The sequence below is a fragment of the Diabrotica virgifera genome, chromosome 2, assembly GCF_917563875.1.
Source record: "Diabrotica virgifera virgifera chromosome 2, PGI_DIABVI_V3a".
NCBI classification, from domain to species: domain Eukaryota; kingdom Metazoa; phylum Arthropoda; class Insecta; order Coleoptera; family Chrysomelidae; genus Diabrotica; species Diabrotica virgifera.
Window position 1 is genome coordinate 163,629,889 of NC_065444.1, and position 576,716 is coordinate 164,206,604.

General features: G+C 33.0%; 4 protein-coding genes and 1 long non-coding RNA gene across 11 annotated transcripts; 2 read left to right on the plus strand and 3 right to left on the minus strand.

Moving 5' to 3' along the window:
- Nucleotides 1-9,040: 9,040 nt before the first annotated feature.
- On the minus strand, nt 9,041-22,203 carry LOC114332099 (ribosome biogenesis protein BRX1 homolog). Its single transcript, XM_028281813.2, has 4 exons — nt 21,850-22,203; nt 20,095-20,371; nt 10,645-10,928; nt 9,041-9,616 (listed from the first exon to the last, which is right to left on the minus strand). The coding sequence occupies exons 1-4, from the start codon at nt 21,952-21,954 to the stop codon at nt 9,095-9,097; spliced, it is 1,188 nt and encodes a 395-aa protein (XP_028137614.2). The 5' UTR covers nt 21,955-22,203; the 3' UTR covers nt 9,041-9,094.
- A 1,037-nt stretch (nt 22,204-23,240) lies between these two features.
- LOC114332100 (probable rRNA-processing protein EBP2 homolog) lies at nt 23,241-48,444 on the plus strand. The gene is made up of 4 exons (XM_028281814.2): nt 23,241-23,549; nt 28,663-28,746; nt 33,692-33,984; nt 47,874-48,444. The coding sequence occupies exons 1-4, from the start codon at nt 23,511-23,513 to the stop codon at nt 48,385-48,387; spliced, it is 930 nt and encodes a 309-aa protein (XP_028137615.1). The 5' UTR covers nt 23,241-23,510; the 3' UTR covers nt 48,388-48,444.
- A 6,521-nt stretch (nt 48,445-54,965) lies between these two features.
- On the minus strand, nt 54,966-293,102 carry LOC114332101 (neuroligin-4, Y-linked). 7 transcript variants are annotated; one of them, XM_028281820.2, is made up of 9 exons: nt 292,941-293,102; nt 276,325-276,885; nt 177,083-177,235; nt 141,529-141,729; nt 122,978-123,257; nt 114,741-115,134; nt 77,533-77,684; nt 61,712-61,827; nt 54,966-57,032 (listed from the first exon to the last, which is right to left on the minus strand). In XM_028281820.2, exons 2-9 carry the CDS (start codon nt 276,764-276,766, stop codon nt 55,075-55,077), a joined length of 3,696 nt encoding a protein of 1,231 aa, XP_028137621.2. In that variant the 5' UTR covers nt 276,767-276,885; nt 292,941-293,102; the 3' UTR covers nt 54,966-55,074. The 7 variants fall into 7 exon arrangements, with proteins under 7 accessions (XP_028137621.2, XP_028137624.2, XP_028137623.2 ...); XM_028281823.2 differs by having other exon boundaries at nt 276,325-276,817; nt 292,863-293,102; XM_028281822.2 differs by having other exon boundaries at nt 276,325-276,873; nt 292,863-293,102.
- On the plus strand, nt 194,229-195,121 carry LOC126880295 (uncharacterized). The gene is made up of 2 exons (XR_007696546.1): nt 194,229-194,482; nt 194,791-195,121. It is a non-coding gene; the product is annotated as an uncharacterized LOC126880295 (long non-coding RNA).
- Nucleotides 293,103-324,995: 31,893 nt separating the features above from the next.
- On the minus strand, nt 324,996-327,203 carry LOC126880846 (E3 SUMO-protein ligase KIAA1586-like). Its single transcript, XM_050644915.1, has one exon. It carries the CDS (start codon nt 327,201-327,203, stop codon nt 324,996-324,998), a length of 2,208 nt encoding a protein of 735 aa, XP_050500872.1.
- Nucleotides 327,204-576,716: the final 249,513 nt, after the last annotated feature.

Consider the following 576,716-nt stretch of genomic DNA (forward strand, 5'->3'; position numbering starts at 1 on the left):
AGTGCATTCTAAGTATATACATAGAACGTTTAAGTACTGTAATGTAGTATATACTCAGTATGTGCTCTGCACATTCGCAATGGTAATTACGCATATTCTTAGTATATACTTTTTCTGGAAAGTATGTTCTATGAATCTACTAAGAACATGAAATTGTTATGTGGGAAGTACTCCCCAAAAGACTAAATGAATTAAAAATGTAAAAACATTTTCAGTTTCTTTGCAATCCGAAAATGCTAACAATTTAACTAGAGTATAATGCTAGTGCATTTTCGGATTTCAAAGAAATCGAAAATGTTTTTATTACATTTTTAAATAATTTACTCTTTTGTGGAGTACTTAGAAAGCTATCTCGTTGGAACTTCACCACGCTAAGCAGATGGGACGTGAATTATTTAAAATTCTCTCATCTTAATGTTCGTTTTCGGCACCCGTATGGCTTATAATTTTTGAAAGTTACGGGGGTAGTAACCAAAGAACTTCCACCTGCTGTCAATCTAGTGATATGAGAACGATATTTATTGTCGTTTTCTGTGCTACTGGATTGAGAACTTATTTTGTTTCTTGGTAGATGTCTACGATATCCGTGGCATTTCTTTCTTTGCAATCCGGAAAGGCCAAAAGCGAGGTATCTGGTTGAATTGGAGAGAAGAGGATATGCGACTACTGATGAGGGGAAAAAAATCCCCGAAACCGGTATAGACTCTTCCTGCTCTCTCCGATTTAACTAGAGTATACTGCTGCTGCATTTTCGGATTGCAAAGAAATTGAAAATGTTTTTACATTTTTAGATAAACTATTATATTATTTCTTTTATTCAGCAACTACTGTGTCCATCACAATAAACAGTACCAAAATCTAAAAAGCTGAAAAATTGAGAAAGCAGGTTACATTTTATCATACGTCACTTCTTCTTGATGTACCTATCCGTGACGAATGATGCAGATCATCATGACAATATTTATCTTACCTGCAGATGCGTGGAAAAGCTGCACAGATGTTGTGTTGAACCAGGTTCTTCAAATAGGATGTTTTTCTTCTTCGTGGATTTCGCTTTCCAAATATTTTTCCTTGCAGAATGACCTATAGGAGGGCATAGTGATGTAAGAAGAGAATATTCTCGAGACAGAGAATATTCTTCGACAATGAGAATATTCTCGGCCAGAAAATTCCCGGGGAGAATTTTCTATATTTACAAAAACCGAAATAAAAATAAGAAATTGATATGGGTCAAATTATTATACTTTAAAAAATATGTATATTGTTTTTGCCAATTCACCTAGAATATTTTTGCATATTAAACATTATTATTCTTGAAGCCCAAATACCTACTTGCCGCTCCGCTCATGAAATGCTTTTTCGCTTTGGCTTGCCGGGGAATCACGCAATTTTAGAGAACATCCCCAAAAATCGAAGTCGGTTCGGTGCTGGAGAATCCCATGAACCACTAACTAGGGTGTTTACAGTGTCAGTATTTATTGTTTTGGTGCTATATTAACGTGCAAATATTTAGAATGGTGTTCATTTAAGTAGAGAAGAACAAGTTGAGGGAACTGAATTTATAGTAATTTAGCAACTTATTGAAAAAATGACCCAATCATATGGTGGACAGGTACATGTTTCGGAACAAAATTAACTAAAACAGCAGTTGATATATTAAGCATGCCTTCATCCACTGCAGCGACTGAAAGAAGTTTCAGTTCTTATGGTTTTTATCCACTCCTCTAAAAGAAACCGGCTTAGGTACTGCTGAACTCTGTATGACTGAGCTGGCGACTCCTGAAAAACAAAATCCCACAACTTTCCATCAATACATTAAAATGCAGAAGACAAGCATGAGCTAGTGATAGAAATAGATTCTGAATCTAATGCCTCATCTTTTTCAGATTAGATCACCACATCCATTATTTCTGTTAAGAAAACTTCATTTTTTTACCAAATAAATTTTGTGTCTTCTGTTGTTTTTGTATTTTTTTTTTTAAAACAGGGTGAGTGATTAGTAGGGTAAAGCTCAATAGCTCCGCTATAGTAATAGATAGCAATAAAAGTAACTCCCTGTATAAATAAAAATAAGCAAAACAACAATGGTTTATTAATGCCATATTTTTTAACGTATCGTCAAAATTTTCAAGAATGGTCGATATTGCTAATTTTCTTTATATCAAATACAGGGTGAGACAAAACGCAAGTACATTATTTTCTCAGTAATTTTAAATGGAACACCTTGTATTTTATATCACTATTGAAAAGTACCATTACCGTACTTTAATTTTTAGATAACATTCCCTATGTCTAAATTTATTAGTTTTCGAGATATTTTCATTTTTCAATGGACCAGTAGCGTGGCCCCCCAAAGCACCAGAATTTAATAAACTTAACTGATTTTTTGGGGTTACGTTAATAAGGAAGTTTATAAAATACCTCCAACAACAAGGGATGAGATGAAAAATAGAATACAAAGTGTATTTCGATGTGTTAATTTACAAATGCTCCGTAGAGTAAGTAGCTCATTCAATGATCGTTTTTAGGCGTACATAAATGTGGTAGGAGATAATTTTGAACACCTTATGTAATTAAATATTAAAAATATTTTATTAAAAGTAGCTTCTAATTTTTTCAAACAATGTATTACTGATAAATTATGTTTCGTTCTTTATTTGTTACATTGTTACATTTACATACAAAAGTAGTGTTTAATTGTCTTCACAAATATTGTATTTTGTGTTTTTTTAAAATTTATTACTAATTTTCTTTGTTTATTTGTTGCATTTACATTAAAAAAATAGTTTTTAATTGTTTCAAAAATGTTGCATGTAGTGGTTATGTTTTTGTTTGTAAAATGTATTACTAATAAATTATTTTTATTTCTTACTTGCTACAGTGTTACATTGATTACCGGATTGATAATCGGTAATCTTCAATTGTCAATTTAGTCATGGCTTACTTAAAATTTAGATAAATTTAAACACCTAAAATAATTTGCTCTGAAAAATGAAAATATCTCGAAAACTAATAAATTTAGGCATAGGGAATGTTATATAAAAATTAAAGTACGTTAATTTTACTTTTCAATAATGATAAAAAATACCTTTTTCCATTTAACATTACTGAGAAAATAATGTACTTGCGTTTTGACTCACCCTGTATTTGATATAAAGAAAATTAGCAATATAAATAATTCTTAAAAATTTTGACAATAAATAAAAAAATATGGCATTAATAGACCATTGCTGTTGTGCTTATTTTTATTTATACAGGGAGTTAAACTTGTTACGATTTTCATACAAAATTGGTTATAACTGTAAATACCTTGTATAAAATTACAAACCTTTATATTTTTGTGATGGAGAAGTTAAAAGGATTTCGAATATAAAATAAAATATAGGGTGTTCCATTTAGAAAAACATAAGTTAGGTCTGCCACTGTGTTATCGAACACCCTGTAACATTCTAACTAATTTTGTAATGTGAAGCTCAAAGGTGGCTAAAATTTTTGTTATTAACTTTTATTGCTATCTATTACTATAGATGAGCTATTTAGCTTTACCCTACTAATCAATCACCCTGTATAAAGAACACTGTTTTTTCATCTCATAATTTTATATATAATTTCATGATTTTTAATGCCCTATTTCATCTTTAACAACATCCCTAAGCGCATCATATGGTTCATTCTCCACATCGAGAATATTCTTGAGAATATTCTCCGACTATACCAAGAGGAGAGGTTGTAGCTCTTGAAGAAGGCTCCCATCCGGTTGAAGGTGGATTTAGCTTTTCCGATGCGTCCTCGTATCTCTTGGTTCATTGTTCATTCTTCATTTATTATAGTGTCGGGGTAGTTGTAGTGAGTCACTCTTTCTACAGGGGTTTGGTCGACATAGATATAATTGACCTTCCGCTATCTTTTTCTTGCTAATGATTATAAGCTTTGTCTTCTTTGCGTTTATATTGAGTTCATACTGTTGACTGTAATAAGCGATTTTGTTTACAAGTACTTGCAAGCCTTCAATTCAAGGTTGTTGGCTTGTACACTTTAGTTTTCATGTATTTCAAGATGGTTATTTTTCCCTATTGTGTCACTTTATCCGCTTTTGTAGCTTGGGGTCTGAGTAGCGTCAATTATTTTCTTTGTTGCTTTAGCTATGGATATCTCTATTTCCAGATAATTAAAATTCATTGTTTATTCTATCACTGTAACCCGTCTGTTATAAACCGGTCTCACTGCAGCCAATCGGCATATTGTACATATACGCATATGAGAGCTGAGAGCCTTTGAAAATGGCGTTTCATTTAGGTGTAGGATATATATCCATTTATTATGAATTGTGAAGTAAATATTAAGATACGATGTATTTTGTTTCAGGTGTTTTCTATAATCATGATCATGTTATGCGACAGAGTGGAAAAACAAGCAGAAAATTTGATACAAACATGCATTTATATTCAGGCAAAGAAGCAGTGGCGGCTTTTCTTTATGTGCTGCTGAGCTGCAGAACTACCAAACAACCATAGCAAATCTTAATTATTAAAGAATAATTAATATAATTTTATTTCAAATCTGCCATATTATCATATTAAACATCAACTGTTAATAATAATTCACCAACAACGATGATTAATATTATTTTTTTTACGTATTTACTCCTCTAGTGAAACCGTATAATTTTTTTACGTATTTGGTGCTCCAGTGAAGCAATCTTTTTACGTATTTGCTGCTCCAGTGAAGCCGCGTCGATAACAACCGAAACACTGGCAGCGGTAAAATGCATTTATTAGGCAAACGGCGATCTTAGCCGATGTGCTTCGGCAATCGGCTGATTAACGGCCTCGGAAATGTGTTTGCGAGCTGCAATTCACGACAGTTATTCGTGACCGTTGCATCTGTGCCGTGTTTAGAAATTCTTAGGTTACAATTTTGTTTAATTTGTTTTGTTCGAGCGTGTTTAAAACAATGGAGTTTCAATTTAAATTAGGTGTAAATAAATTTCAAAAACTTCACTATCAACAACAGTTGATTATAAAAGAACGTGGCCGTCCTATGCCTGATCTTAATATTGAAGTGTCCGGTAAAAGCCGTGGAAAAACATATACGCGTAAATTTAATAAAGACATGTATCTACGAAATCAGTGGATTTGTGGATGTTCCGAAAAAAATGCTTTTTTCTGTTTTCCGTGTGCATTATTCGGCGCAGATAAAGAGGAAAAATTGTGGCGCGAGACAGGAGTGCGGGATCTAGTGCATTTAAGTGAAAAAATAAAGAAGCAAGAAAACACGCAAACTCATATGAACAATGAAATGCGATTTGCATTATTTGGGAAACTTAATATACAGGCCCAACTTGACTCTGCTTATTGGATAAATATACAAAAACACAATGAAGAGGTGACGAAAAACAGGTATGTTTTGTCAAAAATAATTGACTGTATAAAATTCTGTGGGGCTTTTGAGCTCGCCTTACGAGGACACGATGAATCTGAAACATCAGATAACCCTGGAATTTTTCGTGGTTTAGTGAATTTTTCTGCTGAACTTGATAAAACACTTAGTGAACACCTTACAAATGCGACAATTTTCAAAGGTACCTCAAAAACAATACAAAATGATATTTTTGATTGCATGCTAGAAGTATACGCTGAGGAGATTTTAAACGAAATCAATGAAGCCCCATTTTTAGCAGTGATAGCTGATGAGACAACGGATGTTTCTATGAAATTTCAAATGGTCATTGTTTTTCGTTATGTAAAAAACGGTGCTCCAGTTGAAAGGTTTTGGACTTTTTTGCTTCCAGAAAAACATGATGCTGAAACCTTAGCTAACACAATTTTGAATGTTTTAGACCCAATATTAAAGAATAACAAAAATAAGCTCATTGCACAAAGTTATGACGGAGCAGCTGTTATGAGTGGGATACATGGCGGAGTGCAAACAATAATTAAGAGAAAATATGAAACTGCTCATTTTGTGCACTGTTACGCCCATCAATTGAATCTAATAATGTCAAGAGCATGTTCTATTAATTCCCAAGTACGCGTATTTTTTGGAGATTTACATGATATACCTGGATTTTTTAGTCATTCACCTCAAAGAATAGCTGTCTTAAATCAAATAGTTGGAAAAAATATTCCTCGTTCAATCCCTACACGCTGGAATTTCAATATTCGTACAGTAAATGTCGTTTACGAATATAGAGACTTTATTATTGAGTGTATGGAGCAACTAGAAGAAGAGTCAAATGCTATTACTTCCAAGGAAGCAAGAGGACTTAGACGTATTCTGGAAGATCAAAATTTTACTTTCTGGCTGACTGTTTTTCATTATATTATGCCACATGTTGACGTTTTGTACAATAATCTTCAAAAAAAGAACATGGACCCAACCGAAAGCTATACATGATTTTGAGCAAAGTATTAACAATGTCCGAAATAAAATAGACCCTATCATACATCAAGCTTCAAATTTAAATGCGGCGCCTAGTGTCCAAAAAAGGAAACGCCCAAATAACAGCCAACAGGATCACCGTATTGCCTGTCTAGAAGTTTGTGATGTTATTATAAACAATGCAAAAGAACGGTTTGCATATACAAATCATCTAGTTGCCGCAACACTTTTATCTTCAGAACATTTCGAAAAATATAATAATAAGTTTCCTGAAAATGAATTGGATTTAACTTGTACAGCTTATAACTTCTTTGATAAAAACCGTTTGCGAACAGAACTGTCAGTTTTGTATTCCAATATCGAGTGTAGAACATTAAAAGGTGCAGTGCCTTTACTAAAATTTATAATTTCTAATAATTTAGAGGACACATTAACAGAAACCAAAAAGTTGATACAAATTCTGGTGACTACGCCAATGACCACAGCAGAAGCTGAACGTAGTTTTTCAACTTTAAAACGGATCAAAACATTTTTAAGAAATTCAATGCGCGAAGACAGATTAACAGCCCTTTCCACACTCTCGATAGAAAAAAAGTTCATCGCTTCAATACCGAACTTTAACGATAAAGTAATCGAAAAGTTTGCGACAAAAAAGGACCGGCGTATTAATTTCCAATTTAGAAAAATGCAATAAATGTAAGTTAATCAGATTTTTATAGCATGTCGTTATTAGTTACTATTAATTAGTATTAAAGCTAATTTTATTGTTTTTGTTTTCGTATGTTATTCTATTTCTATTATTTTATATTGGCCGTGGTTCATGCAGCACACCCTATAGCAGATGTCACGAGCCGCCACTGCAAAGAAGGGAGACGAGAATGCTCTTACGCTTGCAAATTTAGCCAGAGATTTAAGGCCGAAGTTTTCAGTTGCGGGATTTTTTGATATTAACCAGCAACTACTGCCCACATTCTTTTCTAATTTACTTACTTATTTAATAATCATTTAGCAGTTTAAACTATCTTCTTTGTAAGAATTAGCGCAATATAAACACACAGTATCCGGTGGAATCCGTACTAACTTCTTAAAAAATTTTGTGGTTGTACCTATATAAATATAAACTTTTGTAGTAATCTTTTTAGTGCTTTTGAAAAATTTTTTGGAGTACCTATTGAGTCCAAGATTTTTCCAAACGTATTCAAAAGAAAGTATGTATTATACAAGAAATATGATGTATGTGGTATTTTTGAAAAGGTAGTTAAACTATCTTTAAAATGAGGTATCACTCAACCCCCTTTCCATGTAAGATTTTGGGGTTTGTGTCCGCTCCCGCTATTCGTCTGAATTTTATAGCCTAACCCTATAATGCAAGTTAATAATATGTATATAATGTAAATAAGTATTCCACAATTTTTTGTTTCTTCTTCAAATGCAAATCCACTAATGGATGTTAGCGATCATTTTCCATTAACTCTGTTTCTTGCAACGTGTATCAGAGATTATATGTCGTTAATCCCTGTCCATTCCCTTACGTTTCGGAGCCAGGACATTTTCTTGCGTCCTATTCCTCTCTTGCCTTCAATTTTACCCTCGATTATAAGTTGAAGGAACTGGTATTTTTCGTTTCGCATGATGTGACCCAAATACGCCGTTTTTCTTTTCTTAATGTTTTCAAAAAGCTGGCGTTCTTGGTCGATTCTTTTAAGGACATCTACATTTTTTGTGACTTTCGCCGTCCATGGTATCTTTAGGATACGGCGATAAAGCCACATTTCGAAGGCTTCTAATCTGTTTATATCCCTCGTTTTGAGTATCCAGCCCTCTATGCCATGTAGCAGCACCGACCACACGTAGCATTTAGTAAACCTTAGTCTCAGTGTAGGATCGAACTCTGAACAGGTCAGTACCTTTCTGAATTTTACGAAAGCTTGTCGAGCTTGCTCAATGCGACATTTTACTTCGCTGTCCGATGCCCAGTCTTCAAAAAGCCACGTTCCCAGGTATTTAAATTTGCTCACTCTTTCAATGGACTTAGTATTCAGTGTTATGGTGGAGTTTTCAAATGCATCCAAGTTTCTGGAGATGATCATGAATTTGGTCTTTTTGGTATTAATCTCTAATCCCATTCGCTTACTGTATTCTCCGATTATAGTGACAAGTTGAAGATCTGCTATGTTGTCACAAATTAAGACAGCATCATCAGCATATCGTATGTTGTTGATCAATACTCCATTCACTTTGATTCCCATCTCTGCATCTTCCAAAGACTCTTGAAATATGGCTTCCGAATAAATAAAAAAGGGTTAAAAAGAGTTAAATAAAAGAGGGGAAAGCACACATCCCTGCCGAATACCCCTTCTTATATGTATGGGTTTTGGATATAGAATTGTTTATTTTTAATTGTGCTGCCTGATACCAGTACAAGTTCTCAATGCATCTTATATCTTTTTGGTCTATATCAAGCTTCTTGAGGATCTGCATTAACTTGTGATGTTGGACACGATTTTTTGTATACCTACTTTAATTTTTAGCTATCTACAAAACTAATGAGATATATTCATTTATTAGGGTTTTGTAGCGATTATGATTCATAGAACAGACTATAAACTTTACTTAAAGTAGGTAAATTTGTTTACAGGTAAATTAAAGAAAAAAAATATCAATATCAAAAAAAAATTTATTTATGTATAACATTTAAACCTAACCAATGGTGTTACTTCTGAGGAGACTTCTTAGCCAGTCCGTTTATTTTTACTTTTATTCCTATTTTACCCTTTTTCCCTTTATTTATCTTATTTTTAGCTTTAACTATAGAATTGCTACTTTTCTTAGTTTTTACTAAATTACCATCATTTGCCTTTTTATTTTGTTTAATCTTCTTTAATAGTGTTTTACCAGTATTGGTCCCATTTTCTTTAGTTATACCCTTTAGTTTCTTCTTCTTTTTATTTTTTACTTCTTTAATAATGGCTGTTTGGGCTTCCTCATTTTCAACTTCCTGTTTCTTATATTCTTGTGCTTTATCTAACGGATTTCCTTGAAATATATCATCAAGCGGTCTCATCTTATAACTTTCTGTTGGCCTGGTGGCTTCTGCATGAACCTTCTGTTGGATTCTGTTGACATATTTATTTTTAGCAGCAATTCTAACTTGATTCCTGTACCTTGCAGGACTCATGTAACTTGCGTTTTCCCATAGAGCCACACCTCCAAAACTCCCAGAAAATATTTTTACCTACAAATATTCTGAATTAAATGGAAAATCTTTTGAAAAAAATGATTATATGAATTATTCTCTTTTTAATACAGTAGAATTAGAAAAAGATTATAATTCCTAACAGCTGGTCATATCTAAAATCGACTGATTTATAAATGAATTTTTATTCTGTTACAATTTACTTTACAATTTGCTTCATTTAAAACTATAAGTAAATAAACACGATATCCAAAGATTTCTTACATTTGAAATCAATTCGGGTAACAGCAAATAGTAGCTTTATGTAATAATATAGATTGTTAACTACAAGACAAGATCCCAAACCTCCAGCTACAACAAAGATCAAGAGTGGCTGATGCAGTAGAGAGAATAGCAACACTGAAATGGAACTGGGTAGGTCACATAGCTCGAATGACAGATAAAATAGGGACAAGGCGGATACTGGAATCGAGACCAAGAGATGATGCCTATCGAAGCAGAGGTCGTCCACCACCACGTTAGACTGATGATCTAAAACGTTGTCATAGGAATTTGATGCAAGAAGCAAAAGATCGAAAAAGATCGAGGCACGAGATGGAAAATTATGAGGGAGATCTATTTCCAGCAGTAGACAAGAGAAGATTGAATGATAGATTTTTTAAGATTTTCGGTGTTTATAACCAGAAATTAGTATTATTTCTACCATTAAATAGACAACGAGCTTACTGGATTTTTTCCTGAGGTGAGAATCTTCTAAAGAGATCTGGGAAGGTGACCCAGATACTGTTGGATTCGTCCGAGCTATAACGTTTGAATGTTGCTGAGGTTAGCTCGAACGCCTACCAACCAAACTCACCCCCTCTTCCAGCAGCGCGCCAGGGACATTTCTTGGACAAGTAACTTCGAAGCGCACTACCGCGATCCTCAAATTAATCGGTGACAAAGTATTATAGTCTTCAGTATAGGAGTATAGGGTGTCAAAGAAAGCTGTCTCTGAAGCGCGTATCGCTGTATATGAAGCTTCATGGTTTAAAAGTGCAATGACGCATACAGAAAACAAAACTTACTGGATTTAATACAAATCTAGGCCCCACTTCCGCTAAGGCTCCATCTTCAGACAATATCTGAAAATTCCTAAACCAAATTCTATTATCAAGCACAGTAAAAGTGTATACATGATCAAAAAATGGTTGGCTTTTGGGATGATGCCTGGGAACTCCAAATGTTTGAGTAAGCAATTCCTTTAAGAGACTGTAATGTGGTTTTTCTGTGAACACAGGATCAAAACTAAGTATTGGTCTGGAGCCTCTTAAGCAATTTCCAGTTAACTTGAGTTCCTCCATTGTATAAACTAAAAAATACAAGATAAATTCTATATTTAAGTGGTCAATGCAACATAAATTTATAATTGCTAAATCATCAGAAGATAAATAAAAACACTAATCTTGAAACATTATTACCCAAATAAAGCTATAACGTAAAAGATAGTATACATGGGGTTTAAGACATACAGGATATACAGTATACTCTATCTATAACGAACACGGGTATTACGAGGTTTCGCTTACAACGAGATACATTAGGTGTTACATGAAATTCCTATAGAACTATAACACCTCTATAATAACGAGGCATATTTGGTTATAACGAGGAAAATGATATGAAGAACTTATATCTGTTTGGCCTCAGAAGAACAACACATTGCAGAAGCTACTTCAAAGATCACAGGATTCTAACACTACATTCACTTTGACACTGATGTTAGTAATTTCTTTTTTGGAAGTTCAGTTGCTAGGCTTGACTGGAAATTACTACACAACCAAACATACCTGCTCTTGGCCAATATAGAGCTCCATTTTTCTGGCCCCTTTTGATTTTCCGGGAATCGGGAGTCGGTAATTTGGATTTCCCGAGAATTTCCGGGAATCGGTAAATTTAAAAATAAAAAGAAGAAATTGTTTTGTTTTAATTTTTCAATGCAATTACATAGTATAACAACGTATAAATTTGATTAAAAATTAAAAATGTTTAGAGAACTTCAAAATTTTAAAGGAAATTTCAAAAATAGAAACATTATAAATTTGTGTTTAATCTGAATTTTCGTTGTTTTTATTATTGATACAGTGTGTCCACAATTGGGGTGCCCAAGAGGAAAAACTTTTTTATTTTCAATTTTAGGGAAAAATGTGATTCTTGATAAAAAGTTTTGCTTGTTCTAAAACCCCATAAAACGAAATAAAATTCAAGTTTTACAAATCCTGCTTAATTTTGTAGTCAATTTTTTGTAAATCCCTATAAATTTTTGCACTAACTTTGAAATAGTAACAATAATCTAGTGTTGCCAAGCTACAATGTAGCTTAGTAACTGTCAACTCCGATAAATAATTTGCGAATTGTCATTTTTTTTGACAATGTTAAGCGTTCAAAAAAGAATTTATCTTGTGGTCAATTTTATTGTTAAAATTATTGGATTAATAATTATTCAATTATTAAATAATTGGATGTTTCAAGGAGAACGACAAAGTTTGGTTTCATAATCCAAAGAAGCGAAATGGTTGTTCTCCCAAGTTGTTATTGTTACAATTTCGAACTTAGTGAACAAATTTATAGCGATTTACATAAAATTGGCTACAAAATTAAGCATGATTTGAAAAACTTGAATTTTATTTCGTTTTAATGGGTTTTAAAACAAGCAAACTTTTTATCAAGAATGATATATTTCGCTAAAATTGAAAATAAAAAAGTTTTTCCTCTTGGGCACCCCAACCGTGGACACACTGTATATGTTAAAAAAAAAACATAAATTGTTGAGTGTCTGATCTTTCAGGGTGGTTCTTTTTTTGTACAGAAATTTGCTGAAGTTGAAAAGAGACTTTCTGTTGATGTAGGTCTGATGCTTTTTGGTGCAGTGAGTAATTTTTTTAAACGTTCGGTCAGCTGATTTGCACTAATACAATAACGTATTAAATTTCCTATGTACTAATTCTACTAATAGTAGTAGTAATACTAATAATCTACCTAATAAACATAATTTTAATTCAAAATAAATATTTATGTTATAATTCTGGATACTTCCAAATGAATCAGATCGTTGCATAAACAAAAGAATGTTTATGCTGAGGGATATGATACATTCTGATTTAACGCCAAAATTGGAAGGTTTAAAATATTTGAAAAATAAATATTTTAAGTGGAATAATTTAAAATGATTATTAAACAGACAGAGATAATAATTATTGTATCAAAATCATTTATTCATTTTGAGTTAGTAATATTATCTCCTCTCATAATTTAAAATAAAATATTTAAAAAAATCCCGGGAAATTTGTAAGCATTCCCGGGAATTGGGATTTTCATTTTTTTCCGGTTTCCCGGGATATTTGAGCCGGGAATTTCCCGGGAATGCAGCTCTAGGCCAATACATATTATTAACAGTAAACAGACATAAATAACATAAACCTTACGCCGATCAATAATTATTTTTTCTACGAGCGTGCAAAAATGTCTACTTTCGCGCACGCATTTTAGTTTAGAAAGTTTCACTTTTCCGCACGCGGTTTTTACTTTTCCGCACGCGTGTTAATTTAATGTTAATATGGCCTTACAAGTACTTATAATACATGCAATAAACTAATATTTAGATATTATTTACTAATTTATTTCAAATATATCTTATTGTGTTCCTGTTTTAATGAAATTAACGCGACAATTCGATGAAATAAAATTATTTTGACATAATATTCGAAAGTCAAATCGGTAGACAATAACAGTCGTTTTGAATCATCGTCATGGAAACCAAGATCGTCGTCATGCTAGCTAATTATATTGAAAGTTTGGTTTTGACAACCTTGTCAAAGAATTAATTTGTGTATGTATTTTCAGTAGTAATTGCACAAGAGCTCTAAAATTCTATATTAATTTTAGAGATCGAGTACAATTTGTTGCGATTATTTCATGAATAAAACTGTTCAAAACCAAAATTTTATTGTAATTTATTTATGTAAGTACAAATTAGTACAATTAAACAAACAGTTGTTATAAATATTAATTTGACGGTTGAAAGTCATCACTTTTATAATTTTTAAAACATTAATTGTCATTAATGTCACTGAATGTATTTTTTCGTAGCAACGAAGGGCATCTGACGTAATATACTTGACGACGGGAAATTATCAAAAATTATCGATTTAATTTAGATTTCTGTAGCTTTCTGTTGGTCAGAATCTCCTATGAATGAAATAATCATATTAATTAAATTAATTGATGAAGACTTGGTAATTTTTTAAAGTCTCTTAGAAAAAATATTGTTCCTAACTCTTGCAGAAAGTCTCTTTTCCGCACTCGACTGCTTGCCGAACTTCCGCTTCGCGTCGTTCGGCAAACTGCAGTCGCGTGCGGAAAAGAATGACTTTCTCCACTTGTTAGAAAAATAACTATATTTACACCATTATAATGTATTGATAACAAATGAGAAAATTATTTATTGTACAAAATAAAAATATTTTGTAGAAATAAACTCAACAAAATTTTATGAGATTAGTATACACTCCCACTATTTCTAATAATTCTTCTTTTTTTAATGAAAGAATAAGTTGATTTGAGCAGTTAATAGTGTGAGGTAGGAATTTTTGTGTTCCGAATGTGTCAAAGTGAATTTCGGCAGAGCGAATCATAGAGGTATATATTAACATAGAGGGAGCCTACCTTCCGCGCTTCCTGACGACAAGATCTGATGGAGTGGTTTGCTGCATCTCTTTCTAACACATTGTATCGAAAATCTATGATGATATTCAGTGTGAATATAGGCACGGAAGAGGAGGACAACTGTAGCAGCTTTACTATGCGTAAGAGTGAAACAGCACTAATCCAAATAAAAAAGATGGTGTCGTCACTTCGCTCTGAATGACACTCTCTCTATGCTAATATATAACTCTATGGAGCGAATTCAGTATATCTCATTTTAAACACTTGACATTTTTTTTAATATTGACTTACACCGATTGGCTTCTGAGGCATCGAAATATCTCATTCAAAAGAAACGCTAAGAGCAACATCCAAATACACTGGCAATAAATCTGCTTGACAACAGTGAAGAAACACGAAGGCTGAAGATAAGAACACCTTTGGATCTACCATTCTAACAGCTATTGTATATGTACTTATTTATATGAAATTAATTTTAAATTGTGATAGTTTTATTCTTTTACCAGGGTTGCAAAAAAACATGTTTTTTTAATTTTAAACAAAACAAACGTTTTTTTTTGTTTTAAACATGTATTTTTTGTTTTTAAATTGTATGTTTTAAACAAATAAAACTTGTTTAAAACACATTTTTTTTGTTTTAAACGTTTTTTGCTTTAAAAATGTTTTTTTTTAATTTTATATTTTAAACAAATAAAACTTAGAAGAAAACATTGTTTAAATCATATTTTCCTAAACATAATATTAATTGAAAGTGTTTGTTCTATTATTATTATTCTACTCAATAATAGATAAGAAAACCAATTGCAAAATTAGGAGCTATTGCCTGGGGAACCCCAGACTATTTACTATTTATAAATCCGCATTACAAGTTGTCTATTGCAATAACGTCCATTGTCAGTTATTTTGTGCTGTTTCTGGTGGTGCTTAGTGTTTTTTAACATGCAAATGATTTGGTGACCCCAGCTCATTTTTTGGCAAATTTGCTTGATCATCGCTTTATTGAAAATAAACTTATCATCCATCAATTATAAATTATCATCCAGAAGCATTTTAGATTATTATTATTACCAGGCAAAGTGTGTACCCTCTACTCCATATGTTTTCTAAACACCTATATTGAGAATGTAAAACCATTGGCATGGTGGCGTTTTAAGAAAAAAATAAATAGGTATACTACAGCATTGAAACTTGCTCAACAGCTTCACACAGCTTTTGCATCGTCAGCCAACATAGAAAGACTCTTCTCATCATAAGGTTTACCATTCCAAACTACGTAATCGGCTAGGCAATGTCAAAGCTGCTAAGTTGGTTTCAATTTTTAAAGAGCTTAATTCCATCAGTGATGACGTGACTGATTTAAACTACAAGATTACTATGAGTCTGAAACAGTTTTGAGAAATTGATTAACTCTTTTGCAAAATATTTTCAGTTTTCCAATTTTTTTTGTGTTCACATTATTAATAAATAAATAATTATGTTAAAAAGTTTATATAATGTATTTGAGAATTTTTTGATGTTATATTAATAAAGAAAATGAAAAAAAAGCACTTGTTTAATTTAAGTGTTTTAAACAAAATGTTTAAAACAAAACAACCCTGTTTTTTACTATCAATGTAATAATGTAAAGTTATAAATTTTTACCATTTTTAACATAAATGTAAGAATGTAACAGAACAGTGCATACAGGGAGTGGATCATTGGACAAACTCTTTCACAACATTGTATCAATCAACTTGTATGCTTATTGTTATTGTATGATGTAATAGATTAAACAAGAAAAAAGAAACTGTTTATTCTACAGGACTTTCAGTCCTTGGTAATAATGTAATCTTTCATTCTGCCTTTATATTTTTCAAAAATATTTAGTAGTCATTTAAGGATTAGAAAAAATGAATGCATTTAAACAGCATTGGCTCAAAATTTTGCACCTACGCTTTTGTACAAGACTTAATAACTACAATATTTATTTAAGCGGAGGGTATGGTTTGAAATCAATCTTTCAAGCACTTTTTGTGATTTTTTTTAAACTATGATACAATTATTTTAGTTTTAAATTAAATAAGTCGACGGCTGAAAGGCAAAAATGACCAAGCGACATTTGGCTAACTTTACACTAGAGCAGTTTAAAGTTTGAAATTTTGAAAAAAAAATTCATATAACATGATTTAGTGGTTTTATTGTCATAATTCCAACGAACTTTAAATGCAGTTTAGATACTTTATAAACTGCCCTTTGTAGACTATGTATTTTTTAAATAGTTTAGGAAATAGTGTCGGTTAGTAATATCTTCTGCTAAATCGCAACCAGGAAAAAGTTACCTACCGACTATTTTTTTTTAGTGAAATGTATAAATCGATCAGTGAAATGTATAAATGTCTTATTTGAAATATGTACTGATTCAAAAATAAGTTATAATAATAAGTAATACCCAATAGTAAAAAATATAGAGTGTATATGTATAGAGTGTATGTGTATATGTATAGAGCATGGGTTCATGGGTTTTATGTCTGGCGACCCACCCTCTGATGTTTTTTCATATTCGCGACCCATCCCTCACCTATGATGATATAAATGCACGTTATTCAGCTACTAGAAGATCCTCGCCATGATCCACCTGAAATCCGCCCACGACCCACTAGTGGGTCACGACCCACCGGTTGGGAAACGCTGGTATAGAGTATTGGGGTTGTAAAGCAGCAATAGAGGCATCAAAACAAGCACAAGATAAGGCAGAACAATGGTTTGCAGCAAATATGTTGCTTCTAAACATCAATAAAACCCAATCTTTGATTTTTTCAACAAGACAGCTTCCATCCGGAGATGCAGACAAACAAATAAAATTTTTGGGGGTTTACTTGGATGCAGGATTATGTTGGAAAGCTCATACACGGTCCCTTGTTGCTAAGTTAGGCACTGCAACTTTTCTGATTAGAAGACTTCCTGAGTGTGTATCTCAGTTCACTTTACAACAGGCCTATTTTGCACTGTGTCATTCACACATCAGCTATGCAATTTTGGCATGGGGTCACAGTGCTGGAGCCAAAGATGTCTTTCGTATTCAGAGAAGAATAGTAAGGATAATTGCTGGCCTGTCCTATCAGAAAGAATGTCAGCAAGCATTTGTTGCACTGCACATACTAACTCTGCCTTCGCTATTTATTCTAGAGAGTCTTGTTCATGTGTAACAAAATATAGATTGTCATCAAAGACATGAGGATGTACAGCTGGTTCCAAAAAAACGATACGACTCTTAAAGTGTATTTTGTAGAAAATTGAGCAGTGTACTTTCTTCTTCTTTTTGTTTTTGATCTCGCTGCAAGGCAATTACCAGCACGACTTATAGGGGATTTTGATGTAGGCTGGCTCTAAGCCATGTCAAAATCGCTGACTATGTTCTTGTAAGAAGCTTTTGATGAGGTGTGATATAATGAATATGACTTTAATTATATTTAATTTATTATATTTTGAAATATAAATACTTATTATTTACATACTGTCACTGTCACTGCCAAATCTTAAAATTTGTCAGATAACTTCAACCTCAAAAAATGGCTATTTGTTTGTTTATTTTATTATTTGTCTGTCATAATAAATATAATATAATGTCAGACCAATCATAGACTGTTCAAAATGATCAAATCTTACTAAGAGTCGTATCAGTTTTTTTAGGAACCAGCTGTACACCAGGGGTGGGCAGATACTTTTAAACGCGGGCCAAAATGAAATTTTCAAAATGTCTCCCGGGCCGGAGGACTACACCGCGTACATACGTTTTGCATACGCTAATGTTTTTAGCAGAGAAAAGAGATACAAAAATTGCTTGCGGGATTTGTCAACGGGCCGGACTAAGTAAGCAAAAGTTCCGGATCCGGCCCGTGGCCCGGCTTTTGCCCACTCCTGATGTACACTGATATGAAACCAGAAATAAGCATGCCTTAATACTGCCCTACACCAGGCTCCAAAGAAGTAGAGACGGACCAAACTCTTATGGTGTAACATTCTACAACAAGTTGCCTACTGAAATTACTGAATTGCCAATTTTACAATTTAGAAAACAACTAAAGAATTTTCTCATAAGTCAAGCATTTTACAGCAGTGATGAATTTTTAAATTTTAACTTTAATATTTGGAACTGGGTTGTGAATTGTTGAATTGTACTTTGTTTATTCTTAGAAACCCACAAAGTGTTTGTCTTAATTGATGTATGTATTATTTCATATTATGCCTTGTGTTTTTATATTTGTATTTTATATCTTGTGCTTTTATATTTGTATTTTATATCTGTGAAACAAAGTTCTATACTATTTTTTGATGTATGTAAGTACTTTTGTATATTAACATAAATAAATGACTTGACTTGATAGATTTTAACTATTCCACAATTCGGAGTACACTAACCGATATTCTGTTACTAACTACAAATCAAACTATGATTTGGAGGCCTTCTAAATGACGGAACAGGTTACATGTAATAATGATAAACTTTCTTTTAAAATTTCTTTTTTAATGAAATATATTGTATATTCTAAGCAACTAAAACATTAAAGAAAACGGCAGGTAAATTATTACTAAGCAACAAATTCCACCTATTTTAGGTAGAAAGAAAGAACTATTTATCTTGTTTAAGAAAGCTACATCTAGATATAATTAACTAAACAAGAAATGGTATTTAATTCATGTGCGAAAAAAAGTCATAAATGACAAAAAAAATATTTTTGGATAGGGTAAAATTTCTTAAGCATTTTAACAACTCTAGATATTGTTTGTAAAAAATCACTAAGCGCCCAAACATTTAAAATACAATCTAACAAAAACTTACTAACTGTAAAGAATTAAAATGGAGTAGGTACCAAATGAAAGTTGTTCTTAAATTTACAAAATTCTAGTCGCTTGGTCGCTGAAAATTGTAAAAAATGTAAATTATTTTAAATTACCAAGCGACAAAAAATTCATCGTAGCCACATGAGGATACAACCAATCGATGCAGAAATATATTCTGGTTTCAGTTATATATAATAACTCAACATCGCCCAAATTGGCATTTAGTAACTTTTGCCTTTCAACTGTCGAAGTGTATTAAGTAAAATTCACATATTAAAAAAAAATTCAAGGAAAAATATTGAAAAATAAGCCAACAGTGGCAAATTTTTACAGGCACCTCCAAAAAAATGGATTTTGCAGTGGACATCAGAATTCGTCAGTGGATTATGTGAAACAACAAATTCAAAAAGGTAAAACTCGAGATAATGTTGTAGAGTTTTTTTTTTTAATTTTAATGATTTTTGAGTTCTTGGAATTCATTGGAAGTCAAAAAACCAACTTATTTGAAACATTAACATATTCATTATTTCTAAACAAAAAATAAGCATAAAACCAAATATATCTCGACATTGTTATCTCACGAAATGTTTAAAGAAAATCTCTGCAAAATTTCAGGTGGATCGGAGAAGTAGTTTTTGAGTTACAATGTCCACCACCTTTGAAAAATCAGTTTTGAGAAAAACGTGTTTAAAGTTTTGACAACTTCATCTTCTTATTTGTCTGTCAAATGATAAAGTGATTGACATCAGAATATGTTTTTTAAATCACAGAATAATTTACAAAAGAGGAGGTGAACAGTTGTTGAAAGTTTCTCCCTACGAGGCGAAGGTAGGACTGTTCAACACGCTTTATCTCTATATAATTATATTCTTGATTCTCTATATTCTTGAAATTACATATGCACTTTTATTTAAAATTATAAATAAATTAAATGTTTGTTTCAAGCCATACTCCCCCCCCCTTAATAGAATGTTATAGGTAATGGACTTTACCATTTTGAACTAAAAACTTCACACTAGGACCATTGGGTGTATTTGATAACCATAAATATAAATCTCTCTTCTTTCTACCCTCAAACATCACAGCTTTATTACAATTCTTCATTTCACACATCTCATTGATAACAGAAAGTGTCTTTGAGCGTTCCATTTTTGCCTCTGGTTTGTGGTGAGGCATTAACTTCTTTATATCTTCCATAAGATGCCGATCTCTGTGGTTTATTCCTCGAGATGCAAAAACGAGCACTCTTTGTTTGTTTATCCATTTTCTCTAAAAAAATATTTTACCAGTCAAATAATAATTAAAATCAATATTTAATTGCAGTTTTTATGGGGTTAATTTTGATGTTGATTATTAATTCAATTAAAAGGGGAATAAATATCTGTAGATCATTTGAAATCGTATGCAAAAAAGACTCAACCTTTATTAATAGATGGGTTAATACTTTCTTAAAACTTTTGCCTAGTATTCTATGAACATGCTGTTAGTATCTATAGATAGTTAACCAATGTTTAGTCCAACTGCATGCAAATTTGTTGGCATAAGAAATAAAATTAATATCATTAAATGTACTCTACTACACAATAAGTCCATCGAATAGTAAATGAAATATCACAAACTCTCGAAGAAAGGAAATATTGCAACGCTGTATTCCTAGATATCTCACAAGCGTTTGACAAAGTTTGGCACAGAGGTCTGCTTTACAAAGTAAAATTAGCACTATCTAGTAACTATTTCCTCCTAATCAAATCCTACTTATCAAATCGATATTTCTCTGTAAAATTCAAAGACCAACAATCCAGCCTCTATCCTATTAACTCCGGAGTTCTGCAAGGTAGTGTTCTCGGGCCGCTGCTTTTCTCACTCTACACAGCCGATATACCAGAGTCTCATAATACTACGATCGATTCCTTTGCTGATGACGTAGCAATACTAGCTGTAAATGAAGATCCCATACAAGCCTCACAAGACCTTCAACATCATCTGGACATACTAAGTGAATGGTACACAACAAAAGTAAACAAAACAAAATCATCTCAAATAACGTTTACCAACCGCCACAACACATGCCCACCTGTAAGAATGGAAAATGTACGAATACCAACAGTAACACACTAAATACCTTGGCCTCCATCTTGACAAACGTCTTCCTTGGAAGGAACATATCCAGACCAAAAGAAGACAGCTAGACTTGAAATTCTGGCAAATCTATTGGCTCCTTGGGCACAGATCAAAACTCAACATCCAAAACAAAATTCTTCTGTACAAAGCAATACTCAAACCTATTTGGTACTACGGACTACACCTCTGGGGCTGTGCAAAGTCAACGTCACTGAATATCATCCAAAGATTTCAGTCTAAAGTTCTAAGATCAATAGTGGATGCACCATGGTACGTAAGTAATCAAACAGTTCACGAAGACTTAAATATACCTTTCATCAGAGAAGAAATCCCATCAAGCCATGGAGTCACAAAATGAGCGTACCATTCACCATGAAAATCAGTTAGTAAGGGAATTATTCCATAATGGCCCTGCCATAAGGAGACTAGATAGAACCTGGCCTCAGGACCTATTTTAAAACTTAAACATGAATAGAATAAGATGAGGCATCATTGGAAGTCTCTTCTTAATGCCCAAAAACAGGGAACAAATTTACTTAATACTTTTTTAATGATGTCGATCGTAAATAATCATAATTACATAAAAAAATGTACATATAAAACACCTTTATTTATAAGTTACAAACCTTTGTATCAACTGGATCATCAGATTGACGAACTGCAGGAGGAACCACTGATGCTTCCTCTTGGGCCACGCCAGGTTTTTCTTTGGTTTTTTTAACTTTTCCCATTTTACTTATACACCGATACACGTGTAAAAAATCAAAATAAAGTTAAATACAACTTAACCTAATTCTACCTTCTTTTTAGGTTATAATTTTCTACTGTTCTAGCCATTGACATAGCTTTCTATGGTATGATTCTAGCTACCAAAATGGTTTTAAAGGCTGTATGACACTATGCATTTTCTTGTATCATTTCTAATATCGTTTCTGATATCGTTTCTTGTATACATTTTCTTGTATCATTTCTTGTACGTACATTTGTGCCCTGTATGACACTATGCAAGTTCTTGTATCGAAAATTGTATGAAATTCGGCACGTGATTGGTCGAAATTTGTAATACTATATTATTAATCTATGATTTTGTTTGTCACCCTGTGTCACGTTATGGTAGTACTGCATCTACAGACACAGCTGATTTTAAATATTTTATAAAATTTATAAACTTTTATATAATTAACATTTTAATGTTAACCAGAATTTTACGTTGACTGAGGTTGATTATTTGTGTTTTTATTTTGTTTTGATATTTGTGCTAAAATATTTGCATTAGAATTATTTTCAGTTTGATCCAAATTAGGAACTATTGTATTTTCGTCTATTAAAAAATTATGCACCATGAAACCTAAATTTATAGTTTGAACTTTACTAGGAGCTAAATATATGGTTATTAGTAGAACAGTAGTCCATACCAAACGGCATATTAAGTATCAATAAAAGATTTATAAATAATACCTACAAAAACACAAATAAATTCATCAATACATTATCCCATTTTCATTCCAGCCGCCATTATGAGCAAGTAATTATGACATTTTAGATGTTTTACCAGCAGGTTTTACGTTTTTGCTCTTTGCGCAGAAATTGGCGCAGTTCTTGTACAATAATCTGTGCCTGACACAAATTCTTGTATCGTTTCTGATATCGTTTCTTGTATCTGTGTATGACACTATGCATTTTTTTGACATATCAGAAACGATATTAGAAACATAGAGTTAAATATTAGCATAGAGAGAGTGTCATTCAGAGCGAAGTGACGACACCATCTTTTTTATTTGGATTAGTGCTGTTTCACTCTTACGCATAGTAAAGCTGCTACAGTTGTCCTCCTCTTTCGTGCCTATATTCACATTGAATGTCATTATAGATTCTCGATACAATGTGTTAGAAGGAGATGCAGCAAACCAGTCCATGAGATCTTGTCGTCAGGAAGCGCGGAAGCTAGGCTCCCTCTATGTTAATATATACCTCTATGATTAGAAATGATACAAGAAAATGTATAGTGTCATACAGCTTTAACAACGTTTTACAGGTTTTACCTAACTTTACATAAAACAAACTTAATATTAGATAAAAACTAATATAAATTATAGAAAAATATTAAACATTATGGAAATATTTGTAAAAATAAAAAGATAACTGTTAAAATCATTTCAGAGGTAGCTGAATAATTCCCCAAAAAAGACCCTATAATCTTTTGAAAGTAGACGAATATGTAATGCTTAATAAGGTTATGTTATTTATTGTGCATGTTCCAGATATTTGAAAATATATTAAAGCAAAAATGAGTTCTGATTCAGAACTAAGTGATAGCGACATTGAGGTATTTATCTTTTACACCGTTTTGATACTACTATTTGTAGTTGTGCAGCTGTCACAGAAGCTTTTTTATGCTAAGACTTATATGCTCAATCACATTTTGCCTTGTAATATAGAAGTCCATTCTAGTATCTTATTGATTGTTTTGTTTATGCTCTGCTACAATGCAAATATTATTTTAGTTGTTTAGTGTATATGCCTGGAATCACCTCAATCAGCATCTAATTTGTTTTTGTATTTTGTTATTTTTGTCATCTCCTGAACCTTTCATATCCCTAAACCCTCTACCCTTGTTCGGAACTAGAACCGCTACTACTACCTATAGGTATAAAATCAAGTTTTATAGTTAGTTAATAAAATGTATTTTTTTGTTTTTGAAATATTATAACAGCTCTTCAGGCCTGGGGCCCATGGCTTTTATCTTCACTATTTTTGGCCTCTCATCTTTTTTCGTCTTTTCCTTCCAGTCTGGTATCCTTAGTTTTTTACTTCGGTTTTAACATCTTCTAATCACTTCTTTTTTGGTCGTCTTCTTCTGTGCTTCCTGCCGCTCATCCTGTTAATACTTTTTTTGTATGTCTGTTTGTGGGCATCCTGTAAACATGTTCCATCCAACATGCTCTTTGTGCTTTTACTTTTTGTATTATGCTTAGTTGGTTGTAGAGCTTGATCACTTCCTGATTATTTGTTCTTCTTCTCCATACTTCATCATTGTCTTTTGTCCCTCCATATATCTTGCGTAATATCTTTCTTTCCCATTGTTCCAATTTCGGTGTATTTTCCTGACTTAACACCCAAGTTTCGTTGTCATACGTACCTAACTGAAGGTTGCACAATATTTTTGTATACGCTGTGAGCTTCGCTGGTGTCGCTCCTGGCGGATTACTAATCAACTTTCACTGGTAATTTTTAAATTTATTATTTAATTGTTATCGCTTAATATTTACAACGCAAAAAAGTAATTAAATTATAATCGATTTTTTTAAGATTTTGCTAATCATTTTGACGTTCTATTGATAAAATATGAATTTCTTACTTCGGATACTTTCACAATTATCGTGTAGATGGCGGTAAGATTAATATATTAATTTATAATTAGATATTACGGAACATTAAAAAAACTTAAATTCAGTATTTAAAACGTATTGTATATTTAAGGTAAAAATATATAACACAGCTTTGACAAACTAATACTTTTTATAATTAATGTTTTTAATTTTAATTTTAAATTAATCACTTTGACATTTATGTCAAATTTCCAGTAATCGTTTACAGACTTGTCACTACTGGCGCTCGCGAATTTGTAAATATCCCTTCTACGTACGAGCTCACAGCGTATAGCCTGATTTTCATATCCCTGGATATTAACTTAAATTTGATCATTGATATTATTATTATTATTTTTATTATTATCTTCGGGCTCAATTTTCTTTGCTCTCAATTCAAAGTACTTTGTTTTATTTTCGTTTATACATAGTCCAAAATTTTTCCACATTGTTTGTATTTTTTTGAATGTTCTTATGAGATCTGATTTTGATCTCACAATTAATGCTATATTGTCTGCAAAAGCAATAACCTGTTGCCTCTTGAAGTATATTATACCATCTATCTCTACATCACTTTGTCGAAGAATAACTGCTAGAATAAATTAAATTAATATTTATTGACGGAAAGCTCCATTTTACAATTAAAATTAAAAGTCAAAATTAAACATTGAACACAAGTTAACTTACATTACTTACAATTAAATTAACAACATCAAAAAATTAAAATCAAACTAAAATAATTCACGTGAAATAGTCCTTTGAAAAGCATTTAGTGTGACTCCCATAAAGTCTATATTTGGAAACTCATTTACACTAGAAACAATTCTATTTAAAGGCATATTTTCTGCATGACGTGTATTGCACAATCTAGCGGATAGCAAGGGAAATCTTCTCAAATTCCTAGCTAGAACATAAAAATCTATTCGACCCAGAATACTAGGTGCAACAATAATACCATTTAACACCTTAAATACGAAATTAAGGTCAAAGTATCGCCTGCAATCCTCTAGATGGTGCAAATGAAACATCTGCATAACCTGACTGGAATTCAATTGCATTCCTCTAGTACCTAATCTATACCGCAGATATCTAACGAATTTATTTTGAATCGATTCAATTCGATATTTGTGATTCTCATAACTTGGACTCCAAATCACTGAACAATACTCTAGTAATGAACGAACATAACTCAAAAACAATCTCACAATTACAAACAAATTATTAAAATCATATGATATTCTGATGACTAACCCTAATGTCCGATTAGCACGCGCAATAATGGCATCATAATGGTCCACGAAACTTAACTTACTATCCAGTAACACACCTAAATCCTTAATTACCTGAACCCTAGATAAATCTACATCTCCTATCTTGTATTTAAAATCACTGGTGGTCTTATTACGTGAAAAAATAATATATGAGCATTTCGAAGCATTCAATCTAAGATTATTTTCCTGGCACCAATGTACTAAAGAATCCAAGTCTCTCTGCAAACCCTCACAATCAGATTCTGACCTAATGCATTTAAATATCTTTAAGTCATCTGCAAATATCAGATATTCAGATTTAAAGTTCCTACCAATATCATTTACCAACAACAGAAAAAGCTTAGGACCCAAATGGGAACTCTGCGGAACCCCTGACACGACTTCAAATCCATTAGAAACACATCCTGCTGATCTTACTTGTAATGTTCTTCCTTGCAAATACGAAGTAAACCAAACTAATAAAGAACCAGTGATACCAAAGTTTCTCAGCTTTGTAATTAAGACATTATGATCTAGTAGGTCAAAGGCCTTACTGAAATCGGTGTATATAGAGTGCACCTAGTAACCCTCATCCATTGCTGTACCTATACTATCGATATACAAAAAGAGGTTAGTGAGAGTAGAACGTCCATCTACAAATCCATGTTGGTTGTCCGTAATAATGTTCCTAAAACAATTATCCAAACTTGGCAAAACCATTTTTTCAAATACTTTACATAAGGCTGACTGAATAAACTGGCCGATAATTTTTGATATCACTATGATCTCCTGCCTTGAAAATAGGACACACAAAGGAATGTTTCCATCTGTTCGGGAAAATTCCTGTCTGGAGAGATTTATTAAGTACATATACTAATGGTTCACACAAGGACACTGCACTTTCTCTTAGGAACAAATTCGGTATCAAATCAGGGCCAGCCCCTTTATTGACATTTAATGACAACAACACATTCAGTAAATTGTCAAAAGTGACTTCGAGGTTACTAATTTCCACCTCCAGCTGTTGTGAGAAAATTTCATTACTCTCCAGGTTATCCAGAGATTTACCATTAAAAGTGCTGTATACAGTACCAAAATGTTTCGCAAGCAACTCTGTTATTTTTTGTTTGTCATCCTCACTTTCCTCACCTAGAAACATAGAGCCAGGGAGAGCACCATGTCCGTTGGTTTTATTTTTGATGAACTTCCAAAATTCACCAGCGTTCTCATTTATTCTCACTTTCATCTTTGAAACGTAAGCATTGTAAGACTGCTCAGTGAGTGATGAGCATTCATCTCTCAAATTTTTAAATTCAATATAGTGGTGATACTTATTTGTAGTTTTATATTTTTTATGCACAATCTTTTTGGAAATGACTTTAATCTTAAGTTCAGATGAGAGCCAAACAGGAAAATTCGATCTTTTTACAGATATCTTTGGTACAAAAAGTTCAATTGCATTCCAAATAATGGTTTTAATAATGGAAGTGTTTCTCTATTGATTGGAGTCCTATATACCTGCTTAAAGTCTATAAACATAATGTGTAAACCTAGATTTTGTTCATAGCTGTTGTGCAGTATTTGTTTTATTGCAAAAATCTGATAATTCTAGATCTGCCTCTTCTAAACCTTCCCTGATATTCACCTATTATTTCATATTCATATTTTGTTAGTCAGTTTCTTATTAATAGAGCCAATATCGTATATGCTCCATCTAATAGAGCAATCCCTCTATAATTTTGGTATAGATGTGTATCTCCCTTTTTATGGATCGGACATAATATGGATGCATTTTTCCAGCCTTGTGGTAATTTTTAATTTTTCCAAATTCGTCTTATTACGTATGTTGATTAGTCATTTGAGTAATAGCTGTCCACCTTCCTTGAATATCTCTGGTGTTATACCGTTTTCTTCTGGACTCTTGTTATTTTTCAGCTGGTACATATATTATATCCTTTATCTCCTGATCTGATGTTTCATTTATTTCTGCCTCATTTTTGTTTGGCTCCAATCTCCTGATTGTATTTCCTTGGTATTTTCGTCTGTGTTGAGTAGTTCCTCAAAGTATTCTGCCCACCTCTCTAGATCTCTTGGTAAGTCTCGCCTTCTTTACTTTTCCAGAATATTGCAAATCTGGGACCTGTAGCTTTATTGACTTTGACTTCTTGGTAAAAATTCTTAATCTCTTTATTTATCATATGATTTTCCATATGTTATATATAACTTCATTTATTAGTATTCTTGTTTCTTTTTTCTAAAGGTTAGTCTTGCTTTCTTCTTTGCTGCTTCATAACATTTCCTCGTTTCTGCTGTATTTAGTTTTATTTGTATTTTAGCTTTTCTTCTTCTCTTTTACAAACTGCATTAAATCAATCTTGACTTTTTGCTTTGTTTATTTTTCTTACTGTCTTTTCTGTTATCTTCTCTATTTGTGTCCATTCTTAGTCAGTACATATCTTCATTTGGAATTGTGTCTTCTAATCTGTTTGTTATTTCTCGTTTTAACTGGTTTTTGATGTTTTGATACTTGACTGTTCGTTTATATAATTCCATATTCAGGTCAATTATCTAGTATAATTTTTTTTTGTCAATTTTGCCATACACATTATTAAAACAATATTATATTTTTGGGTTATACAGTCATACAATTCCTGAGTGTCACAAGCATAATCATTTTATTATATTTAACTATTTTTCTTTGATTTTGTGCCTCCACATGTGTGTTAATCATTTTTATCGCATTTCCCCAGCAAAACTCCACTACAAATTAAAAAAAAAAAATAACTTAGAACATGATGAAATTTATTGTTATAATTTTTAGCTCCAACAAGCATTTGCAGATGGTAAGCTTCAACCTGGCTTAAATACTGTGGAAGAAGGACCAAAACAGTTCACAAATAATGTGGTAAGTACCCCTGTATATATACATATAAAACAGTAATGACACTCTGTGATTTTGAAGAAGTTACGCAGTTTTTCCCCACTGACAGCTTCAAATGAATAGTCACAGAACTCGCTGCACTTCTGCATACTTTCAATCTTGAAGGTTTGACTAACAATTCAGGTGCGTAATTCAGTAGCACAGTTGCTGCTGGTTTAACCTTGTACATGTGACATTTGTTTTAATATGTTGCCTTTTGAAGCTGTTGGAACTACTGAGATCATTCAAAGATTTGATAATTTATTTGATCTATTTAATTCGTCTAATATTTCTAACCGTAAGCCCTAAGCCCTACAATAGGGCTTTTAGTAATTCTGATTACCAAAAAGATTTTTCATCGAGCCAGTCTGGTCGTAACTTTTCATTTCAGATGACAGTTAACAAGATGGCTGCTTCCACAAAACGATACTTCAAAAACTTCAAAGGAGCTGATGAGAGTGTCACTATTGTTTGTTTTCAATACTGTGCAAGTACTAAGTTGACTTTTAAAAAAGGAGAAAGGCAAAGATTATGATCAACACTGACAATTGACTTCTTAATAAAATCAATTTGGTGCTTGCAAATAGTATAGGAAGGGAAACCTCCTCATTCACAATGATTTATTGTGGTTGAAGCGTCTAATGTCTTCTGATTGATGAGTAATGGTCGCTGGGTTTAATTAGTTAGGTAGTAGAGACAATTGACTGTTTAGATTTGTAGAGATAAGATATATATGTGCATTTAGTATAGCAAAAATGAATAAATGTGTGTGTTTGTACGCAAATGTGAAAAATTTGACCTGGCTATATGTTCATAAATTGTATCAATGTTAGAGAAAATATCGCACCTACCCTTAAAATGAGTGTAATTGGCCTGTATTTCCAGGAGTGGATAGCATCTCCGTGACGGGACCGCCACCCGGGTGGTAAACTAGGCAAATGTGTCTCGTTCGACGTAGAATTTCGTACTGAGTTGAGTTTTGTCTTCCTTTTCCTTGGCAAGGTTCAGGTACCGCCCTTTCGGGATAAAGAAAACTTGGAAGTCATAAAAGGCCGACACATGGGATTCCTTGAAACACTTTCTAGCCTGATACATGTGCCAAGCAAACTTTTGTCAAAGTGAGTGCGTTCTCTCTTTCAACAAGAAAATATTTATGAACAGCCAGTGGTGTTGCAAAGAAGGATTTAACTATGAAATCTATTATATAAAATGGAGTTAAACTATGTATATATTTATTATAAGAAAACTAAGAGGGTATTTGCTATTACATAATTAAGTAGTCATATGCTTAACTATAAAAAAACTAATAAACTAAAATACTAAAATACCTTGCATACTTTCCCAAACAGTGGTATTTGCAAAAAAAAAAACAAAATAAAAACTCATATGTAAAATATAATGAAATTGCTGATGTGAGTGAATTCTGCCGATTTAGATGGTAAGTCTGTAAAACCCTACCATGCTCAAAATTATTTTAACATGTTTTGTGAAAGTCCTATGTGCTGTCCTGGATGTTTTTAATCTTTCACAACTATTGATTCAATTCAAATTAAAATCTTCAACCAAAGTTTTTTATTGTAAAAAAAGGATTTTTCTGACAATTCAAAATGGAATCCCTCTCACTTTTTAGTGGTACTTTAAACCTTTGACCATAGCTCTGATGATGGCTTTGTAAGCCGAAGGCACTCAGCTAGGCTATTTAAAAAACTTACACATTTAAGAAAATACTTTTTTTTTCTCGTTCTTTGACTTGGCAGAAGTGTGTACAATACAACATATCAGTCTTTTCAATTATTTCTCTCGTGTAAAACTATTTACACAATATTTAATATCGAAAGCAATTTCATCCTAACAGACAGGCAACACAATAGGGAACTTGCACATTTTTTTTATTAGGTATATAATAATGTTCGGTTTTGTTTAAAAATGAGATTTCCAAAATTTCCTCAAATTTCCTAGCTCAGATGAAGAGCTTGAAGAAGAAGTACAAGATTCAGACACAGAAATAATTTAGTTTATATTTTTATACTTTTCTACCTATATATTTATAATAATAAATTTTAGTCTGGGCTGATTATCGGAGAATAGGCCATTTTTGGGAAAAGTTATTTACCAGCAATTTTATTGCTGTAATCGAATCTTATGATTGTATATATTAATAATATAGGTATGCAAAGTCCGCAGATAGTGTGCTACTTTTTTTATAAACAAAATGGCGCCCGAAAATCGTGTTTTTTTCAATTTTTGCTCTATAACTACAAAGATTTTAACTTTACACCAAAAACACTCAAATAAAAATTCAGCGCAATTAAATTCTGCATAGAGACGTGTTTTTTTCGATTTACTTAGACGAAAACTTTCCCCGGAAAAAGCGGGTTTTTCCAACAAAATCTTTAATTTTCAACTAAACTTTTAGATAAGTAATTGTTAATCAATAATTAAATAACTTAGCAACGTAAAAGCCCTTTTCATATAGATTATATTTCCAGAAGCCGATGAAAATTGAAGTTTAGCAACAATTGAATTGTTAATTAAAAATTTACGGTCGCTATAATAACCACAATAATTATGATGCATAAGAATAACTATGATTTTTTCATAAAAAGAGACTATACCTATCTAATGTACTTTACAGAATTGAAATTGGACTATTTAGGCGGCCTCAGGAATATTTTAAAATTATAAAGAATTTTTTGGCTTATAAACAAATATCTCGGGAAATAAATCTCGGGAAATATTAAACTAAATTAAATTGTAAAAACGGTATTCGAAAAACAGCGGCAGTACGCTTCATTTAAAAGAAAAAACGTTTAATTATGATGAGTAGTTCCTGAGATACAACCGGTCAAAGTTGACCGGAATTTACGGCAAAGATATAAACAATAAGATCATAATTTTTAAACCATCACCTTTTTCTTTTTGTCCTCTTTCTCCACACCAATTTTGATATCCTTAAAATACTCATAATATATATTATTATAATAAAAACTATCGATAATACGTGTGAAAATTGCCAAAAATAGCCAAATTCCAATCAAAAATTAGGTTGGAGAAAATGTAACCCTCAAAGTTCAAAATCGGTATACGTTAAAAAAATGCATTTTGTCGGCTTCCCATGGAGCAATTTCCTTCATTCTTTTTTTGTTCCCAAGTAACTCGAGTAGAGCCATCGAACTAACGCATAATTAAATGTCAAACTTGCTTTTGTATTGTTATAATAAATTTATTTATTTATTATAACACAAAATTTTAATTTGTTTAAATAAAAATTGTTTAAATAATTATACAGCTTTTAAATGAGAATATTTATGTTTTTAACTTTAAAAGGTACACTTGTAGTAAGTTTATCTAAAAAAAAGCCTACAACTGGAAAAATATGTAGTTTTCTGTTCTTATAAATAAATTAATCTATTATAACAAAACAAAAGCAAGTTTGACATTTAATAATACGTTAGTTCGATGGCTCTACTCGAGTTATTAGGGAACAAAAAAAGAATGAAGGAAATTGATCCATGGAAAGCCGAGAAAATGCATTTTTTTAACGTATACCGATTTTGAACTTTGAGGGTTACATTTTCTCCAACCTAATTTTTGATTGTAATTTTGCTATTTTTGGCAATTTTCACACGTATTATCGATATTTTTTATTATAATAATATATGTCATGAGTATTTTAAAGATATTAAAATTGGTGTGGAGAAAGAGGACAAAAATAAAAAGGTGATGGTTTGAAAATTATAATTCTATTGTTTATATCTTTGCCGTAAATTCCGATCAACTTTGACCGGTTGTATCTCAGGAACCACTCGTCATAATTAAACGTTTTTTCTTTTGAAAGAAGCGTCCTGCCGCTGTTTTTCGAATACCGTTTTCACAATTTAATTTAGTTTAATATTTTTCGAGATATTCTATTTGTTTATAAGCCAAAAAATTGTTTATAATTTTAAAATATTTCAGAGGCCGCTTAGATAGTCCAATTTCAATTCTGTAAAATACATTAGATAGGTATAATGTCTTTTTATGAAAAAATCATAGTTATTCTTATGCATCATAATTATTGTCGTTATTATAGCGACCGTAAATTTTTAATTAACAATTCAATTGTTGCTAAACTCTTCATTCAATTTCCATCGGCTTCTGGAATTATAATCTATACCAAAAAGGGCTTTTACATTACCAAGATATTTAATTATTGATTAACAATTACTTATCTAAAATTTTAGTTGAAAATTAAAGATTTTGTTGGAAAAACCTACTTTTTGCGGGGAAAGTTTTCGTCGAAGTGAATCGGGAAAAACACGTCTCTATGCAGAATTTAATTGCGGTAAATTTTTATTTGGGTGTTTTTGGTGTAAAGTTAAAATCTTTGGAGTTATAGAGCAAAAATTGAAAAAAAAACACGATTTTCGGGCGCCATTTTGTTTATAAAAAAAGTAGCACACTATCTGCGGACTTTGCATACCTATATTATTAATACATACAATAATAAGGTTCGATTACAGCAATAAAATTGCTGGTAAATAACTTTTCCTTGTATTTTGCTAATTAGCCCAGAGTATTTATGTTTTTCTGTCATATTTGCAAAGTCTATTGTATAGTACATATTATTTTCCTTTAAATAATAAAAAGTAATCTGAAATATATACCACGACCAATGAGGTCGCGTTTTGGGCTGGCTGCTCTAATTTGAATTTTTAATCGTCTTTAGGGCCAAACGAAAGACAAAAAACTTTTTTTCTTTGATATATTATGTTTTAAATTATGTTTTGTTGTGATTTATAGCATTTTTTCGAATTTAAAATTTCATACAAGTTCCCTATTTAAAGGTATACTTTTAATTCTTTAACGATATATAGAAAATCTATTTTATTTATACAGCTTTTGAATAATAAGTGTGTAAATTTAATTTTTAATTCAAACCTAATTTTAGAGTGGTTTAAAACAAAAATTAGAAGAAATCAAACTCAAGTTACCATGGATAGAACGACTGGACTGTGTAAATGCACAAGCCCCTTTAGCACCTGAATTAGCAGCTCAAATGTTGACCCACGAGGAAAAAAGAAGTAATGAGCTTAAAAATAATAAAAAGCTCACACAGTTTACTCCAAGTGAAGACCCGGTTTTAAACGACTTTAAAAGAGAAATGATGTTCCACAGACAAGCCCAGGCTGCCATTCTAGATTCTATACCAAAGCTAAAAGATATGGGAATACTAACTAAAAGGTAAATGCTATAAATTGTGACCATTTTGTATCGCTAGTATTACTTCATATTTAGGCCAATTCTACCTCAACTAATTTTCTTTTTAACTTTAACACTTTTGCTGCCACCTATTTATTACATACTCACTATTGGTGTCATATATAATATTCATTAACATTAGTAGTGAGCCAATATGAAATTTGAAGACTGTATATTACTTTTACCTCAGGACTTAAAAAACTTCAAATTAAAAACCAGAGTCAAAAATGTATGAATTGAACCTTTACCAAGGTGCCTCCAAAACAATAAGTTATTATGAGTAGAGCTGCACACAAGAGCTGTTCACAATTTGTTAATGTCAGAAGGCGACAGTAGCACCTCACTGAAGTAAGTGAAAACGCCTTTTGGCGACAGTGGCACCTCACTGAAGGAAGTCAAAAAATCATTTTGGTGACAATGGCACCTGATTCACACACGCAAAACGCCTTTTGGCGACAGATGGCAGCCAAAGTGTTAACAAATAGACTTAGCATCCTAGACGAGCTTGAAAAGAATTCAAACGAGTGAGAAATTACCTTTCTGCAAGTGTTACACACTATACTTTTTCTACAAGCACAGTTTTTCCTAAAAATAAAAATCACAATTTCCAAACGAGGAATAATTATAATAATATGTGATAAATTTTAAACTGTATTTAATTAATACTAATCAATTTAAATTCCTTCTACCTAAACATATTGCACAGAAATCAGTTAAAAAATTATTACACAATGTTGTCACATTTGACGTTATATTTATGCAGTCACGGATTTTCACCAAACCTACTTCATTCGACGTATCTTGCTTAGGTTGCTTAAGGTTGCTTAGGTTGCTAAATCCTTATTGGTTATTTGATAATTATAAAATGTTTATTAAGAATAAAATTGTAAAATAAAACAGTTGTAACATCCATAATTAAATTTTTATTCTATAGTTAAATATAATAATTTTGTCTTATAGGTTATACAGTATGTCCCTGTAAGTTGTATCCATATGGAAAATTTTTTTATTATTAATTTTACGAAAAAAAGTTATTCTTCATAAAAAGCTCTGCATGGTCCAAAACCTAAGATTTAACCATCAAATATCAAATTTTTTGAATATTATACGAGGTATGTCAAAAAGTTTGAATTTCACTCAAGAGTAAAGTAGCTTTATTTTTCACAATATTGAAAATTGCTATTATAAAAAGTTGTTTGGAATTAAAAACTATATTCGAGTATGCAATTAAATCATTCTAATTGAAATTTTTTTTTTTGAAAAATTATGGATAACTAACATTATTTTCAGTTATTTCATTTCAGATAACTCTTTTATTATTAATTTTACGAAAAAAGTGATTATTAATAAAAAGTTCTGCATGGTCTAAAACATAAAATACAACCCTCTTATGTCAAATTTTATCAATTTTATACGAGGTATGTCAAAAAATATAAATTTGGCTCAAGATAAAAATACGTTTATTGTTCACAATATCGATAATTGTTATTATGAAAAGTTATTTAGAATTAAGAACTGTTTCAGTATGTAATTACATCCTTCTAATTGAAATATTCTGAACTATAAAGGTACTTTACTTTTGATCTACATTTATCTTTTTTGATATACCTCGTATAAAATTGATAAAATTTGATATAAGATGATTGTATTTTAGGTATTAAACCATCCAGAACTTTTTATTAAGAATCACTTTTTTTCGTAAAATTAATAATAAACTAAATAAACTAAATTAAAAATAAAAAATCAGAATTGAAATATCTGAAGAGAATGTTACGTTATCCATAATTTTTCAAATTTTTTTTTTCAATTAGAAGGATGTAATTGCGTATTAGAATATAGTTTTTAACTCCAAACAACTTTTCATAATAGCAATTTTCAATATTGTGAAAAATAAAGCTACTTTACTCTTGAGTGAAATTCAAACTTTTTGACATACCTCGTATAACATTCATAAAATTTGATATCTGATGGTTGAATCTTGGGTTTTGGACCATGCAGAACTTTTTATAAAGAATAATTTTTTTCGTAAAATTGATAATAAAAAAGTTTTCCATATGGATACAACTTACAGGGACATACTGTATATTTGTCTAAACTTTAATCACGGATGTAAACAGAATATAACGTTACTCAGAATGAGGTAGTCAACTGTGCAGAAAAAAACTTTCCGGCACAGAAACGTCACTTTTCTGCACACTAATGTCATATACAGTAGGAAACATGAAAGAATACCCATGAACGAACATCTAAAACACGCTGTATTTTCCTGTCTCCGTGTCACACAAACAATTGACCAGCGCAAGTACATGTAATAATTATTATTACATGTACTTGCGTTGGACAATTTTCTTTGTGACACGGTGACAGGAAAATACAGCGTGTTTTATATGTTCGTTCATGCGTATTCTTTCATTTTTCCGACTGTATCTTATACTGTGGGAAATATCAAGTTTTTTAACATAAAACTGTACAGAAAAGTGCATTTTAAATAGTGGTTGTAGAAAAAGGAACTTTGTAGTATTACAATTGGGAGGTAATGTGAATAGATCCATCCTTCAAATCAATTATTACATTTATTCACTGTTTTAGATATGTAATAGGCTGTGCTCTGTAATATTTACAAAGTATATATTTATGACATATGCAAATGGGTGCAGTGAGATGCGTTTTCAAAACTTGTATCTTACAAAAAATATTGAAAACTCGTATTTTAAAAATGATTTCTGACTTGGAAGTTTGAAGTGAAAACGTCATATCTGATATGATAAAAATAATAGAGAGGACAGGTTTCTAATCTACAAAAAGGAGGAATATATTTCTAATCTACAAAATTAATTGTAAATTAATTGTAATAAAATTAAAAATTTATGCTAAGAAGTCCAAAATCATGAAATTTACCGGAAGGAATTTAGAGGCAAGTACCTTGGAGTAATATCACGATCGAGTCTTTGCTTACTTGAATTAGCAGATAAAACGAATAAAACCAAAAGAGCGGTGACTACTTCAATGTTAGCTCGACGCGCTCATAGGTCAATGTGGCGTTTAAAACCATATTAGATTTATAACAGGAAAACTGACGCATTAGCGGTATGATGACCAAAGGTACAGCAAAAAAGTATTATCCTCTAAGTAAGCAAGGTACAGTAGAACACCGATTATCCATGCTCCTCGGGACCAGACGTGGCACGGATAATCCGAACACTTATTTCTTATATAATACATATGTACGAATATATAGATACATATGTACCTACCTACCATATATATGTACCTTCTTCTTCTTCTACGGCACTACAGCCCAAATTGAGCCTTGGCCTCCTTTATTTTTTGCCTCCACTCTTGCTTGTCTGTGTCTGCTCTTCTCCATACACGGACTCCTAAAAGGGCTTGTGCGTCGCTGTTTACTGTGTCTTCCCAGCGCTTTCTTGGCTTTCCAACCGGTCTCTTTTCCTGCATTCTAGCATTCAGTGCTCTTTTTGGTAGCCTAATCCTCTCACATTCTTATCACATGTCCGGCCCATTGCAATCTTTGTATTCTAATAAAGTCTGACATGGGTGATTCCTTATAAAGTTGATAAAGTTCGTTGTTGTATCGACTTCTGAAGATTCCATTTTCCATCACGTTTTCCTTTCGAATGTGTCAAGTTTGTTTTTGGATGTTTCTTTCAGGACCCAGGCTTCACTGCCATAGCATGTTATTGATCGAATTAAAGTTTTATAGATTCTCATCTTTGTATTTCGGTGAACACTTTTAGACCGAAATATATGGGAGAGGGCAAAATAAGCTCTGTTTGACTGCGTTATTCTCTTCCGTTTTTCTCCATCTTCTGATCCGTCGGCATATATTTCTACTCCTACGTATGTAAACTTTCCAACCGTTTCAATGTCATCTTCATGTATAATGTTTTGTGGGACTACATTTCTTCTCGTCTGAGTCATTATTTTTGTTTTTTCTGTGTTAATTTCCATACCTAGCATTTTTGTTTGTGTTTTTAACTCTGCGTATGTTTCCTGTGCTCCTGTTGATGTTCTACTCATAATATTAATATCATCGGCATAAGCGGCCAGTTGAACCGTTCGGTTGGTCAGTAGATTTCCTCTTCCAGTTTGCATTTGCCTAACCGCATACTCCAGTGCCAGGTTAAACAATGTTGGGGCCAGCCCATCTCCCTGCTTTAGTCCCTGCGAAATTTTGAAAAACTCTGTCCGGTGGTTTTTGTATTCGTACACATGCCTGAGTTTCATCCATATATGTACCCAGTGCTGTTTTTGTAACAATATAGGTGCCGGTACGCAATGTTCCGGGGGGTCTGGGGAGTGTTCATAAGGGGGCCCGCCCCCGAGAAAACTTTTTAAATTTACCCTCAATAAGGGAGTTTAAAAGCTATTTGGGAGCCAGGAAAAAATTCAGGAATTTGACTATAATTTTGTTGTTTTTGAAATTATACTTCTTTAGGCGCGATTTCATTGAGGGTGAAATTTTATTAATCTGCGCGCATGCGCACTCAGGCAGTATGGAGTTCGTTACTAAATGTTTTAATTTATGTATTTATCAGTCCAGAAAAGGTGTGGAAACAATATATTCGTGTTTTTAAATACATTTTTCTACAAACGTGTTAAAAATGCAATTTATAACACTCCATAGGAGCGTTAAAAATGCCACTTTAAAGCACTGGTGCTTTAAAAATTTTAAGGCACTGCAGTTAAAAGTGAATTGTCAAATTGTGAAACGTCAAAATATTTATATTTCATTTATTAACATTATTAGATATTAAAATACAACTTGCGCAATTTGGAAAAGGTGGTTTAAAAGGTTTTTTAAATTTAATTTAAATTGTATTGCATTTTTAACACGTTTGTAGAAAAAAACTATTAAAATTTGTTAGAATATACAAAAATAAAAGTAGATGTTATTCTGATTTACGTATTGACAGTATAGGCAGTTTTGATGTAATGCCAAGAAAAATATAAAAATGGAATGTCAGTCAAGTTCAAGTAAAAATTTTTGTAGGTATTGTCCTGTAATTGAGAATGAATAAATTATAATTGTTGATATATAAGACGTTTGTAGAAAAAATATTGTATGATATAGGTACGTGTTAAAAAGTACATTTTTAAGGCACTCATGTGAATTGCAGAATGAGCGAAGCGAATCTTTCACGCGAAACTTTCACATACGTGCCTTAAAATTGTACTTTTAACATTTATATCATAAATAACTATTATTGTAATTTTTGTGTATTTGGACTTGTCTACCTCGGTAATAAGATAGTAAGTAATATCTAAAGTATTTTATAATTCACTTCGTCTGTTTGTCACTATGTCTGAGAAATCTTGTAGCCCGGATAATCAAAAGGGTATAGCTCAGTGGTAAAGCGTTGGACTGGAAATCAAGAGGACCGCGGTTCGAATCCTGGTGTTTTCTAATCTTTTTTTAATTTTTGGTATTGTTTTAATTAAAATGTTTGAAAAGTAGTAAGTAAAAATTACTTTAATCTTTAAATAAAATACAAATAAACTGTCCAAAAGTATATTTATTTCATAAAATAAAAATGGTATACATTTTTATTTTATGTATAATGTATACCATTTAATATATACCAATAAAAATGTATACCATTTTTATTCAGTTGCAATGCGAAGGCAAAACAATCTTACTTTTCAATTAGAATACGGAGTGCAGTAAAGTCCCTTGAATCGCGATTTTCGGCTCTTATTGGAGCCTTCATCGGAAAGAACGTAGGCACTGTTCTCCAAAATATATTTATTTCATTGACATCATATTTAGAAGTATAACTTCTTACATGCGTACAAAGTACACACACACATTCTTTTTTTAAATTTTTTGTCCCAAGAGGTGCCGGTACGGCGTACCGGCGCGTACCGTCACAAAAACAGCACTGTATGTACCTACCTACTACAAAAAGAACAGAAAAAATTAATCTTTCATTATGAGTGTCCCTCTCGTCGTATAGAGCTTCCGTCGAGAGATTTACGGTTACGCTAGTTTGATAAAACCTCAAAAATGCAATTTTAGTAATATAAAATCATAGCACAAATAATCCTCAGCCCGGATAATCCGCACACGGATAATTGGGGTTCTACTGTACTTGCATGGAATGACAGGGGCCCTGAGGGGTACACCAACAGAAGCTATGGCCCTAATTCACATCTTTCCTTGCACTAGTTAAAGGGTGGAGGCGAGAAAAAGATATTACAACCAGCGAGAAAATCTGAGTAAAATAATGGTTAGATCAGGACATAACATCGTACAATCAATTCGGGTCCATATGGATAATGACTTCTGAGCATATGGTATCCAGATACACCTTAATTATGTTTAGGTGAGTTAAGAGACACCTGCATGCAATGAGACTGTTTTATGGAGACAGCTGCAGACTCTGTGGAAAAGCACCTTAAAAAGTCAACCGTAGTTTGCATGAGTACGAGGCACTAGAGCGCATGAGGCGATGTAGAGTCTATCAAGTTATTCCAAAACATATGGTGCACTTGTCCACTATACCTGAACAGGTTGGAGTAAAGAAATCGATTTGATTCTTAGACCTTTTCTCAGTGCGACCTGCAAGATCTTCTGTTTATACTCTACATTTATATTCATTCCAACAGATCTAGGATTCTAAGAAAGTCTATTGTCCGTTTGGGATAGATACTTGTTATCGAACCTAGTCAGATTCTAAAAAGACCTGCTCCTTTTACTCACGGCGTTTGCGAACAATTGCAGTGCTCTCTCTCCTGTCGTTTCCCCATTACTGAGGATCATGATTTCCTCCAATACTCCTAACAAATTTTCTCCATTGGTCTCTACCTTCAGCTGCTCTAAGGGTTTTGCAGATTGACTGGCTCACTGAAGTTTGAATTTATTCGGACCATTTGGTTGATGACCGTCCTCTTGGTCTTCTATTCGGAACTGTAGAATTCTGTTGGTCCTATGAGCTCTCCAAGATATGCGCAGCATTCTTCTCCAACACCATATCCCATATCTCAAAGGAAGCTTAATTCCTGGACAAATAATCCCGGACAAAAAATCCCCACAAATTATCCCCGGACAAATAATCCCCGGACAAAAAATCCCCACAAAAAATCCCGGACAAATAATCCCCACAAATTTTTTTGGACAAAATATCCCCACAAAAAATCCCGGACAAAAAATCCCCAAGAACTATTTGATGCCGAATAGTTCTCTAAAAGTTTTCCCGAAATTTTACCAAATTTCGAATTCCAATTCCATGCTAAAAAACTTCAAAATTTACATGACAAAAGAGTGTGAGTTTTTTCAAAAATCGTGGAAGATAATATGGGGAATGAGCTAAGGCCCTGTTCTCATGACAGGGGCTTAACACGCGTATTGATAACGCGCGATTACAACTACATACATTCTACTTGAGACCGTTCACATGCCAATGCGCGTTTTAATGACCTAAAACGCGCGTTACCATGTGAACGGTCTTAAGTATAATGTATGTAGTAATAATCGGGCGTTATCGAAACGCGCGTTATCAAGCGCCTGTGAAGAGAACGGGCCTTAGCTCATTCCCCATATCTTCAACGATTTTTGAAAAAACTCACACTCTTTTGTCATGTAAATTTTGAAGTTTTCAGCATCGAATTGGAATTCGAAATTTGGTAAAATTTTGGGAAAACTTTTAGAGAACTATTCGGCAGCAAATACTTCTCGGATATTTCTTGTCCGGGATTTTTTGTGGGGATATTTTGTCCAAAAAATTTGTGGGGATTATTTGTCCGGGATTTTTGTGGGGCTTTTTTTGTCCAGGGATTTTTTGTCCAGAGATTATTTGTGGGGATTTTTTGTCCGGAATTATTTGTCCGGGGATTATTTGTCCGGACCCCTCTCAAAGGCATCCATTTTTGGCGTTCTTGTTCGCTATGAGTCCAAAATTCTGCCCCATATATAAATATTGAAAATACAAGTACATTCACCAATCTCATCTTCGTTTTTGGAGAGATAGATCTATCTGTCTTTCTAAACTTTAGAAGCGACTCGTCGCATTTTTCGCCATACCAATGCGTCTCCGAACTTCTGCTTCGCAGTTGCCATAGTTAATTGCACTGTAGTTGCAAACAATATGTTCTGCCGTTTCTTGTGCCTTTTCTCATAATCTACATGTTGCTCTGTCCACTTTGCCCATTTTATAAAGATGATAAATATCTGAGTGAAAAAGGTCCATTGAGAACACCCATGATTACTCAGTTCAATGTTTTGAATCTCTCAATAGTGTTTTTGCGTAGGGAAGGTTGTATCCTTTTTGTTTGCCTTTGGCCTGGAATATCTTCCATTATGTGGGCTTTTGGTTGAAAGAAACCACACAATGGCTTTGTTCCGATAAAACGAATATTTGCTCCTGTTTTAGTAAGAATTGCAATATATCATTAGCAACAATTCCTCTATGCCCTGCAATCCACATCAAAGTTATTTTCTTGCCCGCTCAAGTTGTTATCGACTCATAAGTTGTAGACTTCAGATCCTGTAGTGAAGTTTTACCGTCATGCAATAAATATTTTGGCTGAATTTAGGCGGTTTTTCAAGCGCTCTTGAGCATACAACCCTATTGCTATCAGCTCTGCTTGAAATATTTTAGGAGTATTTCTCAGGGCTATTGACAGTTTGCTGTTAGGATCAGTAACCTCTGTTTCCACTCGCTGTTTACATGTTAAAAAGTAATAAATTAGCCATCTGTAAGTCGATGAAAGTAGCTTTTTCCGGAACGCTTGGCCCTTACTCGAACTGGCAGTTGGTTGATTTAAACTGCGCGTCATAGAAAACGGGCACCCTAAAAAATGGGTCATTTTTGATGTCGCGTATCTCCTAAACCTGTTGTCCGATTTAAGTGATTTTTTGAATATGTTATAGCCCTATTCTTTGTCAATATCTCTGTATTAATATTTTTGCATAACAGGTAAATTTTCATTATATACCGGGTGTACGAATCAAACTGTGTTTTTTTCTCAAAGTTCGCAACACCCTGTGGCATATTCTAGCATTTATAAAATGCTGAAATTAAAACCCAACTATAGCCTCAGGTTTTCTTAACATTCTGATTTTTGATTCATTCATTTATGATGGATAATACAAAAGTTATGTTCTTTAACAACTAGGCATGCTCTTTATCAGTACAGGGTGTTTCTAAAGAAGTACGACAAACTTTAAGGGGTAATTCTGCATAAAAACATGATGACCGGTTGCTTTATAAACATATGTCCGCAAATGCTTCGTTTCCGACATACAGGATGTTGAATTTTTTCTTAAAAACTGACGATTTATTTATTGCCCTAAAACCGGTTGAGATATGCAAATGAAATTTGGTGGGTTTTAAGACGTAATTTTTAAACATTTTTTGATATACAATTAAGAATTTTTTATTCACCATTGGCGTACATACGAATAATATGATCGGTCATATTACCCGTATGCGCTCCAATAGTGAATATAAAATTCTTAGTTGAATGTCAAAAAATGCGCAATAACCATCTCTTAAAACCTACCAAATTTTATTTGCATATCTCAACCGGTTTTAAAGCAATAAATAAATCATCAGTTTGTAAGAAAAAATTTAACATCCCGTATCTCGGAAACGAAGCTTTTGCGGATATATGATTATAAAGCAATCTGTCATTATTTTTAATGCAGAATTACCCCTTAAAGTTTGTCGAACTTATTTAGTCCCTAAAACACTTTAGACTTATAACACCCTGTACTGATGAAGAACATGGCTAGTTGTTAAAGTACATAACTTTTGTATTATCCAACATAAGCGAATGAATCAAAAAACAGAATGTTAAGAAAACCTGAGGCTATAGTTGAATTTTAATTTCAGTATTTTATAAATGCTAGAATAATCCACAGGGTGTTGCAAACTTTGAGAAAAAAACACAGTTTGATTCGTACACCCGGTATACAATGAAAATTTACCTGTTTTGCAAAAATATTATTACAAGGATATTGACAAAGAATAGGGCTATAACATATTCAAAAAATCATTTAAATCGGACAACAGGTTTAGGAGATACGCGACATCAAAAATGACCCATTTTTTAGGGTGCCCGTTTTCTATGACGCGCAGTTTAGTTGGCTAGAATTAGCGGTCCGACACAGATGTAATTTGCTATTTCGAGTAGGGGCTAAGCGTTTCCGAAAAGCTATCTACTTTCATCGACTTACAGTCCGTTCCCACTTGTTGTGTATCGGATCCGTATTTTAATCGGATGTTCCAGTGGTAGAGCATTTTATATTATGGAGCTATTCACATTTATCCGAAACCGATTTTTTGTCGTCGCAGACAATAAATGTCGGCTGTTTTGTGAGTCCTCGTCGCCCGAAAAAAAATCGTGTCGGATCTCGCTCGCCTATGAATAAGAATAGCGCTGTTCACATCTGTCGGGGGTCGGGGGCCAGTGATGCCACATAAAGTCAACAGAGAATTCGTGAGATTGGGAAAATAAATGGTGAGATTTCGCTAGAAATGAATTCTGAATGGAATGGGATTGTTAAATGATAAATAATTATACAATACATAATATAATTACAATATAATTTTAAATACGTTATATTGTCAGATGTTATAGTCTTCTGTTTTCTGATGTGGAGGGAACATTAATATCATTAAAAATATCACAAGGAAAAATTTCTGTACTGGCTGTATACCATAAATCACAAAAAATAAAAACCTTATTTTATAAAAGGTATATGTATTTAAAATCCCTAAAAAGGGCTGTATCCCAAAACGTTTTCGGAATCACTATTCCATCATCAGTGTTATCACAGGTTTACATGCTTTAAGCCACCAAAATGTTCGGGTAAAAACCCTTAAATTGATTTTAAACAGTTGGGGTTACATTATGTTATCTTATTTTATAACCGGATAATGTGATGCCAGTGGGCACCAGGTACTCCAGAGATCACTTTTGACGTCATATGCGTTTTCAACGACCCCAAAATCCCCCGAGTAACAAAATTGAACTCATTTCCGCCGATAATTGACGAGTTCTGAATTTTTTTTATTGTCTGTTTGAGATGCACTTTAAGAATGCATTTTTTGCATGCAGTTTTTCAATATTATATATTATGGCCCCGGTTCACAAAGTTTCCTGGCGCATTCACGAATCGAATGCAAAAAGAATTATTAAGATCCGTCTTGTCCTTTTTTTTTCGGAGTTAAGGCCGATTTTAGTGCTTTATTGCTTCGTCTAAGTTCCCTCGAGTAGAGTGTTAAAAATTTGCACCAGCTTCCATCTTAGCGACAAGCGACAACCGATTATTATCCGAAGTATGAATAGAAACGCCGACGGCCGACACACGATTAATATACTGATCCGACACACGACAAGTGGGAGTGAGTTTTATAGTCGACTAATTTATTACTTTTTCAACATGTAGACAATAAAGTAAAGTAAAGTTCACTGAAGATGGACTGATAGTCCGATAGCGTTTGTTCTGAACAACTATTTTACTACATTTGGATTTTTTATTTAATTTTTTAATTAAATGCTTATAGTCGGAGAGATAGAAGCGGATTTTGTGCGTGATAAGTAATATGGAAAAACTATACGGGGATATGTTGACTTTGTTGTGTACATGACTTTCACCAACGGCCGGAAACCAGAGTGGGGGCCGAGGGTAGTTATAAGGGGTCAAAGTCGCGGTTTTTATTATTTTTTTTTGCGACGCTCATGATCGAGATAGTGCACCAAAATTTGGGAATAAGTAGGTCATGAGGTAACTAAGTACAATCTCCAGGCGTGGAACGCTGCATGGCCGATAAAGGGGTGGGGGTAGGTGTGAATATAAAAAATATAAGCGGTTTTTTGCGACGTTCATGATGGAGATAGTGCACCAAAATTTGGAAATAAGTAGACCATGACTTAGCTAAGTAAAATCCCCAGAGCCGGAAACCAGAGTTGGGTATGAGGGTAGTTTTAAGGGGTCATAGTCGCAGTGTGTATTATTTTTTTTTGTGACCCGGCACAACATTTGTCCCCCACGCAGCGTTCCGCCCCTGGAGATTTTACTTAGTTACCTCATGACCTACTTACTCCCAAATTTTGGTGCACTATCTCCATCATGAGCGCCACAAAAAAAATAATAAAAACCGCGACTTTTACCCCTCATAACTACCCTCGTCCGCCACTCTGGTTTCCGCCTCTGGGGATATTACTTAGTTATGTCATGATCTACTTATTCCCAAATTTTGGTGCACGATCTCAATCACGAACGTCTGGTCATGATCGCGATCATGAGCGTCACAAAAAAAAATATTAAAAAACGGGACTTTGACCCCTTATATCTACCTTACCCACTCTGGTTTCCGGCTCTGGGGATTTTACTTATTTATGTCATGGTCTACTTGTACCCAAATTTTGGTGCACTATCTCAATCACGAACGTCGCAAAAAACCCCTTACATTTTTTTATATTCACCCCTGCCCCACCCCTTTGTCGCCGAGCAGCGTTCCACTCCGGGAGATTTTACTTAGTTACGTCATGACCTACTTATTCCCAAATTTTGGTGCACTATCTCGATCATGAGCGTCACAAAAAAAAAATAATAAAAACCGCGACTTTTACTCCTTATAACTACCCTTGTTTGTCCGCCACTCTGGTTTCCGCCTCTGGGGATATTACTTAGTTACGTCATGACCTACTTATTCCCAAATTTTGGTGCACTATCCCGATCATGAGCGTCACAAAAAAAAATAATTAAAACCGCGACTTTTACTCCTTATAACTACCCTCGTCCGCCACGCTGGTTACCGCCTCTGGGAATATTACTTAGTTATGTCATGGTCAACATAGTCCCAAATTTTGGTGCACTATCTCAATCACGAACGTCGCAAAAAACCCCTTATATATTTTATATTTACCCCTACCCCACCTCTTTGTCGGCCACGCAGCGTTCCACTCCTGGAGACTTTACTTAGTTACGTCATGACCTACTTATTCCCAAATTTTGGTGCACTATCTCGATCATGAGCGTCACAAAAAAAATAATAAAAACCGCGACTTTTACTCCTTATAACTACCCTTGTCCGCCACTCTGGTTTCCGCCTTTGGGGATATTACTTAGTTATGTCATGGTCTACTTATTCCCAAATTTTGGTGCACTATCTCAATCACTAACGTCGCAAAAAACCGCTTACATTTTTTTATATTCACCCCTGACACCCCTTTGTCGGCCACGCAGCGTTCCACTCCTGGAGATTTTACTTAGTTACGTCATGACCTACTTATTCCCAAATTTTGGTGCACTATCCCGATCATGAGCGTCACAAAAAAAAAATAATTAAAACCGCGACTTTTACTCCTTATAACTACCCTCGTCCGCCACGCTGGTTACCGCCTCTGGGAATATTACTTAGTTATGTCATGGTCAACATATTCCCAAATTTTGGTGCACTATCTCAATCACGAACGTCGCAAAAACCCCTTATATTTTTTATATTCACCCCACCCCCACCCCTTTGTCGGCCACGCAGCGTTGCGCCCCTAGATATTTTACTTAGGTACGTCATGACCTATTTATTCCCAAATTTTGATGCACTATCTCGATCATGAGCGTCGTAAAAAAATAATAATAAAAACCGCGACTTTGACCCCTTATAACTACCCTCGACCCCCCACTCTGGTTTCTGGCCGTTGGTGAAAGTCATGTACACAACTAATTCAACATATCCCCGTATAGTTTTTCCATATTACTTATCACGCACAAAATCCGCTCCCAGCTCTTAGACTATTATACCAGTTACAACAAAAGCTTTTTACTTCAATGTTAAAAGTTTTTTAAATAATGTTTCGATTTCAAAAAGGAACTCATAATATTAATGTACTCTTTGTTTTAGGCCTGACGATTACTTTGCTGAAATGGCGAAAACGGATGCCCATATGCAGAAGATTAGGGAACATCTTATGAAGAAACAGGAGCAACAGAAGAGAAGCGAACGAGTCAAACAACTTAGACAGCAACGAAAAGAAGGTAAAATGTTACAAGTTCAGACAAAACTTCAAAGACAACAAGAAAAGAAAGATATGCTTGCTCAGGTTAAAAAAGTAAGAAAGGGAATGTCCAAAGATCTTGACTTCCTTGACGGAAAAAATAAATCTGCTGCCAAAAAAATGGCAGAAAAACGGAAAATGAAAGACAAAAAGTTCGGTTTCGGTGGCAAGAAAAAGGGAATGAAAAGAAACACAAGAGATAGTGCTGCAGATATAAGTGAATTTAAAAATCCGGGTAAACCTGGAAAAAAATTTAACAATAGTGGAAAAGGGGTAAAAGGTGGTAAAATGGGCCAAGGGGCGAAACAAAGAATGGGTAAAAGTAAAAGGATTAAAATGAGATCTAAAGGAAGGAAGTGATTATCAATATTAATTTTTAAATAAATAATTATTAAATAAATAAATGTTTATATTTAATATTTTTTTATTTTAAGAACAATTTTCTATACTTATTTAACTTTATGCGCCCGTTTTCTTGAGTATAATACAAGAATAGGATTTACACTATATAAAGTCGCTAGATTTACTAAACTTCTTTGAAGCAATAGCACTGCGCTGCCGTACTCTAATGAGAAGCAATCAGAAAAGGCAGGTATGAGGACACAATAGAACCTATAGGCCTCAGTGTGACTTCTTCCTTAAAAGTACTAATTTACCAACTAACTTAATGACTTCTCCTTATATCCTTTGAATCTTCCTTATAGGAGTGACTTCAGTGAATCAAATAGCTTATTAAATAAATTTTTAGTATCCTGTGTTAGGTCCTAGCTAATTCCTGAAATGTTGAGTGTACTGGTGATCCCAGTAGATCAATTTTTTATAAGGTCTTAGGGATTTTTCCGATCTGTTGAGTTTTACTTAAATAGTAGGAAAATATTTTCTTATTATAGTAGCAAAAAGTAATGTAACAATAACAGACAAGTAACTTAAGTTTTCTAGGCGAGACATTTGGCTCAATTTTCGTTGAAAAAAATTATAGCCCTACGATGTTGAGTTTATTAGCAGTATACATTTTCGGGAGTATTAATAAATGGTGAATGGTTGAATAACATTAGATATGCAGATGACACCATAGTTTTTGCCGATAATCTGAATGATTTACATATATTAACAAATCATATAACAGAAGTCAGCAACAGATATGGACTAGCTCTTAACATAAAGAAGACCAAATTTATGACAATTAGTAAAAAACCAATATTAAACGCTCAACTTACAGCCAACCAACAGAATATCGAAAGAGTTGAGCAATATACATATCTGTATACGAATTTAAATAGCCAATGGGACCACTCGACAGAAATTAAACAGCGAATAATAAAAGCGAAAGCAGCATACGTTAGAATGACACCCATTTTCAACAGTCGAGACATATCATTAAAAACAAAATACCGTCTGTTGAAAAGCTACATATTCACAGTTCTGCTCTAGGGAATGGAAGCGTGGACACTAACTGTTGCATCTATGAATCGGCTCGAAGCTTTCGAAATGTGGTGTTATGGTTCTTTTCATGAGCATTTTTCAGTGCGTCACAAATGATAGAAAAAAAGGTTAGTCCGTGATAAATACACATTTATGACATTTATTCTAACATGACATTTTAGTTAAATCTGACAGTTGTCACATTTTATTGGCAATTTGGTATAAAAACAAATCAATTTTGTTTATTGCATTTATAAAATGGTATTTTCTTTGATTTGTATAGTCTTATAAATTGTACAGATTAATTTTTTTTTATATAGAATAATATAATATTTAATATTCTATTATTAGCGCCATCTATTGACAACTAGATTAAATGTTATAAATGTCACCGACGAAATGTAATCAGAGACGTGCGTTTTTTTCTGTCACATACAATTTAATGCGTTGGAGAGAAATCGAAAAACTGTGACGCACTGAAAAATGCTCATGAAAAGAACCATATAGGCGCATCTTACGTTTATCCTGGGTTGACCGAATTACTAATGTGGATGTCCTGCGTAGAATGGGGAAAGAGTGTGAAATTCTCATAACCATCAAAACAAATAAATTAGAATATCTAGGACATGTAATGAGAAATCAAGAACGTTACGACCTTCTCCAACTGATTCTCCAAGGGAAGGTAAATGGTAAAAGCGGACCGGGAAGAAGACGCATTTCCTGGCTTCAAAATTTACGAAAGTGGTATAACACCACTACCACTGAACTGTTCCGCGCTGCGGTAAACAAAGTCAAGATAGCCATGATGATCGCCAACATCCGGAACGGATAGGCACTTTAAGAAGAAGAAGATACATTTTCGCCAGCATAATATTCTCCGTACTAAAGCCTGAAGTTGTTTATTATTATTTTATACATAAATAATATGTCTGGACTAAAAAAATGAATATAGGGATGTGACATAATATGGTAAGTGAGTAACTTTGAATCATATCAGCTATACACAGATCTAGATGTGAAATTTCTTACGGTGCAGAGACTAAGATATTGGACATATTGCCACAAATGAGTACACGAATAGACTGACATTCTCAAATCCGGAGGGTAGAAGAATTAGATACCCAGGACGAGATGGTTGGATGACGTGGAAGGCGACCTGAAAACTATGAATATAAGACAATGGAGGAGAAGGGCCCAAGAGAGATCTGAATGGAAGGACATAGCCAGACAGGCAAAGACCATCCAGGGTTATGATGCCAAAAGAAGAAGAAGAATTAGAGGACGACCGCGTAGAAGATGGATTGCTAATGTGAAAGAAGGCCTTACGATTCTAAGGGTTAAAACATGGAGGGAAATTGCTAGAAATCTACGTAAGTGGCAACTTCTCTGCGAGCAGGCTAAGATCCACAGATAATTTTCGAGCCAATTATGATGATGAGGGCGACTGGGTAAACAAAAGCGATGAAATGTAACAGCAATTGAAACAACAAATGTAAATAACAAAATTTCGAAATCAGTAAAAAAATTATAGGTGTATAAGAGGCAGCCTAAATATACACGGGCAGTCTAAATATAGTAGTGTCACATATAAAAGACGAAAACTGTCCTCAATCGTCTCATAAAGATCTTACGTGATATGCACCTGACCATTGATAAAAGAACACGAATCTTGAGGTGTTTTCCTATATGGATTACTATAAATTTTAATTTTTGTAGAAATGGCGTGTTTTAATTTTCACTTTTTGCTAAAAAATTCGAACGAATCCTATTATTTTTATCATAACCTGCTTAATTATGATGCTATCAGTTTCTTCTGGAGCTCATTTGATAGGTATTCCTGAATACTTTGACAAGAAGTGTATACTTTGAAGAAGTGTTAAGAAGTATATTTTATAAAATGCATAGTTTTCCCCTTATTTAAGCTTGAATAAACTATTTTAATGAGAAATAAGCCACAATTTTACAAAAAAAAAAAATGATTTTTTTAACGTTTCGAAGCCCAAATCGGGTTTCGTTGTCAAAATACAAAATACTACTAAAATAAACAAAAATGTTGTTGCTAAATAAAACAATTTTTCTAATAATTTATTTAATCTGACTCATTTCTATTGGCAATTCAGACGTATATTATACATTTTAAAGTAGAAGACTTTAAAATGATATCGCCAATATTTATGAGTTGCGTTCCTGGGACGACTTTACTAAAAGATAGTGCATTCGATTACATGAAATCAATCCCAACTCAAGAATATCCGTCACAAAAAAAATCATAGCATGTGATCTGTCTTTAAAAAGACAACCAAATGCAACGATGACAGTAAAAATCTCGCGTTAGAGATTCCAGAGTAAATCACGAGGGAAAACCAGGAAAAAAGCTCGTGATACTATCCCGACATCGTAAGTATTTGGTCGTACATTTAATTTACTTTCAAAAAACTAATACCAAATACTGACTTTAATATGTTTAAATTATAAATAATATTAATAATATATAGATATACAATAAGTAATACTAAAATCTAAAATTTGTACTAACTCGATATGTTATTGACTTACTAATCGTGGTATTTTCTTTCTATTAACTTCCTCTTTCAGTATGTGTAACCACATCCTACTGCATTCTACCGAGGAATTTGCGACACAATTGGTTTCATTTAACATAATTAGAGCCGCTTCTTTGATTTTTCTCTTTTTACTATCTGATTCTTTCAGGACTCTACTTGAATCTCTCCACTGAACTCTAGGTTCATTATCCCATGCGTGTTGACATATTTGAGATCTATCAAATTCTCTATTTTTAATATAAGACTGATGTTCACTTATTCTAACGTTCAATGGTCTTGATGTTTCACCTAAATAAAATTGTTCGCATTCACAAGGTATTTTATAAATGCAATTCTTTGTTCTTTCTTGTTCATTGTTAGGTTTAGTTTTAGATATAATAGATCTCAATGTGTTTGTTGTTTTGAATGTTGTTGAAATGTTGAATTTATTTCCTATTGTTTTAAGTTTCTCGGATAGTCCTTTTATATATGGTATTCTAAGTTGTTCTGTTCCATTCGATCCAATCTTGACAATTCCTTATTTATAAACGATAAGGGATAATCATTTTTTAATAAAACATATGTTAACAATTGTTTTTCTTCTAAAAATGAATTTTCGTTAGAACAAGTCATTTTGGCTCTATCATATAAGGATTTAATGATTCCGTTTTTAACGTTGATGTGATTTGATTTGTAATTGAGATATCTGTTGGTGTGTGTTGGTTTTCTATACACTTGAGTCTCATATCCAGTATCCTTCTTTGAGACTAAAACATCGAGGAAAGGTAAAGTGTTATTGTATTCCTTTTCCATTGTAAATTTTATTGTCTCTTGATCGTTTATAATATTCAGGAATGTATCCAACAATTCTGATCCATGAGGCTATATTGAAAACACATCATTGTCAAGATTGGATCGAATGGAACAGAACAACTTAGAACGGAATCCTACAACATTCACAAGAAATAATACGAGGAAAATATCAATACTATATATAAAAGGACTATCCGAGAAACTTAAAACAATAGGAAATAAATTTAACATTTCAACAACATTCAAAACAACAAACACATCCGATAGTATAGTCCTAAAAGAATCAGATAGTAAAAAGAGAAAAATCAAAATGAGAAAAATGAAACCAATTGTGTCGCAAATTCCTCGGTAGAATGCAGTAGGATGTGGTTACCCATACTGAAAGAGAAAGTTAATAGAAAGAAAATACCACGATTAGTAAGTCAATAACATATCGAGTTAGTACAAATTTTATATTTTAGTATTACTTATTGTATATCTATATATTATTAATATTATTTATAATTTAAACATATTAAAGTCAGAATTTGGTATTAGTTTTTTGAAAGTAAATTAAATGTAAGACCAAATACTTACGATGTCGGGATAGTATCACGAGGTTTTTTCCTGGTTCTCCCTCGTGATTTACTATGGAATCTCTAACGCGAGAATTTTACTGTCATCGTTGCCTTTGGTTGTCTTTTTAAAGACAGATCACATGCTATGATTTTTTTGTGACGTTACTGTCATCGTTGCATTTGGTTGTCTTTTTAAAGACAGATCACATGCTATGATTTTTTTGTGACGGATATTCTTGAGTTGGAATTGATTTCATGTAATCGAATGAACTATCTTTTAGTAAAGTCGTCCCAGGAACGCAACTCATAAATATTGGCGATATCATTTTAAAGTCTTCTACTTTAAAATGTATAATATACGTCTGAATTGCCAATATAAATGAGTCAGATTAAATAAATTATTAGAAGAATTTTTTTACTTAGGCACAACATTTTTGTTTATTTTAGTAGTATTTTGTATTTTGACAACGAAACCCGATTTGAACTTCGAAACCTTAATAAAATCATTTTTATGGTAAAATTCTGGCTTATTTCCCATTAAAAATAGTTTATTATAAAAATGCCACAAGGAAATAACTTCAGAACAACATTAAACTTGAATATTTAGATTTGAATATTTTTCGAAAAAAATATGCAATCAATTACTTATAAGTCAATTTGATTTTTTATTTTAATTTTGATAATGATAACAACATTTTGTAAAAACTTATAATTTTCGAGTTATTGATGAAAAACCGCTTTAAAACATGCATTTTATTCACGAAAAATTAAAATCTTTGATCTTTAATAGGTAACTCAAAAAGTATTGATTTATTTTAATAACTTGATCGAACAAATGTTTCTTATAATTTGTCCCTCTATCGACTTACGGCGTTTTTTTGATAAAATAAATCGTACGTTTACCTCAGGGTAAAAGCGTAAGTTGGCCCTTTTGTTTGTTGAGGTATCCTCTAAATAAATATTGGCAATATCATTTTAAAGTCTTCTACTTCTACTTTAAGTTGTTGGTCATCACGTATCACATTTCTTATAATGTCTTTAGCTTTTTAACAATCATTTCTTCATTTTTTTAGGTTTTTAGGTAGGAAATATTGTCTGTATTAAGGAAAACATACATACAGTACGTAAATCGTTCGCTGGACATAGGAACTATACATTGAGATAATTGTGGCAACTGCGCTCTCTCGATGACAATATGGTTGTTAGCATTAACCTCAAAATTGATAATTCATTTCGGCTGACACAAGTGTACGTCAAAACATGACAATGTAGTAGCTAAATATTTTTGGTCTAAGGGAATGGGAAAAGTGTGTCTGTGTAAAATAGTTTAAAAAAATATTTTATTAACTCATTAATCATAAACTTTGTTTTTGATTTATTTATGGAGAGTCTTGCTTCCAAACTCACTCATTATATTCGTTCTAACAGCTCTATTGCACCTAAACTCGTACTCGTACAGAAGCTTAACTAACACAGGTTAGCGCAGGTGCCACAATTATCTCAATGTATAATATACATTGATATATAGGCTATTGGACATAGGGAATATTATTCCCTATGTCCAGCAGAACGATTTACGTACTGTATTAATAAAACCCAGAAGTATTTTAATGTCAATTTAATTAAGTGTTCATCTTAAATATAAAAAATTCAACTAAAACTAGATTTATACGAAAGTAATAATAAATAAGAAATGCGTATACATCCAAATTTCAGATCTTTTTAACGACTGTACCTGTATCAGATTCTTCTGACGGAGTAGAATCTGAGCTTAAAGATCCTTGATTCGGACGAGTGGATGATGTCGATTTTTGTGTATCTTGTGACTTTTGTTCACACTGTGTTTCTACGTGAACAAACTTTCCAAAATTTGCTTTTTCTTTATTGTCAGAATTAACTTCCTTCAATCTATCTAATGAATTTTGTTGCGAAAACGGTTGATTGTCAGGTACCACAACTCTTGTAATATTTTTAGGTTTTTCACTACCAACTTTTTTTGATAAAGAAGGTTTTATGATTACTTTAGGATCTGCTCTTCCAATTTTTGGACTGGGGCCCATAGCTCTTCTAGGTTCCGCATCTACAATTGGTTCTCTCGGTTGATCGTAAGTATCAATTTTATTTTCATGTTTAGTTACACTAGGTTTATTTTCAGTCTTATTTTTAGGTAAGATTGGACCAACGTATAAATTATTGCAAACTGTCTCTAACTCATCATAAGGTTCCTCTGCCAAAGTAGGTTCAGAGATATAAACGGGATATACTTGACTAGCTTGTTTATTAAGAGTTGTAGTTCTCGGTGGGGGCATAGGAGGATATCTAAAGGAAGCATCTGTTGTCATGGAACGAGCTATTGGCATCGATCGTCTTTTATTTATTAAAGCTGCTTTATCTGGATAATCAGGTAAAACCTTGGGAAAATTTCTTCTCTTTATTAAATTGAGTGATTGTTCAGGAGAAAGCTGAGTGGCTATATGATTTTCATCCCTTGACGTAACGTTTACATCAGCAGTGCAATCAAACGTTTTTAAAGTCGTCTTCGTCAAATATTCTAAATCTTCTACAGGATCAGACACTGTATGCTTATGTATAGGTCTCACTGTATTGTTTAAATCGGTAGTACTAATACTTTTGTCAATTTCTTTTGCGTAGTTAATTACTTCAGATGGAACATTTTCCATTGTAAAAGATCTTCTTAAAGGTTGTGTTTGTCCATATCTATTAACTCTATTGTCAAGTGATTTTGTCATTTCAATTGGTTCTTGCAATAAAACACTTGGACCTCGACCTGTAGAAGTAGCATCCACTTCAACTGATATTTTGGGTGGTTTAGGTCGTCGTATTGTAGATGTCTTAATATATGTTTCGAATGGTACATCACCATTTTCTTCTACATCCATATATACATGTTTTTTGGGAAAGCCTTTCTGATCTTTAGTTTCGTTACTGGAACATGTTCGCCTAAATATATGGGGACTGTACTTTTGAATAATCTCATGTGTAATCCATTCTCTTACTTTAGTGTGTGCATCAATCGTACTACTGGATATTTGCCTCGTAAGTTTATAATTTGGAGACGATTCTGATCTCACGCCATCATAAGTGTCGTTACTTTTTTTTGTGTTAATCATTTTCATTATATTACATCCGTCAATAAGAAATGCTTGATTATCTTTAGATGTGTTTTTCAAGTTAGACTGTTGTACTTGAATTTGTTTTCTTCTTCTGTAACAAATAAAATACAAACCAATAAAAACTGTTACGCTGATTAACAAACATACAATCCCAGTAATAGTAAGGATATTGACAGACGAGCTTTGTTCCAACTCTTGAGGAGGTTTCTCCAGAATTTTTCCAAATACATTTTCGACAATGTTATCTGGGCGGTCGTTTCCCTCTTTAACTATTTTACCATATTGTTCTGTATGTATTTTAGATTGTGGTTTTTCAAAATTTTTTGGAACATCACCGGGTTTCTTCGGAAAATGCTCGTATATCCAAGGTGGTGGATGCCCTGGTCGTCGAGGTGGAACTGACCCAAAATTATCAAGAACTGGCTTTTTCGTCGGGAACACGTTGAAACTGTTGTTCTCTAATACTCTCGAAAACATTTCGTTCCAGTATTTCATTTCCTCTTTTCTATAAAACATAAGAGATTGAGGTGGAATTTCTAAAAAAGTAAATTTGAGTAAGTACCTATATTTACATAAAAATTACATTGAAATACATCACAATAAAACTGGTCAATGAATAAAGACATTGAATTTAAAAGAGAACTTGTGTAAGCAGGGCCGCGTTTAGGTCAATTGACGCCCTAGGCAATTCTCTAGTAACCGCCCTTCAAGCATGTACCATTTTTGCAAAAAAAATTGCAAGCAGATTTTTTTATTTAAATAAGAATACATAAAAATTGTCATTCCAGTTCGATCACATCAGATTTCTTTCTTGATTTTTCTTTGGAAAAATCACCTATAATGTCGTCATAATTTATCGCCTTTGTTACGTCACTTTCTATGGAAAAAATCGACAAATTGTTAAGACGTTCTTGCGTCATACTTGATCGGAAATTATTTTCATGACTATTTCAAATTCTTGACATTTTCGAAAATGATCTTTCAGCGGACAAGTTGGTTGGCAACTGGGAGGCACAAACAAATGCGGAAAACAATATCAAAATTAGGGAAAATATATTTCAATCCACTCTTCTTTAAATATTTAGATATGTCAATTATTGGTGATTGGTGATTTTATTGTGGTATCCAAATGAACCTTTAAGTGAATGCATTCATGTATAAATTATGTAGGTATCCATTAGTGTAGTGTAGTCAGTGAGGGTATTTGGCTCCGAATTCCATCCTATTGCATCAATTTACTTGATATTTTCACTGTAAGTAGGGAATAGCTCCAGAATCAAAGTCTACGCTATATCCTATGACGCTTTTCACTTAGGGGTGGTTCCCACCCGTTCTCGGGGGTAGAATTTTTTTTATCAAACTAACACTGGAAGTTGCCAGAGAACCTAATTCTAAGCAATAACTGTTTTATAATTTTTTTTGAAAACTCGATACTTTTTGAGTTATTCTTGGTTAAAAATTTGCCATTTTCATTGAAAAATGACACTTTTCGGAGACTGTTTTTTGGGAATACCATAAAAATTGTGCATCTAACGAAAAAAACTATATAAAACATTTTTGTAGTTTATGAAAAATCAGAAATGTTCATTTTTTCATAAATCTTCTAGTTTTAATAAAAAAAGAGATGGTAGGTGAAAAAAGATTTTTTTTGGTGCATGCTCAAATCGGTGTATTCAACTTAAAATAACAGAGAAATTGTCGACTTTAGGGGTATAATTACCTTTACAACGAGAACTGTTAAATGTCGGTTACATTCAAACTAAGCGAGATATGGTGCAAAAAACTTATGACTAATGTATTTTAAGGAAGAATGAGAAGTATGTTTAACCCCTCATCCACCAGAATTTAAATGCATCTTTTTTCTTCTAGAATACCTTCTACTATAGTGTTATTTCTATATTCAAAAAGTTGGACGGGTTTAAAATGAATGGTTTTTGAAAAGAATAAGATCAAATTATAGAGCGCGTTTTTAAATTTTCTTAAAAGTCTTCCTTTTTCTCCATGTAATTCGAAAGTGATAAGAGGTACGTAAAAAAATACCTTACAAAAATGTAGGTTTTCTTTTAGATAACAATTTTTTTTTCTTTTCTGTATCTCATTATCATTTTCGAGATACATGAAGAGAAAAAGGAAGATTTAAAAAAAATTTAAAATGCTCTCTATAATTTGATCCTATTTTTTTCAAAATTCATACATTTTAAACCCGTCCAACTTGTTGAACATAGAAATAACACTATAGAAAAAGGTATTGTAGAAGCAAAACGATGCATTTTTCGCATTTTATCTTAAAATAAATTAGTCATCCTTTTTTGTTGCACCACATCTCGCTTAGTTTGGATGTAATCGAAATTTAACAGTGCGGTCGTTTTAAAGGTTCAGGCAGTTACTTGCAAAAGATATTGATAGCATTATACCCTTAAAATCGATCATTTCTCTGTTATTAAGATGAACACACCCATTTGAGCACACACAAAAAAAATTTCTTTTCAGCTACCATATCTCTTTTTGTGTTATCACTAGAAGGCTTATGAAGGAACGAATCTCTTTGATTTTTCATAAGCTACAAAAATGTTTATACAGTTTTTTTCGTTAGATGCATAATTTTTAAGGTATTCGCAAAAAAACCGTCCGAAAAGGCGTCATTTTTCAATGAAAATGGAAAATTTTTAACCACGAATAACCCAGAAGGATTCATTTAAAAAAAATATAGAACAGTGCGCCCGCCGCCTTTGCGGTGCCGACGCCCCAATAATCCCTAAATTTATGACTTCTGTCCTATTTGAATGAATAGTGTTAAGAAAATGAAATTTGTTTTCTAGAAATGAATGCCCACTTATATTCCATTGATGGATGTACTATGTACTTAAATGTTATTCGATTTTAATTTTTATATACAAATATTTTTTGTACAGTATTTTTGCCGCCCTCTCATAATTTGCCGCCCTAGGCAACTGCCTATATTGCCTAATGGATAAAGCAGCCCTGTGTGTAAGACAGAATAGTCGGATTAACAAATGTCTAGAGGCAAACAGTATCTACATGTTATTTGATCACATGGGTGCCACGAGAGAAGCCCTGTTTAGTTTACTAGTTCTGGTCCAAAAATGCTACGACCAACAGAAAGATATATTTTTATGCTTCATAGACTTCGAAAAATCATTTGATAGACATAGAGTAAGACACGATCTACTATTAGAGAGATTGCAAGAATTCGGTTTAGATGGGAAAGGCATCAAACTACTAAAGAACTTATACTGGAACCAAAACGCTAGAATTAAGATTGAAGGTTTCTCACCCCTGCTATTTAGGAATTTCTATTTAAAGGGGCACTGGAGGATTCCAAGGACGGAGTCAAGGTGAATGGCGTAAACATCAACAGCATCAGATACGCCGATGACACTGTGTTGATCGTGGATTCCGACTTGGACCTACAACGACTCATTGACAGGACCAACTCGATCTGTGAGCAATTCGTCATGAAAATAAACATTAAGGAAACCAAGGTGATGCCAATCCGAAAAAACCAGAATGTACCTCAAGCTTGTAAAATAAACGGGCACATTTCAGAAGAGGTCAATAAATTTAAGTACCGGGGATGTTGGATCAATAGCAACCTAAATCCTGATCTAGAAACAAGATCGAGAATAGAACAGGCCAGAAAATCTTTCGAAAAAATCAAAAGACTGCTATGTAATTGTCGAATAAAACTCCAAATTCGACTACGTTTATCAAAATGCTATGCCTGGTCGACTCTTCTCTATGCAGTTGAAACTTGGACCCTTAAAACAGCAACCGCAAATAAATTGGAGGCCTTTCAAGATGTGGATCTACAGAAGAATCCTCAAAATTTCATGGACACCGCATACCACAAACGAAAAAGTGCTGCATAGAATAGGCAAAAAACCAGAACTTTTCAACACAGTGAAAGTTAGAAAAACATCATACCTAGGCCACATACTGAGGGGTCTGGACAAATAATCCCCGGACAAATAATCCCGGACAAAAAATCCCCACAAATTATCCCTGGACAAAAAATCCCCGGACAAATAATTCCCGGACAAAAAATCCCTACAAAAAATCCCGGACAAATAATTCCCACAAATTTTTTTGGACAAAATATCCCCACAAAAAATCCTGAACAAAAAATCCCCAAGAAATATTTGCTGCCGAATAGTTACTTATATAAAAGTTTTCCCGGAATTTTAACAAATTTCGAATTCCAATTCCATGCTGAAAACTTCAAATTTTACATGACAAAAGAGTGTGTTTTTTCAAAAATCGTGGAAGATATGGGGAATGAGCTAAGGCCCCGTTTTCAGGCCAGGCGCTTAACGCGCGATTACAGCTACATACATTTTACTGAAGACCGTTCACATGTTAACGCGCGTTTTAGGTCATTAAGACGCCCGTTGGCATGTGAACGGTCTCAAGTAAAATATATGTAGTTGTAATCGCGCGTTTTCAAAATGCGCGTTAAGCGCCTGTCGTGAAAAGGGGGCCTTAGCTCATTATCTATATTTTTCACGATTTTTGAAAAAACTCACACTTTTTGTCATGTAAATTTTGAAGTTTTCAGCATGGAATTGGAATTCGAAATTTGGTAAAATTTCGGGAAAACTTTTAGAGAACTATTCGGCAGCAAATACTTCTCGGAGATTTCTTGTCCAGGATTTTTTGTGGGGATATTTTGCCCAAAAAAAGTTAACAAAAATATAACACACATACAGTTTTCAGCATGGAATTGGAATTCGAAATTTGTTAAAATTTCAGGAAAACTTTTAGTTTCAGCAAATATTTCTTGGGGATTTTTTGTCCGGGATTTTTTGTGGGGATATTTTGTCCAAAAAAATTTGTGGGGCTTATTTGTCCGGGATTTTTTGTGGGGATTTTTTGTCCGGGGATTTTTTGTCCAGGGATAATTTGTGGGGATTTTTGTCCGGGATTATTTGTCCGGGGATTATTTGTCCTAGCTTCCATACTGAGAAACAATAAAATATACTCAACTAATAGTGAAAAGAAAGACGAGGTAAAGAGGGGACTAGGAAGGAAAAGACTATCGTGGCTAAGAAACATCCGAAAATGGACAGGACTAAATTTTGAACAGCTTAAGGAAGACAGAGAGGAGTTTGCAATTGTAGTAGCCAACCTCAATTGAGGAGGGGGCACTTTAAAAAGAAGAATTTAAATATCTTTTTACCAATAAAATAAAACTCACCTAATTCCAAATACCTTTCGTTTTTATTATCAAACTCTGGCCAGTCAACATCAAATTGGGTCCAATATGCAGGACTTAAATTAATAAATAAATTTCTCCGTGGAACATTTGGGTTGCTGCAACAATAAATATAAAGGTAAAACTCGTGAGTTTAATTTAATAAATTAATACAACAGAACTACCTACAAATAAATATATACACTTTGTCAAAATTAGGAATGATTTTGAAAATACTATAATCGGTACGCCCACTTGATGCACAACAAAATATTTGAGCAGAAGAAGTAAACTCCTTTCTTCTTCTTCTTCTTGTATATAGACATGACTCTGTTGTTTTTTAATGATCATCGTTCCATCGTTTTCGTGGTCTTCCCACTGATCGTCTTCCAATTGGCGAATCGTCTCTTGCCGTACTCTATTTGTTATCATTCGGCTTATGTGCTTATTCCATTCCTCTCTTCTGTTTCTTACACAGAAATTAATGTTCTCCATCTTGCATATCCGTCGTATATCTGTACTTCTAGTTCTGTCCCATAGTGTCTTACCATCGATTTTTTGTAAGGTTTTTATCTCCGCTGTTTCGAGCAATATTTTTGTCCTCTCTGTGTCAGGTCGTGTTTCTGCCGCTTATATCATTATTAGTCTGATGACGGTTTTGTAAATTCTGCCTTTTTGTGTCATTCAGGCAACCTGCGGCTCTGTTTGCTCTATTCACTCGATCTTCCATTTCTGTTTCGAGCTTTCCGTAGCTAGATAGTGTGATACCTAGGGACGGGCAGGGGGCAGCTGCCCCCCTAGAGAGGACGAGGCAAGTATAAAATTGGTGAATAATACGATAATACTATAAATATGTAGAAATACTATTGCCACTATTAAAGATATAACCAATTTCTTCCGTGAATCAGTATTAAGAAGGAATATGATAGCAAAAATATCCCTAGCCTCTGTGAAACACGGTGGTCCGAGAAATACAAGGTAATTAGGGTTTTCCGAAAAAAAAAATCATTGAAATTGTACAGGCCTTGCAAACCCTATCCGTTGAAGGAAATTTGGCCACTAGAAAAACATCTTATCAGTTGCATTCTGCGGCATGCAAGTCAGGATTTACCGTCGCTGTCATTTTGATTGCAAAATATTCTGAAAACCTAGAGCCTATAGTCAACCGCATACAATTTGCGCAAACTAATGTTTAAAAGGTAGCGGAACATATTCGTCAAATCATGGATATTTGAAAAAAAAACACAGACATAACGCAGAGAACGTAACAAACACTTTATTGCACGAAGCCAATAAGATAACCGAAGAATGCGGTTTTGAATTATCTACCCCTAGAACTGTAAACAAGCAACAGCATAGAAGCAATCAACCAGCTGATACGCCTAGTGAATACTGGAGGCGATCCATGATTCTTCCGTATCTGGTTTCTATCATATCTTCTCTAGAGACACGGTTTTTCGAAGAAAATACGCCAGGCTTCGCTCTGAGTCTTCTGCATCCCAAGCATTTTTCAAAAATTGATTTAAATTGCCTTAAATTAGAACTGAGACAATCCTTAAACCACTATGAAATATATGGAATAGATGCAGAGCTAGAAGTATGGGTAGAACATTGAAATAGAAAACGCCTTAATAATGAGTTAGACAACTTCAAGCACCCTTGTTGAACTGGTTCGAGCGTCCACTACTTTTTATCCGTTAACAAAAAAATTGCTGGAAATTCTGGTAAAATTGCCTTGCACCACGTGTACAACAGTTAAGAGGTCGTTAAGCAGTCTTCGAAGAATAAAAACATGGTTGCGGAGTACAATGGTCGAAGATCGTCTTAATGCGTTAGCTCTATGAGCGTTCATCGGAAACAAATATTACCAAAAAAGAAAGAGTTTGTAGAGAAGGTTTTACAAGAATTTACAATTGATCCGCGTAAATTGTTGTTTAAATAATAGGTAGTGTTTAGGAACAGACAATTTATCTTGCTTCACAAATCGAAAGCTTATCCAGGAGGAAATAGTCTTGTTAAAATTGCATCACGTTTTTGTAAAAAACATATTTAAATTATATTTAGTTTGCTTCATTTTTGTATGAAGGCGTTGAGTTATAATTTTGGCTCCAAAAACGTTATTTTTAAAACTTTTCCGAGAGAAACCCCTTCCCCCTCTCCCCTCTCAGTGAAGACTTTCAATTTACGTCTATATTTATTATTGCTTATCTAACCAATTTTTTTATTTCTCAAATTTGCCCCCCGCCTAGTTTTGATCCTGCGGACGCCCATGATCTGACCTTCCAACTCCAATTTACATCTTATTGGATTTGCTGTCATAACCATTCATAACCATGCATTTGGTCTTTTTTGGGGAAATCAAAATGTTAAATCTTCTGGCGGTTATATTAAATTGGTGCAGCAAACGTTGTAAATCATCTTCACTTTGAGAGATTAGTATTGCATCGTTTATCGATGCGTTTATCAATCGCGTAGTCGAGTCCCGTCGTCTTCCAACTAGTGATGTTGAAAAAGTAACTATTCGTTACAAAGTACTCGTTACTTACGAACACCGAAAGTAACGATTACTACACACAGAGGCAAATCGTTACTTTGATTACTTTGATTACTCTGATTACTTCGTTACTTCGTACCAATCGTATCAGAGCGAGTACCTATTTTGATAATTGTATCTACAACAATCGGTTGGTATCGGAATCGGACCGGTATTCCACGAGTGTTCGGTATCAGTACAGTTAACTAAAATTGTATCTATGAAGTTCGAAGGCTATGAAGAGTTTTACAGGATTACAGGGCGTTGAGAAGTAGATGAAACAGAGGGAGGTATATCATTTAACAAAGCAGAAACAACCCAGAAACAGATGTCTATACATACGATTTGTCGAGGTAGATAACTCACACAATTTCACAGATCTTAGTTCCTTTGAAAATAAAAATATATTAGATTTTAATAATAACTACACACTATTCTTATTTGCATTTCCGTCCGTTTTTATATTGAAAACTTTTTCCTGTTTCACTATTTCCCTAAAAATAATTTATTTTTTTCCTAAATGTCTTGGTCTATTTGTATTTTATTGTTATGATCTAATAAATCTAAAATAATATCTGCCCGGACCAAAAAAATTAGTAGAATTTATAAAACAAAAATCATTTTTAATTATTAATTAGTCTGGACAAAATTATGTCGGGCACCGCTTGTTTTTAATAATTTTTAACATAATAGATTCATTATCCAGAATTTCTATACATTAAATAGATCGGTAAAGGTCGTTGTTATATTATTGGATCTTATACTTATACGAAATACTGAGAAATGCGATTCTCGATATGAATACCGGTACTCAAATACAAAAGTAATCATAGTAATAAAAGTATCCTACTAATAATAATACAAAATATGTACTGAGAAATGCGATTCTCGATATGATTACTGGTACTCAAATACAAAAGTAATCATAGTAACGAATACTGTAAATGATTACTTTATACAAAAGTAACGATTTGTAACTAATACTCGAAAGTAACTATAATCAACATCACTACTTCCAACTCTTTATCTCCGAATACTTTCTTTGTCTGTTTTCTGCGCCATGGTCTAAATGTCAAAAGAGGGATGCATACAGGAAAAACATTTTCTTTTCCTTGTGGATCTCTTAAATGTCAAAAGGTATTCCTGGTCTTAATGAAAATACTTTATACACACTCCCCGGCACAATTAACCACCCACTTTTTATTTCTTTCAATTTGCAAAAACTCTCAATCTTGGACCACATTTTATGAAAGATATAGTGAAAACTAAATTTGAGGAAAAGAAAATAATAAAGTTAATGAAAAAAGTCGTTTATCAAGGGATGCATAGCAAAAATCCAGTGTTTAAAATATTCTGAGAAAATTGTAATAAACACAATTTTGAAAATCATAGTCTAATTAATACAATTATGAGTATTAATAATGGGTGTTGCCGCCTCTGGCCCATAGAACTTCTTGGAGTCGATTCGGCAATCCATTCATGATATCTTGGATATCCGATTGGAAGATATTTTGTGCCAATCCGTTACTGCAGCCGTCTTGAGCTCTCCGAATGATGTAGGGGATGGACTACGGTACGGGATGCTATCAGACGATTTCGGGAGACAGGTTCATACACCTGCAGGCCAGGTCAAAGCCGACATCGATGCACTAGAATTCAAAATGACCGCTTCATTGTCAGCAACGTGTTGAGAAATCTCTTTTGCATCTCTCCTGAAGCTCGTACGCGTCTTTTTGAGCTGAGAAATATTAGTGTAAGTGAACGTACCTCTAGAAGACTGACAGAAAGAAATTTGAGAGCTTCCCGCCGAGTGCGCCCCACAACTGCTCCCACAACACCGTAGAGCTAGACTTAGACTTGGTTTTGTGTGAGAATATTCTGACTAGATTGTGACGGAATGGAAGAACATACTGTTGTTAGATGAGAGCAGAATAGTCCTAAGAGGTCATATGGACGTCAGCGTGTGTATCTCTTACAAAGCTCGTACGGATCTTGTTGTGTTCAATAGAGGTAGTGTGAGGTAGTGTTTGCTCCATGCACTATAACCGAAATAGTGGTTTACCGAGGAGGATCAATAATCATTTGGGGAGGTATCTCTTACAAAGCTCGTACGGATCTTGTCATGTTCGATAGAGATAGTGTGAATGCTCAAAGAAAAGTGGAGGAGTTTCTTCAAGACCAGGTCATACCTTTTGTACAGTTCACTAGCGAAAACTTTAGATTAATGCATGCCAATACACGTTGCCATACCAGAAGATTCACCCGTGAGTACCTTAACGGGGTCGAGATTCAAGTTTTATCATGACCGGCACGCAATCCCGATCTTAACCCAATTGAACACATTTGGGACAGCCTCAAAAACGGGTAAGAGCAAGAGTACCAGCTCCTACATCCTTCGGAGAGCTCAAGACGGCTGCGGTAGAGTAGTGACACAATAGGTATGCCCCAATCGGATATCCAGGATATCATGAATGGAAACCCGGTGAGTGTACCTATATTTAAGTACCTACCTACTGTTGGTATTGTTGAAAAGTTTTTACTTCAGATTTTTCGATATCTATATGGCCCTAAATTACAAAAGATTTTTCGAAAAAGGAAACAATTTATTTTTTAATATAGTTTCGTTCATGCTCAAAAAAAGCTTTTTTAATACATCTTCTTCTTTCATCTTTTGGCATCATAACCCTGGATGGGTCTTTGCCTGTCTGGCTATGTCCTTCTATTCAGATCTCTCTTGGGCCCTTCTCCTCCATTGTCTTATATTCATGGTTTTCAGGTCGTCTTCCACGTCACCCAACCATCTCCTGGTCCTTTATTTTTTCTGCTTTCCTACCGGCTTCCACTGTAACATCTTCTTTGTCGTTTTCATGTCTTCTTGTCGCTGTCCCAGCCATGACAGTCTTTGACTTTTCACAAATCTTACAATGTCATACCCTTCATTCAGTTCATTAACCTCGTCGTTTCTCCTGATTCTCCATGTGCCGTCTTTCTTTTGCACCAGGCCATATACTTTTCTCAGTATCTTTCTCTCGAATGTCCTAAGTTGGACTTCATCTTTTTTCGTCATTACCCAGGTTTCACAACCATAGGTTATTACGGGTCTAATCAAAGTTGTGTAGATAGTGATTTTAGTTCTTTTGTCTAATAATTTCGATGTCATTAATCTTTTATTAGCATAGTATGTACGATTTCCACTGGAAATACGTGCATTGATTTCGCTACTTACAGAATTCTTCTGATTGATTTCTGTGCCCAGATATGTGAAGGCATCCACACGTTCAATGGTATAGTTGTCTATTGTTAAATTATTTTCAATTTCAGGTGTTCTTTTGATAGTCATGTACTTAGTTTTTGTTTCGTTTATTTTAAGCCCTCTTTTTTGTGCTGCAGGATCAATTTCCTTGAACGTCTCCATTAGTCGTGTCTTGCTTCTACTAATAATGGCGACATCGTCTGCGTATGCAGTAATTTGTACTGTTTTGGTGTTTATATGTCCGGTTACGTTGGTTTTTCTGATGACTGCTTAAAAAACTAGGTTGAACAGCATGGTTGAAAGTGCGTCTCCATGTCTCACCCCCATGTTGATGTCAAACAGGGGAGAAAGTTCTCCATCTACTCTAACTGCGGCTTTTGAACCCTGCAACGTCATTTTTATGAGGCTGATATATATTTTACTATACCTAGATTTCGGAGGTCTTCCAGCATTTTGTATCTTTTCACACTATCAAAAGCTTGTTTAAAGTCTATATAAATATAGACATAGTTCTATGTCCTATTCATAAGCTTTCTCTTGTATTGTTTTAAGTATGAATATGTTGTCTGTAGTGGCTCTATTTGGTCTGAATCCCTTTGGCATTCCCTCTTATCTCGTTTTTATGTATTGGCTATATAAGACCAACTGCCGATTCATCCGGCATTTGCTCCTTGGTCCATACCAACTTTATCAGGTAATGGATTCTTCTCCAGAGTTCGGGTCCTCCATATTTCAACAATTCTGCCGAAACTCCATCCGTTCCTGGCGCTTTACTGTTTTTTAGTTTCTTTATTATTTGAACTACTTCTTCATAACTCGGATTTTCAATGTGCTGCTCCGTCGCAAAATATATTGTTACGTAATTACAGTTAAAATAATACCCTCGGTTCGTTTATACGAATTTATTTATACAAGTTACAGACAAATTTATATTATACACTAAATTCAAATAAAAGCGCGCTCCCATTAAATAGCAAATAACGTTATACTCGATCATTCCAGACTTCGCCACCTAGCTATGGTGTGACCTTCCATATATACCGCGCGTCGATTCCACGTATACCAGAATTTTCTCGGCTTACGTCTCGAGGTGCTACTTGCGGCCGGTGATTCATTGTTTTGCTACATTACTCCCCTCTTAAGATCTGAGCGTCCCGATCAGCAACTCTAAATGGCCCAGGATGGCGGAATCTACAGGATTCTCCAGCTATGCATACATCCCTAGAAAAGAAGTAACAGTCTACTGTCTTTGAAGGGTATAACATCTTCGGGTTCATGCAACACACAGTAATTCGTACGCCAGTTTCTCTGAAGATCACTTCAAGCATGCTTCTCACAATCTTCCAATCCAGATTTTCTACTGCATGGCATATTTTTGGTAAAGCCAAATCTTTGATGTCATAATTACACACGATTTTCTTCAAATTAGTTAGAGCACGCCATATGTTCTCGTAGCTTGGCGTGTCCGTATAAGACGTCCTGGTCACCATAATACAGCAAAGATCGAGGACCATCTTCCAATCGCAGTACTCTTCCAATTTTAGGCTGCTGATTTCTTAACTCGTCCAGGCGGCCGAACTTTCTATTGAATACGGACGAGATTCCTTTAGTCATCTCGAGGCCTTGGGCAACACAGTGGGCTAGAGAGACGTTTTCTGGAACACCAAACAGATCTTGCTGAACTTCTGTGGTCACGCCGAATCTAGCACTCTTTCTCTCTGCGTAATTTGACATAAATTGATTAAACTTGGCTGTGCGGCATCTTTCATCTCCTGTGGGAGGACTCGGGCTTCTTCTGTTTCATTTGAGCCAGCATATGGTGCAAGACGATTTGTGTGAATAACTTTTGGTTTACCGTTTGGCAACTTCTTAATTCTGTATATTACGTCATTTATTCTCTTCTTAACTTCATACGGACCTTCCCATTGTCTTTGCAGTTTAGGACACAAGCCTCGACGACGTTGTGGATTATAATCAGGCAGGTTGGTATTTGACCTGTAGTTTCATTCAGGGCCGAGCGGTAGGCCATCAGGAATAAATGAATGTGTTGGTCCCAATCCCGCTGATGTTCAGATACAACTTTGGACAAATGTTTACCCGTCGTTCGGTTCATCCTCTCGACCATCCCATCTGATTGAGGTTGCAGGGGTGTTGTTCTGGTCTTATTGACACGAATGAATTTACAAACGTTTTGGAAAAGAGCTGACTCAAAATTTCGCCCTTGGTCGGAGTGGATCTCCAAGGGAACACCAAATCGGCTGAAGAATTCTTTAACAAGTACCTCTGCAACGGTAGCAGCTTCTTGATTCGGTAATGCGTAGGCCTCGGTCCATTTCGTAAAATAATCCATGGCTACCAGGATGTATTTATTTCCAGCATCGGTTTCTGGAAATGAACCTACAATGTCGATTGCTACTCTTTCCATAGGTCTGCCAACATTGTACTGTCTCATGGGTGCTCTCTTTTTACCAACTGGACCATTACCGGATGCACACAGTTCACATTTCCGGCACCATCTTCTTACATCATCTTTACTGTTCACCCAACAGAACCGTTCTCGAACCTTTTGCAGAGTCTTTGTAATACTAAAGTGTCCACCTGATGTACCGTCATGCAACTGACGCAATACTTCTGACACTTTACTTTTAGGTACAATCAACTGAAGCTTCGGTTCTGTACCATCATTGTTCTCAAAGGTTCTGTACAGAAGATCATCTTTTAGTACCAGGCAATTCCATTGGCTCCAGTAGGCCTTGACTTCTGGACTACGTGCACTATTGTTCTGCCAACTAGGTCTCTCACCTCGCCGCATCCAATAAAATACTCTTTTTATACATGGATCATCTTCTTGGGCGTCTTGTAACTGTTGGGGCTGCCATTGCTCATTAATTACGGTGGTTCGTCTCACGGGGCAAAATCGTTCCTCTAATTTATCACAGTGATTACGATTTGCACTGCATGGTCGTCTCGAAAGGGCATCAGCATTTGAATGAACTCTTCCGGCCCTGTGTTCTATCTCGTAATCATATTCTTGTAATCGTCGTTCTAACCATCATGCCATCTGGCCCTCTGGATTACGGAATTGTATGAGCCATTTTAGAGCAGCGTGATCTGTTCGAAGAAGGAACTTTCTGCCATACAAGTATTTATGGAAATGTTCGCAAGCCTTCACTACACCTAGCAGTTCTCTTCTGGTAACGCAATAGTTTCTTTCTGGTTTCGACAGAACTTTGCTGAAATAAGCGATGAATTTTTCCTGCCCATCCTGGATTTGGGAAAGAACAGCTCCTATGGCACTGTTGCTAGCATCGGTATCCAAAACAAATTTTCCTGCCTGTCCCGGGTAGCTTAATATCGGTGCATTGATCAGAGCGATTTGTAGTTGTTCGAAAGCTTTTTGGCACTCTTCACTCCATGTATATTCTTTGCCCTCCTCCGTCAACTTTGTTAGGGGCTTGGAGATATTGGTAAATCCTTTGACAAATCGTCGGTAATATGTACATAGGCCAAGGAAACTTCTAATTTCATGTTTATCTTTTGGTACTTGCCAACCTTTAATTGCTTCAATCTTTTCAGGATCAGCTGTTACACCATTACTCGATACAATATGTCCCAAGTACTTAACTTCTCGTCGAAACATGTGACATTTCTTCGGACTTAACTTCAAGTTCGCCGCCCTCAATCATTGAAAGACTTCTATTAGATTCTTGGCATGTTCATCAAAGGACCTTCCAACCACAATTACATCATCCAAGTAAACCACACATATTTTCCATGTTAGACCTCTTAAAATGCCTCCATTAATCTTTCAAATGTGGCAGGAGCATTACATAAACCAAACGGCATAGCCGTGAACTGCCAAAGCCCTGATCTATCGAAAATGCGGTTTTTTCCCGATCGGCTGGCTCCATGTCTACTTGCCAATATCCACTTTTTAAATCGAGTGTGGAGAACCAACGAGAACCGGAGAGAATATCCAATGTATCGTCTATTCTGGGCAAAGAATAACTATCTTTTTTTGTTGCCGCATTGAGCTGGCGGTAGTCGATACAAAAACGCGTTCAACCATCTTTCTTCTTTACCAGAACTACTGGTGATGTCCATGGACTGTTCGATGGTTCAATTACCCCTTGTTTGTCCATATCCTTGATAATCTCTTCGGCCTCATCTCTTTTAGCAAATGGAAGTCGTCTAGGCTGTTGTCTGATTGGCTGAGCGTCTCCGGTATTTATTTTATGCGTTACTATGCTTGTTTTGCCCTTATCCTTCTTATCAATAGCAAAAACATCTCGATACTCTATCAGCATAGACCTCACTTTTTCCGTTCGTTCATGATCAAGATCTTGGCATCTTTCAATGATCATCTCAACAAGCTCCTTTGGATACTTCGACTTCGATGATTTCTCATTAGTATTCATAGAGCAAATTGAAGCCACGGGAACACACTGTCCGATCAAAGCTCCTCTACTCAACTTGATAGCAGTTTCCCTTAAGTTCATAACTCTTACAGGGATGACATCTCGAACTCTTATCAAAGTTTTCGCCGTTAGGAACTCGACATTGTCTACATCTTCGACCATTCTTAAACTTCCCTCTCGACAGTGTCCATCAAGCATGGTCATCAGATTTTTCTCACTATTACCGGGTATGGTTACGTCGCATGTAGTTAGTAAGCGAATGACATCTTTGTCGTCGTGAAAGGGCAACTCTTCACCATTGAGCCTGAGAACTCCATTTTGAACATCCAATATTGCCCCCACTTTTCTTAGTACGTCCATCCCCAATATGAACTCGTCGGAGATCTCGGCAATTAATACTTGATGTTCAACTGCGGTCTGGCCAATGGATATTGACATATTAGCCTCGCCATATGTATTAATTTGCTCACCAGTCGCTGTTCTAAGCTTTACTGTTGCAGGTGATAACTTATGATAGCCTCGTACTACGTCTGGACGTGCGATAGTTCTCGTTGCACCTGTATCCACCAAAAACGATCTACATCTATTATTGATACGACCTTCGATGTATAAGTTGTGGATTCCACCGGGAGACGTAAAGTTGACAGTTACTATGGGGGCTCTAGTTCTCGAGGTCGGCAGTTGCCCCTTGGTGTCGACCCGCTCTAGTTTTCCGACGGCTGTACGGTCGCCGCAATTCCAACATCTAGGCTCGCGTCTCTTTGACATCTCGTTACGAAATACTCTACGTATCATTTCCTCCAGACGATCATCGTTGTGTTCGTCACTTTCTTCAATGGTTCTTACTCTATGGCTTCGTGAAGTTTGACTAGCCGTTTCGTGTTCCAATGCAATAGCAAGTGCTTCATCTAAAACTTTCGGTCTTGTTAGTCGTAAAGCTTTCTGTAGTTCACCATCTTTCAGCCCATTGACGAAGGTATCTACCGAAATTTTTTCTAAAACGCTGTCTGGCACCTCCGGATAAGCCAAACGCACCACACGAGCCACATCTGCTTCAAATTCTCGCAGATTCTCACTTGCTCGTTGACTTCTACTTCGCAGTTGTGCTTTGTATACTTGTTGTAGATGGGCATCCCCATAGCGTTTTTCTAGACGAGTGAACAAGGTCTGGTAACATTTTTCTTGACCCTTGGGAATTGACCTTAATATATCTGCAGCATCACCTCGTAAATCAGCAGTCAAGGAAACAGCCATTTCTTGTTCGGTCCAATGATTGGCGGTCGCAATAGCTTCGAATTGTCTAAGGTATATGGACCAAGAGGACTTTCCATCAAATGGTGGTAATTTAAATCTCATATGATGCCACATTTCGTCTCTCGGTGATTTTTCTTTCACTACAGGATCTAACGCTACTGCATTAACTAGTGGTTGCATCTTCGCATTGGTTATTATGCTCTCTAATTCTTTGATCTTTTCTTCTACGGTCTCTAGTTGTTTGATCTTTTCTTCTAAGATTTCTTTATTGTCGTCTACACTTTTCTGTATATTATCGGTTGTTCTAAAAACTTCTTTAATTACCTGAGAAACACTTTCAAATTTCTCGTTGTCCTTTCTACTAGTTTCATGGATCTTTTGAGAGATGGTTTCGAATTTCTCATTATTTATCTTAGACGTTTCATCGATCTTTTGAGAAACGTCTTTAATTATTTGAGAAGTCTCGTCGAATTTCTCATTATTCTTTTTAGAAGTTTCATGAATCTTATGAGAAACAGTTTTTAATTTCGATAAGATTGCTTGTTCTGCTGACTGGAAGTGGCCTCTGGATTATCTCCGTTCTTCGTGAGGACTTCCTCGAGTCGTGCTTGTAGGACTTTCTTGGTCCCACTGCTGTCTTCATCTCGTTCCTCTAGCTGTTCACGGAGCTGTTTTACGGAAAGTTCGTCTAGCAACATCTTTGGTCGGCACACACATACTTTTCACAATGTCTTTTAAAAGCCTTTCCGAATACCGAACAATTAACGCACTTTAATTCTTCCCGACGAATAAAGTTCAAAAGTCTTTCCGAATACCGAACAATTAACGCACTCCGATTATTCCCGACGGATAAAGTTCAAAAGTCTCTTAATTTACTTCACACCGACACTACTGTTACGTAATTACAGTTAAAATAATACTCTCAGTTCGTTTATACGAATTTATCTATACAAGTTACAGACGAATTTATATTATACACTAAACTCAAATAAAAGCGCGCTCCCATTAAATAGCAAATAACGTTATACTCGATCATTCCAGACTTCGCTACCTAGCTATGGTGTGACCTTCCAAATATACCGTGCGTCGATTCCACGTATACCAGAATTTTCTCGGCTTACGTCTCGAGGTGCTACTTGCGACCGGTGATTCATTGTTTTGCTACTATATTGTCTCGTTTTAATCATTTCCATTGTCTGCATTTAGGTTTTCCTCAAAGTATTCTTTCCATCTCATTATAATTTTTTGTTTCTCTGTTAGTAGTTCTCCGTCCTTGTCTTTGCAAATTGTCAATTTTGGTATAAATGACTGTGTGCTTTCTTTTATAGAATTTTCTGCTCATGTTTTCATGATTCAAGTTTTATCATCACCGGCACGCAATCCCGATCTTAACCCAATTGAACACATTTGGGACAGCCTCAAAAAACGGGTAAGAGCAAGAGTACCAGCCCCTACATCCTTCGGAGAGCTCAAGACGGCTACGGTAGAGTAGTGGCACAATAGGTACCTATCCCCCAATCGGATATCCAGGATATCATGAATGGAAAGCCGGTGAGTGTATCTTTAGTATCTACTGTTGGTATTGTTGAAAAGTTTTTACTTCAGATTTTCCGATATCTATATGGCCCTAAATTACAAAAGATTTATGAAAAATGAAACAATTTATTTTTAATATAGTTTCGTTTATGCTCAAAAAAGGGCATTTTTCAATACATAATAAAGCTATTTTATTGTGACATTTTAATATTTACTCTTTTTATTGGGAATTAACCACATCTTCAGTTTAAAATATATTTATTTTGAAGTTTCGATTTCGGACTTAACTCCTGAAAAAATATTGACTTTTTCTACAACAATGACTTTTTCTAGTGCAGTTGAGAGTTAGTTCTGTGTTACATCAGTCGCCTGTAACGGTGAATGTAATAACATCAAGAAGCCGTTTCTTACCTAAATTTGGAAAGGGAACCCCACTGCCTATTCGTTCGAGACTAGGATGAAACATCTAGAATTATACGGGGCAAAGCTATGGGCCGGACTCGATGATTCCAGAAACAGGGTTGGCGTATATAGGTAAGTTGAATTGTTCGGGCTTTAGATTCAGTCGTGACTGGAATGTCACGTGAATTAAAAAACTCAAATAAATAAATTGTACAAAAGTAGATATAAATTATATGTTTTTAGGATAGGTGATATAAATTATTACCTATAAATAATAAATAATATGATAAATAATAAGTGTGTATACACGTTAAAAAAGAGTAAAGAATATGAATTAAGTGTTTTCAATTAAAATAAAGTTAATAAATAAAGTAGGTAAAGTCGGTTCGTTAACCTCAGACACAACTGACTAGTGATTTTAGTAAGTAATTTTGCCAATTTGGTAAAATTGGCAAACAAATAATTACTAAATATTTAATAATTACTAAATAGTTGGTAATTTTGCCAATTTTGGATAAAATTGACAAAAAACAAAAAAAATACCTACTAAAATCACTAGCCAGTTGTGTCTGAGTTTAGCGAACCGACTATACACATACATATGTCCAAAAGTTTGGAATATTGGAATATTTAATCTTTTTATTGATTTTTATATAATATAAATTCTTCTGAATAGTTAAACCTCATTTTGCTTCAATTCTCATCAATACGATATGCAAAAAAATGATTAATGCCTTGGAGTGAAAAACTTAAATGTACAACCTACACTTAAAAATAAATTAGGATAGATAAAATAATTTTTAATAAAACTAATAATCAGTATTTCCTCCATTGGCCTGTATGCATGCTTGTAGGCGATTTGGCATGCTGCCGATTAACTGGTCAAGCTGGGCTTGCAGAATACTCTCCCATTCTTCACCAGCAGCATCTTTTAGTTCTAGAAGTGTAATAGGAATAGAGGGATCGTGTAGTTTATTGATGCGTGTTTTGAGGGATGTCCCAAGCATATTTAATGACGTTCATGTCGGAGAAATTCGGGGGCCAATGTAATGTAGATATTCCTTCTTCTAGAAAATTTTGTACTGCTTCTGTTCGATGAGGAGTTGCGTTGTCATGCATAAACACAAATCCATCACCTACTGCCCCTCGGAATAGACGCACAACAGGATTTAAAACTTCCTCGATGTACACAGCACCAGTGACTCTTCTTTCCAGAACCAACAGTGGCGTCCGTGTATCACTCATAATATTATCCCAAACCATAATACTGCCACCTTCAAATGGGACACGCGGTTGGGCTGTTTCTAGTCGGTCTTGTCGTCAGTGTCCTTAACGATTCATCAGAGAACATCATGTTATTATAGTTAGGACCATGATCCACCATTTCTCTAGCCCATTGCAATCTTACTATTTTGTGTTGGTAGGTTAGTTTAGAAACACGTAAGGGTCTTCTACGCTACAAATTTACCTCATTTAGTCTGCGTGTTATTGTAAAATATGTCTCCCGTTTTATACCGCTGACGCGGCTTTGGGATTATAGCAGGGTAGTCTGCTATATCTAGGGCCTACGGTATAGAAGGAAGGTAACAGGGCCAGTGCTACGCTTCAACCCCCTATTATTACCCCTGGTTTTACCCAAGGTACTCATTTTATTCAGGCTGAGTCGACCTGGGGCCTATGGACATTTTTAAAAATGTCTAGTTGTTCTTGCCGGCAGTGGGATTTGAACCCCGGCCTTCCAGCCTGCGAGTCAAGCATACCACCGCCTGAGCTACGCCGGCCCCTGCGTGTTATTGTTTGCCATGAAATATTCAGTCCATGAAGCCTAGCAATTTCTCTGGATATACCAATTGTAGATTTCAGACGATTTCTTCGAGCTATCAATGTTATCTGTACCTTGTGCTGCTGTTGTACATCGACTTCTACCAATTCTGGGGCAATCCTTCACGTCATTTGTATCTTGGATATTTTTTTATTTTCGATTTAGCACTGTGAATAACATCAACAATATTGGCGATATCACTTTGAATAAGTAACAAAGCAATTACTCTAGATCTGTCAAAATGAGATACAGTAGGAAAAATAAAAGAATACCCATGAACGAACATATAAAACACGCTGTATTTTCCTGTCACCGTGTCAGACAAAAAACTGGCCAGCGTAATGTATCACGTTTCTAAGCATGTTTAAACGGTTCAATTCAAATTTAAACAAAAACTGAAACAATGTGTAAATACGCTAATCAGTTGAATGTGACCGAAATGATACAAAAACGATTCAAATTTTTTACAATTTTCATTTAAAAACGCTCTAGAATAAATACCAACAACAGTTTTGAAACCACCATAGGCGTAGATATATTATTTGTACGTATTCCAAACTTTTGGACATATATGTGTAGTAAGTAGATAAATTATTAAGCACTCACCCTGTCTCTGCAAAATTAGAAAAATACATCATAACTATTTCAGAAAATAAGCGCTCTTGATCGGTATATTTATCGGTAAAATGATACTTTGGTCCACCTAGAGGAATTCCAAAAACATATGGCAATTCTTCTCCGGTATATGTTTTTTCTCTCTAAATAAAAAACTCTTCATTAAAATTCTACATGATTACCTATAGACGGAGAGCTAGAGCCGAAAAATCATCGTCATAAGTAATATGGAGCTTTTCCTGTGAAATGTGTCTATTGTATATTAACGATTGTGACCCCTTTCAGACTTACACCTCAGTGGATACAGGAAGTAGCAATAAGGGATGAAAGGGGAAAGTTAGTGCAGTCATTACAGGTTTTCACCTCCTATTTTGTTAAACCTCCATCGATTTGCATGAAAATTGGTGACTAGTTAGAGCATACCTCAAGAAATAAAACTGATTTGGTGCCAACTTGCACTTTTACCCTGGCGGTGAATACCACCACTTCCCGCTGGTGAAAACAATTTTATTAAAAATATCCCCACAAATCGATAGAGGGACAAATTTTAAGTAAAATTTGTTATATCATGTTATTAAAATAAATAAATATTTTTGAGTTATTAAAGATCAAAGATTTATCTATTTAAGAGCATATGCGTGAAGTTACGGATGATAAAAAGAACATATTAATTAATTGTATGTTAGTAAAATATTATTTTTATATTATTTCGATATTTAATTGAATTTTTCCTATTAATATAAACTGAATATGTCAGGAAACTGGAGGTGTCCAATAATGGGTACATTTGAGACATTCGAATACACTTTTGCTAAATTTATAATATCGAAATAATATAAAAATAATAAAATCCACAAGGAAAAGAAAAGGTTTTCCTGTAGTTGGCTGTATACCATCAATCACAAAATTGGAAAGAAATCCTTTGTAAAAGGTATAAAATTTTTTTTTTATTAAAAATCCCTTAAAAGGGCTACATCACAACAAAACGTTTTCGATTTTTATAAAAAATCATCATCAGTGTTCGATCTAAAATTAAGTATAACCGATTTAATGAATATAAAGTTATTATTTAAATTTTGACAAAGGTTAGAGCAAGTTGGTTATACTTACAAACTGGATGCTAGCTGAGCCACAAAAGAAAAATATCTGGGTAAAAACCCTTTACATATAATATAGATGCCTTAAAAGTGCATACTTCGATAAAAAGGCCTGTGATGGTCACATGGCAAACAGGATAATGCCCTAAGGTAAGGTATACAGGTATCCCAACACGTGGGATCCAAATTGAGTTGATCACATTTCAATGACTTAATGGCAACTGATTGCAAAATGATTGATGTTTCTGAAAGGTGTCAAAAGACAGATAGACAACGTGACGTGGAATTTACCCTGTATTACGACAGCCAACTAATTGTTAGTAAAATATTTAATGAAAATTTACATAGTAATAACAAACATCAACAAAGTTATGGCTATAATCAGTGCTGTTTTTGTGACGGTACGCGCCGGTACGCCGTACCGGCACCTCTTGGGACAAAAAATAAAAAAATCAACAAAATTATAGACAAATTCCTGAATTTTTCCCTTGCTCCCAAATAGCTTTAAACCGCCATTATTAAGGATAAATTTAAAAAGTTTTCCCGGGGTGGACCCCCTTATGAACAATCCCCAGACCCCCAGGAACATTGCGTACCGGAACCTAAGCGTATCGGAACCTTCTATTGTTACAAAAACAGCACTGGCTATAATTACGTTTAAGTAAGTACCTTGAATATGTAAGATGAACGTGAAGTAAGAAATGATTTTTATAATGAGAAATAGCCAGAATCTATGCAGCCATCTATACATGTTCCTATTCTAATTGAAGTAAGTTCAACTGTGCTGTGGAAAATTTGATTTCTATGAATTAAAAGGAGTGTTTGGTTAAATTGTACCAATGGCAGAGTAAATTAGAGAGTCTGTAGTAAATGGAAGTCTGATATTAAAGTAGTGTTGAAATTAAGATAAGTTGTATGAGTCACAGGAGGAAACTGATATGATATAATGATATGTGAATTAATTGGTAAAGGTACCTGAGTGTTGATATTGGAAGTGAAGAAGAATATCAATTGAACTAATAACCTGGCAAAAGTATGAGGTCCTTTTATGTAACATAAACATCTAGGACTAAACATGTTTATGAAATAGGGATTTTTTTTTCCTATTTTTTTTTTATTTTTTTTTTCCTATTTTTTTTTTTTATTTTCCTATTTTTTTTTTATTTTTGGTATAAAGAATAAAAAATAGGAAAAAAATCCCTATTTCATAAACATGTTTAGTCCTAGATGTTTATGTTACATAAAAGGACCTCATACTTTTGCCAGGTTATTAGTTCAATTGATATTCTTCTTCACTTCCAATATCAACACTCAGGTACCTTTACCAATTAATTCACATATCATTATATCATATCAGTTTCCTCCTGTGACTCATACAACTTATCTTAATTTCAACACTACTTTAATATCAGACTTCCATTTACTACAGACTCTCTAATTTACTCTGCCATTGGTACAATTTAACCAAACACTCCTTTTAATTCATAGAAATCAAATTTTCCACAGCACAGTTGAACTTACTTCAATTAGAATAGGAACATGTATAGATGGCTGCATAGATTCTGGCTATTTCTCATTATAAAAATCATTTCTTACTTCACGTTCATCTTACATATTCAAGGTACTTACTTAAACGTAATTATAGCCATAACTTTGTTGATGTTTGTTATTACTATGTAAATTTTCATTAAATATTTTACTAACAATTAGTTGGCTGTCGTAATACAGGGTAAATTCCACGTCACGTTGTCTATCTGTCTTTTGACACCTTTCAGAAACATCAATCATTTTGCAATCAGTTGCCATTAAGTCATTGAAATGTGATCAACTCAATTTGGATCCCACGTGTTGGGATACCTGTATACCTTACCTTAGGGCATTATCCTGTTTGCCATGTGACCATCACAGGCCTTTTTATCGAAGTATGCACTTTTAAGGCATCTATATTATATGTAAAGGGTTTTTACCCAGATATTTTTCTTTTGTGGCTCAGCTAGCATCCAGTTTGTAAGTATAACCAACTTGCTCTAACCTTTGTCAAAATTTAAATAATAACTTTATATTCATTAAATCGGTTATACTTAATTTTAGATCGAACACTGATGATGATTTTTTATAAAAATCGAAAACGTTTTGTTGTGATGTAGCCCTTTTAAGGGATTTTTAATAAAAAAATTTTTATACCTTTTACAAAGGATAAAAATAATATTTTAGTAACATATAATTAATTAATATGTTCTTTTTATCATCCATAACTTCACACATGTGCTCTTAAACAGACAAATATTTGATCTTTAATAACTAAAAAATTATTGATTTATTTTAATAACATGATATAACAAATTTTACTTATAATTTGTCCCTCTATCGATTTGTGGGGTTATTTTTAATAAAACAGTTTTCACCCCCGAGAAGGGGTGGTATCCACCCCTAGGGTAAAAGTGCAAGTTGGCACCAAATAATTTTTATTTCTTGAGGTATGCTCTAACTAGCCACCAATTTTCATGCAAATCGATGGAGGTTTAACAAAATAGGAGGTGAAAACCTTTAAAGACTACACCAACTTTCCCCTTCATCCCTTATTGCTACTTCCTGTATCTACTGAGGTGTCAGCCTTAAGGGGGTCATAATTATCAATATACAATAGACACATTTCACATGCCAAACTCCATATTACTTATGACAATGATTTTTCGGCTCTAGCTCTTAGACTACTACATGATAAACTTAAGTATACCTATCTTAAATAGGTATTTTAGATAGTTATAAACAATTTAAAATTTGAAAAATGCGAAAATTACTCTTTTTAAGACTTAATAACTCGGTTAAAAATTATTATTATGAAAGTTAGAAAGTGACTAAATCAAAATCTAAAGCGGCTACATGATCCTGAAGAAATCTGTGTTATAAATTTATTACTAAGCTGTTATTTTTAATTAATAACAATGGGCGGTTAGATAGTATTGACGCGGCTGTAAATGTGAGTGCAAGTAAGATGCACAATTGGACTGCCGGAATGACATCTCTCTCGCACTCAGCATTTACGGCCGCCTAACACGTGCATCGCGCTCATTATTATTACTAAAAAATAACAACTTAGTAATGAAATAATAACAAAAATTTCATCAGGATCTTGTACGGGGGCATTAATCTTTGATTTAGTCACTTTCTAACTTTCATAATAATGACTTTTAACCGAGTTATTAAGCCTTGAAAATCGCCGTTTTTCTTTCTTTTTCAATTTTAAATAGCTTATTACTCGAAAACGATCAACTTTAGAAAAAAATTATAAGAGACCTTTTTTATCCACAATGGTCCAAAAAATCTACAAAAAAATTGTCCGGGCCAAAAAATATTGACTTTGGCAATTTAAAAAAAAATTGTTAAAAAAAATTTGGACCACTTTTCACGTGGGCGACTTCTTGAACCTTATTCTGGGATATCTCACGAATGTAATTATGCAAAAAAATCTCATGTGAATATTTTCTCCAACGAACCCGCCGTTTTTGCCTTGTCTATAATATGTTTTAATATGCAATTATATCCTTCTAATTTAAATATGTATTATAAAACTATAAAAGTACACTCTCAAACGAAATTCATAATTTTTGACATACCTCGAATAAAATTGATAAAATTTGATATATGATGATTGCATCTTAGATTTTAGACCCTGCAGATCTTTTTATGAAGAATAACTTTTCTTCGAAAAATTAATAATAAAAGTTATAAATGAAAATGATGTTGGTATCCGTAATTTGAGAAAAAATTTCAAATATTTTTTTTTCATTAGAAGGATGTACAAGTAATTGTATACATATATTAGAACATAGTTTTTAACTCCAAACAACTTTTTATAATAACAATTTTCAATATTGTGAAAAATAAAGATACTTTAATCTTGATCAAACTTCATATTTTTTGACATACCTCGTATAATATAGAAAATATTTGATATCTGATGGTTGAACATTCGGTTTTAGACCATACAGAACTTTTTATGAAGAATAACATTTTTAGTAAAATTAAAAAGGTTCCCATAATATGTGTCCAACTTAAGCAGACACGCTGTATATATTAACATAAATAGAATATAGTATGTACTTACTACATAATATTGGTAGGGGAGTCCAAGCGGGGATTTTTGCAGTAACTCGAGCGCGTCAGATTATCATATGGGGAGAACCCTGGTACCCTGTAGATGTACCTCTACCATATTGGCTCTAAACACAGGGGAGTTTAATAAGGGGGGTGGGCCGAAAAAAAAATCTATCATTAGAAAAACTCGAAATCGTCAGATTAAGATAAGGTAAGTTAAGTAGGTACATGAAAAACAGTGTATATTTCAAAATTTGAAAAACAGTGTATATTTCGCGAAATGAACATCAGATCAAAAAACTGAAAAATACACTTATTCAATACGTTTGAAAAATCTATCGAATGGCATCAAACACGACCCCCCACAGATGTGGGGTGAGGGGTTACTTTAAGATTTTAAACAGGAGCCCCCATTTTTTATTGCAGATTCGGATTCCTTACGTAAAAATAAGTAACTTTTATTTGAAACCTTTTTTCGAATTATGGATAGCGATAGATGCCGCTATATTCGGGAAAAACGATTGTTGGAAATGGAAAATTAAATTAAAAATGGAAAGTCCCCACTAAAATGGAAAACTTTACTTAACTTTTTTGATTTTAGAACCTACTCTTCACAACCCAATAGATCCCCAAGGCGCTCGAGTGACTGTACATTTAGCATACTTTCCTCCCCCACTATATTTTATATAATCATTGAGTAGACAGCTCAAATAAAACAACTGTCTCGGGCAGGCCGTGATGATTACCACTACAGGCGTTTATAGCCGAAGCCAGCCGAATGTGATGTTGGTTAAGCCAATATACCATAATATATTTATTTATATAAATATTTGCCAGAAAATTATTATTTAAACTATTTTATTGAAAAAATAAATAAATTAATACAAAATAAACAAAGTTTTCGTTGAAAATAGTGAACTGTAACTTAACATTACATTAAACGCGGGTTGACACGATCCAAGTGTACTTCGTCCAAGTCCACTTGGACGCAGCGCGCGCAACACTTGGAAGCTACTTTGATTGTGTGAGCGGGTTGACACGTTCCAAGTGTACATACTTCATCCAAGTCTGCTTGGACGCTGCGCGCGCCCACTTGCACGCTACTTTTATCGTGTCACTACCATCGTCCAAGTAAACTTCTATCAACAGGTTCTATCCAAGTCGACTAGGAAGGTGGCCAACTTTCTTCCAAGTAGTGTCAAAGTATAGTTACAATGGCGTCGCAGTCGGAAAATATAAAACGGGATATAAGTTCAAAACGAAAGAGGTCTGAAAGAAAGAGTGTCAGATTTATGGAGCTGTACGAAGCAGAAGAATCGTTATGGAATATAAAAATAAAAGAATATAGAAATAAGGATGCTAGAAGTGCGGCCCTAAAACGGATAAAAATTCACATGAATATTCCTGGTTTCACATAAAATGACGTTTAAAAGAATTAATGCCATGAGAAGTACCTATAAACAGGAAGCAGAAAAAATAAAAGCCTCAACTAAAACAGGTGCGTCAACTGAAGACATGTGCCCAATATAGACCAGGGCATTTAGCACTAAAAACACCCGAATAAATCGATTTTTAAATACAGCACCTAGAGACTTGAAGTTTTTTGCATTATGTTCAGGATGACGTCTTGAAAAAAGTCTATTAATCAAAAATGGGTGGAAATGCACAATTGCACATTAAAGTGCATAAAATGCATCCTAAAGTGCATAAATATAAAAATAAAGTCAAAATCAGTATACTAAAGAACAAAATTTATTATTCAGGGGGTTTATGGAGTCACTGAACACGATTACGCTATCAGAACAAACCACCGAATTACCTGGAGTCCAAGGTCAGCGAAAGAGACGACATCTTCTAGAGTTTCGATGGGTTTCGGTATTAAACTGATGTAAACAGATTACTCACGGGTTTTTAGGGTCGCTAAACACGAATATGCCATAAGAATTGACCTCCGGAATACCTGGTGCCCAGGCTCGCTACTTTGGCACTAAATTGATACGACTGGACTACTCGGGGGGTTTTTGAGGTCGCTAAACACGAATATGCCATCAGAACAGACCTCTGGATCACCTGGTGCCCATCTTCTGGAGTTTCGAGTGCTTTCGGTATTAAACTGATGTAATTGGATTACTTACGGGCTTTTGGGGTCGTTAAACACGAATATGCCATCAGAATTGAACTCCGGAATACCTGGTGCCCAGGATCGCTACTAAGGCACGTCATCTTCTGGAGTTTCAAGGGTTTTCGGCATAAAATGGATGCAAATGGATTACTCAGTGAGTTCTTGAGGTCGCTAAACATGAATAAGCCATTAGACCAGACACACGGAGCACCTGGTGCCCAGGATCACTGCAAGGGACGTCATCTTCTGGAGTTTCGAGAGTCCTCAATACTAAATTGATTTAAATGGATTACTCATAGATTTTTGGGGTTGCTAAACGCGAATACGCCATCAGATCTGACCCAAGGAGCACCTGGTGCATAAGGCAGGTCATGTTCTGAAGTTTCGACGGTTTTCGGCATTAAATTGATGCAAACGGATTACTTACTCATGGGATTTTGGGGTTGTTGAACACGATTCCGTCATCAGAACAGACACCAGAGCACCTGGTGCATTGGGCACGTCATCTTCTGGAATTTCGAGAGTTTTTGGTACTAAATTAACGCAAATGGATTACTCTTAAGTTTTTGGGGTTGCTGAACATAAATATTCATTCAGACCCAACCCACGGAGCACCTGGTGCCTAAGGCAGGTCATCTTCTGGAGTTTCGAGGGTTTTCGGTATTAAGTTGATGCAAACGGATTACTCATGGGTTTTTGGGGTTGTTGAAGACGAATGCGCCATCATGTCATCTTATGGAGTTTCGAGAGTTTTCGATAATACTCTACATTAACAATCAAGATGCAGTAGAAGTAAACAAACCGAGACACGTTAACTGTTACGAGGAGCACTCCTGAATCATTATTTAAAATGTATATACATTGTAAATCACATATGATGATTCACAAATTTTATAAATTGTAAATCATGATTCAGGAGTGCTCCTTGTAACAGTTACCGTGTCTCGGTTTGTTTACTTCTACTGCAACTTGATTGTGAATGTAGAATAAGTTGATGCAAACGGATTATTCACGGGTTTTTGGGGTTGCTAAACACAAATACGCCATCAGAAAAGACACCGGAGCACCTGTTCCTAAGGTATATCATAATCTTATGGAGTTTAGAGAAATTTCGGTACTAAATTGATTCAGACAGAAGCGACTCTCGGAGTTCCTAATGCCCAGAGTGACTTCTATGCACGTCATGTTTTAGAATTTTCAGGCATTTCGACACTAAATTGGTACAAACCGTGTACTCGGAGGTTGTTGAGTACGATAAATATAAACTTTATTTATATTTGACAGTGTTTTTCTTTATTTATTTCCAGATCGATTTACTATATTCTATTATGATAATGTTGGTATGCGTTGGCTTTATTATCGATAATCGTAATCACTAGATACTCCAGAAGCCTTCATCTAAGTCATACTCATGTTCAACAACACCAAAAACCCAAAAGGAATTTCTTTGCATGAATTTGGTACCGAAAACTCTCGCAACTTCAGAAGATAAAGTGCCTTAGGCACAAGGTGCTCCAATGTCTGTTCTAACGGCTTATTCGTATTCAGCAAACCCAAAAAGACATGAGTAATCCATTTGCATTAATTTAGTACCGTAATCTTTCGAAACTCCAGAAGATGACGTGCACTAGGCACCAGCTGGTACAGTGTCCGTTTTGATGGCATATTCGTGGTTAGCAACCCCAAAAATTTATAAGTAATCTGTGCATCAATTGAGTACCGAAAACTTTCGAAACTCCAGAAGATGAGGTGGCCTAGGCACCAGCTGGTCCAGTGTCCGATATGATGGCATATTCATGTTCAGCAACCCCAAAAACCTATAAGCAATCTGTTTGCATCAATTGAATACCGAAAACTTTAGAAACTCCAGAAGATGACGTGCCTTAGGCACCAGGTTCTCCGGTGTTGCAGTGACCCGGGCACCAGGAGCTACGATGATCTCTTTTGATGGCATGTTCGTGTTTCACGACCTCAAAAATTCCGAGTAACCCATTTTCATCAATTTATTGCCGAAATACCTGAAAACTTCAGAAGATAACGTCCCTTGCAATGACCTTGGGCACCAGGTGCACAGGGGGCTGGTTCTAATAGTATATTCGTATTTAGCGACCTCAAAAACCCTCCAGTGATCCATTTGCATCAATTAAATGCCGAAAACCCTCGATACCCCAGAAGATGACGTGTTCTAGTAGCGACCATGGGTACAAGGTACTCCGGAGTTCAACTCTGATGGCATATTCGTGTTTAGCGACCCAAAAAACCCGTTAGTAATCCGTTTGCATCAATTTAATGCCAAAACACTCAAAACTCCAGAAGATGACGTGTCTTAGTAGCGATCCTGGGCACCAGGTACTCCGGAATTCAATTCTGATGGCATACTTATTCGTATTTAACGACCCCAAAACCCGTAAATAATCCGTTTGCATGAATTTAATACCGAAAGCAATCGAAACTCCAGAAGATGACGTTCCTTGCAGTAACCTTGGACACCAGGTGATCCGGTGGTCTGTTCTGATGGCACATTCTTGTTTAAAGACCTCAAACCCCCCCGAGTAATTCATTTTTATCAATTTAGTGCCAAAATCCCTCAAAACTCCAGAAGAGGACGGCCCTTGCAGTGACCTTGGGCTCCAGGTGCACAAGTGGTCGGTTCTGATGGCATATTTGTGTTTAGCGACCTCAAAAACCCTCCAGTAATCCATTTGCATTAATTAAATACCGAAAACCCTCGAAACCCCAGAAGATGACGTACCTTAGTAGCGACCCTGCGGGCAGCAGATACTCCTGAGGTCAATTCTGATGGCATATTCGTATCTAGCTACCCCAAAAACCCATGAGTAATCCGTTTACATAGAATTTTTCCCTGACGTCATCCTGAACATAATGCAAAAATCTGCAAGACTATAGGTGCTGTATTTAAAACCGATTTATTTTGTGCTAAATGCCCTCGTATAATATAGCGATACAGTGATGAGTGCGCTAATAACCGGCAAAATAACGCAAAAGATGGAAAACATACTAAGTTGTGAGATAAAAATAGATGACACTATTATAGGTGGGAAATTTAGCGATAGAAACCTATAAATTTACATTATACATATTGACTGTTTGCCACCTTTAGACGTATCGGATCAGTTTGGCAACTACCACCATGACAGTGACAGTTTTAGTTACATAATCCTTTGATACGTCTAAAGGTGGGAAACAATCAATATAATGTAAATTTATAGGTTTCTATTGCTAAACTTCCCACGTCCACTAATTTCATCTCTCTTTATCTCACAACTTAATATTTTCCACCTTTTGCGTTATTTTGCCGTTTATTAGCGCTCTCATCACTGTATAGTATCATTTTTCTTTTTTCATTGGAGCATTTTTCTTTTAACAAAAATATTACATACTTTTTACAGAGAACAAGAAAACTGTGGGGTTCGTTGTTCTCCGCTTTTTACAGATTTTAAGATTATTCTTTATCAAAAACCGGTGTTCTTTTTTGTACTTACAGGTAGAATAATCCATTCAAAGGAAACAAATTTCTCTTTTTATAACAAACAGTTGAATAGCTTATTTCAGAAACAACCAAGTCACATTTTAGCGATTTTGAGTTTATTATACTAATATGTTTTTCTGTGGGAAAGGTGGTTTCAGAAATATATATGAATATTTTAAATCGTTATCAAATCAACTATGCTTACGGGACTTAGGTGTATTCTGCATTATATTGTGTGTAACCCACAGAGATATGTATAATGTTGGTTTAATAAACTCAAAATCGCCAAAATGTGACTTAAGGTTGTTTCTGAAATAAGCGATTCAGTTGTAGTATAATATAGTAATAAAGCCATAAAGTACAATATCAAATAAACCGTACATCTTTCGACAGGCCTTTTAATTTTTCATCCCTTCACAGACACTGACATGCCATTCGTTATTTGGTTTGGTATAATGGGCATCTGGTTATTTTGCTATATAAATAGTTTATTGTTTTATTCAGACTTGTTTTATTCTGTTCTAAAAGTAAGGAGTAGGTATTTAGAACAACGAGAAATCGGTATGTACACTTTGGCTGTTGTTAGTCTGAGCAACCACTTCAATACCCTCCATAATTACTTCCGCCATCTTTGCAATGGTTATTTGCGCGCAGTGAACGGCTCCACGGGCGAGAGATTGACGCTAGCAGTAGCCGTAAAACGAACTTAAGGTTCCACGGAACGGAATAGGAATAGCCGAACTGAACCGACTACGCACAAGTCCTGTAGTCGGTACAGTTCGGCTATTCCTATTCCGTTCCGCGGAACCATAAGTTCGTTTTACGGCTACTGCTAGCGTCAAGCATTTCTCGCCCGTGGAGCCGTTCGCTCCTCCACAGTATACCCCCGTTCGTAGTATAAGCAAGTAGGAGCGCGCAGCGTCCAAGTTGACTTGGACTAAGTACACTTGGAGGCAACTTGGATCGTGTCCACCCGCTTTAACATAAATAAATAAAATTTATTTGACGTTTCAATTTTATGTTGACGTCTAGTTGCGTCAAACGAAAACAAGTTGAGTTGACGTCGGAAGAAAATAAATATTTGAAGAATGATTGTGACGTCACAATGACGATTTTGAGGTCGGATATCTCGAAGACGGTTAGAGATAACGAAATGCAGTTTTCAGATTTGGATTCATAAGACAAAACTACAGAGGAATCCATGGCTAGGTGGCTTCTAAATATTGCAGGAGCGGCGATGCACGAACGAACAGACTTTACGAATTGATAAACGAAAAGTTTTCGTTGAAAATCGACCTATTTCGGGATTTATTTTCAAAATCGCTCATTCACAAAATAATGAATTTCTTCCATTTGGCTTTGACACACTGAATATCTAATGCTAGCATTCCTGTACCAATAGCCATAGTTGTCGAGGTAGTTTAGGAAAATAATTTTGTAAAATCATTTATTTTACATTATACATTTTGTCTAATTGGCGCAGCTTGGATAAACATTTCTCCAAATAGCATTCAAAACATTTTCCTTGCAAGTTTTTCTAGGTCATTTAATTTACGATCTGTTAGAATTTTTATGAGTGGCCATAAACCTTTAATATTCTTTAGTTTTCGGTAAGCAAAATTTTTATTTTTTATCGTAAGCTACAAATCAGATTTGGTGAATGTACGATTTTACGGCTGTTGAATATTTAATAGCATAACCCATTAATCATTTAATTTTTGTTTACTTGTTTATGGACGCTGAAACAATAAAAAATAAAAAATGGATTTCTCTATAAAAACAGTAGTATAAACATAAAATGCATTGTGCATTTTTAATAATTGAAGAAGTACTTGTACTTATTATAAAGTGCGTTCGCGGAGTGGTCATGGACTAGTCCGTGACAAAAATCGCATGCGCACAAAATAATACCGTTACTAGATAAATATACAAGGTATATTTATTATTAATTAATAATAATAATTAATTATTAACTATTAATATACTGCTATATTTGTCAATAAACGGTAATACATTAAATAAATAAACAGTGCGCTGGAATAAGTGTTACCCCCATGTTAACGCATTTATTTTTAGCACATAAGCAAAAGGCTCGAACAGGTCGATTTTTAAAATAATCGTAGTATATTATATCAGCAATTTTTCGAACTTTACGCGGTCCCTCTTCAGGTGACAGTCATAACTTTGATTTTTTTAAATGGGAAAGTACATCATGTGACACCTCATTTAAAAGCTTTTGAAATACTGATTAAAAAAATATAAAATATTTGGGCAAAATTTTGGTTAAATGCTTTTTAAATGCATTCATTTTTTTTCGAATCCTGTGAAAACTAATGAGTTTTTTTTTAAATTAAGCGCAGAATGAAAGATTACATTATTACTGAGGGCCAAAAGTCCCTTAGGATAAAAAAAGTTTGTTTTTAATGATATATTTAAAATTAAAAATCATACTAAATTTTCTCTTCGTTTTCACTCTCGTAACTTATTAAAATACATATTATAGAAGTTTTTAGGGACTTTTGGCCCCCGGTAATAATGTAGTCTTTTATTCCGCGTTTAAATGTTTCAAAAATTCTGATTAGTTTTCTTACAATTAAAAAAATAAATGCATTTAAAAAGCATTGGACCAAAATTTTGCACAAGTATTATACATTTTTGTAATCAGTATTTCAAAAGCTTTTAAACGAGGTGTCACGTGATGTACTTTCCCATTCAAAAAAATCAAAGTTAGGACTGTCACCTGACGAGGGATCGCGCAAAGTTCGAAACATTGATGCTATAATATACTATGATTATTATTTAAATAAATAAGTTAGTAGGGAGGTGTTGACACTTATTCCAGCGCACTGTATGTAACGCACTTATAATATAGACAAGGGCATTTAGGACAAAAAAATCGATTTCTATCGACTTGAAATTGTTGCATTGTGTTCGGAATGATGTCAGGAAAAAAGTGTACAACAAGAAATGGCTGGAAATGTATCATTAATGTATAATTGAATTTACAGTGTATGACATGCATCCAACAGTGGATAAACAGTATAGTAAACGTCATATTTTGTTACTCGAGGATCTTTGGGAAAGCTGAACGTGAATACGCCATCAGAACCGACCCCCGGAGCACTTGGAGCTTGGGGCCTACTTTTTGATTGTTTTTGACACTGAATTTATACAAACAGATTACTAGGGTTTTTTTGGAGTCGCTGAACATGAATAATCAATAATAACTGTACCTCGGAATACCTGGCACCCACGATCATAGCTAAGGCACGTGATATTTTGGTAGTTCGAGAATTTTCGGCAATAAATTTATAAAAATAGATTATTCGAGCGTTTTTGAGGTTACTGAACAAGAATATGACATCAGAACCTAGCACCTAGGTGCTCTTAGCACCTAGCGACCAGGGTGACTACTATGCACGTCATCTTCTGGGACTTTGAGTTTTTCCGACACTAAATTGATGCATACTTGGGAGTTACCAGGTTGCTGATTACGATTATGTTGTAGGGCCTCTGGACTATCTGCGTTTACTACCGAAAACCCTGGAAACTTCAGGAGACGACGTGCCTTAGCAGTGACTCTACTAAGGTGCATCGGGGGTCGGTTTTAATGGCGTATTCGTGTTCAGCATCCCCAAAAACTCCCGAGTAATCTGTTTGCATCAATTTATTATCGAAAACACTCGAAACTTTATAAGATGACGTACCTTAGCAGTGGCCCTAGATACCATGCAATGCCGAGGTATGGTTCTTATGGCTTTTTGTTCTTATGATCAGCCACTCCAAAGTGGCGAAAATCTTCCAGAGATTTAGTGTCGAAAATCCTCGAAACTCTAGATGATGTGCCTACTCAGTAAGCTGAGGGGGGAAGGGGTTAGGGTTGCAAAAAACATGTTTTTTTAATTTTAAACAAAACACATGTTATTTTTGTTTTAAACGTTTTTTTTATGTTTTAAACATATTTTTTTTTGTTTTTAAATTGCATGTTTTAAACAAATAAAACTTGTTTAAAACAAATGTTTTTTTTGTTTTAAACCTTTTTTTTGCTTTAAACATGTTTTTTTTGTTTTTAAATTTAATATTTTAAACAAATAAAACTTGTTAAATTTGTAAAACAGAAGAAAACATTGTTTAAATCATATTTTCTTAAACATAACATTAATTAAAGGTGTTTGATCTATTATCCTACTAAATAATAGATAAGAAATTTCCTGGGGAACCGCAGACTATTTACTATTTATAAACTCGCATTGCAAGTTAGCTATTGCAATAACGTCTACTGTCAGTTAGTTTGTGGTGACCCCAGCTCATTTTTTGGTAAATTTGTTTGATCATCGCTTTAGTGGAAATAAACTTATCATACATCTATTATAAATTATCCTCCAGAAGCATTTTCAATTATTATTATTATTACCAGGCAAAGTGTGTACCCTTTAAACCATGTTTTCTAAACATCCAATTGAGAATGTAAAACCATTGGCATGGTGGCGTTCTAAGATGTATGTGTAATGTTAGAAATTTGTGTTAAATAGTTTTTGTAAAATATAAGGATATATTTTATGTTTTTTTTATGACAAAAAAAATTGGTGATTTTTAGGTATACTTACTTTCTAGTTTTTGTATCTTTTTTAATTTGCTGTTGTTGTAACAGCTTTTATGAAGACCAATTCTTTTGAATATTTACTTTAATTTAATTTTTATTTTGTAAGAATTTGTTTTATGTTATATTATTTAGTATAAGACCTACAATTATTTTTGTACTTTGAGCCATATAAGCTCTGCTTTGGCTCGATATTATTGTATAATAATAATAATAATAATAATAATAATAATAACAGTAACACAGTATCACAGTAACAGCCGAAAATGTGACAATGCACTTTTTGAGAACTCTGAGAAGGCGTTCTACCGAAAACTCAATTCCACCGTAGAAAGTGTCGACAAGTCTTACCCAAGCCAAGAAGAAATTCATGAGTTTTGGGGAAATCAACTTTCCACACCAGCTGCTTTTAACAACAATGCTGGCTGGATAGAAGATACGACGCACAACTGTCACCACTACGTCACTGCTAACTACGAACCATTCACGACTGAAGAAGTCTCAAATGTCATCAAAGAGCTTCATAACTGGAAATCTCCTGGACCAAACGGAGTTCAGAACTTCTGGCTTAAAAAGTTTTGGAGTATTCATGAGTGCTTATCAACATTAATTAATCATGTTATTTCTAATCCGCAGGAATTACCATCATTTCTAACTCAGGGAACTACTTATTTAATACCCAAGGATCAAAATAACACCCAAGATCCATCCAAGTACCGCCCAATTACTTGTCTTCCAACTTTGTATAAATTGGTCACATCCTGTGTAACCCGGCGTATCTACCAACACTGTGCTCTAAACAATATCATAGAGCCTCAACAGAAAGGATGCGCTAAGGGTTCCCTGGGTTGCAAAGAACAGCTTATCATCGACTCAGTCATTTCTAACCAGGCATTCATTAAAAAAAGAAACCTTTTTACTGCTTTTATTGACTATAAAAAGGCCTTTGATTCAGTACCGCATGAATGGCTAATAGATATATTGAAAATATACAAAGTAGATGATAACATAGTGACCTTTTTAAGGCATATAATGAGAGATTGGAAGACTAAAATTCACCTCCAAATACCTGGTGAAAACAATATCGAAACCGAAAATATCGCAATCAACCGGGGCCTATTTCAAGGAGACTCGTTGAGTCCATTGTGGTTCTGTTTAGCTTTGAACCCCCTTTCCCAACTATTAAACTCCACTGACTCAGGTTTTAGCATTAAAAGCAATAATACTGTGGTAGCGAAGCTCAATCATCTGTTGTATATGGATGATTTGAAATTAATGGCTTCCACTCGAGAACACCTAGAAGAGATGCTAAAAACTGTAGAAACATTTTCTAATGATATTAGTATGCAGTTCGGTCTAGACAAGTGCCGTGTTTTGAATATAGTCAGAGGAAAGGTACAGCCCGGTGGATTCGATATGCAAAATGGCCAGAACATCGAGGCCATGGGCGACAACGATATGTACAAATATCTTGGAGTAAAGCAGGCGCGGAAAATTGACCATAAGCAAATGAAAACTGAGATAACTACTGAGTTTATAAGAAGGGTAAAACAGCTGCTTCGTTCACAGCTTAACAGTAAAAATTTGTTTAAGGCACTAAACACCTACGCTTGTTCCGCGCTTAGCTATTCATTTGGTATTGTTAAGTGGACAAAAACGGATATAGAAAATCTTCAGCGAAAAGTACGAACACACCTCACAAAGGCACAAAAACACCACCCTAAAAGTGCAGTAGAACGAACGACATTACCCCGGTATTTAGGAGGAAGAGGACTTATGGATATAGGTGAGCAATTAGATAAACAAATTGCTAATTTAAGAACTTATTTTCAGATGCAGGCTGAGACATCTACTCTACATCGCGCTATCTGCGCAGTAGATGACACAACACCGATCAAACTGAGGGAAGCAGAACTACGCATAAACCACCTTACTAAGGACGAAAAAGTGCGCGCCTGGATGGGTAAACCTTTGCACGGGCGACATCCCAATGAGGTCAGCCAAGATTATGTCGACAATATAGCGTCGAACTACTGGTTGACATCAGGAAAGATATTCCCTGAAACGGAGGGTTCATTACTGGCCATTCAGGATCAGGTTATACCAACCAGAAACTACCTGAAATATATCATCAAAGACCCTCAGGTTCAAAACGACAGATGCCGATATGGATGTCAAGCCCAAGAAACCATCCAACATCTTACAGGGGGCTGCCAGGCATTTGCTGCAACTGAATACAAGGAACGGCATGACGCAGTGGGAAAAATCCTTCATCAAGAGATAGCTATCAAGCTGGGACTTCTCCAAACGGACCATCTCCCGTATTATCAATACGTCCCTGAGAGTATGCTTGAGGATGGCAACTACAAGCTATACTGGGACCGCACTGTGCTCACAGACCAAACAGTGGCACATAATAGACCAGATCTCGTACTAGTTAATAAATTAACAAGACAAACAACACTAATTGATGTGGCGATACCTAACAACAATAATCTACGTAGTAAATTCACTGAAAAGATCGCCAAGTACAGAGATCTAGAAATTCAAATACGAAGGCAATGGAGAATGCAAAGTACCCAGACGATACCTATTGTTATATCTACTACTGGAGTCATTCCGAAGAACCTCCTCGAAAGCATAAAAAGGCTGGGTCTAAATGAACATCTTTACAAGACCATGCAGAAAGCTGTACTACTCGCAACGGCCAGATGTGTACGAAAATTTTTGGGAGATACACCTGCATACCAAGTCACCTAGGGCTCGATAACACGGAAAGAGTCCCACCAGAGCTCAATCCTTTTGATACCGTAGGTATCTGGGATGAGTCAATTTTCCCTTAGAGGGAGTGTGAGCCGTATGGCTAAATCTGGAAATAATAATAATAATAATAAGGTATTGGTAAGTGGACAAAAACGGATATAGAAAATCTTCAGCGAAAAGTACGAACACACCTCACAAAGGCACAAAAACACCACCCTAAAAGTGCAGTAGAACGAACGACATTACCCCGGTATTTAGGAGGAAGAGGACTTATGGATATAGGTGAGCAATTAGATAAACAAATTGCTAATTTAAGAACTTATTTTCAGATGCAGGCTGAGACATCTACTCTACATCGCGCTATCTGCGCAGTACCGATCAAACTGAGGGAAGCAGAACTGCGCATAAACCACCTTACTAAGGACGAAAAAGTGCGCGCCTGGATGGGTAAACCTTTGCACGGGCGACATCCCAATGAGGTCAGCCAAGATTATGTCGACAATATAGCGTCGAACTACTGGTTGACATCAGGAAAGATGTTCCCTGAAACGGAGGGTTCATTACTGGCCATTCAGGATCAGGTTATACCAACTAGAAACTACCTGAAATATATCATCAAAGACCCTCAGGTTCAAAACGACAGATGCCGATATGGATGTCAAGCCCAAGAAACCATCCAACATCTTACAGGGGGCTGCCAGGCATTTGCTGCAACTGAATACAAGGAACGGCATGACGCAGTGGGAAAAATCCTTCATCAAGAGATAGCTATCAAGCTGGGACTTCTCCAAACGGACCATCTCCCGTATTATCAATACGTCCCTGAGAGTATGCTTGAGGATGGCAACTACAAGCTATACTGGGACCGCACTGTGCTCACAGACCATACAGTGGCACATAATAGACCAGATCTCGTACTAGTTAATAAATTAACAAGACAAACAACACTAATTGATGTGGCGATACCTAACAACAATAATCTACGTAGTAAATTCACTGAAAAGATCGCCAAGTACAGAGATCTAGAAATTCAAATACTAAGGCAATGGAGAATGCAAAGTACCCAGACGATACCTATTGTTATATCTACTACTGGAGTCATTCCGAAGAACCTCCTCGAAAGCATAAAAAGGCTGGGTCTAAATGAACATCTTTACAAGACCATGCAGAAAGCTGTACTACTCGCAACGGCCAGATGTGTACGAAAATTTTTGGCAGATACACCTGCATACCAAGTCACCTAGGGCTCGATAACACGGAAAGAGTCCCACCAGAGCTCAATCCTTTTGATACCGTAGGTATCTGGGATGAGTCAATTTTCCCCTTAGAGGGAGTGTGAGCCGTATGGCTAAATCTGGATAATAATAATAAGATATGTAATAATAAATAAAGTAAATAATAATAAGACATCGAGGCCATGAGCGATAACGATATGTACAAATATCTTGGAGTAAAGCAGGCGCGGAAAATTGACCATAAGCAAATGAAAACTGAGATAACTACTGAGTTTATAAGAAGGGTAAAACAGCTGCTTCGTTCACAGCTTAACAGTAAAAATTTGTTTAAGGCACTAAACACCTACGCTTGTTCCGCGCTTAGCTATTCATTTGGTATTGTTAAGTGGACAAAAGCGGATATAGAAAATCTTCAGCGAAAAGTACGAACACACCTCACAAAGGCACAAAAACACCACCCTAAAAGTTCAGTAGAACGAACGACATTACCCCGGTATTTAGGAGGAAGAGGACTTATGGATATAGGTGAGCAATTAGATAAACAGATTGCTAATTTAAGAACTTATTTTCAGATGCAGGCTGAGACATCTACTCTACACTGCGCAATTTGCGCAGTAGATGACACAACACCGATCAAACTGAGGGAACCAGAAATGCGCATAAACCACTTTACTAAGGACGAAAAACTGCGCACCTGGATGGGTAAACCTCTGCACGGGCGACATCCCAATGAGGTCAGCCAAGACTATGTCGACAATAGAGCGTCGAACTATTGGTTGGCATCAGGAAAGATGTTCCCTGCAACGGAGGGCTCATTACTAGCCATTCAGGATCAGGTTATACCAACCAGAAATTACCTGAAATATATCATCAATGATCCTCATGTTCAAAACGACAGATGCCGATATGGATGTCAAGCCCAAGAAACCATCCAACATCTTACAGGGGGCTGCCAGGCATTTGCTGCAACTGAGTACAAGGAACGGCATGACGCAGTGGGAAAAATCCTTCATCAGGAGATAGCTATCAAGCTGGGACTTCTCCAAACCGACCATCTCCCATATTATCAATACGTCCCTGAGAGTAAGCCTGAGGATGGCAACTACAAGCTATACTGGGACCGCACTGTGCTCACAGACCAAACAGTAGCGCATAATCGACCAGATCTCGTATTAGTCAATAAATTAACGAGAAAAACAACCCTCATTGATGTGGCGATTCCTAACAACAATAATCTACGTACTAAATTTACAGAAAAGATCGCCAAGTACAGAGATCTGGAAATTCAAATACGGAGACAATGGAGAATGCAAAGTACCCAGACGATACCGATTATTATGTCTACCACTGGAGTCATTCCGAAGACCCTCCTCGAAAGCATAAAAAAGCTGGGTCTTAATGAACATCTTTATAAGACCATGCAGAAAGCAGTACTACTCGCAACGGCCAGATGCGTACGAACATTTTTGGGAGATACACCTGCATACCAAGTCACCTAGGGCTCGATAACACGGAAAGAGTCCCACCAGAGCTCAATCCTTTTGATACCGTAGGTATCTGGGATGAGAAAATTTTCCCCTTAGAGGGAGTGTGAGCCGTATGGCTAAATCTAGATAAATATATGGATACATTAAAACAAAGACTCTCAGTTTATTCAGGACGACTAAGAAGGTACAAAGTGAGTAACAACCGAAAATCCGACAATGCCCTTTTTGAGACTGCTGAGAAGGCGTTCTATCGAAAACTCAATTCCACCGTAGAAAATCTCGATAAGTCTTATCCAAGCCAAGAAGAAATTCATGAGTTTTGGGGAAATCAACTTTCCACACCAGCTGCTCTTAACAACAATGCTGGATGGATAGAAGATACGGCACAGAGCTGCCAACACTACACTACTACTCTCTACGAACCCTTCACCACTGAAGAAGTCTCAAATATCATCAAAGAGCTTCATAACTGGAAATCTCCTGGACCAGATGAAGTTCAAAACTTTTGGCTCAAGAAGTTTTGGAGTGCTCATGAATGCTTATCAACACTAATTAATCATGTTATTTCTAATCCGCAGGATATACCATCATTCCTAACTCAGGGAACCACTTATTTAATACCGAAGGACCAAAATAACACCCAAGATCCAGCAAAATACTGCCCAATTACTTGCCTTCCAACTTTGTATAAATTGGTCACATCCTGTGTAGCCCGGCGTATCTACCAACACTGTGCTCTGAACAATATCATAGAGCCTCAACAGAAAGGATGCGCTAAGGGTTCCATGGGTTGCAAAGAACAACTTATCATCGACTCAGTCATTTCTAATCAAGCATATTCCAAAAAGAGGAATCTATTTACTGCTTTTATTGATTACAAGAAGGCCTTTGATTCAGTGCCGCATGAATGGCTTATAGATATACTGAGAATATATAAAGTCGATGATAATATAGTGACCTTTTTACAACATATAATGACAGAGTGGAAAACTAGAATTCACCTTCAAATACCTGGTGAAAGTAACATCGAAACTGAAAATATCGTAATCAGCCGGGGCCTGTTTCAAGGAGATTCGTTGAGTCCTCTGTGGTTCTGTCTAGCTATGAACCCACTATCTCAGCTATTGAACTCCACAGATGCAGGTTTTAGCATCAGAAATAACAACAATGTGGTGGCGAAGCTTAATCATTTATTGTACATGGATGATTTGAAATTAATGGCTTCCACTCGAAACCAACTCGACGAGATGCTAAAAACTGTAGAAACTTTTTCTACTGATATTAGTATGCACTTCGGACTAGATAAGTGCCGTATTTTAAATATAGTCAGAGGAAAAGTACAGCCCGGAGGATTCGATATGCAAAATGGCCAGAACATCGAGGCCATGGGTGAAAGCGATATGTATAAATATCTTGGAGTAAAGCAAGCGCGGAAAATTGACCATAAACAAATGAAAACAGAGATAACTACTGAGTTTATACGAAGGATAAAACAGCTGCTTCGCTCACACCTTAACAGTAGAAATTTGTTTAAGGCACTAAACACCTACGCATGTTCCGCGCTTAGCTACTCATTTGGTATTGTTAAGTGGACAAAAACAGATATAGAAGCTCTTAAGCGAAAAGTACGAACACACCTCACAAAGGCACAAAAACACCATCCTAAAAGTGCAGTAGAAAGAACAACATTACCACGGAATCTAGGAGGAAGAGGACTTATGGATATAGGTGAGCAATTAGATAAACAAATCGCTAATTTAAGAACTTATTTTCAGATGCAGGCTGAGACATCTACTCTACATCGCGCTATCTGCGCAGTAGATGACACAACACCGATCAAACTGAGGGAACCAGAAATGCGCATAAACCACCTTACTAAGGACGAAAAAGTGCGCGCCTGGATGGGTAAACCTCTGCACGGGCGACATCCCAATGAGGTCAGCCAAGATTATGTCGACAATATAGCGTCGAACTACTGGTTGACATCAGGAAAGATGTTCCCTGAGACGGAGGGTTCATTACTGGCCATTCAGGATCAGGTTATACCAACCAGAAATTACCTGAAATATATCATCAAAGATCCTCAGGTTCAGAACGACAGATGCCGATATGGATGTCAAGCCGAAGGAACCATCCAACATCTTACAGGGGGCTGCCAGGCATTTGCTGCAACTGAATACAAGGAACGGCATGACGCAGTGGGAAAAATCCTTCATCAAGAGATAGCTATCAAGCTGGGACTTCTCCAAACAGACCATCTCCCGTATTATCAATACGTCCCTGAGAGTATGCTTGAGGATGGCAACTACAAGCTATACTGGGACCGCACTGTGCTCACAGACCAAAAAGTGGCACATAATAGACCAGATCTCGTACTAGTTAATAAATTAACAAGACAAACAACACTAATTGATGTGGCGATACCTAACAACAATAATCTACGTAGTAAATTTACTGAAAAGATCGCCAAGTACAGAGATCTAGAAATTCAAATGCGAAGGCAATGGAGAATGCAAAGTACCCAGACGATACCGATTATTATGTCTACTACTGGAGTCATTCCGAAGACCCTCCTCGAAAGCATAAAAAAGCTGGGTCTGAATGAACATCTTTATAAGACCATGCAGAAAGCTGTACTACTCGCGACGGTCAGATGCGTACGAAAATTTCTGGGGGATACACCTGCATTCCAAGTCACCTAGGGCTCGATAACACGGAAAGAGTCCCACCAGAGCTCAATCCTTTTGATACCGTAGGTATCTGGGATGAGTCAATTTTCCCCTTAGAGGGAGTGTGAGCCGTATGGCTAAATCTGGAGATAAATATAAATACTACAGCATTGAAACTTGCTCAACAGCTTCACAGAGCTATTGCATCGTCAGCCAACATAGAAAGACTCTTCTCATTTCTCATCATACGATTTACCATTCCAAACTAAATAAGCGGCTAGTCCCACTAGGCAATGTCAAAGTTTCTAAGTTGGAAACTAAGGACTAAGATTACTATGAGACTGAAACAGTTTTGAGAAATTGATTAACTCTTGTATGCAAAATGTTTTAAGTTTTCCAATTTTTTTCTGTGTTCCGATTATTAATAAATAAATAATATGTATGTTAAAAAGTTTATATAATGTATTTAATAATTTTTTTTTGATGTTCGTTATGCATATTAATAAAGAAAATGAAAAAAAAATTGTTTAATTGAAGTGTTTTAAACATGTTTTAAACAAAAACTGTTTTAAACATAAACAATTGTTTAAAACATGTTTAAAACAGTTGATTAAAACAAACTGTTTAAAACGAAACAACCCTGGAAGGGGTTACGCATTAATGTTCAGCGAACCCAAAAATCTCCGAGTAACAAAATCTGACCCCTAATATAGTGATTTTGCCATGTTTATCCACTTTTAAATGCATTTTTTGTACTGTAAGTGCTATTATGCACTTCCACTCATTTTCCTATTGTACTTTTTTCGTCATCCCGAATACAATGCAAAAAGTTGTAAGTCTCTAGGTGCTGTATTTAAAAATCGATTTATTCCGGTGTTTTTTGTTCTAAATGCCCTAGTTTAATATAGAAATGTTAACAAGCTTAATAAGAGTATGACTTGTTACCTAAAGTACCGTAGAATACACAAATTTAACGGAAATTTTGGTTATTAGTCCATTGAAATGTTACATTTAGGGTTGTATTTCTTAGAGGAGTCAATTTTATTTTTTTATGTATAGGGGGGTTCAGTATATCATATTTTATGTCTGTACGACTTTGTTCCAAAACGAACCGTTTTAAAGTTATAAGCAAAGAAAGCGGAAAAAATCGATGTTTTTCGAAATTTTTAAATATTTTAATTTTTTAATTAATGTTCCGGGCATATTTGAGAAGGAGCATAAGTCAATTATTATTACTGAAGGTGTCACCTAGCTTTATCTGCAAATATCCGAATGCCACCTCTCACATCCAAAAATACACGTTTTTTTAGAGATTAGTCCTGGTCTACTATATCAATAATATTCAGTTAATGTGCAGTTGATACAAGATCTTTTACGGGTAAAAAGTATTAACCGCCTCTTTTTGTTAATTGTAGAGGATCATTTTCTGAGAGTTTCGTTCAACTTGGTGACGGAAAAAAAAATAATACTTTTTCAAAAAAAGTATCTTCATTTGAAACAAACATAACCTAATGGAAAATATTTTAATATTTTAATAAATACTAAAATAAGTTCATTAAAAACCAACGACAAATCCACCAGATGGACTAAATATCTGAAGAATTTTACAGTAACTGGATGGAAGCAGCACAAGACAGAAGCAAAATAGAGAAAGAGCTCGTGGATACCTATATCCAGCATTGGATGCAAACAGGTTGATGATAGTGAATGTCATAGTAGCAAGTAACGACAAATAATTTAAATGTGATATGAGGGAGAAGATTTAGCATCTGGAAAGAACCAGCACCGCACATCTTTAATATTTCCAAATGTTGCCAATCAACCGTTGATGGCAGAATCAGATGATATATATTTGAGAAACATACATAACTTGTATTACAACCAAACTGCCAAAATTAAAATAGATGATCAGTCGACAAAGCAGTCTCCAGAGACAGAGGAGTGAGACAAGGATGAATTCTGTCCCCGGCGTTATTCAATAAAATAAGTACTCTGAACTTATATCCGAGCAAGCGCTGGGAGAACTGCAGGAAGGCGTATTAGTCAACGGAGTGCGTCTAAATAACATTAAATAAATGTCGACGATGCACTAGTTTTATGCAGAAAGCTTAAATGGTTTGCAAAGAATAATGTCGTGCAAAGTACATGGAAGCCAGTAAGAGCAAAATAATAAATACACGTCTTTTGGTTAACCAACAACCAATTGACAGGGTGGACAACTACACATATTTTGGTACCAACATGAACGGCCAGTGAGACCACTAAACTGAAATAAAAAAACTCATAGGAAAAGCGAGATCAGAGTTCGTAATGATGAAGTCTCTTTTCAAAAGCTACGATTTACCATTTCGTACCAAAATCTCTATTATCAGATGCTGTGTATTTTGTACGTTATTATACGGAGTAGAGGGCTAAACACTTTCCGAAGCTTCTTTAAGAAAAATCGAGACACCCGATAGGTTACAAACGCATTTTAATAATTACATGAATAGATAGCAGAGTTGGGTCGGATACTGAAAAAAAGTATCCGGATACCGAAAAAAAGTATCCGGATACCGAATACGGATACTTAAAATGTATCCGGATACTTTTTAAAAAAGTACGGATACTTTCATTTAAAAATGTATTCGGATATAAGCATCCGGATATTTTTTTCGGATACTTCCTAGGATACTTTGAAGGATACTTTTTTAAGGACATAAATTATTAGTATTAGAACTATGTGATGTGCATGTATTTTTAATGTAATATATAATAATAAAAATACATTAAATGATGGAGAAAGAAATCAGAAAGTACTCAAAAAATTGTTTATTGCTTATGAATAATAAAACTAGAACATAAACTTACAAGGAAACATTAAATTAAAATAAAAACTTACTAATACAGAAAGTATTCCAATTGCTGACGAAGTCAGAAGTGAAGTGCCTTTGAATTTGCCTTTGTAAGTACCAATACCTCAAAGTGTTCATCGCTTAAAGCTTTTCTTTTAGGCGTATCAATCATAGTTGCAAAAGAGAAAAGTCTTTCAACTGGTGCTGACGAAGGTAAGCATGTGTTGTACGTTATTGACACCCTTTTTAAGATCGGGTATTCATTTAAGATGTTCAAATTGGTTCTTAAATCAATTTATTTATATTGGATAAAAAAAAATGCTCCCTTTATATTTCATAAATAAAAAATAAGTCTGGCTAATTGGTTCATGCCAAAGCCAATTATATAAAAAAAAATTGGTTCTTTTGTCCTTCAAATATCTTAGCAACTCCAACTGTACTTTTGAAGTTTTATTATTGATGCTGGAACCCTGTTCATTCTGTGTACAATTAATAGTACAGCTGTTGTCCACTTGCTGATCTCGAAAATTGCTAAAATCAAAAAAGTCATCCAAATTTTGATCTCCACTTTCATCTGATTCATTGCAACTTTCCAATTCCATTTTTGTTTTGGTGACAGTTATAATGCATTTTTTTAAATCTTCTATAGTTTTTTTGGGATATTTTACATTGTACCACTTAAGCTTAAATTTAACATATTAGACACATCTGGATTGAAGGAATGGCAGTGTTGTGCCTACGTTAGGTGCATTATCGGCGGGCGATAAATATCTAAAAGTATCATCATCATGGTGCTACAGCCCTTAGAGGGCCTCGACCTTCTCAAGCGTTCTACGCCATTCTGTTCTCTCCCTTGTCTGCAATTTTTAGTTGCCGACTCCGATCTTCTCGGCATCTTGTGTTACCCCGTCCATCCACCTCAATTTTGGTCTACCCCGTCTTCTCATTCCCACGGGTTGAGCTGTTAGAATCCTTTTTATCATGTTCGATTCAGGGGCTCGGGCTACATGTCCTGCCCACTGCAGGCGATTTCGCTTAATTATAGTGATAATATCTTTTCCACCAAACGTTTGCTTGTAGATATTCTGCAGTTCAAAGTTATATCTACGCCTCCATATTCCGTTCTCACAAACCGCTCCGAATATCTTGCGTAGTACCTTTCTTTCAAAAATTGATAGAGCGGATTCATCTGTTTTAGTTAGCGTCCATGCCTCTGAACCATATGTGAGAACAGGGACTATCAATGTTCTATACAGCCTTATACGAGTTTTTTGAGACAGACGTTTGTTAGATAAGTACTTTGATAGACCATGATAACACCTGTTTGCAATTATTATTCGCCTTTTTATTTCCTCAGATGTGTCATTATTGGGGTTAACCGATGTCCCTAGATATACATATAAACTCTTTGACCGCTTCGAAGTTTTGGTCATTGATGATTAGATCTGCATCAACATTTCCAGCTCTTGTGTTTGTGTTGGTCGCCATGAATTTTGTTTTATTTTGATTTATATGTAACCCCATTAGTTCTGCTGCTGCTACTAGATCGGTTAGGATTTCCGCAGTTCTCGCCCTGGTTCTTGTTATAATGTCCACGTCATCTGCATATGCAAGAATTTGGACTAATCTATTAAATATTGTTCCTCTGCTATCTAAATTAGCGTCTCGTACAACTTTTTCTAAGGCTACATTTAAAAGCTGACACGCCAGCGCATCTCCCTGCCTTAACCCCTTATGTATTTCGAATGGGGTTAACGAGTCGTTTTGAATTTTTACTGCTGATAGCATCTTCGCCATTGTCACTTTTATCATAGATATGAGTTTTTTTGGAATTCCCAACTCATTCATAGCATTGTAAAGACTTGGTCTTAAGACACTGTCATATGCCGCTTTAAAATCGACAAAAATATGGTACATATCTATGTTAAACTTTTGCGCTTTTTCGAGGATCTGTCGTAGTGTAAAGATCTGGTTAATGGTTGAACGTCCGCGCCTGAATCCTGCCTGATATTCTCCTAGAAACGTTTCGGTATAGGGCTTCAATCTCTCGTGTAAAATGTTTGACAATATCTTGTATGCTGTATCTAAAAGTATCCGAATATCAAAAAAAGTATCCGGATGCCGGATACTTTAAAATTTTATCACGGATACGGATACCGGATACAAAATTTAAAAAGTATCCGGATACAGCTTTCGGATAAATAAAAAGTATCCGGATACTACCCAGCTCTGATAGATAGTGTGTGTAGTGAAAAGAATAGATAGAGATGACTAATGTTAAGGTTCTGCGTAGAACGGGCAAGGAATGCAAGATCATTATTACAATCAAACAGCGCAAAATAGAATACATTGGAACTGTTATAAGGAATGAACAGAGATATAGCTTGTTATAACTCATTCTTCACGGCAAGGTATTTGGAAAGAGAGGATCAGGGAGAAGAAGAATATCTTGGGCTTTAAAACTTGAAAAAGTGGTTCAGTATATCTACAACCGGACTGGCGAATAGCAGCAAGCAAAGTTAGGGTAGCCATGCTAATCGCCAACATTTTAAATGGATAGGCACCGTAGGAAGAAGAAAGTGTCGTTATAGGCAGTGGCGTAGCTAGCCCCACATGGACCCCATATCAAAGTGTGTCGCGGGGCCCTCTTTCACCACTGATTTGGCGTAGTGCTAAAAAAATGTTTAACAAAAGAAGCAAAAACGCTTGTATAAAATACACTGCCAGGCATAAGTTAGGGATATAGAAAATTATGCTCATTTTCAAAGTTGATTTTTTCGTGAACAGATTAACGGATACCTCTAATTTTTTTTATTATTTTTTTAAATACCTCTTGAACATTTCTATTTAGAAAAACGAAAACTGGTACTTATCTTCCAGAGACAAATCGATTTCATAAATTTCGAATTTCTAGTATTGGTCATATGTGTCCCCTTTGTGTAGGGCAACGGTTATTTTATCGAAATTGTGAGGTATTCTAGTACTAAAAGTTACTCTTATTTTAAGACGGTAGAATACACCGTTTTCTAAAAAAGTCGATTTGAAAATTTCATTTTTTGAATTTGAACAAAATTTGAAAAAATTTAAAAAAAAAAACGGTTTGCTTAGCCGACTTAAAGCAAGAATTACTTTTAGTACTAGAATACCCTATAATTTAATAATATAGTGTCAAAAATGCTTCAAAATTAAAGACACAAAAAGTAATGCGATAAAATAACCGTTGAACTACCCAAAACGTACGCATATGACCGGTACTAGAAAATCGCAATTGATGAAATTGATTCATCTCTGGAATAAACGTACCAGTTTTCGTTTTTTTTCCATAGTGTTTTTTTGAAAATTCTTCCCAAATTGAAAAAACACAAAATTTTCAAATCGAATTTTCTAGAAAACTGTGCATCCTATCGACTTAAAGCAAGAGTAACTTTTATTACTAGAATACCTCACAATTTAATAATCCAGTGTCAAAAAGGCTTAAAAGTTAAAGACAAAAAAGTTATACGATAAAATATCCGTTGCCCCACCCAAAACGGACGTCTATGACCAGTGCTAGAAATTCCCTATTTATGGAGTCGATTTATCTCTGAAAGATAAGAATATGCGTACCAGTTTTCGTTTCTCTAAATAGAAGTATTCGGCGTTCTGGAGATATTTAAAAAACTAATTACAAGACGCCTTCTTCCAAGAGCTCTAGCTGCTTTAGGAAGCATTTTCGGACTATTTGATTTGGGTTAAATCTTAATATTTTGAACCCAGGTATCTACAGTTAAAATATTTCCAATTATTAATGAAACACCCTGTATACTGCAAAATTTAAATAAATTGCAAATTGCATAATGCAACCTCAGAAATTAATAAGTTCTGCGTATAACACCCAAATATAGATAAAAATAATAAACTTAATAAACTCTAATAAAGCAAAGTCGAAAAATATATTTGAATTGTTGAGACTCATTGTTTGAAAACAGATTCAGTTTTTTCAATGTACATAAAGTTAGCGAATCACTTCTCGCAAATATTATGGCAAGCACAATGGGAATTTGCCGCTTTTTTGCCGTTAATTAGTTGTGAAAAAATTAATTTTGCCGCTCTTTTATTTTTCTTAATATTCGATGTTTCGCTAACTTCATATGAAATTAGCGAATCACAACAGCAAAAAATGTTTCAAATTCAAATCGAGTTGGTGCTAAATTTGCCGCTTTTTTGCCGATAATTAGTTGTGAAAAAATTAATTTTGCTGCTCTTTTATTTTTCGATGTTTCGCTAATTTCATAAAGGGTGGGGAATTAGTGTGAAGAAGTCCAATTACTCGTTTATTATATTGAAAATATTTTCAAATATACAGGGCTATCCGTATTGACAGGGTGACACAAACTTATGTTTTTTTAAATAGAACACCCTATATACTTTTACATTTTTGGATTCTCCTGTACGTCTACTTTCCTAAAATATAGGCTTTTGTAGTAATACGAGAAGTAGTTTAAAAGATAATAACTTTTTTTTAATTTCGTAGCAATATTTACACCCTGTAGAATTGTAGTAACTGTCGACGATGTCCAAAAGTTATTTTTCAGCAATCTTTTTCTGTTTTTCTTTTAATATTTAAGATAGTTCGTTGACTAAAATTATGTATTTTTTGTGGACTCTGTATTATTTATTTATTAATTAAAGGTGAATATGTTTTATGGAATTATTTGTCGACATAAAAAAATACTAAAATGTTAACATTTTAACAATTTGCATTAAATAATGCTATTAATTAAAATTAGTCACATTTTAATTTTTTTTACTTCAAATTCTTCATAATTTCAGAATTCAAATTCAAAATTTTGCCGGAAAAATCATTTTGTCGAAAATTCAAAGTATACCACTAAATTTAGTTTTTCATCCTCTTTTCAATGAAAAATCTATTTTAAAAAATTCAATGTACAGGGTGTTGCTTTTGGGTCGGAACGTTTTTCCAATATTTTTTAATCCGGCCCTGGATTATTTTATAATTGTAAATAAATTAAATGATTGGACACCTTAAAGAATATTCAGTGATAAATATAAAATAAAAATAAAGTATGGTTAGCAAGTTGTAAGTCGTATTTCAATTTTTTTTCTACTTCGAGCTTTCGCAATTCACATAATTTCAGAATTCAAATTCAAAATTTGACCAGAAAAGTCATTTTGCCAAAAATCCAAATTATACCGCTAAATTTAGTTTTTCATCCTCTTTTCAAATGCAAAATCTATTTTAAAAAAATTCAATGTACAGGGTGTTGTTTTTGCTTCGGAAAATTTTTGCAATATTTTTTAATCCGGACCTGGATTTTTTAGAATTTTAAATAAATTGGTTGACTGTACACCTTAAATAATATTTGCAGGCCAAATATAAAATAAATATACAGTGTGGTTAAAAAGTTATGAACCAAATAAGAAAATGGCAAAATAGATAAAACACCCAGTATCTTTGTTATTACTGAAGTAAGATCCATTAAGTATGGTATTTTTGAGACCACCCAAGTGTCCTCTTTCTATAGTTAACGTATGTTACTTTCCCAATGAAAACCCTGTATAAAGAAGAACAAATTTATGACAATTAGTAAAAAACAAATACTAAACGATCAACTTACAATCAACCAACAGAATATCGAAAGAGTTGAGAAATATACATATTTTTCCAAGAATTTAAATGCCCAACGGCTCACGGGATCACTCAACAGAAATTAAACAACAAATAATAAAAGCAGAAGCAGCATACGTTAGAATGACACCCATTTTGAACAGTCGAGACATACCTATATCATTAAAAACAAAATACCGTCTGTTGAAATGCTACATATTCACAGTTCTGATCTACGGAATGGAAGCGTGAACACTAACTGTTGCATCTATAAATGTTCTCGAAGCTTATATTAGCCGCTAATTAGCGGCAAATTCAGCACCAAGTCGATTTGAATTTTTGAGACATTATTCGCTGTTGTGATTCGCTATGTTCATATAAAGTTAGACACATCAAATATTTAAAAAATAAAAAAGCGGCAAAATTAACTTTTCCACAACTATTTAGCGGCAAAAAAGCGGCAAATTCAGCACCAACTTGATTTCAATTTGAAACATTATTCGCTGTTGTGATTCGCTAAGTCCATATGAAGTTAGCGAATAATATATGTTTTAGTTTATACCTATTTTACGCCACAACAATCCTGCACGTAAATATTTTGATATCTCTTCCAATTAATAAATTTATTAATTCAAAAATTAATAAAGTAACAAGGAGGATAATTCTATAAGGTATGAATATTGCTACGAAATTTAAAAAAACCGCACTTAATTATCTTTTAAACTACTTCATATATTACTACAAAAGCCTATATTTTAGAAAAGGACAATCCAAAATGTAAAAATATTCAGGGTGTTCTATTAAAAAAAGCATAAGTTTGTTGCATCCTGTCAATACGGATAGCCCTGTATATTTCAAAATACTTTTAAATTATGGTCCTGTCTGTGGACCAACTTTTACCTAATAACATTTTTCGTATCTCTTACGATAAATGAGTAATTGGACTTCTTCGCACTAATTCCCCACCCTTTATGAAATTAGCGAAACACCTAATATTAAAAAAAAAGGGCAAAATTAATTTTTTACAACTAACTAACGGCAAAAAGCGGCAAATTCAGCACCAACTCGATTTGAATTTGAAACATTTCTTGCTGTTGTGATTCGCTAACTTCATATGAAGTTAGCGAAACACCTAATATTAAAAAAAAAAAATAAGAAAGCGGCAAAATTATTCTTTCCATAACTAATGAGCGGCAAAAAAGCGGCAAATTCAGCACCAACTCAATTTGAATTTGAAACATTTTTTGCTGTTGTGATTCGCTAACTTCATATGAAGTTAGCGAAACATCGAATATTACGAAAACTAAAAGAGCGGCAAAATTAATTTTTTCACAACTAGTTAACGGCAAAAAATCGGCAAATTCAGCACCAAGTCGATTTGAATTTGAAACATTTTTTGCTGTTGTGATTCGCTAACTTCATATTAAGTTAGCGAAACATCGAATATGAAGAAAAATAAAAGAGTGGCAAATTTAATTTTTTCACAACTAATTAACGGCAAAAAAGCGGCAAATTCAGCACCAACACGATTTGAATTTGAAACATTTTTGCTGTTGTGATTCGATAACTTCATATGAAGTTAGCGAAACATCGAATATTAAAAAAAATAAAAGAGCAGCAAAAGTCTTCTTCAACTTCTTGCAACCATTTTGATCTTGGTCTTCCTCTTTTCTTTCTTCCTACTGGATTCCATTCTATCATATTATATGTCACTGCTTCATCTCCTGCCCGCCAGATGTGACCTAACTATCTAACTCTGCATTGCTTTATTTTGGTCACGATATCTTCTTTTAGTACTTTCTTAATCTCTGCATTTGTTCGGCTTCTATATTCATTTTGCTCTGTTCTGATTGGTCCCAGTATGGTTCTCATGATTTTCTCTCCACTATTCTTAAGTTTTCTTCATCTTTTTTAGTCATCTTCATTGTTTCCGCTGCGTATAATAATATTGGTCTAATTATGGTGTTATACATTCTTATCTTGGTTTTAGTAGACAATATTTTCTTTTAAGTGTGTTTTATTTGCAAAATAAGCTTTATTCGCTGCCAATATTTTTTCTTTTATTTCTGTATTCTTTCACCCGTTTTGCTTATTGTCACTCCTAGGTATTTGAAATGTTCTACATCTTCAAAGTCTGAATTTCCTATTTTGGTTTTTCCTTTTATTGCTGTTTTCCCTAGTCTTAATATTTTTGTCTTTTCTTCATTTAATCTGAGTGCCATTGTCTCCCCTTTCTTTTTATTTCTTTTAGCATTTCTTTCATTATGTTTCTATTCTTTGCAATAATAACAATGTCGTCTGCGTAGGCGATTATTTGTCCACCTCTTGTTCTTAGGTTTCCTTTGTTTATATTTCGTAGTACATATTATAAAGTTAGATTAAACAGTGGATAAGGCATATCCTTGTTTCACTTCTTTATTTATAATGAATTCATCTGTTTCGCCTTTTTGCGTTTTTATGCTAATTTTGGTAGTTCTCATTGTCATATTTATAAGTCAATATTTTACATGTTGTGCTTAGTAGTGTTATTCCTCTATAATTATCACAAATTTGTTGGTTCATAATACCAAAATACTATACTAAAATCTATTTAAAAAAGCTCAAAAAATACTCATTCCTAGTTTTGACCAACCTTGTACACTAAAACTAAACGTTTCTCTATATTAATAATGTTTAACAATAGTAGACTATATTAAAAATATTTTCAATATAAATAGAAATTTTTATGTCAAGTTACTACAATTCTACAGGGTGTGAATATTGCTACGAAATTAACAAAAAACGTAATTATCTTTTAAACTACTTCGTATATTACTACAAAAGCCTATATTTTAGGAAAATAGACGTACAGGAGAATCCCAAAATGTAAAAATACATATGGTGTTCTATTTAAAAAAACAAAAATTTGTGTCACCCTGTCAATACGGATAGCCCTGTATATTTGAAAATATTTTCAGATTACGGTCCTGTCTAGGCACCAACTTTTAACTAAATAACTTTTTTTCGTATCTCCTACGATAAACGAGTAATTGGACATCTTCACACTAATTCCCCACCCTTTATGAAATTAGCGAAACATCGAATATTAAGAAAAATAAAGGAGCGGCAAAATTAATTTTTTCACAACTAATTAACGGCAAAAAAGCGGCAAATTCAGCACCAACTCGATTTGAATTTGAAACATTTTTTGCTGTTGTGATTCGCTAACTTCATATGAAGTTAGCGAAACATCGAATATTAAGAAAAATTAAGGAGCGGCAGAATAAATTTTTTCCCAACTAATTAACGACAAAAAAGCGGCAAATTCAGCACCAACTCGATTTGAATTTGAAACATTTTTTGCTGTTGTGATTCGCTAATTTCATATGAAGTTAGCGAAACATCGAATATTAAGAAAAATAAAAGAGCGGCAAAATTAAATTTTTCACAACTAATTAACGGCAAAAAGCGGCAAATTCAGCACCAATTCGATTTGAATTTGAAACATTTTTGCTGTTGTGATTCGCTAACTTCATATAAAGTTAGCAAAACATCGAATATTAAGAAAAATAAAACAGCGGCAAAATTAATTTTTTCCCAACTAATTAACGGCAAAAAGCGGCAAATTTAGCACCAACTCGATTTGAATTTAACACATTTTTTGCTGTTGTGATTCGCTAACTTCATATGAAGTTAGCGAAACATCGAATATTAAGAAAAATAAAAGAGCGGCAAAATTAATTTTTTCACAACTAATTAACGGCAAAAAGCGGCAAATTCAGCACCAACTCGATTTGAATTAGAAACATTTTTTGCTGTTGTGATTCGCTAACTTCATATAAAGTTAACGAAACATCGAATATTAAGAAAAATAAAACAGCGGCAAAATTAATTTTTTCCCAACTAATTAACGGCAAAAAGCGGCAAATTCAGCACCAACTCGATTTGAATTTAAAACATTTTTTGATGTTGTGATTCGCTAACGTAATATGAAGTTAGCGAAACATCGAATATTCAGAAAAATAAAAGGACGGCAAAATTAATTTTTTCACAACTAATTAACGGCAAAAAAGCGGCAAACTCAGCACCAACTCGATTTGAATTTGAAACATTTTTTGCTGTTGTGATTCGCTATCATCATATGAAGTTAGCGAAACATCGAATATTAAGAAAAATAAAAGAGCGGCAAAATTAATTTTTTCACAACTAATTAACGGCAAAAAGGCGGCAAATTCAGCACCAACTCGATTTGAATTTGAAACATTTTTTGCTGTTGTGATTCGCTAACTTCATATGAAGTTAGCGAAACATCGAATATTAAGAAAAAAAAAGAGCGGCAAAATTAATTTTTTCACAACTAATTACCGGCAAAAAAGCGGCAAATTCCCATTATGCTTGCCATAATATTTGCTAGAAGTGATTCGCTAACTTTATGTACATGTTTTTTCAAGCTTAGGATGAATCGACATTCAAAATAAGCTCTGTTCTTTAACGGCGAGCGACCGGCAACAAGATATACCTAAACACAATAATTTATAGATAAAGAACAGATTACACGAAAATATACGCAAACAATACAGTGTTCCAAATATTTAAAGGTAACAGATTACAAATTACAAATTTTTCAATTTGCAATTACAAATTTTTAATTTGTAATTACAAATTTGTAATTTGTAATTAGAAATTACAAATTAACAGGTTACAAATATTGCAATTTGGCATTATACATTACACAATGTCTCACACAGAGCCAACGGTGAATAGACAATAAAATGTAGATTTGAAAACAAAAAAGCTCCGTTATGGAACGGCAGCGACAGAAAATAGATAGGTAGGTACCTGCACATAAATACAGTTTATATAGACAAAAAATCCATTACACGGAAGTGTCGATATCCAAACAATATACACTGTTTCAAAGCGTTTTAATAGTGATATAATTGTAGAATATTTCGTTCAATTTTTTTTAAATGTAATTTTGTTTCGACATGCCGCGTTGGGCTCCTGAATATTGGGGACCCCGTATAATTGATACGGCTGATACGGCGGCAGCTGCGCCTCTGGTTATAGGCATCAGTACCAATCGGGTTGGAGCGGTCAGACAATAAGAATCTGCGCTAGTTCTTCTTAGCTGACGGCTAATATAAGTGCAAATTGTGAGGATAATAATTACTCAGTGATATACATTTTCATAAAGTACATGAAAATAATACTTACTATATAATTTTTTGACGCTGTTTTGTGCTTAAACACATAAAAATAAGACTGCATGTTGAGCAACGAGTGGTATTTGGCCGTTTGTATCATTGGAGCTACCGATCGAGCATCTGATAAAATATCTAGTAATATATCTCTGGTTTTTATTGCCTGATTGGGTTCATACATTTGATAACTGTACATTTGGCCACTGTTTACGTTCGTTAGGATGTCGTTAGCTCCATATTCATCTAAAGTCCGCTGTAGGCACACTTCCGGTTTCATCTCACAACGAGATCGAAAGTACGTCCGAAGTTCTTGATCCCTCTCTTTTAAAAGAAGGCCATGAGAAAGACCAATTGGATCCAGGAGGTTAATACTTTCAATTTCGTTTACGCCATATATTACTTCAAATCTACAATAAAAAACATAGGTCAGTAAGGTATGATAAAACTGCATATATCCATTTTTATATAGAAACTTTCGTTAACTAACTTTGGTTGGCTTTCACCTTCTCTTTGTGAAAGACAGAGAAATCGACTCAACCCATATGCTCGTGGAATAGTCATATGATGCTTTGAGATGATGCTTTGAGGTATCCTTCTAAATTTCACCCATCGCCAGGATTTAATATACAACACGTCAATGTGAGAATTTTAGTCGATATTTTAAGGGTTTTAACCCATGTATTTTTGGTGGCTTAGCATGTAGAGCTTGCTTAGAACACTCGGTAATGGCGCTGAGCCGGAGTTGAACTTCGATTGTACAACCGGGCCTAAATGTTGTGCGTTGTTCTATAAACAGTCTGAATACGAATAGGTTAAAGCCCACTATATAAGCGGCGTCTTTCGGTGATTTTCAACAACATTAAAAAGTGGAGACAGGGAGACTTCTGTCGTTAAAATAAATAATATTTGTACATTTTTACTTTGTATTGTATTTGTCAACAAGATTTATATAATGTAAGTTTGTTGTACTTCAGTGTGGTTTATGACATCTTACGGGGAATATTTTCGTTTATATTATGTTACTGAAATCAAAACTCTAAAGTATACTTGACATCAAACTTCATTCACCTATAATGGGAGAAAACTCCAGTTTTGCAACCACTTTACGTTCGCAGGTAATGCTTGATTTTGCCATTGACAAGGTTCGAAGTTCAATATGTTGCCGAGAAAACGTCTAAAATATTTTATCTTGTATTGATTTACCTCAAGTTATATAATAGTTATTAAACAGTCATTATTGTTTGGAAATTTACGTAGAAAATGTGGCTATATTAGCATCTATAGATATAAGAAACCAGATCATTCATTAGACATAGAAGTCTGCCGTTAACCTTGGTTTCGATAAAGTTACTAAAACTTTGGACATTTTGAAAAACAATTATGAAATAAAATGAAAATTAGTAAAATGTATAACAGTTTATAAACACTATAAAAATTTTATACTAACACTCTTCATATTATAATACCGTATTTTACCAAATTCACCACAGACTCTATGCTAAAATCACATAGATGCACTAGTTGAATGTTACAAGGAGCTCTCCCGTATCATCATTTACAATGTATAAACTTTGTAAATCATGATTTGGGAGTGCTCCCCGTAACATTCAACGGGTCTTGGTTTGTTTATTTCTAGTGCATCTTTATTATGATGGTAGTATAGAATTTCGTAAATTGTTCATTTCTAGTTCTGCAATATGGAATATAAGTCAATAAAACTAATCTAAAACTCCTAAGCTAAGATCACCATCTTACTTAAAGGTATAGAATATAATTTACAAGTAACACTGGTAACTGCAAACAATAAATCATTATTACTCACGGTAAAATATTACAAACCTTAGAATTTTAAAAAACCGCTTGGATTGACATCAAATTTGCTAACATGCAAAGAAAAAGGTGATATTGTGCCGACGTGCGCTTTTGCTTTGGGGGTGACTTTCACCTCTTCACGGGGGTGAGAAAATCTACGCCCAAAAATTAGTCCACAATTGGATAAACTGACTAAGTAGAGTTTTTTCACCAAGTCAATACTTTTCGATTTATTTGGGAGTGAATATATTCATTTTTCAACAAAAAAAAAACACCATTTTAAACAGGTTTTCGTAAATAACTCAAAAAATAAGTATTTTGTCTAAAAAATTCTTAGCAGAAATATAGCTTATATAAAAAATATGTAGCCTATGCTATGCCTATATAAAAAATTGAAAAAAAAATTCATTCTTATTCGTCAAATTCCAAATCGAATATTTCAACGTAATATAACCAGAAAATGAAGCACTTTTCGGGGAAAACTCATTACAACTTTTTTAAATTGTTTAAAAAAGCTTTATTTCTGTTTTTAAAGGTATCTAACATCAAAAGTTAAAAACTTACGCTCAAAATAATGATGGCACCTTTTATTTTTCGGTAAAATATCGTGAAAATCACCCCCTAATTAGCGTTCAAATTTAAATTAATCGTTACCGCTTCACAAGTTATTTTACTTATATACATATAATGCTCACTTTGTTACTTAACTTATATGTACTTTATATAAAATGTCTTAAACGAGCCACGAATCACGAGTGTATGCAAATTATGAACAGCCATATCATAATCAATTTTTGTCTTACAAGAAAATAAAAAAAAAAAAAAAATACAAATATTCAGAAAAGCAAAACCTACGTTTATTACTGTTCGAAATTTTTGATATCACTAATTATTTTTAAGTTATTTCCGAAAAAAGAAATTTTTTTAAAATTAAAAACGGAATTTTTTACTTCAAACCCAAATTTTTGTAAAAATGAGAACTTTGAACCGAGGAAATTTACACATCAATAAAATACATAACAACTTACGAAACGGTAATGATTAATTTCATTTGGGATGCTAATAAAGGGTTTTTCTTACGGTTTAGGTAATGGTTTTTACGATTTTTTTTACAAAAAAAGGGACACACTTTATTTTGAGCGCAACTTACTTACTTTTGATGCTAGAAACTTTCTTAAAAAGCACAAATAAAGCTTCTTTCAAGTACTTTAAAAACGTTGTGATTAGTTTTCCCCGAAAAGTGCTTAATTTTTTGGTTATTTCACGTTGAAATATTCGATTGGAAAGACGAATAAGAACCTACTTATTATTAACTACAACTCTGCTTATACTGGGTTTACAGATTTCATAACATACACCGTTTTTTACTTTTTTATAAGCTATATTTTTACCAAGAAAATATTTTTCGAGAAAATACTTACATTTTAAATTATTTGCGAAAAACCGTCTATAATAAGTTTAAATAGGGCATGCACTACATGTAAACAAAGATTTTACTTGTTAAAGGGGTTCAAAAGTATCTATTGGTTCCATAGTAACAGTATATTATTAATATCACTTTATCACATTTTCTCTTTTCTCGATAATTAGATTTTATTGTACAGTATATAAATTATTGTAATCACTGAATACATATGTAGATAGTGAAAAATAATCTTATTATTTAAATAAATGAATAGATTTCGCTATTATATAGGTAAGTAACTGTTATCCAAAAATATTCAAAACCTTAACCAAATAGCCACCTCGTTCGTTGCTGGTGACGACATCGCTGTTAACTAATGTTTACATCCAGTGCATACGGTATGCGATTAAACTGTAAAAACCTGTTTTTTTTAGAAAAATAAACGGTTTCACTCACCAATGACTCGAAAACTATGGACTTAGTGAAAAACCAAATCGAACAAAACTCGCTAGAATTAGTAATTTATCCAATTTCGGACTTATTTTGAACGTATAATTTTTTCACCCCCGAGCATGGGTGAGACTCACCCCCAGTGCAAAGGCACACATCGGCACAATATAATTTTTTTCTTTGACATGTTAACTATGTGCGCCCATGTCAATCTAAGCTGTTCTCGGACAAACTTTGATATATGGGAACACTGGAACAGGGGAAGTTTTAAATTGTGGAACAGGTTAAAAATTTGGAACGGTCAGACCACGAAAACGTCACACGTATTTTGTCCGACAGAACTTCCAATTGATTTGTTACCCTTTCATTAAACTCTCATGCAAAAATCAGACTGCTATACTATTTATCACCTGTCATAATTCCTGTCATTTGGCATATTCTACGTATTTCACTCATTATAATTCCCATTTATTTGGTGATAAATAGCAGCCTGATTTTTGCATGAGAGTTTAATGAAAGGGTATAGTGGAGTCACTGAAGGTCTTCACCTCCGATTTCGTTGAACCTTCATCGCTTTTCATGAAAATGGGTGAGTAGTTAGAGAATACCTCAAGCAACAAAGGTCACATGATGCAAACTTGCGCTTTTACCTTAGAGCTGGATGCCACCCCTTCTCGGGGGTGAAAATTATTTTATCAAAAATAATACCATAAATCGATAAAAGGACAAATAAGAAAAATTTGTTATATAAAGTTATTAATATAAATCAATGCTTTTTGAGTTATTGAGGATCAAAGACTTTATTTTTTCGTAAAAAAATGCAAGCTTTAAAGCTGTTCTTCACGTATATCTCAAAAACTATAAGCTTCTGCAAAAGAGTTATAATTAACAAAATTGAAGATAATAAAAAATTGAGTACACTCCTCACCTAAGGAACTAAACTAATGTTAAGTCAAAGTAAGTTATGGGTAATTGAATGTAAATTTTTTTCGACGAGTACTCAAATCTAAGTATTCAAGCTTAAATAAAGGGAAAACGATGTATTTTACAAATATATCTGTTAAGCATTTGTCAAAGCACTTCGGGTTACCTATCAATTGAGCCTTAGAAGAAGTTCATAGCATGAAAATTAAGCAAGTTATGATGAAAATAAGACAACCCTTTCGAATTTTTTAGAAAAAAGTGAAAAATAAAACATACCCCATTTCCATAAAAATTAAAATTTATAGGAATCCTTACAATAATTTCTTTATGTTAGCATAAGTAATGATTTCAACAATTTTGACCGGTTTAGAATAAAATTTTTTGAAAAAAAGGTATGATTTAAACAAATCAGAATTTTTAAAATGATCGTAATTTTCATTTTCTTCTGATATTAACTCCAAAAATATTCAATATATGTAAAAAATGATATAAAACCAAATTTTAGTTTTTTTAATATCAAATATTTCACCTTTTTTATTATTTCTGTAGGGTAAAAAATAACCGAGATAGAAATGTTGAAAGGGTAAATTTTGCTGCGAGAACCATGTAACCGGGGCCATTTAACGTTTTATTTTTAAAAAAGTTAAGTGGCTTAAAAGATTAAATTCAACGTCGTTTAATTGCCCTTGGAATTAACTTTCAAATGGTTTTTAGTTGAATCTTATATCCTAGCAATTAACGGACTTATTAAAAAAAAACAAGAACATTTTTTGGAAAAAACTTTAAAAGATACATTTTGAAAAATTTTTGGAGCATAAATTTTAATGCTATCAACTTGTTCATGTTCAAGGGCTTATTTGATAGATATTTCTAAGTACTTTGACAAATGTTTAATAAGTTTATATTATAAAATGCATCATTTCCCCGTTATTTAAGCTTAAATACCTACTTAGATTTGGATACTCGCCGAAAAAAATATACATTCAATTACCTATAACTCATTTTCAGTTAACATTAAAAGGTATTTTTAGTAAGTGGTTTATTTCTTTTATTAGATTCAATTTTGGTAATAATAACTTTTTTGTAAAAACTTATAGTTTTTGAGTTATTTATGAAATATCGGTTAAAAACATGCATTTTTCTCACGAAAACTTAAAATTTTGATCTTTAATAACTCAAAAAGTTTTGATTTATTTTAATAACTTTATAAACAAATTTTACTTAGAATTTGTCCCTCTATCGAATTATGTAATTATTTTTAATAAAATAATTTTCACCCTTGAGAAGAGGTGGCACCCACCCCCAGGGTAAAAGCGCAAGTTGGCACCATGTCACCTTTGTTCCTTGATATATCCTCAAACCACTCACCAATTTTCCAGCAAATCGATGAAATCATTTGTGTTCAACGAAATAGGAGGTAATAGCTCATATCCACCTTCAGTGACTGCACTAGTAACAAATCAATTGGAAATTCTGTCGGACAAAATACATGTGACGTTTTCGTGGTCTTACCGTTCCAAATTTTTAACCTGTTCCACAATTAATACTTCCCTGTTCCAGTGTTCCTATATATCAAAATTTGTCCGACTAGACACCCTTAAGCTATTAGCAAATTTTCAGCTTGCTATTAATCAACTTTTTTTTCATACGCGGGATCCAGACCTATATATCTATAAAAGTCAATTTATTGTTCTATTTTTAATGTTTAAATCAGGACAAAAAGCGAGGTAAAATCTAAACTATTGCAAATCATTTGAAATATAGGTATTATTAATGCGTGGTTCGAATTTTTCGGAAATACATATAATGCAGTCAATCAGATAGTCTCTATGATATCCTTATGATGAGAAATTCAAAACGATTAGAACAATAAATAATCAAATCCGTTTGTTGGCACATATCTGTTTTTAAATAACATTTTTAATTTTCTGTAACTTCCATATTATCCAGATTTTTATTGGCAGCTGTGATAAAAGAAGTAGTATGCAGATTTTATGAGTAGACAACATATAAGTGCTTTTACTCACCCTATCTTTACTTCCCTAAATGGAAAGGATTATTATCAAACTAATATTATACTTAAGCTAGGTTTCCCATCAATTGTCTAGACAAGGCGAAAACGGCGGGTTCGTTGGGAAAAATAAGATTGCAAGAATCACTATTTTTCTCCCGGACAATTTTTATAGGTTCTTTGGACCATTCTGGATAAAAAAGGTCTCTTATAATTTTTCTCTAAAGTTGATCGTTTTCGAGTTAAGCAATTTAAAATTGAAAAAAACGAAAAATGGCGATTTTCAAGGCTTAATAACTCTGTTAAAAGTTATTATTATGAAAGTCAGAAAGTGACTAAATCAAAGTTTAATGCCCCCCCCTACAAGATCCCGAAGAAATTTTTGTCATTATTTTATTACTAAGCTGTTATATACCGGAGGGGGGGGGACATTAAACTTTGATTTAGTAACTTTCTGACTTTCATACTGATAACTTTTAACCGAGTTGTTAAGCCTTAAAAATCGTCATTTTTCGTTTTTTTTTCAATTTTAAATTGCTTACAACTCGAAAACGATCAACTTTAGAGAAAAATTATAGGAGACTTTTTATCCAGAACGGTAAAAAAAAACCTACAAAAAAATTGTCCGGGCCAATAATATTGATTTTTGCAATTTGAATAAAAAAAAATTGTTAAAAAAAATTTGGCCCACTTTTCACGTGGGCGACTTCTTGAACCTTATTCTGGGATGTCCCACGAATGTAATTATGCAAAAAAATCTCATAGGAATATTTTTCCCAACGAACCCGCCGTTTTCGTCTTGTCTAATGCAGAATATTTCACCAAATACAGTGCCTCTAAAAATCATTAGATATGCCGACGAAGAAGTAGTTTTTTCAAATAGCTTATACTAAATTTACAATCAAGATGCAGTAGAAATAAACAAACTAAGATACGTTAAATGCTACTAGGAGCACTCCCGAATCAAATTTACAATGTATAAACTTTGGAAATCGTGATTTGGGATTTACAATGTTTATACATTGTAAATTATGATTCGGCAGTGCTCTTAGTAGCATTTAACCTGTCTTGGTTTGATAATTTCTACTGAATCTACTGAAACAATATTATTACTTAAAAATAACAGCTTAGTAATAAAATAATGACAAAAATTTCTTTGGGATCTTGTAGGGGGGCATTAAACTTTGATTTAGTCACCTGACTTTCATAATAATAACTTTTAACCGAGTTATTAAGCCTTGAAAATCGCCTATAAAATCTCATATCAATTGCTTATAACTCGAAATCGATCAACTTTAGAGAAAAATTATAAGAGACTTTTTTTATCCAGAATGGTCCAAAAAATCTACAAAAAAAATTGTCCAGGCCAAAAATATTGATTTTTGCAATTTGATTAAAAAAATTGTTAAAAAGAATTTGGTCCACTTTTTACGTGGGCGACTTCTTGAACCTTACTCTGGGATGTCTCACGAATGTAATTATGCAAAAAAATCTCATGGGAATATTTTTCCCAACGAACCCGCCGTTTTCGCCTTCTCTATCTGTTAATAGGTACTACATAATATGTAGTATCTATTAACAGAGACAATTGATGGGAATATAAAATAGGAAATATAAAATAAAACGTAATGACAAAATTTAGTTATACCTTCGAAATATGTCATGATACTGTGTCATACATTTCTTAGGTTCATTAGGCACCACCAATGAATCCACTATCGGTCCAAAACGTGTTTTATAGCCTGGAGTAATGGCACCCGCAGCCATAATTTCTTCCAGTCTTTTTCTCCTTAGGCATTCAGCAAAGTCATCGTGTATTTGACAGTTGAGCGCTTTCGAAACTTGATAGGCCACTTCGTTAGGACTGCTTGCTAAGGCCCAATCTGACAAAGCTGTACCGCTCATTAAGATGGCTCTATGGAACAATCCTGTAAATATGTAAATTAAATACCATTATAAAATAATACACATTAGACCAGTAAGGATCTGTGAAAAAACGTCTATTTTTGGATGTGAAAGGTGGCATTCGGATTTTTGCAGATAAAGTTAGGTGACACCTTCAGTAATAATAATTGACTTATGCTCCTTCTCAAATATGCCCGGAACATTAATAAAAAAATTAAAATATTTAAAAATTTCGAAAAACGTCGATTTTTTTCTGTTTTCTTTGCTTATAACTTTAAAATAACTTGGTTCTGAACCAAGGCCAGAACCAAAACAAAAAAAAAACTTTAAAACGATTCGTTTTGGAACAAAATCGTACAGAAATAAAATAAAGATAATTGAATTTTGTATGATATACGACTAGTCAAAAATGTCTTAACGTATTTACCTTTTCTGCAATATAGCAATAAATACAAAATAAGGGGGCAAAATATGCCTGTTGTTATTCAATGTTTTTAACCACTTTGGTGGCACTTAGAACCTTAGTAATTAGCTTAGGAAATTCTTTGTAATATACTTAAACCGTGTAGCAAATTTAATTAAAATCGATTTAACAGATTTTGCATAATAAATTTGCAATCTAAATGTTTTTAAAAAAGTTCAAATTTGTTAAAATCTTGCTGAACAAAAAGTAGACCATTTAGAGGTTGTCTAATTTTTTTACATATAAAGAGGTGCTCTACCTATCTAATACACTTTACATAATTAAAATCGGATTATTTAAGGGGCTTCAGCAATGTTTAAAACTCATAAACAATTTTTTGGCTTATAAACAAATAGCTTTGTTTAATATTAAAAAAATTAATTTTTAGCAATGCAAATAATTAAAACCGGTATAATTTGACTTAAACTTTCAAATGCTGTCAGCGGAATTGCTATTTTATTTTTTAATCAAAAGTTATTCGCGTTCAAAAATTGCAATTTTTCGAATTTTTGAAAGTTCCACTGCGTTTATCTAGAAAACTATGCATCCTACGAAAAAACTTGTAAGAACATTTTTTGCTTAGAATTACCCAAGAAATACAAAAAAATGTTTTATTTTGCGAAAAATCGATGTAATGTAATTCCTCAAGTTCTTTGTTTATAACAATCTTATCGACATCCGGATCAACTCTTACCCAAAAAAATCGTGTTCTACGGGTCAAAAAATACATGAGCATCTTGGGTAAGTCCATTACAGGAGCCCGTAGCACCCCCTCCTGGCCACAGGACTAATTTGTTTATAAGCCAAAAAATTGTTTATAACTTTAAAACATTGCTGAGGCTCCTTAAACAATCCGATTTCAATTCTGTAAAGTGCATTAGATAGGTGGATTGCTTCTTTATATGTAAAAAAATTGACAAATCTTTGTATGTTCTAGTTTTTGTTGTGCAAATTTTAAAAATTTGAATTTTTTAAAAAAGTTTAGATTGCAAAATTTTTATTCAAAATCTAGTAAGTCAATTTTAATGAAATTTGGTGTACGGTTTTAGCACATTACATAAATTTTCTAAGCGAATTAGGAAGGTTCCAAGTGTAACCTAAGTGATGGAAAATCATTGAATAAGGACAGGCTTGTTTTGCCCCCTTATTTTATATTTATTGCTATTTTGCAGCAAGGGTGATAAATTAAGATATTTTTGACCAATCGCATCTGATATAAAATTTAATTATCTTTGTTTTATTCCTATACGAGTTTGTTCCAAAATGAAACGTTTTAAAGTTATAAGCAAAAAAAGAAAAAAAATTTTTTTTTTGAAATTTTTAAATATTTTATTTTTTTTATGAATGTTTCGGGCATATTTGCGAAGGAGCATAAATCAATTATTATTAATGAAGTTATCAACTAACTTTATCCGCAAAAATCTGAATGCCACCTCTCACATCCACCTAAAAACAGATCCTTACTGGTCTACATGTTTAATGCCATATTTGAACAAACATAGGAATAAACAATTAAAGCAGGATTTATCTTAGAACGGGGTGTGTACGACACGAGACGTGGAACAATAGACGGCGCACGTCCCCGTTGTCGCCTCGTCCCGTAGTACTATAAACTAGCCAATGTTTTCCTTATCCTACGATTATTTAACGTGCCCCGTGCAAGACAGCCGTGGTGTCCTCGTCCAGTCGACGTCCCGTCTTAAGATAAATCAGCCTTAATATATCACTAAATACATTTGATAGTAGGTCTCTTTTTATGCGGATTATTTTAATGCGATTTTGAAATTGTGCGGTTTGTATTTCATCCAAAAGATTTTATTATTGAGAACTATTATAATTACCTATCTAATATTAGCTACCTATTCACTTCCAGATGTCGATAAACTGAGCTTTTGAAATTTGGAGATTCCAATTGTTACATTATGTCGCTATTACATCCTTCCTAATTTCACACTAAAAGGTATAACCTGTAATTGTTTTGAAATTAAATTTTCTCTTAAGTTGTGTTGACAAGGATCAAGTGACTTAATCGACTCACTTGAATTCAAGTGAATTGAACGCTTTTGAACGTCCAAACCCCCAATTCTTGACGATTCCTTCAAGTTAAATGAACCAATTCAGACTAACTAGGGGTTTAGACTTTCAAAATGCGTTCAATTTCCTTGAATTTAAGTGAGTTGATCAAGTCCATTGATCCATGTCAACGCAGCTTTAGCTGTGCCTTATTCATTTTTATAATAAGTTATTTTTCATTAGAAGAGGTTTTTGCCATCTTAATATGTCTATTTTTTTAATTTCTTTTTAAAGGTTTTATTTGGACCAATGCAGAAAAAACACACCAAAGTCAATAAATTTGGCCGACAAACGTTTTGGTTTTATGTGATTTTAGAAAACTAAGGAACGTATCCCTACTTTTTAAATGCAAGTAAAGTCTTTTTTTATGCGATTTTTTTATATGCGCTTTTCTGTAAAACGTATCCACTGCAAAAAACGAGACCTTACTATACACATCTTCCGGCAAAAAACCGGCACCTCAAGACTTTATGACACAATTATGAAATTTTTTATACAGTGATAATTATAAACAGTTTTGTATCAAATATCGTACATTTTATTTTCTTTCCTGTTTTTTATAGCTGGGAACATGTGACACCTTTTCTTTGTGAGAGGTAATTTTCTATAGGTACCTTATTTTGTTGTAGATACCTATTTCATTTATATTTGTAATATGTACATAAATACATCCGGAGGGACCGCAGACGTTCGGATACAATTAGCGTCTCTTTGCAACGACACTGACGTCGACTTTGCAAAGTAACAAGACACTTACTTAACACACACACTACACATTACACCTGACTTAGTGATAAGTTATACAATCACGTGGCTAAAGGTTCTAGTTCTAAACCAAGGCCAGAATCAGAGAAAAAAAACATACATACATACATCAAAAGTTTCAATGTTCAGTAGTAATTTCACAAGAGTTCTAAAATTATCGAATTTTTCCCGAGTGACACTTTGACAGCTTTAATTTCACGACCCCAAGGGGAGTGAAATTATGTCAACGTGTCACGAGGGCAAAAATTCAATAATAATTTTAGAGATCGAGTGCATATTTTATTTTATTGTAATTTATTTATATAAGTACAAATTAGTACAATTAAACACACAGTTGTTATAAATATTTGACGGTTGAAAGTCATCACTTTTATAATTTTTAAAACATTATTTGTCATTAATGTCACTGAATGTATTTCTTCGTAGCAACGAAGGGCATCTGACGTAATATACTTGACGACGGGATATTATCAAAAATTATCAGTTTAATTTTTATTTCTGTAGCTTTCTATTGGCCAGAATCTCCTATGAATGAAATAATCATACAATATGGAAAAGGCCAACGATCAGTTCGTCTTTGTACAAACATTTGTGAACCATATTATTATAATATCATATTTGATATGTTTGTAATATTATCAGTAGTAATTACACGAGAGCTCTAAAATTACGACACTTTGACAGTTTTACGACCCGAAGGGGAGTGAAATTATGTCAACTGTCACGAGGGCAAAACAACTCGATAATTTTTAAGAGTTCGTGTGTAATTCGATAAGCTTATTTCACGAAATAAAACTGTTTTTAACATCATTTTAACTAATATTTTATTGATATTTTCGCCGGAATACTTATCTACTAAACCTGTTCCTGGTGTTCTCTTTGACAAGTTGACAACCATTAATTGCAATTAATATCACTGAATGTTCATTTTTTCGTAGCAATGAAGGGCATCTGACGTAATACTTGACGACGGGAAGTATTATCAAAACTTATCGCTGTAATTTTTATTCTTGTAGCTTTCTATTGGTCAGAATCTCTATGAATGAAATAATCAGTAGTAATTATACGAGAGCTCTAAAATTATCGATTTGTATCGCGAGTGAGACTTTGACACTTTGACAGTTACGACCCGAAGGGGAGTGATATTATGTCAAAGTGTAACTAGGGCAAAACAAATCGATAATATATGAGAGCTCGAGAATAATTCGGTAAGATTATTTCATGAATAAAACTATGTTTTAAAATCATTTTAATTAATATTATATTGATATCTTCGTCTGAATATTTGCTAAACCTGTTTCTTGGTGTTCTCTCTGACAAGTTGTAAAACATTAATTGTGATTAATGTCACTGAATGTATTTTTGCGTAGCAACGAAGGGCATCTGACGTAAAATACTTGATGACGGGAAAGTATCAAAAAGTATCGCTGTAATTTTTATTCCTATAGGTTTCTATCGGTCAGAATCTCTATGAATGAAATAATCGTCACAATCTGCGCTGTGTTGGAAGATAGTCATATTTGAAAAAATGAAAATATCAGCCTAAATATAGGAGGTCCATAAAACTTACTCAAAAGTACATCTGCATTATAGTTGTTGGCATTTAAGTGGTTCAATATGGGCATAAAACTCTTTTGAATCACAGTATTTTTATTTTTGTATTATTTGAACCTTTTCGCATCCTTTCTTTGTACAAATAACTATCTCGTTCATATTTTTTTGTTTATTAGTAAAAAGAAGGAACCAACAGGATGATCTTATCTCATTTGCTTATTGAGTTTTACTTGCAGAAATGTAAAAATTTGTTCTTCTACATAACAGTCCACTTCGACTACTTAACTTCTAACAGTCCACTTCGAGATAATTTAATACTTGAAAAGGATCTGCTTCATTTACTTTCATAATATGATTTTTAATAGAGTCCGTTCCATTGTCATCAACTTTAAGGGATCTTTCATTATCAAATTTTGATAATGGCTTTGGTGATATTTTGTTTACGATTTTCACTTTTACTCCATAAGGAACAAATTTAGTTAAAGCCTACAAGCTTAGTTATACAAAACAAAAATCACTAACAGAACTGTCAATGCTTTATACAAGATTCTGTACGTAATAATTTATTCTAAACTATGTTGATATTTATTATGATAACTGAATATGTCAAAAATATGTAAAATGAATTAAGAATCTATCTAATCTAAATGATTATGTAGCGTATGTTAAAGAATAATACATACTGGTAAAAGTTACTTCCCATGTCGTAGTAGTAATTGCATTATGCATCAGAGTTATATATTTTACTTGGATGTGGATTAACGAAGTTAAATTCAATGAATTTTGACGAAACTGATACCTATGTGTTACAGGGGTTGGATTACTATGTATAATTGATGTAACAAACAGAATCATATCATCGAGACGTTAGTTAGTCGTCGCATCAAGTGAATAATATACCTAATAAAAATATGTAGCTGATGAGTCTATTCTATCAGAACACTAATTTTAAGATGCAACGCATCATCCATTATCCATCTTCGCTACGTCCTTGAATTGTTCGTGTGGGAAACTGAGAAGGTATTGTAAAAAATTATGTTTCCAACTTAATAGACGGCATACCCAAAAGAATGAAAGTTTTGGAGACCCGTGTTGAGCTGCCCCCCCCCACTTGCAAAAATTAAAAAACAAATAGCCCTGATTTATGAGCTATTTATGAGCTTTCATATTCCGCAAACTAAAAATTTTGAGCTCGTTCCACTGAGCAGGAATTTGATACTTTAGTGTCAGCCCCCCCCACTACTTAAAAATAGGAATATTGAATCGGTTTTTACAGCAGGATTACGAGCTGTTTATGAGCTCTTGAAATTATATAGTTTAGATTTTTTAGCTCATCCCCTTCACCCCCAAACAACGCTTTAATTGATTTAACTTAAGAGAAAAATGCTGAGAAAACTTAAAATATATCGTATTGCGGATATAATTCCTATAGCTTATATACTCTAAGAATAAACTATTAAATCACGTGCATTTCGATTATTGAGCTACAACCCCTTCGCAAGAAAACCACCCTATCTTCCCGGTATAAGAGAAAGTTGTACTTAAAATGCATTAAATTAATTATTTGGCGACTACATATCATTTAATAATTTATAAGGTTCCAAATTACGCGCATTTAAATCAGTAAATTGCAATTTATTTTGTATAGTGCAGTCACTGAAAGTAAAAATGAACGATTACCTTCAATTTCGGTGAACCTTCATCGATTTTCACGAAAATTGGTAAGTGGTTAGAGGATACCTCAAGAAACAAAGGTGACATGGTACCACCTTGCGCCTTTACCCTGAGGGTGGACACTGCCCCTTCTCGGGGGTGGAAATTATTTTATAAAAAATAACTGCACAAATCTATAAAAGAACAAATTATTAGCAAAATTTATTATATAAAGTTATTAAAATAAGTCAATGCTTTTTAAGTTATTAAAGATCAAAAATTTTAATTATTCGTGAAAAAATGCATGTTTTGAAGCGGTTTCTCGTAAATCACTGAAAAACTAAGTTTTTACAAAAAAGTTGATAGTACTTTTATTCGTATAGCTTATATTCTAAGAATAAACTCGATTATAAGCTACAACCCCTTCGCAAGAAAACCATCCCATATTCCCGGCTTAAGAGAGAGAGTTGTATTTAAAACAATTTAAATAAATTATTTGGCGACTAGATATCGTTTAATAATTTATGAGCTCGCAAAATATACGCATCTCAATTATTGAATTGCCATTTTCTTTCTATAGTGCAGTCACTGAAGGTAAAAATCCACTATGGCCTTCGATTTCGGTAAATCTCCATTCATTTTCACGAAAATTGGTGAGCGGATTTTGATGCTATCAACTTTTTCTGGAGCTCATTTTTGATAGGTATTTCTAAGTACTTTCACAAGTATTTAGTACCTAAGTGTTATAAAATGCATCTCTTTCCCGTTATTTAAGCTTGAATCCTTAGATTTGAATAGTCTCAGAAACAATATACATTTAATTACCAATAACTTACTTTAAATTAACATTAAAGGGTTTTTCAAGTAAGCAATTTATTATATTTCTTATTAGCTTCAATTTTAGTGATGAACACTTTTTTGTAAAAACTTACAGTTTTTGAGTTATTTATGAAAAATCGCTTTAAAGCATACATTTTCTTTCACAAAAATTAAAATATTTGATCTTTAATAACTCAAAAAGTATTGATTTATTTTAATCACATTATATAACAAATTTTGCTTACAATTTGCCCCTCTCTCGATTTGTGGGGTTATTTTTAATAAAGTAATTTTCACCCCCGAGAAGGGGTGACATATACCTCAGGTTACAACCCCAAGTTGTTATTGTTAATTCGTGAAAATGAATGGAGATTTACCGGAATCGAAGGTCATAGTTGATTTTTACCTTCAGTGACTGCACTATAGAAATAAAATGTCAATTCAATATAGGGGAGTGCAATTAGAACGAAAAGATACAATGTTTCGGAAAAAATCAAACAAGGTTATATTTTTCTAAAACTTCTTTTGTTAGTTTATAAATATGTTAAAGTAAAAAGTTCTACTCACAAATTTCGCCGCTAATTGTTTATTAATTGTTTAAACAATAACAATTTTTTTGTATAAATAATGTTAAGAATATGGGTGAATTCAACATTTTATTTTGATAAAAAATGTTTTTATTTAAGTTTTGATTATGCTGAATCCGAATCTGACATTACAATTTGCAAATTCAAAATGGCGGATTCAAAATCGCGGATTTTTTCCTAAAAATCCTTAAAAAGTAGTTGTAAAATCCGAATTTTTTTTATAAAACGTGTTTGTTTACATATATCTGGATATTTTTGAGAGGTTGCTGAACCTGAATCAAAATTTGATAATTAAATTATAAAATGGCCGATCCAAAATGGCGAATAACTTAAAAAATAGTTGTAAAATCATAATTTCTTTACAAAATGTATTTATTTCTACATATATTTATTTTTGAGAGCTTTGATAAACCTTACTTAAATGCTAACATTATAAACTATAAAATTGCGGATCCAAAATGCGGATTTTCTAAAAAGAACATAAAAAAGAACATTTTTCTAAAACATTTATTGTCTTTATTTTTAAGAGGTTGTTGAATCTGAATTAAAGATTAAAAACTTAAATTTCAAAATGGCGGATATTTAAATGAAAAACAAGTAGAATCCAATCAAACAAATATGGAATTTCATTCTTAAAAAAAAAGATAAACAAATAATTTTCTCAATAATATTAAAAATTAAAATGTATTAGAAAGAATATTAAAAAAAACAAATTTTCGATTAGAAGGATATAATTACATATATATAGTTTATAGGAACATAGTTTTTAATTATAAACAACTTTTCTTTATAAAAATTTTCGATATTGTGAAATATAAAGGTACTTTACTCTTGAGTGAAATTCATATTTTTTGACATACCTCGTACAAAATTAACGAAATTTGCTATTTGATGGTTGCATCTTATGTTATATACGATGTAGAGTATTTTATAAAGAATAACTTTTTTTTCGTAAAACTGATATTAAAAAAAGTTATCAATAGGTTCCAAGTTACGCAGACATACTGTATAAGAGCTAAAAAAAAATTTTTTTGTTGAACATTTATTATTGTTGAAGCTTATTATTAAATGTATTTCAGGTAAGTTTTACAGAAAAAAGTTTTGATCACTCTGTATATACATTTTTTCAGCTGGTAATTTTCGGTTTTTTATTACATTTTTGTTATCTTTCTTAGTTTTCTCAAAAATAAATTGTTTATTTCATTTTCATACCAAAACAATTCAGTGATTTTTAAAGATATCATCCCAAGCTTTAAAAAAATAGCAAAAAAACTGTATTAGATTTATTCAAACTTGAGTAATACCGTCTTAAAGTGGTGGGAATTCTGTAAAACTAAGGAAGTTTTCAAAAATTACATTTTTTGAGACATCGTATTATTTGAATTAAATTTTTGAGATTTTTTTTAATGAAACATCGTTTAGTAAGATTATTGAGATATAAGTTGTGCAAATTTGAGAGTTTTATAAGTAAAATTGTATTAGTTACACATTTTTAAATCATTTTTAAACAAAATTCATGTAAGGCTCACTTTCCGCCCACACCGTACTTATGTCCATACATTTTATTTCTTTATATTACAACCATAAGATAGCTTATTTCATCTTCTTTCATGTCCAATTTGTAAAATTTCTTTTGATCCATTAGTTAAAGAATTACATTAAAAAAACTCAACCGTGCACTTCTTCCAACGCTAGTTTACAGTGCGCCAATGTGTGTGAGAAGGGTGACTTTATCGTTATAAATAAAAAATTACAGAAGCTAAAGATTTAATTTTAGAAAAATCTTTATACAAGGTTTTTTTTGTAAAATTTTCTGAATTTTTCAATGGTCAAGTCAGTTTTTTCTAAAAATTATATTTCCGGAGTTATTTAAAAAAACATCTAACTTCGCTGTTCATTTGTTTAATAAAAAATGAAGCACCCACTTCTCGAGTAGAACTTTTTGATATGTTGTTTATTAAACATTTCTTAATGAAATTACAAAAAGTTTTATCTTGTTTGATTTTTTCCGAAGTGAAAATCTAAATGCACTCCCCTAATAATTGAGATGCGTACATTTTGCAAGCTCATAAATTATTAAACGATATGTAGTCGCCAAATAATTAATTTAAATTATTTTAAGTACAACTCCCTCTTAAGCCGGGAATATGGGATGGTTTTCTTACGAAGGGGTTGTAGCTCTATTATCGAAAGGCTCGTGATTTAAGAGTTTATTCTTAGAATATAAGCTATACGAATTAAACTACTATTAACTTTTTTGTAAAAACTTACAATTTTTCAGTGATTTACGAAAAACCACTTCATAACATGCATTTTTTTCACGAATAATTAAAATCTTTGATCTTTAATAACTTAAAAAGTATTGACTTATTTTATTAACTTTATATAATAAATTTTGCTTTTAATTTGTTCGTTTATTGATTTGTGCAGTTATTTTTAATAAAACAATTTTCACCCCCGAGAAGGGGCGGTATCCACCCTCAGGGTAAAGGCGCAAGGTGGTATCATGTCACCTTTGTTTCTTGACGTATCCTCTAACCACTGAACAATTTTCGTGAAAATCGATGAAGATTCACCGAAATTGAAGGTAATCGTTGATTTTTACCTTCAGTGACTGCACTATACAAAATAAATTGCAATTTACTGATCTAAATGCGCGTAATTTGGAAACTTATAAATTATTCAATGATATGTAGTCGCCAAATAATTAGTTTAATGCATTTTAAGTACAACTTTCTCTTAAGCCGGGAAGATAGGGTGGTTTTCTTGCGAAGGGGTTGTAGCTCAATAATCGAAATGCACGTGATTTAATAGTTTATTCTTAGAGTATATAAGCTATAGGAATTATATCCGCAATACGATATATTTTAAGTTTTCTCAGCATTTTTCCCTTAAGTTAAATCAATTAAAGGGTTGTTTGGGTGAAGGGGATGAGCTCAAAAATCTAAACTATATAATTTCAAGAGCTCATAAATAGCTCGTAATTCTGCCGCAAAAACCGATTCAATATTCCTATTTTTAAGTAGTGGGGGGGGGCTGACTCAGCCCCCCCACTTAAGTATCAAATTCCTGCTCAGTGGAACGAGCTCAAAATTTTTAGTTTGCGGAATATGAGAGCTCATAAATAGCTCATAAATCAGGGCTATTTGTTTTTTGATTTTTGCAAGTGGGGGCGGGGGGGCAGCTCAACACGGGTGTTTTGGAGATCATAAGATATCATTTCTGAGGTTATAATTTGTTTGATTCTAATGATTATTGTATAAGTGTAAAAAATTCGAAGTCAGTCACGTTCGATTTCTTGTTACAGAAAATCGATTTTTAGTAGTTCGAATGTGACACAAAATCTAGACATAGGATAAAAAAGTTTATTTGAAGAAAATGTATTTTTTTGTTCTTAATGGCGGCACAGGCTCCTTTTTGCAAAATTTTATTTAGTTATAGAGTAATTTCCACATACTAACATATTTCTCGAATTGGGCTCTGTACCGCCATCCTTTATTTTATTACGAATATGTGTGTCAAATATCTCGACAAAATATTCAAAATTACAGCAACAATCTTGGACCGCGTTTTGCCTCTTGATGATGATGATGCATGTTTTTTGAACTGACGAGTGTGGTTTAGATGATTTATTTGAATTGATTTAAATGAAATACTATAATATGTAATTTTAGACTCCTTCTTCCTCAGTTCCCTCTTTTAACGGGTCCCTGTTCCTTATTGTTCTTCGCCACTCATTCCTGTTCACCCTGTCGGCTACATTTAAACCTTTCTCTCTCTCTTGCTCTGCCTTCTCCTCGGTTTTCATCTACCTCTTTTTCCCTCAACTTCTAACAGCACGATTTTTGCTTTATATCCTTAGTTCTCATATCTACATCTGACATGACCAACACATTGCAGTCCTTGTTCTTATACCTTTTGTGAGATTGTAGCTACCCCAGCACTTTTCCTAATAACATCATTCCTGGTCTTGTCCCTTCAAATCTTAAACAACCTCCACCATAACATTTGCATTTCTGTTATCGCCCTCTTCTTTTCCTTAACCTTCTATACAAGCCACACTTCATCACCGTACACCAGTGGTTCCCAACCTTTTATGTCTGGAGACCCACATTCTGATGTTTTTTCGTATTCGCGACCCATCCCACACCCATGATGATATATATAATGTACGCTTCTCAGCTACTGCAAGAGCCACGCCGCGACCCACCTGAAATCTGCCCGCGACCCACCGCTTGGGAAACGCTGCCGTACACCAACGCAAGCTTGACCACATTCGCAAGCACACGTATTTATCGTACTGTTAGTCGGAAATTTGAATTATTATGCTCACTTTGATTATTGATAACACAGTTTTGGACACTGCAATTTTTGACACTCAACGTTGCAACACAATCACTTGGAGAGAGGAAAGTAACGAATACTAGCATATCAAAAAAGAAAACTCCATAGTTTAGAGAGGAAGTGAGGATAAAATGTGAAGAAAAGAAGAAAGCCTTTTTATAATACAGAACAAACACAACAGGCATGCAACCACCACAAACGAATCAGAAACGAAACGAATACTTTAGTTAGATAAATAAAAAGGAAACACTGGCAGAGTTTTTCAAAACAGATAAAATACGACTTCAACGGAACACAAAAAGAAGTATGGAGAATGATCAGAGGACAAGGAAAAGAGATCACTGAATTAATAAAAACGAAACACAGAAGAGAACACGAGCAGACTACTTCCGATCTCTATTTGCTAAATAATATGAGCTAATTAGCAAAATTCATGGAAAAGTTATTTACCAGCAATTTTATTGCTGGAATCGAATTATAAGATCCTCCATATTAATAATATAGGTATGCAAAGTCCGCAGATAGTGTGCTACTTTTTATATACAAAATGGCGCCGACAAATCGTATTTTTTTCAATTATTGCTCTATAACTCCGAAGATTTTAACTTTACAACAAAAAAAAACCCAAATAAAAATTCACCGCAATAAAATTCTCCATAGAGACATGTTTTTCATGATTTGCTCCGACGAAAATTTTCCTTGGAAAATGCGGGTTTTCCTAACAAAAACTCTAATTTTCAAATAAAGTTTTAGGTAAGTAATTATTAATCAATAATTAAATAACTTGGTGACATCAAAGCTTTCTTCGTATAGATTGTAATTCCAGAAGCCGGCGAAAATTAAACGAATATTTTAGCAACAATTCAATTGTTAATTAACAATTTATGATCGCAATAAAAACCAAAATAATCATGATACATTGATCAAACTTATAAGGATTATAAAGATGAGATGATTATTTAATATTTTCTCGACAAAATATAAATTTTTCTTTTTTTTGCATAATCTTTAAATTTTGAAAAAAAAATAGTTATAATACGCTGGTCTAATTACTAAAGTGAAAAGAAAGGTTATTTACCAGCAATTTTATTGCTGGAATCGAATTATAAGATCCTATATATTATTAATATAGGTATGCAAAGTCAGCAGATAGTGTGCTACTTTTTTTATAAACAAAATGGCGCCGACAAATCGTATTTTTTTTTCAATTATTGCTCTATGACTCCGAAGATTTTAACTTTACACCAAAAATACTCAAATCAAAATTCACCCCAATTTAATTCTACATAGAGGCATGTTTTTCCCGATTTGCTCGGATGAAAATTTTCCTCGAAAAATGTGGGTTTTCCCAACAAAATCTCGAATTTTCAAATAATTTTTTTGGGCCAGTAATTATTTATTAATAATTATATAGCTTAGTGAAATAAAAGCTTTCTTGGTATAGATTATAAATTCAGAAGCCGGTGAAAATGAAACGAATATTTTAGCAACAATTCAATTGTTAATTAACAATTTACAGGCGCAATACCAACCAAAATAATCAAGAAATATTGATCAAACTTAGAAAGATTATAAAGGTGTGATGCCTATTTAATATTTTGTCGACAAAACATAAATTTTTCATTTTTTTGCATAATCTTTAAATGTTTAAAAAAATTGTTATAAACAAATTAACATTTCGCAGAAATTGTTTATTATATTCTAATTTTAAAAAATACTTAAAATGCGTATTTCATAGGTCTTGAAAATGAATGCTTTAAAAAAAATTTCCAACCATTTGCAAAAAAGTTATGAAACAGCAAAGTAAATATACGATATCTCCGTTGTTTATAATTTGTTTTAATTGTTTCAAAGCTTAAAAGTGAGTCTATGGTACAGTCTAATTACTCACAAAGAATGTCAAAAATTGGTGTAATGGTTATATTTTAATCACAGATTCAAATTACTTTTTTTTGTAATTTTTAGCGCAAAAGTAGACCTGATACAGAGTCGGAGCTAAAATGTTCACTCGAAGCGACTGACACGCAGCATACATTATTCATTAAAAATGTACGTCGCACGGCCGCCGGTCGTCGCTCCGAGTGAAAATTTTAGCTACAGTACTGTATTATTCTACTTTCGCGCGTGTAAATTACAAAAAAATATATTTATAATTTTTAATTAAAATATAACCATTAAACTTATAATCGATATTTTTCTGTAAATAATTACCTTGTTCTTTAAACTCACTTCTACGCTTTGAAAGAATTAAAAAAATTATAAACACCGTAGTAATCGTATGTTTATTTGCTGTTTCATAACTTTTTTGCAAATGGTTGCAAAAAAGTTTTAAAGCATTCATTTTCAAGATAATTGAAATGCGCATTTTAGCTATTTTTTAAAATTATAATATAATAAAAACTTTCTGATAAACGTTAATTTGTTTATACCTATTTTTTTTAAAACATTTAAAGATTATGCAAAAAAATTAAAAATTAATATTTTGTCGAGAAAATGTTAAACAGGCATCTCATCTTTTTAAGATTTCAAAGTTTGATCAGTGTAGCATAATTATTTTGGTTATTATTGCGACCGTAAATTATTAATTAATAATTGAATTGTTGCTAAAATATTCGTTCAATTTTCACCAGCTTCTGGAACTATAATCTAAACCAAGAAGGCTTTTAAGTCACCAAATTATTTAATTATTGGTAGATAATTACTTATTTAAAACTTTATTTGAAAATTAAAAATTTTGTTGGGAAAACACGCATTTTCCAAAGAAAATTTCCGTCGGAGCAGATTGGGAAAAACACGTCTCTATGCATAATTTAATCACGGTAAATTTTTATTTGGGTGTATTTGTTGTAAAGTTAAAATATTCGGAGTTATAGAGCAATAAGTGAAAAAAACACGATTTTCGTGCGCCATTTTGTTTATAAAAAAAGTAGCACACTATCTGAGGACTTTGTATACCTATATTATTAATATATAGGATCTTATAATTCGATTCCCAAATAACTTTTCCCAAAAATGGCCTATTCTCCGATAATCAGCCCAGACTAAAAGGCGACGATAATGAACCACCAACGCCCGAAGTTACGACAGACGAAGAAATAAACATCGAGGAGTGAGAGGTAGAGGAAGCATTACGAAAATAAAAAAAATAGAAAATCTCCAGGAGAGGACAGAATATCGAACGAATTCCTAAAGTATGGAGGACAAGATCTGACTAAACAACTATTAAAACGAGTACAAAAAATAATATAACAAAACAGAATACCACAAGAATGAAGATCAAGCATCTTAATACTTCTCTTTAAGAAGAAGACAAATCAGATCCGAAAAATTACAAAGGAATTAACTTATTAAACACAACATTAAAATTAACAACCAAACTTATAACAAACTGAATGAAATTATACCATTAGCAGAAGAGCAAATCAACAATATCGAAATGAAAGTAATAAGATCAATAGCGGGCATATTATTAAGAGACAGACAAAGCAACACAAGTATACGAGAACGATGCAAAATCCAAAATATTAACAGGTGGATAAACACAAGAAAGAAAAACTGGAACGAACATGTAAACCGAGTGGAACCAGATAGATTAGCGAACATCTGTAGAAACAACAAGCCGTATAGCAGAAGATCCGTTGAAAGGCCGCCGAAAAAGTGGAAAAACAATGTACAGTCAATAACAACTGAAACAGAATAAGAGGCAGACAAACACGAGTAACCCTAGTCGCACGAAGAAGAAGAACAAGAAGAAGAAGAAGAACAAAAAGGCTTTCGGTCAGGAAGATCATGCACCGACGCTATATTTATAATGGTGCAAGTTCAAGTTTATGTTTCGTGGACTTTAAGAAAGCATTGGATAGGGTCAAATGAATGGATCTTATCCATTTGTTATACTCTACTCTAAGAAAAGTAGGTACAACTAGAAATAACGATACAAAACATCTACCAGAACAACACAATAAAAGTAAAAGTAGAAGATGAACTAACTGACCCAATTTAAGCTGGCAATGGGGTAACACCCCAGATAAGGATTATTCCCTGAGTCGTTTATTGTTCAAACTGATCATGGATTAAATAATAACAAAGTAAGAACTAAAAAATAATATCAAATGGTAGAAACACAACTTAGAATAACCTGCTATGCAGACGATGCAATACTAATCTCTCAAAGTGAATATAATTTACAAAGTATGTTGCACCAATTTAATATAATCGCCAGAAAATGTAACTTGTTAATTTCAGATAATAAAAGAAGTGATGAAGTTTAAATGTCTAGGCATTACACTATCCAGCTACGGAAAGCTCGAAACATAAGTGGAATATCAAGTGAATAGAGTACTCAAAGCTGCAGGTTATCTGAATGAAACAATATGGAGAAACAAAAATATCGGAAAAGAAATGAAAGACAGAATTTACAAAACAGTCATCAGACCAATAATGACATACGCGGCAGAAACACAATCTGACACAGAGGACAAAAAATTGATTGAAATAGCGGAGATAAAAACCCTTCGAAAAATCGATGGTAAACACTATGGGACAGAACTAGAAGTAAGTACAAATATATGACGGAGATGTAAGGTGAAGAATATTAATTACTGGGAAAATAATAGAAGAGTATAATGGAATGACTACATAAGCCGAATGACAACAAATAGGGTAGTAAGGATAGCGAGAGACGGGTCCCCAATAGAAAGACGATCAGTGAGAAGACCAAGAAAACCGTGAAAAGACAACTTACTAGAGGAACATTGAAAAAACAGAGAATCGTGTCTCTACACAAAAGAAGAAGAAAAAAAGAAGAAGTTGAACACTCATAAGCAGCTCATTATATAACTCATTTGAATTTTATATTTTATTCTATTCGAAGTTTGTCGGGGAGGCCATATTATCTTGTACAAAACCGCGTTAAGATGGTATCGATATAATAATATAACAACAGTAACTGTCACAAAAAAAAATCAGACTGATATTTTTTATCATTAATATAATTCCTGTCACGTGACATATTCTTCGTGTTGAACTCATTAGAATGCCCAGTTGGTGATAAATACCAGTCTGATTTTTGCATGATAGTTAAATGAAATGGTATCAAATAAATTGGAAGGTCTGTCCGACAAAATACATGGAACGTTTTCGTAGTCTGACGTTCCAAATTTTTAACCTGTTCCACAATTAAAACTTCCCCTGTTCCAGTGTTTTCATTGTACCCCACCTTACCCTAAAGCAAAAAATATGCCCCTCCACAAAATAGCTCTACTATAAATATATTCTTTATAACATTTTCTTATTAATTTTTTGTTGTTTCTTTTTGAAGTTTTTCTACTTCTTTAGGCACGAGGGTGAATTTTTATATTCCCTGGCGCATGCGCACACCGACAGTATGTTGTTAGTTGCTAAATCATCCAATTTATGTATGTATCAGCGCAACTAAGGTTTGAAAATAATATATTAGTGTTTTTAGTAAATATATTTATTATAATTTTTGTGTCTTTAAATTTGTCTTCCTTGGGAAAAAGATAATAAGTATTTTAAACATTTTTATATTTAATACTTCACTTGATCTATTTGTCACCGTCGTTTAGTCGTTTGTAATTATGTCCCAGAAGCCGTAAAAATAAAACCCTGGGTTATTGGTAGAGCATTCGACTACATAACGCGAAGGTACCGGGTTGAAATCCTGACACGGAAGATTATCTTTTTTTTTAATTTTTGGTGTTTTTTTAATAAAAAATTTTTTAAAGTGGTAATGTCAAAATGAGTTTATTAATTAATTAAAATACAAATAAATTTTAAGTATATTTATTTCGTTGAAATCATAAAATAGAAGTACATATAACTTCTTACGTGCGTACAAAGTACACACACATTCTTTTTATAACAAAGATATCGAAATCAGCATCCATTAGGATAAGTTGATCACCCTGTATAATCATATATTTTGTTTAATCTATTACTTTTATACCTAAGCAGCATTATATCTGAGTTAATTTGATAATACATTTATTAGATACCTATTATATTTGCACTTACTTTCATTTTCGATCAATATCATAGGACTAATCATTAAAAGACTTGCACAGACGGCCCCAGTACCATGACCAATCAAAGTAACAGAGTTGCTGTCACCGCCGAAAGCTGCAATGTTATCTCTAATCCAAACTAATGCAGCAACTTGATCCACCAGTCCGAAATTACTTCTAGATGTGTCTTCTACTCCAGCTTTCAGAAATCCTAAAAATTAAAACTAAATAAAACTCACATTAATTTAATACACAATTTATATGTATAAGTTATAATCCCACTTAAGTATAGTACACGAGTAAATATTTCACAAATTCCGAGCAAGGATGACATACATCCACATGTGATATTCATAATCTTAAGACATCGACTTAATGTCGACTACTATATAGCATATAATGTAGCAATAATGTTATTTAGAGGTCTATACACCTATTAAATTGGCTAGTTACAATTACTTGTACACTGGACGTAAGTAACCACATTTTATATTTATAACTGTCAAAATTTCACCCTTTTGCTTTTCAATCTAAGTGGTTCACTTATTTCCAGGTTTCACTGATGATGGTCAGTCAGTTTGACCGAAAACGCTTTGTACTTCCACTCCCTTGTGGATAAATTTTAAGAATTTTAATAAATTCATATACCTATAATAACAGAAGTGTTTACTTCATTCCACGTTGTTTTATCGAAGGTGTACAGCCAACTACAGGGTTTACCCTTTTTAAAGTTTTAAATATGCATTAGTCTCACAACACAGGAAACATGCAATCAAAGATATCGTTCATTTTAAGAGCAGATGTTGATAGAGAAGGCCCTCAACCAAATTAGAAACAAAAACACCTCCATGATATCACAGGTGAATGGCCCGGTGAGTGGTGCAAATCAGGCTTTATCTCTATTCATAAAATAGGATCATCAACCGTATGCAGTAATTACAAAACCATTGGCCTTATTCCGCATGCAAGCAAAAATCTGCTACATGTAATCAATGAACGGCTAAAGAACTTTTACCTCCAGAAATAGCCGAAGAAAAATGTAGATTTGTATCAGGAAAAGAAACGTGTGAGCAGATATTGAACAACAATGTGACATCGCCTAACCACCTAGTTAACCTAATAAGAAATCTGTCTGATACAAACTCATCCAAAGTTAACGTACACGAAATATATTCAAACGCAAAACAAAAACAAAAAAGGAACTATACAGGGCTGCGTAGGTACTATCACCATTATTATACAACATGTATTCTGAATATACAGGGTGTAACAAAAATACAGGTCATAAATTAAATCACATATTTTGCGACCAAAAATAGTTCGAATGAACCTAACTTACCTTAGTACAAATATGCACATAAAAAAAGTTACAGCCCTTTAAAGTTACAAACTGAAAATCGATTTTTTCGAATATATCGAAAACCATTAGAGATTTTTTATTGAAAATGAACATGTGGCATTCTTGTTGCAGGAGCATCTTAAAGAAAAATTATAGTGAAATTTGTGCACCCCATAAAAATTTTATGAGGGTTTTGTTCCCTTAAACCCCCCAAACTTTTGTGTACGTCTCAATTAAATTATTATTGTGGTACCATTAGTTAAATTCAATATTCTTAAAACTTTTTGCTTCTTAGTATTTTTTCGATAAGGCAGTTTTTATCGAGTTGAGACCTATTTATTAATATGTTTACATAAAAATTTTATGGGGGTATTGTTCTTTTAAACCCCCCAAATGTTTGTGTACGTTCCAATTAAAATATTACTGCGGTACCATTAGTTAAACACAGTGTTCTTAAAACTTTTTTGCCTCTGTATTTTTTCGAGAAGGCACCTTTTATCGAGATGTGGCTTCTTTTTTAATATGGTTCAAAATATACCTAAAAATGTAAGTCATACATAAATTTTCATGTTACTACCAAGTCTCCATAATCGTACTTAACCATATACAAATATGTGGTGGATTTGACAAATATTCAAAATATCTCGATAAAAACTGACTTTTCGAAAAAGTACTAACAGCCAAAAAAGTTTTAGAAACATTGTGTTTAACTAATGGTACTACAATAATAATTTAATTGGAATGTACACAAAAGTTTGCGGGGGTTTAAAGGAACAAAACCCCCAAAAATTTTTATGGGGTGTCCAAATTTCACTATAATTTTTTCTTAAGATGCTACTGCAATAAGAATGCCACATGTCCATTTTCAATAAAAAATCTCTAATAGTGTTCGATATGTTGGAAAAAATTGATTTTCATTTTGTAACTTCAAGGGGCTATAACTTTTTTATGTGCACATTTGTACTCAGGTAAGTCAGGTTCAATCGAACTATTTTTGGTCTCAGAATATGTGATTAAATTTATGACCTGTATTTTTGTTACACCCTGTATAATGACGAATGTACTGAATGGGATGGAGGAATCACAATCTTCTTCTTTGTGTGCCGTGCTTGTTTTCAAGCCTTGGCTATCGTCGTATTAACAAGCCAATGGAATGTTTCTCGGTCCGCGGCTATATAAAACAATTCCTCGACTATTCGACCTGTCCATTATCTAAAATTACGCTAGGACAAAATAAAGCCAAGACAGTTATTTTCTTCCAACCCATCGTTTTACTTCGATTTTGCCCTGAATGATCAACCGGAGTAAGCGATATTTAGGTCCTCTCATTACCTGACCGAAGTATTGAATCTTTCTCATTTTTATGACTTTGATCAATTTTCGCTCTCTGTGCATGGTCTCCAGCACACGTTCGTTGGATATGTGTGCTGTCCACGAGATTTTAAGCTTGTAACAACATTAAAAGCTAAGGTTGTAACATTTGTGTTCAGTTTTCACAACAATAAAATAAAAGGAACCAGACGTAACACTTCAATACTTTTAGACGCGTGGTCAATGACAGACTTTCACTGCACAATACAGAACGCCAGCTAATACAGCCTTTCCGTGCAAGTTCTATTCTGGTAGAAATTTCCGCATCACTTTCAACCCTGCAGTCAATCCAGCTACCAGATATATAAAGGTGTTCTATCCTTTCCAGGATTTTGTTATCTAATTTTAGTACTGAGTCTTCGATATTAATTTTTCCGATTACGCACACTTATACACTTACACTAGCAGCGAACGAAGTTGTATGTGCTGTTTCACATTATAAGAATTTAAACCGTGCGAAGGTTTTCTCGTGCGATAGTTTTGACGCACCTATCCTTTTACACAATAAGAATTGAGTCGCACAAAGATATTTTGTTGTGTTGTTTGGTATATTATTTCTATTTACACTTTGTGACTGAGGTAGGTACATGATACGATGTCTGATGTGTATCATTACACAAGGGTATTTTTTGTCCATACTTTTGTCCTAATGTACTGTAATGCGTATTTAACCCTTATCCGGGCAAGGTGGGTCCAACGGACCCGAGACACCAATTATTTTATCAAAAACTGATAAAAAATATTTATTAAATTTTATGCATCACTGAATTTGTTTAAAAGTATGTTTCCTTCAACATAGTCATGAGCTATTCAAAACATTCATTATCATTTTTGAAATAATTGCGTCGAAAGAATTTAGTCACGTAAAGGGACAACACGGGCCCGTCGGACCCTATTTGTATTTATACCTAAAGTCTAATTATTTGTTACAGAAGTTAATCTGGCAATCAGGTAATGTTTTTGTGGATTATCTAAATGACTTTTATGATTCCGGAAATCCAATAATAAAGTCTAAACGTGTAACAATCAATGTAAACATCTCTTTGATGTGAACATCAAAGAGATGCTTACAATAGGTGTTATATCTATTCTAAATGAATTTTAAAAACTGATAATCATTGTTGGAATGCAATAATATTATTAGGTAGGTACCTATACATATTCTGAAATAAATAATGCATCTGCTGGCAGTTAATTCTAATGCATTCTTTGTTTTTATAATCGTTGTTCTACTAAGTTATTTGTGGGTCTTGGATTAGCTCATCTAATTAGCTCATACAATCTATGTAATAAACTATTCTAAATGGGAAATAAGCCACAATTAAACTAAAAAAATGATTTTATTAACGACATCCGATTTGGGCGTCGAAACGTTAATAAAATTATTGTTTTTAGTTAAATTGTGGCTTATTTCCCATTTAGACTAGTTTATTATAAAAATTCCACAAGGAAACAGCTTCAGAATAACATTACAATCTAGGTTTTTCATGTACAGAATTTAAAAGACCCTCTGTTATCCATTCATTTTTAAAAGTTGTTCCACTCGTTTTAAATGTTGTTTTTAGATAATTTCACACAAGACGTAACCGCAGCCCTACTTCAGTTTTCACCGAGTTGTTTACCCTATAAAACTAAATATAATTTCGTAGAATATAAGGTATATTTTATATGGAGCGAAATCAAATTATAGCGTTGTGTTTACTTATATAGTCGAAGAAAGAGAAATAAAAGGACCGGTATTTTTTCTTTATCACCTAATTCGTCAAATTAATTAATTCAAATGAATTCGTGCAGTGTTAAGTGCACGGCATATACCATTCCAAGCCTTTCTCGTCAAGTTTCTATCTTTATATATTTCTATTGTTTTGTCCCAGTGAACAGGTCCCGCTTCAATTAATGTTATTAATATTTCACTGTCAATCTGAGACATCATAATATAAAATATATGCGCCTACTTTAAACAGCCACAAAGTGTAAATGAAAATAATGCACAACAACCAAAGAAACTACCTTCGTGCGACTGAACGACAGTATCATATGAAAGGATGCATTAAGTCCCCTATGCTACTGGGTGCGTAAAGACGGCACGGCTGCCGTCTGTTGTTGTAAGCGAGGGACGGCATAAACACGGCGACTTCACCGAATGTTCCAACCACCGTCTAGTGAGAAAGCTCCATATGATTACGTGCGCCACCATTGGAATGTCGTCGTGCGTTCTAACCCTCGCACGTTTAAATTCTTATAATGTGAAACAGCACTAATGATTACCATCACCGAACGACTAAGCTGGGCCTAGATTCCGTGCACTGTAGATATCTACATGTCGCTTTCTATCGATATTTGAATATCAAAATATATTAATTTTTAGCTTTAATTGAATTATTTTCTAGTGTTGCTCTAGTTTATCAATTAGAGTATAACCTAGCAAAACTAGAAAATAATTCAATTAAAGCTAAAAATTCAAATATTTTGATATTCAAATATCGATAGAAAGCGACATGTAGATATCTATAGTGCACGGAATCCAGGGCCTGGATAACAAAATATCCGGAATTTAGATCAACACAGCCACATAGAAATGGCAAATGATAATCTGTTTTCCCTACCCATAAAACAGATGCATTTTTACATATCCTTTTTGATATATTTATGTACAGAAGATCTAGTTCTACAATTCACCGTGTTGGTAATACAACTAATATTTTTCAGAGGATACTAAATATCGCAAACTGATATTTTATTTACTTCAGATCTGAATAACTGAATAAACACTAACGAAAACGTTAGGCCGCACAATTGATGCACAGTGACCTTTTGATGCGATGTGAAGTAAAGGCATATCCAGGAGCGGACGTATCTTCTGATCACAGTCTTCTTATTGCTAGGTTTCAACTTCAACTAAAAAAGACGCAAAAAAGCCGCAACAACAATAAACTTAACATACAGAAACTTAAGTCAGAAGAAACAAAAGAAAATTTGAAACATGAAATCAACACAAATCTAGATAGAAACCCAAGAAATAATTGCAACGTAGAACAACAGTGGCAATTCTTCAAAACCTCTATATTAGATCCAAGTAAGAAAGTACTTACAACAACCAAATGTAAGAAAGAAGAATGGATGACGGAGGAAATTCTAGAGTTGATGAATGAAAGAAGAAAAAACAAAACAATTAATAAGACTCACTATAAACAGCTTCAAAACCAAATAAGAAGAAAAATTAGGGAGGCTAAAGAAACCTACTTCTCTGAAAAATGTAAAGAAATAGAAGAACTTCAAAACATATATGACAACTTCAACCTACATAAAAAAGTCAAAGAACTAGCCGGAATAGGAAATAGAAGAACCTCAAATATATTGCTCGACAAAAACGGAAATACTATAATAGAGACAGAACGAAAACTACGACGATGGAAAGAGTACATCGAGGAACTATTTCATGACCAGAGAGAAGCTAGTACATCCGTAGATAGCCAAACCGGAGATGTAGGCCCAGAGATATCCAAATCAGAGGTTAGTCAGGCAATAAACTCTATGAAAACCAATAAATCTGCTGGTCCAGATGAATTACCTAGCGAGCTGATAAAGTTGGTCAACGAGAAAAACCTGGACATAATAGTAGAACTGTTCAACGCTATCTATACTACGGGAATCATCCCTAGAGAAATGTTGACATCAGCATTTGTGTGTTTGCCAAAAAAAGTGAATGCCAAAGAATGCAGTGACTACCGAACCATAAGCTTAATGTCACATACCTTGAAAATTCTGCTGAAAATTATCCACGCCAGAGTACACTCTAAACTGGAGCTGGATATTAGTGACACTCAATATGGGTTCCGCAATGGAATGGGCACCAGAGAGGCATTATTCTCCTTCAACGTGCTGACACAGAGATGTTTGGATGTTAACCGTTCTCTTTACGTCTGTTTTATAGACTACAATAAAGCGTTTGATAAAATAAAACATGACCGACTCATGGAAATTCTAAAAACTAAAAACCTAGATGAAAGAGATTTAAGACATAACACATCTCTATTACAATCAGCGAGCAATAGTAAGAATTGAAACAGAAACATCTGAAGAAATGGAAATAAAAAGAGGAGTCAGGCAAGGCTGCATACTATCACCTCTATTATTTAACGCTTATTCTGAAGAGGTAATGCGAGAAACTCTGGAAGATGAAACAGTCGGCATAAGAGTAAATGGAGTCTTAGTTAACAACATCAGATATGCAGATGATACAGTAATAATAGCCGATAATTTACAAGACCTGCAAATACTCATGAGTAAAATAGTAAGGTGTAGTAGGGAGTACGGACTCTCTCTCAATATCAAAAAGACAAAGTTTATGAAAATTAGTAAAAACAACCATAATACTAACGAAATCTTGATAGTAGAGGGCCAGCAGATCGAAAGAGTAAAAAAGTACACTTACCTAGGGACACTTATAACCGAAAATAATGACTACACTGCAGAAATCAAAGTCAGAATCGAGAAAGCACGTTCTAATTTTATGAAAATGAAAAAGGTCCTATGTAGTAAAGATTTAACATTAGCTCTTAAAGTACGCCTAACAAAATGCTACGTATATAGTGTACTATACTATGGACTGGAATCATGGACGTTAAATGTAGAGACAATGAGACGACTTAACGCCTTTGAAATGTGGACGTATAGAAGAATTATGAGGGTTTCCTGGGTAGATAGAGTTACGAACAATGAAGTACTGAGAAGAATAGGTAAAGAGAAGGAAGTTGAACTGACAATTAAAGAAAGAAAACTACAGTACCTCGGACATGTGATGCGGGGCGAGAAGTATGGCATCCTGCGACTCATAATGCAGGGAAAGATAGATGGCAGAAGAAGCATCGGCAGAAGACGAATTTCATGGCTGAAGAACCTGAGAGAATGGTTTGGATGCAGCTCAAAACAACTATTTAGAGCTACTGCCTCAAAAATTAAAATAGCTATGATGATTGCCAACCTCCGTAGCGGAGATGGCACCTGAAGAAGAAGACCTTTTGATTGTGGATTTCTCCATTATTATAATTTTTATTTTATAATTCAAGATTAATCTTTATTCATATAATATATAACAATAAAATTAACGCTTATATCTTTTACCTATACCTACCTCCTTTTAAGTAGAAATAAGGGTATCAGATTGTGCTGCGAGTTATATATCACGGCAGATACGAGCGAATCTACACCTCGTTTGAAAATAAATTACTTATTTACACCACAGAAAAGGGTAATATTCGTAAATAAATAATAAAGGTATTTGGGAAACAGTTTAAGGTGGTAGAAGAGAATAGCGTTAGGGTATTGATTAAAAATTAAAGGAAACTTTTTTAATAAATAAATGGAACATATTGGCTTGTTTTTACTTTTCAAACCTTTTTAGAGAACAGAACTGCTAAAAATAACAATTGGACTTTGTAAGTCCTACGTTTTCACCCAACGTGACCGGAAGTCGATATTAAATTTGAACTCTTCGTGTAATTTTTGCGTCGATTGATAGGTATACGATTTCACAAATTTTGAGTAATTTTTGTCAATTTTTCGGTCATAACTTTTTAACTGAAAATGAAATCAAAACCAGAACTCAACATTCAAGCTTGACTTTTAAATACGCGTCATTTGATATATCGCATGTACCTACTATTTCTGCGACCATAATCTGGCACTTCTGGTTAGAACTTTTAACCGGAAATGATAAAAACCAAAACTATACATTTTTTCTCCTCTTCCCAGGGTGCGTAGAATAATATATCGCCTGCACTATTTCAGAGACTTTAAAATATTACTTTCGGTTGAAACTCTGGAACCAAAAGTCATAGTTCAAATTACTCACCTCTAATATCATCCTTGGGTTACAAGCTCTTATTGAATACCTCATTTGTCATTCTGCAGTACTTCCGCTTGCAACTCTAAGAAACCCTAGGTCAAATGTTTTACCTTTAATCCCATTCTTTAGACCAGGGAATTTAGAACAAAATAAATCGATTTTTAAATACAGCACCTAGAGACTTAAAAAGATGCTTAAAAAGAGACTTAAAAAAAGAGACTTATTCAGAAATAAACGCAATGCAAAATTGTAGAATAGACAGCAGATATATTAACTTAACCTTTAACTACACGCGCTGGCGTACTTTGTACGCCAGATATAAGAATTCTACTGCAAATATATTTAAAAATTTAATTTTTGACCTTGTTTATCTACCTAACCTATCACTGGAATGTGCTTTACAAGTGGTTTTAGTTTCGTTATAATCGGGGTTCCGAGAAGATCGTAATCTACATTGCAGTATTTGTTGTTTCCGGTGGTGGACAATATACGCCACAATTATAGTAATATAAGTAGTAATATAAGTACATCTTTCAATTGTATTTAAGTCATTATGTCACAAAATATATTTTTCTTTATAAACAATACTTTTTCTCATGTAAAAAATCACATTTAAAAAAATTTTATTAATAATTTTATTTATCATGGAATCAAATTCCAGTTATAAATCCCAATTGGCTTATTGAGAAGGAACCAGAAGTGTTCGCTGATGGTTTATAAAAAACAACTAAGTGTATTTTTTCAAAAAAAAACTAAACAAATCCGCTGTTTTTAAGTATATTTCCTTGTGGCGTACAAAGTACGCCACGCGTGTAGTTATGTTATATCTTGATGCGCGGGTAGTTAAAAGTTAATAAAATAAACTATGAACCAAGCTACAGCTACATACTACCTAAATTAAAATTAATACACAAACCCTGTACCATTAAACAGGGGAGTCTAACAGGGAGACACTCTATCACCCAAACTGTTCATCTTAGTTTTGGAGGACGTGTTTAAAAATCTAAATTGGAAATATAAGGGAATAAACATCAATGGCCGCTACCTCAGTACAATTTCCGGATGACATAATTCTGATAGCTACTGACCTACAAGAACTGCAAACCATGCTTTCAGAACTACACACACAATGTTCTAAAATAGGACTGAAAATGAATTTAAACTAAACAAAAGTCATGCACTCCATAGACCGTGACAATAATAAACGACAAAGTTATAGAAACAGTTGAAAAATATATATACTTAGGACAAAAAAATAATACTTAATAGAGAAACTCAAACGGAAGAAATAAAAAAAAAGAAGAACGTTAGCATGGGCAGCATTCGGAAAACTGAACTATATACTCAGAAATCAGCAATTTCAACTAAATTTTAGATCTAAAAATTTTGATGCATGCATTATTCCGATATTAACATATGGGGCACAAACATGAATAATCACAAAAAAGAATATGAACATACTCAGAGTCACTCAACATGCGATGGAAAGAGCAATGCTTGGCATATCACTTAAGGACAGGAAAACAAACACATGGATCAGGCAGAAAACCAAAGTGACCGATGTGGTACAAAAATCATTAAAATTGAAATAGGAATACGCTGTATATGTAGCTAGGAGCGATCTAAACAAATGGCACAGAACAATTCTAACCTGGAGACCACACCAACACAAAAGACCCAGAGGCAGACCTTCAATAAGATGGACAGATGATCTGAAACGAACTGTCAGGAAAAATTGGCTTCAAGTAGCGTACAACAAAAAACAATGGAAAGGAAGACTTGAAGAGGCTTATGTTCAGATGTGGATGTGAATGGCTAGACGAAAAAGAAGAAGAAGAAGAAGAGACTTGCAACTTTTTGCATTATGTTCAGGATGATGTCAGGAAAAAAGTGTACTATATCAAAATGGGTGTTAAAGTGCATAAAATGCATCCAAAGTTGCATAAAAATGTCAAAATAAGTGTATTAAGGGTCAGATTTTGTTACTCGGTGGTTTTCGGAGTCGATTGGAGACGAATACGCTAACACAACCGACCACCGGAGCATCTGGTGCCTGGGCCCGCTGCTAACGCACGTCACATGAAGTTTCGAGTGTTTTTCGCACTAAATTTATGCAAGCAGATTATTCTGGGGTTCGGTTGGGGTTGGGTTGGGGGACCTTGGGCACCAGGTGGTCCGGGGGTTGGTTCTGATGGCGTATTGATATTTAGCGACCACAAAAACCGCCTAGTAATCTATTTCCATGCATTCAAGGCCGAAAACCTTCGAAACTCTTGAAGATAAAGTGCCTCAGCAGTGACCGTGGGCACCAAGTTCTCCGGGGATTAATTCTAATGGCGTATTCGTTTTTAGCAACCCCAAAATCCTCGCAAGTCACCTATTTGCATCAATTTAATACCGGAAATCTTAAAAGTTCCAGAAAATGACGTGCCTTAGCAGTGACACTGGGCACCAGGTGCTCCGGGGATCGGTTCTGACGGCGTATTCGTGTTCAGTGACTCCAAAACCGCCCCAGTAATATAACCCTCAAATTTCTGATGACTTGCTTTAGCAGTGGCCCTGTGCACTAGGTGTTCCGAATGTCGGTTTTGATAGCGTAATCGTGTTTAGCGACACCAAATCCCCGACTAACAAAATCTGACCCTTAATATGCTTATTTTGATATCTTTATGCATTTTGGATACTTACATTTTATGCACTTTTAAATGCAATTATGCATTTCCACCCATTTTCTAGAATATACTTTTTTCTGACATTATCCTGAACACAATGCAAAATGTTGCAAGTCTCTAGGTGCTGTATTTTAAAATCGATTTATTCCGGTAGCTCATTTATTATTTTAGGACGACTTTCAGTGAAACACACCTTTACATAAAGTTTCAAACTGCTTCATATTGAACTATTTTATTTAAGGCCTATAAGTTATATAATAAACAAATTCTACTATCTCAATAATTTTTTATTATCAGAAGCTTTATTATTTCCCCACGATTGCGATTGCTTAACGTATATTTTTTAAACTGTCTGCTTCTCTTTAATTACCCATCTAGCTCTTTAAAAATATACAACATATTTTATGAATTCTACCTTAATTTTGAGAACCATTTTGAAAGCTTCCTCAATTTATGTAAACGGTAGGGTATATTCCTATACATAATAAATATATCCTTTATGGGATACGAAAGTATATATACAGTCGAACCCGCTTATTAGAATCCCTGTTATAGGAATATCCCGGTTTATGGAATATAAATTCGAGTTCCCGAAACGTTTCCATTTACTCCTTAATAAATTTATCCTTTTATTGGAATAGGTTCTAATTAGATAATACCGCTTATTAGCATATTTTGCAGGTCAACGACTATTTTTTTTTTACAATTTTACTAAAAATTTAAATTATGTTTGGTTATTATGGTCAGTCGTCAAGGATTATGGATTAGATATTATTAGGGTAATAAATATTTATTACTTTGTTACGAGTACCAATTCGATTTTTAGCCGACAAATGCATGGGTCATAAAGTAATTTTTATTTGTCTACACAAAGGCACTGTTGCCTGCTATAAAATTGTTAGAAGCAGTTTATTTAGAATTCACCCAGAGAGGCTTATGGCTTTGTAAAATTCAATTCATCCATTTCTTGCCGCCAATAAAAGTTCCATTCAACCAATGGATTAAGGATGACAGCACGGATTAACAACAAAAAGCATAATTACCGATAATTTCTCAAGAAAAAATAAGTAATTTTGTTATATGCATTTTAATAAGAAAATATTTACATATCTACATATTGCATACATTTTATATTAATTACCTACTGCTACTGTATTCATTCACATATATAATATAATGTAATTTGGTATTTAACACATACATAGATAAGTAGTAGTTACACTACTGTATTATTGACGTAAAAAGACCTAAAACCATTTACATATACTGATTATGTAGGTGTACATATATGATATACATATTGGCATAGTATGTAAAACTACACATTGGCATAGTATGTAAATAATATTATTACTTATATTCGGTACACTTATTTCGACTAGCCACCAATGATCGGTTATTAGAATATCCCGCTTATAAGAATATTTTTGCCTGGTACAAAGGCTATTCCAATAAGCGGGTTCGACTGTATATCAAATACAGAAAACTTTAAAAATTTTGACAGCTTTGGAAGAATTTTGAAAAAAAAACAAGAAGAATTTTATGATTTATCTGATTACATCCACATTTAAAATGTACCCTCGCAGTACATGTGCCAACAGAACAAGACCGTAATTTCACATACAGCAAGGCCAACTATCAATATAGGTAGATATTTTCACCTTGTCCTGTATTAACTACCACAAATTTTTTCGTTATTTTACATTTTTAAGTATTATAAAAATACGCTTAATTCAATCCGAGTTTTTAAAAATATGTATCTTTAAAACTCCCTTACACATTTTCGAATACCTTTCAGCATACTTCAATATTATAGAAGACAGTAAATTTTATATATTTCGCAAGTTATTTTAATAAAAAATGTTGTTGAACCACGAAACAGGAACATTTTTTAAAATTCATAATTAATCACCCTTTTGTCACCATTTTTTTTAAATTAAAAATTCTTCCCCGTTTCCCCATTTCCACTCAAAGAGGGTCCAAAGTGTAAAAAATATTTTATTAAGATCACAGTCCAGGTAAGTGAGTGGATAGACACTTTCTTTAAAAATTGCTTCAAGTTGGGTGGAACAGATATTTGAATCATTGTTTTCATGAGCACGGATGATAATTATATGTAGATAGTGAGTTCTTAAGTGTGGAAATAAAATAAAGCCTTAAAACGAATAATAATATTATACCTACAGAGTGAGTTTTATGTATGGAAACCCTCAATTATCTCGGAAACGGCTTGCACGATTTTTATAGACTTTGGTGGGTAGGGGTTTTCTAATGTGGTCGATATTAGAGTGATAATTACATTGTTGTCAGATCTTCCGTTTTTCTGGAAATCTAATGCCACAGTTTCAGAGATATTGCTACATTTATTAAAAAAAAAAAAAATTTAAACAAATTATAAAAACCATTTTTTTCGGCCTGGCTAGACATTATTTTACATTCTTTGGGCCATTGGAAACAAAAAAGATCTTTTGTAATTTTTCTCTAAAGTTAATCGTTTTCGAGTTATAAACAATTTAAAACTGAAAAAAATCGAAAAATGGCGATTTTCCAGGTTCAAAAACACAAATCAAAAATACTATTTTTGAAACTGCGAAGTACACAAATTCAAGTTCAAGCCTTATTTTATCAGTTACCAATAAGTAATTTGAGATTGTTTTATTCTAAAATATTATTTTTGAGTTGTTAATGCAGCCCAATCGCCCGTCCTCTCATATGCGCTTCATTAACAATTATTAAAAAGCAATGTTTTAGTATAAAACGTGCCAAAAAATTTTATAGCGAGTCCCTAGAAGAAGGGTTTAGCTTGAATTTAGGTACTCCGCAGTTTCAAAAATAATATTTTTTATTTGTGTTTTTGAACCTTGAAATCGTCATTATTCGATTTTTTTTTCCGTTTTAAATTGTTTATAACTCGAAAACGATTCACTTTAGAGAAAAATTACAAAAGACCTTTTTTGTTCTCAATTATCCAACGAACGTAAAATAATGTCTGCACGGGCAGAAAAAAATAATTTTTATAATTTGTTTAAAATTTTTTTTTAATAAACTCCGAAACTATGGCATTTAGGTATAAGCAATATAACATGAAAAATAATCAGTATTTCTTAAGGACCTCAAAACGGAAAAAATATACAGGGTGTTCTATTTGAAATAAGAAAGTTCATTAGATTTCCAGAAAAACAGAAGATCTGACAACAATGTAATTATCACTATAACATAGGCTGCATTAGAAAACTCCTATCTACCAAAATTTATAAAAATCGTGCAAGCAGTATCCGAGATAATTGAGGGTTTCCATGCATAAAACTCACTCTGTATGCATAGCACCATTGGACAAAAATAAATGGAAGAAAGTGGTTAAAGAATGTATGGAAAGATTATAAGGAATGTTAAATATATTTTATATAATTAAAACAAACTATAACTAGTAATTAAATGACCGGGAAAAGAAAAGTATTTATGAAGTGTGTAAAATTTATTAGACCTCCGGAAAATGAAAATTCCATTTGACCCTAGGTTGATGGAAGACCGAACAAATTGGAAAAAATTTGTACAGTCAGCCAGGATCCACCCAGGGTTGTAGCGCTACGTAATGATGATGATGTAATAGCTATTTGTATAACAAGGGAGGAAAGTGCTACTTTTCCTCCCGAGAATGAAGTTTACTGCCCGACGCGTAGCGGAGGGCAGTAATCATTCAAGGGAGGAAAAGGCACTTTACTCCCATGTTATACATATGGTTTTTCCACCTTCCTCAAATAATAAGTCATTTTTTCATTTTTACTTAATTTATTTATGTAACTCACCAACAAAATTTATTAGAAATAAAACTAAAACAAGTCGGTACAATATAACTGTCAACTGTCAAATATAAGTCAAATTATTAATGTAAACATTGTTAAATCAGAATAACAATTTACTGTTTTTTACCATTGTGCAAAATAAGGAGTGTTTTTAAATAAACGTTAAAATGTATAGAAACTTACGTAATAGAAAATAGATATTGTACAGGGAGTCATGAATGAAATACCATGACGTCACTTTTACTTTTCCTCCCTAGGGAGGAAACATATTTTCCTCCCTAGGGAGGAAAAATACAACTTTGCTCCCTACAATCAGGTCCGGAAAAGTATACTTTCGGTAGAGGTAGGTGGAAATAGTATATTACTTTATGAGGCGGAGAAGCATGACTTTTCTTGACGCGCCCGATATTACGCGCCGAACGAAGTGAGGCGCGTAATAGAGGGCAAGTCAAGAAAAGTCACTTCTTTGCCGAATAAAGTATACTATTTTTTCTTCAAACGTAGCAATTTTCAACCATAAATAGTACAATTCATACGCTATTTTTACTCGAAATTAACTGTGACAACTATCAAAGTCGTCTAGATGTTAGAAATTAAAATAATTAAGTCGTCGGTGGGATAAACCCTCATGATTCGCCAACATCGGGAATGATTGCTGAAAGTTGTGCTCGACCATCAGTATCATCAACAATTACCAATGCGTATCAAGAGTCGGGAACATTTTTGCACGGTTTCAATTTTGAAAATGCCTCATTAACTAATTGTACTTTTAATATTACTATAAATAAAAATGATGTTTAATTGTTGTTAATGACATTTGTATTGTTGCTTTGTGACATGTTTCATATTGTTGCCATGACAACAATATTTGATTTCATATTGTTGCCTCCGCCGTAAAGAAATGGGAAAAAAAACTGCTGCCGGCGGAGACATCAAACTTTGACAGGATCAAGTTAGATAAGTAATGTCATCATTATTTGACGTTTGAAGAAAAAATTTATTAATTCCTAATGGACCAAGGGCTCAACGTCTGAAAAAAAAGTACTTTAAGACAACTGGTTCTTTAATATATTATTCCATATGCTTCCTCGAACACCGTACCGACCATCTGGCTACTGATACAGGTTGCGTTCATTACTACGCAGCACACTTGTACAGGGTGGTACAGGTAAATATATCGAATTTAAAATTATTGTAAGTAAATTTTTTTGTCATTACATTTTAAACATTATTAGAAATATGAACTATAGTTGCCAGACATTTCTGTGGTTTAAAAAGTAATGACAAAAAAATGTTTCGTCCTAAAATAATTTAAATTCAATATACAGGGTGATTGATGAGTGTGATAAAGCTCAGTAGATCCGCTATAGTATAGTCGGTTCGCTAAACTCGGACACAACTGGCTAGCGATTTTAGCAAGTAATTTTGCCAATTTGGTAAAATTGCCAAAAAAATAATTACTAAATAGTTAATAATTACTAAATATTTAGTAATTTTGCAAATTTTGTCAAAATTAGCAAAAAACCAAAAAATTACCTACTAAAATCATTAGCCAGTTGTGTCTGAGTTTAGCGAACCGACTATAATAGACAGCAATAAAAGTTAATAACAAAAATTGTAGCCAACTTTCAGCTTCACATTACGAAATTAGTTAGAATGTTACAGGGTGTTCGATAACCTAGTGGCAGACCAAATTTATGTTTTTTTAAATGGAACGCCCTATATTTTATTTTATATTCGAAATCCTCTTAACTTCCCCGTCACAAAATATAAAGGTTTGTTATGTTATATAGGGCTTTTACAAAGTTATAACCAATTTTTTATGAAAATCGTAACAATTTCAGCTAACCGTATAAATAAAAATAAGCACAACAGCAATGGTTTATTAGTGCCATATTTTTTTGTTGATTATGAAAATTTTTACGAATTGTTGATGAAGCTAATTTTCCTTATATCGAATACAGGGTGAGTCAAAACGCAAGTACACTCTTTTCTCAGAAATTTTAAATAAAACACTCTGTATTTTATATAATTATGGGAAAGTATCATTACCGTACTTTAATTTTTTGTATAATATTCCCTATTGTTGTTCTGAAGCTATTTCCTTGTGGCATTTTTATGATTAACTATTTAGATGGGAAATAAGCCACAATTAAATTGAAAATATAATTTTATTAACGTTTCGAAGCCCAAATCGGGTTTCGTTGTCAAAATACAAAATACTACTAAATTAATCAAAAATGTTGTTGCTAAGTAAAAAAAAATTCTTCTAATAATTTATTTAATCTGACTCATTTATATTGGCAATTCAGACGTATATTATACATTTTAAAGTAGAAGACGACTTTACTAAAAGATAGTTCATTCGATTACATGAAATCAATCCTAACTCAAAAATATCCGTCACAAAAAAATCATAGCATGTGATCTGTCTTTAAAAAGACAACCAAATGCAACGATGACAGTAAAATTCTCGCGTTAGAGATTCCATAGTAAATCACGAGGGAAAACCAGGAAAAAACCTCGTGATACTATCCCGACATCGTAAGTATTTGGTTTTACATTTAATTTACTTTCAAAAACTTATACCAAATTCTGACTTTAATATGTTTAAATTGTAAGTAATATTAATAATACATAGATATATAATAAGTAATACTAAAATATAAAATTTGTACTAACTCATAATTGTACTAGAAACAATTGTTAACATCTGTTTTATTTTTCTTCAAGTGCCATCTTCGTTCCGAAGGTTGGCGATCATCAAGGTTATACGTATTTTCTAAACTGCTGACCGAAACAATTCGTTGTTGCTACAGCTATACCATTCCCGTAGATTCTTTAGCCAGGAGTTTCGTCTTCTTCCTATTGATCTTTTTTATGCTATCTTCCCCTGCATAATTATTCGAAGCAGTTCATATCTTTCGCCTCTTGTAATGTGTCCCAAGTATTGCAGTTTTCGTTTTTTGATCGTAAATGTGACTTCCTTTTCTTTATTCATTCTTCTCAAGACCTCGACGTTTGTGACTCTCCGTCCATGATATTCTCAAGATTCTGCGATTCTGTTTTATTAAAAAATGATTATCCTTTATCGTTTATAAATAAGGAATTATCAAGATTGGATCGAATGGAACAGAACAACTTAGAACGGAATCCTACAACATTCAGAAGAAATAATACGAGGAAAATATTAATACCATATATAAAAGGACTATCCGAGAAACTTAAAACAACTCAAAATAATATTAGCTATATCATTTTAGAGTTTTCTACTTTAAAATGTATAATATACGTCTGAATTGCCAATATAAATGAGTCAGATTAAATAAATTATTAGAAGAATTCTTTTTTTACTTAGCAACAACATTCTTGTTTAATTTAGTAGTATTTTGTATTTTGACAACGAAACCCGATTTGGGCTTCGAAACGTTAATAAAATTATTTTTTCAATTAAATTGTGGCTTATTTCCCATCTAAATAGTTAATCATATTCCCTATGTCTAAATTAGTTAGTTTTCGAGATATTTTCATTTTTCAGAGGTACTATTAATTAAGGTGTTCTATTTAAAATTACTGAGAAAATATTGTACTTGCGTTTTGACCCACCTTGTATTCGATATAAAGAAAATTAGCAATATCAATCATTTTTGTAAATTTTGATAATCAACAAAAAAGTATGGCACCAATAAACCATTGCTGTTGTGTTATTTTTATGTATACAGGGAGCTCAACTTATTACGATTTTCATAGAACATTAGTTATAATTTTGTAAATACCCTATACAGGGTGTAACAAAAATACAGGTCATAAATTTAATCACATATTCTGGGAACAAAAATAGTTCGATTGAACCTAACTTACTTGAGTACAAATGTACACATAAAAAAAGTTACAGCCCTTTGAAGTTACAAAATAAAAATCGATTTTTTCCAATATATCGAAAACTATTTGAGATATTTTATTGAAAATGGACATGTGACATTTTTACGGCAGTAGTATCTTAAGAAAAGATTAAAGTGAAATTTAGATATCCCATAAAAATTTTATGGGGGTTTTGTTCTTTTAAACCCCCCAAACTTTTCTGCACGTTCCAATTTCATTATTATTGTAGTACCATTGGTTAAACACAATATTTTAAAAACTTTTTTGCCTCTTTTAGTCCAGGGCGCATCTGTTTTGAGATGGACGTTGAGAGGTGACTCAAATTTTTTTGCAGAAATTGCTTGAAAATAAATCAGATAATAATATTTGAGTTATCCTCCCTCCCAAAAAGGTCCGGAACATTGTTTAAATAATCAAAATGTCAAAAATTGAAGGAAAAATACGATATTTTTCTTCGTTTTTTGATTATAACTTTAAAAGTATTCATTTCCGAGAAAAGTTGTACTAACATAAAAGTTGCGTAAATAAATTTCCTACAATATAGAATTGGTTAAAAATTTAAAAAATAGTCACCCTAGTTGCAAAATAGCAATAATTGCGAAAAAACCATACAAAAACAAGTATTCGCATTTTACGTTTTCCAACGATTAATGCTACACTTAGGAACTTCATATCTCACCCAGAAAAATTTTATGATACAGTAAAACAATACTGTAAATTTCATTAAGATTGGTTCAATAGATTTTGCAAAATAAATTTTGCAATCCAGCTTTAGCAAAAAAAATTCATTTTTTCAAAATGTTACAGGACTGAAAATAAAGCAGATAGCAAGTTAATTTTTTTTTGCTTATAGATTTGCACTGTACCTTTCATTTTAAATTTTCAAAATTAAAATCGATTAATTACCACGGCGTCAGAAAATTTTTGAAATAAACAATAATTTTTGGTGCTACGCGCAGGACAGCGGTGTTCGATTCACACAAGTTGATTTCCTCCAAAATTTCTTCCAATCTTTATCCAATATATTATTTTCTTACTCTATATTTTGTTGTATTTTAATATTTATTTCCCCAAAAATTAAACTAATTTTATTATTGTTTGTGAAATATTGTTTAAACAATTGCATATTTTTAAAAATAATAAACTTTTATTATTTAAGTTAAAATATAAGAACAAAGAAAGTTTTTGCTAATAAAAGTGTTATTTCAAAGGATAGAGTATGTGATTTTATTTTGCAATAAACAAATTTATTTATTTATATCAAAATGTAATAAAAATTAAAATGTATTAATCATTATCAAAGGTCATTGGAATGCCCAATCAGAGCAAACTATCCGCTGTCCTGCGCGTAGCACCAAAAATTAATGTTTATTTAAAAAAATTCCTGACGCTGTGGTAAATAATCGATTTTAGTTTTGCAAATTGTAAATGAAAGGTACAGTACATTTATATACGCAAAAAAAGTTAAACTTGCTATCTGCTTTATTTTCAGTCCTGTAACATTTTGAAAAATGAATTTTTTTTGCGAAAGCTGGATTGCAAAATTCATTTTGCAAAATCTATTAAACCGATCTTAATTAAATTTACAGTATTGTTTTACTGTATCATAAAGTTTTTCTGGGTGAAATATGAAGGTCTCAAGTGTAGCATAAATGGTTGAAAAACGTAAAATGCGAATACCTGTTTTTGTATGATTTTCTCGCAATTATTGCTATTTTTCAACAAGGGTGACCATTTTCTTAATTTTTATCCAATTCGATATTATAGGAAATCTAATTACGCAACTTTTATGTCAGTACAACTTTTCTTGAAAATGAATACTTTTAAAGTTATAATCAAAAAACGAAGAAAAAATCGAATTTTTCCTTAATTTTTTGACATTTTGATTATTTAAACAATGTTCCGGACCTTTTTGAGAGGGAGGATAACTCAAATATTATCATTTGAGTTATTTTCAAGCAATTTCTGCAAAAACATTTGAGTCACCTCTCAACGTCCAAATGTACTAATATTTTTACAGATGGGCCCTGGTCTATTTGTACTTTTTCGAAAAGTCGAGTTTTTATCGAGATATTTGGAATAATTTTCAAATCCACCACATATTTGTATATGGTTAAGTAATTACGATTATGGAGACTTTGTAATAATATGAACATTTATTTATGATTTACATTTTTTAGGTATATTTTGAACCATATTAAAAAAGAAGCCACATCTCGACAAAAGGTGCCTTATCAGAAAAATATAAAGAGGCAAAAAAGTTTTAAAAACACTGTGTTTAACTAATGGTATCGCAGTAATAGTATAATTGGAACGTACATAAACATTTGGGGCGTTTAAAGGAACAAAACCCCCATACAATTTTTATGTAAACATATTAAAAAAGAAGCCGCAACTCGATAAAAACTGTCTTATCGAAAAAATACTAAGAGCCAAAAAAGTTTTAAAAACATTGAATTTAACTAATGGTACCACAATAATAATTTCATTGGAACGTACACAAAAGTTTGGGTGGGGGGGGGTTTAAGGGAACAAAACCCCCATAAAATATTTATGGGGTGCACAAATTTTACTATAATTTTGTTTTAAGATGTTCCTGCCATATGAATGCCATATGTCGATTTTTAATAAAAAATCTCTAATAGTTTTCGATATATTCGAAAAAATCGATTTTCATTTTGTAACTTCAAAGGGATGTAACTTTTTTTGGTTCATTCGAACTATTTTTGGCCCCAGAATATGTGATTTAGTTTATGACCTGTATTTTTGTTACACCCTGTATAATATATAACATACCAAACCTTTTTATGATGGGGAAGTTAAGAAGATTTCGAATATAAAATTAGATATGGGGTGTTCCATTTAAAAAAACAAAAATTTGGTCTGCCACTATGTTATCAAACACCCTGTAACATTCTAACTAATTTTGTAATGTGAAGCTCAAAGTTTGCTACAATTTTTGTTATTAATTTTTATTGCTATCTATTACTATAGCGGATCTACTAAGCTTTATTACACTAATCAATCACCTTGATTTTGTAATACCTGTACAGGTGTGCTGCGCAGTAATGAAGGCAACCTGTATCAGCAGCCAGATGGCCGGTACGATGCTCGAGGAAGCATATAGAACAATATATGAAAGAATAAGCTGTCTTAAATTACTTTCTCGAAAACGTTGTTCTCTTAGATCATAAGTGAGTGCTTTCGGCTTACAAAGCCCTCTTCGGATCTATGGTAAAATGTTTAAGTACCACTATAAATCGGGGTATCCCATTTAGGTAATAGGATTTATGTAGTGTTTTGCAAACTTGGTCTATTGGTTGCTAAAATGCTACAAAAAGACTACATAAGGAATTTTTTCACAATTTTTACCAATACGAAAAATGGGACCCCTCTCTTTATAGTGATACTTAAACATTTGACCATAGCTCTGAAGATGGCTTTGTAAACGGAAATTGCTCAGCTAGGAATTAATGAAGCTTACACACTTCAGTCATATTTGTACACTATTCCACATTTCAGCGTTGTCTTTCCATGTTTTTTTCCGTTTATTTCAACTAACAATTCCTTATTTAATGTATATATAGAGTGTAAAAGCTAAATGGAATAAATTCACCCGTGTTGAGCTGCCCCCCCACTTGCAAAAATTAAAAAACAAACAGCCCTGATTTATGAGCTATTTATGAGCTCTCATATTCCGCAAATTTAAAATTTTGAGCTCGTTCCACTGAGCAGGAATTTAATATTTTAGTGGGGGGGGGGGGCTTAGTCAGCCCCCCCTACTTAAAAATAAAAATATTGAATCGATTTTTGATGAATCGAATAATATAGTTTCGATTTCTGAGCTCATCCCCTTCACCCCCAAACAACCCTTTAATTGATTTAACTTAAGAGAAAAATGCTGAGAAAACTTAAAATATATCGTATTGCGGATATAATTCCTATAGCTTTTTTTGTAAAAACTTACAGTTTTTCAGTGACTTACGAAAAACCGTTTCAAAACATGCATTTTTTTCACGAATAATTAAAATCTTTGATCTTTAATAACTTAAAAAGTATTGACTTATTTTAATAACTTTATATAACAAATGTTGCTTATAATTTGTCCTTTTATTGATTTGTGCAGTTATTTTTTCTAAAATAATTTTCACCGCCGAGAAGGGGCGGTATCCACCCTCAGGGTAAAGGCGCAAGGTGGTACCATGTCACCTTTGCTTTTTGAGTTATCCTCTATCCACTGACCAATTTTCGTGAAAATCGATGAAGGTTCACCGAAATTGAAGGTAATCGTTGATTTTTAACTTCAGTGACTGCACTATACAAAATAAATTGCAATTTACTGATCTAAATGCGCGTAATTTGGGAGCTCATAAATTATTAAGAATATGTAGTCTCCAAATAATTAATTTAATGCATTTTAAGTACAATTCTCTCTTAAGCCGGAAAGGTGGGGTAGTTTTCTTGCGAAGGGGTTGTAGCTCAATCGAAATGCACGTGATTTAATAGTTTATTCTTAGAATATATAAGTTATAGGAATTATATCCGCAATACGATATATTTTAAGTTTTCTCAGCATGTTTCTCTTAAGTTAAATCAATTAAAGGGTTGTTTGGAGGTGAAGGGGATGAGCTCAAAAATCGAAACTATATCATTTCAAGAGCTCATAAATAGCTCGTAATTCTGCCGCAAATCGATTCAATATTCCGATTTTTAAGTAGTGGGGGGGCGGGCTGACTCAGCCCACCCCACTAAAATATTAAATTCCTGCTCAGTGGAACGAGCTCAAAGTTTTTAATTTACGGAATATGAGAGCTCATAAATAGCTCATAAATCAGGGCTATTTGTTTTTTAATTTTTGCAAGTGGGGGGGGGGGCAGCTCAACACGGGTAATAAATTCACTATTCCGTGAACGAGCGATTTATGATTAAAATTATTGTACAATAAATATATTATACACGGCTCACTAAAATAATTAGTTACGCCCCTGTACTACTGATTACTTAAAATTCAAGTAGTATTTATGTAACCTTTCTGGAAACTCCAGGTTATTGTTGAGACTCGCATTTGAACCCCTCGCCGGGGCAGATCGTCAAAAGCTTCCTAACGAGAATCATCTCTAATCTATCGACGCTCCCGCTATTCGTAAAAAGGCCGCATTTTACCGGCTTTTTTTGCTATCGTTTTATACCGCTCAAATAATTCAATCTGCTCAGTATTATCGACGATGATTTATTTAGCGTATTAGTGAGTGCCTTACAAATGAACCAAATGGATTATGGAATTCAATCAGAGCTCTGATGTGACACGTCATCAAGGAATAAAACTGTAAGTACTCTACATGTATGTGAACATAACTTATTAGTCGTGATACTGTATGCATTTTGAACCATATACCTCTCGTAGCAAATATTCTTTGTGCCATTTATGCAGATAATACTTTAAATTACATATGAAAAATCGTTATCTACTCTTAACCAGCTTACCTATGGGAATATACTCTATAACCGTACAATAAGTATAGGTTACTATTGTTAAGGATACTTTACGTATTGCCTAAACATTTCTGTTCCATCGAGCCGTATCATATTAATTATTTATTAATTAAATCCTCAAGGTCCTTCGTATTTGCATATTTTGATAATCTCTATTCTGAGAATAACGGTTTTTCATTTATAGTGTCTTTCTGTTGCATTTGGAAATTTCCAAGCCACGCCGCCCCGGCACAAAAATAAAATATTCCTCTCTTTCTGCACTCAAATTCTCAGTATTTAACCCAGCACGTCTCTACAATAGCTGGTAGGTTGTTAAGCCCGGTCTACACGTGCAATTTCAGAAACTACTTGCTTTGTTCAAATAAAGGAGTCGTTTTGTTTGTATGAAAAAATATTTGCATATATTACATTATTTTATTTTCGTAAATATATTTTTCTGTTTATAGTATACAAAAAGTGTACTCATTTCTTGGCTGATAGTACGGGTGTTATAATTTTAACATTGTTTGTTCAACCTTTTGATTTAAATTAAATTTATAATTTTGAATCCGATTAAGCCTGGTTCACAGGTTACAAAAATTATTAAAAATAATTTTGTTTTCTTGCATAAATTGTAAGTTTTTGCTACATTTAGCTTCGCTTAAGCTCATTTTACACTTCTAGAAAACTATAGAAAATAAATAATTGTTTTTTCCTTCAATTTAATTAATTTAAATACTTGTTAAGGGTGTCTCACACTTGCTGAAAAATACCCATTTTGGAAAATTGCATATATTTTGAAATTTTATAGTTTTGCATTTCATATACTAATCTGCGCTCATACAGGGTGATACTATTAAGCCAATCTCACACTATTAAACGTGTAATATATAATATGTTGTACATATTCTCTCATTTTCGCATCGATTTATAGGTTTAGACATTTGCAAATAATCTATCTAATCTCACATTCTCGCAACATGGCTGACCGATCAAAATATAACCGACAGAGGCTCACCGCAAAACTTGATATAACCAAGTTGGCTGATTCGGTTCCCACAACTCTTAATTCTCTAAACAAATATAAAATTCGTGAAATAATTTCACAACTCAAACATTCTTACGGACTTTTCCGCGATGCTCAAAATGTGCTGGAGACGATCCCCGAGGAACCTACCCCCTCTACTGATTCCTCTGTGGTTTTTGATAAATATTTGGATACAATTTCTCTATTGGAAGAAAGGTTAGAGGTCATTGAAAGTTCTAATGTGACTGCTACCCCCTCCCTCCAATTTGACCCTAATTCTTCTCTAACCTCACAGTCTATGGCTAGGCAACGAACAGTAAACCTCCCTCGTATTCAGTTAAAACCATTTAGTGGCTTAGTTACTGAATACAATTCATTCATTGAGACCTTTGATACAATAATAGGATCTGATACTACATTAAGTGATCTGGAAAAACTCATTTACCTCAAAAGTTTTCTAACTTCCGAGCCTTTGACGCTTCTCGAGCATATCCCACTCACAGGTGACAATTACAAAATAGCCCGGGATAACCTGACACAAAGGTACGCCAACTCTAAATCGCTTATCAAAACTCTCATCTCTCAAATTCTTGATGCGCCTCCTATTTCTGGAAACGCAAATCACTCACAATTAAGAAATTTTCATACGGTCATGTCAAATAATTTCAAGGCCCTATTGAACTTGAATAGGCCCCCTTCAGATCTCTTGCATTTACTTCTCATACATATCGCTACTCAGAAACTCGACGCACCTACCATTAGGGCTCTTGAGTTCCAATCCGGTGGTAGCCAAGCTACCCCTGATTTTGTCCATTTTCTAGGGGAAATCGAGACACGCGTTGTTCATCTTGAGAATATTCAATCTCAATCAAAACCAAAATCGACTACTACTTCCAGACACTCTTTACACCTAGCCTCAGACACTTCTACCAGTAACCTTTCGCCTCGCTTAGGTCCTAAGAAATGTTCCTATTGCAACGACTCTCACTCGATCTACTCTTGTCCTCAGTTCAAGCAGTTGAATTCTAAAGAACGTTTTAGTTTTGTCAAACAAAATAAATTTTGTATTAATTGTCTTGGGTCTCACATGCTCGATCAGTGTAAATCCAAATTCTCTTGCATAGTTTGTAAATCTCGTCATCACACGTTGCTCCATTTCGACAAAACGGGTCATAGTAACCCTTCCGCGGCTGTTGGCCAACACAACTCAAATAATCATAATAAAACCGCTATCTCAAATAACTCCCATATACAGGGTAATTCACAACAGGGGCCCTCACATGTTAGAGCTCCTGAAACGGAAGTTAATCTTCAAAATTCGACTCCACATTCAATGGCTCTATCTGCAGCCTCGCTTGATAATCATTTGGTGTTACTAAGCACACTCCAGGTCTATCTTGTCGCTCCTAGCGGCAAGAGGGTCTTCGCAAAGGCACTTTTAGACTCGGCCTCACAGGTTTCATTTATTAGTGCTGACCTCGTAAAGGAACTGTCACTCACCACTAGAGATGGAAAATTACGGGTCAACGGAATTAACTCCACCTCATCCTCGTCTCAATCTATTGTAGATACAACAATTTTCGCTGTCGCTAACGACGTTCCTTTTGACATCTCGTGCTCTGTACTCCCAAAGATAACAAATCCGCTTCCTCAAATTTCTATTTCGGCGAGCAAACTAAACATACCCTCAGAGATACCATTAGGTGATCCGATGTTCCATGTAACATCCCCAATTGGTATCCTGCTCGGTGCAGACCTGTATAACGATATCATTCAACCTGAAATAATTCGTTTGGGAAAAGGTCTTCCCGTTCTTCAACGCACTCTACTCGGGTACACGATATCAGGGTCAGTTCCAGACTTTGCTCTTAAGTCGAAAAATACTAAAAAGGCTTTGGAATTTTATTCAAACTCTCTCGTTACTTGTTGTTCTCATAACACTCCTTCCGCCGTAAATGAGCCGGTAGTGTCCAACGAGGAACTATCCGATCATTTACAAAAATTCTGGGAGCTGGAAGAAGCCGCTCCTCAGAACACCGATCTCATTAATGATCACCCCGCTGAAATTAATTTTGTAAAACATGTTAATGTTCTCCCCAATGGACGATATGAGTCCACACTCAATCTCAAACTCCCTATCGAAGATATAGACATGGGAAATTCGTTTCTCTCGGCAAAAAGACGTTTTCTCAGTCTCGAGAAACGTTTTCAACTCAACCCTGATTTATTGGAAAAATATCAGGACATTATATCGGAATATCTCAATAACGGACAAATAATTCAAGTGCCGTTAAAAATGCTAAATGACTCAGGTAAACCTAATTACTTTCTCCCTCACTTTCCCGTTTTCAAATCCAACTCTACTACTTCCACTCGTATAGTTTTCGATCCAAACAATAAATCGTCTACGGGAATCTCCCTCAGTGACGTCATAGACAAAGGTTATGTCGTCCAACATGAACTTTTTGACATTCTCGCTAAGTTTCGTCAGTTTAAATTCGCACTAGTAGGCGACATCAAGGCTATGTTCCTACAAATCGCCATTTGTCCCACTGAAACATTTCTGTTAAATTTTCTCTTTAGGGACAATATTCAGCAGCCTTTACGGTGCTATCAATTTCAAAGATTACCCTTCGGGCTCCCAAGTAGCCCATTTATCGCTCAAAGAGTTATCAAGCACATCGCTGACAACAACAAACATACCCACGAACTTGCTACTAGTGTTCTGCAAGAATCTATCTATATGGATGACCTGATCAGCGGTGCTGACAGTCTTCATGAATTAAGTTGTCTTTTCGAACAATTAACTTCTTTGCTAGAAACCCATGGTTTCCTCCTCCACAAGTGGAACTGCAGTTCTTCAGAATTTCTGTCTCAACACAATTTAAATCCCGTCTCTGAAGTCAGTCTTAACTTCACGGGATCTGATAAAGTCTTAGGCATATTCTGGGATTCAGAACGCGACCACTTTTCGTTTAAAACTCCTATCTTCAAATTGGCTAATGTTGTTACTAAACGTACTATTCTCTCCTACATTGCTACTTTGTATGACCCGCTAGGATGGTTATCCCCTGTCCTTGTGAACGCTAAGCTCTTGATACAGGAAATATGGTCCCAGAAACTGGACTGGGATCAACCCATTGACTCACCCATCATTATGAAAAATTGGCAAAACCTCTTATCGACATTCAAAACTATAGAAGAGGTCAAGGTACCTCGATGCTTACTTTTACAAAAGAAAGTTGTTGATGTTCAATTAATTATTTTCACCGACGCATCGGAAAAAATATACAGCACTTGTGTGTATCTCAAAGCGACATACTCAGACTTTTCTGTATCGTCGCGGCTTATCGCTTCTAAAAACAAAATTTCTCCGCTAAAAAATAAACTCACCATCCCCAAATTGGAACTTTGTGGAATAGTGTTGGGAGTCACTCTGGCTCATAGACTTTTTCACATCTTCAAGAAAAATTTGAGTATATCTTCATCTCATCTCTTTGCTGACTCTACAATTGCCTTGTCTTGGATACTTTCTAAAAAACACATTTGGAACATTTTTGTACAAAACAGAATTCAAAAGGTCAATTCCTTGTTGGAAACTTTTCCTTGTGATTTCCATTTCGTCAGAAGTCACGAAAACATCGCTGACCCCGCTTCCAGAGGGATAAATGTCTTTGATAATCCCCAGACCACCGAAGACTGGTTATGCGGACCTAGCTTTATTAGAGACAATCCCATCGATTTTTCTCTTCATCAAATTCCTCATTTTCAGGATGATCTTCCTGAATTAAGGAAGTTAGTTGTCTCAAACATAGCAACAAATCACGAACTCAACGACACCTTTGAAAATCTATTCGCTAAATCTTCTTCTTTTCGTAAAATTCAAAGAATTGTCGCTTATCTTTTTAGATTCATCAGTAATATTAAAAAGAAAATAAATAACTCTCCACGAGATACGGATATATTGACGCCACCCGAAATGGAGATCGCTGATCACGCGATCATCAGGTATATCCAAAGTATCTACTTTAAAAAAGAGATTCTTGAATTGAAAAATGCTAAACTCGTGACCAATAAAGCCATTCGTAAACTCAACCCCTTCCTACAACATAATGATGGGCTGATTCGTGTGGGAGGACGTCTCCGACACGCCCCCATATCGTATAATCAAAAACACCCCATTCTACTTCCTTCTAAATGTCGAGTTGTAGAACTAATCTTGACTCAAGCTCATCATAAGTTATTACATTCAGGCGCGCAAACAGTACTTTCGTATGTCAAAATGAAGTACTGGCCAATTGACGGATTAAGACAGATTAAACGCTTAATTCGTAAGTGTGTAAACTGTTTCCGATTCATGACACCCAATTCTGTTCAACAGATGGCAGATATGCATCCCGATCGTGTACTCCCCACTAGACCCTTCCAAGTCGTCTCAGTGGACTATGGGGGGTTCTTCTTAATTAAGTCCTCACATTTGAGGAAGGCACCGCTTTACAAAGCATACGTAGCCTATTTCATTTGCATGAGCACTAAATGTGTTCATATCGAACTCGTCACAGGATTAAGCGCAGAAGCCTATATTCTTACTCTGAAAAGGTTTATTGCCAGAAGATCCACGCCCAGTATTATTTGGAGCGACAATGCCACAAATTTCCATGGGGCAAAAAATGAAATGCGCGAATTCTATGATTTTTTCTTAAATCAAAATAATTCGGAACAGATTAAGGAATTCTGTACTCAAAACTCCATAACTTTCAAGATGGGTGTTCCCCGCAACCCCCATCAATTCGGCCTCCATGAGGTAGGAATAAAGAGTGTGAAGTATCACCTCTATCGAATTATAGGAAATTCCCACTTCACCTTTGAAGTGTTTAACACAGTATTATGCCAAATCGAGGCTATTCTAAATTCGAGACCCATCACTAGGATGTCGTCTGACGCCAATGACTTCGCTTTCCTATCTCCAGCTCACTTCTTAGTTCAAAGAAGTTTAACCGCGCCCCCTGAACCAAGTGTTTCAGAGATACCTGAAAATAGGTTGAATCTTTTTCAGCGTATTAGTAAAATTCAACAGCAATTTTGGAAATTGTGGAAAAAAGACTATCTTTGCCTCCTGCAGCAAAGAAATAAATGGACCGACCCTACTGACCCTGTCAAGATCGGGGATTTGGTTCTGTTGAAGGAGGATGGTACTCCTCCACTCTTATGGCCAACTGCCAGGGTAATAGATGTATTGCCTGGTAAGGATGGTCTAGTTCGTACTGTCAAGATTCACACTACTCACGGTGATTTTCTTCGTGGTATTACGAAAATCGCTGTGATTCCCCTGGAAGATTAAAATCTATCCCTAGGGGGAAAACTTATCGTTTTCCTCCATTTTATCGTTGTTACCCCTTGTGTATATAAACTCTAATTTCTTCAAACATTTCTTATCGTTGTGCACATCTTTGCCAATCCCCTCTCTTCGAGGTGATATAGGCCATCTCTCTCGCCTGTCGCCCCCGGCAATATGTACAATAAATATATTATACACGGCTCACTAAAATAATTAGTTACGCCCCTGTACTACTGATTACTTAAAATTCAAGTAGTATTTATGTAACCTTTCTGGAAACTCCAGGTTATTGTTGAGACTCGCATTTGAACCCCTCGCCGGGGCAGATCGTCAAAAGCTTCCTAACGAGAATCATCTCTAATCTATCGACGCTCCCGCTATTCGTAAAAAGGCCGCATTTTACCGGCTTTTTTTGCTATCGTTTTATACCGCTCAAATAATTCAATCTGCTCAGTATTATCGACGATGATTTATTTAGCGTATTAGTGAGTGCCTTACAAATGAACCAAATGGATTATGGAATTCAATCAGAGCTCTGATGTGACACGTCATCAAGGAATAAAACTGTAAGTACTCTACATGTATGTGAACATAACTTATTAGTCGTGATACTGTATGCATTTTGAACCATATACCTCTCGTAGCAAATATTCTTTGTGCCATTTATGCAGATAATACTTTAAATTACATATGAAAAATCGTTATCTACTCTTAACCAGCTTACCTATGGGAATATACTCTATAACCGTACAATAAGTATAGGTTACTATTGTTAAGGATACTTTACGTATTGCCTAAACAATTATGATTTTTTGCCATGTAGTTATAATATACTAGTGACGTCATAAATATGACCATTTGCTAGCTCATTTGAAATGAGTTATTCAATTCTCTATTCAGGGTGTCCAAAATCTTTTCTTTAATTTAACTTATTGACACAAACAGGAGAATGTATATAATTTATTTAAAACAAAATACATTTTACTGCTATTATAAACAGAAAAAAATGTTTAGTTTTGACAAATTAACATTGCTTTTCTCCTGTCCTCCTGCCTCTTGGCAGTTTGAACATTCAATTTCAGTGAAAAGTAATGTTTATTTGCCAAATACATATTTTTTTTCTGTTTTCTGCCAGCAGTAAAATGTGATGTTTTTGTCGGGATTTATTTTCAAAATTGCTCATTGACGATATTATGAATTTATTCCATTTGGCTTTTACACACTGTATAAGCTACCTTATGTATACAGGGTGTTTAATTGCGAAAGTAACATACGTTAACTGTAGAAAGAGGACACTTAGGCGGTCTCAAAAATACCATACTTAATGGGTCTTACTGCATTAATAACAAAGATACTGGGTGTTTTATCTATTTTGCCATTTTTATTTTTGGTTCATAACTTTTTAACCACACTGTATATTCATTTTATATTTGGCACGAAATATTCTTTAAGATGTAGAATCAATTAATTTATTTACAATTGTAAAAACTCCATGTCCGGATTAAAAAATATTGAAAAAAAAACTAAAGTATTTATTCAAAATTGTCCCCCTCAAAATTTGGGATTTTTTTACATATTTATTGGGTCTGAATAAGCTACAATACTAAGAGTCAAATGAATATGCCTTAATATTTTCAAAGTTTATTAACAGTGTGCGGTGAATATGACAGGATTTCTTTGTTGCTTGTTCATCATCATCATTCTCTTTGCCTTATCCCTATGCGGGGTCGGCTTCCCTAATTGCATTTCTCCACACAATTCTATCTTGGGCCATATCAATGTTAATCCCCTTTACCAACATGTCCTGCCTTATCGTCTCCCCCCAGGTCTTCTTTGGTCTTCCTCTCCTACTCCTTCCAGGAATCTGCACTTCAGCTATTCTTCGTATTGGGTGGTTAACGTCTCGACGTTGAACATGACCAAACCATCTTAACCTATGCTCTCTCATTTTGGCATCAATTGGTGCCACACCTAGACTTCCCCTAATATACTCATTTCTAATTTTATCCTTCTTTGTCACTCCACTCATCCATCTAAGCATTCTCATTTCCGCCACATGCATTCGCTGTTCCTCTTTCTTTTTCACTGCCCAACATTCAGTTCCGTACATCATAGCTGGTCTTATGGCTGTTTTATAGAATTTTCCCTTCAGCTTCATTGGAATTTTTCTGTCACACAACACACCACTCGCTTCTTTCCACTTCATCCATCCAGCCCTAATTCTACTGCATGCATCTCCATCTATTTCTCCATTACTCTGTAATACCGATCCTAGGTACTTAAAACTATTGCTTTTTACAATCATTTCACCATCCAAAGATACCATTTTATTTGTAGTAGCTCCATCTTTAAATGAACATTCCAAATACTCTGTTTTTGTCCTACTAAGTTTTAAACCTTTTTCCTCCAGAGCTTGTCTCCACTGTTCCAGTTTTTGTTCTAAGTCTCTTTCACTATTTCCTACTAACACGACATCATCAGCATACATTAAGCACCATGGAATGTTACCCTGTATTTTCGCTGTTATCTGGTTCAAAACTAATGAGAATAAATACGGACTAAGCACAGAACCTTGATGCAATCCTACTTTCACATGAAATTTATCAGTCTCTCCCACACCTGTCCTAACACTAGTCGTTACTCCCTCATACATATCCCTCACAATCTTTACATATTCACCAGGGACTCCTTTCTTATTGAGTGCCCACCACAGAATCTCTCGAGGAACTCTATCATATGCTTTCTCAAGATCAATGAATACCATATGAGCGTTTGTTTCTTTACTCCTGTATTTTTCCATCAACTGCCTTATAGTGAAAATTGCATCTGTTGTTGATCTACCCTGCATAAAGCCAAATTGATTCTCGGATATTTCGGTCTCTTCACGTATCCGTCTATCAATTACTCTTTCCCATATTTTCATGGTGTGGCTAAGCAGTTTTATAGCCCTGTAGTTTGTACATTGTTGTATATCTCCCTTGTTTTTGTAAACAGGTACCAGTATACTGCTTCTCCATTCGTCTGGCATTTGTCCAACTTCCATAATTCTATTAAATAGACCTGCTAGCCACCTTGTTCCTGTCTCTCCCAATGCTCTCCATACTTCCCCAGGAATATCATCTGGTCCTACCGCTTTTCCTTTCTTTATTTTTTGAAGCGCTTGAGCCACTTCCTCATTGGTTATTTTGGTGACCATTGCTGCTACTGTCTCCGTTGACTCTACAGGCTGTCTGTCAAATTCTTCATTTAATAAGCTGTCAAAGTACTTTCTCCATCTCTTTTTGACATCCCTTTCGTGAACTAGTATTTTATTATTTTCATCTCGGATACATCTAATCTGATTAAAATCTTTTGCTTTCTTTGCTCTCTGTTTGGCTATTTTATATATCTTCGTTTCGCCTTCCCTGGTATCAAGTTGATCGTATAGGTTTGAATACGCTTCTGCTTTAGCTTTTGCTACTGCTACTTTCGCTTCCTTTTTGGCGACCATATAGTTTTGAAGATCTATGTCCGATCTGGTTTCTTGCCACTTTTTATATAATTTTCTCTTCTCTTTTATTTTTCCTTGTACTTCATTTGACCACCACCAAGTCTCTTTATCTTCAAACTTCTTTCCTGACGTTTTCCCAAGTATTTCAATAGCCGTCTCTCTAATAATATTGGCCATTTTTCTCCAAATTGTGTTAGGGCTTCCTTTCATGTTCCAACATATTTTTTCTACTATTCTTTCCCTGAATAGACCTTCCTTCTCATCTTTTAGCATCCACCACTTGATTTTTTGTGGTCCTCTCCGATATTTTTGTTTAGTTTCGCTTTTTACTTCGATGTCCAGAACAAGCAGCTTATGTTGTTGGCTTACTGTCTCACTAACTATTACCTTGCAGTCCTTGCATTCACGTATGTCTTCTTTCCTTATCATGAAGTAGTCTATTTGGGATTGATGTTGTCCACTTTTGTAGGTAATAAGTTGAGTTTCTCTCTTTTTAAAGAATGTGTTAACAATCGCCATATCCAATGCTGTTGCTAATTCTAGCATGTCATAAAATTCTTTGTTGCTTGTATACGGTGGTAATTTTGAATAAGTACGTTAGTTTCGAATAGTTATTATCCTGCAAATTTTCGCTGTTTTGTTTTAATTTTTAGGTACTTTGTTGATTAAACTGGTGTATTTTTATTGACTCTTTATTATTTATTTATTATTTAAAGATGAATATTTGCTATAAACTATTTGTCACACATAATAAAAAACACTGAAATGTTAACTTTTCACTAATTTAGATTAAATAACGGTATTAGTTAAAATTAAATCTCATTTTATTTTTTTTCTTAGAGCACTCGCAATTCAGAGAATTTCAGAATTCAGATTCAAAATTTTACCAGAAAAATCATTTTGCCGAAAATTTAAGGTATACACTAAATTTAGTTTTTTACACTATTTTCAAATGCAATATCCATTAAAAAAAATTAATGTACAGGGTGTTATTTGGGTCGAAACATTTTTTCCAATATTTTTTAATCTGGACTTGGATTTTTTACAATTGTAAATAAATTAATGGTTTGTACATTTCAAAGAATATTTTCGTGACAAATATAAAGTGAATATATAGTGTGGTTAAAAACTTATGAACCAAATAAAAAAATGGCAAAATAGATAAAACACCCAGTATTTATGTTATTAATGAAGTAACACTAATTAAATATGGTATTTTTGAGACCGCCTAAGTGTCCTCTTTCTACAGTTAACGTATGTTACTTTCCCAATGAAACACCCTGTATAGCTATAACACAGTTAAATATAGAAATAAAACTTACCCAATATTCCTAAACGAAAGTTTAGAGTTACCACTATAACGTTTCCATATGCAGCAAGAATGGTTCCGTCATAAGGATTTCCCGAATTCCATTCAAATGATTCTCCGTGTATGTATACCATTACAGGATATTTTCTTGACGTGATCTCATGCTCTGAAATTTAATAATTAGGCTGTTAATTACATAAAGCTACTAAATATTTCGCTTTCAAACAAAATCAATCATCAAATTATTTTCGACCGTACTGTACTGTGTGAAATATTGGTTTAAAATATCAGCAATTCGGTCAGGAGGAAATAAAACGCTATTTTGTTTTACAGGGTGTTTCAAAAAAGGGTAACACCATCTCTAGGATAGACAGAAGAGGCGTAACAAACTCCTTTGGGCCCTCACGCAGAAATGGAAATGGGGCCCCCTAAAAAATTACTAAATGCGACATGTATAACAAAAACAGCACAGTACGTGTATGTGTTATAGCACAGTAAATTAATGTGAAATACGGAGATACCGTGTAATTTTCTGTGTCACCACCAAGTGGTCAAGTCAATACTTTTCAGGTAATTTGCAAGTGAAAATGTTTAGTGTTCAACAAGAAAACCACGTTTTCAGGTAGTTTTCGCAAATAACAAGTAAGCAAATAACAAGTAACAATTTCAAAAAGTAAGTATTAGATCGAAAAAGTAATATTAGCAACAATGTAGCTAATAAAAAAATAAAAAAATGATCCAGTAAAAGCAAAGTTGTAAAATTCATAAAAAATTGTTCTTTCTTATGAATTTTAGATTTTGCAATACTTAGTTTTAAAAATATTAAATGATTGATTTTAATGATTATACCTACACTATGCTGCCCTCCTAAGCCAAAATGACGTAACTTATTTTGCCATATTTGCGTAAAATGTTGTGCAATATGGTGTTTTTACCAATACGCATCAAATTTACTAAGCGAAACAGACGTATCTCGCATGAAACCGCTTTAACAACGCGAGATACGTCTGTTTCGCTTAGTAAATATGCGACCTTTTGAAACCTTTTATGCAAATATGGCAAAATTAGTTACGTCATTTTGGTTTAGGAGGACAGTATGATAATATTATTGTTAATTAATATATTTCGGCAAGTAATGAAAACCAATTGACATCATTATAGGCTATTGATTATGTTCAAAATAAGACAGCTAAAAGGAACTACAACGTTAATGGGATTTTATTATCTCATATGGTCAATGGATCTCTAAATTTGAGAAAACCGCAGAGTGCTACCATTTAAATGGGTGCGTTTTTGAGAAAGGGGTGAATTAGTCCCTAGGCACAGGGTGAATTAGGGTGAGTTCTATGCCCTTTTGGTACAAACACGTCTACAGGAAAATTGTTCCAGGTCAAATTTACTAACGAAATATCACATTTAAAAGTAAAAAATATTTTTCTTTACAAAAATATATTCAAAAGAAAAGCAAGAAAAAAACACGAAAGAAAGCAATTTTGTTTTTTGCCCCATAACCTTTTTCTACGGAGATATAGGTATAGGCATTGTTTCAGTGAAAACTAACTTGTATTCTTCCTCCTTAAAACGAAATCTGGTAAAAGTTTCTAAGATTTACAGTTTCGAAATAATATTTTTCAAAATTAGCCGCTGACAGCATTTTTGGGACATTTTCCCCATTATTTCGCAAACATTGTTCTGTAACTTTTTTCTACGCATTTCTAGGTACAGTGGAACCCCGTTAACTCGGATTAATCGGGACCGCGGCCAATCCGGGTTATCGAAAATCCGGGTTAGCCGGAGAAAATGGTAAAAATTAATAAAATATGGTATGCTTACAGATAAACTCCGTTATAATTGTCACACAGACACTGGTAAACCACGTTCGCGTTCTGCACAAAACCACACATACAAAGCGTCATCGAGAGTCTCATTTTTAGCTTTATTAGCTTTGCTCCGATTGTCCAAACTGTCTTTTGTTATCATTTTGAAACAAAATTCTTCGATATTAGTTCTATTTTTCTTCCAATCCGATACTGTAGATGTACCGACACCGTATGATGCTGCAAGATTCGCCTTTATCAATTCTACTTAATACTTCTAGTTTCTTTTCCATTGTCACTAAAACATTTTTACGTTGCCCTTATGTAGACAAAAAACACGCAAACACAAAATCTGAATAGATTTACGAACGATTACAGAACGGAAGTCAACAATATGACTTTACTACACGCAATACCGTCTCTGATGTTATGTTATTTAATAACAGTGATGACTAAGACCATTATTAAAAAAATAATTTTGATGGTCTTTTAGTCTTTTCTAAACAATGCTAAGACAGTTTCAAATAAATAAAGGATACTACAGGTGCCTGTTGTTTTCGATAACACGACAATAAATGTGGTGTGCCATGAGTCATTTTTACTATGGTATATGTAGTTCAAATTACACAAATACCCATTATCTCTCAAATATTATATTACATACATTTTTATTGTTGAAATGTTTGTCTGATAAAAATTGGTCCGGGTTAGCCGGAGTTCCGGGTTATCGGGGGCCGACTTATCGGGTTTCCACTGTATATGCAATGGTACATTTAGTAGAAAGAGAAATCAATTAAATGAAATAAATGGCGACTCGATTCTAGTTTTCTGTTGACCTAGATATCAAAATATCAACAGGCACCGCTGGGAAATATTCCAAAAATGCGGTTCAGAGAAACTATATGAAACGAGTCTTTGTACTCTTATACAGAGTATGGCATTAGTAAAAATACAAAAATAGACGGTTTAGTTTTGATTTAAATCTGTCTCCTGCCATCCCCCGATAGCGCTATTTCTAGGTCTACCTTTTGTCAAGAAGGCTATGCAAGAAGACAAATTTAAATCAAAACTTCCGTAGTTCTCGGTATACAATAAAACTATTTATACCGGAGTAAGGTTAGAACGCCCTCTAACGGGGAATAAGTGAAATAAATGGCGACTCGATTCTAGTTTTCTGTTGACCTAGATATCAAAATATCAACAGGCACCGCTGGGAAATATTCCAAAAATGCGGTTCAGAGAAACTATATGAAACGAGTCTTTGTACTCTTATACAGAGTATGGCATTAGTAAAAATACAAAAATAGACGGTTTAGTTTTGATTTAAATCTGTCTCCTGCCATCCCCCGATAGCGCTATTTCTAGGTCTACCTTTTGTCAAGGTAGCTACGCAAGAAGACAAATTTAAATCAAAACTTCCGTAGTTCTCGGTATACAATAGAACTATTTATACCGGAGTAAGGTTAGAACGCCCTCTAACGGGGAATAAGTGAAATAAATGGCGACTCGATTCTAGTTTTCTGTTGACCTAGATATCAAAATATCAACAGGCACCGCTGGGAAATATTCCAAAAATGCGGTTCAGAGAAACTATATGAAACGAGTCTTTGTACTCTTATACAGAGTATGGCATTAGTAAAAATACAAAAATAGACGGTTTAGTTTTGATTTAAATCTGTCTCCTGCCATCCCCCGATAGCGCTATTTCTAGGTCTACCTTTTGTCAAGGAGGCTATGCAAGAAGACAAATTTAAATCAAAACTTCCGTAGTTCTCGGTATACAATAAAACTATTTATACCGGAGTAAGGTTAGAACGCCCTCTAACGGGGAATAAGTGAAATAAATGGCGACTCGATTCTAGTTTTCTGTTGACCTAGATATCAAAATATCAACAGGCACCGCTGGGAAATATTCCAAAAATGCGGTTCAGAGAAACTATATGAAACGAGTCTTTGTACTCTTATACAGAGTATGGCATTAGTAAAAATACAAAAATAGACGGTTTAGTTTTGATTTAAATCTGTCTCCTGCCATCCCCCGATAGCGCTATTTCTAGGTCTACCTTTTGTCAAGGAGGCTATGCAAGATTTAAATCAAAACTAAACCGTCTATTTTTGTATTTTTACTAATGCCATACTCTGTATAAGAGTACAAAGACTCGTTTCATATAGTTTCTCTGAACCGCATTTTTGGAATATTTCCCAGCGGTGCCTGTTGATATTTTGATATCTAGGTCAACAGAAAACTAGAATCGAGTCGCCATTTATTTCACTTATTCCCCGTTAGAGGGCGTTCTAACCTTACTCCGGTATAAATAGTTTTATTGTATACCGAGAACTACGGAAGTTTTGATTTAAATTTGTCTTCTTGCATAGCCTCCTTGACAAAAGGTAGACCTAGAAATAGCGCCATCGGGGGATGGCAGGAGACAGATTTAAATCAAAACTAAACCGTCTATTTTTGTATTTTTAGAAATCAATTACCTTTAAAATGGTGTATCGTAAAAGATTATTGGCTCTTGTTAAGCAGGTTATGCTTTTTCAAGGTTTTATACTTTTTATAATTTTTGATATGTTGAATGATTATTTCTTAAATTTCTCATTATAACTTTTTTCTTGTACATTTAGGTACCTACATTATGGAATACAAACAAGCCTATTTTCTTTACTTTAAAATGGTGTATTGCAAAAAATTTTAGGACTATTTTTAAACAAGATATCCGTAGGATATCCAAGGGTATCCGTAATTTGAGAAAAGTTTTAATTTTTTAATTTTTTTTAATTAAAAGAATATAATTGCATATTATAACATAATTTTTAATTCCAAATAACTTTTTTTAGTAACACTTTTCGATATTGTGAAATATAAAGGTACTTTACTCTTGAGCTAAATTCATATTTTTTAACATACCTCATACACTATTGATAAAATGTTATATCTGATGATTGCATCTTAGGTTTTAAACTATGCAGAATATTTTATAAAGAATATATTTTTTTCATAAAGGTTATAATAAAAAAGTTTTCCATATGGCTCCAATTTATTGGGATCTATTGTATGTGTATGTCACATGTTGAAGAAGTATATCTTGCTTAAAAATAGTCCTAAAATTTTTTACAATACACCATTTTAAAGTAAAGAAAATAAGCTTCCTATTTTATTGTACAATTTATATACCTAAATATACAATAAAAAAAGTTATAATGGGAAATTTAAAAATAATCGAAAAGTATATCAAAATTCATTAAAGTATAAAAGTTTGAATAACCATATCTTGCTTAAAAATAGCCATACAGCCTTCTACAATAGACCATTTAAAGGTAATTGACTTTTCTTCCTATAAAATGTAACATTATATATACCTAAAGCTACGTAGAAAAAAGTTACAGGACAATATTTTGAGAAATAACAACGAAAATGGGCGTCGATGGGAAAATCGTCGTAAGTGGCGAATTTTGAAAAATTATATTTTGGAACCTGTAAATCATAGAGACGTTTACTAAACGTCATTTTAAAGAGGAGGGATGAACGTTATTTTTCGCTGAAGCAATGCCTAAACCTATAGCCTATGGAAAAAAGTTATGGGGCAAAAAACAAAATCGGTATATTTCGTGTTTTTCTCTTGCTTTTCTTTTGAATATATTTTGGAAAAAAATATTTTTACCTTTAAAATGTGATGTTTTGATAGCAAATTTAACCTGGAATAATTTTACTGAAGACGTGTTGGTACCAAAAGTGTATAGAACTCGCCCTAATTCGCCCTGTGGCTAGGGACTAAACTAATTCAGCAATTTCTCAAAAACGCACCCCTTTAAATAATAGCACTCCGCAGATTTTTCATATTTAGAGGTCCATTGACTATATGAAACAATAAAACTCCGTTAACTTGTAGTTCCTTTCTGAAATACATAATCAATAGCCTATTAATTAGAATAAATAATTATAGATATTATTTTTATAGTAAACAAAAAAAATATCTCTGACAAGCAATGACATAAACGTGGTCATAATGAAAAATCACAATCTAATGTTTTGACAGTGCTTTTACGTCAGAAATTTTGACCTACGTAATCTTGCTTTTGTAGTAAAAAGACATGTAAACAATGTAGGTACAGTTGAGTCCACGAGTTTTTACCCGTGCGTCATAATTTAAAGTTAAAGCATACGAAATAAGTCGGAAATTGATTAAACGCAACAGCAAGTGACAGTAAGTAGCTACTCCACCGATCACGAGTTAAAATTTGATGTTATCAAAAAATAAAATGTCAAAGTAAGTTTTGCTTTAAAATTTTGGTGCAGAATTATAGCTACATGGGAAGTAGCTTAATAAATTATTTTAATATCATTGATTAATAAATAAATAAACAATTTATAAAAAAATGCAATAACATATTTTCTTTTCGTTATTTTATCCACTTAGGCGGAACATTAAACACAAGCATTCCTTAACTATGTCAATGAGGTAAGCTTTGGACGTTATTAAATCCAATATAAAATTAGTTGTGAAAATAACTGTTTGTATACTATAAAAAACTTTATATACTAAAAAAAAAACAAAAATTAGACAAAATAACAGAAAAAAATTCAACAAACTGACAGCCACAAAAGTAAACAAACCAAAACGTCAGAAATTGTACTTAAAATGTGAAAACATCGCCAATCGTCTTTTTTTGTACCTATCTCTTTTCAATGTACTGAGGCTAGATAGTTCATAAAAATAACATATGTTTTTACTTAATAACAGGCGGTAGCTATTTTGTCATTAGATTCATGCGTGGAAGAGAATGATGCTAGATAAAAAGTATGTGTTTTATCTCATCAGGTATTAATGACGCACGGGTAAAGACTCGTGGACTCAAGTCTACATACTATTATTATGCAGGTATATTCAGTAGGTATATACACTTATTTCTACTAGCCATTAATGATCGGTTATTAGAATATTCCTGTTATAGGAATATTTTTACTTGGCACGATGTCTATTCCAATAAGCGGGTTAGACTGTATATGCTGAAACATATACGAAAATATTAAGATCTCAGCAAAAGCTTTGCTGTCACGTACAACATTTAAAGGTAGATGCATCTACAGCCCAATATATGAAGCCAGAGCACAATTCAACAAACCTTACGTGTATGAATCGGTGTCAATAGGGTCTTATAACGTTGCTTCAGCAAATCCCTGCATGATCAGAGACTCAAGCTGATACAAATTTACACCCAGAACGGCAAAATGATATTTCTTGCTATTTCCCACTTCAAGTGCATAGCTTCAAAAGTGCCATCTACTTTGACGGCCATACAAACGAAATATAACTCGATAAAGTCGGTTTCTGCACTTTTGAGCTGTACGAAATTTGCAAAAAATTTAAGATTTCAGTAAAAATTTTTTTCTGAAAAAAATTCCCTACAAAAGCCAAAGGTATATTGTTCAAATATTCGTGGGGAAATTTTAATTTTTATTGTAATTAACTCAACAAAGTAATGTATACGCTGTGTGCAAGTACTTGGAGGGGCCACAAGAAACGATCGTACGCGAGTAGCGGAGAAATCTTGTAATTTTCTTAGCATATTTCTTAAATGATTCATAACAAGTGCGTTCGAGGATACCTGTCGGCGCCTAGTCGTTGGCAACTCCTAACCTAACCTAATATAAATAATACCGTTAATAGATAAATATGCAAGGTATATTTACTTTTAATTTAATCTTAATAACTAATTATTAAATTATACTAGGTAAATATACCTTGTATATTATTAAATTTATTAGGTGAGGTTAGGAGTTGTCAACGACTAATAGTCGCCATCAGGTATCCGCGAACGCACTTATTGTCATATTAGTCCAGGGTAATAAGGTTTTTTCCATGACACTCGAGCAGCCAGGGTACTGAAGCGTTTTTTCGGCAGGTAATACCTATAAGAGCAAATTGTAACTATTTCCTGCGTAGGATCTAGCAGCCATTTTTATTTATAAACCATTAAGTGTCAAAAAATGGCATTTTTCCGTTTTTTTTTCAAATCAATGGAATACAGTGAATCTTATCGTTTTTTTTAGTACAAATATCTTTAAGATTATGGAAAAAGCTTTAAAATGACGTATTACAAAGTTTGATATACTCATTTATTGTTAATATAATTGCGAAAAAAGGTCGGAATTGCAAAAAAAATTAATTTCGCAATATTTATTGTGAAAATTAGTGTACAGCTTTGAAATTTTTGTCATATAAAGGTTCTTTGGTGCTTAATATGTGATAAAAATTTCAAAGCGATTCATTCAATTGTTTAAATTTTATGCAAATTGTTTATCCCAGAGAACATTTTTTTTACAATAACATAAGTCAGAAAAAAATGACGTTAGAACCATTCCACAGGTGTCAAATGAAAGAGCATGAGCTATATTTTCAACTTGGTTTAAAAAAAGCGAATAAAAAATGCATTTATTAGTAATAAATATTTATGCAAAAGTATCGTAAAAATTTCCTTATAAACTTTTTATTTTGTTATATAAGAATTTATATATATTTATTACAATTTTTTATCAATTATGTTATAAATAACATTACTTGGTAGTTGTGCACTTAAAACAGGGTAAAAAAGTTAATTTTTTTGGAAAAAGTTTTTCAAAAAGTTTATAAGGAAAGATTTACGATACTTTTGAACAATTATTTATTACTAATAAATGCATTTTTTATTCGCTTTTTTTAAACCAAGTTGAAAACATAGTTCATGCTCTTCCATTTGACACCTGTGGAATGGTTCTAACGACATTTTTTTCTGACTTATGTTAGTGCAAAAAAAATGCTCACTGAGATAAACAATTCGAATAAAATTTAAACAATTGAATGAATCGCTTTGAAATTTTTATCACATATTAAGCACCGAAGAACCCTCATTTGACAAAAATTTCAAACCTGTACACTAATTTTTACAGCAGTTATTGCGAAAAAATTTTTTTGCAATTCCGACCTTTTTTCGCAATTATATTAACAATAAATGAGTATCTCAAACTTTGTAATATGTCATTTTAAAGCTTTTTCCATAATCTCACAGATATTTGTACTAAAAAAATCATAAGTTTCACTGTTTTCCATTGATTTGAAAAAAAAGGGAAAAATGCCAGTTTTTGACAGTTAATTGTTTATAAATAAAAATGGCAGCCAGATCCTACGCAGGAAATAGTTACAATGTGTTCCTATAGGTATTACTTGTCGAAAAAACGCTTCAGTACCCTGGCTGCTCGAGTGTCACGAACAGGGTATATTTTTGTCTTATTACCCTGGCCTATATTGACATACCTGCTGTCATTGAAGAAAATGGGACTTCGCAAATGCTGTGTTATAAATTATAAAAATACAACAAAACATTGTCAATTCAAGTTCTATTCGTTTCCAACTTCTAAGCACAAATTAATACAAAGAGAAAAGTGGATTTTCATCATAATAAAGCAGAAGTAAGTAACTTTATGTACTTTATGCACTTTAGTCTAAAATTAATCCTAGTTAAAGTGTACTTTAGGTTATCATCATGAAATCGGGCATTAATGTTGCAACAAAATATTGATATGATATGCAATTATTAAAGTGAATTTAATTTATTATTGTATTTTGCTTGTAATACTGCATTTTAATAATTTTTATTTACTACATAAAATGTTTACCTTTTAATAACATAAACCTCAATCTCACTTTTTCTTCTTATTCTTTTTTTGGGCTATGGCCTTGAGAATTATCCAGTAACCAGCACTAATATAATTGACAAAATATAATTAAAAGTGCTAAACATGTTGCTGATTTATGACACTAGGTGCCGCTCTTCCGAACAAGCACGGTATCAATAGGACTTTTCATTCACAGTCATTTGTTTCGAGCTTCTGTCATATGTTGTATAATCCGTGTATATTAATATTATACACGGATTATACGACATTTGACAGAAGCTCGAAACAAATGACAATCGATGAAAAGTCCTATAGTGTAACTTAATACTACATATTTATATTATTATTGTAATATACAGTGCTCTTCAGATAAAACTATCCACCTTAAATAATTTTTGAACCACTGATTTTTAGAAAAAAACGCAAAAACACGTCAAATAATAATTGAAGGGGGAGACATTATGCCATATTTAAGCTTGCTGGGAAAGGCACCCTCTCACCCCCATATCATCCCTTAATTTTTTTTAAATTACTACCCCCTTTTTATTTCATACATATTTGGATTCTCCTCTTTGTACTGATTTCAAAAATACCTTCAAGCATAAGGGTGGATAAAAAATGTCCACCTAATACGTATTTCCTTATAACATATTTATTACGTGTCCCAAAATTTTTCAAAAATTATTTATTGTTAGAAAGACGACCCTTTATCGAATGTTAATTTGGTTCTACCGATATTTAAAAAAACAAAAGTAATATCTTAAATTCAAAATATGGGTCGGCACAAAAAGTCCACCCTTGGGTAAAGGTTTCTATAAAATTCCTAGTTGGCAGAAACATAATGCACATCATTATCGACGTATAATTACAAAATCAACATAATTATTCGCCACACTAATGAGGACGTAAAGGAAGAATGTCGAAAAATCGACACATCTGAATTACTGGCTTTTACTGGAATGTTAATTATGATGTAAAAATTTTGTTGTAAGGTTTGTACATCGTTTAAATTAATATTTTAGAAGATGCTGTGTTTACTATGCATAAGATTCTTTCCATTTCTTCTGTTTAATTCATTTTTTAACATTTGTAACAACTCTCAATAAATATATTAGCTATTGTCGAGGTGGACATTTTTTAACCACCCTTGGGCTTACACGGAACCTATCAATGGTTGGGCGTTTAATGGTTAAAGTGATTAGTTTATGAGAAAAATAAATACAAAAGCAAGAAAACTGGATCGAATAAAAATGATTTTTTTAACAATTTTATAACATTTAGAGTGAACATTTCAGTACCAAGAAAGAATTTACAAGAGAGTGATTAGAGCTACGGTTTTATATGGAGCTGAATTATAGGTTTTAAGAAAGGCGGATGAAGAAAGATTAGAAATATGGGAGAGGAAAATTCTCCCATCAATTTACGGAGGCATAAATACACAAATGGGATGGCGAAGAAGGACAAATAAAGAGTTGGAAGAGCTGTATACGGAACCAAAAATCACCGCAATAATAAAGGCGCATAGAATAAGATGGCTGGGGCATGTGCAAAGATTGGAAAACCATAGAATGACCAGGATAGTATTGAACAGGAAACCAGTAGGGAAAAAAAAGGAAAGGAAGACCCCGTAAAAGATGGTTTGATAGCGTCCAAGCAGATTTACGAGAACTAAAAATAGATAACTGGAGAAACAAGGTATTAGACAGAAGAGAATTGAGAGGAGTGGTAAGAAGAGCGCAAGAGAAATTGTAACAGAACAATGTGTCATGAATTGTAAAATGAGAGCTATATATATTGTATATATTTATATGATGTATTTTTTAATAGACAAACTAATATTGTATGTTGTAGATATGTATAGTAAAAAAATGTAATTGTGTTTTTCATGCCCAGGGCCTACATGGCCTGTTGAGCAAAATAAATAATAAATAATTTCAGTACCAAAAATTTTAAACAATAATTATTAAAAAAAAATTAACAATAATAATTATTCAAGATTTAAAAAATCATTTTGAATAATTATTTTTAAAATATTGGGTAGTGAAATGTTCATTTTCATTCTAAATGTTTGTATGTAATAAAATTGTTAAAAAAATAATTTTTTTCAATCCAGTTTTCTTGCTTTTGTATTTATTTTTCTCATAAACTAATCACTTTAAGTATCATCAAGTGTTATACATTTTTGAAATCAGTATAAAGAGGAGAATCGAATTCTAAAATAAAAAGGGGGTAGTAATTTAAAAACGATTAAGGGGTGATACGGGGGGTGAGAGAGTGCCTTTTCCGTCAAGCTTAAATATGGCATAATGTCTCCCCCTTTAAGTATCATTTGACGTGTTTTTGCGTTTTTGAAGTTATACTTTTTTACCGGCGATATGAGGGTGAATTTTTATATGTTAAAACCTATGATCCCGGCGCATGCGCATCTGATTGGATGTTCAAATGACATGTCAAAAATTATTCAATATGGCGGCTGTGGCACAGCTGTAGTTAGATTATTTATGGTTGTTGCGTTTTAAAATTTGTGTGAAAAGAAACAACAAACAAAAGTTGGTTAATAGTTATACTGCCTTTTTAAATAGTTTTCATATACCTATATTTTTGGACTTTTGGACTATTTTGGACAAGGAAAACTCATTCTAATTTGGTAAGTAGTTTTTATTATAATCATATTGTAATTATACATTTGGATTAGGTTGAAATATGTACATTTATTTTCTCAAGAATGGGGATTTTAGAGAGAAATCCCAAATTAGGTCCTATTTTTATTTTTAAATTATGATTTTTTGGCGTAGATTTATTTATCTAGTAGGTATGTAATGCTTTGATTTACATACTTAATTTGATTACCAACAAAAGTTCTACCAATCTTCATCTAATATATTGTTTTCTTACTGTTTTGTTATATTTTAATATTTTCTTCCACAAAATTTAAACTACATAATTTAATTATATTCAAAACAACTGTCAAACAGTAAAACGTTCAGTTACCCTATTTTTCCACATGACAAATAATGTGGAATTGGACGAGTGAGTCTAGACTTCGATTACGAATCAAAGCGTCCCGAAATTCACGGGTTCGATTCCCGATGCAAGTTTTTATTTTTTTATGCATTTTATGATTGTAAGTATATTTGTTATATAATTTTTTTTTCAGAAAATGCGTATTTAAAATTTTTGCCAACAATTATTATCGTTCAGAAATCATTTTTTCTTTGTGGCATTTTTCAATGTGTTTGTGTGCGTTTTATTCTTTTATTTTTTTAAATTTTTGGTATTGCCTTAAAAATCACATAATATGTAGTAGAAGTATAACTTCTTACGTGCGTACAACGTACACACACATTCTTTTTTTCTAAAAATCAGTGGTTCAAAAGTTATTTAAGGTGGATAGTTTTATCTGAAGAGCACTGTATAAAAGTTTAATTTTCTAATTACATCATACGAGTAATTTTATAATGCAATTTTCTTTATTTCAAAGACACTTAACGTCGATTATTGTTTTTGCTGGTGCTTCCAGCCAAACCTCCCAGTGAATTAAATTAAATAAGCTTGAAAGTAGGACTATATCCAGGTAGCCATGTACCATAATACAGGAGTTTAATTAAATTGGAACAATTTCAAAAAGAAGCTCACTTTTTCCATTTAATTTTCATCCAAAGTTTAAAATTTTACTAAAATGACTTCAAAGCCATTTTAGTAAAATTTCAAACGCTTAGAAATATTCTCCCTTCCTTTGGCAAGGTGACTTATTTAACATTGCTGTATTTTTATTATTTTGCTAAATTGACATTTTAAAATTATATTGCTATTCTACATATAAAAGGTATATTTTCATCTAATTTTAATTTTATTTCTACTTTAGGTTTTGTTACACCCTCTTGAAAAATTAGATAGTGTAAGTAAACCATCCGTGGAATTTCATCAAAAACCATAACTTCATATTAGTTGTTCATTCACTCATGGTAAAATATTACCAAACCTCTAAATTTTAAAAAACCGCTTGGATTGACATGATATACATACACATAACGAACAATTGTCATAATATCTAATCATAATATTGTACTGATGCGTGCTTTTGCCCTGGGGGTGAGTATCACCCCTTCTCGGGGTTGGAAAAATATACGTTCAAAATAAGTCTGGAAATGGATAAACTGACTAATTCTAAGCAACTTTTATTTAATAGGCTTTTTAAGTCAATGTTTTCGAGTTATTTGTGAGTGAATATGTTCATTTTTCAACAAAAAAAAAACACGTTTTTAGGTTGTTTGCAAATAGCTCAAAAGTAAAAAAAATCTTAATAAGAATATAGCCTATAAAATAGTAAAAAAAATGGTGTATGTATGAAGTCTGTAGATCAAGTAGCAGCAGGGTTGTAGGTAATGAAAATTAGACAATGAAAACATTCTTCTTCGTCAAATTCCAAACCGAATATTTCAACGTGACATAACAACAAAATTCAACACTTTTCGGGAAAATCTAATCATAACTTTTTTAAAATGTTTAAAAAAGATTTACTTTTGTTTTTTTAAAAAGTTTCTAGCATCAAAAGTAAGCAAGTTGCGCTCAAAATAAAGTTGGTTCCTTTTTTTTTTTTGTTAAAAGAAATAGTGAATATTACCTCCTACCGCTTTATAATTTGTTTTACTTATGTATTGTTTATAATATGATAAATGTAAGTTTCAGCTATTTAAAGTGTTAATTTTTGAAAAAAAATTGGTTTTAAATTAAAACAAAATTTGAAATTAAAAAAATGCCTTTTTTTTCAAAATACCCTAAAAATTATTAATGATACCAAAAACCTTATAGAGTAAAAAAATGTGGTTTGCTTTTCTGAATATTTTGGATTTTTGTTATTCTGTAAGTTGCAAAGTTGCAAAAAGACTGCGACAGTTTACATGGATGTAGAAAGGATGGTTTGGTTTGCAATTTGGCATGTAAAAATCGTTCTGGGTCCAATTGCATGAATATGGAGAAATATGAAGAAAATCAATTATCGGATACAGAAGATGAGGGAGAAATAAATTTTAATGATACGTTTATTTGTTAATCATCTTTTATTTCTCCCTAATAAAAAAATTGTTATCTGATACCACACTTTCATAAAAATCTTAAATAACAAATTAACATTTATGGGTAGACATCCACCCTTGGCACTATATATCTCAGAGCCTATCGCCGTCGTAATATTCGTATTAAGCATCCCAAAAAGCCCACGAGTAATGACTTTTGATTTTCGAACAAAAATAACACAAAGCGTCAAGAGACGAGGTCCACCTTGGGTACCAGGTAACTCGAGAACAATCATCGCTATCATATTCGTGTTAAGCGACCTCGAAAGCTCCCTGAGCAATCGTTTTGACTGATTTCAAATAAAAGTTACATAAAACTTCAGGAGAGGTTCACTCTGTGCACCAGGTAGCTTAAGGAGCATCGTCGTTATCATTGTGTACATCGACTTCAAATATCTCCGAGTAACAAAATTGAACCCATTTCTGTCGATACTTTCCGAGCTGCAAATTTTTCATTTTCTATTCACTTTGGAAATGCCTTTTTCCTTCTGTACAAAATGCAATTTTTATTTTACCACCATGAATTTTATTCACAATCTTTCCTGACACTTTCCTCAGTCGAATGCAAAAAGTCGCACAGCGATTCGTTTTGCTGCGGAAAGTTGGTAGGTTTAGTACTTCATTTCCTAGTCTAAATGTAATGAAATTAAAAGAAAATTTGAAACCGTCAATATTTCACCCTAATATTAGTTTGTATACCGTATACAAAAAACAAAAAAGAATCATTTAATTCGGACTTTATCTTCCGATCCCGCAACGGGCCTAAAAATTACCAAAAAATGAAATTTTACCTTTTTTCAAAAATTTTTATTTATCCTCCATATACATTTTATTTATCGCTATAGTAAAATTTATTTACAGTTTGTATGGTTGAGTAATAAAAAAAAATAGTTTTACGCATTTCTTCCGATATTTCTTTTCTTAACGAATATCTTCCGATTATGGAAGATTAATCAAAATCTATAAAAAAAAATGAAAATTTTAATGATTTTGATAAATTAAAAAATATTTAGTTATCTCATTTTTCTGTTACATTGTGCAGCTCTTCGCTTGTTTAGATATTGTATGCCAATATTTAAACAACCCAGAAATCACAACGAGGAGGTGGTTGCACTTCTAGGTCCACTCACACCCTTCTCTTCAACCAACCAATGAGTGTGTGTGTTTTTACATTATTTACAAATGTACATTTCTTTTTGATCTGTTTGTGTCCAGCTTTTAAACGCCAACTTTGTATTGTGATTTGGTGGTAAAATCTGGCAACATGTACCTTGATCTAGGTGTTGTCCTGATGAATCCATTTCTTGATTGGGACCCACGACCCACGACCCACATACATTAGACGATGCAACCAACGTGACCAACTTTCCGCACCGCTCGACAGCTTGCGGGTGGCATGGATAGTTTTATACATTCCATTCTGGCATGATGTAATGTAACTTATATCTTCATTTGAAACTCTGCGAAGAACTGGTGGATAAGATAGTTTTGCAACATTCCAGTCTATTATTTCAGTGTAGTCCTGTGCTTCAAAATTTAAAATAGGAGAAATGAAATTTATAATACTTTAGCCCTTGGCATTAGTCTGTCTGGCTTTTAACGCTCTCCTTAGCCCTAGCTCTCTAATGTGTTTCCTTTCTCCCTACTACTTGAAATTTTGAAGCACACAACTAAACTAAAATAATAGACTGGAATGTTGCAAAACTATCTTCTCCACCACTTCTTCGAAGAGTTTCAAATGAAGATAATATTTATAAGTTATTGCATTACATCGGGCGACGGCGACATGCCAGACTGGAATGTACAAAACTATCCCTGCCACACGCAAGCTGACGAGCGGTGCATAGAGTTGGTCACGGAAGCATCGTCTAATGTCTAATGTATGTGGCCCATAACCAAGAGATGTATTCATCAGGGCAACACTTAATCAAGGTCCATGCTGCAAGATTTTACCACCAAATCACAATACAAAGTTGGCGTTTAAAAGCTGGACACAAACAGATCAAAAAGAAATGTACACATATTATGTAAATAATGCAAAAAACACACACTCATTGGTTGGTTGGAGAGAAGGGTGTGGGTAAAGCTAGAAGTGCAACCACCTCCTCGTTGTGAGTTCTGGGTTGTTTAAAAATTGTCATACAATATCTAAACAAGCGAAGAGCTTCACAATGTAACAGAAAAATGAGATAATTAAATGTTTTTTAAATTATCAAAATCATCAAAAATTTCATTCTTTTATAGATTTGATTTGACCTTGCGGGATCGGAAGATATTCGTTAAATGCGTAAAACTATTTTTGAAGTTATACTTCTTTACGGGCGTAATGACGGTGAAATTTTATATGGTAAAACCTAGCGACCGGGCGCATGCACATTATAACTTTGTTCTGATTGGATGTTCAAATAACATTGTAACGTTACAAACGTCACATCTTTGATATTTTATTTTTAAAATAATTATTTTACCTTATTTCCTTTAATATTTCATTAATAATTATCTTCTTCTATTTGGTTTACCCATTTCCCCCTTTAAAAATCGGTTGGCGCTCATTTATTATCCTCTTTTATTATCCTCTGTTATTTCTATTTAGTATATTTCTTTTCATCTAAAATCTAAATCATCATACTGAACATACCTCGTATATTCATACTCTCCAAATATCTGTATTTTCAATACGGAACATGCCGCTACTTCATAGTACTTGGTTGTCATTTTAAACGTCGTTTTCAATGACAGTGTCACTTCATCGACTTGACCCCCTACTCCCTGACATACACTGGAAGGGAAAAATTAATCCTTAAAAAGGCATGTAATTCGAAAAATAAATCATTTCTATTTCAACAAATCATCTTCCTCTTGGGGTGAGCTACATATAGTTTTTTTTAATAATTTCTTACAGTAATTATATTTCTCCATCTAACAGTTTTTATATTGTTTTTTATCTAACCTAACTTCCAATGTCAGACCAGGTGTTCTGATATTTTAGTTTCAAATATAATTATCTTTTAATTTACATATATGCACGTTTAGTAATCAGAATTTTAACTATTCTCATCTAAATTTCATTTGATTTATTCTTGTCATCTGCTACTCTTTCTGACGATTAGAACGGCAGATGGCACACGTTGGTTTTTCTTCTTGATGATTGATATGTGTCTCTATTTTATAGTTTTTTGGAAAGAGATCAACCTTTCCCTCTTCGGGAACTTAAGCCTCACATCACCGGTGATGCACACTTGAAGGCGAAGACAATGACATCCAGACTGCACAACCACCACCTCTAGCTGCAGGGGCCTTGGGCCGAAGATCCGCCCAGGTCAAGAGAAGTCCACAGCAGTACCATACGACATCAAGAAGATACCATCAGCTACCAAAAGCCATAAGTATAATCCAGAATTGTTAGTTTTTGGCAAGAATTTGAATACATTTGTTAATGCAATTTACTAAGTCATTTTATTTATTATATCTTTATGAACAATAAACATGATTAGTTAAAATTATTGTTTTGTTTGCTTCCATTCCAATTTTCATAGTTCATATCTGAGGTTAGGACAAGACGAACACACACCTGAGTGACTGAGCTAAGCTAAGGGTGTAACGATGGCTATCTTGGTTAGTTGAGGTAATATTTTCGAATATTGTTTCAATTAGCTGGGTAGTCAATCGCTTTTTCGTTTCAACATGACAAAAATTATCCAATATGGCAGCTGTGGCACAGCTGTGGGACTGTGGTTTGGTTATAATGTATGCTTGTTGCGTTTCAAAATTTGTAGGAAGAGAAACAACAAACAAAAATTTAGTTAATGGTTATACTGCCTTTTTAAATAGTTTTCATATTATATTTTTGGACTTATTTACATAGAAGAGATGATTGTTGCATGCTAATGTGAAAGCTCATCAAACTGTGACTAGTATATGAGTGCCGCAGATCTCGCTTATTCAAAGCTAAAGAATCTTTCACTGGTAAGTGTTGTATAAATAGTTGATCAAATTTTGTTATGATATTTGAACATAGCCACTTTGCACGACGCAAGTGATTGCGAAATTTATTAGTCGTTATACGGGCTCCGATACCTACCTTGAACCTACCAAAATACATAAGTAGTATGTAATACTTTTATTTACATAATTTGATAACCATCAAAATTTCTATCAATATTCACCTAATATATTGTTTTCTTACTCTATGTTTTGTTGTTATTTACATAAATTAAAAATGTCAAAAGGTTAATCTGTTTAGTTAGACGATCTTCGCTCATAATGACAAGCTGTCTCTGTGGCGAAGTTTTAATGCGAGTGAATCCCAATACAACGCAAATACCAGCCGCGTGGTAAGTTGGTTCGAATCCCAATAGAAACTTTTATTTTTTTATTTTTTTTTATACATTTTATGATTGTAAGTATATTTATTATATAATTTTATTTTCAGAAAATACGTATTTAGTTAAAAATTTTTCCGACAATTAATGTTCAGAAATCATTTGTGGCATTTTTAATGTGTTTGTGTGTGTTTTATTTTTTTATTATTTTAATTTTTGGCACTGTTTTAATAAAAATGTGTGAGAAGTAGTAAGTATAAATTAATTTAATATTTAAATAAAATATAAATAAAAAGTATATTAATTTCGTTTATAATCATATAATCATATAATAGAAGTATAACTTCTTACGTGCGTACAAAGTACACACACATTCTTTTTTTTATTATTCAACCATGCAAATTTTTACTCAACCAAATAAATTTTACTATAGCGATAAATAAAACGTACATGGAAGATAGATATATACCTAAAAATCTTTGAAAAAAAGATAAAATTTCATTTTTTTCATAATCTTTAGGCCCGTTGCGGGATCGGAAGATAAAGTCCGATTTGAATAATTCTTTTTTTGTTTTTCTTGTAATTACCAATCGCAACTTTTCCGCACTATAGAGACACGGAATTATCAACTTGACTTTTTTCGCACCACCCTAGTGGTGAATCATAAAACTCGTAATCGTAAATAGGAAACTCAATGTAAAATTCTAAACTGTTGAATTCCTGCTTCCCTAATTATTTTACCATGAGAAAATATTTGTAGACGATTGAAATCGAGTTAAGACACATTCCAAAATTTTGAAAAATATAATTCATTTGCCACAGTAGGTATGTGTGTAAAAATTAGGCCATACGTTACTATTTAACTGACAAGAGTGCAAACTATTGACTGAATAAAATCTTTATTATTAATACTTTCTCCTCAACTGAGTGTATATTATCAACTTTATTGTTTTTTAAACAATAAATGATAAAATAAAAATATTGACAGTTCAAATATAGTAAATAATATAATAACTTCATTGTGACCGAACGCAACCGTCCACATATTATTGCACTATGTGTGGTCTAACTTTGGCGTGATACTTTGAAAAATGAATTATATTTTTACAAACTTTTAGAATATGTTTAATTGGTAGAAAAATTTTGACAGTCGTTTTCAATGCAAATTTCAATTCTCTACAAAGTTTCTTATGTCTTTTGATATAAAAAAAATTAGGGAAGCAGGAATTCAGCAATTTAGAATTTTACATTGAGTTTTCTATAGCCCGTTTTCTAATTCACCACCTGGTATGCACGTAAAACAGGTGTATCTCTGTATTTATATAATTTGGACTATGCATTTAAGTGATAATTATGCGTTTCCAGACTTTTGGTTCACTCTGTATATACAACAGGTTTTTGTATTAAGTAGATGCAATCTGTAATTACACACAATTATGCAAACAGCACATTTGACGATTTCATTATAGAAAAACATTATATTGCGACTTGACACTAAAAATATATACTGTAGAATAGACAATGAGAGGAGAAAAGACTGACGAGGTGTATCGTTCTGTTTATGACAGTAGTTCAAAGCGGTTGATTGCAAGAAATCAAATTGACTTTGAGACAAAGACTGGAGCAATTGTAACAAAAAGTTTGGATGGTTTTTTTATGAAAATGTTTCTGGCATTTGAGTCTAAGGACTATAACGAATAAAGATATTATTTTCCTTGGGCGTTTCGGCAACTGAAGTAAATATTGTTTTTTGGAATTATTATTAAAATCAAAATTTAAGTAATACCGAATATAGCCAAAAAATCAAATTCTTTTAGAAAAAAAAATATATATATAAAGTGCACTGTCTTGTTACATAAATGTTAATTAATTTTAATAATAGTGCAGTCAATGAGGGAATTTGGTTCCGAATTCCGACCTAATGCGTCAATCTACTTGATATTTTCACAGTGCGTAGGGAATAGCTCAAGAACCAAAATCTACCCTATCCCATAATATGCTTTTATCTTGGTGGTGGTTTTCATCCTTTTTCAAAGGTAGAAATTTTTTTGGTCAAAATAACCGGAAATCGTTAGAGGACGTAATTGTAAGCAAAAAATATTCGATAAATTTTTTGTTTAAAACTCAATACTTCTTAAGTTACACGTGATTAAAAATTTACCATTTTCATTGAAAAATTTCCCCTTTTCAGACGAGTTTTTGTGAATAAGTTAAAAACAATATTGATTGCTTTAAACAACGTTTAAACTAATCGAGGTACTGTGGAAAAACATTGATCACTCATATATTTTAAGAAAAAATGCATCCACCAGAATTTAAATATTATATTTTCATTCTACAATACCTTTTATTGTAATTTTATTTGTGTGCCCAATAAGTTGGACAAGCTTAAAATGCATGGTTTTTGAAGAAAATATAAAAATAGGACCAAAATTTATAGAGCGCATTTATTTTTTTTTAAATCTGCATTTTCTCCAAGCAACGCGAAAATGATAAGAGATACGAAATAAAAAAGATTCAGTATAAAAAGGTAGGGATTTGGTTTTTTTGACAAAAATTTTAATTTTTCCATTACTCTTAGAGATATCACTTTAAGTTAGGTTGATAGTTAATGCGGTCATTTTTACCTTTTAAAAACTAAAGATTTTAAAATTGATGTGATCAATGCGTCTTTACAGTCCTTTAAATTTCCTTTAACAGTTTTTTTGAATGGCTAAGATATATATTTACAATGAACGGAATTATTGTAAAAAAAAACAACTGTGATGTAGATGTCAATGAGTTCTCGGTATACCGATTACTCACTTTTCACAGCTGCTGGTTAAAAGCACTGCTGTAAAATTGGCACCACTCGTATCTAATTAGATGCTTTGGACGAGCACATTAAGAGGAAACAGTAGCGATCAACAGGTAGCGAAAACGCGTTCCAAGATTGCGGCTGTAATTCTGAATATTTTTTCGAGATATTTGGCACACGTATTCGTAATATAATAAAGAATGGCGGTACAGAGCCCAATTTGAAAAATATATTAATATGTGGAAATTACTCTGTAATTAAATACAATATTAAAAAAACGAGCCTGTACCGCCATTAAGAAGAACAAAAAAATACACTTTCTTCAAATAAACTTTTTTATCCGATGCCTATATTGTGTGTCATTTTGGAACTACTAATGAAATAAAAACTTTTAGTAGTTCCAAAATGACACAAAATCTTAGCATCGGATAAAAAAGTTTATTTGAAGAAAGTGTATTTTTTTGTTCTTCTTAATGGCAGTACAGGCTCGTTTTTTTAATATATTATTTAATTACAGAGTAATTTCCACATATTAATATATTTTTCAAATTGGGTTCTGTACCGCCATTCTCTATTAAATTACGAATAAGTGTGCCAAATATCTCGAAAAAATATTCAAAATTACAGCCACAATCTTGGAACGCGTTTTTGCTACCTGTTGATCGCTACTGTATCACCTTGAGAGAGTTTATTACCAAATTTAAATTTGGCTAGTTAGACCAGGGCGCATCTGTAAAAATATTGGTACATTTGGACGTTGAGAGGTGACTCAAATTTTTTTGCAGAAATTGATTGAAAATAATTCAACTAATAATATTTGAGTTATCCTCCCTCTCAAAAAGGTCCGGAACATTGTTTAAACAATCAAAATGTCCAAAAATGAAGGAAAAATTCGATATTTTTCTTGGTTTTTTGATTATAACTTTAAAAGTATTCATTTCCGAAAAAAGTTGTACTGACATAAAAGTTGCGTTATTAAATTTCCTATAATATAGAATTGGTTAAAAATTTAAAAAATAGTCACTGTTGATGCAAAATAGCAATAATTGCGAAAAAAACCATACAAAAACAAGTATTCGCATTTTACGTTTTTCAACCATTTATGCTACACTTAGGACCTTCATATTTCACCCAGAAAAACTTTATGATACATTAAAACAACACTGTAAATTTTATTAAGATCGGTTCAACAGATTTTGCAAAATAAATTTTGCAATCCAGCTTTCGCAAAAAAAATTTATTTTTTCAAAATATTACAGGACTGAAAGTAAAGCAGATAGCAAGTTTAAATTTCTTTTACATATAGAAGTGTACTGTACCTTTCATTTGCAATTTTCAAAATTAAAATCGATTAACTACCACGGCGTCAGGATTTTTTTTAAATAAACATTAATTATTGGTGCTACGCGCAGGACAGCGCATAGTTTGCTCTGATTGGGCATTCCAATGACCTTTGATAATGATTGATACATTTTAATTTTTATTACATTTTGATATAAATAAATAAATTTGTTTATTGCAAAATAAAAACACATACTCTATCCTTTGAAATAACACTTCATATATTTTAACTTAGAGAATAAAAGTTCATTAGTTTTAAACATATACAATTGTTTAAACAATATTTCACAAACAGTAATAAAATTAGTTTGATCTTTGTGGAATTAAAATAATAAAATACAACAAAATATAGAGTAAGAAAATAATATATTAGATAAAGATTGAAAGAAATTTTGGTGGAAATCAACTTGTGTTAATCGAACACCGCTGTCCTGCGCGTAGCACCAAAAATTAATGTTTATTTAAAAAATTTGCTGTCGTCGTAATAATCAATCGATTTTAATTTTGCAAATTGCAAATGAAAGTTACAGTACACTTCTATAAGCAAAAAAAATTCAACTTGCTATCTGCTTTATTTTCAGTCCTGCAATATTTAAAAAAAAATTAATTTTTTTGCGAAAGCTGGATTTCAAAATTTATTTTGCAAAATCTATTAAACCGATCTTAATGAAATGTATAGTGTTGTTTTACTATATCATAAAGTTTTTTTGGGTAAAATATGAAGGTCCTAAGTGTAGCATAAATGATTGAAAAATGTAAGATGCGAATACTTGTTTTTGTATGGGTTTTTTTCGCAATTATTGCTATTTTGCAACAAGGGTGACTATTTTTTAAATTTTTAACCAATTTTATATTGTAGGAAATTTAATTAGGCAACTTTTATGTTCACAACATTTTTATGTTCAAACACAACTTTTCTCAGAAATGAGTAGTTTTAAAGTTATAATCAAAAAACCAATAAGAAAATCGAATTTTTCCTTCATATTTTGACATTTTGATTATTTAAACAATGTTCCGGACCATTTTGAGTGGGAGGATAACTCAAATATTATTATTTGAGTTATTTTCAAGCAATTTCTGCAAAAAAATTTGAGTCACCTCTCAACGTCCATCTCAAAACAGATGCACCCTGGACTAGGTAGTCCAGAGAAATAAGGTTTTTGTCGGGACACTTGAGCAGCCAGGTTGCAAATGGGTTTTTTGGGTACTATATACCTAATAGATTATAAATACAAAAATGTCCGTCACAGTTCGGAGGAGAAATTTAGTTATTAACAAATAACTAAATAAAATAGGGTAATTAAATTTCTTATTTATAATATTCTTCTTTTAGTAGGTGAGCCAACGTTTAAAATTATCACAAGGAAAAAATTAGTGTATTTGCTGTATACCATAAAACACAAAAAATAAAAACTTTATCTTGTAAAAGGTATATTTAAATATACCTTTTACAAGCTAAAGTTTTTATTTTTTTAACGTTTAAAATGTTACTTTTTGAATTTTGGTCCGATCATTTTTGCTTCGGAAATTGCAAAATAAGACTAAAATTTCAAAAATAAAATATATGCTATAACTTTTGCGAAAATGGCCTCAAGACTTTCATATTTTCAATTACTTTTAATGGGAAATAAGCCACAATTTTACCAAAGAAATGATTTAATTAACGTTTCGAAGCCCAAATCGGGTTTCGTTGTCAAAATACAAAATACTACTAAAATAAACAAAAATGTTTTTGCTAAGTAAAAAAACTCTTCTAATAATTTATTTAATCTGACTCATTTATATTGGCAATTCAGACGTATATTATACATTTTAAAGTAGAAGACTTTAAAATGATATCGCCAATATTTATGAGTTGCGTTCCTGAGACGACTTTACTAAAGGATAGTTCATTAGATTACATGAAATCAATCCCTACTCAAGAATATCCGTCACAAAAAATCATAGCATGTGATCTGTCTTTAAAAAGACAATCAAATGCAACGATGACAGTAAAAATTCTCGCGTTAGAGATTCCATAGTAAATCACGAGGGAAAACCAGGAAAAAACCTCGTGATACTATCCCAACATCGTAAGTATTTGGTCTTACATTTAATTTACTTTCAAGAAATTAATACCAAGTTCTGACTTAAATATGTTTATATTATAAATAATATTAATAATACATAGATATACAATAATTTATACTAAAATCGTGGTATTTTCTTTTTATTGACTTCCTCTTTCAGTATGGGTAACCACATTTTACTGCACTCTACCGAGGAATTTGCGACACAATTGGTTTTATTTAGCATAATTGGAGCCGCTTCTTTGATTTTTTTCTTTTTATATTTTAGTATAAATTATTTTATATCTATGTATTATTAATATTATTTATAATTTAAACATATTTAAGTCAGAATTTGGTATTAATTTTTTTAAGTAAATTAAATGTACGACCAAATACTTACGATGTTGGGATAGTATCACGAGGTTTTGTCCTGGTTTTACCTCGTGATTTACTAAGGAATCTCTAATGCGAGAATTTTACTGTCATCGTTGCATTTTGTTGTTTTTTAAAGACAGATCACATGCTATGATTTTTTGTGACGGATATTCTTGAGTTGGGATTGATTTCATGTAATCGAATGAACTATCCTTTAGTAAAGTCGTCCCAGGAACGTAACTTATAAATATTGGCGATATCATTTTAAAGTCTTCTACTTTAAAATGTATAATATTCGTCTGAATTGCCAATATAACTGAGTCAGATTAAATAAATTATTAGAAGAATTGTTTTACTTAGCAACAACATTTTTGTTTATTTTAGTAGTATTTTGTATTTTGACAACGAAACCCGATTTATGCTTCGAAACGTTAATTAAATCATTTTTTTTTCGTAAAATTGTGGCTTATTTCCCATTAAAAGTAATTGATTATAAAAATGCCACAAGAAAATAGCTTCAGAACAACTTTAATATTGCATGAAAAGTTGAGTCAAACATTCCGTATAATGCACAAAATTTTTTAAGATGATTCGTCAATTAGTTTAAATTTTATTCAATTTGTTTCTCGCAAAGAGCTTTTTTTTTCGCAATGTTATTGTTCAGAAAATAATAATGATATAGCAATTCTGTAGAAATCACATGCAAGAAGAATAGTTATATTTTTAAAGTATTGAAAAAATCATTAAAAAGTCGTTTTTATCACTCCGAAAACAGTTTAGTAAAACAGAGTCATTTTGGCTTATAAACAATTTAAATAGCTTTGTTAATATTGACTATAGAGTAAATCTGACGCCATTTTTAAAACTTTATTAACCACTCTGTTGAGGTTCAAAGTTTACTCAAACTTTTACACATAAACTATACAGGGTGTCCCGGAAAATAGTGGGTTCCTTTAAGGTATGGAGAGAATACACAATTTGGTACAAAAAAGTCCTATACCATTTTTTTCTAAAGTTAACCGTTTCCAAAAAAAAGTTAACATTGTTTTCCATATACCTGTATTTTAATGTTTGGAAATTTTAATAAACTGGCAACATCGTACGCACTACGGAATAATAACATAATAAGAACTCGTTTGTGATTGCGATTAACAGTATTTAAAATAATCCAATAATAGTAGGTATGTATTTACTATTTGTTTACTAAAATTATTTTCTTTTAAAATGTATTGAAATACCTATTGCATAATTTTAAACGAATTACACACCTTTTAATATAAAAACACATTTTTTAACTGAACTAGTATTATGTATTTAGTAAGGTTTAAATGGGTTGAATGCTGAGTATTGCTGAGGGCTTTAACTGAATTACATAGTTTTAATAGTTTACAGTGGAACTTAAATACACCAGATAATGTCTCAGTAATTTGTTTACTTGTGAACTGAAATAACTAAGTTGTACTTACTTGAAAACAATTATTATACCGAATAGATGTTTCAAGTAACCTTCACAAACACCATTCATAGGTAATACACTCACTATTCGAAAACATTTTCGGCATTGGCACTAAACAGGATTCTTTAAAACTATCTGTTTACTATCTATCTTCTATCTATTTATTTACATGGGACTGTCTATGCTTAAATTTGCGTACCGCCCATAGTTGTCAGATTTAAATTTGCCTACCAAAATACATTTTAATTTTTTGGCCAAACGGTTGCATTTAGAAAAAAATGTTATAAGAGTTTTTTGTTCTACATGGTGCCATCTACCTATACCTTTAAGGAACGCACTATTTTCCGAGACACCCTGTATACCTTCAACTTCAAAATGGCTCTATTAGTTAGGTTGCTTAATTGTTATAAACAAAGTAGCCGTCACTTAAATAAAAAAAGTGGCTAACCTTGACCGTAATTAACCTAGGCGAAAAGTTTTTCTTTGAAAATTCGTATAAAAATACCAGTTTTTCAAATCCAACTGTAGTTTTAGCCTACAGTCAATATTAACAAAGTTATTCCAATTGTTTATTTGCCAAAAATGACTCTACTTTAGTAAAATGTTTTCGGACTGATAAAAATGACTTTTTAATGATTTTTTTAAATACATTGAAAACATAACTATTCTTCTTTCATGTAGATTCCACAGAATTGCTATATCATTATTGTTTTCTGAACGATAACTTTGCGAAAAAAAGCTCTTTCGGATAAACACATTGAATAAAATTTAAACTGATTGACGAATCGTCTTAAATCTTTTGTGTATTATATGGACTGTTTGACTCAACTTTTCAGGAAATATGAAAGTCTTTAGGTCATTTTTGCAAAAGTTATAGTAAATTTTTCATTTTCGAAATTTTAGTCTTATTTTGCAATTTCCGAAGCAACAAGTAATCGGACCAAAATTCAAAAACTGCCATTTTAAACCTTTTCTCATCTACTAAAAGAAAAATACTATAAATAAGATATTTAATTACCCTATTTTTACCTGTATCGATTTAATCGAAAAAACTACCATTTTTGACCCTTATTTGTTAATAACTAAAATTCTCGTCCGAACTGTGACCGGAATTTTTGCACTTATAATGTATTAGGTATATAGTACCCGAAAAACCCATTTGCAACCTGGCTGTTCAAATGTCCCGAGCATGGTATATTTTTGCCTTATTTCCCTGGCGTATAGGCGATAAAGCTCTCAATTGATTGGGGATAAAATTTGCCGCAGGAATTACTAGAAATAATTTTAAGCAACTGCATTTATGCATTTTTTCCAGATATATTCCAGATATCTTAGCCTGCGTCTAATATATGGCTGATGTTTCGACGTTTCGTCGACAATTATTGCGACATACAGGGTGTAACAAAAATACAGGTCATAAATTAAATCACATATTTTGGGACCAAAAATAGTTCGAATGAACCTAACTTACCTTAGTACAAATATGCACACAAAAGAAGTTACAGCCCTTTGAAGTTACAAAATAAAAATCGATTTTTTTGAATATATCGAAAACTATTAGAGGTTTTTTGTTGAAAATGGATATGTAGCATTCTTATGGAAAGAACATCTTAAAGAAAAATTATAGTGAAATTTGTGCACCCCATAAAAATTTTATAGGGGTTTTGTTCCCTTAAACCCCCAAAACTTTTGTGTGCGTTCCAAATAAATTATTATTGTGGTGCCATTAGTTAAATTCAATATTTTTAAAACTTTTTTGCCTCTTAGTATTTTTTAGATAAGGCAGTTTTTATCGAGTTGCGGCTTCTTTTTTAATATGTTTACATAAAAATCTTATAAGGGTTTTGTTCCTTTAAACCCCCCAAATGTTTGTGTACGTTCCAATTAAACTATTACTGCGGTACCATTAGTTAAACACAGTGTTTTTAAAACTTTTTTGCCTCTTTGTATTTTTTTGATAAAGCATCTTTTATCGAGATGTGGCTTCTTTTTTAATATGGTTCAAAATATACTTAAAAATGTAAATCATAAATAAATTTTCATATTATTACCAAGTCTCCATAACCGTACTTTACCATATACAAATATGTGGTGGATTTGATAAATATTCAAATATCTCGATAAAAACTGACTTTTGAAAAAAGTACTAAGAGAAAAAAAAGTTTTTAAAAATTTGTGTTTAACTAATGGCTCTACAATAATAATTAAATTGGAACGTACACAAAAGTTTGGGGGGTTTAAAGGAACCAAACCCCCATAATATTTTTATGGGGTGTCCAAATTTCATTATAATTTTTTCTCAAAATACTACTGCCATAAGAATACCACATGTTCATTTTCAATAAAAAATATCTAATAGTTTTCGCTATATTGGAAAAAATCGATTTTCATTTTGTAACTTCAAAGGGCTGTAACTTTTTTTCCGTGCACATTTGTACTAAGGTAAGTTAGGTTAAATCGAACTATTTTTGGTCCCAGAATATGCGATTAAATTTATGACCTGTATTTTTGTTACACCCTGTATATTATTAAACATTATACGGCGTATGGTTTACTAAGAGACATCTTTAAGAGCAACATCCCGACAGCTCTGAAACGGAAGACAATTGACCAATGCGTTCTTCCTGTTATGACATACGGAGCGGAAACTCTCACGCTCACAAAAACAAGAGCACTAAAAATGCGAGTGGCACAAAAGCGCATGAAAAGATCGATTCTCGGCGTGACAAAAAAAGATAAAATAAGGAACCAAGACTTAAGGAAAAGAACAGGTATCACTGATGTCGTTGAACGTATAGCCAAGCTGAAATGGAATTGGGCAGGTCACATAGCGCGACTGAAAGACTCAAGATGGATCAGAAAACTAATTGACTGGCGCCCAAGAGAAGACAAACGCAGCAGAGGACGACCACCAACACGCTGGATGGACGACATTAACCGAATATCCAAGAAATGGCAACAAGAAGTACAGAACCGTGAAGAGTGGCGAAGAATGGGAGAGACCTATGTCCAGCAGTGGACAGAAGTGGTTGCATAATGATGATATTATTAAAGGTGTTGAGGGATCGGTATTAACCGTTTTCGGCCAATTGATGGTCCTTCTCGAAGGCCCACTATTTATACAGGGTGTTTCATTAATAATTGTCCATATAGTAACTGGAGAAACCTTAGCACAAAATACGAAGATTTAACCCAAAACACTTAAATAAAATGTGGTTACTTACTGAGGTATAGAGTGTTTTATCTAAAAATATAAAAACTATTTTTGCTCAGCATTTTAAAACTATTCGACGAATCCTTTTCATACTTAGCAGAAAGTGAGACTACTATACACCCTACTAAATTATGATAAACAAACGTTTCCAGCTACCACCAGAGGCGTACGACAGGGGATAGTGAATGGTTGACCCTTCTCAAATTCTACGCCACTGGTGGAATTACTATTTTAGTACCATTTTTAAATTCTCCAATACTTTCTACGTAAATAATATACTCTTCATTGGTAACGATGAAGTCATTAGTTTTCGAGATATTTGAAGTTAAATATGAACCGGCACAGTTATTTTGATTAATTTAGGATATGATTCATATGATTAAAATTTAAAAATTATTTGTACCCAGTACTTTAAAAAGCTATTTGGCGTATCCTTATCATACTTGGTAGAAAGAGTAGGTACTGTACACCCTAATAAATTAAGATAAATAAACGTTTCTAGCTACTACCAGAGGCCTACGACAGGGGATAGTGGCTGGTTGACCCTTCCCAAATTCTACGCCACTGACGAAATTGCTATTTTAGTGTAATTTTTTGATTTGTCAATACTTTTTATGTAAATAATATACTCTTCATTCGTAACGATAAAATGATTAGTTTTCGAGATATTTGAAACTAAATATAAAGCGACACAATACATTAATCAAAATAACCGTGTCGTTTCATTTTTAACTTCAAAGATCTCGAAAACTAATGACTTTATCGTTACGAATGAACAATATATTATTTTCATACAAAGTATTGGAGAATCCAAAAATTGAAGTAAAATAGCAATTCCGCCAGTGGCGTAGAATTTGGAGAGGGTCAAGCATTCACTTTCCCCCGTCGTACGCCTCTGGTAATAGACAGAAACGTTTGTTTAACATAATTTAATAGCTTGTACAGTACGTATACTTCCTGCCAAATACGAAAAGGATACGTCGAATAGTTTTAAAATGCTGAGCAAAAATATTTTTTAAATTTTTAGATAAAACACCCTGTAATTCAGTAAGAAACCACATTTTATTTAAGTGTTTTAGGTTAAATCTTCGTATTTTGTGTTAAGGTTTCTCCAGTTACTATATGGACAATTATTAATGAAACACCCTGTATACCTTCGATCTCTGTCGGTGAGTCTCAATGGGCATTTCAATTTCAGGTGTGTCTGGGAAGTGGTTTCGTTTTTTTTATAACTAGAAGCAAGCAAGCAAGCAATTTGATTTAACCCGACCTGTGGGATTTGTTCACCCTCTCGAAGGAGTACATTCGGGTGTAACAAGTCATTGGGGCGAGGTGTTTTGACCCGAGTTATACAGGGATCACCCCACCTCGCTCCAATGCCCCAGGCCATCCCTTTCCCCCCCATAGCACGCTGATGCGCGATGGAGGCACAACTATCGTAGCCAAATGCTCTTCACAATGGAACCCTGGGTAATAAGATTCCACTGTGGTATCCTAATCGAATGCAAAAAACTAGGCCCAGCGTGATGCGCTCTATGCCTTTATCTTCTTAATAACTTATCCGCGGTACTAAAAATTGCTTGCTTGGGCCCCGAGTCATCGTGCCGAGCCCCACTGAGCCCTGTTGGGCCCTGCTGGGCCCCGCCCGATGACTCGATGCTCTAATTTTTTTTGTGTTTTTTTTTGGTTTTTTTAATTTTTTTGGGGGCTTTCGCCATTTTTTTATTTTATATGAATTTTTTTGGGGGCTTAAGGCCCTTCTAATTTTCTAATATTTGCTTACCTTGGAGGTGGTCGTGGTACTTGGACTTCGTGGGTAACGCTATCTTCGGCACTTGTTTCGAGCTACGAACACACTACTATCACTTATCACTTTTAGTTTATCCTATAATTTGTTGTTTCGGGCGTCTGTGCTTCCATCGGTGGAACTCGTCGTATCTTAGCGTCTCTCGCAGTATGTAATTTGGGTGATGTTCTAATTCTGCGAATTTGACCCTTGCCTTGTCTGTCATGGTTTCTGTGACTCTCACCTGTTGGAGTTCTCTGAACAGGAATCTTTCAGCTACATATCTTGGGACTCTGACGGCCTCCCTCAAGCTGTTGTTATGGACTGCTTGGATCTTCTTCTTGTGTGTATTACATACGTGTCCCCATGCGAGAGACGCATAAGTTAATACCGGTAGGATTATACTATTTATCAATCTTAACCTTGTTTTGAGTGTTAGTTTACTTTTTCTGCCTGTGAGTCCTCTTAGATTCGCTCTTGCTATGTTGGCCTTCTGGACTGTGGCTTCTACGTGTTTTTGGAAGGTTAATCCTTTATCCATGATGACTCCTAGGTATTTGGCTTCGTTTTTCCACTCGATGGGCCTGTTCTGCACCCTCAATTGTTCCTCTGGCTGCTGTCTCCCTTTCTTGTATAGAACCGCTTGTGTTTTCTCTGAATTTATGGCTATCTTCCATTTGATACACCATGCTTCAATTTCTTCTAGTGCAGTTTGTAGGTTGGTCACTGCTATATCTGCGTTTCTATGCTTGGCCGCTATTGCTGTATCGTCGGCGTAGAGGCTCATGAGGGTACCTGGTGTTCTAGGTACATCTGCGGTGTATATCGTGTACAGCAGGGGTGACAAGACCGCTCCCTGTGGTACTCCAGCCTCCGGGATACCGAGTTCGGATAGGACTTGTCCTATCCGAATCCTGAACCTCCGGCCGCCCAAGTACGACGAGATTAGCCTCGTCATCGCTCCGCTGTACCCGTAATCCCGCATTTTGAATAGGAGCCCCTTGTGCCAGACTCTGTCGAATGCCTTGCTTACATCCAGGAACGCTGCTCCAGTGTACTGCTTATCATTGAAACCGGCTGCTATGTACTCGGTTAGCCTGAGGACTTGTAGTTCGCTGGAGTGCTCTGCTCTAAATCCGAATTGAGCCTCTGGGATGATATTTAGTCGGGTTGTTTCCGCTTGCAGTCTGCTGAGGATGACTCTTTCCACTATCTTGCTGATCGCTGGAAGTAAGCTGATTGGCCTGTAGTTCTGTGGGAATGTGTGATTCTTGCCAGGTTTTGGAATCATGATGACACGGGCCTCTTTCCATCTGTTTGGGAATGTCTTGAATCTTAATATTGCGTTTATAATATTTGTGAAATACACTATAGCTTTTCTGGGCAAATATTTTAGGGCTCTGTTGGTTATTTCGTCGAGGCCAGGCGCTTTTCTCGGTGAACTATTTTTGATATGTTCATTGATTTCTTCCGGTGATGTTGGGGGGATGAAGTCTTCTGGGTCTTCTGGTCCTTCTTCTTGTTCTTCGACTTCTTCCAGGAAGTCGTCGTCTTCATCTTGGTGGAAGTTCAGTCTGCATTCATCTTCGAGTGTAGTCCTCATTGCCTCTGCTTTGTCTTCTATGGTGTATACCATGCCGTATCTTCCATGTAGTGGGGGGATGGGTTTCCTGTCGCTTCTCAACATTTTCTGGAGCTTCCAGACATTTCTCATGTTTGAGTCTTGTTCTTCCATCTCTTGTACAAAGTTGTCCCATTTTTCGCTACGGTGGAGTTTTAGGGCCGTTTGGACCTCCCTATTTAAAGTATTTGCCCAGGATTTATCTACTCTGTTTCTTGTTCTTTTTGCTGTTTTCTTTGCTCTATTTTTTTCCCTTATCAACTCTTGTGTTTCTTGTGGTATGTCTTTGAACCTTCCCATGAATATCTCGACATCTTCCTCTGTTGTGCTGTTTCTAATTGCCTCTTGGATGATATTTTCGAACTCTAGGACTTTTCCTTCTATTTCTTCTGGATTGTTTATTACTGGCACTATGTTTATTCCTTCACTTACTAACCTTTTGTAGTTAGTCCACTTTATTTTCTTTTTTGTTCTTTTTGGCGGGTTTGTCTCTTCCCATGTTCCGATTTCTAATAGGATGGGGTGGTGGTCAGTTGATCCTTCGTCCAGCGTGATTAATTCTGATTGCAGTCCTAGGTTTTTGGCTACAACTAAGTCGATGTGTGTCGGAAGTGCGTTTCCTGGGTAGTGGGTAGGTTCTTCTGGGCCCATTGCTATTGTGTCTTCGTTATTTTCTATGTATCTGTTTAGTAGTCGTCCATTCCTGTTCGTAGCTCTGTCGTTCCAGTTGGGGGATCTTGCATTCAGGTCTCCTATTATGATGGATGGTTCGGCGATGTTTAGGAACGCATCTAGGTCATCGTCCATTAAAGGGTCTTGTGGTCTTACGTAGGCTGATGTGATCCTTATTGCGCCTTGCCTCATGTTAACTTCTATTGTTGTGGCTTCCATGTTGACCAGTGGTGGAGTAGTGTAACTGGTGTGTCTAATACCCTTCTTTACTAGGATGGCCGTTCCTCCTGATCTTCTAGTGAGGTCGTTCCTATATACGTCGTATCCAGGAAACTTTAGGTTGAAGTTGTTGGTCAGTTTTGTTTCCTGAATTGCTACGATGTCCATCTCGTATCTGTTGGCGAGTTCATCTAGTATGTTCTGATTTGTGGTTATGCCGCCCGGGTTCCAGGAGCCTATCCTCAAGTATCCCCTCTCTGCCATTAGTTCTGTGCCTGCCTGGTGCTGAGTATCACCTCTTGGACTACCTTAGTCACGATGTTTGTGACCATCCTGACTAGGTACTCTTCGTCTGGGAGGGTTGGTCGGTTGGACGGTGTGTTGTTCTGCGCTGGTTGGTCTCCCTGCGTGGCTTGCGCGTAGGATACCCCGGTTGCCTGCTGTCTTCGGTTTGGTGGTGGTCGCTGTTGTGACCTCTGTGGTGGAGGCCTCCCCCAGGTTGGGCACCTAGGACATCCTCTGTAGTTGGCTGGGTGGCTCCCATTGCAGTTGGCACACGTTGCCTTGACTTCTCTGGCTCTCTGGCACTGCTTTGAGTGGTGTTCTTCGCCGCACTTCACACATCTCGGGTCCTTGTGACACGAGTTCTGGGCGTGATGGTACCCTTGGCAGTTGAAGCACTGCGTCGGTCCTGCTGCCTTGTGTAGGTCCTCTACCACAACTTTCATGTGGCACAGGTTCGTTACCCGCTTTGCTTTTTCCACGTCTTCCTGATCCAGTGTCATGACAAACATGGGTAGTGGCCTCCTTTTCCCTACTCTCGTAGACATGTTACGTGCTGTGTGGCAGGTTATTCCATATTGGTTTGCCATGTCTTCTTGGATTGCCTTCTCGGTGGTATTCGTGGGCAATCCTCGTAACACTAATTTTGGTTTCCTGTCTTCGTCGAGTGGAAAGGCTATCCATTGTAGCCTCTTTTTCTCTTTGGCGGCGTATGCTTCTGCATATTCCTCCACTATCCTTGTCATCTTTCTGTAGTCATCCGGGCTTTTAGCCTGGATGAGCGTCTCTCTGCCACTTCTGGAGATTTTGTTTGTGGTGATGATGCCTTTGCCCTGGGCTATGGTAAGAATAGCCCCTGTCTCGCTGACACTCTGTAACTTAATTACAGGCGGTTTTCTGTATGGTGTTACCTGGTTTTCAGGTAACACGGCTTCTTCGGCGTCTTCTTCGTTTTGGTTTGTTTCCATTGACACTGTATCAGTTTGACTGGAAGCGGCAAGCGCGTCCCTATCTGTGCTCGTGGATGGAACTGGTTCTTCGGGGAGGGGTAGCTGTACCTGGGGAGCTAGTTTCATGGCTTTTTCTTGGTTGGACGTCCATGTGGCGTCTTCCTCGTCGGTTAGTGTCACCAGGGGTGGAAACTCTTCCTTTCTCTTTTTCCTCTGTTGGGTGGACGCCTCCTTCGTCGAGGTGGTAGCCTTCTGGCTGGGTGGTCGAGTCTGCTCGGTGGTCATCTTTTTGGTGGCAGGCTGCTCTACTGGTGGTTTTTTGTCCGTCTTTTCGGGGTTTTTCTTCTCCGGTTTCTTTGCGAGTTGTTTCTGGAGAGCTATCAACTCGTCGAATCTGGCATCCATCTTTTCGCTCATTCGTCGAATCTCCGTATTCAGCTCTTTGATCTCTGCCTTCTGTTGTGCGATCACCTCTTCATATTTTTTGTTGTTTGCATCAACGTTTGCTGCAAATTCTTTCATCAGGGTTCTGAGTCGGTTGATTTCTTCGTTGGCCCTTGTCAGCTCGTCTTCGCTGGCGGCATCCTCTTCAACCCGCTGACGTTTGGTAGTGCCCCCGCCTTCGGCGCCTGGGACGTCTTCGTCCATGTCCTCGACTTCCTGGGTGGCCTCGATGTTCTGGGAATCCTCGACTTTCTGGGTGGCTTCGGTGACGTTCTCGGTGGTCTCGACGTTCTGCGTGGAGTCCTTGCCTTTTGACTTCTTTTTCTTTTTTCTTGTTCTACGATTTTGGATCGTAAAACCGTCTTTTCCATCTTCCTGGTCGCTCGAGTGGTCATCGCTGCTCTCTTCAGGGTGCTGTAACAGGAGGGACTCTTTAGAGTCTGCATATCTTGGCGGGGAAAGCGCCTTGGATCTGGGGGGTGACCGAGATCTGACTCGTGTCATCTTTGGTTGGGAGCGGTAACCTAACTTTTAGAAGAAGCCTTTTTTTCAGCCGATTGGCCCGACACCACATCGACTTCAGGGTTGGCTCCCTGCACAACAGCGCGGTAGTTCTCGTACCTAGACAGAACTAGGTACGGGATCCTCTTGATTTTCTCAACTCTCTGACCTTAGGGGCCGGGGCTGCAAGATGTATTCTAAATAACTACACCTTGCAGTGTCGAGGCACAGTGTTTTAAACTGTACCCATTCCTAACGGAGGCACAGAGAGTATCCCGTAGCGGGCTCACGTCGAGCCCGCTATTGCTTATTCTGCTTTCCAACCCTTGTTTGCAATGTCTCAGAAAATTCAATGAAATCAAACTTCCTGAGTTTCACCACATCCAAGAGGTTGGCTTTTGCCTCTGCTTCCACGTCTTCGCGTCTAGCGAGAGCGAGCGCTCTAGTGTTGCTGTGCTTACATTCACAGCCGTACTAAGAAGTACGTTACACCAAAGCACTTCCCTCTCCTCGACTTGTTGCGCTGCTGCTGCTGCTCGTCCGCACTCTGCACGTCTTGTCTCTTCGGCGGCTACCGAGAGACTGATCAAAGTGAAACTAAAAACTTTTTTATAACTAGAAACCTCAAGTCAGACAATTTTATAACACAAGAGATGGTCTATAACGGGGGGGGGGGGGGGAGGACTAAGTCCAACAACATTATTTACGTTATTTATGGACGAAATAATTAAAAATGTAGTCAGAAAACAAAACACCTATTTGTAGGATATAAAAATTTGCAACCGATTGAAAGATCAGAATGTGCTTTTGCAGATGAGATCGTTATCATGGCATCAAGAGAAAAGGACCTACAAGAAAACTTACAAAGGTGGAATTCATATTTTGCAATGAACACAACTTTTATAGGAAAAATGGAAATAGCGCAGAGTACAAAAATGAAAGCATTTAAGGCAATATATAGACCCATACTCACCTTTCGTTGCAAATCGTGGACATTAAGAGGCAGAAGAGCAGAATACAAGCGACGGAAATGAAGTACCTAAGAATAAGGAGAGGAGTCACAAGATTTAACAGGGTAAGAAAAGAGCAGATAAGAGAAGATCTGGAGGCGGAATCTTAGAATTCATAGAAAAAAGACAAATCAGCTGGTGGGGATATTGATAAAGACTAGACGATAGAAGACCTGTAAAAACGATTCGGAAAGCGAGAGTAAATATCAAGAAGAAGAGAGGAAGACCGAGAGAAACATGGGACCAAGCTATTAAAAAAGTTCTGCAAAAGAGAGGCAAATCCTGGAAAGAAGCAAAAGTCTTGACAAGTGGCGTAAATTTGGACACAATATCTAAGTTATTATCGTAATCCCGACACTAATATAGTAGAAGGAAATTTGAATATACAGTGTGTTTGGTAAAGAATGGGCCATAGCTTAACCTTAGATTCATGAGGTTAAAATACGTCGATTTAACCTAACTTGCCTTAGTACAAAAGTTGATAATAACCGAAATACAGGGTGTCAAAATTAAACTTTTATTTGATTTATTTTTGAATATTTTCTGACAGGCATGGGACAACAACACGAAATTTGGTAAGTGGTGCTGGTGCTGTACACCCTACTAAATTATGTTAAACAAACGTTTCTGGCTACTACCAGAGGCGTACGACGGGGGAACGTAAATGGTTGACCCTTCCCAAATTCTACGCCACTGGCGGAATTGCTATTCTAGTTCAATTTTTGGGTTTTCCAATAGCTTCTATGTAAATAATATACTCTTCATTCGTAACGATAAAGCCATTAGTTTTCGAGATATTTGAAGCTAAAAACGAAGGAGCATAATACATTAATCAAAATAAGCGTGCCTTTTCATTTTTAACTTTAAATATCTCGAAAACTAATGACTTTATCGTTTCGAACGAAGAGTAAATTATTTGCATAGAAAGTATTGGAGAATCTAAAAATTATGCTAAAATATCAGTTTCATCAGTGGAGTAGAATTTAGGAGGGATCATCCAGTCACTTTCACCTGTCGTACGCCTCTGGCAGTAGCCAGAAACGATTATTTACCATAATAGTAGGGTGTACAGTACCTACACTTTCTGCAAAGTACTATAAGGATATGTCAAATAGTTTTTTAGTACCGGGCACACATAGTTCTTTAAGTTTTAAATAAAGAATAAATTCTGCCACGTATGACACGGATATGTCAAATTATTTTAAAGTATTCTTTTTTTTTTTAATAATTTATTCTTTATTTAAAACTTTAAGAAATATGTGCGCCCGGTACTATAAAACTATTTAACATATCCTTATAATACTTGGCAGAAAGTGTAGATACTCTACATCCTACTAAATTATGTTAAATAATCATTTCTAGTTAATACCCGAGGCGTACGACAGGGGAAAGTGAATGGTTGACCTTTCCCAAATTCGTCGCCACTGATGAAACTACTATTTTAGCATAATTTTTAGATTCTCCAATTTTTTCTATGCAAATAATATACTCTTCATTCGTATTGATAAAGTCATTAGTTTTCGAGATATTTGAAGTTAAAAATGAAAACGCACACTTATTTTGATTAATGTACTATGCTCATTCGTTTTTAGCTTCAAATATCTTGAAAACTAATGGCTTTATCGTTACGAATGAAGAGTATGTTATTTATATAGAAAGTACTAGAGAATCAAACAATTGCACTAAAATAGAAATTCCGCCAGTGGCGTAGAATTTGGGATAGGTCATCCATTCACATTCCCCCGTCGTACGCCTCTGGTAGTTGCCAGAAACGTTTGTTTAACATAATTTAGTAGGGTTTACATTACCAGCATCACTTAGCAAATTTCGTGTTGTTGTTCCATGCCTGTCAGGAAATATTCAAAAATAAAAAAAAGTTTAAATTTGACTCCCTGTATTTCGGTTATTATCAATTTTTGTACTAAGGTAAATTCGCTTAAATCGACCTATTTTAACCTCAGGAATCTAAGGTTAAGCTATGGCCCATTCTTTACCAAACACTCTGTATAAAGTGTGTTTCATTAATAATTGTCCATATAGTAACTGGAGAAACTTTAGCACAAAATACGAAGATTTAACCTCAAACACTTAAATACAATGTGGTTCCTTACTGAGTTATAGTCGGAGAGATAGAAGCGGATTTTGTGCGTGATAAGTAATATGGAAAAACTATACGGGGATATGTTGAATTAGTTGTGTACATGACTTTCACCAACGGCCGGAAACCAGAGTTGGGGCCGAGGGTAGTTATAAGGGGTCAAAATGGCGGATTTTATTATTTTTTTTATGACGCTCATGATCGAGATAGTGCACCAAAATTTGGGAATAAGTAGGTCATGACGTAACTAAGTAAAATCTTTAGGGGCGGAACGCTGCGTGGCTGACAAAGGGGTGGGGGTATGGGTGAATATAAAAAATATAAAGGGTTTTTTGCGACGTTCGTGATTGAGATAGTGGACCAAAATTTGGGAATAACTAGATCATGATATTACTAAGTAAAATGCCCAGAGCCGGAAAACAGAGTTGGGGATGAGGGTAGTGATAAGGGGTCAAAATCGCCGTTTTTATTATTTTTTTTTGTGACGCTCATGATCGAGAGAGTGCACCAAAATTTGGGAATAAGTAGGTCATGACGTAACTAAGTAAAATCTCCAGGGGTGGTACTCTGCGTGGCCGACAAAGTGGTGGGGCAGGGGTGAATACAAAAAATATAAGGGGTTTTTTTGCCACGTTCGTGATTGACAGAGTGCACCAAAATTTGGAAATAAGTAGACCATGACATAACTAAGTAAAATCCTCAGAGCCGGAAACCAGAGTTGGGCATGAGGGTAGTTATAAGGGGTAAAAATCGCCCTTTTTGTTATTTTTTTTGTGACGCTCATGATCGAGATAGTGCACCAAAATTTGGAAATAAGTAGGTCATGAGGTAACTAGGTACAATCTCCAGGGGTGGAACGCTGCGTGGCCGATAAAGGGGTGGGGGTAGGTTTGAATATAAAAAAAATAAGGGGTTCTTTGCGACATGCTAGATTGAGATAGTGCACAAAAATTTGGGAATAAGTGGACCATGACTTAGCTAAGTAAAATCCCCAGAGCCGGAAACCAGAGTTGGGGATGAGGGCAGTTTTAAGGGGTCAAAGTCGCAGTGTGTATTTTTTTTGTGACCCGGCACAACATTTGTCCCCCACGCAGCGTTCCACCCCTGGAGACTTTACTTAGTAATGTCATGATCTACTTATTCTCAAATTTTGGTGCACTATCTCGATCACGAACGGCAAGAAAACCCCCATATATTTTTATACTCATCCCTGCCTACCACCCCTTTGTACCCAAAGCAGCGTTCCGCCCCTGAAGATTTTACTTAGCTACGTCAAAACCTTCTTTTTCTTCTTAAGGTGCCTATCCGTTCCGGATGTTGGCGATCAGCATGGCTATCCTAACTTTGCTTGCTGCTATTCTGAATAGTCCGGTTGTCGATGTATTAAACCACTTTCTCAGGTTTTGAAGCCAAGATATTCTTCTTCTCCCTGGTCCTCTCTTTCCAAATACCTTGCCTTGAAGAATGAGTTGCAACAAGCCATATCTCTGTTCATTCCTCATAACATGGCCAAGATATTCTAGTTTGCGCTCTTTGATTATGTTAATAATCTCGCATTCCTTGCCTATTCTACGTAGAACCTCAATATTAGTCACACGATCCACCCACGAAATTCTCAAAATGCGCCTGTAACACCACATCTCAAATGCCTCGAGTTTTCTCAAAGAAGCCTCGGAAAGTGTCCAGGCCTCTACTCCGTATAATAACGTAGAAAATACATAGCATCTGATGATAGAGATTTTGGTAGCAAGAGGTAAATCGTGGCTTCTGAAAAGAGACTTCATCATTATGAACGCTGATCTCGCTTTTCCTATGCGTTGTTTTATTTCACTTGAGTGGTCCCACTGGCTGTTTATGTTGGTACCAAGGTATGCGTAGCTGTCGACCCTGTCAATTAGTTGTTGGTTAACCAAAAGCTGTGTATTTAATATTTCGCGCTTACTGACTACCATATACTTTGTTTTTTTCGTATTGAGATCAAGTCCGTATTCTCTACTTATATCTGATATGCGCGACATTATTCTTTGCAAACCATCTAGACTGTCTGCAAAAACTACAGCGTCGTCGGCATATCTAATGTTGTTCAGACGCACTCCGTTGACTAATACGCCTTCCTGTAGTTCTCCCAGCGCTTGCTCGAAGATACATTCAGAGTATATATTAAACAGCACCGGGGACAGGATGCATCCTTGCCTCACTCCTCTATCTATGGAGACTGCCTCTGTTAATTGGTCTTCCACTTTAATATTGGCAGTTTGGTTGTAATACAAATTATATATGATTCTCAAGTCTCTATCATCTACTCCCGCTTCTTTCAAGATGTTTATGAGTTTATCATGTTTTACTCTATCAAACGCCTTTTTGTAGTCGATAAAACAAATATACACTTCACAGTCAACATCCCTGCATCTTTGCATAAGCACTTGGACAGCGAATAGAGCCTCTCGGGTGCCTAAGGCATCGCGGAATCCAAACTGCGTCCATGATATCTGTTGTTCGCATTTTTTATATATTCTGCCATGTATCACCTTCAGAAACGTTTTGAGTAAGTGGCTCATTAGGCTAATTGTTCTGTAGTCTTCACATGTTTTGGCATTTACTTTTTTGGGTAAAGTTACGAAGGTCGACTTTAACCAGCTTTGGGGTATTTTTCCAGTTACGTATATTTTGTGTTACGTAAAACCTACTTACTCCCAAATTTTGGTGCACTATCTCCATCATGAGCGCCACAAAAAGAAATAATAAAACAGCGAATGTTACCCCTTATAACTACCCTCGTCCGCCACTCTGGTTTCCGCCTCTGGGGATATTACTTAGTTATGTCATGGGCTACTTATTTCCAAATTTTGGTGCACTATCTCAATCACGAACGTCGCAAAAAACCCCTTACATTTTTTTATATTCACCCCTGCCCCACCCATTTGTCGACCACACAGCGTTCCACTCCTGGAGATTTTACTTAGTTACGTCATGACCTCCTTATTCCCAAATTTTGGTGCGCTATCTCGATCATGAGCGTCACAAAAAAAATAATAAAAAACGGAATTTTGACCCCTTATAACTACCTTCCTTCTCCACTCTGGTTTCCGGCTCTGGGGATTTTAATTATCTATGTCATAGTCTACTCATACCCAAATTTTGGTGCACTATCTCAATCAGGAATGTCGCAAAAAACCCGTTATATTTTTTATATCCACCCCTACCCCCACCCCTTTGTCGGCCACGCAGCGTTGAGACCCTTGAGATTTTACTTAGGTACGTCATGACCTACTTATTCCCAAATTTTGGTGCACTATCTCGATCATGAGCGTCATAAAAAAATAATAAAATCCGCGACTTTGACCCCTTATAACTACCCTCGGCCCCAACTCTGGTTTCCGGCCGTTGGTGAAAGTCATGTACAAAACTAATTCAACATATCCCCGTATAGTTTTTCCATATTACTTTTCACGCACAAAATCCGCTCCCAGCTCTTAGACTATTACAGGCTGTATCTAAAAAATTAAAAATTATTTTTGCTTAGCATTTTAAAACTATTCGACGTATCCTTTTCATACTTGGCAGGAAGTATAGGTTCTGTACAAACTACTAAATTATGTTAAAAAACGTTTCTGCCTATTACCAGAGGCGTAGGACGGGGGAAAGTGAATGGTTGACCCTTTCCAAATTCTACGCCACTGGTGGAATTGCTATTTTAGGTCAATTTTTGGATTCTCCAATATTTTCTATGAAAATAATATACTCTTCGTTCGTAATGATAAAGTCATTAGTTTTCGAGATCTTTGAAGTTAAAAATGAAACGACACGGTTATTTTGATTAATGTATTTTGTCGCTTCATTTTTAATTTCAAATATCTGGAAAACTAATCATTTTATCGTTACGAATGAAGAGTATATTATTTACGTAAAACGTATTGTAAAATCAAAAAATTACACTAAAACAGCAATTTCGTCATTGGTGTAGAATTTGGGAAGGTCAACCAGCCACTATCTCCTGTCGTACGCCTGTGGTAGTGGCTAGAAACGTTTATTTATCTTAATTTAGTAGGGTGTACAGTACCTACACTTTATTCTGCCAAGTATGATAAGGATACGGCAAATAGTTTAAAAGTACTGGGTACAAATAATTTTTAAATTTTAATCATATGAATCATATCATAAATTAATCAAAATAACTGTGCCGTTTCATACTTAACTTCGAATATATCGAAAACTAACAACTTTATCGTTACCAATGAAGAGTATATTATTTACGTAGAAAGTATTGGATAATCTAAAAATGGCACTAAAATAGTAATTCCTCCAGTGTCGTAGAATTCGAGAAGGGTCAACCATTCACTATCCCCTGTCATACGCCTCTGGGAGTAGCTAGAAACGTTTGTTTATCACAATTTAGTAGGGTGTATAGTAGCAGCACTTTCTGCCAAGTACAAAAGGATATGTCGAATAGTTTTAAAATGCTGAGCAAAAATAGTTTTTAAATTTTTAGATAAAACACCCTGTAACTCAGTAAGGAACCACATTTTATTTAAGTGTTTTAGGTTAAATTTTCGTATTTTGTGCTAAGGTTTCTCCAGTTACTATATGGACAATTATTAATGAAACACCCTTTATATACATATTAATGTCCGACTCATTATTATTTGACAAATCATGACATTATTTGGAAGTCTGTTAAGTACGATATAACGCCCTAGGGCGTTATTTTGAAAAATATCGCCCTTGGGCATTAAATTTAAATAATGACTTAGATACTGCCAAGTTGACAAATATCAACCTAAGTAAAACTATGGTTATCACAATTACGTTACTACTGTTACTGGTAAATGTACTTATTTTAAAACTAATTAATTCAAAATTCATTAAAATTTTTCGAAGATAAAGAATAATTTAGTCGGACGTTAAACGTTGAAGGCACCACGGGTATTATAATAATAACGCTGTCGGTCAACGTATATCCCTCGGGCCGAAGGCCCTCGGTATATACGCCATTGACATCAAGCGTTATTATCAGTAGTAATTGCACAAGAGCTCTGAAATTATTGAATTTTTCCCGAGTGACACTTTGACAGTTTTAATTTCACGAGCCGAAGGCGAGTGAAATTATGTCAAAGTGTCACGAGAGCAAAAATTCTATATTAATTTCAGAGGTCGAGTGCAATTTGTTGCGATTATTTCATGAATAAAACTATTCAAAACCAAAATTTTATTGTAATTTATTTATGTAAGTACCATTAAACACACAGTTTTTATAAATATTTGACGATTGAAAGTCATCACTTTTATAATTTTTAAAACATTAATCGTCATTAATGTCACTGAATGTATTTTTTCGTAGCAACGAAGGGCATCTGACGTAATATACTTAACGACGGGAGATTATCAAAAATTATCGATTTAATTCAGATTTCTGTAGCTTTCTATTGGTCAGAATCTCCTATGAATGAAATAATCCTTATAATACCCTTGGTACCTTAATAACTATAATATAATTCTTTAATGTAATTCTCTACACTCTACATAATATTAAAAATATATAGGTTAGGTTAGGTTAGGTTAGGTTATTTTAGGCATTGGGACGTGAATTATAAATTGTAAAATTCCCTCATCTTCCTTAGTCTCAGCATCCGTTATGGCTTGCAAATTGTAGAAGCCTCGGAGGTGTTACCAGACAAGGTTCCCATTGTTTTCAATCTGGTAGGATGTAAAGTAACATTTTTTGATGTTGTTTTATGTGCTATAAGACTGAAAACTTAGTTTTTTTTAAATATATAATTTGATAGATCTCAAAATATGATATAAACACTTATGAGAAAATTACAAATACCAAACCTAAACCACCGACATTCATTTTGAATTTATTTGAGAAAAAAAAGGCTCTGAACAGTTATTTCCCTCTAAGTATGATTTTTTGGTTCTGTATAATGAAATATTACATTCACTAATGGTCATGAAGAAACTATTACAAGCAACCCCTTAATGTAAAATCATATATATTCTAGTTTACTCTCATAAAAGCTTCTAGCATTCACAAACGTCCTTTGCGAAAAATTTCTTTATATTATTTGATATAATATTTAATTTCGGTTCATTTTTTCAAAAGAAACGTGTGTGGTTGGCACGATTTTGCTTGTACGCCCACGATATATTTAATGCGCCTCTGAGTAATGTAAATTATGAAGTAGGTGGCTCAACTCAAAGATGAAGCGTGATAAGTTAGGGTCATGTACCCCACGGGGTATGGTTTGGAGACTACAGCAGCCGCTATCTCGAAAATTGGGTAGTTGCCGGGCTAGTCACGAACACGAGGGACTTCTATTGCGCAAATACTTCGTGGTATTGTTTAAGATTTATACAAGAACAAAAAGAAAACTTAAAGTGAAACAGCTCTATTTTGGCTCGATTTAAAATAGTTTTTATGTTCGATGTTCAGTTTAAATAGATAAAGAAATAAATTATTGCAATATTTTAGCACATATCAATTTTTAAAGAATCTAGATAGTAGATATCTTATTATTGTTGTCAACAGATTAAAAAATCCTAAATAAAATAAAAAGTACCTACTATGCAACAAGTAATTCCTCATTAGTAACCAATCCATAGTTGGTTACTAATAAATGTACAATTAAGCGACTACATGCAAATATCAGTTAGAGCAGGGCAGTTAGCACTAAAATCACCGGAATAAATCGATTTTACATACAGCACATAGAGACTTGCAACTCTACATTGTGTTCAGGATGATGTCAGGAAAAAGTCTACTAAAAAAAAATGCATTATTGCATTTTAAAGTGTTTAAAATGCATCCAAAACTGCATATAAGTGGTGTAAAAATCGTGACCAGACACCTCGTAACGCGACAGCTTGTAACCGGACAGTTGGTAACGGACAATTCGTAACAGCGACAGTTCGTAACGGCGACACTTGGTAACGGCGACAGTTCGTAACTATACAAATTCGTAACGGACAATTCGTAACGTCCAAATTTAATTATTCTGTTATTTTTGTTAACGTGGAAACTAACTGTTATTACAGTTATAATTGAAATTAGGTTTATTAATTTAACGAATCAGTACGGGGATAAATGTGTTTAACACATTTTATATTTCGTGTTTCAGTGTATATTAAAAGTCTTTAAACACAAACAAATATTTAAATACATACAAACTTTTAACAATATTCTTAAAAGTTCATTAAAAGTATTGTTCCTTAAATTTGCATACGCCTAGACAAAGGTATACTGAAGTACTCAATTCTTGAAATCTTTAATCTGACAGCCTTCTTTAGACATTCCAAACTTTTTAAATAAACATTTTGTAAAGAAAAGATTATAATTACCTGTTATTATAATAAACCTTGTGATTGGTAATAACTTTGGGGCATTCAATCAACGGTTATAGTTGATAAGAGGGATGGCTTGTTATACTTTAATACTTGGTTTAAATAATTTTATTATATTCTGAAATACGAAATATGAAATGCCTTAAAAATGTTTTACCTGATACTGATTCGTTAAATTGATAAACATAATTCCATTTATAACTGTAATAACAGTTAGTTTCCACGTTAACAACAATAAACAGAATAATTCAATTTGGACGTTGCGAATTGTCCGTTACGAATTTGTATAGTTACGAACTGTCGCCGTTACGAAGTGTCGCCGTTACGAACTGTCGCTGTTACGAATTGTCCGTTACCAACTGTCCGGTTACGAACTGTCGCGTTACGAGATGTCATGGAACCGTAAAAATAAGCATATTTATGGCCAGATTTTTTTACACGGTGGTTTTTGCGGTTGTTAAACACGGCTATGCCATCAGAACTTATCCCCGGATAAGTCAGGATGCCCGGATGCCCAGGGTCACTGCTAAGGCACGTCATCTGGAGGATCGAGGGTTATCGGCACTAAATTGATGCAAACAGATTACTTGTAGGTTTTTTGAGTCACTGAAGACGAATAGGTACGCCATCAGCACCTGGTGCCGTGTTACTGCTAAGGCACGTCATCTTCTGGAGTGTCGAGGGTTTCGGCATTAAATTGATGTAAACAGATTTCTAGGTGAGTTTTTGGGTTGCTGAAAACTAATATGCCATCCGAACGGCACCCTGAGTACCTGGTGTTTAGGGTCATCTCATCTTCTGAAGTTTAAGCTTTAGCAGTTAAACTGGACAGCTGCTTTGGTGGTCGGTTCTTATGGTGTATTCGTCTTCAGTAACCCAAAAAACCACCCGAGTAACAAAATCTGGCCCCTAATACACTTATTTTAACATGTTCATGCACATTTTAAAGCATTTATGCACTTCAAAATGCAACTATGCATTTAATCCCATTTTTCTTTAGTAATAGGGGAGTGCATATAGAATTTCACTTCAGAAAAAATCAAACAAGATAGGAACTTTTTGGAATTTCATTAAGAAATGTTTAATAAACAACATATCAAAAAATTTTACTCGAGAAGTGGGTGCTTCATTTTTTATTAAACAAATGAACTAGAAATTAGATGTTTTTTTAAATAACTTCGAAAATATAAATTTTAGAAAAAAACTGACTTAAAAAAAATTAAAATTAAAAAATACAGAAAATTTTACAAAAAACCTTATATAAAGAATTTTCTAAAATTAAATCTGTGTCTTCTATAATTTTTTAATTATAACGCTAAAGTCACCCTTCTCACAAACATTGGCGCACTGTAAACTAACGTACGGCGAAGTGCACGGTTGAGTTATTTTAATGTAATTCTTTAACTGATGGATCAAATAAAATTTTACAAATTGAACATGAAAGATGAATAATTAAGCTATCTTATGGTTATAATAGAAAGAACTAAAATATATGGGCATAAGTACAGTGTGGGCGGAAAGTGAGCCTTACATGCATTTTGTTTAAAAATGATTTAAAAATGTGTAACTAATACAATTTTTCTTATAAAACTCTTAATTTTGCACAAGTTACCTTTCAAGCACCTTACTAAATGATGTTTCATTAAAAAAACATCTCAAAAATTTAATTAAAATGATATGACGTTTCAAAAAATGTAATTTTTGAAATCTTCACAGTTTTATATAATTACCACCACTTTAAGACGGTATTACTCAAGTTTGAACAGATCTATTACAGTTTTATAAGTGATTTTTTAAATCTTAGGATGTAATCTTTAAAATGCACTGAATTATTTTACTTTAGAAATGAAATAAACTATTTCTTTTTAAGAAAATTAAGAAAGATAACAAAAATTTAATACAAAAACCGAAAATTACCAGCTAAAAAAATGTTTATACAAAGTGATCAAATTTTTTAATTTTGTTACGCAAACAAATTAAGTAGTTTGTCAGTTTTTTCACATATTGAAAACTATCAAAGCGTATGTTTTTAACTCGCCATTGGTCACGGCCCCTGTGCCACTTTCATCGCGAATGCTATATCGCGATTCTATTGGTTAAAAATCTGTATCGTAATGAAAATCTGTATCGTAATGAAAATCAGTATCGTAGTGAAAATCTGTTTCGTAATGAAAATCTGTATCGTAATGAAGTTCATTATGATACAGGTAGTGAAATCATAATTGAATCGGTCATTGCGAAAACAATCCATATAGTCCAAAAAGCCACTGCGCATCCGCTAGGAAAAATATTCTAATTCGGATTTTGTGCACAATCTTACTCAACAAGGACCCCTTTTAACAAATTTGCATGTTGCCAGGACCAAAAGTTGGTCAACAATTTTTTAAACGTTTTTTTCCTAAAATTATTTTTTTTGCATGGAACAAATTTTTTTAGGTTTTTTGGATCATTCCAAACAGAAAAGGTCTTTAGTGACTTTTCTCTAAAGTTGACAGTTTTTGACATGTAAGCGATTAAAATTTGAAAAATTGCGAAATCGGCCATTTTTAACCTTCAAAAACTATATGAAAAACTGAAAATTTGAATGTTACCAAGGTAGGTAGATATTCTTTAAACATCGATTGATGAAATCCCGAAGAGTTTTTTGCAATACAATATTCAAAACTCCTTTGTTTTTTAATTGCTATTCAAGCGTGCGTGACACTATTTTCCACCGTTGCATGTGTATGCAGTATGGTGCAAATGAAAGGAATAAATTCGTTATTTCATAAACCGGCGACTTTAAGGAAAAATCCCGAAACAGGTCGATTTTTATTTTTAAGTTATGATAACGTGGCATATATGGTATACTAGTGACGTCATCCATCTGGGCTTGATGACGTAATCGATGATTTTTTTAAACGAGAATAGGGGTCGTGTGCTAGCTCATTTGAAAGGTTCTTCAATTCTCTATTCAGTAATGTAAACATTTACATCATTATTTATAAAGGGTGTCCAATAATTTAATGTTTTTGTCAATTTGCCAAATGATTTAATTTAATAAATTTTTTTTGGACACCCTGTATAAATAATTATGTAAATGTTTATATTACTGAATAGAGAATTGAAGAACCTTTCAAATGAGCCAGCACACTACCCGTATTCTTATTTAAAAAAATCATCGATTACATCATCACGCCCAGATGGATAACGTCACTAGTATACCATATATGCCACAATATCATAACTTAAAAATAAAAATCGACCTGTTTCAGCATTTTTCCTTAAAGTCGCCGGTTTACGAAATAACGAATTAATTCCTTTCATTTGCACCATACTGCATACACATGCAACGGTGGAAAATAGTGTCGCGCACGCTTGATTAGCAATTAAAAAACAAAGGAGTTTTGAATATTGTGTTGCAAAAAACTCTTCGGGATTTCATCAACCGATGTTAAAAGAATATCGACCTACCTTGGCAACAATCAAATTTTCAGTTTTTCACATAGTTTTTGAGGGTTAAAAATGGCCGATTTCGCAATTTTTCAATTTTTAATCGCTTATATGTCAAAAACTGTCAACTTTAGAGAAAAGTCACTAAAGACCTTTTCTGTTTGGAATGATCCAAAAAACCTAAAAAAATTTGTTCCATGCAAAAAGAAATAATTTTAGGAAAAAAACAAAAAAAAACGTTTAAAAATATTTGACCAACTTTTGGTCCTGGCAACATGCAAATTTGTTAAAAGGGGTCCTTTTTGAGTAAGATTGTGCAAAAAATCTGAATTAGAATATTTTCCCTAGCGGATGCGCAGTGGCTTTTCGACGCCATGATATTTACATCTAACCATATAAACATTTAAACTTTTTTTGCCCTCCAGAAAGATTCATTTATAACCTATGGCCTAGGCCAAACTAGTTTATCCTTTAATAACGACGCACACTTTAGGTCAAATAGTTTATCCTGAAGTGTATGTTTTTATGTCAGGATAAACTAGTTTCGCCTAGTCTAAACCAATTTAATTTAGTCGAAAGTAATTGATTTTATGAGAAGGTGTCTACAAATTACCAGGTAGGATAGAATAAGAACAGAGGAAATATGAAACAGAATAGAAGTAGAATGCTCAATTACAAAAAATTGTGGTAGTAAAAGTAGAGCCCTGAAATGAATGCCGGAGCACAGGTGGCCGAAAAGATTACTGGACTGGGACCCGCGGGGAGGAAAACGGAGAGGAAGACCTGCTACTGCTGTGAGATGGAAAACTCATATAGGAAATGCTATGATAGATAGAGACGTGAGATGGCGACTGGGAGAATAGAGTGCTATGGAAGACGAAAACGGCAAACTCATAATGGGAAAAACCCAAGAAGACGAAAGTAATTCGGCGAACTAGTACGGCTTAATATAAATAATAAATTGAAAAAAATTCTTTGTTCTTGGAAAAATAATCATTTTTATTAAAATTATAATTATTCGTAACAAACAAACAATAATATTGACTTATGTTCGCGGTCGGACGGACAGACAGCTTAGGTTAAATTTCTCACCTTTAGTACCATCCTTAGATTGTAAGCTTTCATTTGACCCCTCATTGGTCATTCTACCTAGTATAAAGACGGAGGAGTTGAGTTCACGGACAGACAGGCAGACGGACGGACGGACGGACAGACGGACGTGGATAATTCAACGTTTTCACATTATTTTTTCAAAATTGACGAAAACAATATTAATTCGTACTCGATTTTATTCGTAAGTGTATCTTTTTTTTAATTTTTGGAGAAAATCTCATCCTTTTATTTATTATTTTTTATAAACATTATTTAATTATACAAGAATATATTGATTTATACCATGTATCAATATCTTCATTCGATGTATAATATGATCCAATATATCGATGTATAATTTTTTTTGCCATCCCTGTTGGGACGTTATTTGGGAATTCCCCGCATGTAAAATTCCTTACATGTTCGCTAAATTACTTTCAACTCGGCTAAATTGATTTAGACTAGGCCGTACTAGTTTATTCTGAAGTGTGAGTCTTTATTAAATTTTATCATGATAAACTAGTTTGGCCTGAAGTGTGTGTATTTATATCAGGATAAACTAGTTTGGACTAGGACAAACTAGTTTGGCATACGCGCGGTAGGACAAACTAGTTTGGCCTAGGCCATATTAGTTTATCCTAATAAGCTTACGACAAACTAGTTTGGCCTAGTCCTGAAATCGGGTTTGGCCGGTAACATATACACTTCATTGTCATTTACCGCTCTATATATGATTCACCTTAGTACTTTTCTCTCAAAACATTCTAACATGTTTTCATTACCTTTTATTAGAATCCAGGTCTCTTACCTTTGTATTTCTTGATATAAATGAGGATTCAAAAAGAAGATTGAGCCCAAAGTAGTACCTGTTGGCCGTGCAAATTCTGCGGTTTATCTCTGCCTTAATGTTATTTTCAGTGTTCAAGAGCGCTCGCGGATATACAAATTCGTTGTTAACTACTTCAAAGACGTCGTTTTCTATAACGTGGCCGTATAAATATATTGCTACCAAGAAAGATGCTTTCTCTGTAACGGCTATAGTTAACTTAAAGAAAATAGAAACAAATAAAAGTCAGGCCATAGAGATTTGAGACTTCTCTGTGGTGGGTTAGAAAACATAAGAAGGAATCATTTTAGTCTGGCCAAATGGTTTATTCAAAGTAGATTTTAGGAATATCTAACAAGAGGGCGCCAGCAAAAATATGTGAGAATTGTAAATTAAGTAGGAAATACATATAATTTTATTACCAAAAAAAATTGTTTATTATACATCAATATAATATATCGTTACAATGTTTTTAAATGAAAGAGAAAAACACTTTAAAAAAATCACCACGAAGAGGTTTCAACTAAAATACCTAGAGCCCCTAAGAGCTCTTTAAATTATTTTAAAATAAAACTTTTAAATAAGTTTGATATGACTTTAAAGAAGTAATAAAATATTACCTATCTTAGGTACCTCAAAACACTCACCCTATAACTAATAGCTTAGAATTGTAAATTTATTTACACATTGAACAAAATCTAGTTGTTCTAGATGCTTTAACGTAAAAGGCCTTAATAATAATTTTTCTAATTTTATTGATTCCACATTATTTTCGTAACAACTATAAGTAATGCTGACTGCATAGCTATCTGTAACTTAAATACATAATATCGTGTCTTCCTATTTGACTATTTAATCATTGAATATTTTACAGTTTTTATAGGCTTGGATACCGAGTACCAAAAAAAGTTGATTAATAGCAAGCTGAAAATTTGTTAATAGCTTAACGGACAAGTTAGACAAACTTTGATGTACGGGAACACTGGAACAGGGGAAGTTTTAATTGTGGAACAGGTTAAAAAGTTAGAACGTCAGACAAAATGTCCCATGTATTTTGTCAAACAGAACTTCCAATTGATTTGTTACCCTTTCATTAAACTATCATGCAAGAATCAGACTGCTATCTATCACCTGTCATAATTCCTGTCATTTGACATGTTCTACATGTCGGGCTTATTAAAATGCCAGTTAGTGATAAATACCAGTCTGATTTTTGGATGAGAGTTTAATGAAAGGGTAACAAATCAATTGTAAGTTCGGTCTGACAAAATACATGGGACGTTTTCGTAGTCTGACGTTCCAAATTCTTAACCTGTTCCACAATTAAAACTTCCCCTGGTCCAGTGTTCCCATACATCAAAGTTTGTCCGACGAGACACCGTTAAGCTATTAAAAAATTTTCAGCTTGCTATTAATCAACTTTTTTTTGGTACATGGGATCCAGGCCCATTACATTTAGGGTCGCATAATTTTAACCCAAACATAGGAATGTTTGATATTATTTTTATTTTAAATATCAAAAAAACTTAAGAAGACGATCAGTGGGAAGACCACGAAAACGATGAAACGACAACTTACTAGAGGCACATTGAAAAACAGACAGAGTCATGTCTATACAAAAAGAAGAATAAGAAGAAGAAGAACAAAAACTTTAAATTCTTTGGGCTGAAGTAACAATACAACGGTTTCTAACGTTACATTGATATTCTTCTAGTGTTTCTTTTACATTCAGTTGCCATTTAACTTAAACATGTGAGATTTCATTCCACTTTCCATTGCAATCACGTTGGAAGCGTCCTGTATTGCCTGGGTAATATCCAGGAATATTTGCAACCTCACAAAATTTTAACAACAATATGTAGTAAATTCTTACACTTTTTAACACTTAAAGGTTTTTTACCAAAACATTTTCGTGTCTCAGGCGTGCACACTATTGTAAGTATGATTTCTTGCATTTTTAACCTTTTATTTAATTAATTATTATTTATTTTGCTTAACAGGCCATGTAGGCCCTGGGCTTGAAAAACACAATTACATTTTTTTTACTATACATATCTACAATATACAATATTAATTTGTCATTTAAAAAATACATCATATAAATATATACATATATATTGTTGTGATCTTGATTATTGATATGAGATGATAATTTTATATGTCATTTAATTTAATCAATGCATTACTAATAATCTAATTAATTTACCAGATCACATATCAATATGTTTTCAATCTCAGGGCTTTTTATAAAATTAATTACTTACATACGTGGCTTCTAAGTATTTCTTAATGGTTCCTAATCGGGATAGGAAAGAAAAGAGTAAAATAATAACACATATGGGTTACAATTGTAATCAAAATATTGTTTATTTTATTCAAATGGCAATCACTGCTTAATATTTGCTATATCTTATTATTCTTAAACATAACATTTACACATGGGAATCTTATTTTCTTTTGATTTCCAATTGAAAGTTTTTATTAACATTTAACTATTATAATTTATTAGCAACAATTCTATTTAAGTTTGATGAAGCTTTTCTGATATTATTGATTATGTTTCTTCAATTTTAAATGTGGTATTTACTACGAAAAACCCATACATTCATGTCCAAAAAAATGAGACTGACCTTTTTCTGGTGCACTGAGAAAGTCTTCACACAAGACCCGTTTCCTGCTATCCTTGGCTGCAATCAAAACCTCGTCCTGGCTTCCAGTAATGTTCTCCTCTGAAACTAGCTCGTATAGCTCTCGTTTCCTGCTTCTGTCGTGATGCTGTCTTCTACCTTTTTCGAAACTGCAATCAGCTACCGGGAACTCTTGGCTCAAGGAGGTTCTTTTACTCTCAACCTGGCCTACCTCTCGTTCTACGATAGATACTCCACACTCACGGAACTACACAGGCTTTCTCACTCTCCGTACACTACCGTCTACTGCTCGACTTCACTTCTCGACAGCTCAAAACATTCTGATCTCTATTTGTCATTCATTCCCCTACTTTCTAAATATCCCTTCCAGATTCACAAATCAAAATTCCACCACCAACTCTCATTCGCAGTATTTCTCAAAACCAATTTTTAAACTTTCTAAATATGCTTAATGGATTTCAAAGAAAATAGTTAATTCCCATTCTAAAATTACTTTCTACTATATACAAATTTTAATGACCTTTTAACGATTTCACTTGAGTCTTATTTAATCACTTCTTAAAATTAGATATAACAATTTGTTGTATACAGGTTGTTCTAAATTTATATGCCCGTGGTTGAGAAAATTGAAAATATTTTATATTAAATTGAATTTTGTCTATAATTATCAAATTTTAATTTTCATATCAAATAGAAATATAACAAATCCCCGCCTTGTATTCGATAAAATTTATCTGCATTTTTAAATAAATTTTCTCGAGGCAAAACCAACTCCCTGTATATTTCATTACTTTAATCTATGTCTTATACCCTAACTTACTATCTACTTCATGTAATTCTGTCTTTTATTCGTGATATTTGTATACATCGTGAATATTATAAATTCCTCGGATCTTTTCCGAGTTCCTGTGCCTCAATTCATAACTATTTATCCCATTTTCATTATTCACGATGTACGGGCCTTCGAAAACAGGCATCAACTTTGCGCAAATGCCACCAGGAAGATTTGATACTCGTAATGCCCTCACGAGTACTTTTTCACCCTTTTGGAAAGTCACTGGTCTTCTTTTTCTATTTTGTTCCTGTCTTTGGATATATTTTTCGTTGCTTCGCCGTAATCTTCTCTGTACGGTTTCAATCACCTGTTGATATTCTTTTGGCTCTTGGTCTTCCCATGGCCTTATCGGCAGTACACCCTTCATGATGTATTCTGGGGTCTCTTTTGTTACTGTGCTCGGAATTGTATTTAGATACCTTTCTATTTCCGCCATTTTCCTGTCCCAGTGGCGATGTTGACCATCTGTTGCAATGCGAAGAAATTTCGTCACTTCCTGTATGAATCGTTCCGAAGGATTACTCTGTGGATGCCTGATGCTGACAAAATTTGTCTCTATTCCTCGTTCTCGAAGTTGTCCTTTGAAACGATCATTTCGGAAATACGTTGCATTGTCCAGTAGGATCTTTTTTGGTGTTCCTACTATGGCTATAAAATTGTCGATTTTTCTTAATATTTCCTCCCCCTTTGTGGTGCGGCAACTATATAATTTTACGTATTTTGAAAACACATCCACCATTACCAGAATATGTTTGTTCCTTTTAGTGGTCATAATTAGATCGCTTAACATATCTATTGCTACAATGTCTAGTTTGTTTCGGGCTTCAATATTTTTGGCAACATTTTCGTTTTTGAAATTCCGACTCTTATATTTTTGACATACATCGCACTTCTGGGTAATTTCCTTTGCAATGCGGTAATCCTGTCGGCTGATGTAATTTTCCCTAAAAACGAGCCAAACTTTTCTGCTACCGATATGCCCATTGTCCTCATGTAATTTCTTTATTATCTTTTCGGCCAATGTCTGTGTCACTAAATATAGTTCCTTTCCGTCTATTCTCTTAAAATATATGTCATTTTCTACTTCCGCTCTTCTTTTCTCTCTTTCCTCTAGGTCTTCTTGGTTTGACCTTATCTCATTTAACGAATATATCCCTTCTTCTTGTATTAATCTATTTAGCCCCACGTTGGGCGCCAGTTGTTGTGATCTTGATTATTGATATGAGATGATAATTTTATATGTCATTTAATTTAATCAATGCATTACTAATAATCTAATTAATTTACCAGATCACATATCAATATGTTTTCAATCTCAGGGCTTTTTATAAAATTAATTACTTACATACGTGGCTTCTAAGTATTTCTTAATGGTTCCTAATCGGGATAGGAAAGAAAAGAGTAAAATAATAACACATATGGGTTACAATTGTAATCAAAATATTGTTTATTTTATTCAAATGGCAATCACTGCTTAATATTTGCTATATCTTATTATTCTTAAACATAACATTTACACATGGGAATCTTATTTTCTTTTGATTTCCAATTGAAAGTTTTTATTAACATTTAACTATTATAATTTATTAGCAACAATTCTATTTAAGTTTGATGAAGCTTTTCTGATATTATTGATTATGTTTCTTCAATTTTAAATGTGGTATTTACTACGAAAAACCCATACATTCATGTCCAAAAAAATGAGACTGACCTTTTTCTGGTGCACTGAGAAAGTCTTCACACAAGACCCGTTTCCTGCTATCCTTGGCTGCAATCAAAACCTCGTCCTGGCTTCCAGTAATGTTCTCCTCTGAAACTAGCTCGTATAGCTCTCGTTTCCTGCTTCTGTCGTGATGCTGTCTTCTACCTTTTTCGAAACTGCAATCAGCTACCGGGAACTCTTGGCTCAAGGAGGTTCTTTTACTCTCAACCTGGCCTACCTCTCGTTCTACGATAGATACTCCACACTCACGGAACTACACAGGCTTTCTCACTCTCCGTACACTACCGTCTACTGCTCGACTTCACTTCTCGACAGCTCAAAACATTCTGATCTCTATTTGTCATTCATTCCCCTACTTTCTAAATATCCCTTCCAGATTCACAAATCAAAATTCCACCACCAACTCTCATTCGCAGTATTTCTCAAAACCAATTTTTAAACTTTCTAAATATGCTTAATGGATTTCAAAGAAAATAGTTAATTCCCATTCTAAAATTACTTTCTACTATATACAAATTTTAATGACCTTTTAACGATTTCACTTGAGTCTTATTTAATCACTTCTTAAAATTAGATATAACAATTTGTTGTATACAGGTTGTTCTAAATTTATATGCCCGTGGTTGAGAAAATTGAAAATATTTTATATTAAATTGAATTTTGTCTATAATTATCAAATTTTAATTTTCATATCAAATAGAAATATAACAATATATAGCTCTCATTTTACAATTCATGGCACATTCTTCCTGTTACAATTTCTCTTGCGCTCTTCTTACCACTCCTCTCCATTCTTTTCTGTCTAATAGCTTGTTTCTCCAGTTATCTATTTTTAATTCTCGTAAATCTGCTTGGACGCTGTCAAACCATCTTTTACAGGGTCTTCCTTTTCTTTTTTTCCCTACTGGTTTCCTGTTCAATATCATCCTGGTCATTCTATGGTCTTCCAATCTTTGCACATGCCCCAGGCATCTTATTCTATGCGCCTTTATTATTGCGGTGATATTTGGTTCCGTATACAGCTCTTCCAACTCTTTATTTGTCCTTCTTCTCCATCCCATTTGTGTATTTATGCCGCCGTAAATTGATCGGAGAATTTTCCTCTCCCATCTTTCTAATCTTTCTTCATCTGCCTTTCTTAAAACTCATAATTCAGCTCCATATACAACCATAGCTCTAATCACTGTCTTGTAAATTCTTTCTTTTGTTTTTCTTGAAACAAACTTCGACTTCATTAAGGATCTCAGTATTCCGTATTTCTGGTTGCCTTTTGTAATTCTGGATTCTATTTCTTTATCTTCATGTCCATTTTCCTTTACTTTCACACCAAGGTAAGTAAACTATTCCACTCTGTCAAAACTGTATACGTAATCTTTCTCCCCTTGTATTTTTATAAACTCTTCATTGTCTTGCTGTGTATCACCTATTATCATGTATTTAGTTTTCTTTTCATTTATCTTTAGACCAAACCTATTTGCTTTTTTTCTATCTTTTTCACAATTCTTTTCAATTCTTTCTTTGATTTTGCTAATATTGTTAGATCATACGCAAAAGCAATACATTGATGTTCGTTTTTAAATATGGTTTCTTCCAGTTTTATGTTGCAATTCCACATTATTACTTCAAGAACAAGATTGAACAACGTGGTTGACATCGGGTCACCCTGCCTGAGTCCTTGTTTGATTTCGAAGTCCTCTGAGATGTCTTTCCACACTACTTCGCTTTTCGTTTTTGCCAACGTCATTTCAATCAAGCTAATCAATTTTTTGGGGATTTGTAGATGTTTCAGAGCACGGTACATTTCTTTTCTATTCATACGATCATATGCCTGTTTGTAATCTACGAACAGCGCATACAGGGTCGTTTTGTACTCATAGCAATTTGCTTGTAATTCTTTTAGCGTGAAAATATGGTCTGTTACCGAACGGTTGGATCGAAAGCCTGCCTGGTACTCTCCCACAGTCTCCTCCATGTATTCGTTCAGTCTTCCACGTATGCATTGTGCTATTATCTTATACCCTGTCTCTAGGAGTGCTATTCCCCTATAATTTTCACATGTTTGTTTATCTCCTTTTTTGTTTGTTTATGGGGCAGATTCTAGCCAGCATCCAGTCATTTGGCATTTTTTCCTCTTCCCATATCGTTTTCACCAGCCACCTTTTTTTAAATTAATTAGGTTATACTTATTTTAGGGTTTTTTTAACACTGATGATGGCTTTTTTAATCCGAAAACGTTCTGTTCTGTCATATAACCTATATTTAGGGACTTTTAAATATAGGGAAATTTACATTTTTTAAATATAGGGAAAACTTTTATATATTGGGATTTTTACAAAGGATCTAGTATTTTTATATGAAAACCTTTAGACGTATCATTAAGATGTGTTTTCAATCAAGTTTCACTTAATAAATGAATATTAATGTTTTCAGCTATTGAAAAATGAACTACATTAACTATATTCAATACAGTGAACTGCCATCCATTATATGTATAATTCGTACAGTTTTTTGTTATTTGATGACGTTATGTATAAAAGTTGGTAGCCTTGCGTGACTATACTAGTAAAATGTTTCATAGTAAAATATAAAACCTTCTAAAAATAATAAAATGTTATACTTATTTAAAATTAACTGATATACGGCCCGGCAACATGTTGTCTTCAAACCTGACTATATGTAATTGTTTTTTTAGGTATATATTCCGTTTTCTCATCTTTTCGACTTTCCTACGCACTTACGCATCTCATGTATATCACCCTCGAGTTGGAAATTATATTCTGTTTTAAATATTCACCAGCCTAACTTGAATCAACGTCTCAAACCAGACCCTTAACCTTTAAAATATGATTTCGTATATGCTTTAACATGATATCTATCTATTTATAATAAACTTACTTCAACATCGTAAGTCAGATAAGTCAGGAACTAAAATTCGAAGTATTATCCTCTGAGCTTTTTAAGATCGAAAAATAAAGCACAACAGAGTGCTGAAATACGCGACAAGAGAATCTATAAATTGCATTCACGATCTGTCGATCACAGTGATAATATCTTTACCGAACAGGACCTCGATTTTTGACCCTTCGCTTCGTTATCAAAGGTATTCGCTTCATATACTAAACAGATACGAAGCGAAGGGTCAAAAATCGAGGTCCTTTCATACCCACAAAAGTGAATAAAAATATAAAATAAAAGTAAAGATGATTCAGATTTGATTACATCACAGAGCATCCACTATGTGCTTATACGTATTTCGGATTTACCTTATTCTCATCAGAGCACCTGTGAAGAGGCACTGAGCTGGAATCAAATATTTTCACTTTTTGGTGTAATCATTTAAATAATTACCAAATATACAAATAGCACCATCTATGAATCGTAAGTCACATCAGTCAGCAACTAAAATTCGAATTATTTATCCTCTGAGCTTTTAAAAATAGAAAAATGAAGCTCAACAGAGTGGTGAAATACTAGACAAGGGAATCTATAATGACATTCACGACCTGTCGTTCACCGTGATAATAATCTTTATCGCCAACCGTCACTAAAGTAATTCATTATTGTACTCATTTGACGCCATTTGCGGTAGTAAAGTAACACTTTATTGTACTGAAAGAAGAATTTTACTTTACCTGCCGCGATTAACCAAATAAACTGAGATTGAATGTAGGTGGTCGATGGCAGTAATCGATTATTTATTTGAGTGAACTTAAAATTTATTTACTTTAATTATTAAAAATATTGTACCAAATTTACGTTATTATTAATTTTTATGTCAGAAAGTGAAATTCTGTAGTATTTTGCAATTATTATATTCATAAAACATAAATCAAAACTTTACAGATTTAGTAATTAGGTACTTATTCAATATTGATAACAACTATAGATTAAACATCGAAATCGGCCATCATGCAAAAACTTTCTGCCATCGTCATTACTGTCATACGAAATTTTTATTTCGTCTAAAATTAATAAAATTCTTAAATCTTTTAAGTTTTGTATTAATGCAAATACAAATTGTTTATTATGAAATGGTGTTTTTGTTAATTCGATTATATGTATACAGAGAGAGTCTGTAATTTGGAATAAATTCAATATCTCAAATAATAATGGTTTTTTAAAAAATGCTCAGACCCGCCGATTAGTATTTCAAATTGTCCTTTTTGACATACAATAATAATGTATACAGGTTGTCTCAATTTAGAGATATGACGTCATCGTTAATTTTCCTAAATGGCAACACTGTCATATAGGGTGTGTAAAGTTATACTAGGGTGTGTAAAGTTGTACACAGCTGCAAAACTTCAAAGATTTATTTCCTATCATTTACAAGATAATAAAAAATAACAAAGTTATGAAAAACAAGTATAATCGAATAATAATTGAATTGAATTATTTCAATTAAGCAAATGCTCATATATTGTTGCCCATTGACTATTTGACAATAATTAAGGGCAACATTATGAGCATTTGCTTAACTGAAATAATTAAATAATTCAATTATTATTTGATTTCTTGTTTTTCATAACTTAGTTATTTTTTACTATCTTGTGAATGGTAGGGAATAAAAATTTGAAATTTTGCAGTTACGTATAACTTTACACACCCTATCAAAATAGCTATCAAAATGAGAGTGTTGCCATTTAAGAAAATCAATGGTGACGTCATATCTCTAAATTGGGACACCCTGTATACATTATTATTATATGTCAAAAATGACAATTTGAAATAGTAATCGACGGGTCTGAGAATTTTTCAAAAAAACAATTAATATTTGAATTATTGAATTTATTCCAAATTACAGACATAACTTTTTATTTTTTATTATCTTGTAAATGGTAGAAAATGAAAATTTTATATTTAGCAGTTATATATAATTTTAAATACCCTATCAACATAGCTATCAAAATGACAGTGTTGCCATTTAAAAAAATCAATGATGACGTCATATCTCTAAATTGGGACACCCTGTATGTATTATTATTGTATACCAAAGAGGACGATTTGAAATACTAATCGACGGGTCTGAGCATTTTTCAAAAAAACAATTAGTATTTGAGATATTGAATTTATTCCAAATTACAGACTCTCTCTGTATAGGACGGTGACAGATATTAATGATAATTTGTTAGAAAATATATTTATTTAGATTTTCTACTATTCATCAAGGAAAAAGCAACTGCGCTGCGGGAGGCTACATTTTATAAACATAACGTAATTATTAACGGTGTTTTTAATTTTTGGTATTTTATTTTAAGTGTTTAAATTGGTTTAATATTTAAATAACAATACGATTAAACTGCTTAAAATACATTTATTTCGTTGAAATCATTATAATGGAAGTATAACGTCTTACGTGCGTACCAATTCATTAGGATATAATTAAGTAAGTGTTAATGATTTTATTATTGGCGATAAAATTTTGTATGCACCACGTCAGTAAAGACTCTTTATCGAACTCGTCTGTTATTCGCCTCCCTCGCTAGGCTCGCTCGGCTCATAATATCAGACTCGTTCGATAAAGAGTCACTTTACTGACTTGGTACATAAATAACTATTAATAATAAGCATTAAACAATAACGACCACAGTATGCAACCTTTCCTGACCCCTCACCTTATCTTCATTTCTTCTGACACTTCTTTTCCAATTTTCACATTTGGTCGTTGGCTGTAGTATAAATGTGATATTAATGTTACATTCCTCAAATCCAGACTCTTGTTTTTGAGTACTTCTATAAGTCGGCCATGTTTCCCCTTGTTGAAAGCTTTATTGTAGTCTATAAAGCATAAATAAAAATCTTGATTAACATCAACTCATCTTTGGGCCAGCACGTTAAAAGAAAATAGTGCCTTTCTTGTGACCACTACATTCTGAAATTAAAACTGGGAATCACTAATATCCATCTCCAGCCTAGCGTGTACTCTATTATGGATGGTTTTTAGCAGGAATTTTAAGCTATGTGACATTAGACTCATAGTTATATTATCACTACATTTGTTGGCATATACCTACTCTCTTTGGTAAAAAAATAAATGTTGTCAGCATTTCACTTGTAATGACTCTTGTGAAATAAATTGTGTTAATTAATTGGACTAAAAGATTTATATATTCTCGTTGACCAGTTTGAGCAATTCACTTATATTTCATCTGGACCAGCATCTTTATTATTTTTAAGTAAAACAAAAATAATCTACTGCAAAATTTAAATAAATTGCAAATAATCTGCCTTAAAACTAATAAGTTTAATAAGTTAAGAAGTAAAGCTGCTACATATGATACGCAATATACATACATAAAAATACTACTTTTACGTAAGGGTACTGTAATCTCTTCGTTATTGATTAAGAAATTCTTCTACTGAATAATATGGTCTTTCAGATAGAGAGGCTTTTGTCATTTTACGAAACTTAAGGAAATATGTTGCAGATTTAAATTTCAAAGGGAGATGATTGTATAATTTTTTTGCAGAATATAATACATATAGATTTCTTTATAAACTCGGTGTGGGGTATCAGTAAATAGACGTCAAAGGAAGAATTTTTGGTGGAATAGTCATGATTAGGTTTTGCTGGAAAGAACTACGAATCTAAGAAATCTACGAAATCTACGAAATACGAGAATCTACGAAAGAGTCTACGAACTAAGCAAACAGTTTCTATAATATATAAAGAAGAAAGTGTTAAAATCCCGTGACCTTTGAAGTAGCTTCTGCAATGTGTTGCTCTTCTGAGGCCAAACAGATATCTGATTGCTCTTTTTTGTAATTTAAAAATAACATCGAATTGGGCAGCTGTATTGGAACCCCAAAATGGAAGACCATATCGAAGATGCGACTCGAACAAAGAAAAATAGGTATGCTATTTTGGAAGAGGCTGAATTGATTTCATTCGAAAAAAATCTTATTGGGATATTTAAGGTTGCTATCTAATAAAATACAAAGAAATTTTACAGAATCAACGGCACTGATCTGGCTGTTATTAAGATGTAAGGATTAAAGAGCTCCTTTAAGATCCTAAGAGATAAATAGAGTAAATTAGAATCGTACCAGGTTTTTATTATGAGTAGATCAAAAGTTATAGTAGCAGGAAGAGTTGCAATATTTGAGTTTCACCAAGTAATACTGGTATCATCAGTAAAAATAAAAAAAATTGCATCGATTTTTACACTAGTGATGTCATTAACAAAGATAAGGAAAGTAGAGGACCCAATACTGAAACTTGTGATACCTCACATACAATGTTTTTGAGACTAGAGTCTATTATTTGCTCTAACCAGTTGTTTCCTATTATCCAAGTAAGATTGAAATCAATTCAAAGAAATACCTCGACTTCCGTAGAAATTTAGTTTTTTTATCAAAATGTCGTGATGTACACAATCAAAAGCTTTGGCAGTCCACAAAAGTCAGTTGCAGTTCAGTGCTTCATAAACTTCATGTAGTATAGAAAACGTGGCATCAGTGGTTCGTTTATTAGTTAAAAAGCAGAACTGATTTTGTGATAAAATGTTGTTTTCAACTAAAAAGGATCTTAAGAAACTCCAATCAGGTTAGGAAGTTTAAAAAAATGCTTAACTAAACATAAAGTAAGTGTTTTAAAGGAAAAGTAAAATTTACGTATTAGTCCTGTCGCCAGGGGGGCACAACGGCCTCCTTAATTCAGATGGACTTACCCAAGTTTTTTTATGTATTTTGACCCGTAGAACACGAATTTTTTGGGTAACAGTTTATCCGGATGTCGATAAGGTTGTTTTAAACAAAGAACTTGAGGAATTACATAACAGCGATTTTTCGTAAAACAAAATTTTTTTTTGTATTTTTTGGGTGATTCTCAGCAAAAAATAGTCTACAAGTTTTTTCGTAGGATGCATAGTTTTCGAGATAAACGCGGCTGAACTTTCAAAAAATCGAAAACGTGCAATTTTTGAACCCGAATAACTTTTGATTAGAAAATAAAATAGTATTTCTGCTTACTGCATTTGAAAGTTCAAGTCAAAGTTTATCGGTTTTGATTATTTGCATTGCTAAAAATTTAGTTTTTATTTGTTAAACAAAGCCATAAACACATAGTATTTCCCATGCCAAATGCATGCGTTTTAATGTACGTAATCTACGTAGAAATTGTCTGTATGCGCGCCTACTCGTTCGATTTCAAATGAGAAATGCATTGAAAACATCATTAAATCACTATGTGTTTATAGCTTTGTTTAACAATAAAAAAATTAATTTTTAGCAATGAAGGTAATTAAAACCAATAGAATTTGACTTGAGCTTTCAAATGCGGTAAGCAGAATTGCTATTTTATTTTTCAATCAAAAGTTATTCGGGTTCAAAAATTGCAATTTTTTGATTTTTTGAAAGTTCAACCGCGTTTATGTCGAAAACTGCATCCTACGAAAAAACTTGTAAAAACATTTTTTGCTTAGAATGACCCAAAAAATACAAAAAAATGTTTTGTTTTGCAAAAAATCGCTATTATGTGATTCCTCAAGTTATTTGTTTATAACAATCTTATCGACATCCGGATCGACTGCTTCTCAAAAAATTCGTGTTCTACGGGACAAAATACATAAAAAAACTTGGGTAAGTCCATCTGAATTGAAGAGGCCGTTGTACCCCACTGGCGACAGGACTATATGTCAAACATTTAATTACAGATAATTCCGAATGCATCTACAATTTTGAACTCCTATGTAAATAATTAAAAACTAAAAGATTAAGTTTGCTTAAAACTTTAGTAATTAACATACTTACAAACTCGGGTCTATTGATCAGCGACCGACTAGAATTAGGAAATTCACCCTTACTAACCCTCTTTGGTTAAACAACCTAATGGTTTCTTTCAAATAAATTTAGTTAAGTAGTTTACAACTTAGTTTAGTGTGAACTTAGCCTTATAAAGTTAATGTGTAGCGGAAACCTGTAGTATGACATAAAATACAGTGAAAATTAAAAGCAGTGTTTGATTTATCATAATATATTTTGCGTCATGAGTGATTTAAGAAACGTAATACAAGAGGAAACTTGCATAACATTTTAAATTCGAAAAAGATGCTATAAATCAAAAGAAAACCTAATTTATATTATATATCAAAGAAAAAAGTTGTTTTTGACTCTCTCTTGACCACTAGAGACGATCAAAATCGAGAGAAAATTCAAATTATAACAGCCTGCTCAAAACGCGCCCTCATTGGTCGTGACGTCATATTATCATTATAATATTTCAAGTCCGCGATATTAATTCATTACGTTTAGCATTCCTTCTGACACTCAGTTTTTAGGGGAGTGCAATTAGAACGAAAACATGCATTGTTTCGGAAAAATTCAAACAAGCTTATTTTTTTCTAAAACTTTTTTTGTTAGTTTATATGTTACAGTTCAAGTTGATTATCCAGTTGGAGTTGACTCCAACTAGTTGGAGTCAACTCTAACGGCTGGTTTCAGTAAAAGTTGAATATAAATATAAAATGAAGATTTATATTCAACATTTACTAGTAAAAGTAGACTCCAACTAGGAAAAGTATACTCTTCCCAATGCCATTTAGTAAAAGTTGATTCTGATTCACACAAACAGCCGATTCTAGAAATTAAATGTTACAGAATATGTTCAAATTAGTCTAGGCTGTATCGTCGCCCCCGTTAGGTAAATTACTCCGATTCGAATTTTTTGCACAAACTTACTCACAAAGAGGTCCTTATAACAAATCTACTGGGTGCCAGGCAGTACCTTGATCGATAAATTGTTTAAACAATTTTTTTAGACAAATTCACAAAAATAATTTTTTCACTTCGAACAATTTTTTTTTAAGATCATTTGGGTTATTCTGAGCAAGAAAAGGTATTTTGTGATTTTTCTCTAAAAATGATTGTTGTCGAGTTATACGCGATTTAAAATTTGAAAAATGCGAAAATAGCTCGGTTAAAATCCATTATTATGAAAGTCAGAAAGTGACCAAATCAAAGTTTATAGCCCCCTCTACAAGATCCAGCAGAAATTTTTGTCACTATTTTATTACTAAGCTTTATCTTTAATTATTAACAATGAGCGCTAAGTGCGTATTAGGCGGCCGTCAATGGTGAGTGCTAAAGAGATGCACCATTCCAGCCGTCCAATGGTGAATCTCACTCGCACTCACATTGACGGCCACCTCAATACACGGTTAGTGCTCATTGTTGATAATTAAAAATAATATCTTATTAATGAAATAATGACAAAAATTTCTTCAGGATCTTATAGAGGTAGTTTTATTCTTTGATTTTTTTTAGTTTCTGACTTTCATAATATATAATATCGTATGGTATTTTTGCCTTTCGGACAGTTCCGACGCCAATTACATCTTTAACCCTGTTTCAAGTAACTAGTGTCGATGTACACTAGCCCAGGGGGACCGACGGCTTAACGTGCTCTCCGATGCACGGTGAGACAGCCCGTGTCATTATTGGAAATGAAAATGGTTTGTCTTTGGTAGGGCTCGAACCCACGTGCACTGGCGTATGAGGCCAGCGATTATGCCGTTACTCCACGGCCGCTCGCTCGACTTTCATAATAATTATCTTTAACCGAGTTATTAAACCTTGAAAATGGTTATTTTGGCGTTTTTCAAATTTTAAGTCCCTAATAACTCGACAACAGTCAATTTTAGAGAAAAAAAGGCCCAACGGATTTAAAAAAAAATTTGTACGAAGTGAAAAAATTATGTATTTTTGCGAATTTGTTTAAAATCATTGTTTATCGCCAAACTTCACTAAAATAATTCATTATTGTACTCATTTGCCCTCATTTTCGGCAGTAAAGTAACACTTTGTTGTATTGAAAGAAGAATGTTACTTAACCTGCCGCGATAATTATTCAAATTAACCGAGATTGAATGTAAGTGGGTCAATGGCAGCAATCGATTATTTATTTGAGTGAAATTAAAATTTATTTACTTTAATTATTAAAAATATTGTACAAAATTTATCTTATTATTAATAAAATTTATGTCCAAAAGTAAAATTCTGTAGTGTTTCGCAATTATATTCATACAAAATAAATCAAAACTTTACAGATTTAGTAATTAGGTAGGTATACAATATTGATAACTATCGATTAAACATCAAAACTCAAAACCGGCCCTCATGCAAAAGTCATCTGTCATTACTGTCATACGAATTTTTTATTTCGTCTAAAATTAAAAAAATTTCCTCAAAGTTGTAAGTAAGTGTTAATGTTTTTTATGATTGACGATACAATTTTGTACGCACCACCTCAATACTCTTTATCGAACGCGTCTGTTCCTCTGCTCGTAATATCAGACTCGTTCGATACAGAGTCACTTTACTGACTGACTTTATTGAAATTGGTTAAACAATTTTTCGACCGAGGTACCGCGTGACATCCTGTGTATTTGTTATAAGGATTCTTATACGGATGTATTTCTTTGAGTAAGTTTGTGCAAAAAATCGAATCAGAATAATTTACCTAACGGGGGCGACGTTACAGACTATACTAATAAGTAGTTGAAACGGTCAAAACAAAGAAACGCACACTCATCAAAAATACACTTGAGATTCTCGTATAATCAACATTTACTGAATCGATCCAGGAAGAGTCAACTCCAACTAGTAAAAGTTGATTTAAATTTTTAAAATCAACTTTTACTGCTCGTTTCAGTTGGAGTTGACTCCAACTAGTTGGAGTCAACTCTAACTGAGAATCAACTTTAACTGTAACATATATACATGTTAAAGTAAAAAGTTCTACTCGCAGCTTTGACCGCTAATTGTTAATTAATTGTTTGAACAATAACAATTATTTTGTATAAGTAATTTTAAAAATATCGATAAATTCATCATTTTACTTTGATCAAATATGTTTCTATTTTGTTTTTGATTATACTGACTCCGAATATGACATTGCAATTTGAAAATATTTATACAGAAACTCTTATACAGTGTGTCTGAGTAGCTAGGAACCACATAGAAAACTTTTTTATTATCAATTTTCCAAAAAGAATAGTCCTAATAAAATGCTCTGGATAGTCAAAAACCTAAAACTCAACCATCTGATATCAAATTTTATCAATTTTATGCGAGTTATGTCAAAAATATGAATTTCGTTAAAGAGTAAAGTACCTTTGTATTCCCGAATATAAAAAAATGCTATTATGAAAAGTTGTTTTAAATTGGAAACTATGTCTAAATATACAATTACATCATTTTAATCGAAAAAAAAATTTCAATTTTTTCTCAAATTACGGATACTCATCATAATTATATTACAATTATGAAAACTATTTTATTATCGCTTTTACGAAAAAAAGTTATTCTTCATAAAATGCTCTCCCTGGTCTAAAATATAAGATAAAACCATCAGATATCAATTTTTTTAAATTTTATACGAGGTATGTAAAAAATATGGATTTTTCTTAAGAGTTAAGTGCCTTTATTATTCACAATATTTTAATTAGAAGGATGTAATTGAACACCAAAACAAATTTTTTATTTCAAACAACTTTTTTTAATAACAATTTTCGATATTGTGAAATGTAAAGATACTTTACTCTGGAGTGAAATTTATATTTTTTGACATACCTCGTATAACATTATTTAAATTTGATATTTGATGATTGCATCTTAGATTATATACGATGCAGAGTATTTTATAAAGAATAACTTTTTTTCGTAAAGATGATAATAAAAAAGTTATCAATAGGTTCCATGTTACGCAGACATACTGTATAAGAGCTAAAAATTTTTTTTTGCTGAACATTTATTATTGTTGAAGCTTATTATTAAATGTATTTTAGGTAAGTTTTACAGAAAAAAGTTTTGGTCACTTTGTATAAACATTTTTTTAGCTGGTAATTTTCGGTTTTTGCATTACATTTTTGTTATCTTTCTTAATTTTCTTAAAAAGAAATAGTTTATTTCAGCTCTAATGTAACATAATTTAGTGCATTTTAAAGATTACATCCTAAGCTTTAAAAGAAGCACTTATAAAACTGTAGTAGATCTGTTCAAACTTGAGTAATACCGTCTTAAAGTGGTGGTAATTCTATAAATCTAAGAAGATTTCAAAAATTACATTTTTTGAGACTTCATATCATTTGAATTAAATTTTTGAGATTTTTTTTGGGATGAAACATCATTTAGTGAGATGCTTGGAAGGTAAGTTGTGCAAAATTGAGAGTTTTATAAGAAAAATAATTGTATTAGTAACACATTTTTAAATAATTTTTAAACAAAATTCATGCAAGGCTCATTTTACGCCCACACCGTACTTATGCCCATACATTTTATTTCTTTCTATTAGAACCATAAGATAGCTTAATTATTCTTCTTTTATGTTCAATTTGTAAAATTTCATTTGATCCACTAGTTAAAAAATTACATTAAAATAACTCAACCGTGCACTTCGCCGTACGTTAGTTTACAGTGCGCCAATGTTTGTGAGAAGGATGACTTTAGCGTTATAAATAAAAAATTATAGAAGATACAGATTTAAATTCTTTATATAAGGTTTTTTTGTAAAATTTTCTGAATTTTTCAATGGTCAAGTCAGTTTTTTTCTAAAATTTATATTTTTAGAGTTATTTAAAAAAAAAACATCTAATTTCGTAGTTCATTTGTTTAATAAAAAATGAAGCACCCACTTCTCGAGTAGAACTTTTTGATATGTTGTTTATTTAACATTTCTTAATAGTCTGGGCTGATTATCGGAGAATAGGCCATTTTTGGGAAAAGTTATTTACCAGCAATTTTATTGCTGGAATCGAATTATAAGATCCTATATATTAATAATATAGGTATGCAAAGTCCTCAGATAGTGTGCTACTTTTTTTATAAACAAAATGGCGCCCGAAAATCGTGTTTTTTTCAATTATTGCTCTATAACTCCGAAGATTTTAAATCTACAACAAAAACACTCAAATAAAAATTCACCGTGATTAAATTCTGCATAGAGACGTGTTTTTCCCGATCTGCTCCGACGAAAATTTTCCTCGGAAAATGCGGGTTTTCCCAAACAAATCTTTAATTTTCAAATAAAGTTTAGATAAGTAATTATTTACCAATAATTAAATAATTTGGTGACTTAAAAGCCTTCTTGGTTTAGATTATAGTTCCAGAAGCTGGTGAAAATTAAACGAATATTTTAGCAACAATTTAATTGTTCATTAATAATTTACGGTCGCAATAATAACCAAAATAATTAAGATACACTGATCAAGCTTTGAAATCTTATAAAGATGAGATGCCTATTTAATATTTTGTCGCCAAAATATAAATTTTTTATTTTTTTGCATAATCTTGAAATGTTTAAAAAAATAGTTATAAACAAATTAACATTTATCAGAAAGTTTTTATTATATTTTAATTTTAAAAAATAGCTAAAATGCGCATTTCAGATATCTTGAAAATGAATGCCTTAAAACTTTTTTGCAACCATTTGCAAAAAAGTTATGAAATAGCAAAGTAAACATACGATTACTAAGGTGTTTATAATTCTTTTTAATTCTTTCAAAGCGTAGAAGTGAGTTTAAAGTACAAGCTAATTATTTATAAAAAAATATCGATTATCAGTTTAACGGTTACATTGTAATTAAAGATTATAAATATATTTTTTTGTAATTTACACGCGCGAAAGTAGAATAATACAGTACCGTAGCTACCCGCCCACATACACAACTCGCGCGAGTTTAAGCGTGTCAGTCGCTTCGAGTGAACATTTTATCTCCGGCTCTGTATCAAGCCTACTTTCGCGCTAAAAATTACAAAAAAAAGTATTTTTAATCTTTGATTAAAATATAACCATTGCACTAATTTTTGACATTCTTTGTGAGTAATTAGATTGTACCATAGACTCACTTTTAAGCTTTGAAACAATTAAAACAAATTATAAACAATGGAGAAATCGTATATTTATTTTGCTGTTTCATAACTTTTTTGCAAATGGTTGGAAAATTTTTTTAAAGCATTCATTTTCAAGACCTATGAAATACGCATTTTAAGTATTTTTTAAAATTAGAATATAATAAACAATTTCTAAGAAATGTTAATTTGTTTATAACAATTTTTTTTAAACATTTAAAGATTATGCAAAAAATGAAAAATTTATATTTTGTCGACAAAATATTAAATAGGCATCACACCTTTATAACCTTTCTAAGTTTGATCAATGTCTCATGATTATTTTGGTTGTAATTGCGACTGTAAATTGTTAATTAACAATTGAATTGTTGCTAAGATATTCGTTTCATTTTCACGGGCTTCTGAATTTATAATCTATACCAAGAAAGCTTTTATCTCACCAAGCTATATAATTATTGATAAATAATTACTGGCCAAAAAAATTTATTTGAAAATTCGAGATTTTGTTGCGAAAACCCACATTTTCCGATTAAAATTTTCGTCGGAGCAAATCCGGAAAAACACGCCTCTATGTAGAATTAAATTGGGGTGAATTTTTATTTGAGTGTTTTTGGTGTAAAGTTAAAATCTTCGGAGTTATAGAGCAATAATTGAAAAAAATACGATTTGTCGGCGCCATTTTGTTTATAAAAAAAGTAGCACACTATCTGTGGACTTTCCTTACCTATATTAATAATATATAGGATCTTATAATTCGATTAAAGCAATAAAATTGCTGGCAAATAATCTTTCTTTGTACTTTACTAATTAGACCAACGTATTATACCTATTTTTTTTTCAAAATTTAAAGATTATGCAAAAAAAAGAAAAATTTATATTTTGTCGATAAAATATTAAATAAGCATTTCATCTTTATAATCTTTATAAATTTGATCAATGTATCATGATTATTTTGGTTATTATTGCGATCGTAAATTGTTAATTAACAATTGAATTGTTGCTAAAATATTCGTTTAATTTTCACCGGCTTCTGGAAGTACAATCTATACCAAGAAAACTTTAATGTCACTAAGTTATTTAATTATTAATTAATAATTACTTACCTAAAACTTTATTTGAAAATTACAGTTTTTGTTAGGAAAACCCCATTTTCCGAGTAAAATTTTCGTCGGAGCAAATAGTGAAAAACATATCTCTATGCAGAATTTAATTGCGGTGAATTTTTATTTGGGTGTTTTTGGTGTAAAGTTAAAATCTTCGGAGTTATAGAGCAATAATTGAAAAAAATACGATTTGTCGGCGCCATTTTGTTTATAAAAAAAGTAGCACACTATCTGCGGACTTTGCATACCTATATTATTAATATATAGGATCTTATAATTCGATTCCAGCAATAAAATTGCTGGTAAATAACTTTTCCATGGATCTTGCTAATTAGTCCAGAGTATAATGAAATTACAAAAAGTTCTATCTTGTTTGATTTTTTCCGAAGTGAAAATCTATATGCACTCCCCTATTTATAAAACTTTAGATAGTTACTGTGAACTATATATTTATGAGTATAATTCAGTTAAGTGTTTTTGTTAAGACAATTTCTAACTAATATTTCTTCTTCTTTTTGTCTTTTATGTAGGCAGTAATGCCTGTTTTTCTTCAATACGGCCTTTTATTCTGCCCCTAAATTGTCGTTTCATCTTTTCCTTGGCCGTCCTATACTTCTTTTGCCTAACGGTGACTTGCTCCAAGCTATTCTTGCTATCCTTGATTCAGACATCCTGCTTATGTGTTGATTCCACTCTTCTTTACTATTCTTTACCTAGGCATTGCTCGTCCGCTATAACTTTCCCCATGTGTCACGATTCATTTTCAAACAAATTAAGTCAAAACATAAAGTGAAACGAACGTCGATGTGTACCTATATACATTTTGTATACTGTATACTATATACTACATACAGCGGCGTTCGTTTCACTTTATGTTTTGACATAATTTGTTTGAAAATGAATCGTGACACATGGGAAAAGTTATAGCGGACGAACTATATTTATATTGTCTACTCCACATATACGTCTGATTTCCTAACTTCCCACTCTGTACTGTAGTTTTGCTTGGTCTCCAGATGTCTTTGTGTTTTGTTTGTGTCTGGTCTTGTTTCGGCCGTGTAAGTCATAACTGGCCTAGTATCTGACTTATATATTCGGGCCATTCTTTCCACTCAGGCATCCGGCTTTTCTACTGGCTTTAATTATTTGATATTTTACCTCTTCTTCTATATTGTTTTCGGCTGATAGTTTAATTGCCAGGTATTTGAAATTTATTACTTGTTAGGTCCAAAAGCTATTGGTCCATTTCCCTGGTGACACCTCCAAGGCTTTTACAATATGCAAGCCAGATGGATACTGCAGTGAAGACAAAAGGAAAGGAATTCTACACTATGCAATTCACAACCCTCGTCTGCAGCTTGGTAAAGTTCCAACGGAAAATGGACCTAGGTACTTTATAGGAGTAATACTAGTAAAAATAAAAATGTATACCATTTTTATTCAGTTGCAATGCGAAGGCAAAACAATCTTATTTTTCACTTAGAATACGGAGCGCACCCCAGCACTCTGAACCGACGATTTTCGACTCTTATTGGAGTCATCTTCGGAGAGGCGTAGGACTGCTGCTCCATACTCGAAGTGACCAATCATGAAAGCTTATCCCCACATTGCAACTAACGTGTATGGATTAGGTGACTAGCGTCATCTGGCAATTGAAAGGTAAAGTTTTCAATCCTATTAGAAACATTAATAAGATTAAAAGATATTAAAAATATTACTAAAATATTTTAAATTGAAAACTTATTGGTCCATTTACCTGGTGACACCTCCAAGGCTTCTACAATATGCAATCCAGATTGATGCTGCACTGAAGACAAAAGGGATGGAATTCTACACTATGCAATTCACAGCCCCCATCTGCAGCTTGGTACAGTTCCAACGGAAAATGGACCTAGTTACTCTATAGGAGTAATACTAATAAAAATAAAAATGTATGCCATCTTTATTTTGGAATCCAATGTATATTTCCGTTGGAATTAGTATTCCCAATAATAGTAGAATTCCTTCCCTTTTGTCTTCACTGCAGCATCCATCTTGCTTGCATATTGTAGAAGCCCTGGAGGTGTCACCAGGGAAATGGACCAATAAGTTTTCAATTTAACAATCTTTTAGTATTATTTTTATTATTTTTCAATATTATTAACGTTGCTATTACGATTGAAAACTTTACCTTTCAATTGCCAGATGACGCTAGTCACCTAATCCATACACGTCAGTTGCAATGTGGGGATAAGCTTTCATGGTTGGTCACTTCGAGTATGGAGAAGCAGGCCTACGCCTCTCCGAACATGACTCCAATAAGAGTCGAAAATCGTCGGTTCAGAGTGCTGGAATGCGCTCCGTATTCTAAGTGAAAAATAGGGTCTAGAACGTTTCATCGCCGCCGTTTCGATGCCGCCAGTTCATCGCCGGCCGATTCATCGCCAGTCAGTTAATCGCTATCTGATATATTTCCGAATTTTCGACAGTTACATTTATTATTTATTTTTAGGATTAATTAGGAATTCAAAGACATGCGAGATATGACTATTCCCGTTGCCATACTTATAGGCTATTGATTATATTCAAAATAAGATAGCTAAAAGGAACTACAACGTTAACGGGGTTTTATTATTTCATATGGTCAATGAACATCTATATATGAAATAACCGCGGAGTGCTACCATTTAGAGTGGTGCGTTTTTGAGAAATGGGTGAATTAGTCCCTGGGCACAGGTTACATTAGGGTGAGTTCTATGCACTTTTGGTACAAACACGTCTACAGAAAAATTGTTCCTGGTTAAATTTTCTATCTAAATATCACTTTTTAAAGTCAATGGTACTTTTTTTTACAAAAATATGTTAGAAACATCAGACAACAACAGAAAAGAAAAAGCACAAAGAAACCCAAAAGAAAGAAATTTTGTTTTTTGTCCCATAACTTTTGTCCACGAAGATATAGGTATAGACATTGCTTTACAGAAAAAAAACCTACATATTTTTTCTTTAAAATGTTGTTTAGTAGAGGTAATTAGCATTTACAGTTTTCGAAATATGATTTTTCAAATTTCGCCACTCACAGCAATTTTCGGCAATTTTCCTTGTTATTTCGCAAATATTGTTCTGTAACTTTTTTCTACCTAACTTTAGGTATACGCAATGGTAGACGTAATAGGAATAGAAATCAATTACCTTTAAAATGGTTTACTGTATAACGTTGTACGACTTTTTTTAAAGAGATTATTGTTTTTCAAGTTTTTATACTTTTAACGATTTTTTATAATATAATATAGAAATAAAATAATATTATTATATAATGTATTATATAATACCTAATATAAAAAAATATTATTTTTTACATTTTTTACATTTTTTACGATTATTTTTGAAATTTCTCATTATATTTTTTTTTCTTTTTTTTTTTTTTTTTTTTTTTTTTTTTTATTAACAAAAATCGCATCAGCCAAATTGGCTATTAGCGAAACAATAGTGGTGAACAATAATTTTTATTACATTTGTGTTTTTATATATTGTATAAAATGTTAATTGCACTTAGGAACCTCTTTAAATTTGACATATTGCACTGTAGGCCTAAAATGTCACTCAGTTTGTTTGGTATATTGTACAATATGCGCTTTGGCGTTAATGCTGCGCAATTCTCCAATAAATGTTTGATTGTTAACTTTTCTTCACAGTTGTCACATCTTGGTTCTTGTTTGTAGGAAAACACATGACTATTAGTTAATCGCGTATGACCCAATCGGAGTCGCGTTAATATTACCTGGTCTCTCCGACTTGTTGGTAATGTTGGCCAGGGTTTTATCGATTTTTTAATTTCGCGTAGCTTGGCCGATGACACTTTCCACTTTTCTTCCCACATATACCGCACTTTACGTTTGACCGCCGCTTTCACATCCGCACTCGTAAATGTTTCCGTACACTCCGCACTATCACTAGTTGCTGCTTCTTTTGCAGCGTTGTCTGCCTCTTCATTTCCTTGAATTCCAATATGGGATGGTATCCAGAGGAATATGATAATTTTTCCATTCAGTTGAGCGGTATGAACTTCTTGTTTTATTTTGATGACCAGAGGATTAGATGGGTAGACATATTGGATTGACTGTACCGAACTTAGAGAGTCTGTGAGTATGATATATTTGGTATTACTGGACGCATTGACAGCAAGGGTGGCCTGGTATAGAGCGTATAATTCAGCAGAGTAAATAGAGTACTCTGAAGGGAGTTTGTATTTATTTGTTGATGTTGGGGTTATGACTGCAGCACCAGTGCCTTCATTTGATTTAGATGCATCGGTGTATACTTGTGTATACTCCTTGTAATTGCGGAGTATATCATTGAAGGCGGATTTGATTAACTGTGGGTTTGTTGAATGTTTATCGAAAGAAATGAGGTGTGTTAGGCACTGAGGGTTCTTTATTTGCCACGGAGGAATTGAGGACAGTTTGGAAGGAAAGCATTCTGGGAACGCATAGTTTATTTGATTTAAGTAGCTTCTAATTCTTGCGTAGAAGGGTTTGGCCGTTCTTGGTTTATTTATGAAGAGATTTGGGAACTTTTCTGTAAAACAATTTTGTATAGTAGGGTTTTTTGAGTTACACCTGATTTTTGCGGCGTATGCTACACTTAAATAAACTCTTCTGTCTTCTAAGGAGGGTTCTCCAACTTCACAATACAGACTTTCGATTGGTGTTGTGCGAAAAGCTCCAGATATTATACGTAAAGCGAGATTGTGAAGACTGTCAAGTTTTTTCAGCAGCGTCTTAGCCGCTGTAGAATACACAGTAGACCCATAATCTAATTTTGATCTGATTAATGTTCTGTATAACATTAAAAGTGTTTGGCGATCCGCACCCCATTCTTTATTGGCCAGAGTTTTTAGAAGATTTAGTCGCTTGTGACAAGATAACATCAGATTTGTTATATGAAGTTTCCAGCTTAGGGTTTCTTCGAAGGTCATGCCCAAGAACTTAATTGACGTTGCACGCTTTAGGTTTTCATCACATAGTCTTAGGTTGGGGATATTTGTGACGTTTCTCTTTGAAAATAGGATGAAGCGAGTTTTTTCAGCGGAAAAACAGAAACCTGTTTTTTGTGACCAGATTTCTAAGTCTTGTATAAAGTTCTGTGTATGACGAAATATATTTTGTATATTTTTACCTTTGCAGAAAACTACAAGATCATCTGCGTAGACTCGTGCCTTTACAGGCGATTTTAGGTTTTTGAGGATATCATTGATTGCCACTATGAAGAGAGTAGGACTTATAACCGAGCCTTGAGGGATACCATTTTCTGGATACATTATATCTGATGTTATGTTATTTGTCCTAACTCTGAAAGTTCTATTTTGAAGGAAATTTTTAATAAAGAATAGGCTGTGACCTTGAATGTTCCAACTATGTAATTTTTTTATTATATAGTCGTGCCAGGCTGTATCGAAAGCTCTTGATATGTCAAAGAAAACCGCTAGACATTTACCCCCTAGTGCGAATGCTTCAGAAATGTCACTCTCCAAATCTATGATATTATCTATAGTTGACCTTTGGTCTCTAAAACCACTTTGTTCTGGAATAATCAAATCTTGTCTCTCCAAGTGCCATCTCAGTCTATTGTTAATAATCTTTTCTAGTAACTTACACATGGCGCATGTTAAAGATATCGGTCTGTATGACTCGGGACTTGTCTTAATACTATTAGGTTTTTGTATAGGTATTACTATGGATTCATGCCATTTTTCAGGAAATTTGTGTTGAAGCCAAATAATGTTAAACAGATCTAGAAGTTGTTTGTGAGCGCTCGCTGGAAGGTGTTTAATAAAAATACTAGGAATATCGTCCGGGCCAGCGCTAGTTTCTTTAATATTTGATAATGCTTCCGTATACTCTAATTGAGAAATGGGTAAATTTAACGGTTCATCTGTGTTAGGAGTAATGCTAATTTTCTTATTTTCTTCATGTTGTTTGTAATTAATGAAAGATTTTTTATAATTAATATTACTGGATCGGTTTTTGTATGTATTAGCAAGGATTTTAGCAATCTCAGTATTACTAGTAACTGCCTTTCCATTTCTCTCGAGGCTTTTGATATTCTGATTGCTGTTTAATCCAGATATTCTTCTGACTTTGTTCCATACTTCAGTCATGGGAGTGTTTGCATTTAACGTTGATACATATTGAGTCCATGACTGGCGTTTGGCATTTCTAGTTGTCTTCTTGGCTATTGCACGTTGTTTTGTATATTCAATTTTATTCTCGAGAGTCTTGTAGCGCTTGTATTTGTTAAAAGCTCTTTTGCTAGATTCAACTGCTGTTTTGCATTCATGGTTCCACCATGGGACGGGGTTGCGTTTTTTTATGTATGAAGTTTTTCCTATTGCTCTTTCTGCTGCTTCTGTGATAATGGTAACAATGTTCTTAAGGGTCTCGTCTACGTTTGAGGTGCTTTTAAATGTGGTCATACTGCTTTCGACTAAATTTGAAAAAAGATTCCAGTTAGGTTTTTTTAAATTCCATTTTGGGGTAAATGTCCGTCCACGTTGGTTTTTGTTGTTATGAATAAAAATTGGGTAGTGATCACTATTATACAAGAAATCCAGCCTATCCCAGGTGAGCTGTGGGGTCAGACCTGGTTCGCATATCGTAAGGTCTATACATGAAGATTCACCGTTCTGTATATTAAATCTAGTGGGTCTGCCGTCGTTTAAGACTGAAAGGTTGGACTGTTCAAATATCTCTTCCAGCAATCTTCCTCTGGTATTTATAGTAGAAGAGCCCCATGAAAAGTTGTGAGCATTAAAATCGCCCAAAATAAGCCTGGGTTGGGGAATTTGTTGTAAGAGTTCAGTTAATGCTTCTGAGTCTACTTGCGTTGATGAAGGTAAGTATAAGTTACAAACGTAGATATTTGGACTCGAGTTAACTTTAATGCAAATTGCTTCTAGATTAGTTTGGAGAGGAACTACTGTAGTTTCAATTGACTTTTTTACAAAGATAGCTACTCCACCACTGGCTTTATCTTGGTTAGTTCTGTTTTTGTAGTAATTTTTAAATTTTTTTAAAGCTTGTATGTTTTTATTTTTGAAATTAGTCTCCTGAAGACAAATTATATCTGGATTGTGTCTGGACAGAATTATTTGGATCATTGGAAGGTTATTATAGAAACCGTTAATGTTCCACTGCAAAATTGATGAGAGGCCCATTTATAGTAAATAAAACTGAAATTTGGGATTGTCACAGAAGTTCATGACTCTATTCTTGAGAAAACTCACTTTCAGTCTCTGATGCCTCAGTATCCGAGTAAGCCATCTGTAAATGCTTCAATAGTTTCTTTCTAATTTTTGTACATCTAGCTTTAATCGATCTTTGTTTGAAATACGGGTATATTGCTGTTAGCATTTTCACTAAAGCTTCAAATTCGCTAGTGTAGTTTTTTATGATGCTGACTGGGTCCTGTGCACCATAAACATTTTCAAATAGATCGGATATTTGATCAAAATCAAGAACAAATGAAGGGTTTTGCTCTGAGATAAATGCCTTGGTCGGTTCCATGAGTACGTGAGTTGGAGTCTTTCCCTTACTTTTCTTTGGTTTTTTAGCTGGAGCAACATTAGGTTTAACAAATGGTTCAAGACTTTGGTTTTCTGAATTAGCATCTTGCGCTAGAGGAGGTGTAACAATGTCATCCAAACTGCGTTTTGAGCTATTTTGTGTGGACTGGGTTGTATCTATATTGATAATTGGTTGTGAGGTTGGAGTTTTTGAGGGGTTGGTTGAAAGTATTTCGGAAGGTATGGGTTGCGAAGATGATTGGGAGTGGGGGTTTTGGTTATAAGTTTCAGAAACTGATTCTTGGATTGTTTTGCAATTTGCTGCAGTGTGGCCTGGCCTTTTACATGAAAAACAGATCAAGGAATCTTGTGCAAAATAAATTCTATAGTTGGTGTTATCATAATTCATTAATATGGATTCAGGTATTGGGGCAAGCGGTGGTGTGATAAAGATTTGTCGTCTAAAACTATAAATGTGGTTGAATTCCGGCAAACCGGCGCTTATCTTGAGAAATGACATGGGAGACATGGGTTGAAGGCCCAATTTTTCAATTTCTTGAATTAATACAGCATGCGGTATGGAGGGACAAGCGTTTGACAGAATTAGCCTTTGTGATGGAGTGATTAGTTTGCGTGCTTGGACTTTTTGGTTATTAATTTCTATGGATCCTCCATAATTATTCATGAAATTTTCAACAACATTTTTGTTTGCAAGGTACATACACACTCTGTTGTTAGAAAGCCTTGAGGAAAATAGGATATTTTTGGGCTCGATCAACTTTCCTAGTGAAATCAGATAATCTTGAAGTTTAAGGTTTTCAATGGATGGGAATACAATGGCTTGTTCTTTTGTTGGAAATTGTTGTTCAATCAAAGCAGTAGAATAAGTTTTAGTAGTGTTTTCCATTTGGGCGCTCCTGTAGTCAGAAGTCCCGGCAGTCGGATTTGACATATTTTATTTATTATTCAAAACTAAGTAAATCCTGAAATACGGACCTGTCTTACAACAGGTGATTTTATCATGTCGTTATAGATAACGAATAAACGTGTTTAGGGTTTTTTGTATCAAACCGACTTCTGATAAATAATAAATTCCAGTGAAATAACTTGGCTTTATATAATTTTAAAGAGTACTTACGTACAATAATTGAACGCACTATAATACACTTATATATGCGAAAATAAAAATTTTTTACTCATTAGCTACTATCTAAATAACTATTTTGTTTGGAGCTGACAAATACGCACCAACTAGTATACCTGCCAGGACCGAACTCCCATTTTTTTTTTCTTGTACATAAATATACCATATATTGCTCAATAAAGAGGGCTTACTTTCTGTTGTTTAAAATGGTGTATCATCTATATTTAAATATGTAATGGAAACCGAGTGATTCGTTGATATTTTTTTACGTGTATTATTTAAAATTATTTCTTTTACAAAAATTACATAAACATTAGTCTCAGAAAACATCACTTAAGTTAAAATTATTTAAGCGTTGACATTTAAAAAATTTTCAAAATCAAAGTCCATCTCCTCGTTAGTATTAGCTTAAATATCTTCTTCTGACACCTCAGTTATCTTAGAGTTCCCACAATTAGTACCCATGCACATGCACCCTTTGCAGAATATTGAACAGCTAATTCCTATCTTCCTACAACCGCAGTTTTTTGTACATCCTTCGGTACATTTACATGCTATTTTTTCAAGCAAAGCTTGTGGTGCAGGAGCTTTGACAGTAACTATTAGAATTAATCCATATTTTGAAGTTTGGCCGGCCGAGTCAAGTGGATCCAAAGTATTAGCTATAAAAATAAGATTCAATCATAACACACAATCACATAAAAAGTTATAATGAGGAATTTAAAAAATAATACTAAAATCAAAAATCGTTGCAAGTACTTACTACATTTTGAAAAAGCATATGAAAAGTCGTATAACATTATACAGTAGAATATTTTAAAGGTAATTGATTTCTATTCCTATTACTTGCACCATTGCATATAGCTAAAGTTACGTAGAAACAAGTTACAGAACAATATTTGCGAAATAAAAAAGGAAAATTTCCGAAAATTGCTGTGAGTGGTGAAATTTGAAAAATCATATTTCGAAAACTGTAAATCCTAATGACCTCTACGAAACATCATTTTAAAGACAAAATATGTAAGTTTTTTTTCTGTGAAGCAATGTCTATACCTATATCCCCGTGGACAAAAGTTATGGGACACAAAACAAAATTTCTTTCTTTTGGGTTTCTTTGTGCTTTTTCTTTTGAATATATTTTTGTAAAAAAAAGTATCTTTGACTTTAAAAAGTTATATTTAGATAGGAAATTTAACCAGGAACAATTTTTATGTAGACGTGTTTGTACCAAGAGTGCATAGAACTCACCCTAATGTAACCTATGCCCAGGGACTAATTCACCCATTTCTCAAAAACGCACCCCTTTAAATGGTAGAACTCCGCGGTTTTTTCATATATAGAGATTCATTGACCATATGAAATAATAAAACCCCGTTAACGTTGTAGTTCCTTTCTATAGTACATAATCAATAGCCTATTAATCCTTTAATAGACTTTTAATTAAACTTTTATAATATGAAATATATTATAATGATCTTTTAAATTTCACGGTCAACATTTCCATCCAAGAGAAACTGTTTCTTAAATTCGAAAAGAACCCAAATTATCTGTACAAAAATTTAGGGGAAGTAGAACAGTAAATATAATAATATTTTTTATCTTTTTAATTGTCATAAGTTTTGAACTGAATTTAACGTCGTGTCGTGTCATCTCCCATAATACAAAATCAACTGACTAAATGACGATGAAACGGACGGCGATGAAACGGACGGCGATGAAATGGACTGGCGATGAACACGGAAACGTCCCATTCCGTGAAAAATAAGATTGTTTTGCCTTCGCATTGCAACTGAATAAAAATGGTATACATTTTTTTTATTACTTGTTGCATAATTTGATTGTCTAACATCAATTTGCATTTTATTGGTTCCTTGGCTATTACTAAGTTTTTTGTTTTTTGGGGTGATATTTTCATATTAATTTCTTGTGCGTTAATGTTGAATTCGTGCAGTAATCTTTGTAGGTCGTCTTCTCACTCTGCTACTATCACGGTATCATCAGCATAACAAAGTACTTTTATCTCTCTATCGCACAGTCCTGGATTAAGAATCTTGAGGCCCCTAGGCAGCTCAAGCTATGAAGCCCCTTAAGAAACCTAGGATTTCTCCGTTTTTAATAATTTTCATTTTTGAAAATGTCCGTTCGCCTTTTGCGAAATAACCCAAAATGATTGAAGCAGGAATAAATTGTTTTCCCTGCAAGTCTTGAAGCTGGGCTATAAAATATTTGAACTCCTCTAGTTCATCTTCAAGTTTAGATTTAATATCATCAGAATAGTTTTCATGTAGTTTTGAAGCACATTCCTTTATTTGAGTATCACTCAATTGTGGAAAAATACACAAAAGACCAAATACTGAGTTCACTGACCGGTACAATGTCAACCGACGACTCAGCTCAGTAATTAGCTTATCGAACATTGCTAGATACGTTTCAGCCTTTAACGTTTGTCCACCCTGTAGAAAGACTTCATTGGAATTAGTATCATCGAAATGTAGTTTTCTTACACACTTTCGTTTACTCGCGTCGGAATATGTAGAGTATTGTAGATCGTAGGTCTTCTGCTCGTAGTAAGCAACATTATCTCTTTGGAATTTTAAGAACTCAAAAAATTAATTTAGAGGCTGAACTGCAGTTTTAAGTTTAATCTCTTCTCTCTGTAATGATTTACTAACAGCGTTCATGGGTTCTAAAATTGTTGTTCAAAACTAATTCACGGTGAATGTTTCTTATTTTGACATTTCTTTCAACAAACACTTAGCCTCATGGACTGTTTCAGCTTTCTGATTAGTGTCTTCAGCAAGAGTATGAAGAGCATATTTGAAAGCGTTGTAATCTTTAGACAAAGCATTTAAGCATTTGATCATAACTTCCCAACGGTGGGTAGAGGCTGAAAAAAGTTTTACATGGACTGAACAAACCCAAAATACAATATTCCATTTGAGGGAGAATATGGCAGCCAATCTCTAATTTTTGTTCCACTTATATGTTTTCGAAGAACCATAGATTGTGTAAAAATCTTGTAATGTCTTCAAAATTTATTTTTGATGCTGAAACACGTCCATCAATGTTCTTATATTCTGAAGACCTTTCTCAATCCATTCCTTACTTCTTTAGTTATTGTATTCCGTAATCTTATGTCGTTTTCCGAATTTAGGACCCAATTTATCTTTACCTTCAACTTCTAACTTAGTTTCGGTTTCTGGTTATTTAACTTCTTGAACTGGAATAGAACTGTCGTTACATGTTTTTTCATCTTTTTCAGTTACGGAAGCTATGTTTCCCTCAGTTATTTCTGTTTTATCATGTGCATTTTCATTGGTTGCAGCTTCACTAGCTATGGATTTCGGTGTGAAACTGAGTTTAAATAAGTTTTGCTTCTGTTCTTGATTGCTTAATGCAATCTTGCTTAAGGATCTTTTCTTTCTCTTGCTTTTTCTTATGTTTTCTGCTCCATTCTCGAATCTTTTTTTCTTATTCCATTCTCGAATCTTTTTTTCTTATTTCCATCTGTAGTACTGTTCCTTCTACCAAAGCGTATTCATTAGCGATTTATTCTCACAACGTAGACTTTCTATGTAAACAAAATATGTATTGTAATGTAGTTTTATACGCCCACCATCACCTTTATGGTACTGGGCGATATTTGAATTTTTTAACATAATATGATTTATAAAAATCCACAAGGAAGAACTTCCTGTAGTTGGCTGTATACCATTAATTACAAGTGAAATTTAATAAAAAAATTTCTTCTTGGTAAAAGGTATATTAGTTGCCAACTCTTACCTGCCACCTATTATAACAGAATGACCTAGTTACCTTTTGACCCACTTACAACGTGTGGGAGTCATATGTTGCCCTAGGGCCGTATCCTTAGGAATTTTATCCATCCTTTGGATTTTTCTATGTTTTCATTTATATAAGACTTTTGTCTGTTTTTGAAAGGCTTTGACCTTTGTATTTTTTGGTTAGCTCACCATGTTCTTGTAACACTGATGATGCTCTTGTTACAGAGCGAAAACATTTTGTTCATATTTGTAGCCCTTTAGGGATTTTTAAACTAATATACCTTTTACCAAGAAGAAAATTTTTTATTAAATTTCACTTTTAATATGATTTAAAGTTTTTATTTGATTCTAATTATTATTTTTTCGTTCTGGGCCCTGCGAGGTTCCCTTTGTGGCCGAGGCCACAAGACAACTGCCTACTTTAACTAATGGTTAATCCGGCACTGCTATCGCCCATTGTCTACGGTCTTTTTTTCACTTGTTTTATTATTGCATCCAACAATATGTTAAACAGTAACTAATATTTCAGTGTTTTTATTACCTAATTTTTTTTAATAACCCAAGAGGGTTTGTCTAAATGCCAGTCTGATAACTTACCAATTGTAAATAATTATGGTAACCACATATTTTTAAAAAGGTGAACTTTTTTCCTTGAGAGAACTTAGGGGAGCTAAAACACATAACCTACATAATATGTATATTATACTCCTTTTATACCAACGAATTTTATTCTGATTAATATTCTTATAGTAAATATTTAATGGTAAAAGGTGGTAGGTACTTTATACTAAGTATAGTTTCAACAAGAATAAAAATCCGCTAAACGCCGCGCGCCGTAAAAATAAGTGGATCATAGAATATTCCAGCTACAAAAGAGTAGTAAAAAATATTAAAAAAAAATTTTAATTTGTTTAAACAAATATTGTGTAAATAAATATACAGCTCTCAAATAAGGACATTTGTATTTCTAACTTTAAAAGGTACACGTATATTAATTTTTTTCTGAAAGAATTCTACAACATACGAAAAAACATGTGGTTTTAATTTGTTATAATTAAATTAATTTATTATAACAAACCTAAAGCATAGTTGGGACTTGGCAATAAGCTATTTAGACCGCTCTACTCGAGATATTTTGGATTAACAAAAGAATGAATAAAATTGCTTGATTTTGAACTTTGAAATTCAACTTTCTTCAACCTAGTTTCTTTTTTGAATTTTTTTGTATTTTGGTACCAAAACATCGCGAAATACCGATCGTTTTTATTATTATAATATGTTATTAGTATCTTGAACATATGAAAATTTCTATGGAGAAAGAATAAGGCAATGGTTCAAAGATTACCATCCTATTGTTTATAAATTCGTCGCAAATACCTGTCAACTTTGACCGATTGTATTTTAGAAACTACTTCTCGCAATTCAACTTTTTTTCTTTTAAAACAAGCGCCTTATATTCTTATTATCGAGTCTCTCCAGTCCCGTTCTCTGAATTTAATTTAATGTAACAGTTATGGAGACATTCTATTTGTTTATAAGCCAAAAAATTGTTTTAAATTTTAAAACATTGCTAAGGTTGCCTTAATAATCCGATTTCAATTCTATACAGTGTATTAAATAGGTATAGTTCTTCTTTATATGTAAAATAATTGGCACACTTCTAAATGGCTTACTTTTTGTTCTGAAATTTTTAAAAAGTTTCAACTTTAAAAAGGATTGCAAAATTATTATGCAAAATCTGTTACGTAGATTTTAATAACATTTGGTGGACTGTGTATGGATATTAAGTGTTTGAAAAACAATGAATAAGAATAGCCTTGTTTTCCCCACTTTTTTGTATTTATTGATATTTTTCAGCAAGGGTAATAAACTAAAACATTTTTAATCAATGGTATTTGATAGAGAATTTAATTATCTTCATTTTATTTTTGTACAACTTCGCCCCAAAGTGAATCGTTTTAGAGTTATAAGCAAAGGAAATAGGAAAAAATCGATATTTTTAGTAATTCTTAACTATTTTAATTTTTTTTTATTAATGTTCCGGGCATATTTGAGAAGATGTTTATGTAATTATTTATTATTGAAGTTATCACCTAATTTTATCTGCAAAAATCCGAATGCCACCTCCCACATCCAAAAATAGACGTTTTTTCAGAGATCCGCCCTGGTCTATGAGGCTAAAGAGGGATGTGAACCTGGCTTCTTTGGCTCCTAAACGAGATAATGTCCAGAAATCGGCCAAGAAGGTATTAGCATCAGTTTTTTAGGATACGAGAGGAATTTTGTTTGTGGCTTACTAGCAAACTGGTACAAAAATAAATTCTGGATATTGTAAGCATTAAGACCAGTTGAAGGAAAAAAATATTGGAAAAGACCTGGTTTTCAGAAGATTAAAAAATACTTTTTCATCAGGAAAATGCACTGTGCCATATGCACGTTTTAATAATGGAAAAAATCCATGAATTAAAGTTCGAGTTATTGAAGCATCCACTCTATTATAAATACCTAAAGGCTATGGGTACATAATTCGCAAATATTTTACGTGTATCCCTACTTTTTCTGTCTTTACACGGCAAATTACGTGTAGTAAAATTCACACTGGTATTGATATTACTAGAATGTCATTCTACTTGAAAATGTCATTATTAATTTAAAGAGATGGGTTTTGAATGTTCTTGGATAACTGTTATTTTTATAATTGGAAATTATTAATTCAGCTAATAAATGTGATATTTTTTTCACTAACTATATATACAGTGATTGTAATAATTTATTTGTACAACAAAGACTAATACTCAATCGAGAAAAGAAGAAAAGTGTTAGTGTGTTAAAGTGATTTTTTAATAATATATTGTTATGGAACGCTTACAATTTTGAACATCTTTTACAACAAAATACTTGGATCACCGAATATATTATCCTGATGTATTCTCTGTTTGGATCTTCCACAAATAATACACAATAAATAACTTTTTATTAAGTTCACGTCTTAAATCAATTATTTATCAAATACACTATATTTCAATAATATTTAATCAATAACTCTTCTTCTTCTTCTTTTTTGTTTTTGGTTTCGCTGCAAGGCGATTACCAGCACGATTTATAAGCGATCTTGACGTAGTCTGGTTCTAAGCCATACCAAAATCGCTGACTATGTTCTTGTAAGGAAGCTTTTGATGAGGTGTGATGATTATAATTAAATGAGATTAATTGGGTCAGGTTAAGTATGATTAAAAATTAAAACATAAATTAAATGACAAATAGCAACATAATATAACACGGATACATATAAACAGTTGAGCCTTGCAATTTGTAAGCTTATTTTGTTAATTGCTAGAAAACGCATTGCAGTTTATAAGCTTATTTGGTTAATTGCCAGAAAACGCATAATTACATTGACTGATTCTTCCGTTAAGGAACTTAGAATATTGTATATAGAGAGCGGTGTTTTGAAGTTCATGGAAATAAATTTTGTGTATATATCAAAATTAGGAATCACATTAATCGGGCATTCAAAAAAGATGTGGTTTAGATCCTCGAGACGACCACATTCACAAAAAGGATTATCTTTTATATTCATTTTATACAGATGTTGTTTTGTTAAACAATAACTCAACATATTCCCGATGCAATGTCAAATATTTAAAATTGTCACTGATTGTCAGTGTCTGACTGACAATATATGCTGACAATATTATATTCGGCTGAGTGCGTTGTAAGACAAAGATAGATTTGGAAAATATTACCACGGCATTGTGTTTTTTTTCGAATCCTGAAAAAACCAATAAATATTTTTTAAAAATTTAAACGCAGAATGAAAGACTAAATTATTACCGAGGGCCGAAAGTCCCTTAGAATAAATAAAAAGTTTGTTTTGAATAATATATTTGAAATTACAAATCACACTAAATTTTCTCTTAGTTTTTCACCCCTGTAACTTATTAAAATAAACATTATAGAAGCTCTCAGGGACTTTCGGCCCTCGCTAATAACGTGATCTTCCATTCTGCGTTTAAATTTTTCAAAAATACTTATTAGTTTTCTCAGGATTCGAAAAAAAAAATGAATCCCCATTTGAATAGCATTGCAGCCGAAAATACGTACCGATGCTCTTAAAGGTAAAATATTGCAAAACCTCTAAATTTTAAAGAACCGCTTGGATTGACATGAAATTTGGCATACACATGGCTAACCAGTCAAAGAAAAAAAGTGATATTGTGCCGATGTGTGCTTTTGCCCTAGGGGTGAGTTTCACCCCCATTCGGGGGTGAAAAATATATGTTCGAAATGAGTCTGGAAATGAATAAAATGACTAATTTTAAGCAACTTTTGTTCTATAAAATTTTTTCGCCAAAATAATAATCTTCGAATTTTTGCGGGTGAATATTTTAATTTTTCTACAAAATAACCACGTTTTCAGACGGTTTTTCGCAAATAACTCAAAAAGTAAGTATTTGGTCGAGAAAAAAATTCTTATCAATTCTTATCAAAAATATAGCACGTAAAAAAGTGAAAAACATGGTGTATATAGGGTGAGGCAGATAAAGGGCCTATTAGAAATATCTCGAGAACTAAAAGTAACTGAATTGTGAAAATTGGAATAATGGGGTTTTGAAGACTGATCTATTTAATGAAAATATTTTCATCTACTTGGTACTTCCGGTTATACCGGAAGTTGCTTATAACTTCGTTTTTTTAAATGGGACACCCTGTATATTTTGCCATTTTTGGATTCTTATCGATTTCTTCTTTCTTAAAATATAATGTTTTGTAACATTATACGGGGTAGGTTAAAAGATATTTACGTTTTCTTATTAATTTCGTAGCAATATTCACACCCTGTAGGATTGTAGTAGTTTGACATAATAAACTCTATTTATATTCAAATGATTTTCAATATAGTCTACTATTGTTAGCAATTATTAGTATAGCTAAATTTTTAATTTTAGTATACAGGGTGGGTCTAAACTCGGAATGAGTATTTTCTGAGTTTTCTTAAATGGAACACCCTATGTTTTAGTATTGTAATGAAATGATATTTCATGGTACTTTTTTATTTCTTAAGCATTCCCTATACTTAACTGCTTTAATTTGTGCTTAATTGTTAATCGCACCAACAATCTTAAATTCGATGGTATTTTGACAGTTCAACCATTATTGGCAATTTTAAGTATCAGTCTAGATTAATATGTATTTATTTCCAAAAAATTATTTGTGATTGAATATTTTCACGGCCAACCTAATACAATTTCACATATTTTGTGTTGCAATTAATGTTTTGCTTGAATCACCAATAACTCGCAAATTAAAGCAGTTAGGTATAGGGAGTGCTTAAGTAATTAAAATGTACCATAAAACAACATTTCATTACAATACTAAAATACAGGGTGTTTCATTTAAGAAAACTCAGAAAATACTCATTCCGTGTTTCGACCAACTCTGTATACTAAAAAGAAAAATTTAGCTATACTAATAATTGTTAACAATAGAAGACTATATTAAAAATCATTTGAACATAAATAGAATTTATTATGTCAAACTACTACAAGCCTACAGGGTGTGAATTTTGCTACGAAATTAATAAGAAAACATAATTATCTTTTAACCTACCCTGTATAATATTACAAAACCTTATATTTAAAGAAAGAAGAAATCGAGGAGAATCCAAAAATGTAAAAATATACAGGGTGTCCCATTTAAAAAAACGAAGTTACAATCAACTTCCGGTATAACCGGAAGTAGCAAAGAGACCAAAATATTTTCATTAAATAGTTCACACCTCAAAACCCCTGTATAACAATTTTCATGATTTTCTTACCTTTAGTTCTCGAGAGATTTCTAATAGGCCCTTTATCTGCCTCACCCTGTATATTAGGTCACTATACCTAGTATAAGCAGAGTTAGAGCTGATGAAAAATAGGTTCATATTCGTCAAATTCCAAATCGAATATTTTAACGTGCCATAACTAAAGAACGAAGCACTTTTTTGGGAAAAACTCATTTTAACTTTCTTAAATTGTTTAAAAAATGCTTATTTTTGATTTTTAAAAAAAATTTTTAGCATCAAAATAAACAAGTTACGCTCAAAATAAAGTTGGTCCCTTTTTTTTGGTAAGAAATCGGGAAAATCACCCCCTAATTAGCATTTCAAATGAACTTAATTGTTAGCACTTCAAAAGTTTTTTACTAGCGTACGTATTGATCATAATATGATCGGTAAGTTTTATCGGTTCAAAGTCCTTATTTTTGAAAGAGCTGTAGTTAAAAGGGCTTGAACGAGTCACTTATCATGAGTATAGGTAAGCAAATTTAGAAACACCGAATCTTAACCAATTTTTGTCTTACAGAAAAACAAAAAATACAAAATATTCAGAAATGTAAAGCTGACTTTTTTTATTGTTTAAGATTTTTGGTATCTCTAAAAATTTTTAAGTTATTTTGAAAGAGAGCATTTTCTCAAAATTTAATTTTTTAAAAATTTTATTTTAAAACCAAATTTTTTCAAAAATAAGCACTTTGAATGGATGAAACTTACAGATCATATAAACACAACATACTTAAGTAAAGCAACTTTTGAAGCGGTAACGATCAATTTCATTTAAGTTGTTAATTGGGGGGTGAACTTCCTAATTTTTTTTTGCCAAAACAAAAGGGACCAACTTTATTTTGAGCGTAACTTGTTTACATTTGATGCTAGAAATTTTTTTTATAAAAACAGAAATAAAGCCTTTTTTAAACACTTTAAAAAAGTTGTAATGTGTTTTCCCCAAGAATGCTTCATTATTTTGATATTTCACGTTGCTGCTTTTTCTAGGTATAGAGACCTAATATATACCCCGTTTTTTCACTTTTTGATAGCCTATAATTTTGCTAAGAATATTTTTTTGGCAAAATGCTTACGTTGTGAGTTATTTGCGAAAAACCGTCTAAAAACGTGGTTATTTTGTTAAAAAATTAACATATTCACTTGCAAATAACTCGAAAAGTATTGATTTGGTGGAAAAACTCTATAGAACAAAGTTGATTTAAATTAGTCAGTTTATCCATTTCGGGACTTATCTTGGACATATATTTTTTCATCTCCGAGATGGGGTGAAACTCACCCTCAGGGCAAAAGCACACATCGGCACCATATCACTTTTTTTTTTCTTTAGCATGTTAGCTATGCGTATGCCAAATTTCATGTCAATCCAAGCGGTTCTTTAAAATTTAAAGCAAAAACCCTAAAAGAATGTACTAAAAAAATTCATGTGTGGAAAGCGTTTTTCATCAAATGATAAGGTCATACGAACTATGGAAACGTATTTTGCATCCCTTCTAGATTCTCACTTCAGGGATGGAATTTATAAATTTAAACAAGTGCATTAATATTCAAAGAAACTATACTAAATACTGAAGTGTATTTAAACCATAACATTGTGTTTTTCTTATTTTTTTTTTTATTTTATTATCAGCATCAACCACTTTGGGTTATTAGCTGTACTGTCATTAATACATGGTTACTTAAATCTAATAACATTTTGACTATTACATAAGTTCACATTTAGGTAACAATATAATTTACAAATTAAGAATTATAAAATGTTAACAGTGGTTATAGTTTGCTTAAAACATTAATGTCTTTCAAATAATTAAACAAATGTGTAAGCTTACAGTGTGATCCTAAGACTGCTTTTATATTGAGAGGTATGGAGTGTTTTTGTCTTTCATTAAGATATTTAGGACACTCTATTAATATATGTGTTACATTGATGTCGCAATTACACAGGTCACAAATAGGGCGATTTGACTTAGAGATTAGGTAGCTGTGAGTAAGTCTGCTATGCCCTATGCGTAAACGATTTAGCTTCACAAACAGCTGGCGATTTAGGTCTATCTCACACCAAGGTTCAATTGAGGGCTTTATTGTGTGTAGAGATGATTGTGAAAGATTCCATTCGTTTTCCCATTTGTTTAACACTTTTTCTTTAAGGAATGGTTTGTAATCGGAAACAGGCACTAAGTTCACTAACACTGAAGACGCACTGTGTATTGCTTCTCTGGCATGGAAATCTGCTTTTTCGTTTCCTTGAAGTCCAATGTGTGATGGAACCCATATAAAGCTTACTTGCTGCATCATGTTCTTCAGTAAATGTAATTGTTCTTTTATTAAAATACTTATAGGATTACTTGTATATAACTGTTCTATCGTATGTAATGCACTGAGTGAGTCGGTAATTATGACAGATTTTGGAATTTTTTGAGTACGAATGTGAATGAGGGCTTGCAGAATTGAATATAGTTCTCCAGAGTAAATACTGCAAGTGGAAGATAATTTAAATTGTAATATAGTGTTTGAATCTACAACTGCCGATCCCACACCATCAGCAGTCTTAGATGAATCTGTATAAATATAACAATGATCTGGGAAAGAAGCAAGTATGTTGAGAAAAGATTGATTAATTGTTGCATGGGGGGTATCAAGCTTATTGTATTTAGAAAGAGTTAGATCACATATTGCAGGAGGAAAGGTCCAGGGCGGAGGAGTAACTGTATTTGTCTGATTAAAAAATTTTGGGAATTGAATATTATTGAGAGAGAGATATTTTCTGATTCTCTCGTAAAAGGGGGGGTTAGTTCTTTTTTTATTTACATAAGTTTCTTTGAAACGTTCTGCAATAGTGTGGTGGAAAGTGGGATGCGATTCTATTGCATATATGGATGATGCGTAGGCTAATGACAAGTACATTCTTCGGAAATTTAAAGGTGGTTCTCCGGTTAAACATTGTAAACTATTAATGGGGCTAGTACAGAATGCTCCTGTGGCTATTCTTAATACTGTATTTTGTATGACTTCTAGTTGAGCAAGAAGTGTCTTCTTTGCAGATGAGTATACAATTGATCCATAATCGAGTTTGGATCGTACTAGAGATTTGTAAATAAGAATCAAACTTTTACAATCTGAACCCCAATTACGATTGCACAGTGTACGCATTAAATTGAGACCAGATTGACAGGATTGTTTAATGTGCATAATGTGGTACTTCCAAGATAGTTTTTTATCAAAGATCATTCCTAGAAATTTTAAGTGTTCCACATAAGTTAAGTTGTTTCCATATAACTGAAGATCTGGAGTTGTAGACTGCCGTTTTTTTGAAAATAAAATACATTTAGTTTTGGTTGTAGAGAATTGCAATCCTACAGCTTTCGACCAGTTTTCAAGGTGATTTAATGCACATTGTAAATTTTTCTGTATAGAAAGAATATTTTTTCCTCTTGAATATATAACTAAATCGTCAGCGTATAATCTCGCTTTAACAAGTTGTGGAAAGTTTTCTAAGATTTTGTTTATTGCTACTAAGAATAGTGTTGAACTAATAACAGATCCTTGAGGTGTTCCATTTGTTTGGTCTTTAGTGCTGGATAGTGTACCATTTATCTTAACCTTAAATTGTCTCTTACTAAGAAAATTTTGAATGAAATATAGCATGTTACCTTTGACGCCCCACTGACTTAGTGTGTTAAGAATGTCGTATCTCCAAGCCATGTCAAACGCTTTTGTTATATCGAAAAAAACCGCAAGACATTCCTGTCCAATTGCAAACGATTCATTTATCTCGGATTCTAGGTCAATTAAATTATCTATAGTGGATCTGTTCCTGCGAAAGCCGCTTTGTTCATTGATTATTAATTTATTATTTTCCAAAAACCACCTTAGTCTATTATTCACCATTTTTTCCAAGATTTTACACATTGTGTTGGTAAGCGAAATTGGCCTATAGGATTCGGGATCAGTTCGTGGTTTATTTGGTTTTAGTAATGGAACTATTATCGCCTGCGTCCATTTTGTGGGAAACTCATTATTAGTCCAAATTCTGTTGTATAGGTTAAGAAGATATTGTTTTCCATTATCTGGTAGATTTTGTAAGAAACTAACAGGAATATCGTCTGGTCCTGTCGCCGATTTTTTGCTGGTACTTAAAGAGTGATTAAACTCTTCCATGGTAAATGTTATATTAAGAGGATTATCTTCAATGCAATTAAAATCTATTAATTTATTTTCCGAAATCATCTTGGTATTGATAAATTCTTTAGAAAAGTTGTTATTGCTGGAGTTCATTTCAAATTGTTTTGCTAATAAATCTGCTATTTCGTTATTAGATGTTACTATATGTTTGTTATTGCATAGAAATGGAATCTTTTTATAGGTATTACTTCCAGATATTTTTCTAACTTTTTCCCATACGGTGCTTATAGGCATAGTGGAATTAATAGATGACATAAATTCTTGCCAAGATTTTTTTCTGTTCTTTTTAGTTATATATCTATCTTGAGCCCGTAACTTCTTATATTCTATAGTATTTTCAAGTGTTTTGTGATGTTTCAATTTGTTAAAGGATTTTTTATATTTCTTTATTATATCAGTACACTCTGCGTTCCACCATGGTAATGAATTTCTTTTATGTAGAGTTTGTGTTTTACCTATATGATTTTCACCGGCAAGATGGATTAATGATATAAACGAATTCAAAAGTTCATCTATATGATGATTTTCGGTGACTTCTTTTAAGCTATGGCAGTTCTGTTGAATATACTTTTTGAATAAATACCAATCGGCTTTCTTTAGATTCCATTTTGGAATTGGGGTTGTATTAGTATCTTCATAATTACTGTTAAAAGAGACTTTAATAGGATAATGATCACTTCCAAATAAAAACGGAATTACATCCCATGAAAACTTTGCTGACAGTACAGGATCACATAATGACAGGTCGATAGCTGATGAAGTACCTGTATGAATATTATATCTTGTTGATTGTCCATCATTCAGTACGTTTAGGTTTTTTGAGGTAATTATGTTTTCTAAAATTTTGCCCTTGGAATTTGTTCCAAGAGATCCCCATATTGGATTATGGCTGTTAAAATCACCAACGATTATTCTGGGAGTGGGAATCTGATCTAATACATCTGAAATATCTGCTTCTGTGATAGGTAAGTCAGGTGGAATATAAATATTACAGATATTCATTTTTTGTGGAAAGGACACTGATACTCCTACTACTTCTAAATTACTATTGATTACTAATGCTTCTGATTCATATTTTTTGTTAACATACGTAACAACTCCTCCACTAGCGATATTTGCGTTGTCTCGGTTTTTATGGAAACAAGAATAATTCTTCATGTCATAACTATGATATCCTTTAAAGTTTGTTTCTTGTAAACATATTATTGATGGTGAGATTATTGAACATAAATGTTTAAGCATTTCTAAACGGGGATAAAACCCGTTAACATTCCATTGTAGTATCGGTTCGAAGATTTTAGTTTATTTCTGGAGCTGAATTTGTCGAACAATCACTATCTTGATAAGCGGGATCGTCTAGCATTTTTTCGATTTTGTTTATTAATTTAGTGCATTTAGTTTTCATGCTTTTTTCTGTAAAATATGGCTTAATTGTTGTTAACATGTAAATAAAGTTGGGTATATCCGTTGTGTATGTTTGTAATAAACTAATGGGATCAGTCGAGCTAGTATAATTTTCAAAAAAGTCAAGTGTTTGTTCATATGTTAAGTTAAAATTATTTGACGTATCGTGAAATACTGTTTTTGTTGGCATCATTATTTCCTGAATTGATCTGGTAGATTCAGTTTGCTTTTTTTTTTTGTTTCTTTTTGGTTTGTGTTGGTACTTTAAATTCTTTATTTAATTCTTCAGTGGGAGATGGAGTAGTATTAATTTCCGAAATTGTTCTCTTATTGGTCGTTGACTGATCCTTAGATATACAATTAGTTTCCATAATTAATACGGGGGGCATTAAATTAGTATCTGTTTGTTGGTTAAGTGAAGGTTCGGCACTAGAATTACTGACTGGATGATTTGGTTCCATTTCTAGGGGTGATGGAATAGACTTGGGGGATTCTTGTGGTTGTTGTTGTATTGGTTGTTGTTGTATTGGTTGTGGTTGTATTGGTTGTTGTTGTATTGGTTGTTGTTGTTGTATTGGTTGTTGTTGTATTGGTTGTTGTTGCATTGGTTGTTGTTGTATTGGTTGTTGTTGTATTGGTTGTTGTTGTATTGGTTGTTGCGGTTGGTGTTGGATATGAGAGGAATCATTTTGTTGATTATGATTTGAACAATTTGCTGCAACGTGACCCGTGTTCTTACAGATAAAACATGAAGGTTTATCTAAACTTAAATATATGCGATACGAAGTTTGATCATATGTCATTAAGAAAGAAGAGGGAAGGTCTATATCTACAAGTGGTTGAATATAAGTTTGTCTTCTAAAACTGAGGACGTGTTGAAATTCTGGAAGTTGACTACCGATTCTAAGGAAGGTTAAAGGTGACATTAATTTAAGACCAAATTTGGTTAACTCATTCTCTATTAGAATATGTGGAATAGAAGGGCAAACACCCGATAGTAACAGTCTTTCGTTTGGAGTTATCAATTTTCGTGCTTTTAGATTTTCGCCTTTAATTGTTATTTCTGCTGGACCGGACATAAATTTTTCCACCAGGGATTCGCTGGAGAGATAAATACATATTCTGTTATTTGATAGCCTTGATGAAAATAAAATATTCCGTGGATGAACAACTTCACCAAGTGCTATTAAGTACTCTTCTATTTTAGTATCAGGTAGCGAATTAAATAAAATTGCTTGCAGCTTTGAAGGAAATTGAATTGAAGAAGCATTGTTAAGCACAGTTGAATATGAGGTTTTGTTTTGAGGTTGTTGATGATCTTCAGTCATGATTGTTGACAAATTAGTTAGGTCGGATCTGGTATCATTTGGTATACTCATTAGTAATTATAAACCAGTTTCAGAACCAGAACTAGTTCCGAGAACTGGCCTTTCGGCCGTCACTTAACCTTACAAACGGTATGCTTTGTAATGTTTTGAATAAATAAATAATAAAAACTCACTGGTTTATTCCGTAAGGTAACTGCACTATATACTATTACTTTTTGTTTATTTTCAAGTTTATTTGGATATAAACTACTTGAAAGAAGATGATTTTTTGGGACTGAAATGTAAACACAGTTTGTGTTACCATGTTCAGGACCGGACCTGTTTTTCTTATTGAAGCGCAAAACTTATTAAACGGCTTAGTACATCGCATCGTATATTAACAGAGTTCTTTTAATATTTTCGCATGCCATATTTAGAAGAATTTTAACTTATGGTTAATTAGTGCACACTGAGCTTATAACAATCATTAAATTAAGGTTATTATTAAAAATAGGTATATTATGTACTTACTTCGAATGGGAGCATAGATGTTCAAATATAAACAGTCTTCACTTTGATTTTGTAGATACGACTTTAAACGCAAAAAATATTCTTTCCTAAACGCCGGCATTTTTCTTTCATCAGGAAGCTTCTGAGGGCAAACTGGTCCAAATTCATCAGCATATTTGATACCAAACCAGGAAGGTGCTCCCGCTGTAGGCATAAATCGTAGGTCACCAATGGGGGGAGCTGCATAGGGGATTCCTTTAAATACGCCCACCCGGTACTGTTTCTCGCTGTCAATTTTTGGTTCCACTATTACTCCTTGTAATACACCTTGTTTAAGGGTGATATTTTTTGTATACTCCTTCACGTACGGGTTGTAGTCGTATTGGTATGAATTTAAATATACTCCTTTGTTAAACATCAACAAGGTGATTACTATAGTCAATGATCTGGTCAGGTACGCCATGAATGAAGATGTTACCACATTTTATATATTTTTGTTTATTTGACACTGACACTATATTTTATACAAATTCCAAATTTGAGTAATTTCGTCTGTAGTATTGTCTCTTGCTGTGTATTTGACTTGAATTTAAAAAAAATAAAAATGAATAACCATTTTCGATGTGACGTGAATTGTAAATTGTAGAATTCCCTCATCTTCCTTAGTCTCAGCATCCGTATGGCTTGCAAATTGTAGAAGCCTCGGAGGTATAACCAGAGAAGGTTCCCATTGCTTTCATTCTGGTGGGATATGTTATATGCCATTAGAGTGAAAACTTAGTCTTTTGCTAGCAGTTGCCGCTAGGGCATCTATGCCATTTCGTTCGTTGCAATTCGGGACTGCACGCTGGGGTTTGTTTTGGTTGGATCAGGGAGAGCAGCATATGTGCCTCCTGATGAGAGACTAATAAGTTTCGAAACCGGTAGAGGTGCTTGTAGCACTCTCTGATTGGACTGGAATATGGTTCGGCTGTATTTTCGTTTTGCAACGAAATTGAAAATGGTTATTCATTTTTGATTTACATTTACTCTGTGTGGAGTATGAAGGGAACCAGTCTCGTTGGAACTTTACCGCGCTGAGCAGATGTGACGTGAATTGTAAATTGTAGAATTCCCTCATCTTCCTTAGTCTCAGCATCCGTATGGCTTGCAAATTGTAGAAGCCTCGGAGGTGTAACCAGAGAAGGTTCCCATTGTTTTCATTCTGGTGGGATATGTTATATGCCATTAGAGTGAAAACTTAGTCTTTTGCTAGCAGTTGCCGCTAGGGCATCTATGCCATTTCGTTCGTTGCAATTCGGGACTGCACGCTGGGGTTTGTTTTGGTTGGATCAGGGAGAGCAGCATATGTGCCTCCTGATGAGAGACTAATAAGTTTCGAAACCGGTAGAGGTGCTTGTAGCACTCTCTGATTGGACTGGAATATGGTTCGGCTGTATTTTCGTTTTGCAACGAAATTGAAAATGGTTATTCATTTTTGATTTACATTTACTCTGTGTGGAGTATGAAGGGAACCAGTCTCGTTGGAACTTTACCGCGCTGAGCAGATGTGACGTGAATTGTAAATTGTAGAATTCCCTCATCTTCCTTAGTCTCAGCATCCGTATGGCTTGCAAATTGTAGAAGCCTCGGAGGTGTAACCAGAGAAGGTTCCCATTGTTTTCATTCTGGTGGGATATGTTATATGCCATTAGAGTGAAAACTTAGTCTTTTAAAAAAAATGTTGAAAATTGGAGCATTAAATTTAAAAAATAAAATTTGGTTAGGTAGTACCAGAACCAACAGCAATGTCATGTTAATGTTAAAAATTTTAAAATACGTTAAATTAAATTTTTGTCCCTAAAGGCCTGTTCATATATACTTGTATTAAAGCGGTAAATAAGCAAGTAAAGTGGGCAAGTTACTTGCCACAAGTTACTAGTCTTTTGTAAACGTTTACTTGAAGGCTAGGATATCTTCCTTGCATTTACTATTTATAACTAACCCTAACTGATTTTCCGTGAGCTCTTAGAATTTAGATAGGTAGATAAATATTTACTATTTCTAAAAAACTACAGTTTTGTAACATTGAGTGTACAAGTTACAACAACTGGTCTAGTATAAATATCAATAAATTTAGTAGATTTAGCAGTTTATTCGCTTAAAAGAAAATTTGTTTCATTTAATCTTTGATCATTTAATGATATATGTACGTTTTAGAAAATTGCAAATACATTGAAATTGCTTTAACAGACGTCATAATTCAGCGTTAAGGCAACCAGTAAGGTCGGTACAATTTTATTTTTAATCGACTTTATTAATCTGCAAATGGGACATTCAAATAATGAATGTTCAAGAGTTTCCAATTGATTGGTATTGGTGGTGTAAATAGGAAAATTTCACATGGATATGATGTTATACCATTATGGGTGAATTTTAACACATAGTAATTAGAAGTTCTAAGTGGTGTCAAGGTTCGAAAGTATTTTTTATTAAAAATTTTAAATTCTAGACATTGCTGTACTTTGGTATCTACGCATAAATGTTTATAAACAGTTAAGAATGTTGATATTGAAACTGCTTGCATGTCTTTTCCATGAAACATATCCATAAAAAGATGACATATTTCGTCAACGATGGATTGGCAGAGGAAGTAAATTTAAATGGACACCAAGAAGTTCTACGTATAATTCGCATGATTTTTATTTTTCGGCATAAAAATGAATACGAAATCCTGAGTTTATGTAAATAAAACTTAGTCACCTGACAGATCCTGAAGAAAAATACAAAATTCTACCAGTTTTTAGAAGTAGGTGTAGAATAATATTTCTTTAACGTCTAAAATTTCTTTATTAAGAGAATTAGGAAAAGTATCAAGTCCAAAGAGACCATGTTAGAAATTTAGTTAAAATTTATTGTTTGAAGTTAAATTGTTTAAAAGGCAAAGTTTTCAACCTAATATAAACATTAATAATATTGAAAAGTATTAAAAGTATTAATAAAAAATTTTTAATTGAAAACTTATTGGTCCATTTCCTTAGTAACACCTCCATGGCTTCTAAAAATTGCAAGCCAGATAAATGCTGCAGTGAAGACAAGAGGGAATTCTAAAAAGTTGCAATTCACAACCCCGTCTACAGCTTGGTAAAGTTTCAACGGAAAAATGGACCTAGTTACTTTATAGGAGTAATACTAATAAAATGAGAATGTATACTATATTTATTCAGTTGCAATGCGAAGGCAAAACTGTCTTATTTTCACTTAGAACAGGGAGGGCAAACCAGCACTCTGAATTGACGATTTTCGACTTTTTTGGAGTCATCATCGGAGAGGCGTAGGCTTGCTGCTCTCTGCTCGAAGTGACAAAACGACAAAAGCTTATCCCCGCATTGCAACTGACGTTAATGGAGTAGCTGACTAGCTTATAGACTAGTGACTAGTGAGTAGGTTATATTAGATTGAAAACTTTGCATTTCAGTGGCCAGATAACGCTAGTCACCTACTCCATTAACGTTAGTTGCAATGCGGGGACCTCCTTTGACTTTCCAGTATTGCAAAGAGCAGGACTCAGAAAATCGTGGCTGACATTCAATATTTCTCGGTCTAATAGTGAAGAGAGTACAATCATACAAAGATTTGGATTGTTGAGTGAAATTAAAGTGCATCATTTAAAAAGATGCAAAAGGTATTAATCGACAGCGCGTTAAAAACTTCCTTAAGAATGCGGTTATAACGATGTTATTTTCAGCATTCTCCTATTCAGACTCTCACTGAAACAACGTGTAAAACAATTGAGGCTTTCGAGGAATTTGGGGCGTCTAAGCAAGGCAAGAGGAGCTCTAATATTATAAAAAGGAGAAAATTAAAGAACTTTGCTCACGTAAGACAAAAGCTAAATATGAATTACGTCATCTAGTTATTGGAGCATTTAAAGAAAGAATATTTTCAACTTTTAGAGTTAACTTTGCATACTATTTTTAAAAAATATACGAAAACTCTTTTGGGTGTAAATAAAATACCTATAATAAATTTACAGTCAAGATGCAGTAGAAATAAACAAACCAAGACACGTTAAATGCTACTAACAAGAGCACTCCCGAATCATAATTTACAATGTATGTATATGTATGTATAATATAGAGGGAGGCAGATAAAGGGGCTATTAAAAATATCTCGAGAACTAAACGTAAGAGAATCATGAAAATTGGAATACAGAGGTTTTGAGGTATGAACTATTTAATAAAAATATTTTGGTCTCTTTGCTACTTCCGGTTATACCGGAAGTTGAATGTAACTTCGTTTTTTTTTAAATGGGACACCCTGTATATTTTTACATTTTTGGATTCTGATCGATGTCTTCTTTCTTAAAATATGAGGTTTTGTAATTTTATACAGGGCAGTTTAAAAGATAATTACGGTTTTTTATAAATTTTGTAGTAAACTTCACACCCTGTAGAATTGTACTGATTTGATATCAAAAACTCCATTTATATTCAAGTGATTTCTAATATAGTCTGTTATTATTAAAAATTAACAATATAGCGAAATATTTAATTTTAGTATACAGGGTTGGTCGAAACTCGGAATGAGTATTTTCTGAGTTTTCTTAAATGGAACACCCTATATTTTAGTACTGTAATAAATGATATTTTATGGTACTTTTTTATTTCTTAAGCATGACCTATACCTAATTGCTTTAATTTGTAAGTTCTTCGTAGTTTTTTAAGCCAAACATTAATTTCAACAAATTACGTGAAATTTTATTAGGTTTACTGTGAAAATATTCAATCATAAATAATAATTTTTTGAAAATAAATAGGTGTTAATCTAGAATGTTCCTTAATTTATTAAAATTGGATGAGATACCAAAATGCCTACTAGACAAGGCGAAAACGGCGGGTTCGAAGGGAAAAATATTCCCATGAGATTTTTTTGCATAATCACATTCGTGAGACATCCCAGAATAAGGTTCAAGAAGTCGCCCAAGTGAAAAGTGGGCCAATTTTTTTTAAAAAATTTTTTTTAATCAAATTGCAAGAATCAATATTTTTGGCCCGAACAATTTTTTCTTTAATTTTTTGGGCCATTCTGGACAAAAAAGGTCTCTTATAATTTTTCTCTAAAGTTGATCGTTTTCGACTTATAAGCAATTTAAAATTGAAAAAAACGAAAAATGGCGATTTTCAAGGCTTAATAACTCGGTTAAAAGTTATTATTATAAAAGTCAATATATGACTAAATCAAAGTTTGAAGCCCCCCCTACAAGATCCTGAAGAAATTTTTGTCATTATTTTATGACTAAGCTGTTATTTTTAAGTAATAATAATAACCGCCATGCACGTGTGCGGGGCTGTAAATGCTGAGTGCGAGAGAGAAGCTATTCCAGCAGTCCAATTGTGCATCTTACTCGCACTCACATTTACAGTAGCGTCAATACGATACAACCACTCATTGTTATTAATTAAAAATAACAGCTTAGTAGTAAATTAATGACACAGATTTCTTCAGGATCATGTAACGGCGACTTTAAACTTTTTTTTTTTTTTTATTTACAATTTGCTTCAACCACAAGGGTTATTAGCAATGAACTGTATTTACATCAAATTACAAAATTTAGGTATATTAAATTTGGTTAATGAGTCCTATAGTACGTAAAAAATTAAGAGTCTTACATGAATTACTTTCACTTAAACAATCTTTAATTGTAGTTGGTAACTGTTGATGTTGCCGTTCTATAACGTAGAGGGGACAGTCTATTATTATATGTTGCACTGTTAGTTCACTATCACACACATAACACATCGGAGGGGCTTCCTTATTTAATAAAAAGTCGTGGGTGATCTTCGTATGACCAAGTCGCAATCTGGACATGAGCACTTGGTCTCTTCTCTTTGTAGGATGTTTCGACGGTGATATACTTTGTTTGATTGTTCTTAATGTAGAGTTTGATTCGTTCCAATTTGTTTGCCATTTTGTCATGATCTTGTTTTTAAAATATTGCTTTAGATCAGTATGAACGCAAGTAGTTATGATGTCTGTTAAGGGATTCTCACTCGCATTTTTTGCTAATGTGTCAGCTTTATCATTTCCACTTATCTCGCAATGTGATGGTACCCATATTAACTGAACTAATCTTTGATTTTGTTGGCATATCAAGAGTTCCGCCTTAATTAAGAGGAGGATAGGATGTTTGGGGTATACCCGCCTCAAGGCCGTTAATGCACTTAGGGAATCGCTAATGATTATTGAGAATTTGATGTCATGTGTGTTAACAAACTTTAATGACTGGAGGATAGCAAAGAGTTCAGCTGAGAATATGGAGGTTTGGGGAGGGAGCTGGTAGGAACTGTTATAGTTATCTGTTGTGAAAGCCGCTCCTACTCCATTTGCAGATCTGGATGCATCGGTATAAATATGGATGTGATCATTAAAACCATTTAATATCTCTAATAATCTCTGATTGAAGATTTTTGCTGGTGTGTCACCTTTCTTGAATGCAGATAGGTTTGTATTACAAGCAGGGAGAGCAATTGTCCATGGTAATATGTGTTGGCTGACTTTAAAAGTATTGTAAGTGTGTGGAATTATTGTGTCTAAGCTCTGTAACGTTGCTCTCACTCGATGATAAAACGGAGGATCCAATCTTTTCCCACAATTAAATGTCGATGGAAATCTATCTGTAAATGTGTTTTTATAAACAGGTACATGTGGGTTAGTTGATACTCTTAAGGCATACATGAGGCTAAGGTATTCTCTCCTGAGTTGAAGGGATGGTTCGCCTGATTCAACATACATACACTCAACTGAGCTTGTGTAGTGTGCTCCCAGTGCAATTCTAATTGCTGAATTATGAACTGTGTCTAGCACTTTCAGTAGTGAACCTTTGGCTGAGTTGTAGGCAACAGCAGCATAATCTAGTTTTGAACGAATTAGGGTTTTGTATACAGTCATAAGAGTTTGGAAATCGGCACCCCATTGTTTATGAGAGATACTTTTCATTAAGTTAAGGCCGTTTTGAACTGACAGACGGAGAGAGTGGATGTGGTCTTGCCAAGATAGTCGGCTATCCAGTTTTACTCCCAAGAAGTTGATCGATTCTGAATACTTTATTGGTAAATTTTTTAGGAAGAGTTTCGGTGGATTTACTTGTTTCTTTGGAGTTTTACTGAAGATCATTGCTTTCGTTTTAGTGGGTGAAAATTCTAGGCCAGTAGTATTCGACCAATTCTCTAGTTTGTAAATGGCTTGCTGTATATGGGTCGTCATTGTTGATATATTTTTACCACGACAGAATATAACAAGATCATCAGCAAATAGACGGGCTTTGACTAATGGGCTAAGTGACTTAGCGATGTCATTGATGGCAATAAGGAAAAGTGCAACACTAAGAGTAGACCCTTGAGGAATACCGTTTAATTGGATTTTAGAGTCTGAAAGAAAGTTGTCTATTCGAACTTTGAAGTTTCGCCTATATAAAAAATTATTAATAAACTTGATAATATTTCCTTTAATCGACCAACTTGACAGGATTCTTATGATATCTGATCTCCAGATTGTATCATATGCACGCGTTATATCAAAAAATACAGCCAGACATTCTTGACCACATCCAAATGACTCATGAATTACAGATTCAATATCCACTATGTTGTCTAATGTAGATCTGGACTTTCTAAATCCACTTTGTATAGGGCTAAGTAGCTGTCGATCTTCTAGGTACCACATTAGTCGGTTGCTTGCCATTTTTTCAAGTACTTTGCACATATTAGATGTTAGGGAGATTGGTCGGTAAGACTCTGGGTCCGATTTATTCTTGCCCTGTTTAAGAACTGGTACAATAATGGAATCGTACCAATCAATGGGGAAAACATTATTTGTCCAAATGAAATTATAAAGATCCAAAAGATATTGTTTTCCTTCCGTTGGCATAGCTTTTAAAAATGTCGTAGGGATGTTGTCAGGCCCTGGGCTAGTGTCTTTAACTTTGTTTAAAATTTCTAACAGTTCATCCATCGTAAATATGGCATTTACAGGTAAATTATTGTGGTCATCAAGATTTATACATGCATTATTAAATTTATTTTTATGGGCTAGGAAACTTGTAGATAGATTTTCGTCACTGCTATGTTGTTGGTATACGTTTGCTAGTACGGAGGCTATTTCTTGCTTAGTTGAATAAATATGGTTATGATGTTCTAGGTAATGAATGGTGTTAAATGATTTTTTCCCGTACATTCTGCTTATCATTTGCCAAACCTCAGAAGTCGGGGTAGATGAATTTAAAGATGATACATAATTTTTCCAGGCTTCTCTCTTACTCTTCTTTAAGGTGTATCTACAATACGCCCTTAATCTTTTGAATTCTAGCTGGTTATTTAAAGTTGGGTGCCTTCTTAATTTATAAAACGCCTTTTTTGACTCTTTAATTGCTGCTTCGCAGTGGGAATTCCACCACGGGACTGGAGCACGTTTTTTTGGAAATTTTGAATAACCTATGGACTCGTGAGCTATTGACGTTAAAAACTGTACGAGATGGAGTACTTTGGAGTTAATATCAATGTCTGTATCAAAGGGCTGAACCAACTGAGAAATTTTTTGTGAAATTAAAGAGGAATATAGAGACCAATCTGCATTTTTCAGACACCATTTATTGGATGGAATTGATGAGGAGATATGGTTATTGTTCGTAATTAGGATAGGAAAATGATCGCTTCCATGCAAATGGGATGTCACATCCCACGACAGAGTTGGTTGTAAGACAGGGTCACAGAGGGATAAATCTATTGGGGATCCATTGCCGGTGGAAATATTGAACCTTGTGATTCTTCCATCGTTAAGGATATTCATATTAGAATCTGTAACAATTTGTTCGATTTTACGTCCCAAGGAATCTGTTTTTTTACCTCCCCAAAGTATATTGTGGGCATTAAAATCGCCTAATATAATACGCGGTTCTGGAATTTGATTGAAGAGTTCAGTTATTTCTTTTATGGACGGGTCTAAGTTCGGAGGAAAATAAATATTACATATATTGACTTTGTGGGGGCCTTTTATAGATACTGCTGTTGCCTCCAACTCAGTTCTTAAACGTATTACTTCGGTATTAAATGAGTTATGGACATATATTACTACTCCCCCACTAGCATGGCTAGCAGTTATTCTGTTCTTATAATACGGAGTATAGTTTCTTAAATTATGACAGTTATCTTCTTTGAAGTGGGTTTCTTGTAGGCATATTACAGATGGTTTAAACTTAGCTATAATTAATTTAAGTTCTTCTAAATGGGTGTAATACCCATTTAGGTTCCATTGCAGTATACAGTTGAATGTTGTATTAAATTTCAGCAGAGGCGTCGCTGCTGTATTCACTGTGATCAGTAGAGAAAGCGGATAATAATAGCTGTTTATTAATCTTAGTTTTTAATCTTGTACAGCGACTTTTCAGATACTTGGGAGTTAATGCTGGATGGATTTTAGTTAGAAAATTGAGTAGTCCTTCGATATCTTCTGTATACGTTTTTGCAATGCTGAGAGGATCTGCAGAGCCGTATGCATTTTCAAAGAAATCAATTAGTTCTTCCTGGGTTAAATATCCGTTGTCAGAATTATCTTGGAAAAAAGAACTAGTGCATTTAATAAGATCTTCTGCTAAAGTCTTATTATCTTCAGGAATAGTTTTTGCTTTCTTAGATTTACGCAGAGGTTCTTTAAATGGGTTCTGGTCTACTGATGTTGAAGGAGACGTTATTTCTGACACCGCTCGTTTAGACGATTGAGTGTCAGAGGGTGTAGGAGGTTGATTTTGGCTGTGATTATTCATTTCAACATTATCTGGCTGGATAGGTGTTTGAATGGGATTTGAATCAAATAGAGAAGTATTGGTTGTTTCTTTTGATTGTGGACTGGTGGATTGTTGCGAAGATTGTGAAGGATGGATAGTTGGCTGAGCATCTGTTATGATAGGGTGGCAATTTTGGATATAATTTGGTTGAGCAGTAGGTGATGAATTTTCGATAGATGTTTGAGTGTTTGTATTTTTTTTGCACTGAGAGGCTAGATGACCTTGTTCTTTACAAATGTAACAAGACTGTTTTTCAAGTGAAAAATAAATTCGATAATTGATTTGTTCATAGTTAATTAATATAGACTCAGGAATATTTTCCAGATTTTTAGGAGAAATGTAAGTATAACGTCGGAAACTCAAGATATGCTTAAATAAAGAGTTAGTTGTACCTATTCTTAGAAAATCCAATGGAGTTATTTGATGAATTGCAAAATTTTGTAGTTGAGTCTCTATAATACTGTGAGGTATTGATGGGGGGACATTAGAAATTATCAGTTTTTCGCTTGGTGTGACTAACTTCCTGGCTTGGATACGTTCCTGATTGATTACTATTGTTCCATTATCTGTTCTTAAAAATTCGGTGACTGTTTCTTCAGTAGTAAAATATACGCAAATACGATCATTTACAATCCTGGAAATGGCGAGAATTTTATTGGGATCGACTTTAGTTGCTATGGCATTTAAATAATCTTCAATTTTTGTATTTGGAAGTGAATTGAATAAAATGGCTTGGTTTTTGCTTGCGAATTTTTTGTTAGGTTGAGTCAGAGCGGTTGAATATAATTTTGATTGATTGGATGGATTAATGACATCTTGAGAATTTTGAAGTTCAGAAGATCTCTCCTCTGAAATTTCCTGCATATTGGGCCTATGTTGCCTGATTACGGCCCTTGTGCTTGGACAGGTTCATTAGTAATTAAGCTACTTAATTACCTCGTTACTGGTATTTATAACCGTTGTTTACTGTTTGTTGATTAAAAAATAGTAATAAAGATGATCTAACTTACAGTTTGATCCCAAAATCGGATTAAGCACTATATAATACACTATTATACCAACTTTGATAATTTTCTAACAAGTAAAACCACCTTAATTTTGATAAAAACTAAGAGCTAATCGGAAACACTGTTTACTAGTTAAGAAACCAGTTTCGAATCCGACTTTAAACTTTGATTTAGTCACTTTCTGACTTTCAAAATAATAATTTTTGACCGAGTTATTAAGCCTTAAAAATGGCCATTTTCGCGTTTTTCAAATTTTAACTTGCTTATAACTCGAAAAAGATCAACTTTAGAGAAAAATTATAAGAGACCTTTTTTGTCCATAATGGTCCAAAAAACCTAAATAAAAATTAGTCCGGGCCAAAATATTGATTTTTGCAATTTGATTAAAAAAAAAATTGTTAAAAAAAAATTGGCCCACTTTTCTCGTGGGCGACTTCTTGAACCTTATTCTGGGATGTCTCACGAATGTGATTATGCAAAAATATCTCATGGGAATATTTTTCCCAACGAACCCGCCGTTTCCGCCTTGTCTATACGTTGTTAAGGTTGTTTGTGCATAAAATATTAATAAAAACAAACCATATTCTACCTAGTTGACTATGGCTTTGACACTAAATTTGATTAAACATTAGACATTATATTATTATTTTTATAGTTCCAGTTGCTTTGTTACCATTGCCAACATAAATTTTTGTAATGGGGAACTGATTAGCAAAGTTTCTGGTCTAGGAGAGTATAACAAAAAGTACTACTAGCAATAAGAATTTATCATCTGCAACTCCCTGATAGACCACAATCAAAAAGAGAAACTTTTCAAAGTTTACTAGAATAGTTTCGACGTACTAGACCTAGACACTTAGATTACGAGAACGTTCATACTAATATGCAGATTCTCAGTGACACTAACATTTAATTCATTTTAATTATTTACAATAGTATTTGATCGATCAAATTTCTCGTAATATAAATGTACAGTTCGTTTAAACCGCTCTAGTAAATTTTGAACAGTTTTTCTTTTTGATTGTCATCTATCATGGAATTGCTGATAATAAATTCTTATTGTTACTAGCACATTTTTGTTTGTTATTCTCTCCTAGAACAAAAAAAAACTGAATCAGTTCCTCATTAGAAAAATTCATATTAGTAATGATAGCAAAGCAATTGGAACTTCAAAAATAGTAGAATGTTTAAGCAAAGCAAACTAATGTTTAAGGATATCAAAGTCATAGCCAACTAAATAGAATATTGTATATTTTTATTAATACATATTAAACACGCCAACAATCTTAAGTACGCACGTAGGTATTTTGATATATCAACGAGTATTAATAAATTAAGGGTCAATCGAGGTTAATATATGTTTATTTTCGAAAAATTATTTATGCTTGAATATTTTCACGCCAAATCTAATAAAATTGCACGTAATTTTTGAGGCAAATAAAGTTTGGTTTAAAGAACTACGAATAACTTACAAATTAAAGCAGTTAGGTATAGGGAATGCTTAAGAAATAAAAAAGTACTATAAAATATCATTTCATTACAATATTAAAATACAGGGTGTTCCATTTAAGAAAACTCAGAAAATTCTCATTCCGAGTTTCGGCCAACCCTGTAGACTAAATATAAATATTTCGCTATATTAGTAATTTAATGTAATAATAGACTATATTAGAAATCACCTAAAAATAAATGGAGTTTTTGATATCAAATCAGTACAATTCTACAGGGTGTGAAGTTTGCTACAAAATTTATAAAAAGACATCGAGCAGAATCCAAAAATGTAAAAATATACAGGGTGTCCCATTTAAAAAAACGAAGTTACAATCAACTTCCGGTATAACCGGAAGTAGCAAAGAAACTAGAATATTTTCATTAATAAATAGTCCATACCTCAAAACCCTTGTATTCCAATTTTCACGATTCTCTTACCCTTAGTTCTCGAGATATTTTTAATAGGCCCTTTATCTGCCTCACCCTGTACATACATTGTAAATCCCAAATCATGATTCCCAAAGTTTATACATTTAGTGCAGTTACTGAAGGTGGATATGAGCTATTACCTCCGATTTCGTTGAACCTCAATCGATTTGCATGAAAATTGGTGAATGGTTAGAGGATATCTCAAGGAACAAAGGTGACATAGTGCCAACTTGCGCTTTTATCGTGGAGGTTGGTGCCACTCCTTCTCGAGGGTGGAAATTACTTTATTAAAAATAATCCCATAGTTCGATATAAAGGCAAATTCTAAGTAAAATTTGTTATATAATAGTTATTTATGATATAAGTGTTAAAAGTACACGTTTAAGGCACGCATGTGAAAGTTTGCAGAATGAGCGATAGCGAGTTCTGCAATTCACATGAGTGCCTTAAAAATGTACTTTTTAACACGCATATCATACAATATTTTTTTTACAAACGTACTTACAGGACAATATCTACAAAAACTTTTACTTGAAATTGACTGACATTCCATTTTTATATTTTTTTGACATTACATCAAAATTGCTACACGGTCAATACGAACTGCAGTGCCTTAAAAGTTTTTTAAAGCATTAGTGCCTTAAAGTATCATTTTTAACGCTCGTATGTAGTGCTAAAAATTGCATTTTTAACACGGTTGTAGACAAAGTTATTAAAATTAATTAAAACATTTTGAGTTATTAAAGATAAAGATTTTAATTTTTCTTGAGGAAAATGCATGTTTTTAACCGATTTTTCATAAATAACTCAAAAACTATAAGTTTTTTCAAAAAAGTTAAAAATACTGAAACTGAAGCTAACAAAAAATTAAATAAACTCTTTGCTAGAAAAACCTTTTAATGTTAACTGCAACTGAGTTATAGGTAATTTAATGTAATTAAGTATTTTTTATGGGAAATAAGCCACAATTTTACTAAAAAATGAATTTATTAACGTTTCGAAGCCCAAATCGGGTTTCGTTGTCAAAATACAAAATACTATTAAAATAAAACAAACATGTTGTTGCTAAGTAAAAAAATTCTTCTAATAATTTATTTAATCTGAATCATTTATATTGGCAATTCAGACGTATATTATACATTTTAAAGTAGAAGACTTTAAAATGATATCGCCAATATTTATGAGTTGCGTTCCTGGGACGACTTTACTAAAAGATAGTTCATTCGATTACATGAAATCAATCCCAACTCAAGAATATCCGTCGCAAAAAAATGATAGCATGTGATCTGTCTTTAAAAAGACAACCAAATGCAACGATGACAGTAAAATTCTCGCGTTAGAGATTCCATAGTAAATCACGAGGGAAAACCAGGAAAAAACCTCGTGATACTATACTAACGCGAGAATTTTACTGTCATCGTTGCATTTGGTTGTCTTTTTAAAGACAGATCACATGCTATGATTTTTTTGCGACGGATATTCTTGAGTTGGGATTGATTTCATGTAATCGAATGAAGTATCTTTTAGTAAAGTCGTCCCAGGAACGCAACTCATAAATATTGGCGATATCATTTTAAAGTCTTCTACTTTAAAATGTATAATATACGTCTGAATTGCCAATATAAATGAGTCAGATTAAATAAATTATTAGAAGAATTTTTTTACTTAGCAACAACATGTTTGTTTTATTTTAATAGTATTTTGTATTTTGACAACGAAACCCGATTTGGGCTTCGAAACGTTAATAAATTCATTTTTTAGTAAAATTGTGGCTTATTTCCCATAAAAAATACGTAATTATAAAAATGCCACAAGGAAATAGCTTCAGAACAACAATAATTTAATGTATATTTTTTTTGGCGAGTACCCAAATCTAAGTATTCAAGCTAAATAAGGAGAAAATGATGCATTTTATAACATTAACTTATTAAACATTTGTCAAAGTACTTAGAAATATCTATCAAATGAGTCCTCGAACAAGTTGATAAGCATTAAAATTTATGTGCCAAAAATTCTTCAAAATTAATTTTTTTAAATTTTTTTCTTAAAAATAGTATTGTTTTTTTAAAACAATTCCGTTAGTTTTTAGGATACCAGGTTCACCTGAAAAACTTTTGAAAGTTAATTCTAAGGGCTATTAAACGACGTTGAATTTAATCTTTTAACCCCTTACTTTTTTAAAAATAAAAGGTTAAATGGCCTCGGTTACATGGTTCTCGCAGCAAAATTTAAGCTTTAAACGTTGCTATCTCGATTAGTTTTTACCCTACAGTAATAAAAAGGTAAAATATTTGATACAGAAAAAACTAAAATTTGGTTATATATCATTTTTTACGTATATTGAGTATTTTTTGAGTTATTATCAAAAGAAAATGAAAATTACGATAATTTTAAAAATTAAGATTTTTTTAAATTACTTCTTTTTTTTTTAATTTGCATTATAAACCGGTCAAAAATTGTAGAAATCATTACTTATGCTAATATAAAGACATTTTTGTAAGGATTGCTTTAAATTTTAACTTGTATGGAAATGGCGTATATTTTATTTTTCACTTTTTCCTAAAAAATTTGAAAGGGTTCTCTTATTTTCAACATAACTTGCTTAATTTTAGTCGGAGCTCATTTGATAGGTAATCCGAAGTGATTTGACAAGTTTTTAGCAGGTGTATTTTATAAAATGCATCGTTTTCCCGTTATTTAAGCTTGAATACTTAGATTTGAGTACTTGTCGAAAAAAAAAATTACATTCAATTACCCATAACTTACTTTTAATTAACATAAGTTTAGTCCTTTAAGTAAGGTGTGTATTCAGTTTTTTATTATCTTCAATTTTGGTAATTATAACTTTTTTGTACAAGCCTACAGTTTTTGAGTTATACGTGAAAAACAGCTTTAAAACATGAATTTTTTTACGAAAAAATAAAATTTTTGATCCTTAATAACTCAAAAAGCATTGATTTATATTAATAACTTTATATAACAAATTTTGCTTAGAATTTGTCCCTATATGGATTTGTAGTATCATTTTTGATAAAATAATTTTCACCCTCTAGAAAGGGTGGCTTCCACCCCCAAGGTAAAAGCACAAGTTTGTATCATATCACCTTTGTTGCTTAAAGTATCTTCTAACTACTCACCAATTTTCATGAAAATCGATGGAGGTTTAACGAAATCGGAGATGAAAACCTTCAGTGACTCCACTACATTGTAAATTATGATTCGGGAGTGCTCCTAGTAGCATTTAACGTGTCTTGGTTTGTTTGTTTATATTGCATGTTGATTGTAAATTTAGTATAATAATGTAGATATCAATATTACATGGCTGTAAGGAACAATATTTCAAAATTAATCGGGGAACTAACGAAGAGGTTTCAGAACATACCTACTGTCAATTAAGTACACTTAATTCTTCATAGAACATTCTAAATATGAAATGTAAAGACTTGCACTAACAAAATGATCCTCGAAAATAATCGAATAATATAACTGTTGAAGGAAGATAGAGTAGGATTTAATAACAATAAACAAGACAAGCCAAATATAAATATCATTTCGCAAGAAAATATTTGTTTGGTGTAGTAGTTAATTACCGTTAATCGTTGAAAACACGTCAGTGTCTTTTTGCATATTTGCTTAAAGCGTATGAGTTTATATTTAATTTTCTTGGAAAATCATGACCGGAAAATCTAACCTTAGTTATCTTTGAAATAGTAGGTACAGTACAACAAATCTAAACTGTACATAACTCTAAAACAGGATACTACTCAAATTTGTTAATAAGTATTAAAAAACTAGGTATTTAAACTATTTACAGCTTCGAAAGCCATTGGCATTTTAGACACATTCTATTTTTATCATCCACACAAAATAGTGTAAGAAGCACTTCGCACCATAGTTTATTTTCATTGCACTAAAGATTTTATAGGTTATTTTGATTATACTCGATTTTTAAACTAATTAAGCGACTAAAATACTTTCAGCGCTTTAAAACCCCGACAACCGATTTTAAACTGAAGCTAAAATTGTCAGTTTGTGTTGAACTGATTTAGGTCGCTAAGTGACACAGGCGGAGAGGAACGTATACATGTATAAATAACTCACAAAACATAACAAGCATATCTGGAAAAGACTGTTTCTGTTTAGTGAAACGTTGATCTCGAACAAAGTTGCAAAGTTGTCTACGATATTGTTCCTGGTTATCTATTTTTTGTTTTAATAATAGTGTAGGAAACAGAGGTTGAACCTTGCAAAATGGACACAAGTCCAGTTTTATTCTTTTCCTGATATACCAAGGGGTGCTTATTATGAGACTAACTTTTTCTTAAAAAACTTCGCACCGGAACCCCCCTTTTTACCCCTTTAAATGGGGTCATTTGTGGTTTTTGCGGAACGTAGCCCTTCCTGTACCTTTTGCAAAAAATTTATTTTACAGAAATATGAAGAGGACTACATTTTCTACGATTTATTTCTTAACACCATATGTCTATCACCCACCGTTTAGTGGGGGTGGGGCCCCAAAGTTGACAAGTTTTTAAAAAAGATGTTTAAAAAAAATTTATTTTCCCTAACTGTAATGGAAATTAAGAAGAAATCCTGCGGAAGTTATTCACAAATAAGTGACTAATTTTTTGGTATAGGTTTCACTTAAGGATAATTGCCCTTTTTTTAATTACAGGGTGTTACATTTTAAAAAACCCCTTTTTATACCATCTGAACCGTTTATGATAGAGTAAAAAGACTTTCAGCGATTACCCATGTAATAGTGCTATTTGCAAATTTGTATAATGTACCCCCATTTTTCCCCGGAACCACCCCAAAAAGAAGAAGAATTGATAAAGAAAGTGATTTTATTGGAATCCTTCACACACAATGCCCTTTATTAATATAATTCATATATCATTTTGTGCACGTTATTATTACCCATGCATGGACCTCAAAAGCGATTTCCTAGTGTAACCCCTGTAGCAAAAAAAAATAAATAAATTGGGGGTTTGAAAAAAAAATTTTTGTTTGCTTTTTGATCCATATGGGCATATGCTTCATCAATAGTGTTTTTCAAAAATATATGTGGTTATTGCAACATCCCTGCGGAAACCAGCCCTATCCTTGAAAATATACTGCAGAAACTACCCCTATCCCTTGGCGAGCATGTTTTTACGATTTTCTCATTACCTATGCATTCTTTTTAAACAAAGCCTATACAAGGTTAAAGACCACTATTTACTCTAAAAATTAGGTCCTATTCATTTTTTTCGTATAAGCAACCGTTACGGCACAGTGGGGCCGTAAACCTCAGATATGCTTTGGCGGGCTCCAGTTTTTGTTTTTTTTTTTCGTCACCGGTTCACCGACTTTGTGGTGGCCCATAATCAATTTTTGCATATTTTCGTCACCTACACGCATTTTATTGCATTAATGCTACCTTAATAGCACAATATTCACCCTTAAGTGGTCGCTAAGCAGTGGTGGATCCAGGGAGGGGTGATGGGGGCGATCACCCCCCCTCTCAAACCAAGTGATATTATATTTAAAGATTTTAAATTTATTTATTTTTATAAAATTTTAGCCAATCGACACCCCCCTCTTAACGATGCTGGATCCGCCACTGTCGCTAAAGCATAAAAAGTAGGCCATTCTCATAAAAATAATAATATAAGTATTTCTATAAAAATAAATGAATATTTTTATAATCTTTAAATATAATATCACTTGATTTGAGAGGGGGGTGATCGCCCCCATCACCCCTCCCTGGATCTGCCACTGCTTAGCGACCACTTAAGGGTGAATGTTTTGCTATTAGCATTAATGCAATACAATGCGTGTAGGTGGCGAAAATATGCAAAAATTGATTATGGGCCACCACGAAGTCGGTGACACCGGTGACGAAAAAAAAACAAAAACTGGAGCCCGCCAAAGCATATCTGAGGTTTACGGCCCCACTGTGCCGTAACGGTTGCTTATATGAAAAAAATGAATAGGACCTAATTTTTAGAGTAAATAGTGGTCTTTAACCTTGTATAAGTTTTGTCTAAAAAGAATGCATAGGTAATGAGAAAATCGTAAAAACATGCTCGCCAAGGGATAGGGGTAGTTTCTGCAGTATATTTTCAAGGATAGGGGTGGTTTCCGCAGGGATGTTGCAATAACCACATATATTTTTGAAAAACACTATTGTTGAAGCATATGCCTATATGGATCAAAAAGCAAAAAAATTATTTTTTTTTCAACCCCCCATTTTATTAATTTTTTTTGGCTACAGGGGTTGCACTAGGAAATTGCTTTTGGTGTCCATGCATGGGTAACAATAACGTGCACACAATGATATATGAAGTATATTAATAAAGGGCATTGTGTGTGAAGGATTCCAAGAAAATCATTTTCTTTATTAATTCTTCTTTTTTTTGGGGTGGTTCCGTGGAAAAAATGGAGGTGCTTTATACAAATTTTTAAATAGCACCAGTACATGGGTAATCGCTGAAAGTTTTTTTACTCTAGCATAAACGGTTCAGATGGTATAAAAAGGGGTTTTTTAAAATGTAACACCCTTTAATTAAAAAAGGGCAATTACTCTTAAGTGAAACCTATACCAAAAATCAGTCACTTATTTGTAAATAATTGCCGCAGGATTTCTTCTTAATTTCCGTTACAGTTAGGGAAAAATAATTTTTTTTAAAATCATCTTTTTTAAAAACTTGTCAACTTTGGGGCCCCACCCCCACTAAACAGTGGGTGATAGATATATGCTGTTGGGAAATAAATCGTAGAAAATATAGTCCTTTTCATATTTCTATAAAAGAAATTTTTTGCAAAAGGTACAGGAAGGGCTACGTTCCGCAAAAACCACAAATTACCCCCTTTAAAGGGGTGAAAAGGGGGGTTCCGGGGCGATATTTTTTAAAAAAATTAGTCCCATAATAAGCACCCCTTGATATACTAGAAAAAAAAATAAAACCGGACTTGTGTCCATTTTGCAAGGTTCAACCTCTGTTTCCTAGATTGGTAGTTGAGATGTCGAACATTGGTACTTGAGATGTCGAGCAGGTAGGTTGTGTGTACGCAGTCCCTCCGCTCATATAAATTTCGAGGCACAATAATATTGTTTAACGGCAATTAATATTCCATTAAACTTTTAACTATACCAAACGTCGATATTGTGTGGTTTGAAAAACGAAAAAAGTAGTGTGTTATTCTGTTTTTTGTGTTTTTCTTTTTCATCATGGGGCTTACAAAGCGTGACCTGGAGGAAATTTCTTTAATTGTGGAAAACAAAATGAAACAATTAATGAGTGAAGAATATATAAATAATTTCTCAGATAAAGTTGCAAAAATATTAAAAACAAATTATGCTGAAACTATTTCAACTCTAGAAAATCAAGTAGCTAGTTTGAAAATGGAAAATGCTGATCTTCAATTAAATATGGACAACTTGGAGCAACAAGGTAGAAACAAAAACTTAAGATTCTTTGGACTCACCCTAAATTCAAACGAAAATATCAATGAAGTTATTTTACACGTGCTTAATAATGATATGAAATTAAACAACATTGGTGTTGGTGATTTGAAGAAATGTTATCGTGTGTTAAATAAAAACGATGACCGAGAAAACCCTAGGCCCCCAGCTGTTTTGGTGAGAACTACAACTGCTGTTAGAGAAAAAATTTTAATGAACAGAAAACTGCTGAGGTCAACAGGTATATACATTCAGGAAGACCTTACAAAAACAAGGTTATGTCTTTTTAAAAAGTGTATTGAAAGATTTTCAAAAAAAGATGTGTGGTCGAAATACGGTAATATTTATGTTAGATATAATAATTCCATTCACCGCATTAAGAGTCCCTCAGATATACAATTACTTGCTTGGATTTAGTTCCCAAATTTTTAAAAAATAAAAATTGAACAATGCTGTTGATTTTTGTTAAATAATTTATTAATGTTTATTGTGCTCCCATATAAACAAATATAATAATATTACTCGTCTTATATACCCAGTCTGAATAAGTGTCGTTTTACATTTACATGCGAATAATTTGTTTTTCGACAAAGAATATTATTTTTCAGTTTTTCAACTTCACTTTTCATCGGGATTAATTTTTCATATTTAGCATCAATTATTATGTTTACATACTAGTGTCACGTTCTCAATAGACAGATGTGAGAAATTAATTTTGATGCATACTACAGTCAAGTTTCATTTTTATTTCGTTTTAAATTAAATACTAGTAATTATTTGCAAAAGTTCAATATTATAGACGTACGGATCAAGGCATATATTTCTTTTTTGTTGCTCTCGTTGTTCTTACATTACTTTTTTGTAGCAATTAGTAGATAGCGCAATTACCTAGGTAAGTAGTTTATAATGTTTTATTTTCACCTTAAAGGAATGTGTGACCAAAATATATTAAATAAAATAAATCTTTGGGATAAAATTACATTGGCTCGAAATTAGGTTGCAAATTCCTAATAATTATATTGAACCTTCAGCAGGGCCCCCGCAAGGCTGAGCGGCGCCCGCGTGCGGCACATATTTTAGCTCCTTTTAAATCTAGTATATCCACTTTAAATCTATAATTTTTTATTTTTGACGAGCTCTTGCTATATAGCTAGTATTGCCAAACCAGATAATCTTTCCTCTGCCATAGTGGACCTCAAATAATTCTCAATTAACTTTAATTTTGAAAATGATCTCTCACAGAAGCAACAGACACAGTTAAAGTGAAAAGAATGCTTACTGAAATAGTGATATTTGGTAAAGATGAAGGTAGATCTTTTTAAATATCTATTGAAGATTATTAAGAGGATTTGATGAGTCAAGTAATGAAAATAAGTTTTCAATTTAAAAATCTTTTAGTAATATTTTTAATATTTTCAATATTAATAATTTACTATTAGGATTGAAAACTACTTCGTCTTTCAATGCCAGATGGCGCTAGGCACCTACTATCATTACTTCAGTTGCAATGGGTAGGAAAACCTCTCGATACGAATCAGTTAAAATATGGAGAACAGTGCCTACGTTCTTTCCGATGAAGGCTCCAATAAGTGCCGAAAATCGCGATTCGAGGGACTGGACTGCACTCCGTATTCTAATTGAAAAGTAAGATTGTTTTGCCTTCGCATTGCAACTGAATAAAAATGGTATACATTTTTATAATTTTTAAAGCGTTTATCCCACTAAATAAATCAGTTGCACCAATATACGCCTCCGTTTTTACTGGATCAGTTAGGTTTTGTTGAAGAGAAAAACGTTTTTCAAAATATGCATCGTCACTTAATGTAAAAATATCACTGAAAAACCAAAAACTTTATCATAACCAGGCATTATGTCAAATCTACTATTTAACGAACTTAGTACTTGATCATTATTCTAATACTGTCTATTTTCTATGTTAAGATCTGCTATAAGATTCTCACAAATTTTAATTATATGAAATTTAAATAGCTTTATAGCTTTTATTTTACTCGACCATTTTGTATCACTTAGAGGTTTTAGATTTAATTCAGGAACATGAATTTTATAATACTCCTTCTATTTGTGGAGGAAGAGAAACATTCGTAAAATTCTTCTACAATATTAAAAAAGTTTACTATTTCATTTGACACTTTAACAGCATCGTTCAGTACTTTTAAGCTATGTGCAGTGCGTGGAACAAAAAAAGCTCGAGGGTTATTCTACTCTTATCACACACGCATATTGGCACCGTCACCATACCCTTGACCTCTCGTGTCTTTTATACTTAAGGGCGTAGGAGCAAAAATTCGCGACACTGTGTTTTAAATGCATTAATTTTTTTCGAATCCTGAGAAAAATAATAAGTATTTTTGAAAAATTTAAACGCAGAATGAAAGATTACCTGATTATAGAGGGCCAAAAGTCACTTAGAATAACAAAAAAGTTTTTATGAGATATTTGAAATTAAAAATCCCACTAAATTTTCTCTTTTTTTTTTCTTCACCCCTGTAACTTATTTAAACAAATATTATAGAAATTTTCAGGGACTTTCGACCCTCGGTAATATTGCATTCTTTCATTTTGCGTTTAAATTTTTCAAAAATACTAGTTTTTTTCAGGATTCGAAAAAAATGAATGCATTTAAAAGACATTTGCGCGAAATTTTGCGCCCTTAAATTTAAATTTTGTAATGGTTCAACTACAAAATTAAATAGTCCTTCCCCTGTAGTGTCAAATATTAGGTAAAAAGCTAAAAAACTCTCTTGTATTTCAACATTTTTTTAGAATTATCGTTTAATACTACATATCGCAAACTTATGCTTGTTTGCTTTTTATGACAGGAATATAGGATACAGTCCATAATTATTGAATAATATTTGGAACTATGTACTATACCGTCCATACCCAATATTATTTTTTTACTTTAGAAGACATTATTCTACCATTTACGCATAGTGCAAAATAGGTATTCGGATATTACATATTATATTAGTTTAAATATAAAATAATAGTAATAATTATTAACACCAAATATAAAATAAATGAAAACCATGATGTTCATGAAAAAATTGAAATTAAAATTGTATAAAAAATCATTATCTCATTTAAAATAAATATTTCTTATTTGCCAAACCTTCGGTTTGACGCCCTTTTGGGTTTGCGCCCGCGTGCGTCGCACGCGTTGCACGCCCGGTTACGGGGGCCCTGACCTTCAGAACGATAATAATTTTTATTTGGTTTATATGTATTTAACTATAATTCCATAGCAATATTTTTCAGTTTTTATTACATAAATGAAGTAATGTGCTTTTGCAATCATGATATGTTATAGTGTGCATACAAACATAACTACTATTTACTGTATAATATCATTGGTTGTATATTTCCTTAGATTTTTTTTTCTTTTCAGTTTTTACTGCATTCATTGTGATAAATGTACATTGTAGTCCATGATTTAATATAGGTACATAATTATAATCACCAAATTGTTATAAAATTGCCGTTTCTTAACTTAGGGTTTTTTTATGTATATTTGCTTATTTCGTCACTGCATTAAAACATGTATTTTTTCCCATCAGAAATTGCCTTATAAAATACAATCAAAATTTTTATTTTCTATTTAATGACGGATTGATTGCTAACATGACTTATGTTTGTATCTTTTTCGATTACAAAACTAATTATAATTAATATCCTTTCTTCCACTTATTTTATACCTAATTTTTCTAGCCTCCATCACTTCCTCTTTCTTTTTTGTTTGTTTTGTTTCAAATTAGTTATAATTTACTACATTACAGATGATATTTAACGTAGGACACGTTAATGTTCGTTCACTTGTACCTCATTTTCATGAATTTAAAAATTTGGTTGTTAGTGCTGATTGTGATATTGTGGGCGTCACTGAGACATGGTTACACGATGGAATTAATGATATAATGGTAAGTATTGATGGCTATTCTTTTGCTCGACAAGACAGACCAGCAAGAGCTGGTGGGGTGGGGATGTATATTAAAAATAACTATAAATTCGAAATTATTTTATCAGAATATAATGAGTTGTTTGAATACATATGGATAACGGTTTATATTGGGAAAGTTTTGTATGCAATTGGTACCATATACAGGAAAACCTAAAACTAATTGTTCGTTATTTTTAGAACACTGCGAGGACATGTTTTCTTCAATTTTTTCAAATTATGATAATATTATGTGTTGGTGATTTTAACATTAATGTTCTTGACCTAGAAGATAATCATACTGTGAAATTAATTATTTATATGGGAAATAAGCCACAATTAAAATGAAAAAGTTATTTTATTAACGTTTCGACGCCCAAATCGGGTGCCGTTCGCACGCCGGCAAGAAAAATGACACAAGTCAAAAATTGAGAATTTTGGGGTTATGCCATGGAAACGTATCAATGAAGTGTCCCAACGTTCACGAAAACCGCCACATCTCTAACTATAAATTTGTCCACGTGAGGGCAGTTGTGTCACTTTTATTGAAGGCTAGTTCGTCATTCGCTACAGCAAGAACAGTGTCACTTCAGCATTAGTACTGGAAGGTGTTCCTAAACCAATCAAGAAAATCGTCACTTTTGAGTTGTGTCACTTTTCGTGAATAAGGTAAGTTTAATGTAATTTTTTATACGGTCATAATTAGTAATATTATCTTAGTAACATTAAACTAATTACACAAAACCTAACCTACAAAGTTAATAAAAAAACTGCTTATTTTATACTTTCCTTTACTAATACTTTCGTGTAAGTTTTCATAATAATAATTTTCGTTCTCATGTTTCTAACATTAATTTCATAATATATTTACGTAGATATTTTTACAAGCATATCTTCAGAAAATTCGTTTTTTACAGATTTATCATGTACTCCCAGCAAGGAAGTAGAAGTAGTAAATTACTGGCACTGGCTGCTGGAGCCATTAAAATGGGGCAAGCTATGGAACAAAAAATTGGTTCAAATGACCTAAAATCTAGCACCACAGTGCTAGAATGTTATGAAGCAGACGTCAAACAAAAAAATTCAACTAAAGAAGTAGAATTGGAAGACATAGTGCCAGAAGAACATGAAAATGTTGCAAACGAAATAAAATCCAGTACTATAGTACCACAATGTAACCAAGTAGACATCGAACAAAAAAACTCAACAACAGAAATAAAATTGGGAAACATAGTACCAGAAGAACAAGAAAATTATTCAAAAGAAATAGAACCGAGCAACCCAGTACCTGAATGCCATGAAATACACATCGAACAAACTGCAGAGGTAGAATTAGTAGCCACAGTACCAGAAGATCAAGGTACGCATTCTAGATGGGAATGTACTGAAAACAACCATACATTGAGGTTCAGATTGAAACGGGTTACATCAACAAAACAACAAAACGAATCGTCAGATGAAAATGTGGATGATTCAGACTTGGATCCAGATTTTCGTATGTCACATTCTGGTTCTGACGTATCAAGTGCATCGCCAACAACATCGCAGGAGGAAGAAACAGAGATAGATAATACTCAAGCAGATGACAGGAGAAAATGTAAAAAAAGAAAAGCAAATCCGGTTGAATGGAAGAAATCGAAATCAAAATCAAAATCGAAATCGAAAATCATATGAATCATCATCAGTCCGTAAAACAAAGTTTCCTGCAAAAAATTTACGGCCAGCCTGTAGAGAACAATGCAAACTACAATGCTCAAACAAAATAGACGAACCTAAAAGGCTAGAAATATTTAACAAATACTGGTCACTTGGAAATCTGCAATCTCAGCGAGAATTTATCTCTAGAAGTATAACTCCAATTAAACCTCAATATCAGTCTAGGAAAGAAGGAAGCAGACGCCAGTGCCACCATGCGTTTCATTTCTTGATTAGCAACGTTAAGGTACGTGTCTGCAAATTATTTTTCAAGGCCACATTGGACATATCTGATCGACCTATTAGAACTGTGATAGCTAAATTAAACGAAGGATTTCTTCAAGAAGATCTTAGGGAAAGCACGGACACCACCCTCAAGTTGATTCCGCAATAAAAGATGGTGTTATTGATCATATTAATAGTATACCAAGAATCGAAAGCCATTACCTCCGTGCACAAAGTACCCGAGAATATATAGAAGGTGGGAAAAGTCTGGCTGACTTACACCGCGACTATAAAAATGAATGTATTCAAAAAAACGTTCCTTATGCAAATATCACAATGTATTCACGAATTTTCAACAACAACTTTAATATATCATTTTTCACCCCGAAAAAAGATATGTGTGATCTTTGCAACTCTTACAACAATGCCACAGAAGACGAAAAAGTGGTATTAAATCAGAAATATGATACACATTTAAGGGAAAAGTTCTATCCAGGGCAGAGAAAGAGGAAGATAAAAAAAGAGCAGTACTAAGCGAAGGAAACATTATAGTTGCTACCTACGACCTTCAAGCAGTTCTGCCTGCACCAAGATGGAATTCATCAACATTTTATTATAAAAGCATAATTAATAGCTACAATTTAACTGTCAGATAATGTACAGTGTTTTTTTTTGGCATGAAGGTGAAGGTGCTCGAGGAGCAATAGAGATAGGTTCTTGCATTCTGAAATACCTAGAAGAAAAAGCCAACGCCACCAACAACAATAATCTTGAAATCATACTTTATTCAGACAATTGCTGTGGTCAGCAAAAGAACAAGTTTATAATGGGAATGTACCTATACGCTATACAAAAATATAATATTAAATCTATTACACATAAATTTCTAATTGCAGGTCACACGCAAAATGAAGGAGATAATGTTAATTTTGTCATAGAAAAGCAGATTAAGCGAGCACTTAAATCAGGTCCCATCTATATTCCCACTGATTACGTCAGATTAATTCAGTCTGCAAGAAAAAAGGGAAATCCGTATAAAGTAACAGAATAAGGTTACCAGGACTTTATGGATTTGAAGACACTGTCTCAGCAAATAGGTTCAAACTATAATAAATTATCGGACAATGAACTGATCCGAACAAGTGACATAAAAATACTAAAGTGCAGAAGAATAACCCAGGCATTATTTTTGTAAAAACTACATACGAGCAAAAAGAATTTGCGCAGATCAACGTCAATCATAACAGAAGAAGCATGCAGATCTCTACACCGGAGTGCGTTGCAGCGTATAAGAAAAAAATGCAAATTTCTGCTCTAAAGAAAGCTCATATTGAATCACTTATCTCAGCGAAAAGCATTCCTACATTGTATAAGCCCATCTACGAATCTATGTTTTCTTAAATTGCATTAATTACTTTAGTTTGTTGTATCTTATTAGTTGTTCTTTATTAAATTGTATTCATTTTTGCGTTTTGTATTTTTCTAATAAATCAATTTTCGACGTTGCGTTAATTACTTTAATTGCATTAATTACTTTAGTTCTATGTTTAGTTGTAATTGTATTGATGACTTTAGTTGTATCTTATTAGTTATTCTTTATTAAATTGTGTTAATTTTGCGTTTTGTATTTTTCTAATAAATCAATAATTTTCGAGGTGTTTTATTTTTTAATCTTCCTTAAGCTGTAGTTTTCCAGTTTGTATAAGGTCTGATAGTCGTATTATGTTACAGTCAGTTAAAATATACAATGGTTTGGTGTTATAAAGTAACTAACAGTACAGGATCATAACAAAAAAATAAACAAATAAAGCAAGAAAAGTGACATAACTCAAAGACCCTACCTATATCTACCTGATAATGACGCAAATTCCACAAAAGTAGACCTACATGTGCATCATGTGCATACAATAATGCTATACAATATAACATAATCAACCAATATAACTGTTTTTAGCAAAAACCTTTTAAAATATGAGGATAAGTTTTACAGCAATCTTTAAGTTGATTCATCTCAACTTCAGTATTTTTGGTTTGTGTCACTTTTCTCGCAGGGGTGCGCGTTGTCAAAATACAAAATATTACAAGGAAATAGCTTCAGAACAACATACTGTGAAATTTTATGATATTTTGGATACTTTTGATTTAAAGCAACTCATTAAAGAACCAACAAGAGACATCTCCTTATTAGATCTTATTATCACAAATATTGATATTAAAAAATGTAATGAATATGTCGATATAGACATGATTGTGGATCATGCGGCAGTTTTTTGTAAATTTAATGTCGAAGGTACCGAATCTCATATTTAAAAAAGGGTTAACGATCGAGATATTAAAAATATTAATTATAATAATTTTTTGAATGATCCTCATTTAATACCGTGGCATAGTATATTTCGAACAGATGATATTGATGTTAAAGTATCGCATTTACAAACTTATATTCTGTCAGTTCTTGATGTACATGCGCCTTTAAAATCAATTTTAGTCAGTAATGTAAAGCCATACTCTCCGTGGATTACTGGTAATATTAAACATTTGCAAAAGTTACGTGAAAATGCATTAAATAGATTTAGAAGAACACAATTACTGGAACATTGTTTGTACTACAAACAATTTCGAAATTATACAACTACTGCTATTAAAGCGGAAAAAAGGACTTACCTTAATATGAAATTTCAGAATTCGAACTCAAAGGAAAAATGGGCCGAATTAAAACAAACTTAATATATCCAAACAGAAAAAAAAATGAATTACCTATGCATTTAAAATCAGTAGGGGATATAAATAATTTTTTTATTAATAATATAAATATAATGCCAGGTAGTAAAGAATTACTTAACTATTATGCTCATAACGTAAAAGAGGGTATTAATGATAACTTCAGTTTTTCGTATGTTTCTGAAGAGCTTATTAAGGATATCATTTTTTCGTTAAAATCTAAAGCTTTTGGCAATGACCACTTAAATATTACAATTGTTCAGTTGTGCTGTCCTGTGATTATTCCTATTCTAACTCACATAATAAATGTTTGCATTGAAAAAAGTTACTTTCCTTTAGACTGGAAATTTGCAAAAGTTATACCTTTGCCGAAAATCACCTCACCTAAAGAGTACAATGATCTTAGATCAATTAGTATTTTACCTACATTTTCAAAAATTTTTGAACGAGTTATGGAAAGTCAGATTAGAGATTTTTTAAGAACTAATAAAATTTTGCCAGAAAACCAATCGGGTTTTAGACGTAGTCATGGGTGTGCAACTGCACTTGTTGATGTTGTTGATGATGTTATTATATCCTTAGATTTGAACAAGGTTACTCTTCTTGTTCTTTTAGACTATACTAAAGCCTTTGACTTAATTAATCATGATATATTATTAGCAATATTACAGTTTTATAAATTTAGTGTCAGTTCCAGGAATCTTCTTGCCTCTTACTTACATAAGCGTAAACAAATTGTTCAGATTGATGAAATGACTTCCTCCTCTAGTGAAATAAAGTCAGATGTACCTCAGGGAAGTATTTTGGATCCATTATTATTTAGTTTGTATACATCAACATTTCCTAAAGGTCTTAACTACTGCAACTATCACTTATACGCGGATGATACGCAAATTTATTTGTCATTTGAACATTCTAATGTATTAGAAGCTGTTGAACGCCTAAAAATTGATTTGTTCAATATTTACAAAACGGCTACTGACCATGCACTTAAAATTAACCCATCAAAATCTGTAGCATTATTGTTTTGCAATGAAAATATACGTGAATCCATTTTGGCTAGCGTTTCACTTGAAATCAATGGTACAAATATTCCTATAAAATTAAATTCTAAAAATTTAGGCCTTTTATTGGATACGAAATTAAGGTTTAAAGAACATATATCTCTTAAATTGAAGGCAGCTTATGCAACTTTAAAAATGATTTATGCACAAAGACATTGTTTATCACAGGACGTCAAAAAGCTTTTATGCGATTCATTAGTTTTATCACACTTTAATCACTGCGACGTTGTATATGGACACCGTGTTTAGACAGTACTGATTCACGAAGGGTTCAAAAACTGCAAAACTCGTGTGTGCGTCTAATTTGCGGTATTAGAAAATTTGGCAGGATCTCGAGTAAATTCAAACAATTAAACTGGTTAAATATGTACAACAGACGGCAATTACATTTTAGTTGTTTATGTCATAAGGTATATTTAAAAAAAATCCCACCCTATTTACACAACAGGTTAACCTTCAGAACGGATATACACAATTTAAATATCAGACGCAATACTATTCTTCGTGTTCCTAGACATAACAAGGTATTATTTCAGAGAGGTTTTTCCTACAATGTCGCAGTTTGCATTAACAACTTATTTAAATTAGATTCAGGTTTATTAACTACCTCAGCATCATCATTTTAAAATCGATATAAGAAGCATCTGTTAAATTTACAAAATATATGAACAACTTTTGCGTAAAGTTTTAAACGAACTACTCTCCTTTCCTTTGTCCCTTCGTTCTTTGTTCCTTTCTTCCTTCTACCTTTCCACAATTCCACATAATATCTTTTTAATTATCGTTTTAATAATTATTATATTTATTGTTAGCTATGCTCTCGTTTCACTAAATACGTGTTTTAATATGGTAGGCACTGGTGGAAGAACAGAAGTGGACTGGGTAACTGGTCCACGACTGAACCAGTTGTAGTCTTTTATCCACTAACTCAATGTATGTAATTTATTGTAAGCATGTACTATGTTATTGTGGATAATAAATGTATCCAGATTTAGCCATACGGCTCACGCTCCCTCTAAGGGGAAAATTGACTCATCCCAGACACCTACGGTATCAAAAGGATTGAGCTCTGGTGGGACTCTTTCCGTGTTTTCGAGCCCTAGGTGACTTGGTATGCAGGTGTATCTCCCAGAAATTTTCGTACACATCTGGCCGTTGCGAGTAGTAATGTTCATTAAGACCCAGCTTTTTTATGCTCTCGAGGAGGGTCTTCGGAATGACTCCAGTAGTAGACATAATAATCGGTATTGTCTGGGTACTTTGCATTCTCCATTGTCTCCGTATTTGAATTTCCAGATCTCTGTACTTGGCGATCTTTTCAGTAAATTTAGTACGTAGATTATTGTTGTTAGGAATCGCCACATCAATGAGGGTTGTTTGTCTCGTTAATTTATTGACTAATACGAGATAAATGTATTATTATTATTATTATTATTACACTATAAGCAACATTGTATCGTCCTATTTAAACGCAGTCTTTTTTCACATTTATTATAATCTATCTATAAATCTAAAAGTTTAGGTCGATAAGACAAGTAATAGGACTGACAATTTGTTAAATTATAACAGGTAGAAAAGCATCCAGTGATGCACCCCTTTTTTAAACTTATTGTCACAATATTGAGATGCAGTCACAATATTGACTACATCCGACAGAAACTAATTTTCGGTATACACGACAACGATTTATTGTAGTGATGTGACTGTGCAGTTCGTTGCTCAGACTGTAAACATCAAAACATGTCATCTGCGATTGAAGACGGACGGACACGCTTGCATTAGCCTGGCTTATTTTAAGAAAACAGAGAAGAAAATCAAGGAGTCTGTGGTGTAGAGATTCGCTTTTCAAAGGAAAGGCATATTCTCACCTAAAAGCTATAGATGGTCAAAACTGTCCCGCCACTATTAGCCCCGCGACTTGTGATTTTGATAAAGCAAATAAAATCATGCTTTCATACAACTTTTTAGCTTCTCCTAAATAGCGAAACTCTCTCCAAACCTCCTAAATAGAGAAAAGTAGCTTTTTTCGACTTTATTTTTTGTGAGAGCAATTTGCTTTACAAAATCTGAAAAAAATCAAAGAGATGTATCTTTTGAAAAAAAAGGGTTATTTTTTCAGATATTTAAATTGAAAATCGGGCCTAAGAAAATCATTGAAATTTTCAATATTTTTTAGATTATGAAAAAAATTTTTGGCTAACTTTTAAAAAGTAATTTCGTGTATATCTTTTTCGTTCTTTTGAATGGCAGAGGCAGAATTTCTAATTTTTGAGAGGAAAGGAAGAAAAAATTGAAACACACCGTTTTCTACCAAACTAAACATTTTACTAAAACAAATGAAACAGCTAAGAATAGTTTCAAAACGAATATAAAAAAATATCTGCTGAAACGTTGCTTTTACTGCTCAGAAGCATGCATTATTTTCTGTTTGTCTGCGTTCTTGTTTGGGATGCTTTTTAGATACGTTTAATATTCCTTTTTTATATACGTACTATGTATTTTTTACTTGCTACAAACAATATTTGTATTAACAAAGTAATTAAATAAATAACTCAATCAATCAAAATCAAAAGATTTGAGATCGAACTGAATGTTTACCCCAACTTTCGTCTACACATTACGATAAAATTGTTCAGCTGCGATAGACAACAATTTATCGAATAAATTTTGTTCCTGCCTATTGATCGTTTCCACCAACCAAAAATCTGCGTCGAATTTCGTCCAAACGTTTCACAAAAGTTCACCTATTAACTGCACAATCATATCGCTACGAAAAATCGTTGTTGTATATACCGAGCATAACCCTATAGTCCAGGGTAATAAGGTTTTTTCCATGACACTCGAACAGCCAGGGTACTGAAGTGTTTTTTCGACAGGTAATACTTATAAGAGCAAATCGTAACTATTTCCTGCGTAGGATCTGGCGGCCATTTTTATTTATAAACAATTAAGTGTCAAAAAATGGCATTTTTCCCTTTTTTTTCAAATCAATGGAAAACAGTAAAACTTATGGTTTTATTAGTACAATTATCTTTGAGATAATGGAAAAAGCTTTAAAATTACGTATTACAAAGTTTGATATACTCATTTATTGTTAATATAATTGCGAAAAAAGGTCGGAATTACAAAAAAAATTAATTTCGCAATATCTATTGTAAAAATTAGTGTATAGCTCTGAAATTTTTGTTATATAAGGGCTCTTTGATGCTTAATATGTGATAAAAATTTCAAAACGATTCATTCAATCGTTTAAATTTTATTCAAATTGTTTATCACAAAGAGCACTAACTTATGTTGAAGTTCTACGACGTTTAAATAAGGAGTTAGAAATTATGAAAAGTATAAAAACTAGAAAACTGGAATATTTGGGTCACATTACCAGAGGAGAAAAATATGAGTTGCTGAGAATTATTATGCAAGGAAGGGTCCAAGGAAGAAGAAGCATAAGAAGAAGACGCATCTCCTGGCTGAGGAACCTTAGAGAATGGTTTAACTGTAGTTCATTACAACTATTCAGAGCAGCAACCAACAAAGTGACCATAGCCATTATGATATCCAACCTCCGATAGGAGAGGGAACATTAAGAAGAAGAAAGAAACAAAATGGGGCTCCTATTTAAGATTTTAAAGTAATCCCCTACCCCACCTCTATGGGGGTCCTGTTTGGTGCTATTCGATAGATTTTTCAAAAATATTGAATACAGTTGAGTCCGTGAGTCTTTACCCGTGCGTCATCATTTAAAGCATACGAAATAAATCGGAAATCTATTTCACGCAACAACAACTGACAGAAAGTGGCTACTGTTCCGATTACGGGTTTTATTATAAAATTTGACGTTATCAAATATATAGAATGTCAAATGTAAGTTTTGCTTCAAAATTTTTGTGCAGAATTACAGCTACATTTGAAGTAGCTTAATAAATTCTTTTATTATTGAAGTTATACTTCTTTAGGCGCGATTGAGAGTAAAATTTCATAATACTGCGCGCATGCGCACACAGATAGTATTGCGTTTAGTTGCTAAATCTTTCAAGTTATGTATAAATATATCAGTGCAAGAAAAGTTGTGAAAATAATATATTAGTGTTTTTAGTAAATATATTTATTATAATTTTTGTGTCTTTGGATTTGTCTTCCTCGGGAGTAAGATGAGTATTATTAAAACATTTTATTGTATATTTATTATACTTCACCTTGTCTGTTTGTTACCGTGAATTGTCATTAGGTACGTCCGAACCGATACAGACACAGTCCTCGCAGCGTATTTGGTATAGCATTCGGCCAGAGATCGAGAGGTCTTGAGTTCGAATCCGGAGCAATTCTATACTTTTTTAAATTTTTTTGAAAGCGGTAAGCACAAAATTAGTTTGGTGTTTAAGAAAAATGAAAACAAACTGTTTAAAGTATATATATTGTTATATTTCTATTTGATATGAAAATTAAAATTTGATAATTATAAACAAAATTCAATTTAATATAAAATATTTTCAATTTTCTCAACCACGGGCATATAAATTTAGAACAACCTGTATACAACAAATTGTTATATTTAATTTTAAGAAGTGATTAAACGAAACTCGGGAAAATGCGCTTAGAATAAACAAAGTGAATGGCGCGTACCATTATCGTTGTTCGCGGAAGGTTCGATCATTAGCCTATGCTAAATAAGACTTAGTTGGAATCGATAATAGGTCATTATCGTTGTTCGCGGAAGGTTCGATCATTAGCCGGATGCTAAATAAGACTCAGTTGAAATAGAGAATAGGTCATTAAATTTTGTAAATAGTAGAAAGTAATTTTAGAATGGGAATTAACTATTTCTTTTTTGAAATCCATTAAGCATATTTAGAAAGATTAAAAATTTGTTTTGAAGAATACTGCGAATGAGAGTTGGTGGTGGAAGGTTGATTTGTGAATCTGGAAGGGATATTTAGAAAGGTGAATGACTGAAAAGAGAGATCAGAATGTTTTGAGCTGTCGAGAAGTGAAGTCCAGTAGTAGACGGTAGTGTACGGAGAGTGAGAAAAGCCGGTGTAGTTCCGTGAGTGTGGAGTATCTATCGTGGAACGAGAGGTAGGCCAGGTTGAGAGTAAAAGAACCTCCTTGAGCCAAGAGTGTCCCGGTAGCTGATTGCAGTTTCGAAAAAGGTAGAATACCGCATCACGACAGAAGCAGGAACGAGAGCTATACGAGCTAGTTTTCAAAGGAGAACATTACTGAAAGCCAGGACGAGGTTTTGATCGCAGCCAAGGATAGCAGGAAACGGGTCTTGTGTGAAGACATTCTCAGTTCACCAGAAAAAGGTCAGTCTCATTTGTTTGGACATGAATGTATGGGTTTTTCGTATTAAATACCACATTATAAATTAAAGAACATAAAAAATAATATCAGAAAAGCTTCATCAAACTTAAATAGAATTGTTGCTAATAAATCCTAATAGTTAAATGTTAATAAAAACTTTCAATTGGAAACCAAAAGGAAATAAGATTCCCATTTGTAAATGTTATGTTTAAGAATAATAAGATCTAGCAAATATTAAGCAGTGATTGCCATTTAAATAAAATAAACAATATTTTGATTATAATTGTAACCCATATATGTGTATTATTTTACTCTTTTCTTTCCTATCCCGATTAGGAACCATTGAGAAATACTTAGAAGCCACGTAAGTAAGTAATTAATTTTATAAAAAGCCCTGAGATTGAAAACATATTGATATGTGATCTGGTAAATTAATTAGATTATTATTAATGCATTGATTAAATTAAATGACATATAAGAATATTATCTAATATCAATAATCAAGATCACATCAACTGTCGTCCAACGTGGAAAGCATGGAAAAGTATTTCTAGTGGCAAATTTGAAGGATAGAAAGAGTAAAGCCGGTATTTGAAAATTTATATGCCTGTGGTAAAAAGTGAGATACTTACATTTGATAACATAAAATTTTAGATCTCTTTAGGTACAAATTTACATAACTGATTTAATATTTTATTTTTACGATATTTACATTTGATATATTTATTGACAATTTTATAATATTTGGGTGAGAAAAAGTCGTCTTGGTAACATACTAGTAAAATTTCATATTTGGCGGGGACAGTACTTCTTGAAAACAAATGTCTGTGACAAGAAGCCAAAGCAAAGACAACAAAAAACAAAAAGAACATTCAGACCCAGAAGATATTTTAGACACGACAATCATGGCATCAGAACAGCAAGAATTATCAGGAATAGATAAATTATTACAACTAATGCAACTCCAGTCACAAAAAATGGATAAAATGCAAGAAAATCAGGAAGAAACATAAAAAAAAATGGATGAATCACAACAAAAAATGGAACAGAAAATGGATAAAGTGGAGAAAAAAATGGATGACAATCAACAGGAAACAAAACAAGCGATAGAAGAGAACAATAAGAAAATAGAGGAACGCATAGAAAAGTATGAAATGAAAATTAAAGATCACATGCAAAAACAAGAAATGAGAATGAAGGACCACATGAAAGAACAAGAAATGAGAATTCAAAATAAAATGAAGGAGTTAACGAATTGCCAGAAAAAAGAAATGGAAAGTTTGGAAAACAAGTTGCAAAACGCTATTCAAGCAATCAGAGAAGAAATGGAAAGAAAGATTGCGGAAATCAATATTCAACAAAATGTAGGAGAAAGAAGAGAAATGGTTATACATAGCACATATGACGTGAAGATAAGGTTTGGCGGGGATGTAAGAAGATTACACCCAGTGCCATTCATAAATAGCCTGAAAAAGAAAATACAGCACATCGGAAATTTCGAAACAGCAAAAGAAACTATCAGAAACCATCTAAAATATGAAGCAAGCCTATGGTTCGATTGCAAAGAAGAAGAATTTGACAGTTGGCAACAATTTGAACAAAAATTTTTGAATTATTTCTGGGGAAAAGTCCAACAATTGGAAATTAACAAGGAATTGCAAAATGGGAAATACAATGATAGGATGGGTATATCAGAAAGGACATATGCATTACAAATTTACTATAACGCAAAACATTTACAATATAATTACTCATCGGAACAATTAGTCGAACTTATTGCAAGACATTTCGAAGAAACGCTGGAAGACCATATCACATTGCAAAACTACAAAGACATAGATAGTTTATGCCAATTCCTACAAATAAGAGAATCACGTTTAAGAGAAAGAAAATCAAGAAGGTCGCGAGAAGATTACAGGCCCCCAGAAACACAGGATTACAGAGATAGAAATCAAAATAGGAGGGACTATACAAGACGAGATGTTAATCCCAGAAGGGAAAACGAAAATAGAGACAACGGAAGAGGAAATTATGAACAAAGAAATAGGCAATGGAATGAGGACAGAAATCGAGAATACCAGAGTAGAAACATCACACGCTCAAATCAAGAAAACAGAAATAATGGTAGACAAAATGAACAGGGATATCGAGAAAACCGAAACAGATCCGACAGACCAAGAGAAAATAGAAGAGGAGTAAATAATACCCAGACAGATGAATATGACGGAGAGAGACATTATGACGAAAATATAAACAACGATGAGCAACCGGCGTCTTTTCACGACGGCGCTCACTAAAAACCAAAAATCAAACAGGAATCTTTTGTAACCCCAAGGAGTTTATTAAATTGGCAAGAAACAACGAAAAGAAAAATGGAGTTAATTTAAAATTTGTGAATGGATTTATCAACGAGAAACCAATTAAAATTATGATAGATACTGGATCTGAAATAACATTGGTCAACAGAAAACTAATAGAAGAAGTTAACTTAACAAATTTAATTTACAAAATACCTAGGGTAAATTTAGTGGGCGCAAACAAACGGACATTGGCAACTATAAATGAAGGCATACGAGTAATGGTACGACTGGGTAAGAAGATGTATGCACTACAATGTGTAATAATGCCAAACATGTCACATGACATGATAGTAGGAGTTGACGAATTGGCAGAAAAACATGTAGTGATAGATTTTAAAAATAATACGATGAATCTAACAGAAGAAAAAGAAGAAGAACAGGACAAGGAACAGGAGAAACAAAATACGGACGAATCAGGTAAAGAACAAACAGTGGAAATGAATTTGGCAACGAAGCAAGGACAAAGAAGAAAAGGGAGAAAAAGTCAGAAAAAGACAAAAGAAAATGAAACCTGTGGCTCCTCAAAAGAAGAGTTGAGCCCAGAAGAAGAAAAATTGAGAGTATCAAAAGCAAAAGAAAACTGGGATTCCTCAAAAGAAGAGATGAGCTCAGGAGAAGAAGAAATAAAGCTAACAAATGAAAGCGAAAAAGATATGATCGAAACAGTGGCATTTGAAGAGGAGGCATATGAAAACGAGGATGCAGAATACACGGTAAAAGTATGTGAAAAATCTGAGGAAAAAGACAGAAGATTGATATGGGAAAAAGGGAAAGACAACATAATAGCCGACACTCTAACACAGGATGAGGACACTGAAAATAAGGAAACAATTACTCTACAGGTGGGACTAATTAGAGTAATACAAGAAGAAAGGGTATAAGACGTAGATTAAAGTACGGAAATATACAGGTAGTTGGTTTTGCCTCGAGAAAATTTATTTAAAAATGCAGATAAATTTTATCGAATACAAGGCGGGGATTTGTTATATTTCTATTTGATATGAAAATTAAAATTTGATAATTATAAACAAAATTCAATTTAATATAAAATAAAACAACCTGTATACAACAAATTGTTATATTTAATTTTAAGAAGTGATTAAACGAAACTCGGGAAAATGCGCTTAGAATAAAAAAAGTGAATGGCGCGTACCATTATCGTTGTTCGCGGAAGGTTCGATCATTAGCCTATGCTAAATAAGACTTAGTTGGAATCGATAATAGGTCATTATCGTTGTTTGCGGAAGGTTCGATCATTAGCCGGATGCTAAATAAGACTCAGTTGAAATAGAGAATAGGTCATTAAATTTTGTAAATAGTAGAAAGTAATTTTAGAATGGGAATTAACTATTTCTTTTTTGAAATCCATTAAGCATATTTAGAAAGATTAAAAATTGGTTTTGAAGAATACTGCGAATGAGAGTTGGTGGTGGAAGGTTGATTTGTGAATCTGGAAGGGATATTTAGAAAGTAGGTGAATGACTGAAAAGAGAGATCAGAATGTTTTGAGCTGTCGAGAAGTGAAGTCCAGTAGTAGACGGTAGTGTACGGAGAGTGAGAAAAGCCGGTGTAGTTCCGTGAGTGTGGAGTATCTATCGTGGAACGAGAGGTAGGCCAGGTTGAGAGTAAAAGAACCTCCTTGAGCCAAGAGTGTCCCGGTAGCTGATTGCAGTTTCGAAAAAGGTAGAATACCGCATCACGACAGAAGCAGGAACGAGAGCTATACGAGCTAGTTTTCAAAGGAGAACATTACTGAAAGCCAGGACGAGGTTTTGATCGCAGCCAAGGATAGCAGGAAACGGGTCTTGTGTGAAGACATTCTCAGTTCACCAGAAAAAGGTCAGTCTCATTTGTTTGGACATGAATGTATGGGTTTTTCGTATTAAATACCACATTATAAATTAAAGAACATAAAAAATAATATCAGAAAAGCTTCATCAAACTTAAATAGAATTGTTGCTAATAAATCCTAATAGTTAAATGTTAATAAAAACTTTCAATTGGAAACCAAAAGGAAATAAGATTCCCATTTGTAAATGTTATGTTTAAGAATAATAAGATCTAGCAAATATTAAGCAGTGATTGCCATTTAAATAAAATAAACAATATTTTGATTATAATTGTAACCCATATATGTGTATTATTTTACTCTTTTCTTTCCTATCCCGATTAGGAACCATTGAGAAATACTTAGAAGCCACGTAAGTAAGTAATTAATTTAATAAAAAGCCCTGAGATTGAAAATATATTGATATGTGATCTGGTAAATTAATTAGATTATTATTAATGCATTGATTAAATTAAATGACATATAAGAATATTATCTCATATCAATAATCAAGATCACATCAATATATTTTTAAGAAATCATCTAATAGAAGTATAACTTCTTACGTGCGTACAAAGTACACATACATTCTTTTTATTGATTAATAAATAAATAAACAATTTATAAAAATATTCAATAAAATATTTTATTTTTGTTATTTTATTCACTTTGACGGAAATCTAAACACAATCATTTCTTTACTGTGTGAATGACGTTAGCTTTGTATGTTTTAAATATTAATTGCCAAAATATAATTATTTACCTTAACATTTCAAAGCCCAATATAAAATTAGTTGTGAAAATAACTGTTTGTGTAATATAAAGAAACTTCAAAACGCAAAAATTCGACAAAAACCGCAAAAAATTTAACTGACTGACAGCCATAAAAGTAAACAAAGCAGAAACGTCAAACAAATTGTGCTTAAAATATGAAAACATACGGAATTGTCTTTTTTGTACCTATCTCTTTTCAATGCACTGAGTCTAGATGGTTCATAAAAATAACATATATTTTTACTTAATAACAAACGGCAGCTGGTTTGTCATGAGTTTCATGCGTGGAAGAGAATGATGCTAGATAAAAAGTATGTGTTTTATCTCGCCAGGTATTAATGACGCACGGGTAAAGACTCGCGGACTCAACTGTACATACATGTATTTTTAGTTTTTCAATCTGACGTTTATTTCGTGAAATATATCGGGGTTCGAATTTAAAATTTAAAATTTACCCCCCACCCCTCTCCGTGGGGGGTCGTGTTCGATATCATTCGATAGATTGTTGAAAAATATTGAACATTTATTTTTTAGATATCCGATATGACGTTCATTTCGCGAAATTTTCTCTTTTTTTTTGAAGCTTTTTGGCTCGCCCATTTCCTTACTCAAGTCGTTACTTGCTCAAATGGACATATTTTTGAAATCTACACTGTTTGACATGTACTTAACTTACCTATCTTAATTTGACGAGTTCAAGATTTTCTAAGGATAGATTTTTTTCGGACCCCCGTTAACGAACTTTTCTGTATTAAGAGCCAATATATGGAAGAGGTACATTTACAGGGTACAAGATTTCTCCCCATGTGATAATCTGACGCGCTCGAGTAACTGCAAAAATCTCCTCTTGGGTTCCTTTACCAATACAATAATTTAAGGAATCAGACCCCGTGCTGCCGTGCTCTAAGGCTGCTATTATCGGAAAAATTCAAAGGACTTAATTAACTTTAAATACTCAATATACACTTGAAACTTAAAAAAATATGGCGGTGTAGTTAAACAGAACAGCATATTTTGTAGGATCTATTACCCGTAAACTGAGCCTCCCTGTCACAGTTTTCGATGAAACTGAGTCACTAAAAATGACTCTGAAACTATTTTCTATTAAAGAAAAGTACTAAGGTGTATGTATGAAGCGGTGAATGATAGCGAGAAGTGGAAAAGACGATACAACTTTATAAAATATACCAGGAATTAAAATACATTAAGATATGATATCTAGGACAGGAAGGATACGTAATGCGGATGGAAAAAACTCACAGCTAGAAAAGCGCTCCTTGATAAATCTATTGGAGAGAGAAGAAGAGGAAGCCCTAGAACAACGTTCCTTGATAACTACGATGAATACATGAGATATGGGAGTGACATAGTATGTACTGTGACTTCTTTGAATATTTTTGTAATAAAACCCTACGTTTCGACCATACGGCTGCTCAGCGAGACGAGAGGTTGGCCGCACATCATTTCGCAGTGATGAATGCGAGTTCAATCCCCAGCCAGGTGAACGGAAAACAAAAAGGCTAACGCGTCAGTATAAAATTCACAAGAATCTGAAGCTCAGACTGGAATATGCGGGAGTCTGATCGGCCTGTGAGGGAGCAGTACGGCAAGGGATATGGGCTTGCGGCTCAATGATATTCCCTCATAGATCCATACAGGAAGGGCGTTGACGCCTAAATACCAGTGTATATAATATAAAGTATACGTGTAATAGTAGCCTATTAATTTTTCTCGTTTTATTATCTACTTCCTGCATGAAATACATGCCATACGGATTAGTGCCCAAGAATGTCTAAATCGAGACACTCGTAGGGCAAGAGTCTTCATTTTATCAGACAGCCAAGCTGCCTTAAAGGCTATAAAGTCATTTACTTGTGAGTCAAAGTTGGTTTGGGAATGTAAACAATCCCTTAAGAGGCTGGTGGAACGCAACAAAGTAACTTTGATGTGGGTGCCAGGTCACAAGGGAATTGCAGGAAATGAGGAAGCTGATAGCCTCGCAAAAGAAGAGGCCAATACCTCATTCCAAGTTTCAGAACCCTTCTGTGGACTGCCAGAAAGCCACATCAGAGAGGAACTCCGGACCTGGGAACTCAATCAACTACAACTATACTAGTCCAACACGCCAGGACAAAGGCAAGCAAAAAGGCTCATAAAGGTGTCGCCTAGTGCAACAAACCGCCTTCTCGAAATGAGTAAAAAAGATATAAAAATGGTCACTGGCATTCTCACTGGTCACTGCCCTCTGAGATATAATCTCAAAAAAATGGGCAAATCCGATAGTGAGAACTGTCGTTTCTGTGACAACGAAAAAGAAACGGCAGAACACATCCTATGCAATTGCGTAGCGCTGTTCGGCAAACGACTAAATTTCCTAGAAGAGGTCACCCTAACGCCCTCTGACATAGGAAACAAGTCACCTATAATGCTAATCAATTTCATCAGAAGTATTGGTATCCTAGAGTTTAACTAGAATAAGGTATGCACAAAAGATCTTTATAGGTCGAAGTGCTGAGAGGCTCCATAGCCTTAACGACCTCACATAATCTAATCCAATAATCTAATCTACTTCCTGCATTACTTTACATGAATCGTTCCATTGTTGTGTTCAATTTTATTATTTTGCTTGAATTATAGAAAGATTGATGTTCACTTATTCAATTACATTTAATGGTATTTAATTTCACCCAAATTAAATATTTTACATTCACAAAGTATAAAGTATGATATAATTATAATCCGTTATTCATTCATATCCAAAATCGACAAGGAAAATAATTCTCTGTAGCTAGCTGTATACCATTTATTACAAACATTTATTTAGTAAAATCCTCTATAAAAGGTATATATTTATTAAAAATCCCTTAAAGGGTTACATCACAATCACAGAACGTTTTAGATCTAACGAGATCATTATCAGTGTTGTCAACAGGTTTATACATCTTGAGCCACCATAATCTGTGGGTAAAAACCCTTTAAAGGAGTATAATTATGAAAAATTTACATTGTTATGTTTAACATGTTTTCTGATCATCTGTCAGCTCTGGTGAAAAGCCTATAAGAGAACAGTGAAACAAGAATAAGAATTGAAAACCATAAGTCCGATCCTTTTAAAATAGGTAGAGGAGTCCGACAAGGATGTATTCTATCTCCAAGTCTTTTTAATTTCTATGGGGAATATATAATGAGAAAAGCACTCGACGAATGGACTGGCGGTATTTCTATCGCAGGAAAGAAGATCTTAAATCTCAGATATGCAGATGATACAACATTAATAACTGCATTGGAAGAAGAAATTTTCAGCCTGCTGCAGCTAGTGGAAGCCGAAAGCAATAGATGTGGTCTCAAGATCAATAAACAAAAAACAAAAATTATGATAGTAGATTATTCAAATTCACTACAGACAACAGGAGCCTTAGACCAGTTTGAAGTGGTTAACGAGTTCAATTATCTAGGATCCTTCATCAGTAATACAGGATCTTGTGAAACAGAAATACGTAGGAGAATAGGCATGGCCGAAAACGCTATGAGTCGATTATTGAAAATCTGGATAGATCGCTTCTTGTCGAAGAACACCAAAATAAGATTAGTACGTGCCTTAATTTTTCCCATATTTAATTACGGATCCAAAACATAAACAATGAAATCTGACGACAGAAAAAGGTTTGACGCCTTTAAAATGTGGTGCTGGAGAAGAATGCTTTGGATCTCATGGACGGCACACAGAACAAATCACTCAATCGTCCAAGAGCTTAATATTCAGACTCGACTTTCTTCTATTTGCCTCTCCACCGTCTTAAAATTTTTCGGCCATATAGCAAGAAGAAGTGATGATAATCTTGAAAGATTTATAATTTCGGGAAACGTTGAAGGGCGCAGAAGTAGAAGTCGCTCACCTACTCGATGGAGGGATCAATTACATAAAGCCAGTGGAAAAACATTCTCTGAATCCATGAGGGAAGCTCAGGACAGAAGCCGATGGAAAGAGGTAGTTGCTCGTATTATAGGGAATCACGAGACTCAGCAATGAGGAAACGACTGAGGAGGAGGAGGAAAAGTGTTGGTTAAAATTATCCTATATATGGGACCAGGCATCACAGGACTACCCACGTGGGTTGCTCAAGTCCAAAGATTTGTCCGCACATTATGGACGATAGAGTTGCTAATTAACGTCCGTAATGTGAGGACATATTCGCCGGATTTAAGCAACCCAAATGGGGAGTCCTGTGATGCCTGGTGGTATATCCAAGTCAATTTTAACCACCACTTTTAATTAAACATAACAATGTAAAGTTGTCATAGCTGTACTACTTTTAAGTGGTTTACCCACATAGTTTGGTTGCTCAGCATGTTATAAACCTGTTAACAAACAATGATGATCCATTAATAGGACCCTTTAAAGGACTTTTAATAAATACATACAAACATTTTATAATGGTAGGGGAGCCCAAGCGGGGATTTTTGCAGTTACTCGAGCGCGTCAGATTATCATATGGGGAGAAACCTGGTACCCTGCAAATGTACCCCTACCATATATTGACTCTTAACACAGGGGAGTTCGTTAAGGGTGGCCCGAAACAAAAATCTATCCTTAAAAAAACTCGAAATTGTCAGATTAAGTTAAGGACGGTTAAGTACATGCAAAAGAGTGTATATTTCAAAAATCTGACGATTTGAGCCGGGTGTAAGGAAATGAATGAGTCCCAAAGTTTCTCAAGAAAAAAAGCAAATATTTTGCGAAATTAATGCCAGATCGAAAAACTAAAAAATTTGTGCTCAATACCTTTTAAAAGTCTATCGAATGATTCCAAACACGACTTCCCACGGAGAGGGGTGATGGGTAAATTTAATATTTTAAATACGAATCCCGCGATATTTCGTGAAATGAGCATCAGATCGAAAAATTGTAAAATACACTTATTTAATATTTTTAAAAAATATATCGAATGGCACCAAACACGACCCCCCACGGAGGTCAGGTGGGGGTTACTCTAAAATCTTAAATAGGAGCATTCATTTTTTATTGCAGATTTGGATTCCTTGCGAAAAAATAAGTAACTTTTATTCGAAACATTTTTTCGAATTATGCATAGATGGCATTATAATCGGAAAAAACGATTGTTGGAAATGGAAAATTAAATTAAAAAATGGCAAGCGCCCACTAAAATGAAAAAATTGACTTAACTTTTTTTGGTTTTAAGACCTACTCTTCACAACCCATTAGGTCCCCATAAAGCTCGAGTGACTGCACATTTAGCATACTTTGCTCCCCTACCATAAATAGTCCTAAGGATTTTCTCAGGTCACTGAAATATCCAGAAAGCTGACAACTTTTTTTATTTATTTTAGGCCTATAGGAAGAAAATCTACCTTGTTTCCTGCCTAGAGTTCGGAGCCGTCTTTAATTCTTCTTCTTCTTCTTTTTCTGGTAGTACTACAACCCGGGGTGGGTCTTGGCTAACTGCACAACTCGCTTCCATCTCGAACGGTCGTTTTTCTCGTTTTTTAATTATTAACAATTTAGTGCTAAAACGCGATTTTTCGATTTTTTGCACCCTCTTAAAAAGCCGAATAGTTCACATAAAATTACAAAATTTGATTTTTTAGAACATTGAAAAAGTTTTAAAATGTCGATTTTTTAAATGTTAAAAGTCAATTTGGTCCTTCGTAAACTGCAAAATAAGTGAAAATCGATATTTGTTAATAACTTTTACTAAGACTAACTTACAAGGTTAGTGTTTCACCCAAAATTGGGTATTGGGGTACTTCACAAACCCTCAAAATTTGAGACCGATCCATTAATTAGTTTAAAAGTTATTCTATTTGTTTATCGCACAGACCAGTTTTTACAATAACAAGACAGAAAATAATAAAAAAGATAGGGTAATTTTACGGGTGCCAAATTACAGTAAAATACTTTACTATCAATATGAATTAAGAAAAGCTAAGAAAATTATTAATATTGTCAAAAATCCTAATGCCAATTTTTTTAAATTTTTGTAGTTTAGAAACATTTAGAATAAGTTTAAAAATTTTCCGTGGCAAAAATCCTGTTTTACATTCGAAGAGCCAATATTTTATCACGAATTGTCAAATAAAAAAAAATTAGCCTAGGTCAATTTTAGCCAAAGTTAGCCATGCGTTTTTTAAATTACTGCTAATTGGTTTATAATGATTAAGGAACCTCATTGAAGCCATTTTAAAGAATCGGATTTGTATTTTCTTTTAAAAATATTTGGATAAACATTGTACCTTCACAGCACCCTCTACGAATTTTGAAAAATGTGGTTCAAATGGTTACTAGGGGGAACCTACAAATCCACCGAGTTCAAATACGGAAAAAGAAATTTCAAACTAATAAAATTTCTATATCTCCGAATCTAGTCAATGGATTTTGATCTTTCGTTTTTTTAATTTGTATGTAATTTCTGCATACATTACAAATATGCAATTTATTATAAAATATATAAAGTGCAATCACTGAAGGTGGATATGAGCTATTACCTCCGATTTCGTTGAACCTCCATCAATTTGCATGAAAATTGGTGAGTGGTTAGAGGATATCTCAAGGAACAAAAGCGACATTGTGTCAACTTGCGCTTTTCCCCTGGGGGTGGATGTTATCTCTCCTCGGGGGTGAAAATTATATTATTAAAAATATCCCCACAATTCGATAGAGGGACAAATTATAAGCAAAATTTGTTATATAAAGTTATTAAAATAATTCAAAACTTTTGAATTATTAAAGATCAAAGATTTTAATTTTTCGTGAGAAAAATGCATGTTTTTAACCGATTTTTCATAAATAACTCAAAAACTATAAGTTTTTACAAAAAAAGATATTATCATCAAAATTGAGGCTAATAAAAAATCAAATAAACTTCTTAATAGAAAAACCTTTCAATGTTAAGTAAAAGTAAGTAATAGGTAATTGAATGTATATTTTTTTCATCGAGTACCCAAATCTAAGTATTCAAGCTTAAATACCGGGAAAATGTTGCATTTTATAACATAAACTTATTAAACATTTGTCAAAGTTCTTAGAAATATCTATCAAATAAGCCCTCGAACAAGTTGATAGCATTAAAATGTATTCACCAAAAATGTTTCAAAATTTATCTTTTAAAAATTTTTCCAAAAAATGTTATTGTTTTTTTGTAAATAACTCCGTTAATTTTTAAGATATCAGGTTCACCTGAAAACTAATTAAAATTTGATTCCAAGAGCTATTAAAAAACGTCAAATTTAGTCATTTAAATATCTTACTTTTTTTAAAAATAAAAGGTTAAATGGCCCCGGTTACATGGTTCTCGCAGCAAAATTTAAAATTTAAACGTTTCTATCTCGGTTATTTTTTACTCTATGGAAATAGTAGAATAGGTAAAGTATTTGGAACAGAAGAAACTAAAAATTTAGTTATATATCATTTTTTCCGTATACTGAGTAAATTTGGAGTTATTATCAAAAGAAAATGAAAAGTAGGATAATTTTAAAAATTCTGATTTTTTAAATTATATCTTTTTTTTTTCAAAAATATGCATTCTAAACCGGTCAAAATTGTTGAAATTATTAACTATGTTAACCTTAAGAAATTCTTGTGAGAATTACTACAAATTTTAATTTTTGTGGAAATGGCGTATGTTTTATTTTTCACTTTTTCATAAAAAATCGAAAGCGTGGTTTAATTTTCATCATAACTTACTTAATTTTGACCCTATTAACTTCTACTAGAGCTCATTGGATAGGTACTCCGAAGTACTTTGAGAAGTGTTTTACAAGTATATTCTATAAAATGCATCGTTTTCCCGTTATGTAAGCTTGAATATTTAGATTTGAGTACTCGTCGAAAAAAATATAGATTCAATTACCCATAACTCACTTTGAAATAACATTAGTTTAGTTCTTTAAGTGGGAAGTGTATTAAAGTTTTTATTATCTTTAATTTTGGTAATTATAACTTTTTTACAAAAGCTTACAGTTTTTGGGTAATACGCAGTGGTGTAGTGGTAAAATTAGCTGTGCCGGAGCTATACCTCTACCGGAAAATTTTTGAAAATTAGCCTACTACCCAAATCGTGAGTTTTAAGGCCCTTTGGCAAATGTTTTGAAAAGTTTAATAATTAAACTAATTAATGATCTTTTAGAGTGATAGTAGTTACAGTAGGGCCTCCTACACATTCTCCTCCAAAGAATAATTTTAACTTTAAAATATGGTAAGACTTTCTTAAGGTAACTGTTTTTAAGGTATCAAACCATAATCATCTACCTTAAAAACTCTATAATTTAAGTTGGAAGCCTTGCTGACAAAAATTAAAAAAACACTGGTGTAAGTTAGGCAAATATTGTAAATGACTAAGTTTTCATTTTCAGTAGTATTAATTTATTATTGTGAAAAAATACACCCACAAGTTACATTAGTATATATATTTTTTATTATTTAACACACACAAACATTATAATCTGTGCCAAAAAAATTAAGAATTATTTGAAAAAACTACATACAGTACAAATAACTTGTGTATTTAACAAAATACATATAATAAATACATCAGATTAATTATAACATACATACTCAAAGTAAGTGCCAAAATGCATCCTTCTTTGCGTTCTTTTTTGGGTTTTCTGCAACTCTTGTCCTGGAATCGTCTGCAGACCGGTGGCTCCTCAGCCATTTAGTGACGTACGTCTCAGGCTGCCATTCTTGGAGAGGTGGACCTTGGATTTTTATGAACATCAATGATGATACATGAGCAACAGTCAAAGCGTTTCTTGATGGTGTAACCATATTGTTCATACAACTGAAACCCCGTTCACAATCAGCTGAGCTGCAAGGTATTATTTTAGTGCAGTTTAACAGTTCTTGCAATCCATCAGGCACTTGTCGGCTGTTGTCCAAATAGTCTCTGTAGGCAGAGACAGCTTTGTTGACGTTCAATTTAAATCTCTTGCACAGTTGCTCTACTTGAGTTTGACCAAAACTTGGTGGAATGCAGGTTGGCCAATACTCAGGTTCTAATACTTTAAAAGAGTTTATAAGATCTTCATATTGGGCTTCCCCATCAAATGTGGTGACAAACATTCTTTGCTTTAGGTTATTTATAACACTAGAAATAAGTTGCTGTCCATTGAACGATACAATTTTTGGATTAGTTTTTAACACAACTGATGCAAAATTTCCTTCTTTTATGGCGATTTGTGCTTCCAGAACTTTCGTGCCTGGCTTCTCCTTTAAGTGCTCTAAATATCTTACGGATCTGTTTATCAGTTTGTCTGCATACACAATAGAAGTGTTTCTATTCTCTAAGCTCTCTGATAACAAAGCCAATTCAGCAAGAATGTCAAACATAAAGGCCAAGTTTAGTAGAAAACTCTGAGATGTTAGCCTATTTAATAAACCACTATATTTGCTTTTTTCAGTCGATGTTCTGTCAGGATCGTTTATGGCTTTAGAGAAATGGTTTGCCAAAGCTTGAAAGCCAAACCACACAGCCGAAACGGTACGAAAGCTACTGGCTACCCATCTTGTGCTCATCACTCTTCCGATTTTGTTCATCTGAATGTCAAGTTCTTGTGCACAGTCTTTTAACTCACGCTTGTTTTTTGGAGAGGCGCTGTACAGCGAGTACAGTTTGTCCATAAATATCTGGAAATGATTCACTCCGGCCACTTCGCTGACTGCGTCCCCAATAGCCAATTCCGATCTGTGATTTAAACAGTGCCAAACGATTATATCAGGGTACAAAGTTGAAAACCTCTTTGCCACTCCTAAGTGTTTCCCTAACATAACACTAGCCCCGTCACTTGTGAAAGAAACTAAGTTCTGTTTTAAATAACCATTGTCAAACCCATATTGTTCAAGGCACTTAAGTGTACTGTTAAAAACAGATTCGGCCCTTTGATCAGGAAGTTCAACTAGATCTAAGAACAAAATGTTAGGGGACTTTTCTTTACTTATTTCACACTTCAAATAAATTATGAGTACTGACTTTGAACTTATGCTGGTGGATTCATCAATAATGATAGAAATTTTCCCAGAAACTTCCTTAACCTTATTCAATATTCTTAACTTCATCTCTTTTGATATATGATCAATAATTTCTACAGCACTGTATCTTGAATGAAGGCCTACACCGATATCTACTCCATCGAATTCTAATAAACCGAAATGATCGTTATATGGTCGGTCGTTCTTAGCTATGTAGTAAGCTGACCTAAAAATAGCTTTAGTTGATTCCATGTGAGCTGTATTTGCAGAATCAACTAATTGCGTAATAGGATTTTTATGAGAGGATTCAACAATGGCCTGAGCAGTACTATGTGCTTTGGACTGTTTGTGCTCTATAATTTTTTTTCTAAGTGATTTGAGCTGGTTAGTTCGGTTTGAGCCGTAACAGCTAACTTGAAATGTGCGCCACTCATGACTTAAAGAAACGTGTTCTTTCTTAAAAGCACCCATAGTTGTGACTTCAAAACAAACTTTGCAGCCTAATTTACCTTCTTTGCAATCTATCCAAGGATAAGTTTCCTTCTTACGAGTCCACATCTCTTCTGTCCAAACGTCAGGCCATTTTGTTTCTTTTTCCTTATTCGTTGATGTGCTGGGTTCACTTATTTGTTCGTTTTTATTTAAAGAGTTTCCAATCGCTAATTCATCAACCGAAACAACATTGGATTTATCTTGCTTGGTTCCTTTAGGTAGGCCTAACGTGTTTAGTTCACGTTTCACCGACGCACTAAAAAATGAGGTTAAAGTTTTTTGTTTAGGTTTAGAGTTATCCATAGCGATACTACAGGTAGCTTATGTCAACAGATTTGGACGTTGGGCAAAGATAACACAACTATTAAAACTATTTCACCTCTTCCAGTAGGTATCCGCGACACGTAACGTAATAATTGGAGCAGAAACACTAAATTAATATACAGTGCACGTGCACTATGCAAAGCAGACGAGACGCAACTACAACTGAGCAGGATTAGCATGACCGGGTGGGCTGGAGATGCGCAGTAGCTACGGAGTGGATTTCAGTGGTGGGGGAAGCGACTCCGGCGACTCAGTCTGTTGCCGCTCTCACTGCCGTGTGTATCGCTCCAGTCTACAGTGTACAGGGCCAGCTCGCTCCGCTACCGCTCCTCGGGCGGGGCGCGGGTGATCGGAGCGTCGAGTGAGCTAGAGAGAAATCGAGGGGGAGAGGCGAGAGATAAGAAGGACACAATATTTCAATATTGTTGTGGCTATTCCTCCTTCCGTGGTGGGGGGAGGGTTGTGGTGACACGGACACGGTAGTGCTGGGCGCGGACCGCTGAGATGTCTATCCATCAACTATCCCGTCTGCCAGTCGCTCGCTCAACTTTTGCGCTTACAATTACGAACTACCTAATCGTAGCTGCGTATGCCTTAACTGATTAACCACGATAACTAACGTGTAAAAATTACTTAGTAAAGGACAAAACAATATTTTCTAAATAAAACAATTTCAGATCTATTTTTGTCCTATATAAAAAATTCGATTGAAAAAATCGTAGCCGGAGCGCCGCTCCCCCTTCAAAAGCTGTGCCGGAGCGACGCTCCGGACCGCTCCGGCTCCACTACACCACTGGTAATACGTGAAAAACAGCTTTAAAACATGTACTTTTTTCAAGAAAAAATAAAATTTTTGATATTTATTAACTCAAAAAGTATTGATTGATGTTAATAACTTTATATAACAAATTTTGCTTAGAAGTTGCCCCTCTATCGACTTGTGGTATTATTTTTAATAAAAAAAAATTCATCCCCGAGAAGGGGTGGCATCCATCCCCAGGGTAGAAGCGCAAGCTGGCATCATGTCACCTTTGTTCCTTGAGGTATCTTCTAACTACTCAACAATTTTCATGAAAATCAATGAAGGTTCAACGAAATCGGAGATGAACACCTTCAGTGACTTCACTAATAGACTATGTAATTAGTTTAAACAATTCTTGAAAAAATAATTTTCTTCTAAAAATCTAATTTTTTTAATAGTATCATTAAATACTCATAGAAAAAGTTAAAGTAAACTTTAATAAATAAATTATGTTCCAATTTCGATCTATCTCAATTTCATAATTTGTTCTACTTATAATTCAGAATTTTCTCTGTATCCTGTTCAAAGTACCAAGCCTTTGTCACAGTGACAGTTGACATACGTCTAAAGGCGGGAAATTTTGTAATGTAATGTAATGTTAATTTATACGTTTATATTGATAATTTTCAACTCTACTAATAGTTTCATCTCTTTTTACTTCACAATGTATTATGTTTTCCATATTTTGCGCCATTTTGTCGGTTATTAGCGCGCTCGTCACTGTATATGTTGTAATCCGTCAGTCAAGAATTTTAAGACAGTCTATTACCCGTTTTGAAACTATGCTTGTTGCCTGATTATGTCCTAAAAATACCTAAACCAGGTATTTATGGCACTCATTGGAAAACGATGGAGAACGATTAATCGGTATTTGCAGTTATATTTGGCCGCTTCATCTGTATATCGCAGATTCTGCATGTTGCTCTCTACACACTTTGCGTATTTGCGGATCCAAATTGGTGGAAATGTTAAAATTGCATATTTATTATATTATGCATATTTATTTAATGTAAGTGTTTGAGGTGAAATTTTAGAAACTGATAAAGTTTAAATTTTCATAGACTGAGGATATAGATCTGGATCCCGCGTACCAAAAAAGCTGATTAATAGCAAGCTGAAAATTTGTTAATAGCTTAACGGTGACTAGTCAGACAAACTTAGGCTTTAATTGTGGAACAATTGAAAAATTTGGAACGTCAGATTACGAAAACGTCCCATGTATTTTGTCGGACAGAACATCCAATTAATTTGTTACCCTCGCATTAAACTCGCATGCAAAAATCAGACTGCTATTACTAACCAACATGATTCCTGTTATTTGACATGTTCTTCGTGTTCCACTCATTAAAATGCCCAGTTGGTGATAAACAGCAGTCTGACGTTTGCATGACAGTTTAATGAAATGGTAACAAATCAATTGGAAGTTCTGTCCGACAAAACACATGGAACGTTTTCTTAGTCTGACGTTCCAAATTTTTAGCCGGTTCCACAATTAAAACTTCCCCTGTTCCAGTGTTCCCATACATCAAAGTTTGTCCGACTAGACACCGTTAGACTATTAACAAATTTTGAACTTGCTATTAATCAACTTTGTTTTGGTAGGTACGCGGGGTCCAGGTTTAATATTGATTTGATTAACAACCAACTGAAAATTCAAATATTTAGTGCTTTAATTATTACAAAACGCATTATCATCATTTTGCCTCCTAGCCTCCTAGCCTCCTTAAGAATTTCTCTTTAGTTGTCCCTATCCATTGCCTTCGTCCGCCAAATACGTATTCCCATATTTCTTATATCTTTATCGATGTTATCAAGGAATCTTGTTCTGGATGTTGCTCTTTTTATTTGGCTGATACATCTACCAAGAAGTGTTTTTATAGCTGGGTCAGTTTGTTATATCCACAAAACATGCCCTATCTACCTCAGAATTCCTATCATAATGTATTTTACGATATTTGGTTCCTGATATATTTATAAAGTTCGATTTTGTGTAGTCTTCTCGATATTCCATTGTCATTCACCGCTCCATAGACTCTTCATGTTTTCATTACTTTTTGTTAAGGGCCAGGTCTTTGAACCATATAAATGCTGGGCGTATTAAAAAATAAGTTGTTTCACTATAACTTTTCCCATGCGTCATGATTCATTTTCAAGCAAGTTGAATAAAAAAATAAACTGAACCGTATGCCGATGTGTAGTATAGGGCTTTTCATTCACAGCCATTTGTTTCGAGCTTCTGCCGTAGTTCGTATAATCCGTGTATATTAATATTATAAACAGATTATACAACATATGACAGAAGCTCGAAACAAATAACAATCGATGAAAAGCCCTATTGATACGTACTGTCACGAGTGTCAATGATAATCATTAGGAAATGGCTATTATCCCGTGAACGCATTTTATAAAGTTAATTTATTGAAGTGTTATTTAATCTTTTTTCACCATTGAGGAGATTGATGAACTCAATGTTAAACAGCTTGAATACCATAAAAAAGTCACAACAACAAAGTTATTATTGTCAATAAAATTTAATATTACCTTAGGTTCAGAAATACAAATAGTATGGTATAGTTAGAACCAAACCCAGACATCCAAAGTGAAAGTTATCCTCCAACACCAAACTGTTCTATATGGTCCACATAATGTTCAGAAAAACACCATTTTGAGCGTCGGGTTTGGGGGGGGGGGGGGAGAAATCTGCAAATTCGTAGTTTTTTAAGTTTTTCGTCAATATTTCTAAAACTAAGCGGTTAACCAAGAACAACCTTCTACACACAATTGTTACATTAAATTTAAAATAAAAAAGGCCCTATGCATAACCCTTCTAAAATGAACGGTTCCAAAGTTACGGAGGTAGTATTGCATAATTGGTCCAAAAAAAAGGCCTAATCCAGACATACAAAGTAAAAGTTTTCCTTCGACACCAAATTGTTCTATATGGTCCACATTATTGTTCAGTAAAAAGTTACACCATTTTCAGCGTCCGGTTTGGGGGGAGATGGGGGAGAAGTCGGTAAATTAGTAGTTTTTTAAGTTTTTCGTCAATATTTCTAAAACTATACTTTAGCGTAAGAAATGTTCTATAGAAAAATATTCTACATAAAATTTAAAACAAAAAAGGTTCTATACATAATTGTTATAAAATCAACGGTACCAGAGTTACGGAGGGTGAAAAGTGGAGGTTTTCGATATTTTTTATATATACCGATTTCTACCCCCTCTCCTCCCCAAACCCGACGCTCAAAATGGTGTGACTTTTTTCTGAACATTATGTGGACCATATAGAACAATTTGGTGTTGGAGGATAACTTTCACTTTGGATGTCTGGGTTTTTGGTATAGTTATATCATAAATATTGCCCCAAAAATATAAAAAGTATCGAAAACCTCGATTTTCACCCTCCGTAACTCTGGAACCGTTGATTTTATAACAATTATGTATAGAACATTTTTTGTTTTAAATTTCATGTAGAATATTCTTGTATATAAAATTGTTTACGCTACAGCATAGTTTTAAAAATATTGACGAAAAACCTAAAAAAACTACTAATTTACCGGCATCTCTCCCATCTCCCTCCCAAACCGGACGCTCAAAATGCTGTAACTTTTTACTGAACAATATGTGGACCATATAGAACATTTTGGTATTGGAGGAAAACTTTTACTTTGGATGTTTGGGATAGGCCTTTTTTGGGACCAGTTGTACTATACCACCTCCGTAATTTTGGAACCATTCATTTTAGAAAGATTATGCATAGGGTCTTTTTTATTTCAAGTTTAATGTATAACAATTTTGTATAGAGGGTTGTTCATGTTGAACCGCATAGTTTTAGAAATATTGGCGAAAAACTTAAAAAACTACGAACTTACCGATTTCTCCCCCTCTCCCCCCAAACGCGACGCTCAAAATGATGTGACTTTTTTCTGGACATTGTGTGGACCAATTTGGTGTTGAACAATTTGGTGTTGAAGGATAACTTTCACTTTGGATGTCTGGGTTATGCCATCTTTTGGATCAACTATACTATACTAAAAACTATCGAGTGAATTATATAAATAAACAATTAATATTTTTAATGCATCAAACGTTTTATTTGGGAAAACAGTGATACAAATGCAAATTTTTCACAAACCGAGTTATTAACACTACGATATTACTAATACTCGTCTTTGCCTGTTGACCCAAAACTCAGTATTGCAACTCTTCCTTTATTTAACGGAAATTATATTTTTATAAACAACCAAATAAACGTTACTGATAAACAAATAAAACTTTATTGATTTATAAAACCAAATAAATAATATATAAATGCAAATAAATCAATAAATCCATAAAAGAAAAAACATAAATCAATAATCTGTCACTGTCATTGAAAATTATAAACGTCAAAATTCGTAGGTTATACAAGACATTCGATATGGTTTATCCTTGTTAAACTTATTGTGATTTCTATGGAAAAGCGGCTTAATTTTGCGATACTAGTTTATGTGAGTTAAAAAGAGACCTTGTATAAAAAGTAGTTCGTGAATAATTTCGTGCATGGAAAAAGTTAGAGTGGAAGTACACATTGTTTTATAGAGTTTTATTTTTGTATTTCTAGATGTTACATACGAATCAATTATTTTCAATGGGAAATAAGCCACAATTTTACAAAAAAAAAAATGATTTTATTAACGTTTCGACGCCCAAGTCGGGTGTCATGGTCAAAATACAAAATAATACTGTAAATAACATGTAAATCTAAATGTAAAGTGTGTTTCTTTACTAAACGGAATTGTTAAAGTGATTTCACTTTTTGGGTGTAAAATTATTAACGAAATATATAAAACCAAGTGTAATATCAGTATTATTTTGTATTTGGACAACGACACCCGACTAGGGCGTCGAAACGTTAGTAAAATCATTTTTTTGGTAAAATTGTTGCTAATTTCCCATTGAAAATAGTTGATTATAAAAATGCCACAAGGAAATAGCTTCAGAACAACATGTAATCATCATCATCAATGGTGCTACAGCCCTATGAAAGAGCCTCGACATTCCCAAGTCTATTACGCCAGTCAGTCCTATCCATTGCCAACCGTTGCCAGTTTGCCGCGCCTATTTTTTTCCCATCCTCATCTACACCATTCTTCCATCTAAGTTTTGGCCTACCCCTATTTCTACTCCCCACAGGTTGTGACATAAGGATTCTTCTAGGAGGGTTGTTATACTGCCTCTCTTAGTCTCCCTATTCTTATAAGAGATACTACGTCTTTACCACCAAATATATGTTTATATATGTGGTATACCTCGTAGTTGTACCTCCTCCTACAAATACCATTTTCACAGATGCCACCGAATATTCCTCTCAGGATCCTTCGTTCAAATATAAGCAGGTTTTCATCTGCCTTGGAGATGGTCCATGTCTCCTATCCATATGTCAACACTGGTTGCATAACGGTTTTGTATATGGTTATTTTTGTTTTTTGGCTTATGTTTCTGCTTCTCATATGTCTATTCAGTCCAAAATAGCATTTGTTCGCTAGGATTATCCTTCGCTTAATTTACAACATGTAATAGACGATTTAAAAAGGATACTGAGCTTAAAATAGCACATATTTGCCATGTAAATTCTATGGTTTATATGTGCAACGTCTATGGTATAAAAATTCGTTAACTGTTTTGATGACGCCGTTTTCTACAAGTAGCCGTACGATTTGTGGTTGCTTGCTTATGTTCATGTATTTCTGAGTAGGTACACAAACACTTAACATTACAATAGTCGATAAAACATTAATTCGTTTTCGAATAGAGTGTTCAAAAAAGTCGTCTGGTTCAAAATTATCCAATCAAAATTTTAACTTTCTTCTTCAAGTGACCTGTCCATTGAGAACGTTGGCTATTAACATGACAATTTTGATCTTGCTTGTAGTACTTCTAAATAGTTTGACTGATGTGAGTCCGAACCACTTCCGCAGATTTTGGAGCCACGAGTGTCTTCTGCTGCCCGGCCTTCGTTTACTGTCTCTTTTCCCTGGACAATCAATTTCAGTAGACGCTGCCATTTCCAACTATCGAATGTGAAAAGTGGTACTTTTCAGGAGAGGAAAATAACTTTTTTAGAGACTCCCAAATCAGCGCATTGACAGATAAGAAAATTTTTATATATTTTGTATGTAATGTTTAATCCTTGTTAGACTGATAACAAATTTGAACTGCTTATCGTTTTTTTTTCTTTTCAAAAAATCACATTCGTTACTTTGCTTTTTGTATTATTCAAAGATTTGTTTCGGTCCGATGATTCAAGATAGCGAATAGCGAATGTATAATAGCGAATAACTGTATAATCAAATAATGAAAATCCGTTAAAATGAAATCATAAACTGCCTTACAAGAATTTCTTGGAAGCGATACTGACTCAAAATTCGCAAAAATTGTAAACACGTGCATTTTATTCTTCTCAGCAGTTTAGCATTATTTTCGACAGTTTATAGATTATAATTGAATAACTGTTGAATAAATTACAACACAAACTAACGAATGTGACACATTCGACATTTAGCGTTGTACAAATATACCTTTAGTTATATTCATACAGAACAAAAGTATCGAATATAACCATTTTCGTCAGTTTGCAGTCAACCAAATAAAAAAAGTTCATATTCGATGGTTTGAACAGCATATTTCCCGCGCTCCTAATCAAGCTACAATAACGAGAATTTGCCACAAGATGTATCTCGTATAATGCGAGGGCAAGATATTGAATCTGAAATACCCGATTTTTCACATTCGATAGTTGGAAATGGTAGGGACGTTACCTCTATATTGGTGACACATTTCGAATGCTGCTAGTTTTTTTGTGAGCGTCTTTGTCAGCGTCCATGCCTCCACACCATATAGTAAGATCGGAAAAATGTAGCATTTAACTAGACGTAGTTTTAGGGGAAGAGAAAAATCCTTGCTTGTGAGGAGCTTTTTCATGTTGTTAAATGATGCTCTAGCTCGTTCTATTCTCGCCTTAATTTCTGTGCCCTGTTCCCATTTTGCATTTACGTTGATGCCAAGGTATACAGTTGAGTCCGCGAATTTTTACCCGTGCGTCATCATTTAAAGCATACGAAATAAGTCGATGATAAGTCGGAAATTGAAATTTACTATTACTCTGGGCTAATTAGCAAAATTAATGGAAAAGTTATTTACCAGCAATTTTATTGCTGGAATCGAATTATAAAATCCTATATAATTATAATATAGATATGCAAAGTCCGCAGATAGTTTGCTACTTTTTTTATAAACAAAATGGCGCCGACAAGTCATATTTTTTCAATTATTGCTCTATAACTCCGAAGATTTTAACTCTACAACAAAAATACTCAAATAAAAATTCACCGCAATTAAATTCTGCATCGATATCTGTTTTTACCGATTTGCTCCGACGAAAATTTTCCTCGGAAAATGCGGGTTTTCCCAACAAAATCTCTAATTTTCAAATAAAGTTATAGGTAAGTAATTATTAATTAATAATTAAATAACTTAGTGACATCAAAGCTTTCTTGGTATAGATTGTAATTCCAGAAACCGGTGAAAATTAAACGAACATTTTAGCAACAATTCAATTGTTAATTAACAATTTACGATCGCAATAATAACCAAAATATACATGAAACATTGATCAAACTTTTAAAGATTATAAAGATGAGATGCTTATTTAATATTTTATCGACAAAATATAAATTTTTCGTTTTTTTGCGTAATCTTTAAATTTTGAAAAAAAAATAGTTATAGGTAATACGCCGGTCTAATTAGTAAAGTACAAAGAAAGGTTATTTATCAGCAATTTTATTGCTGGAATCGAATATTATGATCCTATGTATTAATAATATAGGTATACAAAGTCCGCAGATAGTGTGCTACTTTTTTATTAACAAAATGGCGCCCCCACATCGTGTTTTTTTCAATTATTGGTCTATAACTCCGAAGATTTTAACTTTACACCAAAAACGCTAAAATAAAAATTCACCCCAATTTAATTCTACATAGAGGCCTATTTTTCCCGATTTGCTCCGACGAAAATTTTCCTCGGAAAATGTGGGTTTTCCCAACAAAATCTCGAATTTTCAAATAAATTTTTTGGGCAAGTAATTATTTATCAATAATTAAATAACTTAGTAAAATAAAAGCATTCTTGGTATAGATTACAACTGCAGAAGCCGGTCAAAATTAAACGAATATTTTAGCAACAATTCAATTGTTAATTAACATTTTACAGTCGCAATAACAACCAAAATAATCATGAGACATTGACTGATCAAGCTTAGAAAGAATATAAAGATGTGATGCCTATTTAATATTTTGTCGACAAAATATGAATTTTTCATTTTTTTGCATAATCTTTAAATGTTTAAAAAAATAGTTATAAACAAATTAACATTTCTCAGAAATTGTTTATTATATTATAATTTTAAAAAATACCTAAAATGCCTATTTCAAATGTCTTGAAAACGAATGCTTTAAAAAATTTTTCCAACCATTTGCAAAAAAGTTATGAAACAGAAAAGTAAACATACGATTATTCCGTTGTTTATAATTTCTTTTAATTGTTTCAAAGCTTAAAAGTGAGTTTATGGTACAAACTAATTACTCTCAAAAAATATCAAACTTTAGTTTAATGGTTATATTTTAATCAAAGATTAAAAATGTTTTTTTTTTGTAATTTTTAGCGCAAAAGTAGGCTTAATACAGATCCGGAGATGTTCACTCGAAGCGACTGACACGCTTTAAACTCGCGCGAGTTGTGTATGTGGACGGGTATAATACATAATACATAGCTACGGTACTGTATTAGTCTACTTTCGCACGTGTAAATTACAAAAAAAATAAATATAATCTTTAATTAAAATATAACCATTAAACTAATAATCGATATTTTTTGTAAGTAATTAGCTTGTACTTTAAACTAACTTTTACGCTTTGAAGGAATGAAAAAAAATTATAAACAACGTGTTATCATATGATTATATTGCTGTTTCTTAACTTATTTGTAAATGGTTGGAAAAAAGTTTTAAAGCATTCATTTTCAAGACCTTTGAAATACGCATTTTAGTTATTTTTTAAAATTAGAATATAATAAAAATTGTCTGAGAAACGTTAAGTTGTTTATAACTATTTTTTTAAACATTTAAAGATTGTTCAAAAAAATTAAAAATTTATATTTTGTCGACAAAATATTAAATAGGCATCTCATCTTTATAAGATTTCAAAGTTTGATCAGTGTATCATAATTATTTTGGTTATTACTGCGACTGTAAATTATTAATTAACAATTGAATTGTTGGTAAAATATTCGTTTAATTTTAACCGGCTTCTGGAACTATAATCTAAACCAAGAGAGCTTTTATGTCACCGTGTTATTTAATTATTGGTAGATAATTACTTATCTAAAACTTTATTTGAAATTTAAAGATTTTGTTAGGAAAACCCGCATTTTCCGAGAAAAATTTTTATCGGAGCATATCTGGAAAAACATGTCTTTATGCAGAATTTAATTTCGGTAAATTTTTATAAGGGTGTTTTTGGTGTAAAGTTAAAGTGTTCGGAGTTATGGAGCAAAAATTGAAAAAAACACGATTTGGAGGCGCCATTTTGTTAATAAAAAAGTAGCACACTATCTGCGGACTTTGCATACCTATATTATTAATACATAATCATAACCTTCGATTCCAGCAATAAAATTGCTGGTATATCTTTTCCCAAAAATGGCATATTCTCCGATAATCAGCCCAGACTATATACGCAACAAGCAAGTCACTTACTGTCACTTGCTGTTGCGTTTAGTAAATTTCAATTTCCGACTTATTATCGACTTATTTCGAATGCTTTAAATAATGACGCACGGGTAAAGATTCGCGGACTCAACTGTACATAAGATTCTACATGGTCAATTGGTATGTTGCTTATCCGTAACTGTCGAGCAGGTTGTTGCTTTTTGCTTATCAGCATCCATTTTGTCTTCTTTAAGTTGAGACTCAGGCCATATTCATCAGCAACTGAATTAACCCTTTCCATTACCTGTTGTAATTATCTACGCTAGTGGCAAGGATCACCGTGTCATCGGCATATCTTATATTCTTCGTTAACTCACCGTTTATTTTTATGCCTTCACTTGCATTTTCTATACTTTTTTTAAATATTACCTCGGAATAAATATTGAATGGAAGTGTGGATAAGAATACACCCCTGCCGGACACCTTTTTGATCTCCATACTTTCAGTACGGTAAGTCCGTTGCCAATTTTTGCTCTTGCTCTTTGACCCCAGTATAGGTTTTCCTGAATCCTAATATCCTGGTCATCAATATCTGTCTTAGTACACATCCTTATCAATGTCTCTACACCGCTGTATAAGCACCTGGAGAGAGAAAAGTGCCTATTGAGTTCTAAGTGTTTTCCGAAAGCCAAACAGCGATCTATCAATATTTGACTCTCATCATAAAATCTTTTATGAGTGATATTGATGAACTCTTTAATGATATGATTGATCAAGCTTATAAGTCGGTAGTCATCACAGAGCTGGGCATTTGATTTCTTCGGGATTGTAATAAATTTCGACTGCAGCCAGTTCTTCGGGAGTTTACCGCCATTATTGTTGTTAAATCGTATAACTAGGTAATCAAGGAATTGTTTGTATGCTTTACATAGGATCTTTAATATTTCGCAGCATACATTGTCTGGACCTGCTGCCTTATTGTCTTTTAGTGATGCAAAAAAATTTTAATACTTCTTTCCTCCTCCTCTGTCTGTTCTCCTTCGTAAGGATGTAGTGGCGTCATGTAAGTCGTTTGACTATTTCTATCCAATCCTCTCTCTCCTGTGCGTGTTGTTTTGCTTAGGAGAACGAGTAAACAGTCATGTCCCTTATTTGGTCCGACCATCGTAATGGAGGTCTTCCTCTGGATCTTCTGCCCTCTACGTTGCCTTCAACTATCATTCGTTCCATGCCTTCCCTTCTTCTAGTTATATGTCCAAAATATCTCAGTATATTTTGGTTGATAGTTGTGCTGAGTCTAGTTTTTATGTTAAGTTCGGCTAATATTGAATTATTTGTGCGATGTGCGGTACATGGTATGCGCAACATTCTCCGGTAGACCCACATTTCAAATGCCAATACTTGTTTAAAACAATGTAAATCAATATTTTAGTCGAACCCGCTTATTAGAATACCTGTTATAAGAATATCCCGGTTTAAGGAATATAAATTTAAGGTCCCGAAACGTTTCTATTAGCAACCTATGATCGGTTATTAGAATATCCCGGTTATAGGAATATTTTTACTTGGCACGAAGGCTATTCCAATAAGCGGGTTCAACTGTACTTTAAAGAAAAATAAGAATCACTTGGGCGGTATTCATAGTTGAGTCTTTCGTGATAAGTAATTACATGTAGCAAAAACAGAGGAGAATGTATAATATATGCTCCAGCGCAATGAGAAATCTAGCCGAAGCAGATCAAACTTTTGACATAGTATGAAAATTGCCAATCTTTATTCATTAGCAATCTGTTTTTAATTTTTAACAACCTTGCTAAATAATTTAGCGGCAACTTTCATTCATTTTTATGCAGAAAACTATTACTCAACTGGATTTTTAAATATTATCAGTATTTTAATTTCACGACCCGAAGGGGAGTGAAATTATGTCAAAGTGTCAAGAGGGCAAAAATTCGATAATAATTTTAGAGATCGAGTGCAATTTGTTGCGATTATTTCACGAATAAAACTGTTCAAAACCAAAATTTTATTGTAATTTATTTATGTAAGTACAAATTAGTACAATTAAACAGACAGTTGTTATAAATATTTGACGGTTGAAAGTCATCACTTTTATAAGTTTTAAACAGTTATTGTCATTAATGTCACTGAATGTATTTTTTCGTAGCAACGAAGGGCATCTGACGTAATATACGTGACGACGGGATATTATCAAAAATTATCAGTTTAGATTTTATTTCTGTAGCTTTCTATTGGTCAGAATCTCCTATAAATGAAATAATCAGTAGTAATTGCACAAGAGCTCTAAAATTATCGAATTTTTCCCGAGTGACACTTTGACAGTTTTAATTTCACGACCCGAAGGAGGGTGAAATTATGTCAAAGTGTCACGAGGGCAAAAATTCGATAAAAATTTTAGAGATCGAGTGCAATTTATTGCGATTATTTCATGAATAAAACTGTTTAAAACCAAAATTTTATTGTAATTTATTTATGTAAGTACAAATTAGTACAATTAAACACACAGTTGTTATAAATATTTGACGGTTGAAAGTCATCACTTTTGTAACTTTTAAAACAGTAACTCTCATTAATGTCACTGCATGTATTTTTTCGTAGCAACGAAGGGCATCTGACGTAATATACTTGACGACGGGATATTATCAACAATTATCGTTTATAATATCACAAGAGAGTGAGAATAAATTGAAAATAATGCGACAGCTTTTCGAAAATCTGTTGTCTGGCAATAGACACGAGAGCCCGCAGGGCTCGAGAGGCTATTGCCCAATGACAACAAATTTGAGTAAAAATGAAGCATTATTTTCTTATTTATTCTTACTGTCGTGTGATATTAGTAAGATTATTTTTTAATACGTATATTATGGATATTTTCTTAAAGGTGACAGTTGTCAAAACTAGGAAACTGTTTGCCATTAAATAGAAACAATCTATTTAAAAAATTTCTATCGGTAATTTTCTACAGTAGATAATTCTCAGTATAATTTTAATCTGATTGGACAGAAATAAACACGTGATCAAATATCTTACTATACCATTGGAAGTTAAAATCGTCAAAAAATAATCGATTTAATTTAGATTTATGTAGCTTTCTATTAGACAGAATCTCCTATGAATGAAATAATCAGTATAATTTTAATCTGATTGGACAGAATTAAACACGTGATCAGATATCTTACTATACGATTGGAAGTTAAAATCATCAAAAAATAATCAGTTTTATTTTTATTTCTGTAGCTTTCTATTGGTCAGAATCTCCTGTGAATGAAATAATCATTTATATTAGGAAGTATAGTATCAATAAACCTTTCCATTAAAGCGTCATCATAGATAATGTACAAATAGATAAACAACAAAAAATGTAAGCTATCAAAAAGCAATCAGAAAAAAATAATTTTACCATATTTTTCTGAAGCAATGAAAGTGGACATTTATCGGAAAATCTGAAAAGCTCCTATTATATAAATATATATGTCTATACGGTGATATGTTTTAAATCTAGAAATAAAAGAAGCCATACGTTTTTGTGAACTAATAGCACTTTTTCTACTTATAAACAAATACCTTTAGGTGAGCAATATTATAGAAAATGTAGAACGGGTTAATTTTTATTATACCTTCGTTGTGAAATTTCTTTCATTTCATTTTTGTCCTTGAATGAAATCTTTTCCCTTCAACAGGACCTTCCAAATCCATCTTCTTAAATTATTTTTTGAAATCTAGGTCTCGAACTTTTTTGTAACTGTCAACAGTTAACATACTCGATGGAAGTTATATAGGGTTATAAAATTCTAATCGGTTCTAAGAATAGATAACTGGTTGTGGAAGATATACTGGCATGCTTTACAGGAATTAGCAGGCAACTTTAAAAATAAAAAAAATAAAAAACAATAAAATCCTTTATAAAAGGTATATATTTAAAATCCCTAAAAAGGGCTACATGACAGAACTGGTTTTCGATTTGGATTAAATACCAATCATCATCAGTGCTTGCGTGAAATTAACATGCTAACCACCAACATATAGTATTACAAAAATATGTAGGTAAAAACGCTTTACAAATAATCCGTCAAGGAAATTACTTGTAAAGGGTTTTTACCAACATATTTTTTAATACTATATCTTGGTGGTTAGCATGTAAATTTCACGTAAGCACTGATGATGATTGGTAAACCAATAGAAAACTAGTTCTGTGATGAAGCCCTTTTTAGGGATTTTAAATATATACCTTTTATAAAGGATTTTATTTTTTTTCCTATAACATGGTATACAGCCAACTACAGGAAAACTTTTTCCTTGTGGAACTTTAAAAATCTTTATGGTACATTAATTCACTACATCTCTCTCTTCAATCCTCACCCCCCGGAGGGAGTGTAGTGGTCGACGTGATGTCGTGTATTGTCCGTCTCCAAAGATCTCTGTCTCTGGTCATTTCTTTTAACTCATGCATAGGTCTTTTGCATATTCCTGTAATTTGATCGATCCATCTTTTTGGGGATCTTCCTCGTGATCTTCGGCCTTCCACCTTTACTTTTATAATGAGCCTTTCCATGTTTTCTGTGTTTGCTCTCATAACATGTCCAAAGTATTTTAATTGTTGGAGATGGACTTTACTGGACAGTTGTTGGCTAACTTTTAGCTCTCTTAAAATTGAATTATTGGTTAAATGGTCGGTCCAAGGAATTCGTAGCATTCGTCTCCAACAGAACATTTCAGTGGCGTCTATCTTTCTTCTTTTCGAATTTCTCAGGGTCCAAGATTCACATCCGTAGGTCAGTATTGGGAATATTAAGCAGTTGATCAACCTCATCTTTAACGCTCTTGAAATTTGACAGTACATAATCATACCAAATGTATAATATAACTAGAACAGAATTAGTCCTTAAATTTTCTAGGTTTAAACATTATCAGACTGGAAATTAAACACGAGTTCTCCGTTTTTAATAAACCTTCCAATACTGACACAACTATACACAATTCATGATCATATCCTAGACAACATAAATTAGCAGCCAAAATAGTAGGTTACAAAGGTCAAAAATAACTTCGAGAGAGAATTAAATATCATTAAGCTTCTTCTTCTTCTTCTTTGAGTGCCTCTCCTATCGGAGATTGGGTATCATTAGGGCGATTCTAATTTTATTTACTGCTGTTTTGAACAATTCGTTAGTGGTACAGCCAAACCACTCTCTCAAATTTCTCATCCAGGACATTCTTCTACGGCCTGGATTTCTTCGTCCTTGGATTTTCCTTCCATTATATTTTGTAGGAATGTGTACTTTTGTCCCCTCATCAGGTGGCCTAAGTATTCAAGTTTTCTCTTTTTTATATTCAGTAGAACTTCTGGCTCGTTATTTATTCTGCGTATTACTTCTATCATTAAGCAAATAGCAGTAAAAATGGGTACATAAATATATGGCAAAAGAAAGACCTAATATTAGTCTTCCCACGGCCAGAGAAAAATCCAGTACCTTCTGCTCGATTAATACAGATACAAACATATAAAAAAGAAAGGATGAATAACATTAAATTTCAGAACAAACAACAATTAAAGCAAATATATTAACAACAATAAGAACCAAAAGAAACAGCAATTACAGAGTGGTGTATACAAACTTACATACTATGGTGACTGCCCAAAAACTTACATCGGTCAAACTGGCGTACCAAACGTATAGCAGAACACGAAAGGGCTTTCAATAATAGAAAAACAGATTGTACATACAATTTGTCAAACCTAGGAACAAGCTTGACAAACTGTACGCTAGGGTGGAACGAAAAATTCGAATTTTTATAGGGCAAGTGCCGCAGTATTTGTGATGTAGATGGTTGGACTGTAACTGTTGACAAAGGAGCAATGAATTCTTCTTCATGATCATCTGCATCAGAAGAATTTGAGTCAGACAAGCTGCTACTTATGAAAGGATTAGAGGAATCAACGGTACATGCTTTAAGAACAATTTCGTCAGTATTATATTTTTGAAAATTTGCTGCCTTTATGGTTCTTTCCATTTTCTTCCTTATTGCTGCAGATGCTGCAATATCCACTGGTCCAATTGCCATTTTTCGACAGGATCGTTGATCTTGAAGAAAAATACACTCATTTTGTGGTACTTTCTTGATTTTATCACAAGTACACACACAGTTCCAGTCATGCTGCACTTGCAAGTCGCGATATTCAATAACTTTTTACACTCCTTTCGAAACTGGCCAATCTTTTCTATTTATGAATCAGATGCTTGCTGAGGTTTTGTGTACCTATCTCTTAAGATTTTGATACTCTGTATAAATATTTTTAGTCATATCTTGAATGCACTTATACGATAATGTTGGAATAGAAGCTTTCATTCATATTTTGTTCCACTTTCGGTGCAACGGCATTCAAGACGTAGGCGATAGGTGGATCTTTATTATTATTTGTCAACTTAAGTTCATTACGAATAAAGAGAAAACACTTTAGAATGTCACACTTAGTTGGTAAAACACGATCACTTATATTTGATCAGAGCCATATTGATTTTTTCGACAAAAATAATTTTTGTTTTTTCATTTTTCAAATCCAATATGGAACCTAAAGGTATTTTTTTATTTCAAAATGCTCTCGCACCAATTGTTTTCATCACCTGACACAACTTTTCAACGATAGCCACAAGAATTTTTCTTTTCTTTTATTTTTTTTAACTTTTTCGTTCCACCCTGCTGTACCCACTTCACCTTCTAGATCATAATCATTCTTTCAATGAACAATTTCAAATTCTCCATATTCAAAATAAAGGCCTCAAGCTATCTTTATTTGAATGTATGGAAATTACTAATTAAAAAAATAAAGGCATAATTCTGAATGACCAACTTGAGACAAACGGTTCCTTATGCCTCCACCTATTGAGCTAAAGACTATTAGGTGTAGAAACACAATCTGTTATAATTCATAATGCAACAAAGAGTTTAAAAATACTAGAATTCAGTGAATCAAAATTTATGGAATATGCCATTCAACAGAACCTAAATTATTTATAACCGTCCTTGAATATATGCTTTCAATACGTTAATTTTGGAAAGTAAAGGAATCAAAATAAACTGAAACATAATCGATCATTTCCGTTGCTGGGATAACATTGTTAGGTTGCATATTTGTAATCTGTCAAATGTCGAGACTGGAAAACCGGGAAACGCATTAATAAATATAGAATAATTGACGTACACTTTAGATTCGATTTTGCATCCAATTGCTTGAATTTTATTACTCATATTTATGTCTAAGAAACCTGTTCAAAACATAACTTAGGTATATTGGTGAAAGTTACATTATTATGTTGTTATATATTAAAAATCTATACAACGATGCAAAAAAAATGAAAATTTTAATGAAAAACATAAAATAAAAATGAAAAACATTAAACAAAATAAACAAGCGTACCTAATAGGTGAACAAATTATGATTCGTTGTTTAAATGTTGTGTGTGTTGTGTGTGAATTCTATGATCTCACGTCACGGGAAATACCTTCACAAGAAAAAGGCAGAGCATAAAATTTGTAGCTGAAGCTGTGTAACTTCAAAGAAAGTACTTATGCAATCGAAAAGAAGAAGTTTTAAACGTTTTAGATCTTTTGTAATGTGAACGTCTGAATTCAGCGTTTTTTAGACAAATTTCAAAAGCCCCACAAAAAACTCAAAACTCAAAATTCCGTAGTTACCGGTCATTAATGCCTGGTTGCACCAACAGATCTTAAGCTCCAGCTTAGCTAAGCTCTACTTATAGATAGGACCTCCTTGAGTATCACTTACATCATCATTCTCTTTGCCTTATCCCTATGCGGGGTCGGCTTCCCTAATTGCATTTCTCCACACAATTCTGTCTTGGGTCATATCAATGTTAATCCCCTTTACCAACATGTCCTGCCTTATCGCCTCCCCCCAGGTCTTCTTTGGTCTTCCTCTCCTACTCCTTCCAGGAATCTGCACTTCAGCTATTCTTCGTATTGGGTGATTAACGTCTCGACGTTGAACATGACCAAACCATCTTAACCTATGCTCTCTCATTTTGGCATCAATTGGTGCCACACCTAGACTTCCCCTAATATACTCATTTCTAATTTTATCCTTCTTTGTCACTCCACTCATCCATCTAAGCATTCTCATTTCCGCCACATGCATTCGTTGTTCCTCTTTCTTTTTCACTGCCCAACATTCAGTTCCGTACATCATAGCCGGTCTTATGGCTGTTTTATAGAATTTTCCCTTCAGCTTCATTGGAATTTTTCTGTCACACAACACACCACTCGCTTCTTTCCACTTCATCCATCCAGCCCTAATTCTACTGCATGCATCTCCATCTATTTCTCCATTACTCTGTAATACCGATCCTAGGTACTTAAAACTATTGCTTTTCACAATCATTTCACCATCCAAAGATACCATTTTATTTGTAGTAGCTCCATCTTTAAATGAACATTCCAAATACTCTGTTTTTGTCCTACTAAGTTTTAAACCTTTTTCCTTCAGAGCTTGTCTCCACTGTTCCAGTTTTTGTTCTAGGTCTCTTTCACTATTTCCTACTAAATAACACGACATCATCAGCATACATTAAGCACCATGGAATGTTACCCTGTAGTTTCGTTGTTATCTGGTCCACAACTAATGAGAATAAATACGGACTAAGCACAGAACCTTGGTGCAATCCTACTTTCACATGAAATTTATCAGTCTCTCCCACACCTGTCCTAACACTAGTCGTTACTCCCTCATACATATCCCTCACAATCTTTACATATTCACCAGGGACTCCTTTCTTATTGAGTGCCCACCACAGAATCTCTCGAGTATCACTTACGTTGCACCATAATTTTAGATTCTTACCTTATTATCAATTATATCTATTATTATATTATAGTATTCTAATGCCTGGTTGCACCAACAGATCTTAAGCTCCACTTAGCTAAGCTCTACTTATAGATAGGGCCTCCTTGAGTATCACTTACGTTGCACCATAATTTTAGATTCTTACCTTATTATCAATTATATCTATTATTATATTATGGTATTCTTATTGTAATATATTATAATTATATTATATTAATTCTTATGCTATTCTCGACTTAAGCTTAAGATCTGTTGGTGCAACCGGGAATTATTGTAATATATTATAATTATATTATATTAATTCTTATGATATTCTCGACTTAAGCTTAAGATCTGTTGGTGCAACCGGGCATAAAAGTAATAAATTTTATTGATCTCATCAGAACCGTAAAAAATAGCAAAAAATCGCGCAACGATCATTTATTTAATAGACGCTTTATCAAATTTAACTTCATTTGCGAAAAAATTGGACACGAAAGGTTTCTTCACCTTTAACCCTATAAGGATAAAGGAGGGTTAAAAAGTATCCACAACATTGCATTACATCCGATTTTCTAAATACCTTTGTTCCTAAAAATATCAAATAATTAGTAGTTGTCGGCGTACTAGTGCCCTATTAGATGGCATTATATTGCATTTCTATAATTTAATTCATTTCTTCACCCGTGTTGAGCTGCCCCCCCACTTGCACAAATTAAAAAACAAATAGCCCTGATTTATGAGCCATTTTTGAGCTTTCATATTCCGCGAATTAAAAATTTTGAGCTCGTTCCACTGAGCAGGAATTTAATATTTTAGTGGGGGGGGGGGGGGGGGGGCTGAGTCAGCTTCCCAGGCCCGTTGGTTAGTATCTATCCATTAAAAAAATTAAACGCTGAAAATTTTTTTTTAACCTTTACACAAAAATGATGCAGCTATCATTCCCCTAAAAAATGTTTTTACTTGCTTCTGATTTCGCCGTTTGGCACCGAAAGCGCACCAGAAACCTACATAATAAAACCAGTGGGTACAACAAAATACCAGATATCAGATCATCAAATAGCTTAGATACGATAGGCGGCGCCCTCGAATACCATTTTTACTATTCTGGCGCCTTTCGTAGGTTCAATACCTGCTGTTTCTATTGTAATAAATAGCTTAGATGCGACGCGCGGCGCCCTCGAAGACTATACTATGTTTGTGATTCAGGCGTCTTTCGTGGGTATCAATTTCCGCTGTTTCTATTATAAAAATAGCTTAGATGCAACTAGCGGCGCCCTCGAAGGCCATTTTTACGATTGGTGCACCTTTCGTGGGTATAAATTTCCACTGTTTATCAACTAACAGATATTTATACCTATGGAAGGCGCCCAAATCGAAAAATGATCTTCGAGGGCACTGCGCGTCGCATCTAAGCTATTTTTTATCTGATACCTGATACAAAGAGTGTTACATCCCACAATTGGACTAAAATATACAGGTGTGGTTTTCAGTGCTCCAAAACTACATTATACATGCAGGATTGTTGTGTCCCAAAATCTTAAATAAAGAAGTCAGTGGGTACAAGAAAATACAACTTGTATCAGGTATCAGATAATCAAATACTTTAGATGCGATGCGCAGCGCCCTCAAAGACCATTTTACGATTCACGCGTCTTTCGTAGGGTCAATATCCGCTGTTTCTATTATAATAAGTAGCTTAGACGCGACGCGCGACGCCCTCGAAAACTATTTTTATGATTCGGGCGCCTTTCGTGGGTAACAAGTTCCGCTGTTTCTATTATAAAAAATAGCTTAGATGCAAAGAGCGGCGCCCTCGAAGACCATTATTACGATTGGGGCACCTTTTGTGGGTATCAATTTCCGCTGTTTATCAAATAACGGATATTTATACGCGAAAACACTACCCGCCGCATCTAAGCTATTTGGTTATCTGATACCTGATCTCTCTATCAACTCCTTCACATCCTCGCATATCGGACCAATCGAGCCAAGAGCATCCACAAAAGCTTCCTGATTTGAAAATCTTTTTAGATCGCTATCTTCATCTTTCCGTTTCTTTCTTTTGCTCGTTAGTTTAAAACTCACATACTTATGGAAGCTGAGCGATTGTTTTTCCAAACCAGTCCAGCTTATGACACTGTTTAGAAGTGATGTTGAAACCAGCGAGAGGTCCAGAAAGGATTCACTATTACTTCTTACGAACGTAAGTGACTTACCGTCATTTAGCACGGTAAGTCCCATGGCGTGGATCCATTCTGATAGGTATTCCCCTCTTGAAGCGGGACGTTTGGTGAAACATAACAATTGTACGCCAGCCGGTCTACAACCTATGCCTTAACATACCTATTAACATTCTTAACAGAGTGTCTGGTGATTCCAATACCTCGGTTCACCACGTATACGGTCACGTCAGATCTCCTATCTTTAACGATTCTTCCCTTCGTGCGAGTGCCTCTGCAACGTCGTGAGCGGCCCTCGCCCTTCCCACATTTATTTAAAGGAACTACGTATTAAGTCAAGCGTCCACAGACCCGCATCGTACGCAGCGTACGCAACGGATTTTAGTTTGACAATCGATAATGCGATCCGTACGATGCGGATCAGTGGACGCGGTTACATAAGTTTCTGTACAAGGCAAACTAAAATCCGTTGCGTACGATGCGTCCGATGCGTACAATGCGGGTCTGTGGACGCTTGCCTTTAGATGGTTCTTATCTTTCTAAATTACTTATCCATATGCTGTCTGATTCCTGGTCCTAGGTGTTTTCACCCACCCTTTTCTCATCGCTTGTGGCAGGGTGTCTCTTGAGGCGCCGCTTTTCCAGGATCAGTTTTTTACACTCCGGGCACTGTAAGCTGTCGGCACTGTGACCGGATTCTTTAAAAGTGAGGGAAAATGTCGTCTCACTACTGCACTCTAGTGACTGATGCCCCCTCCTTACCACATCTGTAGTAGGAGTCCTCCCTGTTTTCTCTCTTGCAGTCCGTTTTACTATGCCTGAACTGCAGGCGTCTAAAGCACCCCTGGACACGCAGTCTCTCTCGTATCTTGCATGAGTTCCAGCCAATAGATATATGTTCTCTTTCCAGTGCCTTCTTGGCTGCGATACGTGTCAGTCCAATCGTGACGTTTGTGTTCTCTATTTCCCTTATACAGACGAGTTTGACGTCGTCAGGCTCCCTGCTGCCGATATACCTCCAAACTTGTCTCAGGATTTCTACCTTGGGACTCCCTCGTCTATATCAAATAGGTACACCTGGACCTGATAGCCCCAGACAACCTCTACTGCGTTTCCCTCCGTGCGTGCCACGATAGTCTTCTTCAGGCGCTCGGTCTGTTCTTTCCCTGTCACTTCGAGGATGAGGTCCCCTCTTATGCCTTTTTTAGTGCTTTTAACGCTAATCCCCCTCTTCCTCCTGTCTATGCTACCCTTGATTTGCTTGAGCAACTCGGCGTAGGATTTTCGGCCTCCCTTCACGATCACCTTCTACGCTTCCACTCTCCTTTTCCCGAGTTTATACTCATCCAGCGCGAGGTGGAGGTCCACACCCATAAAGGTGAGTTCCAAGAGTTTCCTGAGGTTGCTACCACTGTAGCCCCCACTACTCTTAGGTATGCCTCTCTGGTCTCCAGTGTCTCTATGTCTTCCCTCAATTTATAAATAATTGCCAGTAGTCTCTCGTCCCCGTCCATTTCCGTCACACTTGTCTCTACGGGGGACCATGAAAATAGTCTGACGGTTTCCTCGGTTCTCTTTCTTCTGACTCTTCCTTATAATTGTAGTCATAGTATTAAGTTGGAAGTACTCCACCTCTTCTGGTGTGTTTGCACCTCCTGCACATATTACCAGTTCATGTTTTTCCCTTATCAGTTCGTGGAACCTTTCTTCCTCACCGAAAAGTCCATGTTCCATGACCACTACTAAGTCGCCTGCAAGTGTATTTCTTCTTCCCAGTTTAGCGACCTTATAGTGATCCTCTTCTAATTTGACTTTATAATGTCCTTTATTTTTTCAAAGCCCCTTTCCCCTGAGTTCAGTACCGTTGCGATCATTTTTATCTCTCCTTCACTAAGATTTTCGGGGAAGAACTCGTCGAAATCCATCTGTGTGGACACTCGTACAGTCTCCCTAGTCGTTTTTTCCTCACCGGTTTTCTACACTGTTCTACTTCGTTTCTTAATGCTGCCGAGGGCGACTTGTCTGAAAGTAACCTCGCAACCTCCATGTTTTCGGTGACTCTCTTAAGGTTTTGTACCTCATTCTTGATCTCGACCTTAATGTTTGTATGGTCGGATATTAGTTTCACTAAACTATTTGTAACGCTGGAGCTCTCCTCCTTCTCTCTAAGTCTCTAGGTGTTTCTCCCCAAGTGAGGAGCTCCTTTGCAAGGTTGTCTCCTCTGGAAGATCCGTATTGATCAGGTCGCTACCCCTGACTGGAGATTTTCCAACAGATCTTCTTCCGAAGATCATAGTCTCCTCCTTCCTCTTTTCCTCTTCTCTGAGTACTTTCCCTTTGTTCCCTTTACTACAATGAACACCTTATCATCTCATTCATAGCTTGTTACAGCTGTACCATCACTGGTGACTCGCTCCATTCTCCCTTCGTTTTGTTGTTTCCCTTTTTCCTGCATGATTAAATACTAATCCATATAGCTCCCACGAGTAGGGGCAAATTAGAGTTGGCGATGCAGTGCGCCCTTGCCAACGCTAAGGCTTGAATTACAAAGGAGTTTCACCAGTTCTCTGAGAGCTCCGTTTGCGACCGTGTGACGTTAGGCCATTCACCACTTAGGCACGGATCGCCTGACACCGTGTGTGGTTACTGATTTTTTATCGAGGTGTACTCTTATGCTATATGGAATTTAGTAAAAAAATTGAAAAAATTCAAAAAGTGACTTCTATTGAACACAAATCATCATGATTTTTGTTAAATGTTTTTGAACCAATAGATTCTTTTGTAGTAGCAAGTGAAAATTACTCACACTTTTCGAAAATTGTTTTGGAGTCTTCAGAGAGTATCAAAGAGTGTAGCAGAGTAAAACGGATACTGGGAAACTGAAGCTATATTTTTGTGGAACCTTAATATAATTTACTATTACCAATAAAAATAATAAATTATTTTATGGATTTAAATTAAAATTAGTAATATTGATTTACTTTACACGCATTAGGATTTCATAAAAGTTTGATGTCAAAGCTTAAGAGGGAGGTCTGGCGCCATTGTTTAGATGTTAGGTTGGCGCCTTTTTTAGAATTTGGACTGGGGCTTTTTTTATAATTTGGGTTGGCGCCTTTTTTATGAGCCAGTTCGGCCCTGAGCCTCCCACTAATTAAAAATAGGAATATTGAATAGATTTTTGCGGCAGAATTACGAGCTATTTATGAGCTCTTGAAATTATATAGTTTCGATTTTTGAGCTCATTCCCTTCACCCCCAAACAACCCTTTAATTGATTTAACTTAAGAGAAAAATGCTGAGAAAACTTAAAAATATATCGTATTGCGGATATAATTCCTATATCTTATAGACTCTAAGAATAAACTATTAAATCACGTGCATTTCGATTATTGAGCTACAACCCCTTCGCAAGAAAACCACCCTATCTTCCCGGCTTAAGAGAAAGTTGTACTTAAAATGCATTAAATTAATTATTTCGCGACTACATATCATTTAATAATTTATAAGCTCCCAAATTACGAGCATTTAGATCAGTAAATTGCAATTTATTTTGTATAGTGCAGTCACTGCAGGTAAAAATCAACGATTACCTTCAATTTCAGTGAACCTTCATCGATTTTCACGAAAATTGGTCAGTAGTTAGAGGATACCTCAAGAAACAAAGGTGACATGGTACCACCTTGCACCTTCACCCTGAGGGTGGATACCGCCCCTTCTCGGGCGTGAAAATTATTTTATAAAACTGCACAAATTGCTCCAACTGCACAAATCAGTAAAAGAACAAATTATAAGGAAAATTTTTTATATAAAATTATTAAAATAAGTCAATACTTTTTAAGTTATTAAAGATCAAAAATTTTAATTATTCGTGAAAAAAATGCATGTTTTGAAGCGGTTTTTCATAAATCACTGAAAAACTGTAAGTTTTTACAAAAAAGTTAATAGTCGTTTCATTCGTATAGCTTATATTCTAAAAATGAACTCTTAAATCACGCGCCTTTCGATTATTGAGTTACAACCCCTTCGCAAGAAAACCATCCCATATTCCCGGCTTAAGAGAGTTGTACTTAAAATAATTTAAATTAATTATTTGACGACTACATATCGTTTAATAATTTATGAACTCGCAAAATATACGCATCTCAATTAATGAATTGTCATTTTCTTTCTATAGTGCAGTCACTGAAGGTAAATCACAACTATGACCTTCGATTTCGGTAAATCTCCATTCATTTTCACGAAAATTGGTGAGCGGAAAGAGGTTACCTCAAGAAACAAAATTAACAATAACAACTTAGCCGGGGGTATATGTCACCCCTTCTCGGGGGTGAAAATTATTTTATTAAAAATAACCACACAAATCAACAGAGGGACAAATTCTAAGCAAAATTTGTTATATAAGGTTATTAAAATAAATCATTACCTTTTGAGTTATTAAAGATAAAATATTTTAATTTTTGTGAAAGAAAATGCATGCTCTAAAGCGATTTTTCATAAATAACTCAAAAACTGTAACTTTTACAAAAAAGTTTTCATCACTAAAATTGAATCTAATAAAAAATATAATAAATTGCTTACTTGAAATACCCTTTAATATTAATCTAAAGTAAGTTATAGGTAATTAAATGTATAATTTTTTCTGCGACTATTCAAATGTAAGGATTCAAGCTTAAATAACGGGAAAGAGATGCATTTTATAACACTTACTAAATACTGGTCAAAGTACCTACTTAGAATTACTTATCAAATGAGCTCCAGAAAAAGTTGATAGCATCAAAATTTATACTCCAAAAATTTTTACAAAAAAATGAATTTTTTTTAACTCTGTTAATTTTTATAATATCAGGCACATCCAACTATTTGAAACGTAATTTCACGAGCTATAAAACTGTATTACATTTAGACCCGGTACTTTATGTCTCGATTAACAGTCGGTTACAACCGGGGTTTAATCGTGACTTCCTTAGGGTCTCATGCGTTGTAATAAATGCAATTATAATTATTATTAAGACTAAGTTTTCACTGTAATGGCATATAAAACAACATAATGCTATTCTACACCCCACCAGAATGAAAACAATGGGAACCTTCTCTGGTTACACCTCCGAGGCTTCTACAATATGCAAGCCATACGGATGCTGAGACTAAGGAAGATGAGGGAATTCTACAATTTACAATTCACGTCCCATCTGCTCAGCGCGTTAAAGTTCCAACGAGAATGGTTCCCTTCGTAATCCAATCAGGGTAAATGTAAATCAAAAATGAATAACCATTTTCAATTTAGTTGCAAAACGAAAATACAGCCGAACCATATTCTAGTCCAATCAGAGAGTGCAGCAAGCACCTCTACCGGTTTCGAAACTCATTAGTCTCTCATCAGTCTCTCATCAGGGGGCACATATGCTGCTCTCCCTGATCCAACCAAAACAAACCCCAGCGTGCAGTCCTGGATTGCAACGAACGAAATGGCATAGATGCCCTAGCGGCAACTGCTACAACCAGACTAAGTTTTCACTCTAATGGCATATAAAACAACACAATGCTATTCTACACCCCACCAGAATGAAAACAATGGGAACCTTCTCTGGTTACACCTCCGAGGCTTCTACAATATGCAAGCCATGCGGATGCTGAGACTAAGGTAGACGAGGGAATTCTACAATTTACAATTCACGTCCCATCTACTCAGCGCGGTAAAGTTCCAACGAGAATGATTCCCTTCATACTCCAATCAGGGTAAATGTAAATCAAAAATGAATAACCATTTTCAATTTAGTTGCAAAACGAAAATACAGCCGAACCATATTCTAGTCCAATCAGAGAGTGCAGCAAGCACCTCTACCGGTTTCTAAACTTTTTAGTCTCTCATCAGGAGGCACATATGCTGCTCTCCCTGATCCAACCAAAACAAACCCCAGCGTGCAGTCCCGGATTGCAGCGAACGAAATGGCATAGATGCCCTAGCGGCAACTGCTTCAACAAGACTAAATTTTCACTCTAATGGCATATAAAACAACATAATGCTATTCTACACCCCACCAGAATGAAAACAATGGGAACCTTCTCTGGTTACACCTCCGAGGCTTCTACAATATACAAGCCATACGGATGCTGAGACTAAGGAAGATGAGGGAATTATTATTATTATTATTCTTATTTATAATCATAATAGTACTTGTAATTGCATTTATTACAACGCAAGAAACCCTAAAGAGGTCCCGATTAAACCCCGGTTAACTAACCGGCTGTCCACCGAGACATAAAGTACCGGCCTTAATCTTTCAAATCTACTTTATTTTTTACTCCAGTTACATTGTTCTCGTAGTAACATTTAGGCTTAAACGTTTCTATCTTCGTTTTTTTGATTCATACAGGAATCAAAAGACAAATAAAATCTTTGCTAATAAAAAAACTCAAATTTCGTTATCTATCATTTTTTACGTGTATCGAGTATTGTTGGAGTTATTGTTTTAAATATGATCTAAAAAAATAAGGTATTTGAAAGATTAAATGTAACACAGTTTTATAGCTGTATATTTTATAAGTATACATTTTGATGCTATCAACTTTTTCTGGAGCTCATTTGATAGACATTTCTGAGTACTTTGACAAGTATTTAGTAAGTGTTATAAAATGCATCTCTTTCCCGTTATTTAAGCTCGAATCCTTAGATTTGAATAGTCGCAGAAAAAACTATACATTTAGTTACCTATAACTTACTTTAAATTAACATTAAAGGGTTTTTCAAGTAAACAATTTATTATATTTTTTATTAGCTTCAATTTTAGTGATGGAAACTTTTTTGTAAAAACTTACATTTTGTAAGTTATTTATGAAAAATCGCTTTAAAGCAGGGGTGGGCAAATACTTTTAATCGCGGGCCAAAATGACATTTTCAAAATGTTTCCCGGGCCGGAAGACTATACCGTGAACGTACGCTGTTCACCCGCCAATCTTTTTGGTGGAGACTTTTCCACGCATTCCCGAAATTTTTTTTTTAACATAAATGATATAAGTATCATTTTAAAGCATTTACACAAAGAAATTTGATGACGAAGAACTTTTCAGAGGGCCGGATAAAGTAAGCAAAAGGGCCGGATCCGGCCCGCGGGCCGGCTTTTGCCCACCCCTGCTTTAAAGCATGCATTTTCTTTCACAACAATTAAAATATTTGATCTTTAATAACTCAAAAAGTATTGATTTATTTTAATAACATTATATAACAAATTTTGCTTAGAATTTGTACCTCTCTCGATTTGTAGGGTTATTTTTAATAAAGTAATTTTCACCCCTGAGAAGGGGTGACATATACCCCAGACTAAATCCGCAAGTTGTTATTGTTAATTTTGTTTCTTGAGGTATCCTCTATCCGCTCACCAATTTTCGTGAAAATAAATGGATATTTACCGAAATCGAAGGTCATAGTTGATTTTTACCTTCAGTGACTGCACTATAGAAAGAAAATTGCAATTCAATAATTGAGCTGCGTATATTTTGCAAGCTCATAAATTATTAAACGATATGTAGTCGTTAAATAATTAATTTAAATTATTTTAAGTACAGCTCTCTCTTAAGCCGGGAATATGGGATGGTTTTCTTGCGAAGGGGTTGTAACTCAATAATCGAAAGGCGCGTGATTTTAGACTTTATTCTTAGAATATAAGCTATACGAATGAAACCACTATTAACTTTTTTGTAAAAACTTACAGTTTTTCAGTGATTTATGAAAAATTGCTTCAAAGGATGCAGTTTTTTCACGAATAATTAAAATCTTTGGTTTTTAATAACTCAAAAAGTACCGACTTATTTTAATAACTTTATATAATAAATTTTGCTTATAATTTGTTCTTTTATTGGTTTGTGCAGTTATTTTTTATAAAATAATTTTCACCCCCGAAAAGGGGTGGTATCCACACTCAGGGTAAAGGCGCAGGGTGGTACCATGTCACCTTTGTTTCTTGAGGTATCCTCTAACCACTGACCAATTTTCGTGAAAATCGATGAAGGTTCACCGAAATTGAAGGTAATCGTTGATTTTTACCTTCAGTGACTGCACTATACAAAATAAATTGCAATTTACTGATCTGAATGCGCGTAATTTGGGAGCTTATAAATTATTAAATGATGTGTAGTCGCGGAATAATTAATTTAATGCATTTTAATTACAACTTTCTCTTAAGCCGGGAAGATAGGGTGGTTTTCTTGCGAAGGGGTTGTAGCTCAATAATCGAAATGCACGTGATTTAATAGTTTACGCTTAGAGTCTATAAGCTTTAGGAATTATATCCGCAATACGATATATTTTAAGTTTTCTCAGCATTTTTCTCTTAAATCAATTAAAAGGTTGTTTGGGGGTGAAGGGGATAAGCTCAAAAATCGAAATTATATAATTTCAAGAGCTCATAAATAGCTCGTAATTCTGCCGCAAAAATCGATTTAATATTCCTATTTTTAAGTAGTGGGGCCCCACTAAAATATTAAATTCCTGCTCAGTGGAACGAGCTCAAAATTTTTAATTTGCGGAATATGAAAGCTCATAAATAGCTCATAAATCAGGGCTATTTGTTTTTTAATTTTGGCAAGGGGGAGGGCCAGCTCAAGACGGGTCATTTACTTATACTTTTGTTAAAACTTGACAAGGGACATAATAAATAATCCCCTTGAATACCTTCAAGACCATCCCAAAATGGAAAGGGACTATATCATTCACGTGTCAAATTAGCAAAATACAAAAGAAAAAAGGCCAATAAGTGGGCAAAAACAACTAAAGTTTGTTCAAAATGCAAGTATGTAAGCGGTAAGCACAGAAGAAGTCAAAAATATTTCTGTATCCTACGATGATGCCAATAATTCCACTGAAGCCGAAGACTCCGGGTAAATTATAAATTTGTATCTTTTAACTGCTCCATTAACGTCTAGGAATATTATACTAGTGTTATTTTTAAATTAGTTTGAATAAAGAAGCACGTTTTTGATTAATTTATGTGTGGACATTTATTGACCCTCCTTGGTCCTCGCTGTTTCTACTAAAAGTTTGGTCCTTCGAGGGTTAACACGCGTTTTGGTTTTTGTTGACAGGACACTCTGATCAAAAGTTCAGTCCTTTCAGTTTTTATTTATATTCTCTGCATATTTAATTCTTCTGTCTGTAATATTAAGATTTCTACGTACAATTTGTCTTGCTTTTAGTGTTCTACTGATTTTTTGTCTTATCTTTGGTTTGCATATGCACCTCAGGTAAGCTCTCAGGCCAATTAGCCGTGGATCACTCGCAGGACAAATAATTTTGGATTGTCAAGGGCTCAGTCACACAATTTTAGTGATTAATTTATTCCTGGACAGAACACAGAACCCACCTCTCTATTTTTTCTTTTATTTTGATTAACTAGATATATACCTCATTCTCATATTTCATGTTGTAAGATTAAGGGTAGTACTAGTAGTGTAGTTTAAGTATTCCAATGAAATATAATTTAACTATAATAATAGTAATCTTTATCGAAATTATACTTTGGAATATCTTTTGTATCCCAAATAATTGTACTTCCAATTCAAACATTTTTTTCAAAGTAAAAATAACTACTAAATAACAAATCATACGATTATAAATCTAATCTTATAAAATCCTAATGCAAAACGACGTGCAGTTTTTCCGGGACATTTGTCGATATGTAAACATTAAAATGACGTTGAATAAACGTCATTTTATTTTTACGTATTTTTTTAAGCTCCGGAATGACTGAATCGATGTTAGACAAGGCGAAAACGGCGGGTCCGTTGGGAAAACTATTCCCATGAGATTTTTTTGCATAATCACATTCGTGAGACATCCCAGAATAAGGTTCAAGAAGTCGCGCACGTGAAAAGTGGGCCAAATTTTTTTAACATTTTTTTTAATCAAATTGCAAAAATCAATATTTTTGGACCTGATAATTTTTTTGTAGATTTTTTGGACCATTCCGGATAAAAAAGCTCTCTTATAATTTTTCTCTAACGTTGATCGTTTTCGAGTTATAAGCAATTTAAAATTGAAAAAAAAAAACGAAAAATGGCGATTTTCAAGGCTTAATAACTCGGTTAAAAGTTATTATTATGAAAGTCAGAAAGTGACTAAATCAAAGTTTAATACCCCCCTACAAGATCCTAAAGAAATTTTTGTCATTATTTTATCACTAACTGTTATTTTTAAGTAATAATATTGAGCGCCATGCACGTGGTAGCCGGCCGTAAATGTGAGTGCAATTAGATGCACAACTGGACTGCCGGAGTGGCATCTCTCTCGCATTCAGCATTACGGCCGGCTACCACGTGTATGGCGCTCAATATTATTACTTAAAAATAACAGCTTAGTAATAACATAATGACAAAAATTTCTTCAGGGTCTTGTAGAGGGGCATTAAACTTTGATTTAGTCACTTTCTGACTTTCATAATAATAACTTTTAACCGAGTTATTAAGCCTTGAAAATCGCCATTTTTCGTTTTTTTTTTTCAATTTTAAATTGCTTATAACTCGAAAATGATCAACTTTAGAGAAAAATTATAAGAGACCTTTTTTATCCAGAATGGTCCACAAAACCTACAAAAAAAATTGTACAGGCCAGAAATATTGATTTGTAATGTTGTTCTGAAGCTATTTCCTTGTGGAGTTTTTATAAATATTTATAAGTATTTTCTATGGGAAATAAGCCACAATTTTACTAAAAAATGAATTTATTAACGTTTCGAAGTCCAAATCGGGTTTCGTTTTCAAAATACAAAATATTATTAAAATAAACAAAAATGTTGTTGCTAAGTAAAAAAATTCTTCTAATAATTTATTTAATCTGACTCATGTATATTGGCAATTCAGACGTATATTATACATTTTAAAGTAGAAGACTTAAAAATGATATCGCCAATATTTATGAGTTGCGTTCCTGGGACGACTTTACTAAAAGATAGTTCATTCGATTACATGAAATCAATCCCAACTCAAGAATATCCGTCCCAAAAAAAATCATAGCATGTGATCTGTCTTTAAAAAGACAACCAAATGCAACGATGACAGTAAAATTCTCGCGTTATAGATTCCATAGTAAATCACGAGGGAAAGCCAGGAAAAAACCTCGTGATACTATCCCGACATCGTAAGTATTTGGTCTTACATTTAATTTACTTTCAAAAAACTAATACCAAATTCTGACTTTAGTATTGTATATAAGTATATATCAGGGGTGGCCAAGCTCCTTGATAGCCAGAGCCACTTTTCATTAGTTAAAATTTTTCGCGAGCCACAATATTAAAAACGCATTCAAAAAGTATGTGAAGAAGGTATGTACAATGTTTTTTACAGAACTTTTATTTATTGAAAACAGAAATAAAATTACGAAATATTAAAACTTAATTACATTTTTTTTCCTTATTCTTCTTCTCGTTGTCCTTATGCCCAATAAGAAAGTCAAACTTTGCTATCATCTATGACCTATCAATCTTTTATCCATTTCTTCCACGCCTTCCGGCCTTCTTCCCATTTCCTTCACCTGTTGTGCTGTTTTCCGTCTCTGGGTTCCGATTTCCTGGATTTCTTCCATCCACCCCTTTCTACGTCTGCCCCTTCTTCTTTTCCCCTGTCTCTTGGCATCTGCCACCTTCTTTACTAGTCTGTTCGCGTTCACTTCCAGTTATATGCCCAAACCAATTCAGGTTTTTTTTAAATTTTTTTCTCTGTTGGTCCCTGTTATAGCATGTTTCTAATGTTTTCGTTCCTTGCCCTGTCCAACATTTGTTTTCCTTCTTTTGGTAATTCTTTAAAATTTGGTGAATCATTTGTGGTAGCACTTCTCAGTAATTCTTTCAGATGCTGGTTACTTAATACTGATATGTGTTAGGATTTCACGATTTTTAAAATGGAATTAAATGGCCCATAAAAGTACGGTTTTTCTAATATGGAAATAATTGGACAAGCATCCTTTTTTAATTTAGAGTATGTACTTCGATTTTGGTACAAATTTCCAAAATTCGGTAATCGACGTCGACTTATAGTTTTATTTTCGAGCTTGATCTTCTTGCGTCTCTATTAATTTTAATTCACCAGATGTTGTTTGTGTCATATATTGGTAATAAATACAAAAATTCACCTTATGGACTATGTATATTTCTAATGAGTTCAGAAAAAAATGAAGAGGCGATTTAAAATATTTTAAGTCTTGAAATAAATTTTGGACTTCAGTAAATATTCCTTCTGGCTTTTTTATTTACTCGTTAAGTTTTTATAGTTTAATATTGTAACAAATTTTTTTTTAAGTCAAGTAAAATGACTAAATATGTATACAAATCGGTCCGGAGTGGGTTGATTATTGACTTTTATGTCGCGCCACTCTTAATATTCTTTCGCGCAGTTTTCTATTTTTTTAATATCCCTCTTAGCACGGATGGAAATGGAATTTGTTACAAAGTTGCATTTGGTCTTTCATATTTGTTGTCAGTAATTTAAAAGACATTCTGAAACACATATGCAACGGTAATGATTTTTTTAAATAATAACAAAAAATTGAAAAGAATCTCGGGTACATTTATCGAGAGCCACAAGCAATTCTTCAAAGAGCCGCATGTGGCTCGCGAGCCGCAGTTTGGCCACCCCTGGTATATATACTTATTGTATATCTATGTATTATTAATATTATTTATAATTTAAACATATTAAAGTCAGAATTTGATATTAGTTTTTTGAAAGTAAATTAAATGTAAGACCAAATACTTACGATGTCGGGATAGTATCACGAGGTTTTTTCCTGGTTTTTCCTCGTGATTTGCTATGGAATCTATAACGCGAGAATTTTACTGTCATCGTTGCATTTGGTTGTCTTTTTAAAGACAGATCACATGCTATGATTTTTTTGCGACGGATATTCTTGAGTTGGGATTGATTTCATGTATTCGAATGAACTATCTTTTAGTAAAGTCGTCCCAGGAACGCAACTCATAAATATTGGCGATATCATTTTAAAGTCTTCTACTTTAAAATGTATAATATACGTCTGAATTGCCAATATACATGAGTCAGATTAAATAAATTATTAGAAGAATTTTTTTTGCTTAGCAACAACATTTTTGTTTATTTTAATAGTATTTTGTATTTTGACAACGAATCCCGATTTGGGCTTTGAAACGTTATTAAATTCATTTTTTAGTAAAATTGTGGCTTATTTCCCATAGAAAATACTTAACTGATTTTTGAAATTTGATTAAAAAAATTGTTAAAAAAAATTTGGCCCACTTTTCACGTGGGCGACTTCTTGAACCTTATTCTGGGATGTCTCACGAATGTAATTATGCAAAAAAATCTTATGGGAATATTTTTCCCAGCGAACCCGCCGTTTTCGCCTTGTCTATTTGGATAATTTCCATTTTGATATATTTGTAAAGGTCCAAGACCTCGATTTTTGACCCTTCGCTTTGTTACCGAACGTATTCGCTTGGTATCTGTTTAGTATACGAAGCGAATACGTTTGATAACGAAGCGAAGGGTCAAAAATCGAGGTCCAAGAACGGTTTCAAAGGTGAGAAAATGTGATGAAATTGTAAAGAATTTCAACAATGTTATTTTCAGATATAAACAGTTATAACAAATTTCTTTATATTGACGTCACTAAAACTGCGGCTATATTCGCGTCTATTTATTTCTTACGTTGACCGCGAATGAGTTCGAATCCCTGCCAGTGAGAACTTTTTTTTTAATTCGAAATCCTTACTTTCTGATTTTTTATTATTTTAAATCTTATAAAAGTTTAAACAATCAATCAAATTATAATGAAATAAGTAACCAGTGTATATCTTCCATATTTACTTCATATTATGTAGCCTGTAATTTTTAAAGCGAATACTTCTTATCGCTATCCAAGATAAAAATGATAATAAATAAACATAAAATGATGATGAATAAAATGAAATAAAATACGCAACCTCCTTTTATTCGTCACAAACCAGTAGTTATTAGTATTAACCAAAATTAAGTAGTTAAAAATAAATAAAAGATAATAATGAAAATGTAAATAATGAATATTACGGTATGCGGCAACATAAACAGTACCTACTGAAATTCGTATGCCTCCAATTTGTATGTGTCAGGTGACGAAACATACTGAGTGGTTTCCGAACGTCGTTATAACGTATGTGAATGTGGTAGGTGCTTCAGAATTTTTCTCAGTTTTGCAGAAAAAATTTTTATGGTGGAGTACTATTTTTGGTCATACGGAAGAGATCACAAAAACGGTCTAAGCTTAAACTCAACAATGGTTTCAGCAGGATGGGACAACCTGTCTCACTGCCAGGGAGCCTCTTCGAATACTGCGCGATCATTTTGGGAATTGCCACTTACCAGAACTAAACCCACCAGATGCGTACATGTAGAAAATGCTGAAGGAATCAGACAGATCCACCGTCTGCCATTTCGGAATTGTGGACTAGAATAAAAGATTTTTTCGTGCCGGAGGCAGTGGCGGATCTAGAAAATTGCCTTGGGAGGGGAAATTTGCCTTGAGGGGGACCTTCCAATGAAAACCGAACCAAAAGATATAAAAAAGATAAAGTCAGGTTACATAAAAGATATAAATAATAACTTATAGACATTAAGTTCCAAAAAAGGATAACCATTTTCAATTTCGTTGCAAAACGAAACTACAACCGATCTATATTCTAGTCCAATCAGAGAGTGCATCAAGCACCTCTACCGGTTTCGAAACTTATTAGTCTCTTATCAGGAGGCACAGATGTTGCTCTCCCTGATCCAACCAAAAAAAACCCCAGCGTGCAGTCCCGGATTGCAACGAAGGAAATGGCATAGATGCCCTAGCGGCAACTGCTACAACAAGACTAAGTTTTCACTCTTATGGCATATAAAACAACATAATGCTATTCTACACCCCACCAGAATGAAAACAAGAAAGTAGTTTCGTTTTGCAACGAAATTGAAAATGGTTATCCTTTTTTGATTTACATTTACTCTGATTGGAGTACCAAGGAAACCATTCTCGTTGGAACTTTACCACGCTGAGCAGATGGAACGTGAATTGTAAATTGTAGAATTCCCTCATCTCCCTTAGTCTCAGCATCCGTATGGCTTGCATATTGTAGAAGCCTCGGAGGTGTAACCAGAGAAGGTTCCCATTGTTTTCATTCTGGTGGGGTGTAGAATAGCATTATGTTGTTTTATATGCAATAAGAGTGAGAACTTAGTCTTGTTGTAGCAGTTGCCGCTAGGGCATCTATGCCATTTGGTTCGTTGCAATCCGGGACTGCACGCTGGGGTTTTGTTTTGGTTGGATCAGGGAGAGCAACATATGTGCCTCCTGATGAGAGACTAATAAGTTTCGAAACCGGTAGAGGTCCTTGATGCACTCTCTGACTGGACTAGAATATGGTTCGGTTGTAGTTTCGTTTTGCAACGAAATTGAAAATGGTTATCCTTTTTTGATTTACATTTACTCCGATTGGAGTACCAAGGGAACCATTCTCGTTGGAACTTTACCGCGCTGAGCAGATGGAGACGTGAATTGTAAATTGTAGAATTCCCTCATCTTCCTTAGTCTCAGCATCCGTATGGCTTGCATATTGTAGAAGCCTCGGAGGTGTAACCAGAGAAGGTTCCCATTGTTTTCATTCTGGTGGGGTGTAGAATAGCATTATGTTGTTTTATATGCAATAAGAGTGAGAACTTAGTCTTGTTGTAGCAGTTGCCGCTAGGGCATCTATGCCATTTGGTTCGTTGCAATCCGGGACTGCACGCTGGGGTTTTGTTTTGGTTGGATCAGGGAGAGCAACATATGTGCCTCCTGATGAGAGACTAATAAGTTTCGAAACCGGTAGAGGTCCTTGATGCACTCTCTGACTGGACTAGAATATGGTTCGGTTGTAGTTTCGTTTTGCAACGAAATTGAAAATGGTTAGCCTTTTTTGATTTACATTTACTCTGATTGGAGTACCAAGGGAACCATTCTCGTTGGAACTTTACCGCGCTGAGCAGATGGAGACGTGAATTGTAAATTGTAGAATTCCCTCATCTTCCTTAGTCTCAGCATCCGTATGGCTTGCATATTGTAGAAGCCTCGGAGGTGTAACCAGAGAAGGTTCCCATTGTTTTCATTCTGGTGGGGTGTAGAATAGCATTATGTTGTTTTATATGCAATAAGAGTGAGAACTTAGTCTTGTTGTAGCAGTTGCCGCTAGGGCATCTATGCCATTTGGTTCGTTGCAATCCGGGACTGCACGCTGGGGTTTTGTTTTGGTTGGATCAGGGAGAGCAACATATGTGCCTCCTGATGAGAGACTAATAAGTTTCAAAACCGGTAGAGGTGCTTGATGCACTCTCTGATTGGACTAGAATATGGTTCGGTTGTAGTTTCGTTTTGCAACGAAATTGAAAATGGTTATCCTTTTTTGATTTACATTTACTCTGATTGGAGTACCAAGGGAACCATTCTCGTTGGAACTTTACCGCGCTGAGCAGATGGGACGTGAATTGTAAATTGTAGAATTCCCTCATCTTCCTTAGTCTCAGCATCCGTATGGCTTGCATATTGTAGAAGCCTCGGAGGTGTAACCAGAGAAGGTTCCCATTGTTTTCATTCTGGTGGGGTGTAGAATAGCATTATGTTGTTTTATATGCCATAAGAGTGAGAACTTAGTCTTGTTGTAGCAGTTGCCGCTAGGGTATCTATGCCATTTCGTTCGTTGCAATCCGGGACTGCACGCTGGGGTTTTGTTTTGGTTGGATCAGGGAGAGCAACATAATATGTGCCTCCTGATGAGATACTAATAAGTTTCGAAACCGGTAGAGGTCCTTGATGCACTCTCTGATTGGACTAGAATATGGTTCGGTTGTAGTTTCGTTTTGCAACGAAATTGAAAATGGATATCCTTTTTTGATTTACATTTACTCCGATTGGAGTACCAAGGGAACCATTCTCGTTGGAACTTTACCGCGCTGAGCAGATGGGACGTGAATTGTTAATTGTAGAATTCCCTCATCTGCCTTAGTCTCAGCATCCGTATGGCTCGCATATTGTAGAAGCCTCGGAGGTGTAACCAGAGAAGGTTCCCATTGTTTTCATTCTGGTGGGGTGTAGAATAGCATTATGTTGTTTTATATGCCATAAGAATGAAAACTTAGTCTCGCATTAAGTTCCCTTTATTTTTCTAACTAGCGTATTTATTGGGTTGAATTTTGTTTTTCTGTGGTTTTATGTTAGCTAATATAATGTTAGAACATTTATTTTCTTTAATTTTGGACCCTGTTATGGGGGCAAATTTCCTCATTTTCCCTCCCCGTAGATCCACCACTGGTTAGAGGGCATCTTGAACATCTGTTTGCGAACATCTGTTTGTCGTGAATAAAGTTTGCATATCATGTTTACTAGATATATAAATAATTATAAACATTTCAATATTCATTTCAGTACCTACTGTTTATTTTGCCGCATACTGTAGATTTAATACATTACGTCAAACAAAGTACCAAAATCGGCTAATTAGAAATAGTTGCCATCAGGGCCGCGCCGTCCATAAGGGCGAAGGGGGGCGGTGCCCCCCGGCGCCGTATTGAAAAGGCGCCGGTAGGTGCCGAAAAAATTTTTTTGGCAATACCGAAATTACCAGACTTTTTTTTATTACCAGAAACAATAAACAAAAGTAATGACATCGACTAAGGACAAGAAGGATTTTACCCACTGGTGAAATTAAACCAGAAATATTAACAATATTTTATTGTAAAATTGAAAACTTCCCAATCGTAGGTAAATAAAAATAGCAGCTAATATTACTTTGGTCCCATAAGTGTACGAAACCTTATTTATCTCATTAATCTGAACTATAATATGTTTGTTCTGTAATAGTGTAATCGTCGTTTTTTGTAAATAACCAAGAAGTGGTTCAAGCACTTCAAGAATAAAGAAAGGCAGTTATAAAAAATGATATTTCTGGGGAAGTGTGGGGAGCATTACGAAAGACCTATAGACAGTATATTAGTACCTGTTTACAAAAACATGGAAGATACAACAATAACAATGTACAAACTACAGGGCCATAAAACTACTTAGTCACACCATGAAAATATGGGAGAGAGTAGTTGATAGACGGATACGTTCAGAAACCGAAATATGCGATAATCAATTTGAGTTTATGCAGGGCAGATCTACAACAGATGCAATTTTCATTATAAGGCAGCTGATGGAAAAATACAGGAGTAAAGAAACAAACGCTTATATGCTAAATCTTGAGAAAGCATATGATGATAGAATTTCTCGAAAGATTATGTGGTGGGCACTCAATAACAAAGGAGTTCCGGATGAATATGTAAATATTGTGAGGGATATGTATGAGGGAGCAACAACTAGTGTTAGAGCAGGTATGGAAGAGACTGATAAATTTCATGTGAAAGTAGGATTTCACGTGTACCAAGACTCAGTGCTTAGTCTTTATTTGTTCTTATTAGTTTTGGATCAGATAACAGCGAAGCTACAGGGTAAAATTCCCTGGTTCTCAATGTATGCTGTTGATGTTGTGTTAGTATGAAATGGTAAAAGCAACTTATAACAAAAACTGGAATAAGGGAGACAAGCTAGAAAAGAGTTTAAAACTTTTTAAATAGTAATAGTACTACCTACATCGGTATTATAGAGTAATGGGGAAATATATGGAGATGCATGTAGTGGAATTAGAGTGGGATGGATGAAGTGGAATGAAGCGAGTGGTTTGTTGCGTGACAGAAAAATTCCAATGAAGCTGAAGGGAAGATTCTATAAAACAGCTATAAAGCCAGCTATGATGTACGGAACTGAATGTTGGACACTTAAAAAGAAAGAAGAACAATGAATGCATGTTGCTGTTGCGAAAATAGGAATGCTTAGATGGATTACTGGAGTGACAAAGAAGGATAAGATTGGGAATGAGTATATTAGAGGAAGTATAAGGGTGACACCAATAGATGCCAAAATGAGAGAGCATATGTTAAGATAGTTTGGTCGTGTTCAACGTCGAGACGTCAGTCACCCAATACGAAGAATTCTTGAACTGCAGGTTCCTGGAAGGAGTAAGAGAGGAACACCAAAGAAGACCTGGGGTGAGACGCTTAGGCAGGACGTGTCGGTAAAGGGGATTAATATCTATATGATCCAAGACAGAAACTTATGGAGAAATGCAAAAATTACTGAAGCTGACCCCGCATAGAGATAAAGACAGGAATAACGATGAAACAAATAGTTTGTAGGTTTTCGCTTTGTGCATGACTGACGCGGCACCTAGCGCCTTCATCTGGCGTTTTTGGATCTCACAATTTGACGTTAAGCATATGATAAATAGGTAATAGTTATATACCACTTTTGACAAAATTTTTTATACAAACAATGACAATGACATTACAAAGATAGCTCCAATATTGTCATATTTCGCCACTATTCACGTTGGCATCGTTTCAAGGTACCCCACCATAGTCACGCACGGAGCGAATACGGTATACCGATTCACTAAGTTGCAAAAAACTACTTACAAATAGAGGAGGAAAGGGGCGCCTAAAATTTCTTGCCCCGGGGCGCTTTAAAGCCTAGGCGCGGCCCTGGTTGCCATATACCTACCATAACATTTGGCAGTTTCATATCCCTATGTATCAACGTAATTAGACCAATATTATTATAGTATGGTATAGTTAGACCCAAACCCAGACATCCAAAGTGAAAGTTATCCTCCAACACCAAATTGTTCTATATGGTCCACATAATGTTCAGAAAAAAGTCACACCATTTTGAGCGTCGGGTTTGGGGGGGAGAGGGGGGAGAAATCGGTAAATTCGTAGTTTTTTTAGGTTTTTCGTCAATATTTCTAAAACTATGCGGTTTAGCATGAACAATCCTCTATACAAAATTGTTCTACATTAAATTTGAAATAAAAAAGGCCCTATGCATAACCCTTCTAAAGTGAAAGGTTCCAAAGTTACAGAGGTAGTATAGTATAATTGGTCCAAAAACAGGCCTTACCCAGACATCCAAAGTAAAAGTTTTCATTCAACACCAAATTGTTCTATATGGTCCACATATTGTTCAGTAAAAAGTTACACCATTTTGAGCGTCCGGTTTGGGGGGGAGATGGGGGAGAAGTCGGTAAATTAGTAGTTTTTTTAGGTTTTTCGTCAATATTTCTAAAACTATGCATTAGCGTAAAGAATGTTCTATAGAAAAATGTTTTACATAAAATTTAAAAGAAAAAAGATTCTACACATAATTGTTATAAAACTAACGGTTCCAGAGTTACGGAGGGTGAAAAGTGGAGATTTTCGATATTTTTTATATTCACCGATTTCTCCTCCCTCTCTACCCCCCCCCCCCCAAACCCGACGCTCAAAATGGTGTGACTCTTTTCTGAACATTATGTGGACCATATAGAACAATTTGGTGTTGGAGGATAACTTTTACTTTGGATGTCTGGGTTTTTGGTATAGTTATACCATACATTGCCCAAAAAATATAAAAATTATCGAAAACCTCGACTTTTCACCCTCCGTAACTCTGGAACCGTTGATTTTATAACAATTATGTATACAACATTATTTGCTTTAAATTTCATGTAGAACATTTTTGTATATAACATTGTTTACGCTAAAGCATAGTTTTAGAAATATTGACCAAAAACTTAAAAACTACTAATTTACCGACTTCTTCCCCATCTCCCTCTCAAACCGGACGCTCAAAATGATGTAACTTTTTACTGAACAATATGTGGACCATACAGAACAATTTGGTGTTGGAGAAAAACTTTTACTTTGGATGTTTGGGTTAGGCCTTTTTTTGGACCAGTTATACTATACTACCTCCGTAACTTTGGGACCATTCATTTTAGAAAGATTATGCATCGGGCCTTTTTTATTTCAAATTTAATGTAGAACAATTTTGTACAGATGGTTGTTCATGCTAAACCGCATAGTTCTAGAAATATTGACGAAAAACGTAAAAAACTACGAATTTACCGATTTCTCCCCGCTCTCCCCCCAAATCCGACGCTCAAAATGGTGTGACTTTTTTCTGAACATTGTGTGGACCCTATAGAACAATTTGGTGTTGAAGGATAACTTTCACTTTGGATGTCTGGGTTATGCCACCTTTTGGATCAACTATACTATACGCAGCAGAAACAATGACGATGACGATGACTAAAAAAGATGAAGAAAACTTAAGAATAGTGGAGAGAAAGATCATGAGAACCATACTGGGACCAATCAGAATAGAGGAAAATGAATATAGGAGCCAAGCAAATGCAGAGATTAGGAAAGTACTGAAAGAAGACATCGTGACCAAAATAAAGCAATGCAGAGTTAGATGGTTAGATCACATTTGGCGTGCAGGAGATGAAGCAGTGACATATGCTATGATAGAGAATGGAATCCAGGAGGAAGAAAGAAAAGAGGAAGACCAAGATCAAAATGGTTGCAAGAAGTTGAAGAAGACTTAAAGAACGCAGGAGTCAGAGAATGGCGGAGAAAAATTAGAGACAGGAAAAAATGGAGTAAATCGTTAAGAAGATAACATAAGCAAAAGGGACTGATCCTCCCAAGAAATAGGATCTAGAAAGCTTTCGCGACTTAGCCCCATATCGGGGTGTACAGTCACTAGATATACAGGGTGAGGCAAATAAGGGGCCTATTAGAAATATCTCGAGAATTAAAGGCAACAGAATCATGAAAATTTGAATTAAGGGATTCTGAAGAGTCATCTGTTTAATGAAAATATTTTCATCTATATGCTACTTCTGGTTATACTGGAAGTTGCTTATAACTTCGTTTTTTTAAATGGGACACCTTAAATATTTTTACATTTTTGGATTCTCTTCGATGTCTTCTATCTTAAAATATGAGATTTTGTAATGCTATACAGGGTATTTTAAAAGATAATTACGTTTATTTATTAATTTCGTAGCAACATTCGTACCCTGTATTATAATTGTAGTAGTTTGACATCTAAAACTCTAATTACGTTAAGAATCATTAGTATAGCTAAATTTTTAATTTTAGTATACAGGGTTGGTCGAAACTCGGAATGAGCATTTTTTGAGTTTTCTTAAATGGAACATCCTGTATTTTAGTATTGTAATGAAATGATTTTTTATGGTGCTTTTTTATTTCTTAAGCATTCCCTATACCTAACTGCTTTTATTTGTGCTTAATTGTTAATCGCACCAACAATCTTAACTACGTAGGTATTTTGATAGCTAAACCATTAATATGTATTTATTAATAATACTATGTATTTATGATTAATATGTATTTATTTCTGAAAAATTATTTCTGATTGAATATTTTCATGGCCAACCTAATAAAATTTTACGTATTTTTTTGTTACAATTAATGTTTAGTTTGAATCACCAATAACTCACAAATTAAAGCTGATAGGTATGGGGAATACCTATAAAATAAAAAGTAGCATGAAATATCATTTCATTACAATATTAAAATACAGGGTGTTCCATTTAAGAAAACTCAGAAAATATTCATTCCGAGTTTCGACCAACCGTGTATACTAAAATTTCAAAATTCGCTATACTAATGATTCTTAAAAATAATAGCCTATATTAAAAATCACTTGAACGTAAGCAGAGTTTTTAATGTCAAACTATTACAATTATACAGGGTGTTAATGTTGCTACGAAATTAATAAAAAAACGTAAATATCTCTTAGAATACCCTGTAAACTATTACAAAATCTCATATTTTATGAAAGAAACTATTGAGGAGAATCCAAAAATGTGAAAATATACAGGGTGTTCCATTTAAAAAAACGAAGTTATAAGCAACTTCCGGAATAACCGGAAGTTGCAAAGAGATGAAAATATTTTCATTTAATAGATCATCCTTGAAACCCCTTTTTTCCAATTTTCATGATTCTGTTGCCTTTACTTCTTGAGATATTTCTAATAGGCCAGTTATGTATCAACGATTTACCATGAATGTGATTTAATGCTTGAGAAATGTCATCTAATCCCACAAAAGGAGTTCCTCAAACATTTACATCTGCAGACAAAATCAACTAAAATGATTTGCAATATCTAATGAAAGGTCATACGAAGCTGGTCTTGCTGATGATAGCATCAATAGTGCCTATATAACGCGTTATAAGAAAGTAGTCACTTCTGTCGTAAGTGCCACGCACCGTTATTTATTGTCTTTCGTTATTGAAATCAGCACCTACCTACTATAATAAACACAAATTAGAGGGGTCGCTAAAAATTAGAGGAAATCAGAAAAAAATTGAGGGAGCCAAAATCATTTGTAGTATGGTATAACTATGTAGATCCAAACCCAGACATCCAAAGTGAAAGTTATCCTCCAACACCAAATTGATTTATATGGTCCACATAATGTTCAGAAAAAAGTCAAATCATTTTGAGCGTCGGTTTTGGGGAGGGAGGAGAGGGGGGGGGGAGAAATCGGTAAATTCGTAGTTTTTTAAGATTTTCGTCAATATTTTTAAAACTATGCGGTTTAGCATGAAGAATCTTCTATACAAAAATATTCTACATTAAATTTGAAACAAAAAAGGCCCTATGCATAATCCTTCTAAAATGAACGGTTTCAAAGCTACGGAGGTAGTATAGTACCTATAATTGGTCCAAAAAAGGCCTAACCCAGACATTAAAATTAAAAGTTTTCCTTCAACACCAAATTGTTCTATATGATCCAGATATTGTTCAGTAAAAAGTTACACAATGTTGAGCGTCCGGTTTGGGAAATGGGGCAGAAATCGGTAAATTAGTAGTTTTTTTTATGTTTTTCGTCAATATTTCTAAAAATATGCTTTAGCGTAAACAATGTTCTATACAAAAATGTTCTAAAAAGGTCCATAATAATTGTTATAAAATCAACGATTCCAGAGTTACGGAGGGTGAAAAGTGGAGGTTTTCGATACTTTTTATATTTTTTGGGTAATTTATAATATTTTTACTGATTGAAAGAAATTTTCTTTAACAGGATTTGCTATTTCAGTGGCCGATGGTATGTTAGTGATAAGCCCTTGAAGAAACGTCAACCTCACCACCCAAAATCATCATCAATTGCCCAAAAATATAAAAAGTATCGAAAAACTCCACATTTCCCCCTCCGTAACTCTGCAACCGTTGATTTTATAACAATTATGGATGGGGCTATTTTTGTTTTAAATTTTATGTAGAACGTTTTTGTATAGAACATTGTTTACGCTTAAACATAGTTTTAGAAATATTGACGAAAAACGTAAATAAACTACTAATTTACCGACTTCTCCCCCATCTCCCTCCAAACCGGACGCTCAAAATGGTGTAACTTTTTACTAAACAATATGTGGACCATATAGAACAATTTGGTGTTGGAGGAAAACTTTTACTTCGGATGTCTGGGTTAGACCTTTTTTTGGACCAATTATACTATACTACCTCCGTAACCTTGGAACCGTTCATTTTAGAAGGATTATGTATAAGGCCTTTTTTTATTTCAAATTTAATGTAGAACATTTTTGTGTAGAAGGTTGTTCATGCTAAACCTCATATTTTTAGAAATATTGACGAAAAACGTAAAAAACTACGAATTTACCGACTTCTCCCCCCTCCCCCCCCAAACCCGACACTCAAAAAGGTGTGACTTTTTTCTGAACATTATATGGACCATATAGAACAACTTGGTATTGGAGGATAACTTTTACTTTGGGTATCTGGGTTATGTCAATTTTTGAATCAATACTATTGAGAGAGATACGATAAAATAGGAGGAAGTAAAACAAATTGAATTCAGTGAATTTAGAGGGCAATTGGTTGTATCCCCTGTCGGATTGCTACGGCTAAAATTACGAATGGCATAATAATTTTGTAATAACGTTGACAAGATCTTAAACATGACAGCATATCACATTAATATCAGGTATTTTTTTCAATACCTACATTTTCTGGTACATTAAGTTTCAGCGAACAATTTTATAACAAAATAAACACAACTTCCAATTATATCCTAATTATGTGTTAATGAGAATTTCGGATAATATACTGGACCAATTAATCTTGGCTCGGCTTTCGATCTCAATCAGAGCTTATCTGTACTTGTTGACGTACACCGGCGATGATGGTCCGAACGTACAAAAATATATAACGAAATATCCAATCTTTTATCCACGTTATTTAGTAGGTGTCGAAATTTACTCAAATGTACCTTCCAGACTAAGACAAGTGATTATTTTATTTTATCATTGATAGTTTATCATTTGCCAATACACATCTACACATATACTCCGGTCAATATAGACATTTAAAATAACAAAAAATCCCGGAAAGTCAAATATTGGTGGAGAGCTAGAGTTTACCATTACAAATAAAGTTTCAACAGTTCCCATCGATTGTATGTGTGCTACAAAAGTTATTTGAGGTCAAAGGTAAAAATTTGAGGTTTTTTGAATTCCTCACGAAAACGGAAAGTTTTATCAAAAAAAAAAAAATCTTAAACAAAAGTTTTAGATCTTACAATTCTCTACAAAAATGTTGCTTATGATTTTTTGCCTAAGAGTTATCATTCCTGAGGTATCGCGATTCTAATTCACCTTATAAATTATATTCACACATTTCCACGCCAGCTGTGAGGTAGTGTACTCGGCGCGTTTTTTACCGTGGTTTCCCCTGTAGGCCTACTCCGATATCGAAAAAAATTTGTGTAATGTATACCTCTCCAGAATAAAAGAGCTCCAGGTGAAGACGAAAATGCTAAAAATTATATTTTAACACATGTATAGAAATATGTGAAGTACCCATTACTTCGTTAAACTATCTTATAATACTCATATTTAAAAAGGGAAATAAATATAAATTAGAAAACTATAGACCCATTACCCTCTTATCAGTCTTGTATAAGCTGTTTGTAAAGATAATTACATTGCGTCTAACAACTAAACCGGATAGTTATCAGCCTCGGGAACCGGCAGGATTCAGAAAAGGTTATAGCACCATAAACCATTTACAAGTAATAAGAACACTAATCGAAAAATCAAACGAATACAACACAACACTCTGGATAGCTATGGTAGATTACGAGAAGACATTTGACTCAATAGAAATTTGGGCAATCCTTAATGCCTTAAGCAACAATAGAGTTGATGACCGATAATCAAAAATCATTACGTATATAATATATGACAATGCAACATCGCAAATAAAAACAGAATAAAAAACAGAAAAGATAAAACTACAAAGGGGGGTTAGACAAGGAGATTGTATCTCACCCAAACTATTTACCTTAGCTCTAGAAGATATGTTTTGAATTTTAGAATGGGCAAATAAAGGAGTGACGATAGATGGCGAAAACCTAAACCATCTGAGATTTGCCGATGATGTTACGCTAATAGCAAAAGACAGATAAGAATTGCAGGAAATGCTATTGGACCTAATATCAAATCAAAAGAAATAGGATTAAAAATAAATCAAGCAAAAACTAAATATCTAACCAACGAATCTCTAGATATAAATGGGAATATAACTCTGGACAACAATAATATAGAAACAGTTAAGTCGCATAGGTATATACTTGGGACAAAAAATAGAACTGCCAAAGCTTAACCTAAAGGCTGATTTAAATAGATGTTCCTTAGCATGGGCAGCAGTTACAGTTGGTCGATTACAAACAGTATTTAAAGCAAACTTGCCAAACACTTTAGAGGCAAAAACGTTCGATCAGTACATGTTGCCAGTTATGACATACGGAAACGAAACTTGGGCTTTTAACAACAGCATACAGTTTTGACATTAATAAACATCAAAACGGTTGCATCTAAAATAGCTCCAGAAAAAATTAATTTTTTAGTAGTTTAATTTAAATGAATTTTTTACTGGTTTTAATTATCACTGATAAGAAGTCTCGGTCCTATGGGTTACCCGGGCCTCGGCTTCTTTTCGCGGTGTTTAACTTTTGTGTGAACCGTTTAAAATTTGGACACGGTTAAACGTACCTAAATATTGACATTCAGCTCGCAGTTTTTGTGACAATTAAAACATTTAAATTTCATCGTAGGTAAAAACATTTACATAATATAGTTAAATAGTGTTACAAAAGTGAAAATATTCTCCCCAGATGGGGGAGAATATAAAAAAGACGCCAGTGTGCGAACTAAATACTGCTGAAGTTATTAGTGTTAGTAATCAAGACATGGATACAGGAACTATCACCACAAATTCTTCTGCTAAAAGGGAAGTAAAACTTTTTAATATTAATTGTAATAGTTACGACTTTCAAAATTGTTGTAAGTAAGTAAGTAAGGTATGCTTTATTGTCAAAATTTTTTCCAATTTGTGGACAAAGCTTATACAAAATAAAAAAAATACAATAAAAAACACAAAATAATAAAAAACTACAAACAAAACAAAAACAGAAACGGACACCAAGTAAATGGCGTGAGTTATACTACTTAATATAATTTTATAGTTATTAAGTACACATTAAAAAATTAAAAATTTTGCAAACAATATGTATACAACGTCAGAGCAAAAAGAAGGCGAACGAGGAAAAGGGAAAGGGAAAGTAAATCAAAAGTCCTATGCCGCTGCAAATATGTATAAAAATACTCGAAAGTAATAATCCTGCAAGTCAATTTGCTGAATCCAAATCGTTTATAAAAAAGTCATTCACTGTATAAAAAGCTCTCTCCAGCAAATAAGCTCTCAAGGCCTTACGAAAAGCGGGAAATGCTGCAATAGATTTGTTGTTAGATGGCAGGTGATTGTACATGTTTCTCGAATTGTATAGTATAGAGCACTTAACCAGCTCAGACCGTGGGGTTGGCAGATAAAGATTATGCTCCACGTTTCTAAGGGGATAGTTGTGAGTGGGTCTCTCTGGACCTTCTGATGCATGTTTGCGGATTAAACAAACGGATTCGAAAACAAACAAAGAAGAAAGAGTTAATATTTTAATTTTTTTAAAGAATTCTTGGCAATGAACTCTGCTATTGAGTCTCAGAGAGTAACGAAGAGCTCTCTTTTGTAGTTTAAAAATACGCTCAAATTGAGTCGCACAACACGTACCCCAGAATGGAAGGGCGTACCGAAGATGAGACTCAAAAAGGGCATAATAAACGGTCCTAGATGTTGACAAATTCATTTCCGTAGCAACTGATCTTAGCGCAAAACAAGCAGAACTTAATTTTTTGTGTAAGGCATCAATGTGCAAGTTCCATTTTAGAGACTTATCCACAATAAGCCCTAAGAACTTCACCGATTCAACTACCTCTAGACTGTTGTTATTAATTACTAAAGGTTGCATCATACTGTTGTAAAGTAGGACTTTGGTTTTAGAAAGGTTAAATAACAGGAGATTCGAATCGCACCACGATTTAATGGTGACTAGGTCTGTAGCTAGGGTATTGCGAAGATCCATAATATCCGTGTTACTCCAAGTAATACTAGTATCATCTGCAAAGAGACATATTTTACCTTTAATGTTCAGACTAGAGATGTCATTTATGTATATCAGAAACAATATAGGGCCTAGAACTGAACCCTGAGGTACCCCACATTCTAATGGCATGCAAGAAGACGTCTTCGTGTCAACCCTTACAAACTGACTTCTTTTATTAAGATATGATTTAAGCCATTTAAGAGCCTTTCCCCTAAATCCATAGTGCTGTAATTTGTCAGTCACGATGTTATGGTTTACACAATCGAATGCTTTAGAGAAAACACAGAAAATTGTTGCTGTAGAGTGATGGTTGTTTAGACTGGAGTAAACATGATCGAAAAGGAAGAACATAGCATCATTCGTGCATTTGTCACTCAGGAATCCAAATTGATGTGGAGTAAGCAATTTGTATTTCAACAGAAAAGATAAGATTCTTTTTTTACCAGATTTTCAATTATCTTCGACAACGTGGGCAGGAGTGCAATAGGGCGATAATTCGAAGCAAGATCTTTATCGCCTCCTTTGTGTATAGGAATAATTATCGCTGTCTTAAGGCAGCTTGTAAAAACCCCAGTTTCGAATGACGTTTATTAAGGTAGTAAGATGAATTAAAGTGCAATCAGGTAGAGCAGAAAACATTTTAAGAGTGAGGCCATCAGTCCCAGATGACGATTTATTTTTTATGTCATTTATTGTAGAGCGTAGTTCACCTAATACTATGGGTGTAAAAAAGAAACTATTTACATTCCTATGAGAAAGATAGGAAATTGTGTTTATGTTGAAAAGACCAATGATCAGAATATTTCCCGTTTGCATCCAATGGTCGTTGCAGATATTTTACATCAAAAATTAAAGACTAATAATATTAGGAAATTAAAAGTATAGGAAGAAACCGTGTTAAAGTAATCCTCAAATCTATTTTGGATGCAAATAATTTAGTCAATAATAGTCACTTAAAGGACGATAATTTAAAGGCGTACATTCCAAATCACCTCTTGGAAATCAAAGGACTGATACGCGATGTTGATACCAAATATAACGTTGACTATTTGAAAAATTATATGAGCTCTAGTTCACCAATTATTGATATTAAAAGAATGCAAAGGAAAGTAGAAAAGGATGGAAATACAGAATAGGTCCCTAGACATAATGTTATAATTACTTTTGAAGGCAATTGTTTGCCAAACTATATTGTGATAAATTATGTATTTTTACAAGTGGAAAAATTGTTAGGTAAAGTGACGCAATGTTATAAATGTCTTAAATATGGACATATTTCTAGACAGTGTAAAGGTACATAGGAATACTGTATACAATGTGGACAAATTAAAAATGATATACATACATGTGATGAAACAAAAAAGTATTGCATACACTGTAAAAATGATAAGCATATATCGATCTCTAAAAACTGTCCTTTTTTCGAACATAAAAAATATCATGAATGAACATAAAATCTCATATTTGGAGACTAAAAATTTGAGCGACTCATCATTTTCTGGTCTTATTTCTAATAACACATTTGAAATATTGTCAAATTCAGACAAAGAATTTCCAAAATTAACTAACTCCTCTGAAGTTAGTACATCTCCTTATTTCAAGCCATTGATGCCTCATCTACAGAAACCCAAAAATATTAGTCAACCAAACTGTAGTACATCAAGCACTGATTATAGTACAAATAAGAAAAGAAAAGTATCATCTCCAACTTTCGAAGATCCTACACCATATCTCATCCCTTTCAGATTTGGACCTTCTCAACATTTACCTCCCTTAAACAAGGAAAGTTTTTCTAATATAGACAATGATAAAAATAAGTTAGTAGATTCCTTAGTACTTCTTTTCTCAAGTTTTATTCAAAATATTAACTGTTTAGAAGAGGCAAAATCACTTGACACCAATATGTTAGCCAAAGGTATTAATAATGTTCTAGATAATATTTTCAAAAATAACTCATCTAATGACAAACAAATCTAAACTCAAAATAATACAATGGAATGCTCGATCAGCTGTTTCTAACAAAAACAGCCTTATTAACTTTTTAATAACCGAAGATATTGACATAGCTTTAATAAGTGAAACTTGGTTTAAACGGGATGTTGTATATAGTTATAGAGGTTATAATATGATACGCGAAGATCGCGATGACGGCTATTCTGGAGTTGCTATTTTAATTAAAACTGGTATTCCTTTTGAGCGCATAACAATTAAAAAAAATTATATTAAAGACTTGCTGGCTTGTGGTATTAAAATCAACTATAAACTAAGTTATTTAAGTTTACTATCTGTATATAGGTGCCCAAAAACTAAAACCAAAACCGAAGATTGGGATAAGCTATTTTCTCAACTAAAACACCCTTGTATCATTGGAGGAGATATGAATGCACATAATTCTCTGTGGGGCTCATATAAAAATGATAATATAGGCCATCAAATTGTGGAGACAATTCAGAATTTAGATTATGTAGTAATGAATAATGGACAACCAACTTTCCAAACGAATCCAGGAAACTCAGCTTCCATGATTGATGTCACATTTTGCTCACCATCCCTTTTTGATAAAACTTCGTGGTCTGTAGATCTTGATACCTTGGGATCAAATCATTTCGTGATAAAGGTTGTGATCGATGTCTTGGGAACTAATGCTAATACCATTTATCCCAGTAGTAAGTGGAACATTAAAAAAGAAAATTGGTCATTATACTCTCAGCTTGTTGATACCTTATTAAACGAAAAACCTCACACATCCTTAAATACTCAAGAAAAATATAATTTCCTTATTGACTGTATTAATGAAGCTTCTAAACAATCTATTTCTGAATATAAACCATTTAAATGCAAACGGACTCCCCTCCGTGGTGGGATTCGGAATGTGATCAATCCGTTGCAGAAAGAAAGGAGGCATTAATAAACTATAAAAACAATTCTTCTCCTGAAATTTTTGTAAATGCAAAGAAGTAAATGATCGTGTCAAAAAAATTCCTGAAATTAAAGGCCAAACAAAATTGGGTTTCATGGTGTTCAAAATTAAATAAACAAACTCAATCTAGTCTTATTTGGACTCAAGCAAGAAAAATGAATAGGAAAAAAGTTAATTTTCCATTACCTCTAAGTAACTCATGGGTAGACGATTTTTTCGATAAAATAGCTCCACCTTACGTAAATAACCAGGTGGATGTTATGAATTCTAAAACGCTTCCATCTGATCAGGATCATTTTCTCTTAACACCTTTTTCGAGAGCTGAATTAGAATTTGCCCTTGATAATCGCGTTAGTACCTCACCAGGATACGATGCAATCAAATATCCTATGATACAACATTTACCAAATAACGCAAAACAATTACTTTTAAATATATTTGGCCATATAATTATTGAAGGCAACAGCTTAATAGATTTTAAACGTATTATAGTCGTTCCTATTCCAAAACCAGGGAAAAACCCTAAATTAGCTGAAGCTTACCGACCGATGTCATTATTATCATGTATATTGAAGACTCTTGAACGGATGATTAAGATTAGGTTGGATTGGTGGCTAAGGGATCAAAATCCTTTACCGGCTAACCAACATGGTTTTAAAAAAGGTTATGGAACTTTAGATTCCTTAACAACTCTTGTTGTAGACATTCAGAACAGTTTTTCCAGGAACAGTTATGTGCCCGCTTTGGTGTCGCGAAAAAAGGTCGCCAACAATTGGTCGAGCGAAAAAATGTCGCGCACATTTGAGCGCGTATCAAAAGGTCGCCGGCGAAAAAACAGCGCCGACGAAATAAGGTCGCGTGCAATTGATCGCGCGAAAAAAGATCGCGTCATGTTTTACATTATTAAAACCATTCAATTGGTTTTCAAAAAGGTTCTAAAGAAATTCTATTTGCATACTTTAACTTTATGCATTATGAGCCGATTAGTCTTGGAATTCCATCTAATTACTTTTTAATGTATTTTGGATGTGTAGGAAGATGGGAAATATAGGAGAATGGGAAATTATTTCATATGGTATTTTCAGGTTATTCAAGTGAATATACTTGAAAATTGAACAATTTTTAACATGAAGAAAGTATTTTTTTTGTTCTACGTGAATAATTTTAATATATGGATCTAAATTCAGAAAGGTACTTTCCTTCACACTTTTTACAGGCTTAGGACTGTCAGCAAAAAACTGGCGTGTTTAAAAGTGTTTGCTCTTCCTAATCGGATATCGTTAAAAATGTACAGTAATAATAGTTCTATTTACAGTATATATTACATACAAACGAATACCAGGTACCAGTTTACCTATTTTTGGTATTTTCAGAGACCGGTAATTAGCATAATTGGTTCTTAGTAGAAAGTCGTTATGCAGATTAGTGAAGAATAAGTAGTTTAGATAAGGGCACCTTATTGTGTAGGTATTTATTAGGAATTCCATGAAGTCATTACGATAAGACATTATTGGAAATGCTAAAATAAATATTGTACAAAAGTTCTTTGTCTAATTGTGCTTTATTCACTAATGTGGTAATTATTATTCCATATTCGTGAAACGTACTTTTATTACTTTTTAATGTATTTTGGATGTATAAGAAGATGGGAAAAATATCGTATATCTCATTATTCATTAGCTTGTCGATTTGTCAAGATGGTCTTAACTTACGTAAAGAGTCAAAAAGGTGCCAATATGTTGGTGTATAATGGATATATCCATAGAAAGGAAAAAACGATTGATCAAAAGACAATTTGGAAGTGCGCTCAGTACAATAAGCATAAATGTACCGGGAGAGTTCACACAGTGGGAGATGAAGTAGTGAAAAGTACAAGTCACAACCACGTTGCCGATGCGTCAATATTAGAAGCAAAAAAGGCTTGTAACAGAATGAAAGAACTGGCTCATCAAGTTGAACTAACAACACAAGGAATCATAGCTACCGTTTCACAAGAAGTGTCTGTGGGTGCAACTGGGCAGCTACCTTCTATATCATCCCTAAAGCGAACTATTCAGAACACACGCCAAAGAGTGGAAGCTATTCCGGCAAATCCAAGAAGCTTAACAGAGCTTATTATTCCGGAAGAATACACCAGAAACAATAACGGCGAACCGTTTCTTTTATTTGACAGTGGTCCAAACGAACAGAGAATTTTAATATTTTCCACTGAAAGAAATTTAACTTTGATGGCGAGCTGTGAACACTGGTATGCCGATGGAACATTCACATGTACTCCTCTATTGTTTGGTCAGCTGTATACAATACATGGCGTACAGTATAGCAACGTTATTCCAACTGTTTTTGCTCTACTTCCTAATAAAACTCAGGCAACATACACTCGACTCTTCCATGAATTAAAAACGTTACGACCAGGTTTACGTCCTACAACAATAATGGTGGATTATGAAAAAGCAGCAATTAATGCTTTACAACAAGAGTTTCCTGAAGTCAGAATCCGTGGATGTTTCTTTCATTTCACACAATGTTTGTGGAGAAACATGCAAGGTACAGGACTGCAACAAGTTTATACAGAAGACGCGAATTTTGCTCTACATCTGCGACAATTGGCAGCCCTAGCCTTCGTACCTGAAGTAGATGTTGTTGCAACATTCGGAGAGCTACTGGACAGCGAGTTTTACACTCAAAATGAAAATTTACTAACACCTTTAATAAACTACTTTGAGGATGTATGGATAGGCAGATTGGATCGACGACAACAAAGAAGACCGCCAATGTTTCCAAGGAATCTTTGGAATTGCTTCGAATTTATAGAGGAAGATCTACCGCGTACTAATAATGCTGTCGAAGGTTGGCACAACAGCTTCTCCTCGATATTAAATGCAGCACACCCAAATCTATGGAAGTTTATTACGGGGCTAAAGAAAGAAGAGAGTTTAAATCGATTAAAAGTGGAGCAATACATAGCTGGAAACCAACAACCTCAAAAAAAAAAATTTATAAAGATACAGCGCGGCGAATAAAAACGATTTGTTTGCAATACGGGAACCGGCCAAATCTAGAATATTTAAGAGGAATTGCCCAAAATTTTCAACTGCAAGTATAAAAAACTAAAAAACAATTAAAAAAAAAATTTAAAAAAAACAAAAAAAAAATAAAAATTAAAAAAACACAAAAAAATAAAAATAAAAAAAAAAAATAAAAATTAGAAAAAAATAAAAAAATTAAAATTAAAAAACTTTTAAACACGCCAGTTACTAACTGCCAGTCCTAAGCCTGGATAAAGTGTGAAGGAAAGTTAAAGTATGCAAATCTGTTATTAATATAAATGTATTCTTTAACTATGATATCTTCAATAAGTACTCACCAGTGACAATGTATTAATGAAATTGTGCCTGTTATATAATTTTTAACCACAATATCATTATTTTATTTGGGAAATTTTATTTTAATAAAGATGGTAGCCCTTAACCTACCCTATCTATATGTAGTATATACCCTGTAAAATATATTAAGCTTATATTAAAACTTACTCTTAACCCTACGTTAGGCGCGTCGTTATTGCTGACAAGCTTAGGCGCGCGGTCTACGATTGTAGACCAATAGTTTTTTTTCGTATAATACCGGATTTTGACAAAATTAACAAATTAGTGGTTAATAACATGTTTATTTATGTTCGCACTTTGATATTAGATATGTTTTGTTCCTTGGCTTTTCTCATTTTGACAGTGGTAAAATTAAAAACGAGGTCATGATTTTTTGGATCTTTATTCGCAAGTAAATGAAAATGGTCACAAAAATAAGCTCAATTTAGTAAAAAACACAAATATTTTTTTCTTTGAACTTATAGAATGACCAATAGGGATAAATCATAAAGAATGGAACTAAAAAGTAAAAAAAGAACAAAACTATTAAATGGTCAAAGTGGCACAATTTTAGTCCGTCAAACATTCATTGCAAATATCCCCAAAATGATCCTTGAATGCAAATGTGTCACATCTTTGGCATGCCCTTCTTGTTGACATATTGCAAATTCATGCACAAATACAACATCGTCTCACGTAATTTGTTGGAATATTAGGGGAAGAGGGTACGACTTCTTGATCACCGAGCAGTACGCGAGCTCGTTGTCTAAGTTCTCTTAGCAGGGAAGGCATAGTTGATCGATATTCAATTTGCTGTTTGATTAGTTCCCATGCTAAGTTTTCAATGAAGTAGCTTCTTGAAATATTTTCATTTATGTTATTAGCTTTATATACACAGCAGGCTACATATTAGCTTTATATATACAACTAAAAAATGGAACGCGCTTAGTCGCGTGGTCTACGGTTGTAGACCAGTGCTCTTTGAATAATGGTAAAAGAATAATGCAAACAGATCGGCGGCGTTTAGCAAACTGAAGAGTAAGTTGGAAGTATTAGTGACAGCTACTAAGCGGGATGGGGGCGTATGTGCAGTTTTATACAATTGGCGACCACTTCAAGGAGAGAGGTCTACGATTGTAGACCACGCGCCTAACGGAGGGTTAAATAACCAAGGGTAAATTTTGCGACACTGCCAAGTCGTGAAATAATACCTCTAGGTACTTTCCCTACAACATTTACAGTTAAAATTACCTTAATTCGACCATTAAATTGGTCGAACATTTTACATGATCAATTTCAAATAGGATTATTTACTTCTAATTATTTTCCTATTATTTAAAGTGGAAAATAAAACTAAAGTCATTTAGAAGTCAATATTGGGTTGACGAAATATTTTTTACCAATAGGTTAAAATGACTAATAAGAAAATATTTAACTGTTTGGGTCATTATTTAACAGCAATCCTTTAGTTCTATTGCATCATCTAAATCTGACCTAAGCCTGGATTAAGTGTGAAGGAAAGTTAAAGTATGCAAATGAAAACATATTTTCTGACGCGATCTTTTTTCGCGCGATCAATTGCACGCGACCTTATTTCGTCGGCGCTGTTTTTTCGCCGGCGACCTTTTGATACGCGCTCAAATGTGCGCGACATTTTTTCGCTCGACCAATTGTTGGCGACCTTTTTTCGTAGATCCGCCCGCTTTATTTTTAGACATCGAAGGTGCTTATGACTCTGTCTCTCTTTCAGTTCTCAGGAAAAAATGATTACATTTTTTAATATTCCATCACAGTTTGCTTCTAACATTGTAAACCTGTATAAAAATAGGATAATTTATTTAAAAAATAATCATACTTTTATAGGCCCTAGACTTAATGTAAAGGATTACCTCAGGGCTCCGTTTTGAGCCCTATTTTATTTAACATTTACACAGCAGATCTACACATCACTAAAGCTCGGATTTATAGGCAACAAAAATTGAAGAAAAAGGCGCCTATATAGGCAAAGATTTTTATTAAAAAAGGCAGGAAAATTAACATTTAGGCAAAATATAGGCAATAAAGGAATATAACTTATTATTTATTGTACAAAGTGAATTAACGTAATATTAACTTAAGGCAGGTATATTTACACATCATAATCATAACATTAGTATAAATAAACTAGTAACTAAATAACTGTTAATTAATAATTAAACATTGTAACCACTTAAAATTTTATCATTAATAGAAACAACTAAATGTTTTTCAATATTTTCGGTCTTAAAACTATGTCTTCGATCACTTAAAATTAATTTGTACATTGAAAACGAACGTTCGACATCGATAGATGTAATTGGAGCATATTTCAGAGCGGATAATAAATCTGGCATAATTTATAATTCCTCGGAAAATGTCCCATTCAAAACTTTAGCAACATTAGATAAAAACGAAAAACCTTCATTCTTGTCGAAAACATATTTCATTTTTTTAAAAATTAATTGACCGTTACTTCCAGGTGCCGATTTAATTTTCGTCTTTAAATTATCTATTAATTTTACTGACTCACATAAATTTATTTCTTGTTTTTCTAATAAGGTAATTGTGGTAACTATTAATTTAAAATTGTCATTGATATAAGCGAGTTCCTGTTTCAATTTGGGATTTTTTTTTATTTTTTTTTGCTTCTCGAATGGCTTCGGAAATATCATCATCAAATTTTGACATAACAAATTCTATTTCATTGCAGTGTTCAAAGTAAAAAAAAACTGCTTCGAACCAGGTTCCCCACCTTGTAATTACTGGTTTAGGTGGCAAAGGGACACCGGGAAGTCTTTCTTTATATATTTGCACCCTCAACGGAGTCTTTACAAAAACTTTTTTCATAAAATTTATAAAATTATTTACCAACGGAAACAGATTTCTTATTTCTTCAGCAATTCTATTTACCGCGTGGGCTACACAAGTGCAATGAATTAAATTAGGATAAAAAATCTTTAAATTAACAGCAGCTTTTAACATATATGCCGCAGCATCTGAAAGCATTAAAACTATTTTATTCACTGGTATAGGGTTGCGTAAAATAGGTTTGTTAAACTATCTTGTATAAAAAACTTACTAATGAAGTAAAAACCTCACGTGTAGGTAGATGGTATATAATTTATTAAAAAATTTTTTCTAAAATGATCCAAAATGGATAAAATCACACAAACGTTTTCGGACCAATCAGTCCATCATCAGGTGGTAGAAACTTTAGATCCAAAGTAGTTGGAACTAGCTACATATTTAGGTCAAAAGACCTTAATATTATAATAATTATGCCATTTCGGCTACAAAAATGTCGACAATAAGTCGATGTCACAAGAAATTAAAATGCAGCGGTATTACAGAGTGGTCTTCATCTTGGCTTCAAACTGACAGACTCCTACACGTGAGGTTTTTACTTCATTAGTAAGTTTTTTATTATGGTATACAGCCAATGAGAGGAATCTTTTCCTTTTTATTTTATCTTGTATAAATCGACTTATTGTTAAATTGTTTGTTTTTTCCAATTCTTTAACGGCAACTAAATAAGGTTTTCTTGCAAAGTTTTCGTTCAAAATTCCAATCATTAAATTAGCTATATACCTGCCGCATACATCTGTCGTTTCATCCACGATAATATACAAAAAATTGCTCTCTAACTCCCGCTTAATTTTTAAAATACATTCCACACAACATTTTTCCACAGTATGTTTTCTCAATGTACTCTGGTCCGGTAAGGACTTATTAAGATATTTTTCGAAAAAGCATTTAAAACTAGGGTTATTAACTATATAGAGGAATTTTGGATGCAATCATCATCTGGCATAAATCAAATGTAAATGCGTCTTCCTCCTTTTTTTTTTTGAACTGCTTAAACTATCCCGCAGAGATATTTGGGCTAACTTAGAGGAATTTAATTTTTCCAAATTACGTTTATGAAGTGGGGTTCCACAATGCTGGTCAATATAGTATATTAAGTATGGAGAACGGTAAGGGTTTTATACCGATCGAAGACAATTGTTTGGAGGAACAGCGGAGCGACGAATCCAATTATTGTCTGAGATCGGTTACCCTTAACGTTCGACATGCTTATAACGTTTTTTGCACGATTGATACCATTATAAATTATAAAATTAAACATTTTCGTCATATTGACTAGTTTCATTCATTTTATCAAGATAGATACTTTGGTTGTTAGGTAGTAACTAGGGTGCATAACAACAATGGAGAATTGAGTTTTTATTTAGTTGTCAATAATTTTAAATACAATTTTGATTATTATAAATTAAACTATGAGCTAAAGTGAATTTGAAGAAATTGAACGGGCTTGGGAAGAAGGGTGTCCGCAATTATTCCCGAAAAATCCAAAATCCGTTATCAAAATACCTACCAAAGTTTTAAAAAATGGTGCGAAGGCAAGAATTTAAGAATCGAAGAAAAGACTCTATTGGCATATTTCGTTCAAAGACATATACAGTTGAAAGCTCCTGGAAGACTCTGGGCAGAATATTCAATGATTAAATCCACCGTTTTTCTTTATGATGGCATTGATATTTCTAAGTTTTCAACTTTGATCGCGTATTTGAAGAGAAAAAATGTTGGCTATAGGCCTAAGAAAGCGAGCATTTTTACACGGGAGCAATTTGAAAAATTTCTGATGGAAGCACCGGATGAAGAATTTCTAGTTCACAAGGTAATATAAGCTAGTTTAGGTAAAAGAATTACTCTAATGAAGATTTTTTCATAATTTGTAGGTCGCAATGATATTGGGAATATCTGGTGCCTGTAGAAGAGAAGAATTATATAATATTACTATGAATGACATCCAACAAACCGATGGTTTAATGATTGTAAAAGTACCCAATACAAAAACGAACATCCAGCGTACTTTTACAGTCGTTAATAAACCAGACGATAAAATTCCATATTTAGAAATTCTGAAAAAGTATATAAAACTTCGTCCATTACAAGTAAAATCAAAAATCATTTGTTCTTAAGATACGCCAAAGGAAAATGTTGTGCTCAAGTAATAGGGAAAGGGGCAATCGGGGGCTGGCCTTCTCAAATTGCCAAATTCTTAAATTAGCCTAATCCCGAGAACTATACTGGCCATTCGTTCAGGAGGACATCAGCAACGCTTTTGGCTAATAAAGGTGTTGATGTCCTCGGATTAAAGCGTCATGGAGGTTGGCGTTCATCGACAGCGGCAAAAAGCTATGTAGAAGATTCTCTTCAAAATAAAATATATTTTGCCGAAAAAATATTGTGCAATACTAGTAATACTACTAATGTATGCGATTCTGCAGGAGTTTCTGTTAGAAGTGAAACCACAGCCCAAACAAGTGGGATTTCATTAAATAATTTAACAAATTGTACCATAAGTTTCAATATTAATAAATAATTCGTTAGTTTTCTTTATTCTTTCAAAAAATAAATTAAAATTAAGAGATTTTTTAACTCGACGATAAGTGAATTACTTACCGTCGAGTTGGAGTACTTACCGTCGAGTTGGATTACTTATCGTCGAGTTGCTAGTAAATGTCACCTACTGACGTAAAATCTGTCACGGTAAACAGTCAAAAATGATCAATCGTGCAAAAAAGTACTTTTTTCTACTTGAAATCTGAGAATTTAAAAAAAATAATTAGAATTCTAAAACCGCTTTAGAATTTAGTTATGTTGTGGGACGAGAAAAAAAGAGAAAAAATAAAACTTACCGATTTGCCGCATGGTTTACAAAATGCTCCATCTCCTTCTAGAGAAAGTTCCGAATAAGGTGCGATCCATAGCCTTAATTAAGATGTCATCTTTTCAGACAAATGTCTAAAACGTTTTAAAACGTGTTCTTTGCTTTTCGGTATACGCAACAAAACTAAACTAGGATATAGCAATTTGTGACTAAACTCTGATACAGTAACCGACTGTACAACTGATAATAAACTAATAAAGCTTAGGGATTTCCAAATAGTTAACCCTCAAGTCTCGATAAGGTACATTTTCCTAGAAATCTGTTATATAAACAAACCATTGATATTTTATTATTGACCCAAAATTTTATTATAGAATGGTTTAGTAATAGAATAGTATCATGGGTAGTACCATGAAATTTTAAAAAAGGCACAAATAGGCGGAATTTACGGAAAAAGGCAAAAAGTGCAAAAAAAATTATGATAGGCAAAATAGGCAAAAAAATGCATTTTGCCTATAATCCGAGCTTTAAACATCACTATTAACAATATTGCATTTAATATTGTACAATATGTTGACGATTTCTGTTTGTACACAGAACACAAGGAATATCAGCAATCCATTGAAAACTTGAATAGTGTCTATGGTCTACATAAAAAATGGTTTATTGAAAATGGCTTTGAATTATCATGCAGTAAATCACAAGTTTGTTTATTTACCAGACATAACTTTCCTAATGCTAGCACAATCACCTTAGGTGGGCATACATTTTCTTTTAAAAATAAAATTAAATATCTTGGAATGATACTCGACCAAAAATTTACCTGGAAGTTACATATTGACGACATGTTGAACAGGTGAAATAAGGGAATAAACTTTCTTACATCAATTAATAGAACTTGGTGGGGATCGGATGTTGAAGTAAGTTTATTATTTTATAAAGCTTACATACGATTTATTTTCGATTACGGCAGTGTTTTGTATGGATCAGCAAGTAATGCACTACTAAACAAAATCAGCGTTTTATAGAATTCAGCCTTACGAATATGTCTAGGAGCTATGAGATCCACTCCAGTACAAGCTTTATATTTGGAAGCCTTGGAACCTCCTTTAAATCTAAGACGAAGTTTTTGTCCAAAAAATATTTAATGAAAGTATAGTATAGTATAGTAAGTTGAGTTGTAATGATCTAACCAATAAATATTGGCAAAAAAACAAATCTCCCTTACTCTGTGAAGCTTATAATCAAAATATAGTACTCTTAAAAAATATAGATAAAACGAACGACTTATTCAAAAACTACGCGTACTCTTTTTTCTTTTCTCCTACAGATATTATTGTACCAAATTACATATATTTAAATAAAAATATACTTCTATCCATAACGAACAATTACAATGAGTCAATAGCTCTATATACAGATGCGTCTAAATCTTCAGATGGAACTGGATGCGCCTTTTTTTATACCATCGGGACATATAGAAAAGAAATTCAAACTGAAACCGGAGACTTCGATTTATACAGCAGAGGCTATTGCACTATATGAAGCTTTACTATATTATGTAGCTGAATTTGATTTCGCCCATATTATAATTTTGTCTGCCTCCTTAGCAGTATTGAAATCTATTGGTAAATATGGACCCCAAACATCCAAGACTGCCCATACATTTATAGAATTAAACATATTAAACAAATTCTTTTAACCAAAGTGATCAATGTACATTTCATCTGGATTAAAGCACACGCAGGATTTGAACATAATGAGTATGTCGACTTATTAGCCAAAGAAAGAGTTTCATCCGATACCAGTATTCTACATAAAATAACACTGACTGATAGTATAATTTCTTTCAAGTCAACACTGCATCGGGAGTGGAGCTACCAGTGGAAGGAATACTCTGTTGTGAATCAAAATAGATACTCGTTAATTCAGACCGATATTCCCAAATTTCCTTGGTACAAGTCTGGTAGAGCTTCTAGAAAGTACATAACTTCTATTATTAGAGTACGATTCGGGCACGCGTGTTATCCAAAGCATTTATTTAAAATACAGGGTTTGGATAATGATAAATGTGAGCATTGTGAAGAGGAAAGTGATTTAGATCATATATTTTTTGGTTGTTCTAAAAATACAATTTACTCATCTAAATTAATAAATGATTTATTAAAATGTAAAGTAACAACTCATTGGAATATATTATATTTATTATCACTTGGCTCTGTAGATGTATACAACTCTTTAATTTACTTTTTAAAAGACAGCAAATTATCAGTAGTAATTGCACAAGAGCTCTAAAATTATTGAATTTTTCCCGAGTGTCACCTTGGCAGTTTTAATTGTCACTACTAAATTATGTCAAAGTGTCACGAGGGCAAAAATTCTATATTAATTTTAGAGTTCGAGTGCAATTTGTTGTGATTAGTTCATGAATAAAACTGTTCAAAACCAAAATTTTATTGTAATTTATATATGTAAGTACCAATTAGTGAAATTAACGGTTGAAAGTCATCACTTTTATAATTTTTAAAACATTTGTCATTAATGTCACTGAATGTATTTTTTCGTAGCAACGAAGGGCATCTGACGTAATATGCTTAACGACGGGAGATTATCAAAAATTATCACCTTAATTTGCATGTCTGTAGCTTTCTATTGGTCAGAATCTCCTATGAATGAAATAATCAGTAGTAATTGCACAAGAGCTCTTAAATTACTGAATTTTTCCCGAGTGACACTTTGACAGTTTTAATTTCACGAGCCGAAGGCGAGTGAAATTATTTCAAAGTGTCACGAGAGCAAAAATTCTATATTAATTTCAGAGGTCGAGTGCAATTTGTTGCGATTATTTCATGAATAAAACTGTTCAAAACCAAAATTTTATTGTAATTTATTTATGTAAGTACCATTAAACACACAGTTTTTATAAATATTTGACGATTGAAAGTCATCACTTTTATAATTTTTAAAACATTAATTGTCATTAATGTCACTGAATGTATTTTTTCGTAGCAACGAAGGGCATCTGACGTAATATACTTAACGACGGGAGATTATCAAAAATTATCGATTTAATTCAGATTTCTGTAGCTTTCTATTGGTCAGAATCTCCTATGAATGAAATAATCGTTATAATTCCCTTAAATATTTTTAGTTAATACCTTTGGTAATTAGTTGTTTTAGCTGTTAAGCTTAGTGTTAGTTAATACCTGTTAGTTGTTACCTTTGTCCTAAACCTGTTTTGTATAACTTATATTCCTTATGTACCTGGCAGCATGACGGTAAGTATAAGCCAATTAAAAAAAAACAACAGCGTAGTCTACAAACTTCAAGTGACTCAGAGAGCTATAGAACGGAGAATGCTCAACATTAAGCTCAGTGATCGCAAGTCCAATGAAGAGATAAGAAGGCGATCAAAAGTAACAGATGTGATCCAGAAGGTTGACATGTTAAAATGGAACTGGGCAGAACACATAGGAACAATGGAAGACAACCGCTGGACAAATCGAATTCTCGAGTGGCGACCAAGGGCAAGCAAAAGAAGTAGAGGCAGACCTCAAACAAGATGGGCTGATGACATCAAGCGAATGGCTGGCCACGAATGGATGCAAAAACAGCAAACAGATATGAATGGACACATATAAGGAGTCTTACATTCCACGATGGATGGAATAGCTGTTATGTATACCACTAACTGTTTAAGAGCCTCCACGCAGACACGCAGGATCTCTATGTCTGTTTTATAGATTATCAACATGCTTTTGATAGAGCGTATAACTCAAAATCTTTTGAGAAACAATTTTGAAAGAAATGACAACAGACCTTTTTTGTTTATAATGACACAAAAACACCTAAAATATCTTTTGAACTTGTTTAAAAAATTGTTTTCTTCCCAAAGTTCCCTTTTTGAAGTTCTTCCCAAAAATTTCGCCTCGTACCCTTCTGACTTGTTTAAAAGGGACAATTTTGGACAGGAATCCGCAAAGAAACCGAATTAGAATTTTTTCATAAGGCAGCGGCCTCACAATATGGACTAGTAGAGAAATAGTATAGAAGCAGTAGTAGGTAGCAGTATACCAGAAGAGTATAAATATAACACCAGTAGGCATATAACCTTCTCTTCAAGAATATCGTCAGAATCTTGTATTTAATCTTATTAACGAATGGATTATAAAAGATTCAATCCTTTTTTTTAAACACCACATCATTATTCTTATTATGTATTATATCGTATCGCATTTTTCCAGGGGAGATCCTTTAACCCTGTTTCGATGTTCACCAGCCCAGGGGGACCGACGGCTTAATGTGCTCTTCGAGGCACGGCGAACGGCTCGTATCATTTCTAGAAATGAAAATGGATTGATGTTGAAGGGGCTTGGACCCGTGCGCTCTGGCTTATGAAGGCAAGTGTCATCTCGCTGAGCTACGTCCGTCCGCTGAAAACATCACAAAATGTTAGAGAAAATCAACAACGATTATTTATTTTTGTTGTTTGCATCATCTGAGATTTAATAAATAAAGTTCACTGTTTGCAAAATCGGGAAACTTGTTTATGTTACCACAATATACATTTCCACATACGCTTTACGCAAATAAACACACACAATTTTTATATCCGGCAATGCACATTTAAGTAACTACAGTATGTTTTAGCTTACAAAATTCATAAATTAACCTGAACTAACAAACAACATTTTTTTATTCAATGAAATAAAAATTAAGGGTTGTTTCACTCAGGCTACAGATTGATGTATTGATAATCGGATAGCAGTTCTAATGGTAAATATGTTTATTTATCCGATATATGAGCTTTATTGACACAAAATCATGTTTCCCTCACTAATTAAATAACCCAATTTATTGGTACGGATCTAAAAGAGAGGAAGATAATATTAAATTATTGAACCCTTTATTTACTTTGTGATGTTTTATATACTAAACATAAGGGCAATTGATTGAAATATACTGTCGAAGTAGAAAAATTGTTAGCATGGTTCTGAAAAACTGTTATCTTGTGGCATGTTAAATTTAGGTACATCTGTTAATATCGGATGCAGTCACATACTTGTTGGTGTAATGAAAATTACATTTCTTAAAAGAACTATTAATTTATTTGACGTTTCCGTTTCCGTTATTTACATCCGGAAATATTCCTTAGAGAACTAAAAGAAAATTAGGTTTTAAAATTCTGGAAAAATTTTCATAACATCATCTTCTTAGGTTATGTCTAGAGTTGAGTCCACGAGTCTTTACCCGTGCGTCATCATTTAAAGCACACGAAATAAGTCGAACATTTACTTAACGCATCAGCAAGTGACAGAAAGTGGGTATTACTCCGATCACGGGTTATAGTATAAAATTTAACGTTATCAAATAAACAGAACGTCAAATTTAAGTTTTGTTTTAAAATTTTGGTGCATAATTACAGCTACATTTGAAGTAGCTTAATAAATTATTTTATTATCATTGATTATTAAATAAATAAACAATTTATAAAAAAAAATCAATAACATATTTTGTTTGTTATTTTATTCATTTTGGCGGAACACTAAACACAAGCATTCCTTAACTGTGTCAATGAGGTTAGCATTGTAGGTGTAGGTTGTCAAAATGAATCGTAAAATAACATAAACTTGCCATAAAATTTCAAACTCAAATATAAAATTAGTTGTGAAAACAACTGTTTGTATACAGTAATAAACTTCAAAATATAAAATTCGACAAAATAACAAGAAAAAATTCAACAAACTGATAGCCACAACATCAAACAAACCAAAACGTCAGAAATTGTACTTAAAATATGTGAAAACATCCACAATCGTCCAGTTTCCAATCTAGTTTCAATGTACTGAGTCTAGATCGTTCATAAAAATAACATGTGTTTTTACTTAATAACAGGCGGTAGCTGGTTTATCATTAGTTTCATGCGTGGAAGAGAATAATGCTAGGTAAAAAGTATGTGTTTTTTCTTGCCAGGTATTATTGACGCACGAAGTAAAGACTCGTGGACTCAAGTGTATTTACCTACTTTCCTTCAAATCTAAAATAAAATTTTGGTCTCGATCTTAAAGACTCTAGCTATCTTTAGCTGAAAAAACATTGTTTTAAGTGATGTGACTGCCACCATGGGTATCAAATGTGGACAGTTTTTGCGTATTATTTTTTTTGTGTTCGTTTGTTTGTGTAATCTGTACCGAAGATTCAGATTACACAAATTTGAAAAAACAAAGTTAAATTCTAATTATCAAATTTTGAAATTTAACATTTTAAAATAGCAAATTCATCATTAACCAGTACGCGTCCACTGCTGGACACAAGTCTCCCTCAGCTCTTTCCATCTGTCTCTGGTTTGTACGGCTTGCCTCCAGTTACCGATATTATGCTTCAGATCATCGGCCCATTTAGTTGGTGTGCGTCCTATGCTACGTAGTGCTTCTTGTGGCCTCCACTCGACAATACGTTTTGTCTACTAGTTGTCAATTCCACTTTAGCTACGCGATTTTTTCGACAGTGTCTGTTGTTTTTGTTCTACGGCGTATTTCTTCGTTTGGGATTCGATTTTTCAGGGAGACATAGCTCTCTGAATTACGCGAATCTTGTTCACTACCTTTTTTGTTAGTGTTAATGTTTCGGCTCTATTCGCTATGACCTTCGCTGGTATCACCACCTAGCTAGCGGATCTTCGCTGGAAATTTAAAGAGAAAAGTGTTGCCTATCCTCTGTGAGTTTCGCTGGTATGGCTGATATCACCACCTAGCGGATAACTAGTGTTCCTGTTTCGGCCTGAAATTTAAAGAGGAAAGGAGAAGAGCAAATAATAATAATTGTTTCAAACTTATATCTACAACGTAAATAAGTAATTGGGTTGTAATCGATAATTAATATCAGTAAGAACAGAATTTATTATTCATTATGATTATTTTTAAGATTTAGCTTATCGTTATATTAGAAAACGTTTATTCTGCAAAAATATAATAATTTAATAATTATAGTATAATGTTTACCTAAAAATTAAATTATGCACTAATTGAACTTAAACAAATAATTAAGAGCGTAAACCTAAAATTTCGGGACAACGCTTTTTAAATGTATTTTTTTTTCGAATTCTGAGAAAACTAGTAATTATTGTTGAAAAATTCAAACGCAGAATGAAAGATTACCTTATTATCGAGGGTCAAAAGTCTCTGAAAACTTATGTTTATTCTAATCAGTTACAGGGGTGAAAAAAAAAGAGAAAATTTAGTGTGCTTTTTAATTTCAAATATCTCATTCAAAAGAAACTTTTTGTTTATTTTAAGGAACTTTCGGCTCTCGCAAATAATGTAACTTTATGCTTAGCGAAAGGAAATCTGTAGAATACGCAGTTATAATACTATTGTAACCAGTATTTTGGCACTCTTTAATATAACAACTTTTGTGAGCCAATAACATTCATTATCCTTATACCTTCTTTTACGTCATTCAGCCATTTTCTTCTAGGCCTTCCTCTATACCTGGGCTATAGTGGTGTATAGATAGTTATCCTTCTCAGCGTATCTGAGCGTGGGTCCTCTGCATATGTCCTAGCCATGCAAAGCGAAGTTATGTATCTGACTATGTTTTCTCCCTTTAATATTTTTTCTTCATTTTATCCACCCTCTCCTCTATTTTGTCCATTTTCTGTTTAAGTTCATTATTTTTCTCTTTTATATCTTTGTTTTTTTTTCTTAGTTTCTTAAGCTCCTGTCTATAATGCTTTCGTAAATATTTTATTTCTTGGATATCTGTACTTAATTTTGTTACATTATCAGTATGTAAGTTTTCTAATATATTTTAGTGCTAGATTTATTTTTATTTTTTTAGAATTTTTCCACTTTTACTGCTCCGCCCTGTTTTGGCTATTATCCGTATCATATTCGTTATCGTCACTACCCATTGTTAATTTCTGCGCTTTCTAGTTCATTCATTTACATAAACGTTGCCAGCTTTATTGAATGAAGTAGTATAAATTTCAGTGAGATAGATAGAAAATTAGATAACACTTCACCTGAAATAAAAAATTATGCACATACTATATCTCAAAATGAGATCTACCGTAGAAATTCAGAAATTTATATAGACATTGTTCAAACCAAAAGATCTTTTTGCTAAGAAATTATTATATTTCTCAATATCCCAACTTTCTTTTGATTTGACATTCTGGACAACTAATATATTGCACATTTCGATGTGGGGTTAATGTGCAAAAGCATTCTAGATCCTAGCCTAGTACCTAGCCATGTAGTTCTATATTGTCTTATTCTTTTCACGATATTATCTTCAACATTATATAAATATATCATATATCATTTACAGTACTTTCTTAATCTGTACATTTGTTTTCTTTCTATATTTATTTTGGTCTGTTTTGTCCCAGTATGGTTCCCATTATCTTTATTTTAACTATAGGTAGCTTTTCTTGATCTTTTTTAGTCATTGTCATTTTTTCTGTTGCTCTATAGATTTGATATCAAATACATATAGAAATAATTATGCTGTTTAAATGCAAACCATTGTAAATTGCCTGAGTGGTTATATTACGAGTTTTATTGCTACACATTTTTAAAAAATATTCCTCACACATGCTGACTATGCCAAAAATTCAAATAAATATTTTAAATGAAACATCGACCTTACAGACTCTCATTTTTAAATATTACACCTTTAATATCTTTGAAAATATATCTATGAAAAAAAAACAAAAAAATTTTTGACAATTAAATGTTCAATCAAATGTTGCTTACACTTATGCAACACCTGTGAATATAATATAAAATGACGAGTGCGCCATTATAAATACCCAATGGCAAAATAATGGAAAATACGAAAAACCTAATACGTTGTGAAATAACAAGAGATGATATTAGTAGAGGTGGAAAATTATCAATAGAAACCTACAAAACCTTATATTGATAGTTTTCCACCTTTAGACTCCAGATTAGACTGATAGATTTAGATTTTATAAACTTATTTTGTCACAGTGGCAGTTGCCAAACTCCTCCGATATGTCTAAAGGAAGAAACTAGCAATATAATGTAAATCTATAGGTTTATATTGATAATTTCTTACCTCTAATAGTTTCATCTCTTTTAATTTTACAACGTATTATGTTTTCCGTCTTTTGCGTTATTTTGCCGGTTATTAGCGCACTCAGCACTGTATGTTTTACTTCAGTTAACTAGGTATTCAATATAAATTTATTAGACTATTGTTTTTTATTTTATATATTGATTAGGTTTGTTTATTATTTAAATAAATTTGGTTTGAATATAATTAAATGCCCACCGTTGAATTTGTAAACCACAACTGAAACTGAAAGTTATTTTAAGATGTTTCTGAACCGTAAATATGCAGGACGTCCGTCGTGGAGAGATTGTTGGTGTGTATAAATAGATTTTGAAACAAACTAAACATCAAAACACATAAGGGGAGAAATAATAAAAACAATGTACATTTCTTTCACTCGTTTGCAGTTGTTGGCATATTTAACTTTCATGGCATAAGACAAGACATAAGTATGTATTAGAGAAATAAATAACGTCTTTGGGACTTGATTTACTGCTTTCAAAATTTTTACCCGATTAAGGCGGCTGTTTTGACATTTTTTAATAGTTGATTATTCTTTGTAATTATAATCGAAAGTTATTTTATTAATTGTAATAATTAGTCTGGTACTTTGTATTAAACAAAAAGAAGATATTATGATAAATAAATTTAACCGCAAACGTTTTGCACCAAAAAAATTCTGCTGATTTTGATTTTATCGTGAACTTTTTTTTATTTAAACACAAAAATCACATCAACCAACAATACACAAAATATTACGTTAAATATAATTACATAATATAATTTGATAAGTTCACTGCTGATATTTTTTTTGGTAAGAAATGTTTTGAGATCATCATCTGTGATTCCGTGGGATCTTCTTTCTTTCTGGAATTGTGGACAGTCAAGCAGGATATGTTTGTGGAACGGAACACCTGGAGCAGATTGATGGTGGTTCTTTTGTTATTACAGTAAAACCTGTGTTAACGACCACCTGTCAAAATCGGCCACCTGTAGTAACGGTCAATTTAAAAATTCCTCAAACCAATTATATGTAGACGACAATAACTGGCAATAGGGCTTTTCATCGATTGTCATTTGCTTATTATACACGAATACTAATATACACGGATTATACGACATGTGACACAAGCTCGAAACAAATGGCTGTGTGGGCCCTATACCGACCACCTTTCTATATCGGGCGACTACGAACTCCCCCACACTACCTAGATTTTAATGGGTTCAGTTTTATGGTAAAATTAAAAGCGACTACGAACTGCCCCACGCTACCTAGGTACTTATATAATATTTTTGTGAACATAATTATATAGTTTTTATTTTACTTTATTGTATTCAAAAAGAAACCCAATTCCCAAAGCATGAGCGAAAATTTTAAATGATTAAATAATGAAATTATAACAATATAATCGAGTAAAGTTTATTTATAAATCTACATTAACTTATATACAATAACAAAAACTACAGTTAAACAATAACAATGCTTAATTCTAATGTCTGATTAGTGATTAAAATAAGTAAGAGTCAACACTATATTTTAGATTTTAAAAGCTAGCATAATAATTACAAACTGACTTAATGACGTCTAATTTAGTAATGTTTTTATTAACGTAATATTCATTAAGCCTGTTTTCAGTAGTAATAACCCAAGGACATTGATAATTGTTCGAAAAAATTTTATAACAGATCTCGAAAGCTTGTTGCTTGGAAACAGACCGACGCCGTAGGCGGAGGTCTGTTGCCTGTAAGCAACAAGCTTGAGAAAGTTGTTAAAATTTTTTTGAGCATTTATCAATGTTCGAGGGTTATTCGGATAGAAAATTTTTTGCTGATATAAAATTAATAATAATTTCATTAATATTCTCATCAGTATTACAACCAAATCGTGACATTTTGAAATATTGAATATTTGAAATGTCAAAATCGAAATGAAACGAAATGTAGGTATCCATAGCTACATGATTGAGTGAAAACAGCCCATGGGATCTGTTTTCAGTATAATGTTGGTTTTATTGGCTGTATTCAATCAGATGACCACAAATTAATTGATTTCATTGGATTTCTAATTGAGCAAAAATTTTTCAATAAAATCAACTTTTTTTTGCCATTTGATCAAGTTTTTTTTCGAATCTATGTGCAGTTATAATTTTCACATATACTTCTGCTTGAAAATTTAACAAAATGTTTATAATTTTAAATATATCAGGATGTGATATATAAAAACATTCGTTAAATTTCTAGTGAAATGATTCACATGCGTTTGTAGTAAATATAAGAGATGATGACTTTGAAGCCCACATGTAAGGTGGAAATGCTGAATCTTCCGTTAAATAATTATCAACTAGGTAATCACAAAATTGCAAATCTCTGCCATCTTCTGGCATATAATTAAAAAGTTTAGCAGAAAAAAGTCACTAACATAATTTGGATCTAAATAAGGAATGCCGAAAAGCAATTTTAAATATTTTCCAATAACAGTTTGATTTTTATATTCCGAGGAAAAACTTCAATTTTGAAATTTTCGGTACCAATTTTGTGTTATTTTTTCAACAAATAATAATAATGTCGGGCCACATTAACTTCGCTGCATTTTGAATGGCTATTTCAAAATCAGAAATTACTCGCTTCGGTTTAAAATTTAAATTCAAATCTGTAAATATTGTTATTAATGTATTAAAAGTACTTTTGTACGATTACTGTGATTTATTTGGTAACAAATAAAATACTAGAGGAACATAAAAACCATTTTTGTAGCCATGTATAGTAAACATCTGACAAAAATATTTAGAACAGTATTGAAAAGTTCCATCTACATACAAATAATCTACATTACACAAAAAGTAAAGATTTGTGAAACAACTAACAATTGCGGAATTATTTTTCGTAGATAATAAAAAGTTTTCAGTAGTAATTGCACAAGAGCTCTAAAATTATTGAATTTTTCTAGAGTGACACTGACAGTTTTAATTTATGTCAAAGTGTCACGAGGGCAAAAATTATATATTAATTTTAGAGATCGAGTGTAATTTGTTGCGATTATTTCATGAATAAAACTGTTCAAAACCAAAATTTTATTGTAATTTATTTATGTAAGTACAAATTAGTACAATTAAACACACAGTTGTTATAAATATTTGATGGTTGAAAGTCATCACTTTTATAATTTTTAAAACATTAATTATCATTAATGTCACTGAATGTATCTTTTCATAGCAACGAAGGGCATCTGACGTAATATACTTGACGACGGGAAATTTTCAAAAATTATCAGTAGGAATTGCACAAAGCTCTAAAATTATCAAATTTTTCCCGAGTGAAAATTTGACAGTTTTAATTTCACGACCCGAAGGGTAGTGAAATTATGTCAAAGTGTCACGAGGGCAAAAATTCAATAATAATTTTAGAGATCGAGTGCGATTTGTTGCGATTATTTCATGAATACTTGAACTATTCAAAACAAAAATGTTATTGTAATTTATTTATGTAAGTACAGATTAGTACAATTAAACACACAGTTGTTATAAATATTTGACGGTTGAAAGTCATCACTTTTATAACTTTTAACTTAATTGTTATTAATGTCACTGAATGTATTTTTTCGTAGCAACGAATGCATCTGGCGTAAATTATTGACGACGGGATATTATGAAAAATTATCACCTTAATTTTCATTTCTCTAGCTATCTATTGGTCAGAATCTCCTATGAATGAAATAATCAGTTTAATTTTTATTTCTGTAGCTTTCTATTGGTCAGAATCTCCTATGAATGAAATAATCACCTGTATTTGTTTTTAAATTTAAGTTCACTAACACTTATAGAACTTCTTTCTCTGACTTTTGGGCAATGATGGTGTGTATTTTCGTCTTGCAGCATATATATTTCTTCGAACGCAAGAAACGTCTTTCGTCGTCAGCGGTAAATTGCTGAAATTTTCCTTCCTCAATTCTTTGTGGACAATCTTTAAAGGTCTTTCACATAATATATCTTCTACAGCTTTCCTCTTTGTAGAATTAATAAAAATTTGCCGGTCAACGTGGATATCTGGAGCATGATTATGCGCCACCGATGCTTTTTCAAGAATAACGTAATTTTCATCACCTTCCTTTGTCTACAATTTTGTTGACACCCTTTTTGATGCATCGCCATCTAACTTTTCCAACTTTGGAGACATGGGAATTTGAATATTTATATTCATTAATTATTAATAAAAGTTCTGCCCTTTGACTAAACATAGTCGTTGGACTCCCCATTTAAAAGTTAAATACTAACGGACAAAACTGGACACTATACCGAAATACTGGCAACTGAAGTGAATAACTGAAAATATTTATATTCTTACTTTCAACTGTTACCAAATTTGGAATTTCCGGTCATTAAGACTTAATACCCAACTTTCTCAGCGATGGGGCAGCAAGTATATGGGATTAATTGGCCCAGGTAGTTCGTGGGTTCAGTTAGATAACGCCGTCTATATCCGCCAATAGTTCTTTTATTTTTATGGCCGTTCTTCTTCTTAACGTGCCCTATCAAGTCCCCTTGACGTTGGCGATTAACATGGCGAAACTGTCTCTGTCTCGAGCTATTCTAAATAGGTGTTCTGCTTTCTTTATTCCTGTCCACTCCCGGATATTCTTCAACCAAGAGGCCTGCTTTCTACAAATTCCTCTGCGTCCTTCGATTTTACCCATCATAATAAGTTGAAGAATATTATACCGGTCTCCCCTTACTACGTGTCCAAAATAGGCCATCTTTCTATATTTGATATTATCAAGCAGCTCGCGGGTAGCATTTGCTCTCTTAAGGACTGCCACATTTGTCAGCATAGCCGTCCATGGTATTTTCAGAATACGTCTGTGCAGCCACATTTCAAAGGCCTCCAAACGGTTAATAGTGGATATTTTTAATGTCCATGCTTCAACACCATACAAGAGGACTGACCAAATGTAGCATTTAATCATGCGCTTTCGAAGTTGAAGTTGCAAGGTATCATTACAGAAGAATTACCTCATTTTTAAAAATATCGTGCGGGCTATCTCGATTCTACATTTTATCTCTTTATCTGGATCTAGTTGTTCAGTAATATGGCAACCAAGATATTTAAAACTGGGTACTCTTTGAATTATATGACCATCAACATATAAACGTGAATCTTGATGGGCCAAACGGCTAAATACCATGTATTTTGTTTTTGAACAGTTTATATTTAGGCCAAACTCTCTTCCCACTGTGTCAATGGCATTTAAAAGGTGTTGTAATCCATTCATATCATCACTTAAAATAACTGTATCGTCTGTATATCTGATTGTATTTATCAGAATTCCATTAACCTTCACCTCATTCCAAATTATGCAGCGCTTCTTTAAATATTCTATCTGAATACAAATTGAACAACAGTGGGGACAGTATACAACCCTGTCTGACACCTCTTTGTATTTTGCATATTTCTGTTGATTTTCCATTTATGCAAGCTGTCGCTGTTTGACGCCAGTATAATTTTTCTATGTTTCGCACATCTTGACTATCAACTCCTTTATCCTTTAATATTTTAATTAATTTGTGATATTGTCCTCGATCAAAGGCCTTCTCATAGTCAATAAATACAGCAAAGACGTCTTTCCTTTGATCTCGGCATTTCTGCAATAACACATTTAGTGCAAAGAGTGCGTCCCGGGTTCCCAGTCCATTTCTGAAGCCAAATTGTGTTTCATCCTGGTCTTCTTTACATTTATCTCTGATTCTACTGTGGATGATACGTAGAAAGATTTTCAAGGTGTGGCTCATAAGGCTTATCATTCTATAGTCGCTACCGTTTTTCGGACGTTGTTTTTTTGGTAAGGTTATGAATTCGGACTTTAACCAATCTTCAGGGATATCACCAGTCGAATAAACATCATTGAAAAGTTTGACTAGTATTCCAATGTTTTCCTCATTTATGAGCTTTAACATTTCTCTAGGTATGTTGTCGGGACCAACGGCTTTCTTGTTTTTTGCCAATTTTATAGCATGTTGTATTTCTGATTTTAGTATTTCTGGTCCTTCACCTTCATCTAAAGTGTCCAGGTCTTCGGGTCTATCATCATTATACAGTTCATTTATATAATTATACCAGGTAGTTCGAATTTCGTGTTTATCATTCGTCTATTATCATTTTTCCCGACGAATCGGTTATAGTATGTGGAGTTTTCTTATAATAAAGACCAGCTACTTCTCTAACTTTTTTAAACATATTAAACGTATCATGTTTTTCATTCAACTTTTCTAATTCCTTGCATTTACCCTCCATCCATTTTTCTTTAGCTACCTTTATTTTTTGTTTAATTAGTTTCTGTTTTTCTTTGTATTCTGTTTTGTTATCTTTCAGTTTTCTTCTGTGCTCCATCAATTCCAGGATTTCATCAGTCATCCATTGTTGTTTTTTGTGCCTCTGCATCGTTGTTGTATATTTTTCCATTACTTTCCAGGTAAGATCTTTAAACGTGTTCCATATTTCTGTATTGTTTTCATTTGTTGAATTCTTTAGCTGATTATTCAGGTCATTTTCTATTAGCGTTTTGTTGGATGCTGATATATGTAATTTTGGTGTTTTGGGGCTTTCTTCGAGTTTCTTGAGCTTCACTTGGATGTCAGCTATTAGAGGGTTATGGTCTGAACCGATATCTGCACCAGGATATGTCGTTGATCTCTTGACACCATTTTTAAATCTCTTGTTTACTAGAATATAATCTATCTGATTTCTAATGATACGAAGTGAGTTATCTCCTGGTCCCTTCCATGTATATAATCTTCTTTTGTGTAAGTATGTATTTGCGATTATCATGTCATGTTCTTGACAGAACTGGTATAATCTATCGCCTCTTTCATTGCTCTCCCCTAGTCCATATTCACCTACCAGGTCAGATCTTCGTCCTTGACCAATTTTCGCGTTAAAATCTCCAATAATATATGTGATTTCGTTCCTTTTTAGATTGTTAAGTGTCTGTTTGTGTCTGTGTCTGTGTGTAAGTCACCAAATGGACGAAGAAGTATTGGCAGACCAAGAGAAAGGTGGTGCGATAACCTAAACAATTTAGGAGGATAATATTGAAGAAGAAACAGGCTTTAAAGCCTACATACAAGAAGGAAGAAGAAGAAGAAGTGTCTGTTTTAATTGACTATAGAATGATTCAACATCATTGTCATATTTCTTTTCTGAAGTAGGGGCATATATCTGGATAACATTGACATTAAATGGTTTACTATTTAATTGGAGTATCGCTAGTCTGTCGTTTACAGGTACAAATTTTTTTACATATTTCTTGAATTTAGATGTTATAAATATGCCAACTCCATTCCTATGATGTACGTCATCTTCTACACTTCCAGAATAGTATAGTGTGCCTTCATTTTGTTCACATGTTCCCGCTCCAGGCCAGCGGAGCTCACTTATGCCCATTATATCAATTTTTAAGCGTTTAACCTCTTGAACTAAGTTACTGAGCTTGCCTGCTGCATAGAGGCTTTTAACATTCCATGTGCCTAATCTGATTGTACTGCTAGACATTTTTAAAGTTGTCGTACTTTTTAAATTGTAGGGGTTTTGTGTGGTGACGACCGGGAAGGCCTTACAGTCTGGTGCGCACCCTTCCCTGCCGGATCTTGGTTTCCGAGATCCATGATCAGTAATACTCTGATTATGTTTGGATTGCGCCATGTTAACTTTACTCGGGAGAAATAATTGGAGTGGTTTCCCGTTGCCTTCCCCAATGATTTTTCTGGCGCATTAGGTTTACTCCTGTGGGTTGGATAATCGGCAAGGATTTTTGGATATTTGGTAGGAAAATTGGATCGGGGCATGACCTCCCCTATTTGGGTTTGGGGGATAGCCATGGCTTGCGTGAGCAGGGTCGCGTCCCTGAAATAGATCTGACTTACACCGGGATCGTATAAGTGTATCTATCCGCTACTACATATTATGGCCGTTACTGACAGGTTTTACTGTAATTGCTTGTTTACTTAGGCAGTATGATCAATTCTTAGACGGTTAATAATAACTTGGCTGTCCGTTGGAAAACATTGATAGTTTCGAAAATTTATATTGGATTGTTTAAAATGAGTTTCTTGCAGATATAAGATCTTAGGGCATACTTCATTTTTTATTAAAAGTTTTAACTGTTCTAAATTGATATAAACCCCATTAAGATTCCATTGTAATAAAAAGGAGTTAGACATTTTACATTTGCGACAGAGATTGTATTTCAGGATCTTTGGCACTTAGCGTGTTTTCCAGGAAGTCACACATTTTGTTATAATTTAGCAAAAATGGTGGTGATCTATATATATGCAATTTTATCTTTATTTAACTCTAGAGAAAGCAAAAGTACTTCGCTGGAATTCTGGTTGACCTTTTTGTCTTTTTCTTTGGTTTGATTATTACAGGAGAAGTGAAGATTTGTGAAGATCGGTCAGTGGGGAGTTTTCGTTAATGTCTGGAGAAGATAAGATAAGCATTTTTAGTAGTTGTTTGGGGATGTAATTAGAGATGGTGTTATATTTCTACTGGAGTAGGATTGCTAATGTTGTTACAGGTTCATGATGTTGGGGTTTTTAAGGTTGTCATGTTGTCGTCAGTTTCCATAGTTAGTTGTGTTTGGTTGTTAGATAAATTATGTACTATAGTTAATATACTTTAGGAAGTTTCTGGGTGTGCAATAGAAGTGGTTGAATTAGTTTTGTCGGAGAATTCTTATTCGGTTTGGTTACTGAATATATTTACTGTAGTTAATATGTTTTGGGAGGTTTATGGGTGTGTATTAGAAGTTGTTGGATTAGAAGAGGTTCGATTAGCTTTGTCTGAGCATTCTGCTTCCTGGTTACCAATAGTCTTGCCTTTTGTACAGTTAAATACTTCTATATAAAGGTATAATCGGTAAGCGGTATTGTCAAGCGAGATAATGAAATAATCAGGAATGAACATATTTTCTGAAGCTGAGATAAAAAACGCAGCCCAACAAAAAAAAGTTTTTGTCTTGCTGCTGAAAGAAAATCAACTGAGTTTAGTTAATTCATCTGTGCTGATTTCAAAAATACAAATCTTTTCTTTGTATCAGCTCTAGTTTTCGAGATTTAACATACTTATCAAATACCTAAATATTCTTACATTTCTCTATATTCCACCACTATAATTGAAATATGTTTATAAACAAACTTAACAAATTCTAAGAAAAATGGGCAAATGAACAAAAGGGAGTATTTTGGTGTTCATTTAGGAGATCAAGATAAATCCTGAGCTTCACATGAAGTGTGTAAAACTTGTATTGAAAACTTGCGACAGTGTACGAAAGGACAACGAAAGTGTTTAATTTGGTTTTCCAATGGTATGGAGGGAACCAAAAAATCATTTTGAGAATTACTATCTCTGTCTTGTGAATATAAAGGGCATTAATCGTAACAATCGACATACGTGAACATATCCTAACCTGGATTCAGCAATAAAACCAATTCCACATCAGCTTGAGCAGATACCCATTCCAATATTTAGCAGTCTACCTATGTTACCAGAGGATAATACCGAAACGTTATTTGCCGAACTGCAGACTAATAGATTTGAGAAAGACCACAGTGATTTTGAAGGGGATTCAACACGTCCTGGGTGCTTTACTCATGAAGAGCTAAGCGATCTTTTCAGAAATTTGAACCTTCCAAAGGATTCTTCCGAGTTGCTTACCTCCAGAATAAAAGAAAAGAATTTTCTTCACCCAGACACCAAAATTACATACTACCGTAATAGAGATAAAAGATCTTTTGCCTTTTTTTCTCAGCAAGATGGTATGGTTTTTTATAACAATAGTAAAGGACTCTGGAGTATACACCAGATCACTGGCGTCTTTTTATCGACAGTTCCAAACGAAGTTTAAAGTGAGTCCTTCTACATAATGGCAACAAATATGAAAGTATGCCAATTGGGCATTAGAGTGGAATAAATGCTCAACACTTTTAACAAACACGGTTATTATAGGAGTGTTAAAATTCATTACCTCCACAGCCACTTAGACTGTTTCCCAGAAAATCTTCACCAAGATATCAAAACGATGGAAGAGTGGTATCAGGGAGATGGGGCTATTAAATGATGGCGGATTACTGCTGAAGTCTTCAAAGGGACCGTCCTTTTAAAGCATTTGCAAGAAAATCATATAAAAGGAAGTTTTTAGGTGACGCCAAATAAGACATTTTTGTTGCGACACTGCCGGTTAGGTTAGATGAAAAGTTAAGTTTTTTTGGCAGGTATGTGTGATGATTTTTGTAAGTACATTATTGTACAATAATTATCTTAATTTTTATTCGTATTTGGTTTATTTCATGGGTAGCAGCACTACATATATATATATATATATATATATATATATATATATATATATATATATATATATATATATATATATATATATATATATTTATTTTTAGCATCTTATGACGTCCCCCCATGTTAAACCGTAGTCTCTCGTGGCTTCCAGGTCTTCGTGAACTCCGATATACGGTTGCCACGAGGACTTTCCCTAAAATGTATCGCAAATGAAAGGTACCACTTCCTACAATGCTTACACAAAATATTGGCCGGACGTCCTCAGTCACGTTATCTGTATAATAATATACACATTACTTGGAGCAATTGCCGTCAGGCGCGCCATGTTCGCTTGCTGTATATCTAAAATCACTTTAACGGTTTTGATGGCATCCAAATATATATTTATTCAGTTTGCGGTTGTAGTGGTCTCCGTATATTTGAGTTTATGTCCTCATGGCTTCCACTGCGCTGTTGTCACCTCAAATGTTGGAATTTAGACTTCGGATATTTTTATAATTGATTATTGTAGTATGTTGAAAAAAATATTGTTGTGATATATTAATGATATTTTTTTGTATAATTAACAATGTATTTTTTTTCACTGCAAAAATAAAAAATTAAAAAGTATGTTCATTAAAATTGATGAATTTATCATAACCAGTTGCCGAATCTGCTGGTCTAATTGCTCAATTGTAACATATTATAGAAGTGTTAAAATTGAATTCTTAATTTTTTATTACAAAACTTTTACCTCGACAGCGTAGGGTACAAGAGGACGGCTTAAGTAAAGTAAGTACAAAATTTTTAATAATATAATTTGTTCAACTAATAGGTGCAAAGGTGTCTGGAAAATAATAAAAATGTTTAAAACATTGCTTACTTATTTCATACACTCAATGTATTTTTTTATGTAAGGATATAGAAAATAATATTTTGAAACATATTTAAAATATAGTAGTAAGTCTTAAATTTCACATTACATAAAGTAGTTAAGTCTGCTAGTCTACAAAATTAAAAACAAATAGAATACATACTTAAAAAAAATTAAAGCACTCATGCCATACCAAACGAACTACATTCTTACATATTTTAAAAAGAAAAATCTTTAATTTTGCCCAACCCGACTAAACTATCGGCAGGTAAAAAGTCTGCAGTATGCGGGGGCCCTACTGTTGAAATAGATTAGAAAATTAAAATAAACTTATCTACCATTATGAAATTCAAATTTGACACAAAAAACTGTATCCTGGATTAAGAACAAGTGTGTAGAATACTCTCGTGAATTAAGAAGCGTTTCTACTGTAGGGTGACCATATCATAAATTTGAAAAAACGGGACACATCCAAGCAGCAGTAGCGCACCTATAATTTTTCTCTGGGGGGAAGGGGGTTGGCTTGGGCGTCGAAATTTTTTTCTATATTTTGTGAAAGACAAGTTACATTTTCCTGCTATTATTTATATATTTTTCATATGCCCTGGGCGAAAGGGGGTTTAACTACCAAACCCCCCCCTGGGTGCGCTACTGCCAAGAAGGGTTTGGAGCGATAATACACAAACAGGGATTGAAACACCGTCTTTTAGCTAATTTGGAACCTATAAATCCTTTTCAATTTTAAATGTGTAATTTACGTACGATCAAGACTGCGAAACGCAGAAAACTAAAAAACTACGCTAGAATGACGTGGATAAACAACCAATCCGTCAAAACAAAACAGGAAAGAATAAAAAATAGCGAGAGACACAGCAAACTCAACAAATAAAAAGAAGAAAAATGACGGGTTTCGCTGGAGGACATTAAAAAAGACAGAAAACCATCAAATATAACAATTTTACAAAAAAGTCAGATAAAAAAATACGTCCAGCATTAAAACAAGAGTACTAAAAAACAAAAAAAAAGAGAAACCCTGTTTGAAGACAAACAGATCAGCAGAATATGAGAAGAATATTACGAAAAAATGCTATTCGGTATGAAGGAAACAGATGAAGAAGAACAAGATAACAACGAAGTAGAAATTTTCACAGAAGAAAACGTACAAAAACAAATATTAAAAACATAGAAAACGGAAAAGCAGCAGAAGAAAATGAAATAACAGTGGAAGAAAATACAGAGGAAGAGAATTACATAAGGAAATAAACCAGCTAATACAACAAAAAATATGAACAAAACAGACTACCAGCCGATTGGAACGCAGATATTATAGTAGGTACCTATATACAGTAAAACCCCGCAAATCCTAACTAATTGGGGGGACAGCCTGTTCGGATTCCGAAAAGGTCGGATTATCCGAAAGTTAGCCTAACTAATAATTGAAAGTTTACTTTGTCATTGATTTTGAGTCGCTGTGCCTGTCTCTCTCCCTCTTCCACCCATCTCAGATTGATGTCACTGATGCAGAGCCAGTGTCATCATTTGTGCTTAGTCGTTAACTCCATGGCTTGATTTCTAATTTGAATAAGCTCCATTTTTCCCCGTTCCCCTAAACAAGATGGATCAGAAAACTAAGAAGAAAGTGTAATTACAGAATGGATTGAAGCTGACGACAAAGGGAGCGAAGAATTTACGGATGAATACATTGTAGACTTGGTTCAACCTCAAGGCAACCCTAATGACTAATGAAGATGAAGAAAGCGAGGAAGAAGTTTCCCTGTCATATTGAGTGTCACACGCAGATGCCACTAAAGCTCTGGGTGTGGCTCTACGTTACGTGGAGCATAACTCTGCGTCATTACCAGTAGATGTAATGTTTATGTGTAAATAGAATTAGAATTAAACAATGGTTTCGAATTCACCTGTATAAGTTGCAAGTTGGGAGGGTCAGGTAGTAAAAAAGTTACGAATTGGCCGGTGTACATTTTGATTTGAAAAAGTTTGTCATTAAGAGTTACGAGTTGGCGCGTGTCCATTGGAAGAAGGAGAATGTCACGGTTAAAGAATTTAAGGGACTGGTTTAGATGCAGTTCTATAGAACTCTTTAGAGCAGAGGTGGATAGATTAAATATAGTGATGATGATATCCAACCTCCGATTAGGAGACGGCACTTGAAGAAGAAGAAGATATTAGATTTTACTGATTATGCCGCCCCCTTGTGATGCCGCCTGATGCGGCTGCCTCACCGCATCATAGAACGGCACGGCCCTGAAAATTACAGTCTTTTCGTTTAAGTCGCTACAGGTAAAAATAAGTAATTAAATATCTTATATCAGATAGAGTATTCATTTTTAGTAGATGAACAAAGGTTTAAAATGGCAGTTTTTGAATTTTGGTACGATTATTTGTTGCTTCGGAAGTTGCAAAAATAAACTTTTGCAAAAATAAACTTAAGACTGATATTACATGAAAAATTGGGTCAAACAGTCCATGTTCAGTCCAGATATAACAAAAAATTTCAAGGTGATTCGTCAATTAGTTTACATTTTATTCAATTTGTTTAATAAAAAATCCTTTTCTTTGCAATGATAAAGCATGCTTTTCTTCATAAAATAATAATGATACAGCAATTTTGTGGAAACTACATGAAAGAAGAATACTTATGTTTTCAAAGTTTTTAAAAAAATAATAAAAACTCATTTTTATCATTCCGAAAATATTTTAGTAAAGTAGAGTCATTTTTGGCTTATAAACAATTTGAATAACTTTGTTAGTATTGACTGCAAACTAAATTAATCGACTAAGGCCCGGTTTTTCAGTGAGTGGTTAAAATTTTGGTTAGCTAACCTAGTTTAAATTTTAACCAATATTTTAACCCTTATATCGTTTTTCAGTGCTTTAAACCAAGATGTGCAATTCTATAGATTTTTGACAGAAAAATAAACAAAATAGAATTTCATAACCTATTTTATAAATAACAAATAACATAACATTACAAAAATGATTAATGCATTCAAGTTCCGATTCTTCATCTGATGATGAAGATATAATCAAGAATATAATAATACATAATATAATATTTCCCGCGATAACACAAAATGTCATAATTTAACTAACCTCTTCTGTCAGCAAATATAGATAAACGTCTGTCGGAAAATTCGGAGTTAAACCACCTATGATAGCGAGTATCGGTTAAAATCTTGGCCAACTTAAACGTGTTTAAGCGATAACCTAGTATTGAAAAACTGATTAACCATAAAAATTTCGGTGACCGAAAAATCTGGGTTAACCCAGCACTGAAAAACCGGCCCTAAGGGATGGAAAAAACCTACCGGTTATAACCTAAACCCAGTTTTTTTAATTCGAAACAACCGGTTTTACCGGTTGTTTTTTTGTCCCGGTTATAACCGGTTTTTTTCTTTTTAAAGTAATAACCATTGAAAAATCGAATAAGTTGCCTGTGGAAAAAAATTTATTTAGAGGAAAATGAAGAAATTTCTATATATTTTCGATCTTAATCATATAATATTATAAATAATAAATGCGAAGTAATTAACCCAAACAACCATAATTCAACTTTTATTTACTAATCGAGAACTGGACGAAACTGTCACATCAGCTTTTATGAAACAATTTTGAGAATAGTTATTTAGATTAATAAATATTTCAAAGACTGGTGAAATGGTGCATGTGATGATAATATTTACATGAAAGTATGTGATCTGCTTGAAATCGATATTCCAACCATCACCAGCTAAAAAATTGTTTATACTTGAGTACTTGAGACTTGAGACTCTTGTATAATGTGAATACCGAAATACGATTAGGAATATCCATTATGTAATTTTTAAACAATAAATAATTCTTACGAAATAAATGGTAGGTATTATACAAACGTATTAAAAAATATTACCTACTGAAATTTTTTGATGGTAATAGAGAAGTAAATACTGAATTGGTTTATCGAATTTATTTTGTAAAATACCTATAAGTCATTTGGACATTTTTTAAAACTTGATAGATCCAAGGGACATTTTGATAGATCGATAGGATCATCACTTTTGGGAATATCCCAATTATTGACAACGCAATATACGCCGACGCCGTCTACAACGAGCGACGAATCAGAGATTGGGGTACTCTGGCCCATTTTTAGGGTAACTTGAAAGCGCCTGGGAAAATGTTTATAGGTTGAATTGGTTGGGGAATTTTTCGGGAGGAAAATTGAGCAAACTAAAGTGCAATATAAATGTAACATTATAACTTATTGAGTATTTGCTTTTGATTAAAAAAAACCGAAAACCTGTTTTTGGAACAACCGATTTTTTGACCGGTTATAACCGCCAGGTTAAACCGTAAGTTAAAAAAACCGGTATAACCAAAAACCGGTTTTTTGTTCAACAAGCGCCATCCCTAGACTTTAGGATTTAAAAAGCTGGTACTTTTACATTATTATTATATTATCGGTTTATAACGTTCTTCGTCTTCCGATACCCGTTCGCCATTCCTCTCTGTCCGTACATTGATCTACTTGCAGACCTCTTTCATCCATGGCTTTTTTTATTCCTGCCTGCCAACTTTTCCTCGGTCTACCTCATCTTCTTCTATCTTGCAGTTTCCATTTTTGCCCTTGTTTTGGGATTCTGTCTTCATGCATTCTTTATACGTGACCAAACCATCGTAGTTGTATTTCGTTGGTTTCGTCATTTATTGTATGTGTGACCTTCATTATTTCTCGTATCCGTTCATTGGTGACATGTTCTCTTCTTGATCTTCCTGCAGCCCCTCCAGAAATCCATTTCGGTGACCTCTAACATTCGTTTTGATTTTTCCTTCATATGCCATACTTCGCAGCTGTATGTTATAATGCTTTTCACTACGGCGTTATAGATCTTTTTCTTGTTTTGGTTGTTTACCTGCTTGTCCCAGAGTACTGAGTTTAGGAGCCTAACTGCTTTCCTGCCCTGAGTGTTTCGTTCTTTAACGGCTCCGTGTAGTGTTCCATCATTCGTGATTTTCATATTCATACATAGGTATTTATATTCGTTACATTTACTGATTGTTTCTCCTCCTTCTATAGTCGAGGAAATGAAGCATTTTGACTCGCAATTTTTTCGTCCAGCATGGATTTACTTGAAATTTTCACAGAAGGTAGGGCGTAGGGAATAGGCCAAGGATCATTTTCTATATCATGCCGCTGTACGCTAAAAGCTTGGGGTGGTTGCCACCCCATCTCGGGGACGGGAAATTTTTATTGCATTTTAACCATGTAAATCGATGTAAAAAGTAATTCTATGAAAGAAAGGTTTTTTACATTTTCTTCGTAAAACTAATATTTTTCGAGTTATTCGCGCTTGAAAGAAACAGTTTTTCGACGAAAAAATCGACTTTTTTAGAGGGTTTTTTGAGAATACCTCGAAAAATATGCATTTTATCAAAAAATACTGTAGATATGAAAAATTTATCTTTTAGTAACACAAATTACCCCTGTAGTTATCACATTGTTTTCGATGTGTACTTTTACATAAATGTTAAAAAAAACTTTTACCTTGATTAATTACGGTCAAAGTTAGGCACTTTTTTTTATTTAATTCACAGCTAGTTTCTTTATAACAATTAAGAAACCTAACTAGCGCTATTTTAAAGTTCAAGGTATGTATATAGTTTATGTGTAAAAGTTTGAGTAAACTTGAACAGAGTTGTTAATATATCTTTAAAAATGGTGTCCTAACGAAATCGACTCGTGGTCTGTGGAGCGGAATTATTAAAATCCGTGCACTCAAAAAATGAAATTAACTTTTCAAAGATATGTTGCGCTTAATATCTCCGGAGTTTGTTGATGGACTTTGATCATTATTTTTTAAATTTATATATACCTGTAGTTTTGTAGAGTATGTTATGTACACATATACCCACCTAACAATACAAAATGTTATGTATACATACAGGGTGGGGCATTAGTGTGACAAAGTCCAATTACTCGTTTGTCGTAAGAGATACGAAAAAAAGTTATTTAGATAAAAGTTGGGGCACACATAGTACCATAATATAAAAATATTTTGAAACATACAGGGGCGTGCGTATTGACAGGGTGACACAAACTTATGTTTTTTTAAATGGAACACCCTGTATATTTGTACATTTTTGGATTCTCCTTAATGTTTTCATTCTTAAAATATATAGCTTTGTAATATTATACGAGGTAGTTTAAAAGTTAATTACGTTTATTTGTTAATTTCGTAGCAATATCTACACTCTGTAGAATTGTAGTGATTTGACACCAAATTTTCTATTTATATTCAAACGATTTTTAATATAGTCTAGTATTGTTAATCATTAACATTATAGCGAAATTTTTAATTTTAGTATACAGGGTGGGTCGAAATTCGGAATGAGTATTTTCTGAGTTTTCTTAAATGGAACATCCTGTATTTTATCATTGTAATAAAATGATATTTTATGGTACTTTCTTATTTCTTAAGCATTCCCTATACCTAAGTGCTTTAATTTGTAAGTTATTCGTGATTCTTTAAGCCAAACATTAATTGCAGGAAAAATTACATGAAATTTTATTAGGTGGCCGTGAAAATATCCAATCAAAAATAATTTAAAAAAAATACATAATAATCTAGCCTGATCCTTAATTTATTAATATTGGATGAGATATCCAAATATATTCCTAGTTAAGGTTGTTGGTTCTTAAAATATTAATCACACATATAAAATTCTCCCTAGTTGGCTATGACACAAAATTTGCTTAAAAATTTGGCATTATACTATTTATATAGCTCCAGTTGATTTGTTATCATTACTAATATTAATTTTTCTAATGAGGTACTGATTAAAATGGCTTTGTGCTAGGAGAGTATAAAAAAATGAGCTACTTGCAATAAAAAATTATCATCAGCAATTCCCTGATAGACGACAACCAAAAAGAGAAACTTTTGAAAGCGTACTAAAACGGTTTCAACAGACTAGATACTTAGATTGTAAGAACGGATGTACTAATATGCAGATCATCAGTGAAACTAAGGATTACATTTAATTCCTGTTTTTTTCACTTACAATAGTTTTTGTTCGATCAGATTTATCATAATCTGATCCAGTTGAAAGTTTCCAGCCCGTTGAAGCCGTTTTAGTATATTTTTAAACGTTTCTCTTCTTAGTTGTCGTCTATCAGGTAATTTCTGATGAAACATTATTATTGCTAGTAGCACATTTTTGTTATACTCCATTAGCACAAAAATCTTATCAGTTCCTCATTCGAATAATTATTCATATTATGTACTAATGGTAACAAAGCAACTGGAACTATAAAAATAGTATAATGTCAAATTTTTAAGGAAATTTAGTGTCATAGCCGACTAGGTAGAATATTGTATGTTTTTATTAATATTTTGCTCACCAACAATCTTAAATACGAATTTATTTGGATATCTTATCCAATATCAATAAATTAAGGATCAGGCTAGATTATGATGTATTTTTTTGAAAAATTATTTTTGAGTGAATATTTTCACGGCCACCTAATAAAATTTCACGTATTTTTTCTTGCATTTATTGTTTGGTTTAACGAATCACGAATAACTTACAAATTAAAGCACCTAGGTATAGGGAATGCTTAAGAAATAAACAAGTACCATAAAATATCATTCCATTACAATACTAAAATACAGGGTGTGCCATTTAAGAAAACAAAGAAAATACTCATTCCGAGTTTCGACCAACCCTGTATACTTAAATTTAACATTTCGCTACACTGTTAATGTTGAACAATAGTAGACTATATTGAAAATCGTTTGGACATAAAATAAAAATTTGATGTCAAATTACTACAATTCTACAGGGTGTCGATATTGCTACGAAATTAACAAAAAAACGTAATTAACTTTTAAACTACCTCGTACAATATTACAAAGCCATATATTTTAAGAAAGAAAACATTGAGGAGAATCCAAAAATGTAAAAATATACAGGGTGTTCCATTTAAAAGAACATAAGTTTGTGTCACCCTGTCAATACGCACGCCCCTGTATATTTGAAAATATTTTTAAATTATGGTGCTATGTGTGCTCCAACTTTTACCTAAATAACTTTTTTTCGTATCTCTTACGACAAACGAGTAATTGGACTTTGTCACACTAATGCCCCACCCTGTATACATATAATTTCATAAAAATCGTTCAAGCGGTATCGGAGGATTATGGCAACTAACATTACGACAGGAGAATTTTATAGATGTAAATAAATAGATAACTATTAAAAAATAGGGGTTGGTGGTAGAAAGGTGAAAATTAAGGGTTGTATATATTTTTAATGGTACATAATATAAAATGAAGGTAGACAATTTTCTCCAAAACAATAAAAAAGTGGCAGGGGGCAACCCCCCTTATAACGTATGGGTGTAAATAATAGATTACCACCTATTTTCAGTCCTACAGAATATACGTGTAAAATTTCATAAAAATCGGTCAAGCCGTTTCGGAGGAATATGATAACTAACACTGTTACAGGAGAATTTTATGTACATAGAAGTAACTGTGAATTAAATAAGTAATAAAAGTGACTAACTTTGCTCGTAATTAACCTAGGCGAAAAGTTTTTTTTTGAAAATTCGTGTAAAAATATCAGCTTTTCAAATCCCAACGCAGATTTAGTCAATATGCTAATATGGTTATTAAAATTGTTTAGAAGCCAAAAATGATTCTACTTTCGTAAAATGTTTTCAGAATGCTAAAAATGACTTCTTATTGATTTTTTAAATAAGTTAAAAATATAAGTATTCTTCTTTCCTGTGGTTTCCACAGAATTGCTGTATTATTATAATTTTCTGAACAATAACATTGCAAAAAAAGCTCTTTGTGATAAACAAATCGAATAAAATTTAAACTAATTGACAAATCGTCTTCAAATTTATTGTGCATTATGGACTGTTTGACTCAACATTTCATGCAATATCAAAGTCTTAATTTCATTTTTATAACAATTTTTTTATAAGTTACAACAATTTTTTTATTTTCGAAATTTAGTTTTATTTTGCAATTTCCGAAGTAACAAATAATCGGATCAAAATTTAAAAAATTTTAAACCTTTGCTTATCTACTAAAAGGTGAATAATCTAAATAAGATATTTAATTACCTTATTTTTACCTGTAGCGATTTAAACAAAAAACTGTCATACTTGACCCTTATTTGTTAATTACTAAAATTCTCGTCCGAACTGTGACGGGCATTGTTGTATTTATAATGTAATAGGTATAACTCCAAAAAACCCATTTGCAACCTGGCTGGTCAAGTGTCCCGACAAAAACCTTATTTTTCTGGACTATTGCAACTAAGAGAAGAAAGAAAGAAACTTAAAAAAAAATGTTACAAAAAGAAGCAACCGAAGAAGGAAAAAGCAGTAGAAAGGAAATACAAAGAAAAAATATAGCGGTTAAAAAGCAAGCCAGGAAAGACAAAAGATACTATGTATATGATATGGTAAAAATGTCAGAAAAAGCTGCGCAAGAAAACGACCTGAAGATACAGTACAATATCATCCGAAATTTGACAGGGAAAACACTAAACAGTAATAAACAAATCAAAGATAAACAAGGAAATATAATTAAATCAGAACATAAAATAATACAAAGATGAAAACAACACTGCGAGGAAATATACTCCAAACACCAGATATAGACGAAGATAACGTAATACAGGAAATAAACATTAGAACAATTGAAATTACGAAAGAAGAAATACAAAACACACTGAATCAACTAAAAAAATGGCAAAGCCGCTGAAAGCGACAACCTATTGATAAATTTAATAAAGGCGGGCGCAAACAAATTAGTAGAAATGTTACACAAACTCAAGATATGGGCCGACCAGGAGCTCCCACAGAAATGGAACGAGGGTGTAACCATTAAGACACCAAAAAAGGGCGATTTAAATAAATGCGAGAATTGGCGAGCAATAACACTGCTAAGTGCCACATTCAAAATAATGTCAAATATCATATTGAATAGACTGAAGCCAGAAGTAGACAAGAAACTAAGACTAAGAAGCAACCAAGAAGGCTTTCGCGCAAAACGCTCCACTATCGACCACATTTGTACTCTATCAGCACCTCTGTATCTTGTACCTGTACCGCTGTATCTCCTGTACTCTATAATTATCTTGGAACAAGCTAGTGAATGGCAAAAAAATATAAACATAATGTTTACTTTGACTTTGACTTTGAAAAGGCATTCGATAGTATAAACAGAGAACAAATGTGGAAGATTCTAAAACTATATGGACTACCGATAAAATACATCAACTTAATCAGACTATTTGACAAGAAATATACAGCCAGACTAGAACATGCGGGAAAAATGGTAGTAGATGTAGTTATACAAAGCGGAGTTAAGCAAGGATGTGTGCTATCCCCGACATTATTTCTAATAATAACGGACTGGATCATGCAGAAAGTAAGCAATAATAAAACAGGTATTAGATTGAAATTGCATGACTAGTTGGAGGATTTGTAGTTCCCAGATGACATTTTTCCCCTAACCGAACATAGCAGCCATAAGCAAAAGAAGCTTGCAAAATACTCCAGGGTAATGGGCCTGAAGATAAAGACAAAAAAAAAACAAAACTTAAAAAACAGCAACCAAGAAACTAAAATTAAAATACAAGGAAGACAAATACAGGAGGTAGATAACTTTACATATTATCTGGGATCAACCATGGAAAAAAAGGCGCTAGTAGATCAGATGTAGAAAAAAGGATAGTAAAGGCACAATATGCACTCATTATATATTCATAATGCATTAAGGAAAATCTTGAACACACGCGATATATCAGAATTAACCAAAATCAAAATATTTACAGGAAGAGACAGGAAGAAACAACTAGCAAACAATTAAAAACCTTTATAAATAAATCGTTGAGGAAAATCCTAAAAATATACTGGCCAGATAAAATAAAAAACATAGATCTACGGAGAAGAACAAAACAAGAGAAAATAACAGTCACGATTAAAAATAGGAAATGGAAATGAATTACACGGACTCTGAGGAAGGATCGAAATAATATAACCAAACAAGCACTCGAATACCAACCACACGAAAGAAGAAGAAGAGGAAGACCTGATAATAGCTGGAGAAGAACTGTAATAAGAGATCATGAAAGAATTGGCCTGAGATGGAGAGAAGTCAAACAGAGAGCGAGAAACAGAAAGCAATGGAAAATACTTGTATAGCAAATTTCGAAAGAATAAAACAGATAAGGATGCGCTGGGAAGGGATTACAGGAAGAGAGAGAGAGAGAGAGAGAGAGAGAGAGAGAGAGAAACAGTACCGATTATTATCAAAATAAAATTTAATAATATACCTAACCTAACTTATCGAAAGGCTCATCAAACAATTATTAACTTTAAAAAATAAAAATTTGTCAAGGGTATATAGTGGTATTGTTAAGTATATTACAATATAACTTATTCCATCGAAATCTTCCGAAATCCATAATCTTCTTCCATCGAAATAAAATAGAAAATCTAAAAGTTTAGAAAATACATCATTCATAACTACACCCAAGAAATAAGTTTTTCTAACCTGATTTAAGAGTATAAAAAAACGAAAACAAACAATTTACAGCAAATCCTTATCGTATATCTGAGCAAAACCACCTAATTGGCAAAAGTTATAAATAGAATTTGTCTGGGTTCTACAACTAAATTTGCACTTAAACACGACCAAGGTTAAATATTTTACTTGATATTATAAGTACGTTGTTGCCAGTATAACGGATGCCAAAGCGAGCGCTAACTGTATGAAATTATTCTTGTTAATATACACGCTGTATATTGATCGGAAGTCACGAAGAGTCAAAACTATACAGAAGCCACGAGGGACGCAAATACAATATATATATATATATATATATATATATATATATATATATATATATATATATATATATATAAATAGATGAAATATATATATATATATATATATATATATATATATATATATATATATATATATATATATACATCCTACTATCAATTTGGCATCGATACATTATGCATTTACCATCGATTTGGCATCGTCTTGCAAAGTGGCATCTGTATATCGATGCCACTTTACACTACCTTAATAACTTTTTTTCTGCACTTGTTACCAGAAGTCTAATCAACTCGGTAGTTAGAGATTTGATTTCTTGATGTTACTTTAATATATCAGCTTTCTTTGTTTATTCCTTACTAAGTTATATAAGTTTATTCCATAAAATGTGTGAGTCCAAAATGATGGTACAGTGAAAATATTATATACATTTAGTTCAGTGTTTTACCGTTTTGTCGCTGCCGCTATATACATGAAAACGTATATCCCACTTTCATTATCAATCTTTTTGGCATCAGAAATTTGGCATCACTGTTGAATATAATATTATCCACACCGAAAAATAGGCAATTTGAGAATGTATATATTATTTTCATCAACAAATCATTCTGGCATCATGTTGTTTTCACCCAATTTTGAAAAAATGTGAAAACTTTGTATTATCCACGTCCGTCTGTCCGTCCGTCTGTCTGTAATCACAACTCCTCCGTCAACATACCAGCTAGAATGACAAATGAGGTGTCAACTGAAAGCTGATAATCCAAGGATGGTACTAAAGGTGAGATATTTTACCTTGGCGGTCTGTTTGTCGGTCTGTCCGACCGCGAATATAATTCCTCCATCATTATACCAGGTAGAATGACAAATGAGGTGTCAAATGAAAGCTTATAATCCAAGGATGGTACTAAAGGTGAGATATTTGACCTAGGCTGTCTTTCCGTCGGTCCGTACGACCGCGAATGTAACTCCTTCGTCATTATACAAGATAGAATGACAAATAAGGTGTCAAATGAAAGCTTATAATCCAAGGATGGTACTAAAGTTGACATATTTGACTTAGGCGGTCTGTGCGTCGGTCCCTCCGACCGCGAATATAACTCCTCCATTATTATACAAGCTTGAATGATAAATGAGGTGTCAAATAAAAGCTTATAATCCAAGGATGGTACTAAAGGTGAGATATTTGACCTAGGCTGTCTTTCCGTCGGTCCGTACGACTGCGAATATAACTTCTCCGTCATTATACCAGGTAGAATGACAAATGAGGTGTCAAATGAAAGCTTATAATCCAAGGATGGTACTAAAGTTGACATATTTGACTTACGCGGTCTGTGCGACGGCCCCTCCGACCGCGAATATAACTACCAGCTTGAATAATAAATGAGGTGTCAAATAAAAGATTATAATCCAAGGATGGTACTAAAGGTGAGATATTTGACCTATGCTGTCTTTCCGTCGGTCCGTACGACCGCGAATATAACTTCTCCGTCATTATACTGCTGATAATCCAACGATGGTACTAAAGGTGAGATATTTGACCCAGGCTGTCCTTCCGTCGGTCCGTACGATCGGGAATATAACTCCTCCGTCATTATACCAGGTAGAATGACAAATGAGGTGTCAAATGAAAGCTGATAATGCAAGGATGGTACTAAAGGTGAGATATTTGACCTTGGCTGTCTGTCCGTCGGTCTGTTCGACCGCGAATATAACTCCTCGATCATTATACCAGGTAGAATGACAAATGAGGTGTCAAATGAAAGCTTATAATCCAAGGATGGTACTAAAGGTGAGATATTTGACCTAGGCTGTCTTTCCGTCGTACGACCGCGAATATAACTCCTCCATCATTATACCAGCTTGAATGATAAATGAGGTGTCAGATGAAAGCTTATGATCCAAGGATGGTACTAAAGGTGAGATATTTGACCAAGGCTGTCTTTCCTTCGGTCCGTACGACCGCGAATATAACTTATTTGTCATTATACCAGGTAGAATGACAAATGAGGTGTCAAATGAAAGCTGATAATCCAAGGATGGTACTAAAGGTGAGATATTTGACCTTGGCGGTCTGTCCGTCGGTCTGTCCGACCGCGAATATAACTCCTCCATCATTATACCAGCTTGACTGATAAATGAGGTGTCAGATGAAAGCTTATGATCCAAGGATGGTACTAAAGGTGAGATATTTGACCTAGGCTGTCTGTCCGTCGGTCCGTACGACCGGGAATATAACTCCTCCGTCATTATACCAGGTAGAATGACAAATGAGGTGTCAAATGAAAGCTTATAATTCAAGGATGGTACTAAAGGTGACATATTTTACTTGGGCGGTCTGTGCGTCGGCCCCTCCGACCGCGAATATAACTCCTCCATTATTATACCAGCTTGAATGATAAATGAGGTGTCAAATAAAAGATTATAATCCAAGGATGGTACTAAAGGTGAGATATTTGACCTAGGCTGTCTTTCCGTCGGTCCGTACGACCGCGAATATAACTTCTCCGTCATTATACCAGGTAGAATGACAAATGAGGTGTCAAATGAAAGCTGATAATCCAAGGATGGTACTAAAGGTGAGATATTTGACCTTGGAGGTCTGTCCGTCGGTCTGTCCGACCGCGAATATAACTACTCGATCATTATACCAGGTAGAATTACAAATGAGGTGTCAAATGAAAGCTTATAATCCAAGGATGGTACTAAAGGTGACATATTTGACTTAGGCGGTCTGTGCGTCGGCCCCTCCGACCGCGAATATAACTCCTCCATTATTATACCAGCTTGAATGATAAATGAGGTGTCAAATAAAAGATTATAATCCAACGATGGTACTAAAGGTGAGATATTTGACCTAGGCAATCTTTCCGTCGGTCCGTACGACCGGGAATATAACTCCTCCGTCATTATACCAGGTAGAATGACAAATAAGGTGTCAAATGAAAGCTGATAATCCAAGGATGGTACTAAAGGTGAGATATTTGACCTTGGCGGTCTGTCCGTCGGTCTGTCCGACCGCGAATATAACTCCTCGATCATTATACCAGGTAGAATGACAAATGAGGTGTCAAATGAAAGCTTATAATCCAAGGATGGTACTAAAGGTGAGATATTTGACCTAGGCTGTCTTTCCGTCGGTTCGTACGACCGCGAATATAACTCCTCCATCATTATACCAGCTAGAGTGATAAATGAGGTGTCAAATGAAAGCTTATAATCCAAGGATGGTACTAAAGGTGAGATATTTGACCTAGGCAATCTTTCTGTCGGTTCGTACGACCGCCAATATAACTCCTCCGCCATTATACCGGGTAGAATTACAAATGAGGTGACAAATGTCAAAGTTTAGTAAAAATGACTCAAAGTTAGCAAATTCGTATATCAATCCACGCAAAGTTACACGTAAAATTCAAATATCGTCTTCCAGTTCTACTTTCGATTACTTTGGGTGAAAACCTAGGACTTACGAAGTCCAATTACTTGTTTTGTTTAAAAATAAGGCATATCATAGACATGCCTTAGGCATCATAGAAGACAATGACACAGAAAAATCAAAACACAGCAGCATGTCAAAAAGGCCTTAGTTATGTATCTTCGGTCCTGTTAGTCCAATCGTGATGTATAGCACCTCAAATGATAGGATTTGACAAACAGAATACAATGACATAGAAAAATCAAATACAACAGCATGTCAAAAGGGCCTAGTAGCGTATCTTCGGTCCTATTAGTCCAATCGTGACGTACAGCATCTTAAATAATAGGACTTCATAAATAGAATCAAATTTGACACAAACAAATCAAATACAGCAACAAGTCAAAAGGGCCTTTGTTATGTATCTTCGGTCCTATTGGTCCAATCGTGACATACAGCAACTCAAATGATAGGGTTAAACGAACAGAATACAATGACACAGAATAATCAATTACAGCAACATGCTAAAAGGTCCTTATTTACGTATCTTCGCTCCTATTGGTCCAATCGTGGAGTACAGCACCTCAAATAACTGGATTTGTCAAATAGAATACAATGACATAGAAAAATCAAATACAGCAGCATGTCAAAAGGGCCTTAGTCTTGTATCTACGGTCCTATTGGTCCAATCGTGATGTACAGCACCTCAAATAATAGTATTTGACAAATAATATAAAATGGCACAGAAAAATCAAATACAGCAACATGTTAAAAGGGCCTTAGTCATGCAGCTTCGCTACAATTGATCCAATCGTGACGTAGAGCGCCTCAAACGATGGGATTTAACGGGCAGAATGCGACTGTAGACAAATCAAAATGGCGGCATGTAATAGCACCTTAAAATTGTAGAAATAAAATGGATTAACGCACAGAGGTGTATGACATATTATGTGACAGTATTTAACAAATTGAATACGATTACATATGTCCAGTTTTTGACAAGTGACTTCTCTACATGATAAACGCGAAAAGGCTCCGTTCGGTCACTGTTCGACATAGGCCTCCCGTTCACTGCATATATCCACTGCTTCCTGAAGCCGTGACATAAGAGGATAGAATTTAACGAATTAAACGACAAAGAAGACTAAACGAGGCAGCGTGCGGGAAAAACAGGACCATCCTTTGTATACTCCACAGGAAAGCATTATATATTCAACGTTAGAATTATGTTATAGTATAAGGGTATATATTTTTAAATGATAAAAATATATTTTTTATTTAGTACATTCCGTACGTTTTTTAAACATGATCAGGAGAATTTGTTGCCTGAAGTCTATAAAAGAATTTCCTAACAATCCTTGTGTAGCTTACATGCTTATTGTTTAATGGTCTTATCACTTTTAAGCGCTTGTCTTTTTGTAGGGCTATTAATTGTGATTTCAACCATTCTTGCGGGACAATGCCTTTTCAGTAAATGAAGTGAATATTGTTATACATTTAATTTTTTTCCTCAATTAATTGGATGCCCCCTACTGGTGTTTGGTCTAAGCTTACAGCTTTTCCCCATTGAAGCTATTTTATAACTAATTATAATTAGGGGTACGGAATTTTCGCAAACAAAAACATGAATTTCGCATTTACTTTTTTTATAATTACAAAATTTCGCATTTATTTTTAACTACGAGTAAAACAACAGAAAACATTAATTAAAAGCTAACATCGTTGTAATTTCGACATTCGACTCTTTAAGAGCTGTTCTTCGATCTGTCACTACAATATTATATGTGTTGAAGAATCGTTCTGCGTCTACGCTGTTCGTTGGACTCCAAATGCTCTGTAATGCTGCTTTAGCAAATGACGGAAAACTGCACTGTGTAGCAATTGTGTCTTGTGTCACACAGATATAGGTCATCTGTTGCAAATTCTTTGACTCGATCACTCAAAATTGTTTTAGGGCGTCCCATTTTAGGGGATACTTTAAGTAACTCTATGTTACTATGAAAACTTTTTTGATAGACCATGTTATTACCTTAATAAAAATTGACGGAATGAGCATTGATTGTCCTGTTTGACTAATTTATATGTTTAGAAAATAAGAATCAGCCGACTTTTATTCCTACTTAGATTTTTACCAATACAAAAGACCGAAATGCAGATAACAACAGTCGGATTATTTATATTTCTCAAAGAATCAACATTGAAAAATATCAATTCCTTATCTTATCTTTATCTATTTAATGATGAACAATGAAAGTTCCTTCTCTTTCAACACGTGTTAGAAAAATAAACAACCTTTCAAAACTTATGTACAATAGAAAACTTTCCGTAAAATCTTTCCATGCCTTATTTACTACGTAACTACCTACTTATTTACGGGCGAGTTGGGCACCTGCAGGTATTTCGCGGAAATAAACAAAAACTCCATATTTCACATTTATCGCATTTATGTTCAAAATTTCGCCGAAATTCGCATCTATTTCGTAAAAACGAAAATTCCGTACCCCTAATTATAATAAAACAGTTGGTCCAGAATCATTATCTCGTTGACTGTTTCTTGTTTATCGTTGATAATTCTGCCGTTTGAACCTTCTGATAATCCATATATTTTCTCCTGCTCTTAAAGTGTGTTTATTATATTATTTTCTTTCTCATTTAATTTACACCGATCCAGACTAGTATAGCTCCATATAACAGTTCTAGTTCTGCAGTAACGAATCAATACTTTTATTTAGCACATTAATTTTTGTTTTGTCTTCGGGTCTATTAAATAATTTTCTTGCACTGTTTCTCGCAATTTTTAATTATCCATTTATTACTCTACTTGTCTTATTTTTTGAATATACGACTTGAATAAAGACTTTAATGTTTTTCCAGTCGTTATTGTTTAGTAGACCGGAATATTGAGATATTAATTCTTTACATTACATATTTGTCTTTCGGTGATTTTCTATTATTAATATGAAGCTGGAAGTGTTAGGTTACACTGGTTTTTAATATTTGGTCCAGAGTTCCCTCTCAATTCTTTTGTCGGATTTCTCTTTAATATTATCGCAGCTGCATGCACTGGTACTAGGTTCTGAGTGCTCAGATGACCTTTGAAGGACTCCCAATTACTCTATTTCGTCCACTTCTTCTGAGGTGGGTTCAGAAGTGGATATCAACTTCTATTCCATTATTCCATATCTATTTATATGCCATCTAATGATTTTACTTTAAATTTAGCTGCTTGATCTTCTTCATGAGTAATAAAATTTTTGTTATTTTTGCTACTTAGCATAAAGCATTAGAAAGTCTGTAAGCTTTTTTTATGAACTGCTGAAGTGCGTCCTATAAAAGTAGACATATTTTCATGAAAAACATGTTTTCATGAAAATTCTTTAATTTTATTCAATATGTTCAATACAGCGATTTTAACGGTTTTACAAATTTTTTATGTCGATGCCGTACGCATAATACGATTCTGAAAGCTCTGAATTCTTCAATTATCTCAGCTGATTTTTTTATTTACGAGTCATTTCTTCAGATTTGGGAACACTTAATAATCGGAGGGGGCCAAGTCAGGAGACTAAGCCGCATGAGAAAGTAATTCGAACCCCAACTCGAATTTTTGCTACTGTGACAACGCTCTTGTGAGTCTTGTGATGTATTGTCTTAGGTCTTGAGAACACTTTAAAGAACACTTTTTTCTTCTGCTTATGGAGTCGTTTTTCATTCATCACATACCGGAACTCACCACATAAATTTTGAAGCCCCTGACATCAAAACTGTATTAAATTATATGTGATCTAAGTAAGTTATAGAAAAAGTCAGAATAGATAGAGTAGAACACTTATAAAAAAATTGTAACAAGCAATTGGACATCGTAAGTTCTAATTTTTCACCCAAAGTGACCGGAAGTTGAACCGGCAGTCGATATTTGAACTCTTCGTGTAACTTTTTGTCAGTTGATATGACGGATGAATTTTGTTCACCGACAGACATGGACGAACAGACAGGCATGAAACCGGAAATATGTATTTGTTCTGGTCTTTCTTAGTCGCGTTGAATAATAGTATGTACTATTTCGACGAATTTAAAACAGTACTTTCGGTTGCAACTCTGGAACAGCCAGTCCGAGGTCAAACTTCTCACATAAAATATCATATTTTGGTTATAGGCTTTCATTTGACACCTTATTTGTCATTCTTTCTGTCCTACTAACAGAGGAGTTGTGTTTATTGACGGACAGACATGGATAATTCTAGGTTTTCACATTTAATAATAAAAACAATAATTATATAATTCAGTTAACCTGACTATGTCATTGTGATAATGACTTCTTATCTAAAAGTGACAACGGCAATCATTCCATTCACTCACGGTAAAATATCGCAAAACCTCCAGATTTTAAAGAACCGCTTGGATTGACATGAAATTTGGCACACACGTAGCTAAGATGCCAAAGAAAAAAATGAGATTATGCCGATATGTTCTCTTGCCCTGGATGTGACTTTCACCCCTTCTTGGGGGTGAAAAAACATACGTTCAAAATAAGTCCGGGAGTGGATAAACTGACTAATTCTAATTCTAAGCAAATTTTGTTCTATAAAAGTTTTAAACGGCTGAAAATATTATAAGAATTTTTTGCTCTACATTGTGCTTTCTATCTATACCTTTAAGGAACGCACTATTTTCGGGGACACCCTGTATATGATCTGTAAGTTGCATTGGTTAAAAATGCTTATTTTTGAAAGGGGTTTTGTTGAAAGGGCTCGAACGAATCACTAGTCACGAGTATGTATATGCAAATTTTAAACAGCCATATCTTAACCAAGTTTTGTCTTCCAGAAAATCAAAAAATCCCAAATATTTAAAAAAGCAAAACCTACATTTTTTACTCTTTAAGATATTTGGTATCACTAATAATTTTAAAGTTATTTTGAAAAAAGTCTTTTTTTTTCAAAATTAAAGATTTAAAATTTACTTTAAAACCAAATTTTTTCACAAATAAGCACTTTGAACTGATGAAACTTACAAACACAAACAATACATAAAGTTACTTGTGAAGTGGTAACGATTAATTCCATTTGGGCTGTTAATGAGAGGGAGATTTTTACGATATTTTTAACCAAAAAATAAGGAACAACTGTATTTTGAGCGTAACTTGCTTACTCTTGCTGCTAGAAACTTTTTAAAAAAATAAAAATAAACGTTTTCTTAAACACTTTAAAAAAGTTGTAATAAGTTTTCCCAGAAAAGTGTTTCATTTTTTTTATTTCACGTTAAAATATTCGATTTGGAATTTGACATATAAGAGCTTATTTTTCACTATAGTCTGTTTTTAAACCAAGAGGAGTAATTCAAATTTCCAGCGCCGTAATCCTTGTTTGTAATTGGTACAACCTCAGGCAATTTTACTCATATCAAATTTTGACAATAATGACATTTATAAAATTTTAACACTATTGGCATTTCATAGGTTAGTTTATTTATTTTATCAGCGATTTTTGCATTTTCTGCGTTATTCCTTTTATTTTTAGATTTTTAGTCAATATTACCGTCAAAGGCCGATATGATCAACCAAAAAAGAAGATGTATCTGAAGATATTTCTAGTGACTTTCTTGGGTGTGAATCTGTCTTTTTACCCTAATAGCACAAGGACGTCCAATGGACGTCCATAGGACGTCCTTCACGGACTTTAAGGACGTCCCTTGGACGTCCGTTTTCGTCCGAGGAACGTCCTTTATACGTCCTATTTTGGTCCAAATGTCGCGCTACCTAACGTCCATTGGACGTCCATCTAATGTCCGAGGGGACGTAAATTGGACCTTAACAGGACGTCCTAGTTTGGTCCAAAGCCACATTGTCAAATGTCCAATGGACGTCCACCTAACGTCCGAGGGGACCTAAATTGGACCTTAATCGGACGTAAATTGGACCTTAATCGGACGTCCTAGGGGACGTAAATTGGACCTTAACAGGACGTCCTAGTTTGGTCCAAATGCCTCGTTGCCAAACGTCCAATGGACGTCCATCTAACGTCCAATGGACGTCCACCTAAAGTCCGAGGGGACGTTCGGTGGACGTCAATTTGACCTTCATAGGACGTCCCAGTTTGGTCCAATGTCGTGCTGCCGAACGTCCATCTAACGTCCTGAGAGGACGTTCGGTGGACGTCTAGCGACGATATTTAGACCTGTGGAGAATGTATTGTGGGAAATAAAAAATACATTTTTTAAGGAACTTATATTACATCTTATATTAAATTACAATTATTGGATATTACATTATTTACATTAAATTACAATTACACTTCTCCAAGAAATTAACGCACCACCTTAAAATGATGCATTTTTGATGTCTCGAATTTCCTAAACCTGTTGTCCAATCTCAGTGATTTTTTTTATAATATTATAGCCTAGGCTACAGGTTACCTCCTTAAGCTTGTCATGAACGGGGAGCTATACTGTAATATATTATGTATATTATATCATATCAGTCGCTATAGAAATGAGTGAGCCTGGAGACACGGAACTAATGGTTCCGTGTGTGCAGGCTCACTCATTACTATAGAGAGCGATGTGATATAATATATATTACAGTATATAGCTCCCCGTGCATGACAAGCTTAAGGAGGTAACCTATAGCCTAGGCTATAATATTATAAAAAAAATCACTTAGATGGGACAACTGGTTTAGGAAATTCGAGACATCAAAAATGCTCAATTTTTAAGGTGGTGCGTAATGGGCTCTATATTATACATATACATATTATTTCAAATCGACACCTTGCTCATTTGGAGATAATGGATAATTTCTTAAAAAGAAGATATTCTATCTATGTATTGATGTGATCTTGATTATTGATATGAGATAATATTCTTATATGTTACTTAATTTAATCAATGTATTAATACTAATCTAATTAATTAACCAGATCACATATCAATATGTTTTCAATCTCAGGGCGAATTATAAATTAATTACTTACTTCCGTGGCTTCTAAATATTTCTTAATGGTTCCTAATCGGGATAGAAAAGAAAAGAGTAAAAAAAATACACATATGGGTTACAATTATAATCAAAATATTTTTTATTTTATTTATAAGGCAATCAATGCTTAATATTTGCTATTTCTTATTATTCTTAAACATAACATTTACAAATGGGAATCTTATTTCCTTTTGGTTTTCAATTGAAAGTTTTTATTAACATTTAACTATTAGGAGTTATTAGGAACAACTCTATTTAAGTTTGATGAAGCTTTTCTGATATTATTGATTATGTTATTCAATTTTTTTATGTGGAATTTAATACGAAAAACCCATACATTCATGTCCAAACAAATGAGACTGACCTTTTCCTGGTGAACTGAAAATGTCCTCACACAAGACCCTTTCCTGCTATCCTTGGCTGCGATCAAACCTCGTCCTGGCTTCCAGTGATGTTCTCCTTTGAAAAACTAGCTCGAATAGCTCTCGTTCCTGCTTTTGTCGTGATGCTGTGTTCTACCTTTTTCGAAACTGCTATCAGCTACCGGGACACTCTGGGCTCAAGGAGGTTCTTTTACTCTCGACCTGGCCTACTTCTCGTTCCACGATAGATACTCCACACTCACGGAACTACACCGGCTTTCTCACTCCTCGAACACTACCGTCTACTACTCGACTTCACTTCTCGACAGCTCAAAACATTCTGATCTCTATTTGTCATTCATTCCCCTACTTTCTAAATATCCCTTCCAGATTCACAAATCAAAATTCCACCACCAACTCTCATTCGCAGTATTCCTCAAAACCAATTTTTAAACTTTCTAAATATGCTTAATGGATTTCAAAGAAAATAGTTAATTCCCATTCTAAAATTACTTTCTACTATATACAAATTTTAATGACCTATTCTCTATTTCCACTTAGTCTTATTTAGCATCGGCTAATGATCGATCCTTCCGCGAACAAACATAATTACCTATTATCGATTTCACTTGAGTCTTATTTAATCACTTCTTAAAATTAAATATAACAATTTTTTGTATACAGGTTGTTCTAAATTTATATGCCCGTGGTTGAGAAAATTGAAAATATTTTATATTAAATTGAATTTTGTCTATAATTATCAACTTTTAATTTTCATATCAAATAGAAATATAACAAATCCCCGCCTTGTATTCGATAAAATTTATCTGCATTTTTAAATAAATTTTCTCGAGGCAAAACCAACTCCCTGTATATTTCCTTACTTTAATCTACGTCTTATATCCTAATTTACTATCTACTTCATGTAATTCTGTCTTTTATTCGTGATATTTGTATACATCGTGAATATTATAAATTCCTCGGATCTTTTCCGAGTTCCTGTGCCTCAACTCATAACTATTTATCCCATTTTCATTATTCACGATATACGGGCCTTCGAAAACAGGCATCAACTTTGCGCAAATGCCCCCAGGAAGATTTGATACTCGTAATGCCCTCACGAGTACTTTTTCACCCTTTTGGAAAGTCACTGGTCTTCTTTTTCTATTTTGTTCCTGTCTTTGGATATATTTTTCGTTGCTTCGCCGTAATCTTCTCTGTACGGTTTCAATCACCTGTTGATATTCTTTTGGCTCTTGGTCTTCCCATGGCCTTATCGGCAGTACACCCTTCATGATGTATTCTGGGGTCTCTTTTGTTACTGTGCTCGGAATTGTATTTAGATACCTTTCTATTTCCGCCATTTTCCTGTCCCAGTGGCGATGTTGACCATCTGTTGCAATGCGAAGAAATTTCGTCACTTCCTGTATGAATCGTTCCGACGGATTACTCTGTGGATGCCTGATGCTGACAAAATTTGTCTCTATTCCTCGTTCTCGAAGTTGTCCCTTGAAACGATCATTTCGGAAATACGTTGCATTGTCCAGTAGAATCCTTTTTGGTGTTCCTACTATGGCTATAAAATTGTCGATTTTTCTTAATATTTCTTCCCCCTTTGTGGTGCGGCAACTATATAATTTTACGTATTTTGAAAACACATCCACCATTACCAGAATATGTTTGTTCCTTTTTGTGGTCATAATTAGATCGCTTAACATATCTATTGCTACAATGTCTAGTTTGTTTCGGGCTTCAATATTTTTGGCAACATTTTCGTTTTTGAAATTCCGACTCTTATATTTTTGATATACATCGCACTTCTGGGTAATTTCCTTTGCAATGCGGTAATCCTGTCGGCTGATGTAATTTTCCCTAAAAACGAGCCAAACTTTTCTGCTACCGATATGCCCATTGTCCTCATGTAATTTCTTTATTATCTTTTCGGCCAATGTCTGTGTCACTAAATATAGTTCCTTTCCGTCTATTCTCTTAAAATATATGTTATTTTCTACTTCCGCTCTTCTTTTCTCTCTTTCCTCTAGGTCTTCCTGGTTTGTCCTTATCTCATTTAACGAATATATCCCTTCTTCTTGTATTAATCTATTTAGTCCCACCTGTAGAGTAATTGTTTCCTTTTTTCCGGTGTCCTCATCCCGTGTTAGAGCGTCGGCTATTATGTTGTCTTTTCCTTTTATATATCGGAACTCAAAATCATACTCCTGTAATAACAGAATGCCTCTATGTATTCTATTATTTACTAATCTATTCTTCATGATATGTACTAAAGCTGCATGGTCTGTTTCGATTGTGAATTTTGCTCCCAATAAGTAAAACCTCAATTTGTTTACGCAATATAGTACACTGGCAAACTCCAATTCTGTAACACTATATTTTCTCTCATGTGTTTTAGTCACTCGAGATATAAAACATATCGGTACTTCTTGGTCGTTTTGTATTTGAGACAGAACTCCTGCAAATTTTTGTATGGACGCATCAGTTCGGAGTATAAAAGGTAAATTGTAAATGGGGTGGTATATTTTCGTTCCTTTTGCGAATTCTCGTTTTAATGTTTCGAAAGCTTCCTCCTGTTCTTCTTTCCAATTCCATTTTATTCCTTTTTTAAGCAATTTTATCAGAGGGATTTCCTTTTGGCTCAAATCGGGAATCAGCTTTTTAAAATAATTTATCGTGCCAAGAAAACCTCTCAATGTTTTCAAATTCGTTGGTCTTGGGTATTCATCTATGAGCTTGACTCTGTCTTCGGCTAATCTTACTGTTTTGGTGTCCAATTGAAAACCCAAATAAATGACTTCTTTTTGAAAAAATTGACATTTTTCAATGTTTAATTTCAATCCCGCTGTGTCCAATTCTTTCAGAATTATTTCTATGTGTTCCAGATGACTCTGAGTATCTTGTGAAAAAGTTAATAAATCATCGATATAATGAACTATGAAATCTTCATGGCGATTCAAAATGGTATGTAGTGCTCGGACGAGTGCAGCACAAGCACTCTGCAATCCAAATGGCACTACCTTAAACCGGTAGACAATACCATCAATAGAAAAAGCGGTGTAGTTTCTACACTTTTCAGCTAACGGTATCAACCAAAAACTGTGTTTTAAGTCAATTTTCGAAAATATGTGTGACCCGGTGATTCTTCCAAAAATGGCCTCGATGTTTAAAGGTGATTCATATTGTGATACAGTGTGCTGGTTGATATTCCTGGCATCTAAACATAATCTCAATTCTCCATTGCTTTTCTTTACTATCACAATCGGGTTAACATACGGTGAATCACATCTTTCGATGATTTGATCTTCCAACATTTTATTTATTTCTTCTTTCACCTCTTGTCGATACTTGTATGGAATCGGGTAAGTCTTTGATCGAAAATTTCCCAAGTTTTTCACCTCAAATGAATGTTCGTACTTTTTAGCCACTCTGTTTTCCTCATTGATCAAATTTTCGTAGTTTCTTAACATCAACCGCAATTCTTTTTCTTTCCCTTCTCCACATATCAATTTTCTGTCTTTTTTCTCAGATTCTTCACACATGTTTACCGTGCATTCTGCATCCTCGTTTGCATATACCTCCTCTTCAAATACCACTGTTTCAATCATATTCTTTTCACTTTCATCTTTAAGCTTTATTTCTTCTTCTCCTGAGCTCGTCTCTTCTTTTGAGGAATCCCAGGTTTCCTTTGTTTCTGATACTCTCAAATTTTCTTCTTCTGGGCTCAACTCTTCTTTTGAGGAGCCACAGGTTTCATTTTCTTTTATCCTTTTCTGACTTTTTCTCCCTTTTCTTCTTTGTCCTTGCTTCGTTGCCAAATTCATTTCCACTGTTTGTTCTTTACCTGATTCGTCCGTATTTTGTTTCTCCTGTTCCTTGTCCTGTTCCTTTTCTTTTTCTTCTGTTAGTTTCACCGTATTATTTTTAAAATCTATCACTACATGTTTTTCTGCCAATTCGTCAACTCCTACTATCATGTCATGTGACATATTTGGCATTATTACACATTGTAGTGCATACATATTCTTACCCAGTCGTACCATTACTCGTATGCCTTCATTTATAGTTGCCAATGTCCGTTTGTTTGCGCCCACTAAATTTACCCTAGGTATTTTGTAAATTAAATTTGTTAAGTTAACTTCTTCTATTAGTTTTCTGTTGACCAATGTTATTTCCGATCCAGTATCTATCATAATTTTAATTGGTGTCTCGTTGATAAATCCATCCACAAATTTTAAATTAATTCCATTTTTCTTTTCGTTGTTTCCTGCCAATTTAATAAACTCCTTGGGGTGACAAAAGATTCCTGTTTGTTTTTTTGTTTTTAGTGAGCGCCGTCGTGAAAAGACGCCGGTTGCTCATCGTTGTTTATATTTTCGTCATAATGTCTCTCTCCGTCATATTCATCTGTCTGGGTATTATTTACTTCTCTTCTATTTTCTCTAGGTCTGTCGGATCTGTTTCGGTTTTCTCGATATCCCTGTTCATTTTGTCTACCATTATTTCTGTTTTCTTGATTTGAGCGTGTGGTGTTTCTATTCTGGTATTCTCGATTTCTGTCCTCATTCCATTGCCTATTTCTTTGTTCATAATTTCCTCTTCCGTTGTCTCTATTTTCGTTTTCCCTTCTGGGATTAAAATCTCGTCTTGTATAGTCCCTCCTATTTTGATTTCTATCTCTGTAATCTTGTGTTTCTCGGGGCCTGTAATCTTCTCGCGACCTTCTAGATTTTCTTTCTCTTAGACGTGATTCTCTTATTTGTAGGAATTGGCATAAACTATCTATGTCTTTGTAATTTTGCAATGTGATATGGTCTTCCAGCGTTTCCTCGAAATGTCTTGCAATCAGTTCGACTAATTGTTCCGATGAGTAATTATATTGTAAATGTTTTGCATTATTGTAAATTTGCAAAGCATATGTCCTTTCTGATACACCCATCCTATCATTGTATTTCCCATTTTGCAATTCCTTGTTAATTTCCAATTGTTGGACCTTTCCCCAGAAATAATTCAAAAATTTTTGTTCAAATTGTTGCCAATTTCCGAATTCTTCTTCTTTGCTATCGAACCATAGGCTTGCTTCATATTTGAGATGGTTTCTGATAGTTTCTTTTGCTGTTTCGAAATTTCCGATGTGCTGTATTTTCTTTTTCAGGCTATTTATGAACGGCACTGGGTGTAATCTTCTTACATCCCCGCCAAACCTTATCTTCACGTCATCTGTGCTATGTATAACCATTTCTCTTCTTTCTCCGACATTCTGTTGCGTCCTGTTTTCGGTGACTTGTTTTTCTATTTCTGTGATTCTTTTTTCCACTTCTTGTCTGTCTACTTGAATAGCATTTTCTAACTTATTTTCCAAATTTTCTAGTTCCTTTTTCTGGCCATTCGTTAACTCCTCCATTTTGTTTTGAATTATCATTTCTTGTTCTTTCATGTGGTCCTTCATTCTAATTTCTTGTTCTTGCATGTGATCTTTAATTTTCATTTCTTGCTGTTCTATCTCGTTTTTCATTGTTGTCAAACATCCTTTTATTTCCTTTTCATACTTTTCTATGCGTTCCTCTATTTTCTTATTGTTCTCTTCTATTGCTTGTTTTGTTTCCTTTTGATTGTCATCCATTTTTTGCTGTGTTTCATCCATTTTTTGATCCACTTTATCCATTTTCTTTGATGTTTCTTCCTGATTTTTATCCATTGTTAGTTTTGTTTCTCTTTGATTGTCATCCAGTTTTTGTGACTGGATTTGCATAAGTTGTAGTATCTTTTCTATTCCTGATAATTCTTGCTGTTCTGATGCCATGATTGTCGTGTCTAATATATCTTCTTGGTCTGAATGTTCTTTTTGTTTCTTGTTGTCTTTGCTTTGGCTTCTTGTCTCAGACATTTGTTTTCAAGAAATACTGTCCCCGCCAAATATGAAATTTTACTAGTATGTTACCAAGACGACTTTTTCTCACCCAAATATTATAAATTGTCAATAAATATATCAAATGTAAATATCGTAAAAATAAAATATTAAATCAGTTATGTAAAATTTGTACCTAAAGAGATCTAAAATTTTATGTTATCAAATGTAAGTATCTCACTTTTTACCACAGGCATATAAATTTTCAAATACCGGCTTTACTCTTTCTATCCTTCAAATTTGCCACTAGAAATACTTTACAATGCCCTCCACGTTGGACGACAGTTGATGTGATCTTGATTATTGATATGAGATAATATTCTTATATGTTACTTAATTTAATCAATGTATTAATACTAATCTAATTAATTAACCAGATCACATATCAATATGTTTTCAATCTCAGGGCGAATTATAAATTAATTACTTACTTCCGTGGCTTCTAAATATTTCTTAATGGTTCCTAATCGGGATAGAAAAGAAAAGAGTAAAAAAAATACACATATGGGTTACAATTATAATCAAAATATTTTTTATTTTATTTATAAGGCAATCAATGCTTAATATTTGCTATTTCTTATTATTCTTAAACATAACATTTACAAATGGGAATCTTATTTCCTTTTGGTTTTCAATTGAAAGTTTTTATTAACATTTAACTATTAGGAGTTATTAGGAACAACTCTATTTAAGTTTGATGAAGCTTTTCTGATATTATTGATTATGTTATTCAATTTTTTTATGTGGAATTTAATACGAAAAACCCATACATTCATGTCCAAACAAATGAGACTGACCTTTTCCTGGTGAACTGAAAATGTCCTCACACAAGACCCTTTCCTGCTATCCTTGGCTGCGATCAAACCTCGTCCTGGCTTCCAGTGATGTTCTCCTTTGAAAAACTAGCTCGAATAGCTCTCGTTCCTGCTTTTGTCGTGATGCTGTGTTCTACCTTTTTCGAAACTGCTATCAGCTACCGGGACACTCTGGGCTCAAGGAGGTTCTTTTACTCTCGACCTGGCCTACTTCTCGTTCCACGATAGATACTCCACACTCACGGAACTACACCGGCTTTCTCACTCCTCGAACACTACCGTCTACTACTCGACTTCACTTCTCGACAGCTCAAAACATTCTGATCTCTATTTGTCATTCATTCCCCTACTTTCTAAATATCCCTTCCAGATTCACAAATCAAAATTCCACCACCAACTCTCATTCGCAGTATTCCTCAAAACCAATTTTTAAACTTTCTAAATATGCTTAATGGATTTCAAAGAAAATAGTTAATTCCCATTCTAAAATTACTTTCTACTATATACAAATTTTAATGACCTATTCTCTATTTCCACTTAGTCTTATTTAGCATCGGCTAATGATCGATCCTTCCGCGAACAAACATAATTACCTATTATCGATTTCACTTGAGTCTTATTTAATCACTTCTTAAAATTAAATATAACAATTTTTTGTATACAGGTTGTTCTAAATTTATATGCCCGTGGTTGAGAAAATTGAAAATATTTTATATTAAATTGAATTTTGTCTATAATTATCAACTTTTAATTTTCATATCAAATAGAAATATAACAGTATGTATACTTATTATACAGAGAGCACGTAAAGGTTGGAATAAATTCATTTTTTTTTTGAGAATGGAGGATTTTGGAGAAAAATCCCGAAACAGGTCAATTTTTGTTTTTAAATTACGACTTTTTGGCATATATATCATACTAGTGACGTCACCCATCTGGGCGTTATGACGTCATCGATGATTTTTTTTAAATGAGAATAGGAGTCGTGTGATAGCTTATTTGAAAGGTAATTTAATTCTCTATTCAGTAATATAAACATTAACATAATTATTTATACAGGGTGTCCAAAAAATTTTTTTTTGATTAAATTAATTGACATGGAAAGAAGAATGTATGTAATTTATTTAATTCAAAATACATTTTACTGCTCTCAGAAAACAAAAAAATGTTTATTTGAAAAATATTCATGGCTTTTCGCTTAAATTAAATATTCAAACTGTCACGAGGCTGGTGGGTGGCTGCTTTAATATTGAATTTAAGCAAAAAACAATATTTATTTGCCAAATAAACATTTTTTGTTGTCTTCTGATAGCAGTAAAAAATGTATTTTGAATTAAATAAATTACGCACATTCTTCTTTTTATGTCAATTAAATTAATTCAAAAAAATTTTTTTTGGACACCCTATATAAATAATTATGTTAATGTTTATATTACTGAATAGAGAATTGAATTACCTTTCAAATGAGCTATTATACGATCTCCATTTTCATTTAAAAAATTCATCGATGACGTCATCACGCCCAGATGGGTGACGTCACTAGTATAATATATATGCCAAAAAGTCGTAATTTAAAAATAAAAATTGACATGTTTCAGGATTTTTTTCCAAAATCGTCCATTCTCGAGAAAATGAATTTATTCCAACCTTTACGTGCTCACTGTATAGTGTAATATTATATTATAATATTATAATAATCATTCAACTTTTGTCTAATTTTTTTTCATCCGCCTTCGCTTTCTGTCTTTAGATAATTCAATATTATAAATAGATTATAAAATACTGAGATAAATACTTTTTGCTTACTAGGTACAATAACCAACCCAATCTGTTTGACAAAAGAACTTTATGGGTAGAGGTAATAAGTTAAGACGAACAAAAGGCGACCGCGGTAGCGAAACTTTCCTTTAACAATTGTAATTCAAAATTCAAGGAAGTCTATACTTTACAGAAAATATGTACTTATACAGAGTGTTTGGTAAAGAATAGGCCATAGATTAACCTTAGATTTCGGAGGATTTTCGGAGTTGATAATAACCGAAATACAAGGTGTCAAATTTAAACTTTTATTTTATTTATTCTTGAATATTTCCTAACAAACATGGGATAATATCACGAAATTTGGTAAGCGGGGTTTTTTTGGGACAAGAAATCTAAATTCAACACCAAAATTGATGTATTGCCCAGGAAATAATCAAGAATAAAATAAAAGTTTAAATTTGACACCCTGTATTTCGGTTATTATCATCTTTCGTACTAAAGTAAGTTAGCTTAAATCGACCTATTTTAAGCTCAGTAATCCAAGGTTAAGCTATGGCCTATTTTTTACCAAACACCCATAAGATTGAAAAATGTATGAAAAATATACCAGAAAGAATAAGAAATATATATCAAAGAGCATGAAAAAATATGCAAATGTAATAAAAAACGTAAATAATACCAATGTTTGGATACCAGTTGTCCTGGCTGGTGGTTTTTCCATCATTTTCGGTGAGTTTGTCCTCTAGGCCATCAGGGATCGATAGGCTATGTCCAGACGGTGGTAGCAGCAGAGTCTGAATGCTTCCTCTTTGGCGTTCACTTACCAAGAAGTGACTGGCTGCAACGTGGAGCTCCAGTAGCTGTCTGGGGTTGATGGCTCCGAAAACTCCTCATCTGATCGAGGAATCAGGAACATAGACTGTTTCGGCACTTCAGAAAAACTCCAGGAGCAGGAATCCTCAGGGTGGTAGATTAAAATGTTGTGCGCCTATGTCAAAGGGGCACATAATAATCCATTGGATGGGCTTATACATTGATGCTCTAAATGGCCCGATGAGGCGGTCGGACTCTGTGTTATGTTGTGAAACAGCGTCTTCATAGTTTTACGTAATATATAGTATATGTATAAGTATATTATACTTTAATTCGTATATAATATAATTTCTTACATTATGAAAATCAGTGGTTAATGAATAAAACTACGCGGGAGCCCTAACGACGACAACGACTGAGAGATCAACTCTCCAACTTCGAACTGATATCGGTGGGTGAATCGAAAATCTATCGCCTATCGTTATAGTTTTGTGAACAGAGGAACCAAGTAGTGGGGGTGATTTTCAGACGTCCACAAAAAGTCCGTATTTCGTCCAGTACGGACGTCCAAAGGACGTTCGTATTTATTCCACCATCGGACGTCCACCATCGGAAGTCCGAAGGACGTATATATTTAGTCCACCGTATTCATATTTATTCCACCCGAAGTACGTCCAACGTCGGACGTCCAAAGGACATCCATTTATAGTCCATAGACATTAGGACTAAGACTGGACCTATTTTGGGCACGGCCACGTATATTCAACTTCAAAAAGATGCTCTTAAGATTCATTTTTAGTACAGATACATTGATAAAAATTATATTTTTGCTTACTAGAATTAATTAGCAAACTTATGTCATCTTGGTAACTAGAATAATAAAACATTGTAACAAATAATTTACAAATAAGATTTTCACACTTTACAAAAAAAAAACAAAAACATGTTTAGAATATTAAACTGTGCAATTTTGAATTAAATATAATTATCTTTTCGATGTAAACTATTTTACTAACATAATTAAGTTAATATTTTATTAAATTATTTTGCTATTTTATCCCGTAATTCGTATAATATGTCGAATATGGACGATCAGCAAACGTCCGTATTTCGTCCAGTACGGACGTCCAAAGGACGTTCATATTTATTCCACCCGAAGGACGTCCAACATCGGACGTCCGAAGGACGTACATATTTAGTCCACCGAAGGACGTCCAACGTCGGACGTCCGAAGGACGTACATATTTAGTCCACCGAAGGACGTCCAACGCCGGACGTCCAAAGGACGTCCATTTATAGTCCATGGACGTTAGGACCAAAAATGGACCTATTTTGGACGTCCAGAGGACGTCGTGTGCTATTAGGGTTAGTTTACCTACTCCTCTTGGTTTTAAAACAAAGCTTAGCAATAACTCTGCTTCTACTGGGTCTACAGACCTGACACATATACCATTTTTTCACTTTTCTATAAGCTATATTTGCTATTTGCTATTTTTTTTTCAATAAAGTAGGTACCTACTTTTTGAGTTATTTGCGAAAAACCGTCTAAAAACGTGTTTTTTTTTTGTTGAAAAATGAACATATTCACTCGCAAATATCTCTAAAAGTATTGACTTAATGAAAAACTCTATAAAATAGAAGTTGCTTAGAATTAGTCAGTTTATCCAATTCCGGACTTATTTGAACGTATTTGTTTTCATCCCCGATAACGGACGAAACTCACCTCCAGATCAAAAGCACATATCGGCACAATATCACTTTTTTTCTTTAACATATTAACTATGCGTGTCCCAAATTTTATGTCAAACCAAGCGTTTCTTCAAAATTCTGAACAAAAACCGTAAGTAAATTAAATGAAAATGTAAAAGGTACATTCCATGTCAAATCACTCAGGCAAAAAAATTTGGATCTCCGATTTGTCTGAAAATTGGTATATAGCTTCTGCGGGACGTAAAAAGAAGATATTTAAGGTCAAAAAATCTTCTTCTTCTTTTTTTCTCAAAATGTTATTTTATGCGATTTTACAGTGATTTGGTGTTTATTTAAACAAATTTGCATTTTCTGTCGTAAAGTATCAATGAAAAACATAATATTTTAATAGAAATGACTCAAAAATGTCATTATATGGCATTATAACAAGTTATTTTGAATCAAAACAAGATTTTGATCAAATTTTATAGTGTAAAAAACGCTAAAATACCGTTTTTTACATTTTCCTCCATTCCCAAAATACATCATCATCGATTTGGCTAAAAATTTGCCCGCAGATAGCTAATAGATAGGACTTTAAGTGGTTAGAAGGATTTGAATTATATTACAATACCAAAAAAGTTACATGCAGTAATATCAGACTCAAAAGTATATATTAGTCCAGTCGGGATAGCATTTGACCTTGAATGCCAAGCTGCACAAAAATTTATTTTTCTGATCTTTAGGGGAGTCAATAGTAGCCTAAATTTAAAATCGCGAATGAATTCCTCCGTTACGTTAGCGGCCATCTTGATTTTAAAGGAGAACCTGTTTTGCTCAATATCTCCGCCATTTTTAACTTTTCGACAAAAATGGAAGGAACTGAAATTGTTCCAAATAAATCGTATTTACAATTATTACAATTTCTTTTTAAAAATTTTTGTCGTGAGGTCGATATTTTCGAGTTAATTTTACTTACAGTAGACGCCTATATTTTTGACTATAATATTGCATGTAACTTTTTGGGTATTGTAATATAATTCAAATCCTTATGACCACTTAAAGTCCTATGTTTTGTCTATCTGTGGGCAAATTTTTAGCCAAATCGATTATGATGCATTTTGGGAATGGAGAAAAATGTAAAAAAACGGTATTTTAACGTTTTCTACACTATAAAATTTGATCAAAAGCTTGTTTTGAATCAAAGTAACTTGTTATAATGCCATATAATGACATTTTTGAGTCCCTTCTATTAAAATATTATGTTTTCCATTGATACTTTACGAGAGAAAATGGAAATTTGTATAAATAAACACCAAATCACTGTAAAATCGAATAAAATAACATTTTGAGAAAAAAAGAAGAAGAAGATTTTTTGACCTTAAATATCTTATTTTTACGTCCCGCAGAAGCTATATACTAATTTTCAGACAAATCGGAGGTCCAAATTTTTTTTGCTCCAAAATTGAATGATTTGAAATGGAATGACACAAAATTAATTTTTCAAACAAATATTTTAAGTCGTTATGAGAAAATTATAATTTAACAGATGAAATAAAATAAACACAATTCAACTCGTAAAATATTTGGACCCTTACCAGCCGAACAGGTAAAGAACCCACCTTTTATATAGTTCATAATATACCTTTTCTACCTGGCCTCAAACGCTCGATATTTTTAACTCGTGGCAACATCGATTGACGGCAAATACACCGCAAATACACATTTTTATGTGGTGGAAGTCAAAATGGCTGTGAAGTGTAAAAATTTTTGTATATAATTTAAATTTTTAAAATCAAAATTTTAGAAAACTGAGAACGATACAGGGCATTAAAAAATGCGCTCAACAAACATACACGAATTAAAATTCGAAAATGATAGTATTTCTTAGTGATGCCAAATGACTGCAACATGAAAAGATGACATAATGATAGCGGGATGTATATATATATATATAACAGGTATATAATATTTGCTGAACAGTTAGGAAACAAGGCTGAAATATTGGGGTAGCAGCAATCTCAAAGAAAACTCTTTATAATAGTTCCAAGCTTTCGAAAATGTTTATTTTCATTATATATATATATATATATATATATATATATATATATATATATATATATATATATATATATATATATATATATATATTACTCCCAGCGTATGAAGTGAGCCACATATCAAAAGAAACTGCGGTTGAAGTGAGGTCCTGTACAAAGTGAGGTCCAGTATACGGACCTCACTTAGTCAATCAATGTAAGACTTTTTCGTAGACATGTACTGATAGCAAACACTGTTTTTTTACAAAAAAAAGTGGGACCTCACTTTGTATGGTCCACATCAATTTTTAGTTCAGAGATTTTCCGCATAGAGGCGCTGACTTTGGCGTATATTTTCTAACCATGTATATTCTATGCCCTGTTGAATAACTTACGATACACATAGTGAGGACCATACAACTGGCAACTTCTGTTCAACCAATCTTTAAAACAGTGGATCGTCAATCGTCGCATAAATTCAAACAGTACAAAAATGTTTAATACTTTAATCCTTTTTGAGAGCGTAGGCGCAAAATTTCGGTCGAGTTCTTTTTAAACGCATTTATTTTTTTCGAATCCTGAGATAACTAATAGGTATTTTTAAAATATTTAAACGCAAAATAGAAGACTACATTATTCCCGAGGGCAGAAAGTCCCTTATAATGAACAAAAAGTTTCTTTTGTAATGTATATTTAAAATTAAAAATCAGACTATTTTTTTTCACCCCTGTGACTTATTAAAATAAATATTATAGAAGTTCTCAAGGACTTTCGACCATGGATAATACAGTAATATTTCTTTCTGCGTTTAAATTTTTTAAAAATACTTAAGGTTTTCTCAGTATTCGAAAAAAATGAACGCATTTAAAAATAATTCGAGCGAAATTTTTGCGCATATGCTCTCAGAAAGGCTTAAAATACTATAAATTTTTGTAATCAGTATTTGAATAGTTATTTATGATATAAGTGTTAAAAGTACACGTTTAAGGCACGCATGTGAAAGTTTGCAGAATGAGCGACAGCGAGTTCTGCAATTCACATGAGTGCCTTAAAAATGCACTTTTTCACACGCATATCATGCAATATTTTTTCTACAAACGTAATTACAGGACAATATCTACAAAAACTTTTACTTGAACTTGACTGACATTCCATTTTTATATTTTTTTGACATTACATCAAAATTGCCTATACGATCAATACGAATTGCAGTGCCATAAAAATTTTAAAGCACTAGTGCCTTAAAGCAGCGCCGGATAAAGGGGCGGGCGAGCCGGGCGACCGCCCGGGGCGCCAGAATTTGGGGGCGCCAAATTTTGAGAGACGCTGGTATATAAATATAATATTTACCCCCCTCCGTGGCTCAGTGGTAAGAGCGCCTGCCTTTGGATCGAAAAAATCCGAAAGGTTGTGGGTTCGAATCTCACCAGGGTCGGAAATTTTTCATTTATTATAAATTAATAAATGAATATAGTTTCTGTCCTCGTGGGATCGGTTCTCACCGGAGGGACCGCAGACGTTCGGATACAATTAGCGTCTCTTTGCAAAGACAATGACGTCGACATTGCAAAGTAACAAGCCACTTACTCAACACCCACACTACTTACACATGACACTAGGTACCTAACTGTTCAAAATTACCGTACCTACCATGCCAATGGCCATTAGTTGTCGAGGCATTAGCTAAACAAAAAAAAAATATAATATTTTTTACATTCACTATTTTTTTGGACTTTATAGATTATCTTTGGGCTAAGATTACTCCTAAGACAATTAATATTAAATAATTGTAACAATAAGAAAACTATTTCTAGCTCACAAAAATTCTCTAATAAAAATAATGCAACCTAAAAACTGTTATGGCTTTTAAAGGTCATTTTTGTCAGGTAATACCTATCACTTTTATGGTATTACAATGTTATACATACATACTTAAAATACACGAAGATCAGATTTACGAAGTATCAACAAATTTATGAATAGTCAGTGATATTATTATACTGCTACTTGTCATTATAGCCTCAATGGTTAGATAGTTTTGTCTTCCTGTTCTGTAAACTTTGCTTTATCAACATTGTCGTGTGTCCGTGGGTGTGTAATTTGAAATAAAAAAAAACAAACCAGGTATATCTATATGAATTAGAATTGACAAGTTCTTTTTCATAATATGAATATATAGAAATTTATTTCGAATACTTTGTACGCGTTAAGATGTTTCACTTTTTGCATAAAAACGGCACGAACGACGTATGAAAAAAAGGAATAATAGATTTTTGTATATATCATAAATTGAACGAGTAATTCCAAAATGATTTGTTATTTGAAATATCTCAGTGGCGTACTATGTTTTTCTTTAAAAAAATTCACACCATTTCCACAGTAGACATAAAATTATTAATTTTATGTCAAAAAATGCGCAATAATTACCTCTTAAAACACATCAAATTTCATTTGCATATCTGAACCGGTTTTAGAACAATAAAGAAATCGTCAGTTTGTAAGAAAAATGTCAACACCCCATATCTCGGAAACGAAGTATTTGCTGACATACGCTTATAGAGCAAACTGTCATTATTTTTTCATATAGAATTACCCTTTAAAGTTTGTTGCATTTATGTATTTAGAAACATCCTGTTTTTTCTTGACCACCCTGGATTTCCATAGTTTTTCCTGTATTATTTCACTTGACCGTTATTTTCAGTTCTTTCTGTTTTTCCAGTTCTGCAGGTTTCTTTTCTAATATTGCTTCGTCCATTTTATCTCTAAAAGATTTTCGGGGTCTGTCTCTCTTCCTTCTTCCTATCGGGCTCCAATCTGTTATTCTGTTTATCAACGATTTTGGTCTGCTCTTCTGCCATGTCCGTACCAGGTTAATCTCTTTTGTTCTATGTTGTCTATTATCCCTTGAATTCATTACCATTATTTTCTTAATCTCTATGTTATTTATTCTATCCCTTCTACAGCTTCTACTTAGGTATTCGATCTCTGTTGCTCTTATTTTGCATTTGGTTTTCGTATTTTTTATTCAATTTTCACACCCATTTTTCAGAATACTTTTTGTCATGGTGTTATATTATATTCTTCTTTTTGTTTTTATACTGATGTTCTTATCCCACAGTACCGGGTTTAATTTTAGTATGCAGCATATTGTTTGTCCTAGTAACTCGATACCTAAAACCATAGCTTGGTTCTATAGGTATCGAGTCATAGAGATAATAAAAAGCTCATGAGATAATAAAAAAAAATAATGAATGATTTTATTTGAATTTGCATAGATGATTGTAAGGCCAAGGATATCACAACGGCTCTAAAAGAAAGAGAAAAAATAAAGATGTACAAGCTCGCTTTTGCAAAGAATATCCGCATGTTATTTTATGCTAAGTGGATGCCACTCCCTCAATTTAGTTATTGGGGATGCAGCTATATCTTGCGCACAATCAACATGTTTTTTGGTCTTGTAGAAGATTTATACACACTAAATGATATAAATGAGTCAGATTAAATAAATTATTAGACGAATTTTTTACTAATCAACAACATTTTTGTTTAATTTAGTAGTATTTTGACAACGACACCCGATTTGGGCGTCGAAACGATAATAAAATTATTTTTTTCAATTTAATTGTGGCTTATTTTCCATCTAAATAGTTATTTATACACATTTTTTACTGGTTGTTGATAATGTGCATTTATCTTTTACCTGGCTTCTTCGTCGCTTGAACTTAAAATGTGCTCGCTATGCTATGCCCTATGTTGGATAAGTTGTAAGTAATAACTATCCTACTATTTTTTAAATAAATATATTTTTACATAGTTCTTTATGGTAAAATTTTGATTTTTTCCTATTTTTTTTATATTTGCAGTAAATTTGTATATTCTTATATGAAGGGGCGCCAAATTTTATTTTGCCAGGGGCGCTCAGAACCCTAAAACCGGCCCTGCCTTAAAGTAGCATTTTTAACGCACGTATGGAGTTCTAAAAATTGCATTTTTAACACGGTTGTAGAAAAAAGCCTTTAAATGAGGTGTCACATGATGTACTTACTTTCCTATTTAAAAAAATCAAAGTTGTGCCTGTCACCTGAAGAAGAGGGATCGCGTAAAGTTCGAAACATTTACGCTATAATATACTATGATTATTTTAAAAATCGACCTATCCGAGCGTTTTTCTTATGTGCTAAAAATAAATAAGTTAATAAGGGGGGTAAAACTTATTCCAGCGAACTGTATTTGTAACAACCAAGGTAGGGATGGCGGTTGTTGAACAAAAAACCGGTTTTCGGTTATACCGGTTTTTTACTTACGGTTTAACCTGGCGGTTATAACTGGTCAAAAAAAGCGGTTGTTCCAAAAACCATTTTTCGGTTTTTTTAATCAGAAGCAAATACTCGATAGGTTATAATGTTAATATAATGTTATGTGTTACATAATATTGTGTTTTCAATTTTATCAATCAAAGGCAAAATAAAAATTAAATTAATTTTTTTTTAATAACGCGGGCACATAAATTTGATACACCCTGTATATTGATCTGTAAATATTTATTAGAATTTAGTTTGGATGTAAGTGGATTTCTTTTTTTAATGAGCTTTCCGATGAACCATTAAAGACTTTTGTGAATAATTAAAGTGAAAATAACGATGTATTTTGATTTAAAATGGAAAAAGATTGTTTAGGGTAGAGGTAATTATCAATTTCTAGAAAAGTGGTTTTAGGAGAAAGTTTGGAATTTTAGTATCTTTGTTTCAACACGAGTAAATGTTGTATAGTTCTCAGAAGGTAATTAGGATGGTCGGAATGGTTTTGAGGGTGACTGTTTTGTTTGTCGAATGGAAAAGTCGATGTTTCAGATTCTTGGCAACGTGGAAGGGGAAAAGTAGTTTGAATGATTAAGAGAGTTTGAAGGGGAAGTCATTATGTTTTTGGCATCGCTGAGGACCGGTTCGACGTTTTAGTGGATATATAGTTAGCAGATACCAGTGGCTGTTTGATAGTGGAGAATAGTGTTGAAAAGTGGAACGAGAGACAGATCAAATTGAGACGAAATACCTCTTTGATTCTGTATTATTGTGAGAAGGAGAGCAGATAATTTTTGGAGTTTTGTTTGAATAGAGTACGTGTCAAAAGAGGCCCGGCTTGTTGGAGAATTGGTGCTGGTATGCTGATAGTTTTGAAGCTGGAGAACGGAGAGGGCTTTGATGAGTAGCCTTTAACATAGTCAACGAGGGAGAGCTGTTTTGGGTCACGAGAAGACATCAGAGTGAGTGAAGCAAAAGGTCAGTCAACTTATGTGAAAGATATTTTTATGTTCGGAAACTAAAATTTTGAGTAAAAGGCATATTAATTAAAATTCCAATATTTCTAAAAGTAAATAGGAAGTACATATAGCTAATCTTGCGAATACATAAATTTGTTTTGTTTAGTTTGTTTTACCAAAGTCATCGGAAACAAACCGATAAATTGTTTTTTTTTAACTATAATAAATTTAAGTGGTAAAGATTTCATTCAGACATCTGTGTCCACAGGTTTTAGATTTGATAGAGTTTAGAGTATTGATTTTGACAAATAAAAGACAATTCTGTATGTTTATTTTAATATTTTGCTTTATTTCTTTTCCCTATTTTATCCCGATTAGGATCAACTAAGAGATACTGAACCCACGAGAGAAGATAAGTATAACGTGAGATAATTTAGATTTTTTTATAGTATAAAAAGGCACCCTGAGATTTTTTATTCATTTTTATGTATGATTTGCGACAATTAAATAATTAATCAGATAAATAATAATTAATATATAATTAATAAAAAGCAGATCATAACAATACATTTATATTGCAATTCAGTTTGCTCAATTTTCCTCCCGAAAAATTCCCCAACCAATTCAAGCTATAAAAATTTTCCCATGTGCTTTCAAATTACCCTAAAAATGGGCGAAAGTACCCCAATCTGGCATCTCTGATTCGTCGCTCGTTGTAGACGGCGTCGGTGTATATTGCGTTGTCAATTGGGATATTCCCAAAACTCCCAAAAGTGATGATCCTACCGATTTACCGACATGTCCCTAGGATCTATCGAGTTTAAAAAAATATCCAAATGACATATTTTACTTAAGAGGAAACAGTAGCGATCAACAGGTAGCGAAAACGCGTTCCAAGATTGCGGCTGTAATTTTGAATATTTTTTCGAGATATGTGGCACACGTATTCGTAATATAATAAAGAATGGCGGTACAGAGCCCAATTTAAAAAATATATTAATATGTGGAAATTACTCTGTAATTAAATACAATATTAAAAAAACGAGCCTGTACCGCCACTAAGAAGAACAAAAAAATACATTTTCTTCAAATAAACTTTTTTATCCGATGCCTAGATTTTGTGTCATTTTGGAACTACTAAAATTTTTTATTTCATTAGTAGTTCCAAAATGACACAAAATCTAGGCATCTGATAAAAAAGTTTATTTGAAGAAAGTGTATTTTTTTGTTCTTCTTAATGGCGGTACAGACTCGTTTTTTTAATATTGTATTTATTTACAGAGTAATTTCCACATATTAATATATTTTTCAAATTGGGCTATGTACCGCCATTCTTTATTATATTACAAATACGTGTGCCAAATATCTCGAAAAAATATTCAAAATTACAGCCTCAATCTTGGAACGCGTTTTGGCTACCTGTTGATCGCTACTGTATCACCTTAAAAATAAATTCGATAAACCAATTCATCATTTATTGCCATCAAAAAATTTCAGTAGGTAGTATTTTTTAACACATTTGTATAATACCTTTCATTTCCTAAGAATTATGTATTATTTAAAAATTACATAATGGAGATTCCTAATCGTATTTCGGCATTCACATTTCATACAAGAGTCTCAAAGTACTCAAGTATAAACAATTTTTAGATGATTTTGGGAATATCGATTTCAAGCAGATCACTTACCTTTTTATGTAAATATTCATGTGTTTCATAAAAGCTGATGTGACACTTTCGTCCAGTTCTTTATTAGTAAATAAAAGTTGAATTATGGTTGTTTGGGTTAATAATTACTTCGCATATTATTTATAATACATATATAGTAGGGGAGCAAAGTATGCTAAATGTGCAGTCACTCGAGCGCTTTGGGGACCTATTGGGTTGTGATTATTAGGTTCTAAAACCAAAAAAGTTAAGTAAAATTTTCCATTTTAGTGGGGACTTTCCATATTTTAATTTAATTTTCCATTTCCAACACCCGTTTTCTCCGATTATAGCGCCACCTATCCGTAATTAGAAAAAACGTTTCGAATAAAAGTTGCTTATTTTTACGCAAAGAATCCAAATCTGAAATAAAAAAAAAAGTTTAAGATTTTAAAGTAAACCCCCCCCCCCACCTCCGTGGGGTCGTGTTTGGTACCATTCGATAGATTTCAGAAAAAATATTCAGAAATTATAGTGTATTACCTATAAGAAATTACCGTTAAGCCGGGTCCAGACTATGTAACAAAACATGTTAAATAACAAAGTTTTGTAACTTATTACAAAATTTTAAATAAACAAGTTTTAAAACACAGTGTTGTATAACATTTTTCTGGTTATATAGCATGTTTTATGTTATCCAACAGATGTCGGTAAACATCAAAGAAAGTTATAAAACCGCACCGCGACTGATCTACACCTAAAAACATGTTATTGAAACATTTCTCTTGCATAGTACCTACGCGAGCAGCAACCGTTGGAGTCATATCGCCTTGTTCATTCTGGAGTGATTGTGCTAGATTTTTCTTTGCTCTGTTCACGTAGGGTTATTTACGCGATGAAATTGTCGAAAGAACTGACTACTCATTTAATTGAGCTATTTCGTAAGTAACGAGTATTATGGGATTGCTATGGGATGAGCTACATTTATTGATTTAAAAAACAAATAAAAAACACGATGAATAGACTGAAATAGAAGTGAAAATAGATACAGAAACTGTAGTTAAAACTAATGCAATGCACGTACGCCTATAACTCAAGCCAACAAAAGAAAAGCAGTACGCGGAACCTTAACAGCAAATCGGTGCAAATCAACTCTAAATTTGACATAAATACTATTCTCTACAGAGCAGAGTGTTCAGACATAAAACCTGTAACATTAACTTCATTCGCTACACAGATGCAGACTGCTTCATCAGCTACTCAGACAGGCACTCAATCATACAATATATCTGAGCCTTTCTATTCCGTCCACTACACCTACATCCGCTACTTCTCCAGCTACACCAATTCAAACAGACAGTGACACTCAATCATGAACAGGTGAAGACGATAATACTGAGGAATTAAATTCTACAGAAATGTTATACTTCCTCTCTGAAACAATGAGTAAAAAGTTTAAAAAAATGAGGCGTTCTTTGCAAAAACCCCATATGTCACTTTTTACAACATCGGAGATATTTAAAAAAAAGTTATTTAATTGAACCCTATTAAGTTTACGGAAATTCTCAAATTAGTGATTTATTATTTTGATGATTACACACAGTTTACAATATAAATAACATTATTTTTTCCTTTTGTTTATTTATGAAGGACATTTATTCATTTGACATATGGGGTTTTTGCAGGAATTTTTCATTAATTTATAGGAAAAACGATATTTATAGTAATAAACCAAAATAAAAAATGAACGAAAAATGGTTTTTACTTATAATATCACGCAACACAACTATTCGAAGGATATTTAACCTATAAAAACCTACTGACAGCCCACGGTTCTGACAGCCAAGCGATAAAGTTTCCCGCAAAAACACCAATAACAACTATGGTTTTGAAGGGAATTGCGCTTGACATATGGGGTTTAGGCGGAATCGCCTATATTTTTGTCGCTTATATTTTGAACTACTGTAATTTTAATGCAAGTTTCTTACGCAAGGAACGTAGGTAATTAGTCCTTCAATCCATAGAAGCCATAAGTCTCATATACTTTGCTAATAATATAACTGTTAATCTTTCTCTTACTGGAATTGCATCTCGAAATGTCTTTCCTGCCTATTTTATGGCCGATTTCATTTATAAGAAATTCAAAATGAGAACTTTCTATTCTTAAGAAGTTTTTAAAACTGCCATCACATTTAATGTCTCCTGTCGATGGGTCTATGTTTTCTCTTTCCAGATCAGCTAAAAGAGCTGTACCACTGCCTATATTTTGCTCGAGCTGCTAATGAAGGACAAATCCAAAATATTAATTTAACACGCCGGTGTCGCCTCCACAATATTACACAAGCTGCTGTTGCTATGAAGAGATCCTCCATACTTATATGACGCAATTTTATATACTACCTAACCCACCAGCTATCCATCTAAAATGCTGCAAACTTTATGCTCATGTTGTTGTTTTGTTTTTTGTTATATAGTCTGGATACTCATGCTATTAACAAGTTACATAACAAAGTTGTACAACAAATTTGTTGTACAACTTTGTTATTAGCATGTTTTGTTACATAGTCTAGACCCGGCTTTAAAAGTTCCCCGTTTCAGGAAAAAATATTGTCTAAGAGCGATAGCCTAGTGACCTAGTGGGTAGACCTCGGATCTCGGATTCGTAAAGCAGAGGTTTCGATTTCAAATCCGGGGTGTGGATCTCCGATTTTTTTATTTATTGTTACTGCATTCATGTCTGTAGACAATGTTGCAATCTATTATGAGCACAATAAAAAAATATAGTAATAAAATAATAAATAAATATTTCAAAAAAAAACAAGAAAAAAAAAATACAATCACTGGAAGCGAAACTAAACAATACGGAAGAAATATAACCACTGGATTCGGAACTGGATATGGAACTGGATAATATTAGAAAACTGATATTATAATATGTAAGCACTACGAGCCTAGTAGGCCCATGGCTTGATGTACTATTCTTTTCCACTCCCTTTTGTCAGTCGCTTTTGTTTCCCAGTTTCTTAAGTTAATTCTTCTCATATCTTCTCTAACTCCATTACTCCATCGTGACCTCGGTCTTCCTCTTCGTCTTTTCCCTGCCAATGCACTAGATAGTACCATTCTGGGAATTCTAGATGGAATCATCCTCTGCACATGGCCCAACCATCTAAGTCTTTGCGCCTTAATTACTGCTAGTATGTTAGGATCTTGATAGAGCTCAGTTAGTTCCTTATTTGTTCTTCTTACCCATTGTCCATTTAAGTTTTTCCCACCTAAGATTTTGCGCAGCATTTTCCTCTCCCAAACTAATAACAACTCTTGATGTTTTTTGTTGTGACCCATGTTTCAGAAGCATACGTTACTATCGGCCTTATTACGGTCTTGTAAGTTCTTAGTTTTGCTCTTCGTGATATATGTTTACTTCTTAACAACCCATTAAAAGCAAATATAGCGCGGTTGTCCGACATAATTCTCTTTTGTATTTTTTCTTCACAGTTAGGATCTCTTGTGAAGACAGTTCTTAAATACTCAAATCTCTCAACTTCTTCGAATTTATACTGTGTTCCCTTCGCTGTTGTCATTGTTATGTATTGCCCCCGAACGAATTGCTTATTTGTCCATTCCATATACTTTGTTTTTGCTTCATTTATATACAATCCTTTGGTTGCTGCCCTCTCCTCGAGTTTCATGAGTGTTTCTATAAGTTCTATTTTGCTCCTAGCCAAGATTACCAAATGGTCTGCGAATGTCAAGCACTGATGTTTTTTGTGGTAGATCAGACCTGTTCTATTAATGTTTGATTCCTGTATAACCTTTTCTAGTAATATGCTAAACATTATAGGCGATAATGGATCACCCTGTCGCAGTCCTTGTTTGACCTCAAAGCTTTCTGTTATAGTATTGTTTATCTTGACTTTATCATACTGATATATCATACTGATATTGTTTAAAAACACTAATAATATTGATATAAAATGTTAATCAATTTTATTTATTGTTATAAGAATCAAAGGTAAATATGATTAGGCGAATGAAGCCTTAGGTTTCGCAGTCAATATCCCAACCACGCACACATGTTGCAATCTATTTCAATACGGTTTATAGTACAAAATATACATTTAATATCAAAATAGTGGGATATATTTTTTTAGTTGAGGACACTTGGTCACATTGCATTGTTTCAGGATAAGGTGAAATATCTTCAATAAATGGAAAAAAGCATGTATGTCATATATTATAATATAGGCCTTGGGCCCGCATATACAATTATTATTTATGACCACACCGTTGAAACTTTTTGTACTTGTTATTTGGGTGGAGTCGGACAAATTTTGAGCTTGGCGCATTATGGTAGTGGGGCGTTTGTCTGTCAAGCGGTGACGAAGTTGTCAATTTTATGCAAGAAAAAAATTTATTACCACATTGGTCATTCTATTTTAATCAATGGATTTTATCATATAAACAACGAAAACAATTTTGTCGGACAAAAATATTGGGGCATACGACGCGTCGGACACGCTAAATATGTCAAATTTATGAAAATAATAAATTTATTACCACATGGATAATTTTAACGGTATCTACCATAAAGCATTTTTACAATAATGTGGTAACCTTGTCGGACAATTTTCACGGGGCATATGCGCAGTCGGACGCGCCGAAGATGTCAATTTCCTGAAATTTTTTTATTTACAACCATTTTTCCGACAACATTAGTAGGTTATAAGTAATTATATTCTTAATCAAAAAATCAAAGTGTCGGACAAAAATATTGGGGCAACTCGACAGTCGGACAAAAAATTTAATTTTTATTAGTAAACTATACTTTCCAATTATGCTGGGTTCGTGCATCCCTTATTTTACAACCATTTTTCCGACAAAAGTAGTAGGTTACAAGTAATTATATTCTTAAACAAAAAATGTAATTGTCTGACAAAAATGTTGGGGCAAACGAACAGAAAACTTAATTCTTTTAGGCTATCGACGAGGAGATATTATCAAAAAAAAATTTTAAAACAGAGTTTCTCGGTTACTTTTGAATCGATTTAGCTGAAAATTGGTACACACACTAAGTAAAGCATTTAAAAGGGTATGACGTAGGTCGGAACCCAAAATTTTCTTAAAAAATTTTCCGACAAGAGGGAAAATTTTAGAAAAATTGTGATCTGATAATGTGTGTATATACTCCTTGAACAACGACAAACATCGTTCTGTATTTTTTTCTCGAATTGAAAAAAATTTTCAGCACATGTATCAGGTTATAAGTAGTTATATTCCAAATCAAAAAATCTAAGTGCCCGACATAAATAGTGGGGCACATTCAAAGTCGGACAAAAAATTTAATTTTTATTAATAAACTATACTTTTAAACTATTCTGGGTTCGTGCATCCCTTATCTTTACAACCATTTTTCCGACAAAAGTAGTAGGATAAAAGTAATTATACTCTTAAACAAAAAATGTAATTATCTGACAAAAATGTTGGGGCAAACGAACAGGAAACTTAATTCTTTAGGCTATGGACGAGGAGGTATTATCCAAAAATATTTTAAAACAGTTTTTCTCGGTTATTTTTGAATCGATTTAGCTGAAAATTGGTACCCACACTAAGTAAAACATTTAAAAGGGTATGACGTAGAGCTGTACCCAAAGTTTTCCCAAAAAAATTTCGGACAAGAGGGAAAATTTTAGAAAAATTGTGATCTGATATTTGCGTACATACTCCTTGAACAACGACAAACATCGCTCTGTAGTTTTTTTTCTCGAAATAAAAAAAAATTTCCGACACAAGTATCAGGTTATAAGTAGTTATATTCCAAATCAAAAAATCTAAGTGTCCGACAAAAATATTGGGGCAAATCCAAAGTCGGACAAAAAATTTAATTTTTATTGATAAACTATACTTTTAAATTATGCTGGGTTCGTGTACCCCTTATCTTTACAACCATTTTTCCGACAAAGGTAGTAAGTTACAAGTAATTAGATTCTTAAACAAAAAATGTAATTGTTTGACAAAAATCTTGGGGCAAACGAACAGAAAACTTAATTTTTTAGGCTATCGACGAGAAAGTAATATCAAAAAATTTTAAGAGTATTCTCGGTTATTTTTGAATCGATTTAGCTCAAAATTGGTACACACACTAAGTAAAACATTTAAAAGGGTATGACGTAGAGCTGTACCCAAAATTTTCTTAAAAAATTTTCTGACAAGAGGGAAAATTTTAGAAAAATTGTGATCTGATATTTGCTTATATACTCCTTGAACAACGACAAACATCGTTCTGTAGTTTTTTTTTCCAATTAAAAAAAATTTCCGACACAAGTATCAGGTTATAAGTAGTTATATTCTAAATCAAAAAATCTAAGTGTCCGACAAAAATATTGGGTCAAATCCAAAGTCGGACAAAAAATTTAATTTTTATTAATAAACTGTCTTTTAAAAAATACTGGGTTCGTGCAACCCTTACCTTTAAAACCATTTTTCCGACAATATTAGTAGGTTATAAGTAATTATATTCTTAATCAAAAAATCAAAGTGTCGTACAAAAATATTGGGGCAACTCGACGGTCGGACAAAAAATGTAATTTTTATTAGTAAACTATACTTTCAAATTATGCTGGGTTCGTGCATCCCTTATCTTTACAACCATTTTTCCGACAAAAGTAGTAGGTTACAAGTAATTATATTCTTAAACAAAAAATGTAATTGTCTGACAAAAATGTTGGGGCAAACGAACAGAAAACTTAATTCTTTTAGGCTATCGACGAGGAGGTATTATCAAAAAAAAATTTTAAAAGAGTGTTTCTCGGCTACTTTTGAATCGATTTAGCTGAAAATTGGTACACACACTAAGTAAAGCATTTAAAAGGGTATGACGTGGGTCGGAACCCAAAATTTTCTAAAAAAATTTTCCGACAAGAGGGAAAATTTTAGAAAAATTGTGATCTGATAATTTGTGTATATACTCCTTGAACAACGACAAACATCGTTCTGTATTTTTTTCTCGTATTAAAAAAAAATTTCAGCACATGTATCAGGTTATAAGTAGTTATATTCCAAATCAAAAAATCTAAGTGCCCGACATAAATAGTGGGGCACATCCAAAGTCGGACAAAAAATTTAATTTTTATTAATAAACTATACTTTTAAATTATTCTGGGTTCGTGCATCCCTTATCTTTACAACCATTTTTCCGATAAAAGTAGTAGGATACAAGTAATTATACTCTTAAACAAAAAATGTAGTTGTCTGACAAAAATGTTGGGGCAAACGAACAGGAAACTTAATTCTTTTGGGCTATGGACGAGGAGGTATTATCCAATAATATTTTAAAACAGTTTTTCTCGGTTATTTTTGAATCCATTTAGCTGAAAATTGGTACACACACTAAGTAAAACATTTAAAAGGGTATGACGAAGAGCTGTACCCAAAATTTTCCCAAAACAATTTCGGACAAGAGCGAAAATTTTAGAAAAATTGTGATCTGATATTTGCGTACATACTCCTTGAACAACGACAAACATCGTTCTGTAGTTTTTTTTCTCGAAATAAAAAAAAATTTCCGACACAAGTATCAGGTTATAAGAAGTTATATTCCAAATCAAAAAATCTAAGTGTCCGACAAAAATATTGGGGCAAATCCAAAGTCGGACAAAAAATTTAATTTTTATTAATAAACTGTCTTTTAAAAAATACTGGGTTCGTGCAACCCTTACCTTTAAAACCATTTTTCCGACAACATTAGTAGGTTATAAGTAATTATATTCTTAATCAAAAAATCAAAGTGTCCGACAAAAATATTGGGGCAACTCGACAGTCGGACAAAAATTTTATTTTTATTAGTAAACTATACTTTCAAATTATGCTGGGTTCGTGCATCCCTTATCTTTACAACCATTTTTCCGACAAAAGTTGTAGGTTACAAGTAATTATATTCTAAAACAAAAAATGTAATTGTCTGACAAAAATGTTGGGGCAAACGAACAGAACACTTAATTCTTTTAGGCTATCGACGAGGAGGTATTATCAAAAAAAAATTTTAAAATAATGTTTCTCGGTTACTTTTGAATCGATTTAGCTGAAAATTGGTACACACACTAAGTAAAGCATTTAAAAGGGTATGACGTAGGTCGGAACCCAAAATTTTCTTAAAAAATTTTCCGACAAGAGGGAAAATTTTAGAAAAATTGTGATCTGATAATTTGTGTACATACTCCTTGAACAACGACAAACATCATTCTGTATTTTTTTTTTCTTAATTAAAAAAATTTCCGACACAAGTATAAGGTTAATAGTAGTTATATTGTAAATCAAAAAATCTAAGTGTCCGACAAAAATATTGGGTCAAATCCAAAGTCGGACAAAAAATTTAATTTTTATTAATAAACTGTCTTTTAAAAAATACTGGGTTCGTGCAACCCTTACCTTTAAAACCATATTTCCGACAACATTAGTAGGTTATAAGTAGTTATATTCTTAATCAAAAAATCAAAGTGTGGGACAAAAATATTGGGGCAACTCGACAGTCGGACAAAAAATTTAATTTTTATTAGTAAACTATACTTTCAAATTATGCTGGGTTCGTGCATCCCTTATCTTTACAACCATTTTTCCGACAAAAGTAGTAGGTTACAAGTAATTATATTCTTAAACAAAAAATGTAATTGTCTGACAAAAATGTTGGGGCAAACGAACAGGAAACTTAATTCTTTTAGGCTATGGACGAGGAGGTATTATCCAAAAATATTTTAAAACAGTTTTCTCGGTAATTTTTGAATCGATTTAGCTGAAAATTGGTACGAACACTAAGTAAAACATTTAAAAGGGTATGACGTAGAGCTGTACCCAAAATGTTTCCAAAAAAATTTCCGACAAGAGGGAAAATTTTAGAAAAATTGTGATATGATATTTGCGTACATACTCTTTGAACAACGACAAACATGGTTCTGTAGTTTTTTTTCTGGAAATAAAAAAAATTTCCGACACAAGTATCAGGTTATAAGTAGTTATATTACAAATAAAAAAATCTAAGTGTCCGACAAAAATATTGGGGCAAATCCAAATTCGTACAAAAAATTTAATTTTTATTGATTAACTATACTTTTAAACTATGCTGGGTTCGTGTATCCCTTATCTTTACCACCATTTTTCCGACAAAAGTAGTAAGTTACAAGTAATTATACTCTTAAACAAAAAATGTAATTGTCTGACAAAAATCTTGGGGCAAACGAACAGAAAACTTAATTCTTTTAGGCTATCGACGAGAAAGTATTATCAAAAAAATTTTTAAAACAGTTTTCTTGGTTATTTTTGAATCGATTTAGCTCAAAATTGGTTCACACACTAAGTAAAACATTTAAAATGGTAGACGCAGAGCTGTACTCAAAATTTTTCCAAAAAAATTTCCGACAAGAGGGAACATTTTAGAAAAATTGTGATCTGATATTTGCGTACATACTCCTTGAACAACGACAAACATAGTTCTGTAGTTTTTTTTCTCGAAATAAAAAAAATGTCCGACACAAATCGGGTTATAAGTAGTTATATTCCAAATCAAAAAATCTAAGTGTCGGACAAAAATATTGGGGCAAATCCAAAGTCGGACAAAAAATTTAATGTTTATTAATAAACTATACTTTTAAATTATGCTGGGTTCGTGCATCCCTTATATTTACAACCATTTTTCCGACAAAGTAGTAAGTTACAACTAATTATATTCTTAACCAAAACATGTAAACTGTCTGACAAAAATGTTGGGGCAAACGAACAGAAAACTTCATTATTTTAGGCTATCGACGAGGAGGTATTATCAAAAAAAATTTTAAAACAGTTTTTCTCGGTTATTTTTAGATCGATTTAGCTGAAAATTTTTACACACATTAAGTAAAAAATTTAAAAGGGTATGACTTGGAGAATGGAGAAGAAGACACAATGATGAACTGCAGACAATATACGGAGATGAAAACATAGTACGCTACATTAAATCAAACAGAATACGATGGGCGGGTCACGTACTAAGATCAAGTGACGAAAGACTTCTAAACGCCACATTCTGGGAAAGGCCCGATGGAAAAAGGTCAGTTGGTCGCCAAAGAAAGAGATGGAAGGACGCAGTAGCCAGCGATCTACGCAAAATGGGAGTACAGCAATAGGAAATAGCTGCTCAGGACCGACAACAATGGAGGGAAATAGTAAACGCGGCCAAGACTCACATAGAGTTGTAGAGCCAAATGATGATGATGATGATGATGACTTAGAGTTGTACCCAAAATTAATTTTGGGTATTAACTACAGTTACATTATTAACTACATTTTTTAACTACAGTTAAGAATTTAATATTCACCATTGGCGCGCATACGGGTAATATGAGCCGAAAAATACGTAATTTAATATGAAGTCAAAAATGTATAAAAATTAATTTTTTTTAAATTGTACCAAAACTCCCCATTATTTTTGTCCGACAAGTGATCCAATATGCATTACATATGTAAAAAAACAGTACAAAATAAAAATAACATCTGTGGTAATAAATAAAAAATTTTCAGGAAATTGACATTTTCAGCGCGTCCGACTGCGCATATGCCCCGTGAAAATTGTCCGACAAGGTTACCACATTATTGTAAAAAGGTTTTATGGTAGATTTCGTTAAAATTAGCAATGTGGTAATAAATTTATTATTTTCATAAATTTTAAGTTATTTTTCGGGTGTAACTACAATGATATTATGCTAAAAATGATGGTGTATCGCATATTTAAAATGCGTTTATCTCGAAAACGGTTGAGTTTAGGAAGATGAAAGAAGTATACCTTTTTTAAGTAAAACTAATAGGAAAATAAAAATTTTAATGTCAAAATTATACAGAGTGAGGGATAAAAAAAATTGAACGTAATAAATGAGTGTTGAAAGGCATATGTGGCGCCCTCTGGGCAATGCATAATTTTTGGTAAGGAATGTAGATTTCTCGACCCAAGAAACCCCCAGATATAAAATTTCATGTTGTTATCTCATACCTATCAGGAAATATTCAATAATAAATAAAAAAAAAAGTTTAACTTTGACACCCTGTATCTCGGCTATTATAAACTTTGTACTAAGGTAAGTTAGCTTAAATCGGCCTATTTTAACCTCAGGGACCTGAGGTTAAGCTATGGCCCATTCTGTACCAAACACCCTGTATGCATAAAAATTACTTTTTATTTTAATTGTACCAAAACGCCCCATTATTTTTGTCCGACAAGTGATCCAATATGCATTACACATGTAAAAGAACAGTACAAAATAAAAATGACATCTGTGGTAATAAATAAAAATTTTCAGGAAATTGACATCTTCGGCGCGTCCGACTGCGCATATGCCCCGTGAAAATTGTCCGACAAGGTTACCACATTATTGTAAAAAGGTTTTATGATAGATACCGTTAAAATTATCGATGTGGTAATAAATTTATTATTTTCATAAATTTGACATATTTAGCGTGTCCGACGCGTCATATGCCCCAATATTTTTGTCCGACAAAATTGTTTTCGTTGTTTATATGACAAAATCCATTGATTAAAATAGAATGACCAATGTGGTAATAAATTTTTTTCTTGCATAAAATTGACAACTTCGTCACCGCTTGACAGACAAACGCCCCAATACCATAATGCGCCAAGCTCAAAATTTGTCCGACTCCACCCAAATAACAAGTACAAAAAGTTTCAACGGTGTGGTCATAAATAATAATTGTATATGCGGGCCCAAGGCCTAATACTTTCTATACTCTTAATATGTAGTCTCGTATAAATTTGTAGTGACATGATTTTAAGTATAAGAACAAGAAGCTTGCAACAATTTTCAGAGAAAATAGAAAACTAAAACTATTTTAAAATGATTATTCGAAATAAAACATATGCAAATATTCACTGTATTTGCCATCTAGTGGAATAACTGTAAAATTAAGTCAGTAAAAAAGGTACATTAAGTTTAATTAAATTAAGTAAATCATCTTGTATACTAAAATTAAGGTTCTAAAATTTTCATTTCAAAATGAAAATCGACAGGGGCAACAGTACCTATACTAAAATACACTCTGTATAGATAATTATGTCAATGTTAATAATACTGGATAGAGAATTGAATATCCTTTCAAATGAGCTAGCACATGCCCCTCTTCCCTATTTAAAAATAAGGGGTGGGGGAAATGGAAGGGAGGGGGTTGACAAATGACAGATATGTATGTACCGTAAAAACTGTCTTCCCCTTAGATCAAAAGTCGGGCTTTTATATTTATATGTTAAGTTCAATATAAATTTCACATAACTGAACTATCACTGTGTCCTCCATTTTGATTATTATTGTTCTCAACTAACGCTATTTTCAAAATTCTTGCTTTCCTATCCATCTTTAACGTAAATTATTAAAAAATATAAAACTATTTCTTTATTAACGCTAGTCTCCGATAAGGCTACCGTGATTTAATGCTGAGGTACTAAAATGTTATAAAATTAACAAACAGTACGAGCAAGAACAAAGAGTCCACATCTTCTTATAACTACAAGTGACTGAAACATCGAAACAATAATAATTCTTACTGTGTTATACAGAAAAAGGCAGTAGAAACGATTAATCTCATATTTATCGACAACACTGTATGGTCCTCACTTGATGAGCTGTAAGGAAATATACACGTAAAGTTGTCCTCACTTTGTGCGCATAACGAAAAAGTATATACAGTCTCACTTTAATAGCTGCGTATAATGGCCTCACTTGGGTGGCAATATACTTGAACAATACGGGGCACATATACTTAATTTTTTTTGTGTATACTCGTCATTTTTTAATTGCTATTTACTTGTCAAGGTCACTATGAAGAGTTGAAACGATTATGTCTACGTTTTCTACCGGTCCTCACTAAGTGCGCGTAATGTCAGGACCTCACTTTGATATCTGTGCATAAATATATATATATATATATATATATATATATATATATATATATATATATATATATATATATATATATATATATATATTGTTAAGATATGTAAAATTTGAATTAATATGGTTTCGATCTTAATATTTTAGAAAAGTTAAAACATATAATAAAAATATACCAAAATTCATTTCGAAGAAATGAAAGTCAATTATCTTTGGATGGCCGTAGGTAAACAAAATTTAAATAGGGATTAAGTATTTTCTTTGTACAGTTAGTATGATAAGAAAGTGGTTATGTGTTTGGACAATGAGACCGGGTTTCCCAAATGGACTTTTGCGGCGGGGGAATAATTGTATTTAGAAATTTAAATGAATGTAATCTTTGTTTAGATATTAAGAAAGGAAAAAAAAAAAACGATTGGCATGTAATTAGTTTTAGGAAATTTCTAATGGTAGGGAAAATTGGTGTTTGTTATCTGAAAGGTAGATGGGGATAAAATTGAGGAACTCGGATTGGTGAAGAAGGAAAAAGGAGGGGCTAGGTATGAAGAATGGGAGTTTAGCGAAATGTTAGAGGGTGGAAGAAGAGTCAGTTGTTAAATGATCGTAAAGTCGACTAGTGGTGATCTCTAAGAGTCTCCTGAAGTAGTAAGGCAGATAAGTGAATAGTTGTGAGTTTGTTGAAATAAGTGTCCTGACGGAAGCTCATCACGTAAAGCATTGTAAGTTATATTGTTCTACTTATATTCCAAGAGTCAACGTTGCATGCCGGAACGAGAAATAGATTCAGTTTATCGAGAGGAGAAAAGGCTAGCATTGTTTTTTGAAAGATACGTGCATCTGTAGGGGGTCATTAATGACAATAGGCTTGCAATAATTTGTTGCGATATTGCTGACTACATAGGGGGCTGCTAAGAGTAAATTGTAGGCGACCAGAGACAAGAATTTGGACAACTCATCATCCGAGAGACAGTTTTATTTTTTTTGTAGAATTATTCATAACGCAAATTTCAATAAGTACTTTAGATAGTGGTAGGGTTATTTCAATAATCAGAATAGGAGATATTATTTTTAGAGGATATTTTGAGGGTGAATTTATTTCAATAGATGCTTTTGTACCATATATGTGTTTTATTCCGTTAATCTTTGACCTTATTTATCATATGTAAAGCAAAGGAGATATTGAAGCACGAGAATATAAAACCCTGAGATTAGAGCATTAAATAGTGTGATTAAATCATAAGTGCATCATTAAAATTAAATTTAATTAATTAGTTAATTATCTAATCAAGTGCTTTGAGCACACCGATCTTTGAATATCACAATAACTGGAGCCCAGAACGTGGTGGCTTAAAAATATCGCAGCTTTGCATTTGATGGTAGGGAAAGAGATAAGGAATAACTACAGGTGATCCAGAGATAATTTGACAATTTTTCCAGGTGTAAAAATAATTTTGATTTATGGATTGATCGTAGGTATTGGATATTTACTGCCATTGAATTATTTGATTTTTTTTTACCAATCGTACATTTGATATTTATTTTGAAATTTACTGATTGCATATTTGATATTTGTGGCGAAAATTTATTAAATTTGGGGAGAAATATTTGTCGTGTTCTGCAACTTATAGAGTGTTGTAAAATTTCACATTTGGCGGGGACAAAGAAAACAGTAACGAAAAGAAACAACATGTCGACCACAAGGAGGCAAAGCAAAATGCAAGAAAACAGAGAAGAGGAAAAAATTGTTGAAGAAGGATTGGATAATGAAGGAGATACAACGATTATGGAGAGAAAAGAACAGGAATTAACAGGAATAGAGAAACTATTGCAACTGATGCAACTCCAGTCACAACAAATGGATAGAAATCAACAGGAAACAAAAAGGACAATGCAAGAAAATCAACAGGAATCAAAACGAGCCATGGAAGAAACACAAAGAGAAATATCACAGAGAATAGAACAGAAATTGGAAGAGAATGATGGCAAATTGAAAAAGCGTTTGGAAAAATATGAAAATGAAATGAAAGCCTGTTTAGAAAAAGTTAGGGAAGAAACAGAAAGGAAACTGGAGATGCAACGAGAAGAAATAGAAACTAAAATGAAGGATATTAAGAATGTGCAGAAGATGGAATTAGAACAGTTAGAAAGCAAATTTGAAAATGCAATACAAGAAGACAGGCGAGAAATAGAAGAAAAATTTAAGCAAAACGAAAAACAAATTGCGGAACTCAAGAATCAACAGAATTGTGGAGAAAGAAGGGAAATGATTATCCATGGTACAAGCGACGCGAAAATACAATTTGGCGGGGATATTAGAAAAACACACCCAGTACCATTTGTTAAAAATTTGAGAACCAAATTGCAACATATTAGATATTTTGACGACTGCAAAGAAACAATTAGAAACCATCTGAAAGAAGGAGCAGCGTTATGGTATGAAAGTAAAGAAGATGAGTTTGAAAATTGGACAGATTTCGAAAATAAATTTCTCAACTATTTCTGGGGGAAAGTTAAACAGAGGGAAATCAACCAAGAGCTACAGAATGGAAGATATCACGAGAAAATGGGAATATCGGAGGAAAGATATGCTTTGCAGATATATAACAATTCCAAATATCTAGACTACAAATACTCTACCGAACAACTGGTAGAAATGATAAGCAGACATTTCGAAGAAACGCTGGAGGACCACGTGATTTTGAGAAACTATCAAGATATTGATAGTTTGTGCCAATTCCTTCAAGTAAGGGAAGCAAAACGAAGAGAAATGCGAAACAGAAGACAACATGAACAATATAATGGACCGGCAAGAAGGTATCAATCAAATTATGACCAGAGAAACCGACATGCCCAATCAACAAACGAAGATAGGCCGAGAGAATACCAAAATTACAATAGACAACAAAATTATGATAACAGGAATCACGCAAAAAATAGAACATATGAAAATCACAACAGAAACAGAGATGCACAAAATCCTCCGACTAGGAATACGAACGAACAAAGGGACGGTAGAAACAATCAGAATTTCCAACGACAAAATAGAAGGGAGATGAATCATGTAAAAATAGAAAACGAGGAAGAAGATATATGCAATGAATCCAGACAGGATTTTCAATAAAGCATCCACTGAACAAACATAAACAACTCTCCGGTATATTTTGTCATCCGAGAGAGTTTATACAGTTGGCGGGAAATGAAAGACAAAGTTCTAATTCCAATTTAATATTCTTAGATGCATTTATAAAACATAAAGCGATTAAAATTTTGATTGATTCTGGATCGGAGATATCGTTAATCAATAAGAAACTAGTAAAAGAATTAAATTTGGACAGATTTGTGTACAAAATTCCTAGGGTTGTTTTAGTGGGTGCAAACAACAAAAAATTGACGACAGTAAATGAAGGTTTGGGAGTGCGGATCAGAGTGGGAGACAAATACTATATTATGCAATGTGTGGTGATCGAAGATTTAAACCATGATATGATAGCGGGAATTGATGAATTGAGTGAAAAACACATCACCATAAATTTTTCGGAGAATAAACTGGAAATCAGAGCAGAACCAGACAACATAGAAGAAGAAACGGAAATAGAGAGGAAAATAATTGTTGAAAAGATAAATGAACAGGAAAAACATAAAGAAATCAATATGACTGTAGAGGAAAAACCGAAAGTACAAGAAAAAAATCAACCAGAAAAAAAAAGAAGGAAGAAAAAGAAGAAGAGTTCAAAAAGAAAGAAGGAAAACACGGTGGATACAAGAGAAAGACAGGAAATCGAAGATACGGAAGAATTGTCGGCAATCGACGATAAAACAGAAAGGAAGCAGGAAGAAAAGGAAGTTCTCATAAGAGAAATGAAAGCAGTAGAAACATGGTGCTCGGGATACCAAATGGAAATTGAAGATAAAAAAAAACAGAAGAAGAAATAAAGGATGAGGACAGAGAAGAAATGGCAATAATGGACGAGAATCCAGAATTTTATGAAGAAATATTATGGACAGTGAACACATGCGAACAAAATGAGGATGAAAGAAAATTAAAATGTGGAGAAAACATGGAAAAGGAAGTAGAGAAGATTCTAGAAAATTATGGAGATTTGATTAATGAAGAAAGCCGAGTGGCTAAAAATTATGAACATTCTTTTAAAGTTAAAAACTTAGAAAATTTTAAATCCAAGACATATCCAATCCCGTATAAATACAGGCAAAGCGTCGGACAGGAAATTGAAAAAATGATCGAAGACAAGGTGATAGAAAGATGTGACTCTCCATATATCAACCCGATAGTATGCGTTAAAAAATCGAGTGGTGATTTGCGATTATGTTTAGATGCAAGAAACATTAATTCACACACAATCGCGCAATACGAAGCGCCTTTGAACATCGAAGCCATATTTGGACGAATCACAGGGTCACACATTTTTTCCAAAATCGATTTGAAACATAGTTTTTGGTTAATACCTTTGGCAGAGAAATGTCGAAATTATACCGCTTTTTCGATCGACGGAGTGGTATACCGATTTAGGGTGGTACCATTTGGCCTACAGAGTGCATGCGCTGCTTTGGTTCGCGCATTGAACACAATCTTAAAAAGGCATGAAGAATTTGTTGTACATTACATAGATGATTTATTAATTTTCTCACCGGATATAACAAGCCATCTACGACATATTCACACTGTGCTAGAAGAACTGGATCAAGCGGGATTGAAATTAAATATTCAAAAGTGTCAGTTTTTCCAAAAGGAAATACTGTATTTAGGATTCAAATTAGACACAAAAGGGATTAGTCTTGCAGAAGATAGAATCGAAATTATAAATAACTACGCTAGGCCAACCAATTTAAAAACATTGCGGGGATTTTTGGGAATGGTAAACTATTTCAAAAAACTAATACCAGACATCAGCACAAAAGAAATACCGTTGATAGCATTACTTAAGAAAAATGTTAGGTGGAAATGGGGAACGGAACAAGAAATGGCTTTCAAAAATTTAAAAGGAGCTTTCTCCACAGCTGTAAGAGTACACCACCCAAGATATGATCAACCTTTCATTCTCCGGACCGATGCTTCCATAACAAAATTCGCAGGGGTGTTATCACAGATCCAAGACGATGTAGAGGTGCCAATCTGTTTTGTCTCCCGTGTAACCAAAACATATGAGAGAAAGTACAGCGTTACTGAATTAGAGTTCGCCAGTGTGTTATTTTGTGTAAATAAATTACGGTTTTACCTACTAGGGGCAAAATTCACCGTTGAAACAGACCATGCAGCTTTGGTACATATAATGAAAAATAGGCTGGTAAATAATAGAATTCATAGGGGCATTCTTTTACTTCAAGAGTATGATTTTGAATTTAAATATATCAAAGGAACTGACAATATCTTGGCTGATGCGTTGACGAGAGATGAACAATTCCGCAAAGAGGACCACAAAACTCTCCACGTTGGCATGAACATAATGAGAGAAGAAGCAGGCTTATTTTCTTTGGCTCAGATCAGGGAAAATCAGGAACAACTGGATGAAAGAGAAAAGCAAAGGGCCGAACAAGAAGATAATTTATATTTTAAGAGGGTCGATGGTAAAGAACTATATGTAATCACGGAACAGATGGCAAAAGAAGTTTTAGCAAAATTACACTGTGACAACGGACACATTGGAAGCAGGAAGGTGTGGCTTATGTTCAGGGAGAACTACATTTGTCGACAGGACTATACAATAGCCAAAGAGATGACTCGAAATTGCGAGACATGCCAAAAGTGTAAAAGTAAGAATTTCAAAAACGAAAACATCACAAAAAACGTCATAGCTCGGAAGAAACTGGATATTGTCGCCATTGATATGTTGAGCGATTTAATAACAACAACACAGAGGAATAAACACATATTAGTTATGGTGGATGTTTTCTCAAAGTATTTAAAACTGTACCCATGTAGAACCACGAAAGGAGCTGAAATACTTCGGAAGATAGACGATTTTATCGAAACAGTGGGAAGACCAGACAATATTTTGTTGGACAATGCGACATACTTTAGGAATGACCGTTTTAAAGGGGAATTAAGAGAGAGAGGCATAAATACAAAATTTGTAAGCATCCGACATCCACAGAGCAACCCATCAGAGCGTTTTATACAAGAAGTCACAAAATTTCTAAGAATTGCTGCGGAAGAACATCATCGACATTGGGACAGAAAAGTGTTTGAAATAGAGACGTATTTGAACTGTGCACCAAATACGGTTACCAAGGAGACGCCTTTATATGTAATGAAAGGAACAATGCCTACGAGACCGTGGGAAGACACCGCCCCCAGACAATACGAAGAAGTGATCGAGGTGGTTCAACGAAGATTGAGACGAAGTGGAGAGAAATATCTCCAAAGGCAAGAGAGGACCCGAAGAAGAAGGCCGGTTACATTCCAGAAAGGGGATAAAGTTTTAGTGAGGGCACTGAGGGTGTCCAATTTACAAAATGGTATTTGTGCTAAATTGATGCCGGTATTTGAAGGTCCATATAGGGTCAATACGGAAAATGGGGTAAATAGTTATGAATTAGCGCATATAGAGACAGGCAAGATACGGGGTATTTTTAACATTCACGACATTTATAAGTATCATGAGTAGAGTTTGGTAACATAATGGAATAATTTGATCCTAAAAAAAAAACTTGTGTCATTTAAATAAATAACAGAATTTTTTCGGCAAATCAAATGGCGGGGAGTTGTTAAGATATGTAAAATTTGAATTAATATGGTTTCGATCTTAATATTTTAGAAAAGTTAAAACATATAATAAAAATATACCAAAATTCATTTCGAAGAAATGAAAGTCAATTATATTTGGATGGCCGTAGGTAAACAAAATTTAAATAGGGATTAAGTATTTTCTTTGTACAGTTAGTATGATAAGAAAGTGGTTATGTGTTTGGACAATGAGACCGGGTTTCCCAAATGGACTTTTGCGGCGAGGGAATAAAATTGTATTTAGAAATTTAAATGAATGTAATCTTTGTTTAGATATTAAGAAAGGAAAAAAAAAAACCGATTGGCATGTAATTAGTTTTAGGAAATTTCTAATGGTAGGGAAAATTGGTGTTTGTTATCTGAAAGGTAGATGGGGATAAAATTGAGGAACTCGGATTGGTGAAGAAGGAAAAAGGAGGGGCTAGGTATGAAGAATGGGAGTTTAGCGAAATGTTAGAGGGTGGAAGAAGAGTCAGTTGTTAAATGATCGTAAAGTCGACTAGTGGTCATCTCTAAGAGTCTCCTGAAGTAGTAAGGCAGATAAGTGAATAGTTGTGAGTTTGTTGAAATAAGTGTCCTGACGGAAGCTCATCACGTAAAGCATTGTAAGTTATATTGTTCTACTTATATTCCAAGAGTCACCGTTGCATGCCGGAACGAGAAATAGATTCAGTTTATCGAGAGGAGAAAAGGCTAGCATTGTTTTTTGAAAGATACGTGCATCTGTAGGGGGTCATTAATGACAATAGACTTGCAATAATTTGTTGCGAGATTGCTGACTACATAGGGGGCTGCTAAGAGTAAATTGTAGGCGACCAGAGACAAGAATTTGGACAACTCATCATCCGAGAGACAGTTTTATTTTTTTTTGTAGAATTATTCATAACGCAAATTTCAATAAGTACTTTAGATAGTGGTAGGGTTATTTCAATAATCAGAATAGGAGATATTATTTTTAGAGGATATTTTGAGGGTGAATTTATTTCAATAGAGGCTTTTGTACCATATATGTGTTTTATTCCGTTAATCTTTGACCTTATTTATCATATGTAAAGCAAAGGAGATATTGAAGCACGAGAATATAAAACCCTGAGATTAGAGCATTAAATAGTGTGATTAAATCATAAGTGCATCATTAAAATTAAATTTAATTAATTAGTTAATTATCTAATCAAGTGCTTTGAGCACACCGATCTTTGAATATCACAATAATATATATATATATATATATATATATATATATATATATATATATATATATATATATATATATATATATATATATATATATATATATATATATATATATATATATATATATATATATATATATATCGATAAAAGTTACGTTGTCGCCTCGCGGTGAAAACTATGACGACCTCGCCTCATCCTTTTGTAGTTCTTTTTTTCAAAAAATATATGCATATATACAATGAGGGGAACTTTCTAATTAAGAATCTCTAAAGAGGGGAAACGATTTTAAATGTTTTTTTTTATATATAAATTTACGATTAAATCCAATGCGCTGTCGCCTCACAACTATATATGACTAAGAATGAAAGCCGGTACGTTGTTGCCTCAGACGGCGTTGCCAAATATTCGAAAATGAATAAAGGATTGAGTGGGTCGAACTTTGGTGCACAGCGAGACGTAGTATAGGTATTTATTACGGATATAGGTAAAGAAATAGTGGGAATTTGTTCACATGTTCCATTGTTCTTTACATTAAAAATAAAGGATGGTTATTTTTGATATTTTAACCTTCGGATGACCAAGCGGGGAAATTGTGACCCCAGCGTAAGTTTTCCTTTAATAAATTCAAAAGTATTTTCAATTTTTAACTCATTATTTTTTTATTTGACTTTAATATCATTCTAGATATCCTCATATTTTGAAATAAAAAAAATTCCCTATATTTTACGAATAAAAAATATATTCTGAAGTTGATGTTTAGTAAAATGGCGTCTATTATGTGTAATTACAAGTAGTTTTACGCTAATGACGTCGACTTTGCAAAGTAACAAGACACTTACTCAACATACACACTACACATGACACTAATACTCATGTTGTGACTGGCTGAATGACATAAAGTCCATGCAAAAAAAAAACTCAAGAAAAAAAACTTTATTTTTTTGTTAATTGTCATTTTTGACCTGGGGTCATTCCCCCCCCCCTTGGTCATCCGTGTAACAGGAAAAGGTTGGTCATCGGAAGGTTAAATAAGCTTAAGATATAAACATGGCTTGTTTGGATTATATGTTTAAAAATTTTTTATTAGTAGATATTCCAAAGCTAGTATTTTGCAATAAATTAAGCTAAGCAAAATTATTTTGTGTGAATTATTGCTCTTATACAGTAAAATTATAAAGGCTCTTTACGATATAATTTATTATTTGCAGTAAACATATTATTATTACCTATCTCACAGAAAAAAGTGTCAACGGTTTATTTAAAAATTTTAATTAAAAACCAGTGAACTAGTATACATAGCTGTAAAAATGTTCCAACAAAACGTATTCTTACAGCAAAGTGTACGAAAATAATCCATAAGGTGGTGAAGGTGGGGTGGTTTTAAGGGCGAAAATGGTTTTCTGAAATTTCTGGCTAAACATTGCATCGTTTAAAAAATTCAACGCAAAAGCTGTGGGCGATAAAAAAATCTACAATTTGTGTAGTGGTCTTTTTATCCTAATCTCAAAAAATTTTGAGGAAAACTCAAAGGTAGGTTTTTGGGTACCTATTTAATTTTTTTCTTCTACAAAAATGATTTCATTATGTTTTGCTTAAATGTCAAACCCTTTAATTGAAGCGTAGGTTAAATGTTTATTATATCTAAGAATAAAAAAAAAATTATAAAAATAGCAACAAAAAGTAAAATAAAATATTTTTATATTTTCACTTAAGCGTCATATAAAAAACTTACATATGCCATAAATATTTTATTTTTATAAGATGTTGAATTTTTGATTTTATAATATTGGAATTCACCTTTTTATCTAGATGGATATAAGCCATATTGAATATAATTTGAAAAGTTTTGGCACACATGAATAAGGCACATATGAATCTCATATGAATCTCATTCGGAATCTTCCCTTGCTTGGTTTTTTGATGCTTTGAGTAGTTTTTTATTTGCATAGTACTTATCGTCACTGTCCGTTTTAAATTATTTACTTGTTTGAGCCAGAACGTTATCTTTTGCAACCAACGCTTTACTTTTTTTAACTTCTTGCATACCTGCAATACTTGGAAAATTAATATTCGTATTTTGAAGATTGCTCTTTTTATTTTCTTCTGCATTTCTAAATCGAGGTGAAAATCTAGTTCTTCAAGCGATTTTCCTTTATATTCTAAAGGAAGAGAATCCCTTTCCATTACTATTAAAAATTTCGACAATTTTACGGTTTGATAAATGTCAGCATGTAATTCATATCATTCATCATGCATTTTTTGGTCATGCCCCATAAACTTGACAAATTCTTTAGTTTAATTTTTGGACATACTTAAAATTTGTTCTACTGTTGCAATATTTTTGCGTAATTTGTTGCTTGATATAGCTTCAGGGTTTGTTAAATTCATTTTGCTTGTCAATTTACGGATCGAAACATCCCCTTTGTCCCATTTTAGCTTACTGCCTGGAACTGCAAACATATAGTTATTAACGTCGGACGACGTCAGACATGTATTTATGTCTATGTTTTATTAAAGTTTCTATGAAACCTTGCAACATTTTTGGAAGTAAAATAACAACAGCTCAAGAACCTTTACCAGAACACACTGGAATTTTTTGTCCTCTCGTAAGTGCCTTTTCTGCTTCAGTTAAAACATTTTCAAAATCACTGAAGTCCGTTTATCTTTCGTTACTAGTGCTGAATTTTTAAATACTGAACATTACCTATTCGTCTTCTGTTAAAAATAATGGCTAATGCTAGAGCATAGTTAACTAAATTTTTATGTTTCAAAATTATCAATATTGCTCTCAAACGTCTTCTGACACTTCACACCAATTTTAATACTTTCTTCTCAGAATATTTTAATATCACTTACAAGTGGTACTAGCTTTGGCAATTTTTGTTCTTGAATATCTTTGTTAGCGAGAGAAGCAATTTCCAAACTCCAACGATTTGTCAGCAACGTTTTCAAATTATGTATTTATAGCCCTTGGCCAATTCCTGTATTTGTCTTTCTGTTGAACACGTAAAATCAGCTGATCCTTTTAGTATTAAATGGAGGTGTTCGTAGCAACATAGTTTTAGATACGTACCCAAGTGCAACGCGATAATACGAGTAGGAGAACTGAAGGTCTTTTTAAAACTATTGTATACATATAAAACTAAAGACTAAGTAGTTTCGTGTTGCAACGAAATTGAAAATGGTTATTCATTTTTGATTTACATGTTTACTCTGATTGGAGTACGAAGGAAACCATTCTCGTTGGAACTTTACCGCGCTGAGCAGATTAGACTGAATTATAAATTGTAAAATTCCCTCATCTTCCTTAGTCTCAGCATCCGTTATGGCTTGGAAATTTGAGAAGCCTCAAAGGTGTAACCAGAGAAGGTTCCCATTGTTTTCAATCTGGTAGGATGTGGAGCAACATTTTTGGTGTTGTTTTATGTGCTATTAGGTTGAAAACTTAGTCTTTTGCTAGCAGTTGCCGCTAGGGCAACCCTGCCATTTCGTTCGTTGCAATTCGTGACTGCACGCCGGGGTTTGTCCTAGTTGGGTCAGAGAGAGCAGCATATGCGCCTCCTGATGAGAGACTAATAAGTTTCGAAACCTGTATAGAGGCGCTTGCAGCGCTCTCTAATTGGACTAGAATATGATGCGCCTGTAGTTTCGCGTTGCAACGAAATTGAAAATGGTTATTCATTTTTGACATATAAAACTCTTGGAACACTTGAGATCGTCAAAATTTTTGGGTCTTAAAATATGCTTTAAAGCAATCGTATTATTATTTACCATCGTTCTATACTTAATAAGAAATATAGAGAGGGTTCGCATTCTTCCACTACATGCATAGTTTATACCCTCTCTCTTATGGTTTTTTAAGTAAGAATTACCAAAATTAACGTAAATGTTAATGCTATACATCTTCCGTGTTGTCGAAGACTCTTGTTCCTTAACATTTAATTTGGGGACAACGTTTTTTGGATGTCTTGTCAATTTATTTTTGTTAGTTTCTCATTTTATCGTCCTAAATTTTTTTGCTTGAAATATTACTGTGATCATTTCTATTCAAACATTTTAATGTCAGAATACGGGTTTTTCTTTCAGAGCAGAAGTAGTAAACTTGTGATGTTATAGATGTGGATAGTGTTTTGTTGTTTCATTTTTGAGATTTTTGAAACTGTTCACTCACATGCACTTTGCATGTCACTCACATAAAGATATTTATTTTGGTTTTAGTTTTTTTTATTTGAGTTAAGCCATTCAGGTTCATTTTTGTGTTTTTCAACTTTCTGTAATTTCGATAGTATATCAGTGTTTATCCTCTGTCATAACTGTTATTTTTTTTCCTACTGCGGTTACAGAAAAAATCATTTATGTTCTTACTTTTGTAATAAAGTCACATAATATAATGAATTTTTTATTTTTAGGATTAAATTAATAATTGGTTAGAATTTTCCTATCCTTTCGTCTTCATGATCCTTTGGGGCATAGACTTGTTCAGTTCCATATTATAAAAACTACTTAAGTATTACATACGCTCCATGATTACTAATATTCTGTTTGTAGTTTTTATTAATTCCTATGCGACCAGCTACCATATTTTCATTCCGGCATGCTCTCTCTTATATAATTTGTTTATACAGGGTGTCCAGAAACTCTACCTACAAACGAAGACAGGCGATTTCTCAGATATTTTCCTAAGACAATTTAACCCAATTCATTTAGTCCGAAAATGCTTCCTAAGGGAGCTAGAGCTCTTGGAAGATGGCATCTAGTAATTAGTTTTTCTTAAATACCTCCAGAACGCTTCTATTCAGAAAAACGAATTTTGGTAAGCCTATTCATCTTCCAGGGATAAATCGATTCCATCCATTGTGAATTTTAAGTACCGGTCATAGGCGTCCATTTTGGGTAGGGCAACGGTTATTTTATAGCATAACTTTTCTGTCTTTAGCGTTTAAGTATTTTTGACTCTGGATTTTTAAATTGTGAGGTATTCTAGAATTAAAAGGTACTCTTGCTTTAAGTCGGTAGTACACATCGATTTCTGGAAAAATTTATTTGAAAACTTTTCGTTTTTTGAATTTGAAAAGAATTTAAAAAAACGGTGTATTTTACCAACTTGAAGCAAGAGTAACTTTTAGTAACAGAATACCTCATAATTTAATAATCTAGTGTCAAAAATGCTTAAAGATTAAAGACAAAATGTTATGCGATAAAATAACCGTTGACCTACCCAAAACGGATGCATATGACCGGTACTAAAAATTTGCAATTAATGAAACCGATTCAACTATGGAATATAAACAAACGTACCAGATTTTGTTTTCTAAATAGTTTTTTTTTAATTCTTTTTTAATACAAGAAACGAATAATTTTCAAATCAATTTTTCTAGAAAATGGTATATTCAAGGTAAAGCAAGGGTACCTTTTAGTACTAGAATAATTCACAATTTAATAATCCATAGTCAAAAATGCTTAAAAATTAAATATAAAAAAGGCATGGGATAAAATAACAAATAACCGTTGCCGTACCCAAAACGGGCGGCTATGACCGGTACTGGGAATTCACAATGAATTGAATCGATTTATATCTGGATGATAAATATGCGTAATAATTTTCGTTTTTCTAAATAGAAGCGTTCTGGCGGTATTTAAGAAAAACTAATTACAAGACGCCATGTTCAAAGAGCTCTAGCTCCCTTAGGAAGCATTTTCGGACTAAGTGAATTGGGTTAAATTATCTTAAAATTATCTGAGGAATCTCCTTTTTTCATTTGTCGGTAGAGTTTCTGGACACCCTGTATAAGGCAACAATTTTAAATCGTAAGCTGCAACTTATATCATAAACTTTTTAGCTGCCTTGTTACGGTACCGACGGCGCATATTTTTATATTTCACGACCTAATACGACCTAATACCCAATGCAAACTGAAAGCGACGTTGCCAAAATCTGAGGCGACAAGGTACCGGTTGTTAAACAAAAAGTAGAATTTATATGCTGAGGCGATAACATACAGCCAGTCACTGCTGCAATGCCGATACTAGCGCCAGTGATATACTGCCGAACTAACGAACCAAAAAATAGTGAAAAGGGGTACGTTGTCACCTCAAAACTATTTTTTGCACATCGACTCATAAGGTGGTTGGGAAGATGTCCTGAAATTTTCAGCCCAAAACGTTGTCGCCTCACCAAAGTGAGGCGACAACGTCATATATGAGGCGACAACATCAACCGATTCACCGCTTCTGAGGCGACAAGGTACCCCTTATCAATATATATATATATATATATATATATATATATATATATATATATATATATATATATATATATATATATATTTATGCACAGATATCAAAGTGAGGTCCTGACATTACGCGCACTTAGTGAGGACCGGTAGAAAACGTAGACATAATCGTTTCAACTCTTCATAGTGACCTTGACAAGTAAATAGCAATTAAAAAATGACCAGTATACACAAAAAAAATTACGTATATGTGCCCCGTATTGTTCAAGTATATTGCCACCCAAGTGAGGCCATTATACGCAGCTATTAAAGTGAGACTGTATATACTTTTTCGTTATGCGCACAAAGTGAGGACAACTTTACGTGTATATTTCCTTACAGCTCATCAAGTGAGGACCATACAGTGTTGTCGATAAATATGAGATTAATCGTTTCTACTGCCTTTTTCTGTATAACACAGTAAGAATTATTATTGTTTCGATGTTTCAGTCACTTGTAGTTATAAGAAGATGTGGACTCTTTGTTCTTGCTCGTACTGTTTGTTAATTTTATAACATTTTAGTACCTCAGCATTAAATCACGGTAGCCTTATCGGAGACTAGCGTTAATAAAGAAATAGTTTTATATTTTTTAATAATTTACGTTAAAGATGGATAGAAAAGCAAGAATTTTGAAAATAGCGTTAGTTGAGAACAATAATAATCAAAATGGAGGACACAGTGATAGTTCAGTTATGTGAAATTTATATTGAACTTAACATATAAATATAAAAGCCCGACTTTTGATCTAAGGGGAACACAGTTTTTACGGTACATACATATCTGTCATTTGTCAACCCCCTCCCTTCCATTTCCCCCACCCCTTATTTTTAAATAGGGAAGAGGGGCGTGTGCTAGCTCATTTGAAAGGATATTCAATTCTCTATCCAGTATTATTAACATTGACATAATTATCTATACAGAGTGTATTTTAGTATAGGTACTGTTGCCCCTGTCGATTTTCATTTTGAAATGAAAATTTTAGAACCTTAATTTTAGTATACAAGATGATTTACTTAATTTAATTAAACTTAATGTACCTTTTTTACTGACTTAATTTTACAGTTATTCCACTAGATGGCAAATACAGTGAATATTTGCATATGTTTTATTTCGAATAATCATTTTAAAATAGTTTTAGTTTTCTATTTTCTCTGAAAATTGTTTCAAGCTTCTTGTTCTTATACTTAAAATCATGTCACTACAAATTTATACGAGACTACATATTAAGAGTATAGAAAGTATTATAATATATGACATACATGCTTTTTTCCATTTATTGAAGATATTTCACCTTATCCTGAAACAATGCAATGTGACCAAGTGTCCTCAACTAAAAAAATATATCCCACTATTTTGATATTAAATGTATATTTTGTACTATAAACCGTATTGAAATAGATTGCAACATGTGTGCGTGGTTGGGATATTGACTGCGAAACCTAAGGCTTCATTCGCCTAATCATATTTACCTTTGATTCTTATAACAATAAATAAAATTGATTAACATTTTATATCAATATTATTAGTGTTTTTAAACAATATCAGTATGATATATCAGTATGATAAAGTCAAGATAAACAATACTATAACAGAAAGCTTTGAGGTCAAACAAGGACTGCGACAGGGTGATCCATTATCGCCTATAATGTTTAGCATATTACTAGAAAAGGTTATACAGGAATCAAACATTAATAGAACAGGTCTGATCTACCACAAAAAACATCAGTGCTTGGCATTCGCAGACGATTTGGTAATCTTGGCTAGGAGCAAAATAGAACTTATAGAAACACTCATGAAACTCGAGGAGAGGGCAGCAACCAAAGGATTGTATATAAATGAAGCAAAAACAAAGTATATGGAATGGACAAATAAGCAATTCGTTCGGGGGCAATACATAACAATGACAACAGCGAAGGGAACACAGTATAAATTCGAAGAAGTTGAGAGATTTGAGTACTTAAGAACTGTCTTCACAAGAGATCCTAACTGTGAAGAAAAAATAGAAAAGAGAATTATGTCGGACAACCGCGCTATATTTGCTTTTAATGGGTTGTTAAGAAGTAAACATATATCACGAAGAGCAAAACTAAGAACTTACAAGACCGTAATAAGGCCGATAGTAACGTATGCTTCTGAAACATGGGTCACAACAAAAAACATCAAGAGTTGTTATTAGTTTGGGAGAGGAAAATGCTGCGCAAAATCTTCGGTGGGAAAAACTTAAATGGACAATGGGTAAGAAGAACAAATAAGGAACTAACTGAGCTCTATCAAGATCCTAACATACTAGCAGTAATGAAGGCGCAAATACTTAGATGGTTGGGCCATGTGCAGAGGATGATTCCATCCAGAATTCCCAGAATGGTACTATCTAGTGCATTGGCAGGGAAAAGACGAAGAGGAAGACCGAGGTCACGATGGAGTAATGGAGTTAGAGAAGATATGAGAAGAATTAACTTAAGGAACTGGGAAACAAAAGCGACTGACAAAAGGGAGTGGAAAAGAATAGTACATCAAGCCATGGGCCTACTAGGCTCGTAGTGCTTACATATTATAATATCAGTTTTCTAATATTATCCAGTTCCATATCCAGTTCCGAATCCAGTGGTTATATTTCTTCCGTATTGTTTAGTTTCGCTTCCAGTGATTGTATTTTTTTTCTTGTTTTTTTTTTGAAATATTTATTTATTATTTTATTACTATATTTTTTTATTGTGCTCATAATAGATTGCAACATTGTCTACAGACATGAATGCAGTAACAATAAATAAAAAAATCGGAGATCCAAACCCCGGATTTGAAATCGAAACCTCTGCTTTACGAATCCGAGATCCGAGGTCTACCCACTAGGTCACTAGGCTCTCGCTCTTAGACAATATTTTTTCCTGAAACGGGGAACTTTTAAAGCCGGGTCTAGACTATGTAACAAAACATGCTAATAACAAAGTTGTACAACAAATTTGTTGTACAACTTTGTTATGTAACTTGTTAATAGCATGAGTATCCAGACTATATAACAAAAAACAAAACAACAACATGAGCATAAAGTTTGCAGCATTTTAGATGGATAGCTGGTGGGTTAGGTAGTATATAAAATTGCGTCATATAAGTATGGAGGATCTCTTCATAGCAACAGCAGCTTGTGTAATATTGTGGAGGCGACACCGGCGTGTTAAATTAATATTTTGGATGTGTCCTTCATTAGCAGCTCGAGCAAAATATAGGTAGTGGTACAGCTCTTTTAGCTGATCTGGAAAGAGATAACATAGACCCATCGACAGGAGACATTAAATGTGATGGCAGTTTTAAAAACTTCTTAAGAATAGAAAGTTCTGATTTTGAATTTCTTATAAATGAAATCGGCCATAAAATAGGCAGGAAAGGCATTTCGAGATGCAATTCCAGTAAGAGAAAGATTAACAGTTATATTATTAGCAAAGTATATGAGACTTATGGCTTCTATGGATTGAAGGACTAATTACCTACGTTCCTTGCGTAAGAAACTTGCATTAAAATTACAGTAGTTCAAAATATAAGCGACAAAAATATAGGCGATTCCGCCTAAACCCCATATGTCAAGCGCAATTCCCTTCAAAACCATAGTTGTTATTGGTGTTTTTGCGGGAAACTTTATCGCTTTCTGTCAGAACCGTGGGCTGTCAGTAGGTTTTTATAGGTTAAATATCCTTCGAATAGTTGTGTTGCGTGATATTATAAGTAAACACCATTTTTCGTTCATTTTTTATTTTGGTTTATTACTATAAATATCGTTTTTCCTATAAATTAATGAAAAATTCCTGCAAAAACCCCATATGTCAAATGAATAAATGTCCTTCATAAATAAACAAAAGGAAAAAATAATGTTATTTATATTGTAAACTGTGTGTAATCATCAAAATAATAAATCACTAATTTGAGAATTTCCGTAAACTTAATAGGGTTCAATTAAATAACTTTTTTTTAAATATCTCCGATGTTGTAAAAAGTGACATATGGGGTTTTTGCAAAGAACGCCTCATATTTTTTAAACTTTTTACTCATTGTTTCAGAGAGGAAGTATAACATTTCTGTAGAATTTAATTCCTCAGTATTATCGTCTTCACCTGTTCATGATTGAGTGTCACTGTCTGTTTGAATTGGTGTAGCTGGAGAAGTAGCGGATGTAGGTGTAGTGGACGGAATAGAAAGGCTCAGATATATTGTATGATTGAGTGCCTGTTTGAGTAGCTGATGAAGCAGTCTGCATCTGTGTAGCGAATGAAGTGAATGTTACAGGTTTTATGTCTGAGCACTCTGCTCTGTAGAGAATAGTATTTATGTCAAATTTAGAGTTGATTTGCACCGATTTGCTGTTAAGGTTCCGCGTACTGCTTTACTTTTGTTGGCTTGAGTTATAGGCGTACGTGCATTGCATTAGTTTTAACTACAGTTTCTGTATCTATTTTCACTTCTATTTCAGTCTATTCATCGTGTTTTTTATTTGTTTTTTAAATCAATAAATGTAGCTCATCCCATAGCAATCCCATAATACTCGTTACTTACGAAATAGCTCAATTAAATGAGTAGTCAGTTCTTTCGACAATTTCATCGCGTAAATAACCCTACGTGAACAGAGCAAAGAAAAATCTAGCACAATCACTCCAGAATGAACAAGGCGATATGACTCCAACGGTTGCTGCTCGCGTAGGTACTATGCCAGAGAAATGTTTCAATAACATGTTTTTAGGTGTAGATCAGTCGCGGTGCGGTTTTATAACTTTCTTTGATGTTTACCGACATCTGTTGGATAACATAAAACATGCTATATAACCAGAAAAATGTTATACAACACTGTGTTTTAAAACTTGTTTATTTAAAATTTTGTAACAAGTTACAAAACTTTGTTATTTAACATGTTTTGTTACATAGTCTGGACCCGGCTTAACGGTAACTTCTTATAGGTAATACACTACAATTTCTGAATATTTTTTCTGAAATCTATCGAATGGTACCAAACACGACCCCACGGAGGTGGGGGGGGGGGTTACTTTAAAATCTTAAACTTTTCTTTTATTTCAGATTTGGATTCTTTGCGTAAAAATAAGGAACTTTTATTCGAAACGTTTTTTCTAATTACGGATAGGTGGCGCTATAATCGGAGAAAACGGGTGTTGGAAATGGAAAATTAAATTAAAATATGGAAAGTCCCCACTAAAATGGAAAATTTTACTTAACTTTTTTGGTTTTAGAACCTAATAATCACAACCCAATAGGTCCCCAAAGCGCTCGAGTGACTGCACATTTAGCATACTTTGCTCCCCTACTATATATGTATTATAAATAATATGCGAAGTAATTATTAACCCAAACAACCATAATTCAACTTTTATTTACTAATAAAAAACTGGACGAAAGTGTCACATCAGCTTTTATGAAACACATGAATATTTACATAAAAAGGTAAGTGATCTGCTTGAAATCGATATTCCCAAAATCATCTAAAAATTGTTTATACTTGAGTACTTTGAGACTCTTGTATGAAATGTGAATACCGAAATACGATTAGGAATCTCCATTATGTAATTTTTAAATAATACATAATTCTTAGGAAATGAAAGGTATTATACAAATGTGTTAAAAAATACTACCTACTGAAATTTTCTGATGGCAATAAATGATGAATTGGTTTATCGAATTTATTTTTAAGGTGATACAGTAGCGATCAACAGGTAGCCAAAACGCGTTCCACGATTGAGGCTGTAATTTTGAATATTTTTTCGAGATATTTGGCACACGTATTTGTAATATAATAAAGAATGGCGGTACAGAGCCCAATTTGAAAAATATATTAATATGTGGAAATTACTCTGTAAATAAATACAATATTAAAAAAACGACTCTGTACCGCCATTAAGAAGAACAAAAAAATACACTTTCTTCAAATAAACTTTTTTATCAGATGCCTAGATTTTGTGTCATTTTGGAACTACTAATGAAATAAAAAATTTTAGTAGTTCCAAAATGACACAAAATCTAGGCATCGGATAAAAAAGTTTATTTGAAGAAAATGTATTTTTTGTTCTTCTTAGTGGCGGTACAGGCTCGTTTTTTAATATTGTATTTAATTACAGAGTAATTTCCACATATTAATATATTTTTTAAATTGGGCTCTGTACCGCCATTCTTTATTATATTACGAATACGTGTGCCACATATCTCGAAAAAATGCAATCTTGGAACGCGTTTTCGCTACCTGTTGATCGCTACTGTTTCCTCTTAAGTAAAATATGTCATTTGGATATTTTTTTAAAGTCGATAGATCCTAGGGACATGTCGGTAGATCGGTAGGATCATCACTTTTGGGAGTTTTGGGAATATCCCAATTGACAACGCAATATACACCGACGCCGTCTACAACGAGCGACGAATCAGTGATGCCAGATTGGGGTACTTTCGCCCATTTTTAGGGTAATTTGAAAGCACATGGGAAAATTTTTATAGGTTGAATTGGTTGGGGAATTTTTCGGGAGGAAAATTGAGCAAACTGAATTGCAATATAAATGTATTGTTATGATCTGCTTTTTATTAATTATATATTAATTATTATTTATCTGATTAATTATTTAATTGTCGCAAATCATACATAAAAATGAATAAAAAATCTCAGGGTGCCTTTTTATACTATAAAAAAATCTAAATTATCTCACGTTATACTTATCTTCTCTCGTGGGTTCAGTATCTCTTAGTTGATCCTAATCGGGATAAAATAGGGAAAAGAAATAAAGCAAAATATTAAAATAAACATACAGAATTGTCTTTTATTTGTCAAAATCAATACTCTAAACTCTATCAAATCTAAAACCTGTGGACACAGATGTCTGAATGAAATCTTTACCACTTAAATTTATTATAGTTAAAAAAAAACAATTTATCGGTTTGTTCCCGATGACTTTGGTAAAACAAACTAAACAAAACAAATTTATGTATTCGCAAGATTAGCTATACTTCCTATTTACTTTTAGAAATATTGGAATTTTAATTCATATGCCTTTTACTCAAAATTTTAGTTTCCGAACATAAAAATATCTTTCACATAAGTTGACTGACCTTTTGCTTCACTCACTCTGATGTCTTCTCGTGACCCAAAACAGCTCTCCCTCGTTGACTATGTTAAAGGCTACTCATCAAAGCCCTCTCCGTTCTCCAGCTTCAAAACTATCAGCATACCAGCACCAATTCTCCAACAAGCCGGGCTTCTTTTGACACGTACTCGATTCAAACAAAACTCCAAAAATTCTCTCCTTCTCACAATAATACAGAATCAAAGAGGTATTTCGTCTCAATTTGATCTGTCTCTCGTTCCACTTTTCAACACTATTCTCCACTATCAAACAGCCACTGGTATCTGCTAACTATCTATCCACTAAAACGTCGAACCGGTCCTCAGCGATGCCAAAAACATAATGACTTCCCCTTCAAACTCTCTTAATCATTCAAACTACTTTTCCCCTTCCACGTTGCCAAGAATCTGAAACATCGACTTTTCCATTCGACAAACAAAACAGTCACCCTCAAAACCATTCCGACCATCCTAATTACCTTCTGAGAACTATACAACATTTACTCGTGTTGAAACAAAGATACTAAAATTCCAAACTTTCTCCTAAAACCACTTTTCTAGAAATTGATAATTACCTCTACCCTAAACAATCTTTTTCCATTTTAAATCAAAATACATCGTTATTTTCACTTTAATTATTCACAAAAGTATTTAATGGTTCATCGGAAACTCATTAAAAAAAGAAATCCACTTACATCCAAACTAAATTCTAATAAATATTTACAGATCAATATACAGGGTGTATCAAATTTATGTGCCCGCGTTATTAAAAAAAAATTAATTTAATTTTTATTTTGCCTTTGATTGATAAAATTGAAAACACAATATTATGTAACACATAACATTATATTAACATTATAACCTATCGAGTATTTGCTTCTGATTAAAAAAACCGAAAAATGGTTTTTGGAACAACCGCTTTTTTTGACCAGTTATAACCGCCAGGTTAAACCGTAAGTAAAAAACCGGTATAACCTAAAACCGGTTTTTTGTTCAACAACCGCCATCCCTACCTTGGTTGTTACAAATACAGTTCGCTGGAATAAGTTTTACCCCCCTTATTAACTTATTTATTTTAGCACATAAGAAAAACGCTCGGATAGGTCGATTTTTAAAATAATCATAGTATATTATAGCGTAAATGTTTCGAACTTTACGCGATCCCTCTTCTTCAGGTGACAGGCACAACTTTGATTTTTTTAAATCGGAAAGTAAGTACATCATGTGACACCTCATTTAAAGGCTTTTTTCTACAACCGTGTTAAAAATGCAATTTTTAGAACTCCATACGTGCGTTAAAAATGCTACTTTAAGGCAGGGCCGGTTTTAGGGTTCTGAGCGCCCCTGGCAAAATAAAATTTGGCGCCCCTTCATATAAGAATATACAAATTTACTGCAAATATAAAAAAAATAGGAAAAAATCAAAATTTTACCATAAAGAACTATGTAAAAATATATTTATTTAAAAAATAGTAGGATAGTTATTACTTACAACTTATCCAACATAGGGTATAGCATAGCGAGCACATTTTAAGTTCAAGCGACGAAGAAGCGAGGTAAAAGATAAATGCACATTATCAACAACCAGTAAAAAATGTGTATAAATAACTATTTAGATGGAAAATAAGCCACAATTAAATTGAAAAAAATAATTTTATTATCGTTTCGACGCCCAAATCGGGTGTCGTTGTCAAAATACTACTAAATTAAACAAAAATGTTGTTGCTTAGTAAAAAATTCGTCTAATAATTTATTTAATCTGACTCATTTATATCATTTAGTGTGTATAAACCTTCTACAAGACCAAAAAACATGTTGATTGTGCGAAAGATATAGCTGCATCCCCAATAACTAAATTGAGGGAGTGGCATCCACTTAGCATAAAATAACATGCGGATATTCTTTGCAAACGAGAGCTTGTACATCTTTATTTTTTCTCTTCCTTTTAGAGCCGTTGTGATATCCTTGGCCTTACAATCATCTATGCAAATTCAAATAAAATCATTCATTATTATTTTTTATTATCTCATGAGCTTTTTTTTATCTCTATGACTCGATACCTATAGAACCAAGCTATGGTTTTAGGTATCGAGTTACTAGGACAAACAATATGCTGCATACTAAAATTAAACCCGGTACTGTGGGATAAGAACATCAGTATAAAAACAAAAAGAAGAATATAATATAACACCATGACAAAAAGTATTCTGAATAATGGGTGTGAAAATTGAATAACAAATACGAAAACCAAATGCAAAATAAGAGCAACAGAGATCGAATACCTAAGTAGAAGCTGTAGAAGGGATAGAATAAATAACATAGAGATTAAGAAAATAATGGTAATGAATTCAAGGGATAATAGACAACATAGAACAAAAGAGATTAACCTGGTACGGACATGGCAGAAGAGCAGACCAAAATCGTTGATAAACAGAATAACAGATTGGAGCCCGATAGGAAGAAGGAAGAGAGACAGACCCCGAAAATCTTTTAGAGATAAAATGGACGAAGCAATATTAGAAAAGAAACCTGCAGGACTGGAAAAACAGAAAGAACTGAAAATAACGGTCAAGTGAAATAATACAGGAAAAACTATGGAAATCCAGGGTGGTCAAGAAAAAACAGGATGTTTCTAAATAAATGCAACAAACTTTAAAGGGTAATTCTATATGAAAAAATAATGACAGTTTGCTCTATAAGCGTATGTCAGCAAATACTTCGTTTTCGAGATATGGGGTGTTGACATTTTTCTTACAAACTGACGATTTCTTTATTGTTCTAAAACCGGTTCAGATATGCAAATGAAATTTGATGTGTTTTAAGAGGTAATTATTGCGCATTTTTTGACATAAAATTAATAATTTTATATCTACTGTTGAAATGGTGTGAATTTTTTTAAAGAAAAACATAGTACGCCACTGAGATATTTCAAATAACAAATCATTTTGGAATTACTCGTTCAATTTATGATATATACAAAAATCTATTATTCCTTTTTTTCATACGTCGTTCGTGCCGTTTTTATGCAAAAAGTGAAACATCTTAACGCGTACAAAGTATTCGAAATAAATTTCTTATGAAAAAGAACTTGTCAATTCTAATTCATATAGATATACCTGGTTTGTTTTTTTTTATTTCAAATTACACACCCACGGACACACGACAATGTTGATAAAGCAAAGTTTACAGAACAGGAAGACAAAACTATCTAACCATTGAGGCTATAATGACAAGTAGCAGTATAATAATATCACTGACTATTCATAAATTTGTTGATACTTCGTAAATCTGATCTTCGTGTATTTTAAGTATGTATGTATAACATTGTAATACCATAAAAGTGATAGGTATTACCTGACAAAAATGACCTTTAAAAGCCATAACAGTTTTTAGGTTGCATTATTTTTATTAGAGAATTTTTGTGAGCTAGAAATAGTTTTCTTATTGTTACAATTATTTAATATTAATTGTCTTAGGAGTAATCTTAGCCCAAAGATAATCTATAAAGTCCAAAAAAATAGTGAATGTAAAAAATATTATATTTTTTTTTTGTTTAGCTAATGCCTCGACAACTAATGGCCATTGGCATGGTAGGTACGGTAATTTTGAACAGTTAGGTACCTAGTGTCATGTGTAAGTAGTGTGGGTGTTGAGTAAGTGGCTTGTTACTTTGCAATGTCGACGTCATTGTCTTTGCAAAGAGACGCTAATTGTATCCGAACGTCTGCGGTCCCTCCGGTGAGAACCGATCCCACGAGGACAGAAACTATATTCATTTATTAATTTATAATAAATGAAAAATTTCCGACCCTGGTGAGATTCGAACCCACAACCTTTCGGATTTTTTCGATCCAAAGGCAGGCGCTCTTACCACTGAGCCACGGAGGGGGGTAAATATTATATTTATATATCAGCGTCTCTCAAAATTTGGCGCCCCCAAATTCTGGGCTCGCCCGCCCCTTTATCCGGCGCTGCTTTAAGGCACTAGTGCTTTAAAATTTTTATGGCACTGCAATTCGTATTGATCGTATAGGCAATTTTGATGTAATGTCAAAAAAATATAAAAATGAAATGTCAGTCAAGTTCAAGTAAAAGTTTTTGTAGATATTGTCCTGTAATTACGTTTGTAGAAAAAATATTGCATGATATGCGTGTGAAAAAGTGCATTTTTAAGGCACTCATGTGAATTGCAGAACTCGCTGTCGCTCATTCTGCAAACTTTCACATGCGTGCCTTAAACGTGTACTTTTAACACTTATATCATAAATAACTATTGAAATACTGATTACAAAAATTTATAGTATTTTAAGCCTTTCTGAGAGCATATGCGCAAAAATTTCGCTCGAATTATTTTTAAATGCGTTCATTTTTTTCGAATACTGAGAAAACCTTAAGTATTTTTAAAAAATTTAAACGCAGAAAGAAATATTACTGTATTATCCATGGTCGAAAGTCCTTGAGAACTTCTATAATATTTATTTTAATAAGTCACAGGGGTGAAAAAAAATAATCTGATTTTTAATTTTAAATATATATTACAAAAGAAACTTTTTGTTCATTATAAGGGACTTTCTGCCCTCGGGAATAATGGAGTCTTCTATTTTGCGTTTAAATATTTTAAAAATACCTATTAGTTATCTCAGGATTCGAAAAAAATAAATGCGTTTAAAAAGAACTCGACCGAAATTTTGCGCCTACGCTCTCAAAAAGGATTAAAGTATTAAACATTTTTGTACTGTTTGAATTTATGCGACGATTGACGATCCACTGTTTTAAAGATTGGTTGAACAGATGTTGCCAGTTGTATGGTCCTCACTATGTGTATCGTAAGTTATTCAACAGGGCATAGAATATACATGGTTAGAAAATATACGCCAAAGTCAGCGCCTCTATGCGGAAAATCTCTGAACTAAAAATTGATGTGGACCATACAAAGTGAGGTCCCACTTTTTTTTGTAAAAAAACAGTGTTTGCTATCAGTACATGTCTACGAAAAAGTCTTACATTGATTGACTAAGTGAGGTCCGTATACTGGACCTCACTTTGTACAGGACCTCACTTCAACCGCAGTTTCTTTTGATATGTGGCTCACTTCATACGCTGGGAGTAATATATATATATATATATATATATATATATATATATATATATATATATATATATATATCAAACAGATGAAATAGAGAATGTGGAAAAATCCCCTTACGAACAATTCACACATCCACCATTTCGGGTTGGGAAAAATTTTTTGAATAGAATCAAAGATCCAAACACCAGTTCTTAGAAATGTGTTTCGCCCTCTTCATTTTTATATATATATTTTATATATATATATATTTTCACCCTTTTTTATATATATATATATATATATATATATATATATATATATATATATATATATATATATATATATACACTTTTGAGTTTCGGTGGGTTGGAGTCAATAAAAAGGGGCTGTTAGAATACTATTTTTTATTACTCGAGCTTTCGAATGTGTTTACATTCATTTTCAAGAGCTAAAAAGTAACTGATAAAGTGGAAACAAAGATCATGTAAAAATATAACTCACCAGATAAATCTAGATTGGTTATTAAAACTTGCTAACATTAATACATATAAATAAGAGGAAAACTATTAATATCCATAAAATGAATTCTTCCCAGACTGCATAATATAAATTAATGGCCAAAAGATTTAAATTTTTGAAATGAATTTTGAATTTGTATGATCGGTAAATTGGAAAAAAAATTTAATACAAAAAGTCAATGTCAGTGAAAAAATCAGCCTACATCGACAAGTAGCTAAAAGTAATTTATTTAAATATATTATAACGTGATGATTTGTTAAAAAAAAAGAAAGAAGAAATAAATAAGTAGAGAAAAAAATATTTTAATAGTTTACAGAAGTACAAAAGAAATGTAATAAGGATGTGAAAAAATTGAAATATTTATGGTGCTCTGAATATTATTTAAAATTATAAGGAAATGATGTAATTATAAATTTTGCTTAAATTTTGAATTTCTGATCTTTTATTTAAACTATGATCACTTCTACTGATAGATACCATTTCCAAAAAAGTCCTTTTGAATTTATTACCTTCATTGCACAAAATTTTTATGTTGTATATATATATATATATATATATATATATATATATATATATAGGTAGTGCTGCGCTAAATTACCCTAATATGTTAGAAATGTGATCTGTTGTCGTATTTTCTGAAAACGATCTGATGGAGCAAATCTGGTGGAATTTTTGGATTCAGCAGACCAAAATTACATAGAAACAGTAAAAAAATTTTCGACAGCAAACTGTGTATTTACCAGTGTAATTGCCTCCCAAAACTCAAGACACGGCTGTATTCGTTTTCAGGCATTACTACTCTTAAAAAATCATTTTAAAAACGGCGCTTATACCCATCTCATGTAGTTCTTGTTCAAGTGGTTGAAACAGTAGAGTAAGCATCCGATATTATTAGTATTTCAGCTGGCATGCTGTCTTGTTATTTCTACTTGAGTTTCTTTTATATAAACATATTCATGTGGGCATGAAGAAGTGAGTCAACTATATTTTTAGAAGAAATACGTAAACATATCTTATTGTTGGCGATTATGGAAGCGAAGGATACCTTACGTGGACCAACTAGTGAACCGACGCTATGTTGTATTCATGAATTTTGGTTCCATTAATACTGAAAAGAACTATGGCTGGGTCTTTTGTTGGATCTTTGAATGTGTTGACAACACTAGAGTTTGAGATGTGAGATAAAGTGTGAGGGGTATTTATGGTGTTATTTGAAGTCATGATTAATTAATTTCGGAAGCGCTGTAAAGATCAGGCGCGCCGCCGGTTCAAAAACTGGTGTGCATACTGGCCCAAAATTGTTATATTTCTTCGATTTTTTATAGATTATTTTGTGGTGGTTTTTGGTTTTGTGGTTAGGTGGTTTTTGATAGGTAATCACTTCACGTTTGCTAGGTTGACGTGGAGTTTGCACTATACCAATCCGCTATTAATTAACCATGTGCATTTAATACACACTTAAGTACATATGAACAGAAATATTTTTATTTTTATCGCAAATCGTTAAAAATTAATAATTTTACGGAAGAACTCCTAAGCATTTACTTTAAGTTAAGGGGAATGTAGCAAAATGTTAAATTTTGACGTACGTCAAAATTTTCAATGTGTTTTAAGTGTATTCATTTTTTTTCGAATCCTGAAAAAACTAATATGAAAGACCACTTGATTACCGAGTGCCGAAAGTCCCTTAGAATAAATAACAAGTTTCTTTTGAATGAAATATTTGCATATAAAAGTTTTCAACAATATTTATTAGTTTTTTCAGGATTAGAAAAAAAAATAAATACATTGTAACACATTGAAATTTTTCACATGCGTCAAAATTTCGCATTTTGCTCCGTTCCCCTTAAGACGTTTTTCTGACAATCTTTATCGTGATCTAATTAACGGATTCCGCTAACTTTGTTATGGTTTTAGATTTTTTCTTTGTCATTTACAATGTTGCCAAAAATGATACTCAACACAAGTTGCCTTATGTTAAGTTTTAGAAACCCTGTAGGAAGGACTAGGTACAAGGGCGAGTACACATCGAAAAAATCATGCTGTAGTCTAGAAGTAGTAGTAGTAGTGCAATCTACAATAATAAAAAAAACAAAATTCGTTAATTCGTTCACGAGAAAATTAACTATCAGAATGAACATAATTTTTGGTGGTGTTAAATTTTTGTGGTCAAGTTATCTTGAAAGTTATGCATTTTTAGGTGTTACCAGAAAACTTGGTCCCAATTAAGTTTAATTTTTAATATTATTTTTAATTTTATTAAAGTAAAACTTTCGCTTGTTTTAAGCAGATGTCGCCACGGCATTCATATCGTGTTATTTCTTTGCGACACGATACTAGCAGCTCGATTTGTTTCAGTTTATTCAGAGATGGTCATATATGCACCCTCTGATGAAAACCTAACAAGTTTCTAACCGGTTAGAGTGCTTATGGCGCTCTCTGAATGGACTGAAATAAATTATGAGGGGGCTGTTGTTTCGTTTTATAACGAAATGATTATTTATTTGAGGCGCTGCCGTATGAAAAAAAATTCTGATTCGGTTTCTTTGCTGATGCATGTTAAAAACTGTCCTCTTTTAACAAATCAGAAGGGTCCGGGAGAACTTTTTGGGCAGAAATTATTAAAATAATGTTTTTAAACAAATTCAAAAGACTCATGGAGTATCCCTAGAAATCGTCATGGCTTACAGAAATGACAATCAACAACCTACTAATCATGGTTCTCGGATGCCAAGATTAGGCAGGGGAAGAAACAATAGTAACGACAGGGCTTCCCAGGCCGTTAGTCAGCGAAATCCCTGTTCAATAAATATGTACAAATCCACCTACAAAATCGCTACATGGAATGTAAGAAGTATGTATGAACCTGGGAAACTAAGGAATATACAGCAAGAGATGATGCGACTAGATATCGATATATTAGGAATAAGCGAAACAAGATGGGTCAGCTCTGACGAACTCAATACAGACAATGGACGAATCTGTTACTCTGGAAGCAGCGACACCCAACACAGATATAGAGTTGCTATGATCCTCAGCGAAAAAGTAACGAGATCAGTAACAGGCTCCGTTCCGATGTCCGAAAGAATCATAATATTGCAGTTGTTGACAACCCATGGAAAAATGAACCTTATCCAGATTTATGCGCCAACTGCTGACAAAAATTAAAAACAAATAAAAAACTTTTCTAGCGAAATCCAAAAAAATTATATCTCACATGGGTGATTTCAACGCAAAAATTGGCGAAGGAAAATGCTACCCGAATGTAGGACCGGGCTTGGCGAACGAAAGGACAGAGGGGATCGACTAATAGAATTTTGCCAGAAGCATAATGTTATAGCGGCAAATACATTCTTTAAATTACACCAAAATAAAAGACGACAAAATCGTCCGAATCAAATTGATTACATCCTAGTAAAGCACAGATATCGAAACTCAATTCACAGTCTTCTTATTGCTAGGTTTCAACTTCAACTAAAAAAGACGCAAAAAAGCCGCAACAACAATAAACTTAACATACAGAAACTAAAGTCAGAAGAAACAAAAGAAGATCTAAAACACGAAATCAATACAAATCTAGACAGAAACCGAGGAAATAATTGCAACGTATAACAACAGTGGCATTTCTTTAAAACTTCTTTATTAGAGCCAAGTAAGAAAGTACTTACAACAACCAAATGTAAGAATGAAGAATGGATGAGAGGAAATTCTAGAGTTGATGAATGAAAGAAGAAATAACAAAACCATTAATAAGACCAGCTATAAACAGCTTCAAAGCCAAATAAGAAGAAAAATTAGGGAGGCTAAAGAAACCTACTTCTCTGAAAAATTTAAAGAAATAGAAGAACTGCAAAACAGTTATGACAACTTCAACCTACATAAAAAAGTCAAAGAACTAGCCGGAATAGGAAATAGAAGAACCTTAAATATATTGCTCGACAAAAATGGAAATATTATAATAGAGACAGAACGAAAACTACGACGATGAAAAGAGTACATCGAGGAACTATTTCATGACCAGAGAGAAGCTAGTACATCCGTAGATGGCCAAACGGGAGATGTGGGCCCAGAAATAACCAAATCAGAGGTTAGTCAGGCAATAAACTCTATGAAAACCAATAAATCTGCTGGTCCAGATGAATTACCTAGCGAGCTGATAAAGGTGGTCAACGAGAAAAACCTGGACATAATAGTAGAACTGTTCAACGCTATCTATACTACGGGAATCATCCCTAGAGAAATGTTGACATCGGCATTTTTGTGTTTGCAAAAGAAAGTGAATGCCAAAGAAAATCATCCACACCAGAACACACTCTAAACTGGAGATGGATATTAGTGACACTCAATATTGGTTCCACAAATAGCATGGGTACCAGAGAGGCATTATTCTCCTTCAACGTGCTGACACAGAGATGTGTATGTGTGTGTGTGTGTTCACAAAGAGGGGATGTAGGCCAGGGTAATAAGACAAAAATATACCCTGTTCGTGACACTTCAGCAGCCAGGGTACTGAAGCGTTTTTTCGACAAGTAATACCTACAGGAACAAATTATAACTATTTCCTGCGTAGGATCTGGCGGTCATTTTTATTTATAAACACTTAACTGTCAAAAAATGGCATTTTCCCTTTTTTTTCAAATCAACGGAAAACAGTGAAGCTTATGATTTTTTTAGCACAAATATCTTCGAGATTATGGAAAAAGCTTTAAAATTACATATTACAACGTTTGATATACGCATTTATTGTTAATATTAGTGCGAAAATATGTCAGAATTGCAAAAAAAATTTTCTCAATAACTGTTGTAAAAATTAGTGTACAGCTTTGAAATTTTTGTCAGATGAGGGTTTTTTGGTGCTTAATATGTGATAAAAATTTCAAAGCGATTCATTCAATTGTTTAAATTTTATTTAAATTGTTTATCCCAGAGAGCATTTTTTTTGCAATAACATAAGTCAAAAAAATGACCTTAGAACCATTCCATAGGTGTCAAATGAAAGAGCATGAGCTATATTTTCAACATGGTTTAAAAAAGTGAATAAAAAATGCATTTATTAGTAATAAATAATTATGCAAATGTATTGTCAATTTTTCTTTATAAAATTTTTTAATAACTTTTTCCCAAAAAATTAACTTTTTTACCCTCATTTAAGTGCACAACTACCAAGTAATGTTATCTATATCATAATTGATAAAAAATTGTAATAAATATTTATAATTTCTTATATAACAAAATAAAAATTTTATAAGGAAAGATTTACGATATTTTGCATAATTATTTATTACTAATAAATGCACTTATTATTCACTTTTTTAAACCTCATGCTATTTCATGGAAATAGCTCATGCTATTTCATTTAACATCTGTGGAATGGTTCTAACATTATTTTCTTCTGACTTATGTTATTGCAAAAAAATGCTCTTTGGGATAAACAATTTGAATAACATTTAAACAATTGAATGAATCGCTTTGAAATTTTTATCACATATTAAGCACCAAAGACGCCTTATTTGACAAAAATTTCAAAGCTGTACACTAATTTTTATTGACTAATGACAGTTATTGCGAAAATAACTTTTTTTACAATTCCGAAATTTTTCGCAATTATATTAATAATAAATGAGTATATCAAACTTTGTAAAACGTCATTTTAAAGCTTTTTCCATAATCTCGAAGATATTTGTACTAAAAAAAACCATACGTTTTCCTGATTTCCATTGATTTGAAAAAAAAAAATGAAAAATGCTATTTTTTGACAGTTAATTGTTTATAAATAAAAATGGCCGCCAGATCCTAAGCAGGAAATAGCTCTTATTTGCTCTTATAGGTATTACCTGTCGAAAAAAAGCTTCAGTACCCTGGCTGTTCAAGTGTCATGGAAAAAACCTTATTAGCCTGGACTAATGGCATTAGATGAACTTTTTGCCACAGATATTTGGAAGCTGAATATTGAAGATGTCATATTAAATTTTTATTTTAGAATCTTTAAGAAATTGTATGATAATATCATTAATAGTTTTGGTGTTGAAGCTTAGTAGGTGTGAAATATTCAGCGGTAAACTTACATTCTGCTCCTGAAGTCTAGCAATTAGTGCTTTCGCATGGTATTTATTAAGTTCACAATTAAAGATTATATGATTTAAATCTGCAGTAGAGTAGTTATCACATGAAGAGAGAGAGTTGATACGCATTCCTATTTTAGCTAAATGTGCAGGAAAATTGCCATGGTTTAATCTTAAGCGAAGGGATGTGAAATAAAATCGAGTAACGTGATAATCAAATATATGTGGGATATTTTGCGGAAGTTGTGGGTATAGGTAAGTGTATAGATTCCTCGAAGTTTGTACAAACTTAAGCCAAATAGTTTCCCGTTTCTTTCTTAATTTTTTATGCAATTCTGGAATGTAATCGCTGGAGATTGTTAAATCTACTATTTCATTTAAAGTTGCTGAATTCTTTGCCATTTCATCCACTATCTCATTTTCTTTGATTCCGGCATGCCCTTTTACCCAGATAAAGACCAAGTCACTGCTATTATTTTTAAATCGAGCGATTGTCTTTTTAATATGGCCTAACAACTCATTGTTGTGTTTTTTGGTTATTGGTTGTGATATTGCCTCAAGAGCAGATACAGAATCTGATAGTATAACCGTGTCTCCAAAGTTCTGTTCAACCGGGTAAGTTAGAGCTCTTTCAATAGCATAAAGTTCGGCAGTAAAAATAGATGTAAATTTAGGTAGTCTAAAAGAATTACCACTTAATTATATTATTACCACTTATATTAGAAACATAATAAGCGCTACCTACACTACTACATGTTTTTAAACCATCTGTATAGATGTATTTATAATTATATTATATTAGAAATTATATTAGAAAATTCAGATAAACTTAATTTTATAATTTTATTTTTTTGGCATGGTAAGTTTCTGTATGTAGGTTTTATGACCTTCGGAAAGATTGCGATTTCCTCAATAGAAAGTTTATATATGGGTAATATTTTTTTAGTGTTAATGCTAAAGTTGGTAGTTTCTAGATAAGCATCTGTAAGAGGGGAGAAGTTTTAATTCTCCAATAAGAATTTGTTAAGTTATATTCAGTGAGACTGTTAATTTTACTTAATAATTTATGTGAGTCGAAAGTCCTGGTCTTTAATAGAAATTTATTAGACAAGAATTCTCTTCTAAGGTTTAGAGGAGGTTCCTGAGCTTCTGCTAGAATTGCAGCACATGGCGTTGACTTAAACGCACAAATACATATACGTATTGCCTTAAGCGGCGTTCAGACACAGCGATAAGTCACAGCAACTAGTTGCGATGAAGTTGCTGTGATTTGTTGATGATTGAAACGCTGGTTAGACGCTGCGATAAGTTGATGTGGATTTATCGCGATGTGATTGACCACAACAAGTTGAAGAGGGGAGCATTGTGTACATTTTAGAACCTTCAACGAATTATAACTAGTTTTCATCCTAAAGAAATAGATCCTGTTATTTTTTTCATAACAAAAATATAAAGGTTGGGTATGTTATACAGGGTAATTACAAAGTCATAACCAATTTTATATGAAAATCGTAACAAGCTCAACTCACTGTATAAATAAAAATAAGCACAAGGGCAATGGTTTATTATTGCCATTTTTTATTTATTGTCAAAATTTTTAAAAATGACTCATATTGCGTATTTACTTTACATCTAATAAAGGGTGAGTTAAAACTCAAGTTTATTATTTTTTCAGTAAAATTTAAATGGGATACCCTGTATTTTATCACTATTAAAAAGTACCATTACCATACTTTAATTTGTATACAATATTCCCTATGTCTAAATTTATTAGTTTACTTTTATTTTTCTTTGCGTTTAAATTTTTCAAAAATACTTTTTAGTTTTCTCAGGTTTCGACAAAAATGAATCCCATTTAAATAGCTTTGAAGCCGAAAGTACGTACCGAAAGTTCGTACCCATCCCCTTAATGGTAACCATTTAATTTGATAGGTAAATAAATTCTAATTCGGTATTATTCTACCATATTGATGCAATCCAACTCCAATTTCGATAAACCGGGCTACCGTTTAGACACGTCGATAAATTAAAACAACTCGATCATCATAACAAATTGATTCTATCCGATACCAACTTCAACCCAATTCCAACTTTGATAAATCGCTGGATGCACCGTTTACACACAACGATAAGTTGCAACAGCTCGACGGATATGGATAAGTTGCTTGATTTATCGCTGTGTCTAAACGACGCTTTAAATTGGAGCTGGAAGGTCAGATAATAGAACAAGTAATGGAGTTTAAATACCTAGACATCACACTATCTAGCTACGGAAGGTTCGATACAGAAGTGGAAGATCAAGTTAATAGAGCAAATAGAGCCGCAGGTTTCCTGAATGACACAATATGGAGAAATAAAAATATCGGAAAAGATATGAAAGGCAGAATTTACAAAACAGTCATCAGAATAATAATGACATACGCGGCAGAAACACGATCCGACACAGAGAGGACAAAAAGATTGCTCGAAACAGCGAAGATGAAAACCCTTCGAAAAATCGATGGTGAGACTCTATGGGACAGAGCTAGAAGTGCAGATATACGACAGAAGACAGGGTAAGAAACAGAGGAATAGAATGGAATGACCACATGAACCGAATGACAACAGAGTAGTCAGGACAGCGAGAGAGAGTTTCCCAATAGGCAGACGATCAGTGGTAAGACCACGGAAACGATGAAACGACAACTTACTAGAGGCACATTGAAAGAACAGACAGTCATGTCTATACAAAAAGAAGAAGAAGAATAATTTATGAAAATTTTGATAATAAATAAAAAAAAATGGCATCAATAATCCATTGCTTTTATGCATATTTTTATTTATACAATGAGTTAACTTGTTACAATTTTCATATAAAATTGGTAATAACTTTGTAAAATACCCTGTATAACATAACAATCCTTTATACATTTGTAATGGCGAAGTTAAGAAGATTTTGTATATAAAATAAAATACAGGGTGTTCCAAACCTTTTCGCATTTGTTATCAAATACCCTCTGTAACATTCTGATTAATTTTGAAATGTGAATCTCAAAGTTGGATACAATTTTTGTTGTTAACTTTTATTGCTATCTATTACTATAACGGATATACGTAGCTTTACCCCACTAATCGATCACCCTGTACATTTAATTGGATATGTAAATAAATAATACGGTAAGATTCTCCTAAATTGATGCAACCCAACTCCAATGATAAATCGTTGTACTGTTTAGACACGACGATAAATTTAAAACAACTCGATCGATAATAAGTTGATTCAACCCGATACCAACTTCAACCCAACTCCAACTTTGATAAATCGCTGGATGCACCGTTTACACACAACGATAAGTTGCAACAGCTCGACTGATATGGATAAGTTGCTGGATTTATCGCTGGGTCTAAACGACGCTTTATACTGAATATGATCGATTTTTGATAAATTAGATTTTGACGATGAACCCATATAAAAAGCATCCATAATCAATGATTGACCGGATATACGATTTATAGAACATTAATGCTATCTTTGGGTCGGCACCCCATCTAGTTTTACATATGCAACGAAGCATGTTTAAACCTTTTCGCATTTGTTGATAATGTGATTCACATGGAGTGTCCAGGTTAGTTTTTTGTCCAAAACCATGCCCAGATACTTATGGTGAGAGGATACATTAATATCAACATTACTTAAATTTATACTGGTAGGGGAACTTAACCTATGTCTAGTGAAAAAGGTGATGCTAGATTTCTCAGGGGATAAGGTGAAATTAAAAGCCATAGACCATCTTTTTACACATTGCATTATCAGTTCCAAATCGCATAAGTACTCATCATATGATTTACGGCTGCTATATACAGGGTGTCCCGGAAAATAGTGCGTTCCTTTAAGGTATGGAGAGAATACACAATTTGGAACAAAAAAGTCCTATACCATTTTTTTCTAAAGTTAGCCGTTTCCAAAAAAAACTTAACATTGTTTTCCATATACCTGTATTTTAATGTTTGGAAATTTTAATAAACTGGCAACATCGTACGCACTACGGAATAATAACATAATAAGAACTCGTTTGTGATTGTGATTAACAGTATTTAAAATAATCCAACCTAATAGTAGGTAATACTTATGTATTTACTATTAATTTGTTTACTAAAATTATTTTCTTTTGAAATGTATTGAAATACCTATTGCATAATTTTAAACGAATTACACATCTTTTAACATAAAAACACATCTTTTAACTGAACTAGTATTATGTATTTAGTAAGGTTTAAATGGGTTGAATGCTGAGTATTGCTGAGGGCTTTAACTGAATTACATAGTTTTAATAGTTTACAGTGGAACTTAAATACACCAGATAATGTCTCAGTAATTTGTTTACTTGTGAACTGAAATAACTAAGTTGTACTTACTTGAAAATAATTATTATACCGAATAGATGTTTCAAGTAACCTTTCACAAACACCATTCATAGGTAATAACATAATAGGTAATACACTCACTATTCGAAAACATTTTCGGCATTGACACTAAACAGGATTCTTTAAAACTATCTGTTTACTATCTATCTTCTATCTCTATTTATTTACATGGGACTGTCTATGCTTAAATTTGCGTACCGCACATAGTTGTCAGATTTAAATTTGCCTACCAAAATACGTTTTAATTTTTTGGTCAAACGGTTGCATTTAGAAAAAAATGTTATAAGAGTTTTTTGTTCTACATGGTGCCTTCTACCTATACCTTTAAGGAACGCACTATTTTTCGGGACACCCTGTATACAGAAATCGTCTGCATATTGAATGATTTTAATTGTATTATTTGTTTCATTTAATATGTTATGCAATTCTGCAGTATAGATAGTAAAAAGTACTGGACTTAGGGCTGAACCTTGCGGAATTCCGACTGATAGTAATCAAGGGCCGTAAATGTGATTTTCTGAATCTCGAATAAAAACTTCTGTCCCTATACAAATCTGTGATTCTGTGTGCAAATTTATAATTTAGACCGTATTTTATGAGATGTACAGTTAGAATATCAATATCCAGAGTATCATAAGCCCTTTTAATATCTAAAAACAAGCATGCCATTATAAGATTAACGGAAAGTGCATTCTGAATGTCGGAAACTAATTGAGCTAATGCTTCAGAGGTACATTTGCCTCTGCGATATCCGAACTGATTAATAGGTAATAAACAATTACTTTCAAAATGCAATTCCATACTTAATTTGATAATTCTCTCAAATGTTTTTGTAATACATGATATTAATGAAATGGTTCTGTAAGAGTTAGGCAGACTTACATTTTTGTTGGGTTTAGCAAGTAAGCAAATTACAGTTTTTTTTTAAACTTTGGTCATAATATGACCAAATATTATATTAGGTTTATATTATAAACCTTGCAACCACCAACTATTAAAAATATTTAAAAGAATTTCTTTAGCAATTACAGGCAAGTATTCAATCATTTTATATGTAATGCTATCAAAACCCGGTGCTGTACTTTTAGATTGTTTGATTGCTAAACATAATTCCTCCAAACTGATAGGCATATAAAATGATTCATTGCATGTTACATTACTATTGAATTTACTGAAGTCGATTTTATTTGATGCAAATTTGGGAATAAAAAACTCAAAATCAAGTATATTCAAATGGGAAATAAGCCACAATTTTACCTAAAAATGATTTTATTAACGTTTAGACGCCCAAGTCGGATGTCGTTGTCAAAATACAAAATAATACTAAATAAATAAAAATGTTGTTGCTTAGTAAAAAATTCTTCTAATAATTTATTTAATCTGACTCATTTATATCGGTTTTATAAAAATATCCCAGTGTTTACCAACTCATGAAAAAGAACAATATAGGGTACTATGCAAACTTGAATTGGAAAAATCTAATAAAATTGAACAGAACATCAGCAAAGAGGAAATGAAAGCTTTAAAAACTTTAAAAAATGATGACTCCATAACAATCCTACCAGCGGATAAAGGAAATGCAACTGTAATAATGGATAAAGTACAATATGAAGACAAAATTACAGATCTAATTACAAATGGACCTTATACCAAATTAACGAAGGATCCAACGAAGACACTGGAAAACAAAATCTATAGAACTTTATTCAAATTTAAAAATGACCTAACGTACTATCAAAGGAAATTAATGACACCTCATTACAGTAAGACACCACATTTTTATGGAGTACCGAAAATTCACAAAGCAAATATTCCACTTAGACCTATTTGTAGTACCATCAATTCTCCTTGTAGTGAACTATCAAAATTTTTATTAAATATTATAAAACCATTTGCAAATAATAATGACACATTTATAAAAAATACACAACATTATTTAAACAAATTATCAAATATTGAATTTAATCCAAATAATATTTTAGTAAGTTTTGACATAAACAGTTTATTTAAAAATGTGCCATTAGACAAAAATTTAAACATAATCAAAACGAAATTAGAAAATGATAATACATTAGCAACTAGGATAAGACTAAATGTATCAGCTATAATGGAGTTATTGACATTATGTACTAATAATACCTATTTTCAACTAAATAATGAATTCTATAAACAACATTTTGGTCTCGCAATGGGCTCTTCTTTATCTCCATTATTGGCTAATATATTTATGGAGGATTTCGAAACTAATATCATTTCTAAACAAAATTTAAAACCCACAGTATGGTGGAGATATGTAGATGATGTGTTTTCCATATGGCCTCATAGATCAGAATTGTTGGATACGTTCCTGAATATTATAAACGATCAAGAAGAGACAATAAAGTTTACAATGGAAAAGGAATACAATAACACCCTACCTTTCCTCGATGTTTTGGTCTCAAAGAAGGATACTGGATATGAGACTCAAGTGTATAGAAAACCAACACACACCAACAGATATCTCAATTACAAATCAAATCATAACATCAACGTTAAAAAGGGATTCATTAAATCCTTATATGATAGAGCCAAAATTACTTGTTCTAACGAAAATTCATTTTTAGAAGAAAAACAATTGTTAACATCTGTTTTATTAAAAAATGATTATCCCATATCGTTTATAAATAAGGAATTGTCAAGATTGGATCGAATGGAACAGAACAACTTAGAACGGGATCCTACAACATTCACAAGAAATAATACGAGGAAAATATCAATACCATATGTAGAAGGACTATCCGAGAAACTTAAAACAATAGGAAATAAATTCATCATATCAACATCATTCAAAACAACAAACACATTGAGATCTATTCTATCTAAAACTAAACCTAACAGTGAACAAGAAAGAACAAAGAATTGTATTTATAAAATACCTTGTGAATGCGAACAATTTTATATAGGTGAAACGTCAAGACCATTAGACGTTAGAGTAAATGAACATCAGTCTTATATAAAAAATAGAGAATTTGATAGATCTCAAATATGTCAACACGCATGGGATAATGAACATAGAGTTCAGTGGAGAGATTCAAGTATAGTCCTAAAAGAAGCAGATAGTAAAAAGAGAAAAATCAAAGAAGTGGCTCTAATTATGCTAAATGAAACCAATTGTGTCGCAAATTCCTCGGTAGAATGCAGTAGGATGTGGTTACCCATATTAAAGGAGGAAGTCAATAGAAAGAAAATACCACAATTAGTAAATCAGTAATATATCGAGTTAGTACATATTTAAAATTTAAAATATCAAGTCAGAATTTGGTATTAGTTTTGAGAGTAAACTAAATGTAAACCCAAATACTTACGATGTCGGGATAGTATCACGAGGTTTTTCCTGGTTTTCCCTCGTGATTTACTATGGAATCTCTAACACGAGAATTTCAGTGCCACCGTTGCATTTGGTTGTCTTTTTAAAGACGGATCACATGCTATAATTTTTTGTGGCGGATATTTTTGAGTTGGGATTGATTTCATGTAATCGAATGAACTATCTTTTAGTAAAGTCGTCCCAGGCACGCAACTCATCAATATTGGCAATATCATTTCTAAGTCGTCTACTTTAAAATGTATAATACGTGTCTGAATTGCCGATATAAATGAGTCAGATTAAATAAATTATTAGAAGAATTTTTTACTAAGCAACAAAATTTTTATTTATTTAGTATTATTTTGGATTTTGACAACGACACCCGACTTGGGCGTCGAAACGTTAATAAAATCATTTTTAGGTAAAATTGTGGCTTATTTCCCATTTGAATATACTTGATTATAAAAATGCCACAAGAAAATAGCTTCAGAACAAAAAACTCAAAAAAATCGTCCACCATATCAGCTGATATACTGCCCGATCCCGTTGAGTCTTTGTTTGATATTTTTTTTATACATTGCCAAATTTTTGTAGGGTGCGTGTTTTTATTAATACTGCTTATGAAAGATATCCAGCTATCTCGAGCTTTTTTAGAAAACAGTAATTTAGTTTGACTAGCTACATTTTGGTACTGACAATAGTTTGTATAGTTTGAGACACGTTTATACTGGGTCAGGGCTTCTTTTCTGCGACGAAACATATCATAGCATTCGGTATCCCACCATATTGGACGTTGAGTTACTTGTTGTTTAGCTCTTTTTAGGGGAGTAGTTGTGGAAGCTTAGTAGATTGGAGTTTAGATTTTGGTTTGTACTAGTTAACGAATTTTCCAGTATAGTGGAGTATGCAGACCAATCAGCTAATTTATCATTCCATTTAGATGCTGAATTTTTATTTATTATAACTCTATTCCTAATAATTTTAAATTTGATTAAACAATAATCTGAACCTAATGCATCTGGTAGGACATCCCATACACAACAATCATTAGCCAAACTGGCAGAGCAAAATGTAATGTCTACCGCCGAAGGTAGCTCTTCTGGACGAGAAATTCTAGTTGGTTTACCATTATTGAGAACAACATAGTTATTATCATCTAAGGCTTCTACCAATTGATTACCACAAGCTTTATTAATATGAGACTCCCAAAGTGTATGATGGCTGCTAAAATCGCCACAGAAAATAACAGGAGAATTAAATTGCCGAAAGATATTTGACCAATCTGATTTAGAAACATTTAATTTAGGTGGTTTATACACCGATACTAGTATGATATTTAAGGATGGAAATTTAACCGCGCAAAGTTCTAAATCTTTTTTATATGCAAAAGTAATAGGAAAATTTATAAATTTAATGTCTTGGCGAACTGCAATGGCAACTCCGCCAAAGCCATTTGCACGATCCGGTCGGATAATCTTATACCCTTTAAGTTTAAAAGAATGGTTTGGTTTTTTAAAGGTTTCTGATAAAGCTATAATATCTACAGGATTATTGTGTAAAAAATTTTGTAAACTTGGATGGTTTTTAGATAAAGAACGAATATTCCATTGGATAACTTAATGTTTTTACTATTGAGTGTATTTATCTTATTAGTGGAGTGAATCATCAGAGCAAGATTCAATATCGATTTCTGGAATTAGATTTGAAGGATTTAATAGAGAGGAGATCATTTTTCTAATATTTTATTCTATATTGTAATGTGATTCGGATGATTCTGAATTAACTCCTTGTTTAACTACGGATATTACCTGACTTGTAAGTTTTTCCTTATATTGGATAAAGTCATCTCTGTGAGGATTTGGTAAGATGGGATTATGTGTAGATTTCGTTTTTTTTTATTGAAATTGAGAAGAAGTAGGCGAAGACTGAGAAATAGGTGGAGAATCCGGAGCAGACAGTTTACGTTCTTTCACTTGTCTTTTGGGTGAAGTATTTCGAACGATGGGTTTACGTAGCAAAAAGTTAGAATTTTGAGTTTGGACGTACCAGGGAGAGATGGAAAATTAGTGGAATTATTAAGAACTGAAAATCTATTATTTGTAGAAATCTTAGCATAAGATGGATTATCATGCAATCTTTCAGCTTCTTTAAATGTAATATTTTCCCTGGCCATGAGTTGTTTGATATTTTTTTATTTCTTATATATTGGACAATCTCTAGATGTAGAGCAATGTTCATTATTTTGGCAATAAATGCAGAATTTTTCTCAAAAAGAGTCTGACGTATGATTTAGGCTAGAACAGTTTCGAGAATGAAAATATTTGGTTTAAATTGCTCGGCAGAATGACCATATCGCAAGCAATTGAAACATTGAAACATTGAACAACGGGAAATATATATGGTTCTACAGAGAAATTGCATAAATTAATTTGGATGTTTTGAGGAAGTTCATTTCCTACAAATTGAACAATAACCATTTGTCTGCAATAAATCATAAATCATAATACATATGAAATATTACCGTCTTTATCTGTTATCTTTAGTTTCATACGTTGTACTTAAACCACTTCTTTATTAGATATTATGGCATTTTTAAATATTCCTCAGAAAAGTATGTATCAATATTCCTCAACACACCCTTCTGGTGTGTGAAAAATTTGGGTATATACGCTACTAAGTTATTATTAGAAATAATTTTATTATTAACTAGATAATTAGCTTTTTCATACGACTTAAAAATAACCTTAACGCGATTTAGACCAACTGATTTGATATCAATGACATCGGATTTTATGTAACTGTCAGTCAACAAAACGTGACCAATCCGGATTGGACAAATTCTTCCTAAATTCTTATTAGTACTCTCAATATATACAAAATATGGACCTTTATCCTCAGTTCTACGTCTATTATTTAAATCTATAAAATTATTTACATACCTATCCTCCCCTGCATCCTTATTTTCGGGTGGCGAAGTGCCACCCGAGGTCTCATCCATTATATATTTTTGAATCACTTACCTAACCTACCTATTATAACCAATAAAGAAAATTAACAAAAGGAACACAAATTAACACAATAACGCACAATACACCAAGAACTGCTCGTTTGTATCGTTAAAATCAAAAATCTTAAAAAAAAAACTCGTTTTTTTTTAAGAGTAAACTAAAATGTAAACCCAAATACTTACGATGTCGGGATAGTATCACGAGGTTTTTCCTGGTTTTCCCTCGTGATTTACTATGGAATCTCTAACGCGAGAATTTCAGTGCCACCGTTGCATTTGGTTGTCTTTTTAAAGACAGATTAAATGCTATGATTTTTTTTTGTGGCGGATATTCTTGAGTTGGGATTGATTTCATGTAATCGAATGAACTATCTTTTAGTAAAGTCGTCCCAGGAACGCAACTCATCAATATTGGCAATATCATTTTAAAGTCGTCTACTTTAAAATGAATAATACGTGTCTGAATTGCCGATATAAATGAGTCAGATTAAATAAATTATTAGAAGAATTTTTTACTAAGCAACAACATTTTTATTTATTTAGTATTATTTTGTATTTTGACAACGACACCCGACTTGGGCGTCGAAACGTTAATAAAATCATTTTTAGGTAAAATTGTGGCTTATTTCCCATTTGAATATACTTGATTTCAAACTATTAAAATGTGGAGAATAAAAATTCGTGTCCACACTTTGACAGTTATTTGACAATCTCTGACAGAGAGATGTTTGGATGTTAACCGGCCTCTTTACGTCTGTTTTATAGACTACAATAAAGCGTTTGGTAAGGTACAACATGATCGACTCATGGAAATTCTAAAAATGTTAAAACCCTAAATGAAAGCGGTCTAGGACGTTTCATTGCCGCCAATTCATCGCCGTCAGTTCATCGCCGGCCGATTCATCGCCGGCCGATTCATCGCCGGCCGATTCATTGCCAGTTAATTAATCGCTAACTGATTGATTTCCAAATTTCCGACCAATTTTCTACAGTTACATTTATTATTTATTTTTATTATTAATTAGGAGTTCTAGGAAATTAGTCCAGGGTAATAAGGTGTATTCCTTGATACTTTAACAGCCAGGGTACTGAAGCGGTTTTTTGATAGCTAATACCTATAAGAACAAATTATAACTAGTTCCTGCGTAGGATCTGGCGGCCATTTTTATTTATAAACAATTTAGTGCCAAAAACGGTCTTTTTTCCTTTTTTTTTCTTTCTAATTAATGGAAAACAGTAAGACTTATTATGGTTCTCTTAGTACAAACATCTTCGAGAGAATGGAAAAAGCTTTAAAATTGCGTATTACAAAGTTTAATACACTCATTTATTGTTAATATAATTGCGATCAAAGGTCGAAATTTCAAAAAAATTAATTTCGCAATAAATATTGTAAAAATTAGTATAGAGCTTTGAAATTTTTGTCAAATGAGGGTTCTTTGGTGTTTAATACGGGACAAAAATTTCAAAGCGATTCATTAAATTGTTTAAATTTTATACAAATTGTTTTTCCGATAGAGCTTTATTTGCAATAACATAAGTCAGAAAAAATAATGTTAGAACCATTCTACAGGTGTCAAATGAAAGAGCATAAGCTAAACTTTCAAATCGGTTTAAAAAGAAGTTAAAAAAATGCATTTATTAGTAATAAATAATTATGCAAAAGTATGTTCAACTTTTCCTTATCAGATTTATGTTTTTATGTAATAAATTATATATATTTATTATTATTTATTTTTACTGATTACAATTTTTCATCAATTATCATATAAATAACAGTACTTGGTAGTTATGCACCCAAAAAACGGTAAAAAATAGATTTTTTTGCAAAAAGTTATTTAAAAAGTTTAAAGGATTCACAAAAATAAAAATTGACGATACTTTTTCATAATAATTTTTTACTAATAATTGCATTTTTATTATCTTTTTTTTAAACCAATTTGAAAGTTTAGCTTATGCTCTTTCATTTGACACCTGTAGAATTGTTCTAACATTATTTTTTTCTGACTTATGTTATTGCAAAATAAGCTCTCTGGGTTAAACAATTTGAATAAAATTTAAATAATTGAATGAATCGCTTTGAAATTTTTGTCACATTTTAAACACTAAAGAACCCTCATTCGACAAAAATTTCAACGCTCTATACTTATTTTTACAACAGTTATTGCGAAATTAATTTTTTTGAAATTTCGAACTTTTTTGCATTTATATTAACAATAAATGATTGTATTAAACTTTGTAATACGCCATTTTAAAGCTTTTTCCATTCTCTCGAAGATGTCTGTACTAAAAAACCATAAGTTTTACTGTTTTCCATTAATTTGAAAAAAAAAGGGAAAAAGGCCGTTTTTTGACATTAAATTGTTTATAAATAAAAATGGCGACCAGACTCTACGAAGGAAATAGTTACAATTTGTTCTTATAGGTATTACCTGTCGAAAAAATACTTCAGTACCCTGGCTGTTGAAGTGCCACGAACAGGGTATATTTTTGTCTCATTACCATGGCCTAAATGACCTAACCTAACCTAACCTAACCTGACACTACATAAATTTGAACATATATATTTCTACAAGGCCATTTAAGACTACAAATTTAATACAATTTAGTACCAAATAGAGGGAAAGTAGAAATAGAACAGTAAATTAATATATTAATAGGCAAAGCTTTTCAATCCTAATAGCGACATTAATAATATTGAAAAATACTAAAAATGTTACTAAAAGATTTTTAAATTAAAAACTTATTGGTTCATTTCCCTGGTGACACCTTCAAGGCTTCTACAATATTCAAGCAAGATGGATGCTGCAGTGAAGACAAAAGGGAAGGAATTCTACACTATGCAATTCAAAACCCCCGTCTGCAGCTTGGTAAAGTTCCAACGGAAAATGGACCTAGTTACTCTATAGGAGTAATACTAATATAAAAAAAATAAAAATAAAAATGTATACCATTTTTATTCAGTTGCAATGCGAAGGCAAAACAATCTTATTTTCTACTTAGAATACGGAGCGCAGTCCAGCACTCTGAATCGACGATTTTCGACTCTTATTGGAGTCTCATCGGAGAGACGTAGGCCTGCTGCTCCATACTTTAAGTGACCAACATCTAAAGTTTATCCCCCACACCGCAACTGACGTGAATGGATTAGGTGACTAGCGTCATCTGGCAATTGAAAGGCAAAGTTTTTCAATAGCGACATTAATAATATTGAAAAATATTAAAAATATTACTAAAAGATTTTTAAATTGAAAACTTATTGGTCCATTTCCCTGGTGACACCTCCAAGGCTTCTACAATATGCAAGAAAGATGGATGCTGCAGTGAAGACAAAAGGGCAAGGGCTTGCATAATGTAGAATTACTTCCCTTTTGTCTTTACTGCAGCATCCATCTGGCTTGCATATTACAGAAAGCTTTGGAGGTGTCACCAGGGAAATGGACCAATAATTTTTCAATTTAAAAATCTTTTAGTAACATTTTTAATATTTTTCAATAGTATTAATGTCGCTATTAGGATTGAAAAACTTTACCTTTCAATTGCCAGATGACGCTAGTCACCTAATCCATTCACGTCAGTTGCGGTGTGGGGGATAAACTCTAGATGTTGGTAACTTTGCGATGACGGACGGCGATGAAACAGACAGCGATGAAATGAACTGGCGATGAACTGGCGGCGATGAAATGTCCCATTCCGGATGAAAGAGATTTAAGACTAATAACACATCTTTATTACAATCAGCGGGCAATAGTAAGAACTAAAAAAGAAACATCTGAAGAGATGGAAATAAAGAGAGTGGGTCAGGCAAGGCTGCATACTATCACCTCTATTATTTAACGCTTATTCTGAAGAGATAATTTGAGAAGCTCTGGAAGATGAAACAGTCGGCATAAGAGTAAATGGAGTCTTAGTTAACAAGATCAGATATGCAGATGATATAGTAATAATTTCCGATAGTTTACAAGGCCTGCAAAGACTCATGAGTAAAATTGCAAGGTGCAGTAGGGAGTACGGACTTTCTCTCAATATCAAAAAGACGAAGTTTATGAAAATTAGTAAAGACAACCATAATACTAACGAGGTCCTGATAGTAGAGGGTCAGCACATCGGAGAAGTAAAAAAGTACACTTACCTAGGAACACTTATAACAGAAAATAATGAATGTCAGGATCGAACAATCACGTTCTAATTTTGTAAAGATGAAAAAGGTCCTATGTAGCAAAGATTTAACATTAGCTTTTAAGGTACGCCTAACAAAATGTTACGTATACAGTGTACTATACTATGGAGTGGAATCATGGACGTTAAATGTAGACAATGAGATGACTTAACGCCTTTGAAATGTGGACCTATACAAGAATTATGAGGGTTTCCTGGGTAGATAGTTGAACTTATAATTAAAGAAAGAAAGCTACAGTGTCTCGGACATGTGATGCGTGGCGAGAAGTATGGCATCCTACGACTGATAATGCAAGGAAAAATAGATAGCAGAAGAAGCATCGGAAGAAGACGAATTTCTTGGCTGAAGAACCTGAGAGAATGTTTTGGATGCAGCTCAAAGCAACTATTTAGAGCTACTGCCTCAAAAATTAAAATAGCTATGATGATTGCCAACCTCCGTAGCGGAGATGGCACCTGAAGAAGAAGAAAACATCACCTTTTTTGATCCTGAGATTTTTAGGTGTTTTGGTTCATCTTTAACAAAAAAGGTATGTTGCCATTTTTCTCAAAACTGGCAAGTTTTCAATGAACGATTTAAAATCTGAAAAATGCGAAACTACGCAATTTCATAGTTTTAAAACTCATATGTAAGTGTCTATATTGAAGATTCTGGCGAGTAATCAGGCCAGTATTCTGTTTTTATTTGTTAATTATGCGCGTTCAGTCGACTCTTCAGCGCCGCGACGCAGCGGTGATCGTTCGGGCTGTGCTCTATATAGTGCTCTGTTGCACTATATAATTACGTATTTAATTAGCACATTGACAATAAATAATTGGACAAATAAACAAATTATTAAAAAAAATTTGTTGATAATAAATTAATAAATTTTAATAATTGTCAAGAATTTGTAAATTTTTAGTATAAGTACGTTTAATATGTACCGATAAGTTCGAGAGAGATGCACCATAATATATTGAGACGCGTGGAGGCGCATAATTTTAAAATTACTAAATTGAAAACTATCAATTTTGAGAAAAATTAATACAGATATTTTTTTTTAATTGACCCAAAACACCTCAAAACATTTTCTGGGGCAAAAAAGTGATTTTTTGAATTTCTTCCAATAAATTGTTTAAAACAATTTTTGCCTATAAATTTCGCCCGGAACCGTTCTGATTAGTTAAAAGGGGACATTTTTGAACAGGTATCCGCAAAGACCCTGTACACCCTGTACCATTAAACAAGGGAGTTAAGCAGGGAGACACTCTATCACCCAAACTGTTCACCTTAGTTTTGGAGGACGTTTTTAAAAATCTCAATTGGAAATATAAGGGAATAAACATCAATGGCCGCTACCTCAGTAATCTACGATTTGCGGATGACATAATTCTGATAGCTACTGACCTACAAGAACTGCAAACCATGCTTTCAGAACTACACACAGAATCTTCTAAAATAGGACTGAAAATGAATTTAAACAAAACAAAAGTCATGTACTCCGAAGAAATGATGAAAATAATAAACAACAAAGTTATAGAAAAAGTTGAAAAATATATATACTTACGACAAAAAATAATACTACATAGGGAAATTTAAACGGAAGAAATAAAAAGAAGAAGAAAGTTAGCATGGGCAGCATTCGGCAAACTGAACTATATACACAGAAATCAGCAAATTCTACTACATCTTAGATCTAAAGTTTTTGATGCATGCATTATTCCGATATTAACATATGGGGCACAAACATGGACAACCACAAAAAAGAATATGAACATACTCAGAGTCACTCAACACGCGATGAAAAGAGCAATGCTTGGCACATCACTTAAGAACAGGAAAACAAACACATGGATAAGACAGAAAACTAAAGTCACCGGTGTGGTTCAAAAATCACTAAAATTGAAATGATAATACGCTGGATATGTAGCTAGGAGCAATCTTAACAAATGGCACAGAACAATACTAACCTGGAGACCATACGAACACAAAAGACGCAGAGGCAGAGCTCCTATGAGATGGACAAATGATCTGAAACGAACTGGCGGGAAAAATTGGCTACAAGTAGCGTACAACAATAAACAATCGAAAGGAAGGCTTAAAGAGGTTTATGTTCAGATGTGGACGTGAATGACTTGACGAATAAGAAGAAGAAGAAGATCCGCAAAGAATCCGAATCATAAAACTTTTTATACCGGAGTTGTCTCACAATTTGGACTATTTATTATCTTGCCACAAACAACAAGTGAGTTAAAACTATTTAAGATGGTGTCGACTTAATCTTTGGTGCGGCACACATAATGTCATCGAAAAATTTGTATAGAAAAGAGAGTGTAAATGAAAGGTTGACTGCGGTGTTTTCTTTATATAATATAGTAATCCAATCCCGTGTTTAGGCTGCGAAGGTTGCTATATTGGACAAAGAAGCCAATGCCTGCAACATAGTTTTACCCAGTACAAAAGTGACTGCCTCAAATTTAAATACACACGCAATTTTGTTGAACACTTCATCAACACAAGTCACCAGTTTGACTATAATAATGTTGAAACCTTACAAAAGAGAAAATAACATAAAAACAGGCTGTTTCTCGAAATGTGTTACAATAAAAAAACCAAAAATGAAATAAATTATAAGGCAGACACCAACCAACAGAGTAAGACATACTGCAATATTCTTCAATCTATTTAATTTAAAATTGATCTACCATATTATACCAATTTTATTCATACAATCAAACTAGTTCATCCAATTTACATTTGTTATCGTTTTATGAGTATTTTCCTTTCCATCTTTGTAAGTAGATATGCATGTAAAATTATTATTCTTACGTTGCTCATACCTTTGTGTGAGTAGTGCACTTCTAATGAAGCAAACAGTTGGCGAAATATAAAGTGACAAAAAATAGAATTACTTTAATTTTTTAATTTATCGTTTTCAATATTAAACTTTATGTTCAGTATTTTTATTTTCATGTAATTCCTTGTTAGACCTTTAGAAACTCTCAAAGACTGCCCAATAAGTTGTTAAATTGATCAGTTCTCTCATTACATTCCACAACAAAGGTGTGAGCACCCCTCTTTGTGAACATTCTCCGACAACTCGTGCCGACATAATGCTATTAAGTGAAATCCAATGTATCACGAGTCTTTTAAACTTATATTTTACCAAAAATGTTACATTTTTTTAATAAAAATATATTTATGAATTCTTTTTTTTCCCAACTTTGCAAAAGAGTCAATTGCATAAGATGCCATAAAAAATTGGGTCCGGACAAATTATCCCCGGACAAATATTCCCGGACAAAAAATCCCCACAAATTATACCTGGACAAAAAATTCCCAGCCAAAAATCTCCACAAAAGTCCCCACAAATAATCCCCGGACAAATAATAACAGGACAAAAAATCCTCACAAAAATCCCGGACAAAAAATCCCACAAGAAATATTTAGTATTATTAATAGTATATATTAAGAAAGTTTTTCCGTATGCAATCTACGCAAATGTTTTTCAGCCTCAGTGCCTGAGAGCTGATATACATATAGTGCGGCTAATTCGTGCAAATATTATAAGAATTGTGCATTTCATGATAGAAGCATATAATTTGGACCACATAATATACTACACATTTATAAAGTTTTAAAATTAGATATAAGCCCATCTCAGATTTTACCTTTTACAAAAATGACGAGCATTCAAAATGGCAACGATACATATGTGACTAATAGCACGATAACTTTTATACCCCAGGCTGTGGGTGAAAAAACGTGATATAATTCAGGAATTTTTGAAACCTATCAGGTGTTGTAAAGGACGATGCCAGGAATAACTTCTACTAAAATGTAACCAAAAATATTGTGCGCTTTTTTTATATTGCGATTTTCATTTGTTAAATTTGCAATTTTTAAAGATTTTTAATTTTGCAGCTTAGGATATTGATTTTAGAGTAAAACTTTTTAATAGAAAGTTGTAGTAAATTAAAAAACCTACAATTTGAGCTATGGTAAGTTTAATTTCGTTTATTGGTTATTGCAAAACAGCCTGCGAAAAGTCAAAAATGGCCGTTTTTTACAATTGCATTATTTATTGTACAAATCATTTTTTTATATTTTTTAAAACTTTAAAATGAAGATCTTTCAATTTCAAACATAAAAAAAGTTGTAAAACCAGATTAACGAATTTGTTGCTTAGATATTATAAATTGTTTATCCCAAGAGGTCAAATGTCGAAGGCTATAACTTTTTGAAAGAAAAATCGTGGAGAGTTGGTGAAACATCCAATCTCCTTCTAAAGAGTTATATTTTCATATTCTGATGTAAATAAATGCGTAAAACATTTTTAAACCTCTAATTTTTCGGTTTGAAAATAAGGGGGCAAATTTCGTTATAAACATTTAGAGCTGGAGCGGCCCTGTACATCCTATGAGTTTTTAACTTACAGATTATTGTTGCTGAAGATGAAACGCATATTTACAAGAAAATAAAAAAATTCTACGACCAACTGAAGCCGAGATAATTTTTGGGTTTGAAAATAAGGGGGCAAATTTCATTAAAAACCTTTAGAGCTAAAGCGGCCTTGTACATACTTTGAGTTTCTAACTTACAGATTAAAGTTGCTGAAGACGAAACAAAGATTTATAAAAAAATAAAAATTTTCTACAACCAAGTGAAGCCGAGATAATTGTTTTTTTTTTCTTAAATCGTAGTGCCTTTATTTATAACAATTAAGAAATTATTTTACAGTCATTGACTAAAGAAGGACTTATGTTATCTTAAAATAAAAATTATTATAAAATATAATTACATTTAATTATTAAAAATTATTTTTAAAATCGGTGCTTTTGCGAGCGGCCGAATTTTGCAAATTGCCCGGCTCGCTTCAAATCCGCGGAAAATTTTTACGTAACTTGTATTAAATTTTGACAGAAAACAATTTAATAATATCACCATTATAATATACAGTCTGTTTAACACTGTATTTGTTTTTCTTGATAAACTTTTTTATGTGAAATCTCATTTCTGAAGAAATAATATAACAAAAATGATACATATATGTGAAATATATAATTATATTTTTAATTTTCTCATTGGTATATAAATATAATAATAATAATGTTACTTTTTATTATACAATATAAAATTTTTCTTCTTGTAGTGACTATCCGTTTTGGATGTTCGCCAACGGATAGTCACTACAAGAAGAAAAATTTTAAATTGTATAATATTCTTATTATACAATATAAAACTTTTTCTTCTTGTAGTGACTATCCGTTGTATAATATTCTTATTATACAATATAAAACTTTTTCTTCTTGTAGTGACTATCCGTTTTGGATGTTGGCGAACATCCAAAACGGATAGTCACTACAAGAAGAAAAAGTTTTATATTGTATAATAAGAAGTAACATTATTATTATTATATTTATATAACAATGAAAAAATTAAAAATATAGTTACATATTTCATATATTATTATATCTATCATTTTTGTAATATTATTTTTTCAGAAATGAGATTTCACATATAAAAGTTTATCAAGAAAAACAAATACAGTGGTAAACAGACTGTATATTATAATGGTAATATTATTAAATTGTTTTCTGTCAAAATTTAATACAAGTTACGTAAACATTTTCCAAGCGCGCGGATTTGAAACGAGCCAGGCGATTTGCAAAATTCGGCCGTTCGCAAAAGCACCGATTTTAAAAATAATTTTTAATAATTAAATGTAATTATATTTTATAATAATTTTTATTTCAACATAACATAAGTCTTTCTTTAGTCAATGACTGTAAAATAATTTCTTAATTGTTATAAATAAATGCAGTACGATTTAAGAAAAAAAAAACAATTATCTCGGCTTCAGTTGGTTGTAGAAAATTTTTATCTTTTTATAAATCTTCGTTTCGTCTTCAGCAACTTTATTCTGTAAGTTAGAAACTCATAGGATGTACAGGGCCGCTTCAGCTCTAAATGTTTATAACGAAATTTGCCCCCTTATTTTCAAACCCAAAAATTATCTCGGCTTCAGTTGGTCGTAGATTTTTTTATTTTTTTATAAATCTTCGTTTCGTCTTCAGCAACAATAATCTGTAAGTTAAAAACTCATAGGATGTACAGGGCCGCTTCAGCCCTAAATGTTTATAACGAAATTTGCCCCCTTATTTTCAATCCCAAAAATTAGAGGTTTAAAAATGATTTACGCATTTATTTTCATCAGAATATTAAAATATAACTCTTTAGAAGGAGATTGGATGTTTCACCAACACTCTACGATTTTTTTTCAAAAAGTTATAGCCTTCGACATTTGACCTCTTGGGATAAACAATTTATAATATCTAAGCAACAAATTCGTTAATCTGGCTTTACAACTTTTTTTATGTTTGGAATCGAAAGATCTTCATTGTAAAGCTTTAAAAAATATAAAAAAATGATTTGTACAATAAATAATGCAATTGTAAAAAACGGCCATTTTGGATTTTCTCAGGCTGTTTTGCAATAACCAATAAACGAAATTAAACTTACCATAGCTCAAATTGTAGGTTTTTTAATTTACTACAACTTTCTATTAAAAAGTTTTTCTCTAAAATCAATATCCTAAGCTGCAAAATTAAAAATCTTTAAAAATTGCAAATTTAACAAATGAAAATCGCAATTTAAAAAAAAGCGCACAATATTTTTGGTTACATTTTAGTAGAAGTTATTTCTGGCATCGTCCTTTACAACACCTGATAGGTTTCAAAAATTCCTGAATTATATCCTGAAATCGACCTATTTTTCACCCATAGCCTGGGGTATTAAACGAAAAGTTGGACTTCAACCAAATTTGGTATATGGGTTCGTTTTTTGATGTATAACATCGAGCTCCTGAACCGGAAGAATGTGTTTATCAGAAGTTGTGTTTTTCCTGATTTTTTTATGTAAAAACCCTTTTTCAATTCTTTTACCCTGTATATATTTATTAATTAGTCAAAAAGGTAATACCGGCATTGAAAAGAGCGCAGAAATATGGTTTAGAAAATATTTTGAACTTTTTAGTTATGTTAATTACCATGAAATAAATGCACAATTTATCTTCACATGTACCTATGTGCGGCAAATTCGTGCAAATATTATAAGAATTGTGCATTTCATGATAGAAGCATATAATTTGGACCCCATATACTCCACAAATAAAGTTTCAAAATTAGATACGGGGCCATCTTAGATTTTACCTTTCACAAAAATGGCGGGCATCCAAAATGGCGACGATACATATGTGACTTATAGCACGATAACTTTTAAACGAAAAGTTTGATTTCAACCAAATTTTTTGCATAGGTACATGTGAAGATACGTTATATGCATTTATTAAACGATAATTAACATACTACAAAGTTCAAAACATTTCCTAAAAAATATTTTTACGCTCTCTTCAATGGCTGTATTAAATTTTTGAAAAATTAATACATACAGGGTGAAAGAATTGAAAAAAAAAACATACTTTTACATAAAATTCAGGAAAAACACAACTTCTGGTAAACCGATTCTTTCGGTTCGAGACCTTGATCTTATACATCAAAGAAAGAACTTATATACCAAATTTTGTTGAAATCTAACGTCTCGTTCAAAAGTTTACCGTGCAATTAATCACATATGTATAGTTGCCATTTTGAATGCCCGCCATTTTTGTAGAGGGCAAAATTCTGAGATGGCCTTATATCTAAATTTGATCCTTTCTTTGTGTAGTGTATATGGTCTAAATTATATACTTCTATCATTAAATGCACAATTGTGTCACATATCGGCTGCACTAATATTAGAATAAGATTTTGTATGTATCAAAACAATTGAAATTTCCACTAATTTCAATTCCAATGCCAGAACGACGCATCGCTAGGAAAGTTATACAAAGCTTTTAGATTATTTTGACTTTTTGGGAACAAACTTATGGGCATAATTATTCGATATCCGGTTTTAAAAAACGCAATTAAGCATCTGTGTACATCCATAAAAAATTAGTTGCTAAGTTAGAGGTCAGATAGGAAAAAGTCTAGACAGAAAAAGGTGAAAAGGTGCAGTCAGAGAAGATCTGGAGAAAATGGGAGTGACACAGTGGGAAATATGTAGTGGCACACGACCGACAAACTTGGAAGGCAATAGTAAACGCGGCAAATACTCTCGAAGAGTTATAACACCATTGATGGTGACGATGATGACTAAATATTTTTGACGTTAAATTTACAAAAAGGAACAGGTTTTTTTGCATTACAATGAAGATTATCGTTTTCAGAACAAGCAGTTATGATCACGAATAGGCAATGTTATGAACAGTGTTATTCAAAGAAGAGCGAGCAAAAGATTTAAACGAATAATTACAATAGGACCCCCACAGCCAAAAAACTTACAACTCGAATTCGAAATTTAGTAATCGAAATTACAATTCATTTTTAATTTTAATTGTTCATCATTATTTTCGTGGCGCACAAAGGTTCCATGGCGATTGGGAAATTCACGGGAAAATTTTAGAGAACTATTCGACAACAAATATTTCCTGGGGATTTTTTGACCGGGATATTTTGTGGGGATATTTTGTCCAAAAAAATTTGTGGGGATTATTTGTCCGGGATTTTTTGTGGGGATTTTTTGTCCGGGGATTATTTGTCCGGAGATTATTTGTGGGAATTATTTGTTGGGACTATTTATGGGGATTTTTTTGTGGGGATTTTTTGTCTGGGGATTATTTGTCCAGGGATAATTTATGGGGATTTTTTGTCCGGGATTATTTGTCCGGGGATTATTTGTCCTAGCTTCCAAAACATAACTTCAGAACAATACAACTTTTATACAGTGCACGTCAGAGAAAACGGGCGGCCAACAAAATTGGTTATTTTTGATATCTCGAATATCCTAAAACTGTTGTCAGGTTTAAGTGATTTCTTAAACATATGATAGCCTTATTATTTAATAGTATTGCTCTAGTAATATTGTTGCTAAACAGGTAAATTTTAATTGTACACCGGCTGGACCAATCAAACTGTGTTTATTTCTCAAAGTTCGCAACACCCTGTGCAATAATTTAGCAGTTATAAAATACTGAAATTAAAATCCAATTATAGCCTCAGGTTTTTTAACATTCTGTTTTTTAACTCATTTGCTTATATTGGATAATACAAAAGTTAGGTACGTTAACATCTAGCCATATTCTTCATCAGTACACGGTGTTTCTAAATAAGTGCGACAAACTTTAATAGCAAAAATTAGCGATCAACAGGTAGCAACAAACGCGTTCCAAGATTGCGGCTCCAATTTTGAATATTTTGTCGAGATATTTGGCACACATATTCGTAATGTAATAAAGAATGGCGGTACAGAGCCCAATTTCAGAAATATGTTAGTATGTGGAAATTACTCTATAACTAAATAAAATATTGAAAAAACGAGCCTATACCGCCATTACGAAAGACAAAAAAATACCCTTTCTTCAAATAAACTTTTTTATCCCGTGCCTAGATTTTGTGTCACATTGGAACTACTAAAAATCGATTTTTTTATAACAAGAAATCGAACGTCACTGACTGGGCAACATTTCGCGCCTATGCGTATAAAAATTATTGTTTTTGATAGTATAAACGTCACTGTCAGTGTCGAATTACCAACGCACTGTTGCCTCACTTTTAAAAGTTCGCAGAACTTTCGCAATCTTGGACCGCGTTTGTTGCTACCTGTTGATCGCTACTGTGTGTTCAAGGGGTAATTCTGCATGAAAAAATAACGACCGTTTGCTTTATAAACATATGTCCGCAAATGCTTCGTTTCCAAGATATGGGATGTTGAAATTTTTTCTTACAAACTGACTATCTGTTTATTGCTCTAAAACCGGTTGAAATATGCAAACATTCAATATAAGCGAATGAATCAAAAACGAGAATTATTAGAAAAGCTGAGGCTATAATTAGGTTTATAATCAGTATTTTATAAAGTCTAGAATATTCCACACAGAAATAAGCCAACATTTAACAAAAAAAAAAGATTTTATTAACGTTTGGACGTCCACATTGGACGTCGTTGTCAAAATACAAAATATTAATTAATTAAACAAAAATGTTGTTGCTTAGTAAATTTTTTTCTAATAATTTAATTTAATCTGACTCAATTATATCGGCAATTCAGACATATATTATACATTTTAAAGTAGAAGACTTCAAAATAATTTACTGCCACCGTTGCATGTGGTTGTTTTTTTAAAGACAGATCACATGCTATGATTTTTTGTGACGGATATTCTTGAGTTAAAGTTAATTTCACGTAATCGAATGAACTACCTTTCAATAAAGTCGTCCCAGGAACGCAATTGATAAATATTGGTAATATAATTTTAAAGTCTTCTACTTTAAAATGTATAATATGTCTGAATTGCCGATATAAATTGGTCAGACTAAATTAAAATAATTTTTTTACTTAGCAACAACATTTTTGTTTAATTTATTAATATTTTGTGTTTTGAACAAGACGTTCTATGTGGACCTCGAAATGTTAATGAAATCATTTTTTTAATTAAACTGTGGCTTATTTTCCATTTAGAGTAGTTAAATGAAAATTTACCTGTTTAGCAACAATATTATTATTACAGCGATATTGTTAAAGAACAAGGCTATAATATATTAAAAATATCACTTAAATCGGATAACAGGTTTAGGAAATTCGAGACATTAAATTGACCAATTTGTGGGCCGCCCGTTTTCTCTGACGAGCAGTATATTTTAGGTAAAACACTAAAGCATTTTTACCCAAAGATAACTAAGCCAGTTTCATTCTTTTGTAGGTTCTCGGAACTCAGGAACCAGATTTATGTATCAATTGTTCAAGGTACACATATTCTTCTACTATCTCAAGTATAGTATTGTTTATTATTGTATCTTCAAAATCCACTAGTTCGTTATACATGGTTGTTGTTTTGCCAATTCATTTTTCAAGTTTCATTTTAGGCCAACAAAGTGGTCATGAGTGCAAAATAAGTCTAATTTTTCAGTCTCAAAAAGACTAAGTTAAGAGTGCTTTGTTGCTCCTTTTCTGTTTAAAGTATAGTAGAGTATACATAAGGTGACCAACTATTTTTTGTTCAAAAAGAGTACACTTTGCAAGTATTTCATAGGCGAAACGAAAAAAAAAAGATTAAAAAACGATAAAAACTTTATTTTCTTTTAAAATATTTTTCTTCGGAGTGGATCTTTTTTTGGCTAAATAAGGATGTTCCTATAATAATGTAGCCACTTCCGAACAACTTTCATTTTGCATATTAAAGACTGTTAAGACGGCAGATAATGTTTTTACAGAAAGTTGCGACTTCTCACTTCTCCAATAATCATTCCCTGGTGAAAATACCCTTCCAACAGCAGCATTGATTAGTGCCTGGAAAACATAAGAAAATTTATATTAAAACTTCTAAATTTTCATGTGGGATATGTTCTACTCTAAAATGCCGAAAGGTTTCTACATATCTTTTGTCAAGTTCTATTTTCTCATTGTTCCATTTCTTCAATTTTTCTTCATTTAAATATAAATTTACTCTTCGAATTTATTCAAAGAGAAAATTGTCATTAATAACATCTTTTACTTCCTTCATTACCAATTCTACTGCTGAAGAAACTTCTTTCCATTCAATCTTACTGTTTAGGAGGGTCCATTTGAAACAATTTAATGCTCTAAAGTTCACTATCCATTCTCTGTTCACAATGAGTATAAAATTGTACAAATGAGTACTTTCAGAGTACAGGATTTGAAAAGAGTACGGTTTGCGAAAAAAGAGTACAAAGCTCAGTAAATGAGTAGAGTTGGTCACCTTAGTATACATGACTATAGCCTTAGAGACTTGAAAAGAAAATGCAGCGAGATGAAAATAAAAATAGGAGATTCGATATTTTACATATACTCTTTTACTTGTTGATTATCAGGTTATCGTACCAACTGATGTGAACGCATTCCATGTGATGCGGAAATTATAATAACAGTTGATTAAATAATATGATCTGGAAAGTAACCTACGGAAAACAGAGCATATTGTGATCCATGATCCCGAATAACAGTTTATAGTCTAAGAGCTAGTGAACCCTCCGACTAACGGTCGTCCTGTAAGGCTAGAAATTTGTCTAGTGATAATTCATAGCACACCAAGGCTAAAAACCATGACCTGGCAGGCATCAGCCGTGCACGTGTATCTACCAGGTGAATCGAAAAGTGCATAGTTTATGGATAAAATAAACTTTCTCCTGTAAGGTTTAAATTTAAGTATGTGTTTGAGTAAGTCATTTAGAAGAAATGTTTACAATGACAGGCGATTCTGAAGAGCATAACACCTTGCCAGGCGAGGGGAAAGATTAGGGGTTTTTCCTTAAATTATTTTTTTTGCATCGAACAAATATTTTTTAGGTTTTTTGAATCATTCCAAACAGAAAAGGTCTTTAGTGATTTTTCTCTTAAGTTAATAGTTTTTGTTATATAAGCGATTGAAAATTTTGAAAATTGCGAAATCGGCCATCTTTAACCCTAAATCGGACATTTATCTAAAAATTTCAAAGTTGCCAAGGTAGGTAGATATTCTTTAAACATTGATTGATAAAATCCCAAAGAGTTTTTTGCAATAAAATATCGGAAACCCCTTTGTTTTTCAATTGCTAATCAATCGGGCGCGACACTGTAGTATAAGTGAGAACGTTTGAGTTGGCATAAATTCATTATCTCGAGAATGGGCAAATTTCAAGAGAAATTCTAAGACAGGTCGATTTTTATTTTTAAATTAGGACTTTTTGGCATATACATACAATATAATACTAGTGACGTCATCCATCTGAGCGTGATGACGTAATCGATGATTTTTTTAAATGAGAGTAGGGGTTGTGTGATAGCTCATTTGAAAGGATATTTAATTCTCTATTTACTAATATAAACATTAACATAATTATTTATACAGGGTGTACAAAAATTTTTTTTTATTAAATTAACTTTGACATAATTTGACAAATAGAAGAAACATTTTTTTTGTACACCCTGTATAAATAATTATGTTAATGTTTATATTGCTGAATAGAGAATTACATAACCCTTCAAATGAGCTATCATACAACCCCTACTCTTATTTAAAAAATCATCGATTACGTCATCACGCCCAGATGGATGACGTCACTAGTATTATATATATGCCAAAAAGTCCTAATTTGAGAATAAAAATCGACCTGTCTGAGGATTTCTCTGTGCTCTTTCTCGAGATAACGAATTTATGCAAACTCAAACGTACTCACTTATACTACAGTGTCGCGCCCGCTTGATTAGCAATTAAAAATACAAAGGGGTTTTGGATATTTTATTGCAAAAAACTCTTCGGGATTTCATCAATCAATGTTTAAAGAATAACTACGTACCTTGGCAACATTGAAATTTTTAGATAAATGTCCGATTTAGGGTTCAAAATGGCCGATTTCGCAATTTTCAAAATTTTCAATCGCTTATATAACAAAAACTATTAACTTAAGAGAAAAATCACCAAAGACCTTTTCTGTTTGGAATGATTCAAAAAACCTAAAATTTTTTCGATGCAAAAAAAATAATTGACTTACTCAAACACATACTTAAATTTAAACCTTACAGGAGAAAGTTTATTTTACACCTAAACTATGCACTTTCCGATTCACCTGGTAGATACACGTGCACGGCTGATGCCTGCCAGGTCATGGTCTTTAGCCTTGGTGTGCTATGAATTATCACTAGACAAATTTCTAGCCTTACAGGACGACCGTTAGTCGGAGGGTTCACTAGCTCTTAGACTATTAGACTTGCGAATGTTATTTTTAAAAATTTTGAGACTTTTAAATAATTACGTTTATATATTAACATTCTAAATTCATTTGAATGAATGAATTTAGAAAACTTATGAGTCACGAAAGAAGAGAACTTCTTAAACGAGAAGATATGGTTAGATTTATCAACACACAGAGACTCAGATGAATGGGACATATAGAGAAGAGAAATACAGAAGGCGTTATCAACAAAAATTACCAAATGGAGACCTGCATCAGGCAGACCACGAGGAAGACTCAAAACTGGATGGTCGAGGACCTTAAAAAGATGGGAGTCAGAGAATGGGTAACCATAAGCAAAAACAGGAACTAATGGAGAAAGATTGTAGAGCATGCCAAGTCACACAAACAATTGTAAAACCAAAATGTTAATGCGGATCGATTCACCGCGACAAACGAATCAGAAGAGCCCAAAGAGGGCGACAATCACTCCCCTAGGAGTGTAGATGCCATAAGAATGATATTCGCTCCGTGCATGACTGACGCGACACCTAGCGTAGTCGTCTGAAATTTTTGGCGAACACAATTTGACGTTAAACATATGATACACATATGACATATTTGACGTTATTGTAATATTTATTTACCATTTTTGATACAATTTATTATACAAACAATAAGTTCGGGTGTCAAATAAACATCAAATTAAAAGGCTGATATTTGGAAGTTCTCTGAAGAAAATATCAATTTTACGGGCTTTTCTTCACTTTTTCGTTATAGTTTTGTTGTCGATGTTAACATTAATTAAGTGTACAGGGTTATTCACTATATTTTGACACCCCTGTAAACGGCTTTATTTACAGAATTAGAAAAAAATGTTAAATACAAAAGTTATTCGATTTTTAAATTATGATTTTTTGACATATACAGGGTGTCCCAGACTAATTTAGCCACGCTATATCTCTTAAACGAATACAGATTTTCGAATGGTACAAAAGTGATCTATTCTACTTGTAATACTCTTTAATATGGCGTAGACAAATAATATCCCCTAAATATTTATCCCTTATTTACAACCCCTAACTTTAATTTTTTAATAGAACCCTGTATTTTTTTATAGTTTTGGATGTGGTCTTCTATCGTCTATTCAACAGATTTATTAAAATAAAATCGATTCGTAAATAATCAAGAAATCAATTTATTTTTTAGTTTTGTTAATTAAGTATCCCATACTAATTTATCCAGGCTAGATTTCTGAACCAAAGAGAGATTTTTTAAAGGGGCAAAAACTGGTCTATTCCATTTTAATATTAAACTATTTAAATTTTAATAGGGCGAAGAAAAAATCATCCCCTAAATATTCATCCCTTAGTTACAACCCATAAATTAATTTTTTTTAATAGCACCCTGTACATTTTTTTATAGTTTTGATTGGGGTCTTCTATCGTCTATTCAACAGATTTATTAAAAATAAAATCGGTTTGTAAGTAATCAAGAAAATATCAGTTTATTTTTTATTTTTGTCAATTATGTGTCCCAGACTAAATTTTCCAGGTTATATCTCTTAAACGAATAGAGATTTTCGAATGAGGCAAAAACTGATCTATTCCATTTGTAATACAGCTTAATATGGCGCAGAAAAAAATTATTCCCTAAATATTCATCCCTTAGTTACAACCCCCTGACTTTAATTTTTTTAATAGCACCCCGTACATTTTTTATAGTTTTGGATGTGGTCTTCTATCGTCTATTCAACATATTGTTTAAAAATAAAATGGGTTTGTAAGGTAGCACGAAAATATCAGTTTATTTTTTATAGAAAAGAAATATACTTTATTGTCACTGAAATTAGATAAATCGTAAATATTACAAAATAATAGAATGAAAGTAAAACAAAACAATTTATTGCTAACTTTAAATAAATTGCAAATTAGACATACTGCTCGTACAAATAAAATACAACCTTAGGAACAATAAAACTTAAAGGAACAATAAAAATAAATGCAATAAAAATTACATGAAAAAATAAATCAAAACACCAACTAACTAATATTATTTACATTGTATGGTGAAATGTACCAGAAGATTTCTGGTACATGTGGCTCGAATCATTTCGGGAGTAATTTGGCGACATGCTTGTCTTATGTTTTCTTTTAATTTCTCTTAATTTTGCGGTTTTGATTGATAAACAATATCTTTTATCGCTTCCCAAAAGAAAGTCTCAAGAGGTGACAAATCAGGTGAACGTGCCGCCCACATAATTTCTGGAGAGTTGTTTGCTATTCAGTGGGTATCAAAACGGTTTTGTAGGTGGTCGCTAACGATTCTCGTATTATGGGGAGGAGCTCCGTCTTGTTGTCACCACATTTCTTGACGCTCATGAAGAGGAATATCTTCTAGCAAATCGGGTAGAATGTTTTCTAAAAAGTCTAAATATCGAACACCTGTTAGAATGCCGTTAACAAAGTAAGGACCTATAACACGCCATTAAATAAACCGCACCACACATTTATACCCCAAATATTCTGAAATCGTGTTTCCATCATCCAATGTGGGTTCACGGGAGACTAATAATTGGAATTGTGTCGGTTGACAACACCATTATTGTGAAATCTAGCCTCATCGCTCCACAATATTTTTGATAAAAAAAGTGGATCATCATTGATTTTAACATCATTTTTGCAATAAAATCAAGAAGTTTTTGGTCATCACCAGGCAGTAATCCTTGAACTATGTGCACTTTAAAAGGATGGTACTTAAAATTTTTGAGAATTTTATGCACAGAACTTCTTGAAATGCCACATGTAGTGGCGAGGGTTCTAACAGACACCTTGGAATTAAAATCAACATATTATGCTAGTACAAGTACATCAATAATGTTTTGTTTACATCTTACTGTGCGTTCAATTGTAACTCGTTTATTATTTGGAAAATGTCCCTGTCTAAGTGAGCGTTCCAAATTCTTAAATGTTTCTTCACTTGGAATGTTTCGATTTGGAAACCTTTCTTGATATAATTGTCGAAAAATTCTCCTATTTTTTAGGCCTTCTCCATAAGTCAGGATCTTACCAACGTACTCTTCAGGCAAAAATAAATAAGGCATATTGAAATGTTATACACAATTACAACACATGCAATTATTACTGGTCTAATACCAAACGTCAAAAATAATAATTGTTGATTTGACAGATCAAATCATGGCAACCCGAATTAGGGGTAATATTCAAGACGTAACATATCCGCAAAAGTTTTACAAATATTGTGACTTTATTATAAGAGATTTTTTTAGGTAATTGACTATGTACTATAGAAAGAAACTAAAATGTTAACAAGGTTTTATTATTTCATATGGTCAATGAATCTCTATATTTGAAAAAACCGCGGAGTGCTACCATTTAAAGGGGTGCGTTTTTGAGAAATGGGTGAATTAGTCCCTGGGCACAGGTTATATTAGGGTGAGTTCTATGCACTTTTCTTACAAACACGTCTACATAAAAATTGTTCCTGGTTAAATTTTCTATCTAAATATAACTTTTAAAAGTCAAAGATACTTTTATTTACAAAAATATATTCAAAAGAAAAAGCACAAAGAAACCCAAAAGAAAGAAATTTTGTCTTTTGTCCCATAACTTTTGTCCACGGGGATATATGTATAGACATTGCTTCACAGAAAAAAAAACTTACATATTTTTTCTTTAAAATAATGTTTGGTAGAGGTCATTAGGATTTATAGTTTTCGAAATATGATTTTTCAAATTTCGCCACTCACAGCAATTTTGGGCAATTTTTCTTGTTACTTCGCAAATATTGTTTTGTAACTTTTTTCCACGTAACTTTAGGCATATGCAATGGTACATGTAAGAGGAATAAAAATCAATTACCTTTCAAATGTTCTACTGTATAATGTTGTACGACTGCTTTTTAAAGAAGTTATCTTTTTCAAGGTTTTATACTTTTAACGATTTTTTATATTATTACGATTATTTTTTAAATTTCCCATTATAACTTTTTTTTTCTACATTTAGGTATATACTATAAAATAAAAAAGAAAGCCTATTCTGTTTACTTTAAAATGGTGTGTTATAAAAAATTTTAGGATTATTTTTGAATAAGATATGCTTTTTCAAAATGTAATAAGTACTTGCAACGATTTTTGATTTTATAATTATTTTTTAAATTTCTCATTATAACGTTTTTATGTGATTGTGTGTTATGATTGAATATTATTTTTTATAGGTAATACTTTGGATCCACTTGACTTGGCCGGGCAAACTTCGGATTAATTCCAATATTTACTGTCCAAGCTCCTGCACCACAAGTTTTGCTTGAAAAAATAGCATGTAAGTGTACCAAAGGATGTACAAAAAACTGCGGTTGTAGGAAGATAGGAATTAGTTGTTGAATATTCTGCAAAGAATTCATGTGCATGGGTACTAATTGTGGAAACTCTGAGGTGTCAGAGGAAGATATTGAAGCTAATGCTAAGAATGCGAAGAGATGGAGTTTGATTTTGAAAATTTTTTAAATGTCAACGTCTAACTAATTTTAACCAAAGTTATGTTTTTTAAGACTAATGTTTATGTAATTTTTGTAAAAGAAATAATTTTAAATAATACAGGTAAAAAAATATCAAAGAATCACTCGGTTTCCATTATTTAAATATAGATGATACACCATTTAAAGAACAGAAAGTAAGCCCTCTTTATTGAGCAATATAATATATTTATGTATATAGTATATAGTATATTTATGTATATAGTATATAGTATATTCATGTACAAGAAGAAAAAGTTATGATGAGAAATTTAAAAAATAATCCTAAAATCAAAAATCGTTGCAAGTACATACTTATTACATTTTGAAAAATAATATCTTTTCAAAAATATTATTCAAAAAATAATCCTAGAATTTTTTGTAATACACCATTTTAAAGTAAACGAAATAAGCTTTATTTATTGTATAATATAATATATACCTAAATGTAGAAGAAAAAAAGTTATAATGAAAAATTTCAAAAATATTCGCAAAAAATGTAAAAACTAATATTTTTTTTATATTATGTATTATATATTATATATATATAATATAATATATTATATATACTATATATAATATAATAATATTATTTTATTTTTATATTATATTATAAAAAATCGTTAAAATATAAATCATAGAAAAACCATAATCTCTTTAAAAAAGGTCGTACTACAACGTTATACAGTAGACCATTTTAAAGGTAATTGATTTCTATTCCTCTTACATGTACCATTGCATATACCTAAAGTTACGTAGAAAAAGGTTACAGAACAATATTTGCGAAATAACAAGGAAAATTACCCAAAATTGCTGTGAGTGAAGAACTTTGAAAAATTATATTTCGATAACTATAAATCCTAATTACCTCTACTAAACAATATTTTAAAGAAGAAAGATGTAGGTTTTTTTTTCTGTAAAGCAATATCTATACCTATATCCTCGTGGACAAAAGTTATGAGACAAAAATCAAATTTTCTTTCTTTTCGGTTCCTTTGTGCTTTTTCTTTTGAATATATTTTTGTAAAAAAAGGTATCATTGACTTTAAAAAGCGATGTTTAGATAGGAAATTTAACCAGGGACAATCTTTATATAGATATCTTTGTACCAAAAGTTCATAGAACTCACCCTAATGTAACCTGTGCCCAGGGACTAATTCACCCATCTCTCAAAAATCCACCCCTTTAAATGGTAGCACTCCGTGGTTTTTTCATACATAGATGTCCATTGACCATATGAAATAATAAAACCCCGTTAACGTTGTAGTTCCTTTTAGCTATCTTATTTTGAATATAATCAATAGCCTATTTGTGAAATTTTGCACACTTATTTGGAAGATAACGTATGCTTTTACAAAGACCAAATTTTGAAAAATAAAAAATAAAGTTTAAATAAAAAGAGTGTGCACTTCGTACGCATGAAGGAAGTTATACTACGTGGATAAAATTGTAAAATTTTCAGTGACGATAAAACATAATATTTCTTTTCTATTTTATTTTTTAAGGCTATCTTGATTAATTTAACAAAAATAAAAAATAAACTGATATTTTCTGGATACCTTAAAAATCCATTTTATTTTTAAAAAATCTGTTGAATAGACGATAGAAGACCACATCCAAAACTATAAAAAAATGTACGGGGTGCTATTAAAAAAATTAAAGTTAGGGGTTGTAACTAAAGGATGAATATTTAGGGAATGATTTTTTTCTCCATGTTAAGGTGTATTACAAATGGAATAGATCAGTTTTTGCCTCATTCGAAAATCTCTCTTCGTTTAAGAGATATATCATGGAAAATTAGTCTGGGACACATAATTGACAAAAATAAAAAATAAACTGATATTTTCTTGATTACTTACAAACCGATTTTATTTCTAAAAGATCTATTGAGTAGACAATAGAAGACCCCAACCAAAACTATAAAAAAATGTACAGGGTGCGTTTAAAAAAAATTAAGTTAGGGGTTGAAACTAGGGGATGAATATTTAGATGACTTTTTCTTCGCCATAAGTGTATTGCAAATAAAATATACCAGTTTTTGCCGCTTTAAAATATCTCTATTTTGTTAAGAAATATAGCATGGATAAATTATTAGTCTGGGACACTTAATTAACAAAAAAAAGTAAATTGATTTCTTGATTATTTACAAACTGATTTTATTTTTAATAAATCTGTTGAATAGACGATAGAAGAACACATCCAAAACTATAAAAAAATATACAGGGTGCTATTTAAAAAAATTAAAGTTAGGGGTTGTAACTAAAGGATGAATATTTAGGGAATTATTTTTTTCTGCGCCATGTTAAGGTGTATTACAAATGGAATAGATCAGTTTTTGCCTCATTCGAAAATCTCTCTTCGTTTAAGAGATATATCATGGAAAATTAGTCTGGGACACATAATTGACAAAAATAAAAAATAAACTGATATTTTCTTGATTACTTACAAACCGATTTTATTTCTAAAAGATCTATTGAGTAGACAATAGAAGACCCCAACCAAAACTATAAAAAAATGTACAGGGTGCGTTTAAAAAAAATTAAGTTAGGGGTTGAAACTAGGGGATGAATATTTAGATGACTTTTTCTTCGCCATAAGTGTATTGCAAATAAAATATACCAGTTTTTGCCGCTTTAAAATATCTCTATTTTGTTAAGAAATATAGCATGGATAAATTATTAGTCTGGGACACTTAATTAACAAAAAAAAGTAAATTGATTTCTTGATTATTTACAAACTGATTTTATTTTTAATAAATCTGTTGAATAGACGATAGAAGAACACATCCAAAACTATAAAAAAATATACAGGGTGCTATTTAAAAAAATTAAAGTTAGGGGTTGTAACTAAAGGATGAATATTTAGGGAATTATTTTTTTCTGCGCCATGTTAAGGTGTACTACAAATGGAATAGATTAGTTTTTGCCTCATTCGAACATTTCTATTTGTTTAAGAGATATATCATGGAAAATTTGTCTGGGACACATAATTGACAAAAATAAAAAATAAACTGATATTTTCTTGATTACTTACAAACCGATTTTATTTCTAAAAGATCTATTGAGTAGACAATAGAAGACCCCAACCAAAACTATAAAAAAACGTGCAGGGTGCGTTTAAAAAAATTTAAGTTAGGGGTTGAAACTAGGGAATGAATATTGAGATGAGGTATGTCAAAAAATATGAATTTTACTCAAGAGTAAAGTAGCTATATTTTTCACAATATTGAAAATTGTTATAATTAAAAGTTGTTTGGAATCAAGAACTATATTTTAATATGCAATTTTATCCTTCTAATTGAAAAAAAAATTAATTTTTTTTATCGATAACCAACATTATTTTCAGTTATTAAATTATGAGAACTCTTTTATTATTAATTGTACGAAAAAATATATACTTTGTAAACAGTTTTGCATGGTCAAAAGCCTTGAATACAACCATCTAATATCAAATTTGATCAATTTTATACGAGGTAGGTCAAATGAGATGAATTTCGATCAAGAATAAAGTACCTTTATAGTTCAGAATAAGGAGGATGTAATTACATACTGGAACATGATTTTAGTTCTATACAACTTTACATAATCACAATTTTCAATATTGTGAAAAATAACGGTATTTTATTTAAGTACTCTTAAGCGAATTCATATTTTTTTATACACCTCGTATAATATTGACAAAATTTGATATAACATGGTTGTAATTTAGGTTTTAGACCATGCAGAACATTTTATACAGAATAGTTATACATTTACTGTTTTTCGTAAAATTAATAATAAAAGAGTTATCATAAATATATAAATAACTGAAAATAATGTTGGTTATCCATAATTAAAAAACAAATTCAATTTTTTCTTCAATTAGAAGGATGAAATTCCATATTAAAATATAGTTCTTAATTCCAAACAACTTTTCATTATAACAATTTTCAATATTGTGAAAATAAAGCTATTTTTCTCTTGAGTAAAATTCATATTTTTTGACATACCTCGTACACGGCTTAAAAAAATTGATAACTGATGGTTGTATTTTATGTTTTGGACCATGCACAACTTTTTATAAAGAATAACTTTTTTCCATAAAACTAAGAATAAAAAAGTTTCCCATATGATGCCGACTTAACTGGAATATAATACTTAGATTAAGGTTTAGTTTTACAGCTTTTAGTTTTTTTTATTTTATTAAGTTGGGCTATTATAAAGTTATTTTACTCAACATTCAGCCGAGTTACAAGTGAAAAATCGACTAAATTCTGTAATTTTGCAATGTTTTTGCACTAATTTTGCAGCATCTGCGGTTCTAATATGTAATTATTGGTCAAGGTTTATTAAACATCACAACAAGCATTTTGTAAAGATGATTTATATTTGTTAGTTTACGAACTATAACAACTTAAACAATCAAATTGTTTATAATAAATTCTCGTCACTTCCGACGCAAATGCAAGTTTGAAATTCGAATTGAACAGGTCAAAATTTATAAGGATACACGTACATGTAATTATAAACCTGTAGTTTGATCGGCCACGAAACAGCCATGGTCCTAATAAAGTTCTTTAATATCTGTAAAAAATACATTTGAGTACGGATGATTCTCACGAGTCATTCTTGTTCTGATTTCACATGTCTATTATTAACTGAATTATCGATGTTTATTCATATTTGATATTTAATAGGTAACACCCAGTTGAATTTTAAAAATAATGTTCTAAATAATCAATGCAATAAACTTAAATAATTTATAAACGACAAATTTCTACTGCAGTTAAATTGTGGTTCTACTCATTTTTTATTTCTTTCTTCCTTGGTAAATGGTAGATAACAATGCCCTAAATCCAAAAATGCAATAAAAGTGATTTTGAAAAAAATGGATATCCAGTGTTTCTACTTGGGGCAGCCGAATTATTAGTCTGGGACACTTAATTAACAAAAATAAAAAATAAATTGATTTCTCGATTATTTACAAACTGACTTTATTTTTAATAAGTCTGTTGAATAGACGATAGAAGACCACATCCAAAACTATAAAAAAATATACAGGGTGCTATTTAAAAAATTAAAGTTAGGGGTTGTAACTAAGGGATGAATATTTAGGGGATAATTTATTTCTACGCCATATTAAAGTGTATTACAAGTAGAATAGATCACTTTTTGTTACATTCGAAAATCTCGATTCGTTTAAGAGATACATTGTGGCAAAATTAGTCTGGGACACCCTGTATATCGTGACGTCATCCATTTGGCGTGATGACGTAATCGACTATTTTTTTAAATGGGAATAGTGGTCGAGTGCTGGCTCATTTGAGAGGTTATTCAATTCCCTAATCAGTAATATAAACATTAACATGATTAATTGTACAGGGTGTCCAAAAAAAATTTTTTAAATTAAATTAATTGACATAAAACGAAGAATGTGTGTAATTTAATTAATTCAAAATACATTCTACTGCAGTCAGAAAACAGAAATAAATGTTTATTGAACAAATAAACATTATTTTTCACTTAAATTCAATGTTCAAGCTGCCACCCATCTGCCTCTTGGCTGTTTGAACATTGAATTTAAGCAAAAATCAATGTTTATTTGTGCAATAAACTTTTATTTCTGTTTTCTAACAGCAGTAAAATGTATTTTAAATTAATAAATTACATACATTCTTCTTTTTGTGTGAATTAATTTAATAAAAAAAAATTTTTTTGGACACCCTGTATAATTAATCTTGTTAATGTTTAAAAATTACTGAATAGGGAATTAAATACCCTTTCAAATGAGCAAGCACTCCACCCCTATTCCTATTTAAAGAAATAGTTGATTACGTCATCACGTCCAAATGGATGACGTCACTAATACGATATATATGTCAAAAAATCATAATTTAAAAATCGAATAACTTTTGTATTAAATATTTTTTTCTAATTCTGTAAATAAAGCCGTTTACAGGGGGTCAAAATATAGTGAATAACCCTGTAGATCGAAAGAAATTAGGCAGTGTGAACTATTACATAGTAGTGTATTGCATCATTGTGGTGTGTATGTAACACAAAATGGAAATAAATGACGATAGGAATATACCACTAGATAGGGGAAGGAAAGAAGGTCAGTATGAAAATATAAATATGAATAATAAAAATCAAAACGGCAATAATAAGGTAAGCGAAATATCTATTGAAAAAAATTATTATTCAATCATTATTCGCCAAAGTTGTCATATTTCGCCGCTACGGTCGCTGGCATAGTTTCGTGTATTCCTACTATGGTCATGCACGGAGAGAATAGGAACATTAATCAAATTTTTTAATACAGGAATCTCCAAGGCAGACGTTAATAAAAAAATAGCTGAAGGTGAGAGAGCTGGGCGGAGGTAAATTCCTCACCAACCAGTAGAACCATATAATCCGACAGCTATTTTCCTCACCAAGTTTAAGGGTTCGTATTAATCCGGTAGGTATTTTCCTCACCAACTCACTCAGGTAATAAAATAAAAAATATAGATGTAATTTAAGAATGATTATTATGAAAGCATCGGAAATCCGAAAAAAAGACATTCATTTCCTTACGTTGTAATAATAGTTTATAATATAGATAATGTGCAAAACGTATAACTTATTATTTTTTATTTACTATAATAAGAAACACACTTTATAAAATCCATTATAGTCATTTGATTAGACTGATAACTTATTATAGTTATTAAGGTACCAAGGGTATTATAAGGATAATAACGCTTGAGGTCAATAGTGTATAATAGACCGAGGGCCTTCGGCCCGAGGTATATACGTTGACCGAAAGCCTTATTATTTTATTATTATAATACCCGTGATGCCTTCAACGTTTAATGTCCGACTAAATTATTCTTTATATGCAAAAAATTTGAATACATTTTGAATTAATTAGTTTTCGAATACGTACTTTTACCAGAAATAGTCGTAACGTAATTGTGGTAACCATAGTTTTACTTAGAGTTTTATTTGTCAACGTGACAGTATTTAACTCGTTATTTAAATTTAATAGGCGCTAGGGCGTTATTTTCCTATAACACCCCGTTGGGCGTTATATCGTACTTAATTGACTTCGAAATAATGTCATTATTTGTCAAATAATAGACCAGTCGTACGTAAATTTTCTACATTTTTCTCAGCTTACTTGCAGACTGCAGTAATAAAAAAAATTCATTTTATAGTTTGCATGGCATTAAATCAAACACAAAACAATCTGATACGTCTTTCGGTTTTATATAATGTAAGGCCAAAAGTATGTTTGAGCCTACTTCAGAATCATGTTAAATCAAAAGACTGAATTTTCTATACCAAGTTTGGTGTACTTAGGTGAAATCTTCAATAATGTATTTCAGTGTTTGGACACATTTGAATGATAGCATTATGTATAAATATAGCCTTTTCAAAATCTACAAAAACTTTACTAGGATAAAACTAAATTTCGAGAGCTTTAAAAATTTTTGATTTTAACAAATAGAAAATATTGTTTTAAGTTTCTGTTTTTTTTTGTTTGACAGTAAACAGTATAATAATAAATATAATGCCCATTAATTGGCCCATGAATAGTGAATAATTGCAAATAATATGTGGTACGGTAATAATTGTGCCATACATATAATATACGAGAGGGGCAAAATTATGGAATAATTTAATTTTCTCTAAAACGGACGATTTTGGAGAAAAACCCCGAAACAGTTCGATTTTAATTTTTAAATTACAATTTTTTGGCCTATATTTTCATAGTAGTAACGTCATCTAACTGTGCGTGATCACGTAATCAATGATTTTTTTAAATGGGAATAGGGGTCGTGTGGTAGCTTATTTGAAAGGGTGTAATATTCTCTATTCAGTAATATAAACATTAATGTAATTATTGATTGATTGATTGATGAAGTCACTAATATGAAATAGATAATATATATGCCAAAAAATTGTGATTTAAAAATAAAAATCGACGTGGTTCGGGTTTTTTTGTCCAAAATCGTCCATTTTAGAGAAAATGAATATATTCCATAATTTTGCCCCTCTCTGTATAAAATTTAATGTTGCTTAAAATCTTACATTTGTTTCACATTCACAACTAAATACAGTTATCTTACTTTTGACACAGTTTATAAAGAGAAAATTTTCCTCATTGGTTGTTTTTTGAGCACAGCTCTTCACAAATTCTTGAACCTCATATTGGAAGAAAGTTGACCAGGCATCATTTTCGTCGATAATTATATATATTTTTTCTTATATAACAGAAATCAATCGTAGTAATTGTTTCAAGCAAATTAGCTGCAAGCCCTTGGCGAATGATTTTTGGCGGTTTTTCAGTATATTCTCTTCGGCTTTACGTTTACAAGAGTTAGAAACAATTTTTCGGTCTATCTTCTGCAGATCTGGTTCATGATTATGTTGTAGGCTACTTCTAGTTATTGTAAAATTTGCCCCAATAGTATTCAATTTCGCACTAAAAGTTATTTTATTGCCTCCAGAACACTTCTTTACTTTCTAAAACTTTCACCTTATAAAAAATAAAATTTTCAAATACCGAGATTACTTTCTATTAAACATGCCATTTTTGTCAAAATTCCAATTATGACTAAAAATAAAATACTCTAAAATTAATAAATTAATTATTATAGGTACCTACTGTAATTTGATAGTAGATAAATAATTTCCTTGAATACCTTTTAGTAAAATCTACCTGAAACAACCATTTCAGTTTTGGTGAGGAAAATACCTGTCGGATTATGACATACCCTTCCAAGCTCAGGTATAAGATTATTTTGGTGAGGAAATTACACCCGCCGAGAGAGCTATAGTACGATTAATTTGACTAATATGGAATGATAAATTTACAAGAGACACTGATTTATAAGGTAATAATAGAAAGTACATCTACATAAAATCTCTACACACTTGATAAAAGACAAAGAGAAAAATCGTTATAGGATCTGGATATGAATAATTGAAAAAAGCTCTAGGCTCTCCAAGCTCTAACACATAAGAAAATGATGAGATTAGACCTATGATAATGTAGAAAGAAGAATTATCGATACCTTTAAAATACGAAGCAGCTTATGTAGTAAGGACACCTCCAGAGAATAGGCCACGGAAATAGTAGGCAGTGGATTCTCGTTTGAAGGAGCAAACAAGGAAGGCTAGGAGCATTTGTTATGTTGATGTCCAAGAAATATTGTTAGCGACGGATTTAGGTAAAAACGAATTTTTCTTCTTGAAGGCCCTCCCTTCAATGGAGGTTGGCTACTACAATTGCAAACTTTTCTGTCTTCTGCTGTTCCTATTATCTGTTCAAAAGTTAGCCCTGTCCATTTTTGGATAATTCTTAGCCACGATAGTCTTCTCCTTCCTAGTCCTTTCTTTCCCTCGATCTTTCTTTTCAATATTAGTTGAGCATATTGGTATCTATTATTTCTCAGTATTTAGCCTTGAGGATTTTTAAATTTCACACTTTGTTGAAGAGTTCTCGTTCCTTGCCTACTCAATGCAGTACTTCTTCGTTTTAGGTGTGCGATGTCCATGAAATTTTAAGAATTGTCCGGTAGATCCACATTTCAAGGGCCGCTAATTTATGTACGCTGAATGTTTTAATTTTAATTGATGTTTACATTTTGATAAACGTAGTCGAATTTTCAGTTTTATTCGAGAATTACATAGCAGTCTTTTGATTTTTTGCAAAGTTTTTCTGGCTTTTATCCTCAAACTTATTTCTATATCAGGATTAAGTTGCTGTCGATCCAAAATCCCACGTACATAAATCTATTGGCCTTTTCTAAAATGCGCCCATTTTTTGTGCAAGGTGATTCTTCAAAATTACTAAATTGACAGAAATAACTGGCGCAAAGGGAGCAAAAAACGGCTCTGTAAAAGACTCTCTGTGTGTGTATGTCTCGTTCTCTTTTAATTGACCATAGTACCTCTTCTACGTATATTCTTTTTACTTTTTATATTTTATAAATCAAAAACCGATATGCTTTTATTTCCATCATCTGTTGAGTTTTACGGCATTTTCTTTCTGAAATAAGCCTGCATTTCTTTATATTTTTTTCTGTTATTCATTTCTACTAATCTGTAAGCCATTCCATTAATATTTCTATAATTTTTCAGCCTCTCCGGTTATAATATGAACATTTCTTGATGATTTAAGTAAGGGGTTGTCTCCTCTTCCACCATTCATTGAACAGTTCCCACCCCCTTATAAGTTTATCCATTTATCACTACAGTTTATTGTCTTTGTTTAATTAGCTCAATTGTACTTCTCCGGTTTGTCAAACAAATACAAAAAAAAAGTTCATAAAAACATTATTTATACATAAGCGTAACCAGGATGATCCTAAGGGGGGGTTACAACTACTGGAAAGGGGGGGGTTACAACTACTGGAAGGTCTCTGAGGGGTATGGTGTTAAGCGTATAAAGCTCAAAGTACATCCCAATGGGGGGGTTATAACCCCCAAAACCCCCCCTGGTTACGCCTATGTATTTATACTAATTGCTTTAAAGCAAATCGCTGATAAAATTTATAATTCGCATTTTTAGTATGCCGGGGCACGATGCACGATCCTTACGTTCAAGAGCCCACCATGAACTGAATACACAAAAATATTAGTAAGTTAACTAATACTGCATAGATTGATAAGAAGACAATGTCACAATCTCGAGATTGGCAAAACCAATAGTTTATTTCATTCGTTTGGAGAAAGTTGAGATTGATTATTGATTCGAGATTTCATCGTTTCAATACACCTGTTTTGGTGTTTTAATTAAAACTTCGGAAATAATTTTCAAAATACAAATCATGTTTCTTTTTCTTGGTAATACAAAAAAATCTTCCATTCATCTAATTTTTTATCCGCCTCGTTCATATTACAGCTTAGACATACTTATTTTATAATTATACATAAAGTAAAAGGCAGACGTACTCTCAATCATTTATTGTAACTTCCGATGACCGGTTTCGCTCTCTAAAGTATGCAGAGCATCTTCAGCTCAACGGTTAAAGTCACTAAATGCTACAAATAAAAACCAGAGTTAGTACAATGTCTGGTTGTAAAAGATGCTTAAGATCCATAAGATCAAGCCAATGTTGAAAAACATACATTAAAGTAGTGAAAATAGCAGACAAATACATATGCATATAAAATCGCGGGCAGCACCAAACGTCCCCAAGCTTACAAACACATGCAGATGTATGCCGTCTATAATCATGCAATAATAACGTGTCGTACTTACAATCGCATAAAAGGAGCTACTAGCTCAGTATTCATTAACATGATGTTTTTGCTTAAGTTATGCTAATAGGGATATGGTGGAATAGACGTAGAATGTTGTAAAGGTAAACAAGTTTATGGGATTTGGGAATTCTTGAGGGTGAAGAGATAGTTGTTGAAAAGCAACCAACAAATCTGTGCCTGGTATTATGATTGTGAAGTAAACTACAGTGAATGTCATATATACAATTTTTTTAAAATGTTTTAATGGTTTTGAATATTTCTATTTCTATTTATTAAAAGATTTTGTTTTTATTTATATTTATTAAAAGACTTCTATTTATTAGTGTATGTGTTAGTGTAAGATTGACAACGTTTGGATCAAGACGGGTCGAATGTGAAATATGTATGTTAGATGTAGATGTGCATGTGGATGAAATTAAATGAAGTGCTCCTGACCAATCTTAAATTCCCACATTATTTGTTTTACTGTCTTGTGTCCTGTATGTTTTATTTGTTTTATTTTAAGTTTGATGTGAATTTACTTATTTATTTAATGACGAATTTAAAACACAATGTATGTATACCCCCAGATATAATTTATTACTATTCATTTCTTTTATCTGATTCAACAGTTTATTAATATTTCTTCACTGCTTATATCATTAAAACATACTCTCAATTTACAATCGATTAATTTCAACTGAATTTTGAGTCCTATCTATTCTTTCTACTCTACTTCTCCACCCTTTAATTTATATCTCAGTTGCATATACCTACATTGTTGTCTATCAATTCACATTTATTACTGTTTTATTATATGACTGCTAATTTAATATTTTAGCTACAACTTTTAAACTTTCCGATTGGTCATCCCTTATACGACCACTACTCCTTTCATTAAAACGTCAAGAAGTACTGGCCTTAACAATTTAGGTTACAACTGCACATCCACATCTAACATACATATTACACATTCGACTCGTCTTGATCCAAATGTTGCCAATCTTACACTAACACATACACTAATAAATAGAAGTCTTTTAATAAATATAAATAAAAACAAAATCTTTTAATAAATAGAAATAGAAATATTCAAAACCATTAAAACATTTTAAAAAAATTGTATATATGACATTCACTGTAGTTTACTTCACAATCATAATACCAGGCACAGATTTGTTGGTTGTTTTTCAACAACTATCTCTTCACCCTCAAGAATTCCCAAATCCCATATAATTGTTTACCTTTACAACATTCTCCGTCTATTCTACCATATCCGTTAGCATAACTTAAGCAAAAACATCATGTTAATGAATACTGAGCTAGTAGCTCCTTGTATCCGAATGTAAGTACGACACGTTATTATTCCATGATTATAGACGGCATACATCTGTATGTGTTTGGAAGCTTGGGGACGTTTGGTGCTGCCCCAGATTTTACATGCATATGTATTTGTCTGCTATTTACACTACTTTAATGTATGTTTTTCAACATTGGCTTGATCTTGTGGATCTTTAGCATCTTTTACAACCAGACATTGTACTAACTCTGGTGTTTATTTGTAACATTTAGTGACTTGTAACCGTTGACCTGAAGATGCTCTGCATAATTTAGAGAGCGAAACCGGTCGTCGGAAGTTGCAATAAATGATTGAGAGTACGTCTGTCTTTTACTTCATTTAAAATGAACTCTCACATGCAACCTATTCAACATTTTTATATAATACATTTTAAAGTATATGGCTTTAAAATGGTATTGTCAATATTTTTAAGTTGCGTTTCTAAGACAAAAGAGCAAATGCTGCACCCGACCTGTTTGATAACAGGAAATATAGAAAGATCTAGAAAGTCCTATTTTGGACACGTAGTAAGGGGAGACCGATATAATATTCTTCAACCTATTATGATGGGTAAAATCGAAGGACGCAGAGGAATTGGTAGAAACCAGGCCTCTTGGTTGAAGAATATCAGGGAGTGGACAGGAATACAGAAAGCAGAAAAACTATTTAGAATAGTTCGAGACAGATACAGTTTCGTCATGTTAATCGTCAACGTCAAGGAGACATGAAAGGGCACGTTAAAAAGAAGTACCTAAGAAGACTTTATTTTGAAGATAGTTTATTCCATTACATGAAATCAAATTTAACTTAAGAGGCAACAATAGCCGTCATCAATATAACTACGGGGGATAATATCATACCTTTTTTCGAAAGATCTGCGAAACTTTGGCAACACTGGGAATATCTGACATTATCTAAGATCAATAATTGTGACAATGTAATCATAGGCGCGCTAAATGGAAGTATTAGACAACAATTTTATTATTGGTAAATAAATATTTATAGAAATACACCAAAATAGGTGAAAATGTTAAAAGCGTAGGAAAAATTTTAATTTTAAACTACTGATTATATCTTTAGAATAAAAAATCTTCCTAAAACTATACATTCTCGCATTATAATTCGAAATATTTTTACGTAAAATATCCTAACCTACAAAACTAACAATTAATAATAATCGAATTTTTTCAAATAATCCAACAACTTAGTCCTATTACACAAAAATATGCTAAATGAGTTATAAAATAAACTATGGATCAACACTAACGAATGTTTAAAATAATGGTACTACTGCAATGAACATATATCCATACAGGGAAATCTGACGCAGGTTTGTCAAAATGACAGTGACAATTTTTCGATATGTTGTCCAATCAGTTATTTAGTTATATATGTTCGATTTCTTGTTAGAGATAAAAAATTTTAGTAGTTCCAATATTACAAAAAAGCTAGGAATGTGATAAAAAAGTTTATTTAAAGAAAGTGTATTTTTTTGTTCTTCTTAATGGCAGTACAAGCTCTTTTTTTAATACTGTATTTAGTTATAGAGTAATTTCCATATATGTACTAACATATTTCTCAAATTGGGCTCTGTACCGCCATTCTTTACTATATTACGAATATGTGCGCCAAATATCCCGACAAAATATTTAAAATTAAAGCCGCATCTTGGAACGCGTTTTCCGTATTGATGGAGCGCTACTGTAGCTCTTAAGACCACTCGTCAGCAAAAGTATGTGATTTGTCTTTATAAAGACAACTATACCCAATCATGACAGTAACATTCGCCCATTATAGTGCAGCCGATATGTGAAACAATTGTGCATTAATGATAGAAGTATATAAATTGGACCACATATACTACACATAATATAAAGGTTCAAATTTAGATATGAGGCCATCTCAGATTTTGCCTTTTACAAAAATGGCGCGTGTGGCACGATAACTTTTAAACAAGACGTCAGACTTCAACTAAATTTTGTATATAGGTTCTTTTTTTGATTTATAAGAACGACGTCTTGAACTGGAAGAATCGGTTTACCAGACGTTTTTTTTTTCCTGGTTTTTATGTAAAAATATGTTGTGTTTTTTCAAATCTTTCACCCTGTATGTATTAATTTTTTAAAAAGTAATACCGCCATTGAAAAGAGCGTAAAAATATTTTTTAAGAAATATTTAGAACTTTTTAGTTATGTTAATTACCATTTAATAAATGCATAACGTATCTTCACATGTATCTATGTGCGGCAGATTCGTGCCAATATTATAAGAATTGTTGTGCATTTAATGGAAGAAGCATATAATTTGGACCACATATACTACACATATAAAAGTTCCAATTTAGATATGAGGTAATCTTAGTTTTTGTTCCTTTTACAAAAATGGCGGGCATTAAAAATGGCGACTATACATATGTGATTAATAGCACGATAACTTTTGAACGAGACGTCAGATTTCAACCAAATTTGGTATGTAGGTTATTTTTTTGATGAGTAAAATCGAGGTCTTAATCCGCAACATTCGGTTTACCAAAAGTTTTGTTTTTACTGTTTTTTTATGTAAAAGTATGTTGTTCATTTTCAATTCTTTTACCCTGTATATATAAATTTTTGAAAAAGGTAATACCGCCATTAAAAAGAGTGTAAAAATATTTTTTAGGAAATATTTTTATCTTTTTAGTTATGTTAATTGCCGTTTAATAAATGCATACCTTATATTCACATGTGCCTATGGGCGGCAGATTCATTTTGAATTCCCGCCATTTTTGTAAAAGACAAAATCTGAGATGGCCTCATATCTAAATTTGAATGTTTTTATGTGTAGTATGTGTGGTCCAAATTATATGCTTGTACCATTAAATGCACAATAATTCTTATATTATTATTTACATGAATCTGCCGCACATATATAGGTACCTACATGTGAAGATACGTTATCCATTTATTAAATGGTAATTAATATAACTAGAGTTCAAAATATTTCCTAAAATATATTTTACGCTCTTTTCAACGCCGGTATTACCTTTTTGAAAAATTAATATATACAGGGTGAAAGAATTGAAAAAATAAACAACATATTTAAAAAAAAATCAGGTAAAACACAACTTCTGGTAAGCCGATTCTTCCGGTTCAAGAGCTCGATCTTACACGTCAAAAATCGAACCTATATACCACATTTGGTTAAAATCGGACTTTTAGTTCAAAAGTTATCGTGCTATTAGTCACATATGTATAGTCGTCATTTTGAATACCCGCCTTTTTTGTAAAAGGCAAAATCTGAGATGGCCTCATATCTAAATTTGAACCTTTGTATTTGTAGTATATGTGGTCCAAATTATATGCTTCTACCGTTAAATAGACAATAATTCTTATAATATTTGCACGAATCTGTCGCACATAGGTACATGTGAAGATAAGTTATGCATTTATTACATGGTAATTAACATAACTAAAAAGTTCAAAATATTTCTTAAAACATATTTTTACGCTCTTGTCAATGCGGGTATTACATTTTTGAAAAATTAATATATACAGGGTGAAAGAATTAAAAAAAACAACATATCTTTACTTAAAAATCAGGAAAAACACAACTTCTGGTAAACCGATTCTTCCGGTTCAAGAGTTCGATCTTACACATCAAAAAAATAACCAATATGCCAAATTTGGTTGAAGTCGGACTTTTTTTTAAGTTATCGTGCTATCAGTCACATATGTATCGTCGCCATTTTGAATGCCCGCCATTTTTCTAAAAGGCAAAATCGGCAAAAAATTATATGTGTAGTACATGTGGTTTAAATTATATGCTTCTATCATTAAATGCACAATTTTTATATTTGAACGAATCTGCCGCACTATTAGTGATTCCATCATGATACTAATAAAAATAATATCGTATCGCATTTTTGCCGGGAGATCATTTCGGACAGGTTCCGGTGCCAATTGCAACTTTAAACCTGTTTTAAGTAACTAGTGTTTTAACTTAATCCTTTAAGTAACTATATCGATGCTCACACAAGCCCAGTTGTCCGATCAAAGAACAAATTTACCCGAAAAAAATAAAGGAAGGGTGAAAATTTGGGAATAGGTAGTTGAAAGTGTCTATTATTATAAAAGAAAAATTATACAATTCTATATCCCCTCCATTTTACAGAAAAGCGGAATACCCCTTTCTCGGGGGTGAAAAATATACAATCAAAATAAGTCCGGAATTGAATAAAATGACTAATTCTAAGCAACTTTTGTTCTATACAGTTTTTTCACTAAGTTAATAGTTTTCGAGTTATTTGCGAGTGAATATGTTCATTTTTAACAAAAACAACATGTTTTTGGACAATTTTTTGCAAATAACTCAAAAAGGAAGTATTTTACCGAAAAAGTATTCTTAACAAAAATATAAATTATAAAATGATGAAATAAGTGGTGTATGCATGAAGTCTGTAATCCCAGTAGCAGCAGAGTTGTAGCTAATGAAAAGAGAGTTCTTCTTGGTCAAATTTCAAATCGAATATTTCAACGTGAAATAACCAAAAAATGGAGCACTTTTCGAGGGAAAACTCATTAAAACCTTTTTAAAGTGTTTAAAAAAGGTTTCTTTTTGCTTAAAAAAAACTGCGAACATAAAAAGTAAGTGAGTTACTCTCAAAATATTGTTGGTCCCTTTTATTTTTTGGTAAAAAGAATCGTGAAAATCGTTACCGCTTGACAGGTTACTTTACTTATGTATTGTTTATACATATGATCTATAAGTGTCATTGGTTCAAAGTACTCCTTTTTATAAAAAAAATAGGTTTTAAAATAAATTTTTTTTCAGTTTTGAAAAAATTCCAATTTTTGTTCAAAATAACTTAAAAATTATTAGTAATACCAAAAATATCAAAGAGTAATAAAATGATTGTTTTGCTTTTCTGAATATTTTGGATTTCTTGTTTTCCTGTTAGTCAAAAATTGGTTATGATATGGCCGTTCAAAATTTGCATAAACTCGTGATTAGTGACTCGTTCAAGCAATTTGAAATACAGCCTTTTCAAAAATAAGCACTTTACACCGATGAAACTTACAGATCATAATATAAAGAATACATAAGAAAAGTAACTTTTAGAAGCGGTAACGATTAATTTTATTTGGGTTGCTAATTAGGGGGTGATTTTCGAGAATTTTTTACCAAAAAATAAACAGGACCAACAATACTTTGAGCATAACTCACTTTTATTTTTAAAAGTTTTTTTATAAACTAAAAATAAACATTTTTAAAACACTTTAAAAAAGTTGTAGTAATGAGTTTTTCGCGAATAGTGATCCGTTTTTTGGTTATCTCACGTTAAAATATTCGATTTAGGATTTGAAGGAAAGGAACCAAATTTTAGTTAGCGACAACTCTGCTTCTACTGGGTCTACAGACTTCACGCATACCTACTCAATTTTTTTCAATTTTTTATGAGCTATATTTTTGCGAACTATATGTTTTTCATAAAATACTTACTTTTTGACTTACTTGCGAAAAACCGTCCAACCAACTACCTCTTCTCAAATTTTCATCGTTCCTTTATAGACCGGGCAGTATCGTCGCCCCCGCTAGCGAAAATATTCCGATTCTATTTTTTTGCAAAAACTTACTCAAAAAGAGGACCTTATAACATATCCACAGGGTGTCAGGCGGTTCCGTGGTCGAAAAATTGTTTAAACAATTTTTTTAAACAAATTCACAAAAATGTATTTTTTTATTTTGAACAATATTTTTTTAGATAAGTCATTGTGCGCAAAAAAGGTCTCTTGTCATTTTTCTCTAAAACTGGTTGTAGAGTTATATGCTATTAAAAATTTGAAAAATGTGAAAATGGCCATTTTCAAGGCTTAATAACTCGATTAAAAATTATTATTGTGAAATTCAAAAAGTGACCAAATCAAGTTTCAAACCCCTTCTTCAAGGTCCTGAAGGGATTTTTGTTATTATTTTGTTACAAAGCTGCTATTTTTAATTAAAAATTAGCGCTATAGTCCAACTGTATCGTCGCCCCCGCTAGCTAAATTATTCCGATTCGATTTTTTTGCACAAACTTACTAAAAAAGAGGTCCTTATAACATATCCACAGGCTGCCTGGCAGAAAAATTGTTCAAACAATTTTTTTTAAACTAATTAAAAAAAATAATTTTTTCATTGCGAACGATTGTTTTTAGATAATTTGGGTTATTCTGAGCAAAAAAGGTCTCTTGTGATTTTTCTCTAAAATTGATTGTTGTCGAGTTATATGGCCATTTTCGCATTTTTCAAATTTTAAATCGCGTATGCGTATAACTCAAGAACAATCAATTTTAGAAAAAAATTACAAGAGATATTTTTTGCTCAGAATGTCCCAAATTATGTAAAAACAATTTGTTCAAAGTGAAAAAATTATTTTTGTGAATTTGTTTTAAAAAACAGTTTAAACAATTTTTCGACTACGGCACCGCCCGGCAGCCTGTGGATATGTTTTAAGGACCTCTTTTTGAGTAAGTTTGTGTAAAAAAATCAAATCGGAATAATTTCACTAACGGGGGGCGACGATACATCCTGGACTATAGCGCTAATTGTTAATGATTAAAAATAAGAGCTTTATAATAAAATATTGATAAAAATCTCTTCAGGACCTTGAAGAAGGGATTTGAAACTTGATTTGCTCAATTTTTGAATTTCATAATGATAATTTTTAATCGAGTTAGTAAGCCTTAAACATGGCCATTTTCGCATTTTTCAAATTTTTAATCGCATATAACTCGACAACACTCAATTTTAGAAAAAAATGACACATTTTTTGCTCAGAATGACACAATTTATCTAAAAAAATTTGTTTGAAATGAAAAAATTATGTCTGTAAATTTGTTTAAAAAAAATTGTTTACACAATTTTTCGACCACGACACCGCCCGGAACCCTGTGAATATGTTATAAGGACCTCTTTTTGATTAAGTTTGTGCAAAAGAATCGAATCGGAATAATTTCGCTAGCGGGGGCGACGATTCTGTCCGGTCTATTATTTGTTTTGAGGTTTTCGCAAAGTTTTTTGTTCTTTAATCGAACTACAGGGGGACCGACGCGCGACGTGATGGCTTAACGTACTCTGAAGCACAGCGAAAGGATCGTATGATCGTATCATTTCTAGAAAAAAATACTGTCGTTGGTGTCGATATTCGAACTTGTGCGCTCTGGCTTATAAATCCAGTATCTTGCCGCTGATCTATGGCCGTCCACTATCATGATACTATCCTGACATGACCTTTGACGATATTGATGGGTAATTCTTGATGATGATATTATGCTTACTTGATTGGCTTTTCAATAATTTTTTAGGTGTATCGCGATTTTTCTGAGTGCTTCACAGAAGTTCTTCATCTTGTCTTCTAGAAATATTGATTTCTAGAAGACGTAGGCCATTTTGTTGGTTTCATTTCTTTCTAGTCTATGCTTGTGCAGTAATGAATTAGAGAATATGTAAATATTTATCCCCAGCAGAGTCCTGAATGCCGGGAAAACTTTAAATAAACCTAGGTATTGCCTGTCAATTAAAGCTTAATGGTCATTGTCTTCCACTCGGTCTTAGTTACATCACAGGATTAATAACCTTGACCGAACATCAAGGAACTCTTCACCACTATATATATATCTCTTGACTCTCAGAAAGGGTCCTAGGCCAAATGTTTTGATTTACACTCCGGTTATCCTTTCGAAAAAAATTATTTTACAAATAGTGAGGTATTTTTATAGCTAAAATTTATTTAGCGATTTTGGTTTTTAAAACTGACACAAACGTTACTTTGGCCTCGATCTTCTAGACAAATAGCCGCACTTTTGCTTAAAAATCCTGAGAGTGGTGTTAATACATTCAGGGCCGGTTGCGGTTGTTCGAACGGTTGATTATAATTAAGTTCCTTTAACAGCCATCAAATAACAACACTCCTCATTCGTACGTCAATTAGTTGATTGTAATCAATTATGTTAATGATCAATATGATAACTAACGTAATTGATTGATTAATTAATTATTAATTATTAATTAGCATAACAATTATTAACATAATTGATTAATACATCTCATAATTGTAATCAGTTATGTTTTCAGGAACCCAAACAAAGTTAACATTGACAGTTGGTGATAGTAATTAAATATTTGATAATGATCAGTTGATTCCATTTTTGATTAACGTTCGAAAAACCGGCCCTCAAGATTCTTAATCAGAATCAAACTCTCATTATTTATTGTGTATAATATTTGTTTGAAGAGTATGCGTCGGTGCATTATATGATTATGTATTATATATTTATGTACTGTGTGTTGTATCCTATTATGTACTACAATAATAATATTGTAGTTGATTCATTAAGTAGGACGATAACTGCTTCTTAGATTTTTCTCTTTTTTATGTCTGTTTCTTTTATGTTTATTAATGCATCCTTCCATAAAAACTATGAATTTTAAACCAGTCAAAGTTTTTGAGTATATAAATATTATTAAAATTAATAATATAAAAAGGTATTTTAGCTTTAGCCGAAAAACGATGTTTCTAAATTCTGGTGGATGCGAAGTTAAATATACATACTGCTAATTTTTTCTTAAAATATATAAATATGAATCATCAATTTTTTGCACCGTATCTCGCTTAGTTTGAATGCAATAGGCATTTAATAGTGCTCATTTTAAAGCAGTACAAAAAGTGTTCTCAGCAATACAGGCTGTCACGAAAAGATTAATCTTAAATTATACCACACATTCTGGGGTCAAAAATAGTTCGGTTGAACCTAACTTACCTTAGTACAGATGTGCTCATAAAAAAAGTTATAGCCCTTTGAAGTTACAAAATGAAAATCGTTTTTTTTTTCAATATATCGAAAACTATTAAAGATTTTTTATTGAAAATGGACATGTATCATTCTTATGACAGGATAATCTTAAAACAAAATTATAGTGAGATTTGTCCAGCCCATAAAAATTTTATGGGGGTTTTGATCACTTAAGCCCCCCCAAACTTTTGTGTACGTTCCAATTATTTCATTATTGTGATACCATTAGTTAAACACAACGTACTAAAACTTTTTGGCTGTTAGTATTTTTTGGATAAGCGAGTTTTGTATCGAGATGCGGCTTCTTTTTTAATATATTTACATCAAAATTTAATGGTAGTTTTGTTCCTTTAAACCCCCCAAATGTTTGTGTACGTTCCAATTAAACTATTATTGTTATACCGTTAGTTAAATAGAGTGTTTTTAAAACTTTTTTGCCTCAGCCTTTTTTTGATAAGTCACCTTTTATCGAGATGTGGCTTCTTTTCAAAAATATACCTAAAAATGTAAATTATAAATACATTTTCAGATTATTAACAGATCTCTATAATCGTACTTAACCATATACAAATATGTGGTGGATTCGATAAATATTTAAAATATCTCGATGAACACTTGCTTATCGAAAAAGTCCTAAAAGGCAAAAATGTTTTAAAAACAATGTGTTTACCTAATGGTGCCACACTAATAATTAAATTGGAACGTACACAAAAAATTGGGGGGGGTGTTTAAGGGAGCAAAACCCCCATAAAATTCTTATGGGGTACACAAATTTATGGGTTTACTTTAAGTAACTTTTTTGTGTGCACTATTGTATATTGGTAAGTGAGGTTCAATCAACCTATTTTTGACCCCAGAATCTGTGGTATAATTTATGACCAATATTTTCAGGACACCCTGTATACCCCTAAAATCGATCATATTTCTGTTATTTCAAGTGGAGTGCATCGATTCGCCCATTCACAAAAAAAGTCTCCCTTCACCTACCGTTTCTCGTTTTTATTGCAAACAGAATACCTATTTCTGCAAAAACAAATCCTCTTTGTTTCTTATAAGCAACAAAAATGTTTCTTACACTTTTTTTCGTTAGATGCATAGTCTTTTTAAGTTAGTAATTAATAATCATTTCGCTGTGAATCGAAAAAAAATCAATTTTTATTTTATGCTTATTTTTTTTAACAATAATTACTATGTTCCTTTTCACCCTTTTTGCAAAAAAACTTCGTTGTTTTTGCAAAAAAAGTCAGAATTCAATAAAACTAAAAAAACTTAGCAGCGTTACATCGAGAAACTCATAAGCCAATAAAATCTTTTTAAATATTTTGTTTACCATTATCCAATGATGAGTTCTGATGCCCACTGCAAAATTCATTGATTTTAGAGGTATATTTAAAAATTTGCCACCGTTTGCTTATTTTTCAAGCTTTTTCCTTGAATTCTTTCTTAAATAATCTGTGAATTGTACTGAATATGTCTATTTAATTTAAAAATATATTTATTTTCCTAACAAGTGCAGAAAGTCATTCTTTTCCGCACGCGACTGCAGTTTGCCGAACGACGTGAAGCGGGAGTTCGGCAAGCAGTCGAGTGCGGAAAAGAGACTTTCTGCAAGAGTTAGGAACAATATTTTTTCTAAGAGTCTTTAAAAAATTACCAAAATTTAACCAATTAATTTAATTAATATGAAAATACATACACAAATTAATTCTTTGACAAGGTTGTCAAAACCAAATTTTCAATATAATTAGTTAGCATGACGACGATCTTGGTTTCCATGACGATAATTCAAAACGACTGTTATTGTCTACCGATTTGACTTTCGAATATTATGTCAAAATAATTTTATTTAATCGAATTGTCGCGTTAATTTCATTAAAACAGGAACACAATAAGATATATTTGAAATAAATTAGTAAATAATATCTAAATATTAGTTTATTGTATGTATTATAATTACTTTAAGGCCATATTAACATATCTAAATTAACACGCGTGCGGAAAAGTAAAAACCGCGTGCGGAAAAGTAACACGCGTGGGGAAAAGTAACACGCGTGCGGAAAATGAAACTTTCCAAACTAAAATGCGTGCGCGAAGGTAGACATTTTTGCACGCTCGTAGAAAAAAATATTTCTACCATACTTTAAAAAAAATGTGCTTGAAATATTGATTTCAACCCCTACAGCCCACCTTTAAGGATAGCTATGACACGATTTTGATGGGCAAAATATGCTAGAAATATTTGTCTGTGTATGAAATTTAATAAAAAATGTTTCATGCGGAAAGCAGATGGGCACAGATCGACGTATATTTAGTCTAAGAGCTAGTGAACCCTCCGACTAACGGTCGTCCTGTAAGGCTAGAAATTTTTCTAGTGATAATTCATAGCACACCAAGGCTAAAAACCATGACCTGGCAGGCCTCAGCGGTGCACGTGTATCTACCAGGTGAATCGAAAAGTGCAAATTTAGGGGGTAAAATAAACTTTCTCCTGTAAGGTTTAAATTTAAGTATGTGTTTGAGTAAATCATTTAGAAGAAATGTGTACAATGACAGGCGATTCTGAAGAGCATAAGACCTTGCCAGGCGAGGGAAAATTTAGGGGCGTTTCCTAAAATTATTCTTTTTGCATCGAACAAATTTTTTTTAGGTTTTTTGAATAATTCCAAACAGAAAAGGTCTTTAGTGATTTTTCTCTTAAGTTAATAGTCTTTGTTTTATAAGCGATTGAAAATTTTGAAAATTGCGAAATCGGCCATTTTTAACCCTAAATCGGACATTTATCTAAAAATTTCAATATTGCCAAGGTACGTAGATATTCTTTAAACATTGGTTGATGAAATCCCGAAGAGTTATTTGCAATAAAATATCGAAAACCTCTTTGTTTTTTAATTGCTAATCAAGCGGGCGCGTCACTGTAGTATAAGTGAGGACGTTTGAGTTTGCATAAATTCATTATCTGGAGAATGGGCAAATTTCAAGAGAAATCCTCAGATAGCTCGATTTTTATTTTTGAATTAGGACTTTTTGGCATATATATATATAATACTAGTGACGTCATCCATCTGGGCGTGATGACGTAATCGATGATTTTTTTAAATAAGAGTAGGGGTTGCGTGATAGCTTATTTGAAAGGATATTTAATTCTATATTCAGTAATATAAACATTAACATAATTATTTATACAGGGTGTACAAAAAATTTTTTTTTTCTATTTGTCAAATTTAATCAAAGTTAATTTAATAAAAATTTTTTTTTTGTGCAACCTGTATAAATAATTATGTTAATGTTTTTATATTAGTGAATAGAGATTTAAGTAACCTTTCAAATGAGCTATCACGCAACCCCTACTCTTATTTAAAAAAATCATCGATTACGTCATCACGCTCAGATGGATGACGTCACTAGTATTACATATATGCCAAAAGTCCTAATTTAAAAATAAAAATCGACATGCCTGAGGATTTCTCTCGAAATTTGCCCATTCTCGAGATAATGAATTTATGAGAACTCAAACGTTCTCACTTATACCACAGTGTCGCGCCCGTTGATTAGCAATTAAAAAACCAAGGCGTTTCCGATCTTGTATTAAAAAAAAACTCTTCGGGATTTCATCAATCAATGTTTAAAGAATATCTACCTACCTTGGCAACTTTGAAATTTTTAGATAAATGTCCGATTTAGGGTTAAAAATGGCCGATTTCGCAATTTTCAAAATTTTCAATCAGTTATATAACAAAAACTATTAACTTAAGAGAAAAATCACTAAAGACCTTTTCTGTTTGGAATTATTCAAAAAACCTAAAAAAAATTGTTCGATGCAAAAAGAATAATTTTAGGAAAAACCCCTAATCTTTCCCCTCGCCTGGAAAGGCCTTATGCTCTTCAGAATCGCCTGTCATTGTACACATTTCTTCTAAATGACTTACTCAAACACATACTTAAATTTAAACCTTACAGGAGAAAGTTTATTTTACCCCCTAAATTTGCACTTTTCGATTCACCTGGTAGATACACGTGCACCGCTGAGGCCTGCCAGGTCATTGTTTTTAGCCTGGATGTGCTATGAATTATCACTAGAAAATTTTCTAGCCTTACAGGACGACCGTTAGTCGGAGGGTTCACTAGCTCTTAGGTCTTAGACTAATTTGGATCCCGTACTATTAGTAGGAGAAAAATGAAAAAGTTTTTATTTTTATTAATACAATGGGATAGGTTACGTTTTGTGCATTTTATGTATATTAATGACCTACAATGCTCTTCTTTGTACCCTATTTTACTACAAAATATAAAAAAGTGGTCTAAATTATCTCGTACAGGTGTTAGTTTTTCAGTCGTTGTGGCAGAAATCAGAGGACCACAAGGAAAATAATTTGTTGAACCCAAAGATGGTGTCAGTATTCCTCGTTTCTTCGCAGGTAATTTGCCACATAATATAAGGGCTCCAGCCAAGTTTTGCCGAGATTTTATTAGATCTAAGATGTGAGTAGGTATTGATGTCAGTACTTCAAGGTTTCAGAAATTTGTTTTATATTCCAGCTATGAGTTGATTTCTGTCATATCTGTCATATTCTGTCATATTCAAGACGAAATAATGAATAAAAAAATGAAGATATAACCATCAACGAATGGTGGTATGACATACAAAACTATATTTTAGAAGAAGGTATTTGAAAACACGTATAGTATTAAAAAAAATGAGTGGTTGATATATAGGAAATCCTAGACCTGATGGAAGTTTGACGGAATCACAAAAATAGAAGTATTAAAGAATCCTGCGAAATCAAAACACTCTTAAAAAAAAACACGTAAGTCAAAGAATCTTGGCTCAAGAACTCATGTACAGAAATTAACAAACAACACCACAATCTCAATTTACAATTTTACAAGAAGCTCAAATATTCTTTCGGAATTACAAAATTGAAAAATGCTTACGTACTTAAAAATGTAAACGGGGAAAATTTTAATCATTGTGCAAAGAATGAGATATATACATCAGCTACTTTTTTGAGGATGCTTTTGGAGAAAATTCTATGCATAATATACTACCTGTGACAACCGATTGGACTCGTAAAGTCCCAGTATGTTGAAAGATTCAGAAGCTAGAAAAACAATACAACAAGCTAGAAATAATAATGGATCTGGACCAGATCAAATCCCTGCTCAGCTATTTAAAATTTTTGGACGAGGAAAACATTACCCAATAAACCTCTTTCTTCTTTTTCTTCGGATTTTTTTCTATTATAAGACCTTATCTATCAAAGAATTTCCTACGTAAGTTTTCCATCTCATAGCAAGGATTCCTTTTCCTGACCTTGTAACAAAAAGAAGAAAACTTCTGTTGGAGTGAAAGTAAAAAGAAAGATATACTCCAACAGAAGTAAGGAAAAAAAAAGAAAGAAAAGAACTGGTATAAAAATGAAGACAGAGTGGGGTGTGTACAGAAAAGGGTGAAGTGGCTTCTACGTTGAGAAGCCGCAATAGGAAAAAATACTACTTTGCAGTTGTACTGAAGAAAGGGGAATTAGAAGGGATAGAAGTAGAAGTGGGAAGAGACAGAGGCAAACTGAATAGAGTTGGCTAGCAAGAGATGCAAGAAAACCACTTGACACTCAAGGATGGATACGGCTCGTTTGCATGCCTGTCGAAGAACAGTAGCTCTATATAGATAGTAATGATGACTAAAAGATGAAATAATAAAATAAGAATAATGTACTGAAAATGAATGGAGATGAATAATGACTAAAAACGAACAAAATAAATAAAACTAACTAATCATGGGCGCCATGAAAATGATCTTCGATCATTTTCCCAGGTATCTTATACTGCTGTCAAATATTAAATATATCAAACCTGTAATAATGAACATAAAGGAATAATAAAATAATTGATATACAAAATAAATACATATTTATTAAAAATAACTACTAGATTTTTGACAATCTCTGAGTTACACAAAGTGTATATCATGTGACTCTAAAATGACATAAGTTATACAAAAAGTCATCTCTAAGATAACAACAATAATGTTATCTGTTACAAAATTACAGGTATTAGTACCTCTTACTTACATATAGGGTACAAAATTACATAAGTCTTCTACCAAATGGTTATAGTACGCCTGCTACGTACAACTGAATTGAAACCGACAAAGATGAAAATACTACAAATAAATAGGCCCAAGCCTAACTAAGGGAAAATACAGTAATGAATAAATAAAGTTAAATATACAATTGACTAAAGTAGAAATGAAGTTGAGATAAATACCGACGATGACCTAAATTAACCGAACAAATGGAATAAAGCGAATAACAGTAAAATATTTGGGAAACAAGCTAGTAATATTAAAAAATAAAGGGCCTAGCCGGGTAAGATGGTGAAAAGTGCCCCCAGCTCGATTTAAATTCCATATAGGCCAATTTTTAGCACATATAGAGGAACTCACTTTCTGAAATTTTTAGCCCCCTAGGTGGTCACGTGACCCCCCTAGAGCCTAATTAGGCTTTTTATGTTTTTATTTTTTATCTCAGGCGCATCAAGAGGTAGCGAAAAACTTTATTAAAAAAAGTTGTAAGTTCCAAAAAGATCTATAAGAAAAAAATTTTTTTAAATTTTTTGGCGGGAAATTCGAATTTTTAGAACAATTTTAAACTTTTAAATGACTCTGAAAAAAAAAACTAAGACACTCGTTTTTACGAAAATTAATTATAATGTGTATTTTTGCACAATCTTCCACCCTGAATTTTTTCAGACTTTTAAAATTGGTGAAACGTACCTTTAAAAATAAAAAACCGCATTTTTTCAGTTTTTTTTTCGTATTTTGAAACAATTTTATACATATTTTTCAAAAAAGGTAACACTGTCACTAGAATAGGTAAAAAACTGAAAAATAATTGGGGTTTGCTTAATAAAAATTTTTTGTAAAGCCATCCATTTTCAAAATACAGGGCGTTGAAGAAAACAAAATTTTACACATTTTTTACGATTTTGCTGAAACTACTGGCAACATTGTAATAAAACTTGCGGGATTTAAGAGCTGGTTATTGTGCATATTTTGACATACAATTAATGATTTGATATTCATCATTGGCTCGCAGAGGGGTAATGGTCTGAACTTTTTAAAGAATAAAGATAGTACGCCACTGACATATTTCAAATTAACAATCGTTTTTTAATTTCTCGTTCAATTTGTAACAAAAAATGTATCTTCTTATTTTTTCATACGACGCGCCATTTTTATTCAAAAAATAAAAGATCTTAACCCTTACAAAGTATTCGAACTTCTAGCAGTTTCTACATCTACATACATAATAAACTCATACATCCATTATCAAAATTAATTCGAATACTTTGGAAGCGTTAAGATATTTTATTTTTTGCAGCAAAACAGCACGTCGTATGAAAAAATGAGAAGATAGATTTTTTATTACAAATTGAACGAGGAATTCAAAAATGATTGTTAATTTGAAATATGTCAGTGGCGTACTATCTTTTTTTCTTTGAAAAATTCAGACCATTACCCCTATGCGCGCCAATGATGAATATTAAATCCTTAGTTGTATGTCAAAACATGCACAATAACTACCTCTTAAAACCCGCCAAGTTTTATTACAATGTTGCCAGTAGTTTCGGCAAAATCGTAAAAAATATGTAAAATTTTGTTTTCTTCAACGCCCTGTATCTTGAAAATGGATGGCGTTACAAAAAATTTTTATGAAGCAAATCCCAATTATTTTTCAGTTTTTTACCTATTCTAGTGACGGTGTTAAATTTTTTGAAAAATATGTATAAAATTGTATCAAAAAAACGAAAAAAAACCGAAAAAATGCGGTTTTTTATTTTTAAAGGTACGTTTCACCAATTTTAAAAATCTGAAAAAATTCAGGGTGAAAGATTGTGCAAAATACACATTATAATTAATTTTCGTAAAAACGAGTGTCTTAGTTTTTTTTTCAGATTTATTTAAAAGTTTAAAATTGTTCTAAAAATTCGAATTTGCCGCTAAAAAAATAAAAAAAAAATTTTTCATATAGATCTTTTTGAAACTTACAACTTTTTTAAATAAAGTTTTTCGCTAGTTCTCGATGCGGCTGAGATAAAAAATAAAAACATAAAAAGCCTAATTAGGCTCTAGGGGGGTCACGTGACCACCTAGGGGGCTAAAAATTTCAGAAAGTGAGTTTCTCTATATGTGCTAAAAAGTGGCCTATATGGAATTTAGATTGGGTTGGGGGCACTTTTCACCATCTTACCCGGCTAGGCCCAATTTACCCGAATTACATAAACCAATATCAAAGCAATAATAAAGTATTAAAAACCTAATTTTCTCTAGGCTTATTCCTGTGCACAAGAAGTTACCGTAGATACAAAGTTTGGGAACCAAATAATCTAATATACAAATATGTCATATTAAAAAAAAACCAGAGGTAAACTAAATCTGGAAAAAAAAATATAGTGTATTTAACAGATAGTCTGAAATATAAAAAAAAACCAATAGTTACTAAAACACCTCACTAAATGTTCCCAAACGAGGTTGCGGTTGCATCCTAGAAAATGATGCACCAGGATGGTGCGACCCCATGGCTCCTGTAGGCCCAGGTGCCAAGACGAAAATTGAGCTGGAACGCTCCCATAGCTTGCTCCCAAATCGACATACTCCCATGATGACTTGACTGTGGCTGTAGTGGTTTCTCTAGGTGGTCAAATAAGGTCTATGACTTCATGGTAGGGTTTCTCCCAAATGGCGAATGATTCCTATTTATACTCCAACAGGAGTTGTCACCCACATGCCTCCTCACTCCAGACAATCCCTGGTGGTAAGTTTTTACTTTACGTTAAATTTCTTATGTGATAAAATAAGTTGGAGGAAATCATCCGCCATTCTATCTGGTATATCTATTCGACACCACAGCTCACAGTCAAGTAAAGAACGAGAGGCGTTTCTCCGCCAAGGTAAACGTCAAATTCTCTCAGAACCCGAATAATTCTCGATAGGTGGAGTACGTTCCATCACCGAGGTATGACGTCACCTCAGTGGTCCTATACGAGAATTTAAATGAGAGACCGAGGGAAAATAATAATAATAATTATTAAAGAGCTACTTTCGTAACGTGACCGTTACAATCCCCTTCTACTTGGGAAAAAAAATTTTATCCATAAAATTTTTTTTTCTAAACTTCAAAATATTAACAACTAAATTTACAATAGTCTAACGATCCACGTTGATTCGCAAGATTACTTCTAAATATAAACTAATGATCAAGGAAAAATAAATATATGACTCAAATTCATACTAAAATGTTACTGTTACTCTCTGCTACCAAATATTGACATAATATTGCTTAAAAGTCAAAACAGAACTAAATATTGCACTAAAGTTCATAATAATGCTAAGTGTCGAATTGGGCACTAAAACCAAAATTGAACTATCCATGGACATCAGATTTATAAAGGATATATCCAAGGACGGAACAACCAGGAAAAGGTGTGAGCAAATTCGAACCATATCAAAAGTAAATGTACCAAAGTGAATAAAAAAAAAATCAGTAACTAAAATAAGTAAAGAATTGAACACTTAATCCAAAATTGAACTAACAATGGACACCAGATTCATAATAGTATATCCAGAGAAGAACAATCAGGAAGATTTATGGAACAACTCTCACTAATGTCAAATAATACCAATAATAAACATACCAAAGGAATCCAAAACTCAATAACCAAAATAGATGTGGAATCGGACACTTAATCCAAAGTCGGACTATCAGTGGACACCAGATTCATAAAAGGCATATCCAAAGAAGAACGACCAGGCAAATTTATGGACCAATTCTTACTAATACTAAATAAACTAAATTATTGGATCCAATGGTAACTAATACTGAACAAAATAAATAAATTAGGTCTACATACACCCTCATCCGGTAATATGAACCTATCCAAACTAAGTAATCAAAATAAGTCACAATAAAAAAATTACTAACAGACTAAGTAACAGAGATGTAACCAAACTAAATCAAAGGTATACTGACTGTATACTGTATACTGACTAAATCAAAGGTATATCACTGTAGGTATACCTACAGTGTACTGACTAAAATATTATAGAAACTACATAAACTTAATTCGTGCTGGTATTCGCGAATTATAGCATGTTGCTACAACAGATGTATGAGAATAACCAGACTCAGATAAAGTACTTATAACGTAAGAATAAGTAAGAAAGAAAAAGAATAAATGATGAACTCATAAGTTTTATGACACTATGATAAGTGATAGGAAAAAAAATATGTGATAAGTGATAGGAAAAAAAATTGACGAGAACGGGCAACCAATTTTAATTAAAACTGCAGATTCATGCGCTCTCACATACGTGGAATTATTCAGGAAATGTTCAAAAATCTAAATAACAAAACTAATGCCTAAGGAAAGAAGTGGGAATATACTCAAATGAACAACTCATCTGTCTAAACACTCCAAATACTGACTTAACGAACCTACTATGTATAGGGATGGCCTAAGCATTGATTTATAAACAAGTGCGCAAGATATTTATCCATGTTTACTCATCAACTCAAAGTACAAACATACTATGAAGTAAAAGACCTAATATGAACTAAATACTTCCCTATCTAATGGTAAAAATGTAACTGGAATAATTGGACTAATTACAGAAGAATGGTTAGAAAATGTGGCCAACATTCCCTGACCAGAAATATTATGATGAAAAAAAAACATCTGCGTACTCAGCCATGAAAGACATAGATCACGAAGTCAATCGAACAGCAGTGATCAGTTGCTGAGCAACAACCTCGAACCCACGCATTCACAAATCAGAGTATCAACAGAGTAATGACAAACTAGTCCAAAAGGAGAAATCAATACATACATCATCCATACATACCTACCTCATTCATACATACATACATTATCCATACCTACATACATCATCCATGCATACATACATTATGCATACAACCACATACCATGCATACATTCAGACTTAGAGACTTAAGAATCCGTACATACCTCAAACTTCCAAACTAATTCCAGAATCATAGTGTGTAGGATATACGGATATAAATTATTATAAAGTGTTAAGATATTGGAGACAAATAATGTTAATAGAGTAACCCAATAACAAATTAAAAAATACACCATCTTTCCAAAATGGCAAATCCAATAACAAGATATAAAAATAATAAAAAATTAGTAAGTAATCAAATATTCAAAATAATATAACACATAACCTGAGATATGGTAGTGTAACATAGTTCCATCATAATATACATATTAACCAAGAGTACTTGTATGAGTTCACCTATCCAAATATATAAATATATAATAATCAACAACCCTTCTAACTTAAGGGTTAGGTGTGCAAAAACTAAATAAAAATACAAGTGAAGTTCTTATTAGTTGTATAATCCTACTAATAGGATCAGCAATTAATAATATTGACTCATACTAATAATTAAAATGCACCATGCCTAATACCAAAAAAAAATTAAACTCATACATAAAGTACTACATAATAATTAAATTAATAAGTAATAAATTAAAAGTCATCAACAACAAAGCCAAAGATGAAATCAAGCAATGTATGTAGGTACCTGCATTATCAGATGGTAAAAAAAAATCAGACTAAAATTTCTAACCATACTAACGATTGAGCTAAGCTAAAGACAAACAGAAGAAGAGATTAGCTTGAACGACACCGTTAAGTTAATCTTCTTCTGAGGATTGTTCTAAATTTAATAGAAAAAGTACCAATGTTTCTAACTAATAAAAGATTTATGTTTAAATCTCAACCTAAAGTATCTGATTTCTATGAGCATTATATTATGGTACCCACATTGATATAATATTATTATCAACAATAATAAAACTAGAAACTGAGATGGATAATGGAACTACTTTACTATACAATAATTATAATTGTTATGTTTAACACTACCAATTAAAGAAAAATAGTTTGGATGACCATCTGTAACCATCCGAACCATGCGAATTCAACGTATCATGTATAGAAACTAATGTTCTGGACTGATTGTGCTTTGTGGTGTGTGCCTGTCTTACCAAACAACCCAAATATCAAAAATAACAAATATAAAATATAATCTAAAGTTTGTAAGACAAATATACATATGGAGAAAATATTAGTGACACACCAACAAATCAATAATGCCAGCAAAATATATAAATAATCAAATCAATAAAGTAAATAAAATACCTAAATACTGAAAATAATTTCTAGTTAGGTGTAAAATATAACCACACTAGAAAAAAAATATATGCATATATTCAACGATTAATTGTACGCGCAAACGCACTACCATTGGTAGAAGGAATAAAAATTTAACTAATAGAACATAATGTCAGTTATGTATACTCAATCTAAATACATAAATAAGTTTCCAATAAAAATACAAAATCCAAACTAACATATGAGCTGTACCACTAAAACTAAAAATGAGGTATCGAAATAAACTAATCAAAACCAAAAGCAGCATAAGTCTACCTGTTTAGTATTCGTAAAGTTTTAAAGACCAAAAATAAATCAGAAGTAACATGTATACAAAGATATCAAAAAGTTAATAAAACAGAAAATTCCAATAAAAGAAAATTGAACTAAAAGAACTACTGTCTTAGAACCATAAACGGTTGGCACCACGCATTGGGCAGCCAGTGTAACAAAAAGAAGAAAACTTCTGTTGGAGTGAAAGTAAAAAGAAAGATATACTCCAACAGAAGTAAGGAAAAAAAAAAGAAAGAAAAGAACTGGTATAAGAATGAAGACAGAGTGGGGTGTGTACAGAAAAGGGTGAAGTGGCTTCTACGTTGAGAAGCCGCAATAGGAAAAAATACTACTTTGCAGTTGTACTGAAGAAAGGGGAATTAGAAGGGATAGAAGTAGAAGTGGGAAGAGACAGAGGCAAACTGAATAGAGTTGGCTAGCAAGAGATGCAAGAAAACCACTTGACACTCAAGGATGGATACGGCTCGTTTGCATGCCTGTCGAAGAACAGTAGCTCTATATAGATAGTAATGATGACTAAAAGATGAAATAATAAAATAAGAATAATGTACTGAAAATGAATGGAGATGAATAATGACTAAAAACGAACAAAATAAATAAAACTAACTAAACATGGGCGCCATGAAAATGATCTTCGATCATTTTCCCAGGTATCTTATACTGCTGTCAAATATTAAATATATCAAACCTGTAATAATGAACATAAAGGAATAATAAAATAATTGATATACAAAATAAATACATATTTATTAAAAATAACTACTAGGTTTTTGACAATCTCTGAGTTACACAAAGTGTATATCATGTGACTCTAAAATGACATAAGTTATACAAAAAGTCATCTCTAAGATAACAACAATAATGTTATCTGTTACAAAATTACAGGTATTAGTACCTCTTACTTACATATAGGGTACAAAATTACATAAGTCTTCTACCAAATGGTTATAGTACGCCTGCTACGTACAACTGAATTGAAACCGACAAAGATGAAAATACTACAAATAAATAGGCCCAAGCCTCACTAAGGGAAAATACAGTAATGAATAAATAAAGTTAAATATACAATTGACTAAAGTAGAAATGAAGTTGAGATAAATACCGACGATGACCTAAATTAACCGAACAAATGGAATAAAGCGAATAACAGTAAAATATTTGGGAAACAAGCTAGTAATATTAAAAAATAAATTTACCCGAATTACATAAACCAATATCAAAGCAATAATAAAGTATTAAAAACCTAATTTTCTCTAGGCTTATTCCTGTGCACAAGAAGTTACCGTAGATACAAAGTTTGGGAACCAAATAATCTAATATACAAATATGTCATATTAAAAAAAAACCAGAGGTAAACTAAATCTGGAAAAAAAAATATAGTGTATTTAACAGATAGTCTGAAATATAAAAAAAAACCAATAGTTACTAAAACACCTCACTAAATGTTCCCAAACGAGGTTGCGGTTGCATCCTAGAAAATGATGCACCAGGATGGTGCGACCCCATGGCTCCTGTAGGCCCAGGTGCCAAGACGAAAATTGAGCTGGAACGCTCCCATAGCTTGCTCCCAAATCGACATACTCCCATGATGACTTGACTGTGGCTGTAGTGGTTTCTCTAGGTGGTCAAATAAGGTCTATGACTTCATGGTAGGGTTTCTCCCAAATGGCGAATGATTCCTATTTATACTCCAACAGGAGTTGTCACCCACATGTCTCCTCACTCCAGACAATCCCTGGTGGTAACTTTTTACTTTACGTTAAATTTCTTATGTGATAAAATAAGTTGGAGGAAATCATCCGCCATTCTATCTGGTATATCTATTCGACACCACAGCTCACAGTCAAGTAAAGAACGAGAGGCGTTTCTCCGCCAAGGTAAACGTCAAATTCTCTCAGAACCCGAATAATTCTCGATAGGTGGAGTACGTTCCATCACCGAGGTATGACGTCACCTCAGTGGTCCTATACGAGAATTTAAATGAGAGACCGAGGGAAATAATAATAATAATTATTAAAGAGCTACTTTCGTAACGTGACCGTTACAACCTATCCCAGTCCAGAATTCTTTTGGCCCACCTGTGCTCCGGCATTATTTGTACATGCCCGTACCAGTGCAGGGCTCTGCTTTCCAACTTGTGTGTAATTAAGCATTCTACTTCCATTCTGCTCCATATTGCCCCTGTTTTTATTATATCCTCTCTGGGGATCTGTAGACATAACTTCATATTCATATTCATGTTCATAAACTTCAATTCTGCTGTTCGTTTTTTATTTCGTATTTTGTTATCATTGGCCCAACTTCCGCTCCATATAGGGAAATATTAAGCACTACGCTCTGAAAAATCTTTTTTTTTGTTTTTTTAGTTACAGTGTGGTTCTATTCGTAAACCACTTTCTTTAACAAAATTTACATCGAAAGAAAAGTAATAAATTATTAGTTGGAGTCACTGTTTATAATATTACCAAAGAAAAGCATGCCCGCCAAATGCAATGATTTTAGAATAAATATTTTGACTTTATAATGAGACTCACACCTAACATAATTTTGCGAATTATAAAATGGGTAATAAGCAATTTGGATTTAAAACTGGTCTAAGAACTACAAGAGCATTATTTTGTATACAAGTTCAGAAACAGTGAGTAGAACACAATACACTTTTCGATTGCCTGTATGTAGAAGGACTTGAGACTACTACTATAGGACTGTAAAAATACTTATATTAAAATCAAAAAGTCTATATCCAAATTGGAGATAGCTGCACCAAAAAACTATCCACCAAATGTGGGTTAAATCAAAACAGGGTTGTTTTTTGTCACCCAGTCTTTTTAATATACAGGGTGTCCCGAAAAGTTTGGCCATCAATTATACCACACATTCTAGAGTCAACAAAAGTTCGATTGAACCTAACTTACCTTAGTACAAATGTGCTCATAAGAAAAGTTACAGCCCTTTGAAGTTACAAAATGAAAATCTATTTTTTTCAATATATCGAAAACTATTAAAGATTTTTTATTAAAAATGGACATGTATCATTCACCCCATAAAAATTTTATGGGGGTTTTGATCCCTTAAACCCCCCAAATTTTGTGTACGTTCCAATTAATTCATTATTGTGGTAACATTAGTTAAACATAACGTTTTTAAAACTTTTTTGCCTTTAAGTATTTCTTCGATAAGGGAGTTTTTATCGAGATGCGGCTTCTTTTTAATATATTTACATAAAATTTTTATGGGAGTTTTGTTCCTTTAAACCCCCCCCCCCCAAATGTTTGTGTACGTTCCAATTAAACTATTATTGTGGTACCATTATTTAAACACAATATTTTTAAAACTTTTTTGCCTCTTAGTCTTTTTTTGATAAGTCACCTTTTATCGAGATGTGGCTTCTTTTTCAAAATATACCTAAAAATGTAAATTATAATTATATATTTATATTATAATTATACAGGGTGGTTCATCTTATTCGCCTCGGTGTCTGTACGGAAAACCACTTGATATTTTAAAAAAATTTCTTCACAGTAATATACAGGGCCATTAATACAACAATCTAAAAATAATGCGAATTATACAGGGTGCTCCAAAAAAGAGTGGTATATCAAAGTTTTATTTTTTCTTATGGAATGCCCTATATCTGATGGCATTACTGAATTGACCTTAAAAAATAAGCTATACTTTTATAAGGGTTCCCTATACCTAAATACAGGGTGTTTTGATTTATTTCGATTTTTATGAAAATGTAAGGTTTTAGAAAAAAATAAATATCTACGAATCTAAGAATCAGTTACAAATTCCTTCTTGGATCTTAATAATAGACTATTTAGCATACTTAAACAGATGCTTACTGCAACAAAATTTCTTACAGGGTGGTCAAAATATGAGATTGTTCTATTAACAAATTCAAGCTGTAATAACTTACTTAATTTAAATGGAACACCCTGTATCTTACTAGTCTATCGCGTAGAAAATATACTTATCTTTCAATTTGTATTAGGGTTTCCTACACCTATCTTTTTACAGGGTGGTCAAAATATTAGATTGTTCTATTAACAAATTCAAGCTGCAATAACTTACTTATTTTAAATAGAACACCCTGTATCTTACTAGCCTATCGCGTAGACAATTTATTTAGCTTTCAATTGTTATTAGGGTTCCCTATACCTATCTCCCTTCATTTGTTAAATATTTAAAGATTTCCTAATTTGCAAGCTTTAAAAATTAGAATTAAGTAAATATGTCGTGGTTACATATTATGTACAACACATCACCAACACCGGCAATATACTTAGACATGATACTGTCAATAATAAAATTTTCATTGTTATCATGTAATTACACAGAGTGTTGTATTATTTTAGTTGATTTTGGCCTACATGTGACATTGAATAATATGTTTATATTAAACTGCATACCCTATATTAGATGCCGTATTCTGGAAGATACTTAAATTATATTTCATTCCGTATAAGTATTTTCCATATCTTAAACCAATGGTTATTAAATAAATTTAAGAACACCACTTTTTGTTTGAATCTTTGAATCGCAATTACAGACAATTAAATGCAATGGCTACTATGACGAAAACGAGCCTATTGTACAAAAATATGTAAAAATGGGTATTTACAGAATAACAGGGGAATAAACATTTACAGAATAACATGTGCATTGAGAATGTTTACATGGAATTGAAGAGATTTTAAATATCTTCCATTATAAAGAATAGAATATCGAGTATGCCATTTAAAATAAGAACACTCTGTGTGATTAAATGATAAAAATATGAATTTTATTTATTAACGAAAGTATCTTGACTAAGATATTTAAGTATATTGCCGGTGTTGGTGATGTGTTGTACATCACCACGACATAGGTACTTAATTCTAATTTTTAAAGCTTACAAATTAGGAAATCTTTAAATATTTCAAAAATGAAGTGAGATAGGCATAGGTAAACCTAATAAGAATTGAAAGCAAAGTAAATTTTATACGCGATAGATTAGTAAGATACAGGGTGTTCCATTTAAAATAAGTAAGTTATTACAGCTTGAATTTGTTTATAGAACAATCTAATATTTTGACCACCCTGTAAAAGATAGGTATAGGAAACCCTAATATAAATTGAAAGCTAAGTAAATTTTCTACGCGATAGACTAGTAAGATACAGGGTATTCTATTTAAAATAAGTAAGTTATTACAGCTTGAATTTGTTAATATAACAATTTCATATTTTGACCACCCTGTAAGAAATTTTGTTGCAGCAAGCATCTGTTTAAGTATGTTAAATAGTCTATTATTAAGATCCAAGAAGGAATTTGTTACTGATTCTTAGATTCGTAGATATTTATATTTTTCTAAAACCTTACATTTTCATAAAAATCGAAATAAATCAAAACACCCTGTATTTAGGTATAGGGAATCCTTATAAAAGTATAGCTTATTTTTTAAGGTCAATTCAGTAATGTCATCAGATATAGTGCATTCCATAAGAAAAAATATAACTTTGATATACCACTCTTTTTTGGAGCACCCTGTATAATTCACATTATTTTTAGGTTGTAGTATTAAAGGCCCTGTATATTTCTGTGAAGAAATTTTTTTAAAATATCAAGTGTTTTTCCGTACAGAGACCGAGGCGAATAAGGTGAACCACCCTGTATATACTTAAGTTGGAAATATATGGAAAACTTTTCAACGAAAACTTTTCGTTTATAAATTTGCAAAAGTCTGTGTGTTATTGCGTTGCCGCTCCTGCAATACTTAGAGCAGATGTATCGATGGATTCTTATGTAGTTTTTTTTTTCTGAATCCAAATCTGAAAACGGCATTTCGATAACTCTAACCGTCTTCGAGATAATCGACCTCAAAATCTAAAATGTGACGTCACAATCCGGTTATTTCCTACCAGGCACTAAACGTCAGCTGAAATCTTTGATTAGGAAGTAGGCTACTTTTTTAATCTGAATTTGTTAAGCAAAGCAAATGTTATTATTTACATTTGAGTTTGACACTTCATGAATGTCAAATTAAATTTTAAATTATTTAGCTATTAATAAAATATAAATGACATTTTATAGTGAATTTAATTATTATATAAAATAATATGTCTAATAAATGTATAAAAATACAATTTGAATATATTTTGAAAGCAATAATACATATTAATATACTATATTAATAATGAATCAGTAGATACGATTATATTTAAATTTGGTAAATTATAACTCCACTCGACCAGCGCACGCCCACACAACTCAAAACACAGGTACGCAAATACGGTTGCGTGCAGCGTGGCGCAAAGCCGTGGAATTTACGAGACTCGCTCGGTTTGTAGATCCAAGTAAGTTCATCAGTAAAATGTATCTTTATCATGCATGTATTATTTATTTTATAATATTGGAAAATTGTTATTTAAAATGTGGTTTGGAATAAAAAAGTATGTTCTGTTATATGAAATTACATCCTTCTAATGGAAAAAAATATTTGACGAATTTTCTCAAATTATGGATACCAACATCATTTTCATTTATAACTCTTGTATTTTTAATTTGACGAAGAAAAGTTATTCTTCATAAAAATCTCTTCTTGGTCTAAGATTTATGATCATGAATCAAATTTTATTAATTTTATACGAGGTATGTAAAAAATATAAATTTCGAGTAAAGTATCTTTATAGTTAACAACATTTAAATTAGAATGATATACTTGCACATTAAAACATAATTTTTAATTCTAAACAGCTTTTCGTAATAGCGATATTCTATATTATGAATTTAAATACGTATATAAACAAAGTTTTCGTTATGATAATGCTCGCATTTTAAGCTTGTTTATTATTAATTTTACGAAAAAAAGTTATTCTTCATAAAAAGTTCTGCATGCTCTAAAACCTAAGATTCAATCATCATATATCAAATTTTATCAATATTGTACGAGGTATGTCAAAAAATATGAATTTCGTTCAAGGGTAAAGTACCTTTATTTCTCTGAATATCGAAAATTCTTATTAGGAAAAGTTGTTTGGAATTAAAAACCAAGATCAAATATGTAAATACATGGTCTAAAATCTAAAATGCAACTATGATATATCACCTTTTACTAATTTTATAAGAGGTGTGTCAAAAAATATGAATTTCGCTCATGAGTATAGTACCTTTATATTTCACAATATTTCAATTAGAAGGATGTAATTACATATCGAAACATAGTTTTTAATTCTACAGAACTTTTTTAATAACAATTTTCAATATTGTGAAAAATAAAGGTACTTTACTCCTGAGTGAAATTCATATTTTTTGACACACCTCGTATAAAATTGACAAAATGTGATATCTGATAGTTGCATCTTAGGTTATAGACCATGCAGAACTTTTTATGAAGAATAACTTTTTTTCGTAAAATTAATAATAAAAGAGTTATAATATGGGTAATAAATAAAAACGAAGTTAAGTATCCATAAATTTGAAATTAACTATTTTCTATGGGAAATAAGCCACAGTTTTACTAAAAAAATGAATTTATTAACGTTTCGAAGCCCAAATCGGGTTTCGTTGTCAAAATACAAAATACTTCTAAAATAAAGAAAAATATTGTTGCTAAGTAAAAAAATTCTTCTAATAATTTATTTAATCTGACTCATTTATATTGGCAATTCAGACGTATATTATACATTTTAAAGTAGAAGACTTTAAAATGATATCGCCAATATTTATGAGTTGCGTTTGTCAAAATTTTAGGAGATTGGAAACCTTGTACGAGAAACTGGCACACTGTCGAAATTCAATTAAATTCTTAAGAAGATGTAGAGACAACAATTTAATACCAAAGGGCTTGAGGTTACGGCCAGCATACTCAAGCAGAAGACTCCAAAATATTCTACATAGAGCCAGTTTATCGATGATTCGGAAAAGGTTACAATTTCATAGGTCAAATTTATTTTTTATCGAACAAGACATCGTAAGTATTGAAGATTTACTTTTCGGAATGATATCAAATTCTGATTTTGATCGAATTACTTTTAGTTTACAAATAATTTATCAAAATTCATACCAAAAACAAAGAAATATACATTTAAATAAATTTAATATTCTTTTAGAACAAAATAGTTTACAAGCTTTTGATATATAACCTAAATAGAAATAATGACATATTAGCGACAGTTGTCAATCTATCAAATAGAAATTTAAATGCAACTGAAAATTTGATATTGTCAAAAGGTTTAAACTATGCTGTTGCTCATCCATCTATTCCAAAATTAGACATAATTGGCTCAGTAGAAAAAATATCCCAATGTTTACCAAATCATGAAAAAGAACAATATAGGGTACTATGTAAACTTGAATTGGAAAAATCTAATAAAATTGAACAGAACATCAGCAAAGAGGAAATGAAAGCTTTAAAAACTTTAAAAAATGATGACTCCATAACAGTCCTACCAGCAGATAAAGGAAATGCAACTGTAATAATGGATAAAATACAATATGAAGACAAAATTACAGATCTAATTACAAATGGACCTTATACCAAATTAACAAAGGATCCAACGAAGACACTGGAAAATAAAATCTATAGAACTTTATTCAAATTTAAAAATGATCTAACGTACTATCAAAGAAAATTAATGACACCTCATTACAGTAAGACACCACATTTTTATGGAGTACCGAAAATTCATAAAGCGAATATTCCACTTAGACCCATTTGTAGTACGATTAATTCTCCTTGTAGTGAGCTAACAAAATTTTTATTAAATATTATAAAAACATTTGCAAATAATAATGACACATTTATAAAAAATACACAACATTTTTTAAGCAAATTAACAAATATTGATTTTAATCCAAATAATATTTTAGTAAGTTTTGACATAAACAGTTTATTTACAAACGTGCCATTAGATAAAACTTTAAACATAATTAAAACGAAGTTAGAAAATGATAATACATTGACAACTAGGACAAAACTAAATGTATCAACTATAATGGAGTTATTGACATTATGTACTAATAATACCTATTTTCAACTGAATAATGAACTCTATAAACAAAATTTTGGTCTAGCAATGGGCTCTTCTTTATCTCCATTATTGGCTAATATATTTATGGAGGATTTCGAAACTAATATCATTTCCAAACAAAATTTAAAACCCACAGTATGGTGGAGATATGTAGATGATGTGTTTTCAATATGGCCTCATAGATCAGAATTGTTGGATACATTCCTGAATATTATAAACGATCAAGAAGAGACAATAAAATTTACAATGAAAAAGGAATACAATAACACTTTACCTTTCCTCGATGTTCTAGTCTCAAAGAAGGCTACTGGATACGAGACTCAAGTGTATAGAAAACCAACACACACCAACAGATATCTCAATTACAAATCAAATCACAACATCAACGTTAAAAAGGGAATCATTAAATCCTTATATGATAGATTAATTTTTAGAAGAAAAACAATTGTTAACATCTGTTTTATTAAAAAATGATTATCCTGTATCGTTTATAAATAAGGAATTGTCAAGATTGGATCGAATGGAACAGAACAACTTAGAACGGGAACCTACAACATTCACAAGAAATAATACGAGGAAAATAACAATACCATATATAAAAGGACTATCCGAGAAACTTAAAACAATAGGAAATAAATTCAACATTTCAACAACATTCAAAACAACAAACACATGGAGATCTATTCTATCTAAAACTAAACCTAACAATGAACAAGAAAGAACAAAGAATTGCATTTATAAAATACCTTGTGAATGCGAACAATTTTATTTAGGTGAAACATCAAGACCATTAAACGTTAGAATAAGTGAACATCAGTCTTATATTAAAAATAGAGAATTTGATAGATCTCAAATATATCAACACGCATGGGATAATGAACATAGAGTTGAGTGGAGAGATTCAAGTATATTCCTGAAAGAATCAGATAGTAAAAAGGGAAAAATCAAAGAAGCGGCTCTAATTATGCTAAATAAAACCAATTGTGTCGCAAATTCCTCGGTAGAATGCAGTAGGATGTGGTTACCCATACTGAAAGAGGAAGTCAATAGGAAGAAAATACCATGATTAGTAAGTCAATAAAATATCGAGTTAGTACAAATTTTATATTTTAGTATTACTTATTGTATATCTATGTATTATTAATATTATTTATAATTTAAACATATTAAAGTCAAAATTTGATATTAGTTTTTTTTTATTAGGTAAATTAAATGTAAGACCAAATACTTACGATGTCGGGATAGTATCACGAGGTTTTTTCCTGGTTTTCCCTCGTGATTTACTATGAAATCTCTAACGCGAGAATTTTACTGTCATCATTGCATTTGGTTGTCTCTTTAAAGACAGATCACATGCTATGATTTTTTTTGCGACGGATATTCTTGAGTTGGGATTGATTTTATGTAATCGAATGAACTATCTTTTAGTAAAGTCGTCCCAGGAACGCAACTCATAAATATTGGCGATATCATTTTAAAGTCTTCTACTTTAAAATGTATAATATACGTCTGAATTGCCAATATAAATGAGTCAGATTAAATAAATTATTAGAAGAATTTTTTTACTTAGCAACAACATTTTTCTTTATTTTAGAAGTATTTTGTATTTTGACAACGAAACCCGATTTGGGCTTCGAAACGTTAATAAATTCATTTTTTTAGTAAAACTGTGGCTTATTTCCCATAGAAAATAGTTAATTATAAAAATGCCACAAGGAAATAGCTTCAGAACAACATCCATAAATTTGAGAAAAATTTGGATTTTTTTTTCGATTGGACGCATGTAATTGGATTTTTGATCTTTGTTTTAAATTCCAAACAACTTTTCATAATAATAATTTTCGATATTCAGAGAAATAAAGGTACTTTACCCTTGAACGAAATTCATATTTTTTGGCAGACCTCGTATAATATTGACAAAATTTTATATATGATGATTGAATCTTATAGGCTATTGATTATGTACTATAGAAAGGAACTACAACGTTAACGGGGTTTTATTATTTCATATGGTCAATGAATCTCTATATATGAAAAAACCGCGGAGTGCTACCATTTATAGGGGTGCGTTTTTGAGAAATGGGTGATTTAGTCCCTGGGCACAGGTTACATTAGGGTGAGTTCTATGCACTTTTGGTACAAACACATCTACATCAAAATTTTTCCTGGTTAAATTTCCTATCTAAATATAACTTTTTAAAGTCAAAGATACTTTTTTTTACAAAAATATATTCAAAAGAAAAAGCACAAAGAAACCCAAAGAAAGAAATTTTGTTTTTTGTCCCATAACTTTTGTCCACGGGGATATAGGTATAGACATTGCTTCACAGAAAAAAAAAACTTACATATTTTGTCTTTAAAATGATGTTTCATAGAGGTCATTAGGATTTACAGTTTTCGAAATATGATTTTTAAAAGTTCGCCACTCACAGCAATTTTGGGCAATTTTCCTTGTTATTTCGCAAATATTGTTCTGTAACTTTTTTTACGTAACTTTAGGCATATGCAATGGTACATGTAAGAGGAATAGAAATAAATTACCTTTAAAATGTTCTACTGTATAATGTTGTAAGACTTCTTTGAAAGAGGTTATCTATTTCAAGACTTTAAACTTTTAACAATTTTTTATATTTTTCATGATTATTTTTTAAATTTCCCATTAT

Coding starts and splice junctions, on each gene's coding strand:
- LOC114332099 (XM_028281813.2), bottom strand. CDS start 21,954: ATGGGAAAAGTTAAAAAAACCAAAGAAAAACCTGGCGTGGCCCAAGAG. Junction 10,929..20,094: donor GAAGTTTTTAGTTCAAAATG/GTAAAGTCCATT, acceptor TGTATTTTTTAG/TTTATACAATGGAGGAACTC. Junction 9,617..10,644: donor CTAGATTTGTATTAAATCCA/GTAAGTTTTGTT, acceptor GAATATTTGTAG/GTAAAAATATTTTCTGGGAG.
- LOC126880846 (XM_050644915.1), bottom strand. CDS start 327,203: ATGGATAACTCTAAACCTAAACAAAAAACTTTAACCTCATTTTTTAGT.
- LOC114332101 (XM_028281820.2), bottom strand. CDS start 276,766: ATGGCGTACCTGACCAGATCATTGACTATAGTAATCACCTTGTTGATG. Junction 177,236..276,324: donor CATCTATGCTCCCATTCGAA/GTAAGTACATAA, acceptor ATTAAATTTCAG/AGCATGAGATCACGTCAAGA. Junction 141,730..177,082: donor CTTTCGTTTAGGAATATTGG/GTAAGTTTTATT, acceptor TTTAATTTTTAG/GATTTCTGAAAGCTGGAGTA.
- LOC114332100 (XM_028281814.2), top strand. CDS start 23,511: ATGAGTTCTGATTCAGAACTAAGTGATAGCGACATTGAG. Junction 28,747..33,691: donor AACAGTTCACAAATAATGTG/GTAAGTACCCCT, acceptor ACCTAATTTTAG/AGTGGTTTAAAACAAAAATT. Junction 33,985..47,873: donor ATGGGAATACTAACTAAAAG/GTAAATGCTATA, acceptor TCTTTGTTTTAG/GCCTGACGATTACTTTGCTG.